General features: G+C 41.5%; 23 protein-coding genes and 2 non-coding genes across 59 annotated transcripts; 11 read left to right on the top strand and 14 right to left on the bottom strand.

Moving 5' to 3' along the window:
* Window positions 1-4,341: 4,341 nt before the first annotated feature.
* On the top strand, window positions 4,342-31,907 carry inpp5jb (inositol polyphosphate-5-phosphatase Jb). Its single transcript, XM_049579085.1, has 13 exons — window positions 4,342-4,964; window positions 12,397-12,929; window positions 15,330-15,437; window positions 15,713-15,821; window positions 20,985-21,101; window positions 22,585-22,760; window positions 22,913-23,024; window positions 23,773-23,882; window positions 24,084-24,291; window positions 26,863-27,000; window positions 27,118-27,201; window positions 27,283-27,387; window positions 27,591-31,907. The coding sequence occupies exons 2-13, from the start codon at window positions 12,409-12,411 to the stop codon at window positions 27,930-27,932; spliced, it is 2,130 nt and encodes a 709-aa protein (XP_049435042.1). The 5' UTR covers window positions 4,342-4,964; window positions 12,397-12,408; the 3' UTR covers window positions 27,933-31,907.
* A 1,971-nt stretch (window positions 31,908-33,878) lies between these two features.
* mat2ab (methionine adenosyltransferase II, alpha b) lies at window positions 33,879-38,931 on the top strand. Of its 2 annotated transcripts, XM_049578915.1 has the most exons (9): window positions 33,880-34,157; window positions 34,888-34,965; window positions 35,065-35,187; window positions 35,284-35,396; window positions 35,504-35,647; window positions 35,742-35,960; window positions 36,043-36,225; window positions 36,345-36,478; window positions 37,140-38,931. In XM_049578915.1, the coding sequence occupies exons 1-9, from the start codon at window positions 34,067-34,069 to the stop codon at window positions 37,240-37,242; spliced, it is 1,188 nt and encodes a 395-aa protein (XP_049434872.1). In that variant the 5' UTR covers window positions 33,880-34,066; the 3' UTR covers window positions 37,243-38,931. The 2 variants fall into 2 exon arrangements, with proteins under 2 accessions (XP_049434873.1, XP_049434872.1); XM_049578916.1 differs by having other exon boundaries at window positions 33,879-34,157; window positions 36,345-38,931.
* Window positions 38,932-51,882: 12,951 nt separating this feature from the next.
* On the bottom strand, window positions 51,883-54,370 carry lg6h2orf68 (linkage group 6 C2orf68 homolog). Its single transcript, XM_049579469.1, has 4 exons — window positions 54,006-54,370; window positions 53,167-53,282; window positions 52,932-53,077; window positions 51,883-52,812 (listed from the first exon to the last, which is right to left on the bottom strand). Exons 1-4 carry the CDS (start codon window positions 54,113-54,115, stop codon window positions 52,690-52,692), a joined length of 495 nt encoding a protein of 164 aa, XP_049435426.1. The 5' UTR covers window positions 54,116-54,370; the 3' UTR covers window positions 51,883-52,689.
* Window positions 54,371-54,461: 91 nt separating this feature from the next.
* usp39 (ubiquitin specific peptidase 39) lies at window positions 54,462-61,411 on the top strand. The gene is made up of 13 exons (XM_049579467.1): window positions 54,462-54,646; window positions 54,960-55,038; window positions 55,149-55,243; window positions 55,327-55,463; window positions 57,415-57,567; window positions 57,659-57,884; window positions 58,011-58,085; window positions 58,438-58,505; window positions 58,969-59,157; window positions 59,860-60,002; window positions 60,188-60,323; window positions 60,462-60,548; window positions 61,124-61,411. The coding sequence occupies exons 1-13, from the start codon at window positions 54,586-54,588 to the stop codon at window positions 61,175-61,177; spliced, it is 1,503 nt and encodes a 500-aa protein (XP_049435424.1). The 5' UTR covers window positions 54,462-54,585; the 3' UTR covers window positions 61,178-61,411.
* Window positions 61,412-61,530: 119 nt separating this feature from the next.
* sftpbb (surfactant protein Bb) lies at window positions 61,531-66,285 on the bottom strand. The gene is made up of 11 exons (XM_049579564.1): window positions 66,137-66,285; window positions 65,818-65,870; window positions 64,768-64,842; window positions 64,086-64,208; window positions 63,857-63,988; window positions 63,677-63,757; window positions 63,406-63,589; window positions 63,164-63,306; window positions 62,906-62,986; window positions 62,333-62,443; window positions 61,531-61,958 (listed from the first exon to the last, which is right to left on the bottom strand). Exons 1-11 carry the CDS (start codon window positions 66,243-66,245, stop codon window positions 61,920-61,922), a joined length of 1,131 nt encoding a protein of 376 aa, XP_049435521.1. The 5' UTR covers window positions 66,246-66,285; the 3' UTR covers window positions 61,531-61,919.
* Window positions 66,286-80,340: 14,055 nt separating this feature from the next.
* LOC125890330 (eosinophil peroxidase-like) lies at window positions 80,341-85,225 on the top strand. The gene is made up of 13 exons (XM_049578907.1): window positions 80,341-80,470; window positions 80,611-80,679; window positions 80,975-81,062; window positions 81,159-81,334; window positions 81,424-81,556; window positions 81,722-81,851; window positions 82,051-82,257; window positions 82,366-82,726; window positions 82,850-83,010; window positions 83,091-83,349; window positions 83,912-84,082; window positions 84,222-84,459; window positions 84,554-85,225. The coding sequence occupies exons 2-13, from the start codon at window positions 80,613-80,615 to the stop codon at window positions 84,759-84,761; spliced, it is 2,199 nt and encodes a 732-aa protein (XP_049434864.1). The 5' UTR covers window positions 80,341-80,470; window positions 80,611-80,612; the 3' UTR covers window positions 84,762-85,225.
* Window positions 85,226-89,778: 4,553 nt separating this feature from the next.
* On the top strand, window positions 89,779-95,654 carry LOC125890329 (eosinophil peroxidase-like). Its single transcript, XM_049578906.1, has 15 exons — window positions 89,779-89,866; window positions 90,090-90,158; window positions 90,741-90,828; window positions 90,942-91,117; window positions 91,200-91,332; window positions 91,593-91,722; window positions 91,812-92,018; window positions 92,155-92,515; window positions 92,603-92,763; window positions 92,859-93,117; window positions 93,636-93,806; window positions 93,927-94,164; window positions 94,255-94,454; window positions 94,561-94,611; window positions 94,740-95,654. Exons 1-15 carry the CDS (start codon window positions 89,803-89,805, stop codon window positions 95,159-95,161), a joined length of 2,730 nt encoding a protein of 909 aa, XP_049434863.1. The 5' UTR covers window positions 89,779-89,802; the 3' UTR covers window positions 95,162-95,654.
* A 4,626-nt stretch (window positions 95,655-100,280) lies between these two features.
* ebf2 (EBF transcription factor 2) lies at window positions 100,281-138,463 on the top strand. Of its 3 annotated transcripts, none has more exons than XM_049578378.1 (16): window positions 100,281-100,868; window positions 102,677-102,833; window positions 104,581-104,638; window positions 106,089-106,144; window positions 108,199-108,272; window positions 109,614-109,682; window positions 130,253-130,334; window positions 131,829-131,970; window positions 133,571-133,701; window positions 133,925-134,051; window positions 134,202-134,290; window positions 134,402-134,467; window positions 135,502-135,676; window positions 135,766-135,948; window positions 136,621-136,791; window positions 136,972-138,463. In XM_049578378.1, exons 1-16 carry the CDS (start codon window positions 100,735-100,737, stop codon window positions 137,001-137,003), a joined length of 1,746 nt encoding a protein of 581 aa, XP_049434335.1. In that variant the 5' UTR covers window positions 100,281-100,734; the 3' UTR covers window positions 137,004-138,463. The 3 variants fall into 3 exon arrangements, with proteins under 3 accessions (XP_049434335.1, XP_049434334.1, XP_049434333.1); XM_049578377.1 differs by having other exon boundaries at window positions 104,575-104,638; XM_049578376.1 differs by having other exon boundaries at window positions 104,575-104,638; window positions 136,621-138,463.
* Window positions 138,464-160,529: 22,066 nt separating this feature from the next.
* ank1a (ankyrin 1, erythrocytic a) lies at window positions 160,530-281,451 on the top strand. Of its 15 annotated transcripts, none has more exons than XM_049579823.1 (45): window positions 160,530-161,112; window positions 211,034-211,126; window positions 235,394-235,495; window positions 237,833-237,931; window positions 239,673-239,771; window positions 240,052-240,150; window positions 240,346-240,531; window positions 240,661-240,759; window positions 240,853-240,951; window positions 241,058-241,156; window positions 241,431-241,628; window positions 241,714-241,812; window positions 241,920-242,018; window positions 242,142-242,240; window positions 242,562-242,759; window positions 242,856-242,954; window positions 243,047-243,145; window positions 243,593-243,790; window positions 243,918-244,016; window positions 245,228-245,326; window positions 246,846-246,944; window positions 247,035-247,127; window positions 247,263-247,335; window positions 247,512-247,532; window positions 250,429-250,549; window positions 250,731-250,809; window positions 251,379-251,494; window positions 251,595-251,819; window positions 252,859-253,013; window positions 253,107-253,318; window positions 255,606-255,810; window positions 256,062-256,158; window positions 256,295-256,523; window positions 256,620-256,748; window positions 257,318-257,437; window positions 258,224-258,308; window positions 258,462-258,536; window positions 258,854-258,985; window positions 260,453-260,608; window positions 267,657-268,305; window positions 268,552-268,900; window positions 273,717-273,800; window positions 274,103-274,255; window positions 275,510-275,608; window positions 277,622-281,451. In XM_049579823.1, exons 1-44 carry the CDS (start codon window positions 160,987-160,989, stop codon window positions 275,579-275,581), a joined length of 6,117 nt encoding a protein of 2,038 aa, XP_049435780.1. In that variant the 5' UTR covers window positions 160,530-160,986; the 3' UTR covers window positions 275,582-275,608; window positions 277,622-281,451. The 15 variants fall into 15 exon arrangements, with proteins under 15 accessions (XP_049435780.1, XP_049435796.1, XP_049435787.1 ...); XM_049579830.1 differs by having other exon boundaries at window positions 160,615-161,112; window positions 250,429-250,459; XM_049579828.1 differs by having other exon boundaries at window positions 160,615-161,112; window positions 250,429-250,525.
* A 1,768-nt stretch (window positions 281,452-283,219) lies between these two features.
* Window positions 283,220-287,957, top strand: LOC125890656 (eukaryotic translation initiation factor 4E-binding protein 1-like). Its single transcript, XM_049579392.1, has 4 exons — window positions 283,220-283,407; window positions 283,516-283,685; window positions 285,746-285,928; window positions 287,280-287,957. Exons 2-4 carry the CDS (start codon window positions 283,550-283,552, stop codon window positions 287,309-287,311), a joined length of 351 nt encoding a protein of 116 aa, XP_049435349.1. The 5' UTR covers window positions 283,220-283,407; window positions 283,516-283,549; the 3' UTR covers window positions 287,312-287,957.
* Window positions 287,958-291,227: 3,270 nt separating this feature from the next.
* spaw (southpaw) lies at window positions 291,228-293,087 on the bottom strand. The gene is made up of 3 exons (XM_049578985.1): window positions 292,814-293,087; window positions 291,628-292,433; window positions 291,228-291,531 (listed from the first exon to the last, which is right to left on the bottom strand). Exons 1-3 carry the CDS (start codon window positions 293,085-293,087, stop codon window positions 291,379-291,381), a joined length of 1,233 nt encoding a protein of 410 aa, XP_049434942.1. The 3' UTR covers window positions 291,228-291,378.
* Window positions 293,088-293,540: 453 nt separating this feature from the next.
* Window positions 293,541-297,182, bottom strand: dguok (deoxyguanosine kinase). 3 transcript variants are annotated; one of them, XM_049578388.1, is made up of 8 exons: window positions 296,939-297,182; window positions 296,556-296,623; window positions 296,340-296,449; window positions 296,049-296,248; window positions 295,616-295,763; window positions 295,293-295,408; window positions 294,789-294,888; window positions 293,541-294,052 (listed from the first exon to the last, which is right to left on the bottom strand). In XM_049578388.1, the coding sequence occupies exons 1-8, from the start codon at window positions 296,953-296,955 to the stop codon at window positions 294,026-294,028; spliced, it is 786 nt and encodes a 261-aa protein (XP_049434345.1). In that variant the 5' UTR covers window positions 296,956-297,182; the 3' UTR covers window positions 293,541-294,025. The 3 variants fall into 3 exon arrangements, with proteins under 3 accessions (XP_049434345.1, XP_049434344.1, XP_049434343.1); XM_049578387.1 differs by having other exon boundaries at window positions 296,556-296,733; window positions 296,939-297,179; XM_049578386.1 differs by having other exon boundaries at window positions 296,556-297,180.
* Window positions 297,183-298,710: 1,528 nt separating this feature from the next.
* On the bottom strand, window positions 298,711-302,649 carry tcn2 (transcobalamin II). Its single transcript, XM_049578385.1, has 10 exons — window positions 302,542-302,649; window positions 302,155-302,265; window positions 301,501-301,690; window positions 301,244-301,413; window positions 300,721-300,873; window positions 300,122-300,294; window positions 299,845-300,019; window positions 299,586-299,766; window positions 299,374-299,492; window positions 298,711-299,088 (listed from the first exon to the last, which is right to left on the bottom strand). Exons 2-10 carry the CDS (start codon window positions 302,210-302,212, stop codon window positions 299,027-299,029), a joined length of 1,281 nt encoding a protein of 426 aa, XP_049434342.1. The 5' UTR covers window positions 302,213-302,265; window positions 302,542-302,649; the 3' UTR covers window positions 298,711-299,026.
* A 146-nt stretch (window positions 302,650-302,795) lies between these two features.
* ccdc117 (coiled-coil domain containing 117) lies at window positions 302,796-306,670 on the top strand. 3 transcript variants are annotated; one of them, XM_049578391.1, is made up of 6 exons: window positions 302,796-303,295; window positions 303,554-303,751; window positions 303,889-303,936; window positions 304,030-304,302; window positions 305,429-305,575; window positions 305,703-306,670. In XM_049578391.1, exons 2-6 carry the CDS (start codon window positions 303,609-303,611, stop codon window positions 305,935-305,937), a joined length of 846 nt encoding a protein of 281 aa, XP_049434348.1. In that variant the 5' UTR covers window positions 302,796-303,295; window positions 303,554-303,608; the 3' UTR covers window positions 305,938-306,670. The 3 variants fall into 3 exon arrangements, with proteins under 3 accessions (XP_049434348.1, XP_049434349.1, XP_049434347.1); XM_049578392.1 differs by having other exon boundaries at window positions 303,632-303,751; window positions 303,886-303,936; window positions 305,703-306,668; XM_049578390.1 differs by having other exon boundaries at window positions 303,886-303,936; window positions 305,703-306,667.
* Window positions 306,671-306,862: 192 nt separating this feature from the next.
* On the bottom strand, window positions 306,863-326,252 carry si:ch211-102c2.8 (trichohyalin). Of its 5 annotated transcripts, none has more exons than XM_049578379.1 (30): window positions 326,152-326,252; window positions 325,517-325,592; window positions 325,319-325,425; window positions 325,185-325,239; window positions 324,978-325,100; window positions 318,773-319,309; window positions 318,225-318,308; window positions 318,026-318,139; window positions 317,709-317,816; window positions 317,526-317,610; window positions 317,274-317,418; window positions 317,090-317,182; window positions 316,923-317,002; window positions 316,679-316,805; window positions 316,446-316,565; window positions 315,542-315,655; window positions 315,183-315,413; window positions 315,024-315,086; window positions 314,829-314,924; window positions 314,511-314,612; window positions 314,248-314,430; window positions 314,018-314,149; window positions 313,694-313,926; window positions 313,485-313,611; window positions 313,321-313,404; window positions 313,015-313,223; window positions 312,853-312,879; window positions 312,588-312,663; window positions 312,268-312,474; window positions 306,863-308,519 (listed from the first exon to the last, which is right to left on the bottom strand). In XM_049578379.1, the coding sequence occupies exons 2-30, from the start codon at window positions 325,581-325,583 to the stop codon at window positions 308,454-308,456; spliced, it is 3,795 nt and encodes a 1,264-aa protein (XP_049434336.1). In that variant the 5' UTR covers window positions 325,584-325,592; window positions 326,152-326,252; the 3' UTR covers window positions 306,863-308,453. The 5 variants fall into 5 exon arrangements, with proteins under 5 accessions (XP_049434336.1, XP_049434339.1, XP_049434338.1 ...); XM_049578382.1 differs by having other exon boundaries at window positions 318,026-318,121; XM_049578381.1 differs by having other exon boundaries at window positions 325,517-325,589; window positions 326,152-326,199.
* On the bottom strand, window positions 321,432-321,550 carry LOC125891030 (5S ribosomal RNA). Its single transcript, XR_007449601.1, has one exon. It is a non-coding gene; the product is annotated as a 5S ribosomal RNA (ribosomal RNA).
* On the bottom strand, window positions 323,408-323,526 carry LOC125891027 (5S ribosomal RNA). The gene has a single exon (XR_007449598.1). It is a non-coding gene; the product is annotated as a 5S ribosomal RNA (ribosomal RNA).
* A 3,059-nt stretch (window positions 326,253-329,311) lies between the features above and the next one.
* osbp2b (oxysterol binding protein 2b) lies at window positions 329,312-386,304 on the bottom strand. 3 transcript variants are annotated; one of them, XM_049578187.1, is made up of 15 exons: window positions 385,863-386,031; window positions 383,475-383,580; window positions 378,349-378,557; window positions 351,265-351,515; window positions 345,747-345,945; window positions 343,818-343,941; window positions 343,087-343,153; window positions 342,390-342,542; window positions 342,058-342,303; window positions 341,828-341,948; window positions 341,025-341,128; window positions 338,657-338,752; window positions 338,136-338,320; window positions 337,786-338,006; window positions 329,312-336,239 (listed from the first exon to the last, which is right to left on the bottom strand). In XM_049578187.1, the coding sequence occupies exons 1-15, from the start codon at window positions 385,882-385,884 to the stop codon at window positions 336,097-336,099; spliced, it is 2,247 nt and encodes a 748-aa protein (XP_049434144.1). In that variant the 5' UTR covers window positions 385,885-386,031; the 3' UTR covers window positions 329,312-336,096. The 3 variants fall into 3 exon arrangements, with proteins under 3 accessions (XP_049434144.1, XP_049434143.1, XP_049434145.1); XM_049578186.1 differs by lacking the exon at window positions 383,475-383,580 and having other exon boundaries at window positions 385,863-386,304; XM_049578188.1 differs by lacking the exons at window positions 378,349-378,557; window positions 383,475-383,580; window positions 385,863-386,031 and adding an exon at window positions 354,389-354,513.
* A 1,774-nt stretch (window positions 386,305-388,078) lies between these two features.
* On the bottom strand, window positions 388,079-407,381 carry rasl10a (RAS-like, family 10, member A). The gene is made up of 3 exons (XM_049578899.1): window positions 406,282-407,381; window positions 393,253-393,377; window positions 388,079-390,099 (listed from the first exon to the last, which is right to left on the bottom strand). The coding sequence occupies exons 1-3, from the start codon at window positions 406,495-406,497 to the stop codon at window positions 389,829-389,831; spliced, it is 612 nt and encodes a 203-aa protein (XP_049434856.1). The 5' UTR covers window positions 406,498-407,381; the 3' UTR covers window positions 388,079-389,828.
* A 4,247-nt stretch (window positions 407,382-411,628) lies between these two features.
* Window positions 411,629-448,401, bottom strand: ap1b1 (adaptor related protein complex 1 subunit beta 1). Of its 3 annotated transcripts, XM_049578661.1 has the most exons (24): window positions 448,266-448,346; window positions 446,549-446,609; window positions 444,824-444,929; window positions 444,591-444,726; window positions 443,657-443,902; window positions 443,211-443,401; window positions 442,887-443,108; window positions 442,576-442,696; window positions 442,027-442,122; window positions 440,306-440,421; window positions 439,056-439,221; window positions 435,863-435,961; window positions 433,182-433,441; window positions 431,716-431,920; window positions 431,493-431,513; window positions 431,172-431,267; window positions 430,529-430,558; window positions 430,300-430,437; window positions 430,068-430,213; window positions 429,848-429,977; window positions 425,773-425,857; window positions 422,602-422,688; window positions 421,878-422,032; window positions 411,629-413,133 (listed from the first exon to the last, which is right to left on the bottom strand). In XM_049578661.1, the coding sequence occupies exons 2-24, from the start codon at window positions 446,583-446,585 to the stop codon at window positions 413,059-413,061; spliced, it is 2,964 nt and encodes a 987-aa protein (XP_049434618.1). In that variant the 5' UTR covers window positions 446,586-446,609; window positions 448,266-448,346; the 3' UTR covers window positions 411,629-413,058. The 3 variants fall into 3 exon arrangements, with proteins under 3 accessions (XP_049434618.1, XP_049434616.1, XP_049434617.1); XM_049578659.1 differs by lacking the exons at window positions 431,172-431,267; window positions 431,493-431,513; window positions 448,266-448,346 and adding an exon at window positions 448,351-448,401; XM_049578660.1 differs by lacking the exons at window positions 431,172-431,267; window positions 431,493-431,513 and having other exon boundaries at window positions 448,266-448,349.
* A 1,503-nt stretch (window positions 448,402-449,904) lies between these two features.
* Window positions 449,905-479,946, bottom strand: gas2l1 (growth arrest-specific 2 like 1). The gene is made up of 5 exons (XM_049578891.1): window positions 478,712-479,946; window positions 467,280-467,387; window positions 460,568-460,664; window positions 456,533-456,842; window positions 449,905-454,688 (listed from the first exon to the last, which is right to left on the bottom strand). The coding sequence occupies exons 1-5, from the start codon at window positions 479,411-479,413 to the stop codon at window positions 452,609-452,611; spliced, it is 3,297 nt and encodes a 1,098-aa protein (XP_049434848.1). The 5' UTR covers window positions 479,414-479,946; the 3' UTR covers window positions 449,905-452,608.
* A 3,494-nt stretch (window positions 479,947-483,440) lies between these two features.
* Window positions 483,441-492,282, bottom strand: ewsr1b (EWS RNA-binding protein 1b). Of its 5 annotated transcripts, none has more exons than XM_049577693.1 (15): window positions 492,192-492,282; window positions 491,663-491,702; window positions 491,357-491,411; window positions 490,928-491,069; window positions 490,216-490,411; window positions 489,860-490,119; window positions 489,590-489,749; window positions 486,188-486,225; window positions 485,584-485,613; window positions 485,357-485,472; window positions 485,139-485,268; window positions 484,916-485,026; window positions 484,475-484,601; window positions 484,027-484,383; window positions 483,441-483,825 (listed from the first exon to the last, which is right to left on the bottom strand). In XM_049577693.1, the coding sequence occupies exons 1-15, from the start codon at window positions 492,205-492,207 to the stop codon at window positions 483,789-483,791; spliced, it is 1,815 nt and encodes a 604-aa protein (XP_049433650.1). In that variant the 5' UTR covers window positions 492,208-492,282; the 3' UTR covers window positions 483,441-483,788. The 5 variants fall into 5 exon arrangements, with proteins under 5 accessions (XP_049433650.1, XP_049433652.1, XP_049433651.1 ...); XM_049577695.1 differs by having other exon boundaries at window positions 486,188-486,222; XM_049577694.1 differs by having other exon boundaries at window positions 490,928-491,066.
* Window positions 492,283-493,879: 1,597 nt separating this feature from the next.
* On the top strand, window positions 493,880-498,371 carry rhbdd3 (rhomboid domain containing 3). Its single transcript, XM_049577700.1, has 5 exons — window positions 493,880-494,404; window positions 494,518-494,901; window positions 496,608-496,734; window positions 496,838-497,092; window positions 497,543-498,371. Exons 1-5 carry the CDS (start codon window positions 494,242-494,244, stop codon window positions 497,709-497,711), a joined length of 1,098 nt encoding a protein of 365 aa, XP_049433657.1. The 5' UTR covers window positions 493,880-494,241; the 3' UTR covers window positions 497,712-498,371.
* On the bottom strand, window positions 497,776-570,682 carry emid1 (EMI domain containing 1). 2 transcript variants are annotated; one of them, XM_049577698.1, is made up of 16 exons: window positions 569,988-570,682; window positions 561,130-561,243; window positions 558,778-558,881; window positions 519,072-519,161; window positions 518,926-518,987; window positions 518,683-518,815; window positions 516,864-516,908; window positions 516,652-516,759; window positions 514,207-514,314; window positions 506,126-506,215; window positions 504,921-504,973; window positions 504,747-504,809; window positions 504,617-504,661; window positions 504,323-504,367; window positions 500,900-500,990; window positions 497,776-499,347 (listed from the first exon to the last, which is right to left on the bottom strand). In XM_049577698.1, exons 1-16 carry the CDS (start codon window positions 570,161-570,163, stop codon window positions 499,214-499,216), a joined length of 1,461 nt encoding a protein of 486 aa, XP_049433655.1. In that variant the 5' UTR covers window positions 570,164-570,682; the 3' UTR covers window positions 497,776-499,213. The 2 variants fall into 2 exon arrangements, with proteins under 2 accessions (XP_049433655.1, XP_049433656.1); XM_049577699.1 differs by lacking the exon at window positions 500,900-500,990 and adding an exon at window positions 501,189-501,273 and having other exon boundaries at window positions 497,781-499,347; window positions 569,988-570,680.
* On the top strand, window positions 508,160-509,250 carry LOC125889655 (39 kDa FK506-binding nuclear protein-like). The gene is made up of 2 exons (XM_049577701.1): window positions 508,160-508,941; window positions 509,091-509,250. Exons 1-2 carry the CDS (start codon window positions 508,806-508,808, stop codon window positions 509,225-509,227), a joined length of 273 nt encoding a protein of 90 aa, XP_049433658.1. The 5' UTR covers window positions 508,160-508,805; the 3' UTR covers window positions 509,228-509,250.
* Window positions 570,683-571,795: the final 1,113 nt, after the last annotated feature.

The raw sequence follows: 571,795 nt of genomic DNA, 5'->3' as shown, positions 1-571,795 counted from the left end.
ACTGTTTATTGCAGGACTTCTGGATTGTATTATATTGTAAGATGAGCACAAGTATTTTAATTATTTTTCAAATTTTCCAAATGTTACTCCATGAGACAGGATTGTAGCTCTCTTGGAAGTGCACAATTTCAAAAGCAGTTCAGGAAACATCAGATGTGAATTTGATCTGATGAGTTGCAAAGGAACATCCTGTAAAGGAACCCTGATGGGATATAATGAGAAAAGCAGCAAAGACTAACAGTAGCCACAGGTTATGACACGTGCACACTGATTTATCCTGCACAAAGACCTGTGTTGCTGTCAGTATGATTCATCACAGAGGAGCAAGACAAACAACCCTGCTGATCCACACTAGAATAGGCCTGTTGAAAGGATGGAAATATGAAGACATAAGTAGGTTATTTAACTTATTTCTACTCTGTAATACCTGGGCCAAAAGGCTGCAGAAGTTTTTGATACTGTGCTATATCAATACTTCCCATGAATTCCCAGCAACCTCAGGAAGGCACATGATAATATAGTGTTGGAAATGCCTCACTGTATCATATATTATAAGAACAAACAAAAACCATAAACTTCAGTATGTCACTGTCAATGTTACATCACTGTTGAGTATTATAGATATGCTGTAAATTATTTTGCATAATAGAAGGATACAGTGTATGAGTGTATTGTACTTGCAGTATTTCATTTACCTCTGCATACCTGCAGTAGCTTCAGGCGGCATGTTCACCACATTTACTGTACTGCTCTGCTTTTCCCAACAAACTTTGGCCTCAAAGGGCACACACACACACACACACACACGCGCGCGCGCGCTAACACACAGTTTTTGACTCATTTTATAAAGGCCGCAGGCATTTAAGAGGTCATAGAGACAGATGAGGTGCCCTCAGGTGTTGCCATAGCAACACCTTTTCCCATGCTTTGGCTCAGAGGTGTTTGAGCCTCTGAGAAGTAAATACATACATTTTAATGGTTGTATGGCTACAGGAGCACCATTTAAGTCTTTATTTAGATGTCTTTACGTGCAATCAATCTGATAAGATTTTGGGTAATTATCAGCCATGATGGAAGGTGAAACAAACTAAGTTGCCGTTTTACTACATTTATATCATCCTGAAGAACTTCCAGTCTGAGTTTCAAATCTAAGTCTGAGTGAAACTAAATTCAGTGAAACAGATTCTTTGGTTATGTGCACAATCCTGATTTTGTGCTTTGAAATCTCCTCTCGTTGCCGAAACAGCGACACATAACTTTGAAGATCTGTGAGAGAAAACAAAGGCCCACCGCTCAGCTCACTCAAATCTGGTGACACAGTTCCTCTCAGCCTTAAAGCATCTATTACATTCATGTTTCTAGATCCTGTTCAGTCTTAAATTAAGGAGTCGTTATCACCAGAAGGAATTCTAGAGTCTGAAGGGCAGAAATCTCATGGGACTCATTCAACTGTCATTGTGAAGCAAGTAGTGATTGATACTGATATTAGAAGCACTTTAGGTGATGGACAAGCTCTAAGACATTAAAGCAATAAAACAATGGAATAATATAAGGAAGATAAACTCATTTGAAATTATTTTTGTACCAAAGATGTTCAGTTTACACACTAAAATAATAATATAGGATAGAAATACATACACAGTTTACAAAATAAAGGCCCAACATACATATGTCAATTACAATGTTCCACATTATAAGTGATTAATAAACTTTAGAGAGTGGTTCATCTGTGTAACTACATTTGTGATTAGAACTAAAAATAATGTGTTATTTTGGAAACAATATAAGCTGTTGGGGCACAAATTGTGTTCCAAATGTTCAAATTACAAGGATGGAAATACATAGTGTGACTTGAAAAATGAAAAAAAATGTTCTGCACGTGAATTGGCTTTGCCAATTTGATTCATTTAAATTTTTGTAAGGGAATGTGCACCAGTAAAAGACATTATTACATTAATGTTGTGGCCATGCCTGGTAGAGGGACACGGTGTCAACATGTAGTAAGGGCTGCTCTTAAGAGGGGAAAATGGAAAGCTTTCTTGGGCCCAGGTGTTCGAGGAGTCCATGGGGGCCAGCAATAATCATGTTCATTCCAAGCGACAACCTCCAGGGTTGATAAATGAAGCCAACATGGAAGTGCTACAAACTGCAGTTCTTTGAACGGCTGCTTGAGGTTGGCTCTAGGAGCCTGTCAATCCCTATAGACCCCAAAATTCCCAGCTTCACAGCAGAAGGCATGTTCACAGCTTGGTACATAAAACAGTTTTGATCTCTATAGCAAGTTTCCTTCACCTCCATGACAACTGTACGAAGGGTACAGGGCTGCATTAAGTGACAGGCTGTCTGCTGATAGTGTCCTCGGCTTCTCAGTCAGATCCACCCTTCGCTCCTCCATATCACCAGCCTCTTGCCCAAATATGGTCACGTCTGGCACCAAAAAAGCAAGATGGCGATGGCCAAAAAGCCAGACTTGAGGTTTCAAAACGGGAGTCCAAAAAACAATCAGTGATGTCAGGGGAGCCACATCCATTATTTTTACAGTCTATAGTTCATCCTAAGTACTGTATGAGAATTGGTAATCAGTTTACTTTGAACTAGGGCTGGGCAATATGAAGGTACTATATTGTTATCGAGATATGAGACTTTATGTCGTTGTATCGTAATGGCACAAATGGTGTTTTTTCCACTCGCTTTAAAGGCTGAATAACAGAAAAAGTGATGTAAATTTATCAATTTACCAGACTTTTTATTTGTTTTAATGCTTGCCTTGCTGTGCTGTGAAAGCGTAAACGCGATCACATCACACCAATCTCGGCATCGCTCCACTGGCTTCCAGTGCATTTTAGAATTGATTTTAAGATTTTATTGATTGTTTTTAAAGCCCTAAATGGGCTGGCACCCCCTTATTTAACTGAACTCCTGCACTTTCATGCTCCCTTCAGAGCCCTGAGATCAGCCACTCAGCTATTACTGGCTACTCCGAGGACTAGGCTGAAGACCAGAGGTGACAGAGCCTTTGGGGCGGCTGCCACTAGGCTCTGGAATAGCCTGCCCCTGAACATTAGGTCTACCCAGACCCTAGAGGTTTTTAAGTCCTTTCTTAAAACCCACTTCTTCTCTCAGGCTTTTAACTTGAGCTGGACACCCAAACATTTTATCTTATTTTTATCTTATTTTATAACCCTTGTATTTTATTTTATTGTATTGTATTGTATTTTATGTATCTTATGGTTGTTATTGTGGTGTACTATTGGGTGCCTCATTGTATTTGCTTGTTTATTTCTGTTGACCTGTTCAGCACTTTGGTCAACCTTGGTTGTTTTAAATGTGCTTTATAAATAAAGTTTGAGTTGAGTTGAGCTGAGTTGAGTTGAGTTGCCTTAACCCTCTTAGTTGTTATATCCACATTATTATTATTATTATTATTATTATTGACGAACAAAAATCATTGTGTTAATATTTTCTGGGGAAAAAAATCATTTCTACAACTTTTTTTGCATCAAAGAGGGTATTTGGTCCGACATATTATATATGTTTATGTTCGATTTTGGATCCCAGTACTAGCATTAATAAAGTGCTTTTGAGGAGATATAAAGATATCAAGGTATATATAGCGTATTGAGATATAGCCTAAAACTATCGTCATATTATTTTCATGGCATATAGCCCAGCCCTACTTTGAACCAAAATGAGAACAGAGAGAGCAGGTGCATGTGTTGATATGAGTGTAGTGGATTTGGGAGGGGCCCATTCACTGGATCTTTTCAATGGCCCAGCCATTAACACACCTGATGCAGGCAGTAGAAAGATGAGATCTGGAGCAAGTTTATAGTAAGAGCTTTTAAAAAAGGAGGTTTTAATAAAGATTTAGCTATGAGGGTAGGGTTCTGTGGGCATTTACTGGAGACACAAGAGCATTTTTTGGCCCTGGCTTGAGCCCTGTTACTTTATAATAGTGTAAAGTTCAGCTAAGACATAGGCTATTAACCAAGTCTAACTTTGACCTTTGAGCCAATGGCGTTCGTGATCTTCAGTCTGATCAGATCTGAAGGGGGCTGCATCAAGACTTGCATCTGCTGACCTAATGATCTCAGTTGCGTATTTTCTGACTAAAGTGTTTCTACAAAGGATAATTAAAAGATGAAAGCTACATGGCCACCCTCACTGCTGTGCTGTAATGTCACGCACTTCCCCATACTGACCACTAGGCGGCGGTGAGGCTTCATCATAGACATAGACGACATAGAGCGGCCATTCAAATCCACACTGTTGAATGGTAAATTGGCTCGCGCCCTCACACAGGCTTATGGTCAGTTGATGTTGTTATGGAAACTGGTGTCGAGCCGGTGCGCGAGCGTGTAACAGAAATAGAAATATCCGCTTAGGTCGCAAACGGAGGGCATGTTTGTGTGTAATTGCCCTGATATTTCCGGTTTACCTGCTGTGGTTCTGTGTGCACCGGGGTCTGTAATCATCTACTGAAGACGGTTGGCAGGCAGCAGCTGCTCGTTTACGGAAGCGCCCTGTCTGTCTCGTGCCGTCCCGACCGTCCTCTTTAATTTTGAAGGGCACGAGGAAGGCACAGGAGGACACAGGCGTGCGCGTGCGGCTGCCACTGCTGCAGCCTGTGTCTTTAAACGCAGGAGGAGACATTTGTGTTTCTGAGATGTAGCCCGCCTGGCGAATCTGTCGCCAGCTCCGCTCCAAGCCCACCTGCTCCTCCTCCTCCCTGTCGTCGCCCTGCTGAGGAAGGCGCTGGGATGCCGATGGTTTCAACTGGGAGGCGACTGGAAAGGAAAGTTCAGTGTGTTTACGGTTAACGTTTTACTTCCTCTTCTTGTAATTCCTGTAAATTCACATCCTCCACCGAGGCTGCCGAGATACACCGACCGCTACATCTGCAGAAACGGTTTACTCCTGATCCATCAGCTGTTAAAACCCTCAGCACAGGGGAGCCAACACAGGTAAAGGTGCAAGCATGCGTTATGTTTAGCCTTGAAACCTATCAGGGGCATGTATAGTAATGCAATAGGACAAGCTTCTATCAATCACCAGCCATGGTGACAGCACAAACACCAATCATCAACACAGGAAATATTGTTGTTTACCTGACATCCTGACAGTTGATCCTCATGTTGTGGATGTGTCTACATGAGCAGGGATATTGATACTGTGCTCAGTGGTACATGTCACTCTATCTGTTTGTAACGTGAAGCCATTATATCTATTAAAATTCACACTTTTCTCACCTTTTTTTCACTGCCAGAGATCATGCTGATGAATCATAATCAGGTATTCACACATTAGTGTACACACACACAGACTCATAGTTTACTCCCTCATCTCTGACACACACAAATTAATGCACACACAAGCACCCATGTGTGTGAGATCATGTCTGATGGCAAAACACTGAATTAAAATGACCTTCATCCTCTTTTTTCAGACAGGAAAAAAAATGTCCTTGAAGCAGGAGTGTAATTAGGCCAGATACTGTATCTGCTGCTGTCCTCTTTCCACTGAGATATCACTCATCTCTGTCTCTGTATGTAAATATACCATGGGCCAGATACCAGTATCTGCTGCCCTGAAAGTCAGCAATGTGGAACTTGTGTTTCTGGTGTTTGATAACAGCGTATACCACATATCAAATGGCACATCCTGTCAGAAAGCCGTCTGAATGTTGTCAGGAATATTTGCATATTTATGTGTGGTCAGGAGCTGTGTCAGACTCATGTCTTTACACTCTGCTAAAATGGCATGATACATTCAGGGGCGTGCATTTCAGTGATTGGTAGTATTCAGATTACTGTAATATAATCTAATGTGATAGATGCACTGAGGAAGGATTTAGCCCAGAGCCTAATAATCTGCAGCTACGCTGGATTCCAGAATGCTGCATTTAATTTTAGTCTGAATGCTCTGATTATAATCGCTCGCCTAACAGGTTCTCTCAGTGGAGCAGCGACTGTACTGTGAGGCTGCTGTTGCAACTTTTTGTCCATATTTCTTCATTCTCATTCAAAAACCAGTGACTGAGCAGGAAGGAACATGTGGGCAATGAACCGACTTCTCTCTGAGATGGTGTTTTGGCTTCATGCACATGCAGACGTTGGCACACATCCGTTGTGCCTGTTTTATGTGCCAGTTCAGCCACAGAGGATTAACCTTTATTGTCCCTAATTAAGTTTTGTCTTTGCTTTTAGAGCTACACTATATACTCACAGATATTGTCACGGTTTAATCGTAATGGTAATTCTTGCATTTTATTTTCACTCAAAATTTTAAACAAAAAAATGATGACCTGAATTTTTGTAGTGACTGTACCAAGCAAGCATGTTCCCTTACATTATGATTAGTAGGCCAGGGTATCTCTGCAGGGCCACAGTGCTTCATTTATAATGGTATTTTGTGACACGTTTTACCTTTTTATTAAAACATTACAGTTTCTGTGATTGTAGACTTAAGGAGGCGCGCTAAATGGAGTGACAGCCTAGCAACAGAGCTCCGGTATCAGCCTTAAATTTCCCCCAATTCAAGGATTTATATTCATTCAAATCAGCAGCACGCATCAATTTAATAATGAGTGGGGACAAGGCTAAGAGAGGTGGATATGGGTTAAGAAATAACGCTGACAGAGAAATGGAGAGAGAAGTTGCAGCCAGTGAAATTTCAATAGGACAAGATGGCAGCCACAGAGAAACACTTTCTGTGATTTGGATTTTGCACCTGGCCGTATTGTGATTTCAGTAACATTTTGATTAACCGAGCTGCCTTGTATTTCATTGCATATCCAGATTCCTTCACAGACACATTATGTTGGACTGACTGAAAATCTTTATCCCAATTAGCTGGCATTGTGCACTGTACGCATGCATGTCAATTATTTGGTGAACCAGATGCTGCCCTGCATCTGATAACAACACGTTTTCCTCCACAGAGACCCATTTAAGCAGAATAAAGCCTAAATAAATGTTTCCGTTCGGCTGCTTTCCGTAATTGTTAATTGACAGAATCTGAAATAGCAGCTTACAGTATAATTTTGCAGTGCAGACATTATACACTGTTTTGTCAGCACGTGTCTTCAGTGTTAGACTGTAAGCAGAATCATCTTGACATCTTGCAGCCTTGGCTGTGACCTGAACAGAAAGATGAGGCCCCCTGGATACAGGGGAGTGATACTCAGTGGCACTAGGACCTGGAGGAGCCATTTACAGCTGTGGCAGCAGCTGGCCGTGTCATTTCTGTCCGGGTCATCATTAGTATCCCTGTCACAGGGGCATATGGCCCTGGAGGCCCTGAACACCAACACTCTGCTTGGCTGTAATTTCTACATTAAACACAGAGGAGGTGGGAAAAATGTGATCAACGTTACGGTGAGAAACACTTTGTAAATATAATGCAGCCATCCAGAGCTGAGGAGGCAGGATAAAAGATGATTAGATGTAAGGATATAGACGACTTCCTTTATATTAACCCCTAAAGAAGACTTGAAATATGGCTTCTGACAAAACTATCAGTGTTGTCAAATAATCCCACCAGAGGAGCCAAGAAGGCTGGCTCGAGCCTGCTGTTTGGGTTACACTACATCCTTCCTGGCTCTCTCAGCTCTCACCCCCTCAGGAGGGCGCATGTAAACACCATGACACATTTGTTATTATCAAATCATTCCACTCTCTCCTCGGTGAACGTGAGGGGAATAAGAAGTGGTAGTCTGTCGTCACTGTTCCCGGAAAGGCAAATATTTGGCCCTTGCTCTGTCATGCATTAAGAAAATGAAAAAAAAAAAGTGTTAGAAAGATTCACAGCACTGTATGTAGATTTTGGCGTGCAGAAAAAGTCTCACTGCATCATCATGATCACCTCATGTACCTCTCCATTCCCAGTTTTTCTTCCTCACACGTTGTTTAATCATGTTCTCATTCTCAAGTTTTCCCCCATGATCCCGAGCACATTACAGTTGATTATGATCAATGTCCGGCTGCTGTGGCGGTGGCCGCTGGGACTGTGGCATGTCGACGTCACTGATAGTGACTGTGAGGTGGTTGGCCGAAGGAAACAATACAGAGCACGTTGCTGGAGGAGGACAAGTGTCACTTCAAAGCGCGGGGGGAACGAGAGAGGACAGGAATGAAAGGATGTTAAGTTGTGAGTAATGTAGGCACTCAGCACGATGTGAAAGGAAAAATATAGGATGGGGAAACATTAAATTGGTGGGCTGAGCAATTCAGTGGTCGTGCAGTGAAGGTGGGTGAGATGGAACAACAGAGTCTGGGAGAAGATGTGGAGAGAGAAAGGATTAGAGAAATGGGACGATAAGAGAGAGGGAGAGAGAAGGAGAAGGGGGGGATTAAAGCTTGGAAAAATAGACAGTGCCAGAGGGAACTGTGAGAGGATCAATTTAGAGACATTCTGCAAAGAGACACAGTGTTGTCACTGAATGGGCTGTCTCGCTCGGCTCCCCCTCTCACTTCCCTCGGCTCGTTTTGCACCCACCCACTCCCACGTGTGCCCTGCCACCCTCCCTCACACTCCCCCCACTAAATGCCATACATGGACCATAGGAATACATTATGCCCAGCCAGGCACCAGGTTATTGGTGGACTGAGAGACTGGCATGTTTCTGGGCACATGTGGATCACAGAGGCAGCCCTCCTCTCCACATGAAAGTCATGGCCTCCGTCTCCTCAAGGTCATGTGAATAATTATGAGGGGGCTCTGTTTTTTCTGCTGTCCCCGAGCAGATAACCCATTCTCCCTGCTGACCAAAAATATATCCCTAATGCACGGGACATCATTTCAACCGTGAAGGGAGTATAATGGGTTAATGCCTGCCATGATTTGGCTCTACACCTGATAACACAGAATTAGGTGTCCTCTCACCCTCATAAAAAATTGAGACATTTTTTGTTTTCTATGTCACGTGTTTCACTGCCACCACTGCTGACTGATGGATCTGGGTCGGGCTGCCACGGTTTTGTGCCCAAATCAGCTCTTTTAAGGATCAGACATGTCCACGAGCACAAGACCGTGTCCCCATCTACTGTATGTTGCACATTAAACATGAACGTTAACAAAAAAAAAACTGTAAATAATAACAACATACTACGGAGGCCAAAAGCCTTAAGGGGTTAGTTTGGATTTTTTGAAGTGGGGTTGTATGAGGTATTTATCCATAGTCAGTGTATGACATACAGGAAATGTCAGTCAACATGCCCTCAGTTTGGAGAAGCAGGCTGGAGTGTGACACAGAAGCAAAGCGATGTACTACTGTGGATGGAGTCAGCAGAAAAACCTATTTTAGCCACGTGCAAAAATCAATATCCATTTAAGTCGGTGCTTCATTGAGAGTATTGTTACATTTCTAACTTGCTGTCAGACAGCCCGTTCTGACAAGAGAAGCATCAATGGCTCAGTTTCCCATCCGCGCTCTTGTCAAACCTACCAGACTCCATTGGCAAAAACAGTCATTTTAGCCCACTGAACATTGGAGCTGCTGGTCTACCGCTGCTTCAGTCAGTTAGTTAGTTTGTAGTATTGTGTGACTTTGGTAAATCCGAACTTACCCTTTTTAACACCAAAGTTACACAATAACACAAACTAACTAACTGATTGAGGCAGCAGTAGACCAGCAGCCCCTGTGTTCAACAATGTTAAATCGCTGTTTTTCTCAATGGAGTCTGGCTTTGAAGAGAGCAGTATAATGGCTTCATTTTCCCACTGGACTCACATTGGATTACATTTTATTGTGGACCCCTCCACAGCAGTAGATTGCGTAGCCTCCATGTTGAATTCAAGCCTGCTTCTCCAAACTGGGGGCATGCTGACTGACATCTACTGTATGTAATGTACCATCTAAGGGTAAGTACCCTATACAACCCCACTTTTAAAAATGGAACTATCCCTAAAGGCTTACTACAGGTTTCCCTTAATTCTTACTATAAGAATTAAGTTAGAAATATTAAAGTGAATATAATTTTGAATAAGTTGTAAAGTCATTTATAGACAAGAAAAGTAATTTGAACCTAAATAATTATCAATAGAACAAAATAAGTAGCCTAACTAAGGCTGGACATAACCTAAATGCCAGATCTAGGATTATAAAAAAATAATTTTTTAGATTTTTTTTTTTTTCTTTAAATACTGATGGGGACTGACCTGGGAACCGATTAACATTGTTTAATATTACAGGTCCGAAATATTTTACAGAAAAATAACTTTTTCTGGTTTTAATAAGGAGAGTGTGAAGATGACTAAGCTGGTTTGATAAGAGTGAAGATCTGAGTTTAACTTAAAATATTTCCAGAAAAAAATAGGTAAGCTTTCAATCTTATAGATGGTTTTGTAAACAAATTCACAAAGTCGCAATCTGTTAATGTTGTAAATGGATAACATCTTCAGTTTATGAAACGGTAAAGCAGAAAGCTGCCTGAAAGTAGAAAATTTAGGAACTCTAACACACTGATTCTGGAGAGGAAAGAGTGGCTTGATGGGGGTGACAAAAGTTTTGGCCCATACGATATTACAACAGGAAAGATAGGGATATATTAAGCTATATTAAAGGAAACTTTTGTGGTTTATCATGGTACCCACTTTAGATGTAGTCAATATGCTGCTTCCAATGAAGTTTTTCACCAACAACAACACCAAAATAACTGGTGCTAGAGATGATGGATAGTGATGGGTATACCATCTCTGTTTATTTTTGTCTCTAAAGTAATTCTTGTTTTTAGCTGAAGAAAAATTATAAAATAAGATTTGATACACTTCAAAATAGTTTGCCACCCTGTACATCTCCATCTTAATTCATTTTATCAGAAATTCAGTTTTTTTGTGAAATAGAAACACATTTTAGGGATTTAACATCTGTTTCTTTTGATTTTCCATTCATTGTATGGCCATCTTTTTTCACGGCGGTTCTTCAGCAGTGCAGGATATCGCCATAATTACACACTTATTTCACACATTCATTGCTTTTTTAATAAATGCATTGAAGCATTTCCTCTGATGTGAAATGCTTCATGTGTTATTCAAATCAGACATTTTTTAATCTTTAATAAACTGGGTGTGCGGAAGCTAAAATTGCTGTCGTGTCCTATCAATCAGCAACAGAGAAAAGCAAAGCAGTCATTTATTTATGCAATAATGGAGTGGATTGTTACTTGAATCAATGGGTCTATATTCCTCCTTTATTCCTGTCCTCCTCCTCTGCTCTCTGTGTCTGACTGATCTCTCTGCAGCTCCCTCTCTCTGTGTTGTTGTGTATTCCGTGCTGTTGACTTTTGCTGTTCTGGATTGTGCAGTGGTTCCTCACGTTAGTGTGTGGCAGGTGCTCAGAGCTGATATGAACTGACTGAGCATCTCCCTGGTTACTGGAGGACTGGCAGGCGGCTTAGGCACAAGTAGAGAGGATGATAAACTGTGTCCAGGCTTTTTTCCCCCTACAAATCTCCCATTCAGAAGCTGTAAGAGGTTAGACCAGGAGAAGAATACATCTCCCCCTCTCTCTTTTTGTTCTCTTGCTGTTGTTTTTATGTATTCTGGTCTTTTCAAATGTCTTCTTCTGTCAAGACGTGCAGCTGTATTCATCTGTTCCCTTGGCCATGAGAAGGCAGGTGATTGAACAGTCACGATGGTGGGAGTCTGAATGACTCACTCAGTTGTCCTGCTGGGTCAATAGGGTCTCATGACAGCCCTGCACTCATTAGCTCAACTGACTTGTCATTTGTTAAAGAGGCTGCATGTCGCGCCGTGCAGTGTTTCAGTCGTAGAAATCCAGATCCAAATCTCTGTACCTTTATAGCCCCTTCTGAAATTCATTTTATGTATCACATTATATCATTATTGTTTGGCCACAGAGATTTTGGTCCTAATCCCTACAATAATCCCTTCTGCAGATTGTAAAATCATGCACGCAGCTACCGTGACATCACCAATTGGTTTGTGGACCCCTGATTTGAAGCCTTGAGTTTGGCATTTTTGCTGTAACCAGCTTGGTTTCTGGAGCCAGAAGTGACGAAATTTGGACAAGAGGTTGGAGCTGTGCATGAGTGAGGGGTGGATGTGACTCATAGACTGTAGTGATGCTACGCAGGCAGCCTGTCACTCAAAGAGGCCATGCCATTAAATATGTGTAACTTGAATCAATAAAAAGTGCAAACGGTTGAATTCTATAAAAATTCACACCCTGTACATTTGTCATGAATGTAAAAATTAGCTATAGAGACCAAAACCATTTTTCAGCCTCAGAGGCAGCTGCTTTATCCCTCTGTGTAATTCTGATGCAACACAATAATGTTATCTTCAGGGGAAGTTGTGTAAGATGTTCTGGATGAGTATGAGTTCAATTCCTGAAATACACGTGTGGAAACATTGGTATTGTTTTCTCTTTCACAGAAATCTTAAGAAATGGACCAAGATAATCCAAACCAAAGCCAAACGGAAGAAGACAACCCAAAGGGAGCAGCAGAAGCTTTAACAACGACTCCAGCTTCAGCATCAGACACAGCAGCTCCAGCCACAGATCCCACTGCCGCTCAGTCTGCAGGTCCTGCCAGGCCTCGACGGCCCCAGAGAAGCGCCAGAGTAGAGGGCTCTGTAGACATCTCTGAACCCAAAGCTGAGCCCAAAGCTGAGCTCAAAGCTGGCCCCACTCCAGTGGCTAACCAAGGCGAGAGCACTCCTGATGGCTCTGCGGCAAGTCGTCCCAAGCCCTCTCGCCCTGGAGCAGTCAAACCCACAGGAGAGCGCATCGGGCCCGGCGATAAGGTCGGTCCTAGAGGACCCGGCCACCACCCGGTTAGGGCTGCCTCAGTGCCCCACCAACCTGCCAGCAGGCCTGTGGCTCCTCACTTGAACCCTCATGCACAGAGAGCACTCTCTGTCGCAGGTACAGCTGACACTCAGGCCCAGACTGTGGAAGATTTCAGGCAAGTTCACTCATCTGTGTGTCCCAACATGCATGTCTCAGCATGCCCTAACGTCACCTTTCTTTCCCAGAGAGCTGAGAAAAATAAGCCTGACACATGTAGCATTTATTTGTATGCACTGACAGTCACACAAGCTACATGTCTATAGTGAACATGTGATGGTGATTTTTGCTGAATACTGTGATCATACTTATTTAAGGGTATTGTTTCTGTGTCAGGAAACCTTTACATCCCCTATTTTATTTTATTTTTATTTTTACAAATTCAACAACCAAATAATTTAAGTGAAGAATCTGTCTTCATGATATCAGTATCCAAAAATATTTCAGGATTCATGGGATACAGTAAATTTCAAAATTACATAATGTGATCAATTTTAGGTATGGAAACATTTTGATGTTAAACCCTAGAAGGATGACCTCATTTTGACACAAATGGGCTGTTTAAGGTTTATTTTTCTTTCCCACATGATGTTCCTTCTTTCATAAGGGTGTGTCTCTAATCACTCACAGGTTGAGTAGGTAGTGAATCACTGCACAGTAAACTGGATTTCTGGAACAGATAATGTTGCTAAATTAATGAGAATCTTTCCCACAGAAGTGTCATAACGCAGATTTAAAAACTGCAGCTGATACCATATCTTGAAGTCAGATTTAAAGGCATGTTATGTTAATGAACAAGACAACTTGCAACCCTAGATAGCAGTTGTATCAGCGACAGCATGCTGTGGCTGCATGGGAGTGGAGGTTTAATGATAACACTGCAGGCACAGGGAGCTTTTAATAGAACATTTTTGTAACTCTGTTGGGAGCTGAACCTCAAGTGCTCTGAGACAACTGTGACTCGATGGCCCCTAAATGTCCTACATCCTGTTACACTGCCTCAATTTGGTCAGTAAGCAGAGAAGAGCTATATGTTTAATTTGGGAAAATATTAAATAGTTTTCCTGACACTGCAAATACTGCATTAAATATAGGTCCTTAAACATAACATATACTGTAGGAGGGTTGGGATGTACAGAATTTAATTCCATCCATTCTCTAAACAGCTAGTCCTGTTCATGATAACAGGTGGCTGGGTGGGTCAACAGACTATCAGAGAGCCAACATAGCAAAAACACACCCTCACATTCACATTTATATGAGTAATTTAGATTTATTTTCTACTTATAATATTGTGTATACTTGTGTCCAATCCAGTCGAATCAGCATCCTCTAAAGCTTCCAAATCCACTTAAAATTAATTAAAATCAGCCCCCGGGAGATGGAATATGGCTACATCTGGTTTAAACAGATTATTGGAGTGTCAGAAATGGATTCAGGACTTTAAAGGGACAGTTAACCCCAAAATTAAAGATACATATTTTTCCTCTTACCTGTAGTGCTACTTATCAACCTAGATTGTTTTGGTGTGAGTTGCAGAATGTTGGAGATATTGGCCGTAGAGATGTCTGCCTTCTCTCTATTATAAAGAAACTAAATGGCACTCTGCGCACATAATTCCAAAAAATACACTGAAAAAAATAAAGTAATGCTTCTTTTCAGAAATCATGACCCAGTTGCTCAGATTATCCACAGATCTTGTTGTGAGCAGCTTCATGTAGGGACTATTTTCTTTCTACTGAGGTACACCCACTAACCGTATCACCGCTTAGAAGGAGGAATGCATCTACTACTCGCTCACCTAGCACCACTGAGCTAGCTAACATGACAGCTTAGCCGAGGAGGACGCCATTAATGTTTACATCTCGTGCTGTCACGAGCACGAGCCCCTGGTCTATGAATAGATGCATGCTTCCCTGTGCTTTGTGATTTGGTTGGTGGGTGTAGTTTGGTAGAAGAAAAATAGGTCCTACATGAAACTACTCACAACAAGGTCTGTGGATTATCTTAAGTAACCGGGTCATGATTTCTGGAAAGAGACATTGCTGTTGAGTTTTATATTTATTGGGCGCTTTGAGCATCAAAAGCTGAGTGCCACCTAGTTCCATTATATTACAGAGAAGGCAGACATCTTTACGGCTGAAATCTCCAACACTCGACAGCTCACACCAAAACAATGTAGACTGATAAATAGCACTACAGGTGAGAGGAAATAAAACAAAAATATTTGGCTGAACTGTCCCTTTGAGGTATTAATTAAGCTAATGGAAACAGTAGCTGCTGTAAATCAGCATCATCAGTTTACACTCAGTTTTGTAACCTCTGATGTTTTTACAAAATGTTAATATTTCCTCGCTAATGTTATGCAGTTTTATTTGCATATGAATCAGAATGACTGAATTAATGACATTATAATTACTTGTATTCACACAAGCATTCTGCTGTCTCACTCAGAGTCTGTAGGTTATAACAGTGAGGTATGTTGTAAGAGACATTACATAACTCCCTTTTCTAACAGGCTGCACATCATCACTTGGAACGTGGGTTCGGCCACACCACCTGATGACGTGACTTCCTTGTTGGGGCTGAATGTGGGTGATGGAAACACAGACATGTACATTATCGGGTGAGTGTTTTGTGGTGCATTCAGTTTCCTCCACATAAAAGCTGAAGTATCCACTTATGTGTGCTTGTCCCACATCGACACTTCAAACAGTGCCCCTAATGAGCAGTCAGGCTCAGTTCAGAACCACGGTGATGTCTCTCTCCTTACGGCTGTACAATTATCTTCCCTTTTATTAATCCGTCATTACATTATCAAAGCTCCCACTCATCTGCTGCTCCTACACCTCTGTCGGCTGTTGACCCCTGTATGTTGTTGTGTGTTGTTCTTTCTTCAAGGCTGCAGGAAGTGAACTCAATGATTAACAAAAGGCTGAAAGATGTCCTCTTCACAGACCAGTGGAGCGAGGTCTGCATGGAGAGACTCAGCCCCTTTGGTTATGTGCTGGTCAGTAATGGCATTTTATTATCAACACATATGCACACTCTCATAGTAAAATGCTTAACAGCTTAGACTCGCGCGCATTGCGTGATCGCTGATGAGATTTCTGCTCCTCCGCTGCTGTTTCGGCTCATTTTGTTCCCCGAGCAACGGAGGGGTGATAATTCATAACAGGCGAGTAATGTCAGCGTATCTTCTATCTTCCGCTGTCTGCCAACCTCATGATGCAAAGTCATGTCTTTACTGTCTAATGGTTTCTCTACTGTGTGCCTTTATGGCTGCACACCTGCACCTTTTTCTCTATCTTTCTATGTCACAATGCTGATAATACCTACTGTGGGGAGGTAGTAAACTAAGAAGTGCAAAGGGTTTCATGTAATGCACATTTTGAATCTGATGAAGCAAATACATCCTAACACACTGTATATCAGATAAGACAGTATAAGCAAGGGCATATTTATGCTAAAGATCCACAGGGATGTTGCCACATTCATATAGACCTCATCAAAAAGGTTTCTCTTTTCAAGAAGTGTTTGGTGTGCTGGTATTTGTGTTATGTTGTTAAGGGCACATACCGCAGCTGTGGTTGGTGTTCGTCTGGCCGCATCTGAAACGATGCTCGGCACTGTTGGCATGGTGAGCCAGCGAGCGTGAATCAGCTGTCGAGCTGTACGAGCTAGACAAATGTCTCCCAGGATGCTGTTTTATTTTTGGACTGCGTTGTTGTCAGCGTTGATGGGCCTCCGACAGTGAGACTGATGCAGCCCCCGGCTATACCATGGCGTGCTACGTTAGTGTAAACCTTGTTAAAATCATTTCTGTGTGACCTTTGTGTGTACTTCATGTGGATATTAATGCTGTAAATTGGATGGGTTGCAGTTTGTCTTGCGTAGAGGGAGATGCAGGTGGTGTCAGAAGCAATCTGTCTAGTCATGACGTGGTGGACAGACACGCAGTAATGAGACACCCCAGCAGTTCTTACTGCTCTGAGATGGTGCTCACCAAGACTCATTGTCAGGCTCAAACTGTAACTGCTGCAAGTACAAGAATTACTCAAATCAGCCCTTCGCTGCAGAAACACAGGCTGTTCACGACACAGTTGCTGATTATCAACGTAATTTTTGTTTGAGTAAGCCACAATTTAAATGCACAAATTAGCAAAGACAGTTTTTTTCTGTCCCTAATCTCTGCCATAAGGCACTCTCTGTTGAATATGTTGCAGCACAGCTTTTTGTATGCTGTGGGATTTATTGGACTGACCTTTTCTCAAAATGTGGTGACTCAGCATTTGATTCATATACACTGTAAAGCACTTAAACACGCATTTTAAAGGTCCAGTGCGTAAGATTTAGGAAGATATATTGACTAAAATGGAATATAATATAATAAGAATGTTTTCTTTCGTGTATAATCACATTAAAAATAAGAATTATAGTGTTTTCATGATCTTAGAATGAGCTGTTTATATCTACACAGGAGTGGGTCCTTGTCTATGAAGATTGCAGTGTTCCACTGCCATATTTTTTATTTATTTTTTTTTTTTTAATTATTTAACCTTTATTTAACCAGAAAAAACCTCTTGAGATTAAAAATCTCTTTTACAAGATTGTCCTGGCCAAGACAGGCAGCAGCACAAGTTACAGACAGACAACAAGGAACAAAAATACATAATAAAAATGTAAAGCTCTAAAACAAGCAATATAAAACACAAAATAAGGACACTATGAGGAAAAGCCAAAAAGTATGCCAGTATATACTAGAAATTACCCATAAGAATGCAAAACGACAACTACACATGATTACAAAGACCAGTCTAAGACACACCGTGACGTTGACATATAGAAGATTGTGTACAAAAATCCTGCAACTGTGCTTTGAAACAGCCGAGAGGAACCAATGAGAGCAACTTTAAGTCCTTCTGTAGAAGATTCCACATATAAGGAGCTGCATACACAAATGCTCACTTGCTAAACTCTGTACGTACCCTCGGTACAGAAGATAGAAACAAGTTTTGTGAACAGAGAGCAGAGACATTTTCAGTTTTTTGCTTAATGTACACACATGTACGCTCGAGGTAGGCCAAGAATAGCTTTGTAAACAAGAGAATGCCAATAAAAGACTGCAAAATTGTAAGGAGAGCCAGCCAGTCCGAGCACACAGGATACAGTGATGTAGCCCAAGATAGACAAACCCAACACTCGTTCCAAATAGGGCCATTTGTGTTTTCACGTCCGCCATCATGGTAAGCAGCCCCTCGTAACAAGAGCATTGAAAGAAATTGAATTTTGTGACATGAAACAGCTTTATTCAGTCTTATTACCAGTTTAAATCAGTGGTTCCATTTGTTTTGAAGAGGAAGAGACCTCTGCTGATAATTCTGCTCCTGCTAAAAACCGCCTGAAGGTCTGGATCTTAAGTTGTCAGACAAAACGGTGAGCACGCATTAGCAGATGCTAGTCCAGTGACCCGTCTCCGACGAGCCAAATTGTGCTGGGAAGACACTATTTTGTAATGTGAAACTGCTTTATTTAGTGTTTTTGCCAGTTTCAGTCACCTGGTCCGTGTTTTGGAGAGGAAGAGACCTCTGCGAATAATTTGGCTCCCGGTATAAACCTCCTGAACAATGAACACTAAAGAAATCCTAAGCGTGATTTTATGCTCGGCACATGGAAGAAGTTTTGTTTGGTTGCAATCCTCGCCGCTAGATGCTACTAAATCCTACACACTGCTGCTTTAAAGGGCGGGTCCTTCTACATTCTTTTCCATGTTTTTGAAACGGAAACTCTCACTCAGCCGTTAGCAAAAAGCAATGACGTAGGTCACAGCACTGTCATCCTCCCCTCCCTCAACTTGACACGTGCTTATTGCTGACATGTAGCATGCCAAGTGAGGAAAGTGTTGTCTTAAGAAATTGGAGCTTGGAGATGGAAGATGGAGCTGTTTTATTATTAATAAACCTAAAAAAAAGGTCCAACTAAAAACAGTTAATATCTGTTCAAGAGTACACTATATTTAGATTATTTTTATTATTTACAGAAACAGTAATTTTAACTCAAAGCACACGGGAGTTGCTGATCTACCAACGACTTGATCGTTTAGTTTGTGTGTATATTTTGTGACTTTCAGAGCCGAATTAACATGGTATCCACAGCAGTAATGGGTCTATAGGTAGCAACATCATCATGCAGAAACCTACAGGGCACAAACAGATTTTAGAAGGGATTGTGAAAATATCACTTTGATGCTAAAACATACATACTATGACCAAAACTTTTGGTTTGAGTGCATATGAGGAGCAGTACTCAAAAGCTTCAGAATGATCCAAAAATACTCACAAAATTGAGCCACCCTTGAAATATTTTAAAAATATATGATTAATGTTTTAGGTGAGATCATGTTTTGTAGATTTTTTTGTTACTGGAATAACAAGGACCCACCTGAAGATAAGGAATAATCATGTGATTTAAAATACTCACTTGTTAAGCACATATTTTAATAAATCAATCTAACTTTTCAGCTTCTTTAAAAAATGAAAAAAAAAAAAAGAAGTTCGCTAGTGTACATATTGTGTAACGAACAACAGAGGAAGGTGTTGATGTTTCTGTGGTCGTCATTATCAGAGACTGGAATAAATAAGCCGTTGTTTTCCACTGAACTGTTTTGCAAATTCCCAGGCTTCACACATGTTACTCACAGCTCACTTCTTTAGTCATGTGTGTGCTGAACAAGGTCAAATAGACACCACTGCACACATGCATTCTTCCTCTCCCTCTCACTGACTTACACACACACACACACACACACACACACACACACACACACACAGACACTTGTCTTTGGGCTTAAATGTCTTTTCTGTTCTAAGCCTAAATGTAGCGTGGCAGCCTTCAGGAGCTCCTCCAGTGTTCACTGATGTTGATAAAAATGCTTTTCAACCACAGTACATGCAGGCCAAGGTGTATTCTCTCAGACTTTATCGTTCAAAAATTACCACTGCGCTTTGACCCTCCTGGTGCGTAAGTCCAAATAAATATCCAGCAAGAACAAAAACAGTTTGAGAATCGCACACAGATATGTCTGTCAGCAGGTAAAAAGATTTTAATGAGGCCTTTCAAGCATTTTTAAAGCGCTTTGTCCTTTAAAAATGCTTGAAAGGCCTCATTAAAATCGTTTTACCTGCTGACGGACATATCTGCGTGCGTTCCTCAAACTGTTTTTGTTCTCTCAGACTTTACACACAAACACAGATACACACACTCATTGTCTCTGTCCTTGCAAACAAATAAAGTGGGTCCACTTTACGGTTCAGTAGAATCTATTACGCAACAACGTTACGTTCAAATAGACGGTTAGTATACAAGCGAGCGGGTCTTATGTCACGTGCAAAGATGTGTGCCTCCATTACTGCCCACAGGGCATTTCAGGCGGGTGTGATCATGCTTCTTTTGCCTGTAGTTGGGGGTTGGGATGTGTGGACCACTGGAGAAGGGGAGAGGGAGCTGGATGAACATAAATATCTGGTGAGGTGAGGGGATTGAGATAGCATGCAAATACCACAATGCACGTGTCGTATTCATGCCCCTGTTGTACGGTACAAATATATGTGCATTTCTTTTTTTATACCAGTGGTGCACAAATGTCAAAAATCTGCATATGATTATATAGCAGAATAAGAGGCAAGTGCTTTTGAGATAATGGTGGAGGGCTTCAAGAGAGGAAACCTTTGACCACCAAGTGCCCACAGCGTTTACATCATATTTTCTCTACAAAGTGGTTTGTTGCCACAGCGAGGGTAGACCACAAGCTATGGCCTCCTTAATGTGCAGCGCTTCATGTAATGTAGTGGGAGAGCTGGGCCGCTGGCTCCTACAGGGTAAAATGGAAATGCAAAGAAGTAGAAAGAGGTCGGGGGGAGAAAGTGAAGCAGAGCAGCAGAAATGAACACACAGCGACACTGGACTCAGAGAATTTGTTTATTCAAATTTTAGTGCCAGAGATAAAGATATTTTTGCAGTTACCCAGAACTTTATCACCGCTCTCTTTTCAGAATTATGCAAAGTGTCTTTTCATAACGCTCACTGTGCACCTGTTCATATTATCTTATTTTGTTCTTTATGTCTGTCTGTCCTTGTCCTCCTGTCTGTCTCTCCTCACATGTCTGTCCCTCAGGTGACCTCCCAGCGGATGCAGGGATTGTTACTGCTGGTCTTTGCCAAGTACTTCCATCTGCCCTTCCTCCGCGGAGTCCAGACTGAGACCACCCGCACTGGCCTGGGGGGTTACTGGGTGAGATGGCGACTGATAACATTCTGTGATCAGCACTGTGTTATGGAAATGTTTTACACTTGGAAGCTCTGACTAGGTTTTTAAGGGACAGTTTCCATCTGTGTGGTGATACGATTTGCAGGTGTAGTTCGGTAGACAGAAAATACAGTAGTTCCTACATGAAACTGCTCACAACAAGATCTGTGGATTATCTTGATTAACCAGGTTAGGATTTCTGGAAAGAGACATTGCTGTTGAGTTTTCAAATGTATATTTGTTATCACTTTGAGCACCACAAGCTGAGTGCAATCTGGTTCCTTTATATTCAAAAGAAGACAGACATCTTTACAGCTAATATCTCTAACACTCGCAATGCACAAAGATTTGAGAGACACTAATTTTCCTCCACAGTTTCTACACTCCTCCTCACCTTGCTTTCTAAACAGTGCGTGTTGTTTGCTTTAGAACTGGTTAAGATGTTTTCTGTGTTACATGTGCTGAGCATATAGTACATATGACCTAACATATACTGTACATGGAACGCTGAAGCAACTACACACCAACCAAATGCTCTTTCATCCAGTTTTATGAAAACAAAGACCAGTTCAATGTTAACAGGTAAATAAATATGTGTGTTTGCTACAATTAAACACAATGGCATGGCACTGGTTCCAAACCTGGGGGTCCTGACCTCCACTAAGGGTCACCAAAGCTTCTTGATTTTAAGGGGTGTAAGAAAACTTTTTTTTTTTTAGAATATACCGTAGGCATATATCTCGAGATTTTATTCATTTCTGTGAAGAAAACGAAATAAAATTGTTATTTTTAAAGTTCAGATTATTATTCAAGATGTTCACTGTTTATCAGTTGTTCTGTAAAGTTATTTATACACTGAATATAATATTAAATATCCATAAACTATGTCACTTAATCAGGGGTCGTCAGTTTACTCAATAATAGAAAAGAAGTCCCTTAAGGAAAAATGTTGGGAACTGCTGCTCTAAGACAGAACTTAGATCCTGTTCACTGCTTTTATAGATTTCTGAAAAGTTCTGTGAAATTCAGTTTTAAGTGAAGTCATCCTTGTATGAACTCAGACAGGCATCAGCACATTCTGCAGATTTTATACTTAAACATATTTTGTGTTTTTGTGGGTCGGAGCAGTTGGGAGAACAGCGGGAAGAAATCCACAGACTCATCTTGTTCCTCCCTCCCACAGTGCACTTTACTGTTAGCATTAAATATTGATGATGTTCCTTACTGGTCATTAATGAGTAAACATCCTGCTTGTCTGTGGCAAAGATACAACTACCAATCAATACAGTAGAAATGCTGACATACCAGTAACTCTTAGTCACTTTTCCATCACTGACTATTGTGGTTTAATCCATTTAATTTTGCTTCTTGAGAAATGATGAGAAGATTAATACAAAAGCTTTATTTCTCTTTCAGCCTTCCTCTCTTGAATATTATTTAACATCCCCTCTGCTTGATTGTGTTTCAGGGGAATAAAGGTGGTGTGAGTGCCCGCATGTCAGTGTTTGGCCACACCATCTGCTTCCTCAACTGCCACCTGCCGGCTCATATGGAAAACTCCGAGCAGCGCATGGAAGACTTTGAGAGCATCCTGCAGCAGCAGCAGTTTGAGGGCCAGGCTGCCACCGGGGTGCTTGACCATGAGTAAGTCAGCACAAGCTTTGCACTTCTGTTACAAACAATCTCGGAAATATTTGTTCTCCATATGTTTTATGAGAAAAATAGTGTCACAATCAGCATTGGAAAAATGCTAACGTACTTGTGTATGCTCCAGAAAATAACTTGTTTTTTCACAGTGTGGTGTTCTGGTTTGGGGATCTGAATTTCCGCATCAATGACCTGGATATGCAAGTGGTAAAATCAGCCATCGACAACAACAAGTTCACAATGTTGCTGGAAAAGGATCAGGTAAAAGATAAAGGTTTCCCAATGTTCTGTACAAAGACTGAAGTCTGTGAAATGTAACACTCTGCATGTGGTCTTTCTGATACGCAACGTGCCCCCTCAGTGTTCAGAACATCAGGTTAACTTTTGACAGTTTTTAAAGGTATACTATGTTGGCATCGTTGGTTACAGTTAGTAAATGAGTTTTATATTGAGTTTTATCTGCTTGGCTTTTGCCTCGCTATATTTGCATTTTTTCCCTCCTGGATGTGTGCTGCTTACGGTCTTGCACCTGGGCATAATCTTTTTATAAGGTCCCGACCTCACCTATGCAACGTGCCCAGGAATGTCCCAAACATAGCATAATAAGAAAAAAATACAGGCAGAGGGCAGTGTCTCTGCAGATAAACATACTGCCACACAATTATAGTGGGTTATAAGTGATGATTGAGAAGTATTGCTTTTGAATGAGTTCATTGTTTTTTAGGAAAAGCCGGCATAGTATACCTTTAGTGTTGTTGACTTGTTTTTCCAAAAACTGTTCACCCTAACATTTTAACTTCAGATCAGATTGCTTGTAAAGACATTTTTCTCAAGCTAAAATTACAAGAAGTACAAGATAAATTGTCTTTCTTGTCTGGTGGACTATGCATTGTGTAGGTGATGCCACTAGATGGCAGTAGAGAAACACACTTTCTTGTTACAGGAGCGTTCAGTAAGTGCCAGACAGAAATCCTCAGTGAGTTATGTCTATTTATCCTCATGTTCACAGCTCAATATGGCCAAAGACAGTGAGACAGTGTTGGAGGGTTTCCAAGAAGGGCCGCTGAAATTCCCTCCCACCTACAAGTTTGATGTTGGAACAGATACATACGACACAAGGTTGGTGGTGCCAGGGGTGCTGTTATGATTTCTAGGCCACTGACCAGATATCACAGAGCCAAGCTCAGTAATACTTATACTCCCCTCTCTGAAAGGTCCCCAGTAGCCCGGGGCGAGCATGAAAGTGCCTCGTTTTTTTTCACCATGTACTGATTTGACTTTTCCTCTTGCTCCATCTCTCTCTTTCTGTCCTCCACCCAGTGGGAAGAAGCGTAAACCAGCTTGGACTGACCGGATCCTGTGGCGCCTGAGAGCCACTGCTACTGCCGGTGCTGCTCTCAGCGCAGGGAAGCGTAGCTCCATGTCGGGGCTGACCAGCAGGACCAAAGTGACACAGCACTACTACAGAAGTCACATGGAGTACACCATCAGTGACCACAAGCCAGTCTCTTCCATCTTTACCCTGCAGGTGAGACACATCAGGGTACTTTATTAAGATGAATTAAAGCAACAGTAGGTAACTTTAATATAAGATAACTTAGTGTCACGTTTGCTGAAAGAGATCATCTGAAAAAAATCCTGTTCCTCTGGCCCCTTCAAGTGATTCTCATGGCATTTACAAGAATTTACAATGCCTGCACAAAAACAACTAATCAGAGCCAGGAGGAGTCTCTAAGGCTGAATCCAAAGAAAGGCTCTACGTGGGATTCATATCTTGTTATCTACAGGGACAGATGAGTAGGCACTGTTCATCAGCTTATATGTAATATATATGAATATGACAGCAGCGATAGTTGAATGTTTCCATGGCAACGAGTAAAACAGTCTTGAGGGCTGTCTATCAGCCGCTTGCAATCTCTGCCCTTGCAGACTTTAAGAGATGCCTGTAAATATACAACTTAAGTCTGTGAGGGCTCAGTCCACAAGTGCACACTGCTCTGCCAGCAACAGCATACGTGTTAGAGACAAGTAAACACAAGAAGCCCAGCAATGAAAAGCTTGCTTTCACTTTCACATACGAAGGCCCACATCATCTTCTGTTTACTTGTCTTCACTGTGTACGCTGTTGACAAAGGAGGGATGGGCAGTGTTTTCATTGCTGGTGGATGTTTCTCAGCTGTTGTGTCTGCAAAGCCTCTTCTGAAGCAACGTATTGAAGACACTGAGACACTGAAGAGCTTGATGGAGTGAGAGCGTACTCCTCCTGGCTCTGATCAGTTGTTTTAGTTTAGGCTCAGTGGATTATTGCAAATGCCATTAGGAGCACTACGAGAACAGAGGGCAACCTGACACACACACACACACACACACACACACACATATATATATATATATATATATAGTTAAAACTGAATAAGGTGCAATTACATAAATATAAAACAATAAAAAAAAAAATAGAATAACAAGCTGACCATTATCCCCATAATCACAGGCCTACCCGCCATGCCCACACCACCTCTCCAGTCCTCCCACCTCCCTCCACCCACAGAGACCCATCACTCTACAGTCATCTCAGTTGCTGTACAGTGTGTGTGCTGTAGTTTGAACTGTTGTGCTAGATTTGTGGTTGCAAGATATGACATGAGGGGTTTCCAGGTTTTATTGAATTGGAGCCTGTCTTTAAGGGCACATTTTATCCTTTCCATATGTGTGTTGGTTAAATCTTAGAGGTAGAGACAGTGCATGCACTTTTGGAATCTCTTGACACTGATGCTAATACAACAATAAAATACTTACTTTCACTACCAGTCGTATTTTCACCACCTTAGTGATGAAAATAATGTTTAATGTTGTTTGAGCTCAACATGCTTTGCGGGAACTTTGCCTGAGTAAAATACAGCTTGAACTTGACAAAGCTATGATTTAAATCAGAGATTTAATTATTATAATAATTGCTCTAATGTTACCTAAACAGCACTATTAATATGTGCGTGTTTTTGATTCCAACACGTTTCAGTCAGTACTGAGGTTCAATACTCAGTCCACAGTTAATCTTAGAAACCTACAGTATTTTTGCACAGTATGAGTCAGCAGTGTCTAACTCATTTAAGTTCATGGGCCACATACAGCCCAATTTGATCTCAAGTGGGCCGCACCAGTAAGACCATTGCATAATAACCTATATACATAACAACACTTCCATATTTCTTCTTTCTCTTCTTCTTTCTTTTAGTGTAAAGAAGCACATTCTGAAAACTTTCATCCATTAAAAAAAAACAGATAATAAACAGACTGAGATGTCTAAAGAAAAATAAGTGCAACTTCAACAGCATGGCTCAGTTTTTCAACATTTAGTCAGTCCACTACTCACTGTCAATACATGTGCATTTTTCATTTCATACATTTCCACTCCTGTGTAGTAATGTCGGCATCACCACACCAAACTAAAGTGAAAGCGGCTGAGGAAGGAGGTTCAGTTATCCCCTGCCTTACAAACCATTTACATAATAAGTTATGGCAGTGCCTTAGCAGCAGGGTTCCACCAATAATGTTTAAAGGTAGAAGTCTGAAACAGATATTTTGTGCTGAAGCTGCTGATTGACAATATTTAAATATGACCACAATAAGTATTCATTATTTTTTTTTTGAGAACTGTGTTCTGTCAGGGTGAAAAGCCTCTGAAGCAGCAGTTTACATGAAGTGGGTACTCATTATTTAACTTGCTCCTGAAACCTCCTCGCCTTCACAAGTGCGTCAATATTGTGTGTGTGTGTGCAAAGTCAGGCCGGATTAAAAATAACTTTACTTATATAGCACCTTTCAAAACAAAGTTACAAAGTGCGATAATAAAGCTAAAATAAAGCAGATCACAGATATAGGCAGGAGCCTGCCCATTCAAAGCTTTAAAAACATGCAGTAAAAATCAAATCAAAAACTCAAAAGGAACCAGTGAATGACAGCAAGGATCTCTGTGATGTGGTTGCTTCTCGTAATACGAGTTGAGTCTGGCAGCAGCGTTTTATATGAGTTGGACTTTTTGGATTGGACCCTTTGTTCGACACCTCTGGCATAAACGCTTATGCTAAATGTTTTTTTGTAGTTCCCATACAAGGTGGATGTTCCCCTGGTCACACTCATGGTGGAGGATGAGTGGAATAGTATTGCTGATGCCACAACAAAATTCAAACTTGCGCCCAACTACCCTCGCAGCTCCTGGGACTGGATTGGACTGTACAAGGTAAATGGTCTTACCCCTACTGGCTTAGTAAGTAGCATATAAAGAAGAGTAGCATAACAGATACGTCTGTGCATTACCACTTTTAATCAAGCAGTGATTCTGCTGCTACCCCCTTAGGTGGGTTTCAAGCACCATAAGGACTATGTGGGATACGTGTGGGCGAAGCAAGAGGAGGCAGATTTTCAGCGACAGGAACATCAGGTAATCTGGTTGCGTGCTGAATTCTCTTCAGAGGTTATTCTCTCTTCACATTTAATAGACGTCTGACTAACTGTTTTCCAGGTAACCTTTACTGAGGAGGAATTGCCCAAAGGCTCAGGGGACTTCATCTTGGGTTACTATAGCAACAACATGAGCACCATTGTGGGTGTAACAGAGCCATTTCAGGTAATCACAGCACTCTGGCATTTCTTTCTTGAGGTTGAAGCAATCGAATACATTACCTCCAAGAGGGCAACATTACATCTGTTGTATGCTGTTACTGGTGCTGTTCCCATCTGCATCTCAACATTCTTGTTATTACATCATTGTGCTGCTCTTTCTCCATGTTCTGTCTCTGACATCCCACTCTTGTCCTCATCTGTCCTCAGATCCAGCTTCCCACTTTGGGTCTTGACGCCAGTTCTTCTGACAGCTCTGACTTCAGCTCAGAGGACGACAGCACTGTCGTCCTCATGAAGACAAGGTCCCGCAGTCCCAGTCCACGCAAGTCCAAGCACCGCAGCCATCACAGCGCCAGCCACAGTCGCAGCCGCAGCCGTTCTGGAAGCCCCCCACAGAGCAAAATGAAGGTGCTCAATGTCACTGATGGTGCTCCGTCCAGCGCCACAACAGCTGATAGTGAGTCCACAGGACGTCCAGCAGAGGGCAGCAGCAGCCAGGCATCTGCTCCTGGGGAGAAGGAGAAAGACACAGAGGGTTCAGGGGTGTGAAGCACAACCTAGTCCTGCTGTTGTCACAGGTCACATAACCAACTGTTGTGTCTTTTATTAACTACATCCACTACACTGTATGTTTTCTGTGAAGAAAATATACAGTTTCTGATGCCATCCTTTTCAGGAACAGCCATTTGGTTCGTCCAGAAGGCTTACTTTGCCTTGAGTTGTTCTATTAAGCTGTGCACATTGTATATTTTTTATTTGTAAACCTTTCACTCTGTCCTGTGTTTCTTCTACCTTTGTCCGTTCTCAGGTGTGGACAGTACAGGGAGCTGACACCTTGCATTGGGAAATACTCAAGGATGTTATAGTCATGTAGAGTACAAGAGTGGTTATTTGATGCTTTTTAGAAACCATCTTCCCAATATCGCAACAATGATTTGAAACCCTGCACTGACGTTACTAGCAGTCATATCAGCAGACTGCATATCAACGACAGCTTTTGAGACAAGGAGTATGACAAACTTGACACAGATATTGCTCACAAATCACCCAGTTTGCTTTAGTTGTGGAACATGTATTTGTTATGTAAAAAAATCTGCTCAGACTGAGAGACGTAGTGGAAAAAAGCATTTCATTCCAAAACATTCTGCGGAAGCATCACCAGCTCTGTCAACAATCACATGTGTTATCAGCTTCTGCAAATTTACAAATGGAGATAGCCATGCAGTTTGACTTGGCAGTATTGGTCCACTCATGTGGATAGGCCCTGCTTTGGAAATTCAGTATGCATTACACAGCAACGTGCTACACATACATAACACACAGGGAGCATTTCAAATGATCCACCAATGGGATTAGAGTCCCTCCAAGGTGCGTGAAAAAAAAACAGAGCAGAACCAAAGTGGGTGGAGACTGAGGTTCAGGGGGCTCGGCCGGCAGCCATGGCAGCAGCACAGCACATGTCAGCGCAGAGAGAGAATGTGAGCGTAAAAGCCTTTAAATAGACCGCCAAATCAGTGCAGTGGGATGTGATGGGTGTGGGAGGCTAGCTGTCAGCTAACAGCAAAGCTGTCCTGCCAGAATTAGTTGATAAATCGTTGGCCACCAACTCCGCTTGGCCAACTTCAGTGGTAACCACTACAGCAATATCTGACCCAGGAACATTTACAGTATATTGCTTTGACACACATACCTTTGTGTGAGTTAATGAGCCTTATTTAACACTTGCTTTACAGCAGCAAAGCTCCTTTTGAAATGATTTACCCAGAAAACAAAAAAAAAAACCCACATCGTATTTGCTTTATTCCATTTCTGATATGTGTTAAATTAACTTTTTTTTTGTTTGCATAATGCATAAAGATAGTCAATCTGGATATCTCTGACACATATGAGCAGAAACTCTACTATGTAGAGCAACTACAGGGCTTTGTATTATACTGTAAGTATGATACAAAGCTGACATGTTCCACTATTGTGAAATATCACAGTGCTAATGTGATATTTCAAATAAATGAAATGATTCTATGTAATGCCTTACGTTTGGTATGATTTTCACTTTTGCGTTCTTGTTTTGGTTTCTTGGTTTTTCAGTTCACTGTATTTGATTCTTTCTTCTTTCTCCAATCCTCCCTAACCGATCCTGGTGGTTAGCTGACAGTGACAATAGTCACAGTAGTCGTGTTGCATTGTTACCGTGTGACCTCTGACGCACCATCTTAGACACTTTGTTTTTTGGGGCTGTTAGCGTAGGACAGTGTACACTGTTGTAGCTGTAACCTCAGTGTGTATGTCTGTTATCGTTTTTTGTGTGTGTGTGTGTTTTTATGGGCGTGTGTGTGTTTTGGATGGTGGAGGGTGTGTGTGTGTGTGTTTGTGTGTGTATGCAGCTAGCTGTGGGAGTGAAAGGGGTGTGACCGCGTTTGCATGGTTTGCTGCTGAACATACTCTACATTCCGGTACTGTGATTTTTGTGCCGTAAAGTGCTGTTTTTGACTCCTCTTTGTTAAAATCGTGGCTGTGAAAAATTGTTAGAAAAACTTGGTAAGGACAGTATAATAGTTTAACTTCAGTGTAAGTGTTAGGTGAAGACATTGCAGGACAGTGATGCTTGCATAAATCTGAAATTGTTCAAATCATTTCATAGTGCATTCATGTATTTTCTTGTTTTGGAAATGAAAAGTCTAATGGACCTTTGTTAGAGTAACATGTTTAAGAAGATTAAGATTGTATGACTTTGTCCTACTTTAGGTAATTTAGATTAGTATGGTCAGTTCTGCTGTCATGACTATCTATCGTGAAATGTTAATGAAAAAAAAAAGTTCTGTCTACAGAATGTTATTGTTTTGTAATTATGTGGCTAAAATAGAAGAAATATGTATGTAAAGGACAAATATTAAGTATGGTAGAAAACACAAAATAGAAGACAATCTATGCCACAAAGATTATTTTAATTAAATTATGTATTTATTTTCTTATTTACCTGTAAAATGAGCCTGAATTCTGCTGGCCAGTGAGGGAGCATTATTTAAATGGATATTAGCCTAGAGATTATTGATAATTATTTTCTTGTTCTACTAGGAACTATGAAGAGAGTCTGATTTCTCTGGTTTCCATTTTAGTAAATCAAAATCAAATGTTGCTTTTATTGTCTGAAGTTTAGATTGTTTAGTCCACGGGTCTTTGTATAATTGTGATGAAATTGATAAAAGAAAAAATATAGCAAGCCTGTGAGACACTAATTGTTGGCATATGAGAATTGTTTATCTCTGTGAAATCATCTGATCAGTGAGGCCAGACGGATTTTTTTAAAGGGGTTGCTTGCTTTGTTCTCCAACCCAAAAACTAGTGCAACACTGTCCAAAGAAATAATATACTCCCCTTCAAATTGTGCTTTGTCTGTGTTTCCTGAGTCTCTTCATATTTATTGCTTGAAAATGGGTATTGCTTCTTGTGATAGTTTTACACATCAGAATAGGTGACACACATGATAGACTGAAGAGTTAAACATATTTTTTCTGGTGAAGGGTGTGTGAGAAAAGAAAGTAAAAGAGGCATAAAGAAACAAACAGTGAGTGAGTTTATAATGTGGATTTACAAGGTAACTAAGGGCGATGGCCTTAAAAAAAACATCCCTGAGAGAAGTCAGCTGCTAAACCTTTGTGCAAGTAAGTGCAATATAAAGGTCATTAATACAACAACAACACTGTACATGCATTATCTTAAATAATGTAGAAGATGAACTTCATTCAACATTATTAGAGTGGACCTCCAATCATTTATCTTTGGACAACCATTTAACTCTTAATGATTTGTTTTGTTTATAGTGGAAGTCAGTTGCTATTTTAGACATCCTGAATAAACGTGGGCAACGAACACAGCAACACATCCTGCAGAAGGCAACAGCAGGTGCGTCTTGCATCATGCTTTTGCCCTCTGAAAGGAAAGTGTCCACCCTGCGAATTCATGGTGACAAATGACTGTACCACTGATGCAACACTGGTCAGGGATTGAGTTGCTTGGTTAAGTGACAATAAACACCATAATAATGTAATTAAATTAACTCATTTAAAGGTTACAAGCTACAAGAATAGCTTAGAATACTAATGACCCTGTAATGTCATGAGTGTGAAGAGCTTTTTTTAAATAGTTTTTGCCGGCAAAATTGCATCTCATTTTGTCTCATGATATAATAGCAGTATCTTCGTATGTCGTAAGCCTTTGATTTTTGAACTTTTATGGCCTCTGATATAAACCGGTGTGTGTGTGGAATAATCTTCATTGGTACATACTGATGCATATCAATGCTACCTTTATCCTTAATCTCACGTGATGATAATAAACTTACCTAACAGCCACTGATAGAGTTATCTAACCTCGACAATTACCTTCTTCATTTTGAGCACAATGAACATGTGGCACCTGTCAGCTGGGTAGAACATCAGGGCTGTCTGCTCTATGTTGTAAAACTGGGATGTGATTGCATGACTCTGTTCGTGTGCTCCACATCTTAATAAATGCCGTGTCACTGTGACTAGCCATGGTCTCAGATTGGATGATTAGTAGATGCAGGGTGTCAGTTATTCACAAGCATAAGGATGTACGTTATCTGTCTTGGGAAAGGAGTTGACTGAGTCGCAGATTTTGAAACCGACATTTCCCAGTTAGTTTCCATATGAACCTTTTCTGGGTAAAACACAGTTAGTAAAACTGAAACTACTCTTCTTTTCAAAGGAACAAACCTCCTACTTTCCACCTAAAACCATGGTAAACTGGTCATATAGTAACAGTAATTAAACCCATCTGTTGTCTGCAAAGGTACAGCATGTTCACTATCAGAGCTTTTGATTATATTACACAACAGTGCCTGAAGGGTAAGAGGGAGATGAGAGCTTTCTGAGTGAAGTACAATTATGTTATGTTGAGATATAATAACCTCAGCCCCTGCTCTTCTCTCTACTTTTTTCAGTTTTCACTTTGTTGCAAATGTATTTCCAGGTTAATCTGGTTGTTTCGCCAGGGAAGGGCATGTTCTGATGATCTTATGATAGCCAAAATGAATGCAATCTATCAGATTAATTATACCAGTGTTGGTTTATACCAAACTCTAATTATGGTTTCTGGGAAATATTTATTTGTTGTGTGGTACACTTCTGGAAACACGTCATGGAAAATAGAAATCGTATCTCTAGGGTGTCAATTTACAAAACAAATAACGTATAACAGCAAAACTTTTATTAGACCTTCACAATTTCTCCCGGGGATCAATAAAGTATAACATCTTATCTTTTAAGTCTCTATATTGTCTAACTTATTAATTAAATATATAAGCTTTTAAAACTGATTATAACGTTGTAAAAACACAACTGTCACTGTGACAAGCACTGCGCTGCTGAACAAGTGAATATTCCTGTTTGCACAATGACAGCCAGCTCTACTTTCACCTAACATACAACAGGACATGAAGCGGGAAGGGTGGTCAGCCTGAGGAGCATCATGGGTCAAGCATTCGGGCCACTTCCTCATATCTGTGCAGGAATCAGTCACAGTCTTTTGTTTTTGGTTAAGGTATGGCATGTTGCACTGATCTGTGGATGAATTACTGAATGGGCCTAGAGGGCACAGGCCAAGGAGCTCAAAGTGTAAGGGGCCCCCTTGGCCTTCAATTGCAAAATGGCACACATTGGCAACACATAATCATAAGGAGGGGACTCAGTATGATCACAGTCATGAAACAGCAAAATAAAAGGCACAAAATGGTGATAAACACCAAAGAACCACAGGGATACACAAAATGACCACACACAAAATTACCACAAAAAGTGGCAAAACCACTATGAAACCTGTATGTCTTGCTCCTATGTAGAAGAGGTGGTGGGGCCGTAAGCATATCTGTGCACAGGGGCCCATTGTCTCTATTCCGTCTATGCATAAACCCTCTGCACATGGGGCGAGGATGACTAGGGGAAAAACTACGGAGTAAAACAAAGCTGAATGATGATGATTTACAGGAAAATAAAGTACACAGAGTACACTGAGGCTATTTCACTAAAATTTAACATGGATCTTTTTTATTAGTTGTTGTTAATCAATAAAAAAAACTGTGACATGGGGGGCATGATTTTTTTCAGCTTCTGAGGGGGGAGCATGACAAAGAAAAGTTTAAGAACCACTGATGAATGGTGACAGTTTATAATTCAGATCCAGCTGTTTTAGAGTCAGATCTAACAACTGTATTATTCAAGACTGGCCTGCACATCCCATGTAAAATGGCAACACAACCTGCAACTAGCTCTATTTCTAAATCCCCTCTCCCATCACACACTTCAGTCTGACACACGACGCAAAGGTAAAGCGAAAAGGTGCTGATCGAGCAAGGCCCTCGTGTCACTGAAACATTTTGGCAAACACACATGCAATGCATTCCCGGTTACAGTATGCCACAACCATCGATAGGCTCAATGGTATGGCCCGCCTCCTCGTGACGTCAGAGCGTCTGACTTCATGGGATAAATAGTGGAGCTCTGCGCATGAGGCTCAGGCTCGAGGATCAATACATCGAGATACCGGGGCAGTCACTTGGGAGAGGAGCGAAAACGCCAAGGCACCGCTGTTAGAAGAAACACCAGAATAGCTTGATATTAACCTCGTAACATTTTATTAAATAGCAGCAGCAGACGCAAGCGACAATGAACGGACAGATGAATGGCTTCCATAACTCCCTCATTGACGAGGACTGCTTCTTGTTCACCTCAGAGTCGGTCGGGGAAGGACACCCCGGTAAGACACTACACGCCGTTCTTTTGAGAATTAACCCTTTTTTTAAACTCTGTTTTTCACGACGTTGTTTTCCCTAAAGTGCTGTACATGTTCACGTTTCATTTTAATAAGAAAAACTAGGAAATTTATAAATGAAATTTGAACGTTACGGCCTTTTCCGCTACGTCAATGTAGCTGGGCCGGTGTCAAGAGCACGCGCTACTAGCTAATATTAGCTAGCTCGTCTTTGCTGAATAGGTGATGCTGTCGCGAGCGGTCGGACCCACCGACAGCAGACACACCAGCTCGTATCAGACATTTGCCGTAGACATTACTTGAATGCTCTTTTCATTATAGTGTCATTATTTGTTAATTGGTTAGCATTTTCCTGAATGTGCCAAATCATCCGGGGCTGTTACCGAGACACAATGACTTGTACCGTTATCCGTCGGCCTGATCCGCGTACGACCGTGGGTGTTTTTACTAACATATGTCGGCAAATGAGATTAGTTAAATGTTTAGAAGTTTATCACGCTTGCCTTCCGGTTCCCGGGTAGTTGCGCGCCCTCCCTTCCCCACCACATGTGCACACACTGAAATGGCGACTGTTAGGAGGTTTGGGGCCACTCCCACAGAGCACGAGACTGATCATTGGCGCTAACGTGCTTCAGTTTACATTCAGAGCCGGTTTTGCTGCAGTCTGTTATTGTTGCCGGTGTTGCTTAGCTGCGTTGTTGCTTCTGTTTTCCAGACAAAATCTGTGATCAGATCAGTGATGCAGTTCTGGATGCCCATCTCAAGCAGGATCCCGATGCCAAAGTTGCATGTGGTGAGATTTTTTTTTTTCTTTATGTTGGCTCAAATCTATTGTTTGTATTGACGGTGAAATATTGACTGTTGTTCTTCCTGAATTTTTCGCCTGCTGCAGAGACTGTTGCCAAGACTGGGATGATCCTGTTGGCTGGTGAGGTGACATCACATGCCACAGTGGACTACCAGAAAGTCGTCCGCGACACCATCCGCCAAATTGGATATGACGACTCCTCCAAAGGTGTGCCATGTTGTTGTATTGGTCTGTGCTTGTCAGTAAGCTGTCTTTTTTGAGAATGGTGTCTTAATCTGCTGCTGCTGTCTGTCTTCTGTACAGGCTTTGACTATAAGACCTGCAATGTTCTTGTGGCCCTGGAGCAGCAGTCTCCTGACATCGCTCAGGGTGTTCACATTGACCGCAATGAGGAGGATATTGGAGCAGGGGACCAGGTCAGTAGTAACTCTCAACATTTTGAATCTGTTCTGAAGTTGGGTTACTTGTCTTTTAGTGAGTCATGTGCATTTTAAACACATACTAAATGTCTCTTGCTCTGCAGGGCTTGATGTTTGGGTATGCCACTGATGAGACCGAGGAGTGCATGCCTCTCACAATTGTCCTTGCCCACAAACTGAATGCCAAGATGGCTGAGTTGCGTCGCAATGGCACCCTTCCATGGCTCCGGCCAGACTCCAAGACACAAGTAAAGCTGTTATACTTGCTGTTATTAACTACTGTTAATTATTCTGGTGTTGATGAGATTCAGCTCCTTTTTAAATTGCCATTTTTTTCCTCAGGTCACTGTCCAGTACCGCCAGGACCGTGGCGCCATGCTTCCAGTGCGTGTGCATACAATTGTCATCTCTGTTCAGCATGATGAGGATATTTGCCTGGAGGAGATGAGAGACACCCTGAAAGAGAAAGTCATCAAGACGGTTGTTCCCTGCATCTATTTGGATGATGACACCATCTACCATCTGCAGCCCAGCGGGAGATTTGTTATCGGAGGCCCACAGGTAAATATCCTAGGGTGTGGCTTTTCAGAAAATATTGAGCCTGTGAGTTGCATCCCTGTGAAACCTCTTTTCTTCATCTCAGGGTGATGCTGGCCTGACAGGGCGTAAAATCATTGTCGACACCTACGGAGGCTGGGGAGCCCATGGCGGTGGTGCCTTCTCTGGGAAGGATTACACAAAGGTGGATCGCTCTGCTGCTTATGCTGCACGCTGGGTGGCCAAGTCTCTGGTGAAGGCTGAGCTCTGCAAGAGAGTGTTGGTCCAGGTAAGTGGCTGAACACCCCTGCTCTTCATTTAAAAGAGACGGGCTACAAGAGTTTCCTCCCTGAAGTTTTATGTTTGTTTATACGGGATATAAATACGTGTGCATGTGTGTTGTATTAGGTTTCCTACGCCATTGGAGTTGCCCATCCCCTTTCCATTTCTATCTTCCACTACGGGACCTCCCACAAGAGTGAGAGGGAGCTTCTTGACATTGTGAAGAGGAACTTTGATCTCCGTCCTGGAGTCATTGTCAGGTAATGTATAATCTCCGAAGCCACCTGCTCAGTGAAGCAGATTATTCCTGTTTGCTGTGCCATAGTTTTGTCTATTTATATGGCTTCCCTGCCCAGCATTTGGAGCTAATGTAATTTTTTAATGTATTTTGAAACTCAAACTCTGCGAAGCAGATACCATTTTTCTTTTGCTTCAGCTTGAATTTTGTTTGGCTTCTGTGATCAAAGGCTTTGATTTTGCTTTATCTCTTTCTATAAAATTATATGGTATAGTGTCAAAATTTACACGTGGGCAGTAGTGTGAGCAAAAGTCTCATTTATAGGGGTAGATAGATAAATCATTTGCAATGGAGCTGAAGTGCTGTAGCTCATAGTTAGATAGATAAGCTTTGTTTTTTTTTTTTTTGTTTTTTTTTTTTTTGTAAACTGGAGTGTGGGTTCCAGCTGCAGTCAGCACACTGCGCAGAGATGAGTTTGCTTGTCAGGGTAAGTGTCGAAGCCTCGCGTGTCTCCCTCTTCACCAGCCTGTCTAACAACTTTAAAATAAAAAAAAAAAAAACTTTCGGTGCTCTCAACACTTCCCACTGGCTAATGTGAACATTATGCCTGTGTGAGTATGATTGTGTGCCTTTTGAGGTCACAGGGTGTGACTGCTGCTAAATATTTCGATTATGTATTCCAGGGAGCTGGATCTGAAGAAGCCCATGTATCAGAGGACCGCAGCCTATGGCCACTTTGGCCGAGACTCCTTCCCTTGGGAGGTGCCCAAAAAGCTCAAATACTAAACATGTTAAGCTTTTCCCCCCAGGCCTGTTGGTGTATACTACAGAGAAGCCTCCAAGGTTCCGGGGGTGAAATGCCCTTTTCTCTCTCATAGTAATGGTAACTTTTAACACTCCCTTCCTCACTCCAACTCCCTCCTTTTGTCTTCTTGCTGTTTTCTGCTGGTTGCAGTATCATACTGGGTCACAGGAGGCATGCCTCAGAAACTCGATGTTTAAAGAATTGGATGGGTTCCATGAACTCATTCACCATAGTACTTCATGATCTCCCACGTGTTGAGGTTCCCCTGCTTCTTGTTGTGATAAACCCCGAAATTGCTGTTTAGTTGTTCTCCTCTTGGCATTCCATCCTCGTCAGTGTAATCAGTCTTTTATTCAGTGTCATGGCGGTAGCATATTAGGTTATATGCGATACCCCTCTTAATTCACTGGTGCTATGGAGTCTGCGTGACATCTAAATTTATCAAGTCCACCTAGAAGCGGAATTTGATAGTCGGAGGGTCCTTTTTTGATCTGGCGCCTTCCCAAATGAGCTCAGTGTCTTTCTAAACATTCCTCCCTCGTCAGTCTGGTACAATTACACCCTGACCCAGTGTTCTTTATCCTTTTTGTTAGCTTTATTCCCGCATCTTTGTGGAGGATGCTAGAATGGCACAATTAGAATTCAAGGGTTGTTGCTGTTGTCACAGAAAATGCTATGCATTGCAGGCTAATGGGCGAGCCAAATCCGAATTATTCAAGCTCTCAAATGAGCTTAAAGCCTCAGATGCCCCTACAGGCCGTTGCTGTTTTCTGACGTAATACAGAAAAGTCAGAAGCTGCTATGTCACTGCTCTGGTCTGCAGAGGTATGTGTTATACTTGATGGCATTGAAATTGGATTATTTATGCATTAAAATTCAGTTTTAAATGAGTCCTTTTTAAATGTAGTTTAACTTGCATTCTTATGGTTTGAAGTGACTAAAGGTCCTTATACTCCTTAAGGATATTGACGGCAGGTGTAGCTACAGAGAAACCTGATGCCCGTCTTTGTCCTAAAGAGTGTTTCTTTGCCAGAGTCTTATTGGCTTGGAGTCAAACCTTAACACTATTTATTTGTTCTCTGAAACTCAGCGTGGATACAGAGAAGCTGAGGTTTCAGAAGGCAGCTTTAAACACACTTGGCTATTGAATCTTGAATTCCTTTTGACTTGACCATTTTTCAGTGTTTAGCTTGAGGCTCCAGAGTGTCCTACAGAAAAGCTTTGGTCCACCTCAACAACAAAGTGTCACTGGCTACTGTTAATGACTATTTTGCAACCTTTTTTATTTTTGGACTGTAGATCATATTTTTAAGTGGGTTGGTTTTGAACTCCCGTTAAAATGTCTGGTGCAATTCTTTAGCTCTTACCTATCCTCAATGGCATGGCAACATTTGGTTGGTGTAGTACAGAGAAACCAGCCTTGTTTACACGGCCATCCCATGTGGGGGATAGGTTCAAGTTTTGGTTTTGTTCCCTTTACCACTTGGAGGTCATCTCGTTGGTTACAGTAAGCGTAAGAGTGCCTTTTCTATTTCCTCTACTCCCCCTTTGCTTTTCTCCCTCTCCTACCAACATGCGCTCAACTTCCAGAGGAACAAGTAGCTCATACTGTATTATGCTTCATGTCTAGACTGGGTAGTTATGCTCTGTAATAAACTACTCCTTTCAAATGTCTGTGTCACTGTGATTTTAATGTTCATTGATATTGTACAAAGAGTAGAATCTTATCAATTCTGGATTAAAATGTCATAAAAACTATTAATGATTTTCACATCAAGAGTGATCCTGTGCCCATTCCGTTATGAAACACGTTTCCAGCCATTATAGGAAATGCCTTTTCCTGCTCAAACAGAAATTAACCCTGATACTGTGTCCTAAGGGTCTAGAGTTCACTAAAGTAACTGATAATTACATGGAGAGAAGAAATGATTGTGTTGGTGATGCTCTCTTAAGTGTTTCAGCCACACATCTCAGTTTTTAATGCACATATCCCCAATTTAACATTGTCGAAATTTAAAAAAGGTTTCCACACATGAATTAAGTGGGGTTTTCCCCCATTGACTTTGAAGTGTAATTGATGTTATCCTAGCACCACGATACTGTTGAAACACTGGGTCATCCCCATTCACAGGTCACCACTTCTCCATGATGGCTGTTATAAAAATGATCAATGTCCATGGTGACACATAGTGACGTTGTCTTGAGGAAGTGATAAGCTTTTATTGATGGTGTGTCAAAAGGATTTCTGTATGCACTATAATCCGTGGAACTTGACAGTCTTCAAAAAGTGTTTGAGACGCTCGTTTGCATTCATCAGGTTCGCTGTCGGGGACTTAGTGGGAAATGGTTTATTTCAGGGTTGTGGTTTGGGAAGGCCTCTTGCATTATGCTCTTGGTCTTTACACAACCCACCTTATATTGACCTCTGGCATCTGCCTGGGCCTAATAAAAAGGTCACTTTATTTAAAGTGTGACAGGAGAATAGCTTGCAGAGACTTGCAGGTTGTGGAGCAGGTAAGTCAACTGGTGGCTTTATCCGTTAAAAGCTTTTTCATTTTATGATGGTCCCCAGGTGTTATAACTTGTCCAACCTCAACTGAATGCCACTTTATCTAAATTTTTCTTTGACACCAAGCATCACTGTGTGTTTTGTTGCTCCGATATGAACACCCCATACTGCAATACTACTGACATCGTTTTGTGTAGGTGTCCTAAGCAGATTTGCTTATTGCTTTTTAAAGAAATGCTTCACCTAATAAATCATTTGTTACCAGCTGACATTTGTATGGGGGCCCATTTGGGACGTAAATGGAGGGGAAAATAGGCCCTATATGGGATTGTCCACAGATTTCACCACTGCCCTTATGACAATTGCCTACATGAGTAGGTTTACCCAAGCGGGCCCCAGATAAGATGCTCATTTTGGGCCCATACCCAATTTGTACTTAGGAAGCCCTAGCATAATCTATGTGGGGCCCATCTGATGAAACCAAACCATGTGGGTAACTGGCATGGGGGCATAATCGAACCCCTGGGCAATCCCACATAGGGACTGTATCAAAATATCTGTTTACAACTCCTGCAGTGTAATCCAATTCTATTCAGTTTATTCAGTTGTACACCAGGTACTTCCCAAACATGCATTTTTGCTTCCTATTTAAAACACTTTACATACAGGTAGCGTGCCTGTGCAAGCTTATGCATTTTAACTGTGCTCATGCTTTCCACTGTGCAGAGTTCAAACACACATGCTTGCCCAGGCATTTTAAATCCTAAGGTTTCATGATGTTTGAAGATGTTTTGATGTAGTTTTTGCTGACACCTTTTCTCCATTAAGAATATTCACTGTTTATGGATTCTTACTTAATCATGAAGGCGTGGAAGAAATTCGTTTTCCACAGAAATTTATCATAACACAGGTGACTAACTGATATTCAAATGATAATGTTGTGGTTGAAGTATTCCTTTATTTCAACATCCGTATGAGACAATGCCCAGACCGTTAATAATAAATGAGTCAGCATTAATGCAAACTGCATTGCATAAAGGAAGAGGTTTGTTTGAGCTGTGTGTCACATCAAATGACCGCCTTTCAAAACACACATTGATTACATGACTAAGCATGTTTTTATCTTCCCTTCCCTTTTGCCCCATTACTTATTGTATACGTGAATTGCAATTGTAAATAGCAACATAAACCATAATTCTTTTAAACCGTTGTTAATAGCAGGGTGTATTCATAATTTACTGTATTTAGATTCTTCTGCAACATACAGCGGGTAAAATAAATATTGAACACGTCACCATTTTTCTCACTAAATATATTTCTAAAGGTGCTATCGTCATGAAATTTTCCCCAGATGTCGGTAACAACCCATGCAATCCACACATGCAAAGAAATCAAACCATAGATGTCCATAAATTAAGTTATGTGTAATAATGTGAAATGACACAGGGAAAAAGTATTGAACACATGACGAAAGGGAGGTGCAAAAAGGCATGGAAAGCCAAGACACCAGCTGAAATCTATCAGTAATTAGAAAGCAATCCTGCCACTTGTCAGTGCAAATTAATATCAGCTGGTTCAGTCCTAAATGATGGCCTATAAAAAGGTGTCTCATTACCAAGGTGTCACACAAGAAGCATCTTGTGACGGGTAAAACCAAAGAGCTGTCTCAAGACCTTTGCAACCTTATTGTTGCAAAGCATACTGATGGTATTGGTTACAGAAGGATTTCTAAACTTCTGAATGTTCCAGTGAGCACTGTTGGGGCCATAATCCGGAAGTGGAAAGAACATCATTTCACCATAAACCGGCCACGACCAGGTGCTCGCAAGATTTCTGACAGAGGAATGAAAAGAATTATCAGAAGAGTTGTCCAAGAGCCAAGGACCACTTGTGGAGAGCTTCAGAAAGACCTAGAATTAGCAGGTACAATTGTTTCAAAGAAAACAATAAGTAATGCACTCAACCGCCATGGCCTGTATGCACGCTCACCACGCAAGACTCCATTGCTGAAGAAAAAGCATGTTGAAGCACGTTTAAAGTTTGCTGCACAACATTTAGACAAGCCTGTGAAATACTGGGAGAATATAGTCTGGTCAGATGAGACCAAAATTGAACTCTTTGGATGCCATAATACACACCATGTTTGGAGGTCAAATGGCACTGCACATCACCCCAAAAACACCATACCAACAGTGAAGTTTGGAGGTGGGAACATCATGGTGTGGGGCTGTTTTTCAGCATACAGCACTGGCAAACCTCATATAATTGAAGGAAGGATGAATGGAAAAATGTACCGAGACATTCTTGATAAAAATCTGCTGCCATCTACCAGGATGATGAAGATGAAACGAGGGTGGACATTTCAGCAAGACAATGATCCCAAACACACAGCCAAGGAAACACTCAATTGGTTTCAGAGAAAGAAAATAAAGCTGCTAGAATGGCCCAGCCAATCACCTGACTTGAATCCAATAGAAAATCTGTGGAAAGAACTAAAGATCAGAGTTCACAGAAGAGGCCCACTCACACCTGAGCAATGTATGCGACTAGTTTCCCCATACAGGAGGCGTCTTGAAGCTGTCATTACCAACAAAGGCTTTTGTATGAAGTATTAAATAAATTTCAGTAAGCGTGTTCAATACTTTTTCCCTGTGTCATTCCATTTCATTACACATAACTTTAATTTCTGAAATTATTTATTTTGGTTTCTTTGCATGCATGGATTGCATGGGTTGTTACCGACATCTGGTGAAAAATTTCATGACAATAGCACCTTTAGAAATATATTTAGTGAGAAAAATGGTGACGTGTTCAATATTTATTTTACCCGCTGTAAATGTTTGATCTGATCACAATATGTGGGGACTTAAACGATGAGCTTTAACTCATTAAAAAAAGAACCCTAGAATCCCAAACGCATATAAATTCTGTCGGCTAGCTACATACCAAGCGAACCTTGAGATGCAACATGAGATGCCAGCAGACAATGGCTGTGTTAATTTTGTTGTTTAGCCTTTGTTAGGTTCCTGTTCAAGACATTCACTTTTCTCTTAACTTAAAAGTGGACACAGTTATCTACTGACTATAGTTAACTCAAGGCTTTTCAAATCCTAATGAGGAATAGGAACAACAAGATGGGATTCTTGAGTGATCTTTATCTTCTGTAGATTATCAGAGGAATTCACATGTGTCACAGAAAACCTTGAGCTGATAATGGAGATTAGACCATATAGCTACTGTAGACACAATAGGACAGAAATGCGCACTTTGTGATTCTGTGGCCATTTGCACTTCACATTTTGGCCCTTTGACACTTTGATATTGTAACCTAAGCACACAGGGCTCCTGGAGGCCTTGGCCTTGGTCTAAGCAAGCATTCATGTAACAAAACAATACAGCTGTAAATGTGAGTGCAGGAAAATGAGGCCAAAGGCAAAGTGTGATAAAGCAGTTTCTCAAGGTGGGCATAAAATAAAGAGAGTGTAAAGCAAAGAAGCCTCACAGAAAAGGACTTTAGACATCCAGTGATTTGTTGTAGTCTCCTTAAACAGGTAATGGTAAAGAATGTTCAGAAACAGCAAGACATATCTCTGCTGGATTTCCAAAATCTTGCTTAAAGATGACACCAGAAACATGCACTTAAATACCTGCCATCAGAAATACAGAAAAATAAATTCATAAAATGTACTATCAGCGCATTCTTGAAAAAAAATTATATAATAATTGAGTGAACGTGATAAATTCAAAGATAAAATACATTGATGGACGCACTGCATGGTGTTCTGGTCCACCTAATCAAACCCTTGAAGCCCAGAGTCTAATTCCAGATACTGCAACTTGAGCTTTAACAAAGAACATGTTGCAACCCTGCTAAACACACATACATTTCTCACATGTTTGCATGACCTCTAATCTTGGGTTAATCTTATTAAAGCAGTTTGGAACTGGTTTGGTTTGTTCCAACAGGATTTGAAGCCACAGTTTGTTTGCTTTAGCAGAGTTCAAACAATGATCCATGGCATTTGAAAATTAAGCTAGTAGCAAAGCACATGAGTAAAATTCTAACTTAGAGGTTATGAAAACAGATTTATCCAGCTGGTAACACATTTACAGACAACTCTCAGCAATGCTAGGTTTGTGCCGTGCAAATAATACTGTGCAAAAATCAACACATGATAAGGGTAGTTTGGATCTCATGAAGAGGGGTTACATGAGGTACTTATCCATAGTCTATGTATTACAAACAGAAGATGTCAGCTGGCACGCCCCCAGTTTGGAGAAGCAGTCGAAGTACGGACAGTGAAGCGAGGCAATGTACTGTTGTGGGCGGGGGCAGCAACAAGAAGCATTTTAGCCACCTAAAAAAAAAGTCCCATTAAAAAAATCAATACCAGTTTTAGTGTAAAGTTTATTTAGAATATTATCGCTGCTTTACCTTGACCCAGACAGCCCTTTCTTCAGTTCCCCATATGCTCTCGTAACCAAACTCGGTGAATCAAATGAACCCTTTTGCATGCCAAAGTCACACAATGTTGGTGACACATGGTGCAGTGGTTAGCATTGTTGCTTCACAGCGAGTGGGTTCCTGGTTTGTACCCAGGGTGGGTGGTGCAAACCCAGGGTGAAGGAGGCCTTCCGTGTGGAGTTTGCATGTTCTCCCCGTGTCAGCATGGGCTTTGCCTCACTTCTGTGGTAGTCTTCCTGTCTGCTTCCACAAACTGACATCCACTGTTTCTAATACATTGACTATGGATAAGAACCCCGTGCACCCCCACTTCATGAAATCCAAACTATCCCTTTAAGACAACCTTGGACCTCCATGATTATCCTGAATTTATTTGTACTGATGGTTTTCTGTTGTGTATGTTTTTCTGTCTGTATCTATATACTATTAATGTTTTTTGATTTATTGCATGCTGTGATGCCAAACAGCTTTCTCCGTTAGTGTGCACAACTTTCAGATATAATAATCTGATCACAAATAAATATATGATATGAGCAGACTCAAATTAAACGAAAGCAACAGAGTAATGTTTGTTTACTCCGAGTTACTCAGACCTGAAGGCAGATGTTGAAGATATCCAGTAAGGCTGGTTTTGGCAGTCAGCGACTTGAGGGTGTAGCAAAGGTAATCGCTACCTATGAAGTGTGTTGCGTAAAACATCAATCTATTAACAGATAAAAGGAAAATGTGAAAATAAGCTAAACATTTTCACGTTGTACCCTTGGGGAGTCTATGATCTGTTATCTTCCTGGTGCCAACACATTTATTATATTCAAACAAGTCTTCACTTACTGCAGTGCTCCCATGTGTTAACTTTACATCGTGACTGAGACTCATTCAGTCAGAGAGATTTTAGCATAAAATCCTGTTCTCGCAAAGAACCTCCAGAGCCTTTTCAGTGCTGAACTGCTAATCCAATGAGCTTCTTCACTGTAATTAGCTTTGTTAGTGTGCCACATAAATCCTACCAGCTTTGTAAATTAATGAGTGGATTTTGTGGTCTGCACATGTGGTCGCTGCACCATGAGCATGAGTTTCAGTGTTATGGAGACCTGCATACATTACTTTTGCCTGCCATGGCAACATCAAAGACTTGGACAAGATGAAACACATTTTGATTTTTTTTACTCATAAAAGGAAGTTAATGGAAGGCAGCGATCTAGACTGTAATTTCATATATATGCATACATGTAAAGGTGTATAAAAGGGTTAAATTACAAACTCTTTAAACATCTGTGCAAGCTGGCATTATGAATAATGTCTGGAAATACTCCTTGTCCCTTAGAGCTGTCCCAGCTCATTTTACAAAGTACATCACTACAGTTACAGTATATCAAGCTATGAGTAGTGTTCACGCTCAAGTGACACCATCAAGTTCAGGCCTCAAGTTCTCTCTGCAGTTTGACGACAGCAGCTGCGCATTTCCACTTCCACACTGGCTCAGTTGAACGTCTATATTTAACCCTGAATGGTGGGGGGGTTACACTCCCACAACCTTGAATGGGCAAGATCCCTCATGACTGCACCAGTATCACAGCACTGACAGAGGCTGTTGCAGCTGAAATGCCCCGGGCTGTTTTTTAAAAAAAATTGTGGAAAATTGTTCTTGGAGAGCAATGTTCCACACGCACATGACACTCACTCTGTGAGATAACGTGCACGTTTTTTACATGCACAAACACCGTACCATTTACCATGTAGTGCTTTTTATTAATCTAAACTGTTTTGGTGTGAGTTGCTTAGTGTTGGCCATACAGATGTCTGCCCTCTTTTAAATATAATGAAACCAGATGGTGCTCGACTTGTAGTGCTCAAAGGGGTGAAAGGTTCCTTTGGCAAAAAGCAAAAAACAAACGAAACTACAGACAATTCTTCCCATAACAAAAAGCACAGAGGACACCACATGTGCTCTGCTCACATTTGAGACCAAACAAGCACTGCGGACACCTAAACAGAGCATGACTGTGAGAACAAACTAAAGGATAATGTCTTAATTTTCTCACTGCCAGCACACACAAATGAGCCGTGTAGAGGGTAGTCACAGTAGAAGCAGGTTAGTTGAGTTCAGTGGAGGTTCTTGTGGGGATTGGGTGACAGCTGATGCAATATCAGTGTGCACTTGCTGTTGCTCTACTGTACTGTACTGTAAGAAAACTGGAAAGTGAAATTAAAACCACGTCTTGCTCTTTTGGTGTTTTGCACATAATGAACTACTCCATTTCACCTCAAGCTAGTAACATCAGTTAATTTAAAACTGATGTTGGTTCAGCAGGCAGATTTCTGTCGTGCTTTTCCTGACTGAGCACCAAATAGTCGGAAAAAACAATGGTGTCTTAGCTGTATTTTCACAGATTGTCTTGCAATTTGTGGTAGTTTTACACTGGGTAACAAAGGGGATATACGTCTGCATTTGGCTATGTTTGACTATTTTTGTAATGCAAATTTGTTAAGTACAATCCTGTTTAGGCTGTTGCCGCAGCGGCCCGGGTTCGAATCCAGCCTGTGGCCCTTTGCTGCATGTCACTCCCTCTCTCTCTCCCCCTTTCACACTTGTCTGTCCTATCAATTAAAGGCTTAAAAATGCCCAAAAAATATCTTTTTAAAAAAAAAAAGTACAATCCTATTAGATGCAAAATGGAATAAATTCATTCCAACTTGTCCTAATTATGGCAACTACCATTTCTGATACATCCAACCCCACTGAAAATGTTAAATATGCACTAAAACATTGCCAACATTCTACAAGTTTCTAGAGAGTTTGAGTTTCTTTTTTAAAGATATTTTTTGGGCATTTTTAGCCTTTATTTGACAGGACAGACAAGTGTGAAGGGGGGGAGAGAGAGAGAGAGGGAGTGACATGCAGCAAGGGGCCACAGCCTGGGGTCGAACCCGGGCCGCTGTGGCAACGGCCTTGTACATGTGGCGCCTGCTCTACCACTAAGCCACCGACGCCCCAGAGTTTGAGTTTCTAAACGCTGCAAATGTCGTGTGATTCAGGTGTGTTGACTAATAACACCTTATCACACGTCAGTCTTCTGTAACTCCTCCACAGTTATGCAATTATGTTTGCATGTTGTCCTGGAGACCTTCCAAAATTAGCATTAGACTGTTATTACAGCAGTATTAGACAGAATCTGTGGTTGAACCCAGCCCAGACTAAATTCTACAGAATATTATGTAACGTTCGTCTTTGAGATTACTTCACTCAGCTTGGAAAAGTTTAAAAGCCACAGGCAAAAACTCTCCAAAATACAACGTGAGACATGTTGAAACCGATACAAGCTCCAAACTGTGTGTTTTGTTAAACTAGATTATCATGAGCATATTTAAGTAGTTTATTTCAATTTAATTGCATAAAAAAGAAAAGAAAAGTCAAGACACAATGCAAGATGCTGCCTGGAGGGTTGCCATTTTAGTGAGCATAGACAAATACAAGAGAGAAAAACAATATAAATCCACACATTCAGGTACAAAGTAAACATAACTCCACTAACCAAGATGGGCCAACAGAGAGAGGGGCAACAGATAACGTGTACTTTTGTGTTAAACAATGGAGCTTTATTTGCAATATTTCCATGACTTTTCAAAAGGTCAGCACCTCAATAAATAAACCCTCACTAACACTGTGATGCAGGCGACGATAAGACGCTGATGTGTCCACTGTTGAAAGAGAATTTGAGAACAAAATTGCTTGCAGTGCTCACAGGGTTTGGTGAGGGCTTTGGGTTGATGTGTGTTTGTACAGGAAACAATAGTTTTAATGCAAACCTTCAGCTTGTTTTAGAAAAGGAGCAGATGCTTCAAGATGGCTACATAGCCGTCTTTCTCCTTCTCTGGATAATGGTGCATTGGGTCAGAAATGAGTACTCAGCCATGCCATATAAGTACAATGAGGTCTAATTAGACATTAAAGGAAATATGTTATATTTACATGTTACGTAACCAGTTAGACTCAGATATTATCAAAGCCATGACTTCCAGCCTACCAGTCACAACAGGTACCTCAGTAATTCGCTCATTTTCATGCATTCAAACGTTCATCAAATGTCCCCTGGGGTTAAATAGGTGATGGACAGGTAGTGTGTTACACAACATTGTTAAAGAGAAGCTGCACTAAGGGGGAAGGTGTGAAGGTTTGAGTTGTGATTGGGTAATTTTCAGCCAATTGAGAAATGGTGAAACTGGAGATAATCTAGCGAGCAGGAGGGGGTGACATGGGAATGTGTCTCCCCTCTCAAAACCTCAGTCACATGCTAAGTGGAAGTGAGCTGGAGAAGGGCGTTGACAGTCTAAAGGGGAGTGCCTCTGTTCCACCAATAGCACAGCAGAGACTGCTCCTCCTTGACAAGGCCTTGCATAACACCATGGAGACTTGGCCTGCCATGTGGTCAGAGAGGATGAAGTTTGCATACTTTCATGTATAATGAAAACAATGAATTAATCTCCTACTATGGCGTGGATCAACTGCACGTCCCTCCAAATGTCAACTTGACTTTGTCTTTTTTCCACAGCCGACGATAGAAGTGGAAGTGCATGTGTTTCCACTTTTAAGCATGGGGATGAATTTGTCTGTATTGTGGGACAGCGATACCTTTAACCCATGCTCTACTGCTGGTATCTAAGTTTAAAGGGGAATGTTACCCTTTTTTAAGAACTGTTTGTTTCTTATCTCTGTGTCCCTGAGCCAATCTGTCAGTGTTCGTGATTCACAGCTCTCCTTTACATCAATCTGGTCCCGGCCTCCACAGATGGTGTGCAGTGTACAAGCATGCACAGAGGGGCTTATGCTCAAAGCATCGCCTGGGGAGCATGCAAACAAAAAAATTCTGTGAAGAAGCAAGAACTCAATGAGTGTTACCTGCAAAAGGCCACAGTTCAAACACAACACTTCAGTGCTGTGGAGGAATTGTGATTAACTGTGAACTCATATGAAATACTCGTGGGCGTACTTTATCACCTTTATACAATCCCTGTGAGGAAAGGAGTCAGATGTTTGGAACAACCAATGTAGTATAATGCAACAGTTAAGTTTTTTGCTATTGTCCTTATTTATGGCATACATATCTGAAAAGTTTCAATCCCAGGAGGGAGCCCTTCTCTGCATAGTTTGCATTTTCTCCACATGTCAGCGTGGGTTTTCTCCAGGTACTCCTGCTTCCTCCCACAGTCCAAAGACATGCAGGTTGGGCATAAGTTAATTGGTGTCTCTAAATTGGCCAAAGGTGTGAATGGTTGTCTGTCTCTATGTATCAGCCCTGTGAAAGTCTGGTGACCTGTCCAGGGTGTACCCTGCCTCTCGCCCAATGTCAGCTGAGATAGGCTCCAGCCCGCCCGTGACCCTCAAGAGGATAATTTTAATTTTATATACTTTATTAATCCCCCTGAGGGGAAATTCAATTTTTTTTCACTCCGTTGTCATTAACACACAGGTCCAAAAGACACACACATGCACAAACAGGACGTATACATGCACAAAGTGGAGAGATGTCAGAGTGAGGGGGCTGCCTTGGTCAGGCGCCCTGAGCGGTTGGGGGGTTCGGTGCCTTGTTCAAGGGCACCTTGGCAGTGCCCAGGAGGTGAATTGGCACCTCTCCAGCCACCAGTCCACGCTCCACATTTGGTCTGGACGGGGACTCGAGCAGGCAACCCTCCGGTTCCCAACCCAAGTCCCTATGGACTGAGCTACTGCCGCCCCAAGTGGTTACGAAAATGGATGGATGGATATCGGAAAAGCCCCGCATGCACAGCAGACGCCCATAGCTACAAAAATTCAGTTGCACAACCATATGCTACAACGTGTTGCAGACCCTCATCCCGGGGTCAGTAAAGCGAGCATGAACCTAGCTTCAGGCTTGTGTGTTTCGAGGATTCTTGAGAATTTGAGTGAAGAGCACCTTTTGTACACCTCTGGCTGGTTCTAACTTGCTCGGCTTGCCCCAGCAGGAAGAGCAGGTCGACAACATAAAAAAACTAGACCTCTAGGTTGGAAGGTGGTAAATAAAAATGACACCAAACAGGCCTCTTTGTCAGACAAGCAGACATGGATGGATTACTGAGCGGGCCTACTGGACAGAGGCCCAGTTGCCCTAAGTGTTGAGGCCCCCTTCTGGCCTTCACCTGTAAAAAGTCACTGAAATTAACACATACTGACCAACAGACTCAAAATGACCACAGGGAGACACAAAAAGAGACATAAAGGAACTGCAAAGAGACACAGACTAACCGAAAAAGACACGAAATCACCTCAAAGACACACAAACTACTACAAAGAGATGTAAAACTACCACAAGGACACTCAAAATTACTACAAAGACATAAATTCACAAGAGAGATGCATAATGAAAACAACAAAAAAACAGAGGCAAAACCAGCACAAAGTCTTTGTGTCTTGCTTCTATGCTGTGGAAGTGGTGGGGTCTTAAACATATCTATGCCCAGGGACTCGCTGTCTCATAATCAGCTCATGCAAGAACCCCCTAATATACAGAAATCCAAGGTTTATGAGTCCAGTTTCTTTCTACCTTTTTAATAAATGTGGTGCAAGCTCAACAAGTAGTGCGTGAACTGTCGCACACAGAGGAATCTATGTGGCAACCTAGAAAGAGTGACAATAACTGTTAATGTTGGGTGTATAGGAAACAGACAGCTTGGCCATCTGTCTGAAAAATTAGAACACTGTTACTGAGCACTGCTCATGGTTGAACACCCAATTTCACTTACTATTAAAACAAAAGTTGAGACGCACAGAAGTGAGGCCTGCAGTTAAAATGCTGATTCATACTGCCATCTGCTGAGGACATGATGTGCAACACTTCTATCTGTTGCTATATCCCCATAATATACTATATATAATATAGTATAATACCTTAATATATAATACATATATTCCCACCAATCTGTATCGCTGGATACAAGTGATCAAAGTCTGTTATTCTACCTCACAGATTTGAGTGTTTTTACAACATATCAAGACACTAAAACAACAATAACACATCGAGATTACTTTACACCCGTCCGTCCTCTTAAAATGAGTTTACTAGAAAATAATCTATGCTTTAAATGTTAAAGGCAGAAAGGCAGTTCAACTTTTCCTCTTGAGGAACAGGTCTTGTTTACCCAAGATCTCAAAACCAGCATTTGCTCTAGCCTTGACAGGCTTTATCTCAGCTGCTAGGGTCATCTTTGAAACTGGAAAAGTCGAGTTAAGCCTGATATAGGGAGTGGGTTTAGTTAATGACAGTGAATGCATCATTTGAGTTAATTATAGCCAATTTGCATGACCGAAGAGAATCATATTTGCTTGTCTAGAACCAGTTTTTGTTTTTTATAAAAGGACTTAACATGTCATAGGAGCTAGACACTGCACTGAAATTAACTACAACTGTAACATACAGATAGAGGGAGCGGGGCTGATGTGTAGAATAGGTCACCTGATGATATAAGTATTAATGCTGTGCTGATGGATTTTTGAATCCTTAATGTTACGAACACCGCAGAGATGTGTTTTTGTTTAGTCTGTGCTGTTTGTGTTTATGCATTTGTGTTTTTTGTGTTGATGTACTTAAAATAGAAAAACCTCAATAAAAACGTAAGTGACAAAAAAAACATTTTATGGCTCAATTTCATAATACACATCCAGACACAGTTGGACGGTAATAAATGGCTTTTATATATATATATAGGTCATTTTATGTGTAAAGAGTTGTGTCCTCAAAAAATATTACAGTATCAAAAATAAAAGTATTTCAACAATCCAAAATAAATTAGAATACTGAAAACAATGAAATACAGTTGCAACACAAACACATTATCATGGCTACATCCATGAAACTCTCCAACTGTAAAAAAACAAAAGGAAATTCTCACATTTCTAAACACAAGATCGCTGATAGACTGATTTACCGTTCACAGCATTTTACCAAAAAATAATAAATCTTGTTTATAAAAACTAGATCTTTGTAAACACATGAAACACAGGACATGTTTGACGGAGGAGCGTTACAGTGCTCTCTGTCAAAGAGTACCTACTCCTTTCTGAATTTATCTCTTAGAAAGCAACAACATGATTTTATAGGTCCAGTCAACTTGAAGGTGTCCCTACAGTTATGTATGAGGGTATGAGGTAACAGTCCAAGGTGAGTAGAATGTAGTAAACATGAACCTGACAGTCAACTCCCAACCACACTGTCTATAAGTGCTGTTCCCTCTCCTTCAAAAACAGAAGACGGCTTGATTGTGGGTCATCGAGTTGGATCTCTGCTGAGAGTCACTCTACATGATCTCAGAGTTCTCATTATGCCTCCAACACTGTCGACAGCATTAATGCCATGTAGGAGTTTAGAACTGCAAATGAAGTATTGCTCCTCTTTATCTGTAGCTCCTCTGTCATCATAATCTACTGTCTGAGATCATCAGTCAGCGTTTGTCTCGTCTTTTGTCCATTTCCTTTCGAATTCGAGCCTCTAGAACTGCCCTCATGGCTGAATCCAGGATGTTCTTCTCTGCGACACGCTCCACCACCTTCTCAGGCTTATCCTCCTTTAGAAACAAAGAGAACACAAGGGAATTAAGACCAAAGCAAAGTATAAAAAATTTAAAAAAAAAAACCAACCAAACAAAAAAAAACAGAAATATCAGACAAAGGGATCTGCATTAACCTTGTGCACAAGGATGGAGGTAATGGTACCGGAGTCCGCCTGATAGTCGAGCCAGAACAGCTCAGTACCATGGGTCTCCGTCTCTGTGCTTGACCCACTTTCATTCCACTCTTCGGCCTCAGCACCAGCCCCTGGCTCTGATCCATCTGGGGAATAAACACACACGTCCATGTTCTTTGCTGTACTCAATGGATTTGCTGTTGGCAAAAACAATGAAAAAGCTAATCATACTTACGTCTGCGCCGAGGATGGTACACTTGGATATCAGGTCGTCGTGGTCTTCTAGGTGTTGTCGTGTGCCTCCGCCGCTGAAGCTCTTTGGCTTGCTTCACCTCTTTATCATAGTCATCTCTTGAAGAGACAAGAAATCGACATTTTGTTATGGCTTGGAGATGTACAATATGCCATATTTGTTACAAAACCATGCAGCGCAACATATCTCTGATCTTCTAACCTATTTGTTTAAACAGGTAATGTTATTGTTTTACTAATAGCTTGCAGTCCTGCTTCCCTCACACAGCTACAACATAACTTTTTTTATACATTTGCTGTAGTGAAATGCACTAGAGAGACAGCAGAATTTTGGCAATCTCAAAGCCATTTTTATCTGCATATGCTATGTCAATAGTCCACAACAAAGGCATATGTTATATTGTATTGTTATACATTACATACCCCTAAAAATCTGACACAAACACCTTCGCCTGTTCTTTGATATTGAACGCCACATCTGATTACAGTGTGCTACATGGATTGACACCGTGACAATATTAAAAAAAACCCAAAAAAAAAAACCCTGTAACTCTTTTTTTGTAATAAGCAGTTGTATGTTGTTTTGCCTCCAGTGTCCTAAACCAAGGATAACTTTGGCAATTGGGCCTCTGCGACCTTTCTTTGTGTTTCTACTTTAAGCGTAGAAGAATATGTGTAAGTCATATTCTGCCTTGCTACTAAACCTTTTCTCATCATCACATCAACTTCTATAAAACATGTCTGATTGCAGCTCTGCAAATTATGGCTGGATGTTGTGAACCAGCTAGAATGCTAGCTACTAGCATTAGCTGAGGAAATCACCTAGCAATCTGGTTCCTCCGGATATGGTGCAGGAAGCCGTGGCTCATATCCAAGCGGCCCCCGGGTTTGTATTTCAGCTCATGCACTTCATCGTCTCTTAAAATATCCATTTCAAAAAACAGTTCCAATGCGGTGATAGTATTTGTGAGCTAATGATGCTAATGATTGCAACAAGTCTCGGCCAGATCCATGGACACTGACAAAAAGCTACATGCTAGCTAATGGTAACTTGTTGTCCAAATATAACTTTCTCGGAGTTTACAATTATTAACAAAAACAAAATACACTTTATTCTTCCGGAGAATAATTCTTAAACACACCAAAAACAGAAAATTGAGATACATTAAATATAAAAACACAGGGATATGCTTTCACAAATTCAGCAAATTATCGCAGTAGTGGTATTAAGCGGTTAATGAGCTAGCTTTAAACTCCGGGTTAGTTTTTAGACTGCTACATGGCAGTTGCGACGTACAACCACCGCGAGTTTCGACGAACCCGGTGCTTGACCCATTCATCTCTTCAAAACAAAGTTGTGCCTTGTCTGTTGTTTGGACATTAAGCTCACAAGATAACTGCTATGAAGGTTTCTCTGAAGCGAGAAAGAGAGGCTGAAGTGGACGACGATGACGATGACAGAGGTACGTTTATTTACTTCTAACGTTTATACAACGTCTTGTTAGCAGGAAGCTAACCAATGCTGCTAGAAGCTAGATGAAATTGCGCTCGGTTTCATTGACGGGTCAGTCCAGTCACACAGTCAAGTACCACTACTGTGTAGTTTTTAAGTGGCTACACAAATGCACCGCCCTTCTAATTAACACAGTGTATAAAATCCATCAACTCCCACCAACCTAACCGCTAGGTCAGTTAGCATGTTTAGCTAGCTTACACTCAACTGCTTGAACCCCATCTGGTTTGACTCTGTTCATTTTGACTCACTTAATGTTGCAGTGGCAGCCAAAATAGGCCGAGGACGTGTTATAGAAGACCGGAGAAGCCGCCACTGCCCTTACCTGGACACCATAAACAGGCAAGAGACAGTTGAATGTGCACAGCTAATGTTGGTGCTAAAAGCTAGTTAGCCTTAGCCTTCTCTATAACTCTGCAGCTGATTCTAGGTTGTGTTTGTTTATCCTCCAGGAGTGTGCTGGACTTTGACTTTGAGAAACTCTGCTCCATCTCTCTCTCCCACATCAATGTGTATGCCTGCCTTATATGTGGGAAATACTTTCAAGGTAGGTGAATGATCTGACTTTTAACCAGAGATCAAACACCTTGTTGTGCATGGACTGATTTACTCATGTATGTCTCCTTGCAGGGAGAGGCTTGAAGTCCCATGCTTACACTCACAGTGTGCAGTTTACACACCATGTGTTCCTGAATCTGCACACACTCAAGTTTTACTGTCTGCCAGACAACTATGAGATCATCGACTCTTCACTAGAAGATATCACGGTAAGCAAAGGCATAGTGTTACAGGCTCATAGTATGTCATTATTACAGTTTCGACAGCAAATGTTTATTCATGTTCATGTTCAGCACCTTCTTTAAAATAAAAAAAAACAAGTTAAATCCCACACTGAATGTTGTTATGGGTAGAGCTGAGAGGTAAACAATCAATATGATATTGGTACTGTTGTACAACTACACATTTAGGAGTCGCTGAGATTGTTGTGTCAGGATATATCCTACATATCATTTGATCCTGGTTTTAATGGTCACACAGTATTAAGATTTTTTTCAGTCTTACACAGAAATACACATTAAGAGCATAAGTCAGATATTATTTTTAAGGGTGTTATTTCAGTGATAGGGATTTCAGATAGGGATGCACGGTATTGGATTTTTTGCCGCTATGTAACAACTCATTTGACCAATAACCAATATCAATATATCCACTTTTTTCCCACCTTTATTTTAGTGATCAGCAAGTCTCTTCTGTAGTAGAATAAACGTATTATGCATGCATGCTGTTAACATGATGGTCCACCAGCAGATGGAGACATGAAATAGAATGCTTTTCAGTGTATGTTATATTTATTCATTGTACAAAAGAAAAGCATGTTGGCCGATAATAGTTCAATTTAAAGCCAATATTGGCAGATACTGATGGCATACCAATGTTATCGTGCATCCCTGTTGTAAGAGTGTCACATCGTAATTTTTGAAGTGCTGGGGAGGGCTGGGCCATATGACTATGTACAATGTATCAATTATATTTTCAAGCAAGATATAAATTTAGACAACACTGTTTATATCAATATAGGGTCAAGTTGTGTTGCATAATGTGTGTCAGTGTGCATCTCTCCTCTCTCACACTCTCCGCTCAGCTCCGTCCCACGCACTCACTCAAAAGTTCTTCATCAACAGTCAGAGACACAGAGCTGCTCCTCTGTTTAAACTGTCTGTTAATCAGTCTATAGTGCGACATTGGTCTGTATTTGCATGTGCTACGCAAAATCAGTCTGAGATGAATGAAATTACCGTAGTGTAAGGTGGATCATAGCGTGAGGTGGATCATAGCGTGTCGCCATTCTTCTTGGTATTTGTAGTCTCTTTTGTGACATGATGACAGCGCCTGGATACAGCCGACAGATCTGTTTAAAAATGCAGTGACAACACAGAGATTATATAAACAAGATGTATATAATTCAGGCAAAGTGTCTCTCGCTCCTTCCCTCCTTCAGCCTCTCTGTTGATGCTTTGTGCAGAATTAAGATTAATAGCCTAAATGAATAAAGTGATTTCAGTCTTTATCCAGCGCTAGGTTCATTTGAAAGGCCATGGAGAATGACTTTTAAATGGTTTTTAATTGTGTCAAACTACAATGGATTTAGGCCACCTTGATGCTTTTATGCTCATGTTACAGCTTTGTGTCCTGTGCTGCAAACCTTTAAACCTCTGTAGCTCCAGTGCTATGTGCAAGAATACTAATAAACAGCCCTGCTATTTATTTTATACCATTTTTCATTTACATGTTGTACAGCTGCATACTTTCAAACAGGGAACAAAATCCCAGTCTTTGCATTTTATTTTGATCACAATCTGTGTTTATAAGTGCTCGTGACATTTCAAATATGGCTTTGACTTGCAACTAAAAACTTGTAGCCCATATCATAGAAAACACTGAGATATATATCGTGTATCAAACTTGTAAACACAGAGATGAATTTTTGTCTATATTGTCCAGCCCTATGATGAATTACTGATGTTATTAGCAAATTAGCTGATTCCAATATATCATTTAAAAACCAATATTGGAAGATACCGATGACATGCCAATATTATCGTGCATCCCTATAGTCAGTGTATCACATTGTAATTATTGAAGTGCTGAGTCAAAAATACTATACTGTACAAACTGTGCATTTGTGTTAGTGATGTGACCTTCTCACTTTCTTTACAGTATGTGCTGAAACCAACTTTCACCAAGCAGCACATTGCAGGGCTGGACAAGCAGGGTAAACTGTACAGAGCCTACGATGGTACAACCTACCTGCCTGGCATTGTAGGACTCAACAACATCAAAGCCAATGACTACGCCAATGTGGTGTTACAGGTATGATTAACTACCACAGTAACCTTATCTGGACTTGGTCATAAACCTTTTAAATAATCCCAGTAATTTTGTGTTTGCCTCATCTTCCTAGGCCTTCTCCAACGTTCCACCACTGCGAAACTACTTCCTGGAGGAGGAAAACTACAGGGGTATCCGCAGGCCACCGGGGGACATCATGTTCCTCTTGGTGCAGAGGTTTGGTGAGCTGATGCGCAAACTTTGGAATCCAAGAAACTTCAAGGCCCATGTGTCTCCACATGAGATGCTGCAGGCTGTGGTTCTGTGCAGCAAGAAGAACTTCCAAATCACCAAACAAGGTAATGTTTCAGCTGCCAGAGACTGTAGTACTGGACTATGCTGTGTACTGCAGATCTGAAGTAGGCTTTTAACATGTGCTGCCCTGTAGAGGTTACAGTGCTCATTGATTGTTTTCTGTTCTGCAGGAGATGCTGTGGACTTCATGACATGGTTCTTGAATGCTCTGCATGGCGCTCTTGGAGGCACAAAGAAAAAAACATGTAAGTAGGAGGAGAATCAGAGGGGGTTAATACTCAATTCTTCTGTCATATATATGCAAATTAAGTGTTTCATGTGATTTGTGTTTGGCACAGTGATGTCAAATTATAAATTGATTGTCCAGTCATTACAAAACTTGCAGGGTATTTTAGATAATAATGAACCATGTGTGTTGAAATCTGTCAGTAGGGCGCACCAGCAGTTCCAAAGAATTGCTTTTGCTTTTGTTTTTCTCTACGGTTTAATTTAGTTTTAGTTTGAGCATGTAAAATCTTGTGTGTGCATGTTTCATATAATTGATTGTTAGAGCATGTGAATTAACCTCATTCCCCATTTGTCTTTCTGCCCTCATAGCAATCATCACAAAAGCATTTCAGGGCTCCATGCGGATCTTCTCCAAGAAACTTCCACACCCAGATTTAGTGAGTTTCTTGCTTGTGTAATGAAATCCTTAATTTACATGTGCAATATAATGTTTTACTAATAGAATAGCGCAGGGTTATTCATAACTTTGTTTTAAGTTGTTTGTGTAAAGAGTTTTGTAGCTAGTGATATGTTGAAAAATGTGTTTTTTTTTTCTGTATTTATTGATTTTCGTGTCACTTAAAGTTAAGTCAGAGCTACATTTTTGGTAGATTATTTAACATACATTACTTTGGCTTGCTTTAAACTTGATTTTGAGGTGTCCAGCATTTAGTTCTCTTACACAATGTTAAAATAGTTGGAACTAGGAATAAAAAAATAACAACAGTAACTGACTAAGGAGGTGATGATTTGCAGATACGAGGCAAAGGGCAAAAAGAATATTCTCTTTATGCCCTCAAATCTATCTCTGCTATGATTTTAGGTTTTTTAACAGAAACCATGTGGTGTTTTTATTTCCAGACACCAGAGGAGAAAGAGGCAATGCTTGTGACAGAGGAGTACCAGGAGCAGATGTCCGAGTCCACCTTCCTGTTTCTGACCCTTGACCTCCCAACAGCTCCACTGTACAAGGATGAGAAGGAGCAGCTTATTATCCCACAGGTCCCTCTCTTCAACATCTTGGGCAAGTTTAACGGCAGCACAGAGAAGGTACCACTTTATTCACATCTTCTTGTCTCAGATATGAAATGCAACATAAAATAAAAGTGGGGAAAATGACTTAAAGCAGTGCTACAATGCAGTAATCTTACAGAAAAGCTTTGGTGCTGATGAAGATTTTGTTTGGGCTTAAAACATAATTATTACATTTTGACACAGTCACAGCAAATGGTGTTTCTAGGTGGAAAAATGGTGGCACTTTGAGCAGATACAAAACCAGAAAATGACACAATTTAACATAATACTCTGTGGAACATTTCCCACACAGTTTAACACAGATGTTAATCCAACTGAGCACATACCTGTTCTCTTCAGCTTGCTATCATACAGCTCAGTTCCCCGTTTGTATGCTCTGTGTTGGGGTTGCTGTGTTTGTGCTGTCAAGTAAGCCCAATTTTACCATGCTGTCCTGCTGCGTTCATGGTTGGTAATACTCTCAGGAAGATGCTTGAGATCCTGAAAACTTGTTTGTGTTACAACCTTTTTTACAAGAAATAATAACTTTTGCCAACTACAGACAACAGGACCAAGCAAATTTAAACCATTTAAGCCATTTAAACTGCAGCAGGCAGCAGGCAATTAGCCCCACTTGGTATCAAAGCTGCTCCACCCACTTTTATTTATTTATTTTTGTAAGCACTCTAAATGTGCGTGCGTGATTTTCCCATCTCATTTACACTCATTTACATCCAGGAGTACAAAACCTACAAAGAGAATTTTCTCAAAAGGTTCCAGCTGACCAAACTGCCTCCGTACCTCATCTTTTGCATCAAAAGATTCACCAAGAACAACTTCTTTGTGGAAAAGAACCCCACGATTGTCAATTTCCCCATCACGTAAGTGCTGTCCATATGCTGTAACACGAATAATGATGCATCGAATCACAAAGTGTATGCTAATAACAGTTTTGAATGGTTGTTGTGTGTAACTATTGTGAGAAGCGATAAGACGGACGAGTGTATTTTTTCCTCAGTATGAATGTGCACTTGTTCATGTTGTCACTTTGTATTTGCTTCAACAGGAATGTTGACCTTCGTGAGTACTTAACAGAAGAAGCTCAACTAACAGAGAAAAACACAACGTATGACCTCGTTGCCAACGTTGTCCATGATGGGAAACCCACTGAGGGAGCGTACAGAATTCATGTTCTGCATCATGTAGGTTGCAGCCAGATACTTCTCTGAAATAATCTCTGTTTTCATGACCACAAACAACCTAACAAATGGATCAAATTTTGTTTTGACAAAGCCAGTGTCGTGTTAATATACGTTCAAATAATATCTGTGTTTAATCAGGGAACTGGGAAGTGGTATGAGATGCAGGACCTGCAGGTGACCGACATTCTCCCCCAGATGATTACACTGTCAGAGGCCTACATCCAGGCAAGTCTTCCCACTCATTCTGTGCATGGTGGAAAATGTAAATGTTACAGAGGCTTGGCTCCATGTTTTTCTGTGCAACATAAACCTACCTCATAAATTCATTACCTTTCATCTGATGGTGCTCAAAGCACACTATGTCTGTAAATGTTAAAGGTCAATTGCAATAGAGTTGCAGCTTCTGATGTCACTTGACTATCTCAGGTGTTTTGAATGTCTAATGCTTGGGAGTTATAGTAGTAATATGAAAAAAAATAGACCAGTATTACTCTTTTCAACATGCAGGTTCCTTTTGTTCTTTACGTACAAGTTTCACTGTTGTGCAGTGATGAATTCAATTAAATTTGCTGTTTCAGGGGTTATTTAGCTAATAAATTTCGTGAAGGACTGAATCTTTGTATTTTCTGGGTTAAAAAAAGTCAGTTAATAAAACACATTCTTAGGACAGAATATTAAGTATTCAATATTAAGATTTCAAAACCTGTATCAGATGATTTTTTTATACCAGATTGCAGTTTAAAATTAAGTAAAAAATAGTCTTTGCACGTAATAATGAGTTGTTGCCTTTTCTCTTCCAGATCTGGAAGAGACAAGAGAGTGACGATGACACAAACAACCACACGGGGGTGTAAGTGAGGCACTGAGGATTTTCTTCAGTGTGAATGACCAGATGTGTCGTCACCATTTTGGAAATGAACTGGGCATTTCTCAGTGATTGAAAATAAAAGAATATAGAATGAGAGTGGCAAAAATACATCTGGACGTTTTCTTAATAGCCACAAAAAACCAAATGTAAATGTCTGCAGCGTTTTGTTTTCTCACAGTTTTATCTTTTTACCACGTGGATGTTTCCAAATAAACAAACTCCAGGACGTGTGGTCTGTATGTTTGTGAATTTCATAAGCAACCATTTGACCTTTTACAGTTTTAGGAGCTTGTCATGTGCATGTAGTTGTTTGCACGGGGAATCAGAACAGCAACAAGATAATAGAAGCAGCAGCTGTGCAGCTTTATTGAGTATTCAGTGGTCCACATGGTCATAAATACATACTGAGAGCTCATCTAAGGTAATGAATGTTTTTGCAATCTTCACAATCATATTGACACACACAAAGCAATCTGCAGCATTACACTTCACAAAACTTTACCACTGTAGAAACTGATGGTTCAGACTGAATCCCAGCCTCAGTCTTGTGACACGTCATGCAAACAGTAACATTTCATGATTAATATTTATGGCTTGTTGGCTGGAATAGCACATGTGATGAATAGTTTCCCCAAAAAGTAAAAAACAAAAAAACAAAAGATCAGTGCAATACATTTATAAAAAAACAGTGTAATAGACTTGTAAAAAGAAAGTTGTGCGAGTTTGGTTCACTCCTTCCACACGTACTTCTCACAGAAGGCCTGGTTCTGCAGATAAAAACAGAAATCGGATGTGAAACAGAAATCGAATTATTCACAAATCACATGAGTGCTTATAAGTGTTTCAAGTAGTGAGCAGATCAGGGCAGGGAGGAAGAGACCAATGTGTGCTTCAATGATGTTGCTCTAAGAAATGAATAGATTGTTCATGCACCTTTAATCAGGTTCAGATTTTTCAACATCCTTAAAGACAAAATTATCTAAATTTCGACTGAGTCACAGCTTTGATTGGCAGAACTGTCAAACTTCATGCCTGTCCTGCTCTCTGTAGAGAGGACGTCTTGACTCTTCATGCAAACCCTGATGGTATCATCATACTAAAGTATGATGAGGGCAAAATATGGTTGGTATGTAGAACTTACTCCACATTTCTGAGCAGTTTGAACATCTTTGCACCAGTAGCTTGGTCCCCAAGTACAACGGTTCTTTCCCAGAGGCTCCACCTTCTTCGGGGCAACACACAGATCAGCTCTCTGTGGGATAGACGAGACAAAAGATCCCGTGAAAATGAACCAGACCAAGAAATATGTAGTAGTATTCAAGTGGCTACACTGTATTTGTGATAGATGTTGCGTGGACTAGGGCTCATTGTACTGTTGTAAATGATCTCTGTAAACCAACTGTTTTTATTTGCTGTTAGTCGCCAAAATAAGTGTGCTGCTTTGAGCAACGGTAACTTTTGTGTCAGTAATTTCAACCCCTCTGAAGGTGTGTAGACCTGCTGCGTGGATCTGTAATACCTTGTGTCCATTTGTGACCACTTGTGTAATGACTTGTATCCACACGTCCACACAGTTATTACAGATCCACAACAGTAAACGGTGGAGCACTCCTACTGTCAGTGGGTCTATACACCTCAAAGTTTCTTTTTTGCTCCCTCCAGTGAGACAGGTATATGCACATGTGAGTGTTTTTGGAAAAGAGCTCATTCTTACTTCACAAGCATGTGGAGCGTCCATCTGGTTTCCCAAAACCTTTTGCAGTCGGGAGCCATAGATTCTGGTGAAAGCCTCACACTGAAAAGAACACCAGAGTTACTTTCATGCAAAGTGACAAAGACTTTCTTTTCTTCATCTTACCTGATGAAAAAACTGCTCAAATCACTTTACGGAAAACTCTAAGCAATAAACATGGAGAGGCCATACATTAGTTTTTGAGGGATGTTTAGTGTTAGTGGGAGCTGAGGGTCAGACCTTTGGGATGGCATTAGGGTGATGGACACACACAGACTGGAGGAAAGAGGAAGTCTGAGGGTCTGTGGAGTTGAGACCCAGGTGAAGTCGGCTCAGCACAGCCAGCGTGCGGCATGAGTCACAGTCAGAGGGGAGGAACAACTCTGGGGAATCAGTCGAGCGTTAAACTTGGTGGAAGTGTGAAGTTCAGATCAAACCGAAAAGTAGATGAAGGCCAAATATATTCATTACAACTGACTGACCTGGATCAGGCTGCTCCTTGATCAAACATAGGTGCAACAGAGTGCACACTGTGTGAGGTGCCGCAGATGACAGGAGGAATTCGACTATCTGCGTGCCGTATTTGTCGACAAAATCATCACATTGGTCCTTGTAGCTGTGTGGTATGAGATCACAGACCTCTCCCATGAGCTTCATCAAAGCGTCCTGCAGGGCAACAAAGACCAGATGTTAACATAATGTAATGTACAGTGAGGGATAATATGTTTCCAATGCAGAATGAAATAAAGTCACCTCAGTCATATTTTGGGGCAACAGGGTCTCCAGTTTCTTAATGATAAATAAACACAGGGTGCAAACAGGGTTGATCTGCCCCTAGAGAGAGGATAAACCGAGAGATGTATTTAAAGTGTGAAAGCAAAAGTTTCATTTCCACTTCCATTTCAAAATCCACTTCTGCTTTCTTATACTAACACTGGAGGCAGAGGCTGTGCCAAGGGCAGGGCTGGATGCATCTTTATCAGTGACATGGTGGGAAAGTTTCAGCAGTTCCTCCTCGTTTCGGGCAGCACAAAGTCGAAAGATCATACAAATGTCTTCTGGTTTCTACACAAACAGGTTATGTTGCATTACAGGGGGATCATTGAAAGCGTTTATTCTTTTTCCTGAGTGTCTATAAAGCTTTAACAGAGACTAAACTCACCAGGTGGTCGGGTGTCTGCTGCAGGACTTTGGGCAAATTCATCTTCACCTGTGACTCACACTCTGATGCCTGTTCTCCTGGGAGGCGCTGGCACAGAGCACGCAAGGTCTCATACACAGTCTCCTGCAATAACAAAGTAGTTAGTGCATCGTCCATGTTGTAGCAAGAATACCTAATGTGTGAGAGGACAAAGTGCGAAGCGAGGTGTGGCAAGACATCAAATTTTCATGACATGAATACTGTGACCAAAAGAGTTCACAATAATGAGACCCTGTGTCCTCATATGTGGACATCACAATTTGGGTTTACTTGACCTTATACTTCATTCTACTTAACTCAGACCTGTTGTCCTCATTTCTAGACACTTCTTTGTCCTATTTAGTGGCAGTAAGAGCAAAATACTCTAATATATGTAAAAACAAGATGGCAGCCATCTCTGCCAAGTCAGTCTGCAGCCAATCCCGATGCAAAAGTGGGTCCATTGGATCTGTGCTTACAGCAGGCCTCATTTTAAACATCCATTTCAAGGTTTAACTCTGAAGCATTACAACATTACAGGGACCCCAGTTGCTGGGTGTGTGCCACTTTCCTCATTAACCAGCTCCACAAACCTATCACAAGTGGTCAGTGAAGTGAAGTAAAGAGAAAGTAAATGCAGTGAATGAGTCATCAACATCCTCACCTTAGTATCTCTGCTGGAAATCATGTTGGCGGACAGCTGGATGATGTGGCTGCACTCAGAACACATATCCATTGTCTGAATAAAGAGAAGCCACAGGGAGTTAATTATTTAGGCCTGCAGACATTCCCTGAAATATATCAGCATTTTCCCCTCCTGTTCTATGTTATAGCTCTTTATGGGCACTTTTTTAAGAGTGTGGAATGAATGGAAATGATTGCTGCAGAGGCCCAATGACTGTCGGTGGTAACAACACAAATTGTAATTAACAAGTGCAACTATTTTAAACCAGAACAAAATATCGGTACAACCACTGAGTATTTAACACACATGTAATCCACCCCCACCCCTAAAGTATGGATTTAAAAATAAATAAATAAAATAAAATAATAAATATAAAATATATAAATAAAGAGAATATAAATAAAAATAAGAGGGGAAAGAAAATCATAAATTACAAGTTGAGGATTGTGTTAGCGCAGTACAATACTTCAGTTTAAGTACATATTATATTAATGTACACATTTTGACATCAATTAATAAGAAAAAAAAAAACATTGACAGATTTGGACATTGCAGAGGTTCGCTTATAACATATCCCCGGGTACTTCCAACATGCAGGTTAAGCCTGTCCTCTCTAGATAACACATGAAGGGACCCCAAATGTTGCCAAAGAGTGATTGATTATCCCTGATTGCATATGTAATTTTTATTCCAGGGGCAGAGTTGTCGATAGTTTATAAATCCATTTACCCATACCCTAACCCTAACATAAAAAGCTTTGGGTCTAGAGGTATCTGTATGGATAATATATCATGGATATTCTCTATCTATATGTCTCTGGAATTTGTCAATTGTGGGATCAATAAAGGTGTATCTTATCTTATCTTATCTTATCACTTCTTCCCAGAACCTTTGTAAGTGAAGGAGTGTCTCTTATTTGTGTGTTGTGTATTTTACATGAATTGTGTTTGTCCTGTTATGTTGGCCTTTGAAACATCTGACCAAACGGTGATAATAGGACAGGATAACAGGAAACAAACTGAGACTTACCAGAGAATTCTGTCTGGTGAATGACACAGGGTCTATGATGAACCTGGACTCACCTTAGAAACAGAAAGCAAAATTATATATCACTGCTGGGGAGGGAAATAGAGACAGAGCGACCATTTTGAAAGGGACAAGCATAGAAATGTTTCAGCGCTAGTCAGGATATAACTACATCCTTTTTTTTGCACATAAGTGTGTGAGTGTCAGCTGTCATAAATCCCACGATAACAGCCTGATCTTTGACAACAACAGGATTAATGGCGAGCAGTCAGGTGACAGTGATGCAGACACTGAGGTCGTCAGCAGTAGATGTTGATCTTACCTGGCCACAGAGACACAGCGAGCACCAGAAGGGTAAATCCAGAGGCTGACATGGTGTGAAGGAGCTGAAGACGATATGAAGCACAGTTGATTTTTGTCTTTATCAACATCAGGGGTGTGTTTCTTCTTCTTTGTGGCTTTTAGCGGTGACTGGCCAAACCCTGTTATGAGCATTACTGCCACCTTCTGCTTCGGAGTTTAGACCAGATATTAAAGGGATAGTTCGGATCTTTTAAAGTGGGGCTGTATTAGGTGCTTATTCATTGTCGACAGTAAATGTCGCTTGGCACGCCCCCATTTTGGAGAAGCAGACAGAAGTACAAACAGGGACCCTAAGCAATGCACTGCTGTGGATGGGGCATGGGCGGACCCCCTGGGCACAGATATGCAGTGGGCCCCACAACCTTTAGGATCAAGATGCTTATGCCCCTTTTCCACTGCATAAAAATACTGATAAGTCCCACTAACATCTGGCTTTTTAATGCAATTGGAAAGGTTACAATCAATCGGCATTCACATCTAGGTCAAATGACTTTACAGTTGTCACGAGGGGTGGGCGATATGGGTGATTAAATATAATCACCATCTTTCATGGTATTTTTGCGAATTAGTAAAAAAACCCTCTCATTTCTTCAGTTTGTAAACAACAACAGTTACTAAAGTGAGATTCAGATTCTATACAATATTATTAATACAACAAAGTAAAATCTACCACAAATTACAGTTATATGGTTCCCAAATACAAAAAAATGTACCCTGGGATCTATTAAAAAAAAAAAAAAAAAGAAAAAGGTGATGCCCCTCTCTTGTAGCAAAATCCTAAATTGAGTTGTATTTTTTTTCCACCTGGACCTTTATGCTCTGCCATTTCTCCTCTAATCATCACGCTGTAACCTGTGACAGACTGTTATGATACCATAACTATCGCACATTAACATATGTGCTACTGCCAGAGGAGCCCTTGAATAAGTTCCCTCTGAGCGGTAACTCAATAAGAGTCTGAGAAGTTCGGGGCTGTTTAAAGAACATTCAAGACGCCACAGTTAGTTTATACCATAATACTGAAGCTGCTCCTCTTTTGGAACCACCACAGAGTCTGTAATAAATTTGCTTTCAGCCATGCTTGTTGTTGCCGTGGGTAACAGTATGACTCCACTATATCAACAAGTCGAAATATCATGAGTATCACGATATTAATGTTTCATATGATATCAAAAATTAGACCAGTATTATCGTGAACGAAATGATATGGCACAACCCTAGTAGTCACCTATATTTATTGGCTTCAGCCTCGATCGGCATTGGTGGAAATTCAAACTGTGGGTGAATGCGCTAATTTTAGCCCCTTAATGAGTGAGGTGCAATGACACGCCATCACAAAATACCCTGTCTCCACCCAAGCAGCGCTCCAACATTGATCCAGTTAGTCTGCACCGAGTTTGAAAGAGAGAATGAATGAGTAAGAGATATATAAAAAGAAAGTTTACTAACCTGTTTTCCAGCCTGTCCGTGATGTCACACACACTCAGAAAAGCGTACTATACACACCTTTGTGTCCTTTTTGTGGTTATTTTGTGTCTCTTTGAAATAATATTGTTTCTTTTTATGTCAAATTGTCTCATTTTGCAGTCATTTCGAGCCTCTTCCTGATCGGTATGTGTTAAATTGACATTTTGCAAGTGAAGGCCAGGTGGCCCCTTGATCCTTTGGGCTCCTAGGCCTGTGCCTGGTAGGCCCGTTCAGTAATCAATCTATGGACGGGGGCAGCAGCAAACGTAATGTTGAAAATTTTGAATGATTTATTTAAGCTGCAAGGCTGATGTGTTCATTCATAAGATCAACATTTTTTGTTTTTTTTAGGTTTTAGGTTTTTCCCATGTTTTTCTTGTTCCCTTGTACTTTTGTTTGTTGAATACATGACGTATGGTGCATAGGCTGTTGTCAAGTATTGAGAAACACACCCACAGCGAATTAATTCCCTCACACCTGTGCATACCTGTGAACCTGTTAAGCTCAGTGTTGGAAATAATGGTGTTGAACACTCTTGACGAAGGTCCATAAGGACCAAAACATAAGTGTTTACTAATAAATTGTGAAGCTGAGCAAGAGCAGTGTGCAGGATAGACACAACTACTTTACATGTGGGCTATGTACACATCAAATATTTACTTGGGTGTTTGACTCCTTGCACCCATCTGTACCTGTGTAATGCCAATTCTGAATGTCCAAACCATAACCCAGTCTGTTGTAGTTTATTGTCTAAACATAGACCAATATGCGATTTTTCTTTTATTGAAATACAGTCCATAACTCCTGTTGAAAATAACAGCTCATGAAAGCTCCTGTATGGACCAGAAGATGGCAGCAGAGCAGAGGAGATATACAGTGCTTGCGCTGGATCTCACCCTGCAGGATGTTCAGCTTTATGACACAGGCTTTTAAATTCATGTACACAGGAGGTTTTATTTGACACACTGGCAAGCAGCATAAACAGAGCATTTTCCAGAGCAGTTTGCAATGCCCCCTGTTATGATGCTGTCTACTACAGGGAGTAGAAGGTCACCAAGATGCCCGTGTCAGATTGTCAGTGTGGTGGCCTGCAGGTACTTGAAGGTGCTCATCCTCTGTATGTACCCCCCTCATTGTCAGGGGTATATAGTTTGTCAGTTGCTTCCTCCATAAATCCACAGCTTGCTCCTTAGTTTTGCAGGGAGGAGGGGGGAGGTTATTGCCCTGCAGTGATGGGTCCCCTTACCTCTTCCTGGTAGTCCACTCGTTGTTGCTTTTGATCTGCCCCGTCGCAACTTTTCATCAATAGGCTTGATGATGGAGTCGGAGCTGTCCCTGTGCAGGGAGTGCAGCAGGAAGCACAGGACCATAAAGTCTACTGACAAATGATCTATTATGTCTCTGATTATTACATCTTTACCTTCCTATATTGACTTTATTTGTGGAGCATCATATGCATTTTGGACCTATGATGGCAAAATGTATTTTCCAAGTGTGGCATATGAAAACTCACAGGCGTGCTCTGTTTGATGTCATGATAATCCTTGAGTTTCTTTTTGCCCTGATGAAGGCCAGGTGACTGACAGCTTGGCCTCTTTATTAGATACTTGCCCTGGATGTTTGTGTGCTCAATGTTCCTGTCTCCATTTTGGATGTGGGCCTGTACTATTAAAATAATAATCCATTCATGCATCAATTTTTGTGATGGCAGCTCGCTAAGCTCCTCTTGAGCAGTGGCTCTACTCTGAGCTCCCTTTTGGGTGATTGAGCACCTTTGTCTCTAAGGGTGAGTGCGACCACCCAACCCTCATTCTCTCTAATTTTTTTGGTCACTAGGCTACCTACCTGTATCTAGGCACAGATACAGAGCACATTAAATGGATAAAAGCTAACCAGACCTGTAACCATTACTAGCTAACTGTATTGTAAATTGCTTCTGTGTATCGGTGATGTGTATTTATGTGCTTTATGATACTGAAAGCTGTATATCTCAATCACACTGTACATGTAAAAGCCCAAATAAGGAAAAGAGTTGAAAATGAGCAATATCTAAACTCTGTATTTTGTCGGTGTATAAACTTTGACCTTTATTAAATGCTCAGTGATGTCACACTGAGTGCTATTGTTGTTGCACTGCATTATATACCTGGGTGTCTCTGTTATCAATTGATCATTAGGAGTGCTCAAACCTGCTGCACTTGTCTTGCCCTCTTTCAACTTCTGTACTTGACTTCACACTCGCATTCGTGGTGACCATAGTAACACATACAACAACACATCTACATGTTTACATGTGAGGGTGTGCAGCCAATTATTTAATTGGACCTGTGTAATTACTGGTTGTTTACTGTTCTGGTTGGCGTACTTCACTGTCCACATAAAAATCCCAGTGTGCAGCTATAGCTTAAAGCAAAATCATGAAAATAAGTAGCAAATGCATTTGAAGGAGAACTACACCCATTTTCAAATTCATACACTTTATTCCTATGATCAAAGAAAGTCCGAAAAATATTAGTTAACATGATCAAATCCCTTCCAAATCCAAAAACAGCTTGTCAGACCATCACAAGGGGGGGGGGCTAATGAAAGGTCAATTGTTTGTGCTTAATTGATCATCTATTAACACAGAATTATTTCATCCATTAACTTATACGCCATACCGCCACATTAGCTGGACTTCAGTGACATAGTAAAGTACATTTCAGATCCATGCTCTCAGATCGGCCGCTCTGAAAGTAGAACAGGATCTATTTTCATAGAAATAAGAATGACATGAAAAAATATTTGACTGATCGGTTTCAATCATCACCATCATCATCAACCTGCCTGTTTGTGTTAGCCAACACCCAACCCCACTGGGCGTATACTGCAACATATCTCTGCCTCTCTTTGAGGGATTATTAATAAGCTGCAGTGAAATGTTTTTACTGGAATGATGTCATGACTTCCACAGTAATGACTCAGTGTAGGAACTGTTTTCTTGTTAGTCATGCTTTCTCTTTGCTGCAAGTTTTTATGGAGTGTGTTCACACTGACCTGAATAACCCCTTTATGGTAGTCCTGTTTATGTGTTTGAGTATATAAAAATCAAAACCTGAATAGGATTGTAATCAGGATAAGCCTTGTGAACGTGTTATTCATGTAAACACAAAAACTGATTTCCAAGATTAACTCAGAGGTGGAAGGGCAGGGACTTGTTTCTTCAGTTCATACTTTTGAACTTTTGATACATGTGCAGCATATCTTTTTACTTGTATGTATCTTTTTCGTAATGAATTAATATAATGTGTATTCTCAGGCAAGACATGTTTTATATTTAGGAATGCCGTAACACCCTAAAGGTTCCTAAGACATGAACAAATCATGATGGTCTTTGTCGTTGTATTTGTTATTATGGCACTCTAACTATGGAGAAACAAAAAAAACTACATCAGTTAACAGGATGACGCATAATTTCATCCAATGCACACAACAGGCAGAACTAGGTTTACAGTAGTTATAGGTGAGAGCTTTCCCTGTCTGCACTGTGCACCGACTGCTCTCACTCCACTTCTTTTGCTTTGGCCTACAGTCCGTTTATGTCTTTCCGCATCCTCCTTGTGGCAGTTCTTCATGAATCACTAATGGTTGCATCAGTCACCTGTGAGCTGTAGGTCAGTGGGTTAATGCCTGCAGACTACAGACAATTAATGTGACATCATTTCAACTTATTATCTGAATCATCCTGCCAAAACTATAACATACAGTATTTGCTTCTTGTAACATGAATAATTGTAGAGAGAATCAACCTGCAGCAGGAACACAGATCCAAATGTGCAAACCAAATGAAAGTGAAATTACACCAACGTTAATGTCCAGTTTATGTATTTTGCAGTTTAACATCATTTGCAAATCATAAATCTAATCAAAAGTTTATCAGAGACTCAGATTCCAGATAAAAGACCAGACATGACATATGTATCATGGGCCTAGTTTTACAGGCTTTCTAATTCTTGGGTTGTGATCATTTATAATAATTATGAGCCTACATAAACGTGGTTTGGGATATGGATCATTTTGCATGTTATTTTGCATATATATATTTAAAAAGAAATCAAACAAATAGCTTTGTCTCTGCTGGCAAACACAGAGTTTGCAGGCCATTCTTTGATTTTGTTAAGCAAACAAGCAGTTTGTCAGTTATGTAGAAGTTCTTCTGTCTGGAAACAGTATGTTCTTTGACAGGTGAAGGCAGATAGGATCAAATATGAGGAAACAACAGCAGTCTAGCAGATTACATGAGTTGAAGGATTTCTTGTAATCTGTGTCACTTGGCAGAGAATCAACCTGCACTGGAGAGGCTTCATAGCATTGATCCAGAGAGCCTGCACCATGCCATGTCACACCATGAAACTGAAATGAACAAATTGCACGAATGTTATCAATTTGACGTATTTTTCTGTAAAATATCATATGCAAATTATTATTAGGCACACAAACGAAAATGTCAGCTTTGTCCCCGCCTGCAAACACAGAGTTAGCAGGTCATTCTTGCATTTTGTGAGACCAAACAGGCGGTTTGTCTTAACTGCAGATGATACAAATAAGGCCAAATATGAGGAAACACTAAAAACTAGGAGGACCTTTCATTCCTTCTGCAGTGTTCCAGAAAGAAGCATGCACAAACAACAAAAGGGGCAAGACAATGAAGGAGGCGTGACAAACCTGCAGGCTGACAGAGTCCATGGACAAACACACGCAAGCACTATAATTAAAATTCCCATCAACAGCTCATACCTGTCACATTCAGAGCCTTAATGGCTAAAATATGACAACACATAAATACCAAAACCCTTTTCAAATCTCATAAAATACTTATTATCTATATGCATTTACCCAATAAACGCAGGAATCTTCCCTTTAATTTATTTATATATTTTTTGATGATGATACAGACATGCAAGCACAAAACTATAAAGGTTTAAGTATAGGCTAGAAGTTAGGCAGGGTTAATTATATACACTTAACCTAAAACATGGCTCACAAGTTGACAATGATACAGTAATTTAGTTAAAAGGCAGCATTTGCTAAGTAAGCTTTATACGGGTACGAGTGAATATCTGATATCTGATCTTCTCCAAGTTCAAAGACATTGATAGGTCTCTAACCCAGTGTCTAAATGGTAGCGTGACAGGGAATTTCCAGTTTACCAGAATAGCCGTTCTTGCAGTGTAGCTCGAGGTACTGCCCCACGCTGGGATCCAGACAGTGATGAGCTCACTGGTAAGACTCCAAATACATGGAGAGGGTTAGATTTTTGTGTTATGTATATCAGAGAGACATTTGAATATCTTATCCCACAGTTAAACCACTGAGGGGCAGGTCTAAAATTAGTATAAGGAGGTAGGTTCAATCCTGCATCTAATGCAGGTGGGGTCAAAATTGATGCAATCACACTGATCTTTGCTCTGGACCAATGAAAATCACCCAATCCCCTCCCATATCTGCAATCCAGGCGCCCCTCACTCCCAACATCGAAGGGGTCTGATGTTCAATAAGATTACTATAAATCTTTAAAATCACACCTCTCGATTTGAAGAATTAAATCAATTACAATGGCCAAATAAGGCAAAAACATTACTGATCTATAATGACTGTAGTTGTTCTTTTATCTCAAACATGTTAGGATTTTACATAACTTGACATGTTTCGGCAGAGTCCTCCGCCTTCCTCAGAAGTGTCACTTGGTGGTGGTTGTGGCGCGTCTTTATCAGCTGATCTGTCAGTCAGCCGATATTATCAGAAACTAAAGACATAATGAACACCATTGAACTATTATTTATCTATGTATGTGAAAATGAACCAAGGCCTAGAGCATGACTAACAGCAAATTAAACCTTCTAACTTCTTGTCCAAAAGACAACAAACAGGCTTTTAATCACATAGCCACAATAACTTAACATAAGACTTTTTTAACTTTTATGTTTATATACTGAATTATTGTGCGTTGATTTTTTTAAAAAAAATTGTGTTGCATCACTATCAGTCAAGTAGCCCTTCTTCTTCTTCTTTTTTTGGCATATTTACCTCCTAAGCTCTTAATAGCTTTGTGACAGTTTGGTATGCAGGCCCCCATGGAAACCCTAATCTCCATCTAAATGTATTCAACTGCAAGCAAGCATTTCCTGGTTTGCACTGAAACTGGAAACAGCATTGTTTATATCATCTGTAATCATGCATCATTTCTCTGCTTCTCAAATACACAATACATTGTGATGTTCCAGGAAAGATGTTGTATTCTAAATTGTTCACCACATTCCGTCATATGATCCCCTCTCTGCACTTTGATTGTTGAATTTACCTGCTCCAAAAAGTCCAGACTCATGCCAGACAGTCCTGGTCAACTACTAAGTGGCTTTTCCAGTTTGGCATTTGTGATTTCCATAGCATACCATGCTTCATTCCATTCGTATCAATCAAATAAGCTATTTACCAGAAAAGACTAAGTGGAGACCCACTGTATTCTCACTCGTTACTGCACTTCCTTGACTTCATTATAGGTTACACACTTCCAAAGAAAGTATAATGCAGACTAGTTTAAGTCAAGACAAGACAAGACAAGACAAGACAAGACAAGACAAGCTTAACTGTTCCCTGAAGGGAAAATTGTCTTGATCACATAGTGCATATAGTTGCATCTGTATATAGACAATGAATGACAACACATTAGTAGACAGCAATAGACAACACATCACATAGTGGGTACCAGCATACTGAGGCGAAATAAGCACAGCAGCAGTGTAATAACATAAATAGATAAAGTTTGATAAAAGATAAACTGTATCTGCCCTTGGGATACAACAATTGCCTTGTTAACTTATTAGTGTTGGCTGTAGCTCAGGAAGTAGAGTGGGTCAGCCATAGATTCAGAGGTTGCCGATTTGATCCACTGCCCACCCACTCCGTATGTTGAATTATCCTTGGGAAGATACTGAAATGATGGCTGTGTGTGTGAGCGTGAGTGCGTGTGAATGGTTATCTGATGATAAGGCATTTTCCATCGTAAAGGACTTCATTCAAACTCAGCAGAAAAAATAAGACTCACCAAAACAGTCTTGGTTAGTCTTTTCATTGTTCCAACAATCAACAACTCTGGTTTTGTTGAAATAAAACCTTTAATTCACTGAGCTAGATGTAAAAATATGGCAACTCTTCCTGCTGTTTTATCCTACTGTCTCTCTCGGTTTTTGCTAGCCAGCTTTTTATGAGTCCTGCAACGTTATCCCCAGAGATGGGACCAAGTCACACATGTGCAAGTCTCAAGTAAGTCTCAAGTCTTAACCTTCAAGTCTCAAGTAAGTTCCAAGTCATTTTTTCTTGGGCAAGTCAAGTCAAGTCAAGTCAAGTCACAGGTTATGTCAAGTCAAGTCAAGTCAAGTCCTGTAATAGGTCAAGTCAAGTCCAAGTCAAGTCACCTTATTATTGTAATTTTACCCGCAGAATCTGATCTTAATAAAGTGAAAAGACAAGACATAAGTAACTGTCAGTAAACATTGACTTCATCGCTGCAATGTTTACTTTGCAGGGACAACCCCCATGCGTGCGCGCGCGCGCGCGCACGCACACACACACACACACACACACACACTAACCAAGGCAGCGGCCAAAATCACCCATTTAGCTCATTTAACCCTGTGTTGCTCGTTCATAAAACGTACAGCCGGTCTTGTGATGAACCGGTTGGAATGTTCGCTCACGTTTTCTGGGGTTAATGTTAGCAAATAAATTAAAAAACAAGTTCCACCAATCCGACCCACCCCCCCCACCCCATCCCCGTATCTTATCAAGCTAACGTTAGTTAACTACCAACTAACCAGATAATATTAGCTAATTGACAAGCACTTACTGGGCAGAATGGCTCTTCAAATGACGAACAAAGTTTAAAGTTTAAAGATGTTTATGCCGCATGTCTTGCACTGTGCTGTTCATCTTTTGCCGTAATAATAGTAATTCCGAAAACGATGACTCTCGGTACCCCTCCCGCTGACATGTTGATGCCTATCTGATATAAGAGGGCCTGTTTCTCCAATAAACACGTAAGGTATGTAGAGAGGGCATGACTGATTGACAGGGTAGTGATCCAATCATGACAACGCCATTCTCAGCCTGCGCTCCTACCGGGTAATCAACATTATTTTTTAAATTAATTTATTAATTTTATATTCTAACCGAAAACATGATGTGAATAATACTCAAGTCATTCAAGTCATCGTGTCTCAAGTCAAGTCAAGTCCCGAGTCTTTAACTTCCAAGTCCGAGTCAAGTCTCAAGTGTTTTATTTTTTGTCAAGTCAAGTCACAAGTCATCAAAACAGCGACTCGAGTCGACTCAAGTCCAAGTCACAATGACTCGAGTTCCCATCTCTGCTGAATATGTACTAACCTACTGGCTCAGTCTTCTTCTTCATCTGGGATGACTCATGCGAACCACTTAGAAACACAAAGTGTAATGAAGAGACGTAAAGAAGAGATCCTGTGGTTTATTTTAATGATAGATGCAATATTTCTCACACATAATCATTATCAACCCAGGTCTAATTGTGTTGTATAACTTTAACTTTGTTTCTATATTTCTATATTTTCCTATTAGTTCAATCTGCCTATCAACACTAAGCATTACAATATCAGAGATCTTCAGTGGTTATTACCACGTGTACAGCGCAGTAAAAGCTGTGTCTATGACTGTCACTGTTTCTCGTAGTTGTCCTGTACAAAGAAACGCATGTCAAGACACAGACTGCGTCATCTGAATATTTCTTAGAGCCCAGAAGAGGTCAGTTCTCTCAGAACTCACAAAAATCTGAGAAAAGGTAAAATTAATAGAAGATAAAATGCTTTTGGAATTGTGTTGTGATCACACAAAATTGTTATTTTTTAAGAAGCCTGTTGTTGAAAAATCTAGGAAAGTAATATGCCATATGACCAACAGCCTTTGAGGAATTTTTATGAACTCATTCACACGTTCATCCTTGTGAAAAAGTCCCACCGCTGCTGCTGCCAGTCAGCCTGTGCCCAAACTGCATTTTTCAGCCTGCAGAGATGCCATCCACATTGTCAACAGTAATCGTTTAGGAGTAAATGAATACAAGCATACAAACACATGCCACACCCATCTTTCCCGTAAATGAGTAAGATACAGATACCAAACCAGTGCAAGAACACACACACACACACACACACACACACACACCACACACACACACACACACACACACACACACACACTCACTTTACCAAAAGACTGGCACATGACAGTACCAAGTTATCAACCCGGATGACTGTCTGCTGTCAGAACCAATACCACAACATGGCTCAAGTTACGGTTAGTTTACTTTATAATGGCTCCAGACAGGTTGAATAACCAGACTGAATTCTGAGAATCTACTGATGAACTCAGCCTGAAAGCTGAAACCACTTCCCTCAGTGAAAACGAAGCTTTTATTTACTTTAATTTCACAGATAAGAAACAATACATTGTGAAGACGATAAAGCCTCGACAAAATAGCATTTTAAGTCTTCTGTGTAATTTATCCTTCAGGGATTTATAACTGGCTTCATATGAGCCACGCTGTGCCTACGCTAATTTATACAATGTTAAATGCCATAGGCTTGTGCTAATAACATTAGCATGTTGTAATTGTGGGGAAAAAGTCATTACTGTGTGTTTAATGTGTGTTTTGGCACAGGGTCTGCCGCACAACTATAAATCCCGCTTAAGACTTAATGCTGTGCGATAACATTTGTCTTAATTGTTACTTGCTGGGGTGATGCAATTTGAAATATGAGATAATATGTAAAGAACAGCTGGTTTTCGTTGAAACGGCTAGCTTCAGAAGTACTGTCAGGCCTGCTAAAAAAACAACAATAAACGTCAGTATCTGAGTACGGATGACAAATTGAGCACATCATTGCTCATCAGTAAGCACAAGGAAGTGTCTAGACTTCTATACAGCGCTTAGACTTCAACAGGTTCTGTGACAAACAAGGAGCTTTTCCGTGTTAGCAATGAAGGGTGCTAGACAGCTGAGGGAAATCCACCCCCATGTAACATGCAGTATATCAGAGGCCTATAACTTCAGTTTTAGAAGTTTCTTAAATGTTTATTTCATGGCTAATATTTTATCATTTTAAGATTAGTTTATTACTCTGTGTAGCTCATGAGACAGCAGGTGAAAGCACACAGTTTGTGACTGATGAAGCCGTTTTGTTAATAACAAACTGTATATTAATTATGTAAAGTTGTTTTCTTTTTCTTAGATTACAAGAAAACAGCATTTTAACTCAAGTCTACACAACGATGTGACTTTTTTAGGTCTTTTTTTTTTTTTTTTAAATGACACTGATCATTTTATTAGCCTGTCGTGCCGTCAATTAACAAAACCAGAGAAGTCACATACCAGGACAAATGCCATGTCAGTTTCGCCTATTGTTCCTGGCTTAAATGTTTTTGGTTTTTAGCTTTGAGTAAACCTGTTAATATGTCCTGAGGAGTCCTCACAGAGCAGGTGACTCACCTGTGACTTCACTTCAATAGCTAATATGGTTTCTTTTGTGAAGTCCAAACATGACAAATACATGGAAGTTGTGAGTGCTGTCTTTTAGCATACATTTTTATTTACTTGAATCATAAATGAGCTTTTTGACTGTGAAAAGTGGCCTTGAACTTTTATTCTAGATTTGTTTAAAGCATAACAAGTTGAGGTTATTTGTAAAGGATCTTTCAACAACAAAGGACTTCAAGGTGCTTCACATGAAAAGGCAATGGGACAAGTCATAAATAAAACTCAGGGCAAAATTATAAGACACATATGAATAGGATTTTTATAAAGTAAATGAAATGGAAGTGTAAGTTGAAGCTTGAATGTAAATGAAAAGATAAAAGTGCAGAATAAAGTTTACAATGCTGTGCAAGATGTGAACTAAATTTTATTTTATTTAAGGTAGTGGCAAAAATAAATAAAACTTCTTCTAAAAATGTCTTCTTTTCCCCCTAAAATAACTGTCACATAAAAGAAAAGAAAAGAAATTTTTTTTTTTAAAAAAAAAAGGTTTGCATAAAAATATGAATATTAAATGATAACAACTTCAGCTTCATTTGAGTAAGATATTCAAACAGGTTATTTCAGGTCACAGGTGTTTGGCAATCTGACACGGAAGCAGACACAGTAAAACAATGGGAGAATAATGCATGTGATGTTTGAAGTAAAGTTATTAATTAAATAAATCAAAAACATACATAAAAAAAATCACAAAGATATAATATCAAAATTTAAACAAATTGATAAAATAAAATTAACAGAATTTGGTTGGGAAAAAAAAGAAAACATTAATAGATGGAGCCTGTTAAGGTTTATTTAAGAGATCAACATTTTCTGCCACTTTAACATCCTCGAGGTAAAACAGCTTGGAGCTAAAGGAGTTAAAACCTGCGTCATTTAGGGTTTTAATCCTGCCCTGCAGAACAGCTCCAGAGCTCACTGTAGACAACTTGAGTGTCTGTCTGTCTGTCTGTCATACATTAAAGCATTTTGGGTTTTTAACACTGTGCAAGACATGCAGTGCTTTAAGAACAGTAAAGTCATCTTTAAAAAATCATGTTATGTCATCACCTGTTATGCAGCTCTAATGTTAAGTGTTTCTGCATGCAGGCAGCAGAGTTCTGAATCAACAGATTGATGATATTAGTGGGTGGACCACGAAGGGGAGCATTATTTATATTATTATTATTTATATTGCTTCATATATCATTCATAAATCATAGGAGGCTTTTGTGTTTTGAGCTTAAGCTTATTAACTTGTTTTTGTCTCCATGACTAAATGGAAAGTCACGCGATTCAAAAGAAGCATCTGAATGCCACCAAACCAGGAAGTTTTCAGTTGTAACGTCTGTAACTAAACAATGATCAACCTTGTGTTTACCCACATAGTTCTTGAAAGGCAAATATTTGAGACAACATCATTCATACACTGCTTCCCAAGCATCAAACTTGAGACACAGACACAGTTGAGACTGAAACATCATCAAATAATGATAGATCTTTTTTGTGTGTCTCATAAGATAAAGTCTGCTGATAAAAGAGTGATGTCTGGATACTTGAAAATACTGTCAATTCTGTCCTTGTGAGATAGATGTAACTCAGTCTTATTCTAGTAGCAAAATGAAAGACTCATTATTATTTTGGATTATGGTGCAGTAAAAACTTTAAACTTTAGTGAAGTACAGTTCTTGGGATGTATTGCATGTGGATATTAGCATTATGGGATAAATTATAGGGCACAGGGCAGGATCTTCACGTTGACAAGATGAAGATGATGGGAAGAGAGGCATTTATGTTTACTCACTCAGCAGTCAGTCTGATATGTTCAACTGTCTGTCTGTAAAATAATTACACTTGGTTTGATAAATGCTCCAGGGTCGTTCACTAAATATGAAATAACAGTTGTATGTGTGTTTGCATTACCAGGAAGAAAAAGGTTTTACCTTAAAGGGGGGACAATGGAAGGAATGATTCACAGTTGCGCATCATGGAACCACTTTGACTGACAACTTGTCACTGTGTTGCAGTGTTTTATTGAAATGCTGGACAGTGCAGGTTTTTCAGATTCCTGTTAAACCACATGGCCATTTATTTCAGAACCTGCTCAAACAAAGATGCCCCAGGTGTTGCACAGGGGTGTCTCCTTGCACAGAAAACACTATATATATAGAGAGACCATAAATTGTTGTAAAAGCCAGTGACTCCTCGCTGCAGTTGGAGGATCACAGAGGGACCTCTAAGACATCACAGGTACTGTGGTCACGCTTTTTCTCTTAAACTTTCTCACAGTGTTTCTTTACTGTAAATAGAACATGCAATTTACATTCAGGCAACCATGCCCTCTTGTTTATTCGGTATTTGTACATAACAGGACTGTTTGTCTTTTACAGAGATGAAGTGGTTTTTGTGCCTGATAGCTGCAGGCCTTTACCTGTGTTTGCAAACCTGTGTGCTTGCTGGTGAGTGTGATTTCTATCAAAATAATTCAGTTAAATACAGTTATTATAGATGTGTGCAAAGCAGTCTACAACGCTTATTTTGTCATTTAGATAAAAACAGAACATCACAAATGGACATATGAGTTTATACAATAGTATTTCGCAATAACTGCTGAATTGATATTATGCATTAAAGCATTACAGCTCAGTAATCTATTAACAACATCAATATTAAAAGAGAATGAGAAACCAGAGTGAGAGGTTGTGTGTAAGACAGAAGAGAGCACACTGACTGAAAGGCGTTTTTTGCTTTCAGAGCCACGTCTGAGCAGAAGTGTGATTGAAAAAGCTGTGATTGAAGCCAAAGCCACAGTGGACTCAGCCTATGAGTACTCCAGGAGAGTGTGAGTGATCAAACCAGCTGAATGGTTTTGCAGTGATAGAAAAATAAATGACACAAAGTGAATGCTTTTAACATCGAACGTCTTGACACAACACAGGAGCATTGATCGCGTGAGGAGGAATGTAGTGAGTCCTGCAGACATCCTGCGCACCTTGAAGCAGCCTGTTGGGCCAACCCGTTCTGCTGTACGTGCTGCTGACTACATGGATAATGCTGTCAAACTGATCAAGAGGTCTTTAGAAAGACGTCAGAAACGCTCCATCAATGCCACAGGTCGGTATCCAAAGCAGGTTCTTTGAATTTTTCACACAGGTGGCTTCAAGTCACAGCTAAGATGTCTATTCTTTGTCTCTGTTAATTAGATCTGATCTCTGAGGAGGATCTGCAGGTCATTGCAGATCTGACAGGCTGCTCCTCCCGACATCGTGTCCCCTCCTGCAAAACGACTCCAAATTTAGACTATTTTCGCACTGCAGCCAGTGTCTGCAACAACAGGTAACCCCATTTCTCTGTCTATTTGTTTTATTTTATCACTTGATGCAGAACATTCCTTTTGAGAAATGTTGCCAGAATTGTTATGACTGGAACATGCTGTGCATGTCACACCCAGTGAGTGAGACAAAGACAAAAGAAAAGAAAGGATTTGTTTTTTTTGCCTAGGAAAAACACCCGCTGGGGATCTGCCAACACACCCTTCACCCGCTGGCTCCCTGCTGAGTACCAAGATAAAATCTCACTGCCTAAAGGCTGGGACCCTAATCGGAAAATCGGGAAGCATCTCCTTCCTTTGGTACTATATCTTCAGATATATAAATAAATAAATAAATACAGTGGAAAGGGTTAAGTCAATCATGTACAGAAAAGATAAGAGTTCTGAGCAGTATATGGAACAGAAAAATCTAATCACATCCGCAGTAATGCTTGAGGTGTTTTCTTACCTTTACCACTTTTCACCAACAAGACGCTCACTGTCTGCGCCCTGTCCTCAGGTGAGGGAGGTGTCCAACCAAATTCTGCGCACAGCAAATTCTGATGTGGAGAGCGACCCACTCTACACTCACCTGGTGACGATCTTCGGTCAGTGGACTGATCACGACCTGACCTTCACTCCTCACTCTCCTGTCATCCGCTCATTCAGTAACGGTATTGACTGTGAAAGGAGCTGTGAACGCACAGAGCCCTGCTTCCCCATCGAGGTCAGTGTTGTTGCATTGCACAAGAAAAGATATGAATACAAAAAGAACACACACACACACACACACACACACACACTGGATGCTAACTGCTTCTTGCCATCCAAACAGATTCCCAAGCAAGATCCTCGCCTTGACAGAGACTTAGAGGGGTGCATTCCCTTCTTTCGTTCCGCAGCAGCCTGTGGTTCTGGCAACACAGGCCATTTCTTTGGTGCAAGCAACGTCCGTCAGCAGATGAACTCTCTCACAGCTTTCATTGACGTGGGACAGGTGTACGGTGCAGAGGATATCAAGGCTCGCTTCTTACGCAACCTCACCACAGATATGGGCCTGTTGAGGGTCAACACAGAGTACACTGACAATGGCCGTGAGCTCCTGCCCTTCACTGACATGTATAGCAACATGTGTGCTACCCGAGCTCGTATTACAAATGACTTTAATGTTGAGGAGGTGCCCTGCTTCGTGGCTGGTGAGTGCCAGCAAGAACACTGATGTATTTTATGACACATTGTGGTTGTCATAGTTAATACAGCTTGAGAAAACAACTTTCAACTGTTGGCATTAAGAAGCACCGGTCTGCTTTGTTCACCAGGTGACGAGCGTAGCAATGAGAACATCGCCCTGACCTCTTTACACACACTCTTCATGCGTGAGCACAACCGACTGGCAGGTGCCCTGGCCAAACTCAATCCTCACTGGAATGGAGAGAGACTCTACCAGGAGGCACGCAAAATCATGGGAGGATACTTCCAGGTTAGAGAAATTTAAATTGCAGTATTGTTGGTATGTCTTGGCATGGTTCATTCACCTCAATTTTGTTTTTTGTCTCTTAGGTTATCACTTTCAGAGATTACCTACTCCACATTGTTGGTCCAGACGTCATTGCCAACCAGCTGTCCACCTACCCCGGTTATGATGAAAACGTGGACCCCAGCATCTCCAATGTGTTTGCCACAGCTGCCTACCGATTCGCTCACCTGATGGTTCAGCCTTTCATCTTTCGTCTTGATGAGCATTACCGGGAGCACCAGGAATTCCCAAGCCCACTGCTGCATGAAGCTTTCTTTGCACCGTGGAGAATCATCTTCGAAGGTATGTCCAAGATCTTCAACTTGTTAGTATTCAACTTAATGACATCAATCAATCAATCAATCACTTATGTCTTCTTACACTGATGGCTGCTGCTTTATAATTGTTGTGGTTTGTGGCTATCTGGAAACATCCATGACATGTCACAAAAAAAAATCTCCATGAGATCCAGGGTGCCCTTCCTTATATTCCAAATATTATTAAGTGCCCTCTGGGGTGGCCCAAAAATTGAGAAAACATGCTGCAGTACCATATAGGCTGGCCTACATGATAGTAAACCTTGTGCAGGCTGATGCCCCTGCCCCTCACACAGCCACAGTCTGTCACTGTTTAGGAGTAATGTCTGGTACAGTGTGATGCAGCGTCTTGGGTGCTAAATGCAGCCTATTTAGTTGTTTTGGGTTCCATTTACGCTAACTTAAAATGACCTATTGGTACTGAGCAGGATGGTCAATCAGCAATAGCTAGAAATTGCAATGAGCTGCAGAGTGGGGTCATGATTTCATCAATGGGATCAGCAGAAGTAACTTGAACTTGAAATGTTCCTTTTTCTTGTGTTCTTCAGGTGGTTTGGATCCAATCATCAGGGGCTTGGTGGGTCGTAGGGCCAAGCTGAACACGCAGGATCACATGATGCCTGATGAGATAAGGGAAAGGCTGTTTGAATTCTCCTCTGCCTTGGCCCTGGATCTGGCCTCTCTCAACATGCAGAGAGGCAGAGACCATGGACTACCAGGTATGACTCTCATTTAGTCTTTTTATTTATTTCTGTCATGTATCTCTGGAAATGTTGTCTCCGTCTGAGCCTCTGCAGGCATTACCAATCATGAACCAACTCTTACACATGGCTACATTTTCACCGTGTGTCTTTTTAGGCTACAACAAATGGCGCAAGTTCTGCGGGCTGTCACAGCCACGAAATCGGAAACAGCTGTCAAAAGTGCTGAAAAATGATAAGCTGGCCAGGAGCCTGCTGAAGCTTTATGACAAACCTTACAACATTGATGTGTGGCTGGGAGGAGTCGCTGAGCCGTTTGTCCGTGGAGGAAGAGTCGGACCCCTGTTTGCCTGCCTGATTGCCACTCAATTCCAGAAAATCCGCCAGGGAGACCGGTAAGCACTGCAATTGCATTACTGACTGATATGTACTAAATATGTGGAGGTAGCGGTGTTAGCTGAACTTTTAAACATTAATTGTCAATTTCAGACTTTGGTGGGAGAACAGGGGAGTCTTCACCGAGGCCCAGAGGGAGTCTCTGAGGGAGACTTCACTCGCCCGCATCATCTGTGACAACACTGGCATCACTGAGGTACCAGAGCAGCCCTTCCAGTACCAGCACAGGGGGACTGGTTACACTAAATGTAGGGACATCCCTGCCTTTGACCTCAGTCCATGGAGGGAGAATTCTCCCTAGCAATCCTCACTGCAGTGGTCTTACTGAAGACAGCTACTTCTCAGGGCATCTGATTTTACTGTGTTATATGAGATCTTTTTTCATATTGCTGCTGACTCCTCAAAACATTACCCACACAACACTGCAGCTTTTAAAACCTGTGTCATTGTTTAAACATAGCATCTGCCTGCTTTGCTGTGTGGAATTTTCCTTTACTTACATTAAATATATAAATGAAAGGACAATTCTTTCGACATGGGTATTTTATTAACTGCTGGAAGTTTATGTGACTCCTTTAGGTGCTATATCAGTTGAAATGTGATATTTTTTTAGTTCCTTTTATGACTCCAAATGAATGTGAACTACTTGATCATTTCTAAATAAGGTACATTACAAGGTGTGTATTTTTCAAGAAGACATGTGGAATATAATTTTGTTTGTTGTAAGAGTTGACAATTTACATAATCTTAATGGTAATAAATGAGTGTTATGCGAATAAGTGTGACGCAGCATTTATATTTATTACAACAGGCTTATGTTCAATTTTTTCTCTGGTGTTTTACTGTGCTGCACTGGACCAGGACAAAACACGTGTCCTACACAGCCAAGAGTTGATCCATTGTTCAACTTACATCTGATTTCTTTTTCCCAGTCTGAAACAGGTATGGCTGCCTAAATGCTACAGGGATGACATTAGCGTGTAGCTTGTGTTTGCTCCTTGTTTTCGTCCAATTCCACCGACTGACATGGTGATGTCCGCCTATGTATGCATGTACCAGATGTGACATACCCTTGTTTTTTTTTTTTATCCACCACTGTCTCGTCATCGTCCTCTAAATTCACAGCAGGTACAAAGTGGCCCCGAACACCAGACCTGTAGGTTATTGGAGGATCTTCTATTTCTTGTCTGGTAATGACATTACTAACCATATTGCAATGACCTTGCTTAGTGCAGCGTGCCTCCCAGTGTGCCTCACTGGAGTCAAATGTTTTGGTTTGGGGGTGGGAGGGTCGGACAGTCTTGTGGGCTGCCTTGATGAGCACAGTGGCACTGAAAACATTATATGTCACACAAGTTAAGCTGTATATTCATTTTTCAAAATGTAATAGGATAGTTCTACAAATAGTTTAGTTTGTATTGTATACCAAACTGAAAGCCTCATGTCGAACAGATCAGTACAAATACATGTATTGTTACACCCCTAGCACCTCATTTTTCTCCAACTGTCTTCATCATTCTGTAACCATAACACATTAAATGTTGAGGATAACAAATCGTTACTCCTGACACCTAAAAAGACGCAAAAATTGTCTGATGTTATCAATAGGTGATTTGTATATTTCTGACAGGGGGACAAATATCTCACGGATTTGATTGTCAGAGACGTTATGCATGCAACTGGTCTGTGAGTTTCCTGGTCAGCTTAACTAGCTACAAATGCTTCGGGGTATGGCGTCCCTTCTTGCCCCCCATCAGCTTCTGGGCAGTCTGTGGCAGTACTTGGCGCCATCAGATGCACCTTTACATAACGTCCCATAGGTGCCCATAGGATTTAGATCAGGGGAACGAAAGGGCCAGTTAATGGCACCCATGCCTTCGTCATCCAGGAACTGCCTACACACTCTGGCCACATGAGGCCGGGCATTGTCCTGCACCAGAAGGAACCCAGGGCCCACTGCAGCAGGAGGAACACAGGGCCCACTGCACCAGCGTAAGGTCTGACAATCGCTCTGAGGATTTCACCTTAGTACCTAACAGCAGTCAGGGTATTGTTGGCTGTGACATGGAGGTCTGTGTGACTGTGTGACCCTCCAAGGATACGCCTCCCCAGACCATCACTGACCCACCGCCAAACCGATCATGCTGGATGATGTTACAGGCAGCATAACATTCACCACGGCGTCTTCAGACTCCTTCCCATCACATGTGGTCAGTGTGAAGCTGCATCTGTGAAGAGAATGGGGCAGCATTAGCGGACCTGCCAATTCTGGTGTTCTCTGGTGAATGCCAATCAAGCTGTATGGTGCTGGACTGTGAGCACAGGTTGCACTTGAGGACGCTGGGCCCTCATGCCACCCTCATGGAGTCTGTTTCTGACAGTTTGGTCAGAAACATGCACACCAGTAGCTGCTGGAGGTCATTTTGTAGGGCTCTGGCAGTGCTCCTCCTGTTGCTCCTTGCACAAAGGAGCAGATATTGGTCCTGCTGCTGGGTTGATGCCCTTCTCCGGCCCTGTCAAGCTCTCCTCATGTAACAGCCAGTCTCCTGGTATCTCCTCTATGCTTTTGAGACTGTGCTGGGAGACAGCAAACCTTCTTGCGACTGCACATATGCATGTGCCATCCTGGAGGAGCTGGACTACCTGTGCAACCTGATTGAGCTGCAGGTACTGCCTCGTGTTACCAATAATGACAAGGACACTAGCAGAACACAAAACTAGAGAAGAATCAGTCAGGGAGGATAAGGAGAGAGCAACTGTCTGTGGCCACCACATGTAAAACCATTCCCTTTTTTGGGAGTTGTCTTGCTTTTGCCTCTCCATCGCACCTTTTGTCACTTCCATTTGCACCAAAGCAGTTGAAACTCATTCACAATCACTTGTGCTTCCTAAATGGACAGACTGATATCCCTGAAGTTAAACTGATGCAGTGTTACTGTGATGATTAAGTGTTCCCTACATTTTTAAGCAGTGTATTTACCTAGCAGTACACCCATCTCATCAACTACCTCTACACCAATGCATTTGCTCAATTATATTAGATTTCTTAGAGAAGGGCATAGTAGGATAAATAAAATGGGCATCTTGCTATCTGAATGAAACAAAGTTAAAGGTATTTTAAAAACCTAAAAGAACTGGGGCTTTGAGAAATATTCCAGTTCTGCATGCAGCATGGAATTTTGAGTCTTCAAATGTTGAATATTGCTGTAAATAACCAAATACTATATAAAACAAAGGCACCTTAATATCTACACAAGAGATGTAACATAATACATCATGGCATTATTTTTGAGCACACAGGCTACACTAAAACACTGAACCATATAAAAGGACAGAGGACTACATCACGTTTAGAGTTAGTGGGAACTAATCCTCGGTGCTATGTGTCACTAATAATAAATTAGTCATGTTTAAATATATTGTCTCCTTGAGAGTAACAAAACAATATGTTCCCAGATGGCTCTCTGTCAACCACACCCTCATCAAAGTACACGGGTTATGTTTAGGCCAGTTAATAAATCACACAAATTGTCAGTCTGCGGTGTGACATGGGCTCTGTTACCTTCAGGTGACCCAGTATTAAACACATTTTACTTTATTGTGTGTGTGAGAGAGAGAGAGAGTGAGGGAGAGAGACAGAGAGAGGGAGACACTGAAAGGTCAAAAAGGCGCAGCCCGACAAACCAAACTCGTGTGATACGTTAGGCTACAGTTCATTAATGAAACGGCATTTTCCCCCTTTTGGCACAGAAAATAACAGAATTTGTCTGGAAATATTGCAAAATGAAATCTGATTATAGGCTAGAGAACGTGCCTTTATGTTTCAGGGTATTTGATGTAAGGTAGGATTTATATTCTTTATTTGTTTAGTATCCAATAAAGAAGCACTTCATTCAGTAAAAAACTGGACTCCTTTAAACTTTTATCAGAATATCCAAAACCCGCAGCAATTTTAAATAATCCGATTACAAAGTGAGTTCATTCACCAAATCCTCAGGTGTTTAAAGGTAGACACACCGTCTATGTCACGTGTGATTAAAATATGACAGCCCTTTCTGAAGCACGGGTGAAGGAGGCTGCTTTCTTGTAGCCGGTCACGCAATGAGGAGTTTCGTCCATTGTGTTTGTCAGTGATTCCCGTAAATGTTTCCACTACAGGAAGTTGTGGGCACGCAACATATCTTGTCGAGCTTCTAATTGTTTATTTGACATCCCGAAAACGCTACCGTAAAGTCCGCATCGATCAACTTGGATTATAATGAGTTACGTGATGAAGTGGAATGAAATGTAGAGATACACAATATGTATTCACACAGGTTAATAACACAAAAAAATGTGAAAAACAATTTAAAAAATACAAAAAAAAAAATAAAATAAAAAAATCATCAGTTACTCAGAAACTATTAAAACACACTAAAAGCTACAATAAAAAATAGAGTTAATGAAGTTACATAATGAGGAAAAAATGGGGAGTGCTGCGCTGTGTAGTTAGTTGTAAAAAAAAAAAAGAATAAAATAAAATAAAAAATAATCAGGTGCTCTTGAAGGATGGGGCAAAGAGTCACTTGAAGAAAGGACTGTCCAGCTCACCCAGTGTAAAAGTCCATAATACAAGCGGTACAAGCAGACAGTCCAAAAATGCATCTGTAGTTAAAAAAAACCCTTTAGGCCTATTAATACACGAATAACCAACGCGTTTTGACTAGAGAGTCTTCATCACACCCTGATGAAGATCATCAGTCGTTGTTTATTAATCTTTAAATGAAATAACAGATAATTGGATGTAACGTCAAGTTATGCAAAAGCTGTATTTATAAATCTTATGTGTGAGAGCAGGGTCAGAAGAATCTCTTAAGGTGCAGCGATGGAGCGCTGGTCCAGCATTATTACATTTGATATAGTACAGAAATGTAGAATTCATTTACAAATAAAACAAAATAAGAAATAGAAAATAAATAAATAAAAACTGACAAGCAAACAATGAAATAAATGCATGACAAATACAATAAAATAAAATAAAATCCCAACGCAAAATGTGTCACTATGTTTAATATTCCTCGCAGCTTGCTCTTCTGTCTGATATTAACTTCTCCTCACTAATACAGAAAAATCGCCATGTAATTTAAAAACTTTAACATTATATATCAGTGACATTAATCTTCAGTGAGAGGATGCACCTATTTTTTTTTCTTACTGCTTTGTTCCGTGATTGGCACTTGAACTGGCTCAACAGGAATGCCGCCGCTGTGTAGGAGGAACTATGAGGAAAAGATAATAAGTTATTGGCAAAGTTTCTGGCAAGCTGCAGCACCAACAGGACTATAAATAGGCTCGGCATTATTATGAGCAGTAGTTACAGGTTAGTAGAGCTACTGCATGCTACGGGACGTTGGAGCACACGCTTAGGTTAGTGTTCTGTTAGATTATTTTTATTTTTCTGTATTATTGTCCTTTTTTTTTAACTCAAATGATAGGCCTACGGTTAATATGCTTTAGTCAACATAATAATGTATTAGATTGGATTATTTTACACGATTAAGTAGGCTATTTGTTAAAAAAATATCGGAAATATTATTTTAGTTAAAATCATTTGACCAGTGCGTTACTGACTGGAGTTTTTTTTCCCCAGAGATGAACTGGTTTCTGTGCCTGACTGCTGCAGGTCTTTACCTGTGCTTACAATGCCAGGTGAATACTGGTGAGTACAAATAAAGTCACTGATTATTTGATTGATTTAAAATAATGTCACACTACTTAATTATCCTTTTGTTTTTTTGCATGAAACTTGTCAGATCTCATTCAAAATCTTTAAATTTGTGAAGAAAAAAATAGCACTGGGTGAAGGTGTTGGTGATGGCAAGACAAATGCGCTAGGGCAAGCAGTCGAATAAGAATAAGTTCATGCTTTAAGGTGGCAGTCTGAAAAGCAGCCGGGCATTCTTATTGTAAGTAAATATAATTTATTAGGCCCAATGCATGGATGACCAATGTTTAAACGCGCTGGTCATCTGTTTAATCTATGAATAATTAAGGATTGCCTTGGATGCTTTTGATATGACTTCTACACTGAGTGAGCTGAGCAGTCAGTGTTTTTTATTCTTATATTTAAGTTCATGTTTGGTGCAACGATAGATATTTTGTACAATATATAGCCTAATATTTTGCAATTAAGTATGAAACTTAAAAATGTCCACATCAAAAACACTGGAATTGAAAATTAACAAAAAAAAAAAAAAAAAAAATCAAATTAAAATGTTTGCTCTTCTTCTTTTTCCTCCAGCATCCCATGTGAGCAGGACTAACATTGAAAGAGCTGTGGTCGCTGCCAAGGCTGCGGTGGACTCAGCGTATGAATACTCCAGGAGCGTGTGAGTAGATACAAACCTGTTGAACTGCTGAATTAATTCTTCAGTGACTAAAAAAAATGCTGTAGAAGACATTGTGAATGAATCCATTCATGTGACCTCTCCACGCAACACAGGAGCATTGAACGCATCAGGAGGAATGTAGTGAGTCCTGCAGACATCCTGCGCACCTTGAAGCAGCCTGTTGGGGCAACCCGTACCGCTGTGCGTGCTGCTGACTACATGGACTATACTGTTACACTGATCACGAGCTCTTTGGAAAGACGTCGGAGACGCTCCATCAATGCCACAGGTGCGTTCAATAACTCTCTGAACTTTCTCCACAAACAAATGTGTTGCAGCTGCGTTGCTCATCGGTTGCTTCTCTTAACTAGATGTGCTCGATGAAGAGGATCTGGCCTTCATCGCTGAGCTGACAGGCTGCTCCCGCCAACATCGTGTCCCTTCCTGCAGGACGACTGCCAATTTGGACAAGTTTCGCACTGCAAGCAGCGTCTGCAACAACGAGTGAGGCCACTTTTAAATCTTTAATCTCCTTTCACAAATAAAGAAACTGGAATAGGTGTGGACAACTGCGCAGCTATCTTTCATTTAGTATTAACTGTGATGTCACTGATTTGGAGATTGGGTTTGTACATTTGCTGCATGTCGTTCCCTTATCCTTTTCACTAGACTTCCTTTTGGTTAGTGCAAAAAGTCGTGGCAGTAACCTTAAACACAGAGAGGATAAAGACAATATAGTGATGGATGTATCTTTCCTTGCCTAGAGAAAACACCCGCTGGGGATCCTCCAACACAGCTTTCACCCGCTGGCTCCCTAGTGAGTACCAGGATGAAATCTCACTGCCTAAAGGATGGGACCGTACTCGCAACGTCCACGGACACATACTTCCCTTGGTAACATCATCTTTACTGTAGCTTTAGCCTACTTGTAGCTTTACAAATCATTCTCTCCAAATTGCTCACTGTCTGCGCCCTGTCCTCAGGTGAGGGAGGTGTCCAACCATATTATGCGCACAGCAAATTCTGATGTGGAGAGCGACCCACTCTACACTCACCTGGTGACGATCTTCGGTCAGTGGACTGACCACGACCTGACCTTCACGCCTCACTCTCCTGTCATCCGCTCATTCAGTAACGGTATTGACTGTGAAAGGAGCTGTGAACGCACAGAGCCCTGCTTCCCCATCGAGGTCAGTGTTGTTGCATTGCACAAGAAAAGATATGAATACAAAAAGAATACACACACACACACACACACACACACACACACACACACACACACACACACACACACCGGGTGCTAACTACTTCTTGCCATCCAAACAGATTCCTGAGCAAGACCCCCGCTTTGGCAATAACTCAGACCACTGCATTCCCTTCTTCCGCTCATCAGCAGCCTGTGGTTCTGGCAACACAGGCCATTTCTTTGGTGCAAGCAACGTCCGTCAGCAGATGAACTCCCTCACAGCTTTCATTGATGTGGGTCAGGTGTACGGTGCAGACAATGTCAAAGCTCGCTTCTTACGCGACCTCACCACAGATATGGGTCTGATGAGGGTCAACACAGCCTACACTGACAACGGACGTGAGCTCCTGCCCTTCGCCGGCTTAGAGAGCAACATGTGTGCCACCCGAGCTCGTATCACCAATGACGCTAATGCAGAGGAGGTGCCCTGCTTCGTGGCTGGTGAGGCACCAAGAACACTGATGTATTTCTAATGACACATTGTGGAGATTGCAGGAATTAAAAGCACTGGTCTGCTTTGTCCTCCAGGTGACGAGCGTAGCAATGAGAACATCGCTCTGACCTCTTTACACACACTGTTCATGCGTGAACACAACCGACTGGCACGTGCTCTGGCCGAACTCAATCCTCACTGGGATGGAGAGAGACTCTACCAGGAGGCGCGCAAAATCATGGGAGGATACTCGCAGGTTAGAGGGATAACAGAAATAAAAATTGCAGAATTGTTAATTTGTCTTGGCATGGTTCAATTATCTCAATTTTCTTTTTTTTTTTTGTCTCTCAGGTTATCACTTACAGAGATTACCTACTCCACATTGTTGGTCCAGACACCATGGCGATGAAGCTGTCCACCTACCCCGGGTATGATGAAAACGTGGACCCCAGCATCTCCAATGTGTTTGCCACAGCTGCCTACCGATTCGCTCACCTGATGATTCAGCCTTTCATCTTTCGTCTTGATGAGAATTACCAGGAACACCGTGATTACCCAAGCCCACTGCTGCACAAATCTTTCTTTGCACCGTGGAGAATCACCTTTGAAGGTATGTCCAAGATCTTCAATTTATCATTTGTCTTAATGGCATTGGTTGTATTGACCACTTTACCACCATATTGGACAGAAAGACTCCAGATCAGATACAACTGCTCCAAACTATGATATAGTAGCACTGTCCAGCACTCACCCATTTCAGGAATTCTATGCTCATTTAGAATAGGGGAAATGTTGAATCAATAAAGGAAAGATGAACATCAGTCAGGAGAGAATTCATGACTTATACCACTGGGGTGTGCATAATTTCCCCCTTACGTCATGTAAATTCCACTTGAAATTGCTGCTCATTGATATCAACACTGATGTAACCCAGTGTCCTGGGTGCTGTAGACAACCAGCCCATGAAGTTCAAGTTCTTACCATATAAGCACATAAGCTGATACCAAACAGGATGGACAATCAAACCTAAGCAACAGCAGCTAAAAACTACATTGAGCTGAGGAGAGGTTTCATGACTCAGCGGCATTAGCCTGAACTTAACATGTTCCTGTTCCTTGTGTTCTTCAGGTGGTTTGGATCCAATCATCAGGGGCTTGGTGGGTCATAAGGCCAAGCTGAACACACAGGAGCACATGATGCCTGATGAGCTGAGGGATAAGCTGTTCAAATTCTCTTCTGACTTGGCACTGGATCTAGCTTCTCTCAACATGCAGAGAGGCAGAGACCATGGATTACCAGGTATTTATACCTATGTGTTGTTTATGTGTAGAATGAATTTTGCCTACCTATCTTTGCAGGCTTTACAATCTGCACACTTAAAACATGGCAACATTTTCACCCTGTACATCCCCTTTTTAGGCTACAATGCATGGCGCAGGTTCTGCGGGCTGACGCAGCCACAGAATCTAGCAGAACTGACTCAAGTGATGAACAGCTCTTATATGGCCAAAAAACTTTTGGATCAGTACGGCACACCTGAGAACATCGATGTGTGGCTGGGAGGAGTGGCTGAGCCATTTGTCCGTGGAGGAAGAGTTGGACCCCTGTTTGCCTGCCTGATTGCCACTCAGTTTGAGAAGATCCGCCAGGGAGACAGGTATGTTACATAACATTGCTAAAAATACGGAGGCATATGTGCTACCTTCACGTTTACATTCAGAGTCCTTACCGAACTGTCCAATTGCAGACTCTGGTGGGAGAATGACGGAGTCTTCACTGAGGCCCAGAGGCAGTCCCTGAGGGACACATCACTTGCTCGGATCATCTGTGACAACACTGGTATCACTGAGGTACCAGACCAGCCCTTCCTGTACCGACCTCGAGGATCCGGTTACACCAGGTGTGAGGACATCAGAACCTTTGACCTCAGTCCATGGAGGGAGAATAGTGAGTTGACATCCTGAAATCCTCCCTGACACAATTGCCCAAAGACAATCAGTGCCAAAATTGGAATATTTTGAAAATACTGACTTCTGCCTTGAATTTTCTCCAGCACAAGAACCAAATGGAAACCAAGGACCACCAGGACCACCAGGACCCCCAGGTAAATCTACCACTTTTCCACAAATGCTTGAATTGCACTAAATATACACACTAAATGCATAACTTTAAAATGCTGCAATGGGAAGGTCATGTTGTTATAATTGTACTCATGTGTTTTTTTGCTCACAGGACCCATGGGACCACGTGGCCCCCCTGGCCCTCCTAGCAGCGTTGCAAATGTTGCCTTCACTGTGAGACTGGGCAGCAACTACCCCAGTTCAGGTGGGCCCATTGTCTTCCATGAACCAATCTACAATGAACAACACAGCTATAACATCTGGACAGGGTATTTTACGTGTGAGCATCCAGGTGTGTATGAATTCAGCTTCCACTGCACCATCTACAATCGCGATGCCGTTGTGGATCTGAAGCGTAATGCAGAACTCATTCTGCACTCATTCACCACCCGTCAGAACGGTTACGTCACAGCCAGTGGTAGCACGTACATTAAGCTCAAGATGGGAGACAGGGTCTTTTTGGAGACCAGCCAAGGTAGCAACGGTCTGACACGTGACAGCTACTTCTCAGGGCATTTACTGTACAATGACTAGGGGCCTGAAGTGCTGCAGGAGGGGTGAGATCCTTTCCAGTTTGCACAGTGCAGTTCCTTGCATTGCACTCAAGGTTGCACAGGTTAATGAAGGCATACTTATAATGCACTGATACATGCACTAGTAATTTAATAGAAAGGGCATTGTTTATTCTACATATTATTTAGTGAAATAATTGAAAAACTGTGAAAACTATTTGACTTAATGTGTGCTTTTTTTCTAATTATCTTTTAAATAAGTCATGTATTGTTTAATATTGTCTTTTCCTCTTTTCTGAAAAGTGTACAGTATGGTTGATTTTTACAGCCCATGAAATAAATAAATGCAAATGAATGTAAACTATCATGTAATCCCCAAATAAGATACAGCTGCAAGAACTGTCTTTTAAAAACCTTTCTATTTTTTTATTTTTTGGAGTACACTTTTGGTTTCCAGAATTTGAGTCTAAGTCATGTTAAGTTTGATATTAATAAAGGATTGTTGTACAGATTAACTACTGCCTCTGAATGACATTTATGATGATGACAACAAATGTAAAAGGTTTGTTTGCAGACCCAGAAAACCACAGTTGATGATGTTCCTAAGTGGACCAGTAGATGGCAGTGACATACAATGTTTTAAGGACAGGAAGGCAGGCATAACCTGTTGTCATGGATGAATAAGTGGTCTGTATACTGGACTTAATGGTTCTCAAGATGAACTGTTGATTTGTAGATGTAGCTCATTCTGGCATCATGTAAAAAACAACAACATATGTATAGCCTCCTTTAATCAGTGCTTTAAATGCAGTCTCAAGTAGTTTTAGTTAAAGCAAGAACAGTAATCAAAATAAGTTTATTACATGGAGGTAAATTAGGAAAAATATCGTCCAGAAAAGATAGCCTATTTGTTTATATTATATCTGCAATGTCTAAATTCACCACCTTTGTTCAGTACAGTGAGTTCTTTCACTAAGCTGGAGTGCGAGGCAATTCCTTTCTGCAAAGCACAGTTTTTGTTACAGTTATAACAAATCATGCTCTCATTCAGTGAACAAATGATTTACAGAATACCGTAAAGATATCCGCCTCAAAACAGGTAAAAAGTTCAGCTAACAGATACAATGATGCAACAAGTTTAGGTGGGTTTTACCTGCAGTGCATCTGTGTTGCAACAAGCCCGGATTCAGTGTGAGTTATGATGTGGGAGTGAATCTGTGCTCAGCTCTTCATCACGAGGAGGTGAGACGTCCTCTTATATCTGGAGAACCAACAACACATTTCTATCATAGAACAGTAAATATTGTGTTTACCAGTCTTAGTTCAGTGCAAACTATTGACTTATTGTAACGTCTGAGGGATTTCAGCACTTGTTCTGATGCTCACTGGCAGCACTGTGTACCATATAAGTGATATTTTTTTAGGAAGTTGTCACACTCTCACTTAGATTTCAGCATTTTGGTATTGTGCATGCTGGCAGGGACGTATCACCAAATTCTGGCCCCCATGCACCAGCAGTCTCTGTGCCCCCTTTTCTGTCTTTCTTTACATTTTTGGAACCTGATTTCCCTTTCTTTGGAAAAGATATAACAATTTATGTCACTCACTTCACCATTTCGTACCTTTTGTAAGGGGTGAGAGAAGCCTCAGAGATCCTCCACTATTTTTAATACCAATTTATTCAGCCAGTTGAAGTAATGGCATTAATTACTTTACAATAAAAAATTGCTAACAAAACCAAACTTTTCACTTGCCCAAAGGGGTAAGTGGTTCAGGGGGCTCGTGAGCCAGTGCCTCTGCTTAAAGTTGATTCATGTCAGCAATAGAGCCCAAAAAAGTCCTAAAAAAGGAAAACTGAAGGAGGAGTGTAAACACTGACTTTGAAGATGCCACAAGAGAGAAGCCATCATGAAACATTTTGAGTGTTTATCCCCTCAGTTTATCTTTGAGGATGGGGGTGGGGTTATTTTATTATCTTATAATCTGTCTATGGAGAGAAGACAAAGTTCTTTGTTTGTAATATGTTTTACATTTAAGAAGCTCCTGTCTAACAAACAGTATATTTAGTGTCTATTCAGTCTCTCTGCTGACACAATAAATAGCCTAACATTTGACAATTACAGTAAATGAAAGGGAGTCGAAATACAGTGAAGAAAGGTTGACTGTAATTTTAAAGGTACATTATTGTGATATTATTCACCCAATTTACCAGTAATCCAAAAATGTCAAATTTCATGAGCCTAAGGGAAAAGCCCTGCAGACTGTTACAGTAAAATGGGGGCTTGGAGTGATATAGTGATATTCATAACTAACTTTTGAACTTTCTGTATGTCATTTTTGACCTTATATTCCAGGCCTCTTTAGTAGCTGCTTTAGTTGTTTCTCTTCTTGAAGGAAATGATTTAACTCCAAATCACAGCAGGCCTTGTACAGAGATGAAACCAGCTGTCTGGAGCAAATGATGCTTTTTGATATTAAGAAATGAGGCTAAAGGTGGTCACTCCGCTGTAATTGCGGATGCCGACACTCCCCAGGGGGATCTGCATCTATGCCTAAATCCTAAATAAGTAAACAAAAAAACCGAGCGCAATATATGGAGATCGATGGGAGACGTGGTGGGTCGCATTAGCGCTGTTGTTTTCTACACAGTGGAGAGGAGGGACGGGAACCAGCTGCTGCGTCTCCACACACACACACACACACACACACACACACACCAGCGCACCACGCCCCTCCTGACCTCTGTGGACACAGTGCCATCCACAAAGAGTGGCTCTGGGTGTCCCATGGGAGCAGGGGAATGCTGGAGAGGACGAGCGGCACACGATACCCCATTGTTTGGCTTAGCAGTCACTGATTCCCCCTCCCTTCACCTCCTCCCCTAAAAAACACACAGGCTGACCGTCTCAGTGGGTTAAATTGATTAGAAAGACGTTTGTGGTTTGACTAATCCCCCATTTTCGCCCCGGCTCTCCGCTTCACCAAATTAGAAAAGCCACACATCTAGACAGCAAAGTCCTGCGGGTTGTGATGATAATCACGGCCGGGCCTGTCGCACCTGTGGGGCTGCAGAGAGGAGAAGAGTTGGTGTGCAGCATGAAGTCAACTGCAAAACACACAAGATGCATGATGGGAGGAATTTATATTGACTTTGTCTGCTTAAAATATACAACTCTGAGCCTACTTGAGTTTCAAAATACTAAGATAGATAGATAGATAGATAGATAGATAGATAGATAGATAGATAGATAGATAGATTCTCCATTAAAGGTTTAATAATTGTGATTAGTGTCTTTTTGGCAAGAGATTAAACTTTCTTCTGAAATGAATAAACCCAATCAATCAATCATCCTCCACATTGTGTAACAAAACAAAGGTTGTCAGAAACCTGTTTGATCACAATATAAAAATGTAGCCTACGTGATGACTCCAATGACTTATGCCACTGCCCAACATTACAGTCAGCTCAATATGCTCAGGTATTTACCGCCCCATTCCTGATTAATTGAAGTGCACTTCAAGTCCAAAGTGAATAAATATTTTTGCAGAGGAACCGAAGCTATGATCCCTGTAAATGTAGCTACACTTGAGTTTTTGGAGCAAGTCACTGACCCCAGTTTTGTGTCTGCACTGGCTGTAAACTTTCATGCGGCGCTTCTCTTAAATGAGAGCCAATAAATCCACACAGAGCGCATCTCTGTGCATTTCACTGGAGGAATTTTATAAAAGTGTGTCATCATATACAGATTTTTCATGGTTAAGTAGAGCTGTCAGTCATTTCAGGGGAAGTGTGTGAGGGACACGGCGACAGGGCGGAGACTCGGCAGCAGGATTCCCCAGGACTGCTCTCATAATTGGGGGAACATCTGACTTTGTCCCGCGCTGGCAGATGGTGGGTTGAGGCGGGATCCAAAGGGGGGAGATTTACATCCATTGTCCGGGCGTGCAAACTCCACACAGAGACAATAGTATCGGTAAGAGGCAAAGAAGCAGGGTTGGAGAAAAAAAAACTTTCCTTTTCAAAGCCAGACGAACAGGAGCGGAAATTAATTTTTGGTCTCCAAGACAAAATAGCTCCAAACCATGATAAATTTTCGTTTTATTGGGCCTAAACACAAAACACAAATCCATTTGAATTTAGGAATTATTTAAACAATTATTTTATTAATATAAAATGCATAGCTTATGAATTTACATCGACAAAACCTGCAGAAATTGCGCACTTATTGTGGTTTTGAAATAATCCAAATCAACCCTTGAAGAAACTTTGACCATATCCAAAAATCTATTTCCCTACATATAGACTAACTTGCAAAAATAACGCCTTTATGTCAACTCTTTTAATCAGTGTTATTTCTAACTTGTCTCATTGGGTTTCATAAGACAGTCTGTTGTATTGATTAAGAACTCATTTTGGGCACCGTCAGGCAGCGGTCCAAACGCCAATCAGAGCGCAGCCCTGTCCGCTGCTGGCGGAGATTGATGGACCAACCAGACGGCCATTGTTGCGACTGACACTGATGCGATGCCTCCTCAGCGGAATCACTGCGTTCAAAGGAGCAGACGGTCGAGCTGCTGAATGCGCGCCTGTCGAGAGCGCACTTGTGTTAGATTTGACTTGAATGAATAGACCAAACAGGATTTGTTGTAGTCAGGGCAGCACGTACAGGAGAGTTTAAACACATATTCAACAAGTAATTTTCCAGATGGACACATATAGCCTACTGTAAATATATAAAAATGAAAGCTTTTGTTATTTGTCCACAGTTTTGAGGTTGAATAATGTAAATAATAGCCAGTTTATTGTAACACGCGTTTTCACAAAGAGGGCCTTTCATTTCAGCCACACCATAAATAAGACATCCCTCACTTATTAGCCCAGCTGATGAGCTTCTGCGTAAAAATGTGCAACATTATGTGTTTTCCCTTCATCATCACCCAGGTCCAACTTAGTGTGTGAAAAGTTTGCTGTAAGAGTCATTGGTTGGATGCTGAATCTGGCAGAAGTCCAAACAACGGATGCACTTTACACCAATGAGAGCATCCATTTCAACAATCGGTCCCCCATATGGCACTAAGGCCCCTCCTCCACGCTCTATCCCGGCAGAGGGTCTCATTCATGCTTCAAGACAGCGGTTCACTGCGAGCTCCCTGGCCCTCGGATCAACTGTTTTGATCCGATCTGGCCCTCTGACAAAGGAAGACTTTCTGCACACTCATATTTGACAGAATATTCCCACACGGACTCGCTGTGAAGTGTGTGAGGAGTTGAGCCCACCGAGCAGGTGATCTTTTACGCTCAGAGGACGTTGGAGATCTGCGCTTGGACAATGCTCGCAATTAGTGGGGGAATATATCTCTTATCATCGTTTCAGCCTTAAAAGAAAGTGTGCGTGGATTTGCTTTTAACTGAAGCGCTTTCTGAAACATCATCATAAAAGCGTCGGTCATTTATTTTTCATAGCTGTGGAGGAGCGCAGTGCCTTGGGGTGGACCTTCTGTTGTTTGTCAAAGTGCTTCAGCTCTCCAGCGCAGTTTTTTTTTTAATTCCTTAAGTTCAAAAAAGTGCACCGAAACGCGCAGGACAGGGCTTAAATGTTCGGGATCCAGGAGCATCTGATACGAGAAGTGAGCGGATTAAAAGAGAGAAGTCTTGGAGAGGAGATGGATCCGGTCCGGTCGTGGGTGCGTAATGTCGGGGTTGTGGATGCGAACGTAGCGGCGCAAAGGTACAGTACAAACCCAGCTGATCTGCTGACTTTTACCTTCTCACTAGTTCCTCTCATCAGTTGTGCTCAGGCAACTTGACTGCATTTATTTTCATAATCAGCATCATGAGCACAATAATGTGTGAATATTAAACATACAAACAGGCGTCCTTTAAAAAAAGAGCTGCAAACTACTTGTTGCAAAAGATGACACGAGTCTCCTTTAATAAAACTATTTGCCTCATAACTCATGAAACATCTATATGACAAAAGAACACTACGTATTAAATATATATATATATTTTTTTTAGGCGATATAAAAATATGTGCACAAACGCAAAGAAGGCCCATATTACCAACACGTATAAACTAAAAATCAAAACTCCTACACTTAAAAACAGAGTCACATGCAAGGAGCATTTCATCAGATAATTTACTCTTGTACAAACTTTTAGTTTACACAATTAAATCTGATATTATTTCTCAAAATATGTATGTGACTAAAGCTATATATAATTTTTCCCAGACCAGCTGTTTTAGTTGCAGCAGCTGGAAAAAAAAATAAACTCAGCGGCCACACACTTTACATTTATGATTTCTCGTCAGCTGGAGTAAAAGTTTTTTCTATTGTTGAATCATTTTGTTTCAACATTCCCCAAAATTTTCAATCATCATCTTCACATTTTTAATTTCTTTACCAGCACACACTCACACACATCAGTGTTCTCATCGACTCGTTGTGACCAAAGTTTTAAAACAGTAACAGAAAAGTCAGTAAAAGCCAAAACACAAGTTTTAATAGACATAGAATATAAATAGCAATTATTAAGTGATTTAACAGTGGCGCAATGCCTAAAGTATTTTGTTATCTAGTATCATGGATTGATTTATTAAACGTTAAATATAATTTCGAATATCATGTTGCTAATATTTCACTCAGAAGAAAGAAAGAAATCGTCATAGGCAAATTCTCCCTCGGGCGTTTTTTGTTCTTAAAAGAAACGTTTAAGAGTGCCACGAAATAAATCCATAAACCACTAAACACCACCGTCAAAGATATATAATGGTCCGTTTTAGACCGAAGTTAAATTAGCAGGAAAAACTGTGCAGAGCTGCAAACACAATATGCCTCAATCTTCATTTAAATTTTACAGTCACAGCCTATTACACTAAGTAACATGTTTAACTAAGATGCTCCACCACAGATCCTAAAGTCAAAACTGCTGATTCTGTTTGTTTGTTGATGCTGTTTTAGTTTTCAAGCTGAAACATACATTTGCAACAAGTTTTGCTTTTCCTGTTTTTCATTTTTGCCTTAATTTTTGTGCACATTTCAAGGCCACAGTACTTTCTTCCAGACAAGTAAAAAGAACTTATTTTAAAACAAAATATTTATTAATTATGTGTTTGTTAGTTATTTTTTTATTTTTATTTTTCATTCTTGCAAATTATTTATAATTATTATATAGATAAACTGAAGGCCTTAACAATTAAACAAAAAAACTTTGTAACTGCTAGGAAATTACATGATTTTATAAACAAATTAAAAATATGAATAACTACCTTTATAGTGCAATTAATTAAAACATTTTTTAGATGCATATTAATTGAGTTTTCATGATTCACTGCAGGATGAGCAAAGTCTTCAGTTTTGTTTTATTCAGGTTTCTTTAAGACATATTTTCAACAATGGATCATAAACATTATTAGATGATAATTTAATGAGATAAATTCTTTATATTTATCAGTGTAAATCACTTCAATGCTGTGTATTATAACACAATGTGAATATCTGTGCAGCTGACTGTGTCTTCCTGTTGTGTCCTCAGTGGAGTTGCCTTGTCAAGAGCTCATTTTGAGAAGCAACCGCCCTCAAATCTCCGCAAGTCCAACTTCTTCCACTTTGTCCTGGCGCTGTATGACAGACACGGCCAACCTGTGGAGGTGGAGAGGACTGCCTTTGTGGACTTTGTTGAGCATGACAAGGTGTGTTTCTCAACGCCTGTCTGCCTTCATGATTGTTTGAGGATATCATCAATTCACTGTATCATCTTTACACTTCTTTCTGGGAAATTTTTAAACACTCAAAACTATAAATCTGAAGCAGTGTTGTCTGAAAAACTGTGAATAACAACATCAGAGTGTATTAGTAATGTGCCGTATTTCAGCTGTAACCAGGTGCTCAACTTGATCTTCCCCATCCCCAGTAAAGCCAAGCATATCGAACAGCTGACGGCTACATGTTTACACAAGCTCTACCCTCAATGAGCTGATGATGTGGGATTGAAAAAGAATATCTAATGACTAATTAGCAGCTTGCCTCATTAGGAGGACATCACTACTTTTTAAAATGCAAATTATGCTTGCTCCTGTTAAGTTATACAGTGAACTAATCATCAAAGTCTCTTTTCCTTCATGCCCCCCTCCCTTACTCTAAATACTGCTGTGGGGGGGAGCTGGATTCCTCAGGTTGGACAAGACCAAAATAAGGAAGGGTGCAGCGTGGAGACAGAGTTAGAAAGAGACTGCCTGGAGTGGGAGCCTTATGCCCAGTGTTGATGGATGTTTCTGCCTTGTGGTGAGGGGAGCGAGAGCCTCCTAAACTGGCAACAGATCTCCCCTGTGAGAAAGACAAGAGGACACCGTGCTGTCAGCTGAAGTTCAAACATAGTTTTACTATGAATTTCACGGGCAGCGAGGGAGAGGCAGGGCGGCAGTGCAAACGCCAGGGCTGAAAGCTGTCAGTGTGCTCCCCTTTGTGCCACACAGGCCAGTGTAGAGTAATATGACGGCAGTGGAGGAGTTCATTTTCTGCATGGTTACCCTGGCATCTGTTTTTGCTTTGTAATTATGCAGAGGTAGAGCGATGGCACCGCAAAATAAATGTTCCTCTGTGTATATTCACAAAACTTATGAAGCCAGGCATCCATCTATCTCCTGATGTTAAGTCTCAATCTCACTTTTGATATTAACTTTGGAGCTCAGTTACTTTCCAGCTTATCTTCATGCATCTTAATTTCCCCCACTTCTTCTTCTTCTTCTTCTTCTTCTTCTTCTTCTTCTTCTTCGCAACTGTCTCCTCTTCCCAGTTTCTCTTCTTCCCCAACCTCCTCGTTCTCTCTCCTCCTCTCTTGCACTCGTCTCTGTGATGCCAGCCTCCTGGGTTATTGGACCAGAGAGCATTCCTTTGAGACCACTTAGAAAGACCAGTAGAGGTAGAAGAAGAGAAAGAAAGAGGGGGAACAAGAGACAGAGAGGGGGGAGAAGAGGAAGAAGTGAGAGGCTAGTGGAGAGCCTGGGGGAGGGAGGGATAGCGGAAAGGAAGTTTTTCTGTCAAGGTCGACTGCTGCTCAGTCTCACATACAGTACTTTCCCCACTTTCCACACACACACACACATGCACATGCACATATAACGATGCCTGTGCTACCTTGTTGCAAGAAGGACCGCTGCATTTGATCTTAGGGTTTTAGGAGTTTGCATCAGACATGATAGTTCAACCTCTACAAAGAACGTCCAACTCAAGGTTAAGCGCGTAAAGGTCCCACATGAGCTCTGAGCCTACAACCCTCTGATCTCAATTCTGCTCCCATGGAAGGGCAAGCTGTAGGATTAAGAGAGACTCGCTGTGCTTAGCACTGCGTGGGGATGCTCAGCTTATCCGTGTCTCAAATGTGCTTAACTGCATGCTCTGCGTTTGTCTGTGTGTCTGTCCTCTCTTTCCAAGGAGCAGACGGGAGAAAAGACCAACAACGGCACTCACTACAAGCTGCAGCTCCTCTACAGCAACGGTGAGTAGAGTCAAACACGAGTCCTCAGATTATGGGTTGATTCTTTGCCCTTTAAGGTGTCTAATTTGATCATTTGGACAATGGCGTTGTAGAGGGAGTTGAAAAAGGTCAGCAGTGACACCAGTGTGCCAACATGACACACACTGTGAGTAATCTACCTCCACATCCTCACCTCACCTCTCCTCTCTAAGCTCATAAATTACCTTCCGCTCTTCGTCTAATCACTGGGTTTGTACAATTCAACGTTCAGCTGTGCGAAGAGCCACTTCTGGGCCCCGTGTATGGGAAAATGAGGTACATGTTGCCACCCCAACCCCATCTCTTCCCCCCACAACTCCTCCAACCCCCCATGGTGCTTCCACATCAGATCGGGGGATACACAGAGAAATTTGGTTCCCATGAGCCACTGCTGCCCCTACTCTGCCATCGCAGTGGCACCCATGGGAGAGAAGATAAAAGACATGTTCCAGAGCAACCCCCTTATACACCCACCATACACACACACATGTACATACAAGCACACCAAAAGCACTTCCTCTACATCCCCTCCTCTCATCCCCTTCCCCCAAGCGATATCAAAGGCATCTCAATCGAGACTTTGATGAGAGGAACACATTTTGAAAGCAATACTCTCCAAAGTCTCTATAAAAAAAAAATCCTCGGGTAATACGCTCTTCTCTCAAGAAGCAATTCATTACTTGTCGTTTCCCTATTGTGTGTGATTTACAGCGGAGGTTTTGAAGCTTCCAGAGGTTCAGGTGTTTCTGGAAATCTCACTCAGAGTCACCTGATTACACAGACGCAAAAGACAATGTTAAAAAAAAGAAGCACTCGCTTGTCAGTTAAACCCCCTTAACAAACTATTCACGTGCTGTTTTACCTGTTGGTGTGTAACTCTAATCTCCAGTCAGTCATGTAAACTCTTTAGTTAACTGAGGAGCAACCAAAAAAAGAACAGTTTGACAAATCGTGAGAATGTGGTCATAAATTCAGGCCTGTGAGGCGAACATGACTGATAATCATCAAACATCAAATAACTCTCAATCCCCTCAGAAACCATCAGAAGGAAAATACGGACTGCATGCCAATCTTATTCCTCCATGTTGGCTGGACAGAGTTCAATGCTTTCTCTGTGAGCTTGTCCAGAGTACGAGATATAAAAAGATTGATGTCATAAATCTTTCCATTTTATTTTGAGAATCCTCGGCATCATGTACTTTTTTATTGACTGGTTAGAGGGGGTTTAGGAGTTTAAGTGCACTTTCAGTTGCTTCATTTATGGATATGTACGTAGTATTTTGCAATTAGAGTTGAGTTTCCAGCTTGACCCCCCCCCACCCCCCCCCCACCTTAGGCACTGAGCATAAGAGATCTTATATTTATTTATCTCATGTCTAAAATAACTTGTTCAAGTTTTTGTTAACAACCGATGTCTGTTTTCTTTTTGCAGGGGTTCGTACAGAGCAGGATCTTTACGCAAGACTTATTGACTCTGTCACTAAACAGGTTGGTAAACTCTCCTCATAGCCCCTCTCCAACAAAAATCACATTTTAACCATGATCATATGGTGTTTTTTATATACTGCAAAACATATTATGGGCAAAATAAACACTCAACACCTTTGAATTGCAGTGTACCAATGACCTTGTTCACGCTTCGTTTTAAAATTCATCTTGGTCAGTTGGATCACAGGTAGCAGACTGTTCTCATGCACTGTTCTTACGTATACCTACAAAAAGATATACACCAGAATCTGTATATAAACCACATAATCATGAGCTAGTAATTTATGTATAACCCTCGTAATTGGGAAGGCTCATGTGTCCAATGCGCTGACAGTGGTGATGAAGAAAGCAATATAAAAAGTTCAAAAGTCCACATATAGAGACAGATTGGGGCAGTGGATGGGTCAAACAAACACAGGACTTTTCCATAGGAGACTGATATTCATGTCCCATGTGACACCAAGCGAACTTTAAGTTATTTTAAGGTACATCATCACCATGTTTCTTTTCCCAACCTAAGTAACTTTACTTTCCTAAACCAAAACCATGTCACTCTAATTGCCTAAACCTAATGTAACTTAACATTATGTATGTTGCTTCATGGTAAGTAGGTAATTGTACGTTAAACGTTGAGGCTGGCTCCAGAAGCCAGTCAATCCCTATAGACCCTCATGTTATAAACATGTTTGCAGCCCTATATGAAGAACAGTTTTGGTTTCTATAGCTAATTTCCCCATTAATGACAGCTATTTTTTTTTGAGTCTTTTCCACCTTTAATGGACAGGACAGAGTTGAGAGTGTGAGGTGTGGAGAGAGAGAGTGGGGGTACGACATGCAGCAAAGGGCTGCAAGGCAGAGTTGAACTCGCAACCGCTGCAGCGAGGCATCACCTCTATACATGAGGTGCCGGCACTATCCACTAAGCTACCGACGCCCCAAGGGTGGGCCACTTTGAGTGACAGGCTGTCTGCTGATAGTGTCATTGACTTCTCAGTCAAAAACACCCCTCACTTCTCTACAGCGCCAACCTCCCACCCAAATATGATAGTCTGGGCTCCATAAAACCAAGATGGTGACAGCCAAAATGCCAAACCATTATTATTATATTATCACAAACATTATTTTTATAGTCTATGGTTGCAAATTGGCAGTGCTAAATACAAGTGTAAATGACAACCAAGATGCATTCTGATACAATAACTCAACCCACTTGCTAAGTTGGTCTGGGTGTCGCATGACTGTCAATCATTCTGCTTAATGGACGGAGACATGTTGGATTCTTTTGTCGGCTGTATCTCCAGCTGTACTGACACATCCGCTAACATGACAGGCGAGAGTGTGTATGTAATAACTGTGCACGAGGCCCTTTGACCTCCTGGCATAAGTAACCGCAGCCATAACAAAATCTGAGCACAAGTGGTCAGCTGGAGGTGCATGATAGACAAAGATGTGGATGGCAATATGTCTCAGCTGTCCACTAGTGCTCTGATCTACGAAACGCATTTATTTTTTAAAAACCTAGTGTGGTGAATGGTCAATGACATTCTCACAACATGGATTCGGATAACCAGGGTTTTATACGTCACCCATCCAAGGACCCAATCCTGCAGGGAGACGCCTGGTGTAGCTACATAACGCTACTTTGCAGGCAAGTTTCGCTTTCACTTTAACTAGTCTTACCAAACACCAGCTACATATTATTAGCTGTCAACTTTTCTCTTGTAGAGAGCAATGAGCCGAGTCAAGATGAGCAGGTACACTTGAGCTGTAGGTGAACGCCTGAAGGGTAGGTGGGGATATAGGCAGGGATAATTTACATATTGATAGATCTGCAAATACTAAATGAGGCAAAGGTGCAGAGTTACATCTTGGACATTTTAAGACATGAAGGGATTCTTTTCAGGGGAAAGAAAACTTCTGAATATGTGCTTTTGATAAATATAGATGAGTTTTTAGGAATTTAATCAATGTCTGGAGACAAACTCGGCTACGGAATTTATGGGTTTGCCTGATTCTTCATGAAACTGAATCTGTCCCTTTTTTCCTCCTCTCAGCCCATATCGTATGAGGGACAAAACAAGAATCCAGAAATGTGCAGAGTTCTGCTCACACATGAGGTTATGTGCAGGTACGTTTAATACACACTCACTCTCACTCAAACCTTCACCCACAGGGATGAAATCCAAATATCCATTACTCTCCTTCACTCTGCTTTGTCTCAGTCAGCTTGAAATGTGGTTTTGAGACGACGCTCGGGGCTCTACTTTTTTGAAAACAAGACTGTGGCTGAACTATAAGTCTAGGCTGTCTGTCATCATCCTTGTTACAGTGGTAACCCCCTGCTGCTTCCTGCTGTAACGCAGCATGTCCCTGGCCGGCTCCTGTTTCTTCCTGGAGCTCTTCACTCTCCTGTCTGGAGTTTTGCAGCCAGACCACAGTTAACAGCAGATTGGGGGAACAATCTGCCTTTCCTTCATCAAAATGTAACTCTAGCACTCCTGTTTAGCCAAGACATCATGTCTGAACATTGTCAACATCAGTTGACAAGGGTAGGGGTTTTATTTCCAGTAGTCACAGCCAGTTCTATGAAGAGTTGTTTTAACAGTAGGTTTAAAGAGTTTAGTCGTGGCTTAGGGATTAGATGTTTTGGCAAATGAAGGAAATTGGTGAGCGTGGGGTTATGGATGGAGAAGAAGCTGAAGAGAGTGGTCTGGAAGTGGGGCAGTGACCCAGGATTTGAGGGCAGCAGAGGGAAGATAGGGGGCTGGGACACGGGAGAGGGGCTAAGACGGAGTGGGGTTTGCCATTGTGTAGCCAGCAGATGCCCGAATGTGACTCACAGCTGGCTAATAACAGAGCCGAAGAGGCAGAGGGCAAGCGTCACAGCTGGGGAGTGAGGCCGTCTGACAGGGGGGCGGAGGGGGGCAGGGCAGGGCCAAGCTGGGACACGAGAGGGGTGAGGCGAGGTGTAGGGGTGGCAGATGGTTAGGGGTGGGGGCACTTTTGTTATGCAGTGAAGGGGACTTTAAGGAGGGGGGGGGGCTGGGTGGCCAGCAGGCTCCTCGGACAGGACTGCTGACGAATGGTAGGATGTTGTGGGACGGTGTGTGTGTGTGTGTGTGTGTGTGTGTGTGTGCAATGAGGCTGTGTGGGGGTTGAGTTTGATTTCGAAATCAACGTGACAGATTGCCTGGCTGGCTTTTCACTTCTGAATGGTCTCTCACTGTTTGTAGGGTGTGTTGTTGTACCTTTTCTTCCTCTTTTATTCTTTTGTCTATTCTTCCCCTCCCCTCTCATGCCTCCTTTGTGTGCGCCTGGATCTTGGCCGACTGCGGGACAGAGTAGTCTGGGCCTGTGGATGTGGAAGGGCCAGACAAATGACGGCTCCTCCTGTTTAATTTGTTTTTTTTTTTCTTCCCTCTCACTGACTTTTTTTCCTCCTTTCTGTCTCTTTTAACTGCCCACTCAGCCGCTGCTGTGAGAAGAAAAGTTGCGGCAACCGAAACGAGACGCCCTCTGACCCAGTCATCATTGACAGGTAATGAGATCAAACCACGTCCCACACAGTGTCCGCCACCTCAAACAAGTACCTCTTCATACTTAATGTTGAGGTCGCCCTTTCTTTGTACACATGCACCAACACAGTCACAAAGAAAGATGGAGAGCACAGGTTGATGTGAAAATTGTTGTAGTGACATATCACCTATCAGCTGTTGCATTTACACGAACCAAGTAGAGGCCCAGTTACAACACATACATGTAAGTATGTGTGGGCTGGATGTATGTATACAGAAATGTTAATGTCTGTGTGTGTAGTTCACATATAAATGTTTATATTTACAACATAAATGTTTCTGCCATGTCAGTTTACACTGCATCACTGCACAGCCTAGTCACCAGACAGACATACACACATCAAAAGTGATATGAGTTGACTTTGTCATTGGGACGTGGAGTGAATGGTGGATGGCGTGTCACCAAGGTGAGACACCTGCAAAGCTGCAGACCACTGTTCGAGACCAACAGACAACAAAACAGGTTGTGATTTAGCAAGACATTGCTGTGTTTCCAGCATCACTTTAGGCGACAAAAGTGGATGTTTTTTGGCAACTCGCTGCTGTTTTTCCAGCAGAGATAATTGCAAGAAAGGTTTTTGGTTTTTTTGATCAAGACAGACTGCGTTTCCTGCTGGAATAGTGGCATGAAAAGTTATTTTTGCTGAGACATTGCGACATTTCCTGGCGGGATAGTTGCTCAAAAAGTGATCATTTCTTACAGAGACATTGCTATGTTTCCTGCTGAGGTAGTGGCATGAAAAGCAGCTGTTTTTTACTGAGAAATTGCTGCTCTTCCATTCAGGATTGTGCCCCCCAAACCGGGTATTCGAAGGCAGAGCATGATGGGTTTTGTGCCTCAATCTAACCCCACATTAACCACTGTGTTATTGAAACATAAAGTTTCAACGTATCTGCTACTTTATAACGTGCAACTTTAACATGTTTGACAACATGTACAAGGCTAACATTTTTTTGGCAATTGGGTTTAAAGGAGGCTGTAATTTACAGTATAAAGAATCTGCGTCCATGTCTGTCGTCCATGTGTTTCTCTGTCTTCAGCTTTCTGTTTATCTGTTGCTCAGCCTGCTGGGATCTGGTTCAGTTTGGTCACTCATTACATTTAACAGCTGACATTGCACCTGAAACCTGCCAAAAGCATATTCACTTTTTATCAGAAGCATGTGGATCTGCCATACCACCAGACGCACATGCAGTAAATGTTCACCCTGACAGCCAGTTATCAGGCTTAAAGGCGGATGACCCCCACAGTAATCAGCGTGTGTGAGGGCCTTCACGTCCGAGGGATTTTGGAGGTCTCGCGCTGTCTGCCTGGCATTAACCAGTGTGATGAATGCTCATAAGCAGACCGCATGTGGAATACTTTCTCTGTGATGTCATAGATAGACGCAACCTTCATCTCTTCTCCTCTCCACTCCCTCCTCTTCTCTTTCCTTCCTTCTTTCCTTCCCTACAACCGCCTGTCTAGAAAACACTCACTTCATATACGTCAAGGACCCTTTTCTCTCCCCTCCTCAGTTCAAGCTGGCTGGCTGTTGACAGTGTGTCTCAAAGGATCTCCGCTGAAGATAGTTTTCATATAACGGAAAAAATCGGGCTGTTGTCTTTTTGAATTTTCCCAGAATACCTTAGAGCAGCTGCTTTTCTCATTTACTGTAGCACATTACTCTCCCAATAACCTCCTCTGCACCCCTGTTATACTTCCTCCTAACATGGGTAAACCTCTTTCAAATTTGTTTGCAAGTAGCTCGGCATGCTGGTGAGGAAAGAGTGATCTGTATCTCTTTGTGACTCCGTGTGTGTGTGTGTGTGTGTGTGTGTGTGTGTGCAGGCTGGTGTGTGGCTGTGAGGATTGATTTAAATGGAATCATTGACCTACTGTACTCTCTAATCACACTGGGCATATCCCGTCCTGATGGGGGCTTCTCTCTCTTGACTGGCCTGCGAAATCCTCTCCTCAGGGTGCAGCCTATTAGCAGCCAGTTAATTTCTGATAAGCCAATGGAATTTTTGCATGGCCCTGTGCCCTTTTATCCCACCTTATGTGCACTCTCCTATTCGACTGTGTGCATGTACACCACACACTGAAAAAGTCCAAAGATTGGCAGATGTGTGTGTGTGTTCAGAGCATGTATATGCTGTTTGGATGTATATTTTCATGTGTGTATGGGATCCTTGCACGTTTATTTATGTATGTATATGGATGTATGTGCGATTGTCTATGTGTCTTTGTGACCCCTACGATGACCTTTTTCCCTAGTCACTGCTTGGGTCTTAAATTATTCATGTGTATGTGTGTGTGTGTGTGTGTGTGTGTGTGTGCAGCCTATGTGCATTTGTGCATGTGTGTGTGTGTGTGTGTGTGTTGAGGAGACGGTCTGTTTCTGTGGCTCCAGTAATCAGCCTCCTGCTCCCAGCCCCAACACCTGTTCTCCAATTAACATGCAGCGTGCTGGGGCCCACTCGCTGCTATCGCCCAGCCACTGCTTTCTATCCCTTTCTCTCTCTCTTTTCTCTCACTTTCAGCTCCACACTCCCTTCCTCCCCGCCTCGCCTTGTATCTGTACTCCTGCACACCCCTCTCCCTCTTTCTGTCCGCTCTCACATGCTCCTACCGCGCGCTTACTTTTTCACTTCCTATTGCTTAATTCCCTCGCTCCTCTCCTTTTCCCCTCATGTTACCATCTCCTCCACCACCAACACCACCAACCCCCCTCTTTCCCTTTAGCCTGTCTAATTTTGCCATAATTAGGCGGTGTCATTAGGACACCTACCCAAGCACAAGGGAGTTTGCAATTCCCCAAACGGCCCAAACCCCCTCTTTTCTAATCTCCTTTCCATATTGTTTCAGTTTTCTCTCCCCCTTCTCCTGCTGCTGCTGCACCCCCGCCCCTCCACCTCCTCTTCTCCCTAATCCTGATTTGAGTGAAAGGAGAGAGAGGAGATCACAGCTGATCCATAGGGAGGGGTGAAGGGATAGAGGGTGGAGGGACCGAGGGATGAAGAGGGCAAGGGCAGTCGTTGACAAAGAGATGACTCTTCAGTTGCCTATGGGAGAGAATTATCTAATGCCCTGCTGCCTGCTGTGTCTAATAGTTTTACAATTGTCTAATCTTAACACTGGTGAACTGCCACACTCACAGGCCTGATGTGACTCCTCTGATGAGAGAGTGTCTTATCGTTGATTGATGGACTGGCGTGTTCACTGATTGGTTCAATGATCGATCAGTGGTCAGATAGATAGATTGATTCCTCTGGGCTCATCACCATAAATCTTCACTAACTCTTCAAACTCAGGCTGTCATTGTTTTTAATACATTTATATTTTGGAGTTACATTTTTATTGTAGGTCGTGATATTTTTGTATTGTGGCAACACATTCTCACGCCCAACTCATCAATTACAGACTTGATCAGTGGCCCTATAGGTCAAACTGTAACACTAGGTACCCCTCCAGCATCAGTTTTGGATTCTCTCATTTAAAAGTACTGTGTCTCTTCAAAATAAACCAAGAATTTAGGTTAAAAAAAAACAACCTTTGTTTTTAGGTTTACTTCCTAAGTGGTGTAGAAAAAACCCCATCATGGTTTGGCTTTAAATAAATATGTTGGTTACTGATGTAATGTGACATCCCGCCACTTGTGTCACATATGTCACTACGTTGTTATTTAAACAATACAACTAACTTTGGGTTTTACACAGGAAATGAACGGCCATCTCCTGGGTGAAAGTCCAGGGTTTGTTTGACCCATCCACCTCCTTTCCCACCTGCCCTATGCAGACTTTCTTGCTCTTAATACTATGGAAGTTGCTCGGGGCGACCAAAAAAGCCACTGCTTTTTGTGTCTCACACCGGCGCTAGAGTGTGTCTTGGTGCAGTATCTGACACCAAGGGCCATTGAACAAGCATTCGGATTTGACAAGTTGGGAGTGTGGCAAGTTTTTGGTTTTTTTTTTATAATTAGTACAGAAACAAATACAAATAAATGGATGAGTTGTTTAGCTGTTTGTCAGCGAATTTATTGACAACAATTTTGATAACCGATTTATTGTACGGGTCATTTAAGCAACAAAGCAAAAATGTTTGCTGGTTCTAGCTCCTCAGAAGTGATAATTTGTCCCTTTTCTCTGTTTTACACTTTTGAATTAAATCCAATTACCCTATCAGTAATCACCATATCAATTAAATGAAAAATATAATCTGCTCTATGTACAATCCTGGTATTTTTCACCAGTATTGTACATATTGAACATTGTATTTCTTTGTTGTTCTCCCTGTAAAGCTCAACTTCTCCAAGAAGTATTAACCCAGGCAGATCTGTTAATGGTGGCATTATTGCCATGCTGACCTCTGACCTCCAAGAAACTATATTGGTTCTGGGCCAAAGCTGGCCTCTGTATTTATGAGTGAACCATGGTTTTACAATGGAGACAAGCAGATGTCAGTATTAGTATTAGACTGTGTGGTTTGAATGGGAGGGGTCAGCGCTCCATGTGAGTGTGTGCTTTTATATTTGGCTAAGAAGCTGAGATCAATAGTTGGTCATAAGGAGTGTGTGGAGGGATCCATCGTACGGCAAGAGCCTTGTGAGGTGGGGGGGAGGGGGGGGTGGGGGGTGGAGAGGGGGTGATCAATGGCAAGCACTATCTCACTAATTGATCGTGTTTCCAAGAGGGGTCTTTTTTAACAAGCCGGCACTCAGAGAAAAGAGGAATAATCAATAGGAATTTTCCAATGTTGTCAATATGGCGCTTCCCTCCCCTAGAGTCGAAATGCGCTCACAAAGACTTGTACATTCTTGTGCATATCAGCCTTTGATTTTTGAATATTGAGCTAAAATCAAAACCTCCATCTAGATTGAAAGTACCATCGTTTTGTGTTTTCTGTTCTTTTCTTTTTTTCATTCTGCTTTCTGAGCTGATCATTTTACTATATGATTAGTCCTGGGCTTGACTTCAGATGCTCGGCTCTAACAGGAATCCATTACTCTTAATCTCAGGTTGTGGGCTGTATTGATCTGTTTGTAGTCTTGGTTCTAGTTATGTGCATGTACCACAGCTTTGTTTTTTTAACTAGTCAGTGCAAGGTTTTGTTTTGTTTTTCAGTCCTAATCGATGGGTAGATAGCTTTAATTTCAACTCAATTACAAAATTCCCTGGCTCAGATATTATTTGTTGAGTCCTTATGCTGATGTTAACTCTCAAACCCATTTTTCCTGCAAACAGACATCTTCCAGTTTGGTAACGTACAGACACATGTGCACACAAGGTCTCAGTTCTGCAGTGCATTAAAACTGTAGGTCTTTTTTTTTAAATCTTTTTTTTACGGATTAACACTGTCTGGACAGTCTGACAATAAACTATTCAGATATCATTTGTTGGTGGTATGTAAATGTCTGTGGTGTCTCAGTCCGACCATCTGTTTCCATGTTAGTCCATCCACCTGCTTGCATCTGCCTGTCTTAAACTAATTAAAAAATAACAGTATATGATGACACGGGCCACTGAATGATCTCTTTCACTAACAGCAGGACAGATACTTTCTCCTTGTACTGCTACTGGAGGGGAACACTGGCCTCCTCATTCTTTAGCTTCAACCAAAAAGAAAATAGAAGCTTCAAGTCTTTGGGAAAGGAACATTAAACTATCAGCCAAAGAATAAATGCAGTAACATTTGTTGGACTGTGTCAGGGGTCGAATTCCTCCCCTTTCCCAGATGCATACTCATGCACTGCCGCCAAGTCGCCCTGTTAGGTCATCATATATGCACTTGAGAGTTTTATGTGTGAGACAACAATGTCATTTTAGGAGATTGTTTCTCATACTCCCAGTAAAAGATTCTCCTTTAGCTGTAAAGAGGAACTCGTACTGTAGCCTTCTCTGTTGATCCTGGCATGATGAACCTATACTCCCCTTACCTTTATTACCACACGTTCTTAAAGATGACTTGTCGAGAAGTCTTTTAAGAGGTGAAAATCCTGACGGGCTGTTCGATCTCGTAGCCAAGAAGTAACAAAAATCCAGTGAAATAGATTTGAGTTCATTACTTCCCTTCTCTTTGTTTTTATTATTTTACTCTGAAACAGGATGTTGAGGCGGGGCAGATCATCAGTAAGGCGGACTTCATGTGAGAATTAGCTGAGAAAAAGGCTATAACATGGTCTCTGACAATAACTGTTGAGGATCATTCTCCTCCTCCGTCATCCAACTTACAGAGGATGTGGAGGAGGTGCTTTTTTAATCCTCCATTTGAGTCTCTGGCCGCACAACGAGCTGCAGATGATGTTGGCAAAGTTGTTGCAAACTGACACTCACAGACCCACCTTCATGAAAACGCATTTTTTTATTGAACTGGATATATAAGCATTTATGGAGAAACACTGTATTCTCATTAATGGAAGTATCAAAAAAAAATTGGCACTTGCTTGATGAGTATATAATAATACATTACAACCTATCTGGAGACAAACTGAAGGATGTGGTGTGTTTATTTAAGCAGGCTGAGCGTGCATTCATTTTTGTCATTTGTGAGCACTTACTTCACTTCATAGTGTGTGACTGTAGCATGAAGGGTGTTGCTATGGTAACCTGGAGTTTAATATACCTTACACATTATGTTGCAGTGCACAGTATACTTCAAAGAATAGCAAACTCAATCACCAGAATAAATGTTGACATGGTACATTTCTGCAAACTACAGATTGTACATTATTATGTAGCAGATATGTTGAAAGGTTTCAACAAGGCTGTGATTAATGTGGTTATGATCAGGCACAAAAAACACTTTGTTACGGTTTGAGAAAGATCACGTTTTGGCTTTAAATACCCAGTTTTGGTTTCCAGTGTCTTGGTTTAAAAAAAAACAAAAGAAAAAGGCTTTTTGTGCCACTGTCCCCTGAGAAAAAGAAAATAACAACGGGTGGCTACAAAACACCGACATTAAAAAGCTGCTGAAGATGCACCAATGACTCGTTTAAACAGAAGTTGTTGTAAAGGCCCAGACATACCACACCGACATCAGAGAACAATTGGAGATGAAGGCCAACTGTTGTGTCACCTCACGTCATCTCTGTCTCCAGCCAAAAATTGCACCTGAACTCATCGCAGAGACTACAGCCAATGGCCAACTACCACATATGTTTTACACCTGCATGTGAGGAAATAACTCTCCAGGCAGCAGTAGTCAGTACTCGTCATTTAAAAAGGGAAACTGGAAGACCAACAAGACAGATTCAAGATGCTAGTTAGCCAGTTAGCACATTAACTATACTACCTGATGCTAAAAGACTGAATGATATGTCCGTTAGTGAACAATTACACAAACAACTATGAACCGTTTCTGCTAAAGAGCTTAATGGCTAAAAAAAGAAACCTTACCTAATGTAACAAGTTTGTTTTGCTCTCACGTCCCCTTGACATTGGCCATTTGTTTTCTATCCTTACTTCATTTTTCTTCTCATGCACTGAGCTGAGCTGCCAATCTGAGTGATTTCATCACCTATTGGTTTGTAGACTGTCATTTCGAAGCCTCAATTTTGGCATTTTGTCTGTTGCCATCTTGGTTTTTTGGAGCCAGAAGTGACCATATTTGGATGAAAGGCTAGCAGTGTGGAGAAGCAAGGGGTGGATGTGACTCAGAGAGTAGCGAGGCCTGTCACTCGAAGCAGTCCTGCCCTTAAATATGCGTAACTTTGGGCCTTAATAAAATGTAAACAGGTGACTTGTAAAAATATACCCACAGACTCCCATTTTAACATGGGGGTCTATGGGTATTTACTCTGCTTTGGAGCCTGCCTCAAGTGGCTGTCAGATGAACTGCAGTTTTTGGCACTTCCGCATGGGCTTCATTTTACACCCTCTGAGGTTGCCGCTTGGTCAGGGCCCTTATTTGTGAATATCCTCCAGCCAATCACAAACAGATATTTTATACTGTACTATGTTACACTGGATATTATACTGACCATAGTAAAAGCAAACTCCACAGACTGATCTGGTTGTAATATTGCTGGATTGCTCTCACAACCTGAAACATCCCTCTGATATTATTATGTATGCATAAATTACCTGTGTGCCACTCATACATTCATGCACGGACACAAAGTCAGACACACTAGTCCCTTCAGTCCACTGTCACAGGTCTATCCCTGGTGGGGTAGTACTGTCCAGTCCCTCCAGACCCCCTGTCAGCGAGCCTCTCAGGCAGGGGGCCAGGCAGCGTGGCGACAGGGCCCTGAGGCTCCAGTGCACACCGCCTCACACAGCGGAGCGGCACACAGGCTGGACCACTGAGCAGCTGGCACAGGACCACGGGGATGGCTCCTCCCTTGGGGCAATGCAAGGGGGAGAATGACACAAAGACAGACAGGGAGAGACGATGCAATGTCTAGAATATCAAATCTACTGACAGGTACTGCCTCAAACAGTAAGAGCCTCACTCAGAGTTAGACTGGTGAAAATGAGTTCAGGGACCTTTTGTGGGGCCCGAGCTTTCTGCGTCGTGCTCTCACGTGAACTGGGAAGATCCCGGACTCTAGTGTGCACAGGAAGTGTATAATGAGTGGTAGGTTATGAGCCGAGTTTGTGTTTGGTCACCTCTGCTCTGCTCCGGCCAGTGTTAGCTGTTGTGGCTTGAACTCTGACACGAGGAGTAGGCCTGGTTTGTTTTCTCAGAGAGAGCCTACAGAGGGGGCAATCGGAAACAGAGAGCAGTGGGGAAATGTTTTGAGAGGAAATGGGAATGGACTACCAATGGGCTAATGTGGAGGAACAGCAGGGGGACATTTAGAGTGGGTGGGATGCAGAGGGAGTGAAGGGGGGGCAAATTAGAAGTTTTGAGTTGCAGCTCATTGGCACTCTGAAAGGCCTCACACTCTCAGAGTAGCTGGGGCAAACCCTCTCATTTGTCTGGCCTCTAATAGGGTTCACCTTTGGTTGAGCGGTGTAGAGATTAAGTAGGGGCACTCAGAGGATCAGAAGGGGGCAGATTAGTGTGATTTAGAGGTACTTCACATCGCAGGCAAGTGAGCGGTATGTGGTTATGTGTGTGTGTGTGTGTGTGTGTGTGTGTGTGTGTGTGTGTGTGATTTGTATTTGTGGGTTTATTTTTCATGTGAAATTCCTGCATTTGCCATTTATTTTGTAAGGGGATCTTGTATCAGCATAATCAGGATCTCATGTGTGTGTGTGTGGGTGTGGAGTCAGAGGCCAGTTAGCAGTGGTATTTAGGAACAAGGGCTGTTTTCTTTGGCTGGATGCTGCCGCTGTGGGTGGAGCTGTTAGGGTGTGTGTGTGTGTGTGTGTGTGTGTGTGTGTGTGTGTGTATGTGTGTGTGTGATGGGGATAGGGCTGTTACGGTCTTAAATTTCACTAATGACTTAACAATGCCCCCTGGTGCTGAGCCGGCCCGCTGGCCACCTTGTTTGTTTGTTTGTCTATTTATCTGGAATCTGGACAGACTATATGTCTCCCAGGAGTTAGATTTCTCTACAAATTCTCCAGCCTTTCACTTTTTGAGAACATTCCTCAACACTTACATTTACACATGTGCAGTATCTCTTAAATTAAATGTGATTAAGTGTCCTTATTGGCTTATGCTTGAGGCAATAGTTGTCCCTCCTGAGGGACATGGAAAAAGGCAAGGGTTTCATTTAGATACTGTTTTCATACAATAGATCTGCATTTTTAAAACTTATATTTGCACTTTAAAGCAGCAGTTGGTAACTTTTATAATTGCACTATGTTCACACAGCACTAAATGAGACAAATAATCTGTGGAAAAATCCTATTCCTCTCCCTACTCTATTGCGTTGTAGCACTTCTGATGGTCGTACTGCACGAGAATGAAAACGAGGACTCTCTAATGCAGCTGTCAATCCTGTCAATCGCACTTCCGATACCTTGGTCAAACTGTCAAACTAGGCTGCGCTGATCAAATATGAATCAAGATTCTGTTACTGCATTGCCCATTTCTTGCCTCAAATATTTACAGAAACATATTTTAGTGTATTGTTTAGCTGTAAAATGAGAAAGCTTATCCTGCCGCTGGGTGCTGCTTGCTACCTCGTTTGACTGTTTCCAATATGGCAGCTGGGTCACAAACTTTCTCATTTTACAGCTAAACAGAACACTAAAATATGTTTCTGAAAACATTTATATATATGTCATCATCTAAATGTCAGTGTCAGGCTGTATTTTAGCTGGTCTTTTGAACTGTTTGTAGTTGCACTGCTTTCTTTTTTATGGTTCTCTTTTGGCATTTTTTAATAATGATTTTAGCTGTTCTTTTATCTCAGACATGTTAGGATGTTACATACTTTGACATGTTTCGGCGGAAACTTCCGCCTTCCTCAGAAGTGTGGTGGTGGTTGTGACTCGTCTTTATCAGCTGATCTGTCAATCAGCCAATATTTTCACGCTGACAACCACCACCAAGTGACACTTCTGAGGAAGGCGGAAGTTTCTGGCGAAACATGTCAAGGTATGTAACATCCTAACATGTCTGAGATAAAAGAACAGCTAAAGTCATTATCAGAAACTAAAGACATAATGAACACCACTGAACTAGCATTTTTTCAATGTACTTTTTAGTTTTCTTTGTTTTAATTTCATTTGATATTTTTTGTTTCATATTATTTGTTTTTGAGTTGAATATTTTGTAATTTGGTCCATATGTTGTCTGACTGTAGCTTATGTTGCTGCCTGTTTTGGCAACGACACTCGAAAAAGATTTTTTTTAACTCACAAGGTATTTCTGGTTAAACAAAAGTTAAATTAACAAAAATAAATGTGAGGCAAGAAACAGGCAATGCAGAATCTTGATTCACATTTGATCAGCACTGCCTCATTTGACAGTTTGACCGCACTTTAAGGAGAAATTGACATGATTGACAGCTGTGTTGGAGACTCCGTGGCTCTGACTGGTTGTTTTTGGTGCACTAGGGTCAGTTCTAGCAAATGCCATTAGAGAAAACAGGAGGAGGATGAGGGACACAGATCAGTTTAGTGTACTTCCTCCAGAATATAATGACACTTTTAGCAAATACGACACAAAGCTATTCTTATAAATGTTACCAACTGCAGCTCTAATGGCACCATGCTAACAGAAGAGTAAGGCACAGAGTGTGTGATAGATTTGTGCACTGAATTGAAGTATATGAAGTCGAAGCAAACCAGAAATTATCGCTGCCTCTTTTGTGTTTTGCTGGCTGAATCATTAATGCAACAGATGCTGTGTTTTCCTCATCATGGAGGGAAAGTTAAAGGAAAACAGAAACAGCAAATGCACTGTCACTATCATCTTTTGGATGCATGTATAAAGTGTGTGTGTGTGTGTGTGTGTGTGTGTGTGTGTGTGTGTGTGTGTGTGTGTGTAATGGTCCTGATGAATCTGTCAGGGCTGAGGGCAGGGGGTGATGTGACTGCTGACAGGCTCCCAGCAGGCATGCTGAGAGCCCCAACAGTCAGCGTGCCCTCCCTTCAGCCTCCCCACCGCCTGGCTCCCCTTCTCCTCTCCCAGTCCTCAGCTCCACACATTTGCTGTGTATTAGGCACGGACAGTAAATTACAGCACCCTGGACCTCGGAGTGATTCCATTCCCATCTCTTCACACGTTCTTCCTCGTCTCCTCCTGCAGCACCATTATCCAGTTCACCTTCTCCTGCGTCTGTCTATCTTCCCTCCTTTTTCTCTCGTTTTGATCTGTTTCCCTCCCTCTGTCTGTCATATTCGTCCTGGCTCTTCGACTCCCTCAACCCTGTCAGATTTCTCTACCCTTTCTGTCTTTCTCTCACTTCTGCTATACTTCCCATCCTCCGTTCTTCTATTGTGTCACGCTACACAGCGTTCCCTCCCGTACACATCCCCTCCGCTCCCCCTTTACTTTCTTACAAGCAGGTCCCTGTTGTCTAGGCTTCACAGGTTTCTCTGCTGCTTCTCTCGCTTTCTTTCGTCCTCCTTCCTATCCCTCTCTCCCGCCCTCTCCTTCTCTCCCCCCTCGTTGCCCCCCCTCCCTTCTCTCTTTCTGGAAACAGATGTTGTTTGTCAGATCTTATCATTACTGGCTAATTAAGAAGACATCTCTTCTCCTTCTGTTGTTGCTTCTCTTTCCTCTCCTCTCCCTCTCGGTGGCATCCATCCCAGATTCATTGTTCTTCCCTGAGAGAGGTTCAGGTCGAGCTTTGATATACACGTGTTATTGGTAAATCTGATTAGCGTCTGATTGATTGAAAGGGTATTGAGACTTCAGGATTAGTGTTGGTGTATTGCAGATGACCTTCTGGTATGTTTGAAATCTATTCAGCTGTAGAGGGTGCTCCGTGTCTCCATTTGACAGTTGAGAGTATATTTTGAATCCTTGTCCCTCAGGACACACCAAGCATGCTGGGAGAGGTGAGGCCACTGATGGGACTTCTATTCCCCGTCCTGGTTGTGAATTCATGTTCTCCAGACTCTGAATATCTATCCATATCCATCTATTTGGCAGGCTGACCGCGGTCCCATGTGGCTCAGCTTTGTATGCAATCTATGCTTTTGGCTTAGCTCGGGAGACTGAAAACATTAATTCATTTTAAATTGTCGAGATGCACATTTAGCAGCTAGCGAGCGGGTATGCAGTAAAACACTTAGCACCCAGGAGAAACCTCATTGAAACACTCGAGTGCCTCTTGTGTACCCTTCCCATCATTCCGCTTTCCTCCCCTCAGCCCTCTTTTCCTCGCAGTGCCGCCACCGTGCCTCAGTCAGTTTTGCGGTGGCAAGCCTGAAGGTTTTACAGCGCTACCAAGCTCTATAAATCAGCACTAGTGGTTTAAATGTTTGGCTTTGTCACAGTTCTCAAGTTTAGAGGCGGGGTGGGCTGGAGCTGAGGTTGCAGGGGTGAAGCCAGCCTGGGAGGCAACGGAGGAGAGGCCAAGAGGGGCACAGCCAGTCCACCAGGCAAATTTATACAGAGCTGAGTCCCCCCCCTGTGCTCGCTGTCTGCCTGAGACTATACCTGGAATCCATTTACCTGCTGATTCTCTTACTACTGGTCAAAGAAGACTGGGTTTTCTAAGTTTGAAATATTGCACCTTTTTTTTTTAGCTGAGTTCACTGATATCAAAACAGTACTTTTTCAGATTCCTTACTTATGGGCATGTAATATTTTTTTATTTAGCAAACTCCTAAACCTCTCAAATATGACCGTGACTGCCTCCAGCAAATGCAAGACACTTTTCATCCCAATTGCTCTTCAGTAAACATCACTGTCATCAAATCTACTGTTGAACTGTTCAAATACATGAGAATGTACATAATAAGCAAGGTGTTGTGTTTTTCCCTGGGGGAGTGACAGTTGAACTCTCTGGCTGCACACACGGAGAGGGAGTGAGTCCACAAACATAAATCTTCAAATGTAATATCACTTTTTAAACACTTAAACCTTCAAGCGGAGTGTAAAACTTTTGCCGCTTCATGTGTCTTCTTGACGGAAATTGCCAAACTAAATGTGTCCCTGATTCCATGGTTCCTGTATCATGTTAATACAAAACAAATCAATATTCATGGAAATAAATCACATAAATAATATGTGTAGATATCAAATAGCAACATAAATCATAATTATGGCAGTTAAAGTTATATTTTGTCCACACACAAGCAGCCAGACAAGAACTTTGCAAGATTATTGTTCAGTTTAATATAGGCAAATTATTATGTAGGCCTGAATCAGTAATTATCTGAATATTGCAAACAACTTAAAAACAACTTTTGGTTGTTTACTGTTTTTGATACTAGGTGCAGCAGTCAATACCAAAAGAGGTATTACTCAGCCCCTCAGATGAATGAACTGGTATTTTGCCAGCAGTGGAAGTAACTAAGTACATTTACTCAGCTACTGTGCTTATTTGCAATTTTGAGGTACTTGTACTTTGAGTATTTAGATTTTTTTCTATTATATACTTCTGCTACATTTTGTAGTCATTTTACATTTTACTCAAAGACATAGCCACCATGACATCACCCATTTGTTTGTGGAGTCGATATATTTGACCATATTTGGACGAGAAGGTGGAGCTGGATCTGACCTTAGACCACTACCTCACAGATAGCCTGTTGCACAAAGTGGCCACGCCCTTACATATGCATAAGTTAAAGCATTAATGACATTTAAATTAGCTCTATAAAAACTGAAAATTCACCCCCTGTACAGTTGTCATGAATGGGGGAAATTAGCTGATTCTACTCCACTATCTTTATTTGAAATCTGTAGTTACGTTAAAGATGAAGATTTGTACAGCCATAACACAAAATGATTCAGCCATTCACCTGCGTAATTAGTACTTTCACGTAAATGAAAGATCTGAATACTTTCCACCACTGTACTGTACTTGGCTGGTTTAAGGTGCATGTCAGCATGTGGGCACAGATGGTGCTTAAAGTCATACAGGATAAGTGCTGATGTCACTGAGAGGCTATTAGACATCAGGGTAATGTGGTGACCAGTCGTTTGTTAAATGGTAGATGGAAGTTTCAACTGGGACAATCTTGTAAAAAGTGTAGAAAAGCTGTTCAGCTGTTCTATTGATGACTGGATGTGCGTTATACAAGCTGTTACAAAATGGTAGAAATGGAGTCAGTGTGGCTGCGAGATGTTTGCTGTTGAAAGGCAAGCGAAGCTGATGCCACAGATATCCCTGTATGTTTTAGGACAAGAGGGGGGGAGGTTGACTGGGAGGTTGGTGTGAAAGGTCCTGTGGTGGTATGCGACAGAGGGGGTATCAGTTCGTGGAGGGTTTTCTGTGCCCCATTAGCAGTGTCAAAGGTCATGTGCCCCGGGTGTTAACCCTGGTGACCAGTCTAGCTTCCAGTCTGCCAGGGGACCCGGGTCCAGGGGTATTTATTACTACCCCCCCACCTCCTCGCTTCATCCCCCAAACACAGCTCTCCCCATGGAGGAAAACAAAACACCTCCATCCCTCCCCCCCAGCCGTTCCTCGGCCTGGGTACATGTACTAATTGGATGCATATCCATACACTGATGCGTGATGACCCATCTGTAGATTTGTGCCTTGCTGTGTAACATTCTTAGGTCAACACTGGTTTATCCAAATCCAAGCACATAGCTGTGAGCTGAAGTGTGTTTTTATCCCATTACTTACATGTTTTATTAAAAATCAGCTTGCACGTACAAACATATAACTTTTAGACGTTTGTTTTTGAGGCATCATTTTTGCTAATGTGTAAAATTTTTGCATGATTGATTGTGCACACATGGTTGCCTGCAAGACGGTATTTGTCTTTGTTTATTTTCCTCTGAAATCACGCGTAAATGTGTGTGTGGTTTGTATGGCCAGCATGTGACACATGCATGCATACGTGCACATATCGGGGCCTGCTGTATGAGTTAGTGCTCTCAGTGTGTGAGTGTGGCAGAGGAAGGCCCTCAGCATGTCAGTATGTTTTAATGCTTCACATCTGGTTTCCTAATTTTCCTCCCACCCTTGCAGCCCTCCCCTCAGCTCCCCTCCACCGCGATGTCAGGACACTGTTTTGTTTTTTCAAGCGAGCGGGGGGGTGATGAAGGGGATGTCTGATGAGTGATGGCCCTGAATACAGGACATCAACATTCTCCCTCTCTTCCTCTGTCTTTGCCTCCCCTCTTTTCCATCTATCTGTTTCTCTATTGCGCTGTCTCTCGTATTTCTTACAATCAATGGCTATTGAGCATTATGGAGGGGATTAGAACTACATGGATGAGGAGGAGCAGCTCCCTCTTCTTCGCTGAGCAGCAGGGCATCCACGTCCGCTGAACAAAAAATATGACCTCCTCCTCATTCTTTTCCTTAAATTTTTCCCTCCCATATTTTTGTATTAACACATAAATTTGTCATCTTTGGTGCAGTAACCCCAAAAAGTGGAAGGCCAAAGCCAAATCCCAGAAAAGGAGATGAATGGAGAAAGTTTTCTAGCTGTGTTGCTTCTTGAACTCTGCGTTAAAGCCTTTTTGCATCACATGCTTCAAGAGCTGCTGCGACCAGTAAACCTTCATTTACAATGAGCACAGAGGGCGATGTGTTTTATGTCTATGTGAAAAGGCAGTTTATGTCAACAGTGATTAGTGCTGATGAATGGCTATGAAAATTTTTGTTAGGGGTCCTGTGCTTCTTAGGTGCTCGTTGCATGATTAAGGCCATATGTAACACTCAGTGTGTAACACTTATGTGTAACAGATGCTCCAACGGACTGAGAAATGTGAAACTAAGGGTCTGTGTCGAGGGGTGAAATATTTACAAAAACTGAATTTCTGCTATTGTCTCCAGTGTCGTGACTTGCTGGTTGGTCATTGAACTAGTTTAAGTTAAGCATGTTGTCACCATTGGGATGGCCGCCTCACGCTGCGAGGCCTGTGTTTAGTCTTGGGAACTGAAGCAGATGCAGACAAAGGGGATTGAAGGCCTTGACAGAGATGCAGAAGTGAAGACAGAAAAAAAAACAGACTCCCTGTGGTGCCGCAGTGGAAAATGATCCCAAGGTTTAAGACTTGGGTCTATGTTTTGTTTGTGTTTCCTGTCTTAAGTGTGTCTGTGGAGGGTAGATGTTGTGGAAGATACTGCTGACTACAGATAAGACTTTCAAATGCTTTTTAAATTTGTCATTGAACAAAAATCACAAGGAGTTTGCGCTTATCAAGTTTCAGTGTGATATCAGTTAGTAATCTAATGTCACAGGAGGATATTCTTCTGAAATAAGAGAACAATGTTTTGGCTTGTGCAACAAATTATTTATCATTATATCTGACAGGGTAAAAGTTGAAAGGGGTTTCCCAATAGCTTTATTTACACTATGTTCCTCACTTAGCAGCATATTAAACAAACAGAATCACCATTTTACACCTGCTCTATGAAACAGAATATTCTGTGAATGTAAAGAACAAGGCACACATTAAATATAAACACACTTAAGCTAGTGGAGTTCTTTGAAAATAGTCTTTCTCTACAGTTTCCATGTGACATGAAGATCACCTCCAATTCTTTACATGTTCTCCTCATCTCTTCCCTCTGGATGGGGAGGTGTGTGGGTGTATTACATTACCAAAACAAAAACAAACAACAGCAATATTAAACTTTTGCAACCACAATAGAGGAGGGGATAAAAAACAGAGGGTCCTCGACTTCTTATTAATTATGCAAGATTAGTCTAATTATAATTCAGCAAATGAATGTGTGGCAGAAGGTGCGAGGCGACGGGGCTGGGAGATTTGCATGTTAAGTGGGCAGGGGGAAGCGGCTAATGCATGCTAATATATGCGTCAATGTCTCGCTTTAATTTCAGCATTTGCAGCTGTGTGCGTCCGAACTGAGGGGGGTGAAAAGTTGACTCAATGGGTTTTTGGGAGGGGGGGCAAAGGTGGGGGTGTCGGTGTATTAGAGTGTGCATGCATGCATGTGAATGTGTGTTTCTGTGTGTGTGTGTGTGTGTGTGTGTGTGTGTGAGGCATCTGGTGTCATACAAACAGCGAATGATGAGAAGAAGTCAACAAACAAGGTCAAGAACCCTCAGAAAGTGCACAAAGCCTGAGATGGATGTAGACAACCCCTCAATTAGGGTTGTGATATTGCTATCTGAGGCATCACTGTAGTCAGTCAGTCAAATGAAAGATGACCGCTGGTTAGATGAAAATTAAAGAAGTTAGTATTTCACTGCTGGAAAGATGCTCGGTTCATGAAACTGGGCTGTCCACGCAGTAGAAAGATGCAAATACATTTGAAATTGGTGCTAAATGACAAGAGAAAGCAGACAAAAAGGGCTGTAGCATTTGCTTTTGCTCAAAAGGGAGAAAACCTACAACTACCAGAATGCATTGCACCCAGATGGACCAATAAACACTTCCACTAGTGGGTGATGTAATGCGAGCTTGGCAGTTTTTTCCACAGGACACAATATGGTGGCTGGCTGGTAACAAACGATCTGAAATTACAGTAAAACAGTGAACTAAAATGTGTTTCTGAAAACATTTCAGTGAAACAGGCAGAATCTTGGCTCATATCTTATCAGCACTGCTTAGTTTTAATGTTTGATCTCAGATTTTTTTTTAGCCTTCGTTTTCACAATACAGGAAACAGTATGGCGCCCGCTTCTTGCTCACAAATTCTTGCATTACAGCCAAACAGTGCACTGAAACATGTTTCTGAAGACATTTTAGGTGTGAAATAGGCAATACGGTATCAGAATCCATGGTTATCCAGAGTGCCACACTCTTCGAGCAGCAGAGCATGCCCTGGGCACTCGTTAATTCATTTAGAAATAGAATGCTCCATTTCTTTGAACAACAGCACTCTCATTTTAGTGTCAGATTGGAATTTACAAATGCACCTTTTGTCAGTACTGCCTAGTTTTACCATTTGGTTTGTGCTTGGGAGAGCGGGTTTACTCTCTTCATCTGCTTCTATACTCTTTAACCCGTAGTGGTGGGCATAGGAAAATGCCCCAGTTTAGCAGAGAGGAGCAGGGAGATGGCCGCTGGTGAGATGGAGTGAATTTTAAATCCATGCATGCTACCCACTATGTTACGATACAAAGCTGGTTGAAAATCACTAAAGTATATTTTTAAGTGGCCAACAAGCATGTGGCTAGGGAACTATTGTGGCTAAACCACAGCCAGACCATGGACATAGGTACTGAAACCAAAAACGCGTTCCCTGTGCTGACTTCCCTCCTTATAAATCACAATGAGAGCCTTTAAAAATGAACCATAATGTAAGAATCATTGCCAGGATAAAACATACATACAGCATAACCCCCAAAGGAGGCAGTAAAATGAAACAGAACACTTTTGAATATGGCCCTTTTTCAGAGGCAGGAAACAAACTGTATAACTTTCCTCATGCAGCGTACTGTATATATAGTGCTTTTAAATCATGTTAAACTGATACTGTCATGGTGTCCAACAGACACATGTAAGGAAAAGTCAGACTGATGAGGGAAAAAAAGAAAAAAGGAAATGGGAGAGGCACAAATGTGTACTTGTACATGTTTCCACCCAAAAGTGAGGTCTAGTGCAGCTTTAAGGTTGGAGGTCCGAGCTCTCACTGATAAATTATAATCGCCCTTTGCCAACAACAATATTGATTGTCCTCCGACGAAATAGCTCAAATCAAGAAATATTGGACATACTGTTGGAACTGAGAGCTAGTTTGAAGCCAGGTCCTGTTCGCATGGGAGGAAGCTGGAGCGAGTGATGGAAGAATAGCGAGTAAAAGCTGTCAGAATGAGGGAGAGATTAGTATTCGATGGGAGGGTTCAGGGCTGTGGGGCCAATATGAAGTTCCTCTCCAAACAAGCGCTCTCCATTAAGATGACTTATATTTGCAGAGAGCACGGTGTGGGTGGGATTGGAGCTAACCATGTAGCCCAAAAACTGCTGCCTCCCTCTGCAGCATTTTTCTCCAGCACTGTTGTTGTTTGTTTAATTGGAACATTAATGGATGTGTTTTTCATTGGCAAGACAGAGCTGTGTTCCCTGCAGAGTGAAGTGGACATCTGGTTTGAGGGCTGTATATTTGCCAGTTGCCATAATTCTACCACAACGCCGCATCACTTCCAGGCTCATTTTTCTTTTCTTTTGATTTAACACACGTCCTCTGCCTAATTTCTCTTCAGTGTGAGATTTGTGTGGATCCTCTCAGCCTCATCTGCACCTGCCCTCTTTATATACTTTCCTGCATCTCACCTTGCCAAGTCTCCCTCCTCGCTGTATTTCAGTGATGGAATGTGTTCTTGTTGTTGCCTTCCCTCTTTCCCATTGCTGTCTTTGCCTCTCAGCATGGGGACTTTGGGATTGCGGCAGAGCTGCGTTGCCATGGCAGCGGGCTGTGTTGCCGAACTGTGTACACCTGGGATTTGGAGTCTCTCTCCGTAGTCTCCCTCTCTCCTATTTATTCCACCTTTCTCTCAGGTTTTCTTTGGTGTAGCAGAGGCTATCAGCACCCCGCTCTCTCTCTGCTTCTCTCAGTCTCCACAGCCTATCACCCTCAAAAGTACACTCACATACGTAATGAGACACATATACTTGAAAACAAAATTCATGTCCATACCAGTGCCTGTGCCTCTATCACTGCCTTCCTCTTTCCACCTCCTCATTTCACTTTCTCTGTAGTTGTCTCTACTTCGTTCCCTCTCCATTCCCATGTGGGGGTTCAAATACGGCATTGCGGGATACCACGGTCCCCTGAGTCCCCTGCATACATCACTGTCTCTAGTTTACTTTGAAACACAGCAGCGCTTTTCACTGGACTGTGCTTCAAATTCTCATCACTTGATTTAAAGTGTAATAACATTGACTTTAATACTAAGCTAAACAGCTGGGATTGATGTCAGCGCTCTAATCATATAGATAAGCACACACACGGACACACACACCATCTATAAGACGTGTCTCTGAAAAATAATGACTGTCTCTTTTGACTGCCAGCGTAGCAAATAATCATATACACGATTCTTTCATGTGATTTCTTCGTCGCTGATGTACAAACATGTGTCCTCTTGTTTACCTTTGCAGGTTTTTCTTGAAGTTTTTCCTGAAATGTAACCAGAATTGTCTGAAGACAGCAGGAAACCCGAGGGATATGAGGAGATTCCAGGTATGTGCATGTACGTGTGTGCTTGTGTGTGAGTGGGACATGTGGAACTGAATTTAGGAAAAAAATATTTTACAGTCATGCAAAATATACCCCCTTCATGCCCCTCCATGTTAATAGAATGCTTTAATAATTAATTTCTTGTCTGTTCCTAGTAGAGTTTATGTCACAAACTCTCACATAGTAAAGCTCTCAAAAAGATTTTCCAGTGGAAGAGATGGAGGAGGGAGTTAGAGGTGAAAGTTAAAAATCAATAAGGAGTCGGAGAGATGGAAAGACTTGAATGAAAAGGAGGTAGATATGTGGGAGACTTGGTCGTTGGGGTGCTGGGGTGCAGGAAATAGGTTGAGGTGTTTCAGGAAGTTGTCAAGAATTGAGTGATTGGCTCCAGATGGAGGAGGTCATGCTCCGTGACCCAGGAAGTGGTCACAGGGGACACTCCCGCCCCACTTCCTCTGCCGTCTTTCAGCACCAGCGGCCCCTGTCTGGCATTCTCCTTCTCCCAGCAAAACCCTCCGTCCTTTCCCCTTCTTACGTGCTCCCTCTGTCTTCCACCATGTTTTCTTTAACTCCTGCGATGTGACACATGCTGAGAAGTTATGAGCACACGGGGCGCTCCAAGACTCTCATCTCTGGGTTAAAAGGTGATCAGAGCTGGACAGGAGTCTGCTGCTTGATCGATAATTTACAGTTATTTTCCTTTAGGTTCGCCTCCCTTTCCACCGCCTATAGCACATATGCTTTTTCTCCTTTTCTTTCTTATGTTCCCTCACCTGCAAAATTACTGCCATGTGTTTATTTCCAAGGGAGAGCCAGGTTTTATCTTTGCTGTCTGATTGTCTAAAAATGCATATTATAAATAGTTATTGTTTACTATGTAACTGGAGATGACTTTTCCTCACTGACTCATTCCCTCTAACTCTCAAAAACATGCTCTTAAACACAAACTCATTATCACATTCAGAAATAGTATCACATCTACACTCATAAATATCCACAGAGAAAAACCTACAAGTATCCTCTCATTAATTATATGTGTGTCGTCCATGCAAGGCAGATGTGGGAAGGGACACACACATGCTGCGGCCAGAAAATCAAATTAGGGCCACCATATATCATCCACTGCTTTAACGGCCGGTAAAAATGGGAGATCTGGTCCATATGTTTGGTGTCATTGAAGGATCAGGAGGAGACAGCAATGAGTCTGCTGCATGCTGTATGAATCAAAAAGTTAGGCAAGAGGCAGTGGAGAGGCCATATGGAGACCTGATGGAGGAGTGGAGGGGTGTATGAGCAGTGTCATCACCAGAATGCAGACATATTATAAAGAGCCCGGCGATGTCACAGTACCTATTGAGAAATATTACCATCACCTGTACGCTGAAACAAATTGTTGCTCAGGGATTTTTTGCTGTTGTAACCGGAGATTGTGACTCGCAGCGTGCTGTCTAAGTCATGCACACACACTCATGTATCTTCCTCCTCTTATACTTTCAGGTGGTCTTGTCCAGCACTGTGAGTGTAGATGGCCATGTCCTGGCGGTGTCCGACAACATGTTCGTCCACAACAACTCAAAGCACGGTCGGAGGGCCCGCAGGCTGGAGCCAGGCGAGTCTGTGGAGAATACGATGGAATATGGTGAGATGCTGACACTACAACACTGCAATGTCACACCCCATTCATCTTTTATCTTGTTTTATTACATGTCTACTTCATCATTCACACTCAGAGACATATATTGTTACAGCAGGTACTTGAGTTGCTAAATGTCCATTCATAATCACCGTGATATATCAAACATAACCAGTGGTGCTACTGAGGTCATTAACTGAGCTAATTAATACATTAATTAAATACTTGTCTTCACATAAAGCAAAGATGATAATAAAATCTTAACTTAAATCAATTTCTTTAAGCATGACACACACACATTTATCCCTGAACCAAGAAATACACAATAAATTGTGCTGGAAAGTTCTGTAACTTCGTGATTTTACTCAAATACTGTACTCTACTCAGGTACCTAATACTTCAGTACAATTTTCTGATCGCACTTCAGTAGTTTTACTTAAGATCTGAATGCAGGACTGAGTATTTATACACTGTTGGTAGTTTAACTTAAAGTGACAGTTCACCTCAAAATAAAAAAAAACATATTTTTCCTTTTACCTGTTGTGTTATTTATCAACCTAGACTGTTTTGGTGTGAGTTGCCGAGTGTTGGAAATATCCACCGTAGATGGCACTCAGCTTGTGGTGCTCAAAGGGCCAAAAAATACATTTGAAAAACTTAAAAGCAATGTCTCTTTCCAGAAATTATGACCCAGTTACCCAAGATAATCCACAGACCTTGTTGTGAGCAGTTTCATTTAGAAACTATTTTTCGAACTACACCTGCCAACCGTAAATGTGCATAAGAAAAGCTGCTTCTACTGCCAGCTCACCCAGAACCACTGAGCTAGCTACTTTTACAGCTCAGCCTCATACCTCTGGGAACGCTTTAAATTTTCCCCAGTGGCCACTTGTGGTATTACAGTGAAAAAAATCCTCTTCAATCCATAGACGACCATTATAAAGGAGACGTCTATAAAAGTGTTCACAAGACACCGCGAGTTTTCAATCCATGATGGTTTCATATTTGTAAAACTTAGAAAATAGTTCCCACATGAAACTGCTCACAATAAGGTCTCTGCATTATCAAACATATGTTTTTCAAACATACTTTATTGTTGCTTTAAGTTAAGTGCCATCTAGTTACATTATATTGGAGACAAGGCAGACATCTCTACAGCTGATACCTCCAACACTCCACAGCTCACACCAAAATAATCTAGACAAAAAAATAGCACTCCAGGAAAAATGTGTGATTTGATTTTTGGGGTGAACTGCCCCTTTAAATAAAGGATCTGAATACTTTTTCTACCTTTGTGCCCTTGTGCTCTGCACAGCATATTCTACTGCAGCTTTTTCCCACTGTATATGATTACAGGTCATGTGATGTTTGACCTACATTTGATATGGATGAGACTCTGTTCTTCATGCAGTTTGTGTTGTTATTCATGGATAAAAGCCACATAAATAAAATAAAGTATCCATGAAATAGTATTAGCATTTTAGTTTTGGCCTGAACAATGTCTAAAGTAAACAGATTTGAAGCACTTTCTATCCACTCATCTTTTAATTGGTGTAACCCTGTGTTGGAGCCCTCAGAGTTACTCTTGCTCTGCTCTCTTGTCCAGCCACCCCATGTATCAAAGCCATCAGCCCCAGTGAGGGCTGGACCACCGGCGGGGCCATGGTCATCGTCATTGGGGAGAACTTCTTTGACGGGCTGCAGGTGGTGTTTGGCAGCATGCTCGTGTGGAGTGAGGTAGGAATTGTCTCCAAAACATCTCACTAATGATGGTACACTCTGAAGCGTATTTTGAAATGATATATATAGCATATGGCTTGTCTCATTATTTAGATGATTTATGGGCAGTCTACACAAATTAATCTTTCCACAGTATTGTGTTAGCCTAAATATTTACAAGGTGTGGTGGGGGGGATAATTTGTTGCTGTTTAGTGACACAATTTCTGTCTTGTTCCTCAGCTGATCACGCCGCACGCTATCCGTGTCCAGACACCTCCTCGACACATCCCCGGGGTCGTGGAGGTCACACTGTCTTATAAATCCAAACAGTTCTGCAAGGGAGCACCTGGACGCTTCATCTACACAGGTATTTAGACAACACATTGTACACTTTGCTTAGATTTCACAATGGCACCTGGGTTTTCAATGATTTTTAGGGTCTTTAAGCATAAGAATTTAATGAACTCCATTCAAGAATTTATTTGTAATATATGTTTCTTTTCTTCTTCTAATCCAGCCCTAAATGAGCCAACTATAGACTATGGTTTCCAGCGTCTTCAAAAGGTCATTCCCCGACATCCTGGTGACCCAGAGAAACTAGCCAAGGTTAGTGACTCCTATAGAAAAGACTTAAACATGGTCATGATGATTTTTCAAGACACCCTGCACACCACACTCATATCAAGATGTTAATGTAATAAAATCTGTTCTTTGCAGGAGATCCTCCTGAAGAGAGCGGCAGATCTTGTGGAGGCCCTGTACGGAAATCCACACAGTAATCAGGTGAACAGCAACAGCTTTGGAACACTATCCCAAATACCTTAAAATTACATATTTGTGTATATAAAACATGCAGATATGTAAAAGACTACTCCAGTCATTTTGCATGTTTTAGCCCATTAAATATTAATAGTGTATGCGTTACATTACTGCTGACCATTTTCCAAAGCATACCATTAATGTATAAACTGGCTTCCTACTTCCGAAGCAGCCACTGGTTTTCCATTCATTTCAGTAATTTAATTGCAGAGTGAAACCAGCATGATAATACAGTTCAAAGCAGATAATAAGTTACTCAGTGTTATCCCTGTTTTCTACTGCATGATTCAGCTTGACTCGACTCACTTTGGGTATCAGGACTTCTCTCTATTTCATTTTCCACGGAGGATAGAACCCCCTTGGTGTAGGCAGGATTCTCAGCTGATTGCCATAGCAACGCTGCGTGAAACTGCCATGACAACAGCCTCAACGCAACACTCGCTGAATTCTTTAATCTGCAACCGAACAGTCTACACTTCGTCAATTGTAGTGTATGTAGTGTAGAGTCTTAAAATCTGGATCGACTTTAAAAATAAAAAAAATAGCTGTCATTATGGAAGGTAACTTGGCTATTTTAAAATGTTAGATATGTGCACAATGTCTCGTGTTGTGTGACAATTCGGTTGGTCGATTGGTTTGGCTCACTTAGAACCTCGACCAGTGTGGTACCAAAAAAATGCTAGGTACTGTCCACAACTTTTGCTGATGTAAAACCAAAAAAGAGCGAGTTAAAGTAGAGCCATGCTGTACAATGCAGTGGAAATGTGGCATTAGTTTGTCCGAAAGCTTCAACATCTGAGATTTGACTCAGCTGCCAAAATGTGAAGTGGACTAATTGGACATACTGTAGCTCAGACATACTCGACTTTGGAGATTTTTTAAAGCTCACCTGCTCCCTGTGATATCTTGACAGCCTAAAAAATGCATCACCTGGCCTCTCTCTATATTTGTGACACTGCCAGTCATCGCTAATTTCCATGACAATGTATCTCCTGTAGGACATGCTGCTGAAACGTGCGGCAGACATCGCAGAGGCACTCTACAGTGTTCCCCGTCCTCACAGTCAGCTGCAGGCGCTGCCCAGCTCACCGGCCCACGGCAGTGTTATGGGCCTGGGCTCCTATCCTTCTCAGTTAGGCGTCAGCATCGGGGAGCATGGACAGAGCAGCCAAGGTGAGCAAAATGACACCAATTACTACTTACCTTTTTTCCTCCACTAATGAAACTCAGAGCTGACCCAACCTTTTTATATTTCACTTCAGGTTACATTCGAAATTCCAGCAGTTTGTCTCCAAGGGGTTACCCATCAGCCTCCACTCCTCAGCAGTCGAGCTACGGGGGCAGCGGAGGGATGACCGGAGGCTATGGGACAGTTCCCATGACCAGTCTAGGAGTACCTGGCTCTCCTGGTTTCAGCAGTGCCTCCCCCACAGGCTCTCCCTACAGTAAGACTGTATAATGATCTAATACATAGAGTGCTGCAGGGATGATGTTTTTTTGTGGGTCAGCCTGGACGTTAGCATCACCCTGGTTCCCTTGACAAAAAGCCAATGGGATTTTTAAATTGGATTTTGGATTACTGCATAAAATCAGTTCTGTGGCAAACAAAAGTTTATGCTACTTACACATTTTGTTCAGCAACATATTTTTTTCAAATTAAAAGCAATTTTATGATTTTTTTAAAAACCTAAATACAATAAATGTTAATGTTAGGCTATAAACAAACTGAACCGTGGTCATTTAATGTCGCCACACAACAAGGCTGTGAAGCTGTGTTCAGTATGATGACATTCTATAGTCTCATTTAGCAAGTGCCTTTTTTAAGACATGTAAAAGCCTAAAAATTCACAAGTGGAGTATTTACTGACATGTTGTAGAGCACAATGTTAGAGTCTCTTAAACTTGTCTTAACCACAGACCTTACTTTAAGCATCTAACCAAAAATCAATTTAAAAAACCCACTGACTTCAAGACAAGAGAACCGCAAGTGCAAAAACGAATTTCTGGGTTTTAGGACTCATTCCTGCAGCACCCTATTTGTGTACTAATAAACCTCACATATCTGAGTCCGCTGTGATGTTCAGACTTTAGACTGACTGTTGCTCTCTCCTCCACAGTAATGCCCTCCAGCCCCACTATACCTGGGAGCTCCAGTTCCTCATCGTCTCTCTTGCCTTTTTCCTCCTTCCCGTCTGCTGCTAAACAGAAGAGTGCTTTTGCTCCCGTCCTCAGGCCCCAGGGCTCTCCCTCCCCTGCCTGCCCTGCCTCAGGGGGGAACAGCTTCAGAGGTAGCCATCCAACTCACTATCTGACCCCCCTGTCTGAACTCACGAATGCAGTCTAACCTCTTGTACTAACCGCTCGAAAGCTTTGACTGAACAAGACAGGGAAAAAAAGTTGCTGGATGTACAATAATGCAAGACCTGATTGATTAGAATCATAGATTTTGTATATTTTTTTCTCTCCAGCGATGACGGGCCTGGTTGTTCCCCCGATGTAGCAAAGCACCCGCCCCAATCTACCCCAGACCACTGCTTCACTTAGCCCCTCTTTTGGCATTAAGAGGGAAGGGAGAATGGAAAATTGATCACTAGCGACCATGTATAAGTTTCCCTCCTGAGCCCCAACGCCATTTCTTAGTCCCTTTTTCATCCAGGTGGATGAAACAGGACGGGGTACGAAAATGTCCAAAGACCAGCCATCTACTCCAGAGGCAGAGCACATTACTTCACCCACAGCTACAGACAGACAAAGCTCCTTAGCTAACAGCACCAGACTGGACCATATATCGCTGCGTGTGTCATAAGGTGTCTGCATTTTTGAAAGGAAACAAACTCAAGCTTCGAAAGCATCTGTATTTACCTCTGGCCCACAACCACATGCAGTATCTATTCTTCAACAGCCCACCCGAACCTCGGCCAGAGACATACGGGACGCGTTTGCGAGAGCACTGACGGACAACTCTGGTATAATGTTGCAGCTCTAAGAAGCAGGGTGCTATTTGTCTGAGTATGGACACCTTAAATGGCATGTGTGTACACTGTCTGTGAGTTAGCGAGAGGTTTTTTTGTAGTAGACTTTTTTGAAGACAATTTACATTCCAGAAAAATAGACCCTTTATTTTTTGTTCTGATCTCTACGGTTTTACAAGGGAGAACTCTTTGTCTCAGTGGTTATTATGAAAGGAATTCATATATTGATTTATTTAAGAACAAGCAATTTAACTTATTATAGGTAGTTTAGGGAATAATATAAACGTGTTTTTATAAAGTGGTCCTTTTCCAACTTTTACTGAAATGAAGTTATCTCAACAATTGCTAATTAATTTGCTAAATGATCATAGAGAATTGCCTTTTTTTGGGTGGAGAAGATAAGCTCTAACACACTCTTTTGGAATAAAACGTCCCCAGTTTTCAGGTTCTTGCATAACAGAAATCTGAATGTTATGCCGGCATCTACAGGAGGATATTGTCCTTGTGTAAAGGGGAAATGTTAGTTAGCCTTATCCTTTTTAATTTCACTTATAATGCATGCTTTGTCACATCGATGCCCTGATATTATTTCATTCCACGTTGCAAAGTTGAATTTACATGACTATAACCTATAGATTTTACAGCTTCATTTTAAATGTCTCAACCCAGTACAGGTGTCTAGTCACTATGCAGTACAGGAAACGAAAGCACAAACTGCTCAATTGAAAAGAACAGGGCGTATTAGGTGTTCATTAACCCACATCATGCTGTTCTTACTCACTGATTTCTATCATCACAACACAAACTTCATTCTCAGGACGTGAAAAACAAAGAACACAAAGAGTAGATGACATTTTTGCAAATTTTGTTTTTAGAGTTTGGTTAATTTTATTTATTTAAAAAAAATTATTAGCAATTTAATATTATGTTTTTTGAAGCCATCTTCTTTGAAACGGTACAAAAAATGGTGCAAATGTGATTTGTATATCTCAAGGTGTAATTATATTTTGTGCTCCAAATAAAACAAATAAGAAAAAAGTCACAAATGTTGTTTTAAGTTATTGTAGAGTAAGTACGTCTTTCCTCACACACACACACACACACACACACACACACACACACACGCACACACAATTTCCTGGACATAAAGATTTTCCTCCACATCTGAGGGTTGTGCTGGATCTATTTCTGAATGTGCCCATCACCTGTGTGCTCGTGCAGCTTGCTACAATGTTTTGTATACATAGCTGATGAGCCGCAGCATCTTAATTGTGATGCGAGCGTTAAAGACTGAGTAGAGCATGTCAAGATAAACAACAACACCCCCCCCCATCTCTCTCCTCTTCAATAAGCCTGCTTTTCTCTGAGGACTGAGCCTCTGGGGGCCCGAGTGAGAACCACATGAGTCTCCCTCCAACGTGGCCTCCTCCTCTCTGTCTCTTTCTCTCTCTTAAAACACACACACACACGCCTAGACATGTGCCTCACTACTGCCTTGTTTTCCGGTCTTTGTTTGGTACTGCTTCATCCCGTCTTTCTTTCTCTCCTCTCTTTTGCTCCCCTGAAATGGCCCTTCTCTGCTAATGTAATTAGCACTGGTAAAGAAGGGCAGTTAATTACCCACTCTATTTTGATCGGGTAATTAATGTTATGCCAGGAAACAGCAACTGTTTCATTAACATAGCGCTCAAAGCAGTGAGGGGGCAGGGTAGCACCCAGTGGATGCACGTCTGTGTGTGTGTGTGTGTTTGTATGATACATGTATGGACAAACAGTGTATCAACAACTCAGCTCGGAGACAGTGAGAGACATGTGGACTTCAAACAGCTGCTGACACTGTCTGAGATCTGACCCCAGCAGTGAGTCACTGTTTCTCTCTGAGCTGTCTTTGTCACCATCAAGTGGCACATGTCAAAAAAAAGCTCAGACTGCTGCCTCTTCCTTCTTCTCCTCCTCATCTCTATCTCTCTCTCTCTCTTTTGATATGCTGTTAATTTGACAAGTTAAAGTCAGCTTTGTTCCCAGCACCTCAGCATTCATCTTGCTGAGTGCTCCTTCTGCCCAGTGGTGCAAGAGCCATATGCTTCTCTTCCACATGACTGTTTTGTTGTTGCTGTTGTCGAGGCTGCGGCGCGGCGCCATTTACCGTCTTCTGATCACAGTTTGGATAAAGACAGGATGAGATGCCACCTGCCACCAAGTCGTTCCACATCACACTGCGTGCTCAGCTTCAAAAAGCGCATCAAGCTGCTGGGCATATGAGAGCAAACACCATGTCATCTTTCATTATCGACACTGCTTAAGTACTGATGTGCTTCCATGTTTAAGTTACAGTATTGTCTGCCTAACAATACAGGGAGCATATAGCACCAAATACACCCTTCCCCTCCTGCCTCTCAAGGGATGTGTTTGTGTTTATATACCCAATTAGCCCTCCGGCCACAGCATGGCCATGCATTAGGCTGACATTAGCCCCGGGTGTATGCATCGCCTGTGTGTGTGTGTATGTGCGTGTGTGTGTGTGTGTGTGTGTGTAAAATACAGTGCGCCCCTTTTTCATTTGAGGCACAATTTCAGGGGTGTGCGTGCCTTATTAGGCAGACGGAGGCAGAGCTTGACAGGGGTGGCCCACTGTTTTGTCAAATAGATTGGTAGATTGGCTTCCACACACCCAGCCGGTGTCCTTTGCCTTTGGCCCGTCAGTAAAACCTGCATTGTTGCCCATTAGACCACTGGACCCCTGATTCCCTTTTTCAAAATGAATCCCCCACCCTTTCTGCCATTCCCTTGGGTGTCAGTAGAGTGGGGTGGCAGATGGGACAGACACAGAGCTGCCCCATGAGACCCCCCCACCGCCCACCCCAACCCCACCCCCCCAACAAAATACACACACATAGATACACACATGTAAACACACACAGCCACATTCACATATAGGGGCACACACACAGGTTCAGACATGCATGCATGCACATATGCATAAGTGCACACATACACACACAGAGACACACACACACAACAGCAGCAGCAGCAACACATAGCTCCCCTGCCCCCCCACAAACACAAACCTCATCTGTCAGCCTGCTGCTTTTGTCCAGACCGCAGGAGTATGTTCTGTGAACACAGAGTGACGTCTCTGTCCCTGCCTCTCAATCTGTGCTCCGTGTACCTGTGTGTGTGTGTGTGTGTGTGTGTGTGTGTGTGTGTGTGTGTGTGTGTGTGTGTGTGTGTGTGTGAGGGAGAGACAGAGGTGCACAGTGACAGCTGCACAGGGTGAGACGCGTAACTAGAGTGATGCTTCCGAGATAAATTACATTTTAAAAGTCACTGAGTGTGTTCCTCCTGTTTCTGATCCTGTGTGGAAACTTTTATCAAACCTAATGACTTTTATCATTTTAAATATGTGAATTCTTTATCATCCAGGTAGATGTAAAGGCTCATCACTTATTTTTATAATATTGACTTTATGCACATTAATAAAGACAGTGAAAGACACAGATATTGTGCATGTTGCATGTTTCTGATCATAAGTTAACATACAGACTCCTGCATGCATGTATACTGTCAACAGCATTAGTTAGGGGAGAGCGGAGTCATTTTGCAAGTGTTTCCATTTCCTAAAAGAAATGTGTGAACAGGTGCTCAAATTTAGACTGCACTTTTTAAAAAAAAATCAATTTAAAGTATATTTTTTAGCCCAGAATAATGTGTCCCAACAGACCCAACCCACTGTCCCAGGGATGCTGAATTTTGGATACAAACACTCCTTGTACATTTTACAAAATTGTGCCTTTCATGTTTGGGTTAGGCTGTAAAACACTTAATAAACTGTTCAATAAATCTGTGTTTAAATTAATTCTTAAGGTGTTTTTTTAAGAATGTGCTTCCTTTGTTTGAGTATCATTTGTTGTATTTAAGCCATGCCCTGTGACAATGTTCTGTTATTATTGTATGTAATGTTTATGGTCTGTACCAGGTGGTATGGTCATGAGTCAAATAAATGAAATGAATTTACATTGTTGGCAAACAGCTGTATCTATTAAGAGATAAGATTATTTTCATAACTGTTAAAGTGGTCTGCGAGTAATAGGTTATTTCATGCACAAAATGTCCCAACTGACCCCGCTCTCCCCTCATTAAGTGGTGTCTGTTGTGCAGATATATACTATACAATATTACAGGCCTACTATACTATACTATGCTATATACCTAACTGTCTCTTCTGGTTTCACTATGTCTTAGGTGTGCCTTGTTAGTACATTTTACAAACATCCTCCTCTTTATAAAATATGCAGTGTGCATGCTGTATTGCAGGATAGATGTTTTGCCAGTAGAGAAGACTTTTTATGTCACGATCTCTCTCCTCCTCTGGGTATAATATTGACAATTAGCCAGATTAGAGGACTGGGGATGTAATTTGGGCCAAACGCACGTATTGGCTGTTTGTGCGCGCGCCGGTGTGAGGTGAGAAGGCCCCACACTGGTGATTAATTACAGCCAGGCCGCGTGACAAAGGTGGGAGCTCTCCCGGTGGTGTCTGCTGCCGACACGGAGGGAAACCCAGCCTGGCTAATTGACCCGGCTTCTGTAAGGCCATCCATCAACCGTGGCCCGAGTGGCCCCGTAAGAAACACATTATTCAGAGGTAAGTTAGTTAACCAACTAGCGCTCCACCATTCATTAATGGTATTAGCTGCTCTCCTGTCTGTCTCTGCGAGCCTGCGCGTCCTCAAAGCTGCGCTTCAGTAAATGAAATTAGCAGGCAGCAAATCCAAAAGCAGGCTTGTGGAAAGTTTTATTTTGTGTTTCGTGCTCGTTTTGATTGATGTTTTCATAACTTGTGACCCTTTTGGCGTGAAGCGCAGCTAAGGCAGCTGCAGGCCCAGAGTGAACAGCAAACGCCATTTTGAGTCTCATGGTAGGCTATTTTGAAACATCAACTAGTATATGTGGGATTAAAATGATCTTTCTCCACACCATTTATTAAACAAGTGCCAGGAGCAGTATTATTGTTTTTAAATAGAAGTCCTGGATGCAGTAACTTAAGTCTAAAATTAACTTTATGACAGATTTCCATCTGCTTAGACAAAAACAAGATTGTATGACTCAGCAATTATTTAATTAGATTTTTATAGAATGGTCTAGACAGCAGGGGAGTCCTTATTTCCTGAAAGTGGAGACATTTGATGTCTCGAAATGGACATCCACTCCAGATAGAAACCAAAATACATGACCCTCGTCATAGGTGATGATGTGCTGTTGATCTGTTACTCAAAGCCCCATCAAAAACATCCTTGTAATCATAGGCGTATATTTCATGGGGGACAAAGGGGACACATCCCTTCTTAAATATTCAGAACATTTGCATTTGTGCTCCACAGTAAAAACATGAAAGTAGCTGAATACTTTTGACAAAAATAGACATTTACACCATGAATTGATGCAGAAAACGCACAAACTGGTACATTAAAATTCATCGGAATGCAAGAAATTAAGTGTTTGATGCACAAAATTTCCAAACAGAGGAGCCCCAAACCTCCTGTTTCATATGTGTTCCCTCAAACAAATCCTTCACCCTCTCTTGCAGTGAAAGCCCTCCATCTTACCTAAGTGGCAAATAACCAGTCTTTCCGATGGACTGCTATTAATGCTGTTGAAGTAGGCTAACCCTAAAAATCTCCGAAACCATTACCACACATCAACCGGTGCTGTAGCTGTCAGTCTTGTCTGTTATTGGATTTCTCTTCCCTCTCCTTTGCAAACCTATAGACTGAACAGGAGAGACAGGTACAGCAGTGTCCAGATCAGCTGTCAGAGCACTGTGTGGGTGGTGCGGTTATGGCTAAGTGAAAGGTGGAGGAGGCCTGAGGTCTCTGATCTACACACTTGGTCAAGGCCCACATGTGCTTTCACTTGACTTCCTCACCAAATATCCCTCCAGATACCTCACAGGAGAAGAGGAGAAGACGTATGGAGACACACATTAGAGGACGTTTTGGTGCAAGCGGGGAGAAATGATTTCTCATCCCCAGAAGGTGACTTATCATACTGGAGTCTCTCCACAAATATCCGTCCTCCTCCCTCCCTGCGAGTGCTGCGGAGGCAGAGAGTAATTGCAGCTGGGTCACATCTAGTTGTCACAGTTGACCCTTTGCCAATGAAGTTATAGCTCTGCGTGCATGCGTGTGTGTGTGTGTGTCTCTGCAGATGCGTTGCAGCTTTTTATCGCTGCTCTAAACAGATGTGAGTTGTCTTCAAACCAAAATTTATCTTCAGACTTTTAATGGCAACTTTTTTGTAATTTTCAAATTTCAGTGGGTGCATCAGTGCTGCTCATGATCGTTCATGCAAACTGTGGCTCCTGTGTGTCTGAGGCAGCCCCATAGCGCCACCTACTTGTAAAAGAGCAAATCTTTCCTCTCCCCTGAGCTCCAGTGTTCTTCACTAGAATAATTTTGACTATAAGAGACAGCGAACATACAGCATCTATTTTAGTTACAATATTTTTCTCAGCATGATTTGTTGCAGGCAGCATCAATTGGGTTTGTATGTCAAATTCTGTCACATGCCAGCGGTGGCAACACTGTGACAACAACCACAAACAACCGTTTTATATGTCTCACCGTCCTCTGTATACCAGCATCCATAAATATGCAGGAGGATATCTAATCAAATAAATCCATTCATTAGGAGAGCTGCTGGTATTTCTGCTTTTGCATTAATTACATAGTCATTACCATATCAATTAGAAAAATCAGAGATCATGTAATTAAGGTTTAACCAAAAGCACCTGCTGCCTCTGAGCTCTGTTGTGGTCTGTGTCTATGTGTGTGTTTGTGTGTGTGCGTGCGTGCATGCTTGCGTGCGTCAGTCCTAATCTAATCTCTGGCCTTTGACAGGACTCCCCTTCATCAATCCTGAGCTGTCGGAATTTAGCTTCTTTTTTTTGTGTGTTTTATTTTGTTTTTGTTTATAAGGGTGGGTAGCGGCAGTGGTGGAGGGGGTGTCATGCAAAGTGTTGTCATGGCGATCAAATTGATTGGCAGCGACGCCTGATTAGAAAGGAAGAATAGGAGACAGGTGGAAGGAGGCGGGCTGTACATCTAAGGGAACAGATTGGGACAAAGTGAGGAGTCGCTGGGTGTCAGGAGGGGAGTCACTGTCTGTTTTGACTCTGGTTATACCTTGTAATTACTCTAACGGTCCACAGAGGGTATTCCAGTATTCTGAGGTTTCAGAGGTTGAAACAGTAAAGCCAGATATTCTCGTATGTTGCTTTGATGTAATTAAACTGAATCAAATATTTCAGAAATTTGCTCCAGTGACAGATTAACAAGTTTCCGAGGCTCTGATCGCAGAGGGACGATGTGCGAATGGAGGTGTTTTGCAATGTTGGTTTGCCACCTGTGAGGAAAAGATGAGTGGAGCTGAGAGGTGGATGGAATAATTCTTTTAATGAAGGGGTCAGAGGAAGCCATGTGTAAGGAATCATGGGAAGAAAAATACACAGAGGAAAAGGGACGGAGCAGGAGAGGAGATGAGGAATGAGAGGAGGGAGGAGCGAGGGGAAGGGAATGGGACTCAGGGGGACTGACACCAGCCTCCGGCCTCCTCCTCCCCTGCACTTCCTGTTCCATTTCCTTTCTTCTCTTAATTCTCCCTCTTTGCCTTTTTAACTCTTACCTGTTTTCAACATTGAGGTCAGCTCCACACCAACATGCACACAGGCCTGGTCAGATAAGTTCAAAAGGCTAAGAGGAAAAAACAACAGATCAGGAAATCTAATAAATATACTTATGAAACAATATATCTGTCACTAAATTTGCGGCAAACCCAATTTTTTGTCACATTAAGATGGCACTGTATTTGTATTGAACTGCGTCTTTGTGATAAATTGCACGTACAATTTAGAGATATAATTATGGTGGGAATTATGCATGACTAATATTTTTTAAATGATCATAAAAAAACTCCAACTTACGTAGCTCCTGCAGTACCCCTAGGGGTAAGCGTATCCCAATTTGAGGAACACTTACAGTACCTGAACTTCGGGACAAATGTGCAAGTTGATTTTGACAAGCAGCCAGTCTAAAACTTGGTGTGCTTCATTTAAATTAATGTAATTACATTTTTAGTGAACGGATTAAAGCATCCACCATATGGTTCATTCATGAGAACAAAACCTGTCCTATTGTTTGGGTTTTAAAAAGCATTGAATGTGTTAGATTGACGGTGATTGAACACCAGCCCTCAGCACACATAAAACTGTCCATCTGATGTCTGCAGTGATCCTGTGCCCTGATCAGACAACCTTCGTGTCCACATCGTCTCTCACTGTGTGTGTCAGCTCAGGATTAAGGTAATAAATCTTTTCCCCCCTCTTGTCCCCTTTTAACCTGTCTCATAACATTCCTTTATCCTCACATCCCATACCCTAATTGTAGTTTAGTGCTGTGAAAACAGACCAGTCACCAGGATAAAATGGTGGCATTGTATGTTTCTGCAAATGCTACATTTGTAGGTTTCATACATATTATGCAGATCAGAGTACATGTATGTGAGCTGAGCTTCTCATCAGGGTGAGGAGGGGCTGGTGGATGCTATGACACTTAGGTGAGATGGCTGCAAAGTAGAAGATGGCGACAGACAACTGTTAAAGACCATTAAAAGTGTATGTTTTTAAATGATAGTTCAGGCAGGACATTTGTTGTGACCAACCTGGGTATTTTAGGCCATTTTTCTGACTTTAACCACAGCCTTGTCACAACATAAAGATGAAAATTAAAACAACTAAATGTAAAGTTTTAACATATGTACCAGGTTTGCAGAAAAATGCAATGCCAACATTTTTTTCTGGCGACTGGGTTGGTGAGAAACACTGGTTCTCTAGATTATTGACTCTAAATGATAACATCTCAGATTTTTTGGTATTAATGAGCTGAAAGAAAGAGATTCATAAATATCATATCACCAAAAATAGTACCTTTCTTACCATAAAAACATGAAACCAAAACATTATACACTTTTTTTTTTTTTTAACCTTTTTGTTAATCAGCCCTATTTTAACACCAGGGCTCCTGAGGCAAAGTCTGAGAGCAGTCAAGGGTTTTTCTGACGGCATACAGTAGGTAAACAACTGCTAATAAGAAATGACAAAAGATGATATGTAGAGACAGTTGTGCAGTAATAAATAATTCAATTTATTAATCCCCTTTGTTGAATTTCTGCCCATCAGTCAGCACCCAAGAGTTATCACTAGCTTTGCTGTATGTAGAAGTGACATACACTATGTCACCACTAGATGGCAGAAGTAAACTGGATATAAAGTCTGTCCCTCAGCTGTTGCAGCTCCATGTTTTGAGTAGCACGATCAGCTTCCTCTTCATCTTTATCCCCTGAATGTTCATTCATTGGTCAGGCACTACAGTATGTGGAAAAATGCTCCGCTTAATATTTTGGGCATCACACTCTGAGTCACTCAGAGCTATTTTTTCCTCTTTGTGTTGTTCTCCAGAGATCTTTCAACACTGACAGTAGTTTGTTGATTGATGAAATAGTGCCAGTGTTCCTCCATCGATACAAATAGTGTTTTCAGTAACACTTTGCCTGCACGACTGAACCTGCAGCTGCTGTACTTCACACTTCACAGATGGCAGCTTCTGTTATTTGTGGTCAGAGACTCACCTTAATGATTTACAAAGATGAGGCATTTCAATTGAGGAGCTATTTTTGTGACTCTATGAAGAAATGCAGCAGACTCATCACATCTCTTCCTCACAGTGAAAGAGGCAGTTATGTAATTGTTACAATCATTAGGCGAGCCTCCTTTAAACAGCCAGTTGAGAACAAAGTGTTGCTTTGCCTACACACGGCTGTGTTGTGCTTTGACAGATCCGCTGTACACAACAGCAGCGATTGTCAATCTGCCTAAGGCCATTGCCATTCCCAGCTGGTGTGACGGTGAAATTCACTGCTGACTCTGCGGCTTTGAGACTACTCTGAACTGCTGTTCACACCAGCAAGCTGGTGATGGTGCAGCGTCAGTAACACTCGTGGCATATTTACACTGAGCTCTGGTCTACATACTTTACACATACACATACATACATACATATACATACCCTAGAATACAGAGCCAAATCAGATGAGCCCTTTAGATGAGGTGGCAGGCTGCCTGAGCCACGGCACAGTGTGGACATGAAGCCTGCCCTTGGTTTGTTACCTGCCATATGGCTTTCCCAATCAGTGCTCTCTCTGCTGGTGCGGCGCCAACAGAGGGGAAGAGCGACGCAGAGAGACAGGGAGAGAAATCTTTCTGAAGGAGCATTTCAGGTCTCTGAGTTAACCTGCTCTATCCTCCCTTCACGCTCTACTAGCCAAGTGTTAGTAGGGGAAAGATGACCACAAAAAATCCACCAGACATTACACTTACTGAGGGTGTACAAAATACCAAGAGCTACCCTAAATACAGTATAATTAATGCAGCAAATATTAGTTTAGTGAACTTTATTACATTGAAAATAAGCTAGTCTCTGTCGGAGAGGTGTTGATTTTAACTTTTTGTTCATTTATGAGTATGTAGTTTGTGGTGTTGTATTAGATGACATCATGCTCTTAATAGATATTAGTTAAAATTCTCACCTCCTGTAAAGATGTGGACCTGTTTAGCAAGCTAAGTCTGTCTTGATCCAGGTTGGACCCCTTTTGCCTTCAGAACTGCGTTAATTCTTTGTGGCATACATTCAACAAGGCGCTGGAAACATTCCTCAGAGATTTTGGTCCATATTGACATGATTGCATCACGCAGTTGCTGCAGACTTGTGGGCTGCACATCCATGATGTGAATCTCCCATTCCACCACATACCAAAGGTGCTCTATTGGATTGAGATCTGGTGACTGTGGAGGCCATTGGAGTACAGTGAACTCATTGTCATGTTCAAGAAACCAGTTTGAGATGATTTGAGCTTTGTGACATGGTGCGTTATCTTGCTGGAAGTAGCCATCAGAAGATGGGCACACTGTGGTCATAAAGGGATGGACACGGTCAGCAACAATACTCAGGTAGGCTGTGGTGTTTAAACCATGCTCAGTTGGTACTAAGGGGCCCAACGTGAGCCAAGAAAATATCCCCCACACCATTACACCACCACCACCAGCCTGAACTCTTGATACAAGGCAGGATGGATCCATGCTTTCATGTTGTTTACACACCTACCATCTGAATGTGGCAGCAGAAATCCAGACTCATCAAACCAGGCAACGTTTTTCCAATCTTCAATTGTCCAATTTTGGTGAGCCTGTGTGAATTGTAGCCTCAGTTTCCTGTTGTTAGCTGCCTGTTGTTTTTTTGCAGAGATGGTCCTCTGCATACCTTGGTTGTAATGAGTGGTTATTTGAGTTACAGTCGCCTTTCTATCATCTTGACCCAGTCTGGCCATTCTCCTCTGACGTCTGGCATCAACAAGGCATTATTGTCCAGAGAACTGCTGCTCACTGGATATTTTCTCTTTTCCAGACCATTGTGTGTGAAAATCCCAGTAGATCAGCAGTTTGTGAAATACTCAGACCAGCCCATCTGGCACCAACAACCATGCCACATTCAAAGTCACTAAAATCACCTGTCTTCATTTCAGCAGGTCGTCTTGAACATGTCTGCATGCCTAAGTACGTGCCTTTTTTTGGTCATGTTGTGTGCCTTTGTGACCATTTTGTGTCTCTTTGTGGTTGTTTTAAATCTCTGTGGTCTTTTTGTGTCTCTTTGTGGTAATTTTGAGTCTTGTCGGTATGTGTTTATTTAAGTGGCCCTGAAACATTAGGCCCCTGGGCCTGTGCTTGGGAGGCCCATTTAGTAATCCATCCATGGTCCCATGGGTTTAAACATAGCTACCTAGCCTGACCAAGGGAGTACACTGCATATTCTCTTCTACAAATTCATCCCTGAGTTAGTTGTTGATGAATCGTTTAGTCAATAAAATGTCAGAAAAAAAGCTGTACATCTGACAAAATGGAATTAGCAAATGTTTGTCATTGTTGCTTGATAAATAGCTTCCATAATTGCGTATCAAAACTGTAGTTTTTGTCCATTGACTGTCCATTCTGTACATAGTGTCGGCAATAATTAAATACAAATTTTAGTGTTCATGTTCACATGGGATTAGTTTCCTCCTGTCTATTTAGACACGTGATTATATCTGAAGGGTGCGCTCTCTTATCAGAGCAGCACTGAGCTGTGCAGTCCTGTGGTGTTGCTCTGAGTTGGCTATGTGCTGCAGTGCAGTGTTGAGCTCTGCTGTGCATGTACACTCACTCACAGTACTGCAAGATGAGCCTACGGGGGGCACTGTGATCCACGGTGTAATCATTATTATGGATTAGTCCTCATGCTACCACACTTGTTGTGTTTGTCCCGTTAGTCCTGTAAATTTTGCCCTGTAAGATATCACCGATGTTGGTTGTTGTAACTGGTGAATTTCTCTATTACGTTGGTTGATTCAAGGCTCCTAAATGAACACATTTCAACAGCAGGTTGCTACCAGGACCCTTCATGTTTGACTGTAAAGTCGTGCAATGAATGTTCCTGTCCCTCCGTTGCAGTACTCCCTATTGATCAATAGAGAGTGCTGTCTGACCTCTGTTTTTCCCCTACTCCATGTTTATTGCCTTTCCAATTGATCTTCTGTGACGACCAACCATAATCTGTTTCACGTGGTTAAAAGGGCAGTATTATGATCCTTTGATCCACTTAAAAATCACAAAACGGTCCTCAGTGTTCATCCATACTGTAGAAGCACAAATACAGCAAGGGTTTTTGTTCATCCCATCATCTCATTTTGGCTGATAGTGACTAAAACTGCTGCTAAAATAACTCTATAAGCCACAGTTGATGGTGCAGAGGATGGCCTGCAGAATACTGTATCTCACTGTAAGCTGTGGACCTCTGCCAGCAAACACACCAGAGACTCTCTAAAATACTGAGGTGGATTCAACATGAGCAGCATAGTAAAAACCAGCAGCATCTGCTGTATCTGTTCACAAGCTACTGTTGCAGCTGATGTGTTAATATGACTGATGCAAAGCAATAAGATGCATTATTAGCTTTCCTGTCATTATGACTAACTGATTTAATGAAATGTTTGGGAAGTATTCTCCAGACCTGTGTCCATGTGACCTGTCCCCGATGATGAAGATGACTAAATTAGAGCAGGAAATGAGAATACTGTCCCAGGAGTTTCACCTGTGGTGTGGGTGTAAATTAGTGTAAAGCTGACATTTACTTTCAAGAATGACTGGCCAGAAAGTCCAGTCCAAGGACAGTGTACTTCTCACTTGTTAACACACACACACTTAACCTGCCGAATGTGGTATTACTAGAGATGGAAACTTATTATCTACTTCCAGCAAAGCGTTACTGTTTCAGTTTCAAGCTCGAGCATGTCAGTAAATGTCACAGCAAAATTTCCAGTGTTGCATGGTGTTAGTTTGGGCATCTTTGAGTTGGTTGATGTCAAAGAGGGGTGGGTGAGGTTTCTACACTGAAGCAGTTGATTGGACTCTACACTTGTTAAGGGTTAATTGAACTTCCGGTCCTTTCAGTTGACTCCGGATTGTTGTAGATACAACAGGCCCTTTTCACAGCAGAGTTGGAAAAGCACAGACGTAACATTAAAGATGGGTCCGTTTGATACCGGCTCTGACTTTGTAAGGTAGTCCTTTATTTACTTTTTAAAATTTTCATTATTGCCCATGTGATAATATTGAATGGTGAATAAAATGCCCCAGGGATGATGTTTTTCTGTAGGCTGACATGAAAGTTAGCACTGGTAAAAAGCTCTGTGGCAAACACTCATTTTTGATACTTAAATGTTTTGTTCAACAAGATAATTTCCATAAATAAACACTGCTTTCATGATCATAGAAGGCTATAAACAAACTACACTGCGGTTGCATGACCTAACGTTGCTGCCATAACAAGGCACCTACAGTAATATTGAAGCACTTATGAAGGCTAGGCGGCATCAGGTTTCAGAAACAAGATAAACAATGAGGAGCAACTTCATGTAAAATGCTGCTTCAGAGGCTTTTATACCCTGACCAGAATACAGTTCTCTGTAAAAAAAAAAAAAAATAATAAAAATAAATAAAAATCAATGTATACTTCCATCCATCCATCCATCCATTTTTTATCCACTTTGCCGCGTCTGGGTCGCGGGGGCAACAGGCTGAGCAAAGTACCCCAGATGTCCCTTACCCCAGCGTTACTTTGCAGCTCCTCCTGGGGGATCCCAAGGCATTCCTCGGCCAGATGACATATACGATCGGTCCAGCATATTCTGGGTCTACCCCGAGTCCTCCTACTAGCTGGAGATGCCTAGAACACCCCTAATGGCAGGCGACCAGGAGGCATCCTGATCAGATGCCTGAACCACCTCAGCTGACCCCTTTTGACATGAAGGAGCTGCGGCTCTACTCCGAGCCCCCTCTGGATGTCTGAGCTCCTCACCCTATCTCTAAGGCTGAGCCAGCCACCCTCTGGAGGAAACTTAATTTGGCTGCTTGTATCCACAATCTCATTCTTTCCGTCATCACCCAGAGCTCATGAGAGTTGGGACATAGACGGACCAGTAAATCGAAACCTTTGCCTTCTGGCTCAGCTCCCTCTTCACCACGACAATCAAACACAGTGCCCACATCACTGCAGATGCCATGCTAAACTGCCTATTCATCTCAGGCTCCATTTTACCCTTACACATGAATAAGACCCTGAGATACCTGAACTCCTTTGCTTGGGGCTGTAGCGCTGTTCTAGCCCAGAGGGGGCAATCCATTGTTTTCAAGCAGGGAAACATGGCCTCAGATTTGGAGGTGCTGACTCTCATCTCGCACATCGCTGCAAACTTCCCCAGTGCATGCTGGAGGTCACCATGTGCTGAAGCCAACAGAACTGAGGTCCCCAAACCAGACCCCTTCCTCCCCTCGGCTCTGCCTTGAGATTCTGGCCATAAATGTCACAAACAGAATCTGTGACAAGGGACAACCCTGGCGGAAGCCAACACCCACTGAGAACGTGTTTGACTTCATGTCGAGTATGTGGACACAACTCTCGCTTTGGTCATACCTTATTGGATGGCTTGTATCAACAACCTCTTACCCTGTTATCCCGCAATACCCCCCAGAAGACCCCCTGAAGAATGCAGTTATACGCTTTCTCTAAGTCCACAAAAAACATGTAGACTGGATGGGCAAACCCCAATGACCCCATCAGCAGCCCTGTAAGGGTGAAGAGCTGGTCCTTCTGAATCTGGAGTTTGACAGTCATTTGGGGCTTCCTTTCCAGCACCCTGGAGTAAACTTTCCCAGAGAGGCTGAACAGTGTGATACCCCGATCATTGCAGCACACCCTCTGGTCACCTTTTTTTGAAAATGAAAACCACTACCCTGGTATGCCAATCCGCAGGCACTGTACCCAACCTCCACATGACACTGAAAAGGCGTGTTAGCCAAGACAGCTTAACAATGTCCATAGCCTTCAGCATCTCAGGGTGAATCTCATCCACACCTGGCGCCTTGCTGCCAGGGAGCTTTTTCACTACCTCAGCAACTTCTGCCAGCAATATGGACGAGAGTTCAGACTGAGTGGGACTGAGAGACCTGCCCTCCCCACGGAGGACGTAATGGCTGGGTTCAGGAGTTCAACAAAGTCCTACTTTCACCGCTCAATGATACCCCCGGTCCTTCTCCATATCCTCCCTGAACTTTTTGCTTCACTGACCACCACAACTGCAGCCTTTCTGGCTGACCAGTACCTGACTGCTCCTTCAGGAGACCCCTGGGCCTAATTCAGCTTGATGGCCTCTTTCACCACTAGGGTCCACCAGCGGGTTGTTAGGTTGTTGCCACGACAGACACCGACAGCCTTCTGACCACAACTCTCAGCCACTACCTCCAGAATTTAGGCTTTGAACATGGACCACTCGCATTCCATGTTCCCAACCTCCCCTGGGAAGCACAGAAAAATCTTCTGGAGGTGGAAGTAGAAGACACCACTTATTACATTGTTGTGGAAAAACTTCTTTTCCCCTGCCAGGGACCCAGCTTCTTAGCTGCATGTGATGAACTGTTTAAATCCTACCTAATGTTCAGTCTGTCCTATGAAGACTCCCTTGCCCATAGATGTACACCTTTGTGCAGACAGTAACAGAACAGTGACCTTTGAACAACGGCTGAGACCCATGGTGTCATGAGCTGCAGGCAGAACGTCTCAACCAGACGTAAGGGATGTATATTAAGGAAGTTTTGGTATTTCATTAATCAGACCTTGCATAAAAACAGCCAGTAGGTGATATCTAAATTAAGAACTTGTTGTTTCTATCTCAGCTCGAGGTTTAAGCTTATTTAGGCACACACTTGTCAGTTTTTAGTTTTCTCTGGTTTCAGTTTTTCTCCTGCCAGACTTTATATATGAGCAGCAGTTTTGAGCAGGAGCGAAACAGGCTGAAAGTGCTTGTTTTTCCACTGAGATGCTCATTTTATTATTCTAAGCATCTAATAACATGGAAAGGATCATTACGGAGAGAGACAGTATGTTAAAAAATAAGATCTGTTTTGTTTTAGCAGAAACAGCCTCGAAATCTCTTTCACCAAACTCACCATACTTCATTTACATGAACAATAATTTTATCATTGTATGACATACTTCACTTAATAAAACTCACAAACAAGTTGGTTTGGCTTACCACTGTTTCAACAATCACAAACTCTGGTTAGGTTAAAATAAACCCTCAATTCAGCCAGTTAGATGTGAAGGTATGCTGGCTTTATGCATGATCAAATTACTGTTTATTTAAATGTATCCTGATGGAGTTGGCAATTATGATTTCAGGGCTGTTTCTGGTTAAAGAAAAAGGATCTTACTCTTTAACAAAAAAATCTTTCTCTGTTGGGCTGTAGGCAAGCCACATTTTTTGCGCCCTCACATTAATTGTTTTCAATGTAGACACTCAGCAGGTGCACTCATAACCTGAGCTCAATTTTGGAATGCAGCAGGGTGAACTGCATGTCATGTGATGAGGAACAACCAATCACAGCCAGCAGATATTTTCCTTCTTCTGTAAATATCAGTCCATGGTAAATCTGGAGGAGAGGTTAATTATTTTAGTACAGCGCTATTCAAAGCTTTACATCTGTTCCACAGACAATATTTTTGGCCTAATACAAACTTACAGTATAAGACCTCGAAGAACATTAGCTCTGCACTCAGGATTTCTGGTAAGTAGGCTATGATACGGTACTGGTTAGGGTTGCATAGCAACCACGGATGCAACCTGCCTCCATGCCCTTGAAAGTTGGCACACAGAAGAGCCCAGTGCCCAACCTCGTGTTTTCCAGGCAGATAAAGATGTGGCATGTGTACGTCCCCTTTGTGTCCTGTCTATAATGTTGTAAGACACCTATTATAATAATCTGAGCCTGACAGTGGCAAAAACAAACACTTTTAATGCCTCTGCCGGCTGCATCGGTCTCCTCAATAGTGGACCACTTTCAGTTGTTACCATTAGTTACTTAGACATTCTCATTAAAATACTTAACATGGACCAATAAAATCATTTAGTCTGAGTTAAGTGGATAGTAGTGAGAGGTTGGCAATATTGCTAAAGTCAGCATCCATAAAGACATTTATTCAGCTAACTGGGTAAAGCTGGATGAGATTGAGGGAATTCAAGGAAGGTGATATACCAGTGTCCTCTGACATATCTGAGATACCTAAGGTAGACACTGTTGTCATCTTTGTTGTCGATAAGCTTTTGATTGACATGCCTATAGGCTATGGTTAAGTATTACAGAGAGCGATCAAAGCCAACACTGCAGATTTACGAACCTTTTGATTTACAAAATTCATATGATTCAGATGGTGGCCAGTCTAAAATGTTTTAAAATCATGTCTACATCCTTAATTGTGATTTTCTTTGATTTTATAAATGTATCTCCAGGACAGACTTGAAAAATTGAATCTTTTCAGTCCTTAATATGAAAATACCAGCCTTACACCAAATGACTTTTTGAGGGATCTGACCCACCAACCAGCACTTATTTTTGTGAGAAAATGAAACGGTCTGCTCCTTCTAAATAGCACAGCTAACAAATGGAGGCTGGTAGCGAGTTCAGCTGGCAAAATCTAAAGCTGATAAAAAGTAGATGCCAGATTGAAAAGAATAATGTCGACATATGATGCAATTTACATTGTGATTCTAGAGTTGTGTGTTTTTGTGGACATGTAAGGAGTTGTCAATGTTTCATGTTTCTTAATGCTTGTTTGGCATATTATTTTCTTCCATCTAGCTGTAGTCTAGCAAATTGTGACCGTGCAAGAGTCTTAGTCTCTGCAAAATCTTATAGTCGGTGACTAAAACTCACATTGTCTTTAGATGTGAGAGGATGACACACCGGTCCTCTAGTGTATGAAAGGCACAAGTTGTTTTGTTAAATATTTGGTCGTCAGAATTAGTTCTTTAAGTCAGCTTCAATAGGTTTGCAGGAGAAAATCAGGCATGTGAAGTAATTTATAGAATGTAGTTTAACTTCTTGATGGTAAATAGTAAAAAGTAAAGTATTCAGTACATGTTACCATTTAGGTTGTAACTGGGGAATCAAGGGGTTAACACCTTAAGTGCTGTTGACCGTCACTACACTTAAAACTTGCAGTGACGCTGAATGCTGAAAACTTAATTTAACAGTTCATAAACACTGGGCCAGTGTGAGCTTTAACTCCATTGGAATTGAAAGTATTTTTCTGAATACACTTAAGCAGTCACATGACTGACTGTGTCTCTATTCAGAGGGTCTGGATTTGGTAGTGAGGTTACATACAGTATGCTCCCATGTGTTGAATAGGCTGCCTCTTCCTTCTCCTTTCACTGTGGTGAGTTTGCATGTGGGTCTGCGACGGTGTGTATGTGTGGCTCTGTCGTGTCCCGTTCACTGTTTTTTGAGGAGCACTGGAGCGGCTAATATGCTGGCGGGTGCTGGCCGTCACACTGAAGAGAAACTCGGGCAGTAGCTGTGTGTTTCTGTCTCCCCCCAGGTCCACACAACCTGTCCCTTTGTGTCCCAGGCAGGACCACCCCAGGGACAGTCAATATACAATGGGTGCACTCTGAAACACAAAACTAGGCTTATGTGTTTTTTGAGTACATTCCAGTGGTTTAGTATGTTTAGGGAAAAATTTGTATGAAGATTATTTTATACATTGGTGCATGTTAAAGGGACAGTTTACCCCCAAATTGAAAATACATAGTTTTCCTCTGTGTGCTTTTTATTTATCTAGATTTCTTTGATGTGAGTTGCTGAGTGGTCGCGATATTGGCCATTGAGTTGCCATTGTCTGCCTTCTCCACATTATAATGGAACAAGATGGTACTCAGCTTGTGGTGCTCAAAGCACCATAAAAATACATTTTAAAAACTCAACAGCAATATCTCTTTCCAGAAATCATGACCTGGTTACTCAAGATAATGCAATTTCCATTTTTCCTGAACATGTGAAGAAAGTTCATTGTTGATCTTGGCAGCAGCAGTTTTTATGCCAACACTGATAAGAAGTCTTTGAAGTACTCAGAATTAATAGAAATTTAACATGTAAATATCATGTTGGACAAACTTCATCTGCCAACAAAGATGATGTGATTTCATTAAAAGATCCTGAAGCCTATTTTACCAAAGCCACTTCTGAGCACTGTTGATATTCTGATCTCTAATGGAAGCAGTGTCACGCTTTTCAAATGATAGGTACCCACAAATTGCTAGTAAAAGTCCCACAGGGTTCTAGCATGTGGTTGCATGTATGGCATTTGTTTTGATTAGTGAAACCTGTCAAAAATGAACAGGAGAGGAAGTGGTTTCATGTGTATGGCTGTGAGGGTATGGATGTTTTCTTACCCTGGTTGTGATGTTTATTACATCTTCAGTAGTATCTGCTGCCTTACCTTTGACACAGAGTTAAGAGTCCATTTCCTGGCTTGAGTAGCTCGGTCTTCGTCTTTGCTTTCTGTGGTGCGGCAGCTTTCAGTGTTGATATGCTATTACTTATGACGTACAACCAATCAAAGTATTGTGAGCAGGACATTGAGCAAGGCAAAAGAGGGGCTGCATCAGAGCCAAAGAAGGGCATTTTTCAGTGAATTATCGGGCGCAATTTGGGCCCAGTGGTAATGACGGTAGTTTCACAGAAGTGCAGTATTGCGATGATGCAGTTGTCGTCACAGCCCTATTCAGTGGGTGAAACTGACCCCGGAACAGCCACTAAATCATCTTTTCAAATGCTATTTCCAAGGTCAAATTATATCAAATTGAATAAACTGGGATGTTGGTTGAATGGTGGGTTGAACTCCTAGTTAAATGTAATTGGTTGTAGCTGTTGTCATGTTATAGACATTTGTTGAAAGTTCCAAGATGTGTAAATTTATTATTGAAGTATACTTTATATTACTACTGTCACTCTCCCAAAGCCAAACTTAAGTTTTTAGATTAATTTACTAGTCAGTGGTTTCCATAAAATTTCAGTATGGCACATTAATTTCAAGTTAAAGCATTAATACATCACAGTAACGCAGCTGCAGCCATTGAGTACTTGAAAAACATGTGTTACCTCTCCCAGTGACAGCGTACCGGCTCCGAACTGTGGTTGGGAACACACTGTCTTATTAACATTAATTTTAGCTTGGCTCCTTATTAGCTGGTAACTAGCTTCTAGCGCTCCGAACCACCCTGCAGAAGGAAGGATGGCGAGGTTTTAGGATGCCGTAAGTAATACCGTTCACAACAATGGCTTTATTGCAGTCTTCACCACAATACAATAAACATGGCCTTCTCATGTGGTTAAGATGTAGCCCTGAGCTTATCTAGACGCTTAATTCTACTGCTATCATCACTCTTTGCCGCCTGCCATCTTCACTGTGACACCCCGAGAGAGCTGCTTCCCTCCATATACACGATGAGGTGCACATCACACCCTCACAGGTTACCCACAAATCCACCGCCCTTTAAGGGTTAAAAGGGTGAGCCGGTAACACATTTCTTTGTTTCTGCATCCATGAAAAGGTTTGAAGGTAGGCAGCCAAAAAGCACAGAGTCAAACAGGGATTGAATTTGGTGGTTTGAATTTATTAAACCATCACTTCTAACTATTAGGCTATCATGTTTCTTGTTAGTATGTGATGTGTGGAACGCTCTCTTCTCTCAGTTGATCCAGCTACTATAAGAGGTCCTACAGGCTGTGTTAAGATCCACCGTAAAACTGCCCCTCCATTAGCAGAGCAAGAGCATATAGCATAACAAGACCTATTTAGTTGGCTAAGCAAAAACTTCCTTATTACCCGTGCAGTCAGTCCCGCTGGTGATTCATTTAGGCACATTCCCCAGGAGTTCAATATGGTGATGGATCTCTTGCCACAGAACTGTCAGCCCGTCAGTATTTGTGTTTGTTTGTGTCATTGCTAGGCCACATGAGCGAGTGATTTGTGTAGTAGCACTGCAGACAGAAGGCAATATCACCAGTCCTATTCATTAGTATGCTGCAGTATAGAGAGAGAGTTGCTATCAGATCAGGGGAAGCCTTGGCAGGAGAGCAGAGGGAAAACAGAGAGAGGGAGAGAAAGACATAAGTACACAGATATGGACAGGAAGCAGCAGCAGATAATGAGTGAAATGTACCAGGAATGGCTCAGAAAAGATGGCTAACAGTCTTTGCTTTGTTAACATAATTTTGGCTTTTAATAATACAAACAACCATGACTAACCCTAATTTCATTTTCTGAAGAGCACTATTCTTTCAAATCGGGCTCAAAATCATGAGTCATTCAACTGATGACTGTCAGAAAAGACCTGATAGTTACTGCAATAATAGGACAAGGATTGGCAGATTGGGACTATAGGACGGAGAGTGATAACATCCTGCTTGTTTTTGAATAACTCACGGAGGAGAGGAAAAAATAAGCCATAAATTAAGATGTGGCTGCAGAGCACTCTATTAACAGCCATTCACCAACTGCCCCCCCTTTTACTGTGTGAGTGTGTGTATATATGTACTGAAACACGTGTGGTGGCATGCGTGCTGATTGTGTGTGTGTTTGTGTGTCTACTGTATCAATGTGAACTGTACGTGTGATGTATAGTGAGCTGGGAAAAGAGAGATGTTAAAGGATATTTTTTGCCTGCGTCAGCAGCATTGCAGGGAGGAGGGGAGAGGGGGGGAAGGAGGGAGGAAGGGAGGGAAGGGAGGTAGGGGGAATGAGAGAGGCAGAGCAATACCAGTAAACAGGTGCTGGCTCCATCAGCACCTCTCTCCCTATGCACCTCTTTCTCACTGCGCACATATCCACACATACATTGTACATGAGCACAAGACACAGAATCCACTCACACTGTAATATATTTATTCACACCACCCTTTCTTGTATTGAATGAAACACTATAACAAGGGATCAGGGGAAGAGGAGAAAAGGAATGCAGAAAAAGAAGTCAATGAAGCAAAGCTTTTGATGTTACTGAATCACACTTTACAATAGATGGCCAGGGAGAGATATGGAATAGCCTTTTATTGCTCACAGCCTCACTCTAATAAACACAAGCACACTGCACCAACATCCTTGCACGGGTACCAATCCTGTCTGCTGCAGCGCCTGAACAGTAGAGAGGGAGAAGGGAGCAGAAAGAGAGGGGGAGAGTAAACGAGAAAGAGGCAGCTTTTTTTTTCTCATGCATGTTTTAGATTTTTTTTTTTTTTTTTTTTATTTCCACTGGTAACCGTGTGTGTGAGTGATTGCGTGATTGGCTGTGGTGATGCCGGGCTCCCTGTGCAGCCTAGCGAGCCTCCACAGATGGACACACAGCAGGACTATGAGATACTGAGAAATTAAATACAGGAAAAGGAAACAAAATCAATGCAATGCGAGGAAGGAGAGCTGACTTTGACTCAAAGCTGCTCGGGCTATTCCTCAACTGACTGTCAGTTCATCCTTCTTTAATCTTTGTTGGGGGTGGGGGGGTCGAAGCAGAAGGGAAGAGAGATATAGAGAAGGAAAACAAGTCAAAAAGAAGGAAAACCTGTTTGTTCACTATTAATCTTTTTTTTTCCCTCCCGCACAGAGAACGAGGGAGAGGAGAGAGGAAGGCAACAGAAAAATTGAAGGAGGGAAGTGTACATAAGCGATTGAGAGAGGGAGAGTGCGAGCACTGGAGAGTGAGAGAGGGAGAGAGAGCAGCGCTGCAGTAGCATCCCACAGCAGACGGCTGAGGACTGCCGATGTGTGTGTGACTGCACTGCTGAAGAGGAGGAGGAGGAGGAGGCAGAGGGTGAGCACGCTCGCAGACTCTGCAGGGCCATAGAGGAGCACAGAGCAGCAGCGGCAGCGCTAGTGTTGGCCGGCGCCAGGTAGAAGTCCCAGCACTGTCGCCCCGCAGACCACCGCCGTAGGATCTGGACACGCCAACGCCACCGAGACCCCCAACACCAACACCATGGCACAAGCTGCCAAACATCTCCGCAAGAACAAGGATTTAGAAGCCCAGCTAGAGGCGGAACGCAAAGAGAAGGAGGAGGAGAGGGTCAAAAAGAGGAGTCGTTCACGGGATAAAAAGCGCAAGGTACTGGGACTATTCACAGGTGGGGTAGTCAGGGGTAGAGTGATGGGGGTAGGGTGGGGAGGGAGGGGTGGCTGGAGAGGGGGGCAGGAAGGTTGAGACGCCCCCCCCCACCTTCTTTCTCTGTCATGCCAAGCTCTGGTCAGGGGTGCCGGGGCACACATGGAAACTCAGTCATAAGTGTGTTTCTACTGTGTGTACACACAGTCTCCCTGGCACACATGTATGTCCTGTGCATACAGACATGGGGAAACGGTACAACACACTGCATGCTCTCCTACTCCTCTCGACTGCTTTATATCTGCTTTATTGACTGTCCTGTCTAAGCCGTCTGATAAGGCAGTGTAGTACTCTACCTCTCACTGTGTCTGTCCCTCTTCACATCTCTGTCTCCTCTCTTTCTTTGTTGTCACACTGCGGTATGGTGTTAGTGAGCAAAATTACACCACAGCACTAATTATCCACGAAAACTGTGAGCTTGCCAATTTCCACAAACAGTCCGTTATCTTCTCCTCTCAGCTTTTCCTCTATGTGGCATTTTAATGACCGCAGAGCAATACCTGCAGACTTGCATCTGACTGAGAAGTCCCAAGCAGAGCTGGAGCGACTGGCAGAGCTCATTGTAAACAATAAATCTCCTCTCCGCCAGTCGCCGACTGCAGGGACGTATCACCAAGCTGCCGAGTCTACTTTATTCCTCTGGCCTCTCGTCGGATTTCACTCATTAATGAAAATGAGTCATCCACAGATTGTGCTGTTGTGTATTGGTGGCAAATTGGTCCTCAGCAAAGCGAGTATGAGTCCAGCCGCCCTGTGAGCCTGCACTGTGCCAGGCTGGCTGTAAACCAATCTGATGCTGATGCAGTAGAGACAGTGTTATGGACAGAAACACAGTACAGCTTCCACTTTCACAGAGAGGGGAGGTAGGGCTGAGAGGCTGGTGTAGGGGATTAGATTTTTCTTTTTGTTGTGCATGACAGAAGAGAGGAAAAGGTGGTATGACTCAGATACACCTGGGGTAGATGTCTCTCAGTAGGGGTTTGCTCCTCAGCTCTTTTCGTAGAAGAGTCAGACACAATCATTTCATCACAGACACACACATGTCACCACTCTGTCGGCGATGACTGACATGAGCCAGTGATTTACTGTAATGTTCTCCATATCTTCACCTCTAACCTCTTTAAGAGACACATCTTATCAAGCTTTTGCTAAATGGACCAGGAGTGTGAAAGTCGGTGCAGAGATGCTTGTGTGCGTGTGTTTCATGCATGTGTTGTATGTGCATGCTGGACAAGATGAGATTTAAGAAGGGGAAGCCTGCAGCTCTGACAGTATGGATGACGCAGGGATAAGATATCTGGCGAGGGTACTAATGCATCCCAACTTTGACTGAAAGTGTATGGTTTCAGAGGATCCCATATCACTTACGTAACCATGCAGCTTAAGTCTTTCAAATAAGCTTCCTGACTCCCCTCCAGCTCCCCCTCCCAACCTCTCTTCCTTTTTTAACACCGGCTTACAGCCATTCCTGGTTTCTGGAGCAGATGTTAATACTGGGGGAATTCTCTCTCTTTCTCTGTCTTTCTCTCCAGTGCCTTCTTTGTTTCCTCTTTGATGCCCGCAGCAACGTAGTCAATTTCTACAGTCTGTAATTCAGAAGTTTCCTTATATTGCGTGGTGGTTAACAAAACCGCTGTCGCACTTAGTTTTTTTTCTCTGCCACTGGAAGCCTGTTTTTTTTTTTTTCTTTTTTTTTTTTTTTCAGTAGTTGTGCCATCAGCTGTGAATCGACCTGCACCTCGGGAGTGTCCCTATCCTCGCGGTGCAGGCAAGGTCAACACTTCTCTCTGTGACAGAGCCACATTGTTTTTTATTTAACCACACAATACATTTTGCTCACCATTTTTTTTCTGTATCATTTTGTTAGCAGCAAATCAGGATCTTTGTTATGTAAGCCTCAGTTTCCTTCTTCACTGAAGGCCTTTCAATCGTTTATCCTGCACTATAGATGTGTTTTAAGTTATTAGCTTCCTTTATTGATCTTTACATGTCTTGTACATTGAATTGTTTCAATTTATTGTGATTGATGTATTATTGCTCCGGTATTTTTAGTCGCAATAGCAGAGCGCCGGGCTGGGAATAGATCACAGTCAGCAGGTTACTGTAGACCAGTGATACTCAATTTGTGGCCAGTGGGCCAAATCTGGTCCGTGATAGGGTGCTGGGTGGGCTTCCATGCTTTACTTTGAATGTAAATAAGGTGCCAGAGTCCATTTAAAAAAAAAAAAAACAATAAAAAGAGCTTTTTTCTATAAAGAAAAACATGCTAGGTGAGGATTCCCTTGGACCGCCTGACAGAGGTCCTGACTACGCCCCGCATGTCCTCAAATCCTAGTAACGCTCCTGCTTATACCTGACCTGTGCAGGGCTGCTGCGACTGGATTTGCTTCTTGTCAAAGATGAGTGTGGACAGCAAATGTCAAAAGGTTGAAAAGAGGAAATTCATTTACTATATATACTGATAAATTTAATTGTTTGCATATTAACTGACCCTTGGGCCTCTGTCATTTTGCAAAAGCGTCCCCTTCGGCAAAGCAAGCTGAGTATCCCTGCTTTAGACTGTCACTGTGCTCTGGCTTTTATGGTCCAGTTGGTCTTATGGCCTCTAGGAGCTGCTACCTCATCCTTTAGGGTGAAAAGCCTTATTTATTTTCTAGTATTTTATTAATTTTATCTTTTAAAGACATTGTTTGATTTGCTTGTCCTCTTTATTGTTTTAATCCCTTTATTGCTGCCCTTGTTGCTAATGTATGCTTGGTGTTTTACATGATTATTTCCATCCCTGTGGGGGCATGTCCAGAGTCATAAAGCCAACAATTCGTCATCAAAGGGTGAAAGTGCTGTTTTAATTGGCTTTATGGTGTAGTGATATTATACAGCACAGGTCAGTTGCTGAGCAGTGGCTAATGCTGTCCTCAAATTACTTTTATTGATGAGTTTGCTCTGCTTGAAAAATGAGCATTGTCAGGATGTGAACAAAGCCCTATTGTCCTAGTCAGCACCTATTTTCACCTCATTCTGTATGTGGGTTTGTGTCTACATCTACAGCTGCTTCAGTGTGCAGTGGTTTACCTGGCCATGAAGGAAGGAGTAGTGCTTTGCTGTGTGTGTATTGTTTGTTTCATATCAGCATGACGGATAAAAAATGTATCTGATGCAATTTTCATTTGAGGCTGTTTACTTATTTAAAGATTCAGGATTATTCCAAGGTCATGGGAAATGTGCACCTGGCATTTCTTTCTAAACAGGCTGTTTGAAGATTGAAAATATATCAATACTCCAGGGCCGCATAATTTTGTTCACTCTGTTTGAGTGTTATTTTGGCTTTTGTGTTATTTAAATATTGGCTGCTTAATTTTAGGAGTTTATGGTTTATCGCTGTTTTTAATACAAATGTGGAGAGACAAGAAGAACCATGAACACAAACAAAACAAGAATCAAGGTCTTTCTCTTCATGGTATTTATGCAAGTTACAAAATAGTGCGAGTTCAAATTGAACATCTAATTGCAATTTCTTAAGAAAACAATAAACTAAATTTGTCTTGCGAGCTGGTAGTAAAAGCCAGACAATTATTTCTGTTGGGCTCTTAATGACCATTTAGAGATCTGCTTCCTCCTGTTTCCAATTGTTTTAGTGCTACAGTACGTGATCAGTGCTCGGTGTGCCCCCAGGGTGGTAAACAAATCCAATAGTGTCATGGAGGATATATCAGAGCAGTATTTCTGTGAGCAGCAATATGGATTTATCTCTGAGGTCATTCACCTTTTGCTTATTTGAGTGGATCATGAATGAGTTTTACGTTTCAGTGAGTTTTAATGTGGCAACAATGTCATGAATGCACATATAAATCTCATGCACCTATTGTAATTGTAATGGTTATTTTTGTGATAGGGCTGCAACATAAATGTAGATACAGGATCCGATGATGGCACCTGTTCATTCAAATGGAGTTGCTCGCCTGGCACATAGGCCAAAAACATGTTTCTTGCTTCTGGTTTTACTTATGTGGTTTGCAGTCCACTGAATATGCGCAGTAGTTTTTCTCCTGCTGGCCCCGCCCATGAGTTCCCGCTTGGCTCATAGACTTTACATTGTAATGACATCACAAATCATAATAGAAAGAGTCATAATTAACTTTGTTTGCAGTCTGACTTGTCCTGTCAACAGTTTTACAGATGTCTTTTTAGAATGGTAGCCTAGGGGGAAAGTGCTTTTTGGAAGGCGGGGTTATTTTGTCTGCTGCAATACCGTGAGTGGCCACTGGGAAAAACTGGCTGCATGGCTGAGCAGCGTTACCAAGCAGCCTGGGCTGCAACCAGCCATTTTATTTTAGTTTATTTAGAAGAACAAATATTTACATTTGAGAAGCTGAGAACCAGTGACTTATTGGCAAAAAAGAAAGGCTTCCATAAATAATCAATTTATCAAAACTGGTGCACATTAATTATTTGTTACTGTTTCAACTCTAGGTAATTTTAAACAAACTATGTAAATATCTCTAAAGGCAGTGGGGATGGGCATTTTAAGTAACTTCCATATTTGAGTGCACATATTAAATAGTATAGAGTACTCGAGTACTTGGAAATTGGAAATTGTCCAACAAAAAACAAGTGCAATTTTTATCCATTTGTTGAACAGCCAGGCTTCAATTAGCCTATTAAACCATAAATTCAAAGTTATCATAAAGAAATTGATCAAAGTTTCTGATGCTGCTGTTGCATAGGTTAAAGGCAGAACTTAAGAACAGTCTTAGGAGTCTGGAGCCACTCTCTAAGCCTAACCCTAATGTCAGTTTATCGTTTGCCCAGTTAGTACAAGGTAAAACAGTAGCACCGGCTAACATCCAACACTGGGCTGTTAAATATTCCAAAAATCTCACAACAGCACCAAACAGCCTAACTCTGTCCCATTAATAACTGTTAGGAAACATTAGCTGTGTGATGCTAACAGTTAGCCCTGTCACTCTGTGAGTGTGTGTGTGTGTGTGTGTGTGTGTGTGTGTGTGTGTGTGAACGGACCCTGACCAACTGTTTCCCGGTGCAGAGCTCATACTCCAGCAATAGTTCCGTGATAATTGGAGTATATTGCTTTTGAGTGAAGAAATACACTGCACCCGCTAAAAACAAATTTAAAAGTCATGTTCACATGTGGGAGGTTGGGCAGCGATTGAGTAACATCTTGAGAGTATACTGACAAGTACACGAACACTCATGCCCATCCCTTAAAGCTTTTTCTGCCAGCAAATGTAACACTGTGGCATGCTGGGACAAAAGCTGCTTCTTCCAAAACAAAACTGAAAATTATTTCTTATAATCTATTTTCTTTTTTTTTTTAAATGATTATTCCATTAATCTATAAAAAAACAGTAAAAATGGCCCGTTAGAATTTCATAGAGGCAAGGTGATGTTACATTTTGCTTTGTCCAAAACCCAAAGATATTCAGTTTACTTCAGTTCACTGTAATGTAAGACAAGTCCAAGCAGCACATTCTCACGTTTAAGAAGCTGGAGCCATCAAATGTGAAAAACAGTTAATGAGAACATCTGCTGACTTGACTAATTGGTATAGGACTATAAAACTGTACTGTATGTCAGTGTTGCAACATCATATGTGAAGCCTGTATCTGATGTAGCTAAAAGGTTACCGTGTGTTCACATCCAGTTTCTGTGTAGTCGAGCTTGTCTGTTACTTGCAAGGCAGTGAAGTGCAGAGAAAGAGTCGTAGCAGCTAAGGACTGACCACTTAGTGGTGCTGGTACTCAGACTCATCAATATAATAAGTCTGGTCAGGATGCACTGTGGCTCCTTTTGTTGCTGTATATTGTCTGGCACTCAGAGGTGTTGGCTGTAGCTGCATATCGCAGCCCATCAGGCATCCATAAGGTATGGTTTTCTAAACAGCAGCTGTGGTGCAGGATTGTGCAGCTAACATGGCTGCCGGGGAACATTGCAACGCTGAAAGTACTATCTAAGTGCCATCTCCATCTTCATATAAAGCAGAGGTGGCAGCAGAGGATCAGCATTCCAGCCTCGTCTCTGTCTGCCCTCCAAAATCTCTCACCCTCCCTGTCTGAACAGGAAGCTGAGCCTTCACTGAGGTTAATGTGTCGATGTCTGAGACAGATTGCTACCTTACTGCTGTAGATGTTGATGCCATGTTAAAGTGTATGTATGGCTTTGTGTTTTTTGAGTGTGTCCACGTTTGGTGCAGTGGAATAGGGGTGCTGCAGCAGTGACTAAGCCCATCACAGGCAAATCTAGCACCTGTCTGCCGATCAGCCCTGCCTGCCTGCTTACCTGTTCGCTCTTTGGCTACTGTGATCAAAGTGATGAATTTTAAATGGCCCATTCCTCAGGTCAAACCATTGGGAGATAGTAATCAATTTAATCATTGGCTGCTACAACGTGTAAATAGTTTATATGTGGATCATTGTCTTTCATCTGAAACTTGGCTTCAGTCGATATCCATTTCAGGCTCAAGACAAATAAACACTGGCCTCCTATTTTACCTCAAAGAGATATTGGCTGGTCTAATAAGGACTGCAACTAACGATTATTTTATTATCAGTCAAACAGATTATTTTTCTGATATACTGAACATGCCATGAAAACCTTACAGGAATTTGTAATTTTGGAGAATAAAACTATTCCTTTTCTTGCCAACTGATGAGAAGATCAATGCTACTCAAGCTGCTGGACTATTTCATGGCCTGGGCAATAACTTCCTGGAGTCTCCGGTGGTTGCCATGGTGAGTACCAGACTTCAGGAAGTCACTGCTCCTGGCAAAACTGTAACTTGTTATTTTAACACTTTGTTTTCTGTACAGATTAAAGGTGTACTATGAAGGATTTACCAAAAACACAATGTAAAGACAGAAGTTTGTGTGGTGTATTTATCTGCAGAGACTCTGCCCTCTGCCTGTATTTTCTCATTTTCTTCTTATGTTGCAATACTCAGGACGTTCCCAAACACAGCACACAGGTGAGGTCATGACTTATAGGTGCCAGACTGTAAGCAGGACGCATAGCTAAGGATAACATTGACACAAATATAGTGAACAAGAGTGAGTCTGGGGTTGGCTCTAACTTTCACTATCCTTTTTAATGTTACAAACCATAACCAACAATTTACATAGTAGGGATGTGCCATATCATTTTGTTCATGATAATACCGGTATAATTTTTAATATCGTGAAAAATGAAGTCTACTTGTTGACATATTGACATCATACTGTTGCCCACGTCAACAACAATTATGGATGAAACCAAAATTATTACCGACTCCGCGGTGGTTCCAAAAAGGGGCAGCGTCAGTAGTGTGGAATAAACTGTGGTGTCCTGAATGTTTTATGAACAGCGCCGGACTTCTCAGACTCTTACCGCCTAGAGGGAACTCATTCAGCAGCTCCGCTGTGATGTAGTCATAAACATTTTGTATGATAAACCTATGTAACGCTTGTGGCTCGACAAAAAACTACATATTTGTGAATGTGCAATAGTTATCATAGCGTAACAGCCTGTCACAGGTTACAGTGTGATGATTAGAGGAGAAATAGCAGAGCATAAAGGTCCAGGTGAGAAAAAAACCCCCAACTCTATCATTTAGGATTTTGCTAAAAGAAGGAAATTGCCTGTTGATTTATTTATATATAGATCCCAGGGTACATTTTTTTGTATTTGGGAGCTGTTTAAATGTGTGATTTGTGGTAGATATTATTTTAACTATTAATATTGTATACAGAATCTAAATCTTACTCTGAGTTACTGTTGTTGTTCACAAACTAAAGAAATAAGAGATTATTTTGTTTAGTTTTTACTGAATATTTGAAGGTAAACTGTTAGGTTGACATGTAAAACTGTATTACTTATTATATCATCAGAGAATATGGTTATTGCAAAAATACCCTGAAATATCGTGATATTATTTTAGGGTGATATCACCCACCCCTTCCACATAGTATACCTTTAAACACACAAGATATAACGGTTTAATCAGTAAACTTCTGAGGTGCTGGTAGGCATATTTTGTTACCTTTGAAATATGCCGGGCTAGTTGTTTCACCCTGTTTCCTGTCTTGTGAAAATGGACCTTTAAGTGATGTACTGTAGGAGACCTCTTGTGTCCAACGCAATTGCACATTCATAGATTGTGTGTTTTTGAATTGGGGGAACAGTACGGAAGACACATACCACAGAAATTGTGGATCGTTTTTTTTAATATTATACCCACGTATCGCCTACTGGTCCACGAGACCACTCTATGCCAGCTTGCTGGTCCCCAAAACCAAAATGGTGGCTAACACCTGCTTTAAACTTTGTGATAATTGTATTTAATTGGATATTTTCCCGTTCGATTCGTCGTTGGGGTTTTCTAGAGGAATATGCTGTGGCTCTAAAACTGCATTTCCTTCCAGATAGATCTTGGGTTTTAGATTTCTTTTAGTGGTAAGATTATGTTTAGTCTTTCTAAGGACACTAATGTGATGGTGTGTGGCTGCAGCCCAGGTGACCCTGTGGAACCCCTCAGACAGATGACTCAGCAGGCCTGGCCAAGGCACTCACTCATGTTGATGGAGCCTGGGAATGAGTTTCAGTGAGTCCAGCTCCTGGCTCTACAGTAAGTGCTGCTGGGGCAGGTTGGCCGGGAGCTGCAGCCTACTCTCCTTTAATTAAAGCAGGACTGGAAGGCGCATGTGAGGCATTTCACCAACCCCCACCTCTCTCCTCCCTTGTCCTCCCTTTACCAGGGCGATGGCGGGTCTTTATTTATTAGCTAGCAAAGACTGAGTGATTCCAAAGCAGATAGCCCACCACATCGAATCAGGTTTATTTGATTAGAGAGACGAGACGACTCCCCTGCTCAAAAGTTACTCTCAGATCATTGTTAAAATAGAAAAAAAAGAAAAGAGAGAGCAAAATGACATCAAGCATCCAGCAGGCACTCCCTCTCTGCAGGGGTTTGGCTTCCCCAAAACTCCAAAGCCTGGGGGTATTTTTAAATTGTTGATCAGTGATAAAGATTTCTCATCATGTTTTCGGTTTCATCCTCACTGCAGTGATTCATCCTTTCGATATAGACTGAAGCCACAAGCATCAGCATCCACTAATTTTGTGTTATCTCCGTAATCAAAGAAAGCCTGCGAGACACAAGCATTTATTGGTGTTTCTCGGCTGATGATTGTAAATGAAGCTGAACTGACACGTAGGACTGCAGTGCTTTCAGTAAAGCGTATAGTCTTCTCACAACAGGCTTGTGTAAACCTCCAAAAAATATTAACAGTAGCAGAATTCGTCTGTGTTCACCCTCCCACTGCACAGTTTAATCTATTCATTTGTGAGACAGCACGTGAAATGATGTGTCATATTTTGAGGGGCTTCCTTAGATTTCCCTCCTGTTGCCTCCCTCCCTGCTTCATCTTCCTCCTATCTCTCTCCTTGGCCGATTGCGCTAATCTCTCCTCCCAATTGTTATTCTAATAGTGCAGCTGTTACGTAACTCCCTGAAACAAGAATTGAGAGATCAGGGTTATTGAAATGGATCCTCATCATGCCCAAATAAAAGAGAAGAGAGAGAGAGAGAGAAAGAATGAAGCGAGGTCTTCTTAAACGAATTTTATAGGTCATTGCTGGACAGCTTGTTGTGAAAAAAGGAAAGCTTTTGGTGTCTGTTACCCAACCTGAGCTCTTTCCCTTTAAGCTCCTTCTGGCCGATGAGAGAGAAAAGGACAGGAGGTGGTATGGGAGCTTAGTGCAGTTTGATGTCCAGGTACTCTGAGTCCTGCCTTGATATCCTCAGACTCTGCAGCATCTCATGGACTGATGTGTGATAGCTAGGAGCCTCTGCAATGTGCAGCCTACCACTTATTGTATTGATCTACTCTGTTTTGCTCTGGAGAGAAAGATTTTATTTGTCCTGTGTGTTCGGCTTTAAACAACAGGGCGTATAACTTACAACAGCAGGTGTTCGCTGCAATTCGATGCATTTTCTATCCCCATCCACCTTTTACTGACCTTATGATTCTGTCATTGTCTTTCCTTTTCACGTATGCCTTACCTCATGAAAAGAGAATGAATGAGCAAGGTTATTATGAATGATCATTATTGGTTTGCAGAGACCTTTCCCTTGTAGCATGGTGCTAGGGATGGCAGTGTCACTCCGCCAATTTGGACCAGACCAAAGAATACAAACTTTCTGACAGATTGCTATGGAAATTTGTCCAGACGTTCATGGTCCCCACAGGATGTATCTTACTGACATCAATCATCCCCCGGTCTCAGAGCTGATCAGCTATTGGTCTGAGGGGTGAGGGCCAATATTTTGGGAGATCCGGTGTAGTTAGCAGATATCCGAGCCAGGACTTCCTCTTCCATGCATCAGAGGTTTCAGCTAATCTCTATACGCAGATATCTGCATATGAATGCAGATGGATTTTTTTAAACAGCTAATATAAAGCTAGCTTTTTATTGAAGCATAGCTGATGGGTTAATTTCGGCGAATGTGTTCTGCCTCCCTACAAGGACTCTTTACCTGCTGTTCCAACATGATTGGTCAACACTACCCGGACTGGAAACCAGAACACTTACAGATACAAAAATCTTTTCCCGACACAAAGATTCTGCATACATATAGAGAATCTGCAGAAATGAATGTTCCTCTGACTTCTCATCTAACAGTAACTACTAGTACCAATACCAGCAGTTACAATGTTACAGTGAGTGTTCAGTGTGAGCTACAGTTTGTCAGAACCTCCAGACCAGCGAGGCTGTTTCAGCGGTTCGTAGAGAAATGTTTAAGCGAGTTCTGCGTCACCTGATCGGCATTGCGACTCTTTAGAGCAAACAGTGTTGGGCTTGTTACTCTGAAAATGTAATATCACTTCGTTGCTTGTTACTCTTTTCAAAGGTAATAAAATGACTTTACTTATTACTCCCTGCCAACAGTAATTCGTTACACTACTTTTCTGTTACTCCCCATTAAATTGATAATTGCGTATCTGCCCAAAATTCAGATGTGTGCCTTTGAGTGAGTGTCAGGGTAATCACCGGTAAGTGTAGCTAAGGCTAGATAGCTTCTTTTTTACCTGGGGGTTTTCTGTTGTCTCTGACGGGTATTTCCCCAAGGCTCTACCCGAAAGATGGAGAGTCGCACACGAACAACATTTCATCCACCACATATCCATCCACATGCTTCATCACTTCTTTGTAGCTGCAGCTGTGCACGAATAAAATTCAGTTTTGGGTGTTTAACCAGTGCAGGATTACAGCCAACCTTTGCAGCCGCAGAGGGCTCACCTTTGGTGGGGTGTATTTCCTGGAGCTTTATGTCTGTTGTAGTAGTCGATGTGTTTCAGACAGAAGGTTTTTGCTGTGGAAAGAGTTTTAGTCCGACTACATGCAGTGAAAGTGTTTTTGTCATCTTCCCTCTTGACAAAATCAAAGTGATGGGAATACTTCCATGCTAAGTTAAGCGTTTTCAACTAGCTAGCTGCTTTGTGACGATAACTAAAATGAGTCCGCTGATGTGATGTTGCATTTCAAGTCAGTGGTGATGTGAAAACAAAAGTAACGCTGTAACAAGTTCTTTGGTTTTGGAGTAACCATAATATTATTACTGAAATTTCATTAGTAATTAGTTACACTACTCGTTACTTGGAAAAGTAATGTTATTACTGTAACATGTTACTGCCCAACACTGTGAACAAATATCGTCTGATAACGGTCGGTGGCCGATCAATTGGAGCACCCTTATCTTGGGATGTTGTAATTTATAATCCTCACCTGTCCCTGACTCTGGCTGGTCAAAGCAGAGCTAGTGAGTTGATTTCGTATGGGGAGATTTTGGGAGCGTATCTATGTTTCCAGGGTTCTATGTTTTCCGGGCTCTATGTTCCCCACTTAACCCTGCAAAAAAGGTTCTATGTTCCCCACTTGCACAAAAAAGGTTCTATGTTTCCAGGGTTCTATGTTGCCCGCTCAACCAAGCGGGAAACATAGAACCCTTTTTGTGTAAGCGGGGAACATAGAACCTTTTTTGCAGGGTTAAGTGGGGAACATAGAACCCAGGAAATACAGAACCCTGGAAACATAGGGATGACCCCGAGATTTTCACTGACGCTTTTGTTTTTCCCAGGATATATTGTGATAATTTCAGTGATCCCTGACTTGTCATCTTGTGCCGACTTCTGGTCGAAATTTCTACATGTCCATCACATTGGTTTATACCTGCGAAAGTAATCACATTCTCATCCACCTCCCCTGCACTTAACGTTCAGTAATTAGCAAACGTTAGCATGTTTAGACACTGAACTAAGATGGTAAACATGTTAAAGATTACACCTGGTTAGCATCGGCATGATAGTGTTGTCACTGAGAGCATGCTGATGTGTCATTCAGCTCAAAGGACTGTTGTGAGTCACTGAGCTGCTAGCACAGCTGTAGACTCAGTCTTGGCGTCTCAGATGGTAAAATATGGAGGTCTACATTTTTATGTATTGTTGCAAGTTTTGCATGTATTTCTGTGTTCAAGGCGAACATGCCAGTGAGGGATTACATTTGTATGTGTGTGGGAGGCACCTTATGTGTTAGTGATTGTGTGCGAGTGTTCGGTGTGAAGACGAACGCTCAGACTGAAGGAATATAACCCAGGGGTAGAGCCATAGAAGAGGAGAGTGAAAGCAAAAAGGATCGAAATATCAGAGGAGTATGGGTGACCCCAGGGTGACTCTGCGCCCTTTTCCTCTGTATTGAATGACGGGTGTCTTATTTACCTGATTGATATGATGATTCCTTCTTTTCTGTCTACCGGAGGGAAGGGGAATAATTAGATTCAAAACCCAGCAGTACAGTAGGTCATTACAGCAGCGCAGCTTCCCGGCTGTAATTCTCAGTTCCAGTTGTCTGAGTGCGGACAATAGAGAATGTCTGATTCATTTAATGCGATGGGAAGGAGAAGATTGAGTTCATGATTGGAGTCTGAATTTCCTGACTGAATTAAACCTGCATAGTCCAAAGTGGTATCTTGAAATACAGTATATATATGTTACAGCAGCTTAGTAGGGCTTCTCAAGGAAGGGATCCAGGTTTAGTTTTTATGACTATAGCAGTCCTTTTGGGTAACAGATGATGACATTTCAAGACCAGGACTTTGGCCTTGGTGCCTTGGAGTATCACTCTGTGCTCCCTGATGACAAATCTTACTTAGTGGAGTGCAGATTTCTTGAGTCATCTAATCCTTGTGTCAAGTGTCATCATAGTGTAGTAGCGTCATGGACCTGTTATTAAAAGCTTAGCCATTTGTCAACCCCTTCATCTGAATCCCCCCAAGGCAGAGGTGGTGTCACTTTGATTTGATCCTCTTCCTCATCCCACCCAGCAAACACAGTGGTGCTCTGCTCTCCAGGAGGATGGCCAATAACATGTAGAGACACAGAACATAACAGAACCTCCATTCATTCATCTGTGCCTGTGCTGAAGGTGCTACATGTGTAGTAGCACTAGTTCATTAATTAGCTTGGCTGAAATATTGTGTTGCTTCTTTGCCAAGTCTGTAACTAAAAATTCTTTAAAAGTTTCACACTGCAGAATTCAGTGTGGAGGCACAGTGAATATTTTTTGCAAGGCTGACATTTGTTTTCACTAATTACACTCAGTTCTCAAACGGTGGGAATGTGGGAGCACCTTTTTTAAAATTACTCTCAAAGGACACCCTGCATCTCTCACACACGGGTTCTGATATCAGGCTCCATTTCGTAGAATTACCACAGTTACTAAGCTCAGAGTTTGACAAATCTCCTTCTCTGCATAGGGATTTGAGGATGAGGAGGTGGATGGGTCAAACAAATACAGGACTTTTATCCAGGAGACCGATGTTTGTGTCAAGTGTGAAACAAATGTAACAGTCACATGAGATATATCATGTTATGTTACGTTGGCAACAAACATGCTTAATTTAAGCCAAAACATGATCTTTTTTGTAAACCTAACCACATAGTTTTGGTACAACTACAACGGTTTCACAACGTTTAGGATTTTTGAAGTGGAGCTGTATGAGGTACATATCTATAGTCAGTTAGGGTTCAGTAGATGATGGTTGGTGTGCTCCCTGTTTGCAGAAACAGACAGGACTCGCACCCCAGAAGCTCAGAAATACATTGCTGTGAATGGGGGGAGTGACACCAAAATGTATTTTAGCCACCCAAAACAAAAGGCACACCAAAAAAATTCACTATGACTTTAAGTGGATGCTACATTGAGGATATTTTCATCGCTTTTACTCACTGCCAGACAGCACTTTTCTTTTTTGGCACTACATTTTCTCAACCATAAAATAATGTCTTCTGTGTTGCCGCTGCTGTGCACTGTTTGACTCCATAGATCAGCTGTTTTTGGGTCGGAAAATGCTGTTGCAAAATCAGATTTAAAAAAACCTTTACTTTTGTAAATACCAGTATTTCAAAGATAGTGTGTGCTTGTGTTTTTCCAGGCTGTCTAAACAAAGAAAAGTCCTGGTCATCACATACATTTCACCCTATTACCTTGATTGACATTACATAAATACGCTACCTGCAGCTTGAGACAATTTTGTATGAACGTTTCTCCTCAGAGGATTATGTAAAACCACAGCCAAATAAGTGAGAGAGATGCTTGCTGAATGTACTGTAATTTCCCATCACACAAGTCGTACATACAGTTATATATCTGAATATAAAATATGAAATACTAGGTTAGGCTACGGTTATCACAGTACACCAGTGGCTATAGAGTTTGTGATTCCAGCTTAGTTTCCCTCTACACATAGCTAACACAAATTCATTGATAAGATAAACATAGCCAGTGGCACTTTGGTTGGTTTGGTCTTTACACAATAGTATTGAGAGCCAAAAATTTACACTGAAGACAAATAATCATTAGGCTCTTCTGGTCTGGAAAGTTTTTTCCAATTTATCTTGAGATAACTGAAGAAGGTGTGCAAGACACTGCCGTTCAGTAAGGCAGGGAACTCTGGATGGTTGGTAACGCTGACTTTGTAGACTGTATGTAAAGCGCTGGAATCCCTTCATTCAGAAAGATCCTGTAGTTGTGTTGCAAACAAGTCCGACTCATGGCAGCAGTAGCTCTCTAGGTCCGTGAGCATGCATTTACAGTTCACAGTTAGCTTCTGGTCTTGTCCCTACAGTCAATGGCGCTTTAATGTTACTGTCATAATCACTTAGTTTTACTTTTTAGTATTTGTTGTGTCTTCCATAACCCGCTGACAGTCTGACCCAAACAATAGACCTGCAAAGCAATACAGCATGCAGCAGTGGCGGCAGTTTTACGGTTGAGAAAATATAGAGACCAGAAAAAGGGCTGTCTGTCAACAAGGAAAATTGGTGAAAATATCCTCAATGTGGCATTCCACTTAAACTGATATTGATTTTTTTTTTTAAGTGAGTTGCATTTTAGGAGGCTAAAATACGTTTTTGTGTCAACCTCCATTCACAGCATTGAATGGGGGTTCAATTCAATATATTGCTGAGCTTCTGAGGTGTTAGTCCCATCTGTTTCTGCAAACAGGGAATAGATAAGTACCTCATACAGCCTCACTTCAAAAATCCTGAACTGTTCCTTTAAGGCTGCCACTGTTAGCAGATACTAGTTATTCTGTTGTCCACCAGTAGTGGTGCTAAGTAAATGACCCTGTGTGTCGTATTAGAGGGTAGGAACATATGACCTATGTGGCCATATGGGTTGGAAGACTTGTTGGTCTTGTCAGCTGGGACATGAGCCCTCTCTAATCTTGATGTATGTCAGTCATTCCAGGGCTGATTGAATGACATAAATTAATGCTCAATCTCTCAGACACATCTGCCATTAAAGCGCGTAAACACTTAACTCTCTGGTGTTTAACTACCGCCAATTTCACTGAGTGCTTAACATTTTTTCTGTGTGTGTGTGTCATCTTGCTTTTTTGTGTGTCTCTGTACAACCTCACACGTTCATTGAGCAGTGGCACGTGGGTTGTCTTGTGGCGCAGGATTTACTAGCTAGCAGGGAGGATAGTGGTGTCACCCAGCCTCTAATTGGCTGACCCTAGAGATTTTTCTCGAGCAGATGCAGAGCCATGTGCCCACCCCCTTCCCTTTCTCCCTCCCTCCCTCCCACAATACATTCCTCCATCCCTCCCATAATCAATTCTCCTGCTTCAATATAGACTACAACTCCCTCCCTCTGTCCCTGTTTCTGCCGCAGTTACTGGCGGCACATTGCAACACTGCAAGACCATGCTTTCGATTCTTAACACCTCCCTCTCTCCTCTCACAGCCTCTGAGTTTGCACTAAGCTATGGATCTCACATTTAGAGAGAGAAACAAGAGAGATTAAGTGAGCAACAGAGAGAGGCAAGAGGGGGGGATGGAGCATCAGTCATTTTTACTGTTACGGCAGCCTAATGTTTTCAGTAGGCAGGGAAAAGAAAAGAAAATGGGATTGCTGTGTAGGCAGATATGGAATAATCAACTTCCACCACACACATTTGTAAAAGCTTTGATTTAGCAAACAGACATTTGTTCAGATAATGTTTGAGCTGCATTTTTCCCCGCCATATTAAATCAGTTTGGATCGAAGAGGAGGGGGGTCGGTCCTCGGGGACTGTTGCGGTATCAGCTCAGGATGAAGGAGAATCTGCGTGTATGCAGCAGCTTTACAGTACAAGGTCAACCGCACCTCACACACGATCACATGTAAGCACACATGTATGTAGACCTGGCACACGCACATCCACTATCAGCCAGCCCTTAGTCAGCACAGTGTCGGGTGCTCTGTGAGAAAGCTGGATGTCGCCACCTAGTGCTTACACAGAGGACTTTCCAATCACTATATGAACACTGACATCATCTGATTTATTCTCTCATTTTCTCCTCCTGTCAAATACTCCTACACAATCCCTCTCTGTGCCACTACTACTACACACATCCTCCTCAGAAATGCTGTCCTTTAACTGTAGCCTACACACCAACAGTATTACACGCATCCATATTTCATTTCCTGTTCAATGACCGAAAATCCATCATAACCATATGGATCGGGTCACAACAGTTGAGCACTGCTTCCTCGTTTGTTTTCTCTTTTCCAACCCAGTTTGTTCAGAGGTACGTGCAGAGACTGACAGCTTCAAAAAGATAATCTGACATGTTTTTATTGATGGCTGGAGACTACTTTGCATTCAGCTACATTCACCACGTCCTCGTCTCCTTTCTGCTCCTCCAGTCCAATCATACAGTAGCACTCCCTCCACCCCTTTCCCTCGCTCCTGTGGTCACTCTCCTTTTCACCCATTTCCCCCCGCTGCCTCCATGCAGAGTCTAAGTGAGAGAAAATATATAATGGAGCTCAAGGCGGTGCAGGACAGTTAGTCTGCTGGTAATGGAGAAAATGTTTGTCAGAGCATAGAGCACGGTGACTTTGGCCTCAGCACCCCCTTAGGCACAGCTTTAATTGCCTACACACTGCTGAAACGCTTCTGCATGTGACGCAAGTGTGTGTGCGTGTATGTGTGTGGCCATTGTGGTTTCCTCTTTGTATGACCGTATTTGTCTAGGTTGTTCTTTGTGACTAAAATAACTGCTGGATCAATATTTAGCCTGTGTCCTTTTCCTCCTTATTCAAAGAAAATGAGTGACAGATTTACAGTAGATAACTTAAATGCACTAGATATAGGACAATATGAAAATTTCATGTCATGATTATTCAAAATGATTGCGATTCATGATATTATCCTGATGCTCAAAACTCTTAAAATAATGCCAGAACATAGTGAAATCGCTTTATCCTATACCTTGTTAGAAACCAGATATTTTTATTGCCTCACAGAGAGGATACACATCTTTTATTTTTACTGAACATCATCATTTTTACTCAGCATTTTAGTGAAGAACAATCTTAATAAGCTAGGCCTTTCAGCAATTTGAAATGACATATCTTCTAATAAGAAATACGCCAATGATTGATTAAGATCTTGTTGTGTTTTTTCAGGTTGATGCATACGTATGCAGCCTGCTTTTTGCAGAGTCTCTTTATGTTGGTTGCCCAGCACTCTCTTTGGGTACTACTGGACTTATTGTGAGTGCTTTTAACGCAGTCAAAAATTCTTATCCCCCTATTCTGTACTTCTAAATGTTTACAAGATTTTGGACTTTAAGGTTGTTGTAGTCATATAAGTAATGATTTAAGTCCAGATCAATAGAACATATCTTAGTACACTTTGGTTTTAAGGACTTAGGAAGCAAACAGTCTGGTATTTCAGCTGTGAGATCTTCACTGTTTGTGCTCACACATAATTTGTCAGCATGCATTAAGAAAAGAACAGCAGACACAAGAGCAGTTTTGTTTAGAGCTGAAATGATTCATCCATTTGCCAGTCGACAGATAATCAACAGTTTTGATAATAGATGGGTTTTTTTAAAGGAAAAATGGCAGTAATTCCCAGTGTCTCAAATGTGAGTATTGGGTGATTTTCATTCTGCTACAATAGTAAACTGAACATCTGTTTGTGAAGACAATACTTTGTCTCTGGTAACTTGCTATTAATATTTGCAACAATGAAGAAAATAATGTGGATATTAATTGATAATTTAAAAAAAAATTTGTTGGAGTCTTAGACCTTTTAATGTAAAATGCTCAGTCTCAATCCTCTTTCTGCATCCCAGAGAATAAATGACACCACTTACATTTTGTGTTTTGGCCTCAGCTCAACCATATTTTTCCCCAGTGCAATAACTCACACAATTTAAAATGACACCACCATCCACATCCCCCTCTTGTTTATTCCATCTCTTGTTGTTGTGCGTCCTTGGTCGGAGGCTGAAGGTCATCGTAAAGCAACTTCCTTGAACAACTTGCTGTTTTTCCATCATTCATCAGCTCTCTTAACCCCACATCCCCCACTGTCACTCCATTCTAGTCACTTTGGCATTCTTGCCTCCTGCTGAGTCAATGAAACTGAATCCACTTCAACACTTACTCACTCTTTTCTTTTTATATAATTCCACCCCCTTCTGTCATCCCTCATGCTGGCTTTGTCCATATTCAAGTCTGTGAATAATCTTCATCTTAATAACCTGGTCATAATTAAAATGTGAGATATTGTGTGTTTAATATAATAGTGTTAAAGGCTTCTCTACACTGAGTCCACTACACCAATTTTATGTTTACTTTGCAGTGTCCTGTGTAAACTTTATATGTATATTTACATCTAATTTTGGTATGTCTGAAATGCTTTGTAAATGTTGTTTAATTGTAGATTTTATTGTTATTGGGTTTATTTTTTATATTTCACATGCCTGTTTTTACACACTTGTAGTATCCTTGAACTTCAGCCCCTGTTGTTATGTAATGTGCTCAGAATATCTTGCTACTGAGCGGAGGAGTGTGCTTGAGTGTGAAAATCTGGCTCATGTTTCCAGCTCGCCATTCTGTTGAAAATCCTCTCTATTTGGCTTCAGCAGTTTTCATTTTAAAATAAGGCTGGGCATGGTTGTGTTTGTCATTTTGAGTGTCCTGCTGACGCATCAAGGAGCCTGTTCTCGTAATTATAATCTTTCTATTTATAGCCATTACTTCTCTAAAGTTTTGCAAACACAATGATGTAAGGCAGTGGGTCCCAACTGGTGGGTCACGGTCCAAAAGTGAGTCACAGGTCCAGTCTTAATGGGCCGCAAGTGATTCACCAACACGTCAGGTTTGTAAAAAACACACTTTAGTTTGAAGTACAATTACTTTCCAGCACAGAGCTTTTATTTTGAGGTACCGACTCATGCTTTTGAGCAAGTGACTAACAGACAGCCACTTCACTGAGACAACAAACTAGCTCAATGATGTGGCCAAATGCAAGTATGGCGCTGAAAATATTAAACTGTGTGAATCTTGAATTAATGACCAAGGAGAAATGTGGACCCCATGGCTGTATGAGTCAGGAACCACTGATATGAGTCCAGAGAAGGAATCCCTGTTTACTGTTAAATTTGTCAAATACTGTACATCAACCAGCATCACATTTTTAACGGTTGAGTTGTTCTCTTCTCCGAGAAGTTGAAGATTTTATTTTTTTTGAAAGCACATACTGTGTCTCTTGTACTTGACATTTGATTTATGTGGCATCACTGCCCTCTTCACCTAAAAATGCAAACTGGAGCTGATGTGGACACAAATTAAATTAGGTGTGAAACAGATATTTTAGGTTAGGTGTTTTCTGTGTGGCTGTGAGAGTAAGCATGCATATTGTGTTTTCACCCAGAGTATGGCTCAGCACTGTCATCCAGACATCTGTTTCCCTCAATAGGAAGATTAATGAGAAATGGAAAAAAACAAACAAACAAAAGCTGCATAGCCAGAAATTGCAGCAGGGATGAATGTGAGAACAGTGGTCGGAAAGGATAGGTATGGAGATGAATGTGGTGTTAACAACAGATATGTCCCCTGAGGGACAAGACGTTTGCTCTGGATTGCCTGAAATTGTGTCGGAAAGATGTCATGTACAGTATCAGGTTTAATGCATTTTGTTTTTTAAAGATGGATTGATAGCAGAGGACAGATGAAGGATGAGCTGGTCTTAGCTCCCTCTGCTGGTTGGAAAACGTTCAGATCTCATTTACAATCAGCTTCACTCTGACTTGGTCAGCATTGGAGCAGGTTGACAACACAGCTTGGTGCAGTCAGTAAGCTGACAGTAGGTCCAAAAATCATCCATAAGACACGGCCATGTCCTGAAGAGTGTCAGAGGAGGGAGGAACGGAGGTGTGAAGGACCTGGCACTGCATTGCCTTCACATGGAACCGGTCAGGTTGTGTTTACTCGACACACACGCAGACTCCGTCTTTATCCGACACATACAGAGTCACACATTGCCCCAGATACCAGTCAAGCATGCACACATACAAGCTGTGTTCACACCCACCTCTCCTTCTGATCCAGTGCAGCAATTCAACACTGTTCTGCAATACTGTTACGCAGAGTCATCAATTATTCATTAAGGATTTCCGCACTTGTTCAGTCATGGGCTTGATAGACAGAGAGATGAAATTCAAGGGTGAATAGGTTAAAGGTTCGTATCATTTTCCAAAAATGAAATGAAACAACAGTACAGTCAATAGCATTATTTTTATATATATATATATATATATATATATATATATATATATATAATGCATCTTATCGTTAGGTAACTGTTATCCTTAATCCTAAATCAGTGTGGGTGGAGAGATAATGGTGCAACAAATGATCCAGGCTGTCTGATTTATTTGTCATGTGGGAAACATCTGTTTCACTGCCAATAAAGCATCACCGTCTCTCTGCTCCTTCCTCATAAACCCAACACATGGCTCCATCTTCTCTGCATAGGTAACATTGGTGGCCTCTATAAATGGCAGCGTAAGCACAATATATTATGTGGAACTCAGCAACAAGGGTCTCACTCAGTACATTTACATTTATTCATTATGCAGATGCTCTTGTCCAAAGTGACGTATAAATGAGGTACAGTCCAAACCACGTTAGATCAAGGAGAAGTCTTTGAAAATAAGTGCCTCAAGCTCAGTTCCGTGTATCTCCTGAAACAAGCACCACAAGGCTTACAGGGGCATGAAGTAACATAAGAGCCTAGCATACTGTTTTGTTCTATTCATTTTTTTTTTTAGAAAGAGCTAGAGAGGGAACATATAAGTAAGCGCACAGATACTGTAGGTCTTTAAGTATTAAACTCTGCTGACTGCATCTAGTTCACTTATTCCTCCATTGAGATACCAAACAGGAGAAGAATTTCGAATGACATGTGCTGCTTAACACTCACAGTAGGACTTGTTGTCATTCATTTGATACCAATATGAGCTGCAACAGGAAGCCAGTGGAAAGTAATGAAAAGGTTGTCTTTGGCTGAATAATCAGCCATGCCGCAGTATGGCAGTAGGATCTGATCTTTTTGATGTTATATACTGCAAAGCGACACCGACAAGTAAAGGATGCAACATGCTCAGTGAGCATTAATTTGTCATCATTCATGATGCTCATATGTTGGCAGACTTTGTTGGTAAAAGTGAGGTGGGGCTAAGCTAGATACTAAAGTGTTAAACAGAAGGACTGGCTGGGATCTCCAAGAGGCTAGTCAAACATATTTTGAAATATCACTGAGGCAGGCTGAGATCTGTAGTGAGGCAATCAGGTTGTCTGATGGGAGGTAACGATAGACCTAGGTATGATCAGTGTGAGAAAGAAAAATTGTAAGTGCATAATCAGACCAAGGGAGGTGGTGCATACTGGGAATAGTAGGGGACCAAGTAAAGATCTTTGCGGTATCCCAGTGGGAAGAGAATAATGCTTGGGCTCCTCTCCATTGCTGCTTTGAATGATCGCTCTGTAAGGTAGGACTTAAACCTGAGTTGTAATTTACCAGTGATGCATACTTCTGATCATGTTGATAGGAGTTTTTGGGTGGTTCACTGTGTGAAAGGCTGCTGACAAGATGAGAACTGAAGACTGGGCAGACTGAAGACACCTCTCACTGACTGCAGGGTTTCTATCACTGACAGCAGTGCACTTTCATTGTAAGGACAGCTCTTGAAACCAGACTGGTTTGGATCTAGTAGATTACTTTGAAGAGATGATGTCTGAGACATGCATGAAAGCTGCATGCTCTAGAACCTTGAATAGGAAGGTTAGTAGAGATTTAGGGTTGGCTTATTTAACAACTGAGATGGGATGTACCCAAAGCCTGCTTTTAAATGACCCGGAGGACAAGTGTTGGGAGAAATTGTGAGAAATTTGGAGAAATCTCCCTTATTGAGAGGGTAGAGGTATAGAAACCAGTGCACCCTTTAAGGAAAACTTACAGTGAAAGTCCCCTTAAAAAATCAATAAAGTCATAAAGCAGATAGTCTATAGAGAGGTTCAGAGGTTCAATTGCTCTTCATAAGTGCAGAAACACTTTGGTCATGAGAGGACAACCTGACAGGAGAGGGAGGACGATGTCTTAGGGAACCCCCTCGTCCAAAGATTGGTGTCCAGTGAGATCCTCTGCAGAGCTCATGAATATGGACACGAGGCTGATCAATGGTGTGGGGAGTACTGTGCAGAGAAAGAGACCATCAGAGTGAGGAAGAGATTTAGACATGTTTTATAGATTGATACAGCCACTGAGGGTAGCCGAGGATACAGGTGTATTGAGCAGGAGCAAGGGGACACAAATAAATACCGACTGTCTGAGTATCTGTGAGTGTGTGTGCCTGCTTGAATGAGCATTTGTAATTGCTGTCTGTGGAGGCTGATTTTAGTGCAGGGCTTAAAAGTGTAGTGGTGTGTGTGCTTACTGTCAGAGTGGAGACACAGATTGGCGGAGGCAGGTCTGGCACTGTGTGGTCCACAGCACTGCAGGGTCATGAATGATTTAATGGCAGGAGAGGTGAGCTCTGTCCTCCAGCTCTTAAGATGCACACAGGCATTTATGACCTGCAGAAGTGATTTACTTTCGTGACCAAACCAACTGTTGTATCGATACTCTGCATAAATTTCTTAAGGTGAGATTTATGATGATGCGTGTGTATGTGTAGCTCCATATGCATTTTGCTGCAGTTTATCAAAAGAGAGGGAGTTCACTCCTACAGTCCCATGTTGATGTTGCACATTTTCAGTGTAGACTTACGTAAGTTTCAAATACAGAAGAGGAGGTGGAAGATTTGCAGGCCTTCTTTCTTAAGTAGTATGTTACAGAAATACACTCTGTATATTGATATTTTCCTCACAGTGCAAAACCACACATATTGTATCATCCTTGTATGATGTGAAAACAGTGTCATATTTCACAGTGTGTGTTGCAATACTGCTCCAACATACCGCATTATGGCCAGGCTGTTGGACTGCAACCAGTGAGAATGGTCATATACCCTCACGAAGACTGCTTTATTCATGTGAAAGGTCACATCTCTCTAAATGGTTCAGCTGTTCACTGATACAGGTTTGATAGATCACAGCAACAGTTTAATAGGCTACCAAATGGAAATGTTACCGCATCATGAGAAAATCACGAAGACTGAAACATGTAGATGGAGTCTGAATGACCACACTACCTGCTCACAAGTTGTTTCTCTGGACACTGTTCAGTTCATCACACCTCCACATGGAGAAAAACTAAGGCTAAGTGAAACGGAGGCAGCTGCCTGTAGGAAAAGAGGCTTTGCCCGGTTAGCGTTGCCAGCTCTGGGCATAGGTAGTATAGGGGATTGGTAAGGGCGCTGTCATACATTGGGGGCATCTCAAATGAGGGAATTACTAACACTATTACCATTATTATTAAGTAAAGGCTATCTATCTATCTATCTATCTATCTATCTATCTATCTATTATTTTGAAATATTACATAAGGCCACAACAACATCACTACATAGCAAAGTCTACTAAATGATAGAGAGGCCTCATTTTCTGGGTTCCTGCCCCCCCTCTCCCCCAGCTCGTTAACCTGGGGGAGAGATTCTTGGAGGAGTCCTCGTCATGTGAACTGCGAAACGAGCTGTATCGTTATCATGTAAAAACAACAAAAGCTTTCTGGTTTCCACTGAACTACCACTACACTACTGAGAAGAATGTACACTGAACAAAAATATAAACGCAACATTTTTGCTTTTGCTCTCATTTTTCATGAGCTGAACTCAAAGATCTTAAACATTTTCTATACACACAAAAGACCATTTCCTCACAAATATTGTTCACAAATCTGTCTAAATCTATGTTAGTGAGCACTTCTCCTTTGCCGAGATAATCCATCCTACCTCACAGGTGTGGCATATCAAGATGCTGATTAGACAGCATGAATATTGCACAGGTGTGCCTTAGGCTGGCTACAATAAAAGGCCACTCTGAAATGTGCAGTTTTATCACACAGCACAATGCCACAGATGTCGCAAGTTTTGAGGGAGCGTGCAATTGGCATGCTGACTGCAGGAATGTCCACCAGAGCTGTTGTCCGTGAATTGAATGTTCATTTCTCTACCATTAGCCGTCTCCAAAGGCATTTCAGACAATTTGGCAGTACATCCAACCGGCCTCACAACCGCAGACCACGTGTAACCACACCAGCCCAGGACCTCCACATCCAGCATGTTCACCTCCAAGATCGTCTGAGACCAGCCACCCGGACAGCTGCTGCAACAATCGGTTTGCATAACCAAAGAATTTCTGCACAAACCGACTTGAGTGGGCAAATGCTCACATTCGATGGCGCCTGGCACGTTGGAGAGGTGTTCTCTTCACGGCTGAATCCCGGTTTTCACTGTTTTCACGGTTTCACTGTTCAGGGCAGATGGCAGACAGCGTGTGTGGCGTCGTGTGGGTGAGCAGTTTGCTGATGTCAACGTTGTGGATCGAGTGGCCCATGGTGGCGGTGGGGTTATGGTATGGGCAGGCGTATGTTATGGACAATGAACACAGGTGAATTTTATTGATGGCATTTTGAATGCACAGAGATACCGTGACGAGATCCTGAGGCCCATTGTTGTGCCATTCATCCACGACCATCACCTCATGTTGCAGCATGATAATGCACGGCCCCATGTTGCAAGGATCTGTACGCAATTCCTGGAAACTGAAAACATCCCAGTTCTTGCATGGCCAGCATACTCACCGGACATGTCACCCATTGAGCATGTTTGGGATGCTCTGGATTGGTGTATACAACAGCGTGTTCCAGTTTCTGCCAATATCCAGCAACTTCGCACAGCCATTGAAGAGGAGTGGACCAACATTCCACAGGCCACAATCAACAACCTGATCAACTGTATGTGAAGGAGATGTGTTGCACTGCGTGAGGCAAATGGTGGTCACACCAGATACTGACTGGTTTTCTGACCCCCCCACAGACCCCTCCAATAAAGCAAAACTGCACATTTCAGAGTGGCCTTTTATTGTGGACAATAAGGCACACCTGTGCAATATTCATGCTGTCTAATCAGCATCTTGATATGCCACACCTGTGAGGTGGGATGGATTATCTCGGCAAAGGAGAAGTGCTCACTAACACAGATTTAGACAGATTTGTGAACAATATTTGTGAGGAAATGGTCTTTTGTGTGTATAGAAAATGTTTTAGATCTTTGAGTTCAGCTCATGAAAAATGGGAGCAAAAACAGAAGTGTTGCATTTATATTTTTGGTCAGTGTATGTGGAGAGAAAGAACATGGGAAAAAAAATCTGTGTTGATATCAGCAGGAGGAGAGCTAGTTATCGCTACCTTTAAGCAGCCAGTGACCACAACGAACAGCTCATGGCGGTTGCATTGATTTAAATTGTGAAGCGTTCAAACTCTGTCCAGTAAAAATGAGTATTGGGCGACGGTAGATTATAACATTCTCATGATGTCTTCCATATAAAAGGTAGCTTCTGGTGAGAAACTTAAATAAATCCAGCTGTTTGAAGTAGAAATTTGTTAATGTTTTCACAGCACTATGAAATAGATATTAGAGAGGGAATTATGATGTATCATATACAGTAAAAATGTTTTTTTCTTATTTCTTCAAAGATGTTTTTCATGTGAAAGAAGGTTATGTTAAATGTTGTTTCATAAATGTGTATTATTGAAATCGTGCTCATTCAAAGGTAGTGTAATGAAGAACTGAATGACATTAAAACTGTTTAGCTATTTTTTATAGTGTAGATTTCTGTGTTTCCCTGGGACAAAAGAAGAATAAATGCCTTTGAGATAATGTTAGAAGTGGTGAATTTACAGCTCACAGCAGCTGAATACAATATAGTCTCTGGCTTTTGTTTCATATCTAGTGTCCGCAAAATATGTTGCAAATGTCAATCCATCATTAGCATAGTTAGCATACATTAGCTCAGAGGGCAAATTTGGCTTGTTTACTATATTACATGAACGCCACTGTCAAAAATAATGATTAAAGATATTAAAATGAATGATAATAATTTCTTAAAACAGCTGGGCATTGTTGATTCCAGTTTTTAGTAAACATCACTCAAACAGGAATAAATAGTGTATTGGTTGGAGACTATCTTCAGCTTGGATTAGTACACATTGGTGCTCTAGTGGCTGGAGGTTTATGTTTGTTATAGCAAAGGAACGTGCCACCCTGTGCAGCGGTGTGTCTTACTGATGTGTTTTCAAGTTTTTGGACAACAGTGTCGGCACAGAAGGATATCAGGCTTTGGCTGCACTGGCAATACTCAGGATCAGTTCATTGTTGTTTTGGTCCTTTCATGGGATTTGTTGACAAATACAGAATATCAGCTGACTTATCCTTCACGCCCTTTACATATTTTGTATATGCTCTTTAAAGGTTGTGGGTAACATTTGCAGAGCCTTTTTGTGAACATGCTCTCTACATCACATAGACCACATGGCTTTTGAAACACAAAGGACACCTGTGTCAAAGCTGAACAGAATCAGTGCGAGAACACATGTCCGGCATCACTGGGAGAAGGACAAGTTTGACAGAGATTAATAAGACCAAGCATGACGGAGAATGCATTTGAATATGAGAAAGACAGAAGCACAGAGGGAAGGGGGAAAGGTATGTGTGTTGGGAGCAGATTGAGGAGGGCGTAAGGTGGTGGGTATCCAGCTTGGCACTTCCTTGGCTGTTCATCCCTTTTTTATGCTCCATTTATTCAAAATGGCAGCCAATGTGCTGTCTAAGGTTGGAACTATTTTGAGGCATTGCTTCTGGTTATAGACTTTATTTTTTACATGCTGATAGGGCCATTTTTGAGGCCATTGTATACATTCAGCACTCCTGAAGCAGAGCGTGTGCCCTCGGCCTTTCAGGTAAAAATAGTGTAGTAAACATTTTTACTCAATATGATGTCCTTGATTGAACCACGCTATTGCAGAATTTAACTTTCATATCATTTCATGTGTCATTTGTTGTGAATACAACTTCTGGAGTAATGTGACTGTATTCTGTGTCTTCCTTTCATGGGACACCCTCGCTTTGATTATTGCACATAAGTGATGTTTTTGTTCTCTCTCTCAGATGTGTCTGTGCTTTTTCTCAGTGTGCCCTGCCCTCCTTCGCTTCAAATTACTGAACAAATTGTTGATTTGTCGGCTCTTCTTACTTTGATCCAAAATATTTGTTCTCAGTAGCCCACCTCTCACTGATGATAATGTATTCTCAATTTTTCCAAAGTCTTTTCCCACACATTGTGCCTCCCAGTACAAACATGTTCCCTCAGTAGGGCCAACAGTGTATCACCTTTTCACTTTACGCTTTTTTCTCTCCCTCTTGACCCCTCTCATCGTGTACAGCTTCAGTTACAATGTAAGCTCTCATCACATCCAAACCTTTCCGCTCCCTCCTCTCCTCTTTCTTTTGTACTTCTTTTCTCTATTTCTATCCAGCTCTCCAGTTTTCAAGATGCTCACATTTCTGTACCTCTCGTCTGCTTTTCTCTCTTTTTAGTCCTTGAACTGACCCCCCAGCCTCCCCATGTGTGCTTCTTTATATGTTCTCAGCTTTGACAACCCCCTTGAGCCACTCTCACCCATCAAATCCAGACTCGAGTGCTCTCTTCCTGTTTCGGAGGGCTTTGCTTAGGGTCAGGGACTTCTCTGTGGTTGGTATGTGTCTCTTTTGGGGGGGGGGGGGGGGTCAATACATGCTTTGTGAGAATAGAAGTGTGTTTTTCTCAGGCCACAGGTGTGCAGCGGTGGGGAGTTCCTATTGTATGTGCCTCTTCGTGCACGAATAATGGGCTAGGAAAGTTAATTTAGATGTTGAGTGGCGGTGGGGGCTGAGAGTTTGTGAGGTTTTACCCCAACTCACAGCCTGTAATGTACCACAAAGGGCAGCAACTATGATCTTCATACAGGTGATTGGTCTGAACTAGGGCTGTATGTGACTCAAATCAGATTTGGTTGTTCAATATGAGTATTCCTTTACTTCCATATCAAGTTTTAAAGTTTTAACAGGGTTCAGCGGGATGTTCAGTTTGACAGTGGCATTCACGTACTACAGTAAACAAGTCAACTGCACTAAGGATGGATCGGAAATTTGCAACAACATTTTTTGCCAACACTAGATATCAAACAAAAGCCAGAGACTGTGTTGCATAAAGTTGCTGTGAGCTATGAATTCACCCCTTCTCAGCAGAAGAGAGAGTATAATGTTATCTTCGAGCCTTATGGTGCAGAGTTTCTCCTCCTCTGTGCCGCTGCTTGCGTGTGTGCAGCACCCTGTACAAAAGAGCACCATGAAAGTCAAGAGTGCTCGCTCTGCAGCAATATCTTGGGACCAAAACACTCCCAGAAATACACTGCACAGCACACTGACAAGCAAACTTAAAAAAATCCCTGCTCAACTTGAAGCAATCTCAGTCAACTGAAGGATCTCCAACTGATGATTCCCCCAACAATAGGGATCTTGAGGGTTTATTGAAGGCATTAAACCTTTATTTTAAAGTCCACCTGCTGTTTTTCCTTAAGGACGTGCTATTCGTGCAGGTGTATAGGCAAGATCTCAAGAAGCACACATGGACAATACAGAGATGAAAGAATCAAGATGTCAGAACAAGACCGTGTTCACAAACTGTGTGACACACAGTTTGCCAGAACATTTCATCCAGCCAGACTTACCCTCAGACCCTCCAGACTGTTGCTCTGACAGCACAAAATGGATGCTCTTCATTTATGTGGAAGTAAACTTCTTCAAAAGAGCACTGTCAGCCAATTAGGTTTTTGTCAGATCATTTTTCAACATTAGATTTATTAACCTACTTTTAGAGCCCATTCACATCCAGAGCCGGCACCATGAATCATGTCTTAACATTACTGGGTGTATGTCTATGTGTATCCCAACAAGCCATACATTAGTCAAAGGACTATTTAGTCCTACATTACATGAGAGTATAGGACAGTTTTCACAATCCACAAACAAGCAAAATGTCAGTAATGGAAATTACTGTTAGTTGCAGCCTTCCTCAGGCTGCTGTTAATAGGATTTAGAGATCTCATACTGGAGTGATGCAGACATTACCTGATTAGGCAGCTTTCTCCAATAGGAGCCCCTTTTCTTTGCACATAAAATGAAAACTAGCTGTGTTTTATATCTACTGCAGAGGTTTCAACTCCAGTGTGTAAAAGTTGAGCACTGTGGAGATTCTCCTCCATTTCACCTTTACCGTATTCACTTCTTTTGTTCTTCTCTGTGTTATTTCATCATCTCATCTCTCCACTTTTTTTCATTTCCTCTTTCTGACTTGTTTCATGTGTTGTTAGTTTTGGTTGATGTCATTATATCTTCATCAATGGGCCTATTCTGCTAAGATAAAGGTCCTCCTCTGGGATGTGCTTTCCTGTCCTCCTTCATCTCTTCCTCTCCACATTGTGGTGGGTGTCACTCATAAGTACTTCCCACTAAGCAGGCATAGAGAGAGGAAGAAGAGGAGGAAGAAGAGAGGGGAAAAGACCAAGGGATGGAATATGGAAATATCAGAGGACAGACAGAGGACAAGAACTGAAAAGAGGGTATGAGGAGGGTATGGTGATGCTGGTGTCGATGGGGAGGAGAGGAAAGCTCCATGAAAGCGGCTTGACTGTCCACCAACTGAATGATCCCCACACTGCTGATAGGGACGATGAAAGGAATAATGATGACAGTGGGGGTGCCAATAGGGGGCTATTTTTAGATGCATTCGGCTCGCCTTCTGTGTAGGACTGAGTACTGTATGAGCGAGTGAACATCTCTTTACATGGACCTCTTTGTGCATGTGCAGGTCATTTGTGCAGGCATGTGCAAAGCTGCATTAATGCAAGGGTGTGCGTAAAGGTGTGTCCAAGGGTGTGCGAATGTGTGTGTGTGTGTGTGTGTGTGTGTATATCTTTGCTCCTGTCCTAGCGTGCACATGGGTGTAGGTTTAAGCCACGTGCTATTAGTGCTGACTACAGAATCAGGGAAGAGCTGCAGTGAGCAACTCAACGTGCCCTCTTCATGAACGCACTGAAAAAGGCTTTTCAACAGCTGTGCGCGTGTGTGTACATTACTGATTAAGGTGTCTCAGTGCTGTGTGTGTCAATACTGCGGACAGATGGAAGTGTAAAAGGACCGCAGGGCTGTGTGTGTGTGTGTGTGTGTGTGTGTGTGTGTGTGTGTGTGTGTGTGTGTGTAAAAGAAAGCAATACAGATGAATACATGTGTAAACGTTCTATGTTTTGGGACAGATAGAAGAGAGCTATAAGTAGGACCACCATTTTCCTCTTAAAATTATACATTTATATAAATTATGCATATAAATACCTTTTGGGCTTTAAGTTGTATGTCAAACAAAAAAAGCTGTTCAAATGTGTCATCTTGGGATCTGGAAATTATGGTTTAGATGGACATTTATTAGACTAAGTAATTAGTAACATAGCCTATGTCCTCCACACCACATCTCACCTGGACAAGACAGAGACTTATGGGTGACTTCTGTTCATGGACTGCAGTTCAGTGTTGAACACCTTAGTTCCCTCCAGGCTGGTCACATAACTCAAGGAGCTGTGTGACACCTCTCTGTGCATATGGATCCTTGACTTCTTGATAGGCAAAATCCAGATGTTGAGGGTGGGCAGATACACTTCTTTCACCATTATCCTTAACACCGGAGTACCCCAAGGCTGCGTTTTGAGCCCCCCCGTTGTACTCTCGATACACACAACTGTGTACACACTTTCGACTCCAACACCATCATCAAAATGACTGACAACACAACTGTGGTGGACCTGATCACAAATAACAATGAAAAGGTCTACCTGAAGGAATTAGAGGACCTGACCCGCTGGTGTCAGGACAATTACGTACTCCTGAATGTCTATAAGACCAAGGAGCTGAAAGTAGACTTTGGGAAGAAGAAGGGAAGGAATTATGCTCCCCTTAATATTAACAGGTCCAGGTGAGAAAAGTAAAGCAGAGAGTGTTTCACCTGCTGGTACCCCCCTCAGATACTAAGGAATTTCTGCTCCTGCACCATTGAGAGTGTCCCTACAGGGTACATCACATCCTGTTATGGATACAGCACCAAACAGGACCACATGGCTTGGCAATGAGGGGTTTGTTCAGCTGAACATACTAGAGGTGCTGCTCTACCCTGCCTAAAGGCCCTGCAAGAATAAGGCTAGGAGAATCATTAAGGATGCAAACCACCCAGATAATGGCCTTTTCTCCCTTGTTGAGGTTTGGAAGAAGGTACTGTATACATGAGGCCAGCACTGAGAGACTTTGTAGGAGCTTTTACCCTCAGGCCACAAGGATCTTAAAGGATGACCCTGCCTAAGACTGCCCCATCATCATACACATGTATTTCTTATTATTCCTATTTAGACACTCTTTAATGCACAGATGGAATGAACTGGTGGGATTACATTTCACTGGAATTGTACCTTATATGACTACATGTGACAAACAAGAGTTGGGTCAATTTCTGATTTTGCTGGTCCAGTCAGGTGTAGGAGCTTAAAGCTATGTAACACAATGCAGCGCAATAGTAAGTTGCTCTTTTGCCGTTTGGACACAGTGTCATTGTGTCCAATTGTGGAGTAGCTGCTGAGTCAAGTGCAACAATGATAAAATTCAGTTTTTGAGTCAGGTGTTTGGCTTAATATCAAACCAGTTTGAAATGTTTTTTAAAAAAAAAACTGAATTAGATGCAATAGTAATAATGGATTTATATTTTCTTTTCTTTTTTTTTGCTTGAGAGCGAGGCTTTTGGCCTTTGACACTCTAACTTGTTTCAAAGGCTGACACAGTTGTCCCGTCTAATTAAACAGTCAAAATGAGTGGTGGACTGGCCTGAGAAATGGCTGAGATCTACATATTGACATCCTCCTCCTCTCACACTTTACTTGATTCCAGATTGATAAAGCAGCCTTTAAAAATATGTGCGTATGCTTTAGAAAGCAATCCTGTAGCGCTACAGTGCATTTGTATGCACATGTCGTACGCAGGCATGCATATACACACACACACAACCACAAACCTTTACCATCAGCAGTAGGACTCTAGCCCCACTGAAACCAAGCCAGGACTGGCCTTGAGGAGGAGTCTCCCTAAGGGCTAAGTCAGCAACCACAGTAGGGAAAAAGAGAGAGAGAGAAATGTGGATGAGGGAAGAATTTTATCTCAGGCTCTTAATGTCAACTTAACCAGCTTTTCCTCAGCAAAATAATGCACATCAGTTGGTCATAATACCCCCCTTCTTGTCCCTGTCTGTCTCCCTTTTTATGACATGACATCTGTGGTACATGGCAGATTGCTGCTGTCTTTTGTCCTTCTCCGTTACAATACATGCTGCTAACATTAATATGCAGATAACTGTAGTCTCTTTAGAACAGCCATCAGCTTTCTTTGTATCCTATTTTGTGAGTAAAAATATTCTGTTGATGAGCTGATGCTGTCAGCAGGTGTATTTGTGAGAGTTCACCTGAGAAATATGTGATTCATTATCTCATGAATGAAGCAAAAAGTAGACAGCTACAATGTTAATGGTGCAAACCTTCACACCGAGCTTGTGGGTGTTACATTAAAGCTCTTAATGTAATTTCCTCCCCTCATCAGTTTCTTGATGTAAGAGCCCACTCTTTAGGCTTTTTGGGGGGCTTTCTCTTTTTAAAGGTTGGAAAGACAAATCCATTTTTCCGTGGGATTTGACAGGCTTAATGCTTTGTCTCTCACCCTCACAGCTCGCTGGCTGCTGTTTTTGTCCCGTTCCCTCCTGAGAATATTACCCTTCAGATTCAATTTCCCAACTGTGAATCTAATCAAGGACACTTGCAATAAAGTTTTCTTTTAAGAGCTATGCAGCAGCCATCTATTGGATTTTATTGCCTATCCACATTATGGCACTGCAGTGTAAAAAGTCTTGAGACTGCTCCTTGGAAATTCCAGCGGCTTTGGGTGACGGTTCAAGTCAGGTTTATTTAGAGTGAATGTAATGCTTGAAATATGAAATTTTTTAAACTATGACTCCAAAGCTTATTTTAGAAAAACTGTCTTTTTATGATGTACTGTATGTGTGTGTGTTCACACGTGCAGGTGTATATGTGTTGTGCACACAGATGTGAGTTGGAGAAACACTGACTTACCACAGCAAAGTGGTAACTTTAAGTCTTAATAAAATGTAAATGGCTGTTATATAGAAAATCAAAAAGTTAGCTATAAAGATCAAAACCATTTTTGCAGCAGGCTGTAAACATGTTTATTTATGCTGTAGGGTTGGACATTCAAACCTGGGGGGTCTGTAATGATTAACTCGCCTCTGGAGCCAGCCTCAAGTGGCCATTCGAAGAACTGCAGTTTTTGGCGCTTCTGCGTTGACTTCATTTTTCAGCCCCAGAGGTTGCTGCTTCTGTATTTTGCATATTAAACCTGCATTGACTGATTTTTTTTTACCACTTAGTGGCAGTGAAAACATGCTGTAAATGCAACATATTACCAATTCATAAAGTATTTTAAAATTGTTAACATAATATCCTGCAAATACAGAGCAACATTAGTGCTGACTTTTGTTTTGTCTTTTTCCCTGTTTTTGGACTCCAGCAACAGCTACGTGCTGCAGGTGCAAACAAAGTTGATGAGTGAGACAGAACAAAAAATTATAAGCTGCAGGCCAAAAAACCAAAACAGTGAGTTAGCAGGAGCTACAAGGTGTCATTCCAGGTGACACCTTTCACAGGGCAGCTTTAAGATATAAATATTGTGTGTGATGAATTATCTTTCCCTTAAACAGTTACCATATTTCGATGGTACACATAGCTTGTATTTCAGTCACAAAGCCCATCGGCTATAGGCCTGAAAATTATAAGCCTTTGGGTGTAGCTAGTGGATATCCAGCCCAAGACCTCATCTTCCATGCACTGGTCATTGTGAACAGTTCGATCAGCAACTTGAGAAAGGTCCAGACAACATTTCGGCCAACACTATAAACTGATTTCTGCATACGAATGCAATTTATAAATCGTCTTTGGAAGATAGCGCTTGAGTCCTGAGATTGCATTTTGGCATTTGCGTTGTGACCCTTGTGCTCTTCGCACAGACTGTTTACCTGCAGGCAACCAAAGTCCACTTATTTGTGATTGGTCAGTACTTCTTGGACTACAAATGGAGCACAAATGGAAACCAGAATGCTTTTGATACTAAAATCTTGTCCCGTTGCGTGCAGATTATACATATGCAGATATCTGTGTATAGTGATTACTTGTATTGTATTTCAAAAGTACCAAACACAAATGAAGTTGAGACTATGTGTTCAAGTAATGGAATAATTAGCAATAACAGTAAATATGAATATTTTTTCCTTAAATGATTATGTTCTTCTTACCTATAAAATTATTTAACTATTGCATTTTTGGTGGCAGATACATTTATTCAAAATTTATCAGGTATGTTTTATGCAGTACATCATAATGCATTTATTCAAACATGTATTGTAGAATGTTGTATCACAGGCCAAACGTTACGCAAAGAGACAGAGGCATGTTGTGTTTCTGTGACCTCAGGTTTCTCAGTGACAAAAAAATTACTTCCATCACATCTGAACGTCTAATCATATTGGCGTTCAGTTTGAGGCGTGATGCGTGCTGTGGCTAGACTACACACTGCATGCTGATTATCAGTGGACAGTAATACATTCTGTCCAGTATTATGATAGCCGTGCCCTGGTTTAAAGACCTAGATGTATTGTCCACACTGATGTCTGTGGTACAGCAGCTGTTCCTGTTGGTTTAGTCTTGGCATGGCTCTTTGGCTACACTTATTAAAGCATGTTACGTTCATGCTACACTTGGCAGGGGTGTTCACTGGAGTGGTTGGTGGTTCTGTCGAGGTGTTGACGCGAGTCTGGGTAATCCACCGGCTGCCTGGCTATGCTTGTGCACGGCTCTGGGCTGGCCCCATACAAAAGAGCAGACCTGAAAAGCACCATAATGAGGCACAGGCTGAAAGAAAAGGCATGTCTCTTTCCATTTCTCTGAGCGAAAAGAAAAGAGCAACATAAAAGAATAGAAGACAAGAAAGAAAGATGAAAATAAGCCTCCCAAATCCAGGTTTTTGGCTGCGCTGTCTCTTTGAGTTTATCTTTTTTTCATGCGTGTGTTTTATTATGGTAATGAAATGTTGGATAAAAATAGTCTGGGATTGAAGAGCAACGGTTTTCAGTGGAAATAGGCGAAAATAGGAAGGAGGGGCAGGGGGTGCAGCTAAATGTCATTGATAAAACACATAAAGAAATTTAAATTGGCTTCTCTCTCCCTCATGCCCCCCATTTCTGTGTCTTCTCTTTTATTGCATCTCTTCTTTCTTTTACAAAGCATCAGTGCAAACGTCACAAGTCCCATGGGTTCACACAAAACATGAAAACATTGTTCACTCTCTGTCATGTCATAGTTCAACTTCAGAGTGTTCCAACTACAGTAAACACTGTATATCATTGAGATTTCATTGTAGCTGCCTGGAATCAAATAATCCTTTGTTGGTTCGTCAGAGTTTTTCTTCTTTTATCTGCTCTTTTTATCTTCCACGACCAAAGAAACATAAAAGATCACTTCAGATTACTAACATTAACAGATTTTGCTGCAGTCCACAAATGTTTACATTCAATACACTAGTGTCAGTAAGCACTCATGCCCACGCGCTCGAAAGGTCCTTTTGTTAAAACAGACTCCTCCACTTGCCGCCTCGACAATCCTCTGTTAAGTATTCTCTGAGGAAGACGAAAAAAGGTACAAACAGAGCTGAGGATCAGAAGAGGTTGTACTTTCTCTTTACTGCAGAGAACATCAAAGAGCTCTGTCCTCTGTGTGCTGTGATGTTAATCATTCTGCTTTAATGACCTCTGACCTTCACGGGCTCAGAGCAGAAGGTGGGACTAGGAGGAATCAGACAGGCTGGACAAAATAACAGGAACACCTTATTACACTGCATGATGAAATCCAGTGCAGTCACCCTGACATAACCTATTTTAAAGTTAAAGTTGTTGTAATTCGGTGCTGCAGAGGGTCTACTACTCCTACTATTGTGACAACTATTCCTCTTTACTAATGCAATTGTTTGTGATGGTCATGATTTTTGCATTTGAGATGTTATTCTGACTAATTTGTATAGCTGCCTTTGTAGTTGAAGCTCTACAAATCACAATTACAAGAGAAAATTTTAAAACAGACCCTTGTGTCAGCTTTAACAACAGCCAGATATTGACTATTTTTGACAGTGTTCAGAGGTTATAAGAGGCCAGATTACACGTCCAGCAGATTCATTTCGGGTCATGTTTGTGTCCATGTGGTAAATGAGGATCAAATATTCACTCTTGTTTTTAGCTCTGTTTTTGGCCTCAACGACCTCGAGAAGGAAATATCTGCAGCTAAATGAATTGTGTTCACCAGGTTATGTAACTAACTGTGTCTGTCTGCTGTTCAGCGTTGAGCAGATCATGTTCAGTAGGTTTTTCGGGCATTTCTAGCTGAAAACGGCTGCCCGCTGCATCTAGAAAAAATGCTATGGGAACCAAAAAAATTACGTGAAGTGTGCTAGAAAGCTGCAACAATAACTGCAGAGTCAGGTGATAATTCTCTGTGGGTTGATCACTTGTAATGTGACGAAGGCTGGGTATCGTTCAAAAATTTTTTGGTACATTGACTTTGATAGTGGTTCCTGAACAAAACCAATTTCATAGAATTAATTTTAACATAAAGAAAACTACATTTCACATTACGGTACAAATCTCTACTTTTTTTCAGCTCCCTGGAATTTTTACACATCCAACACACTTTCATAACATAAAAAAATATAAACCTAATCACCACAGTGTGGTTTAACGTAAGCTGTCAGTTTTAACTCCTTAGTTTTATGTTAAAGCACTCAGGCATTTTTAACCAAATATTTTTGTTTGCGAAATGTTACCTGCAAATTCCCAGTCATCAGTGCCATCTCTAGTTATCTCGGATGAGGAGAAGTCCAGCCATTGCTTTTGAAGGAGGCTCTGTAACTGTAGGTGGACGTGGAAGCTGAGAGGAAGATGGCTTCGGTCCGGTCTTGCAGTCAAAGAAGGAGCAACTCGCTACTCTTAAATGTATTCCACGCTTTTTCAGGTGTTTTGTCAAATTTGTCGTCATTCTTGACAACAGTGTCCTTTCTACGAATTTGCATTGAGCCTGATAAAATGGAGCCACACTTTTGATCCCTTCTTCAACATGTTTTACACCTGTAGTCAAGCATCATAAAATACAATGCACGTGATCCCTGTTTCAGGGTGTAATGTGTTTTTCCTGCATGCTTCTTTAACATGCAACATTAGCCAATCAACAGCATTCATTCGCATCATGCTCATTGTGACGCTGATGAAATTTAAGGGGGATTTATGCTTGTGCAGCAGACCCTACACCATAGCCTAGGCACGTGGCCTCTATCGTTGTGAGCATTTATTCTTGTGCAGTGGTGTCTGTGTAGCTCTGCAGTTACACCTTCAAAACACTACCCACTGAGCAAGCAACGTCTGTGGACGTCCAAGACTAGTTGATATCACGTGATATCAACTAGTCTTGGACGTCCACAGACGTTGCTTACTCAGTGGGTAGCTGGCAGCGGAGGTTTCTGTGAAGTGCTGTAAAGTTTAGTTGATTCAAAACACACATTAAACATGGCTTAATAGAGAAAATTTCAAACACAAGTACACAAATCAGCTTCACTTTAACTTCACAGACAGAACACTTGCCTTTATCTGGACACATTTTCCAAACAAATACAACATGCTAACATTTTTAGCACAAGCCTATAGCATTTTATTAGCCTAGCAGTTAGCGGACTTCTCTCTACTTAGGTAAGGTAAGGTAAGGTAGGTTTTATTTGTCACATGCACAATTATACATAGTACAATGCCCAGTGAAATGTGTTTTTATACCTGCTGCCAGTAGAGGAGAAAACATGAATTTCACACAGCACACAAGATAAGAAAATATAAGTATAAGTGTAAGTATAAGTGTATAGCTGAGAAACTTATAACTTACTTATATGAAGCCAGGGACAACAGCGACATTTAACAAAGATAACGTTACAAAATTCAGCTCCATTACAGCTCACATGGTTCACCGACAAAATAACTGTTATACTAAACACGTTTTCTAAACAAACATAAGATGCTAATGTTGTTAGCACAAGCCTAGAGCATTTTACATTGTACAAATTAGCCTAGCGAGATTTCCTCTGCTCATATGAAGCCAGGATAAATCCCACAATATAAATTATGAAGGATAAATTACACACAAGACTTAAAATGCTATTTTGTGGAGGCTTTATTGTCTTCACAATTTATTGTTTCTTATTTATGAAATAAAAGTAAATAAAAGCTTCATTTCCGCTGAGGGAAATGGTTTCAGCTTACAAAAATAGTCAGGAAATCTGCGTGGCGAAGTTGCATTTCTGGGTAAGTGCAAGTCAGGCTACAGTGTAGGGTACACCATAGGCTCTGCGTCGACACAAAGCCTAGGGCATAGTTACGGGTCGATTCGACGCAGAAGTATAAATTCCGCCTTACTCCTTAGGTATCGAAATTTGGTACCAAATGACAAGGCATTTTTTGACATTCAATAATATCAAAGCAATCCAGTCACTGTCTTAAAAATATCAAGTTCAGTATCCAGTCCTAGATGTGAACCTTTTCACACACCCCGAGTCATTTGATCCATTGTTGATATACATGTACTAATTATAGCTGCTTTAACAACACTACAAAAAGCCTAAAATATCCAGATGAATCAACACCTGTATGTCCCTCCTAGGCATTCTTACTGCTAGTGTACTGCAGGGCCTCCCACTGTACACAGATGGAGCCAGAGTGGACAGTAAAGGATGAAGAGTGTGACTCTGCACAACAGGTAGAGAGTGAACGTGAGCCCAGATGGAGAGTTAGACAGACAGAGTGTAGAGGTGATAGCTGGAGGTGACTGCAGCATCCTTTTCTTTCATCCCACCTGGCGGGTCCCACCTGTGTCCCTCCAGAAACCACCTCTCCTCTGCTGATGGAGCTCAGACCGGTTGCTGCCAGCTCTCTGCCATGCATTATTTATCAGATCTGCAGAACTCTCCTGCTCAGTCTCTCTCGGTTGTTTCTGAACTCTCTCTCTTGTTGGAAGTCTCCGCTTCTGTATCTGCACTTATTTACGCCTGCTTACAAGTAAAAGCTCTCACCCAAATGTTTTAAGAAGGGAGGTTTTAGTTATTCATTTATTTGTTTTGGGAAGTCTTTTTTATATAATGCATTGTTTAAAATTTAAGTTGTTCCATAACAAAATCATAACATATATCAGGATGTAGCAGACACTGGGAGTCTGTTGGTTTTGGATTTTTTGGCTCTAATTCCATTTGACACACTGGCAGTCAAATCATTAAATCATAGGTGAGCTATATTATGCACTTAGAGCCCTGGTGGGTTTGAAATATAATTGCAATTGCTGTATCACATCTGATTATGCAATCTTTACGAGAAGTCTAATTACTGTCTTGATACTTTGAGAGAGCTGCCAACATTTTTCTACTTCCTGTGCAGTATTGCTAAAATCAGTGTCATAATATTGATAGTAATATTTTTCCAATATGAACATAGTGTATGTAATAATAATCTTGAAACAGCAAATTATTGCTGAATTCATTAACCCACAGCTACACATTACATCAGACAAAGCCTTTCAGTCAAGCAAAACAAATCTGAAATAACCTATTTTATTAGTTTTTAATTTCACTTTAAATAATTTGCTGAATTTTGTTTCGATTGTGTAATCACCGTTTTAATCCACGAAAAGGTAATAAATAGCATCACCCAGGCTTAGGTTTGCATGGAAGCCCATTTCTGTTGAATGTGATGGAAAAAAAGATCCTGTAAGTCGTTACAATAGGGAACGTTCTTAAAATAATGACTTAATTATGTCAAAACAATGACTTATTATCTGGAAATAATTTGAAACTCACAAAACAATGACTTAGTGAAAAATAATGAAAAAAATACGTTTTAGTATAACTATAATGAAATAGTATCTCAAAATATTGAGAAACTTTCTCGAAATAATGGTTAAGTATTGTTTCTTATCATTTTAAGATAGTTTCTCTTTTTTTTGATACTAACTCATCGTGTCGTGATACTATGTAGGGGTATATCAATTCATTGATCGATAATCGACAATCAACAATATCTCTGCCTCCACTCCAACTCCTGACCTCTTAGATCCTCGAAATAATGTCTTCTAAATAAACTTGATTTGATTTGAATACTATTGATGCAAAGTGAAAACATCGATACATATCATCATCTATAAGGTCCGCCTTTATTTTGAAATTCTCAGGGCATGTCTGTGTCACCTCCTTCTTAAACATTCAACAATGCTAGCTGCCTAGTGTCAGGCAGATAATGATAAGCAGTCAGGGAATGACATTGAAGATATCTAGATATTGTCTTATATCGAATCTCTCCCTTGAATCAAATTGAAATAGTATCATGGTAGACTTTGATTTCAACAAATATCAAATCATTGTCCAAAGACTTGATTAAATATTGTATCATGATGAAACCTGAGATTTACACCCTTAATACTAGTCATTTTTTAGACACCTAGTCAATATTTTTGAGGAAGTTTGTCATCCTGTTGCAATACTAAGTCTCATTTTAGATACCAAGACATTACTTTGAAAAAGTTTCTCATTTTTTTGAGATGCTACTTTATTATTTCAAAAGGTTTCTTATAATGACTAACTGGGTGTTTTTTTTTGTCACAGTGGTAGAAATGGGCTTCCACATGTTTAAGAATTTTATTAAATCAAGTACTGTAAAGTGCCATACTGCAGTGTTAGGTCAAGTGTTGCCCAAATTAGGGCTAAATATCAGACCTCAGTACCTGCAGTATTGACCAAAGGTGACCAAAAGGCTGTCAAGTATAAAATAGTAGACATCTGGACACATTTGTCTGCTCAGATCAGACAGTTCCTGACTTAAGTCTACTAAGTTTGAAGTTAATATGTCAGGAGTTTAGCTGGAAAAAAAGCTTTTGTAGAAAACATGTCCATGTTTCTCAAAGTAAGGCATCTTGAGAATCTGTATCTGTTTGGTATGGGTACCAAAACTATCTGTGGTAGGACTGAAAATTGTCAAACTAAACCCAGCCCTAGTGCAGTGTACTCTATACCTGCTTAATCTCTCCTAGTTTGTATTTTATGGACTTTTCAAAGCCTCTGTTTAGCTAACAGATAACACATCCATCCTTTGTGTGCTTCCTTCAGTCACCCCTGTAGTTTATCACATTAGGGCCTCTATTATCCTCCGAGATGTGTTCAGTTAAGTTGTGTTGAAATAAGAACTGAAGACGAGATAAATCAGGTGCCTTATGGGATTCTGAGAAGAGCTCTTTACTGTCCAGCACCTCAGTAATGTTGCTGTCTTGTTATAACTCCACTTGATGTTTTTTTCTTAGGAGTTGAATAATTTATTAGGGGTCCATTTAGTTTAGATACTGTGTCAGCCTTTCACCAGGCATTGGCCTAGTTTGACTCATGGCATTAGAGCTTTGATTACTTGATGTTTCTCCTGCACATGAGGATAATGGACGGAAAGGTGGACGATCAAGAGAGAAGCTGATGCACTGCGGGGCTAAAACAAACTGGACTGATGAATAGATGTTTTGAGGAAGGTGCTTGGTTCTTAATGCTACAGTCATTTGTATATCGCAGCTCCTTTGTACCTTATTGTTCTCTCTGTTCTCACTGAGGGAGTGTGAGTTATTGAGGCAGTGCAGGTCCATTGAGCAGCAGAGAGCTGTTCTGTCCCAGTGGAGGCCTTATTCAAATGAAAGCTCGGTGCATGCTGCTCGGCAGTTTTTTTGAAACCTCATAGCTCCACCAGTCATATGTGTATAATAATCAACCCTGCCATGACTTTTTATATATTTATGCTGATTTTGTTAATGCTGTTTTTCTACATTTCTGGCCTTGTATTGATTTCAGTTATGAAAAGACTTTTATTCAATCACAAACAAGTGTGCCAATAGTACGGACAAGCTACAACAATTATTATCAACAATAAAATTTTGATTTAAAAAATATAGGAGCTGTATGTAACATTCAGAACCTGTCAATGATTTTGAGTTTGGGGCTGGAATTTGGGGTTGGATACCGTTCACATTTGAACGTATGCCGGTACCAGTTCTGGTCACAGGAATTCAGTACTGATACCACTTTTTCAGTTCTTTACTTTTTCTGTAATAACCCAAATGTAATGTTTGAACAAGCAGCACGGTGAGTAGAAGTAGTAGACTAAAATGCAGTTCTGCTCCTCTGCTCTTTTTAAACAACATATAGAGCTAATTTTCTGGCCCTGTCTGTTTGTCTCTCTGTCTGTCGGTCAGCTTGTGTATGTAATTGTGTGTCTGCTTGTCTTGCAATGATACTAGGCTATTACTAAAATGATAAACAAAAGAAAATCGGACCCGACGAACCAACTATTGCAGCACAGAGCTCTGTTTCCAGCTTCCTGGCTTCCAGGTGCCTTCACCTCCTGTCTGAAGTTGAACCCAGCAGCTCTGTGGCGGGCTTCTAAGCTTTGGGGCGCTCCTCACTGCTTGTGTAAACCCAGTGTTCTCACCCAGATGTGCTCTAAGGTACCAAAATTTTGGCACCAATGTAAATCCATACCAGGTAGGAACGACATAATGCGATCAGTACCCTAAAAAGAACAGAGTTCAGTACCCAGCCCTAGCGGAATTTTTTGCATGTGATTCTCAACATGGAGGTGGCAGAACTGGCGGCTAGCAGCTAACACAGCTAACTCAATAAAGAGCACTAATAACCGTTGAAGTGTAGACAGGACTAACACTATTAACCTGAGGGGGAACCAGAGGGTGAGAGCTACACTTCTATAACAACACTTTCCCAATATCAGTGGCAACAGCCGGATGAGTGCAGTGCAGAGCAGTGGTGATTAACAAGCCAGTGGGATACACTCACAGGGAGTAACATGTACATGCTGCTGCAGCATCTACCATAACAAAGAACAGAGAACTTTGGATTAGAGCACACAGAGAGAGAGAGTGTGACTTTACTCCACTGTTTCGTTACAAAGCAAATACTGTAGTTGTTATATACATTATTGTATATGTTATGTATATTATTGTTCTGAATGTCACATACAGCTCTTCTAAGTCTTAATTTAGGCCATTTAACTTTGTAATTTTTTTTCTAGCTCATGTCCATACACTGCAAATGTTGTACAGCAAAAAGAAAGGATTAAACTTTGAATACCTCCACACAAAAATAACAAATCATGAATTTCTTTTTGTTTCACCTCTGCTAAGCACAGTAAGGATCCATGCTATATGTTGCCAAATGTCAACACTTCTTCATCTTATGCAGAATTTTAAGTCTTTTTCCCTTTAGATTTTACTTAAAGTTCATTACATTAGTCATGAGATGATTTAAAACATTTCAGAGTGTCATATTGTAGTATTGGTCTGTGGCCCTCACAAAATGTGGGGTTCACATAAAGATCACTTAAGTCATCATCGGACAGCATAAAATGTGCAAAAATTTTAATTAATTTTTGTAGTTTTCAGTATCTCTGTCTGGCAGATGGTTTCACTACAACATGCAGATTTACATAATGTAAAGTAACATTATACATGTCTCTGTATGGTACGTGCAGGAAGGCTAATTAAACAGGACATGCGTGATGTGTTTTTATGTGATATTGTTGTGGGCTGCTATTGTATTTCCCTGTTGTATCCGACCTTATTCATTGTGTGTGAATTTAAATCAGATGGACTGATCTGAGGTGGACTGTAACCATCTCTGGTGAGCTTGTTGTAGATTTGTCACAGCATGTTGTGTTGACTGTCAGTTTAACAATATGTGTAGTGAATGTGAGATCAGCTATAGTCTACAACTTCATGTGAATGCAACAGTGCAAGAAAAAGAAAATAGGTTATATATCATCAGTGTTGGGCAGTAACCTGTAACTAGTATTTCTTACAGTAATATTATTTGTTCTGTAACGAGTGGTGTGGCAATCACTCATAAAATTTCAGTGGTGATATTACAGTTACCCCAAAACCAAATAACTTGCTGTAACATTACTTTTGTTATCACCCCACTACTGACTTGAAATACAATTAATCCCATCAGTGGATTAATTTTTAGAATCATCACACTGCACATAACGTCACAAAGCAGCAAGCTAGTTTGGAAGATTGTAATGCTCACATTCATCGGCTGGTAATATTCAGACTACTTTGATTTTGTTGGGAGGCAAGATGACAAGAGCATCGTTGTCCCAGGTAGTGGTACTAAAACTCTGTCCACTGTGAAAAACGCGACTTCAGACCTCTGGTCTGAAACACCTACTATGACCAACAGCACAACAATGTGAAGCAGGAAATACACCACACCAAAGGTGAGCCCTCTTTGGCCGTGAAGGTTGACTGTAGCCTGACTGCTGTAGTCCAAACCTGGAATTTAAAGGTGGACAGCTGCTGACTACAGACTATTGAAGCTTGTGGCTGGATAGTGGATATGTGGTGGATGAAATATTGCTCCTTGATTGACTCTCCATCTTTCAGACAGATCCTTGGGAAAATACCGTTCACAGGCAACAGAAGACCCCCAGGTAACAACAATTATTTACAAGCTATCTCTCAGACTCTCTTGTGCCCCTCTGTGTGAATGTCAGGGTGAACTCTGTAAGTGCAGCTAAGGCTGAGGTAATGGCGGCACATGTACAAGCAGCAGCTCAGTGCTCTGTAGAGCGGTTTTCTTTAATATTAACTTATTTTATGTTTATGTTGGCGCTGCTTGTGTGTGATAATATTACTGATGAAAAGAGTAATTTGTCGTATTATATTTTTGAGTAACAAGCCAAACACTGATTATACAGTATGTCAGCAGCTGCAGTAACAAACATGCAAAATTGGAATTTAATACGAAAACTTCTGATAAAAAATGTGGGTGACCTAGCTTGGGAAAAAAAATTCAAATATGTATTTTATATTCATATTTTTGCACCATTACATTTTCATCCAGCAGAAGCACATTTTCTTTTCTGCTCAAGTACTTTACTAGTGTTTGTGCACTCCGCCTGAGGTCATCTGTGTCAACACACAACAAATGATGCTTGTGACAAATGAAACACCAAGGAAGCTTTATGTTATGTCTTGTTTCATCAGTGCTCCTCTCTCAGTGGATTACTCTCTAATCATTCTTCCACTCCTCTCTCTCACACACTCTTTTTTCAGTATGAGCACTGGTCTCTCTTTTGACTCCTGTCCTCAGTTTCATCCTCAGCTTTGTCTCTGCAGCTGACACTGTAAAGGATAAGCTGTGAATGTGGAGAGGTAACATCTTGGAGAGTGGCCCTTCTCCAGGGGCCATCAGGAAGGTTTGAAAGCAGACGGACACAGAATGATGAGTTCTTTTTTTTTTCTGCTGTACAGTACATGACTCATACTGGTTGTCTTATGCTTGTCTTGAAATTTGATGTAAAGTATACCCAAATGCCAAGAGGCTGCTAGTTAGCTGTCCAGAGACGACGAGTGTTATCCCTTTATCCCTCTAATCTATAGCATAACGGTTTGAGTTCCCTCTGTGTGTCTGCTGGCTGCCCTCAGGCTCCCAGAGACTCAGCAGCAAATGGCCTGTTACTCTTATCAGCCCCCCCCCCCCCCCCGCCTCACTCTGTCTCCCCACCTCCTCCTCCTCTTCTTCCTCCTCCACCACCCCTTCACCCCTCTCTCCCTGTCATCAGTAGCCGTCTGCTACTTAATCCAATTATTCTTTTAAGCTGACACGCTCTGTAACTCGCCACAAACTCTACAGAGGAAGCCGCCGTGCATCACGTACACACATCCACACATAAACACGTACACACACACTCCCCTCCACGTACACAGTCAGACAGCGTTACTGAGTATTTGTTACTGCAAATATTTCTCACAGATGAAGGTCATGCAAAGTGCACATTCATGCTTAGAAAGGTAAAAAAATATATCAAAGCACATGTACTAGAGTGCTGTCTGGGTGTACGTTGTAGTTGCCCCCTTCTGCTTGTTTTGTCTATTTTCGGGTGTCCTTACACAGGACTTTGGCCTCTGCTGTCACCCTCTGATTCACAGTACCCTTGAGGTGACTCCGTCTGTTTTTGCATTGTCCTCCGCTTCTCTGCTCTGTGTTTACCAGCTAATGCGGACACAACACCTGACACACAAGGTCCTGCTCCCTCTTTTGTGTGTGTGTGTGTGTGTGTGTGTGTGTGTGTGTAACTGTCCTTATGGGGATCAAATGTCCCCACAAACATAGGAAGATGAGGAAAATCCTCAGGGAAGAGGACATTTTGTCTGTTCCCACCTTAAAAGGAGTTTTTCAGCATAGGACTTGGTTTTACAGACACGATTAGACTCAGGATTTATTTTACAGTATGTGATGCAATTGATGTTAGTTGGGGTTAGAAAGCAGCCAGTATACAGTACTCCTTCATTACTGCTCGTCAAATGTTGGAAAACCTTTGGAAACCACCTCCCCCGACCATTTCTGTAATGTCTGTGACGTAGCACAAATAACTGAGATGTGCTGTCCCCACATGAAGGGTTAAGAAAGTACTGTGTCTTACAAGTACAACAATACATCATACATATCAGTTTGTGTCTCCTCTCTGAATTCATTTTTGCGGGTCCATGAATGCAGCATGTGGAGTTTTGTGGAGGGATTCGGGGGGTTGATAATTGATCATTAGATCCAGTTAGAGCTGAAGCAAACTTTTAGACCAGGCACAATTACCAGGTAAGTTTCACTTTCACTGTGCCTGACATTCTGCTTCTCCGTCTGTGCCCAGAGCAGCTCTGCACTGCCAATAAATAACCAAGCGGTATATTTATTCCAACAGCGCTTCTAATGAACAGTCCAGCCCCAAATATAGGAAATTAAAATGTGCCGGAAAAGGTTTTGATCATTGCAGGCCGCCACAAATAAATGAATATGTGGGAAACCCTGGTTGGAGCGATTGGAGACATGTTGTCCATCTTTATATACAGTCTATGGTCTGTACACTGCAAGCTTCTGCACTGTTGTTGGATCGGAAAAGCTGATACTGTAGCAAGCTTACTAAGCTAACCGCCAGCACCTACCTGTCCTGCTGTTTATGGTCTGGTTCCTGGTTGCTACCTTTTTATGATATCTCAATCTCACCTGCGTGCTGTCACTGGCTGTGGGCTCCATGCCACTGCCCAAATGTCCAGCTCAACAATGTCCCACTCACAGCAAAACAAGAAGAAAATACAGGCAGAGGGCAGGGTCTCTGTAGATGAATACCCTACCACACACTTTTAATGGGTCATAAGTGATGGTTTAGAGGGATTCATTTTGTGTGTATGTGAGTTTGTACATTGTTTTTGTTTATTTGTGTGTTTATTTTAAATCCATAGCATACCCCGTAAAGAGGCCAAGCTACAGTTTTCTCCTTCAGTCAACAGTTTGTGTGCTAAACGGTCCTTCAGTCTAAAATAAATGTTATTTTGCAGTGTCATGGTATGACAGCCTGCATCACTGCATCTTAAAAACACAACACAAGTACCGTAAAATTGCTGGCATAAAGCAAATAGTAAATGTGCAGTAGCAGCCATGACAGGGTAATTAATCCCCTGCATTCTGCGATTTCACCCCAGTGTAAATCTTGACAAGTATTTCTGCCGCAAAGGGGCGGTGAGCGTCACGAAAGGAGCTGCGTTGGGTTGTTTTTGGTGCTGACGCGACAACAGTCAAGAGTAACAGATGGGGTTTGTTGTGTGTGTGTGTGTGTGTGTGTGCGTGTGTATGTATGTGTGTGTGTCAGGACTGGAGCTGGCTACAGAATATGTGTTTGAACTCAACAGAGGGAGTGTGAGCAGGGCCGAACTGCAACCTTTCCTCTGTCTCGTACTGTTGGTCTGTCTGGAGGAGGAATTGTCGGTCTGATTGGCTGAGAGGAGCAGACAGTCTTGGGAGGAAAAAACAAGTGTTATCTGGTCACTGTCTGGAGCTCACCGCCTTTTGTTGACATTTTTTAATGAATTACTGTTTGAACCATTCTTGCTGTTTCTCACACTGTCTGGCGGACTGCATACATATTTTGCAGACACTTTCTTTGCTGTAAGACAATGCTGAAATAGTATGTGCACTTCTTCTCTATGCATCTCAGTCAGAGGCCAGACTTGGCCTCACTGTGTGTTTTTCTCTGTGTTGTTGTGTTATAGATATTGTATGTGGTGTCTCGTGCCACACAAATGTGGTTGCACATTTCTATATGTGAATTCTGGGTAAGTACACTACATTTTGTGTCCAGTTGCCACTTGCACAAGCGTGATTTGTAAAGGACTCACTCCAGTGTGTACTGTAGGTTGCAGCTGACCCATCTTTTAGCCACAAACCATCAGCACCAGATCCTCCTCCATCGCCATCAGTGTGGCGTCGCCTGGCGCTCATCACTGTATGTGTGATACCCTCTTGTTGTGCCATATCGTGCTTTCACACTCATACCACTCATCCTAACCTGACCTGTTTCCCACAGGGAGAGTTTCTTGGGGGAGAGAGGGGTTGGACAAGCAAGGTGGGATGGGACAGGGTGGGGTGGGGTGGTTCCTCTTCCTGCTCTCTTCCTCCTCCCCCTCTCCCTCCACCTTGTTTTCTATCTGTGTCTCAATATAATGTTCACCTGTTCCTCTTTGAATCTCTCTCATTTTCCTTGCCATTGTTTCCTGTTCTCCTCTCCTCTCTCCTTACCTCTCCCTTTCCTCTTCTGTCTCTCCGTCCCTCTGTTTCTCCCTGTTGCGATTAACTGGGCTCTGTCTTTATGTCGTATGTCCTTTTAGGCCCACGCCGTGCATCGCTGGCTAATCGATCAGGACAGTAGTGTGAGCTCTGAGATGCCGGATGGCCAAGGAGTATGGCACTATGATGATGAAGTAAATATCTGCAACACGTATATCTGGCTTTTCCTATTTCTATATATCTATATGTATATATATATATATATATATTCTGTATTTATGACCATCTTGTACCTGTCACTTAAAGTTTGTGTCACTGTTGCTCTGCTGTTGTTGTTGTTTTTATCTTTATCTCTCTTGTTTTTGTTGTGTGTTGCTTATGGTATTGTAGTTCTGGTTCCTTTGACTTTCTAGTGTTGCTGTTGTGCTGTGAGCTAATTCAGTCAGGTGTCGTGGGATCAGGCTGGAGCTTTTTCTTTGTTCCCGTCCTTGCTTGACGTATTGTACTAACTTGCTGATTTTTATTTTTTCATTTGGTTGTTTGCGTATTTTTCTTTCTTTTAGTCTCACATATTGATATACAACATGAGTGTGTATCTGTATCTATATTCACATCTATATCAGTGTCTGTGATTTCTCTGAAATTAATGTTCTCAAGCAGCATATTACATGGCAAGAGTCCACGGGCAAAATATAGATTTTTGATATATATTTCCTATCGACTGGATACAAGTATTTAGCACGTCTGCGTATGCTTCTACACAAAGTACTTCACACAACACAGGTTCACAGTAGTGATAATAGATAGACAACAGTCCAAGTATTTTTCCTGTGGGTTCTTCTGGTTTATAAAATATGCTTGTGTCATTTGTACCACTGTGTTCGTGTTTAGGATTAAATCAAAACACATGCAGCGTGTGTGTGTGAGTGAGTGAGTGTGTGAGAGAGAGGGAAACAGAGAAAGTGTGTGTGTGTTTTGGGAGGGTTGACCTCTTTATTCTTATCAGTGTGTTTGTGTGCATGCTTAACTTCCGTCTGTGCATGGCTTCAGACTGTGTATTACTATGAGATTTGATATGAATGTCCGTCTGTGTTGTGTCTGTGCTTCAGTCTGTCCCTGTGTGTTTTCCATCGTGGTGTTCCTGCTGTAGTTGTGGTGGTGCCTGTCTTTGCCCGTGCCTTTGATGTGTTGCTGTCGTGTTTGTGTATTGTGGCTGTTGTGTATTTCCTGTGTCACTGTTTGTCATGTACTGTGCCTGTGTATTGTCAGGTTTTATCTGTTTTAATCAGTCAGGGACACGTTTGCCAAAGGTTTTATTGCACCTATCTAATAGATGATCTTGAGTCCATTTCCACTGTGTGGAGGAGAGATCATCTAAGTGCAATAAAGCTGCTGGGAAACTTGTTCCAGACGACCCTTGCCCATGATGATTTCCCCTCAAATCCTACCTCCCCCTTGCTCTCATGTCAAATTCCCAAACCTACTCTCCCGATCTCCATATTGCTCCCAAAATATCTGGAGCATCATTGGGTTAATCTTTAATGAACCTCAAGACATTTTCAGCTGACTAAGTAAAGCTTCTTAAAATGCAGAAACACAAGAACAAAAAACGTTAGGTGAACACATTTAACACAGACTGAAGGTAACACACAGTTTCCCTGGCCATTGGCCCAACACACAACAATATGGAGTATTGTCTTTCCCTCGGTGATGCTCATGAATGCGTGTGCATTGGCCAGTTGTATTTTTCATTTTTCCTTTTGAATGTTCTTTTTACCTTTTGTGTGAAGGAGTGAAAGAAGGTATTTTTGTTTGTCTTTATGTGTCTGTCAGTAGGGCCGGGGATCACCAGAGGTCCCTTAAATTGCAGTTTTTAACTTTATGCTATATGCTGAGTATTGCAATAATATATATTGCGATTTATTATGTTTTTTCAACTGCAAAATTTATCCCCAAAGAAAAATTTTGTCAATGTCTGTTCAAACTAATGACGTGAAGTTTTCAGTCCATTCATCTCACTTCAATATTTATAACAGCAAAATGTATATAGTGAACTGAGAAAGCAATTAATTTAATTATTCTAACAGGCTACCGAAAGTTTAATTTGTATTTGCAATATATTAATTCCTATGATTAAAAAAATCGACACTTGGAGTCTGTGCATTGACGAAGTATTGCAGCACAAAATATCACAATACTATGCTGAATCAGTTTTTTCCTACCATCCTCCTAAAAGTAAAGACTCAGTGCAGCTGGGACTTTAGACCCAGTCTGCTGTTCTTCAGATTTCCAAACAAACCCGACCTAGTAACTCCCTGATAGTTTGCAAATGACAAAATGACCAAGTGAGGAAAGGGAATGTAGAAAGCAATGGATACAGGTGGAGAATGGTGATTGCTGGGTTGGGGCAGAGGTATGTAAACACCTTGTCTGTCCCCGAGTACGGAGACAGAGAGAGAAAGAGTGGTGCAGTGATAGATCGTCCTGGAGAGCCCAGTCCCCGTCACTGGCCTTTAGCCAACACAGCAGTGGAAAACAACAGCAGCATAAACCAAATCCCTGCAACAGGATGTCTGCTTCCTCAACTAGTGTTAGCTAGAGAGTGACACAGTGTCCCCTCCTGCCAGCAGTTCTCAACCTTTACTGCCCCAGTCCTGCATCTTAAAGGGGTTTTACAACTTTAACATTTTTATCATTGCAGCTCCAGCCGTTGGTTCAATCTATCAGAGAATACGGTGGACACCAGATAAATTAGCTCAAACCAATTGCCCCTTGTGGGATTAATAAAGTTGTCTGAGTCTGAGTCTGAGTCTGAGTAAATTAATGAGATCTGTAAATTGGGCAGAATTGGTAATAACATGGCACCAACACGAACGGTCAGTCAATCATGTAAACAGTTCAGTCGGATTATCTGAAGTAAAGTCAACAATAATCCCTCATTGCACAGGAAAACTGTGTGTGCACAATTTACGACAGTTGGTCAGCTAGTGGCCAAACAAGGCATTGCAACAAAAATACCCCCGACAGTCCAGAAAGCATTTTTAGCATTGACCACCATTATAAAAAAAAGACTTCTGTAAAACTGTTGACATGGGGAATACAAGTTTCCTCCAAGGTCAGTCTTAATCCTTGGAAGTTTTTTATTTGTAAAACTTAACAGAGCCTACAAAAATGAGTTTTTTAAATGTATGTATTGGCATCCCAATGTAGTCTATGGGCCAAAGCTATTAAATGAGAGTTAGAATACATTCTCTGACCCCATGGGAGCTATGACCAACACGTGCCCATTGTGATTGGAGCTGCAGTGTTGAACGGTTACAGCAGACAGTGTTAGAAACAAGCCGGTATACAAAAGAATGTTTTCATACTGAAAATATTTGTTTATGGTCTTTTATTAAGGACCTTTTCAATAATTGCAGAATTAGAATTCTTACTAATATCTTTATTTTTTGTATAAAATATATTTTGACCAAAGGCAGACTACAAACGCTTTAGTAAAACAAATCAACCATCCCCATGTTCTGTAATAGTACACCAGCTAGTGAGCCTTTCGGAAAGTATGGCTCAGATTTCACTGCGCATCTGTTGTACCCCAATGGTATGACACGATAGATGCTGTGACCTCTCTTCTTTTTACACTCCTAAGGGTGAACCGGGAAGAGAGAAAACTTTTTTGACTTATAGCAAGCAATTTTCAGTCAAATGAATGGTCTCCAACTTTGTATGGTAACTGTGATGGATGTTTACAATGGACAGTTTGGGTAATGATTAGTCTTTGTTTTCACTTTCAAATAAATTTGACTTACCTGGGGAATGTTTACATGATGACTGTCTGACCGCTCGTGCTTGTTACCCTGTTTAAGCAAAGTTGCAGCTTTTTGAGATCTCAGCAATTAGTATTGTGAAATCAGTCTTATAACTGTAAGATTGATGGTGCAAGCAAAGAACATAAAAGTAGTAGACCATAGTTTTCTTTTAAAGTGTCTCCAGCTTGATTTTATTATTCTCAGTCTTCAGAATAATTCAGATCAGTCAGTCGGCAGCTTTGTGATATAAAACTCACAGCAACCCCTTCAGCTGGTCTCACAAACCGTGACTCTTTCCCTGAGGGCTGATTTAATTTACACCAAAATCTAACGCTTCATCAAACGCCCCGTCCCACTCCACCCCCTCCTGTACGACAGAATTGTGAGATGTCAGAGGTCTGTGTAAAGGCCCCGTCCCCTTTGCCACCATTAATAGTTAGTGGGCCCAGAGAATATCCCTTATCATCCCACAGCTCTAATTACCCCTCAGTGAGTCCTTGGAGACAGATGCTCAGGGAGCCAAGCCCCATTCGTCACAGTACGGCTGCATGGCAGACTCAATATGAAAAAAAAGCAAACTGTCACACTCTGCACTGTCACATAAATTCTCCCCCGTCTCAGTTTCTCTTTTCCAGCTGCTCCCCAGCCCACTGTAGATGCAGACTACATTAGGAAGCCCATTCATGTCCAGCCACCAGCAGTTGGCTGTAATTTGTTTCGGCTAGGGGGGCAGAGTTTAATTTACATGTGAAAGGCCATGGCTTATTCAAATATTGTAACTCTCATTTTTATCCCAGGGTTATTGATACCAGCTCCACATAATTCAGATTAAAGGTAGAGGGGGCTTTGCTCCTATTGTGCAAAACTGCAGAAGTCGTGTAATAATGTCTCAGTTGGCCAGATACCAACTTCAGGAAGAAGACAGGAGTGCGGGATTCTCCTCGTCTTGCTGACCCATTAAGAACTGATCTTCTCTGGCTTTTTGCAAAAGTGAGACGCCTCATGGGAACAATCTGGCCTACAAAGAATGCTTTCAATGGAGCCATCCAAAGTTACTATAACCCAAATGGCTTTATAATGCAAACCACACCTACAGGACAGGTTCAGTGTACTGGGTTTATTCTACACTGGGTTGAACATTTCTCAAAGTCCCTTTTAAAAGTGGACATTTCGAACTCTCAGTAAGAACTCATGTAGCATTGCAGGTGGCAACGGTTTCTTCATAAACACCAGCACATTTCATAGATTATAACAAGACATTTTACACTTGTACAACTGTAAATGGGGCCAATAACAGGATTAACATAATACTGAAGTGAAAAATGTGTCATACACATGTCACTGTGTCATGAAATATGGATATCACCAGTTCAAACTGAACAGAAGTATTTAATTTTGTATTACTTTGTCTCAAAGAAATGTGGAGACACACTGAACTTTCTGCTTAATATTTAGCTTGTTTCACACAGGGATGCAAGGAAGCCATTTTGAGACTTTTCCAACTTTTCAAAATCTGATTAAAGCTTTGAGTCCACCTACAGATAGTTTGTAGAGTATTTGTAACATTTCAGCAACTTATTAGTTGAGATTAAACAATTCAGCTGTTTGCCATTATTCAGTAGATGTTTATCTATAGTATGTATGTGACAATGCACCATAAATTCTCACAGTAATTTAGTTCAGTCAACTTTTGCAGCACAGGTTTAGTGAATAGTCCAAGAAAGTATGTTCATTAATTGTCACATATTCTCTATAGATAATCTGTTAAACATCTACAGAATAAATCAACAGTTGCATTGTTGAATCTAAACAAATACGCTGTTGAAATGTTGTAAACTATCTGTAGGTGGACTGTCCAAATAAAGTCTTATGAACTTTTTAGTGTTTTCATCCTCCTAAACTTTTACACTTCTGTTTTATTTATATCAATTCAACTAATTTGCCTTCAAATCGTCAAAATTCTTCACTTTACCCACTTTTAAAACAGTTTTTAATTTGTTCACCTTTTTTTAGGCACTTTACTTACAATCAGTTTTTGTGTGACAAAAAAGGAGAAACTGAGCGACAATGTGCATGCATGCGAGCATGTGCATGTGTTTAGGTGAATGCGCAGAGTGCATGGTAAAGGTTGACGTATACTCCAAAAGAAGTGCTGGTCGAAAAGTCAGAAAGCTGTAGAACACTCCTTTGCAATGGACAATCTTTCTGCCGATACTGGAAAAGTGCATACAGAGTCAGTGTAAGACGTTGCACATCCTGCATCCTGTCGACATCAGCAGTGATAAAGACCGGGTCGACTGTCTGAGAATGGAAGGTACAACCAAAATCAAGAGGAAATTAAACAATATCTAAGACAGATCTGCTCAGTGTTCCACAGACAGCTTCTCCTTCTGCTCGACGTTTCCAAGCTGAACATGCACAGCTCGTTTTCCACACAGACCAAAACCTGAAAGATCAAATGTCTGTGCTCCCTGAAGTTGAAATGTTTATGTTTTAATTTAACCATTGACAACACTTAAACGAGACTGGTAAATTACTTGGTCAATTAAACTGTGCTTTTACTTTGTAATTTCAAAGGCTATATCCAGGTTTCCTCCATAGCATTTATTTCAATATAGCATAGTAACATATTTGTTAATGCAACCCACCACCATTTAACCTCAAACAAAAGGTAATGCTTTACGTTAGCAGTTTGTGATTCATACTGTGGAGTAGGTGGAAGTGAAGTCAAACTCTAACATCCCACTAGAGGAAATATAGTAATCCCATACTGGAGTAGAGCGCAGCCAACGACAGCCAGGAGTTAAGAAAAAGTAAAACATGATGGATTAAATGATCAGTATGCATTCTTATCAGTGTATGACTGTAATTTTATATTTTACAGTAATATATGAATGTTAGGCCCACCACGACCTGAACCCTCTCATAATCATATGAAAGTGGGACCAGCCCAAATCCATCCTCAAGTTCCGTCAGGCTCCAACTGAGTTGCAGACCATCCAACCTCTGACTCATAATGTAACCATCTCGCTATGACGACCAGCTTCTAGCACCACCTGTTAAAAAAAAAAGCAGAGAAAGAAACAAGTTGGCCTCCTCACATGGTTGGACAACGAGTTGCACGACCCTTTTCAGTTTGAGTATACCGCTGCTTGAAGTGTTCGCCTGCATTTGGAAGGTTGCTATGAGCTGCATACTGTATGTGTGTCGAATGTGAGTGAGCGTGCGTGTTATGCACCTGCATGTACCGCACTGTAGGTGAATGTGTGTGTTGACACGCACGTGAGTGTGTATGATGAGTCGTCTGTATTTGTGAGTGTGCGTTTGAATCCGTATGTGTGTGAGGCAGCATTAAAGCAGGCAGACAGAGGCAGTGGAGTAATAGATCAGTCAGTTTTATAATCTCTCTTTTGACTGGCCCTGCTCTGATTTGATGAGAGCATCTCCCTTAATTGCTTACTTAATATTTATTAACACGTCAGTCTCAGACACACATGGCAGCTCAGCATCTGGGCCCTGAGGCAGCAGAAACGGTTTCTTCAAGTGGAAAGCAGCATCAAATATGTATTTATTTGTAAATTAAGAGCTGACCATACATTGAAGTCTGCACAGTTTCCTCTTTGCTGCAGGAAGCCACAGTGTAGATAACATGGTGATGGAAGGTGTGCGTGAGAGAGGAGGAAGAGAAATCAGGGTCTGACTCAGCAGAGCTGTGTAGATGAAGATGCCATCACACTGTCAACAAGACTGTGGAAGAAAATAGAGTACAAACTGAGGCGAACAGGTTCAATGCAGCTCCCCGGGCACATATTTATTTATCAGCACAGTTACCACTGTGCCCGAAACGTCCTCCCTTCTGTCAGCTGTGTTGAGTACTTCTCGCTCCTTACATTCGTCTCTTCTTTCATCTTTTCTTTCCTGGCTTGTTTCCTATGCTTCCGCTATTTATGGTGAGAAATGACGCTGGTGCTGCACTGAGGCAATCCCAAACAAATGTCTGGAAATGCCATACTCCCCACAGAAACTGTGAACTGATAATCCAGTGCATTTAGAACAATATAATGCAGAAAGGTAAAGGACTCATAAGGTCACCCTCAAGGATTGTTAAAATAACAACTTGCCATGTAATAGAATATGACTTTGATATATCTGTATTAGAGCCCGACGGATACATCAGCCAGAGCAACACTATTTGCATATTTTAGCTTTTCACTGATTTATCTCTCGAGCATATATGTAGATAGTGTTGTTATGATACTGGAATTTCTAACTTTGATACAAAAAAAATTATTTGATACCATTTTTGATAACACAGGGAAAATATTAACATTGATACTGAGGGCATAACAGTTACATCTAAAACATTAATATAACAAGGCTATAACATGACAGTGAGGACTTACCTCTCTTTTGGTTAGTAGAGGAATGACTGCAGTAAATATTAACAATAAGAGAGCGAGAAAGTGCAACTGGTAACACAGCTGGTACCTGTGTATTGATACTACACAGAATGAGCATTGAAACCATTTAGAACAAAAAGTGCAGTACAGAAATGCCTTTTGATTGAAGTTCTATCTGTTGATTTAAAAAACTCTTAGTTTGCTAGCATATTTACAGAAACGAGGAGTAAAATTAGTAATATCACTAAGATTTTTTTAACTGTTCATTTAATGGTCAAAATACAGGCTCAACTGCATAATAATTTGCTTTAATGCTTGTTATAGTTTAGTATGGTTGGTACAGTACTGACTGTTTGTTAACCTTTTTAAATAAAGTTTTATAGTCTAGAATTCTATAAAGTTTGTTGCTTATAGTTTTAAATGATACAAATTCAGTTTTACAGACATTAGCTGGTAGCATTATAATGTCTGACATGTTTATTTTTCAGCTGTAACGTCCCACTTAATATCTCTGTTCCAATTATTAAAGAACTTAATATAATGGATCCTTAAACAACCTTTTTAGCTTTCAAACATCAATATCTGCCTCAAATATCAACATCCTGTATCATTCAGGCTCAAGTCTGACTCGTCAGATATGCCATTGGTTGGTGATGTCTGTTGGCATTTCTCCTCCCTTTCTGCTCTCTGCATGCTATCGTGTTGCACAGGCACCATTGCTACATTTTATGTTGAGTAATGCCCAAGATGATTTTGATTGGTTGAGAGAAATACAAACAACCCAGGGTGTTTTCCCCCTAAACCAGAACGATACTGGATGCTTCCAGACGTTTCTCTAGCACTGACACAGTGCTGTGGAGATAGGTCTGGCTATATGAGACTAGTTTAGCTCCAATCTGCAGTGCAACTGTAAACGAGATTAATAGCAAAATATTTTTTTCTAAATCAGCCACTAAGATGCTTTTTTGTTTGTCCTTAAGATTCAAGGGGAAGGGGTTTCTTTCTAGTCTCCCCATTTTGGCACAGATTTCACAATCTATTCAAGGATCTGAGTGTAACAGAGCCAGATACAGATTCCTCTGTCGATGAGGGATTTGCTCAATAATTGAGTATTAAGTAAATGTTTAATTTCAGTCAGGAGTTCCACCTTTACTGTTTCTGTGCTGGAAAAATGTTTCCAATATTACTACTGTTGTCAACATTACCATGTTGACATACTTAATCCAACAGGTATGTTGTCTGAGAAGTGTCAGTGAATCTATAAAGTGCAAGAAATGGTGGAAATTAGTGGAAATAAAAAGCTGGCTGAGGATGAAACAAAACATTCTCTCCCACTGTAGCACGAGGCATCACAGACAGGTGATTTGGAAGAGTTAAATAAGGTGACATTTTTCTTTTTGACTGCACCTCTCCCTCAGAGGATAGAGTATGGTTGTGTTCTCGTGGGACTTTTAAAAGAATTGCATTATGTCCCATTTTAACTGAGTCATGAGTTCAGTGGCAGGTGAACTCCGAGTCCTCGTGGAGTTCTCATAGTTTCAGGACAGTATATTAAGTCTGAATAGAGTCTGAAAACTTGGGCCGCTTCAGCCCTGCGTCTATTAACCAGACTGATTGAATTATGGTCTGGCTGCTCGGATCCTGTCTGTTGCTGACTCAAGCCCGGTTGTGACGGATGGTTCAAGCCTTTGTTTTAAATTATGGAGTCTGTGTTCTCTGCGAGTGCTCAGATGCTGCGTACATGCAAGAGAGGGAGACAAGGAGACTTGTGAGGACAGTGTCTGTCCACGGTGATGCTCTTTCTCTCTCTTCCTGCACATCTTCACTCCGTATTTCCACTTTCGACTGTACCTCTCCACTTATGAAGATGAATGGGAGCCTGGCCCTGTGCTGACATATTGCTGCTGTCATTCTTCTCTCTTGCCCTCATCTTTTCTGCTTCCCTCCCTCGTTCGAGTATTTCTAACTCCCTGTTTTTGTCTTCCACAGGTCAGTCTGGCTTTGTCACGTTGAGGCACATGTTGAGGCATCTTTACGTACTGTACTATTTATGATAATATGTATATACGGGAGTGAGCAGCAGCGTGTGCTTTGACATGTGATATGTAATCTGTCTGCAGAGGGAAGGCAGTTTTAACACCCGCTGCTGTTAATGCTGACTTAAACCGCTCCTCTGTCAGTTCAGAGGCCGTGCAAGCTTAATGTAGCTTGTGAGGAGGAGCTGAAGCACAGGATAAGGAGTTGAAAGTGTGTGTGTGTGTGTGTGTGTGTGTGTGTGTGTGTGAGAGTTATGTGCCAGGCTGCAGTAATCAGTCTGACCCAGCCCATACCCTCTTTGATGCTGCTGCAGGCCAATACTGCAGAGCATAACGCTGCCACTAGAGGGCTGTTAGGCCAAATTGAAATCTGACACGCAAGTAAAGAGTAAATTTCACTTCTACCACGGCTCTCTTTGGAAACTAGAATAGCTATAAATATTAATTCACAATCGTATTGTACAGGGAGTGTCTTTCTTCCTGCAAACTAATCTCACCACAGTCCCTGATGCTGCTTTGCCAATACCCCCTTCTGTTGGCCTTGAGAGTGTGTAGACCTCCATGTGCCTTCTTCTATATTTCATATGTCTCCAACCACTTCTTTTGGAGGAACTTGTCCATCACGGTGAAATACACAAGAAGTTTCACATCCCCACCTCCTTATCTTTACCTTCACTGAGCAGCCGAACTGACCTATCTCAGTAGTGCAACAACATGGACGTGATCCCTTGCTGTCTACGGCTGCACAATATGCAAAGAAAAAAAAATCATAATGCTTTTACTTTAAAAATATTTACGATGATGATGATATGATCTTTGCTGGGGTCTGAACCAAACAAGCATGTTCCCTTACATCTGGAGTATAACTTGTAGGCTGGGGCATCTCTGTAGAACCACAGTGCTTCATTTATAATGGTGTGTTGTGATTTCAATTAATAGTGCAGGCCTGCAGGGAAGTCTGAGATGGAGGTACTGGATGAGTTTATTCTTAAATGATGGCTGGGCAATTAATCAAATTTCATTTTCAATTACGATCAGGGCTTTCAATGATTATGAAAACAGCATAATTTAGATAAAAACAATTATCGTGTCACATTCCGTTTGGCAATGATGCTCTCGTTTTGTCTTGTATTATCAACTCAGTGCACCCCTTTCCTTTAGAGCGGTGTACTCAGCATTGCCAGCTCTGTGACTTCCTAGCTAGATTTAGCTGCTTTTCACTTTTGGTGACTTTTTGTCTAAGGCCAAAAAGTCAATTTTAGGGGGGACATATATGAAAGGGGGTTTAGGGGTACTCCGCCAGAAAACTGTAGCATCAAACATTTAATTTCCTGCATTCTTGTGAATTTCTTTGCAGTAATTTGTTGTTTGGTGGGGATAAATGCACGTTCTAAATATTTAGGGGGAATGTGGCCCCTGCATCCTCCCTGAAATCAACACCAATTTGTATTTCTAAAAAGTGTCAAATAACAGATTTCAGCAACTTATCCAGACTATCTGGGAAAAACAATAAATAGATACAAATATACAGTACTGTAGTTTATGCCCATGCATGCTGTTCAGAGTAATCACAGTCTACAGCTCTTCAGCCAACAGCGCGAGGTCTGTCCCTCTCCTCTTGCGCCATGTTTATATTTATATATGATATATTTTATTCATCCGTCCCATTTGTCGTATTTTGTATTATGTTTAAAGTTTAAGAAAATGCACTGTTTAAAAGGCCAAAAAAAATATGTTCAATAAATTCACTGACTTTTTATGTTAAATAGTCATGATTACAGTATTGTCCAAAATATTAGTGAATATAAATTTTGCCTAATTGTGTGTAATCATGCCGCCATAACGAAAACTATGAATTTATGCCTGGTTTATCTGTGTGGTTTTAGGCAGTGTGTGTGTGTGTGTGTGTGTGTGTGTGTGTGTGTGTGTGTGTGTGTGTGTATGTGTGTGAAACGTCAGACAACTGCAAAGTGTGTGACAAGTTGAAGAAAGACAGCTGACTCACTATCAGTGTTTATGTTGATTCCTCCCCCAACTTTTCCCCCACCAGTCTTTTAGTTTCTGTTCTCTGAGACATCACGACATGGGCAATAAACCACCACAAGCAGCACACGTGGACAGCTGTAGCTCTTTATCCTGCCAACAAGAGGGGGTTGACATGGGGTGCAGAGGGCACGTCTGTCCCAAACCTAAATCAACCCTGTTACAAGACCGGAGTGTGGCCTATGCTTTATAATGACTGGTAACCTCCCCGAGCCACATACTCTCAGTCAGTCAGTGAGACTCCTGCCTCTGTAAGAGTTTGCCAGTGCATCTTTGTCCACTGGCCCAATGACTTGAGACTCACTTGAGTTTTGCTTCAGATGCCAGTTATGTTTTTGTAGGTTTTCCAAACTCAAAGATCCCCTCCAGACATAAAGAAATATCTGCTTTGAATAATAATTTGTGTCTGACTAGGTCTTTCCATGAAAGAAGTTCAGTTACCTTGTTAAAAATCTTAAAATTATATCTACTCCTCCTGCCTCATGAAAACGTATAACAAAACTTAAATTACTGGACACAAGATGTCTCCTACTTCACTGAAAAGTCCATTCGCAGTGTATGTTCAATGGGGGCTACAAGTTTCACTTTTCATATCACCTACCAAACTAGTTGCCAAGTCACAAGATCATGCTTATACATAGATTAGTTAAACTCAGATATGAGGTTATACTTCATTCTGCTTAACTTAGACCTGTTGTCCTTATCCGTGGACACTTTTTTGTGCCATCAAGTGGTAGTGAGACCACAACACACTAATCCATGTAAAAACAAGATGGCAGCCATCTCTGCCAAGTCGGTCTTCAGCTGATCCCAACACAAACGTGGACAAGGTCTAAAACCTGATCACATTTTGTGGTTGAAACTTGTTTATTTATAATTAATAAGGTTTGTAGTTTGAAACGGCAACAAATTTGACCAATTTTAGCAACAGTCACAAGCTAAGACACTGTTAATTAGGAAGTACTTGTTTGAAGATATTGGGACTTCATTAAGGTCTTGTTTGAGGACATTGGGACTTCATTATTGTTGACAGTGTTTAGTTTTTTTATACTTATCAGGTCCTATTAATCCCAAATAGCTAGGAGAAATTAAAAATGCGTACAGTACAAAACAAAAGTTCGGGTCTCAGGAGGATATTAAAGAGAAGGCAGACATCTCTACGTCCGATATCTCCAACACTCGGCAACTCACACCAAACAGGTTAGACTGACAAATAGCACTACAGGGAAGAAGAAATTGAATTTGATTTTTGGGTGAACTGTCCCTTTAAGCTTTCAAGACAAACAGAAAGTAAAACACATTTTTGAGTGTAGGGGGGCTTGAACTTAATTGGCCTCTGGGGAAAAACTCCTCCAAACCTACATCACTCTGCACCTTAAGGAGGTCTTATCAATCAGGACCTGATAAGTTGTCTTTCGTCTCCTCAGATGAGTCGAGTTACCCTCTGCAGGCTGAGCCAAAGGAGGTTTATGTCAGAGGGAAAGAGTTGCAGTCCCCTTTTCGTGGAAGACCACAGGATAATTTGTCATGTCTTCATGGACATTAGTGTCCGGAGTCCCCTACCCCACATTCTTTGGCAGTGGAGCTCTCATCACTGTCCAAACTCAATGTTGTGGACAGGAGAGACATCCCACGTGATGTTTTTGCCCAGGTCACGGTCCAGTGGCACTGAGAAGTGCGTAGCCTTCTTTCTACATTGCCCCCTCCTTCCCCTCTCCTACAAGCATTTATCTCTCTGCATGGTTTTGGCAGCGATGTGCTTTTCCCAGCATTTAGCCAGGAGAGGGAGAGAGGAGGGGAGAGGTAGAGAAAAGGAGGCCTTTTCAAGCAGGGAATGGCGGACGCTTTATTAAAAGAGGCAGGGCCTTTTGAGAGGCTGGCCCCTCCGTGCTCCCCCCAGCCCCATGTGTCTGGCCCATTGTCACGGGGCGGTGGCAGCAACCCCCCCGCCAGGCGCTTTGTCACTGTAAGTCACCTCACAGACTGAAACAGACCAGCTCTGAAAAAAACACACCCATTCTCCACAGTAACTCTACGCTATTCTGGTATCGCCTGGTCTGTGAAAAAAAAAAGATTGTCTGGCTGTCACAAAACATACAGGAGACACAGAGATGGGCGTGACGTGTGGGGAAGAAGGGACAGGAGAAAGGAGGGATAAAGTTGGGGTGACGCAGAGTGTTTGGGGTGCAACAAAACCTCAAAGGTGGAGAGGATAGATGAGGTGGAGAGCAGAACATAGAGTGTGATGGAGGAAGACGGAGGGTTAGAAAAAGATGGAGAGGAAGGAGCAAAAAATATAACAGGACTCTGAGGCAAAAAGCACAAGAGAAAAGTTAAAGAAAATGGGTAGCCAAAAAGTGAGCCAGGATGTAGGCAGGAAGTGCATAGTGAGAGTGTGGGGTACCCATTTGTTTTTGGCTGTGTGTGAAATGTGTGTCTTTAGATACAGGCAGCATTCCTCCAGAGATAAACCCCTGGGCCCCCCATCCCCTCATCCCCCACCCTCCCCAGTCTCTCCACCCACCATGCTTACTCAAGTGTGTGTGTCAGGGTGTGTGTGTGTGTGTATCCGTGTTTACGTTGGACGAGGGACTGCGTGCCCTGTATCGCAGCATTCGCAGGGGGCAACAGAAAAGACAGCTGGTGGGTTTGAGAGAAACAGAAAACATAAGAAAGAGAGAGTGGAGGGCCAACAGGCATGCCAGTCAAGACCGTCACTTTTGGAGTGAGTACCACCATCTCTGCTGTTCTCTGTCTCCTCTTCACCTTCCTCCCTCTACTTCTTCTAACTTCATCTCTTTTCCTGTCACTCTCTCTCTGTCCCTTCACATTATATCTCTCCACCTATACACGTCTCTACCACTGTTATTTCACGCTGCCTCTTTTTGCAATGTTTTCTTCTGTTATAAAATCCTCGGTTGCATTTTCTCAGATGTAATGCACCTGCCAGTGCTCCCTGTGTTTCACATCAGACAGTAATGGGCCAGTACTCCGTCACTGGCTTTGTTCCCAGTTTTACAATCCATTTCTTTCATATTTACTTTGTCTTGTACACATGAATATTAATATATCTGTGTTTTCTCTTTGTCCATTGAGTTCAGGCTCTTTTTTATTTATTCAGCACATGTCTCTCTGTGTTTGCTCTCTGTTTGCTAAGTACCATTCTGTCCTCATGAACTTGTTCTAGAGACTTCCTCCAGGCTCCGCTTTCAAGGCTTATCTGTGTTTTTTGGTCTTGAATATACCCTTGTCATTAGTAATAACAAAGGACAATGATCAACAGAGGGATCATGGAGATTTAGACATTGATCCTGCATAGTAAGGAAATGATGCGTCATTTGTTGAAATTTGTCTTAATCAAAGCTCAAATCGAAGCCTCAAACATAACCTGTCCTGATCAAACTCATCAGGCTTAGCCTCCCTTTGCAACATGGGAGGGAGCTTGTGATGCATGTGCATCCAAGATTAGTGTAAGTGCGTATATGTGTGGGTGTGTATCGTGTTCTGTTTTTCCTCCTTAATCTTGTTTTTGACTCCATGTGTTCCTCTGTTTGATGTTCAGATTGTATGATGTCAACCAGGATTAGCTGTGGTAAGTAAACTAGAGGTCAGTAAACTGATTAGCAGGTCAATTAATGAGGTTCTTTCAGTGTGGCTTCACTCACAACTATAGACTGTTTAATCTACTGAGCCTGCGGAGGTACGCTCACAAGGCCCCGCTGCCTGGATGTGTGTGAGCGGTAATTTTGTGTCAGTGACAGCTTACCTGGGGAGATAGGAGAGGAGATGATGCAACTTGCAGAAATGTGCCTGTTGTGTTTATACTTTATCTGTGTGAGGATGAACTACAGTTATTTTACAATGTTGTCAGTAGCTGTTGCTTTTTCACGTCTTGACGTATTTCATCATTGTTTATTTCCCCCAAAGATAGAGACATTTGCGTGTAAACAAAAGTGGTCAATGATTAATTTTAACAGCCAAACCTCCCCTGTGTAACTGTAGCCGTAAAACAGGAGGTATATGCATCCTTTACTTAAGTAACGGTAGCAGTACAGCAGTGTAAAAATACTATACTTAAAATATTATATTTAAAATTGTTTGTAAAGTACAGAAGTATCATACTTAAAGTATCATGCAGTATGACCCATTTCAGAGTGTTATATACAGTATATGTGCATTGTAATTTGAGTCATATAAATGGTACTCAGGGTTTTAATACTGTAGTTGGTGAAAATTGAGCTATTTTTACTACTCTTATATATACTGTTGGATTGATTTAAAACATTTTAGGAACTGATCTTGTTTTGTTGGTAAAATCTTGAGTTAATACAGCTGTCAAATTAATGTAGTGGAGTAAAAAGTACAATATTCTACTCAAAAATGTAGTAGTGTAGAAGTCATAGACTGTAAAAGGTAGAAGTTTAAAGTATCATAAAATAGAAACACCCAAACAAAGTATAAGTACTTCAAACGTTTACAGAAGAAGGTAATCCAGGTACTCCAGAATGTATAAGTGAGGAAGGAAATAGTAAAGAGACTTTATTGTAGTGGCTAAATCATTAAAAGAGTCAACATGTTTCAACCACTGTAGGTTATTATTTGGGTTCCCTGTTTTCCATGAGCACCCAACCTTTTACAGAGCTACTAGTCACCTCTTTTTTCCACTTCAAACTCTCACTTGAGTGCAGTATTTGAATAAATGTTACTTTCCACCACTGCAAAAGCAACCCCTCTGAGCAGATAAGTTGCAGAGTTTAGAGAAGTTTTAATGTTTACTCTTACAGTGTTAGACTTCAAAATATAGATTTCAGATCAGCCCAGTATCTGAATATATTATACTTTCTCTCTGTCCCTCCAGACGGTTATATTCTCTATAATTACCATTGTGTTACTGTGCTTAAAAACACAGGATGTTTACCATATCTTGATCCTATCCTCCATAGGTTCCAAACCCTATCTTCTCCCTATGGCTTTCACCCTCTTTGTCACCCCAACAAAAGATCACAATAACCATGACAATCTCATCTACAGGCGCAGAGGCTGCAGCAGCCTGTAGATATAAAGAGACAATCAATGAGTACGGCAGGGACAAACAGTGGGATACAGAGAGGGGGAGGCTGGGAGTGTGAGAAAGTAAATAGTAAAAATGGGACAGGACGCTTTGCCACATACAGGCAATAGAAGCAGACAGACAGGCAGATTTACATACAGACAGACAGCGTTGAGTGGGGGAGTGTAACAGCTTCATCCCAGTGCCTCGCTCACTTGCTTCCTGTAAATGTGTCCATAGCTGAACGGTCCCACGGGTCTCAGTTTGACTGACTCTACACTTACTACAGCTCTGTAGCCGGAAACAGCCCACTGCCTGCTCAACCTCTTCAAGCAGCCTCAGAGATGCAGGCAGAGATGGAGGCCCGAGAAAAAAGAAAAAGGCCAGAGAGGGAAAAAAAAAAAATCAATTTCTAGAACAAATGCAAGTCAGCAGAAAAAGGGGTGATGAAATGGCTGTTTAAGCACTCTGCAGTAATTTCCATATCCACTGCTCAGTGTTGCCCTAACATGTACAGAAACCGTCCAATCACGCTGTGGTTTAAATACATCGAGATGTTGAGTTTAATGGGGAGCTGACGTTCTCCAGATTTTGGTGTGCTTGCACAATTCATGTTTAAAGTTCAGGATATTGTTGCAAGTGAAGCAGGACTTGTGACATGCTGAACATACGTATGCACCTTATTCTCACCTTTCTGCCGGCTGTACAAACAGCTGTGGTGGCACTTGAAATATTTATGATTTGCACCTGGTGCTGTGTCTGCAGATTCATGCAGTTGTTGGTGTGTGTGTTTGTGTGGTGTGTGTGTGTGTGTGTGTGTGTGTGTGTGTGTGTATGTGTATGAGGGCGAGACAGAGAGAGAGAGAGAGAGAGAGAGAGAGAGAGAGGGCCTCTGTCTGTGTATTGTGACTTTTATGGTAATTTTAATAGAAATGCTGAGATTCTCTTGAGCAGATAATAGTTTCATATCCAAGTAAAATCTTTGGCAGAGAGATTCTCCCTTTGACATTCAGTGGAAGAGCTCCAGGATTTGTCTCTGGATTGCATTAGCAAAACGGTCTTGGCTCCCTCTTCTGTAGCAATGAGACCTGATCAGACGTAGACTAGCTTGTCTAGACTGTTTAGAAGGACATGACATACTGACTGGTCGAAAGATTATTATAGGGATTAGACAGAAAAACAGTACAAATTCTGCTTATTTTTTCTTTGGTCAAAGTTCTTATACTGTAACTCACATCCATATTAAGGCCCTCATTTGTGATGGGGAGTTATAAGTTGAAATTGCTTCATTTTAAGGGTCACAAGTTATTAAAAAGGGTTTTGAACCCCTGATAGGCCTGTTTATGCTTGATCTATAATCAGGAATATAGTTATAATCAAATATGTCTGACTAGAGATGGGACGATATACGATTTTATCACTGATTGCGATAAAAGACTCAATAATACTCAACAATAAGTTGAGTATCATGTCCAGCAGCACCCAAAGAGACTGCTGGGCAACCAACAATAAAGGAGACCTTGCAAATACAGGCTGTAAACGCACCAACCTCAAAAAAGAAACAAGATCTTAATCAAGCATTGTCATATTTCATGTGGAAAGAGATGATTCTATGTCAAATATTTGAAAAGCCAAGGGTTTTAAAAGAGGTTTTATTACACTAAAAAAGATGTGTCCTATCTGTGAAGCAATAAAAATGTGTTTCTTTACAAAAATGTATGCTAAAGTTTTAAGCTTATTTCAGTGATTATTAGAATGATACTCTGAGTCACAGTCATTTTGGCCAGGGCAATTGTGACGTGAAATTTCCATATCGTCCCATGCCTAGTCTAGATTTCATGGTACAGTTACCGTCTCAGAAAATATCACGGTTTCACGGTATTAGACTGTGATTGTTATCATTTGAAATGACCCTTAAATAAATGAAAACACAATGTTTTTCTAGTTGAACAAACACTTTATTTTAAAGTATGTAAAGTATGGCTGGTAAAAAATGTCTGACAGGCAATCAAGAAGACACAAGATGTGCTGTCCGGTTGTATTATTTTTTAAATACCATAGCTGACCGTCAACTTTCATACCCCCGGATATGCTTTCACGGTGTACTGCTGGAACCATAATGTAAAGTGACAGTTCATTGAGCTGGGAATATCGTGTCATTGCCTTTAAAGTCACCACAGACAGCATCCTTTGCTAAAATCATAAACTAGCATAATGATACAAATGGTTAAATGAACGCTCTGTCGCTGAGATTATTGTGATTCCAGTACAGCTTTACAGTATCTGTAGGTAATCCTGCAAATGTGTGCATGCAGCCACTGCTAAGAGAGAGGAGATGGGGAACAGTTGACACAAAGATTTGATTCAGATGGAGAGACAGCATCCTAAAGTTACAACAGACATTTTCAATCCTGCTGCAGACACATAACAGCAAGTTCTCCAATCCTGGTCTTTACAGTTAGATCACAAACACAGTTTTAAGACCGTGAGAGTCTTTTACTCTCCTATTCATGCCTCACACATTGTGTTAAATCTTATCCTCACACACACACACACTCTCACACACACACACACACACACACACACACACACACACACACACACACACACACACACATTCAGTCTGAATCCATTCAGAATCGTCACAAACACACACACACACACACACACACACACACACACACACAATCGATCTCTTGTTTAAATGATGATTCTTCAGGTCTAGTCGTCCGTTGCAGAGGATCTCCGTGGCCGGGATGTTGATCTCAGGCATGCCTCCTCGTGCATACATACACGCACATACGTATATATTGACTTTACGAACACTGCAGTCCGCCAGCGAGGGAGTGATGTCATTCTGTCTGCTGCAGCACCAGCAGAGGAGGCAAGCGAGGAGGGGGAGAGAGAGGGGGAAATGTAAGAGGCTAAGGGGAAGAGGAGAAAGGGAAGGCAACAAGCTGAGATAAAGACGAGGAGAGGGGAGTTCAGGGCAGAGGATTTTCTGTGATGAGATAGGGGAATAATTTGACTTGGTAATTTTGAGCTTCATTATGAGGAGCCTTGCGCTGTCTTAGCCTGAGGACAGTTGCACGACAGTGTGTTGATATTGCTAATGTTAACCGTGGCGCTGCTGAACAGGTTATTGTCTGTTTCTTTTGCTCCAAAACAGTATGATTAATGTGCTTGCTCATCTTTTGCTCAGCCCCAGTGCCCAAGGCTTGTCCACTCTCTATGGGAATAATGGGAGAGGGACACATTCATCTAAATCGTCCGGCAAGACGCAGCAGAGAAATTACCACAGAGTGTTTCTTGGCTGCTTCTTGCATGTGTGTGTTCCTCTGGTACATGCATGTGCGCTGTACCTGTTTATGTCTGAGTGAGCTGATGGGTGTGGTTCCCCTGCATCCTTATCTTACCACACCACACACTCACTTCTTGACGTAAGCAGATACACACAGAAACATGCAAGACGCACACATTAAAATGCAGGACTGGCCACTAGGAGAGTAAATTTGCTGTAACCAGCTCGAGCCTTTCTGGGGGGATTCCAGTGTGAGTCTCTGTAGTCTTGTAAACTTCAGGCTGTCTCTGGGGGGCAGTGAGTTGAGTCTGGGGGCTGGGAATCCAGCAGAGGGGCCTCAGCCAGGGTCTCTATGGTTTCACCATGCAAGCATTTGCTGTGGGACCATGTATATTGTGTTAGGTTGTGTGTGTCTTGCATCAGCTGTATTTACTCCCACTTTGATGGAAGGATTTTTCTTGTGTCACCATGGCAGGGTCTGCAAACAATCCACCACAGTGTGTGTAGCTGCTGTATGGGCAGTATATTACTTGTATAATATGATTCACATTGGTGAAGTCTGTCTTTTGATAATTAAAAAGTATTTGCAAGAGCAGGGATTTTGAAGCTTTTCTGTTTCAAGGCCCATCTGTTCATGCATGTAACAGCCAAGGCCCGTCTCACTGCACTTATCCACAGCAGCTGGCAGCACCAGTTCCTTCATTTTTGCCAAGGTTTCTAGTTTTTGGTGCACCTCTAGATTGTGTAACCAAAGAAAGGACAGCCCTTTTTTTGTATTTGTAATCAATGTATTTTCTTCAACTGGCTTTCCAGCAAGAGTTGGGCATCAAGATGCCACTTCAGCTTGGAAGGCTTTAGCACATCATTTGAGAGCGTCAAGCCACACGCCACACATTGGGATTTGGGCTCTGTGTTGTCGCCTCCATTGACAAAACCATATTTAATGTAATCCAGATTGTATCTACGTACAATTAGCACAAGTAGGCTAGTTGTTGTCTTTTGGCTCTAGGAACTTTTCCATTATTTGCCACACTACAGCCTACACCTGTAAGCTTATCTGTAAACAAACTGAATGTAAAAAGTGAGTGGTCTACTAGCTCTAACTTGAAAACATTTTGCAGCCCACTAGAGGGCACTAATGGCCGACACAGACACAGTGCTTCAGAAAGTCTGACATAGAGTACAATAGCTTGAACTTTAACTCTAAGAAAACGGTTGTTTTCAATTATCAAACCTACAATGCATTCATTAATCAGATTCATAAAATATTTTTGTGAAAATCTCGCTTCTAGAACTATTGCCCGTCCTGGATTCACACACACATATGAGTTGGAATCACCAGAGGGCCCACGATACGATACTTTAATCATTCTTAAGTCGCGATACAATATTATGCCGATTTCAAGTGTCTTCTAATATGCTAAGTATTGCAATAACATATATTGCGATTTTTTTTTACTTTTGTTCAACTGCAAATTACGTCCCCAAAGTAAAAATTTGTTAGCAACTGTTTTATCTAATGAAGTCAAGTTTTCTCTCGGTTCATCTCACTGCAGTCATTTTTATTGCAACAAAATGTGTCTAGTTGGCTGAAAAAGCAGTTGATTTTAATATCCTATTAGGATACCAAAATGTCATTTGCATTTGCAACATTTATAAAATTAAAAAATCAATAGTTCGGTGTATCAATACTACTATCAGACTATGTACGTATCGTATCGTATTGTATCGTATCGTATCATATCGCATGGTATCGTATCGATACAGTATTGCCGCGCAACATATTGTGTTACCAGCTATATCGATTTTTCCCCCACTCCTAGTACAAGTACAAGTAGTGTTAAACCAAACACATTCACAAAGATTCATTTGTAGAAAGAGTGCTGTTTTGGGATCGTGTGTCTCAGTATGGTGATCGTAACTCCAGTAACAGGTGTGTGTTTGTGTGTGTGTGTGTGTGTTACTGGGGTCAGTTTGCTGCTCTGCTGCATTCTGGAAAGAGGAGGAGGTTTGTGGGTTTCCTTCAAAGTAAAAGTGAAAAAGAGAGTCTGATGGGAGTCAGAGAGTAGGAAGAGGAAGAACATGGCTCACCAAGACAGCTTGGCAACTGTGAGTAAATCGTTAACTGAGACACTCAACAGACCAAACTAGAGACAATTGTCTAGAGACTTGTACTTTTCATTTTGTTATATCTTTTTATTAATGTAGTTATCTAAATATCATATAGTAGATTTATAAATGCATTTCAGTAGCTGTACAGTACATCCAGTGTGTCTCTTGTGTGTGTGGGACTGTCTGATCAGTGTTTTGCCTGTCAGCATGTGTGCGAGTGTGACTCAGAGGCTTTGTACTGCAGAGTGTGCCTCCAAATTGTCTGTGAGCAAAAGCTCAAAACAAAAACATCTTTTGGAGAAAATGACAGTGACTCAGAGACAAGTGGCATCGCATGAGTCAGTGTACTCACACAAAAGCCCAGGATTTATTACTGCACACACCGGATGCTTCAAACTGTCGGAAGTTCATCTGATAAGTAGAAACTTTGCCATTACAAACATTTCATCTCTATACCAGATATAAGAGTCATTGTCACTTAGTGTTTTGCTGCTTCAATCAGCTGGAAGCAACTTTTCCTTTAAAAGTTTCCTGTTCCCCTGCCATCGCCCCTGTCTTCTTTTAAAGTGACCTCTCTCTTTGCACAGCCGCTGCGCCATTGGTGTCATGCTGAGGGTGTGTTGTGTCATTTGTTGCAATGCCTCAACTTCAGGCATGTGGATCCTTTCTCTTTTTTTTACTCAGGCTCACTCCATCTTTGTCAAAAGAGGACCAACAACCCTGTCACAACAATAGACGACACAGCTTAAACTGATGTGTTATGAAGAAAAACACTTTCTTTGGTGTGTGTGTGGGTGTGAGTGTGGTATGGCAGCATTTGTTGATTTCCTTTGGACCAGAAAATTATACATGAATTCGTTCCCTGCATTTGTGTGAAAACAAACACTGAATGATTGGATGATGATTTTCCTGACCAGCACGTTGAGATAGCTGGTTAGATGATGTAGGGAGGGGATGGGCGAGGGGAGAGAGGAGATTATGTAAATGAAAAGGGAAAAAGTGCAGGGTTTGCCGCAGTCGAGCTTCTCCCTGTGGTTCTCCCTCTGTCGCTGCCACTTCTCCTCCTCTCATCTCCCTCGCTCTCCCCCTGTGCCGCATGAGTGATCCTGTTTCAGCAGCACCCCTGCCTGCCTGGGAGAGGCATGAAGCCCTCAGACACAAACAAAACACAGACAAAAACACTAGACGTGCCATGTGCCGGCCCGTGAGCCGGGGCTCGCCAAGCCCTCCCTTTCTCTCTCTCCGTATTCACCTTGTGTATCTCTTTCTCTCTCTTTCATTCACACACACACAAACTCAGAGTCCAGACAAAGAGCCAACAGTCGGCTGGGCACAACAGACACTCCGGTGGCTGTCGGTGTTATCACAGTTGCCTTATCACCTGAGTACAGAGGACAGAGTTGTGGACAAATTTTTAGAGTGTACTCCATCACATCACCTGCGTGCCCATCGCACCCTCAACACACATTTAAAGGTGCAGATGTTCAAACTGCACCGTCCAAAATCTCAAGGGAGGAGTGACATGAGAGGAAAACTGATGGATTACGAGTGAACACTTCAGTCCTTCAAAAAATGCCCCTAAATAAATATTAACCAAACTCTGTCTCCCTTTCCATTTTCCCTCTCTACTTCCTCCACTTTGTGTGTCTCTCACTTTCTCTTACACCCCTTATCCCCCTCCTCTCTTTCCCTCTCTCCCTGTTACGCTTGCAGGCAGATGCTGGCAACAGTTTCCTCCGAGCGGCCCGTTCTGGCAACCTGGACAAGGCCCTGGACCATATCAAAAATGGCATCGATATAAACACAGCCAATCAGGTGAGAGAGCTGCACATTCATTCTCCAGATTGAATTGGTTTAGCTTCCGACTGGCGAGCTCATGAAACTGTAAGCCAATGATTTTTTATTTATACTGCACTTGCCATCTTTGGCTTTCTATTCACTGTGTGAGAGTGACAAGAAAAGGAACAGAAATATTTGAGTATTTATGAGTCGTCTTGTGCCATCGATGGCTCTGAGGTACATCCTGCCAGGTTTTAGTCTTCCCTGTCTGCTTTCTAAGCAATTAAATTAAAATTCAGGAGGTGGGTGGACTGCCCATCTCTCATTCAGAAAACAAACAGGAATGTGTGAATGGAAACAGGCACAGTTTTGCTAATGTTATTTCTGAGCAGTAAAATCGACAGTTTTCATTGAACAGCAGTATTTATTGGTTTATACAGAAAATTAGAAGTTATACAACAAATATATGGTTTCATTTATGAAATGATGGTTCTGCATTTTGTTCTGCTCAACCAGTGTCCCTGTAAACCACCATGTGTTGTATTATCATTTCTATTCAACTGTGTTTTGAGTGTCCGGTGTGCATGATGTGTCTGACTTGATCACTGTGCTGTTATGTGCCTGTGCACTCAGTCATATTGTATGTGCATGCTCAGGTAGATGTTAATCAGTATATGAAGGTGACAGGTGGAGTTTACAGGGTCTCCAGGGAAGGTGATAAATGGGGCAGGGGGTTTCTCCTTCACCCTGTCTCTTCCATCCTGCCTCCTTTACTGTGACGGTTGTTCCCAGAGTGACCAGGAAGAGGCAGCGTTAGTGGGGCTAAGACCGCTGCCCTCAGGCTACTGAAACTTGGCCAGAATCGTGTGTGTGTCTGTGTGTGTGTGTGTGTGTGTGTGTGTGTGTGTGAAAGATTCCTCTGCCTCATTAATCTAACTTAGTCATGGTTTCCCTTCCATTCACGTATGCTGTCCTCAACATTTTGTAATTATTGCTGGTAATGCTTCTGGCAGGGTTTCAATGAGGCCCCACAGACCCCACTCAACAACAGTGACACTGTACCATACAGTGCCCTTTACAGGCAAACTGCTCCACTATGATAAAGGGAGACACCCCATGGATTCAAAATATAATAACACGCAGAAATACAATCTGATACCAGAAAGTTGTTTTGACCTGCAAGATGAATTTCTCTTGAATGACACAATTTCATTTCATTATTCTTGATATTCATCATATGAAATTGTGTTATATTTTCACTGTTTGGTGTTTACTGTGTTTGGGTTAAAGTGATAATCTACAACACACACAGCCTGTCCTGAATGGCTCCTGCACTAGAAACGGAAGACATTTCTACCATTGCGTAGTATATGCCGTCATATCGCCCAACCCTAAGCCCACTGCATGTGCTACTTTAAGTCAAGCTATGCTGTCTGTTAGGAGTTATCAAGTTTTACACATATTAGCTTTAGTGTTGCCCTTACTCAAAGCTGTAGTGATTAACACTGGTCTGGTAGCGCTGTTAATTTACCTTCAAAATTTGTACAATGATACCAAATGTTGCTGATTGTCACTTTAACCCTGGTGATGAAAGCATTGTTGGTGTGACTGTCAGTCATGATGCTGTCTGAACAGTCTGATAGTGGAGGCTTGACTGTGGCAGCTGTGTTTCCTTGTCTGAGTGGATACCTGTCACCAGCACACTGCCTCACTCCTGCCCTCCCCTTCCCTCCTCTTTTCTCCCTCTCGACCTAACAACTTCTCCTCTTCCCTCTCTCCTCCTTCTGTTTGTGGACTGTTTTCTAACTCACCTCCCTTTTTTTCTTGCTTTGTGCCTCCCTCCCTCTCTCCTCTGTCCGCAGTAGAGTGATGGTGTGCTGTGGTCTCCCCACTCAGAGGAATAATATCAGTGGTGTGGGAAAGGTCCAACCTCACATGTCCTGTGCGGCTGAAGGAAGGCTGTGTGAGGTCAGACCTATCCCACACGGCTCGTATTCTTCCCAGCCACGAGACCAGCGGCCTGCCATCCCCCTCCCGTCCTCCTCTTCCTCCACCTTCTCCTCCTCCTCTCACCATCATTAATCAAATGAAAATGTTCACATCCTGATTTTCATCCCTGTAGACATTGTTTTCGCTAATGACTACTTTGATTCTGAGAGTACTGCATGCGTGGTGTCCAGTGTAAGTATTTGCCTGCTTTGGTTTGTGAGTGCTTCAGTCACTGTGGAATAAACACAACAGTTGTTTCAGTTGGCATGGCCCACGTGTGTGTGTGTGTGTGTTTTTTTTTTTTTTTTGTAGAATAGGAAATATCTGTGTTCATAGTATGTTTAGGACCCTTCAGTATGAGGTTTACTCTGCTCTCTCACTCAGAATGGGCTCAACGGGCTGCATCTGGCCTCAAAAGAAGGCCACGTCAAAATGGTGCTGGAGCTACTTCACAATGGAATCGTACTGGAGACCACCACAAAGGTAAAAATTCTCAGAGAAAATGTCCCACATTCTTACCTCCTTATAAAGTCACCTGTGCTTTGAATTTACAAAGCGTTCACCTTCCAGCAGAGAGTGAGGTGAGGAGAGCTCACTTCCTGTCTCTAGCCCAGCTAAGAAATATGCTGCATTCATATGCTCCTCCAGTGGTCCCATTTCCAGAGTTGGGAAGTTGTTCTTTTGACTTTGGTGTGTTTATGAGCTTTGGGAACAACGTGGACGCTACGGAAAATGCATTGTGATTTTGTCCCAGACTTGTTGCTGCACATGCACATCCCCTAAAAACTACCAAAATATTACTTTGTCGGACTAATTAGATTAACTGTGAACAAAAAATGGACATGCAATAGGAGAATTATGTAAAAGTTTATTAGCACTGACCATATATGGCGTTAATTCGGCAACTTCAGTACCACCAAAATTTTCACCAACATATCTGGTTGTTCCAATTTCAGGGGGCATTCACGTGATTTTCCCAGAAAGAAACACTTTTTTTTTCAATTATTCTGACATCACATTAATGCAAGGATAGTCCTGCACATGAGCTCCATAAAACAGCAAGTGTACACATATAATAAATGATGTATTGAGTAGTCAGTTGTAGAGGTGCTGGCAGGTAGGTTTTTTACCTTTAGATTGAGCAAGGCTATCTGTTGCCCCCTGTTTCCAGTCTTTATGCTAAGCTAAGCTAACTGGCTGCTGGCTGTATCTTTATCTTTAGCATACAGACGTGAGTATGAGGTATTCATCTTCTTATCTAACCCTCAACAGGAGAGCAAATAAGTGTATATCTCAAAAATGTTTAACACTTTCTGTATTAAAGTGGCAATTGCAAGGATTTCAGTGGGCTACAGTTTGACTTGGTAACAACTGCAGCTTAATACAACAGGTCACAGAGCTCTGGAGGCAGCAAAACAATTGCCATTTTCATTAAAAAAAAAAAAAGTCAGCCAGTAATTTGCCTTTATAAACCACTCTGTGAGCAACCGTGATCTGATTTACGCTGCACACAACAGGAGCCTCCAGACAACAGGGCTCAGTGAGAAGAGTTTGTTACATCGCTAAGTGTGCAGCCTGTCACCTGCAGCTCTTCATCTAACAGCTCACTGTGGTTGTGATTCTTGTTCCATCGCTCCCTACAATATTTCACACTGATCTCAATCAAAAAAATGTAGATAATGACTGTTGTCTTGTATTGCAGATGCACTTTTGATGAATTATAGCGGTAGGTGCTAATCTCACTCACAGAAGCTTCGGCTGTGGGAAATGTTCAGTGTGCATCTGCAGTAACTTAATACAGCATTTTCCCATGAATGTCACCCTCAATACCTATTTTACAATATTGCATATATATAAATATTGCAGATACTTTCATCAGTGGGTCATAGGCTCAATCCCCTCTTTGAGATTATTACTTAAAACACTTGTTGAATTGTGTCTTTTCATGAAAACTTAAAGGTTTTATTGTGGCTGGGTATCAAACCTCAATACAATACATCCTCAAATATGTACTTTTTTTTTTACTTATTCTTAGACAGTTCCCGATTGCCACCCAAATTAAACCGAAATACAACATGAAACATCAGTCTGCATATGAACATATGAACAACTGCATATGAAAACCACCTGCACTTTGAATACACACGTAGGATTTCACCTATAATCTTTGTTAGTGCTGGTTATGACTGTGTACTCTTGTGCTCATGTATCTGTGTTTAAACAGAAAGGGAACACGGCCCTGCACATTGCAGCCCTGGCGGGGCAGGAGCAGGTGGTCACAGAGCTGGTTAACTACGGGGCCAATGTCAACGCTCAGTCCCAGGTGAGACTCAGCGCTGCTCTCATTGCGGCGATCACAGGACTCGCTGAGGCTACTCCTCAATACTTAAACATGAACTTTACAGTGAAACCATAGTAGTAACTACTGCAATCCCATCTGTTAACACGTGTCTTTGTTCCTATATATCTGTATGTTGCTGTTTCCTCTCTCTGTACATCCTTGTGCATCTGTGACCGTCTTCCTGTCTTTTGCTGTGCTTGTGTCTCCTCTGCTGCTGTGTCTGTGTGCGTGTGTGTATGTGTTGTGCATCTTTCTGAGACAGAAGGGTTTCACTCCACTCTACATGGCTGCACAAGAAAACCATCTAGAGGTTGTGAAGTTTCTTCTGGAGAACGGAGCCAATCAGAGCATTCCAACTGAGGTACTAAAGACCAAGGAAGTGATAGATGTTTTCAAAGAGTAGTAATCACCCAAATTCCTCAATCCCATCCTTGCTGATCCAGACTGCTGCCGTGTTTCCATTCTGTTTTCGTTCTCATGAGCCTCTTTCCTTACACCTCTCTCAATTTTTCTCCACGAGTCAACTGGTCTGCTAACTCTCTTGTGTGCGCTGCAGGATGGATTCACTCCTCTCGCCGTCGCTCTTCAGCAGGGACATGAGAATGTCGTAGCCCTGCTCATCAACTACGGCACCAAGGGAAAGGTCCGCCTCCCTGCACTGCACATTGCAGCACGCAACGACGATACACGCACAGCCGCAGTGCTTCTGCAGAATGACCCCAATCCTGATGTACTCAGCAAGGTAAACATTTGTGTGTGTGTGTGTGTGTGTTGTGTATAAGAGGTATCTGTGTTTGGTGTCCTCCGTTGTGTTTCTAAAATGCCAGTGGTAATGACAGTGACATGAACTCACCCTGTTGTGTCCCTGCAGACTGGATTCACACCCCTCCACATTGCTGCACACTATGAAAACTTGAACGTAGCTCAACTGCTGCTCAATAGAGGAGCCAATGTCAACTTCACCCCAAAGGTAGAAAATAACTGATGGTGTCGAAAGGTTAATCTGTATCCCTGCTGCCTGTTGTCCTTGAATGTGTGCCCATCTGAGTGTTTCTCTCTGCAGAACGGCATCACTCCTCTGCATATCGCAGCCAGACGGGGGAATGTGATCATGGTGCGACTGCTGCTGGACAGAGGAGCTCAGATTGATGCCAAGACCAAGGTGCAGCAGACATCCATCCTGCCGTTTTACAGAATCTTTGATTCCCTTACTGTTTCTAATTTGATGCATCATTAACTAAATCATTAACAATCCTCTCTCTCTCCAGGATGAGCTGACTCCTCTGCACTGTGCAGCCAGAAATGGTCATGTCAGGATTATAGAAATCCTGCTGGACCATGGAGCCCCCATCCAGGCAAAGACCAAGGTAATCCAACTACATACGAGTAAATTCTTCACTTCTCTTAGAAATTAACTGACACGATCTGGTTTGATAATAAGTGCAAATCACTGACTTGCTTTGCTTTGCTTGTACTCTAAAATTAAGTAAATGAAAGTGAAAGTGTGTGATCCATCAGCCAAACAGCCATAGATCCCTCTTGCCACCGCTTCTTGCTGCGATTGTTTGTTTCCATGACAAGACAAGTTGCTTCCTGTTTTGTGAGGGATGACAGAGTCAACACTTTTTCCTTTTTTTGCAGAATGGCCTGTCTCCAATCCACATGGCAGCACAAGGGGACCACATGGACTGCGTCAAGCAGCTCCTGCAGTACAACGCAGAGATTGATGACATCACACTGGACCACCTTACCCCTCTGCACGTGGCGGCACACTGCGGCCACCACCGCATGGCCAAAGTGCTGCTGGACAAAGGGGCCAAACCCAACTCTCGTGCATTGGTCCGTGACAAGCACACAGTAACATGAACAAACAGTCAATTTGTAAGTTCCAAATTAAATAAAAGTTTCCTTTGTTTTTTTACAGAATGGCTTCACTCCTTTGCATATTGCTTGTAAAAAGAACCACATGCGTGTGATGGATCTCCTGCTAAAACAAGCTGCATCATTAGAGGCTGTGACTGAGGTGAGAGAACAGAAAAGAGGGGTTAACAATAACAGCTCACACATTATTATATTGAATATGATTGGCCTGCAGAATCATTTGTAATATTCTTCTCCTCTTCTGAACAGTCTGGCCTGACCCCCTTACACGTGGCATCATTTATGGGTCATCTTAACATTGTGAAGATCCTGGTGCAGAAAGGAGCTTCCCCCAGTGCCTCCAATGTGGTGAGTTTCCCTCTGAGATCTCCAAAAGAGCAGCACAGATAACCAACTCAGTGCTAGTGTTGTTGTTGTTGTTGTGATAGTGATAAATCTGAGTGGGTGGTTTGTCTGTCTGTGCCTGCACAGAAAGTGGAGACTCCTCTCCATATGGCATCTCGGGCAGGACACTTCGAGGTGGCAGAGTTTTTACTCGAGAACGCAGCACCAGTTGACGCCAAGGCCAAGGTAGAGATTTCACACTCTATGGCACATATCGTTTACTCATGCATAAACATGCCTCATGTTGGACATGGATTAAATACTCATTATGTTTAAGCGTTAATTTAGAAAGTTGGTTGAGCAGCTATTTCTTTGCAGAGCTTCCACATGCTGATTCCCCTCCTACACACCACAGCCTCATTTTACACTTAATGTAACAAGTTGAGATCATAGTGGAGAAGCTGAGAACTGAAAACAGGATGATTAAATCACTAGAGAAGTCATTTTATCGCTGGAGTTTCATTCAGTACCTCACACTTCATAATTCGTCTCCCCTCATTGTTCCAGGATGACCAAACACCTCTGCATTGTGCTGCTCGGATGGGCCACAAGGAGCTGGTGAAGCTTCTGCTGGAGCACAAAGCCAACCCCAACTCCACCACCACAGCAGGCCACACACCCCTACACATCGCTGCCCGGGAAGGTCACGTACAAACCGTGCGCATCCTACTGGATATGGAGGCTCAGCAGACCAAGATGACAAAGGTAAAACATGCCTGCTTTCTTTTCTCTGCATCTTTCCCAAATAGCTGTATTCCCAGACCTAACATTGTGTCCACTTCCTCACTGGTGCCTCTGTAGAAAGGCTTCACTCCACTCCATGTGGCCTCCAAGTACGGCAAGGTGGATGTAGCAGAGCTGTTGTTGGAGAGAGGAGCGAACCCTAATGCTGCTGGAAAGGTAAGACAAACCTTAAAGGCTTGGCTGTATGAAAGACAGAAGCTTTGTTTGCTCTACGTCAGTCTGATGCATTTTTGATTCTGTTTCTGCAGAATGGTCTGACTCCGCTGCATGTTGCTGTACATCACAACAACCTGGATGTTGTCAACTTGCTTGTCAGCAAAGGAGGTTCACCACATAGTGCAGCCAGGGTAAATCAAAAAAGAGATACACACAAGTACAAACATAATTCATGTTGAAAGGCCAGGTATAGGACTGGGCAATATGGAGGAAATCAAAGTCGACAATATTTTTGACCAAACACCTTGATATCTGTGCTGTAGGGTTGACTATTGGTGCTTCACAAAATATTTACTTAGTGAGACTTTTGATAAATAACCACCAGTAATGATGATATCATGACTACATGTGTAAAGACAAATAATAGAACAGCTAGAACAGTCTGGGAAGTTCAGAAAATGACATCACTTTATTATAATACAGCCTTTAAAACCAGGAAAAGGCAACACTCATAATCTTAAAATATTCAAAATCTAATTACAATATTGATATTTAAACAATGATATATTGCCCAGCCCTAGCCCAGTATCATGCACATACACATCTTTTTCTAACCATAACTCATGTCTGCATTCCAGAATGGCTACACCGCCCTCCACATAGCATCCAAGCAGAACCAGGTGGAAGTGGCTAACAGCCTGCTGCAGTATGGAGCTTCAGCCAATGCTGAGTCACTGCAGGGAGTGACACCTCTCCACCTGGCCTCGCAGGAAGGAAGGCCAGACATGGTCTCCCTCCTCATCTCCAAACAGGCCAACGTCAACCTTGGAAACAAGGCAAGAAACACACATGATTATAGGATGACCGTCACTGGACAGGAAGTTTATTTTAAGAAATAAAACATAACTGTGGCTTGACTTGTTCTGTGTTTGACCTTTGTCTCTTGAATGTGTTTGTCCCCAGAGCGGATTAACCCCACTCCATCTGGTGGCACAGGAAGGACATGTTGGCATTGCAGATATCTTGGTGAAACAAGGCGCTTCAGTTTACGCGGCCACACGGGTAAGACCTTTTCACTCTCATGGCAAACTGTTGCATGGTTTTATCAGAGCCTTTTCAGTTTAGAAACTACTGGCCATCCACTTTGAGCCTCAGCAGATAGTGTCTAAGTGTTGCAGCAGAAATAGCCTGATGTTCTCATAGCAGAGGGTTGTGTTACCATCAATACATGGCCGACCCTTGAGGGGGACTCTGGTGCTTGGAGCAGCTCTGCAGCAGTGTTTTCACATGGAGTTGAGTCAGATTTATGCTGAAAAATGGTCGGTGGGGTTTCATGTATGAATAGAATTATATGATGTGTTCTGTACAACAGCATCACAAACGAAATCTTAACATCTCTTTGACCTGATCTCGACGATATAAGAGCTTTTTGTGCTTTACAAAGGTACTCAGATCTTTTACTTAAAGGGACAGTTCACCCCAAAATCAAGAAAACATATTTTCCCTCTTAACTGTAGCGCTGTTTTTCAAACAATATCTCTATTGTTTTGGTGTGAATTGCTGAGTGTTGGCAATATCTGTTTTAGAGATGTCTGCCTCCTCCATGTTGTGAGCAGATTTATGTAGGAACTGTTTCACTCCACCGAACTACACCCACCAACCATTTCAGCATGCATTTCCTGCATTCCAACATTACAGCTCAGTTGAGGAGGACGGCGTTAATGTTTCATTATAATTTATTTGGTGATTATATTTCATATTCTCTGAATATGCAAATTAACTAGTAAGTAAGAAGTGCAATATTTGCCTATGAACTGTAATGGAGTAGAATTATAAATTAGGAGATGGAGTTACTCAAGTAAAGTTCCTTAAAATTGTACATTCAGTAAGTACGGGTACTTTAGTAAAGCAACTTTATAGCACTGGTTGTGGGGCTCCTGTACTGGACATTATCATGATGTCAGGGTGTTACTATTATTGATGTTATTGTTACTGTTCCTGTCTCATATACAACAAATAACTGCATCCCCTCTCTTTAATTTCTGAATTGCTGCCTGAATGCAGTTTTTATCACTGCTCTGCTCTCAAAATCATTTTACTTTGTGGATTTGAACCATTAGTTAATGCAATATTCATGAGCCATTCAGCCCTTTATATGATCACATCTACATAATGTATTCAAATTAAAAGGTCATTAAGACACTAAAGTTATGCTTCTGCTGTGATTTTGTGTTTAAGACTTTTTACCTTTTTTTTCCCCCTCTCACTGTCAGATGGGCTACACCCCTCTCCATGTAGCATGTCACTATGGCAACATCAAGATGGTGAAGTTCCTCCTGCAGCAACAGGCCAACGTCAACAGTAAAACAAGAGTGAGTGCCTCCCTCTGGTCTGACATAAAACTACAACAGAATGTAGTCAGGGCGTGAGTCACGCGTTCACAGTGTGCATACTGTCTCTGATTTATTCATCAGGAAATATTACAGTACATTACACTGTTGGGGCTGTTGCAGGGTCCTGCTCAGGGAAAGCTGTTAAAACTGGCTGTTTTATATAATGATTTATTGGAAAGTGTAATGTAAGTTTTAAAGTGTAATGTATTGTAAAAGCACTGAAGAGACTGGAGGTATTCAATTCCATGCCATTTAGTATTCATATCATGATCTATGACAAATGTGTTGTAATCATTAATAAAGATATAAGTTCTAGAATCTAAGCAAGGTCAGATGTAGGGCGACATTCGGCAGATTGTTTTTATTAATTACTTGATTTGACTTTTTGTCTGTGAATATGTCAGAGATAGTAAAACATTTATCCCACAAGTTCCCAGAGCCCGAGCTGACATATTCAGATTGCTTGCTTTGTCTGACAAATGCCAGGTGCCCACTATTATGGGCTTGTTTCCCCCCTCCTAACAATCATCAGCAAAGCCCTGATTTTTTGATGGTTCTAAAGATCATTTTGCCAAACTTTACTGGCTGATGCGTGTTAGGGTGTTTTTTATATCCCCTGACAGCTCGGACATCTATCGTGGCCGCACCAATTTCAAATCGCAAATATTAATCATGTTCAGTATTTTCACTCCGATATCCTGTTGTGAGGAGAAACCCAGAGGATCGCAGGTGGTCCTGCAGGTCTCTGAGGGTTTTTACTGCAATATCAAATAGGATTCAAGTCAGAATTTACTCGCTTCCAGCTCGTGTTCATGCTGTCCCCATGAATTCAACCATGTTTTTTTACTTTGTGAATTTTCTGTAAAAAGTAGCCCAAAAACTAAAAGCCAGTTCTCCTTTTTTGTTTGCTCTAAAGTCATGTTTGATCACAAGAGACTTTTGATATTTCCTGATTTGAGAGTGGGGACTCTGGTTGTTCATGAATAGTAGAAGTGTTAATGTGTTGTGTATTGTTTTGGCCAAGTCCTTGCTCTCTACACACTGTATGAGCAGAACTGTTAAAGTAAATATTACATGTCATTATGCGTTGGATCTCTTGCATTTTCAACATGTGTGAAGATTTCAAAAATCTTTTAGTGTGCGCCAGCGTACCAAAACCCAAAAATATCCAATATCATAGAAGATTGAAAACACCAGTAAATAGACATCTGAAAAGTTGAAACCAGTGGATTTTTGCTGTAAAAAATATTTAAGCATTTAACCTATTGTTTAAATTGTTGCTTATTAGTTTTCTGTTGATCTACTTATCATTTCAGCTCTAGTCATTTGATAATTATCCATTGTACTGACAGTTTTCTTGTAATGCAGTTAGCTTGTTGTTTGTAAAAACTTAATTAGGAGGGCCAGTGGTACTGAATAATTCAGGGATAACTCAGAAAAAAACATGTTATTTAGACATACATTAAATGAGTAAGAATACATTTAATCTCTCTTCCAGCTTGGTTACACTCCTTTGCACCAGGCGGCCCAGCAGGGACACACAGACATTGTGACACTGTTGCTGAAGCACGGAGCTCAGCCCAACGAGACAACAACAGTGAGCATGAACGCTTCTCATCTTTTTCAAAATGACTCATAAAGTTTGTTTTTCAGAGATGTGATCAATCTGCTCCTCTCTGTCTGCTAGAATGGTACTTCAGCTCTGGCCATTGCTAAGAGGTTGGGCTACATCTCTGTGATTGACGTCCTGAAGCTCGTCACTGAGGAGACGGTTTCCATGGTGAGAAGTTTAAAAATGCTACCATGCCATCGGGATACAGCACCAGCATTATGTGGCCATGATAATCACATGGAAATAAGAATTTAACACTCACTGTTGTATCTGTAATTGGTTCTTCCTCTTCCTTCTGTGCAGACGACCACAGAGAAACACCGCATGAGCTTCCCAGAGACAGTGGATGAGATACTGGACGTGTCTGAGGATGAAGGTAAAGAAATACAATTATTATTATTATTACTCACATAAAACAGTCGGAAACAATGTTTAATAGCCAACATTATTGAAACATTACGTCCTGTTTATGAGGCTGACTTTATGATGTTTCAACTGGTCGCACAAATATTCATTTTTTTCCAATTCCTTTTGCTTTATGCCCTTTTTTAGGAATTGCACAGCTAACATTAGGTATGAATGTCTCTTTCCTTCTTCGTGCGGCATTCATAGGTCGTTGTTTTAAAGTGTGTGGCTCCATTTCAAGCTCACTCTCTCAATCTTTACTGTACCTCTCCACCTCTCTTCCTCTCTCTCGATCCCTCTGTAGTGGTGCTCACTGTGATGGTGGCTCTGGTTTCTCATTGGCATGCACCCATAGCACCCTTGTCTGTAACCTCTGTATGTCCCTTCAATAACACCCTCATCCTCTAACTCCCCAGGTGTCTTTTTTCTCCATGTTTTGACGTCAGTCCTTGTTTTTACAGTTAGAGTCACAGCCAAAACATACAGATCACCTCTATAAGTATCGGATCCATTATTACTAATATCAGATAAAATCTAACAAACCTTTGTTAAAAAAAAACATTCAAAATCTGTTTTCAGAGTTTTAGCAGTCCATTGTGCAGTGTTATCATTGCTTTGAAATGTGTGTCTTTAATTGTGTCTGCATTTAAATCCATTGTGGTGTCGATCATGTACCACGTCGTTGTTGTGTTCCTGCAATGTGAACTATATCTGATCTTGTGACGACTTCTATACAAAAGGAGTCACTCGAAGTAATGAACCCGCAGAAACTTATCATCCGACTTTAAAGTGGCTTGTAGTGGCCTCTTGGTAATTATTTGGTTTACTTTTGTTGTGTCGAAGACCTTATTCCTAACCCTAACAAGAGGGAAACACTATTCTTTGGAGGAACAAATTTCGATACAACACTGGCCCCGACTAGGCTTAGGTGGGATCTATTTTTATATACCTTTATACCTTCCTGACATTGCACCAGTGTTTACAGTAAATGATGGGATCTGAGCAACAAGTTTGCAACATCCCACAAGCTCCCTTAGCTTTTTTAGTCTAATAAACTCATAAAATACCAAGAAGGGAAATTTTTACACCTCTTGTGCTTATTAAACAGAAAAATGTTACTGTACAACTTCTGAATTCAAGTGGATTCAACCAAGACTAGCTAAGTTGTTGTAAAACATACTCGTTCAAACTTAAACGGAAACAATGGAAAGTAATATTCACCAAAACCATTGTGGTCTGTCTTTCCACTGTTCCAACAATTACCAACTCTGGTTTGGTTGAAATAAAGCATCACTTTACAACGTTAGATATGGAAGTATGCCGACTCTACTGCTGTTTTTTTTTTCTTGCTGTCTCTTTCTGTCATTGCTGGTCGGCTTTTTGTTAGTCTTGCAACATTATCCCCACCACCTCTGCTTGTTCCACTGGTACAGACTGACCTCTGGTGGTGTGTGCTGTGCACTGCATCACCTTAATACAGCATTGCCTTATCAGTTTAACAGAAAGAGCAGTGTTTGTGTTTTTGACAGTGTTGAAATAACGTCAGAATTTCTAAATACCACTCAAGCCTGCCTACAACATTACTTTTTGGTCAATGCTCACTGCTCTCATGTTGTTCCAGCAGCAACAGACAGCTGATTTCAGATACGTCCCTAGGGAGTTGGTGGAGAACAAAATCTGAGCTAAAAGGAGAGTATATTGGATGTACATTCATCAGGTGGATAGAAACATGAAAATGACAATACTGCCCTGTAGCTTCTGTTTGTGTAAATGAGTAAGTGTTTGCTAATAAGTTCACCATATCAACTTAAAGGTGTTACTGTATGTCAGGTCAGAGCTTGTTTCTGCTGCCCTCCAAAGATACCACTTATTACAGGTTTAACTTTTAATACCCGATGTTTACAACACCACTGACAATGATGTCAGAGGACATTATGTCTCGATATATTTAGTCCCCTGATAATTTAACTGACAGATCGTCACCTTTGTTCTAAATATAGAAAGTAGCCAAGACGCCGTCTTAAAGACACCTCTCATATCCTCAATGGTGAGATGATACCGGCAGATGCACGCGCTCGTATGTGGTAACACTTCGCCTACACGGCATGGCACACAAGACAGAGACTATCCAGGACACAAGCTGACTCATGTGAACCTGTGGGAAGTGCACTCACAGAGTCAAACATAGTGTAATGACACCTACGACATCACTTTGGCTCTCAACCACTGACAGACGCCCACTCACACATTCACACAGGCTGCGCTGATACAACCACATGTTACTACACACAGGGAAGACTTCTGGTGAATTCTTGAAAATTATTGCATGTTTTGGGGGGTAAGTAACCCACCTCTGCTCACATGAAGATATACTGATCTTTTATCGGAGAACAGTCTGTACTTTGGTCATCATGTGTGTTGCAGTGGGCTGATGTTGTTCTGTTTGTCTCTGTATTTGCATTCTGGAGCAAATCTCCTTTCACATCGCTCTCTGAGGCAGCTGATGTCTAAATCTTTCAGTTCATTAACTGTTTATTCACTAGACAACACATTTTTGGAATGAGATTATGCTGATGCATGCTCTCCCCCAGAGATTGTGCACTGTGCACAGCTATAATGCTGTTGTCTCTAACTGAGATTTTATGCGTTTTTTTGAAAACTCCAGACTTCATTTGTAAGCTGCCCTCTTTTATTTTGATGTAATAATGTTGGAGTTGTGAATGAAAAGTGTTGGACTCAGCAGCCTGAGACTACAGCTGATTACAGTGACCTGCTGTATTGATTCTGTCCTCATACCTGATTGTTTAAAATGTTTCTGATGTTAGGTAGAAGTGGCTTCATTTCAGTTTTTTGCCATTAGCTGGCAGTAATAAGGTCAGCGTACAGAGCATCGTTAGTAATGTCTCATCTCACCAGTCTAACCCCTAAATCACAGAGCCATCTCCTAACGTCTAACCCCTCTAACCCCTGGTTAACCATCTTGTTCTTTTCTTTCTCTCTCTCTTGCTGTTTCACCAACCTGACCACGGTCTGTTCGCTCTCTTTGGCATGTTGTTCTCTGAAGGAGAGGAGCTCCTGGGGACAGAAGGGGCCAGGTACATGAAGATGGATGACATGAAAGACCATGATGACGATTTCCTCTCCCCAAAGAAATCACTGGAGTACGAGAGAGGGCTGGGCACAGCGTAAGGGGGGCTGGGCGGGGAAACAGGCGAGCGAGCCAAGCTGGTAGCCACATGCTAATAGGTGGATGGATAGAGGGGGATGCACCATAGACACTCACTAAACACCAGGGAGGAGCACTTGGGAGGAGATGTAGAGAATCTTTTTCAATCTGATTTGTATTTTTCTCTTTTCATACAACAGGAATTACTCGCCAGCCATTCCCAGGATTCCCAGAGTCTCTCCAGAGACCGTTATATTGAAAGAACACGAGATAGATCAGGTATTGTACTAGAACATGTTTACAAGTTTTTTCCTCTTAATTTCTGTGCTGGAACACCTTTATTCCTTTTATCCCGTCTGAAATGTCGTAGCGCCAGTCTCTTTAAGCTCTCTCACAAAAAAACCCAGTCTCCTCTGATTGGTCAGCGTTTATGGGTCTTCCACATCTCTGTATCATCATTGCAGCAAGGACTGTGTATAGCTGCACTTTCTACTGCGAAAAATCAGCAATAAAAGCTTCTAACCAGCACTGTATGTGTTCCAGCAGAAATTTGATCCACAATTGGAGAAAAATTAACAGCCAAGATTACGCATTTCCCTGACGTTAGCATATAGCTACAACATGATATCGTAAATAAGACTTCATCTTCAACAGCCTTTCAAAGGTTAATGATGTACCCTCTCCATATCCACTGTAAAAGTAACACATAAAAATGACAACATAGGCATACTCTCTTATCACAGCCCTCTCCATGTCATCTCTAGTAAACAGACAGGTTTATATAGAACATTATGCCAAACAGTGTTCTTCTGTGGATGCCATGAACCATTTATGTTTCTCTGTTGTAGCAACACACTCCACTTCCACTGCCCAAAGAATATGATGAGGACTCACTGATCCCCAGCAGCCCGGCGACTGAAACGTCAGACAATGTCAGCCCAGTCGCCAGTCCCATACACACAGGGTCAGCACAACAGTGATAAAAAGAAAACTTTATATTTCACTTAGCCTCTATTTAATATCTGATCTGGCAGCTAATTGTCACAATCTTTGTCCAATAACAGGTTCCTGGTCAGTTTTATGGTAGATGCTCGGGGCGGCTCAATGCGAGGCAGCAGGCATAACGGTCTGCGTGTCATCATACCTCCGCGGACCTGTGCGGCGCCCACCCGCATCACCTGCCGCCTGGTAAAGCCGCAGAAGCTGACCAGCCCCCCTCCACTGGTGGAGGGAGAGGGGCTGGCCAGCAGGATCATCTCCCTGGGGCCAGCCGGGATGCAGTTCCTGGGGTGAGGAAACGACTTTGTTCAACCAGAAAGAGTCAGGATTTTCTTGCTTCCTCTATATGTACAAAAGATACTATTTTTTTATATATATTTCAAGTCTAAGAGACCAAGAAAGTGGATCACATCACTCCAGTGAGGTCTTTAAACTGGCCTACTTTCTGTCAAAGAATCAATTTCAAACACTGCTGTTGGTTTATTAAGCACTGAATGGTTTAGGGTCAGAATAAATTTCCAACCATCCAGACCTCTCAGGTCATCTGAGACAGGTCTGCTCTTTGCCCCCAGAGTCAAAACTAAACATGGAGAAGCAATGCTACGTTGATACAAACCACAAATATGTTACATTTGCATATTTCATATTGCCATTTCTAAAGTGACACAGTATATGAGCTGACTTTGTCATCTGGAGGTGGAGGGGATGGTGGATGGCATGTCACTAGGGCAAGACACTTGCTGAGCTGCAGACTACTGCAAACCACAACAAAACTGGTTGAGTCATTGCTCTGTTTTCAGCAGCTTTTTAGGCACCAAAGATGGGTGTTTTGTAGTGACCGATTGCTGTTTCTCCAGTAGGAATCGTGCCTACAAGACTGAGTATTTCAAGCCAAAACAAGCTCTTACTAAGTATAGCCAAGTGGTTTTTGTGCCTAAAGCTGACCTGTTCACCACAGCATTGTTGAAACATAAAATGTCAACTTACACAACAATGTGCAAATGTAACATCTCCGAGGATTGCAGACACATACAATGGCAAAAAAAAAAATTCTGACCACTGTCCACTGGAATGCTCTGATTTTTTTTTCAAATCAAGGCTGCTTGCTGCTGCCTTTTACTAAATTTAAGTCCTGATTAATTTCTTAGACTGCACTGTAACTTAAATTCTTGTATTTTATACCTGTTTTCTTCTCTGTAATGACTGTTTTTAATTGTATTTAAACATCCTTTTGTAACGTGTTTCTTTTCCACTTCGTAGAGTTTCATGTATTTTGAATTGACTTTTGTTTATGTATAATTCTGTGTGTTGTTCTGTGTTGTGTGGCAGACCGGTGATAGTGGAGATCCCCCACTTTGCCGCTCTCGGTCGAGGTGACCGGGAGCTTGTGGTGCTGAGGAGTGAGAACGGCTCAGTCTGGAAAGAACATCGCAATCGCTATGGTGATGAGGTGCTAGAAACAATCCTCAACGGGATGGATGAGGGTAAGAGTTTAAAAACTGGATCTCAGAATGACATCAAACATGTCACTGGGTGTTGTAACTTCCTGAGACTTAAACGCTCTCTTATCTCCTCAGAATTAGAAAGTCAAGAAGAGCTCGGGAAGAAGAGAATCCGTCGCATCATCTCCACTGACTTCCCCCTTTACTTTGCTGTCGTATCACGAGTCCAGCAAGAGAGCGACCTGATTGGACCAGAGGGAGGTTCGCTGACAAGTAAACTGGTGCCACTGGTCCAGGCCACATTTCCTGAGACAGCAGTCACCAAACGCGTCCGCCTGGGGCTGCAGGTGAGATAGGACGATGAGGAGGAGGAAGGAGAAGAAAGACAGAATCGTTAATGCCTGTGTTGCCTGAAAGAATAAAGCATGTTGGATGTACTTTGAATGATGTTGGAATGACCCGATCATATCAGCACTTGATGATTCTCGATTTAGTTTTCTGTTTTGTTTTGTTGTTTGTTTTTTTAAGTTTTGCTTTTCGCATTTTTAGAGGACCTTCTTATTTCACACAGTGCATGCACTTAGCACCTTTATTCAAGTTTGGATTGCTCATTTAGTGCTGATATGTTATTATTTGTTTAATCTTTATTCATTTCTTTCTCACTAATGTATTTATGTCACTGGTCAAGCCCAGGATTTTCTATTATTAACACATTTATTTGAGATACCTAAGTACAGTTTGTCAAACATAATGAGAAATCTGCTTTAAACTTACTGTCCAGTGGTTTTGTCATCATAAATGTCTGGAGAATGTGCTAAAAGGTTTTATTTTTTTAGAAGGAGTGAAGTGTCATCCCCTACAAAAAGGGGTGACTACTGAGCACCTGATCTTTAAACCTTTTAATATTAGATATTTTGCTGTTTGAAGCTTTTAGCTGCCTTCTGTGTGTACAGCTACACTTTTCAGGTCTTGACATTTCTCAAACACACACACCAAAGACAGTGCCGCAGTACTCAGTACAAACTAAGGCATCCATTTGTATCCACAATGTAGGCATAGCTCATCAGAAGTTGGGCTACATAACACTCCAAATTTAGGCAGTTTTGGTAAGGGAACAACTGGCATGGCATTTTCAAAGGGGTTCCTTGAACCGTCACCTGAAGATATCTGAATGAAAACGGGTTTTGTGGGTATCCACCAGTCTCCCCTAAACTTGAGCAGGTTTGTTCCCAGTAAATGTTTTTTTTCCTTACAATGAATGTACTCCTTCAAATTAAAGCTGTATATTTGTCTTTTTAAGGAAAAGGACAACCAGCCATAATGAATCAGCTAAAATGTACACACAGATATATGACACATAAACACAGGATTGTTGTGGAACTCAAAATGTTAACTGTACCAGTATTAGTCTATGCACATCAGATAATTGGTAATATTAACTGTAAAATAAGAAACCAAAGTATATCAGTATGCGAATCCCCTGCCCTAGCTTCCTCTTTCAAAATAAAACATCACATCAAAACATAAATGAAACTATTTCACTGGACTGTCGGCTGCAAAATCAAAATCAGAACATTTGGGAATGGGATTTATTTATTTTTCCTGTAATTTCAAACCTGTATTTAACAAAAGGTACATTAAATATCATCTTTCTTTCCCTCATAATTCTTTTCAGTTGATATATTTGATATATAAATGTGCACCATTCTCTCAGATTTGCTGACTTGGAATTTCAAGGCTCCATTTGTACAGAATTTCATTTTGCCAGGATAAATATATTCATGCAATCTGTTTACCAGTTTTATTCCAGCTCAAGACTGTAACTGCTAAATCTCTATTTTTGATAAAATAAAAATTCTATTAAAAAACGTATTTAAAATAATGTATGAATATGTAGTCAGAAACTTATGAATTTCAATTATCAAATGAAAACTTGTAATTCCAATGTCAGAATCTGTTTCAATAAACCAAAATGATAGGTAGATACAGTATGAATGCACCTTCTGCTGTCCTTTAGACATATAAATTCATTTATGTGAAGCTGAATATGTCTTGTAAACTAACACGCTACCACACATGCCGTAACCTCTGAGCTGAAAGTAGTGAATGTAACTGAATGTAAGTGAGATAGACGTGATTTAATTTTCTATTAACTACTTCATGATCTTTAAGAGCATATCTATTTAACTATATCATTGCTGTCATGTCACGAATGGCCTTGTGAAAAACCACAGTGCCTTTTTCTTTGATATTGATTTTGTATTAATGACTGTAAAAGTTTCATGTTAACACACGTTGTTGCATTTTAAAATAAAAAGAGTTATTAAGTCCTACAACCAATTTGCTTATTTGTTTATTCACTGTGGACTTCTCTTTCTCTTTTTCTCTTCACCTTTAATTTTTCCCTATTTGGTTGTCTTTTCTTTTTGTTACCCTGTTTTTTCAATTCGTTGTCCCATCATCCATCAACCATTGTCTCATGCTACCTGTTATCCAACATATTTTTGTTTAACCTTCATTGTCCGTTCATATATTTCTCTCCTTGGATCATTTTCCATTTTTTCTACATTATCATCAAACCTGTGCCCGTGTTACCATGCACCCCCTCTCCCCACCATTTACTCTCAACCTCAGGCTCAGCCAGTTCCAGATGAGCTGGTTGCAAAGCTGCTGGGTAACCAGGCAAACTTTAGCCCTGTGGTCACTGTGGAGCCTCGGCGGCGCAAGTTCCACCGGCCCATCGGCCTGCGTATACCCCTGCCCCCGTCCTGGAGGGAAAGTCCCCGAGACTCTGGGGAGGGCGACACCACTAGTCTGCGTCTGCTTTGCTCTGTCATAGGTACTGCATGCCACCACTGAGAGTTATGTGGGTGAGCGAGTCAGTGTGTGTGTTTGTGTGTGTGTCGACTGGAGCAGTTTCCTTCCAAGTCAAGGAAAGATTAATAGGGCAAAACTGCTGGTTTGAATTGGTGAAAGATGTCAGTGCCATAGTTGGATTAAAAAAGGTTATTACCATGAGATTTCTTCTTTATGACCTTTGCTGAAAGCGGGTTAACCAGTTTGCTATGTCTCATACTGTGTGATTTTCAGGTGGCACAGCCCCAGCCCAATGGGAAGACATTACTGGCACCACCAAGCTTTTGTATGCTAAAGACTGCGCCAGTTTCACAACCAATGTTTCAGCACGGTTAGTTGAGTTGGCAACATACACATTAAAGCCATCATGCCATGAAGTTTAATGTAAGCCAAATTATATCATTCCAGCAAGCAGCTGGACTGATTTATGCACAGCGCCATGATTACATGTCATTGTTTCCTCCCAGATTCTGGCTTGCAGACTGTCCTCGGACAGCTGAGGCCGTCTCCTTTGCCAACCTGCTCTATAGAGAACTGTCAGCAGTTCCCTACATGGCCAAGTTTGTGGTGTTTGCAAAGATGAATGAGCTGCGCGAGGGCCGCCTGCGCTGCTACTGCATGACCGACGATAAGATGGATAAAACCCTGGAACAACATGAGAACTTCACAGAGGTGGCTCGCAGCAGAGACATAGAGGTCAGTTTCAAGATCGAGACAGGGGCATTGCATCATACTGATGTGGTGGAATAGTTGTGTAGGGATGTACGCTCATGTCTGTGTCCCATCTCGTAGGTAATGGAGGGAATGCCGCTTCACCTGGAGTGTTCAGGAAATCTGGTGCCTGTGAGGAAGGCCACCCAGCAGCCTCGCTGCTTCAGCTTCCAGGCCTTCAGAGATAACCGACTTCCTGTGTCTGTCAAGGTATTACCATTTGTCTTTCTCTTACACTTTTTTCCCTTTTATCTCTGTCTCTCTCTCATTATTCATCCAGCTCTGTCTCCACTCTACATACATGAAGCTTTGCGTTAGTTCATGCAGGATGCGGATGTCATATGCCCCAGCTGTAAGCTTGCTGATTGGACCATTGCTTTTTAATCAGTCACACACCAGTTACAGCTCATTTTCACAACAAGGCAGTCCATTTAAATATGGCCTCCTACACACTGATCCCTTCCACACACTGCTGCTGCTGCTGCTGCTGGCAAAGCTTTGCCTCCTCCAGCCTCCACCTTCCTAATTCACAGTCCTAACATTAAAGGTTAAAAAAAGGGTATTTTATGTCTTGCTTTGGGCCCACTCTTGTACACCCTGGAGGATTTTCTGCATTGCGCTCCCTGTATTGGTTTAGCATGCTGCTTGTCTGATCCAGGGAGCATGTTAAGAGTGGATCCATCAGCGCCACGTATAACTGTATTGCCATTTGTTGCAATAAATAGTTAAATCTATGGAGAGTGCACCTTTATTGCTTTCCTTGTGTTTGTGTGTCTAAGGTGAGAGACAGCAGTAAAGAGCACACTGGATTTCTGTCTTTCCTGCGCAAGTCAACCAAGTATGAGGACAGTCAACATGTGCTCTGCAACCTCAACATAACCATGCCTCCATGTATCAAGGTAAAGCTCTCAACTTAACAAGACACATACAGTATTTTTAGCTGGGATGGGAGTTGTTTCGATACCAATACTGATACCAGTGTCAGAAATGCCTCCCATCTTGCCTAAAAGCTGGATTGGGTATTGGCAAGTACACAAGTCTATGCATTGATCCAATACCACCTTATCCAGTTTCTTTAAAATAGTTTCACACCTGGATCAAATGGCAGTTTTCCCAGAAATCAGATCTTCTCAGCAACTCTAAGACAGTAGCCTGCACAGCAAGTTGCACTGTGCAGTCACTGGAGACTACTGTTTTACAGTGGCGAAGAAGAGTGGATTTCCAGGAAACAGTGAAACGCCAGCCATTATATAATAAAGGACAGTGTTGTGGTGTTCATTCTCTGCATGTATTTGTTCAGGTTTTACAAAGGGTTCAATCTGAGCAATGCCATGGGTTAGTAGCATACAGCTGTTTTTTTGTTTTGTTTGTTTAGCCTATTTAACATAGAACATAAATTAGCTTAGTTTGCCACAGCAGCACACTATCGCAAGACAACTATTTTAAGTGCCAGTTTGTTGAAATCTATATACCAACAGCTTGTGCAGACATTCACATGATTGGTATCGAATGAAGTAGAACAAAAAGGTACGCAGTTTAGGTACTCTGTGCTATCACTTTCACTTTAAGGGCACTGGTATTGGTAGTGGTGTCATTATTTTTTAACAATACCCAGTCTTTGTATTTAGTTCTAGTATTTTTCACTCAGATAACAGGCTTCATTGTTGTTTGCTTGTGACTGACAGATTGTTGGGAGTGAAGACCGGAGGCGAACCCTGACCCCCCTGGCTTTAAGAGAAAGATACAGTGCCCTAAATGAACCAGCTATGGGTATGAGGCTCTCACTCTCCCACTTATAAATGAAATAAATCTGCAGCTGTCTTCCTTATACAGAATCAATGAGTGTTGCATTGCAAGTAAAATCTCCACCTTAGCTCTAACAGAGTCTGATATTAAATAGTAAGTTTAATCTGGTTTGTGCAGCATCAATGAGCGCCATGGAGAGGACAGAGCTAAAGATGGCTGTGATTGCAGAGCAGTTGGGACTGAGCTGGGCTGGTGAGTGAACAAGAGTATATCGAATCTGTTTTTATGTGTTGTTAACCATCCATGTTTGCCTTATGTCTGACAAGCTTGCCTAGCTTGCTGCTGATTAAGTTCTAACATGGCAACCAGCCAATGAAACTAATTATTTCCTGTTTTCCTGCCAAGAGCCGTAGCTGTTTGACAGACTATTCTGCCTCTTCTGGGTAGAGCCACTGTGAAGCAGAGAGCCATTTCAAGACTGTGTACACTATAACAGCATGACTCACAGGTGAAATGATGTAAATATTTCCCCCACTTAATTAAACTTCTCCGTCTCATTGTCTATACAGAGTTGGCACGTGAGCTTCAGCTCAGCGTAGATGACATCAATAAGATCCGTGTGGAGAATCCGAACTCGCTGCTGGAGCAGAGCTCTGCCCTGCTCAACCTGTGGGCCACCCGCGAGGGCAAGAGGGCCAAGAGTGAGTATATGATATCTGAAGCCCTCTCTACACATATACATATATTTTTTTAAATGAATATTTTTCTCCTCCATTTTTATGCCTCTGCGCCATCAACAGCCATGGCCAAAGGCATTGTGTTTTCACGTGTTTTCACCATTCCATTTTCATTTTCAACGTGATATCTCAAGAAAACTCAGGGAATTTCTTTAAATTTGACACAAAGGTCCTCTTGGACTTAAGGATGAACTGATTAAAATTTGTATAGAACTTGTGTTCTGCAGTGATGCATCATCGTGGTGAAGAGAGAACTGAGCCGAAATGCGAAGCTCTCGATTTACTGGTCAATCTATGTCCCAACCCTCACCCATTGTCAAGAGCTATTGGTAATGACCGAAAGAATGAGGTTGCAGATACAAGTGGCCGAAATGAGGTTCTTAAGAAGGGTGGCTGGGCTCATCCTTAGAGAAAGGGTAAGGAGCTCAGACATCTGGAGCGAGCTCAGAGTAGAGCCACCGCTCCTTTACAGATGGTACAGGCATCTGATCCGGATGCCTCCTGGTAGAAGGCCCTGGGTCAGACCCAGAACACGCTGGAGGGATTACATATCTTGTCTGGCCTGGGAATGCCTCGGGGTCCCCCAGGAGGAGCTGAAAAGTGTTGCTGGGGAGAGGGACATCTGAGTGTTTGTTCACCCTGCTGCCCCACAATCCGGCTTCGAATAAGTGGTTGAAAATGGATGGATGATAGAATTTGTTGGTCGAAGGTCACTGTGACCTCCCAAAACAAATTTTAGAGATTTGGTCAGACACTGAATTTGTGACTTATCTCGGATGCCCACTTTGAGACTATGCTGACTGTATCAATCTTCCATGCTACCAGGGGTAGGTAGGTGTATGTGAAGCATCTAAATTTTCAGAGACATGGATGCTTTACGCACATGTTATACATTGTTACTTGCAACAACTGGGTGCACATTCATTTAAGTTTCATAATGTCTGCTAGAAGTGGCCATGGTCTTGGGATAGACCCACATAGAGCTGCTCAGTACGAGTCAATAATATTTGCAGGTACACAGGGCTGAAACACATTCCCAAACCTTATCCCAGTTAATTCCAGAATTGTGTGTAGTGTTGCTGATAATATCAACTATTCGCTCCATACCGAGAAGGTTAAATTGTTCAAGTAGCCATGTTTTAAAATTTCTCAGTTTTAGTGACCTAAAACTCAGACTACATGTGGACGAGAGGCCAAAAGATAGAGGAAAATATCAGTTTACAAAAATATCTGTATATGTGTAGACACGGCCTGAGATTGCTGAAAATGTCCCTCATCCCCTCATGTCTTTATCTTCACTATTTTCTGCCTCTTCAGTCAAAGTCTGAATGATGTTGTAATGGTTTTGCTGTTTGTCCTGGGAATCCCCTTCCCCTCCTTCTCTTTTTTCCTTGTCTGTTTGTGTCTCTCCTTCACGCGTCTTAACTGCAGTGGAGAGCTTGTACACAGCTCTGAAGAGTATCGACCGTATGGACATAGTCAACATGTTGGAGGGCCAGCCGCCTCAGCCCGCGAGACAAGGCTCCCGTGATCTCAGCAGACGCCGACACAACGACAGAGACAACCTCTCCCCTGGTATGACCAATGGTAAGCTCCCTCCCCACTACCCCCAATGCAGCCCTTTCCCCATGTTCCTTCTGCCTTGACCCCGAGCCATCTTTCCAATAAACAAACCTCCTCGCTCCCTTTAAATCCCCTGAAAGAAAAGTGAAGTGTGTTTCCCTCTAATTTCTGTCTGATGTCCCCGTGTCTTTCTTATTTAATCCCCCCTGTGATGCTGTTGTGTATGAAAGCTGCCACAAACGTCAAACTTTTGCAGGACTTTACCCCAGCAACATGCAGAGGGACTCAGGACACTCCTACTGTGCTACAGCCTCTGTAGTGCCTTTGGTTATACACTTCTCCTTGATTTTATTCAATATGATGGGAAGTAGAGTGAAAAAAAAGTATGATATGCTGAATCTCCAGAGTTTGCAAGCATCCCATTCCTGAACAGCCTCTGAGCAAAACACTCCACATAGAGATAAGCTAAGTATCATTCATAGTTATAATTTTATTAGCGTTATTAATGATGTTGTTTCTATTTTGTGCTTGCATGTTAAAGAATTAGACCAGCCAGTATTTAGAGTATTTAGAGTATAGACGGAATACATTTTAGAGTGATATTTTGTCTATAAAACAACACACTGTCATACATGATCGGCCCACGTAGATCATACTGTAAGTATAGCCTAGCTTAACTGACCTCCTTACCAATTGTCAGTCCTCAGTCTTTTACTCCTTTTCCTCATGGTTTCCTTCACACATGCATACCCTACATCTTATTGACTCCATTTTCACCTCTGGACTGGTGTGAGCTCCCCTTCCTACTGGACTGGCTTCTCCTCTCTGTATCCAGTGCAGATGATGAGTCAGTCTGACAGGCGACAGGTCCGATTCTGTGAAAACTGGAGCAATACTCAGAGATGTAACAATGCATAGAGTTACTGCCATGAGGGTCAAAGGGTGAAAAGGGAGATGTTCAGATCACAGCTGCAGTGAATCTGATAACCGTGTATCTGTCTTGTCTGTCTATCTGTCTCGCTACCTGCCTCCCAAAGGCCGTTCCTGCTTTGACGTTCTGCGTAAAAACCGTGGTGGCGCTTTAAATACCTGGATGTTGTGTCGTCTGCTAATATCTCAGGGATCGCAGTGACGGGTTTTAAGAGGTTTATGATTTATTGTACGGATTAAGTAAAGGCACACACCCAAGTGGAGGACCAAAACTGACTATTTAGGCAAAAAATACATTAAGTAAATGAACAAAATGGGAAAAAAAATCAGATCATCAGGCCACGACCTTGACATAAATATTGTGGTGGGCAGTGAAGGACAAAATAAAAAAAAAAAATGTCATAGTTTGTTTATGTCACAGAGTAATTCCTTCGTTTCATGGTAAACAAATAGTTTGACATTTTGGGGAATATGCTAATTCACTTTCTTGCTGAAGAAGATCGATACCACTGTCATGTCTGTGGGGTAAATATGAAGCTACTGCTTCTACAAGCAGCTGGTACGTTTAGCTTAGCATAAAGACTGGAAACTGTGGGAAAATATATTTGTCTGGGAGCAGTAACTTCCTGGAGTCTCAGCTGGTTTCTTAACCAGGCTAGCCAGGCTAGCTGCCTTCCACAGTTTCCAGTCTTTAAGCTAAGCTAACTGGCTGCTAGCGGTAGCTTTGTCCTCTAAAAGTAGGAGCTTCGAATTATCATTCAGAGTCCCCTCAGTTGACTGAGATTCCTTCAAGTTAAGCAGTCTTTTTTTGTTGTTGTTGTTGTCAGTTAGTGTGCAGCTACATCTAGGGACATTTCGGTTCTCAAGATGTAGCTGCAGAGTGAGCGCTCCGTGCTTTTAAGTTGCTCTCAGGTACAGACAACTGCGGACACAGACCCAGGGTGAGTCTGAGTGAGATGGAGGCAGCTGCCCAGAGGAGGAGAGGCTTTGAACTGTAAGGCTCTGAGACATTATCTTCTGCCTTTTGCTTAGAGATGGTGAATTTACAGCTTATAGCTCACAGCAACTTAATATGAAACAGTCTCTGGTTTTGTTTGATATCTACTGTTGGCAAAATGTTTTCGACCCATCGCTCATTGTGCATAGTTGTTTATTAAGTGAATGTCACCGTCACACTGAACATTCAGCTGAACCCAGTTCAGACTGGAAAACTCTACATGATTAAAGGAAATGAACAGTACAAAATTCGTATTGAACAGCCAAATCTGAGTCGGGTACAGCCCTACTTCATATTTACTGCACAAATATAAGAGTGGCATCGATCTTCTCATGTCACCCATCTGCAACAAAAGCAAATAAGCGTATATCCCAAAATGTAGAACTGCTCCTTAAAGTCAGGTTCAGTCCTCCATATAAAAAAAAAAGCCTGTGTAGAGTTTTTTTTTTTTTGAACTTAAGATGTTTTACGGAAGAAGCTGACATAATATTTGCTAGAGTAGAAGAATCAGTTATGCTGCAGCCTTAATTCTATCTTTCTCTGTCTTCACCTGTCTTCCCCTCTTTTTGTCAAAACAATGTCTGTAGGATTTTACTTATCAGTTTTCCTTCATAGTTCCAGTGCACCTCTATTGTAGGTAAGCACATTTCGAAGGTTTATTCACGATCATTTCCAGGTTAGGAAACAAAAAATAAAATATAGTCAATCATGATAGACCTCTTCTTTTAGGCTTTTGCAAGAGGACATTTAAATTTTCTCTGCCTGTGGCTGCATGGGGAGTAGTTTGAGTCTCTAGGGCTAATGTTGAATGTCCTTTTGGGAGCCCTGTTTTCATTTCCTGTGAATCTGTCCCTCTCTCTGTGTTTCTCTGGACATGTCATCTGCAGCCTAGCCGCCCTACTCTTCCTCCTTCTCACTCCTCTCCGAACTCTGACCTCATGCCGACCTCATGTTGACCTCTGACCCACATCTTTATCTTTATCTTTTTTTTTGCGACTAGTTGTGCATTTTCTTTATTTTTGTGCTCTTGAAAACCCCACCTTTTTAAGTGTCCGCTCTGTGACCGATACCCCTCACACAGACTGTGTACTCAGCACCCACTGGGAGGGGGGAGGTGACCCTCGCTCTCTCTCGCTGTTTCTGTCTGTGACCATCACCCTATTTTATATTCCTCTTCCTCTCTCGCTACCCCTCTTTTCTATCTTTCCCACTCTGTCCTTTCCCTCTTTTCCCATCCCTTTTCCCCCTGCCCTCCTGCCTGTCTGCATGTGCATGAGGCTGACTTTCATCGCTCATCTCCCCCTGTGTTTGCATGGAGACACTGGGACGAGGGGCAGGAGTAACACTGGCTTGTTGGAGATGACGTCTCAAACTCTGCATTGGCACTTAATGCTGCTTGACCAACAGACACGTGTTCGTGCATGGCATGCATACTGAGAATGACCATACAGTCTGTCTCGTCCTCCTCAGTGATCTGTCCCAAGGGGGGTAAAAAAGGCCACAGACCTTTTTTTGTGAACTGTGACTTGCGTCTGCTCTGTTCATGTATGAATGTTGTGGTTGTTTTGTATGTCACTGATTTTCTGTAAACGGTCCATCTGATGGGTTATTTTGTGTGAAATATGTTTTTAATGTCTTTGTGAGTGTTGTACGTGGGTCAATTTGTTATTGTTCCTCTGATTATTGTAAATGTGCTTATTGTTTAATGTAAACTAATTAATTTGTCTGTGTGAGTGAATCTGTGTGAGCGTCTTTATGTGTGTATACTCTGAGTGTTTTGTGTCCTCCATATATACATGTATCAGTGTTTAAGTGTCTGGACAAACTGTATTTCCTTTATATGTATTTTCACGTGAGCTTCACTGCTTTGTTTTTCTGTGTTTGTGTCTTTTATTTAGGGGGTCAGGCAGTCATTTTTCATATTTCACACTTGCCCATTTTCAGAATTTCTTTTTTTTTCCACATCTATTCCTTTCACCATCATTGCCTTGTCATCTAACATGGAGAGAGAGAGAACTGACAAACTCTTTCATTATCTAAATCATGGCAAGAAACAATTCTCATGTCGTAGTTTCTTTGTTGTCACCAGAAACTGATTCATAACACAGCTAGCAGGAAACTTGGAAAGTAAATGCCTTTGTCAAGGCCAAACAGCCCTATTTTGCATTTTTAATGAAAGCGAAAAATAATTCATTTATCTACACCATGATTTGGATTCACTCCAAAATTAAATGAATTCTTCCTTACATCCTTTCACCAAGTTTCATAAACGCTGGGCTGGTAGTTTTTCCTTAATCCTGCTGACAAACAAACGAACTGAACCAAAAGCACAACCTCCGTGGAGGAAATAAACTGCTTCAAGTCTTAAAATAGAAAATTTCATAAACACACCACACCTGAACTCGCACATCATTTACTTGCAAGTGAAATATGTGCAGGTAGTACAAAACTACAGTTGTTTTTTCCTCTAAAACAGACTTTGTCTTGTTCATCAGATACCGAACAGAGGTTTAATGACTCACATCTTCATCTGCAAGTCATTCCTAATATGGTAAAAAAATTGTTTTCAGTTAAATTTTGACATCATTGTGATTAGATTTTAATGATATTGTTAAAACTATAACTGTATTTACTGCAGCTTATATTACTGAGAGATTTAAGCAGCATTTGAAGTGAAGCCAAGGACAATCAAGTGTTTGTGATTAGCTCTCCTAAGCTTTAAAGGTGCAGTTTGTAATGCCTGGCCACATGCTCCAAACTGGGGGCATCTGGGAGCATTTCACTTTCAAGCCAACAAGTGCAAGCTCTTCTAGCTCTTTTAGTTTAGTAAACAAAATAAACTCATAAAATGTCAAGAGAGGAAATATTCTTAAACCTATTTTCCTTATTAAACTGAAAAATACAACTGTACACTTTCTCAAGTTTATTTATTTTAGCAAACTAAGACTGATGTTAGCTTAAATGCCTTGTTAACTCATCCAAAAACACTGAATTAAAAAAAAAAAAAAATTGGTTCATTTTTGCCCTGTCTTCGTCTACACGCTGAGTAGGGGCTCTCCCTCGCTCTTTGGAGGCAGACCATTAAATCAGCAAAATTAAATGACAAGAGTCACCCAAAAAAAACAACCTATGATGCACTCAGCCAGTCACCAATACCTGATATATTGGTCCGATCACTACAAGTCCTCTGGGCTGCTCAACTTCTTTGTCCTCTCGTGTTGGACTGTGGGCAGACTACACGCCGCATGCTTCGACATTACCTCAAAACTGTTACCTCTTCACATTATGCTGATTTTGTATGTTTATTTTTTAAAAATGTCTTAAACTGAAATTCTGACCAAATCTTCTACATTGCACCTTTAAAGGAACCCGACTCTGAATCTTCTGTTGTGGCCCAAATGAACAAGGAATTATTATTCTGAACGTATAATTAAATCCTTTCTCAGTTTCCTCATCATCTTCTCTGCTCTGGCAGTACAATAACATATAAAGACTCTAGAGTCAAGGTCACTGCTGCTTTTACAGCTTTAAACCTCACATGGCAAAGCACTTTACTAAATATATATATATATATATTTCTTATCACTAGTTTCTATAGACAAGCGACAGCAGTTGAAGCTGAGAGACTGAGAAAAACAGCAGAAAGTAGGACGAGAGGTCCTTCTGGCCGCTTGGTGTCACAAATATCTCCTGCACTCTCAGCAGTACTCAACAGCAACACTGCCAACAATGAATCAAGTTACACCCTGCAGTTCTGCACAGCTTCCTCATCACTATACACTATACACATACAGTCAGCCTCTCTCATGCAGGAGGTGAACTGTGTCCTCGTCTTGCTCTTATCCACATTCTGTATGCCCTGCAATACATCTCCTGTTTCATCCTGCGTTTAATGTGCTTCCTGTGGTGTTACAGTCATAGTGCCACTCACACTTTGCTTTACCTACATTGCCATTCATCAGAATTTTTACATAAACTATTCATCTAATTTCCATGATAGTTAGTCATTTTCAGAGAAATTCATTTAGTATGAATCAAGACAGATACAAGGCAGTTTTTATGATTCTTCATAGTCTTTAACTGGATTTCTCTTCTTTTATGTGCAATATAAAGTTATTACCTCAAAAATAAAATCCTGCTGCTGTGACATCATGCTCTATCATGCCAGGTCTACCTTTACACAAAAAATATATTGTTACAAAGGGTGTTGAGGACAGTTGAAGGAGTGACCTGAGTCCACAGCCCATTAGCAATGTGCGAAATTACAAATTGATTTTATTGCACTTGAAATACTTATTCAAATCTATGTTTGAGGCAGCAACCATGTGACTCTCACAACAGAAGGAAAATAAGTCTACTGTATGTGTTTGCATAAATGTCAGCAGTACTGTAGGATATATGTTTGTATGGTCTTGTTATATTGAATGCATTATAATAAATATGTGTTAATGAGAGAGTGTGTGAAGTGAGGTGATGTGTGTGTGTGTGTGTACTGATGTGTGTGTGTGAGGAGAGAGTGAGATTGCCTGCGTGCATGCTATCCAGCTTGACAACGATATTAACCTGCCTGTTCTTTGAGTGGGTTTGAATGCATGCATATCTGAGTATGAGTGAATGCGTGTGACAGTATGAGAGAGTGAGCGAGCGTGTTAATGGCATGTGTATGTGTGATAAAGTGTGTGTCCCTGCTGGACAGGTGTGTGTCCTAGCCCCGGATTGGGGCAGAGGCATTAATTCCTGTCCGTTTCCCTGCAGGTGGCAGCCAGCAGAGCAGCATCAGTCACTGCTGGGTCAACCAAAGTGTCAGTCTCTCAGTCCGTCCGGCTGTGTCTGCTGCTGCTGCCGCTGCTGCTTTCGCCGTCAGCGCTGGCTGAACGAGCTTGACAAACCCTCTTCTAAAAGCTGCCCTTGCTCTCTTGTCCTGAGCTCCTTGCACCTTTTTTCTACCACCTATTGTCTTGGCCCTCCCCTCTCCCCTTCCCCATTCCTCCCATTTGTCCCTTCAGCCTCCTCTACTTCCCCCCTTGATGCCCACCTCCTGGGCAGGGGCACTTACCCCCTCCCGGGGTCGGGGTGCTGTGGGGGTGAGGTGGGGAGGGAGGCGGGGGGCCTGGTGTCAGTGTGCCTCTCTCTGTCTCGCTCCAGGTTATGGGCTCGCACAGGACGAGCTTCTCTCACCGGCCTCCATGCAGTACAGCCTGCCCTCCCCGCTGGGCGCTGAGCCTTACTGGCAGGAAGTCTCAAGTCTGGACTGTGCACCCATTGCCACCACAGAAGAAGACACCCTCATGGAGATGTCTGATGTGCAGGTGTGGCCCTCAGGCAACAGCCCGTCCCTGGTGCCCGTGGAGGACTCTTCGTTGGAGTGCAGCAATGCTGACGATTCAGAAGGTCTGCTGGGGTTGCCGTACGGAAGTCTGGGTCGGCCGGCTAGTCAGGCCAGCGCAGCCAGCGGAGGGGGTGGGGTGCTGAGTGGCTCCATTGAGCTTCCAGAAGACGATTCAGAGATGGGCGTTGACTCGCTCAGCACTGCCACGCCAGCTTCGCTTGGGGGCACCATTGCTGGGATGAATCTTAACGGGCTGAACAATGGTCAGGGGTCAGAGGCAAGTTCGGAGGTATCAGCACTCACCAGTACGACTGGTGGAGATGGAGCTGGAGGAGGAGGAGGAGGAGGAGGAGGAGGGACGGGCTCAGAGGAAGGGCTTTGTCTTGTTGCAGGACAGCAAAGGGTGTATGCTCGGCTGAGTGAGTCACCTGGTCTGAGCTGTGTTGCAGACCGGAATGGAGACAGGTGAGTCAGACCTCTGTCTGCCTCTCAGGTGACAAAGTTACAGTCTTACCAATAAAACAATAGATCTGTGCTAACATCTCATTAATCTTTACTGCATGTCAGTAAATGTCAGTGAAGAACTGTTTTTATTTTCTTTTTGCGGAGGAAATGACCACTAAGGATTTATGATAAGTTGTTTTACTTTCCTTGGAGTAAGCATGTACAGTGTGTGTACTATCTCCACATTGATCTGTTCTCTCCCTCCAGGTCAGGTAACAGTGGAAACGGAGGCAGTGGAGGCTCTTTCCTTTCCTACCTGCAGGAACAGACAGGCCCGGGGTGGATCCCTGTCACTGACCCAACACAGGCCTGGGTGGGCAGTCAGCCCAAACCCAGGCAGGCCATGGACACCATGATATCATCAGTATGTAACGCTATGGATGGAGACCAGTCCCATGTGTCCCAGGAAGCCTTGCTCCAGCCTGTGAGGGACATGGGGCACTCAGAGATCTTACGGGGCCACTTCAGAGGTACCCAGCCATTTGAGAAGGGTTTGGGCTTCCCGCACAGGGTACCAGAGCTGAGGGCCTGGGACGACGTGCGCCTGAAGGGCCAGGTGAGTGTGTTTCTACACCCTTGAAAAATAAGAGGGATGTTTGTCCTGTATGATGGGTTATCACAGATATTGCACTTTGTAGAAAATGATACATGTTGCACAGGATTTCACTGTAAAAAGTGATAATGCAAATGATGCAAAGTCACCAATCCTCTAAACCTTTAAAGGTCCAGTGTGTAAGATTTAGTGGCATCTAGCTGTGGGATTGCAGAGCTGAAGCTTCTCCTGTGTGCCAAGTGTTTGGAAGAATTATGGTGGTCATCGCGAATGGTTTTATCTAGACCAAGTGTTTGATTAGTCCTTTCTGGACTACTGTAGAACATAATGGACTCTGTAGGTGAAGACCCACCATGTACTGAGATATAAAGAGTCCATTCTAAGGTAACAAAGCACAACAATATTTAGTTTCAGGTGATTATAAACTAATGAAAACATAGTTTGAATATTGAATATTATATACCATTTCTGCCAATAGATGCCCCCTTAATCCTACCCACTGGACCTTCAATCAGCATTACATTATTCACGATAGAGCCACAAAACATACAACAAACTACACTACGAAGTCCCTTCATTACACTGCCTTAGCGTAGTGTAAGTTAAAGCTATAGTGCACCCAAAAATGAAAATTCAGCCATTATCTACTCACCCATATGCCGACGGAGGCCCTGGTAAAGTTTTAGAGTCCTCACATCCCTTGCGGAGATCGGCAAGTGGAGCAGCCAGCACACTTAATGGCAGACGGTGCCCCAGACTAACGTCCAAGAACACAAAATTGAATCCACAAAGTATCTCCATACTGCTCACCCGTAGTGATCCAAGTGTGCTGCAGCCGTGACATAAAAAGTTGTTTCAAAAAACATCATATGAACTCTGTTTTTAGCCTCACTGTAGCCTGTAGCTCTGACTGCTCCTCTGTGCTCCGTGCTCAGGTGTGCGCGCCAGTGCGAGACCAGCAAAAGCATGAGGTTTGCGCATGAGGTTTACATCACATGATACGTGCACCGCAGGGAGAGACAACAGCTAAAAGATAATTTTGCACTATGGCCTTTTAGCAAAGGACAGCCCAACATGTCTGAAGACTTTGAAACTGAGGAGGAACAGCATTTCTTTGTTGAGCCGTATTTGTTTGAGCCCGAGTATACGGACGGAACTCAGGCTACTGGATGAAGCAGCCGAGCAGCTCATGAGCCTCAGCCAGCTGCAGACTACCGGAGTCGAGCACTGGAAACCTGGTGGTGTAGTTGTTTCAAATGCAAAGCAATGCAAAGTCTTTGCTGCTCAGACTGAGAATTGGCGATGCCTGCACTTGAGAATCTGGACATCGGTACTGACGAGACTGTTGCTCTTCAGAGACCGTGCATCACCAATCACCCTGAGTGCACACATGTGAGCGCGGAGCACAGAGAAGCAGTCAGAACTACAGGCTACAGTGAGGCTAAAAACAGAGTTCATATGACGTTTTTCGAAACAACTTTTTATGTCGGGGCTGCAGCACACTTGGATCACTACGGGTGAGCAGTATGGAGACACTTTGTGGATTCAATTTTGTGTTCTTGGACGTTAGTCTGGGGCGCCGTCTGCCATTAGATGTGCTAGCTGCTCCACCCGCCGATCTCCGCAAGGGATGTGAGGACTCTAAAACTTCACCAGGGCCTCCGTCGGCATATGGGTGAGTAGATAATGGCTGAATTTTCATTTTTGGGTGCACTATCCCTTTAAGCAAGAGATGACCATAGGAGACGACAAAGATATTTTAAAAGTGGTGGAACAGAACAAATTTGTAATATTGTGAAAAGAATTCTTTGTCCACATGTTGCAATGTATTTTAATGGCCTCACAGACTACTGGTATCTACATCTCTGCCTCAGTTTAAAGGTACATTATTACAACTTCTTCCACTGTCACCTTATTTGTTGTTGTCTGAAACTTTGGACTCTGCCCTCTGGTGCCATCTGTTGGTTGTAATAATGATATCATAAAGGACACATGGACGTATCCATTTTTATACCTCAAGAGAGTATAAATGAGTCTTAACACAACAGCGGGGGCAGCACTCTTTAAACAATAACAATAGCATTGTGTGGCAATAAGTCATTTCCTGTCTCTGTTGTATGGTGACTGATCTCGTCCTCTGCTCGGAGGCTATGGAGCTCCCAGACATTAACATGCCCTAATTTGCGGATATATCTGGACACTTCTCTTCTTTGACTTAACTGCTGACAGTGAGTCACACAAATAATACATTGTCAAAATGTCACACCCGACCTGTCCATGGTCCTGTCCCACCAGCCGTCCCTTTTACACAGACGTCTATTTGGCTCTGTTGCTACCTTTGCTGCCAGCTCAAAGGTGAGACAATTCTGTCTCCTCATTCCTCGATTGTGCCTTTTATAAAAACTGGCAAGGCTCAATTACAGCAAAACAGTTTTACCTTGAAAGGGCAATATAAAAAGGGCAACTGACTTACATTCATTACCTGGAAACTTCCCCAAACCTAACCTTAACCAAAGTCATCACCCTAATTTTTTTCATCCCTAAAAGGAAGGATAGTCCCCACTTTTATGTCACCAAAACATGAGTAATGCATGTGGACACACACACACACACACACACACACACACAGTCTGAGGTCCCAGTATGGGCACAAACAGTCCAGCCAAATTTAGCAAGCATTCTCACTGTCCCACTCACGTAACATGATCCCCTCCACCCCTGTCATTTGCACGGGTTAACTTTCTGGCACAACACCACCACATCACACTGTAAAGGACAATCTCAGCTGTGACACTGTAAGACAGCAGAAATAGACAGTTGCTTTTAAGCCCTTTGTGGGTTTGCTTTTGTATGTGGCTCAAACTGGTGAGAAAAGACCACTTCAGCTTTTGGTTCAAGTAGTGTGATGCAGTGCTGCATAATTGTGTCTGCATAGTGATGCTTTTTGAGGAAATTTGTCTACGAGGCTGTGTGGATGAGAGAAAAGTTTGTAGTTGAAGTCCCTGAGGGGCATCAGTGGACAAGTTTCTCAGTGCTCGTACCACAGCGTACAGAGCCACATTGGAGAAGCCAGAGGTATTTAAAGCCCACAGATCACATGGTCAGAAAGAGAGAGAGGTGGGAACAGAAGCCTCCCAAGGTTGCTTTTGCTTGGCTTTTATGTCATTGAGTGGGTACTCCTGACCTGACTGGAGAGGAGAAGGAATAGAGACCCAAGGAAAAGGGCCCACTGCCCCAGCTAATGGAGGACGGACATGAACTGAAAGACAAACAACTAAACTGCGACTGAACTAGTGACAGAAGGCCGCAGGCTGCAGCTGTTGCCTTTTCCGTCAGCTGAAAGAGGCGCCGCATTGGAAACAGGAGTCACTGAGGGCTTGAGGGAGTGTTTTGCTGTGTGTTTGGTGCTGTGTTGATTTGCTGGGGATCAAAGCGGGGCAATGTGGGCCCTGGTGACAGAGCTCCTCTTCAGCTTCGTGCTGCTGGCTTTCCTGGTCATTAGCTGTCAGAATGTCCTCCACATAGCCAGCGGCTCCGTGCGGTCCGTGCTCATCTACATACACGCCCAACTGGACCGCGAGCTCGGTGAGGTCGAGGGAGTGGCCGACGAAGAGGAGAACGTCACCACCAGAGTGGTCCGCCGCAGAGTCATCCTCAAGGTATAGAGAGAGGGGCAGAGGACAGTCAAACAGGAATTTGAAGAAAGGATTTACAGACAGGAAAAGAACAGGAGACAGATGGAGAAAAGTTTGGTGAAAGGCTGAAGGATGCAGTGTATTTGGGGTGATACAGGATAGGTTTGTGGTAATAAAGGTAAATGATTTGGCAGGGTTTACTGCACTTAAGTGGAGCAGGTGCAACAAAACTGACAGTGATGATTTACCAAGGACATTTTGTACATGAAGAAGTGACAGAAACTGAAATGAATCAATGCAATAAAGATAATAATTCATCCTCCAATAATTAGATTTTGCTAAGTCACTGTCAAATTGCTGCTCACATGTGGCTAAATTTATCTTCTGCTGTTACAGATGTATATAGATGGTCTTGAGCTCAACGAGTTTGGACTCCAGCTCTATTAAAAAGCTCTCCTACTGTATCTCAGACTGCGTCAACGCTATTACAAGTGTTGACATGTTTTTTTCAGGTCTACACGAGCTGGACTGGCCCTTGTCCTTGCTTCTGCTGCTGCAGGAATGTCTTTGAGCTTATAAATAGTGTTGGAGACATGCTGTAAAGTACTGGGGGCTATAACAGCATTGTCATAACCCTCATGAACTGTAATTATAAGTATCGCTAAGAAACGCCAAGGATCTGTTGGATTTACATGCTTCTGCAAACATCCCTCACCCATCTGTCGTTCATCTGCTCCTCTGTGTTTCCAATTAGTAGAGAGGTTTATGGCATGCAAATAATTACACTGCAGTGACAGCTACGTCAACATGCATTAGGGCCTTAATTTACTCCTGAGTTTACTTAACTTTAGCGGTTGCACTTAAATGTGCTTTCAAGAAGAAGAAAGTGGAGTTTATTTGTACACACGACATCTATTGCAAGTCTGTCCATCCTTAGTTGCTCTTCTTGAGGTTTCTGCCATTTTTCCTCCCTGTTAAAGGGTTTTTTTGGGGGATGTGTTTTTCCTTCTGACAGAGGGATGTCATATGCTGTAAAGCCCTGTGAGGCAAATTGTGATGTATGATATTGGGGTTTATAAATAAAATTGATTGATTGATTGATTGATTGATTGATTGATGTGCTGTAAAGCCATCTGTGAGAAAAAAAACATTAATTAAGGGTACAAATGCTTGTCTGTCCACAGGGCGATGAGGTTGAAGATCTTCCTGGGGAGCATGTAAGCGAGGAACAGTTCACGGATGAACATGGAAACATTGTCACAAAAAAGGTCAGCCATCGCAACATGTTTTTACACTGTATTCTTTTTCTTTTTAAACTGGGGTCCAGTAATTGTTTCACTTATGTCTGTGTCACAGTACTCACTCAGCGTCTCTCCACATAATGATTATTAAACTGATAATCATTGTGAAGTTTATCATCAGATCATTACAAAAATGGCTATTTTTTAAAAGGACCTATTTCCTCCATAAGCATTTCTTTTATGTCACCAACTCTGTCTCTTCACTACCTTATTCCCACTCTCTGCCTCCATCCATCACTCTCTCCCACCCTCCTGTGTGTATGTGATAGATCGTGCGTAAGGTTGTGCGCAGAGGGAAGGGTTCAGGTGAGGAGGGGGTTCAGGAGGTGAGCCTGGAGGGTTCTCTGCAGGACGCCAACGAGCTGGAGGTTGATGCTGAGCAGTTCATGAGCTACGCCATCCTGGGCCGGGACAGCAGCAAGGTGGGATTCTGATCTGCAGACAGCTGACCATCTGATGAGGGCCTGTTTGATATAGGTCCATGCAGTAGGTAGTTTCTAGTGAACAGGGGACTCTGTGCTGCAGTGAGCTTGAAAGTCTCGTCTCATCGTGGTTTCCCGGGCAAACCCTGACAGTCCTGGAGTATCTTAACCTGCATGAGCTTCAGTACGACAGGCTTAGAACACAGTTTGTGTGTGTCCTCATTATCTTAAAAAAATAGCCCTGTTTTATTATGTGCTGGTCCTAAATCACAAGCGAGGTTTAGGGCAAAGTTTGGTTGGTTAATTGTTTGATTGCTGACCTTCTGTTACATTAATATCCATCTAAATATTATTACCTCATGTTCATCTTCTGCATGCAGGAGGAACACTTTGCTCTGGTGCTGTTATTGCTCACAGTTCACCGACCCATTCACAGTCTCATTACTTTAGTCATCACTAAGCCGCACTCACACTTATCATTGTTTGTTTCTTGCACATCAGTGACTGAATGGATTGACTGTGGCTCCTTGCAGTGGCTATATTTTCCATTCTGTCCCCATCAGTTATCTCAATAACTGACTCTTGTCTTTTCTGCCTTCATTAAAGTTTATAGTCCTTCACCTGTGACTGTGTGCTGTATCACTCGAACCTGCAAGACTCTCTGGATCAGAGCTGCGTCAAATATTATTTGCAGTCTTTTAACTTGTTGTACTTGGGAATTGGGGTTTAACACATCGAGACAATTCAGAATATTTGGATGTGTACTGTCTCATGTGGTCAAACCCCGTCCATCTTAATATCAATCATTTAAAAAATATATTTGCAGATATTATTTGACACAGGTCTACTCTGAATCCCAAAGATTGTAGATGTTTCTGATGCCCTCTTTTATCTTCAACTGTCTTTCCAAACTGCCACCCATCACTTCTGTCCTTGCTTGACTGTTTATACATAAATTCTTTCTTTTTTCCCCCCTCTTCTCCCTCCCCCCACGTACTTGTTCCTCACATTTCTATTACATCTCCTCTTGTTGTTTTTCCTGTTTTTCTGTCTTCTCTTTCCTTGTGGCATTATTTCCTTCCTCTGTTATCCCATTTCTGTTTCCCTTCCTCATCTTTCTCTTCCTGTTCCATCTCCTTTATTTCACTCTCCCTTACTAATGTTCCCTCAACCTCTTGTTTGGCTCCTGTCATCCCACCTTTTCTCAATCCTCGCACCTCTCCTGCTGCCAACCCCTCCTCCCCCCCGATGTAGCCCGATACTGTGGATGTGAAGAAAGGTGCTCAGATAGTGAAATGTGCCACTCTGCGGAGAGTTAAGCAGTGAGGCAGACTGAGTGCTGCGTCCCCGCAGGTACGGGACTGACCCACAGTGCCTCGTCTGACCTGTGGGCTAGACCATTTAATCCAGTCTCTCTGGATTAAATGCATCTGAATGTACCTTTAATTCAATACTAATGATATGTAATGTGATGCTGGCACAGCAAAATAAATCTGAAGTTAAACAAATGGTTAAAAATAAATGGCACACAAGAAAATAAGAAAAAAATGCTGTCATTCTTAAGTATTTTTGCCCACAAAGTACAAAAGTACAATAAAAGTCTAAAACAGGGACACTCCATGACAAGTATTTTTTAAGTCTAACATAAAATTAGTTTTTATATTCAGAGTTTCAGTCAGCATTAATGCAGATGTGATACTTAAAGCTACAGTTGGTAACCTTACAAAAAAAACCCATCATATTTGCTGAAATTCCAACAGCACTAAATGAGACAGATAATCGGTGAAAAAAATTATATTCATTTGCCTTCTCTGTTGCCTTGTAGCACTTCTAATGGCCTCTCTGCATGTGAATGAAAACAACTAATCAGAGCCAAGGAGTCTCTAACGCAGCTGTCAGTCATGTCAATCACAGCTCATGTACTGCGGTCAAACTGTCAAATTAGGCAGCGCTACAAATATGAATCAAGATTCTGTTGCTGCAATGCCTATTTCTCGCCTCAAATATTTTCAGGAATATATTTTAGTGTACTGTTTAGCTGTAAAATGAGAACGTTTGCTCCAGTCATTGGGCGGTGCTTGGTACTTTAGTCGACTTTTTCCAACATGGCGGCTGGGTCATAAACTTTCTCATTTTCACAGCTAAACAGTACACTGAAATATGATTGTGAAAACATTTGAAGAGAGAAATAGGCAATACAGTTACAGAATTTTGATTAATATTTGATCAGCGCTACCTAGTTTGACAGTGTGACTGCAGGTCACGAGCAGTGACTGATATAATTGACAGCTGTGTTAGAGACTCCTCGGCTTTGATTGGTTGTTCTTGGTGCACCGGGGTAGATTCTGGCAAATGCCATTAGATGCAGTAGGCAGAGAAGAAGACTGTTTTTTACTATCTGTCTCATGTACTGTAGAGTATAGTGACAGTTTCAGCAAATGTGACACAAAGTTATGTTCATAAAAGTTACCAACTGTTGCTTTAAAGCCCCCAGTTTTTTCCCCACACATCTGTTTCTTCTAGTTTTTACAACCTGAATAATAGAAATTCAGGCTGCTTGCCCTCTGGCAAATGCTTTGTCATGTTTAGGTCAGATGTATGGAGTAATATTGGTAAAAATAGCAAACACACAACCAAATGTATTGGGTACATAATTGATTTTTGTTTGCAAAATTATATTTGTGATGTTTCTCTACAAACTGTAATTTATCTACATGCAAAAAATATCTTTCTGTGCACTCAGTATAATACCATACAGACAGACAGCACAAGATTAATGCAAATACATTATTACTGTGATATAAATCATATCAGGCCAATTTATTTCCTCGTGCATGTTGTGACAAGCTGGAAAAAAGGGTTGGCACAGTGTGCACTCAGCAAAACAACAAGTGACAGCTCTCAAGGTCAAAGCTGCAAGGCCAGTTGTCCTGTGAATTGCTGTGTGGAGCCACTGCAGTGTGTGTGTGTGTGTGTGTGTGTGTGTGTGTGTGTGTGTGTGTGTGTGTGTGTGTGTATGTGTGCATGTGTGCATGTGTGTGAGACTTGCCCTTTCTAATGTAAAGGCCATGACATTCCTGAGTTTACTGATATTTCAAGCGACTCACGACTGAATGTTAAACCACTTTTGCCAACCATTTTTGCTTGAATGCTTCTGCAGAACTAATACGCTGTTTCATGGAGTGTTGTCAGAATAAGAGGGGGATTTAGGTGATAATAAGAGCGTCAATTATAGGGAATTTCAACATGGACAGTTTAGCCGAGGCTATTTGAAGGACTGCATATACTCACATTGCATGCTTGTCACCTGCTCTGCAGACTCCTCATGAGTCAACGCTAAGACAGCGTGTTTCTTTCTCTCCACAGAGTTCTCCACAGGATTCAACCCCTTCACCAAAACCATCCTACATGGACACATGACCAGCAGCAGCTGACAGGAGGAAGAACACACATTAAAAAGGCAGACAGACAGAAATGAACAGCAACGCCATGACAACCACAGCGGCTATGCCGACTATCAGCACGCACCAGAAGAGAGAAGGATACGGATTTACTTGTAGTTTTTATTACCTTTTTTTTTCTTTTTTTTTTTAAAGAAACCGTGGAAAAAAAACATCTACTACTAGGCTAGAAGCATGATTTCGTATAAAACAAAAACCAAACACAAACAAAAAAAAGGAACAAAAAAACAAAAACTAGCAACCAAAACGTGCTTCCTGTTATCTGTATCAGCATGAGTGACTGCTGCCGCATGGCCTGTCTTTAACTACAAATACTGAGGGAATATAAGGGTGGGGAGGGATGGGGAGGACACACTGCTGTATGGGACAGGCATGCAATGTAGGGAATGGTCAATCACTGGCCTGTTTTCTAAACCAACAGGGAAAAGTTTATCACTAAGAAAAGGGGAGACTAAAATACTGAGAATTACATAATCTCTAGGCAACAGGTTACTCCCCCTCCTCCCTGCCACACTCGTCCAGCTAAGAGCATCACAAACTAGTTTTAAAATCTGTCCCAGTGCTCTCAAAGTCCAGTAAAGCTACAATTATCACCCAAGGATATCAGTGTTGTACATAATATCGTATGCACTAAAATGCTCTATACGTGACTGTGTGTTACGTGTGTTGTTTATGTTATAAGATCCCTATGCGATGCCACTGATGCTGCTGTTTCAGGTACATACGAAAATCCCTCCCCGTTTTTTCTCGTTTGGTTCGTTCGGTCTGAATCTATATATTATTCTATATATCTTGAGATCTTTGTGGGTACAAGAACATGCAAATGTTGTGTCGCTCTGCCTGTTTTTAAACGTCAGATTTTTGTGCGTCAGGTCGTTTGTTTCTTTGTGCTTTTCATGTGCTTTCACACTTTGCTTTTGACATGTCAAACTGTAGAGGGAAGACATGCTGTAAGTCGTTTACTGTGCTGTGGGTTTCGGGGCTTTGGGAGGCAGGTTTCTGCAGCGAGCCTGCCTCCCTCACCTTCCCTCAGAGTGGTTTGCCTTGTGGAGAGGGTGACAATGAGATATGTGATGAGTGACAGATTATCGTGAGAGATTAACCTACTCTGCCATCCCACTCCTCTGCCTTTTCTTGTCCCTGGTGTGCCGTATATAATTGTGAGGTTTGTGTTAATCAGATGTTTGTCTGAGCCAAAATCCCCTCAACCTCTACTTTGCCCTTATGGCCCTACCTCTCACCCCTCTCACCCCTCCAGTCGGCCTCTCAGAGTAGATGTAGCAGTCCTGTCCAACAGCCCCAGCAGGCGGCAGGATCTCACCTTCAGCTCGTAGCAGTGTGTGTTTGACCTCATCGTGCAGTATATGACACCACCACACATAAGGTGCACTTACAGATCATCTCACCACCACCAGAAGATGTCACCTGATGCGAGTACAGTAGCTGAAATGCTGGTAATAAATGTAGCACTGGTTTGACTGGGTAGAAGACGAAGAGTCAGCTGGAGTAAGGAAAGTGTCGCGTCGAGGGTCGAGGACGTGTTGAGCTTTGATGTTTGTCTCCTTGGCAACTGATCGGAGAGTAGCAAAGACAGTCAGTCACCAATCACTGTGATGAGAAACTGTAATACTGACCCGCAACTGTGAGCCTGACCCTTCCCGAAGCGTGTCTCTCGTTTCACTCTCTTTTTTGTCATGATTTACTGTCTTAACTGTACTTCAGAAGAAGCAATAACTGCTTATAAAAGGAAAGGATTGTTTGTGTGAGTGTGTGTGTGTGTGTGTGTGTGTGTGTGTGTGTGTGTGTGTGTGTGTGTGTGTGTATAAGAGAGAGGATTTTAGGATCATAGTTCATGTTCTTCCTAAGCTTGGGCTCTCCATCTGTTAATCACAGCTTTAAGCTACTCCTCACTCCACTCAGAAATGATGTCAGTACATAAGTATCCAACATTTCATCACTTTGCCTCTCTAGAAAAGAAAACGATTAAGTTTTACATTAAGACTGGTATGACATCATACCAGCCATCCCATCTGCAAAGTGCCCAGTGTCTGGTTTTGTTACTCATCAGGGAATGTAGGTGTGTTTAATCATAGCTTTTAAACCTTAACGACATTCATATGCACCTTGAAAGAAATCCTATTGAATGTGCGAGTGTGTGTGAGTCTGTGTGTGTGTGTGATTTTAACATATTCAGTCCTGGATATTGGGACATGTCAAAGTTGTGATAATATCACAGGAAGTAATATTGCTAATGGACAAAGAGCAGATGCTCTCAGATTATAACTAATTCACATATTTTTTAAAAGTTGATTTACCTCAATAAGCGTGCCATCTCACATGATATCAATTATCTACATGCATTTGTTTTTTCAAACGTTATGTTAGACAGTGAATGCTTTATTATGGAAAAATATTGTCAGTCACACAAACGTTGCAATAATCACCCATCAATAAGTGTTTGTTTTAGTACGGCTTCACAGCCAGAGATGATGAATGTAAAGTCTTGGTATTCTGTAAGTCTTGTTATGAAGTAGTCATCTGTGTTGGCTCTGTACTTTGGTAGATGATAGGGTATTCACACTGTTGTTTCAGCTCTATATCTGCTGTTGATCATCAACATTCATCATGAACATACATAGAAATCATGGAAGAGGAGAGATTTAAAGGGAAAAGCCTCAAATGGGTTTTGGACATTTTAACAAATATCCCTTCATCAGATATGATTTCTATTTTATTATCTTTTTTAATAACCACAAAAAGCTAGATGTCAATAACAATTACACAGCAGTGTAATAGCATACTTATAATTATGGTGTGCTTGGACTGGTTTCTGAAGCAGGGGGTCGTTTATAAATCCACTGCTGATGTCAGGGTTGGAGCAAAGGGAGGGGGTCTGATGAAGAGACAACAAGAAGGAGCACTTTGAAGTCAGATGGAAGCATTGTGGGGGAGGCGTAGTGGCTCCGACGGCTAGTCTTTCAAGATGACAAGCATTTTTCCTCAACACAACCCACCCCTAATCTATTTCTGCCCCCTTTACCAAATATAAGACTGAGCCGATTCTAAGGCTCCCACATGGTGACACTTTGAACGCGGTTTGAAAGGAGTAGTCCGACTAAGTGCAAGCAGAGGAAGGAGTGGTTACAGAAAAACGAACAATGGGAAGCCTGCACTGAGGGACCACTGAGACGATGCCATGCACCAAGTTCATGCAAAAATATTAACTGTTGCAAAAACTAGAGAACACATGTATATTCCTTTAGAATGGATTGAAGACATTATTAACGCAATAGCATATTACTCAATACTAAGGAATGCAACTGCGCACATGCACAGAAAATGTTTTTAACATAAAAGGCTATATATATATATATGAAATATATGAAAATATATATAAATATATATATAAATATATATTTACTTAGAATGCTATGCACCCTTACTTGTCAACTGGGATTCTAGTTATGTTATGGATGTACTTTTAGCATCATACAGCTGTAGCTACCAAGAGACTGTTGAGTTCTGGGTAATGCCTGCAACCTGGGGATAAAATAGGGGTCTTCTGGGTATTTTAACCTGTTTTGTTTGCTTTTTTTATTGTTATGGAGAGTCAAACATGAATTTAAAATATACATGTAAAAGCCTTTTAATCCAATCAAATCCGAGAACATCTGTTGACAATTTACTCTGTACACCAGCTCAACATTTACAAAATTAATAAAGAAATGAAATGTCTTTGTGTATAGTGTGTATGCTTTTGTGTGAGACACCAGACCCACATGCACCCGACAGCTATAGACATGCTGAACTGCCCCAGGCCTCCCCACACTGTTGAGCAATTTAATGAACATAATTACATCTTTTTTTCTCCACAAAATTTTTATTTATCCCTAAAATACAGCCCTTTACATTCAAGCAATATATACCATAATATTGCTGCACTGATACAGAACACAGTGAGAAAAAAAACCTCAAAACAAGAATAGTCCTCTTGTATCAATAATCTATACAAAATTGGGTATACAAATTGCAATAAATGCAAAATGTGGCATGTATTAAAAGAAAAATAAACCTGCATTGTCCACGGACGTTGCTGTACACCATGAGGTTTTATTTACAATCTTTCAACAACAAAAGTAATATACTTTTAAACACATAATATGTATTCCATAACATGTCCTATCCTAGAATGGTGTCAAGCAACATAAAACATCACTCCATCCAAAGCAACATATATGTGTTCCCAAACCTCATTACAGTGCTTTATTTTGTTGTAACCCTCAGACAATGTCTTTTCTTTAGACAAATAATATCTCATCAAATCTTTCCAGATCTGTAAAGTAGGAGCTTCTGCTTTTTTCCAGTGTTTTAAAATGAGCTTCTTATAGACAAGGGAGAACATAATCTGCCATCCCAAAGGATATCTTCTTTTTCCAGCATATTGAAAAATACAAAGTTGCGCTTTTGTTTTACATGTAATAGATATAAATGTTGAGCTTTTAATATGTAAGTTATCTGCTCTAACTAAAGGCTTGATAACATCTGTCTTATCCACTGAGTACTGCTTGGTCTGTGAATGTTTTCCATAAAAGTGCAATACATCTTTTGGTGTAAAGCAAGATGAGGTCTATAGATGCTTGTTCATTTTTACTATAGTCATGTTTCTTTACTCTTTATTTAGGATCCCCATCAGGTCCACACAAAATGCAAAAACAGGACAAAATATGACATTGTAGACAATTTAACAAATTTAAATAACACCCAAACAAGAGACAGCAGTAGTTATCTCACATTTACAGTGTCATCACATCAGTAGATCATAAAGCAAACCAACAGAGCCCATAACCTAGGCTCATGAAATTATGTGTAACTGCATGAACTACACAAAACATGGTTGCACACCAAGGCATCACCCAAGTGAAGCCCACAAATACACATAACCTTCACAGACATTACATCATCTGCTGGTAAAACAGATTTCTGTTTCGATAGTTGCTGTTTCTCTGGATATAAGCCCGACAAAAAAAGCTTAAGGTCCAGTGAAATTTGTTTTAAATTAATATGATGACAGCTGATTAGATTTTCACCAAAGCACCAAATGTTAACATAATAGTCTCAAGAAGAGTTACTTTTTGAAACTGCAGAAGCAAACCAATGAATGCGCCAGCCAAAATATAGTTAGATGAGTAATGTTTTCATTTTCATCATTCATTTTGAACCCATTGAATAAATGCAGCTCTGCAAAACCAGCAGCTATTGTGTTTGCCACAGGTTAAGGCTGTAATTAAAGTGGTGGTAGTTCTTCTAGGGAGATCATAAGAAGTTAAATTGTGCCTTTAAGATAATTTATGACCTTCCAGATAATAGTTTATGAGATGACATGGATCCACAGGACCACAATGTAAGAGTCAAACTTTGCACAGGCATTGCACCTGCATTATGTTCCAGTAGAGGGCGCAATAACTTCATGTTGTCCACCAGTATTTTCGCCTGCAGCCTGTCTGCTCTCCGTCTGTCTGTCTGTCTGTCTGTCTGTTGTTTTGTGTGCATGTAGAGGGTGAGTGAAAGCACAGGAACGTGTGCTCAGGTCCTTTTTAACAAAAGAACCTGGACACCTTGTGTGTGAGACTGCGTGTTGTAATGTGACGACTTTAGATACTACCTTTCATCATTTGCACTTATGACAAAGAGGTATTTATTTTTGATTGATCAGAAAGTAGCCATTCTGTTGAGCCAAACAGGCGCGGCGTGGCTTTGTTTTGTAACACCAAGACTTTCTGCCTGTTTCATGTCATTTAGTTAGCTAGTGTTAGTTTATTACATTTGAGACAAGATGTCAACTGAGTGCCAGAAGACCACTGCCAAGGCCATCCCGTCGACCAGGAAGGTGACCATCAACGACGCAGCGCACATGCCCCAGGACTACTCCACTACTCCCGGAGGAACCCTGTTCAGCACCACCCCGGGCGGTACGGACTGGTTTTATCCATCTTGTTAACTTGTATGTGCCGAGCAGACATGCTGTGAGCCACCACATGATTTACACCTTTAGCACCACATAGCTGTACTGTCAGTGTGTGCAGGAAGCGCTCAGGCTAGCTCCATGAGGTCGGCTGCTGTCATATGCTACCGTGCACAACCAGGTGCTAGCTCAAGCTAACTGCTAACGCTAGCTAGCTGTGTATGGTTGCACACAAAGGAGGACACAGAGGGAGGATGAGGCAGTAAAGTCATTATGATCTCAGGCATGTGGGTGCTATAAACTCATATCACTGCCGTCCATTACATGAGACGTGTTTTCTGTGTTGTTTGTGGGTTTAATCAGCTGATCTGTGAACACTAGCGACACCTAACTGTGTTCTGCTGCTAATGACGCTGTGGTGGCCATACCTCAAGCATACCTCATCTACAGTTGTGATTTGTGCTCTCATTGTGAGCTGTGTTGAGGACGTTTTAAAGGGTCGGTACACCCCCAAATAAAAAATACATATTTTTCCTGTTACCTGTAGTGCTGTTTGTCAGTGTAGATTGTTTTGGTGTGAGTTGCTTAGTGTTGGAGATATCTGCTGTAGAGATGTCTGCCTTCTCTCTAGTATAAGGGGCCGTACACATGCTGCGTTTTTTGGGCACTCAAATTCATTTTTTCCAATGAGGATGCATGGCAGGCGCCCTCAAACGTCAGAGCAACGCCAGCGCGGCGCATGTCAAGTGATGAGGAACAACCAATCACAACCGGCAGATATCTTTCCCTTCTCCCGTTGATCATTTTGGTGCAGGGCTGCCAGAGCTTTACATCTGTCCCACGGGCAACAGGCCTACACACAAACAGTGCCTGGAAGAACATCAGCTCTGCACTCAGGATTTCAGGTAAATAGGCTACGATACAGTACTTGTTAAGGTTCCTTAGCAACCTCAGACACAACCAACCGCCACACTCTTGAAAGCTGGCTCAGAAAAACCACAAAAGAAGCACCCAGTGCCCAACCTCGTGTTTTCCAGGCAGTTAAAGACGTGGCATGTGCACGGCCCTTGAGGCCCCAAACACAAAGAAAGGGTTTTAGTGAGTGGTGGCTTTTTGTAATTGTTTTTAATGAGGCTGAAGTGTTAGCTCTTGTATTTGCGTTGTGACACACCTAGCATTTCTGCACTTGAGGCAGAAGTGCCCGAGTGCTCTGAACTCCTCCAGTTGAAGACACTTCAACTCAGAGCAGAAAAGTGCCCCACGTCATCTCTTTCTATGTCATCTTTTTCCCCCATTGCCCAATGACATGATTTGAGAGGCGGGCCTTTTGTGGTGGTCCCAACAAGTTTACAGTTGGTAAACAATGGAGGAGAAACTGGTGGTAGTGATTGCTAGTTACCCAGAGCTATACGGCCCAATGATAGACAGCAGGTTGTCGCACTCAGTGTTTCCCCTACTATTATACTAGCTAAAAAGTCATTTAAGGTTACCTTTCCTATTGAACAGGTTTATACTTTGTCCTTTTATTAAACAAAATAAATAGCCTTATGTTTATCATATTTCTGTGTCAACATGGTTGCGCGTTTACAATTCTCCATTGCTCTCTGTTTCGCGCATGGATGGAGGAGTTTGGCCTCGATGTGCATGCACACACACACACACACACACACACACACACAAATAACAAATTCCAGCACTTGAATTGGCCATAGTACAACACGGCAACATGTCAAGTGGGCCGAACCTGAGCAAAATTTTTGATTTGTTAAATATAAATAAGAAAATAAGCTCTGGGGCAAACGATTATGATACTGAATTGTTTTGCTCAGCAAGATAATGTTTAAAAATGAACACCACCAGTAATTGTCTTTGTAAGACGCATAAAAGCTTCAGAATTCACAAGTGGGGTATTTATTGATGTATCTTATGTCATAGAACAAACCCTTATGAATATGATGGATGACTGAGCCACTAATGAATGTGGGACCTCATAGCTCTGTCTGAACTGACACAGTGCTCTATTTCTGATGCTCATCCTTCCCCTTTCCTGCTTCTTTATGCAAAAAGGTACCAGGATCATCTACGACCGAAAGTTCCTGCTGGGGTGTCGTAGCTCTCCTGTGGCCAAGACTCCTCCGCGAGGTCTGCCCAACATTCCAGGGGTGACCAGTCCTCCACACACCGACGAGAAGGCCCAAAATGGAGAACTACTGAACAACAACATCACTACACCGGATAGCAGCAACACTGGTATGTTCACACCTCAGACAAACATTACAGGGTAATGTCAGACCTGGATTCAGATGTAAATTCATGTAGCCACTGAAAACAACAGCACTGATGTTCACCTCAGTTATGTCACTATCAGATCATAAATCTGTTCTCACATAGCTGTCATTCTCTGTCTTACATGGATGACAGACGCCAGTTTGAGGTTTGAACACCTCATAAAGATATCATTTGTGCCATTTTTATTTCACTGTATTGTAGAGATTGTGTAGTGTATGGGTCCAACAAACATCGGACTTTGACCCAGGTGGACAGTGTATGAGACGCACGTATTAACAGTATCCTTAACACGCTGCTTCCTTTCTGGCCTTGTTTGTGGAACTCAAAGCCAGGTGTTTTTCGGCAACATCCATGATCTTCTCTTAACCATAACCAAGTAGCTGCCGATTCCTCACACGAGTTCAGGATACATTGAAAAAGGCTGCCTGTGGTGTCATTTCAGTAATGCACAGGGCTTATACCCAAGTGGTAAAATATGAAGAGTAGGGAGGAGATCATGTTGAATTTTGCCCTAACCAATCAGTAGCCATCAATGTATCCGTCCTGTCAACACAATTTTCAGTTGATACAGAAGCTGCTGTATTATTTGTACGGAGCAGATAACATTTTTGATGCAGATTACAGAAATATTACAAAGAGCTTTCACAGAGATATTTTAGAGTTGCAATTTTTCTTTTGCCATTTTTCCTGCTAATGGCACAAGAAGATGACTTTGCATTTTTAATCCCAAAAGCTCTAACTGGATCATTTTTTTCCCTCCAAGTGGGGAAACAGCCATCAATGAGCACATCACCAGACCTGATTTAATTGCTGAAGAAAATGTAAGACATGAGCAGCATCTCAGAGGTCTGGAACCCAGCTAAAACCTGATATGTTTCCTGATGTGATGTCTTATATATTTGTGGCTATTTTAACCTTGAATGGATTGACTGAGAGTACTTGCACAAGAAGTTGCAGTCAGGCAGAATAAAATATTCATTTTAAGTGTGTTAGGTGTGTGTTCATGTGTATTTGAGTAGTTTATTATCAGACAGGGACCAGACAAACATATTTGAAGGCATTTCAAGTTAGAACACTGTGATTCTCTGAGGAACTTGTCCAATAAAATTATTAATGTACAGTGCTTCTCTGGATATCAGTCACACTGTGGTGAATTTATCAGCTAGTGATGTAAATCCTCCAGTCTTCCTGAAATATTACTTACATGTAAATAAATATGATATTCAACTCTTGAAGATTTATCAGACTGTAAAATCTATCAAATCATTTGGTGGTGTTTAGTTTCTTAAATATATGCTCCTTTTTTGTCAAGGTGAAGAATCACAATTTGAAATGGACATCTAGGTGGTCCTGGAATGAGCATTATGATGTCAGACTTAGCAACACGATGCTGTGAAGAGAGGCTCAGGAGCACCTTCTTGTTTCCCATCATCCATTCCACGAAGACCGAAGTTCGCCTTCAGTATCTCCAGTAACTTAGTGTTTTTAAGTCTGTCTTTCTTAATCTCATTTGCTTGTTTTGCCCAGAACAGTTCTGTAATGAAACTTTTTCAGCCTCAAGGCTTAAACCTGATTAGTGTGTGACAAAGTGTGCCTTCCTGTTGTGGCTACAAGTTTAAACTCGTCACTGAGAATTACTTAACACCAACAACGCCTCATCCCTAAGAACTGAGATACATTAATGAAAATGAAGATCAATAGGGACAAAGAGTAATTGAAATTTGCTGTATTTATAACCATTCCAACAGGGTTTCTCACTTGATGTGCTTTTGTTTCCACAAATTTCCTGACACCTCTCTTCAGATACTGCCTTGAAATGGTCAAGATGCTGTATGATTTTCAGTTATGCTCTTAAAAATGAGTTCTTCACCTGAAGTGTCATACGGAGAATGTAAAACAATTTTGTTGATGAAATTTTTGAAACAGATTTTCACACAATTTGTAGGGTGACAAAGCATTAAATGAACACCATTAAAGTAAATACGCATTTTGTTGTGTTGATTGATTGTGTGCATTGAATTTGTGTCTCAGTGAGTCTTGTTCTGGCAGAATTGTATTTTTATAATAACCAGGGTAATATGCTCATCGGTTCACTTGTCTGAATATACATTTCTTTTGGACTGTGCCATCTGAAAGAGGAGAACGCCATAAAACTTAATTATGTCTGCGATATAATGAAAAGTAAAGACTTAATGATCTCAACTAAATTATTAGCGGTTTCCTTAATTAAAGAAAGTGAAATCTAACGTACATTTTGAAATGATACATCTCGACTGACATGTTGTTTGACTGCCTTCAGCACTTCTGTGCTCCCCTGATTCAACACAAGTCCTATCAGAAGAATTCCTCAAGGAGCTCACTGGCGACTGATAACCTCAGCCAGTGGACTGTATAAAGAGAGGTCAATATACAACTGTACATAGCTGGGAGAAACTCCCTCCTTCTGAAGAGCTAGATGGGATCATGTCATGCAGCATTTCCACTCTACCTCTGTTGCTGGCACCTTGTTGCTTTGCAGTGCCCACATTTTGCTAGGTTCATTCTGAGGTGGCTTTCCAGGCTTTTCTTTTGATCAGTGTATGATGTAAATGTTTCTGTACAATGGATTTTCGAGGACAACGCTGGCATTATTGCACAAGACCATTCAGTATTGCTGGGCTGCTGTACAGGGTTATTGTGATGTCAAAGTTCCTCTGTTTGATCTTCAAGTTTGTGCAAAAGATGTGCGAGTCAGGTGGAATTAGACAATTAAAGGGACAGTAAACACAGAATTAAAAATATATACTTTTCCTCTTAACTGTAGTGCTATTTATCAGTCTAGACTGTTTTGGTGTGAGTTGCCGATTGTTGGAGATATCAGCGCTAGAGATGTCTGCCTTCTCTAGAATATAATGGAACTAGATGGCACTCAGCTTGTGGTGCTCAAAGTGCCAAAAACACATTTGAAAAACTCAACAATAGTATTTCTTTACAGAAATCATGAACCAGTTACTCAAGATAATCCAGAGACCTTGTGAGAAGTTTCATGTCAAAACTACTTTCGTTCCACTCAATTACACCTGCAACCGAATCAACCTTGTGTAGCAGACATAACATGAACACAACTGCTGACAAGTACTACAGTTTTGAGGAATATAGGTTTTTGGCAGGATCAATTACATTAATGTGAAAGTTAAGTAAGATTGCAATTGCCTAACCATACTGTGTTGGACAGGAAGGTGTGTTCAGGATGTGTGAGAACTGACATATGATTTAGACGTGATGACATCAAGCTCCTGCTACCGTGAGTTGTGTTTTTGGACAAACATGTCAAGGTTCTACATCAGCTTCATTATTGCAAACTGACTGACTATGGTCATTGTAAAAGTCATAAGCATGAGAAATAGTTGGGATATTTTACCACTGTGAGCTTTTTGTGATAGAGTAAGCCTTTGTTTAGCTCTCTGGCATCATTAACAGCGAGATTCTTGTGAGACAAAACAGGTGCATAAAACTGAAAGTTGAGAGAGAACTGGTCTTGTCTGGTCGTGTCCTGGTTGGAAGTGTGGATTGAAAGGTTTCAGCTCATCAGTTCCAGTCCACCCTGTCCTCCCTCCACAGTAGCCTTAGCATCCAGACGTTGACTCTCTCCATTCCCTCACATCACTCTGTGTTTGTTTGGGGTCTAAATCTCCCCTTGTCACCTCTTCTTCCTGGCACCCCCACCCCCTCCCCAAAATAAACAAGTGCTACTGCTTTTCTCTTCCCCACTGACCCATCCTTCAGTACACTTCTTGCATAGTTCCGCTCAGCCTGCCTGTTTGATCACAATCAACAAAAGAAACCTGGCCAGAGAGGAAACTAATGACCTCTGATGATGTGTGGTGCTGTAATGGGCCCAGAGATGTGAATTGGAGGTGAGGAAGGCAAATACACTAAGATGTTAGCTGGTCACAAGTCAGAGAGGACAAATGGGATTAAGATGTAGATGAGTATCTACGAGCAGGTTGAGCCTTTGAGAAGTGTTTTTGTTCGTGGATTTTGTTCTGTATAACATGATACAGCTACTGCTGAGAGATTCAGTGGAAACAAATACAAAGGAAAACCAAAGCTGTGGACTCGAGTCAGACTCAAGTCACAAATTTGATGACTTTAGACTCAGCATGGACTAAAATACCATTGACTCGTGCGCTCAATTGAACTTCAGCCTTTTGACTTGAAAATACTTGAGACCTTCCCCCACGCCCAATATTAAAGTCATTTTAAAAAACTCCCTTCATTCCCTGATTCAATATTAACTCTGTTAATTTCCAAGGTGACACTTTATTCCCCAGATCCACTTTGTTTGAACCAATCTGACAGCCATGCTTTTAAAAAGCATTCATGTTTTTTTTTAAATTATTGTTTAATACACTATTAGTCTGTTGTTAAAATGGCATTTCATCTAGCAAAGAGCCCATTATGACTTGTTTAGGGCTTGAAACTCAAAGTTTAGGTTTTGGGACCTTACTTGAGACTCCAGTACAAAGACTTAAGACTTAGTGGTGACTTGCAAAACAGTGACTTGGTCCCAGCTCTTAAAACCATAAAGGTATGCGTGGATGAAAATAATGGACATAGACTTAAATCTTCTAATCAACTGAAAACCTTATTGTGAAATTTAAGTACTACTAAATCTGTAGCACTAAAGTCTTTTATTTTGAAAACCATCTGAATTTATGAGTCCCCTTCTTTAAAATATTCTGTTGCCAATTTCAAACTGCAATTTAAAAAAACGTTTTTCCCAGTTTACTTATTTTTAGAGTTCACAACTTTCATAATTTAAAAAAGAGCAGCTAAATTCTAATTTAATAGTGGAGCTTAAAAAAACATAAAACATCATGTGAAATTTAAACACTACTAAATCTATAGCTCTAAAGATTTTATTTTGAAAACAATCTGAAATTATGAGTCCCCGTCTTTAAAGTATTCTGTGGTCAATTTCAAACGGTGCAATTTAAAAAAAAAAATCTATCCAGTTTATATATTTTTAGAGTTCATAACTTTAATTAGAAAATTCAAGCACCCAATATTAAGAAAAAGTAAATGTATTGAGCAACAAAAAAAACATAAAACATCAGAGTCGTGTCAAAATAAAATGCTTTAATATATGTTTTTATATTTTATGTACAAAATATACATTATAACGTATAAATAGATACTAAAGATATATACGATTATGTAACACCCAGTGTGGATGAAATATTTTGTCCTTCAAACTCAACAGTCCTATCCCGTCATTTGTTGTAAGAGGCCATGATTAGGAACTTAAATTTAATATTTGAACATTATTTTTGACACAACAGTAAAGAAGCAGCTGAAATAAAGCTCAAGATTATGCTCCATCAGTTGTTGCTCTTGTGACTGCAGTGAAACCAGGGACATGTTGGCATTCAGTGACATCCACACTCTTCAACGATCATGTCCTCGTGATGCCGCAGGGCCAAGTCGTCCTGCTCGAAGTACAGCATGGAGAGTGGGCTGAGGCGCGTTGGCACACAGGACGGGCATGACACTCTCTCTGGATGGTGATGTTGCAAGAGGCTCTGAAAGATACATGAATAATTTACGTGAATAAACCAGCAACGAAACAAGAACTGTTCAAGTCTAAAGAGTTGAACCGGGTTGAAAATCAGTCTCACCTGCATGTATGCATGGTTGGTGGGGTTGAAGGACTCATCCAGCGGTGAAGGACATTCCCCCTCACAGCGAAATGCATTGTAGCGTTTAGGGTGCACGATCCACTCGTCCCAGCCGATGTGGTCAAAGTCCACCCACATGTCTACTCTCCGACACAGCGGCCTCTGGGTTGGCTCTGTTGTTGGTGCAGCAGTGGGTGAAGCTTCTGCAGCCACCCTCATCCTCTCCATCCTGTTCCTTTTGTGGCGTCGACTTTGACGGTCACTGCTGACTCTGTCCATCTTCACATATTTGGAGTTCTCCACCGTGTGAATGAGGCTGTGTGCTGTGTGGCCTTCCTGGGGCACATTGTGTTTGGAGAAGATGACCATCATGACCCGGTTTGTGGTTGGATGGTGTATTTTTCTTTGTGTCAATCCCAGATTCTTGAGGAGGGACTTCCCCCCGTCATCTCCAGCACCGCTCCCATTGTCCGCCTCGGGTTCTCCTGAGGCCTCTTGGCTCAACACTCCATCTCCCTGGTACAGCCAGTATTTTAGCAGCGCAGTCACATTAAAAACCTTCCAGGAGGACTTTGCGCTGCTGGCTGATGTGTCAAAGCTCCCCAGGAAAAGCTGCTCATCCTGGCATGACGTGCTGCCCAGGTCACAGTTCTGCTTTCCAGAGTGATATAAATCCACAGTGGCACGCCTGGAGGCGGAGAAAGCAGGAAGTCTGATCCGAAATTCTGCCAACTGGATAAACTCCCAAGTAGAGATGGACGACATGTCAAATGTGACTGTCCATCTTTCACCAACTTGATAGCAACCTAAAAATGAGACCGAACATGTAAATGAAAAGTCAGATTCACACACACAGAGCTGAGTGGAGGATTCTGGACAAACCAGATCCCCGGACAAATGTCACAGCACTGAGTGGGAGGGTGAACAGGACAGGATGTGTATTGAACCCCCCTGTGCAAGGATGTCTGAGGGCTAATACACACACCCACTCACATAAAACAGAGAAAGCCTTTAAAGTTGAATAAGCATTTTGGCACTTGCTGGGTTGTAAAGAGGGAGGGTCTGATAACACAGATAATGTACCAACCAAAGAGCTGCTGGAGGATAGAAACTAACACATACTGTATATAACATGCTGTATAACCATTAATGCATTTTAGCATTGGACAAATAACAGTTTACTCACCTCTGGCTGTCAGACTTATGACGGAATCAGAGCTGCGTACTGACGGGGTGTCACCTTGTGTTTTAAGGACAGCTACTGACGTCGAGGAATCAAAAGTCCGGAAGGAACGGTACAGCTGCATCATGTACATCGGGTATCTGCTGTGATGATTAAACGAGAGATTTCTGAATGCGAAACTAGTCTCGAGGCCTGAGAGATATCTGTGCCACTGAGTGGAGGAAACAGCTCCAAAAGAGCAGAGGAAGAATGTGCAGAAAACTGTCAGGACGTCCATTTTCTACTGAAACTCAAAATTGACTCTTAACCGCAATGAGAGAGGCAAAGATCTTCCTTCCTTCCTCCAGCTGCTCTCAGGCTGAAATGATGCTATGTACAGACGGAGCTCCAGACAGGCCCCTTTATAGTGGACAGCTGCCCTTTGATGACCCCTGAGCACTCCAGGCATCTCAACGGCCCCTCTGATCATCAGAGCACACCGGAGGGGGAGACAAAGAAAACATTTAGCCAAGGTCATTGTCCTGTCAAACTGCCTGGCCTTTTATACTCACTTTAGGAGCCTAATCCTTTTGACATGTAAAAATCCATTAACATCACTTAAAATGCTGTACAGCCATTAGCACCTTTCTGTTTAGTGACAGTGAAATTTCACACATACTGAAACTAATAAAACAAATACAAAATTTAAGAAAATCTTTGATTAAAAAAAGGACAGTATATCTCACACCAATTAAAAAGGAATACGTTTTTATTCATAAACAAACAACAAATATTATAGTTGTCCTATTAGCTTGCTCTTGTCTGTCAGTAATGTGTAAAGCAGTAACATACACAAAAACTCTGATGCTCAGTAAATGTGTTTCCAGATGGTCCCAGCAGTGATAGCACTGACTTAGTTTTGATGGAAGTGAATAAACATGACAATATAAGAAGTAACTTTAGCTAGCAACTGAATTTAAAAAACATAAACATGCAAACAAAATGTTGAAGAAAAAAAGTGACAATCTAAAAGTCTTTTCAGAGGTAACACATTGATGTACAGATGTAGTATGGTCCTGCAGCTTATTAAAAAGAGAGCATTTTATATTGTGTTTTATTTTCTTCAGTGTATGAGAGGCTCATCTGTAGTTACAGGTCAGTTAACACAGTTGACTGACTGAGGTCTGTCTGGACTCATCTGTTCCCCACTGCTGACGGTAGCTGATGACAATCTTCTCACAAAGCATTGAAGAAGTTCTTCATCTGTGCGTGAAAAGATACTTTAGGATCACAGTGGATCAGAAACATGAAACACATCAAAAGTCAGATCAGAAAACAATAATGTGTCACTACAACGACGCTCCTTAGATCAAAGACTGTTAATCCCTGTACCACCAATATGGAAAATGAGTTCTGCTCTGATTCCTGCGCCTAAGTTTGAACCATTCAGAGCATCTAGACCAAAAATAAACTAGTTCAAAACCAGACAAACTAGTTCCCAGCCAAAAAAAGCTTTTTTCCTCTTAACCTGAAGTGCAAACTGTGACGACATGCATGGGCTTGTCATATTCTACAGTTTGGAAAGAGAGGATGAAAACTACAACAACAGAGATGTCACGTGAGAAATTGTTGATAAGGAAAGTGTGCAGTGGTCCATGCTTGTTTTTTGGTTGAAAGCAAATATCTGTAATAACAGAACAAATGTTCACAGGTAATTGATGCAATCTGACATTTTGCTACTACTATAACCCTCTCTGTTGATGACAAATTCTCGATTACAATGGTTTTGCTCAAAACTGATGGAAATGCAGGCTGCTTCGTTAGATAGCACCAAGGTTCCACGAAACCTGAATGGAACCAGTTCAAGAGAGCTACTGTGGTGGAAGATGTGTGGGATGTGTGAAGATGAGAAATAAGGGCTCAAACATTAGTATGGGGCCCTCATGTGGTTCCCCCTGGTGTAGCAGCTATTATGTCAAAGTGCAATAAATAAAAATACCTTTGTTATAAATTCCTCCTGCACCTCCGGGTCACTCTGAAACTCCACACTGGCATCGAGTTGTAACACTGGTATCCGTTTCAGCTTCTCAAAATGTATTCTGAAAAGAGAGAGTCGAGCTGTATTACACCGACCACCTCAGACCACACACTGCTGACCGTCATCTGTTCACAGCAGAGCAACAAACAGCTGCAGGGAGAGGCATTTAAATGGTGTCTGTCAAATAGGAATCTGAGTGAGGTATCCTATAATACAATGGCTGTACCACCACTGTTGTTTGACTTTTACTTTTTGAATTTTAATCCACTTTCATACTAGATTTTGATGAGATCGTTATGGCTATAAATACCAATTTTAAGTGTAATTTTCTTATAAATTTTTTACACGGTGCTTGTCGCCACCTAATTACAAAATGCCTCAAAAATGGTCCATCATCTTGATAACAGCTAAAAGGGAGTGTCTGAAGAGAACAAGCAGCACAGACATGCTGTCATTAGCACTCACTCAGTGGTCTTCTCAACGAGCCACTTCTCATGCTGAACGTGCAGCTTATCCAGATAGTCCAGTTTCACTCCTTTCTCTTCTGCCCTTCCCCGACGCTCCAGACGCTCCATACATTTCTGAGTGATAACAAAAGTATGTCTTTGTGTCTTTTTCAACATAAAATAGAGTACAGGTCAATTTACAGTAAAATTATGCAAATACAAACAGCTACAAGCTGATATGTTGTGCTGTAAACATCTTTTTTCTCTCATGAGATATTGTTAGATTTATTGTATCGCTTGAATGTAACATGAAGTGTAACATGAAATCTCTTGTGTTCATACCTCTGGAGGGGCTCTGAGGTAGATGATGCCCTCCAGCTCCACCTGGTGTCCAAACTGGTCTGCCAGGAGGGAGTGCCAGTCCTGGTACACTGCCCACTCTGTAGAGTTGATGCAACCCAGCTCAAACATGTTCAGGGCGAAAATGTATCTGACAGGACAGAGAGCCAAATTTAATTATAAGCACACAAAATAAAAGAGAATGCATTTGCTCAATAAGTTAAATACTAAATACAGTACATATCTGTTTTATACTGATTCCATCTTGGGCACACCTTTGATGACCAGTAGTGGAAAAGTCTACAGCTCACTCTGGATGAAACAGCTTTGGTCAAGAAGACATCTTCTCGACCATATGGGACTATTATGAGTCTTCTCACAACTTAAGTTCCCCTGACATGATTTCATTTTCACTTTCCTGTCCTGACCCACTCACCTGTCGCTGTAGATGGAGCGCTCATACACCTGGACAGGTGTTCCCTCTGAGCTGAGGAGGCGAGCTGGAGGAGGCTGCAGCTGCGTCCTCAGCCGGCTCATGCAGGAATATGTCTGAAATGTGTACGACCAGCGCTGAGGGTCCTGGTACATCATCTGCAGCAGGTTGCTGACTGTCTTCTGAGGGGACGTGTCTGTCCCCTGTCAAAGACACAAATGGAAATGTGGTCAAGCTTGGCTCCCTTGGATGTTTGTTAGGAAAAGATGTAGAGGTCAGGAAATGTTTACGCACCTTCGAGGTCCCACTTTCAATATTCTGCCACTTGCTGACAGGTTCTGCCACCACCTCCCAGTCTGGACAAGCTGACTGTAAGAGTCTTGCAAAGGTCGACTTTCCAACAGCTGTTGTGTCAGAGCACATAACACAGATCACATGTTACTAACAGTCAATCAGTCAATTTGGCACATAAACTCTTATTGTGAAACACTGTAAATACACTGGTCTCACCAATGTTGCCCTCGATAGAAACTCTCTTCACTCGAGCTGCTCCATTCTCAGTTGAAGTCGACAGACACCTTGAACAAGAAAAACTGAGCCTCCGTGACTTGTTAGCCATAGTACGTAGGTTAGTTATTTGTGTTATGGCTGTGTTTCCAACTCTAAGGAGACTGTCAGGTGTCGTCCACTGTGGAGGAGGCGCATTCATGTTATATCCAAATCTCTTGACCTGTGTCACCCCTGTTTTCAGCTTGGAAACACGGTTGAACAGAATGCATCGATACAGGGCAGACATTGTGACAGGCATAAATACAACTACAAAGATATAATCACATTAATCTACATATCACTTGGTGTTAGCTCATATTGGTGTTAGTAAGACTTCTCATTACCGCTGAGCTAATCTCATGGTCGCTAGCTCCTCCTCTCCATGAGGTAACGTTATGCTAACGTGAACTTTCGGTATGACTGATCGACTTGTAGCTAAAAGTGCTACCTATGCTACATTTATAAACATCGATATATCGGCTAAAATGTTCCCGTGGCGTCCGGACTTTAGTTTCGCATATTAATTAATTAACAATTAAATTGTGTCTAAGGTCTAAATGCTACAAACAGTAGCAATATAAATATAAATCACAATATAAATCACTTCCGGTGTCGTGTAGCGTACTTTCACAATAAAAGTCTTTTGACAAATCACATGTTTGAGGAGAAAATTGGTGGCAAGTGACAAAATTCACGTTTGCTTCGATTTAATATGTTTACCGAACAGACATAAGGACTGCTGTGTGTTTATACAGCATGGTTTGAAATGGTGACGACCCCAGTTTGGTCATAATCAGCAAGTACTTCAGTTCTGCCCTCAGGTTAACCTGCAGATGGATGAGGAGGTGAGTTGCTTTATTTCTGCTTATGCAAAACGTCATTAAATATTTATTTAGTCAGTAAAAATGAAGACGTTTTTCAGCAGAAAGAACTACATTTGTTACATTAATGTGTTTAAGTCACTCAACAACTTATTTTAAGAATTTGGTCAAAATCAAAAACATTTTTGATATTTTTGAGTAGGATGGAATCAAAGTAAATAAGTTAGAATATCTTAAATGAATTTGACCACATGACCACTAAATATCACCACAACTTTTGGATAAATATTAAGTTGATTCAAGTTCAAGTTTTTTTGAGGTTAAAGCAAGTCATGTTGGTTGTATTAAACTAATGGAGTTGGTCAGATTATCAAAGACTCATAGGACTGACTCAATAATGCCAAAGTTGGAACTGTTTTTTAAGTTGAACCAGTGGGTTATTTTTTTAGTGTATAACCCATAAAATGTCGTTTTTCCAAATTGTTTTTACAAAAATATATATATGTGAAATTTTAAGCAGTACAGTTTTAGCTGTTTATCGAGCATGTATCTGTGGACAATGTATGTTTAATCTTGTCACTGATTCGTCTCTTTATTTATCATCGTATTCATAAGTCCTAACATTTTCTTGTTATCTAATGACATTTAAAGTACTTAATAATAGCACACACATTGTGGTGTCTGTATCAGTTTGATCTAAACTTACCTGTTGCAGAGTTCACTTTTCACTGATTTTCACGAACAAACAAAAATACACTTTAATGTGGCATCAGAGTGACATTTAAACTTGTTTGCTGGGGAATAATAAGTATTTCTGTTGACACCATCAACATCAGCAAGACATTTTATCAAAAATGTTAATACCCTACTGTGTTTGAACAAAAGTGTTAAAGTGGGACAGTTACTTGTGTCAAAAAAGGGTGATTTTTAAGACATCCAGTGTTATATTTCATTCACTCATGCCACTTAAAGAACTTTTAAAACTGTAAGAAGCTCCATGAAAATTTCAGCTGAAAGAAATAACTTATTTTAACACCAAACAAGTGATTAAGTACTTCATGTGTTTGGATCTCAGTAGATTTTTCTGACATTACTGCATGTGTGACAACAATTAACTTTCATAATCCATTATAAACGTGCTTAACATGTGCAATAAAAATAGTTACACCAAAATAACAATTTTTTCATTAGCTGTGTTAGTTTGTAAAGAAATCTCATGTGATTTAAGAATTTAATTGATTGTCATTAGCCTATTATTCATATTTTTTTGGAATAAAAACACAAACCCACAGAAATTCTTCATTTAAAAAGCCATCCAAACTTTTATTTGTTTAAAAAAACACAATCATGCTTTCTAAGACATTTTAATAAACATTTCACAATCATTTAACAAACCATCATAAAAAATCTTTATCATTTACATTCTGAAGACAGAATATTCACAAAGTCTGTTCATTTAGTTCTAAATTACACTTTTATTCAAGCTTCAAGCCTACTTGATGGCATCAGATGATTTAAGTATGATCAGTGCTAAAACAGCAAAGGATAGAGAAATGTCGAGACCCGACTGCTTTTGATCGTCATCAATCACTGTTGCATCTGCAGTGACCCTCAGTAGCTTGAGTTTTTGATGATGATCTTCTGAGCCACCTCAATCTTGTAATCATTGATACCTGAAAGAAAAAGCAAAACTTTGTTTATTAGGGTCTGGGCAGCTAAGCTGCCAGGACACTACTGTAATTTATTTTATATTTGTTTTTTTTTTTTAAGTTGATTTATTTGTGCAGGGACAATACACATTAATCAACAACAACATTTACACATTGCTGTAAATGCACCAGCATTAGCATTAGCAATTTTAACCAAAGTGAAATTGTAGCAGCAGAAAAGAAGAAGAGAATGCTCTATTATACTATACTACTATATACTATAATATGTATGTGTATGTGAGTCCTCACCCTCAGTGAGTGCAGTGCCATCAGAGGAGAGGTGCCAGTATCTGCGGTCGCTCTGTCTGGCCTGCTCTCCGTTCACCATACTTAAGAAAGGCCCCCACAGACTGGACTCTTTCTCAAACCTGCAAACCAAATATTACTTAATATTGACAATCACACAAGATTTCAAAGGAGCTATGAAAAGAAATACACACAGACACATTATATGAACTCACGTGAAGCCAACATCTTTTCCACTGAGCAGTTCAAGGGCCTGCAGCAGAGAGCTGCCCTTTGGCACATTCACAGAGTACAGAGCAGCTGCTCCACTGGCCGTCACCACCTCCACCATCACAGCCACTTCGGTCTTGCTTGGTAAAACCACCACAGGATCTACGGGCTCCAGCACCAGAGAGTCTGTAAGAACACACACACTGTGAAAACACAACCAGAAACCACAGTGACCACAGGGGGCAGACATAACGCTGCACGTACCATCCTCATTGCGACACTCCTTGCTTTTAACCAACAGGTAGGATTTCTTCTGCAGAGCTGGCAGGATCTGAGATACAGCCATGGGGTTGTGGTACGTGTTGCCTCTGGCACCTGTCCTCATGGCCTCCATTGAGGCAGCACAGTCTGCAATATGGGTGCCCATTGCCAATAAGGCCTGGAACACAACAAATGAGAACATTTAAACTGAGAAAATTTTGTTTCATGCAGTGAAAGAGACAAAGGGAGCTGGACAAAAAATAAGGAAAAGGATCCTTACTTGCACTGCGAGGCCTGTGCTGAACTCATTGCCAATATGACCGTCGTTCCGTCGAGCGGCCAAGAGCTTCTCCTTGATCTTGCTGAGAGCTGTGTCGAGCTCAGCAGCATTCTGCACATGAGAACCAGAGTCCTTTACACACTGGAGCGCCATTCCAGCCATGGCGTAGGTGTCTAAAGAGAGAATGAAGATGAAATGTGTCATTGTGGTTACTGGATTCCTTTCAAAGTCCAAGTCGAGTTGCAAGTCTTTTGATTTTGTCAAGGCGTGGCTTAAGTAATTTATTTTGTGACTCGGGGTCAAGTCATTTGACTCGAGTCCACACCTCTGGAGATGACCCACTAGTAAAATTTATCTCAGGTAACTAATGTGTTTAAAATATGTCTCTAAATGGAATGCAACATCACACAGCACAGGTTTTATCTTTCACACTGTCGCACTCCACCATAGACAGTTTGCAGTCCTATATCTTAGTCCACAGTATGAGTGTTGTGTAAACTATCATAGGGCAATTCATTGATCATTTTTACCATTAGGTTTGCCTGCACATCTTCTATTTAATCATAGAATAAGAAAACATTTAGGCATGTTAAACTCACCAGTACTCTCGGAGTCTCCATGTTTGAAGTGCTCATTTTCTACCGCCTTGATGAGCTTGTTGCTGACATGGTTGTTGACCCTGATGCCACTCACGCAAAGAGCAAGCACACCCAGAGAGTACTGGTAATAGTTGGTCAAAGGGCGGTGGCTGACTGTGCAAAGGAGAGGAGAAATAAAAGAAACCAAATTATGGTCAAACACGACTTGACAGTGACATTCAAGAGATTGAAATGTATTTTAAGTTCTTCATATTTCAGTTTCAATGGAATTAGTTAATAGTTGCTCTTATGACTAATTTCAAAACTGAAATAAAATGTTTAAGTCATAAAGAAAATAACATGCATTGGAATTAGCTGTTTGTTGTAATTTTACACTTTCAAATACATTTTCTTGGATTTCCTTTCCAAAGAAATATCCTCACTAGACAAGCTTTGAACTCATTTTGTAACAGGATGTAAAACAGGACGGTGAACACTTTTTATGACAACCATTGGCCTCCAAAAAGGTCAAAGGAAAACTTACAGGCAATGTGCTCTTTTTCTTGCTCCATCTGATTCTTCAGGTGTGTCAGCAGCTTCTCGCTCTTCTCACTGACGGTGAAGGTGACTGTGTTGAGGTCGTGGCAGGAGGACTTCAAAGCCAGAGTGTACAGCGCCAAGAGGCCGACCACAGACTGGCTGTTAGAGAGAGAGCTAAGGAACACCAGGGGAGAAGATCAGATTAATGGACATAATGATCTGAAATAGCGAGACATCTTTTTGTGTCAGACAGTGAAATACCTCTGAAGGTCATTGTGCAAATCATTTTTCAGTTTATTCAGGTGTTCATTCTCCTTGGCGAGGTTGTGGTTATCAGAAAGCCGTAAAGCCAAGTGGACACTGGGATTGGGGAGTCCTTCCTGTGTCTCCAGAGAGCGGAGGAGATTCTTATTGAGTGTTAGGTGCAGCTCTCTGTTGGATCCTTCAGTATCTGGATTCAAATATTAAAAGAAAAAAAATGTTTTTCAGAAATTTTGATCACAGATGTAAAAATATTTCAGTAACATTCTCTTGCTGACATCAACTTGAACTTTCAGAGCATTGCGACATCAGAACTGCAGCATCAGCAGTCATAACAAGAGGAAACAAAGACTGAGGGGACGTCTGTCTTTGCTAAAAGAAGAGTCATTGCTGTTCAAGATCCAAATATCTCAATGTCTGTCCTGAATCAAAAAGGTGTCAACATTTTCTGTGATTTACACAACTTTTGTCAATAAGCAAGATGAAGGCCATTCAGATTCATGAAGTGGGTAATTGCAAAATAAGTGAATGTCCAGACCAGTGACTCAGTGTTTTTGTAAACTGGGTTATTCCTAGAGTTCAAATTAACTAAGAGCAGTCCGAGTTTTTTAATGATTGGTGATAAATGGATTAAAAAAAGAAAAAAAAACTTACCACATGGTTTACCAGAGACAAAAGCCAGGAGGCCTGTGACTATGACCAAAGACAGCATTCTGGGCAGCTTGTTAGATAACACAATCAGTCGAAATAAATCAATATATTCGCCTGAAACGAAAGAAGGCCTACTGTAAAATTGTCAGATAAAAAACTATTAGTGTAAAAGTATTTGCGTATTTGAGGAAGGCAGGTACACAGATATCTAAGAATAAAATAATATGATTGCAGTATACCTTTGGATTAACGTAAGATGCATAACAGACAACACAGCGCTGTTAGGTTAGTAAATAATATAATGTCGTGTTTATAATAAGCTATTATGGCAGCTGTTTGGTTAATAGCTTGTAAGCCTGTAACATTTTTGCAGTAAGCGCATTGTCTTACCTCCTCAAAGAGAGGGTGACTCCAGTGTGAAGATTAACAGCTGAGTGAGGACACAGGCAGAGACAACAGCTTCTAGTATTTCACTGTCACATGACTCGTTATTTGAGATGACACGACCATAAGAAAAGCAAGACGGCCCCTTTAAACCACACGAGCCAGGGCCGGTGACTGTAAACAAGGGGTGGGAGGGAACCATCTTGTCAACGTATGTACTCTTTGGCAAAAACGAACGTACAAAGACGACTCGGGTGTCCATCTTGCTTTACACAAACTGACGTTGGACTGAAGGTCGGAAACTGACATTTTAATTTAAGCTAGTTAACGTGGTGTCGGTGCTTCAATAAAAACGCCCCTTCGTTAACTTTGTTCCTGTTTCTCGCCAAGTGTTCAACGCAAACGTGAGTCGGTTTACAACTACTACAATTGCGGTTTACAAAACTACAACTCCCATAATTCCCCCAACGTAACATACGCACTTTCTAGAATCCTGACGACTCTTCTGGCGCGACTCACTTTTTCAGAGTAACTAAGATAAGCCAGCCCACCATTCAAGCAGTTCACGCCACAGAGCCCTTTAACGTGGGAGCTGTGTGTGTCCACAGGTTGTATCGACATTAAGTTAGCATGACTTGAGCGTGTAAAGCCTGTTGCTTCGTGCTAACGGGATTATTTCAACGGAAAACGATGTGACCTGACGGAGACGAGCTAACGTCAAACAACAACAAAAACACGAAGGGGCAGGGCAGTTGCACAGGTCTGTCCCTAACGCTGTTAACGTTATGTGTCTGGGTTACTTATTCAAAGTTGTTCATCAGAGTTATAACGTTAATATGTCATAATAATAGGTAGTTTTATCAGCCATGTCATATTAAGGTTTAGTGTAACAGTGGCGTTGTAGCTAGCTTAGACAGTCAGCCAGCTGTCCTTGTGTAAACTTGTGCGTCATGTTGGTTTATAGAGAATCATTTTATCAGCTCGTCTGATTGATATCAATGCTGATCTCCCACGTCAGATCTCTCAGTAGTTACCTTCTTGTCCCTTCAAATCATCTCACCGACTGGACCACCATGCACCACCCCGCTCCCACTAGCAGTGAACTGGGGTTTCTGCCAGACATGTACTCATTTTCAGGCCCCACAAGCCTTCCTGAGTTTAACCTCGGCTCTCCAAGTACGTCTGGAGATCTGCAGAGAGCAACTCTCTCCAGCAGGTATGTAGCTGGTTATTTAGGGGGTGTAAATCCCCTCCACACATTTGTCATAAATGCACTTGAGATGGCTTTTCAATCCTAACCTGACATTGTCTTATATTGTGGTTTGACACATCTGTCTCTCTGTCCCACAGCAGCTGGGAGACGAGATGCCTCAGGAAGCACAGGAGGAGAGTTGATGATGAGTAAGTGAAAGAGACACACTCAAAGTTTCACTTAACATTTGGCAGTGCTGGGAATAGTCACATGTTAGTGTTGAGACAATTCTGTTTCCCCAGGGGATGCAGTGCTAAAAGGAGGAGGTTAATGTTAGAGGCAGAGGAGGACATTTTAGAGACCTCAAACACAAGCACTCATCGTGACTGGCCGACAGCGAACAGCTGCCTGCCCCTGTCTGCCCAGCAAGCCAGCCCTGCACTTCCACAGCCCTGCACGGCGCCTCAGCCTTTGATTTTGCTGCAGCCCTCCACTGCTGCGTCCCGACCCGAGACAGAGAGCTCCTGCATGGAGATAGAGGCAGCTCAGAGGAAACTGCAGGAGATCGAAGACAGGTATGCAACTTGCAGGGTGTGGGAAAAAAGTTACAAAAACTGCTGACCACTGTCATGTTAGAATTAGACTTCAAACTCACAACTTATAACCAAAAATATCTATCTATCTATCCTTGGACATCTTGTGCTGACAGAGGGTACACTGCTTATATGGTTAAATGCTGTTGTGCTGTTGAATGCACTAATTAATTCAGGTGTACGTTGTCACAGTCTATTGTAAGTGAAAGAGAAGTAGTACATTCTTTTTATTCTGTTCAGGGTCACGAGGGGCTTGAGTTTATTCCAACATGCATGTAGTGAGAGGAGGGGTACACTCTGGAAAGGTCACAATCTATTACACATCAGAGTATACCCCAAAGTGACTTTGATTAAACAGACTAATCCTGTTTAAAATAGAACCAGGTGAACAGGCTCTTATTTGCTGTAAAGGTTTGTTTAGTTTGAGTTGTATACATGTGCCATAATTCAATAGTATCATTTTTTGTCTGGCCTGTTCTGTATCAAGATATCATGGGTCAGGCTCTAATGTCTCACTGAATGAGTTGAGTTTAAAAAGTACAAAATCTGTTGCAAACTGATCTTTAATATTTGAGAAAATATTTTAGTATTAGGATTTTGTTGTAAAGAAGTACTTGATTCATGATTTTGAATACTTAAAAGATATACTGTGCAGGATTGTCCTAAAAAACAATATGTAGACTCATGCAGGAGTATTCTCTCCACCAGATGTGTGGCGGTGTATTTTTCTGCAGAGACTCTGTATGTATTTTCTTATTTTCTGCGTTCGTAACGTTTATGGGTTAGGTCGGGGCTTTATTAAAAAAAGGTAGCAACCAGGTGCCCAACTAACATATACAGTATATGTCAGGCAGCTTTGTTTCTGCCAGTTTTCAAATACAGTCCACAGACTGTCCAGTATTTTCAGTTGCATCCACCTTTACATAGCTGAGATATTTGCTGGTTTCCCTTCTGGTACTGCAGCTCTCAACATTTAGCCACAACGGGTTTGTTTTGCCGTTCAGTGGTGGTGACGGCTTTAGGGGTTGTATCACATGACAAGGTGGTAACAACATATACTCTACCTTCTATTGCCTCAAGTAAGTACTGCAACTTTTATGTGTCAAAGAATAACGCTGGAGGATGACGATGAGGATGAAGATCTGGATGTAGAGCCTGCACAGAGACGGCCAGTGTTGGTGATCTCAGACAGTTTGAAGGAGGGTCTGCAGCGCGGCATCAGCGACATCCTACCACACACAGTAGCCCAGTCTGTGTATGTTCTCCTGATTCTGTTATTTGAACATTTAGTGTTTTATGAATCTTCCTCTTTGAGAAGCTGTCAACAATTTCTTTCCTCTGTGTTTATTTTGGTCTCACTTACTTCTTCTTCACCCCTTTAGGAGCCATTCCTGCATGGAGTTGGTGTTGTGGCGGCCACCAGATGATCCCTTCTGTCGGAAGCGAAAGGGCTCATTACAGAAACAGCGTAAACAACAGACAGTACCACGGCAACCCCCGACTCCGTGTCCATCTCCCACCCCCCACAGCCCCTCCAGTCCACCCTCAGACACACACTCTTCTCCGTACAGCTTTCCTGTGGCCCCCAGCTCTGGAGAGGAGGACATGGAAATGTAAAGGTGCTTAATGACCTTAAAAAAAAGACATGCCAAAGTAAGACTTGAAATGTAGTCGCACAAAAGACTATAAAAGGACTCCAAACCACTTAAAGTTGGTCAGTTTGGCAAGGCATGTTAGTGTTACATGAATATTGTGCCGTTTTGGACAGTTTGTGAAACATATCTTTTACTTTACAGTTATTTAGTTAAAGGTTTTTTAACTATAATCACGAGCAACCATATGTAAAACGTAACAGTGCTGACTGAATTAATCAGTTTCATTTATTTAAATCTCCAGTATTACTGTCACAATCTGAAGACTTTGAAAAGGTCTATAAACAGCCTTACATAACCAGTTTTGTATGACTTACAGAATTAATCTTTGCCATTAGAAACAAAATAATTTGTACATAATTTTGCCAAAGCCTGCCAACAAAACACTGATGTACTGTAAATACAATGTTCTTTGTTAAACATCAGTGTCTGAATTTTGTACAGTTTTTATGCCCATCTTCTGGGCATCAATAACAGGACACAAAATGCTGTTCCTGTGTGTTCACATTTACTCAGCATGCCTTTCTGCTTGCTGTTGTACTTGTTGTGGTAGAAGGGTTCTCTTCCTATAGTGCTTAGCAAGTACGCTATATTTTCGCTTTGAGAAATTCGTAAAGAAGTCATGGAAATGCACTTTTTATGATTTGATTGTATTTTCATGTATACAATACCAGAATTGCAACCAGCCATCGAGTGTTGTTAATTTTTATTTGTTTTTAAATAAACTTATACATTGTCCATAGAGATTCTGCTTTGCCTACTTGTTACATAGAGCCCGTTTTCACCGAACAGTACGGTATGGTACAGTTGAGTTTGGTACACTTTTTTTCCCATTTCCACTGTGAAAAGTTGTGCATGGTACCGATGGAACCGTTTAGTACCATCCCCATTTTTGGTCCCCTCTCTGTTGGGGTACCTAGCACACAGATCTGGTACTAAAAGGTGGAGCTATGAACACTATAGTCCGTTGATTGGTCAATAGCGGACAGTCACTCTGCTCAGGGCTGAGGTTTATGTAACTGCTGTTCACAACATGGAGAGTTACATATATTAAAATGAAAGGATGTTTTACTGTCTCTTGTAGCAGCTGTGGTCTGAGAAAAATAATTCACTGGGCCGACTGTCTCCAATTTTTAAGGTGGAATGTTTACTTGTCATGTTGCTCAATGTATGAGGTGACGATGTGAATCCATCAGCACCCCTTAAATTTCAATGTGATACCTTTGACCACTCCATTAGTTTGTATTGTCTCTCTTGGATGACCTACGCTTTTACTAATTTCGACCAGATTATGTGAACAGCATATATTCTAATTCTCACTCGGAGAATAAAAAAGCGTTGAGGAGCATCGTTCCTGTGAGCCACACTAAACTAAACTTGAGCTAAAGGACTAAATGCACAAACCCACTATTTTTAAATATCCCATGGTGAAAGACTCTCACTGCAGCCTGTTTATTTTGTTCTGAAAATGTCGGCGTGCAACCTTGTTCAGTGGACAATAAATGAGGTGTAGACTGATGGACTGAAGGACGAAATACAGTGAGTGATGGATGAAACAGTGAGTGACAACAACCCACCCACATTTAAGAGTACTGTTTGTGATGGAAACACTGGGGTCTAGGAACCCTGTCTTAAAGGTTACTTTTGGTTTCAGTGGTACCATATCGAAAGTGTTTGGTGGAAACAGGGCTTATATTAGGAAGAGAAGGGGTCCCAGGATTAAACCCTGAGGAACAATGCAAGTGACAATACATACATATACACTGATCAGCCAAAACATTAGCAGTCTTTATTTAGGATCTTTGAAGCTTGAGGGTAGAAGCTCCTTCCTGAATGTGTCAGTGCTGACCTCGTATATGAAGCAGATGTTAAATGAATCGGCACTGTTCCTATATTCCCCCTAAAACATTTTTGATACCACAGGAAAGACCAAACAGACTGCCTTCGTGACAGCACATGTGATTAAAGGGGAGCCGTCTTTCAAAAAATCTGGCATCAATCCTCAGTGAATTATTTTACATTAAAATCAGGACATTTCTCAGTTGATTAAGATATTACATTAAATGCTAATGAGATAATTCAGTTTGAACTCGCCAGAGATCTGCAGAATATCTTTATTGTGCAATTAAACATCTTGTAACATTTATGATTATACACGGGATTCCCACAAAGACCCGTCAGCTTTATGAGATTCTCTGACATAACTCACATGATGTTCTGTAAAATGTTGGTTCATCACTCATTCAGAGTTCACTGTAACCTGACGCCATAAAGTTTCACTGCCTTGACACAGAGGAATGTAAACTTAATGACCAAATCTTCTGTTGTGTCATTTGTCACTGTGACCTGCTTGTTAATCTGCAATCATAAGCACATGTAACAGTAAATGATTCATTCCTGTGGCCGCAAAAATAGCTTGAGGTGCATTACATCACTGCTGTATGTAACACACACACACACACACAGTAGGGCTTCATGTCATTAACTCGACACTGTCCTCAGTGATGAGTGACTCTGAATCCCAGCAATGTCTTGACCTTGAGTGATCTATAAAGGAGACACCAGTGTTACATATTACATGACAACAAGCACACATTAATAGTGATTGCCACATACACACGTGGACAAAATTGTTGGTACCCTTCTGTTAAAGAAAGAAAAACCCACCATGGTCACTGAAATAACTTGAAACTGACAAAAGTAATAATAAATAAAAATTTACTGAAAATTAACTAATGAAAATCAGACACTGCTTTAGGATTGTGGTTCAACAGAATAATTTTAAAAACAAACTAATGAAACTGACCTGGACAAAAATGATGGTACCCCTAGAGAAAATTGAAAATAATTTGACCATACGGACATGTTAAACTAAGGTGTGTCCTTTAATTAGCATCACAGGTGTCTTCAAACTTGTAATCAGTCAGTCTGCCTATTTAAAGGGTGAAAAGTAGTCACTGTGCTGTTCGGTATCATGGTGTGTACCACACTGAATATGGACTACAGAAAGCCAAGGAGAGAGTTGTCGCAGGAGATTAGAAAGAAAATTATAGACAAGGATGCTAAAGGTAAAGGCTATAAGACCATCTCCAAGCAGCTTGATGTTCCTGTGAGTACAGTTGCACATGTTATTCAGAGGTTTCAGGTCCACGGGACTGTAGCCAACCTCCCTGGACGTGGCTGCAAGAGAAAAATTGATGACAAATTGAAGAGACGGATAATACGAATGGTAACCAAAGAGCCCAGAACAACTTCCAAAGAGATTAGAGGTGAACTCCAAGGTCAAGGTACATCAGTGTCAGATCGCACCATCCGTCGCTGTTTGAGCCAAAGTGGACTGAATGGGAGACGTGGAGGACACCACTGTTGAAAGCAAATCATAAAAAAGCAAGACTGGAATTTGCCAAAATGCATATTGACAAGCCACAAAGCTTCTGGGAGAATGTCCTTTGGACAGAAGAGCCAAAACTGGAGCTTTTTGATAAGTCACATCAGTTCTTTGTTCAAAGATACAAAAATAAAGCATACAAAGAAAAGAACACTGTACCAACTGTGAAACATGGAGGAGGCTCAGTAATGTTCTGGGGCTACTTTGCTGCATCTGGCACAGGGTGTCTTGAATCTGTACAATGAAATCTCAAGACTATCAAGGCATTCTGGAGCGAAATGTGCTGCCCAGTGTCAGAAAGCTTGGTCTCAGTCGCAGGTCATAGGTCCTTCAACAGGATAATGACCCAAAACACACAGCTAAAAACACCCAAGAATGGCTGAGAACAAAACATTGGACTATTCTGAAGTGGCCTTCTATGAGCCCTGATCTAAATCCTATTGAATATCTGTGGAAAGAGCTGAAACATGCCGTCTTGAGAAGGCACCCTTCAAACCTGAGACAGCTGGAGCAGTTTGTTCATAAGGAGTGGGCCAAAATACCTGTCGACAGGTGCAGAAGTCTCATTGAGAGTTACAGAAATCGCCTGATGGCAGTGATTGCCTCACAAGGTTGTGCAACAAAATATTAAGTCCATCATTTTTGTCCAGACCAGGTTCATTAGTTTGTTTTTTCAAATTATTCTGTTGAACCACAATTCTAAAACAATGTCTGATTTTCATTAGGTGATTTTCAGTAAATTTTAATTTATTATTACTTTTGTTAGTTTCAAGTTATTTCAGTGACCATAGTGGGTTTTTCTATCTTTAATAGAAGGGTACCAACAATTTTGCCCACATGTGTATATAATATTTTTTCCATGTCTTTAACAGTTTCAGAAGTATTAGATTTATTTTAACTGAGAGAGGATTTCAAATCAGATCCAGAGGTGCTGTGCCTCATAAAGATGATAAGCAGGAACTTTGTGATGATGCTTCTTGTTTCCTGTGGTTCTTCTAGAGCAGCAGTTCCCAACCTTTTTCCTTTTAAGACCCTTTTTTTTTCATTGAGAAAATTGACCACCCCTGACAAAGTGACATATTTTATGGATATATTTTGTATTATTTTCAGTGCATAACAACAACAACAGTTAAACTGTATAATTAACTGGGGCGGCAGTAGCTCAGTCCATAGGGACTTGGGTTGGGAACCGGAGGGTCGCCTGTTCAAGTCCCGGACCAAAATATGGAGCGTGGACTGGTAGCTGGAGAGGTGCCAGTTCACCTCCTGGGCACCGCCGAGATGCCCCTGAGCAAGGCACCGAACCCCCCCAACCGTATGGAGCGCCTGCCATGGGCAGCCCACCCTGACATCTCTCCACTTAGTGCATGTATAGGTCCAGTTTGTGCATGTGTGTGTTCGGACCTGTGTGTAATTGACAAACAGAGTGAAAAATTGAATTTCCCCTTGGGGATTAATAAAGTATATAAAATTAAAAAAATTAAATTAAAATTAACTCAAATATTAAATGCAGTAACTGCAGGAAGTTCGTGTCAAAAAGCAATTATGATGAGTTTTGAGCTGATTATTTCCTGTGAATATTCCATCAGATGAGTTATCATGTAATTTCTTTTTACTTTTTGTAAGATTCTCTGTATTTATTTTTTTCAATTTGTAGTTATAGGTTTCTTTTTTGACAAATTAAGTATTCTCTTCTCCCTGACGCTCGGCCATTGTTCTATTTGCTCTTTGGTTGTTTTAACTGTGTACTTCTCTAATACAGGATGAGGCTGTATAGCAGAGAGTGAAGGCTGTGAATAGGAGGTATTGCTTGTGGTCAGGAGCTGTGTTCACAAACATTCTGAGAATACTGTCAGAGAGCTCCTAACTTAGCCTTAAAACTTTTAGTAAGGAGTCCTAGCTTAGGAGTGATTTAGGAAAGTTCTTGGAGCAACTGTGAGCAAGGAAGAGACAGAAACTTTTACTTTGGTGGGGAGGTGTGGTTGACTCTGTTGCTAGGTATGATGCTTGCTTTTAACAGATGTGATTGGTTGTCAGAGATACGCCCTTTTGTGAGCCTGCAAGGTGTGGACACCCAGTGGAAATGAAATGAACTGCTGACTGTGAAAGAGTTGTTTATGTGATCACTGCTGATGGAGGATTAAGAAAGTCTCAAGTAATTTTTCTGGTTTTCTAAATATCTTAGTTTTGTGATCATTTTATTTCTGGCGTTATGACCCCTTATTGCGAGGGGTGGGAAATGTGTGTGTATCCCTAATGAGATCAACCACACATATTATCCCTGCACAATCCAATCTGTAGCATTTCATTTACTCACTATCATTTAGTGTTTGGAGAATATTTCTCAGACCTCTTTGTGTTTCCACCATTTTCTCCTCTGAGTAAGAAACTCTTATGGCCTCTTAAAAGTCCTCCTCCCTGCTCCTAACAGTTTGTTTTCTTTTTACCTTAGGAGCTCTTTTAAGGTCAAAGATGCTCTGTGAATAACTTTTATTTTTACAAGGAAGCTCTGTGAATACGGCCCTAGGTCTTCACAGTGCCCTTATCCTGTGATATATATATATTTTTTTAAAGTTGATAACTTAAAAGTTAATCTAATCTTTATCAATAACAATTTCACTGAGTTATCTCAACTGAAATGAATGAATGAAATGCTGAGATGCACTGTATATTGTAAAAAGTTTTTTTTTTTGTTTTTTTTTTTAAACACCCCTTAAAATGGAGAAGGCCTCGCAACCCCTAGTGGGAGTCAGGACTTCCAGGTTGGGAACCAGTGTGCTAGAGGACAGAACTATTTGTCATTTATAAATGTAAAAAAAATGCAGCATGCATTAAGCACTTATATCTGCAATATACATTTTAGTCACCACTGAATGCAGCTAGTAGCTATTAAAACAATGTACTCACTGTTGTAAGATATGATCCTGACAGATCTACAGAGACTGTATTTGAAGGCGATGGGCTACACATGTATGCCTGGTTTTCAACACGGAGCTGCTTGACTCTGCTCTGAAGGTAACGTAGAAGCTTAAATGAAGCCACATCTGAGGGGCTGTGGGAGGCAGCAGAGTCCACAACATGGAGGGAGGGAGAGCAGACTAAAGTCTGAGCTTCCTGATGGGGAAAACATAGCAGTATTTGTCAGTAAACAAGTATTAAATATCTTTAGGTTACATACCTGTACGAGCTTGGTGTTCATGGCCACACAGAAACAGTAAAATAATTACCTTTACACTAAGCGTCATCTCTGCTTCAGGCCTCTCAGGCTTTTTATGCCTCTCCTCTCGAGACTTTGATGGTTTTCTAGAAAACAAACAAACCTGCATTTAAAAAGTTGTGAATAATTAACACAACTACATGAGGGAGTTATAGGTTTACATGTACGGTTAATGTCACATCTATTGTATTAAACAAATATTGCAGTGAGTTGAGGTGAGATCATGCTCTGGTAAGGACAGACAGCTGGTTAGTATGTCATCAGGAACCAGTTACCTGCCCCTCAATAACTTTGTCTTGCACCTGTGAGATAGCAAAAACCAGAGCTAAACTTAAACATAGAAAAGCAGAATTTTTTTTTCTTGATACATTTTCTGAGAGAGGAGTAAATGTTTTTCACGTTTCCAAACAATATGGGAAATCAGTGCTTCGCGTCACCTTTCCAGTTCAGCTGTCAACTCTTCTTCGAACTTGCATGCCAGACGAGCGGCGGTCTGTTCCTTCCACTGAGCCATGCTCCTCTGAACCTGCCTCAGCTCCAGGTCTTTGGCCTTCAGCTGTTTGCGAAGCGATGCTGCCACTCCTCCTTCAGCTCCTCCATCACACATATGAGGCCAGTTCAGACTGCTCAGCTCCTCAATGTGCTCCTGCAGAAATGCGATGTGGCATAAAAATGCTGTGAGCGATGAGTTTACTGTGTCTATGTGAACTGATATGACCTGTACAAAGTGTGTAAATTGATACCTGAATGAGACGTTCCTTCAGAGAGTCCAAGGCCTGGTCTCTGTCCATCCTCAGCTGTTGCCTCTGGATGCTCAGTTCTCGCTCCTGAAAAACATATGAACTTGTATTCATGTACACGTTTAATGAATTTGCAAACAACAAGTACTTTGCAGTCTGAACTGTACCTTGTCCTTTCTCAGCTGCTCAGAGGTTTGTTTCTGTGAGTCGAGCTCCTGCTGTAGATGGTTAGTCACGTGCTTCAGCTGCTCTTTTAGTGTTCTCAGGTTTGTTAGAGCCTCAGCTGCTGTAGGACTGCACAGTATAAAGCCATCAGAATTAAAAGCACACCATGTTGCCTCCAAAGTATTCACATCTTTCTAAACCTGTGCAATACCTGTGAAGAAGCTGCACAGAACTTTGTTTGGCTCCACTCTGCTCCACTAAGAGGTGTAGTTGCTGGCACTCTGCTCCCAGCTCCTGGGCCCAGTGCCGGAGCTTCTGTTCCAGCTCAGCTGTAATTTGGTTATGGCTGCTCTCTCTTTCGTCTAGCATCACCTGGAGTCTGTCAGCTTCCTTCTCTGCCAGCTGAACAGCCTGTTGGAGCCGCAGCACTGCTCTCTGACTCTCCTGTGACCACAGACCACACCATGTCAGCTTTCCTTAAAGCACTACATCTCTATGTGCCTGCAAATGATTGCTTCCTGTGGTTTTCTCGCACCTGTGCCATCTGTCTCCGCAACTTCTCCAGCTCAGCCTGGTGCTCCTCTTTTAGTGATTTGCAGATAACAGCCAGCAAAGACTCCTGCTCTCTCTGCTGCACACAGCTTTCACTCTCCAACTCCTGTACTCTCTGTAGATAAAAAGAAAATCATGCAAAGACAGAATAAACATTTATTCAGATTTATTTAACATGGTAATGTCACGTGTCATGGCTGTGAGCCACCTTACAGTTTTTAATTCCACCGCTTTATGTTGAAAAGCCAGTGCTTTACTCTTCTCTCGCTGCATCTCACTCCTCATGCTCTCCAGGCTCTTTCTATTCTGCTCCTCAAGTATTCCACAGTGTGCCTGCACTGCTTCCATCTTCTCTGCTTCCCACTTCCTCCTCTCCTCCTCTACTGCTTTGTGCACCTGAATGGTAGCATACTGTGCATAACATGGAATCATGTTGTAAAATATTGTATATTTTAAGTAGAGGATTATGATAATACCTGCTTTGTGGCTGCTAGATGCAGCTCCTCTTCACGGTTCTTTGCCTCCTCCTTCTGCTGCTCCAGAGAATCCTTCAGCTTCTTTGCCTCCTCTACTTTTAGCTGCCAGAATGGTGGAGTGTTTTTACTCACTACAGGTATAGTGTTAAGTGCAATAATCATGAAAATAAATCAAATGTTAGGTTTGTAAGCCAATAATAGCAGCCAAACTTAACCTACATTACGTGCATTCATAGCAGTGCAAAGTACTTAGGATAAAACAGTCAACACACTGAGATAGTGTAACACAGGATTTCATTTGTTAAGGGAAACACTGACCTGAATGGAACTTTTCAAGGACTCAATGTGCCGTGTGAGAGACAGAGTTTGTTCTCTCAAAGCGCGTGCTTTCTCCTCCTCAGTCTGCTTATGAACCTGAGGACACAACAGCCAGAAGGTATGTGACATCATGAATCAAACTGTGATAATGTCATTTGAAGAATCAATATTTAGTTTTGCTGAAACATCTGTAACCTTTTGGATTTGCTGCTCATGAGCCAAAGCCAACTCTTTCTTTTGCTGCTTCAATGCAACCTCCTAAAATAAAAAGAGGAACTCTGATTACTTGTTACTTAATGTAGCATTAGCAAAAACATGACTTGCAGACTTTATAAAGTTCGACTCGGCTCTTACCATCATTCTTCGGGCTTGCTCGTGGGCTTCTTTCTGTGCATTGCAGTGCTGGGTTTTCAGGTGTTGCAGCTCCCTCTTCAGTCCATCTCTCTCTGCTTGTAAGGCCTCACGCTGCTCATGTAAATCGAGCAGCTGCAGCTCCTTCTGTGCCAACATCTTCTCCTGAGTGTCCACTCTGATCTTGCATTCTCCCAGCTCATGCTGCAGCTCGTGCACTTGAAACTCTGCTGCCTGACAGAAAGAGATTCACCAAAAATAGTTAGAAGTTAGAAAATAGGTGGACATTGGCAGTGTGCTGTTTGCTTAACAGATATTATTTTTTATATCAGAAATAAGAGTATGATGTCATTAGGTGCCACCTCCATCTGATCCTTTTTCTGCCTCTGTTTCTCCTCCAGATGATCACACCTGCTCCTCAGTGAGCTCTCTGCCTCTGTGACCCTCTGGAGCTCCTCACGAGTTTCCTCCAACTTCTGCTCCGAGATCACACATGAACACACACACACACACACATGCGCACACGCGTGCACACACACACACACACACACACACACACACACACACACACACACACACACACACACACACACACATTTTCACACACAGGAAGTAAATCTGTCTCACACAAAACCTTTACACCTTGTTATTTTAGTATCACCTAATAAATAACTATAAAGGAAACAGCTCAACTACAATTATACACTCACAATATAGTTATACATGTCAACCTGTTAAACACATAATCTGTGATCCAAATATTAACAAAGGGGTTACTGCAAAAATATAAATCTACAAACAGGTGTAGTGCCTTCCATCACACTAGGAATGAGGCATGTTTTTAATACACAGACTAAATGACAGTTTATTAATGTTTTAATGCTTTGAAATGTTTGTTTACATTATTAACACAATACAATAGGTTATAGTTCTTGTTAAAACCTTTTGGGGAAAACTTTAAAAGCTTTTTTTTTCTCATTAAGTAAATCTTTGAATATATAAAATAATTTACCATTATTTTTTTTTTTATCGTAAATTAAAAAAAAATAATACTAATTTGACTGGCTGAAAATGTTAAAACTGTTATCCTCTTATCAACAAAAAAATGATGTTGTAATTATAATTTTGGATGATATTTTATATTATTTCAAATTTTATTTTATATTGTGAAAACCATTATAAATGGTTTACACTCTTAATCTTCATCTGGTTTATCATTGTCATTATAGTTATAATTATAAACATAAACAGGCATTGACACAGTACTTCCTGCATGGACTCTAGCTTCTCTCTTGCACGTCGCTGTTCAGCAAAGAGCTCTGTTTTGGCGTTATCCAGCTGCCTCTCCATCTCCTCCCTCTCCAGCACTGACATGATGACGCTGGGCTGTTTGTGGAACAGTGGAGCAACAAAAAAAGCGCAGTTAAAAAATAAAAAAAAACCCTGACATATTAAAACGTGACTTACTAATAACAAGGAATTGATTCAGGTTTCATTACCCTCTGCATGAAGGCTCCATCCTTTACAGTCACTTTACATTGACACGAGGTTGTGAGCTCCCCTTTCACGTCTCTTACCTCAAGAATACAGAACTCGCTCTGCTTCTGCAGCTCGGGCAGCTCGTCACTGCAATACATTCATTGTTGTATTAATATTTTACAGAACTTTCCTTTATACAGCACAGGATTATGTTGATGCAATGTAATATTGCCATACTGATGCATATGGACTTTGTTTTTGCACCTAATAATGTCCAGAGTCCTCCTCTCCTTCTCCATCTTTGCTGTTTCTACAGTCAGTTGCTCTAACTCCTGCAAGGCATGCTGGAACATATATCAAAAACTGTGAGTTTTAGTGAGACTTCTGTACACAGTGTTTTGTTAAACTGTATATAAGATGCTACACTTTACTTTTCTTCTCTGTTGAAGTTCAGAGAGGGACAGCTCTACATCTTTCAACTGAGTCTTCTTTTTCTGTAGTGTCTGCTCCTCCTTCTCACATTTCTAAACCAGATACACAAAGCACTTAAGTCAGACACATGTATGTACACATTATACAACATTATGTAAAATACACTGGGAGACTCATTCTCACTTGTCTGAGTGCAGAGAGACGCTCTTTCATCTTGGCCCAGTCAGACTGCATCTTCTCTGACGTCCTCTCAGGCCGGCATCTCCTGTTCGACGGATTCATTTCCTTATCTGAGTCCTTGTCATTGTTACCCGAAGAATGCACAAGTCTGTGATTCACAAACGTCAAAAGTCAAATGTAGGCAAAATAATCATTTTTAATTTGTACACAACAGTGAGGAAAAGACCAAAATGTTCAGTAAGTTGTTAAATGTACCGCCATTTGGTTTCTTTCTTATGACGCTGTGCTTTACGGACAGAGGGACTTCTGTTGTGCACATTTCCATAACAGGATATCTGGGCTTTGTAAACAAAGAGAGGCAAAATCTGTTTCATGTAAAGATTAAATTGTTTGTTACTGTGGACTCATAGAGGAATACACAGTCAGATGTTGCTCTACCTGTTGTAGACTGAGGTTCACTGTCTTCCTGTGTGGGTGTGTCATAGTCACTGTGGTTCGTACAGTCGTCATCCATGCCTGTGACAGACTGAATGAGAGAGCGCCATCCTGGGGGGATAACACAAATTACATTAACTGTAACTTCATGCATATTTTTTCTACTCTTGTTACTATTATTCTCTGTATGAAAAGAGTTTGTTTTCAAGGATTATCTTTAATTTTTTTCAGTTTGTTAGTCACTGTATTTCAAATGGTGATATTTTACATATGAAGATGTTTTTTGTCATCTTGAAAATTCGATTTTTGCCGTCTCTCACCTGGCCGCCTGTGAATATACTGCCTGACCTGCTCTGTGCAGACTGAGTCGAGGTCACTGTCAATGGACACGGTGTCAAAACTCCGCACAGGTACTCCTAGAAAAGAAAAGCCGCCTACAATCACTGTTTGTAGAGAATGAATATCTGAGAGTATTAGTCAGTCTGTGTTTGCAGATGCATTGTAATCTGTGTGTGTTACCTGCCAAGCACCTGGCCTTAGGAGAACAGCTGTTGTTCTGCTGCAGAGTTTCATGTTCTGTTACGACCTCTGTTCTGTGAGAGACTGAAAGAGAAGAGAGACAAAGTAAAGGTGTGATAAACCCATAAAAGGGAGATGAATAAAAGTATAGAGGGTGACTGGTGTGCTGTAGAGGCTGCAATGTAAACTACAACCCTCAAAGCAAAAGTGCTGGTACAAACACTTTACTCATCGTGCTGTTTTGGGGGAATACAGTTGTAAAGTTCTTCCTTTGGGTGGTACTTTGTGAAAGGCCATGGGGCAATTCAAATTAAAAGGGTTCATCCCCTGGCGGCATGGACGTGCTCTGCAAATTTCATTGTAATTAGCCTGTGTAAGTGTGTAAAGTTGGCATTTAGGGACAAGGGTACTGCTCCAGAATGAAAAGGTTTCTTCCTGTGGTGGTAATAAATGGGCTCGGTAAATTTCAAGGCAATAATGTCATAAGAGGAAAACCCTGTGAGTTAGATCTAATCCTCTGGGCATGATAAATATTCATGGTTACTCACTGCTGCTGTCGTCATCAGACTTCTGTGGTGTGCTGTATCTGTCTCCTGCTCTCTCGCTACATGATGTATTTACTCCGTAGCTGTCATAGAGACATTTCTCCAGTTCCTGTCTTTGACAATAGTGAGCATTCCCTGTGTCTTTATTGAATTTCCTAGTTGTTGCTGATCCCCCTCTGTCCACATTAGGAATACTGGGTCCATTTTGTGCACTCTGGCAAGTGTTGCAGTCAGATATCTCTGTCCTCTCAGTCACGTCCTCTTTGTGTAGTGGCTGCATATTATTCTCTGGCAATGCCAATTCCACCATCTCGTCTCTGAAGCATCTGACAAAGTCTTCAGTGCAGATGCTGTCTGAAGGAGGGTGAGTTTCTCCTGGCATCCTTCCCTCGTTACAGGTGTCTCCAAGCAGCCTCTCGAGTCTCCAGATAACCTGCTCCCGCTGAGAATCTATTTCCTCTTTGTCTCTTGGTCTTCTGTCTAATTTCTGGTTGGTGCCCTTGTGAGTGACAGGACCTCCCCGGCTGCCTGTGCTTCTCTCTGGTGAATAAGCAGAGGAGATATGAGGTGCTTTTGTGCAAAAAAAGCTTGGTTCTGTTGCCTTGTTGCACTAAAGAAAAAACTCTTTCATATGGTTTCTCAAGGTGTGGCCAATAGTGATCCTCAGAAACATTATGTGACGTGAAATGCATTTATTATATTTTACTCATCTGTGGCCGATTCAAATACTTTCATTTTCAGTAGCCCACCTTTAATACAGTACTTGGCTACGGTGTCAAACTGTGCCCATGTGACAAGACTCTATCAGGGTAAAAATGACAACTTGTAGAAAACTGGTTTGTAGCAACTAGTGGCACCTCATAGGTGTGGCAGTAATTACATTCTGTCATCGAGGCCAGTGCTGTAGGATTAAGTTAGCGATTTCAGTGAACAACTCTTGAGTTTAATGTGGAAGTGAGATAGAAAACATATTTTGTTTTTTGTATGCAGTTCTCTTGTGCTGTCTACACAGTTATATGTTGGCCCCTCAAGTTGGCACTCAGCCATAAAACTCTGACAACCCCTGATATACTGTACCATATTGCATTTAATGTTACATTAAAGGAGTTACATGCTCCATCTTCACCAGGAACACACATTGTACTTGTACAAGTATAGTGTGTCATTTTTTTTTTTTTTTACAAAAGAAAAAAGTCATAGTATAGTATAGTGTGTCATTTTTTTCCCAAAAAGTCATAGTATAGTATGTCATTTAAAAAAACAAAAAAAGCCATAGTATTGTATGTTATTTTAAAAAACCAAAGTCATAGTATAGTAGCCTATGTCATTTTTTTCCAAAAAAGTCAAAGTATAGTGTGTCATTTTTTTTTACAAAAGAAAAAAGTCATAGTATAGTATAGTGTGTCATTTTTTTTACAAAAGAAAAAAGTCATAGTATAGTATGTCATCCCCCCCCCCCCCCAAAAAAAAGTCATAGTATGTCATTTTCCCCCAAATAACCCATAGTGTAGTATGTAATTTTTTCCCCAAAAAAGTCATAGTAAAGTATGTCATTTTTTTTTTTTAAAAAAAGTCATAATATACCATGTCATTATTTTCCAAAGAAGTCACAGTATAGTATGTCATTTAAAAAACAAACAAAAAAAAGTCATAGTATAGTTTGTCATTTTTTTCCAATGAAGTCATAGTATTGTATGTCATTTTTTTTAAAAACAAAGTCATGGTATAGTATGTCTTTTTTTTTTCAACAAAAAAGTCATAGCGGCACGGTGGTGTGGTGGTTAGCACTCTCGCCTCACAGCAAGAGGGTTGCCGGTTCGATTGCCGGTTCGATCCCGGGCGTGGGAGCCCTTCTGTGTCACAGTCCAAAGACATGCAGATTGGGGACTAGGTTAACTGATAACTCTAAATTGTCCGTAGGTGTGAATGTGAGCGTGAATGGTTGTTTGTCTCTATGTGTCAGCCCTGCGATAGTCTGGCGACCTGTCCAGGATGTACCCTGCCTCTCGCCCAATGTAGCTGGGATAGGCTCCAGCCCCCCTGCGACCCTCAATAGGATGAAGCGGTTAGAAGATGAATGAATGAATGAAAAAAGTCATAGTATAGGATGTTTTTTTTTAAAATCATAATATAGTATGTCATTAAAAATAAGTCATAGCATAGTATGTCATTAAAAAAGTCATAGTATAGTATGTCATTTTTTTTCCAAAAAAAGTCATAGTATAGTATGCCGTTCTTTTTTTAAAAAAAAAAAAGTCACAATATAATATGTTATTTCTTTTTTTTTTTAAAAATCACAGTATAGTATATCCTAAAAATGTCATTAAAATTGAAAAATAAAGTATGTTAAAATAATATTTTTTTAAAAAGTCAAACTACAATATATCATATTTCTTTAAGGTCATAGCATAGCATGTCATAATTGTTTTTAAAAAATGTAATAATATAGTATTTCATCACAATGTTCTTTGAAAAAAACGCCATGGCATACAGAGACATTTTCCTGGCGCCTCATGAAAATGATTGCTGGAAATGACAAAAAAGTAAACAAACACATACATACATAAAACATGTAGATATTTTCCACAGGTGGTGGTTTTGAAAGTGGTGTCTCCACTTGGGAGGGAGCAGCACCCTCTGCTGATGAAAGATGAGAATAAAAAGCTTACAGCACTAGGTATTCCCATGCGGTCTCCCATCCAAGTACTGACCCGGCCCAACCTTGCTTCGTTTCCGAGATCGGACAAGATCAGGCATGTTCAGGGTGGTATGGCCGTAAGCTGTTCAAACACATGCACACAGCCTACTTAAACATGCTACAACACCTACAACACTTCTCACAACTATTCACCAAGGCTAACATTCATCTACAATTTTACACTTAAACCAATAGTCAACTCATTGATCCAACACCTATTTCCTCTGGATCCATACTTTTATAACGCATATTCCTTTGTGATATGAATCAGACCTCAAAAACTATTCAAACACATCACTCAGCCACAACATTAAAGGAGTCACATGCTCCATCTTCACCAGGAACACACATTGTACTTCATTTTGGCTTCATCTATACACATTACAGCACCACATATGTACAACAGAGCTGCTGGGCACAGCTAAAAACTCATAGTACAGTATGTCACAAAAATGTAACAAAAAAGCATTATTACGTGCCTGTGTGTTTTGGGCCCGCCCTTTGTTTTGTATTTTCCCCTTTCTTTTTCAGTGTGCAGCTGATCCTCATCATTCCTCATCAGCGAGGGTTTACATGAATGGAGGAGGAGTAGTGCCGGTGCCAGTGGGCGACAAGGCTGTGACAGTTGTGATCGTTTTCCATTGGTGGTCCTTTTTCCCGTTTTTGTTTTAAATAAACTTCCTTCAAACTGGTGATTAGTTTTGCTTGCCTTTTTCTTTTGTTTGAAAGTTCCTTCTATTTCCCTGTGTTACTCCCCCCAACCCCTATACCTCTGGCAGGGACCTAACAAGCACAGCATACACTGTCATAAAAATGTTTGAGAAAAGCCATAGTAAAGTAGGTCAAGTGAAAAAAAAAAAGAATCATAGTAAAGTATGACATTGAACAAAAGGCATAGTAAAGTATAACATTTTTTTAAAAAAAAAAGTCATACTATAGTATGTCATTTTAAAAACTCATAGTATAGTTTGTCATTTTCTTTTAAAGTCAAAGTATACTATGTCACAAAGAAAAAAAGTCATACTATAGTATGTCATTTAAAAAAGTCATAGTATAGTTTGTCATTTTCTTTTAAAGTCAAAGTATACTATGTCACAAAGAAAAAAAGTCATACTATAGTATGTCATTTTAAAAACTCATAGTATAGTTTGTCATAAAGTCAAAGTATACTATGTCACAAAGAAAAAAAGTCATACTATAGTATGTCATTTTAAAAACTCATAGTATAGTTTGTCATTTTCTTTTAAAGTCAAAGTATACTATGTCACAAAGAAAAAAAGTCATACTATAGTATGTCATTTAAAAAAGTCATAGTATAGTTTGTCATTTTCTTTTAAAGTCAAAGTATACTATGTCACAAAGAAAAAAAGTCATACTATAGTATGTCATTTAAAAAACGTCATAGTATAGTGTGTCTTTATTTTCAAAAAAGTCATAGTATAGTATGTCATTTTATTTTCTCAAAAAAAGTCATAGTATAGTATGCCATTCTTTTAAAAAAAAAAGTCACAATATAATATGTTATTTCTTTTTTAAATCACAGTATGGTATGTTCTAAAAATGTCATTAAAATCGAAAGATGAAGTATGTTAAAATAATATTTTTTTAAAAAGTCATACTATAATATATCATATTTCTTTAAGGTCATAGCATAGCATGTCATAATTGTTTTTAAAAAATGTAATAATATAGTATTTCATCACAATGTTCTTTGAAAAAAAACGCCATGGCATACAGAGACATTTTCCTGGCGCCTCATGAAAATGATTGCTGAAAATGACAAAAAAGTAAACAAATACGATAACAGCACATGAAAATACAAAGTTTAGACTGGCAGATACATAAAACATGTAGATATTTTCCACAGGTGGTGGTTTTGAAAGTGGTGTCTCCACTTGGGAGGGAACAGCACCCTCTGCTGATGAAAGATGAGAATAAAAAGCTTACAGCACCAGGTATTCCCAGGCGGTTTCCCATCCAAGTACTGACCCGGCCCGACCCTGCTTAGCTTCCGAGATCAGACGAGAGCGGGCGTGTTCAGAGTGGTATGGCTATAAGCCATCCATTCACATGCACACAACCTACTTATACATGCTATGACAGTATGTCATTTTGTTCAAAAAAGTCATAGTATAGAATGTCATTTAAAAAAACAAAAGTCATAGTATAGTATGTCATTTTTTTCTCTGAAAAAGTCATAGTATAGTATGTGATTTTTTTCAAAGAGTCATAGTATAGAATGTCTTTTTTTTTTTTTTTTTAAAAAGTCATAGTATAATATGTCATTTAAAAAAACAAAACCTCATCGCATTGTATGTCATTTTCCTCCCAAAAAGTCATAGTATAGTATGTTATTTAAAAAAAAAGTCATAGTATAGTATGTCTTTTTTTTAAAAAAAGGTCATAGTATAGTATGTCATTAAAAAAAGTCATAGTATAGTATGTCATTTTAAAAAAAAACAAAAGTCATAGTATAGTATCTTTTTTTTTTTTTAAAAAAAAGTCATAGTATAGTATGTCATTAAAAAAACTCATAGAATGGTATGTCTTTTTTTTTTTTAAAAAGACATAGTATGGTATGTCTTTTTTTTAAAGGTCATAGTATAGTATGTCATCTTTAAAAAAGTCATAGAATAGCATGTCATTTAAAAAAAAGTCATAGTATAGTATGCCATTTTTTTTTTAAAAGTCATAGCATGGTATGTCTTTTTTTTTTTTTTTAAAGGTCATAGTATAGTATGTCATCCCCCCCCCCCCAAAAAAAAGTATAGTATGTCATTTTTTTCTCCAAAAAAGTCATAGTATAATATGTCATTTTAAAAAAAAAAAAAAAAAGTCATAGTATAGTATGTCATTTTAAAAAAGTCATAGAATAGTATGTCATTTAAAAAAAAAGTCATAGTATGTCATTTTTAAAAAAAGTCATAGTATGTCATTTTTAAAAAAGAAAAGTAGTCATAGTATAGTATGTCATCTTTAAAAAAGTCATAGAATAGCATGTCATTAAAAAAAGTCATAGTATAGTATGTCATTTTTTTTTTTAAAAAGTCATAGCATGGTATGTCTTTTCTTTTTTCCCAAAAAAGTCATAGTATAGTATGTCATTTCCCCAAAAAACTCATAGTATAGTATGTCCTTTTAAAAAAAAGTCATAGTATAGTATGTCATTTTTAAAAAAAAAAAAAAAAAAGTCAGAGTATAGTATGTCATTTTTAAAAAAAGCCATAGTGTAGTATGTCATTTTTAAAAGTTATAGTAAAGTATGTCATTCTTTAAAAAAGTCATAGTATAGTATGTCATTTCCCCCCAAAAAACTCGTAGTATAGTATGTGATTTTTTCCCCCAAAAAAGTCATCGTATAGTATGTCATTAAAAAAAAAAAAAGTCATAGTATAGTATGTCTTTTTTTCCCAAAAGTCATAGTATAGTACAGTTTTTTGGAGGAATTTGGCTTAAAAACAGGTAGAAATCACAGTTTTTCTTGTAATGATTCTAATGATGACATAGTACCTGGTGTTTGCTCCATTGTCGCAGTGTGTATCAACTCAAGACAAGACATGGGAGTGTCGTTTGTTTGAGTTGTGCTCCCGAGCCCTGTGTCTTTGCTCAGAGATTGACTCCAGCTGAGAGTAGCTAGAAAGAAAAACAACACAGATTATCACCTGAAAAGAAAAATCTCCAAATTTGCTGTAAAATGTGTGTTAAGACATAAATGACCTGCATCACTGCAGTGGCGCTCTCTGGAAAACACCTTACGTTCCTGGGGCTGGACCTGCATTCATTAACCACTTAACATTTATGACACACACGCAAATACAACCAAGCAGACAGACAGAGTGAAAACCACAGACCTGCAGCTGACCAAGCTGAGCATCAATAGCATCTAATAGAAGGTCACAGTGATCCAGTTTGGGCGGAGGAGAGTCCAGTCCAGACACACTGCTGTTGTCATTGAGATCTGTGAAGGCAGACAAAAAGGTCAACAAGAGTGGGTGCAAACCTCCAAGTGGGTGAGATATGCACGATATAGATGTACTGCCAATAAAAACCTGTGTAAAGAAGCTCATCTGTGTCCTCTGCTTCTCTCTCTGCTCCAACATGGCCTCTGTCTGCCATGTCCTACTGCTGGAGACAAATGTGCAGACACTCACACCGACCATACAGACACAACATCTCCAGTGACTACCACTGGTTGAGGCTGACTGGGCAGCCATAAGGAGTGGGGGGTTTGCTGATGTTGCTCAGTTGTCCAGGAAACTAAGACAATTTAGCTTGTTAGCAAGCCAAAGTCACTTCTTTTCAGCAAGAGGACTATAAATTCCTGTGCCCTCCTGTCTCCGCCACTCCCCAAAATGAACATGAAGGCACAGGAGCTGTACAAGTCAGCCCACTTTAACTTTCATGCAGGTTTTACCTCAGAAATGTGAAGCTAAAGCGTCTGAAATGCCTACTATCAGTGGCGCTAACTGTTTTTAACGCAGGCTACTCGGAATAATCACATTATTAAGCCTTTAATATTAGTGGAATTTATTGCAAAAGGCTAATGTGACCGAAAACACACCCACACCTAATTTGTCTGAAACTCCCTAATAATTTCCTTTACATGTAGCTCGGTTACAAAACACACACATTATAAATTCCTAAATCGCCATAGTATTGACTCATACACCCATTTCTTACTTACCTCCAGAAGAAAGTTTAAATCGATGCTGAACTTCACTCTTGTAGCTGAAATACACAGCTGCTGCCCTCAGCCTTGATTGACAGGAGCTTCCGGAGGTTGCCCTGGAAACGGTCAAACAGCTCGCGACCACAGACCAGGAGGAGGCGAACTGTCGCGCGCACAGCGGCAATATTACCGCCAAAGGAAGCCTGGACAGAGCTGGCTGAGACTTAAAAGACAGTCTAAATATGTGAATTATTACATATATTTTTGCAAACAGTTGTACAGTTGTAATATCTGCTTTATTTTTCCTAACATAAAGGTCTAAAAGTTGTTTCAAAAGTCTTCTACACACTGTCAGGGATGAGGTTTTGGTGGGTAAATACTTAGGCTAATTTATTCTTTCTTTCTTTCTTTCTTTCTTTCTTTCTTTCTTTCTTTCTTTTGTGTTGGAATAAAGTTATTCAATTTAAATGTATAAGTTAAAAAACATTATTCATATCCATATTTTTTGTCAAAACTATAGGGGGCCATTGGAGAGGCGCGAAAGAGCCACATGTGGCTCTGGAGCTGCAGGTTGCAATAATTATATAGCATATTTAAATATTGAAAAGAAAAGGAAAAAAATAGCTATGCTACTACAGGCAACCACATATTGCCATCCAAAATAATCATTAGCAAATGCAATTATAATCATAACAGAATAACACATTTCCATTATTATTATTACTACTGATTGTAGTATTACAGTGTACTGCAGTTCTGCATGTGGTCCTAAGGTGACATTGCTGTACTCCAGCAGAAGCAGTGGGCTAAATCAATGTCAAATACTGCATTGTTTCTCTGTTTCATTACTTTTCAAAAGTATTAAAAAAGTGAAGAACTAGTATGTGATATGAGTGTTATATAGGCTGTTTCAATGTCAATCGATAATGTTTTTGTTAAGTGTTAGTATGTCATAAAAATGGCATAAAACTCATAGTATGTAATAAAAAAGTCATAGAATAGTATGTCATTAAAAAAGTAACTGGAAAAAGTCACAGTGTGTGCACTTTTGCTGCAGCCCTCAATCATATGCTGGCACCGTAAAACAGCACTTAGTCATCAAAACTTTGAGTAACCTTGATCTAAGATATTTCTTTCAAAATGCTCTCGCAGAAGGCGTCTATTGAAAATGGCCCCCCCTTCCAATGTTAAATAGGCAATCACAGCCCTGATCATGGACAGTACTTTGCAATACAGAGTCTTTAAAGAGGGTTCACCCTCATAGTTTCTGACAACATCATCAAACTGAATCATTTCAATTCAATTTGTCAGCCTTTGTGCAGAAATTAAGGCCTAATCATTTCATTTTTTAATCTTGCATTGACTAACTGAAAGACTAAATGGGTAAAACTGCAGGAGCTCCGCGAATGTTTATTAATTAGCAAGTGTTTGGGACAAACATGACAAAACTGTACACATAAGTACAACTGCAGTGCACTATATCACACAAGACCTCCACTGAGAGTTATCATACAGCCCCATATGGGTTGATGTGCAGACAAGGTGAAGTGAGATTGGACTGATTAATCAAGATGTCAGGATTTTGATAACTTGCAGTGCATCTGATACACAAGTGTCACAAGGGCCACCCTTTTATCCCATGTCTCAGTCCTTCTACCTCCTCAGTGATCACCCCCATTAAAACTGACCTGGACCTGCTTCTGCACTCTAAAAATGCTGCTAAGTATACTCAGGAATGAAGCTCAGGTTGATGTAACATACATATTTCTATTTTTACCTGTAGTACCACTTATTAATCTAGATTGTTTTGGTGTGAGTTGCCGAGTGTTGGAGATATTGGCCGCAGAGATGTCTGCCTTCTCTCAAATGTAATGGACCTTGATGAGACTCAGCCCATGATGCTAAAGTGTCAAACACATACATCTCAAAAATTCAACAGCAATGTCTCTTTCCAGAAATCATGACCTGGTTACTCAAGATAATCCACAGACCTTGTTGTGAGCAGTTTCATTTAGGAACTGCTTTTTTTCTACCGAACTACACTCACCAATTGTATCACTGTGCAGAAGGAAGTGTGCATCTACTCATAGATGAGAAGCTCGTGTTCGTGACAGCATGAGATGTAAACACTAATGGCGTCCTCCTTGTCTAAAGGCCATTGCACACTGAGTCAATTTTTTCGTCCTAAATTGTCACACATCTAAAAATAAATATGACTTTATGTTGTGTCAATTGCATTTGCACACTGACTCCAAAACTTTCGTCTGTCATTTAACTTTTCGAAACGGGATCGATTTTCTGCTTTTTTTTTGACGGGATGCGAACACCGCTCTCTCAGGTCACGCGCCTACCAGCCACCCCGCTCAGACTTTCACCACCTTAACTTTCATTCTTGTCCTGCTGCGTTTCCCCTGACACCACTGGGTGCCTTTAAACTATAATGGCAACCAACCGCATATCGTGCCAACCGTTTTTTGTTGGTTTCTGATGCTGCAAGTCAATGCCCAAGCGCCAGATTTTGACCACTTCAGAGAGAGACCGGGCTCGCCAGATAGGCAACCCCAGTGGAGAGAGGCAAGGGAGGAAATGTATCTATTCTTTTTGTCACATATTGAAAATTTTCACAGCGAATAAAACAATAAAACACATTGTACTAAGTGTGCAAGGTTTCTGTGCGTAACAATTTCTTTTGTATGACGGATTAAAAAACGCATAAAAAAAAGGGACTCAGTGTGCAAAGGCCTTAAGCAGTAATGTTAGAGAGCTCAGTGGTGCTAGGTGAGCGAGCTGTAGATGCACACTTCCTTCTGTGGCAGTATGGTTAGCAGGTGTAGTTTAATCAAAAAAAAAAAAAAAAAGTAGTTCCGTTGATTATCTTGAGTAACCAGGTCATGGTTTCTGGGAAGAGACATTGCTGTTGAATTTTTCAAATGTATTTTATTTATTTATTTATTTATTTGGCACTTTGAGCACCATATACTTCCATTATATTCAAGAGAAGGCTGACATCTCTACAGCCGGCATACTCGGCAACTCACACCAAAACAATCAAGATTAAAAAACAGCACTACAGGTAAGAGGAGAAATATGTATTTTTGATTCTGAGCAAACTGTCCCTTTAAAACCCATCCCATCTTTTAAGTGTTGCAGAAAGAGAAAATAAAGCAGACAGATATCCAAGTGTCAACAATAACAACTTTATTATCTTCTTTTTTTCATTATTGTGTCTTTGTCATTTAAAGACAATGTTATACAAGTATAAATAAAGGGAGAAAATACACAATTTAAAAAAAAAAAAAAGAAAAAAAAAAAAGAAGCACATCCTCAGTTGAATCCGCAATCACACCTGAATACACCTGCGTGTATTTGGGGAGTAAGAGTAATAGTCAAGGCAGGTCAGTCACCTTTGACCTCCTCTACCAGGCCGCTGTTGTGATGTGTCTCTCAACCTTCATCATCGCACAGATTGTTAACGTCATCACCGTCTCACAACAAAGCCGTGAGTCACAGTCCGAGGAGAAGCAGGGTTCAGTTTAGACAAGGCAAGAAAACTCTCCCCAATATCATTAGTTAATGTCTGCCTCAAACTGAGCAGCATCGAATGAGGAGGAGGTGTGTGCTGCGTGCACACACACCAAGCTCATTATGCATACAAACAGTATGAAAACACCAATGTAAGAATAATGGCACCCATGAGAAGGTAGAAGTCAGAACAGAAAAGCTTAAAAATCAAAGCTAAAAAAGAAAAATCACACCATAGTGAGTTAAGATGAAATGAGAGAACTAATGAGAGGGGGTTTACATGAGACCCTCTGAGATAGGGAAGGCAGATGAAGAGGTTGTTTGAGTCTACAGTACGCTCTCCACACACACTTTGGTTGGTTATTCCCTTTCTGCATGAGGCTGACAGCCACCAGCTAAAACAGCCACACCTCACTGCAATATTGCTACAGCTGTCCAGTACCGTACATGCCCTCGCTGGGTCACCTTCAGTAGGCAAGTCACCATCAAGTACTGAGGTCACGTTATTTGGAAATGCACTGATTAAAACGTATGATGAGCTCTCCGTTATCATTCAAAATATAACACGTATTCTCAAATATAAAATCATCTAAACACAATATATTAATCTCTAGTAAAGTCTTCAAATCGATCGCTGAGAAAGGAAATCACAGACTAAATTTCCGTTTGTACAATTTCTTCACCGCCGTTCAGCAGTGATGTCACGACTGTGCATGATGATATAGAGTTTACTGTACAGTTTGCTAGATAACATAAAAGAAATATGTTGCTGCAGCAGTGTCTGTCGTGACATGTGACACACGTGATATGAGTTTAAGTGAACACATCAACAGCTCGTATCTTTGTTCGCACTCAAAGATGTCTGAGTGAGGAAGTGTAATTAGCAGAGGTGGGACCAAGTCAGTGTTTGGCAAGTCACAAGTAAGTTTCAAGTCTTCGCACTCAAGTCAAGAGTCAAGTCCTAAGTCAAGGCCCGAATCAAGACAGGCAAGTCCCATGTTGAGTCTCAAGTCAAGATGGGCAAGTCCCAAGACATGTCTCAAGTCAAGATGGGCAAGTCCCAAGACAAGTCTCAAGTCAAGACAGGCAAGTCTCAAGTCAAGACAGGCAAGTCCTGGGTCAAGGCCCGAGTCAAGACAAGTAAGTCCCAAGCCGAGTCTCAAGTCAAGACAATCAAGTCCAGAGTCAAAGCGCAAGTCAAGACAGACAAGTTCCAAATCAAGGCCCGAATCAAGACAAGCAAGTCAAAAGTCAAGGCCCAAGTCAAGACAGGCAAGTCCCAAGTCGAGTCTCAAGTCAAGACAAGCAAGTCCAGAATAAAGGCCCAAGTCAAGATAGGCAAGTCCCAAGTCAAGGCCTGAGTCAAGATGGGCAAGTCCAAAGTCAAGATGGGCAAGTCCAAAGTCAAGTCTGAACTCAAGACAAGCAAGTCCAGAGTCAAGGCCCAAGTCAAGACAGGCAAGTCCCAAGTCAAGGCAGGCATGTTTCGAGTCAAGACAGGCAAGTCCTGAGTCGAGTCTCAAATCAGGACAGGCAAATCCCAAATCAAGTCAGGCAAGTCTCAATTCCTAAACAAATCATAATGCTCTTTATACCAAATGTAATGTAATTTTAACAACAAAGTGATAATATGTTATAAGTATCGTGAATGCTTTTCAAAATTTGTAATTTGTTGAAAGTTGTTGCATCTCTCTCTGTAATTTTCAACCCGCACATTTTGCATATTGAAATTCATTTTTTTTTTGTTATCCACCGCATAGTTTTTGTACATGAACATTATCTTTGGTATCATTTTTTCCTTTTACGAACTGATGCTCAGTCACATAATGCTAGTTCCTCATAATTCTCATTCCTCCGCAACTTGATTGGATGCTGTTGGATTGGTTTCTGTAAAGTGGATCTTGTGAATTAGGTGTCGTCTTACTGGGAATGAACAGAGTTAATGTTAGTTGATTCAGAAAATGAAGGGAAATGAATTGATTCATGGTGCACTTTAACAAGTGTTAAGCAGTTTCAAGTCAAAAGGCTCAAGTCCAAGTGAAGTCACAAGTCATTTGCAAGCCTTGTTTGATTTTGTCAGGTGGGGTCTAAAGCCATCAAATTTGTGGCTCAAGTCCTTCTCGAATTGAAGTCATGTGACTCGAGTCCTTCTCAAATCCAAGTCAGGTGACTCGAGTCCACACCTCTGGTAATCAGAGAAATTAGAGGAATAGTAAGACATTTTGGGAAATACGCTTATTCGCTTTTTTGCCAAAAGTTACATGTGAAGACTGAGAGAAGTATCAGTCCTCTCATCTAACTTTTGGCACAAAAAACGCAAAATAAAACAAAACAAATGTCAATAAGTGTATTTCCAGAAGTGTTGAATTATTCTTTCAGCATGTCATTCTGGATCAAACTGTGCTCAAGACCACCAAAATCAAATCAAAAAAACATTAAAACCTTTGATGTAAATGGATAAAAGAAGCATACTTTGTGCAAAAAAAAGCATCAATCATCATTCATTTCATTAACAAATCATTAATTCACGAATAAAGCGTCTCACATTTTATATTTTACCAGATCATCATCTATTCTATGTGAATTCATGTATTTTCCAGTGCATTTTATACATCTTTATGGCCCGCACATCAGAGGAACTCCTAGATGTGTTGATCTATGAAATCATCACTGAACCACGGTTACTAATGTGCTAGTATTAAGGACTCTATAAAAAATATTTTCAGTGTGTTAGAACAGTTTTTTGGGAATATAAAACAAGAAATCTGCAGCCAAATTGAGGGTGCCTCAGAGCTAACATCCATCTTTGCAGAATCAATCTGGATTAAAAGATAAAATTACAGCAAATCCTTCAGGCTCATTCAGTCAATTTGTTTTCAGATTTGAACTGTACTGTACAGATAACTTAATACTCAGGTTAGTATAATTATTCTTCATTTTACAATATCATTCTTTTATCACAAAATATTCACACAAAGAGACCAGATGGTAGATACAATACCTTCAGTCTTAAATTCTACATTCCTAACAATAATTACAAAAAAATACTAACTTCAAAACTCTTGTCTCCGTAGACGTGTAGTGCACAGGTCGGGGGACTCTTTCCCTTGTTCAGTCAATTAAAGGCAAAAGACTGAGGGATACCTTCATGAGCTGATCCCAGATCAGCATGTCCACAAACACTGAGTGAAAGGACTACATGTGAGTTGCGATGAGGCTGGAGCGGCAGCTGGGGGGGTCGTCCGTGGCTGACTGCTCGGAGGTATGCTACAGGAACCAGCCCTGTCTGCTTCTATAACCTTTGACCTCCTGTCAGTTGAGGCCACTCCGGACTCCTCAGAGAAACCGCTCCAGTCACACACACTGTAGTCCTCCTCCTGGAAACATCTGAGCTACAAACCAGTGACTGATGGCGGCTGTGGAACTAGTGAAAAACAATATGTTCCTGTATGTTCTGGGTGGTGATCGCTGCATGTCTCAGTGCTTTGGGGCAGACTTAATACTCTGTATGATCACTGAGAATGATGTCGCTGAAAATGGTCACCAAGGATATGGTATGTGTTGCTATGGGAGAGCACCAGAGGACAAGGTCAAGTACGTGTACAGAGTGAAACTTTCTCAACATCAACACAGAGATATGTACTAACCTATGATCTACCACAGTGAAAAGTGCTTATTCAGTCGATGGAGATTAGAGTGATATGGATGTTCGGTGTGTTACTGCTGAAACTGCACTGTTACAACTAAAGGACTCGCTATGGCAGAATCTTACTAATCAGAATCACAAATGGGAGATGTCTGAAGCATGTTTAGATGACTAAAATGAATCGAAGCATAGAGGCAATTCATGTTGAAAATATGAAATGATTAAGCAGTCATATTATCTCTACATGGACTCTAGTCTAATTGATCACTTAACAGACTGCATCATCTGGAGAGATACTCCAAACATTCACACCAAATAAAACATATTTCCGCACAGCTGCATATATCATCAGTTCTGACAAACTAGCCTCGGCTGTATAAGAGAGGGATTATTTGCCCAATCAAATATTAACAGTTTGTTATGGAGACCACAAGTGTGAATAAATAATTAAGACATTATGCAGTTAATAATCATGTAAGTATAAACAGACAAAATGGATAATATAACCATAAAATTGTGAAATAATCCAATACATGACACTGTGTAACATTATTTTCAAACTATGTGTTCCTTGTTTGTTTGTTGCTTACTTTGTTTTGTTTTGACAAGTAACAGTTCAGTTTTTGAATTAATTTTAAATAGGGAAGGACTTGCGAAAAAAGCCATTCAGGCTTCCCTTCTTCCCGACACTGAAATTACTTCTATTGTGTGTATTATTTGTGCAAATAAATAAACTAAAATACATTTTTAAAACACAGCTCGAGATTATGAATTGTTATTTCCTGCTGCTTATTGTCATGATGAGAGAATTAACTGAGGGCCAGTTATATTTCTTTCCTGCAGTTTTTGTTTCACAATGTAATTTTTCACCAGCTGTTTGACTTCATCATGCCTCTTTGCCTGTTAGCTCAATCAGAGAGAATACTTTCCTTTTTCACATACCTGACTCTACCTGACTCTGACTCTGTGTAGGCAAAATAAAATAAAATAATAATGTATATTAATAGTAATAAAAAACTGCAGACTTAAATAAAAGTGAATTGATATAAACAAAAAATAAGCAGCATGAAATAACATTTCATTCGTTATAAGGTGCTTAATATATAAAATGTATTGGATTGTTCAACACAGTCTTGGTTATGTTGCCTGTTTTGTCTGTTGTTGTTTATAGAAATGTTTTTCCTTCAGAATGTCTCATTTATTGAATTAATCTCAACCACTTTGGGTCTGCATAATTGATAAAAAAATCTAATAGAAAAAATAATGAGCACTTGAAATAATTCCCGTGAAGAAAAAGGGGGGAACTGATTTAAGATTCATAATGTAGGTCTAGCATAATCTCAATTGTGCTGAATAAAACGGAGGATGAGGACACTTTTCTTGTAACCCCTGAAAATACTGACATGTCTATCCACAACCCAGTTGCCAGAATAAAATGTTGGCACTGTTTGTTTCTGCAAACCACAGATATGTTCCATTTGTTTTTATATGTATCATCTCAGTGTTTCTGATTACATGTGTATAAGCTGACTTTGTCATTGCGAGGTGGAGGGGACAGTGACACTTAGGCGAGAGGCTGCCAAGCTGCAGACCACTGTTCGAGACCAGTAAACAACAAAAGGGAATGTTTTTAACTAGATATCTTGGCATTTCCAGTAGCTACACATGATCGTACCCTAACCATATCCAAGTGGTTTTTGTGGCTAAACAAAACAACCATAAACTGTATAATAAAGACAGATGGCATGACAGCTCCCAAAAAATGAAGCCAAAACATCTCAATTGCCCCCTGGTGGCTGGCTGCAGTACAGGTCATAAACCCTGCCCCTTCCATGTAAGCAGGTGGGACATGAGCCAAACTTGTGATGATGTTTTCCAGTGATGTTTTCTATCATTTAAGGGAGTTCTCATCACACTGATGTATGTTCAGGTGTTTTTTTTCCTGATTAAGTTTGGTTTTAATTTGTTATTTGATGCTATAAAAAAGGGATTTGACGTCATGATTGACAGCTATGTGAGCCAATTGGAGTGCTTGCGATCAATGGCATGGCTCACGACTGGTTGGACAGGTACAGACTCTGGCTCCAAATGATGTCACCAGCACAACACAGCAGTGGCTGTACATGGAATATTTTGGCTCTATTTTTGTACAGTGGGAGTAAATGGTAAGTCCTTGTTCATCTTTATATACAGTCTATGATAATCACATGTTAACCACAGCATTGTTGGAACATAAAGTTTCAACATGTCCACGACATAATGGTGTACAAATGTAACGTATTTGTGGTTTGCAGAAATGTACAATCCCAATATTGTTATTCAACACGGGTGTGTTTCTATTTGCCTGTGTATGATTTTCTTGCTGTTAGTTGTCGGATAATCGTGAGCTGCATTGATGTGGGTTTCGGTCCAATCAGTAAAAACTCTTAAATGGGGTGAACGCAGAAAAGTGCATTGTGAGTAAGATTTATGGAGCACCTGATTTCAGGAGTGTGCAGGTGCCTTTATTGTGGCGGTATTCGCACTAACCAACACCACCTCACATCCACACATTATCTCACTGCTGTTTCAGTATAGTGTCAAAGACTCTCGCTTCTTTTCCCCCATAGTAAAAACAGATTGAGAGTGTACATTTGGAGGTAATCTGAGAGTGTGTGAAACATACACATTCTCATGCTCACTAGAGGTCCACATGGTGCTCATAAGCCAGCTATGCCGCATTGCTGAAGGACCGGAGGCAGAGCAGATCCCTGTCCGATGAGGTTAGGAGTGATCCAGGCTGAGCTCCGGGGTTAGAAGATGTCAGGACACATGCTCCAGTCCTGCCTCTCCTTTGACTCCCAGTAACCTCCCTTGTACACAAAGTTTGTCTCTCCAGTGACTGAGTCCCTCCTCTGGTGAAACCACAACGGCTGGTAGCCTTCGTATTCTTTGCCTGTGGGAGGAAGTGCAGGTGTTACTCAGTTGGCATCAGTTAAATTGCGCTCTAGTGGAGAAGCCACACTTGCAAGCAATTCACTGAGTGATCAATTTGCCTTCATACATATGCAAGTACTGTGGAAGGAATCAATCGCTGTGCACTAAATTTGGAATAGCTCCAAATGTGAGCCGTGCTCGTGTAACGGTGAACTCAAAAGCATCAACAGAATACAAATGAGCTCAATGTGTGCGATGCAAAAACCTTGATCGTTCACAGTGAAGGGGAAAATTATAATCACACTTTTGGAAGTACCTGAACTGTATAATCAATCTGTGTACTCAATACAGAAACACACTCAAAAGAGAAAGGAATTGCAGCACAGCAATCAGCTCATGTTACTGTTCTCTTTGTAAAAATATAATGTCAATTTAACTCAGATGAACAAAGCATAAAGTTTACTGTTGTACCAGAAAAGTGCCCACAAGCATTAGAGGATGACGATGCAGTGCAAATTAATGACTTGCAAATGTGGCTTCACCGTATATTCAGAATACTTTAGAGCTGTATCTGTTATTTCATGTAACATATTATCTCTAAATGAAAATGTCACATGTATTGCAGGAAAAAATCGTCATTTTTCCTGGGTCGTTTTCTGGAGGAGTTGACATGAAAGGGGGGTATCATGCAGTTCCCACACAGAGGCAGACCACACAGAGGACACACGGAGGATGAGGGGTGTGTGAGCGTGTGTGTGTGGGAGTGATGCACAACAGAGGGGCACAGGGCAACCCCCACTCACCAGAGTCATAATCACACTCTGACCACCAATAGAGGGAGGAAAAGAAAGACAAGTCATGGGTACATCGAATACAAACCTAGCCTACGCACAACACACACACACAGGAATGCCACCAGGATGAACCGTCTCTGCTGAGTTCTCTGTAAGGTTCAGGCCGGCTACTATTACACGTGATCTTTTGTGTTAAGTGCTGCTGACCTGCAGAAACTGTTGTACGTACTGGGATGAGTACTACTACTTAAATGCTAGCCATTAAGATTAGGAGATCTTAAGAAATTACCCGAAATAATGTAAGAAATCCTTTTTATAACTTAACAGCTACTACGTACTTATCATTTTGTGTAATGCTTTTGTTTGAGGGTGGTCTTGGCTGTTTGTCACAGTAATTGTAATTTAATTATGTAGCGTTGTTACATGCAACCATTAACTTCCCAACACTGCCTGCTCTAAAGCATAATCCTTACCTGACAGAATTTCAGCTCTGTGATTTGGTGATTTTTTTAACCGAAATGTTCCTTAGGTTAACTTCTATCCTTGTGTTTATGAACATCGCCTTTATGTTTAGCTTTTTTAATAAGCATTTTCTAAATCTGCTGCTTATTTTTTGTACTACTTTGTGCTCCAATTGTTACCTAACATTGTCAAAGCAGAAAATAGCTGGCAGTTTTACTACATGCAGGCTTTCTTTATGATCCCTGCTTGTCTCTGTCATTTACTCAGCACCTCTTTCACACAACACACTTCATGTTCTCCTTTTCGTACCTTCATCCAGAGCATCTGAGGCCTCCGCTTCCCTCCTCCTTCTCACAGCTCTTTGTTTCTCCTCTAGCCTCTGTTTCTCTGAGTTTGCCTCGTCCCATCGCCCCTCCTCCATCAGCCTCTGGTCGGGTCTCAAACGACTGTCGGTCAGTCCCACTCCATCCTCTTGCTCGTTCAGGGTCAGTGCCAGTGCTGAGAAGTAGTACATGTTCTCAGCATTCTCCCTGAGAGAGCGAGAGGACATTGACAGGAGTCACACAGTGTAATGCTGTATAATCAATGATACTGGCTCAGCATTGCAGCAACTACTCATATATTGCAATGTTCTGCCTCATGAGGTTGATGAGACATACGGGAGAGGGTATTTCTTCCACAGCAGTTTGGGCGACAACGTCTGATAGACCGTCTTCTGCTTGCCCTCTGATCCACTGCCCCCTCGGCTGCTCTGAACGATCTTGGCACTCTCAATTTTATCATCCCATGTACCAGAGAGGATGTAGTGAGCCTGGCCTCCACTGTCTGCCACCACACCAGTCACCTGGAAATAACAATAGAGAAAAATAAGAATAAGGAAAACAAAGCTCCATGTCCTTTCCTCCTAATGTTAAGCACTTAGATGCTCAGTCCCAAATCAGTCACTACCAATGCCGGCAGCATCGTGCCCCATTTTTAGATAACTGGTATGACTCCAAAGGAGGTTACCTCACTGCAATGTGACCTCATACCGTGAGCTTCTTCTATATCACACTACTGTACAGTATGTACTAATATATATGTGGGTACTGTCCAGCAGGAGGCAGCATTGCACATATTAACCCCTCATCATATGACGTCATGCCAAGGTCAGGCACATAAGCATGAAGGAGGCATTTACCTTCCGAGGAACGTCCCTGGAGAAATAACTGTAGGGAGAAAACTTGAGTTGGCAGGTCTCCTTGGTCCTGTGATTCACAATCTCAATGTCCCCCGACTGCACGAACACAGACATAGTGAGAGAGACAAACACAGAGAGAATGATAGTATATCAGCGCTGTTTACAGCAGAGACAGACACGTATCCTGACCATATACTAATCTCAACCCAATCTGATGTTGAAGAGAAATACTTTTTTAAACCAAGTTTCAGGTGCTTCAAAGGAACAATGTCGAGTTTTTGACAACTAGTGGTGCTATAGAGCAATATTTTAATGAGCAGGTGTTCATATTGTTTGAGTGGATACCTGCATTGGGGGTGGCGTGATAAACATTTCTGGCCACTCCTGAGGGCCATACCTTTTAATTTTCATACTTGAAACTGGAGTGCAGAACGTTTGTCTCCCTCCTCTGACAGTAAGAGTAATAATATAAACACTGTTGATGCATGATTACAACATATGCAGGTGAGCTTGCGTCATCTCCCCTGCCCCATGGACCGCTCTTTTTTTTTTTTTTTTTTTTTACTTCAGTCCTTCCTCTTTTTTTTATCCGGTGCATACACTCAAGAACTTTTCCTGCATGTTTCTTAGGATTTTACGCCACAGCTTACACCATACTACTTGCCTCTGTCTCCACCCTTCCTTTTTTTTAACATTTATTTCAAAGTATCAACATACACAGTATCAGAAGAAAAAACAGAATCGCACACATACAAATAAAGCATTGAGGAAAGAAAATTAAAAGCAGAGAAAGACAAAGAAAACAAAACAAATCTAATGTAAAATCAATACATGAACCCCCCCCCCTTTAGCTGGGTGACATTAAATGCATCACTTCTTGTGCACCCTCGTGGGAAAGTCGCCACAAACTACCAACACTAAAACTCTAGCGTACTGTAAAATAAACAAAGCTTTCCCTGGTGGCAATCGGCTGAGTCAGCATTGTGTGAACTCGCTTGACAATGGCTTGAATGTAGCAGACGTCCATTTGCATGTCACATGTTCTTTTCTTTTGTGTATCCAACAGCCATAACATTAAAATCTCATGCTGTCACATGCTGTAATCCTAGTTCAGTGATAATATGCCCAGGCTGTACAGATCAACCTTTCTGGCCTCACTTGCTGTGCTCCTGACAGCACTGTCTGCTGTTGCACTAGCTGGCAGTAGAGAAGGAAGCAGCTGAATAGTTTCTCTAGCTTGCTGTGGAGTTGTTTGGCTGACCCCGTTCTGCACCACAGGGCAGCAGAGTGGCACAGTGATGCATGGGGGCGGTAGGAGAAGGCAAATGTATTGTATGGAGAAAGCAAAGAAATAAAAAGTGTGAATATTAGTGAAACTTTTTTCTTGGTGCATGAGCTGAAGAGAGGAATTTGTATCAGCGCAGAGGTGGTTTTGTTTTTGCAAGAGTAGTGTCTTAAACTAAATATGCCGACAGCCAAAACAACAGCTTATTTCTTTGTGTATTTTGACACTATTGAGGCTACAGTACAATGTATCCCAAGCAGGATCCCAAAAGAAGACCACAATCCAAGGTAATCACATTATGTAAACAACGAGGATTTCATTATAAAAAATGCTTTGCAAGTTTTTCATAAGGTAGGAATTACAATCTTACATTTGTAGTGTTTTGGTGCCAAATGCTGAATGTACACAAAACTCCACACCTTTGATTACATACATCAGCATAAACACTGCCAAAGAAATGCCATGAACATCCAGGAAATGCTGGATATTTGCAAACTATTCAATATTATTTACTTATTATGCTTTTGTTAAATAAGTCAGAGCTGATATTCCTGTAGTAGTGTGTGGCCAAGATGTCTAATTATTCCACACACCAATGTGCCTCTGTTGTTCTGTTCTTTAGGCCTTCTTCCAAGGTTACACACACACACACACACACACACACACACACAAATTGAGACGACACACAGCACGACTGGAAAAAAGAAAAAAAAAGTGGGGAAAAAACAAGAATTATTCTTCTCAACAAGGCAACACCATTCTGTACAGACAGACAGACAGACAGACATGCAGATGTGAAGCCCACCCCTCCCCCTCACATAACTGGGCCATCTCACAGAAAGAAGAATCTGTTATTTTAGGGTCTTATTAGAGATCAAAGCTGAAGATAAATCCCTAGAGATTGTGAAGCTCCTCATTCATGCACTGTAAGGCTTTGATTCCCTTCTTCACAGTGCTCTGCTCTGCTGGTCTGTACCACACACTACTACACGGCAGAGGAAAACAGGCTACTCTGGAGGGTCAGAGGCACTAGGGCAGGGCTGTGGGTTTGAAGCTGTCGAGGAGAGGTGTTCACAAACAGACCTGGTCAATCCACAGCTTGCCCACGATGATGTTGTGCACCGTGGAGGTGACCTTTCTCCACACGTAGTGGTTCCCGCTGGCGTGAAAGTGCAGGTGAATGGCACCTGGGGAGGGACAGGGAGGAAAGAGGAAAGAAACATCACAGCTGCTCTGTAAGTAATCTGCAATCCCAGACCTGAAAGTGATGTGTTAGATTGTGTTGTGTGTAAGTGTTTGATTGTAGGTTTCCCTTTCAAGATTGTCATCATGGTCAGTCGTACCTGCAGCAGCTGAAAAACATATCATCTAGCACATGTAATCCCCTGTACGCAGGCAATACATTTCCACCTATTTCTAGCATGACCTAACCCTGGAAGATTGATAACATGAATTTGAACATAAAAAGCTTTCCACTTAAGATTTTTTTTCTCAACATGGCACCTCACAGCAGGCGTATCATGGGAAGGGAGAGAAGTCAGATAAATACCACTGCAACTCTTGGCTGGACCTACATCTATCAAATCTTTCATTTATCTGAGCCAACAGACCCCTGCTCTCTGCTGTCCCGGTGCAATAAAGAGCTCCCTTTATACCTATACTTTATGTATGTGTCAAAAGGGTCATAAACCTCTCCTAATTCATTCTCACATCCTTTCTTTTGGCTTTAGGTTGTGCGGAGACAGCGCAGTCGTCTGCTATTCTCCAGTGGGGTGTGGAGTCCTTCTTGAGTAAACTCTGCTGGTGTGGTTGTTAAATTTGCATGATTGAACCTTTTTTTACTCATATAGTTTGTTTGCTTCCCCACTGAATATGAAATATCTTACCCAGAGGCATTATAGAGAGGTATTTGCCACGGAACTTGCTGGCGATGGTGATTTCCTGCCACAGGGTCCAGCCTCGTTGGGAAATCACATGATGTGCAGCTGCAGGGGGGTGATGGCTCACCTTAGGAGAAAGATAAAGGTTAAGTATATTCATATAAGCACGGGCTGACCCTGTGTACCTTATGCACATCAGTGAGTGTGTAAGCAAAAACTCCCTGTGTCCATGTTACCTGCTCACAAAGCGAACGATAGCCAAACTCCTCCCGCCGGTCGAGCTCATAAGTCTCGCCTAAGAGGGGGTTGAAGGGCTTGGCTGTCCGGTGCACCGTGGTGGAGTAGGATGAGACAGAGAAGGCAGCGACCAGGCACATCTGCTCCAGGGAGGAGTCACAGCGCGCCGCCTTGTCCAGAAGCTCATGATACTCCAGGTCCTCGGTGAGACGCTGCAGCATTGACAGGGGCTCGTTGAAGTTTACCTGAATGGGCGGATCAAGACGTCATGACACGCACACATTTATGTCAACCAGTCAGCTAGAAGGAAAGCCATGACCCATACACTCACAGGCATGGGAATTTTGGAGAGCTCCTTGCCGATGCAGTTCTTCATGATGCTCCACAAATTGAGAGAGTAGTTGGGCTTGTCTGGGACACGAGTCCGCCTCTGTCTGCGGGGCTGCAGCTCCTTCCCTGACACATCATTACAGCTGGGAGACATCTGGGATTAGGTGGAAAGGGAAAGGTTGGAGGATGAGATGGTTGTCTTTTAACTTTGTGTGGAGAGAATATTCAATTTTGAGAAATAGTTTCAGCTTCACGGACAGCTTGGCAGCACATCACCCTGTGCAGACAGAATGACAGAGCGAGTGAGAGACAGGAGGAGAGGGAACAGAGGAGGCAGATGTGTGATAGAGAGACAAAGAAGCAAGGGAGAGTTGAGGGGAGAGAAGTGCAGATGTTTGACTGGTAATTAACATTTAGTGGAATGAAACAGCTGTGTATCTTTGGCACCACAGGGGTGACAGCGACACTGCATGACACACATTGATAAAGGCTGCGTGTGTGTGTGCGTGAGCATGGGATGACTGCAGGGTAGGATAGTGGGACTGTGAGCACAGCAAGTGAAGACGGTTATATAAATAAATCAATGAGCTGTGATCTTTCCAGCGGCACAAATTAATCTGTATTAAGATTACAAAATTCAGCAGTGTCCACAAATGTCAGTCCTATTAGTCAGACTAGTTAGGACGACAGTCACTTACATGGTCGTCCTGGTTCCAGTCACTGGGCTGACCTCCGCTCGCTCCACTCAAATTACTCTGGGATCGCCTGGAAGAAAATGAACAGCTTTTCTACAACGAGCAGTGGACATATAAACACACTCAATGTCCCTCTCTTTCTATTTTGCCACTTGCACACACACAACAAAACACAATACACACAAGGGAGCAAACAGATTGGTGAGTATTACAGATGAATGCTGTGTAACCGTTACCATCATTCTTAATGGGGCTACTGGAGTTGAGGGATATGTTGCAAGAGATGAGCCATAACAATGATGAGAAAAAGAACACTAAAGGTACTCGAGACATTTTTTAAAAAGTAAAGAAAGAAAGCACAAGCTCTGCAGAAAGAAGTACAGTTGCCTGCAAGAGACTGACGCGATGCAGCAAACAAATACGCTATAAAAATGTACTGAGTGAGCAAAAGCAGAAACAGAAATTGGTTTATTTTGCTGCAGGAGAGCAGACAGGGATGAGAGTCTTGTGTCATTTTTTTCTGTATCACTCAGGGTGAGCTCATCTAACAAAATCCAAGAGTGAACGGCACACTGCTCTGTAATTTGTGTGTGTAGGTTAAGTTGTCACATCATGAGACATCATCAGACACTTGTTCAGCTGTCAGCCAGAGTCAAATTCACTATTATGACAAATTAGAGTATCCACAGAGTGATTGTACATGTGCAGACTAAATATCCCTGTGTGTGACTGACCTGTGCTGTGTGTTCTCAGTGGCAGTCACTGTGATAAATGCAGGGGAATCCTCCATGGCATCAAAGTACTCAGTATCTTCATCTTCATCACTCGCTTCTTCTTTGTGCAGCCTCTCACTCCCTCCTGTCAGGACATATACACTTATGAGTAAATGCAAACAGCATCCAAAAACAGCGGAGCAATCACATGGTGGTGAGTTTGTATTCTACAGAGTTCAGGAAAGAGCAGCGTATAATCACATACCCATGGCGATTAATCAAGGAATAATCAGCTTAGTAAAATTGGCAATGTTCCTGCCGGTTAACTACTCTGAATGATGTGAGCTCCTCAGGGCGTGCTTCTAATATTCAGTATCTAACATTCAATAATCACAGTACTTCTAATGAAAAGTGATTCTACTAAAAATAATGGTAAACTATGACCTTCAGTCATTAAACAACCGCCAGTATGAACAAAAAGTACTGTTTTTTTGTTTTTGTTACATAACAGGTTTTCATCATATTCTCTATTTAATACTACTTTGCTGTGTTCAGGGCATATATGGGCATGTAGCCCAACGGCACTCAGGTCAGGTTGGGGGTTTGTAAAAAGGTAGCGACCAGGCGCCAGACCAGAAGCAGTAGGCAACTTAAACTTGTTTACTGTTAAGAAAAGATAACCTTCAAGTTTAAAGGAAACCAAAGTTGACTGTTGGTAGGAGAAGTAACTCAAACTCTATGGTTTTGTTTGGGGGTTAGGTTTTGCTTTTTTGGTATTTTGGGGGGCATTAAAGACAGACAGCAGAGAGAGATGACAGGAGACACAAACTGGGGATGTTAGGGTTTATGGACAGCATCTTGAAGGAAACCTATGCCCATTTTCAAAATTCACACATGTTGATCCTACGATCTCAGACAGTTCAAAAATAGTAGTAACACGAACAACACTCTCCAAAATTCAAACACTAGAGTGCTAAAGCTCAAATATCTGATGTCATCAAGTATAAAGTCCGGAACTGCTTCACAATGAATTGGGAAAGATGTCCTAGATGACATTGAGAGCACCCTGGGGAATGATCTGGGTATATGGGTACATTTTCTGTTTCACAGCTGAGAACACTTATAGAATAAAGGTCATTTGGGTATGAGAAAGGAAACAAATATTCTAAATAATAAAACAAAAGTCTCCCATTCATTGTCTGTGGAGCAGCCCCAGACTTCATACTTGATGACATCAAAAGTTTTAGACTTAATCCTCTGGTTTTTGGCTGTGAGCGAGGGCAGCTCATGTTCACAAATATTGATTAAACTTTTCTAAGTCAGAGAAATAACATATTGGAATTTTTAATTTAGGTAGTTCCTCTTTAAATCCTAAACCATGGGCACCCCATTCAACAGTTTTAAAAACAAATGCTTGTATGCCTATCCACCGACCATGTCTTTCTTCTGTAACTTAACTTCTGTAAGTTAAAATGACAGAGCTGTGCAGTGTTGCTGTGCTGTAAGAAAGTCACACCACTTCCTGTTTTGGTATTGATTAGTGCTGTCATTTTTCTGGGGAGGGCAGTCTGACACTGAAGGTTAAGCCATGAGGTCACTAGAATCAATAGGTTTCTTCCTCTTGGAGGCTGGATGTGCACAGCAAATGTTGTAACTGCTTGGTAATTTGTTTTAAAGATGTTGGTTATGGGCAAACGAACAAGAAAATAAACAAATAGAGGGACAAACTGACAGAAGAAACCACATGACCTTAAGTTTCTGGTGAAACTAATTACCATCTCTAAATCACTGATAATCCAAACCTTCTGACATAAGTTACAAAACCCTTCCTCCACATGAGAAGTGTCTGTAATACTGAGCCTGAGGTCAAAATGGCTTTTAGTTGGTACAGTCAGGTCCACACTTAAGCCCACAGGAGTAAGTAACACACAGACACATAGTCAGTCTCACCCTTGTTGGCGGTTGGGGCACTGGGTGTGGTGGAAACAAGCGTGGGTGCTTCTCTCCACGCTCGCTCCAGGCTGTTATGCTGCTTGGCTAGCTGCTCAATGGTCTCCTCTAGGTGGGTACGCTGCTCTCGCTCATACTGCAGCGCCCGCTGCCATCTCCTGCTGTGAGTCTCTGCCAGGTCCAAGAAGTCTCGACATGCCTGGGGGACACACACGCAAACAAGAACATAAACAAACAGACAGCACTTAGAGTTTAATTTCCACAATAAACAGTCTGAAAATGGATTTACATCTGCTACAAAAATCTGCTGTTCATCATTCTCAACGAGGTACAACTTACTTTCCACCTGCTACAGTATGACTAAACGCTCAGCTTTTTGGATTTAATGGGGATTTTCAAAATAGAGTGGCTCCTTTGGTTCCTCTTCAAGTCTGAGTTACACCCTCTTAAAAACATTAAAATCATAAAACCTTCAAGAAAGCTTCTGCCCTTATTTGAGTCAACAGATAATTCTATACTAATAAAAACATTAGGATATATTTTTTCTTGAAAGCTTACAATAAAATTAGAGAGAACACTGGGATGGAAAAAGATATTAGTAACAATCATTGTAATCAAGGTTATTTATCACCATTGTTTCAAGCAGTCATCAATATGTTAATGAGCTGTCTGCAGGGCATTTACTGGGTCTGCCTGCTGCGTCAAATGTGCCTCGGAGTGCAGTGTAAACACAGGAAACCTCAGTGAGTGATGAGCTAGAGGTTAAAACTCTGATTACAAAGCAGACTATATTTGAGTCCAGCAGGGGGATCATTGTTGCTGCCTTGCTTTTACCGAGAGGTTACTTCAGATCAAACACATATTACATGTCAGCATTTGTCTGACAGCGCTGCCTCGTAGTGCGCTCAAAGGTCAGTGAATCCAAATAACACTGCACAGCTGACAACATGCATGATGAAATGTCACATGACAGAGTGGGCCTCAGAGGGGGGTTTCTGATAAATCACTTAGAAACTATTTGATCGCAGTCGAGCATTTTTGTAGCATTCTGTGGGGGCTCGTCTTTGTTCTTCGCACAACAGCGAAATAGCACATGATTTCATATGGTGCTCTCAGTATTTGCAGCAAAGGTCTCTCTGGTCCCAGCGTCAGAGGAGCTGTTGAGAGTTAACTTGGACCATTTAGTTGTGGCTGCAGGCAGCGAGCCGGAGGGATGAATGTGTCACTCCAATAATCTGTGTTCTCTGGCTGGTGGGAGTGCAATATCACTTTGAGGCAGCAGCGAGAGAAAAAAAGGATGCACTAACACCTGACTCCTTCCTTGATTTGCTTCCAGACAGCAGGATACCTATCTGTCTGATAAAAAAAGTCCTTTTCAGCCCCCGTCCAAAAGCAGCATATCAGTGTCTCTCTCACTCAGGCTATGTCTAAATATATTCAATAGGTGTATCAAGTTTAATCTTACTAAGCAACTAAATTAAAGCTTATTATTTTTTGTACCATTTTACCATAATCATTATTACTTATCCTTTAACTTTATCTAACTCTAACATCATATACATACAGTAGTCACCATATTAGTTAACTGGCTGTCTTGCAAAACATCCTAACTGACATTTCCACATACCTGGCCAACACAGAGAGTGGGGAAACCAGGAACAGAAAAAATACAAACTGCGAGCTGAAACTACAACTTAAGAAAAGCCATGCACAACTATTACAGTGCAATAACATCAATGTTTAATGCTGTACATGTAGCTACTATGACTGTTCACTGATCCTTGCATATTTGTTGCAGTTATTATAAATGTATTTAGCTTGACATGATCTCGAGTAACACTAATTTCTAACTTAATGTATGATATTATTCCAAAAGTCAAGATACCACACCATTATTGACAAGTGTAGAATGATCCTGTGTGTTAAAGCTAGCCAATTAAAAACAATTTCCACTTGTTAAGCCAGATAAAACAATAAATGGAGATGGTTTATGCCCATCTTGTTACTAATTTTTTTAAAAAGTACCGAGGTTTCAAACATCAACATATAACATTTCAAAATAATATGTATGATAATGGTGCAAGTTAATTATATGTCAATAGCATGGAAATATTATCCATTCTTACCATGTTTGTGGCTTTATGTGTTTTAAAATATGACTCCAATGTCTGGAAAACGCGAAATATCTGATAGTAAAAACCTCCAATCAAACTCCTACCTCCAGCGGTCTTGAATGAGTGGTGTCTGAACATCATTGTCTGAGCCTCATTTTAAACGTTAGAAGTACATGTGACGTGGTGGTCCACTTCCTCAGACACAACCATGATATGAAACTCAACACCCACTTAAAAAAATAACAGTTCCACTTTTTTATGCTGAGTCTCTGGTGCAAACGCAGACTGCATGTGACTTCCGTTTGGGGAGGAAGAAGGGTTGACAAAGGCTAAAGAAAAGTGAATGTGCGTGTTAAAGGGACATGTGAGTAAGAGGTGGCATCAAAAGACATCAGTGTTGTTGTTTTTTTAAAATCAAAAACGATGTAGAGAGTGCAATGAACTTGAGTTAAGTTTCATGTGATTAAATCATACAAACATAAACTGGTAGGTGTGTAAATGCACATACATACAAACAGGCAAGAGTCTGAGTTAACTGACTGATGTGACAAGTTACGTCAACACTAAATGAACTAATGCAACCCTCTCCTCGGGCCAGGGTCAGATCACAGAGAGCATGCAGTGGTGTCTTGCCGTTATGGCCAAAACCACATACTGTCCTCTTACCAGTAGTGTTATTTATCAGTCTAGAATGTATTGACATGAGTTGCCGAGTGTTGGAGATATCAGCTGTTGAGATGTCTGCCCTCTCTGGAACATAATAAATTACATGGCACTTGGCTAGTGGTGCTCCAAGCACCAAAAAAATATATTTGAAAAACTAAACAGCAATGTCTCTATCCAAACATAACCCAGTCACTCAAGATAATCACAGGCTGTGTTGTTAGCAGTTGTATGTTGTATGTATGAACTATATCCTACTGCTACCTAGCACCACTGAGTTAGCTAATGTTACACCTCAGCCAAGGAGGTCGCTGTTAATGTTCACATCTCATGCTGTCTCAAGCACGAGCCTCTTGTACATGAGAAGATGCATGTTTCCTGTCCTACATGAAACTGCTCACAGTAAGGTCTGTGGATTATCTTGCATAACCAGGTTATGATTTCCTGAGAGTCATTGCTGTTGAGTTTTTCAAATTTATTGGGCGCTTTGAGCACTACAAGTCAAGTGACATCAAGTTCCATTATATTCAAGAGAAGTGAGACATATCTATGGCTGATATATCCAACACTCAGCAACTCACACCAAAACAATCTGGACTTATAAATAGCACTACAGATAAGAGAAAAAATATGCATTTTTTTATTTTAGGGTGAACCATTCCTTTAACCCCTTTTTACATGCAGTAAAAGTAAATACTTGAACAGTGGCTGGTAACATGCCTGCAGAAATCCAAATCCTGCAGTGCTTTCTGCTTGAAAGGAGCCATTTACAAGACCAAAAATCACTACAGAGTTTGTGGCAGCACTTCCTTCTCATTAGGAGCACATTCTTGGCAAACCTAATGGCATTTTAATGAGTTCGGCAATCCAAGAAGGTCTATTTTATTGCTTGTCCAGTAACTTTCAATTTCCCATTACAATTAATAAAGAAAATGGATGACAGCAAGAAACAAAGGGCTCATCATTTTGAGCAACGGCTTTTCACATAATTTCAGTGCAATCTAGATTTAGCTTCTTTTTCTTTATCATAACATTGTAACTCAAGTCTCTTAACAAGCTGTATTAGCTCATACTTCAGCATTAGGATTTATAATTTTCTTCTGGCTGTTTTCAATTCAAAACTTAAAGTCAAAATACATGCAGTTTAACCATGACTGAATCTGACTAAATTATTTTACACCTAACAGCCAGACAGACAAGTGTGCATTACAGCAAAAATAACTCTACTAGCACAACAATATCCGACTCTATCAAAGTCACGAAGAGAGAGGAGCAGGCAGAAAGACCAACCTCGTATGATTGTCCTGTTTCCATTTGAGCAGGTCTGACTCTCTGTCTGTCTAACTGTAGTCCAGAGGTCTCTGACATTTCTCACCATGCAGGGGAGGGTGGAGGGTTTAAATGGGGGAAGCAGGGGCTATTCCTGTCCCCCACACCCACCCCCACCCCCACCCCCACTCACTATCATATCTAGTATCACTGCTTCAGGACCTCGACTCTCCCTGAACTCTTGTCCACTACTAACACACTGTACAACCAATGCTGTTTACCATTGAGGAGAATGGACAGGGGCCAGATACAGTAGAGCATATGCTGGTCATCGGACCCAACACACGGTGGTAGCTGAAAACTAAGCGGTGTTTGTTATTGTGTTGATTTAAGTGTACGTGATAAGTTCAAGTTGAACTGCAAGGTGTTATTTTGAGTGGGTTTTTTATGGCTCTTCCAGAAGTGTCCTTTTCTTTTTTACATTTTTTTGGCAGGAGGTATTTACTTTGCAATTACATTAAAATCTAAGGATGGAGTTTCACGTATCCTGTACGGAATATAAAGCCGAAATTGTCAATGTATGATTGAGGGTTTTATAAATACAACTGACTTTGCCTGACCTATTTTGACAGCGTAGATGTTGGTGTACTTAAAAATAAGCTGACATTTTCTTTAACTGTGGGTACAGGGAACCACCATCACCTCTACCAGCTTACCACCCTGACACACTAAACCAACATGAAAGAACTGGTGGTGACAAAGGCTGACTTTTGCGTCACCTTACATTGCCTGTTTCTCAGCAAAAACATATCACAAAGACTACAGCCAGTGGCCAACTAGCATGTATAGTCTGCGCCTGCATGAGAGGAAACAACTCTCCATACCCGCTGGTGGCAGTAGTCTGTTTTCATCGTATTTACCATGTGCTAGCGAACAACAAGACAAATGACTGTGAACTGAGCACAGTGGCTAGAAAAATATACCAAGTTTGTTTCAGCATCTCTTCGTCTTTACTTTAGCTGCTTGTTTTACATTCCTCTTACATTTCACCGACAGGCTCCACTTTCTCCAGTGCAGAATCAATGGTCAACTAGTGCTAACGGCGTGGGACACAACACACTGCACAAACTAGGGCGACAGACACTCACCTACAGCCCAATATCGACCAACAGCCAACAGTCAGCTTGGTGTGTCACGTGCCTTAGTTTCTGATTGTCATTTTTAAACCTTAACTTGAAAATGGTTTAATTGCAGTAGTTTTTACAGGATCTGTCAGAGTCTGAAACTGCTTCTTAAAGCCTGAAACTCACTGACCTGTTTAAAATGTCACAGTGTAAAGTGATCTCATCTCTCATCTCTCGTCACTCACCAACCAGGGTATTATAGCTGACTGGTGTTAGTGTCACATTAGTCATGCCCATGCACGTTCACTGCTACTGCGTCATGTAACGTGGTCTGTCCCAGCTACTTACATTGATCATAGCATTGGAAGTGATGCGGAAGAGGGTGGCACGCTCATTGACTGCTTTTATCTTCTCCCCTCCCTCGACGGGGATTTTCAGACCCTCGAGTTCACTCAGGGAACGCTGGAGGGCCGCCCCATGCTTTGCGATCAGGTCGTTACATGTGCTGAGGTCATCGAGCTTGCTTACAAGTATTTTCAGGGTGCCCTGAATCTCGCTGCGGTCCGACTGGGACGTAGGCTCCTCGTCCCCCGAGTCATCTGGAAGAGAGAGGTCAGAGGTCACATATATACCATCCTGAACAAGAGGGGATTTTTGGGACATGTGAGTACACCAATCACAAACCTTTAACATTAACAAAAACAATGTAGAAAAGTTTTCTTTTTCTTCTGACAATGATGTCACTAAAGAGAGGTTACTTGAGCTCAAACAGATCATACGAGAACAGTGTTGCAGCGTCAGCCCTCCTTTACACACATGTATGTGCACACTGCAAGCACAAGCGCACGCACAGAAGACAGAAATACACCAAGGGTAATACCAGGATCCATAAACAGCCCAGTGAAATCATAAAAAGAAGAAATCCAAAAGGAAAACAGACCTCCTAAATTTTCTGAACTAAAGAGGATGAGAAATATTTGCACACCTGTGAATCAAATCCTTATTCACACGGAAGAATATCTCCCAACATGAAAGCATCTGTGTTTGTGTGTTTCTGCTTTAATGAATACAGCTAAAAAAACAAGCCCATATGGCTGGAAAGAATTAAAAGAAGCAGCTTTAACGCCGGCATATTTACTCTGGACACATTCTGGCATGCTGAAAAGCAGTCACATCCTAACAATCCCACCAGAGCCGTGATGTATAAAACTTCGGCTACTGCTAAAACTATGAAAACAGATGACAGACAAGAGGAAGGAGCAGGAAGACATGGAGAAAAATAAGGAAAATGAAGGACAGTGTTTATCTCAACAAGGGAAATATATTTATGCAACAGTGAAAGGAAGTCTCTCAACCCTCTAATCCACCCTGCTGACCTTCTAATGTTTAGAAACTACTGTTCTGCTGTCTTCTACACTCCTCCATACAGAGCATGCTTTGTCACATTGAAAAGGTCTGTTATGTAGCTGATAGGAGAGACTGTCACAGTCTTGGTGAGAGGCAGCACTACAGCAACACTTTCTCCTGAGAACATGGCAGCTGGCTGTGACCTCACAGTGAAAGAGACTATCACCCTGTCAAGCCTATTTACACCATGCCAGTATAACATGGATCTCCGCCTGGGGGATGCTGGTAACCTGGCAGTCTCAGGACTACATCATGTAAGAGCAGTATACTGAGTTCACATTTGACACGGACCTTTGGAACGTCAAGCTTAACTGAGAAACAAGCAGCCCAGAGGTATCTCTCCACAAGACTCGTCATTAAAGGAGCTGTGTGCAACATTCAGAGCATATCGATGATTCAGAGTCTGGGCTGGGATTGCCTGCACATGGCTCTCAACATGGAGGTGGCTGAGCTAGCAGCTAGCAGCTAACGGTGCTAACAACAATGCTGATGGGCGCTATGCTTTCCTAACAAAACTGTTCTACCAACGGGGGATGAGACAACGTTATCAGCGGTAAATGCAGTATGAGCGCAGTGCAGAGTGGCAGCCAATAGTGAGCCCATTTGTCAGACACACAGAGACGGTCTACTGCAACAAAAGACAGAGAAGCTTGGATTACAACACAAAGAGTGAGCGTGACTTCATTCTCTGCTAAGGACGCAATTACTCTCCTATGTCTTGACATAGCAAACAGTGGTTTGCTGCTTTGTTAATGCTCTAAATTTTGCATATAGCACCTTAAAGAAGGGCTGGTGCTTGACATCCAGAAACAACGCTCCAATTATGATGTCCATCCATCCATTATCTGTAACTGCTTTTCCTGGTTTAGGGTCACAGGGGGCTGAAGCCTATTCCAGTTGACATTGGGCGAGAGGCGGGGTACACCCTGGACAGGTCGCCAGACCTCACAGGGCTGACACATAGAGACAGACAACCATTCATGCTCACATTCACACCTACGGGCAATTTAGAGTCACCAATTAACCTAACCTACCCTCAGACTGTGGAAGGAAGAAAGGACCTGGAGAAAATCCACACTGACACGAGGCAAACGTGCAAACTCCCCACCCTCTTGCTGTAAGGCAACAGTATCAACAACCAGCCACTTGGCCAAATCTATTTTTGTTGTATAATATTGTGGACAAGTTCATCTAAGAGATAAACATACACATACTGGTTGGATTTTTAAACTGCTATGAAATTCTGGACAGATATTCATGGTCCCCAGATTATTAATCCTTTATTGATCATTGCTGATCCTCTCTGACTTTTACATTTGTGACATTTGTGTTTTTAGTGAAATGTCAACAACTATAGGATGGACTGTCACAAAATGTGGTTCAGATCGTCATGCCCCCCCTTAGGACGAATTGTAATATTTTGGTTGTTCCTCTTATCTAACACCACCATCAGGTCAAAATTATGATTTGTCCAATAGTGTAGTAGCAGTGGTGCTTTATGACCAAATACCCAAAAAAACCACTGACATTGTCATTATCTTCAGCTGTACTTTGAGTTTAGGGCTAATTAGCGGATCTTAGCGTGCTGAAACATTAAACATCAGCATGTTAGCATTGTCACTGACAACATATTAGCATGCCAATGTTTAGCACTTACCTGAACATACCAATGTGAGTTGTTGGCGTGGCTGTGCCTTGATTCAAACGCCTCATAACACATCTTTAGCATTTCTGTGATTTATTGGTAAACATATCACTTCCTTTTACTTCACTTTGATGGCTACACGATCAGAGTCGCTGGAGTTTGTTTGCAGTACAGCCCGATAACACACTCAGCACATAGTGTCAGCAGCATTGCCTGTTTTTAAGATGATGCACATAAACTGCAACTGGACGATAATATTAGCCATGTCAGACATGAACACAAAAGGATGTGTTTAGTAAAAGTCTGTTGTACTCTAGTATCACATACATTGATAGATGATTGAAGTGGAGAGAGAGTAGAAAGACATTAGCTGAAGGTGAGCAAAGAGAGGGGAGAGGCAAAGACAAAAAAATCTCTCACCATGTTTGCATTCCTGGGCATCCATTTTCACCCACAGGTAACCAAAGTTCAGACAGGGAGAAGCAGCACAAACACCCAGCTCCAGCCTCAGAGATAACGTGTGAACATGTTGAAAAGGTTTTCAGAGAGACACATCTGTCTGTGCCATTAGAGGGGACAGACGAAAACAAAACAGTGCAGCCAAAGGTCAACCCAACAGCGCTACAGTGACAACAAACCCTAAAAAGAACACAGATCAGAAATCCATCCACCCATTACCGGGCAGCGGTAGAACAGGAATCAAATTACACTGGATTTCAATAAAGTCCCTGCAGAGACACGCAGGTGAAGAGAAGGAAAAAAGCTGACGATGGAAAGTCAGAAAATTGACTGGAGTGTGTGTTGAGAGACGGGCAGCTGCAGTGCAAAGGAAAGCATGAGACAGAGAAAGATGCGTGTAAGTTCAGAGGGAGTCGGAGAGGATAATGAAATAAGCTTTAAATTGATAAAGTGTGATGATGGCAGAGCAGCTTTAAACAGATACGTTAGTTGGCAAGTTGATGTGGTTTGAATTTTCTCCCACGAGGCAGCAATAACCTTGCTCCAAATCACATTTGAGTGGATAAATGTATGTATACGCCCCTTCAAAATGAGTCATCAAAAAGTTAACATTTTCGAAGAAGAGGAAAAAAATGTCAATACAAATGATATTTTGACCTATTTGTCATATGATAAGAGATAATCAGAAAATTGGCTCAAACAGATGATTTTTTACCCCAATGTTGGATGATGATGTACAGTTGGGATATACTAAAATACATGGCTAAGTGAAGACATTTGCAGCACTGCAGTAAAGCCTTGCTCTCATTATTTACCCTCATTCTGCCAATGAGTTCAGCAGCTCCAAGCAATGCCACTTAAAAATAAACTGTCACATGAACCAAGGCATATTTGTTTAGAGGAGACTCAGCTTACAGCACGTCGCCTGCAAATCTAATTCTCTTCCCTAAATCTCGCTGAAACAAGTTGTGAGCCACAGGAACACACATCCCAGCTGTTGGCGCTACTGTTCAGACACCCTTCGACAAGGAGGAGAAACCAGGACACGATGCTTTCTTCGATCTCAAATGAAGCCTCCACAAGTATGTCCGAATCGCCCTTTCTGCAATGTCTTTTTGGTTCACTGAGCCACATCCATATAGAGTCGATAAAATGTCAAGCACTACTGTACAAGTTTGATCACTGGAGATGAAAACCATTTAAGCTAAATATTTTCTATCAACCGTGGAATAAAAAGTGAAGACTGGGTTTTACAATAAACCTGTGTCAATAAATACCCTGTCTATATTGTCTGTGCATCAGTGTCACTGCCTGGCTCGCCCCCTCACATATCCAACCCTTTCCTTCCCAACAACAGATGTGGATGGATGGCTCTCCGTAGCGGAGTCGACACCATGAGGCAAGGCCAGGAGCCCATTACCACGCAAGTCATGTCTCAAGGGCGGTCTACCTCCCCCCTTCCCCCACAGTCCACCACCTCGGAGAACACCCTGCATCGACACAAATGAAAGCCTGTTCCCAGTTCCCACCGTCTCTCCACTGAACCCTCCCACTCAGAGGATGATGATATAATTTAAGCAAATATCTGTGTCTGAGGCAAGCAGGGATACAAGCTTACAGGTCACAGCTCATCAAATCTCAACATTCCAACACATACACACACATACATCTTCCATCCAACCTCGGTATGTGCACAGCTTCTTTAACCTTCACTCCATCCTTATTTTGCATCTCAGTGTTGAGCATAAAAGAGCGAGGGAGAGAGCAGGAGAGAGGAAGCAGGACAATAAGATGTGGGAGAGTGTAATTGGGAGAGCAGCAGTCTCGCTGCCTTCCCACTGTCAGGGCTCATCTCTTTGTTGGTCCCTGAGGACTGGCTGTCAGATCAGTGGAGCCAGGCCTCCGGCTGACAAGACATTACCCTGTGGCAGAAAGACGTGAACGTCGAGCAGCTGAGCACAAGGGTGAAACGTCCTGCCCCTCTGGATTAAAGAAGGTATTTGAGCATAATAAAAGGCTTAATCAGAGGGGAAACTAGTGTCAGAAAAATTAAGAAGTTTTTCAGCAAAGAACTTGCTTTTATTTCTAATGGTTATTATTCATTTCACTGTGTCGCTGTGCTGCTGTGGACTGTGGAGCTAATTAACACGCCAACAGCAACATCATTTCTATGATTTATGTCATTATACAGAATTCATATTATCCTTAGAGTTTTATGTCATTACAAAATCTCACGCACACAATAGATAGCTCATTTTAAGACTTAAGACAATGCATACTGAATACAGTTGCCAGTTTAGATACACCTAGCTAGAAATAATGCAGTCTAATACAACAGCCCTGCAATAAATCCTACACTATCTCCAAGGAATTACATAGTAGTACTTATATTAGAACTGTAATAATTAATTGATTAGTGGTCAACTAGTAATTTAATTGCCAACTAATCTAATAATCGATTAAAGGGTTTAAGTAATTTTTGGGGGGGAAAAAGTAAAAATTCTCTGATTTCGCTGGTTATCTGCTATGTGCTCCGCCGTCCATCAATACCCACCTGCTGCGTTTGCTGTGCAGAGCGGTGCAGCTCTGCCGGAAGACATCTCGGTGCACTGCCATGATTAATATCTCCTCGCCCATGGTTTTTTTAACTCCTTGACGACAATAAACTGAATATCTTTGGGTCGTGAACAAAAAAGACATTTGAGGACATCATTGTGAGCTTTGGGAAACACTAAACAGCATTTTTCATCAATTTCTGACCTTTTAAAGACCAAATAACCACAAATAATGGACAAATTAATCATCTGTTAGTTCTAGCCCTAACTTACTGTATATAACGTTATAATACTAATACAAGGCTAAGGTTTTTTTCTGGGGAAGTGCTGCATTTTAGTACCATACAAAAGTCATACAGCTGATGGGCATATGAAGCACACAACTGTGACACCAGCAGTGTTTTCCACAGAATTTGAATCTATATGTGGCAGTAGCTAACAGGGGTGTTCTTTTCTTTCCTGTGTGTCCTCTCTAAATTCCAAGGTTTTTGCGAGTCCAGGAATGCAGTGTAGGCAGAACTCTTTTTCCCGCAGCAGTTTGTGGAGTTTGTTTTCAGTAGCAGTGAACAGTTAAGTTTTACTTTCCCTGCACCTGACGTTCTGCTGCTCCGCCTGTGCCCAGAGTATGCTCTGCACTGTGAGTGTGATGCAATGAATAACTGACCGGGATATATATTCCGATGGCACATCTAATTAATGCTCCAGCTCCAAAAATTAAAAATCAAAATGTGGTGGAAGACGTTTTGATCGTGGTGGGCTGCCACAAGTAAATGAATGTGAGGGAAAATCTGCACAAGAGATCGTAATTCACATCCTGAGTCTCAGGATGTGACTTCATGCCACTTCAGCAGAAACTTTAGTTTAAATGTTATATAACATACACACCTTGTGTCACGACTTTCAAGTCACTGTGGACTTTTCTCTGTCAAACCAAATCCATAATCTTTCTCTTACTTTAATCAAGTGCTGTGAGTACCTAAACATAATCGTAAAATATGAGCAGGTACTGCATTGCGGGAACGAATACTGTCAGCAAATAAATAAAATACGTTGACATTTGTATCAACATTGTATGACTTGCCAGATATGTTAATTAACAAAGTTTCCTCAACTTAATTACGGCGACATTATGTTTCCTCCAAAACTTATTTGCTATTGCAATTTATTTCCAGGAGACAGAATTAAATCCTAGCTTCATAAATGTTATAGCTTTTGTCAAAACTGCTTTAGTGGGGTGTTTTCATTTAACTTTATTGTCATCTTTTGAGGCTGTGGTTTGTGGTGCTGTTGAATCATACTATGATGAACTTTTTCGAATATTTAGTTTACCCTCACATATATAAATAAAGTAGACAAAATATTGGAAATCAGTTTAAAAAAAACTGAACATTTAACCATCGTGAAGTTATAATTTATTGCTGCTGCTGTATTGAACTGCACGAGTTTAAGCTATGTGTGCCAAATAAGCATGTAACTTAAAGTATAACATACTGTTATATACAGTATAATACAGTGCTTTGTTATCCTTTTGACTTTAACCAGATATACACCTGTTAAGACCCAAGAAAAGGTGAGAGATGATTTGTTACACCACATCACTTTTTTATCACTCAAGGGTCCAGATTTTTGCTTTTGCATACATAATGCTAAGCAATTATGATTATCAGATATTGATTCCAACTATTCAGCCTTAATACACCCAGTCTGAAGACCACAGAGAGAGTCTGTACCTGTGGTTGGAAATTATTTATTTCAGCACTGATGTACCGTGTTTTGCAGCTGACTGTTTTGATGGAGTGTGCAGGAGAAAGAGAATATATAAGAAGTATATCAGAAACAGAAGAGGGGAACAAGGTAGATGGAGAGTGAAGATGTGTCTCAAAGGAGGTGGAGTGTAATCCTGGCCAGTAATTGCTAACTGGCTCCATACCTCCCCCGAGATACATCACAAGGAGACAAACAGAGGAGACAGCAGGTTAAACCCAGTAACACGACGCTCAGCTCTCCACAAGCAAATGAGAAACTGTGCAGTGCAACTCATCACTGTCCCCAAAGCTCTGCAGTACAGCTCTGGCACTGTATCCAATCGAACACTCTCAGAAAGCAGCACACAACAAAAGAAAAGATTAACAGCAAACTGCAGCAACTAAGCAATGAGTTTTAATCCTGTAACATTTAACAATATGCTAGGATAGACAAAAAGAAAAAACATCAGACTGCTGACTACTAAGCTGTAGATTTATATTCTGGTGTGCTGAGTAAATTTTATGAATTCCCAGCTGGTACATCAAACCTGTGAGAGGAAAATGGCTCTTGCTTACTACATAACTTCTACAGTCTGAAGGTTGAGGTCATTAATTATTCTACAGCTTCAGAATACTAACTTTGCTCATCTATACCAGTCCAGTCACTGTGACGGATTTCCAGGAAATTACTGCAGTAATAAAAAAAAGTTTGTTGCTCAACAGAGACAATGAATTACAGCTAGTGAACGTAAAGCCTGTGTTTACTGTCTCAAACAGACTGCAGTGATTCTCTTCATTGTCCAATGTACACTACATTTATGAGAGTTTTGATTACTGGGAGGCAACGATTAAAAGCATGTATGCAAGATCAGTGAGCATACATTAACTGAATTCATGCTCACACACATGAAGTATTAATTTACATGCATGCAAACAGCTGCTTAGGCTGTGAGGAGGGTCTGTTGACAGCTGCCCTGGTTCAGGTAAAACAGGGCTAGGATAAAAATAAATGAAAATGATTTTTTTTGTAATTAACATTTTATTGAATTTTAGTAAGACAATACTAGTATTTTAAAAGGGGGGCATGTCTTTATGACAGCAGGATATCAGCTTCAACTCCACAACATAGTGCACATCTTCAAGTCTTAAATGATTTGCTTGTGTTCACAATTTTAAAGTAGCTGCTCATGAACTAACACATGGACATAATACAGTAAAAATCCTTGAGAGGCAGTATTATTGCTCACCTAAAAGGTATAGGTTGCCTGATGGCGGATTTGAAAAGGGCGATAAAGTCATGGTAGTTTGGAGCAGGAAAAAGCCAACAGCCCACTCCCCTATCGTCTTGCGCAAAAAAATTACAGTGTTTTAAAAAAAAATTAGGAACTGGATAATTGTCCAACTAAAAATCTCAGTCAAAGATATGAATACCTAAATAAATAAATCTGGATCACTGATTATCAAACTCAAAGTAAGACCTGAATAAACATATTAACCTGGAACTAAACATCAAACTCACTGTGAGAAATCTACTAGGGGGAGTGATTTTTAGTTTTCTGAGCTATTATCTTTCAACCTGAGAATCTCTGGTACACAATGTCATTATCTTGACTATGTGTGTGGAGTGATCAGAGATGGGCAGTATTTTTGTTTGTTGTGTTCAAAACACACATTTCAATCTCTTTTGACTATTTTGTAATTTGATATTTGACAGGGCTGAGGATAATTCAAATGTAATTTGTAACGATATGCGTCTGAGTGGAGAAATTTTGTATCTTCAAAATACTCAAAATTCTTTCTTCATGATTTATGAAACATACAAAAACAAAACTGGGTCAAAACCTATGTCTGGAACTTGGCTTTTAATTCTAAACAGGACATGGACAGAGTTCACTGGACCTGCTGTTATGGTCCAGCAAAAAACTTTATGTAAATATATGTTAAAATGAAGAACCAAACTTGCTGTCATGGCAACCACTTGTGTCAGTAAATGAACCATGTCTGAAATCTTAAAGATATGGCCACTTAAATGACAGAATTTGATTTTCCGCTTTGTGTGACGTGCATAAAATTCATGCACTGACTCACTGATGCACAGGTGGTATAATTAAATATATTTATCTCATTACTAGGGTATTATTAACCATGAGATGACACAAGTTTGTCAACTATTAGAGATTTTACTATACTGTTTATCCTGTGGAAGCACTCCCATATCTCTGGCTGTTTTGTATCAGGTCATCATGGACAATGTTATGTTGAGAAATGTAATACCTTGACTGGTGAGATATTTAATTCACTGGCTAATACATCCAATACAGATATTCTCATATGCATATTTTATCCAAGAAGCATTCTCAATTAATTTCTGGTGGATTCTATCTCAAATTAACTTTATTATAATATTAGATTATGTTGCAATGACAATTCTGACTCAACAAAACTCAGCAAGCTAGTTTCAGCAGGTTGAAGTATTTTGATCTCACTGTTGAGTTACTGTCACCATCTCTCATTGAAAACTCTGATAATCGGGAAAGGTTTAGAAAAATTGTGATCCATGGGTCAGTAACCCTGAAGCACAGCAAGATAGTCATCCATCATGTTAATTGTCCCAGAGCCAGCGCTGCAAGATAATGAGCCATGAAGGTAGCCATCAAACCAGAAAGAGCCTTCACAGAGCAGTTGTAGAGGTGTCTCTAAAGTACTCTTAAGTTATGTGCATTAATATTTGAAAAATTAAAAATGATGAGCACAGGAGCTCCAGAGGCTGACCCTGCGTTCTGACCCCTCTTAAAAATGCATACAAGGTGTGCGGGGACTTTGTGTATTTGTAACTAGGGAGAGCTAAAAGTAAAATGTCAACTGTCTGTGCACACTGGCAAAGTTTTCATGTTCAGTCTCAGAGCAGAAACACAGACATACCTCACTGAGAAGTGATTATCAAAGTGATGTGGAATCTCACATGGCGGTGCAGCTCTAAAGGAGGTTTTACAGGCCTGCAAAACACTCAGAATAATAATAAGAACACATGGAGAGATTTCCACTGGGTGAGAGAACACTTCATTGCCTAGCTGTAGATGCTACCAACTATCAATGACTCAACCTTCAGCTTCATAAAAAATGCTTTCTATGCACAGGGACTAATGCTTCTTTTAAAATATAGATTCAAAGAACGCAGTGATATGTCAACAAAATATGGAACAAGTGCATACGTAGACACAAAAGTAGGTAGCCTAGACTTTCTCTGTGGATTTATTAGTAACTTTTACAAGGATATAGTAGATATATGCCCGTAGGACTTTCACAGCTACATGGTCATGTTTCAGAGGCTTGTCAGATTGCAATCAGATTTGCTCTGTCTCTCTGCTAGTTTTCTCACACTGCTCTCGCCTTTTCTATTTTTCACAAATCCCAGTTCCTGCTGAAAACTGGAGCACTGCCTTCATGACAGTGACAATGACATGGCTGTCAACCAGAGATGATTGTTTGGCATGTGTGTGCCTCCCAGAGTGCTCTATCATGCAGAGCTGCGACATTGTAAAGCATCTTATTATTCAGGCTGGTTTATTTGGTACTTTTTTCAGCAGCGGCCCAGTTGGAACAGTGAGCTCTCCAATTGCCTGAGCTGAAGAGGTTTCTGGCCCTGAGACAACACTTAACTATTCTTACAGAAGTAATTTACATTTAACTATGCTCTACTAAGAACTAGTCATTACTTTGGGTTAACGGGGGTTGATTTAGTTGTTTGGTGAGGACAGTGGGCTCTGAGTTACACTCATATAGCTAATCTCTGTTTACTTACTGTATCTTTATTAGTTAATCTTGTCAGTTGTGCTAACAACCCTATGACTATATTTAATATGATAAGAAAAAATGTCACAACATTTGCTCTAATTGATCTAAAGTCTTGAAATCTGGCACGGACATACTCTGAGCAAGTATCAAACAGCACAACAAATTTTTAGATCACATAAAAAATAATACTTTTATCAAAAGTCCTGATTTTTTTTTGGAAAATGAGGAAAACGCTAACACTGTGTCTATTAAATGCCTTCCATATGAAACATTTTTACACTGCACATGTGTGCATCTTTGATATTCAGCTTGTTATAAGTTCATACAAATTGAATACTTGACTGTAAACCATGTAGTTACATGTACAGCCATGGGACTACTGTTTTTCCAAAAATCAATAAAATATATTTAAAAAAAAAAGCAGCATGTGCTCAAAAACTAAATAGAGACATGAAAAACTCAAGCCAAGCGCCCACTTCGACCAATGGATATTCAAAATTTCACTTGTGGGCACAAATGGGTTAATGGGTTGTTTATGGTCATGGATACAACCAATAAGTTGCCTAATATCAGACCAAATTGTCACACTTGAACTTAGTGGAGTGAGCTGATTCAAAGGTCTGGACCCAGGCAAAGTGGATCTAGAAAAAGGCTAGTTTAACAGTAATAGTCTAAAGGTTTTTAAATGTACACTGTTTTAAAACTGGGGTCTCCCAACTTTTTTAATGTAGCAGCCAATCTGACAAAAAGAGAGTTGACAAGAGGTGCTTGTCCTATATTACTAGTTCATATCATCACGAAACACTCATCTCCAATTCAAATGACCTGATTGAGCTATTTGTTTGATGTCCCAAAGTCACATCTTGTATTAAAATATCTTAAAACCACATATGTAGCATGTCAGATGTATTTTCTGTATCCAAGTCCAACATGTCAAACTCATGTAATGCATCTCTTTGAAGGCAGCTCCAGTATAAACCCAAGTGTTTATACACAAGATCAAAGTACCTCCACATTTTAATATTAACGCTGATACATACAGGACGTTCTTATGAAGGCTTTTGATCAATCACACTGTGTTGTTGTGACACTAAAAACAGCTACTAACTACTACATTATAGTTCATCTGAGGATTTCAACTCATTGGATTGATGCTCAAAGTTTTGATGCATTGTTCTCAGCTCATTTTCTTTGTGTAACTTCATTGCATCCCAGCATTCAGCATGGAAAGTCTTAAAACAACATGGCCTGTACCACCTATGGCAAACTCATTTCAGTGAACAAACAGGCAAAGTGAGGAGACAGAAGGCCCAGGGCTTAAGAGCACAGCTGTTCAACTCAACATTGTCCAACTCTGCCATGGGCAAGAAAAGCGATAGATGAAGTGAGAGAGGCAGAAATAAGACAGGCAGAGAGAGTCAGGAGAAAACAAGAGAACAAACTCATTTCTTCGTTGTTCCTCCAGAGGTATATAGACACACCATGAAGTACACTGTATAGGATGCTCTTAACCTGCCATGAACCGACACAGCATATTGAGTAGATCTGTGCAAAATCCTTCATTATTTGGACAACATCTTATGCAGACTATTGCTTGTGAGAGGACTGTGTAAAAATCCTGTTAATCTGTAGTCCTTAGTTACTGCTCCCACCACTTAACTTGTCCTGCATTTGCACTTTAGGACCCTGGGAAACACAGCATGTCGCATTTTACACTTTTTGATGGTGCACTGAACTCTGCACACATAAGCTGCTAACCCAGATTCACGTTGCCAACACATCACGTAGGCCTGGCAGGCTTCGACTCATCCATATGCAAATGGGAAGGTGGAGCAGGCGCAAAGGAGAGAGGGGAAATGAGTCTGAGCGAGAGCAGCACAGGAGAACGAGGGGAAAGAGGGAAGGAGACTGCATGCGGTGAGGAGTGCAGGAGAGAGGACACACTGCTCTTTTTACAGCACGAGGCACTGCGTTGTTAGAGGGAGGCTGCAGTAATGTGAGCATCCATGGCGACAGATGACAGATGCCGGAGAGAGAGGAAGATGGATGGAGGGATGACAGCTACCTCTCAGACACACGATGAGGAGGAGATAGCAGGATGAGGAGGGTTCTGTGGTTGGACGGATGAGGAGGAGTGTGACAGCTCCGTGCTAATGTCTTCTAGCTTTAGCCATAGCTGTACTGACCCTGGTTGACTTTACTCAGGCAGCCCGAGTTGCAGAGGGAGCGGACCGTCCCCGACTCCCAGCAGCTCCGGCCCTTCATCCCACTCTCTGCAGGCCTGATCCCACGCCACGCTCCTTGAGACGCAACGCTGCCCTGGGCCACTACATAATCCTAGCAAGGGGGGGGCAGAGACAGCGACTTTCCCTGTTCAGCATTGCAGCGTGTACACATATACATGCATACTCACACACGTACATACAGTACACACAGACAGGGGAGCGATGCAGGCGCTCCCTCGTGTAACTCCTATGTCCTCTCGTGCATTGCTTCCCTGTCTTCCGGAAACACACACGCACTCGGGATACACACATTCACAAAGCTCGGCACATTTACAATTCTCCTCCACATGGTTCTCTCAGTGCAGTGCAGATTTCGAGAGGAAGGGAGGGAGGGAGGGAGGGAGAGAGTGAGTGAAGCAGAGAAGAGATAGGACTCGGCAGCCAGCAGTCATCAACACAACTAAGACCAGAATGCATTGCTCCCCCTCTGCTGCTTTCATAGCCTGACAGAAAAAGTCAACTATTTCAGGAAAGCGAAATCGCAGAGATGGTATTAAGTAAAGGCTGTGTTGCTCCAAAACTGACCACAAGGAGCTTATGTATGATAAGACGTGGGGGATGAAAAGATTTCAGATTACGTTTCGACATATTAACTCAGAGCGGTGCCATCAGACCAGGGGCGAAAGGTCAAATGAAACATCCTTCAATAAAATTTTCCCTCGAACTGATTGATGGGTCCATCTTCTATTATACTCCATCAGAATCTCTGTACAGTGTAGATCCCAAGCTGCTGATGGACTGCTTCAAATCTGACCTCATACAGACAGGTCAATGTCACTGTACTAAAACTGTAAAATTCATACTGTATTTAGCCCTAGGCTTCAATTACAGGCCTCATCCTCTCCGTTTTCAAAGCAGGTGAAGGTTATCGCTCCAGTATTACTGACAGTATACATATCACACTGTACTATAACTCAAGGTGACCTCAGCCACCTGAGCTAATTCTCCTCTCCTTAACTGTGGGCTGCTGTGAACACATATATTACATTACATTAATTAATGCCTTAATTGCCTTAAATGCATTAATTAAAGCTGGCCTATAATTAATCAATATATCATCTATTTACTTTCAGCTGTATCACATGATGATGTACAGTATGACCCAGTGTTGTAGTTCAGCCCACCTAAACAGAAGCCAAGTCACAACAAGAACATAATGTATCCTGACCGAGACAAGACCAAGACCTTTAGGGGTTGAAATCATAAGCAAGACGAGACCAGTGCGAGTCCCACGCTCCATGACACACTTAAGATGACAGATAAGAAAAAAAAGAAAAGAGATAAAATGTAGGCACTCCTCAAATTGATCTGAAAGATCCACATTCCCATAAAAACACCCACAGAAAACCATTGCCATACTGTAAATATATGTGTATGTTGTCCTGACAAAATAATCAAAAGGCATTGCAAAGGCATATCCATATCTGAAAATATCTTTAATATCATCGTGATAACATTTTCAAGCATATCAACAAAATCTAATGTTGGACGATAAACCAAATGTATAAGATTACTAGTACTGTGAACCTCCTGCTAATCTCAAAAGACAAATTTCAGGTTTCCATAAATAAATAATCCCATAAAGTAGAAGTGAGAATAGCAACAACCAATGTCATCTAAATGTACGTCCAACCAAACAATTAGCTGAAACCGTCCAAAAACTTTAACTGGTAACACTGTTATTAGTCCATAATGAAAAAGTAAACCAGTACAAGAAAATACACCTACAGTAACATTTATCATTATTGACATTAATTTGACAGTTTATTGTTTCTGATTTTGTTTTAAATTCTGTCTGACTTTAGATCATCACAGATAATATTGGTCAGCCCTACACGAACCTCCTTACAGTAGTAAAAGTGTGTTAGAATGTTATGAGCCAAGTTTCTGATCATGGCTGTTATCAAAGTGCCTATCTTTAGTTTTAATTGCATCTAGTAATAACATATTTAGCTCCAGGGGCCATCTTTTTTTATTCTAACTATACAGAATTTTTAAATTACATTAAGGCCATAGCTTAACATACTCTTCAGGGTGTTATTAGCAAAAATCGCTGTATTTTAATTTACCAGGACACTTTATACCTGAGATAAATGTGTGATAAGGCAGAAGGCAGCCACTCCCTAATCACAAATCTATCTTTACACAGCTCACATGTTTCAGTAATGCTACTAATATCTCTGGACTGTGGCTTTAAGAAAAGCATGAGTTATAACCGTTTCATGATGCAACATCAACTCCTTTCCTGTGCAATAGCATGGACAAAATGCACAAAATCAGCTGTGCAAATTAGGCCAAGAATATACTGAGTCCCTCCCTTGATCAACAAACTACTCCAGTATCACACAAAGCTTGTCTGCTGTATGATCTGTCTTGCAGTAAAATATCTGATAACAGCAGAAACAGGTAAGGGGGGGAGGGCTGCTGTGGACTGTAAGTGAGGTGAGCGAAGTGCTGACAAGAAAAAATTGTTGGACTGTAAATAAATAACATCCCCTAAATGTCCCGGGGCATGTTCATGGGGGTGCTGAGGCATGAAACATCAATTAATTTCATACTTGACCTTCATCATTTATTTTCCTCAATACTGTGAAGTTTAATCATGCAAGGAGAGCCAAACCTGACGGGTGAAAACAGCAGGCTTTGTGCGCTGCATCTGGGGAATATCTGAGGTGTATTTTTAGTTTAAACAGTGTTCTTGCTTTTGTCTCTCCCAGTCATTACTATTAATGTGAAGCACTCTGAGCTGCATTTTCCATATGAGAAGTGCTATATGAATAAAGTTTTTTAATATCGATATTATCAGTGGGTTACACTGATTTAAATTAAGTCACTTCTAAAGGTATTTGAATCCAAAGTCATGCTGAATTGTAAGTAATAAAACTGAAATACACTTATTTAAATACAGAACAATAGATAGTAAAATAAACAATAAACATCTAAATATACATCTTTGATATTTTCACCATTTCCTTTTAGAAGTTGTAACATTAGAACAAATACCGCACCCTAATTTCTAAATATAGGTGACACCAATCTATATTATATCATCTCCATGACAGGGATCAAGTTTTAAAAATGCTCTGGACTCTGCAGTGAAACCCAAGTTGCTCCAAATATCACATGATATGCCTCTGAAATCCCCACATTCCCCTGTTTCTTTCTCAAGGAGAGACAGTTGAAGGCCAAATCATCTGAAAGACAAACTTAAATAAAGAGGGCATTTAAAGAGCATGAGTTTCAGTCTCATGAAGACATTTACTGCATTAATTAAGATCCAGGAACCCAAACACTCCACACTGCCTGAATGCACAAGCACTGAGCTCATTAAAACCAGTTCAAACAGCTCAAGAAAACTGCTTCATTGTGGGAAGGAACTCGTGTTAACAGGGAAATGCCATTTCAGAAGTGACACTTAGTGACCTTTTTAAAACATTATGTTGTGTCAATTTCAGCAGCAGCAGCAGCCACATACTGTAAATGTTCCCTGATTTCTGTCAAAGGACCACGTAATGCTTGACACTGTGCTGTCTCACTGTCACTGAGGCAACACAAGACCACTTGCACGTAAGAACCAGAGAGACTAAAATCGACTTCAGTGAAATACAAGCTGAATCTGAGGGCTCCTAATGGACTGACGCTCCTCCTGTGGCGATAACAACCCGCTTATCCAAAGGAGGTGGAAGATCTTTAATTAACCACAAATGTAAGAGTTAAGAGTAATTGCTTCCTGCATCTGCCTGCACCGGCTCACAGAAGAGAAACCATGCATTAACTTGACGATTTAGTTATCACAAACAGACACATCACTTCATGTCAGTGCTCCACGCAGCAGAGTGATATTACAGCTGACTCTCAATATGCTGGGGCAATGAATCATCCAGCCCTGAGTGCACTTAGTCATCACTGACAAACAAACTTGAGTCCAGGTAGCATCTTTGCGCAGCAGCTGTTAGTGTTGGCACCGAAAGAACCTCTGTGAGTTGTGCTTTTAAAATTTAGATGTTTCAGGGGCCTACATAAATATCCCTGCATGTGTCTTGAAGCAGGGAGAAGTAATAGTAATTAAACTTTTTTATTATTCATATTCAAATACAGATGCTCCAAAATGTGGTCAGATGATCTACTCACTAGATGATGAACCTTATGTAAGAGGTTTTATCATAATTTTAAAAAATATGCCTTCTACACACAGACAGACACTTTTATGTCCTGAACAAATATGCTTCTTAAGTATTAACAGCCTTACTTTTCAAAAGTATGCAAATCCTGCATTGAAGACGTGATAAACCATCCTTATAAGCAATAACTTCGACCAATATTTCCATGGCTGCTGACCAGAGCTGCAGAAGTGAGCAATATTTTGAACGTCTGCTCATTAAAGAACAGTTTCAGCTCAGTGATATTTGTGGGATGTCTTGCATATACAGTTTAATAGGCTTGAGGTCAGGACTCTGACTTTCCAAAGACTGTAGGGAAGAAATATCCAGCAATTAAAACCTACTGTGGAAGACATATTTCTGAGAGTCATTATCACATTGTGAGACCTGACCCCACTTTAAGATTCAGATCTTAAACAGATACCTTTATATTTTAGTGTACGAGGTTAGATTGATGTCACATATCCAAACATGACAAAAACTACGAGTTAAAAGGATGAAGATTGAAACTAGTGAGATATACTCTATGCTAAGATTTGGATGTTATAAACTACAGCATGTCTGCAGTGTAATGTTTTCAATGTTACATATCTTTCCATATCTAAACGGGATAAATGGAATAATAACTTTTTACATTTTGCACCAGCTCTTCTCTCCAAAGCAAGGGTGTAAAGTCTAGAGGCTTCGTAACTACTAGTTAGTCTGTAAATAAATCAGGTACTAAAATTGGCTGCATCACAAATACCTGGGGAATAACCTTACTAGTTTGGACGTGATGCAAAAACCAAGGCAAGTGGCCAATAAATGATTAAAGATATAGAGTTCCACCATCATGGTTACCGTTTGTATCAGCTTCCTGGCTGACATGAGCCACTTGGCATTGTAGCACATCATATTAAGTAATGTTGTAACTTCTCTCTGAAGTGCAACCACTATTTTAGTTATTTATAAGTCACAATTTACTAATAATTTACATTATAACTTGGCTAAGTTTGAACCCACGCATAGCTGGTGCGACTGATTGCTGCTCCAGATCACTTCCCTTCACCCACTGGAGTGACCTCTTATTCATCACTCCTACAATCTAAATCATCAAGTCAAACATGTCTCCAGCTCCAGTGGCATTTTTAATAAATTACCCCATCGTGGACAATGTTACACGGGTGTTTATTGTTGTGAACGGGTTTCCTTTACCATCCCATGACCAATGACACAACAAACCCCGACTCTGCTCAACAGGAAAGACACACACACATTAAAGGAAACTATTAACGCTAACATATCCTTTTATCATGATTACTTACCAAATCAAGAGCCTGGCTACAAGAGATTCTTCATTAAAAATATATAATTTTTGTTTTCATCACTCACTGCCTGTACAACAAAGAGCCAGACGGAAAGTTTGACCTAATACTTCTCACAGAGAATGGAGCTTCCAGCAGTGGTTGCCTTTTGATAACAACTAAACAGTATCCAGCACACTGTGGCAGATTGTGGTGCTGCAGGAAAAACACTCTTGGCACTCTCAGTTGTCATTAAGAGCGACACCTGACCAGCGAAAAAAGAAGGTGTCACAACACAGAAATCCAATAATAGGGTGAAAAAGAAGGGAAATGGAAAACCTGAACACTGAACTTCGATTGTCCTAGCTGACCGCCTTGCACAACGTTTAACTTATTTATATTTTAATGACCTGCCTATATCCCCGTTCTCAATATCTCAACTTCTCCTCGCTGCTGATGAAGCAGAAAAGCCACAGAGCAAGCGACAGAGAGAAAATGTGGCTTTCGCTCGGGACACAATGTGAGCTTTATAATGAATTCAACTTCCCTGCAGCATACAGCAGGTCACTGGACACACTGGAGCCATACAGAGGAGACAAAAATCCCAGTACAACAAAGGACGGCACAACAATCCCAGTAATGCAGTGTGGATCCTGTAACAATGCAGTGCTTCAATAGAGCTATCCGCTGACTGTATAGAGTCATGATTAACATAATTTATAGATCCATTAAATACAGTAAACAATGTTCTGATGCCAAAACAGCCACGTAGCAGACAAAAGGAGAGACTAATACAAGCACAATATTCAAACCTAATTATCTAGCTTAGACTCCCACACATATAAATCACAGAGTATACGTATAACCAAGCAGAGAGAAAAATAGATCTATCACATTATTATATTCTCAAAAGTGGCTTTTCTCTAAAAGATAATTAGTTATTTACAACTATGTTCTCCCATAGTCCGATCAACTCAAATGAATAAACAACTATCACACACCATTTCAGTTAATTAGTGTCATACTGCTAAAAAGCACAGGTAGTGTGAGTGAACCATTACAACCTAGTGTAAACAGCTGACCAAAGCCTTATTCTGCTGATCTCACAATAGATAAGAACAACCCCTATCATCATAATAAGTGTCCACATCAAGGATGGTGCTTACTCACAGAAACTGGACTAATTTTTTGAATTTCTGTTGCCTAAAACTAGTGTAAAATTCTAAAACAATTACAAAAGATGAAAAAATAAATCCAAATCATGCGCCCAAAACAAGCGACAACTTCTGGGGTTGAAAAAATGAAGCCAAAGAGGACCTGCCAAAAACTGCAGGCCCTCTACTGGCCACTTAAGTCTCACTCCAAAACAGAGTCAAGCCTCATAGAGCTCCATGTTAAAATGGAGCAGCAGAAATAAACATGTTCACAGCCTGGTACAAAAAACAGTTTTGGTCTTTGTAGCTAATTTCGTCCTTCATGAAAACATGTACAGGGGGAGTGAATTTCTATATAACAACCATTTACATTTTTTAAGGCTTGAAGTTATGCATAATTCATAATGTCATCGCTATTTGGTCAGATCCACCCTTGGCTTCTCCCCAGCTCCACCCTCTCATCCTAGAATGGTCACCTCAGGTCACCTCTGGAATCCAGAAATCCAAGATGGCGACAGCCAAAATGCCAAACTCTAGGCTTCAAAACTTGATACCACAAACCAATGAGTGACATCAAGGTGGCTACGTCTATTATTTTTATACAGATGTGGCCCAAAAAAGTTAACTGTAAAATGCTTGCCATTCTCTCAGAGAATGCGGGCTGTGGTCACAACATCCATCACAACTTCTCAAACCATTTCTGCAGCATAACAGCAGGATGAGGGTGCTCTAACATGCAAAACCGAATCCCTGTGTCTGTTTGTGATTTAACCTCAGTAGAAGACTGAGTGCAGTGTAAAAGTAAACTGTCTTCAATCTCTTAAGATGATAAGATAAGATGGAAGTGCCATCTCTATTCCGTCCAGACAGCACTCACCTATCTGTGGGATGTTTTACAGTCCATTTAACATACATAGGCTAAAACAGGAATGTTCACCCTGTGTGGTTTTAAAACATAATGGCAGAACAAGTCAAGAATAAAGAGGTGAAAATGTAGTTGTAGAAGAACATATATGGGAATATACTATAAGAGAAACAACATCATAGGCACAACAGAGTGTCAAAGAGCAAGTCAGACTAGTGGGAGAAAAAGCGTGTGGCATGTAACTCCAAGATCGATGGTAGGTGTGAGGAACAGTTTATGGAGGCAGTGTGAGTTCAGAGAGGTCAAATCCATTATGATTTCACAGGGACACTTGGCTGTTAAAGTCACACCAGATTAAAGAGACAGAAAAGAAATGAATAAGTTAAATATGACTGAAAACAAACCCGAAAAAAAGGGGAAAACACCCAGAGGATGATCTTTGGCTGATGGACTAGTTGGACAGCCACAGTGTTTGTGATCTCTGTGAGGAGCTTGGCTTCATCTGGCAGTGATGTTTGTTATGTTACAAGAATGACTCTGATCTCTTTGTCTCCATCTCCCTCGTCATCGGGGACTGAGCTGATCTAGCAAATCGACCTCTGCCGCCACGCGCTTTTACATCCAAGACAAACAAGGACAAGCGATTCGATACACAGCCCCTGCAGAACTAATTGATTAGGGTGATAAGCATGCCATCTGTCATTTCATAACATCCTTTCAGGAGCTCAGAAAGTAGTGCCGCCAGAAAAATACAGTAGTTTAAAACACGGTTTTGGCTCCAATTAGATTGATACAGTGTGTGTGTGAATCATTTCTATAATAGTCATACTTAATCTTATTGATCTATCAATAGAATAAATTTGTTACTTTATTAGTAAATCATTATTTACTGCCATGTAGACTGGTGTAATAAAGCTAACGCAGCCTACACTCCTCCTACACTGCCCAGAGAGATGCATCCCTTTCACAATGGGAAAACAATGTTTTCATTTTACTGTTAATGGAAAAACATTTTTGCATAGTACTTACTTATTTTTTTCTGATAATTCTGCAATGTTTTCTTATTTCAAAGTGGAGTTTGTCACCTGGACGAGCTCCGGGACAGATGTCAACTGTATACACCCTTTGTCTAACAATGGAAACCACAGATATCCCTGAGTTATCCACTATAAATCAGCCACTATTACTCATATACTGCAATATAAGCTAAAACATTTATACAGAGCTGAATCTAATCATCATAACCAGATACACGTGTACACACAAACATGCACGAACATTCCTGAGCACAACATAAATGGAATGAAGCCAGGTACTTACAAGAGGAAAACTGCGCCCAATCCCGCCTCTATTTTTCCCTCCACACTTTGCAGGACAAAAGCAGTGTTTTAAGCAAAAGAGACGGGGGAAGAGTTTGAGAAAGCAGAAGGTCATTCCATTGAGAACTAAAAAACACCCGCCGGATGAGAGGCAGAGTAAACGGCTTACTGAGGGAGAGGAGGAGAGAGAGGAAGCAGGAGGGGGTGGGAAAACCAGACAGCGAGAGAGAGGGTGACTGGAAGGGAGAGGAAGAGCAAGCGCTGGAGCAAATGTAGGGGAGGAAAACAGGGAGACAGTCAGGAGGAGAGGAGAGGGAAAAAACGACAAATGAAGCTTGTTTAAGGAGGCTGTCATAATCTTGATATTTCAGGACCATGGACAGAGTTCTACCTTTTACTGTACAGGGAAAACTGGAGCTGGGATGTGGAATTAAAATAAAAAGAGAAAGATAAAGGGGAAACAAAAATACAAGTGAGATCATGAATGTAAATATATGTAGTAACCGAACCTCTTGAAGTAAATCATGTGACTACCAGTTTGCTCACACACATAACCAGAATTAAGTGAAATGTCACCCAAGGACTCTCAGATTGACTTGCTGATCAAATGCTGATGCAGATCAATGCACTTTGGTTCAAGAGCTCAAGATACACGTCAGCTTGTATCCTGAGCATATCAGGGTCAGATGCAGGAAGAGAGCCTGTACTATGGATCAGTAGCTGCCACTGTAACTCTGCCCACCACAGCTTTATTCTTCTTAACTCATCTACAGCCCGTGAAACCACTAACTGAAAGACTGCTTCCAGCATTTATGAATTTCTCAATTTTTACACCAACCTCCACCGAACCTTCCCAGTTTCCTCCTAAATTCACCATGTAAGCAAATTTTCTCTGGTGTTATATTTAAATAGGAGCACATGACACACTCGCAAATTCAAGCCACCACTGGAACCAGTGATTCAATGGGCTGAGCTCATTTTCCCAAGCAGCGGCAAAAACAAGGCAGGGGAGCCCAAGAGAGAGGTCATGTTGAAGTGAAGGGAAACACTGCCACCTGCTGAACGCTCGCCTCAGACTGCAGGCGGTAGTTTCAATAAGCTGTTAGAAATCCAATCTAAACCTAAATTAGAACAAGATGCACTCATAGAAGGACAGGCAATTTACAAGAGACGGCTTATAAATGGAAAGGCTGCAGATGTGACACTAGTACTGATGAGAAATTCGTGCAATTGATTCAGGGCTCAGGTCAGTTGTACATAGAAAATAATCTCATGGCTCTCATGGACAAAGAGAGGCTTGAGAATCAAGTTTTAAAAGCATATTATTGGATTTAAGATTTTGAAACCTACTTCTTAAAAGCTGCAGATGAAAAGATAAAAGCACAGTCAGAGATGGGAAGGAAACAAGTCTAGTTATAACTTTGGTCTCAGTCCCAGGGTTCCTACGGCTTTAAGCAGGTTAGTTTAAAGCCTTTTAATACCACTCAGAATTAAATTTAAGTCCAATTTTATAATGATCAAAATGAAAGAAAAAAAACAAGAACTGAATGAATCAATTACTCACATTAGGGACAATTTTGCCTAAATGTTTATGTAACATAAAAGATTATGCTTTGTCTCATGTAGAGGCGAACATAGAACAGAACTGGGAAAGTTTTTTATGTGTCTCATTCTACATGTGGTATTCCACTGCTTTGCTTTTACTCTTGTGCTGAATTTGAAAACCTTGGTGTTTCTCAAAGTCAAGGTAAGATTCCTGCTGAATTTCAAGGAGGCTACATCATCGAATCCTGCTGAAGAACTGCTCCAATGTCAAGGATCCTTTGAATTCTACCAAGGATGGAATCCTTCCTTCAGAGAAATTTCAAGGGTGCATGTGTGTGTATTCCCAGCTGGCATAAAGTACCCACAATTCTTTGCACACGATTTGCCGAAATTGAAGGGGGTGTTCACTGTTCAATAATGCACACTAGCCTGTTCAAATGTGTGTTCACCGTATGCTAAGGAGGAGTCTTACCTAGCCTCTGAAGGAGCCAACTTGGAAGGATCCATCCTACCAAGGAAGCATCCTTGACTTTGAGAAGCACCGAGTCATATCTTGCTAACAGACATTGGATGCTCTGCTTTGAGCATCCCAACCAGAAACAAAATATGAGTGTTGGTGGCCCCATTATCCTGATGTATGTGTCGTTAATGCGAGAAACATTAGGTAAATTATTCTTAAAAAATAGATGCTACCAATTATTTTGAGATTTTGCAATGTAACATCACAAAAAAAAGATTCATACAAACTTACTTCAGATGTCTTAAACTTTTAAGACTTTTGAAAGATCAGTTTGAGACATTGTAACACCAATTTTTAGATTCATGAATCGGTGCCTTCTAATGTTTTTAAAGGATTTGGGGTAACCCTGCTATATCTTCACACATGATGTGCCCAGAGTTTACACTGTGCTCCTCTGTGCTGAGGAGATCGGTAGGAGCTCCTCCACCAATGGAGAGGAGAGGGCAGGTTAATGACTGTCAAAGATCCGTGTGTGTGTGTGTGTGTGTGTGTGTGTGTAACACCGTGGGCAAAGAATAAGATGCTCTGAAAGAGCGTGATGGGTCATTCACTGCGGTATTAAAGCATTACTTTCAGTTGCATTAACAGACACTTAATTTTCTGGAAAAAGTGGCTCTATTCTCACATTCTCTTAAATCCTCCACCCACAGATAGATTAGCTGTGAAAGGAAATGTTAAAAAAACACAAAGACACACACACACACACACACACACACACACACACACACACACACACACACACACTCTTTCTTTAAGCTTTTGAGCAATTAATGAGTCAAAGCTTTAACAAAGTGCAAACAATTTACTGCTTAATAAAAACATAAGTCTAATGCATGACATTTTAGCACTAATGCAGTAGCTACTAAAGTTCTGTGAATTAAGTATTTAAGAGCTTCTGAATAACAATGTTAAAATCTACAACGTGCATTGAAGGTAACAGTGAGCCTGTTGTGACGAATGGCAGCAGACACACTCTACAGCAGGGATAAGCCACCAAACGTGCTTTGCCCAGAAGTCACTTATGCAAAAAGGGCCAGGGGAAAGTTTATGAACAAACATTACTAATATCTATCAGTGTCCCTAACACGTGAATTGCCTGTTTTCAAACTTTTGACGTTTGCCTGCATAGGTCAAGGGTTAAGAGGGTCACATTTGGGTCTTAGCCCAGACCTCTGCCCCCTGGCACTTTTCTTGATGAGCAAACTCTATTTTGATTCCTTTTCATGCACCATATTTACAATTAAAATACAAAAAATCTTAGAGTGAATCAGTTAATTTTCATTTTTAAATTTGAAAATGGTCAGAGAGCCCTCCAGCTAATGCCGGCCAGATTTGTCCCGCGAGCCATGAGTTGAGTTTCACTGCTCTACAGCATCTTGGATACATATTAGCAGGTGTTATTGTGTGTTGTTGTGCATTTAAAACAGTTTGCTAAGAATAGTGGGATGGAAAGCATCAACTTGCAGATGCTACTGTATCATATTTGGGCTGAGAACACATTGCCTGACATCAAAACTGTATCAGGAAGGGCTACTTTTCACCTCACTACATTTCAAACAGCTACAATATGGTATTACTTCAAAAAGGCATTTGTAACCACTGGCCCTGAAATGGGCCCAGGAGGAAATAGTGGTGTAATTAAAAATTGAAAGTGTTTATGTCTAATATGTCTGTATATTCTATGTCTGAAAATTGCTCTTTTTGTAAAGTGCAAGGTTTGCTCAAGGGGTAGGTAAACAAAGCAAGCAATCAATTAAGAGAGATGATATATGGAAAGAAATGTTATGGGTGAACAATAGCTGGACATCAGCATACTGTAGTTGAACTTGACAAGAGACCAAGCTGTAGAAAAAATGCATATATACACACAAACAATCAGACACATTGAATATGTGGGTAGTTCAATAGCCTAACCTTTTCAAAGTACAAATATACCATCATTCCTCTCATGCTTACTGGAAGTGGTGAGCTAAAAAGCACTCACATTCTCCCCACGTCTATATTTAGTGACTTTCAAATGGAGGCCAGAGGAATATATAGCCTGTCTCTGTCTCTGTAGACCCTGTCTGCAAAAGACTTGGGCAGAGAGGCTTTGGGATGCTGCCAGGGTGAAAAGTGAAAAAAAAAGATTCTCCCAGGCTTTTCCCACAGCCCTTGACCTGCAACACCTAATACAACCACAGAAGAATAAGTCTCCTTGGAGAGGAGAGTGCTCTGTTGTCATGCTGAATGGAAGCCCAGTTTTCACGGTACCATTAGCATATTCTAGTTTGCTTTCCAACTGGACTGAACAGACGGCGCTGCCCTCTCCTGGCTCAAACTGGAATCTGAATTACATTGAAGAAGGAGGGCGTGTGCTGAAACATGAGCTGTACTGATTATCAAGTGTCAGGGGACACTGGGAAATATATCCAAATATCTAGGCTGGCCTGAGGACCATGCTGAGCATGCTGAACATGCTGAACACACCTTTCACCTTGGATCTTGGAACTAACAAAGTAAATCACAAGATAAACACACTCCTGTATGTTTACCCAAGATGGTATCAGCCCAGCCCTTATTTATCAAGGTTAAATTCTGACCATTTATGTCTTGCATCATGGGTGTATTAGACTCTCATAGTTTGCACTATAAAAAGCTTTCAGTGCAGCTTAAATTTTCCATATAAGTAGCTGCTCACTCCAGCTGCTCTTACCAGACTGATCGTTCATCATGCGTATGGCTTTAGCCTTTGCCAGCTCCAATGCTGTGACCCATCTCTGCCGCTCCACTTCTGTGCTAGCCTTCAGGTGGTAAGTGCGGCCGCCACTGCTCAGGACAATATTGCAGGCATCCTCTGTGTCAATGTGCGCCGTGGCTAAGTTGATTGTTCCACGACACGTATGGGCCATCTCTGCCTGTGTCCTGCAACAAAATACCAGGTAGAGAAAGACAAGAAAAAGCTGAAGACACTAGTCAAGGACATTTTTTCACCAGTAATTCCCCTTTTTCCACCAAATTAGCTGAACCGGTTCCGTTCAGGATTCTTGAAACCTTGGTGCTATCTAATGAACCAGCCCACATTTTCAGCAGTTTTGCACAGAACCATTGTGATCAAGGATGTGTCATCAACGGAAAGTTAACAGTAGTAGAAAAGTTGCGGATTTTATTGATTACCCAAAAAACAAACATAAATCAACTAGACCACTGCAAACTCTTTTTTGGCTGACAATTTCTCACTTGACTTCTCCGTTGTTGCCTTCTCCATCCTCTCTTTCAAACCTGTAAAATATGTAACGCCCACTGATGTTGTCACGTTTCACAATTCAGGTCGAGAAAATCTGCTATTTTTTGGTTGCAGCTGAAAACCAACTGTTCAGGTTCTGAACCAATTTATTTTTGATCGAAATGCTCTGAGCAGTTCAAAATTAGGTGCTGGAGCCGGAACGGAACTGGTTTCACATTGATGGAAAAGGAGAATGAGAGTATTTAAGGTAGAAAAGTACAACTAACTTTCAAATGGCCAATAAGCACAAGCAGGGAGGCAAGGAGGGACAGAAAAAATGCCACAAATTATATGAGGATTCACTTTGAAGGCCAAGCAGCACTGAAAGTACTTAATTCTTTCACTAAACACACACCTTCCCTGTAGCACATTCATCCATTCACATAACCTAAACCTGTATTAGCTATTGTAAAACAAATTGGATAGTTTGAACTTCTAATTCACTCTGCGTGGCCTGCCTGCCCTGCTGTGTGTCTGCTGAATTGTGGGTATTCTATGTAGCTTCCACTAAGACCAACTGTTGCACAGTCAGTGGGCCACAGTAGTCTGGATAACAAGGCTATTGTCTGCCTCCAAGCCTCTGTAGCGAACAAAACCAAACAATGAATAACAGCGTGAACAAAGAGAGAACAGAGTGCGAGAGGTGGTAAAAAAAAGACAGAGATAGCGGGGAAGAGAGCCAAAACAGGAGAGCAAGAGATTAGAACAAAGAGCAAAGGCAAGAGAGTGTTCTACATACACACACTTTGCAAGCCAACTGTATGGACTGTATGTTTCCAAAAAGCATTTTCAAATAAAACAACTGCTGATACAACTGTACATCATCCAAAATTGAAAAATACTGTGGAATTTATTAAAGGAATACTTGACCCACAAGTTACTTTTCCTGTGTTGAATTTGTGAGGAAAACTTTATTTTTTTTAACATGCCTCCACAGTGAATGAAGAATCCAAAAAAGGGGTACATTCTTGATGAATTAAAGTCAAAGGGGTCCATGTTTAACAACAGCAAAACTATATCAAGACATCTGTTTACAGACTCTTACATAACTCATGCAGTATAATCCAAGTGTCATTTATTCAGTTGCATGCTCAGTTCCTCCCAAACACATGCATTTTTGCTAAAATCTTAGCATTTAAAACACTTTCGCATACAACTAGCAGACCTCTGCAGCCACATGCATTTGAACTTTGTTTGTGCATTCCACTGAGTAGAGCTCAAACACACATGCACGCCCATGGAGGCTCACTACTCATCCATGTGTGAGACTGTTTATCCGGTAGTGTTTTAAATAGTAAGGCTTTAGTCCAAATGCATGTATTTATAAAGTACTGACCACACCGCTGGATAAGTAAGACTTGGATTATACAGCACCAGCTGTGTGAGAGTTTGTAAACAGATGTTTACAGTTTTGCTGTTGTTAAACATTACTGCAATTCATCAGGAATTTTCTCAGTTTTTAGATTCTTCATTCACCAAGGAGGCATGTGAGAAGAACAAAGTTTTCTTCACAAATTCAATGTAACACAGGGTCAGTATTTGATATTCAAATTGTCATTTTGTGGATGATGTATTCCTTTAAGTAGCATAATTATGAGACAATTATTCTACATGTGTCAAGTTTTTAAATAGGCTCTTAGAACTGAGTTACTATACCTAATAAAAAGAAAATTCAAAAGAAATATTAACAATTGTGTGGCGTGAAGCCGGCTGCCTGTCGTTCTGTCACGCTGAGACAAGCTAAGCTGCAGAGCAGGGATGGAACATCATGTCCCCTCAGAGAGCTGAGTGTATACAGGTCTTCACCCCAGCCACAGACAGCTGATTTTGCTGATTAACACCATCAACCAGAGAACAGAAACTAATCAGCAAAATCACATGCTGTGGCGGTTGTCTCAAATTAAACAAACACATCCTTAACCTTCAGTGTCACATGATTGCCCATCCATACTCTTGCAAACTTTAAAGCATGCAACCATGCAATCATGTGGATGCATTTGTATTTGTCTGCGGGCGCTAAGATCCGTTTATCCAGTGAGCCCTCAGTGCCACAAGCAGCTGACTCTCAGCGGCACTAAACTCTACACCAGATCCAGTCTCGGTTGACACTGACAAGGTGGCTGCCGCCTTATTAAATCAGAGGTTTAAGTGTATTTATAAGTTCTGCCAGGCAGTGATTTCCCTCACACTGCTTCAACTGGCTGAAGTCAAGTCTTGTTATAATGCCAAACCAGAACAAGCCCTTCTGTGTACAGCTCTTCTGTCGGGGCTCGGTGCACATCAGTTGTGCAGATGAGACCGCACTGGGGCCATGCGAAGCCGTGCGGAGGGTGGACAGAGACCCTCAACAGCCCAGTTTCCAGCCTCGCCCAGTCCAAGCTCAGCTGCAGAGCCCTGGATGTAAGTGGGTCAACAAACTGAGCGTGTTGCTGATGAGTAAGATGAGATCCACACTGATCGCTACAACCCTGTGGGAAGGCAAGGCCATGCAAAGGCCATGAAATATACAGTCAAGGCAAGAGGGGAAAGAGAGACTACAGGGGCATTAAGGCACTACTAAGGGAGGGGACGAAGGTGAGTGGGGGCAGCTGAGGGCACGACAGAGGGTCCTGCATGTTGAGAGAATTGCAGTGCTTTACCTGTCAGTCCCCTGTGAACATATCCTCATAAAACACAAATCCACCGATCTGGAGCATGTAATGACAGAACAACAACCAGTGATCAACACAGAACAGACGGCCATAAGCATGAGGAGACATACACACTCAGGCAGAGGAAATAGGACACAGTACCCAGAGCATGAGAATGTAGATGGGTTTTGCTGTGGCTTGGGGCTGAAATATCACAAGACATGGAAGGAGAGAGCCAGAGAAACGCTGGGGAACAAGTCATGCTGAAGACAGAGAGGAAACATAAGACAAGAAAACCAAAGCAATGATACTGCAACATGGACAGCATGACATGACCTGTTGAAAGACTGAAACAATGAGATGGTGAGAATGTGGCCGGACTCCCTGCTCTCTTTAACGTCATGCTGCTGCTCTCACCTTCATGCAAAAACACAAGGACCACCCGGGCAGGCCGCACACAGAGACACTTTTATACGAACACATATACACACTGTAGCCGAGCGCTAAGACTAACCAAGAGCCCATTAACAAGATTAGATCACAGCATCCACATCTCTTGCTCCAGTCACTCTGCTGATGTGCCAGGCTAGTAAACAGGGTCCAAGCCAGGCTCTACCCTCCAGCTGGGCCTAAGGTTGGCGAGCTCACCACTCTCCCACCACGCATCCCTGCACCCAGGAGCCCAGTGTGCCAGCAGTAACACAATAACCTGACTATCCACAGCGACACGAATGGTGCCGAACCCCCACTGAGCACTTAAGTTGACACTATCTAGTTACTATCCTGCAGCTGAGGAGGAAACGTGGCAGGCCTACTCTACTATGAAAGTCGAGGCTGGATTCACTGATATGGCAGCTCCAATAGCACTCAAAGCTTTAATGCCCCGTAATCTTCCCTAAAGCACCAAGCCGGATTTGCTTTAAGAGGTGAGTAAGTAGTGCTGAGAGTATTAAAACTTGGAGGAAATGTCAATTAAGAAATTAAAAATGAAAGAAGTTCAGCAAGAGAGCGAGGACAAAGATCTTGTCATGTCCTGGTGAGAACGGCTCAAGGAGGCTCTTTTGGGATGATTTAAACCAAATAAGATGAGACACAAGGCTGATGTGGTATAAAAGACAGCCAGCCTTGCAGTGTCAGAGCCAAGAGTAATCAATAGCAAGTGCAATGTTGAATCTCTGTAAAACCCATTACACTTTAACAGATGCAAGTGCTGAGTATGTCGGTCCATTCACGGAGTTAAAGCATCGATTATGGTCCTCCATTGCCCTTTGGCTTCTCAGCTACAAGTTAGAGGACTAAGCCTTTGCTTTGACAACAACAGGCCTCGGGAATGAAAGTGAGCCCCCGGGTTATTGGCTAGACCTCTAATTGGCAGTCAGTCTCTATTGATTTAACAGAAATACAAACCAGTCTTTTAAAAAGGTCAAACAAATACCAAATGCTGCAAATCAAACAACTGATCAATTCATGTTGGCTAATCTGATGTGACGTAAGTCGGATGGGCTTTAAAGTGCATCCTCTTATGATGGAGTCTATTCCATTATGAAACTCCTATCCATCAAATCATATCATACATTTTTCCAAAGTGACATCATTAAATTCTTAAAAAAGGGAGCATGTTTCTTACAAAGAAAATATTAGAGAGACAAAAGGAACTGTAACATGTTATTAAAATAGTGAGTGGCAGTAGTATAGGGCTATTTAAAACTAGTATATTTCTCTATGTATTCATCTCATAATTTTAGGACAAGAATGGTTTTTTTGCAGAATTTAATGATCACTTGACATACAAAGACGACAGTTTAATTAACATGCTGTCGCATTTGTCTGACTGTTTCCCTTTCACATCTCTCACAATAGCAGTGCAGATAGTCAGCCAGAGGAGGCACATACAGAGGCACACAAAACCTGGAGTCAGATACACACAATGTGGTCCAGCAGGGAGACATCAGTGGAGTGGACAACTCGTGCGCTTCACTGCCTCCGTGCTCAGATGTCAACGGGCTACCTTTACTTCTGGGACAGCAGTCACCTTACAACATAATGGACTATTAATAGAGGGTAGAGGCAACAGGCGTCTTTCCTTTCACCACAAGCTCAGGCTGGAGAAGGGCTTTGGCTACCATACCTCTGTGTCAAATAGCACTGCTGACAACAAAAGACAATAGGGTGTTGTGGCAAGACTGTAGCATGGGATGAAATGGTCTCTGAATGTTCTGTTTTTGACTCCATATCTTATCTGAAAATTCACATTTATGGAGATGGCATTTACTGTATGACTGTTGAAGCTGCAGGGAAGCATCATGAGTCAAAATTTTGCCTTGCAGTCAGAGGACCCAGACTCAGCACTGCTCCCCTCCCTTTACTGACATGAATTCACTTTGCAGAAGAGCCTTTTAACAGGGTAGTGAATCCATCCCTGCTTTATAGCAAATGTTGCTCTCTAACCTCCCAGTGAAAGATGACATTTGAGAAGACAATTATCCTTGAGGAATCAGCTTAGTGTTGTATTAATTATTTATATTACAGCGAGCATTATAGTTTATTAACACATTAAGCCAGACGTTAGATTTCTTCTATCACATCTGATTTATGAAACAACAAATTATCCTAGAGAAATAGCTTAGATTCACATTAATTATCTTTATAACTGAAAGCAATTACAGTTTGCATTACAACATTGAGCTAGAAGTTTTTTAATCTTATCTGATTTGTGAGGGCTTTTAAACTTTTCTTCACAGCTTTGACAAATAGTACTATTAGCAGAGGAAGGTTACCTCCAGTGGGGGCACCTTCATTCTGCTGTGAACCATTTAATTAGGAAAAACTGGGTCAGACAGGGTGAACAACTGTTGCAACGAATACTCCGTCTCTCCTTTCATGTGGACCATACACATACACAGGTGGTTCAGGGCTTCCTGGTGTGGCATCATTAACTGCCTCATACTCATCTCATAGTGCAAAAGGTCCCGCTGGATCTCTTCATGAATTAATATTGTAGGCGATGAGACACTTTGGCACTCAACATAACAGGAATCAATATTGAGATTAAATTGATTAAAAACACCTTCTTAGAGCACCAAGGGCAGTGGGACTCAGAAGGTGATACAGTATCTGAATGTTGATGAAGTCGCGTGGAGGCAAGCAAGCTGGTTGAACATGCAGGAGCCCAGCAGTGAAAGCAATGACAAGTACCAAGTTCTTGTGTGAAAAAATAATCACAACCCAGCAGAGGCTGGCTCAGGTGGAGGCTCTGAAAATGCTGGAAAGCGGACCTTTAAATATTTTACACACAAGGGTTACTCCTCCCAAGGTCAAGACTGAACTCTCACAGACTAATCCATATGACAGTTAATTCACTTGCTTGTAAGGCTGTAATAACATTAGATTGTTAATGGAAACGTTTCTGTTGTTGATATCAATGAAAATGATTTAATCAGCAAGGCTTGAATACTCATGCTTATCTCATGACCTAGCACAGTCTAATCAGACCTTGACCCTTCACAATATACAGGACTCTTATGTGTTGAAGCAAACTGAATGTGTTCAGTGCTGTCAGAATAACTAAATATTTGTCATGCTATATGATGCCTGCCTCTACATCCGCACCTGTGGAAACATGAGTCCCTTGCAAGGAGCACCTGAGCCACAGGTGTTAAGCTATAGCTAACATTAGCTCACAGCTAGCAACTACGTGATCGAAGTGAAGACAGGATGGTAACGATAGCGACCATCCCTTGCATCTCGTTATCACTCTGAGTGACTTAGCTGAGTTAATGCAGACAATGAATGGATTCGGCAAAAAAAGACATGTCGTTCATAAGGAATAAAAATTTAGACAAGTGGCATTGATATAATAAGATTTCACTGAAGTGTAGACTTTACTACATACACGTTTAGAGTCGCGTTACTATCACTGAGGAGCGGACAGCTGGATCCTCAGCTGTCGCCTGGTGAGGCTAGCGGGCTAACGTTAGCTCAGTTTGCTAGCTAACGTCTGTATCAACTGTGGCAACATTTCTAACATTATAATGAGTTAAAAGCCTTGCTGCCATTGCTGCTGACTGTATGCCTGTATGTGTCGGTGCCTTTCGGCAACATACAGTCATTCAAAGTAAAATGTCAACGTGTTTGTCACTGACAGCTTGAAGTAAACAGACAGCTGACTCTGACCGTTGACAGCTAGCTTTAGCCTGATGCTAGCCAGCTGAGGCGGCCAGCTGTAATGATGCGCCGACACAGGAATATGAGTCGCTGAGCGCCAATTTGGCGTTTATTTTGAGAAATATTACACACCGTGTCTGCTGGATTTACCTGTAGTATGAAAGCAGGCCATTGCTGAGGACAAACCATCGCCGCTGGTACCCTTTCAAATAGTTGGTCCATTTAAAAAGCCAGCCTTTGTAAGTGTCCGACCCTGGTGCCGGGGCCGCGGCAGAGGCGGATGCCGAGCCCTTCCCTTGCTCGCTCATCCTCCGCTCCGCCGCACGCCGAAGGATGCAGGATGAACCGGGCACAGCGGGGACACGGGCGCTACCCCACCGGGACTACCGGGGCGAGGACGTCAGGGCTGACGAATGTGCTCGACGGAGGAGGGTCCGGTCGGGGGCGAGAGAAACCACCGTGAACCCCTTTCACATGACGCCGGAATGGACACCAAAGGAAGGACGAGAAGTGATGCCAAGACACTTTGCTGATGCAGACTGCAGAGAATTCAGAGCACAGAGCTGGGCTGGATAGATAGGAAACCCCCTACATGGCCTCTATATACTCTGATAAGGCTGTCACTAAATCAACAATGATTTCCATGACGACAGTGCCAAACAGTTTATTGCAGTAATCTAAGGAGGGAGCGGCTGCTGACCCAGCCCTTTATCAAGTGTGGATTTGAATGGGAATGGCCGCTCTATCAATTGAAGTCTATGATTCAGTCCTGCACCACGTGATGTTGTTATCTAAACATTCCTAAACATTTGACATGCGGTTTAGCTGCTGATTTCACACCAAACTTGTCAGGTGAGTAGACTGCTGTAGGATAGACGCTTAAATGCAACACATATAAATGTACTCATTGATAAAAATGCACATTAATAATAAGCCTCAGACACAATTTCACTTGTGAAGAAATTCATCTTAACATTAAATGTAAGTAGAATTTGGGGTCACATTGGGGGTCACTGGCCCTCGCTGCCTGTTGACTGATTTGTGGTAGTTACACCTGTATTATAATCAGAGGTGTGACCAAGTCATTGTTTTGCAAGTCACAAGGAAGTCTTTAGTCTTTGCATTCAAGACCAATAAGTCCTTAGTCAAGTCCCAAGTCCCTAAACTTTGAGTTTCAAGTCCCAGATAAGTCATTATTTGCTTTTCACCACATGTAATGTCATTTTAACAGCAAGGTAATAATATATGCATTTTACAAAACTCCTTAATGTCTTTCAAAACTTGTATTTACAAGTTTTCAAACAAGTGTAACTGAACTTATTCATGAAATAAGCAGTGCTGATGTAAAACACTGTTAACCAGTACTACAACAGAATGAATTTTGTTAAAATAGTAATTGTAAAATAGTACACAGAGTACTAATGTTGTATACCACATTGCTGACCTTGGGGAAAGTTATCAAGTATTCTTAAATCAAAAAGCTCAAGTCCAAGTAAAGTCTCGAGTTATTTGGTGTTAAAGTCCAATTGGAATTGCAAGACATTTTTGTTTTTGTCAAGTTTAAAGTCATTTCATTGCCTGACTGGAGTCCAAGTCATGTGACTCGAGTCCACACCTCTGTTTATTACTTGATCTTTACAGTCTGTCTTTTTGAGGTGGGCTTATGTTAAAATTTGCCAAAAACTTAAGATGTTTATATTGTGCTTGCATGGTGCATATTCCCAAAAAAATTGTGTTTGATCAAAATTAGTGCACACACTGACTGTCACTAGTGTACTTAATGGGTAATTTGGAGGCGACAGGATACATGCACAATGCACTGAGCTGTAGAAAGAGGGTAAGGGGATCAATAATGGCCCAACAACAAGTTCTTACTAGATTAATGTGGCCATGTTAGTTACCACGGGGGAAGCGGAGGAGACGAACTGAAAAACCATCATGTTTGAACCAACATCAGTCATCTCAATCAGGTTACGCTTGCAGTACAGTACCATGGACAGTGCTGAGATAATTACTCAATTAACTGGTTCATTTGCTTAGAGAGTATTGACTATTATCATCACCACACTGCCACACACATACACAAAGTGTATGAGTTATTACACTGGGGAAACCAATAGATGATCATCTGCTGTTGTTGAGTACAACCAAGACTACTTTTTAAACAAAAATCTAACAAGTGTATTTGGGTTCAGTGCGTGACACCTGACCATTGTCTGATTTGGCTCCTGATAACATCTCTTAACCACAAGGTGGCAATGTTGTCAAAATGATCTTAATGTGGTGTAACTGTTGCAGATTGAAAAGTGACCAGAGTAAAAGCTGCTGTTCTCAAATGCATTTAATATTTCATCATGTGTCCAAAAAAAACCTCACAGTACTATCACAGTAAAAATAAATACAAGTGACGTTTCTGATAAAAAACTGTAGCCCTTTTTATTTGGAAACGCGCACACAGACAAACCGATGAGAACTCATGCTACACACAGTTGCTGCTACATATTTCTTTTTTTAAACTAGGAAAAAAACACAGCCATCTGCCCTGATTGAAGGGTTCAACACTACATCTTGGAGAGAAACATGAGCTTGTGCTCTCATCATGCCAGTGAAAAACGACCACATTCACTCCACTCAGCTGCTCATTACAGTGTCAGAAAACCATGTATTAAAAAAATTAAACACAATATCAAATTTTCACATCAGTGCAATTAAACCCTGACCAGTTGGCTCTACCAACATAAGCATGCAAGTCAATTACTCTATGAATCACTCCTATATACAATAGGTCTGCTTACTTCCAGTGCAGCCATGGTCACAAACTACCTATCTAGGCCTAATCAAATGAAAAAGCAACTGTTAATCTCACAACATTACCAATTAGATACTATTCAGATACTCATATGAAAGCTTTAGTAAGGTTCCCTGTGTGTCTGTGATGCACTCATGGGGTGTTTTTGGAAGTCAATAAGCTCGGCTTCCTTATTTCTGCAGGGTATCTGAGCGCGAGTGGATTACGTCTACTGTAAGTGAGGCATTTTTAATATAATACTGTGGTACATAGAGTCAGATAGGACATCCCTGTGAGATTTTATTGCTCCCTAATCCAAAGCTTCTACGTCTGCTCTTATCTTGTTGTGTCTGTCCTTTGCTTGCCTGAATGTCAGCTGCCTCGCTCTGTCTCCCTCTCTCTCTCCCTCACACACACACACACACACACACACACACACTCACACATCCACATTGCATGTACAGGTTCTCGTTTCAGGCTCTGCAGCCTCCTGCAGGTCCCCGGTTCCCTGGATTTAATGTATTCATCAGAAACAGACACTGAGTGAGGGGAGGGAGCAGATTAAAGACCCACAGTACATCATGATAGCGACTGCAGCATTTTCTGCTGCAAGACAACCTCAAAACCCCCTACGTCTTAACAAATAGCTTTCACTGTAGGCCAAGTTTAAAACAGGGACAAGGGAAGAAAAAAACCTGCAGGCTACTTCTCAGAAAATTAAACACCATCTAATCAGAACTATACATTTTGGGATAATCAGCCCAGAAGTGAAGCATTAGCCATTTTTTGCTCTGTGTTGTTCTATCTTGTCGACCATTTACCCTCAAACCAATCCATATGTGTCTGATATGAGCTGTTGACTGTACTGAATGTGACAAATTCAAAAGGAAGACTCTATGATATTGCTGCCTCTCCATTTTGAGTCTCACCAAAACAGCTTCCCTCCCGTCAGGCCCATCTACAGCCACGAGACAACCCTCAGTAAGACCTGCTGCTGTGTAATTTTGGGAAGCACAGCCTCAAATGAGTAACTGTCTAGATGATGTGAGAAAAAAAACTGTGCTATGCTAGTCGTATTGGTTTTCACTCACTCTCTCTTCTACCTCCTTCCTTGCATTTACACATTTAGCAGAAGGAAGTGGTTGGATGACCATGTGTGAAAATTGAGTGTCTTTTACAGCGCAAGAGTCTAATAAACCTCATTATGAAAAAATCAGCTCAGTAATGCAGAGGCCACAGGGTATTTTTCCAGCCATTTAGATAAAAAGTCCTTTTTCTCCACTGCCGCTCCACTCCTGAGGTGAGAGGGGTGGAGGGAGCTCTCTGGGTCACATGATGGCGCAGCGATTCCTCTGTAGCGCCCCCTGCAGACGGATGGAGGTGTGGTTCTGGCGCATGCCCCGTGCCACGGCAATGCCCAGCAGCTCTTTGAAGAGCAGGACTACATGCCAGTTAAACTTGGCAGAGCACTCCACGTAACCGCACTTCCACGTCTTCTTCACCAGGACCGACACCGCTCTGCGAGGCATGAAGCGCTGCCGCTGCAGATCTCTCTTGTTGCCCACCACCAGGATTGGCACCTCACTGCTGCTGCCTTCCCTGCAGGAGCATGTAAGAAGTGGACAAAAAAAATCATTTCAAAAAGCACAGTTATAATTGTGGTGATGGTCACAGTGGATGGCTGGGCGTGTGCAAGATGTCTGTGTGCAGTTTTTCCCTTCCTTCTGAGGTGTGTGGGGGCGGACTGGAGGATTAGAGCTCATGGCTCATGGGGCCTCCCACCACATGCTGCAGCAACTGGTTTACAGCATTATGAAGTGTGAAAATGTATGGCAAGCCAGGGGTAGGAATAAATTAGTGACTTGAGACTTGTATGCTTAGTGTACAGTGTTAATGAAAAAAAAAATTCTCAAAAGGACGTCATCAAGTCCACCCATTTCCAGTAACACCTGATTGGTGGTGGTTCGGGAATCCAATCTGACGCTCTTCTTAAAGGCCCAGTGTGTTGGATTTAGAGGGATATACTGGCAGAAATGGAATATAATATAATAAGTATGCTATCTTTAGTGCAGTGGTTCCCAACTGGTCCAGCAACAAGGTCCAGATTTCTCCTTAGTCATTAGTTAAAGGTCCACACAGTTTAATATATTCAGCGTCATACTTACATTTGGCCATGTCGTCGAGCTAGTTTGCTGTCTCTGTTAAGTAGCTGTCTGTTAGTCACTCACTCTACAGCAGGAAATGGCACCTCACAATAAAAGCTCTGTGCTGGAAATTAACTGCACTTAAAAATAAGAGTGTGTTTTTCACAAATCCTGACACGTTTCCAAAACAATTGCAGTCCATTCAGAATGGATCCGAGACCCACTTTTGGACCAAGACCCACCAGTTGGGAACCGCTGCTTTAGTGTATTATCACCTAAAGATAAGAATTGTTCTTTCTGTTACCTTAAAATAAGGTCTTTACATCTACACAGGAACTGGGTCCTCGTCCATGGAGTCTTCTACAGTAGCCCAGAACGGCCAAACCAAACACTGACTCTAGATAGGGCTAATTGCGTTTTTTGCATTTTCTTGTCAGCCACCGTTCTTAGCAGCCCCTCTGGTGCAGGTGCTGGACTCAGGCCTTCTCCAACAAGTGGAACAGCGTTGGAAAAACACTGATTTTTAACATGAATCTGCTTTTTCAGCATTTTCACTAGTTTTGATTACCAGGTCAGTTTGTTTTGGAGAGGAAGAGACCTCTGCAGTCTATACGGCTTCTGGTAGAAACCTCCTGAACAATGAACACTGAAGGAATCTCGACCAAAAGTTCAGGGGAAGTTTCAGCTGGTTGCAATCTGCAGTCCTCACCGCTATATGCCACTAAACCTTACACACTACTCCTTTAAAAATGAGACGTTTACTGAGGCAATGTTGAAAAAAAGGAGTTACTAGAGGGAATCCTGGATTAGATTGTAGAGCAAACACCATGAAGGAAAGAAGGCTCATTATGCAAATCGGATTTCTTACAATGAGATTAATTTTTACTTTGAAGGCTTTCCGTTTGGTTGGGTGCCAAAGTCAGCCGAGCTTTAATTATTGTTTTTTTTTTTTGTGAAAAAATAATATTATGAAAACTATAATAGCTGGAGCTGAATTCATTATTAATTCAGCTACATTATGACACTTGAAGGAGCAGTGATGTGTGTAAGCACATCTGCTGACTTGCTGAGCTCAATGTCAGCAGCTAAGGTATAAATTGTTAAAGCTGCTCGACAGTGTATCTCTTCCTCTTATACCGAATAAAGGTCTCTTTTTGTTACATCGCACCTCATCTTCTGACAAGGACTTGCGTGCTTATGCATATTTGCACGTCTGCCTTCACAGATGGGCAGATAGCTCGACAGAGAGGAAAGACACAGAGAGAGAAGTGTACAGTACAATTTTCAAGCTCCTGAGGCGAAGTCCTAAAAGATGTAGGGTTGAAAAAACACATCGCAGTAATCATCACATTTTTCTCCTTTTCACAGGTTGTGCTCACGTAACAGTCTTAAAAATATCTCCTCGCATATCTGCTCCAGCTTGAGTGTTTTAGTAGAATGGGATGTACTGTGTGTGTGTGTGTGTGTGTGTGTGTGTGTGTGTGTGTGTGTGTGTGTGTCTGTGTGTGTGTGTCTGTGTGTCTGTGTGTCTGTGCATCTGTGTGTGGAATTTAGGGGAAACTATGCAGGAGCTATAGACCCAACACTGTCATAGCCCTCCCTAAGCTGAAAGTGTAGGTTTCATGCTGGAAGCCTAAAGAAATGGAGTCAAAAAAAAAAAAACAAGTTTATTCTGGTTTTGAGCTGATTTTGTCAGCAGAACTCTGGAGTATTTTAAGAATATATTTAAAAGTCAAATAAATAAATTCTTCATAGGTGACATATGCAGTACAGCCGCCCTGTGCTATAACAGCCTCCATTATTCATAATTTCAGTTTGTATACAGTTTCTGTCTTTCCTTTCTACTCCCTCTGCAGTCTGGCCTCAGAGCTTTGTCCCATGATTACACATTTCTCCAGTTTTCCATTCACCCCTTCTTTCCCCAGCTGCTGGTGATAATGGTTTTCTGTCATGGGCCATAAACATTCATGGTAACGCTTTTGCAGCTGCAAGAAGGTGGGGATGATCTGTGCAGTGGCAGTTTGGTCATGTACAACATAGCAGCACAAATGAGGCCACTCACTGTACTCTTTCAATATGTAAATATATGCAGTTACGCTCACAGTGAGGATGATGTGATGCCTTTTCATCGGTCTTTTTCCCCCACTAGTGTTGGGCCCTTTCTGGCTCTTTTATAGGTTCAAAGCCAGTCAGGAAACCTTTAATGTATCTCCCACTTGTTCTCAAGCTTTACCTTCTTTTGCTGCTGTGCTCTGTCCAGTAATAGCAGAAATATGCTTAAAAATAATCTTTAAATCACTATGACGTCTCAAGCGGCCTCATGCAGCAATCCCAGAATCAAATGTCATTACTAAACTGTCAGGATGCATGGAGGAATGTGCTGAATTAAAAAGATATCACCACAAGCAGACTATCTGTCACTGTCACACTGTCACAAATGTGTAATTGTACGGCTTTGTGGCAGAACTGTGAAATTGCACGCTGTCTCCAGACGGATGACGAGGTGATGTCATTAGAAATCACCACTGAGGACTAACAAGCTGTATGTCAGTCTGTTGTTGATGTTCAGTAACAGTCTGGCCAGCTGAGACCGTGCGGTGGACCTCACCTGTGCTCCACTATCTGCTGTCTGATCATCTTGACGTATTCAAAGCTCTCCACACAGCAGATGTCGTACACCAGGATGTAGGCGTTGGCATTGCGAACACCCCGGCAGCGCAAATCCAGCCACTCCTAAAGGACAGACACACAGAGAAAAACATAAATGTAAAAACAGTGTGACCAAGAGAATTTTAAACCATAGAGGCAAGTCAGTCAGATAGCTTAATATTTGGTGCAGATATCCCTGGTGCCCAGAGGATGAATCCTATGACACTGGTGTTCCCCTGATTTTTCCACAATGTCCTCCATGAAATTGACATTTGTGGTTTTGAGTGAAATGTCTTGACAAGTGTTGGATAGGTTTCTGTGATAATTGCTACATGCCATGTCGCTGTCGGGATGAATTCTAATAACTTGGATGACCTTCTGACTTTTCATCTAATGTCACCATCAGGTCAAAAATATAATTAATTAAAGGTCCAGTGTGCAGGATTTAGAGGGATATACTGGCAGTAAAGGGGTGTAAGTATGTTTTCTTTAGTGTATTATCACCTGAAAATAAGAATTGTCATGCTTTTATTCTTTAATCACATTTGTTTTGGAGAGGAAGAAACCTCTGTGGATGAGTCAGCTTCCAGTAAAAACTTCCTCAACATCTGGATCTTAAATTATCAGGGAAAAAAAAGGTGAGCACACATTAGCAGGTACTAGCGCCTGTTTCTAACATGTTAAACAGTGTCACACAAGCACTGATTTGTAACATGAAACAGCTTTATTCAGTGTTTTTACCGGTTTAAATCACCTGGTCTGTTTTGGAGAGAAAGAGACCTCAGCAGATAATCAGGCTCCTGGTAATAATCTCCTGAACAATAAACGTTAAAAGTGGCAACCTCCAGAGCTGAAAACTGAAGCCAGTTTGAATAGCCACTTGAGGTCAATCGCCATAGGCACAAAATGCCCAACATGTTTACAGCCATATTTTTTTACATGCTAGGTACAAAAATGGTTTTGTTGTCTGAAGCTTATTTCCCCTTCATGACAACTGTACAGGGGGTGAATTTTTATATAATTGACATTTCATCTGAAAGTTACGCATAATTTAGGTCATGGCCACTTTGAGTGACAGGCTGTCTGCAGATAGTCAGATCCATCCCACGCTCCTCCACAGCGCCAGCCTCTCACACAAATATGGTCTCGTCTTGGCTCCAGCTGAATGCCAAACTTGAGGCTTCAAGATGGGAGTCCATAAACCAGTGAGTGACGTCACGGTAACTATGCCCATTGTTTTTACAGCCTATAGTTGCAATCTGTAATCCTCACAGCTACCTAACACTAAACCCTCTTAAATCATACACACTCTTCCTTTAAAATAATACTTTGGTTTATGACCAAACACCTGCAAAGCTTATGATTCCCATTCCCAACTAATCATTATGAAGTAAATGTTATTGCACAATGTAATGCCTACAGAATAAAGACACCATTGCTGTTTAGATTGGTTCACTAGCAGCTCTGTCTGCCACTGGAGACAATCTCCTGGGAAAATGAAGACTTGACTTATGGCACAAAGGAAGTGCTTCAACCATTATGCAACCAAAACAGGAAGAGGAAAGCGCTTTTGTTTTCTCCAGTAGCAATAATTAGCTATCACCACTTATCCAAAAATATCAGTGTAAGTTAGTTGCAGTCACGATCCCCAGTAATGGAAATAGTGGATGGTGGAACAACCAAAGTAACTGTGAAAAACTGTGTGTCTTGTGTTGTTTGAGGATAACACAAAGTGGTCTGATTGTCTTTTCAACAGTGATGCCAAGAATAGCATCACATGGAAACACATAGACTTTGACCTCAACTGTACTTTTGTTTAGTGCTAATTAACAAATGTTAGCATGACAACAGGTTAAACTAAGATGGTGAACATTGTAAAGCCTGTTAAACATTAAATCTAGTTTAGTTTATTTGACACAGTAAGGAGCTAAATGTGAGCATGATAACATGCTGAAGTTACCATTCAGCTCAAGGCACCACTGCACTTACTTACAGCCTCACGGAACTGCTAACGTTGAATGCACAGACTTATAGAATTCAATAACTGCAGAGAGCAGCTAGCTGAACGGTGTGGCATGTGTTTCTGTAATTATTCCAAAGCACTCTGGCTCAAAGTCATAGTTTGCCTGCCTGCTGCTTAGCCTCTGTGAAAAAGTGCAGTGTCAATGAAGTCGTAGAGCTTTGGAAGTCCCACAGCCTAGAACAAAGTCATAAAACACGGTGACCGCCCAGCAGTAAGCACTGCACAGTGTCCTAGCTACGCATATTCAAGGACAATGACTGTACAGCTAATAGGAGATAAGCTAATACAGAGCCCTCTGTAACGACGAGGAGAAAAAGGAACACATACTGCTGTTCAACTTTTGTTGCTGCTTGTTCTCAGCCTTGTGATGCTGTGCACACGCAGCAACACTTGTTTGATGGTAATGAGTCTCAAACTGTAATTAAAGCACATGGCACAAGTGGGCACATTTGCACCTTACTGGGGAACAGTTGCTTCAATAGATACACAGTGACCCATTCTTCTATTCATGCTGTGTCTCCCAGAGCTCTCACCAACCCACCACCACCACCCTCACCGCCTCTAACAGCATGCAATGAATATATAAGCATTTGATCTGATAAAAGAGGGGGAGGCAAACAGAGGAACTTCAGGGGGTGGGAAGAGAAGATCTGCTGAGGGAATGAGAAAACAAATGCAGCCCTGAGAAAATGTTGAAAAGATGAAGAAAGCAGCAGCGGATCAAGGGATGAGCAGACAGGGTGTCAACATAACCTCCAGTGTGCACGCACACTGCTAATGAAGGGTCAGGAGACTGAGACTGCCAGCAACTGTGTGCAGTTTAGTGTGATTCAGTTTCATGTATCGGGCAACAGTGGATACTAAGACTGTATGACTGTATGTATACAGAAGTTAGAGGTTTTAATCATTTCACCATGGAGGAGTTTGACATTTTTGGAGAAATGTGCTTATTTTTGTTGCAGCGTTAGATAAGCGGATCAATACCACTCTCATTTCTTTACACGAAATGTGCTCTACTGCCATCAGCTTAGCATAAAGGCAAGAAACAGGGAAACAGCTAGCCTTGCTTTCTTTAAAGATAATAAATTCCATCTAACAGCATCTCTAAAGCTCCTTATGTAACGCATTATCTTGTTTGTTTAAAGGTGCAGTTGATAAGTTTTATAAAACTTCATTTTTTTTATATTTGCCAAAACAGTCACTAAGTTCACACAGAACTAAAAAAGACAGATAATAGTGTGAAAGAAATCATATTCCTCTGCCTACTCCTTTTTCTTACAGAGCTTCTATGGCGTTACCACATGTGAACGAAAACAACCAATCAGAGCCAAGGAGTCGGTTGTCAATCATGTCAATCATTATTTGTGAATTGCGGACAAACTGTCAAACTAGACAGTGCCTATTTCTCCCCTCAAATGTTTTCAGAAACATATGTTGTTGAACTGTTAAGCTGTAAAGTGAGAAAGTTGATCAGACCAGTGGGCGGTGCTTGTTGCGCCACTCGACTATACACTCAGGGCCTCCTACCAGTTGGACGTGCCCAAACACCTCTAATGGGAGGTGCCCAGGAGGCATCATGAGCAGATGCCTGAACCACCTCAAATGACCCCTTTTGACGCGAAGGAGCAGCGGCTCTACTCCAAGCTCCCTCTGGATGTCCAAGCTCCTTACCCTAACTCTAAGGCTGAGCCCAACCACCTCACGGACGAAACTCATTTTGGCTGCTTGTATCCATGATCTTCTGCAAACGTAAATTTCAAGTTTTGCCTTCTGGCTCAGCTCCCTCTTCACCATGACTGTCTGGCGCATCACCAAACCGCTGATCCCTCTCACGCTCCATTCTACCCTCACTTTCTATTCTACCCTGAGATATTTAACCTCCTTCGCTTGGGGCCTGGTGACAGTTTCAGCAAATATCACACAAAGTATTTTCTTAAAAGTTATGAACTGTATCTTTAATGTACACTAAATATTAGCCAGAGCACAAAGAAGTAGCACAACTGAAAGCACAAAGAAATAGCTAGCCTGGCTCTGTCTTGGTCGAGTGTATTTCTTGGCCAGGTGCAGTGACATGTCGTCACTGTGAAGTTGCCAGGCAACCAGTGGAGATTCCAGGAAGTCACTTGTCTAATTTTCAGCAAGAATACAGATAAGCGGATTCCCTAAAAATGACGATCTAATCTTTTTATCTCTGCAGTAGTTAAACTCTCAACATGCATCAGTTCTATGTAATTTTGTTTCACCTCACCTCACCTCACCTCACTTTGACATTGTATTTCAACCTGTTCTCATTTCCAGGGCGTCAAATAATGATTCTTTGTCACACTACGCTCGACGCCAAAGACAGCCTGATGTGTTTATGAGATACACTGGGCTTTAAGTCAACTCCAATATAAACCCAACCATGGCAAGAGTAAATGGTGAAAGCGACTGATGTAGTATGAAAAGTAAGAAAGTCTACATAGGGTGGATGTTGAGATGAAGTGGATGTGTCAAAAAAACAGACCGTCAGCTAGGAGAGTTGGTGTCCCATGTGAAACCAACCTAAACAACCTTGCGTTTGGCTATGTCATCGAGCTAGTTTGCTGTCTCTGTCAAGTAGCTGTCTGTTAGTCACTCACTCTACAGCAGGAAATGGCACTTCAAAAGTCGGAAATTCACTGTACTTAAAAGTTAAGTGGGTTTTTACAAACTTTACACGTTTGTGAATCCATTTAGAACAGACCCGCGACCCACTTCTGGACCACAAGCCACCAGTTGGGAACCACTGTTCTAAAGGGTGCCCTGTGCATCGCTATGAGACGCCAAAGGGTGTGACAAATCATCAGTTTTTGATGGCCTGGGAATCAGACAGGGTTCTATAGTGTCTGAAATCTGAGCATTTTGAGCACATATCAAAATATATTTCCATCACACAGAATTCAGACACAGATATAACTCCAGATATGTCCACTGCTGAAGCAGTTTGTTTTTCATATGTTGTCATGCTTTTCAAAGCTGTCCTGCTTGACATAGCAGATAATTTGGCTTTGTGTTCTTCTGACTGATGCACCTGTGCCTCAGGCACATGTGATTTGGCCTCTTCGGAGCTCTGTTTGTTGCATCGTGTTGCTTTGAAAACTTGATATCAAAGTGCTGATTATCAGACCTCTTTTAATTTTGATGCTTCTAATTAGCATCAAGCAAACATGACCCTCATTTGTAGCAGTGCTGGAAGTGGATGGAAGCGATTTTCCATGTGGTGTTTATTATTTCTTCTACCTCCTGCAACAGCTTGAGCAACTTGAAATGGGAACGCCAGAAATGTAATTACTTTGCTATCAAGGTTGGAGAAAATATGCTTTTCAAATCATCATACTGTACAGGCAGTCTGCACAAATAAGATAAACTGATAATTTGAGACAGGGGAGGCTGAGGGAGAAGACGATGATCGGCGTAACTTCTAATGATGATAACACAAACACATCTGTGTCAGCGAGGAATAATTTGCTTTCATTCAGTTTGGATGGGGGTGTTTGTGGGTTTGCGTCGAGGTGAGTGTGAGGAAGAAACAGCCTCACGCATCAGCAGGGAGATAATGAGGCCCATCATCAGGCATGGAGACAAACATTTGGCACGAAGATCACTGCCATCAAAAGTGAAAGAGAAGGGAGAGGAAGTAAGGAGAGCACAGTGTTGTGAAAACTGGTATAAATGTGATGTTTTCTCTGTCTCGCTTCAGGTTTAATCAGTTGTCAGAGAGAGGGGAAAACATGTCACAGAGGGTATGATTTCCACTGTAATTTTTTCTTGTCACTTCTATTGTGGAGTGACCAATGCAATTTTTAGTTGTGTCAAGCACCTCGGACAATATTCACCTATTTTTGCCAAACAAATAAGTCATAACAAAGCATATCATCACAGCTCATCCTTTTCTGATAATTGAGGCGATTGACGATGAGAGATGCACAGTGGCTTCAGTTGCAGCCTCACATCCCTGTGAGGCTAAAAATAGCAGCTTGTGTTCTCATCTCATCTCTCTTTGTCATCCAAGTCCTGTTTTTAAATGTGGAGGAGGGGCTCGGTACAGCAACACTACTTCTACAAACCCAAACAAGAGGCAAAATGAAGAAATGAAGAGCTTGGAAGAGAGGATGGAGCAGCATTACGCGGCCGATAAACTAAAGTAAAATGAGTTTGTGTGGGCATGTTTATTTTGTGTGTGCTTCAGGATGTGAGAGTGCGCTTGTGGGAGCGTGACTGTGAAGTGTGGTGCCACTGTCTGTATCCTCCAGTCGGTCTTCTCAACGCGGCGCACAGAAAGAGCATCTCATCCTTCGCTCCTCAAGAGCCAAACAGAACATGTTTCCCTGACAACCGCAGGCCGTGGTCAGTTTTTAGCAGGCTATGACAGAGCTGCCGCGTCTCCTGATATTAGGGGAAGCAGCTTAACGGTAATGAGTGGTTGTGATGGATCAATACTAAAGCACAGGAAGGAGGCCAGTGTAACCTACTGGGGGAAGGGTGCTGAGCAATTAGAGAAAAGTCACCCACAGGCCACCCTGGCAGATTTGCAATTAAAATTTATTACATCCCCTCAGGATATAACTCCCATTACTCACTGGTGACCTCTGCCAGGCTACCATTAAAATCTGTAGGTTTTATTGTTCTTTTGATTAATGTACTTTGTCGGAGATGATATGGAGAGGATGGGTTGTTGCTGGTCTCTTGTGCTCACACACAGAATTACAAAATTTTACTTATGAAAACAATAGAGTACAGTTAATCTTTAGAAGCATAGCCATGAATTTTTTACTTTAAAGGAGCAGTTCAACCTAAAATTAAAAATAGATGTTTCTTCTCTTACTGTACCTGTAGTGTTTTACCAGTCTAGATTGTGTTGGAGATATCAGATGTAGAGATGTCTGCCTTCCAGAAATCATGACCCAGTTACTCAAGATGTGAGAAGCTTCATGTAGAATCTTCTTTCTACTGAACTACACCCCCCAACTATATCACCGTGCAGAAGGAAATGTGCACAGCAAAGTGTACAACAAGGTCTGTGGATTATCTTCACTAACAAGGTCATGATTTCTGGAAAGAGACATTGTGAGTGTTTCAAATGTTTGTTGTTTTTTTTTTGTTTTTTTTTTTGGCGCTTTGAGCACCACAAGCCGAGTGCCATCTAGTTCCATTATATTCAAGAGAGGGCAGACATCTCTATGGCCAATATCTCCAACACTCTGCAACTCACACCAAAACAATCTACACTGATAAATAGCACTACAGGTAAGAGGGAAAATATGCATTTTTGATTTTGGGGTGAACTGTCCCTTTAAAACCAGAGCTAACAAGGACATTACACAAGTTGAGACAGTTTTAACGGAATAGGTTGACATTTTGCAAAAATATGCTTATTTGCTCACTAGCTGAGACTTAAAGCTAGCGGTTAACTTAGCCTTGCATAAAGACTGAAAACACTAGCCTGATTCCATTCCCTGCAGCCCAAAAAGCATTTTCCCAATAGGCCACCATTATAAAAGAGACAACTGTAAAACTGTTGACAGGACACCTTAAACTGCAAACAAGGTGAGCTATGATTCTCTCTGTTATCAATTTTTGATCCATGGAGGTTTTATATTTCTAAAACTTTGTTGGAACCGAGAAAAGTGGTTTGTGAGCCAAGTGGGAAATCATGGGCAGGACCAGTCTGAGTAACACTACTGGGGCACCCGGTGGCTCAGTGGGTAGCGCAGGTGCCCCATGTACAAAAAGTCTGTGTCTTTGCTGCAGCAGTTGCGGGTTCAATACCGTCCCCCCACCACACACACAGCATCTCATCAATAAAGTTCAGTTCCATCCTGCAGCCCTTTGCTGCACATTGCAGTGAATCTACTGCACACTGCACACACACACACACACACACACACACACACACACACACACACCATCCCATCAATAAAGGCAAAAAGCCTGAAAAAATAATCTTTTTCAGGAGACACAACTGTGCATATTCAGCAGATTGTATCATTCTGCAGAAGTAAACCTAGAAGCTAAAAAACTAACCCTTGGCATGTGCGTCAGGAGAGGAACTCCACTGGAATGAGTAGCTGCCATTTTGCCATCAGGTATCAACATATTAATAAAAATTCTGTACCACATCCCAAAACAAAAACATATGATTGGCTGATGCTTCACTGTGTGAAGTGGAGTGCTTTGATATGTAGTCCATCACGTCCATCCACAGCAAACAGTGTTGGGCATCAGTAGCTTCATGTCACTGGCTTCCACTGAAAATGACTTGTAACCTGTTGCTGTGTCGCTTGTAAGGGGAACACAGCATTAGAGGTACTGTTAGGTAAATTCTGTTACCTGTGGACAGAGCTAGGCTACCGCTTTCTTGTCTTAATTTTAAGCTAACCTAACCAGCTTCCAGCGCAAGCCAACGTAGAAGTGCCAAAACCTGCAGTTCCTCTAATGGCCACTTGGCTCCAAAAGCAAGTCTAGCCCAACTGACCCCCATGTTAAAATGCTCAGATTAACAGCAGAAAAAAAATGTCTATAGCCTAGTTTTGGTCTCTATAGCTTATTTTCCGCCTTCATGACAACTGTACAGGGGGTGAATTGTAATTAAAGTTACACATAACTGAGAGCGTGTCCGCGTTGAATGACAGGCTGTCTGCTGACAGCGTCCTCAGCCTATGAGTTAGCAGGTAGTTAGCTGAACTGTTTCTATTCTAGGAACACAGAACTGTCTCTTTACCTACAATTAGTTGTCTAATTATACCTGCCACGTGTAACAGAGGAGATCATACATTTGATTGTGTGTGTGCATGTGTGAATGTGTGTCTAATCTCACAAACTACTGGACCAATCAGCTTAATACTGTATATTGTGTGCACATGTTTAATGATCTCTTATGTTTCTAGTGGTTCACAACTGTTGAACTGATGTTTTATTGACTGTTTTATACCATCATTAACTGCTGACTTCTCACTCTTATTAACCAGACAATCGGGGTTGCAAGTTTTCTGGGAATCGGTTTGGCAAAAAAAAACAAAAAAACAAAAAAACCCACATTAATTCTATATATAGAATTAATGGGGGTTTTTTGCCTAATTTTAGGCACAATATGAGATAGATAACGCAAATGTTTTTGTTATCTTCATCGCCATTTTAACTTTACGGGATCCAGAGGGACAATTCCACTGGGTGCAACAACACATGCTCTGGCTGCCATAGCTGAAACACAGTTTTGTTCCACCTGCCACACAGCATCATACAACACCAGGAGAATTTCAGAAGGTAAGTGCTTGCCTGTCCATTTTTGTTGACTTGCTCCTTTTCTGTAACATTTGTGCTTCTACTATAAGTAAGTAATTAGCCTACATAGTTAATTGTTTCTTTGTCTGTTTTTATTGTTGTTATTTCCTACTTTGTGGTGCTGCAGCCCTACAGACAAAGTTAATACCATTAAAAGTCCAGTTATGAATGACATGGATCAAAACTCCATGACTGTGGTTTAGTTATCAGATGTATTCATCCTCATAATTACATAGAGGAGATTTACACTCTACTGAGTGTCTAATTTGTATTTAGTTTCATTTTAAAAGACCACCAAAACTATCAAGCAAACACTTTGACACACATAAGCCTAAAGGGTTTGTACGCCTCACGCAGGCTTCACAGATACAAACATCATATTTCTGCCATGCTTGCGAGAGTCAAAATTACACAATGTGTGACATAAAAAGCAATAATTTCCACCTCGTTGTCACAGTATCAGCAGAGATAACTGAGAAAAAAATGTCCAGAAAGAGCAGAAAAAGGAGAGGGAGCATTCTGTGTGGGAGGAAGTCGTGGAGATACATTATGGCTAGAAAAAAAAAAACAAAAGAAAAGAGAACAAGAAAAACCATTGCTGAATCCACTGTCAGGCTTAAATCCATCTGTCATCGCATCCTATTGACACAGTGTGACAGATGCTCTCTAAACGCAATGCTATCAGCAACAGACAGACACACGGCAAAGCAAACAAATCATTACACCATCACAGCCTCACAGTGAAATAATAGAAATCTTGCCCGTCTCCAGCATCGGAAAGGATAAAAATGGCTGTCTACAGTACGTGGTTAAAATGGGGTCACAAGTAGCCTGCCAGAACATCGCTGCTCTTCTTTCAAATATAATCTGAACTGATGAGAAATTGCCACGCTGCATAAGCATGGAGGCGTACTGACTCACTCTATTCTGCAGCTTATTCATCAGAAATTTCGGAGGACATTATAAAACCTCATTTGGTAACCCTTGCTTCGACAGCGTCCATTAAACTCTGTGCAACCTTTCTAATTGACTGCAGCGAATTCGTACTGTCTCCTCTGTTGGTCTTTTATTCCCGGCAGCTTCCCAGCGGGGAGCTGTGCTTTAATTCAATCTGCTGTGTACTGCAAGTAAATTTCAATCAGCTCTCTTTGTGCTGCCCACTGCCCCTGACCCGGGTCTCTGTACACTCGTGGTAAATACAGAGCAGGGTGGCGAGACAAAAAAAGCCCCATGCCTCATCGCTGCTCTCTCTGTGAATAGAGGACGTCACCAAACAAAACAAGAAAGCGGGGCTTGAGAACAAGCAGGACATGACAGGAGCGGAGAGGAAAAAGTGCAGCAGGCCTCGCAGGGTCGTTCCTCAGCAAATGAGTAACCATAAATCTGTCTGATAGAAATGTTGTGGCAGCACTCAGCTAATGGTTTTCTCTGCCTGTATACCTTCCACAAAGGGCCTGCCAAACAGACGCCTGCTCGCTGCACTGCACTCTGAAATGAGCATGAGATGTTCACACAACATGATATCAGCTGTGTGACTCAAACTTTGGGACTCACACTCCCACACGTCGACTCATGAGACTCATCCTGTCTCATTCCTGCTCGCTGCTCACCTACTAACGTGTTCCCTAATGGGGGGGTTAAGCACCATTTAGCAGAAGAAAGGAGAAACTTAATCAGAATGTCTTTACAGAGCGTCTCTGTGGGCATGAAACAATGAAACACCCTGCAGACCTCTTAACACTAACAAAACGTTAAATCTAGTAGAACGGTTACATGAAATTGTGCAGCAGCCTGTCAGGATGATCGCCCCGGCCTGTCAGCCCGCCTGTCAGACGTTTCTTTCCTGCGTTAACACTGTGCTTTCCGAGCGGCCAACAAACCAACACTTTGACGGGCCTCTTCTCCTTGGCCTGATCTCATTTTCTCAGTGGCAACTTGTCTAGTGCAGGTAACAGCAGCTGTTCTTGGGAGGGCTACGTGTGACACAGATGGGGAGAGAGGCAGTGGCAGCAGCAGAGTCAGGTGTGGTGACCTTGGAGATTTCCGTCTTAAGAGCATCACACACACACACCTCAGGTGTAGAGAGGCTGTGACAGACAGAGGACAGAGAGACGCACAACAAAGCCAAACTTTTTTTGTACTTTTTTGGATCCTACAGAGAAAGGAAGGACATATCTAACAGGATATGGTCCCTTTTTTCAAGTCTGTCTTAAAACATCACTCACATGCTCATTACATTAAAACAGGTTTTGGCTGCTGAACGTGTTCATCCTAAAGATTGAAGAGCATAATAAAGAATATGGCGACGGAACATGTGGCTGTTTCTATTTCTACTGTTTTGTTGTTTATCTCAATGTGACTTCCTGGTAAAACAGAGGTAAAACAAATAAATAAATGTACATACTAGCTGTGACGACATCCTCACCTACAGTAATGTCAGTGTAAGTGATGGGGTAGAAGTTCAGCTGGAGCTAATATGAGAGCTGAGCAGTCTGAGTTAATCAAATCAAGTGAATGTTTTACAGAGTTACAACCTTTCTGGTGGCAAATTCCCTCTTTATGTTTCAGTGTTTCAGAGCTGAGCTGCAGTGCGGGGATATTTCAGACTAAAAAGACTATAACTTTAGAAGATAGCCACTTAATAAGACTAATCACACCGCTGAGGCCTCACATTAGCTTTGGCTGAACTTTTAAATACATATTTGCACAGAACGACGACTGTGGAGTTTGTCTCCATCATTTACACAAGAAGCGCTTTCGGGGGGGATGTTTTCAAGGCCGGCATGGACAAGAGGAGCAGTTACAGTGTCTGGAAATGCTTTTACAGTAACATAAGAGAGATTATTGTTATTGACAGCTATCTGTACTGAATTGTTTCTCTTAATCCCCTGTGCAAATCAGAAAGATTGAATGATGCAACATTCAGTGGGAGTGAAGCAAGCACGCACACATGAGCATTTGGGTGTTGTTTTTAGACACTTAAACTTCCAGAGAGGAAAGCCTGAGAGAACTCCAATCTTTGGCACTGAAGAAGACTAGAAGTGACTACAAACCTTGGGCATGTGGAGCTACAGCATATTTATGCTATGATCCTGCAATCAAATGCGTATCCAACTAATGAGGTGTGGCATATGACCTGTGGCCACGAATAAAAGGGCAGTCTGTGCTATTTTTAAATTGGGAGTTTAACCAGGTGCTGTGGCGATGCCTGCAGCACGACCCTGCTATTAGTTTCTGTGCGTGTAAGCCAGATTCAAGCCAACCTCCACCACCACCAGCACCACCAGCAGCAGGATTATACTGCTGTCAACTCATCTGAATATATCTGACACTCAAGACATGTTATGATTAATAAACAATATGCAAGCTGGCATTCCTTCCTCAGGAGGGGGGTTGAGAGAGTTTACAACGTCAAAGTGAAGCTCTCCAAGGCTTTAAGTCAGTCGGGTCTCCATAGCAACTAGTAGACTATACGGACATCTGATAGTGATAGAGGAATAAATAAAATTGGTGTCTTTGTCTTAGAGAGACGCCACTGGCTGGGAACAGACGGGAAATTAAAGTAGAGATTGAACACATGAGATTGAGGCTGGATCACATAAACCTGCCCTAAATCCTCCTGTAATAAAGTTCAATCTGAGTCCTCACACAGAGACATAATACCTGACTGGAGCTGGATGGGAAGGAGGAGATTGGCGGGACGTCCAAAATCTTGAGCTCATACATGTTCCCGTTCAGGATGACGGAGGGTCTGTACACATATCTGGTCCTGGTCGGCGTGTACACCTCCGAGAAATCGTTATAGATGAACTGGCGGATTATAGAAGTTTTCCCCACTCCGGGAGCACCGATGACTGCGATACTCAGCGTCTCCACCATTCCTAGAGCACGAGTTCAGCACCATGGACAGCGACAACAACAACGACAGATGTGACACAGCTGGCCGCCGCTGTTTTGACGCTGCTCTGATGGAATTCAAGCCACCGCTGCAACCTCTGTGTGTAACCAGCAGCCTCTAGATCACCTTAACCGGGTTCAGCTGGGTGCAATTACACGAATCTGTAGCCGAATAAATCACCCAGCCTGTCGAGCAGAGCGAAGAAACTTTATCTCCGGGCTGAGGGCGAAAAGAAAGAAGCCATGCAGCTTGAAGGTTGTCAAAAATAAAGCTCAACCATGATCATGCGGATGGAGGGGTTTTCGCTGCCTCTGCAATCCAACACAGAGAGAGAAACTCTTGGTTTTTCAGGGGACATCCCCAGGCGACCTCTTCCCCCGAGAGGAAGCGTAAAAGTCCGTCCTTGTTGTCCCCGCATGGACATAATCTCACCCAGGCTAGACTCTGACCTTGCCCAAACGCACAGGAGCCCTCGGTGTCTTCATTGATTATCTCCTCTGCACCTCTCACTCATTTCCACCGATGCACCACCGCCGCGCTCCTCCATCACAGGAAGGACGGGCGCACAGCCTCCAGCCTCGCAAATAAGCTTCCCACGTGTTGGCAAATCGCACACAACCCCATAATCTTGTTTTTGGTCGATGACAGAGAAGATAGATTCACATCCGCGTGATTCAGGAGAGAGGAGGCAATCCACACAGCCTGCAGACGTGCGTTTTCTGTAAAGGCATCTGGAGCCTATTAACGAGCGCTGTGTGTGTGTGTGTGTCTGCTGTTGGAGAGACATGAGCTGGTGAAGACGGCTCTCTCTCTCTCTTTCTCTCTCTCTCATCACTTGCTATACCCCCCTGCCCCGCTCATCCAATAGGATTATGCCGTGCGCAAGGCGTGTGAAAGCTGCGAGCTCCCATACGCTGCGAATAAACGGCAATAGAATAGGCCGCACACTATAAATCATCTCAGTGTTGGGGGTCATGGAGGAGAGGCGCAAGACTGAACATCATCTCTCTGAGGGATACGACTTATTATTGGAGAGGATCTCCGGGCAGGGCACGGGCGATGTGTCCCATCAATCACTGCGGGGTGCACATCATGGCCACAAACCCACTCGGTGACAAGTCTGTGGAATAAACATGAGCTTGTAACCTTGGACGATGCTTTTCCAATGCGACACTTTCTAATAAGGCGCAGCTTATGAAGGGTTGACAACCTGTGGGAGTGCAGGGTGGTGTTTATCAAAGCTGCATCACCAACCGGGCAAAGTGGGCTACTGCCCTGCAGGGGCCCTTAACTACTGACCCCAAGGCCCACAGATGCAGTGAGTGGGAATTGCTTTGTCAGTTGCAGGTACTTCACAACTGTACTGATGCACAATAAGGGCCTAAAGATGATGAGTCCCTGCCCTCTTGAGGAGCTTGTGTTGTATACTTTTATGTATGCCATTGGTATTAAATGTGCATGGTACATATTTTCAAAGATATGCAGGATGTATAGACACATGCATGCAATTTTCTGTTAAGATTCTGCCCTCTGCCTGTATTTTCTTATATTTTTATTGTCTTTGTTTATAGGTGTGTACCCCCACAGCGTTCAAGTGAGATCAGGGCTTCATAAAAAAGTTGGGACCAGGTGCCAGACCATAAGCAACAGGCATCCAACACACACAGGCTGAAAAACCTCACAAATATAAAGAGGAGAAATGCCAAACAAGAGTGAATCTGAGGTTTAATTCTACTTTCGCTGTGGAGCCTGTTTACAAACAGTAACCAAAAATGATGCATAGTATACCTTTAAATTAATTTGTATTTACTGTAAACTTCAACTAATAGCCCAGGCTATTTTTATTCAAACAGGCGTCTATATGAGACAGGCCTTTAATTCCTTTTACGCAAAACTGTTGCTCAGCAAAGATCAGGAAATACTGTCAAATTGTTTATTTAAGCCAGTGTGAATATAACTTGTTTAAAAAGTTAAAAAGTAGATTAATTCTGTGAAAAACCCTTTTGATTTTTTTTTTATCCGAGGACCCTTACAGACTAAAGGAATATGAATAACTTACAGGGTAATTGAGGAATGGACACATCATTTGAGGTCATCACCAACCCAGTTTTACACATCCAAAAAGTTTAATGGTGCTGGTGTTATCACAAATCAAACGTAAGGAAAGGCAGTATTCAACTGTATGAACAGTATTTGATTTTAGAGTCTACAGTCAGTGGATTGTGGGGACCAGAAGAAGGCTGGTGGCAAAAAGGGGCCCAGAACTTATTTTTTGCCCCGTGCTCCAACATAGAATTAATCCAGACCTGGATGTTATTCCTTGTGATTTTTAATAATAATGCTAATGTTGCTAATCCATTAATAACTTTGCTACAATGTATCAAGTTTGCAAATGTTTAATAAGTTATGAACAGATTTTGGACCAGATTCTCCACAGCTCTTCAAGAAATCAAACTGTGCACTGGACCCTCCCCATCCTGATGAATTAAAGGACTAAAACACAAAGTTTCCTGCAGGATCATAAACAGTAGCTAAAGAAATGTTTCACAACCTATAGCAGACCATAAGTTGTTCTTATTGATGGCTTAGAAGCAATTTGTAAAGCATCTGTAAACGACACATTAATTATTAATGGAACAGTTGGTTTAACTTGTAAGCCCTTTGTAAAGGGTGACTCATTGAAACTTAAGTAGGCCTGGATAAACACGTAGTCTACACAAATCAGCTTTAAGTAGGCCTGTTTGCATCAGTGTGGCATGAAAAGCCACATCATCCTAAATGTGTCACAGCTAGAAAATGTAATTGATTTCTTCTATTTTCACACCATGCTTAAGTATGACATGAATTAATGAGTTTACTCTCAGATATGTGCATGTGATGAATTTAAAGTTCAATAAAATCACTCAGTTCCTATGTTTGTTCCGTCACACATTAGTTATGTAGATTATATGTAGCTGAAAAAAATATTCAACCCTCAGAAGTAAAAAAAAAAAAAAGTATCACACTCAGGGTCATGGATAACAATAAGAACACTGAGGTCATGTCCTCGGGAACACAGGAACAGTTTGAGGTTTAACAGCCTGGAGGGAGCTGAAATATTAACACATGGCGGATATCTGAAGGCTGGTTCCAGTTTTTTTTGTTTTGTTTTTAGACTCAGTAAGTTTAATCTTTTAACAAAATGATTCACTGGTTCAACTTTAAAAAAAAAAACTTAAATTAAGTAAATTAAGTTAAAAATTAAGGTAACAGTTTGCATTTGTAAGTACTTCCAACTCTGACACTGAGTCAATCCTATGAGTCTTTTATAATCTGACAAACTCTATCAGTTTATTACAACCAGCATGATTTGCTTTGACCTAAAAAAAGCTTAATTAGGTTAAACCAACTTAATTTTCACCCAAAAGTTGTGGCGACATTTAGTGGTCAAATTATCTTATTTAGGATATTCTAGCTTATTTATCTTAATTCCATCTAACTCAAAAAATGTCAAAAATGTTTCGATTTTGACCAACTTCTTAAAAATAAGTTGTCAATGACTACAACATGTTAATGTAGCAAACATAATTTTGTTATGCTAAAAAAACTGATTTATTTTATGAGCTATCCACTAAGCCCATGAATCATTTTTAAAGTGTAGATTAAGTTTAGTATAATACCATAAAAGCACCAATATGCACTATATTAACACTTAATAAATGGTTTATAACTCACTAGTTGTAAGCGGATATTAGGACTTTTTAAAGTGTTTACTTATGTGTTTCAATTATATTTTCTATGAAGACAGGTTTTATGTTTTATATCATGACAACTGTGCTTTCCTAATCACTGTTGGTCACTAAATTTATGTGACAGCTATGTTTATGGGTTATTTTGAAAATTAAAATACAAAATGTATGCTCAGTTCATAAAGTACAGGGCATTGTAGATTATTTGTTATAGATTACTGTCCAGCAGTTTAAAATGTATTTCATATTTACTTAATTTTGATCAGCTACAATGTAAAATGCTGCACACAATAATGCACACTTAGTAATGATACTGCAAAAATATAACACTGACAGATCATTTTGCTGCCTAATGAGTACTTTACATAGATTTTGCAACAAATACTTCCAAGTAATTTTGAATGTGAGACTTACTCATAGTGGAGTAATTTCACCCTGAGGTGCTGCTATTTCTACGCAAGCAGAATATCTGAATACTTCTTCCACAACTGGTTATAAACGATTACATATTTAAATACTGCAATAATCATAATGATAAATAAGGGCCGCAAAGTGTTAGTGCAAAATTGATTCATTTTAGGACAAATAAATGAATACAATCAGTATTTGGCCCCCAGTGTTGAGAAATAACCTCTACATGACTGAATAAAACACAATGATGACTTTCTTGATGTTAAGTTTCAGTAGTTTGCAAATCAATAATCGTTTCTTTTTAGGGACTCAGCCTTTACCAATGTAATACCAATCCAGTGCAGTGGCGCCCCCTGATGGAGTGCATTCATCACATTGATATTGATATTATTGATCATTCATCAAGAGAAGAGACTCTTGTCACAGCTTTGGACTGCTGACTTGTCTCTGGTCAGCAAGTGTGCGTCTTTGAACAGCGCCGACCTTCAACATCCACAGAGGAGCAGATCTGAGATGAGAGGCGTTTGCAGTGGAAATCCTGGTTAAGCTTTCCAGAACAGCTCGGACTTAAAAAACCCTGTCACCGCTTCGAAGGAGCTGCTCCGCGCTGTGCTGTGGATAAACCTCAGATTTCACACACGGCTCAAGGTTGAACAACACGGGGAGACTTTGTATGCAAAGCTGCGAGGGCTGCCAAGTCTGTAGCGCAGGAGCAGAGGCTGAGCAGCCCATGAGAGGAGACGTAAACGCCTCAAAGGTCACCAATGATTATAAAGTGTGGTGTGTGAAAACAATGCACGCCTGCTTCCAGGGACTTTGGGAATGTGGACTTTACCAAGCAAATAAAACTGAGATAACGTTTTGCATCCTGTGACACTGGGACTTTGGCATTGGCATACTGCGCAGCAACATTAAATGTCCTTGTTGTGCATTTTAATCTCTCATTACAGCTGAACACTGAAGAAAAGACCGATTATGTGAATTTACCAAGAGTTTTAATTGTTCTTTTGATGTACACACAATGAACAAAATCATGTTGATCAAAAACATCTGATTAAACATTTGATTTTTTTTTTTGTTTTAAAGCATTTCATATGAATCAGCCATCACCACACACAAAGACACGCTCTGGAATACACAGCCACCTCTGCTGTAATCTGTACAAGGTGTTAGCGTGGGCGCATACATCCTACAGAGCCGATAAAAAGGGCTTCAGTGTAATGACTCGGAAATAAGAATCCAATTAATCTGGTCGAGTTTGCAGGTAAAACAGGGACACTGGATGTAGACAATGTGCTACCTACATGTACACTTATTACTCACAAGTGTTATGAGTCACGGCATCACACATTTAGAGTTATCTCACCTGAGCCTTCATCTCAGGTGGCCGTGGTTGCCCGAGAGGCTGCGCTGAGGATACAGACAGAGCAAAGTGGCAGAGAGAGCCTGAGTGGCTGTTGCCAGCGCAAGGGGGGGAAGAAGCAGCAAATACAAAATCCTCCACACCTGAGGCTCTCTCCCAGTTTGTCACATGAACACTAACAAGACTACAAACACAAATCAAACCATGGAATGACTAAGTAAGAGAGCAGGCAGTGGACGACTGCTGCCAGCCTATAAAATGTCCAGATATTGATGGGAAAAAAAACTAAAGAAATGCACATCAACAAACAGCATCCATGCACACAGCACACATTCTGCTTTCAGGAACAGCGGAGGATCCAACCCCACTGCTAACCACAGACGCTAAAGAAAACTACAAAATGACAAAGACAACAATAATGTAGTTTGTAAGTATCTTATGTGTCTCATCTAAGGCCCAGGCAGCCACTTCACACAGGGGCAGGGGTAAGGACAGTTACAAGCCTTTTTTAGCCTTATGTTAATTGAATGTACCCTAAATAAATATGCAGACAGTGTTGATTCACCTGCTGATTGCAGACGCTAAAAATAGACTCCAATTTGCAGAGAAGTGGGGCTAGATAATGATTAAAGAGCCTCATGCAGAGAAAATCGTCATGGGAATACAGCCGTCTGTCCCCAAAAGAATACAGGTCATCACTGAGTGGAGGACCAGCTCAATGTGAAAGTGTTCATTCAGAACATGTATCATGAGATAACGTCCTGAAACTGGTATATAGCGAATACACATAGGAGGGGACACGATGAGGCTAGCCAAGACAGTCAACCAGAATTTTCTGCAGTCTTAAAGTAAGAAACACAATGGGTCAAAAAAAATCATTAACCATCCTAATTTAACAGCTGGGTTGACATACAGAGTGCCAACACAACAGGAAGTGGCTCCCACACCGCGTGAGCTTGTAATATGGTCCATGGGTCAGGTGAGGAAGAGCAGTAGGAGGTGCCGGGAGTCTGCGAGGGCAGCGGGGTGGTTTTCAGTTTTCAGTTCTTCAGCACCATCTCGTAGTTCTGGAAAACACACTGGGAAACCTCCGGAGCTCTGCACTTCAGAGAGATCTGAGGAAGAGAAGAGCAGGATGGAACGTGATTGGACTGTAAAAACGTAAGGTGGGATATACAGTATGATTTAACATCTGCAAGAAGTCATATATACCTTTAACAACAGGAGAAGCAACTCTATCGACCTGTGCATTCACGTACATATTACAAAATGAAGGAGGCTGTCACATCTAAGCAACTGTGGCTCAGAGGTAGAGCAGGTCATCCACTAATTAGGAGATCAGTGATTTGATCCCTAACCTTCAGTCCGAATGACGAAGTAGCCTTGGGCAAGATAATGAACCCCTAACTGCTCCCGATGTCTGTTCGATCAGTGTGTGAGTGCATATGAATGGTTACTGGGTTGCCTTGGCCACCGTTGTGTGACTGCGTGTGAATGACATAACCTGTATAAAAGCACTTTGAGAGAAAAGCACTATGTATGTGCAGTCCACTTACCATTTACATCAGGGACCCAGATCCGTGCACACTTAACCACAAAGTGAGTTTGTCCGATTAGTGTGAACACTGTGTACTGTACTTAAGCACAGTTCGTACATCAATGCCCTCGGGTCCACTTGCATACATGGTACCCAGTACAGTTTATTTGAACTTGGGTATGGTTTGAATCAGGTGTGAAAACCAACTGTTTCACAACACAGAGGTGCACTGTCACCTAACGCCAGTGGAAGCTGGTCAGTGTGGTGGCAAAGGCATTTCTTAGCGCCGCTAGTCACCTTCGAAATCTGCCAATCTCATCCTCTTAACTGCATGACCATGGGCAATACAGTAGGAAGGCAGGCAAGAGGGTTGTATATCACCAAAACATAAACAATAGTTGACATGATGCAAAGGTTGACTCTATTATATGGCCTGGGGATACTGCGACAGGTGCTTTTTTTCTACAGTGTAGTGACAAATGTATCTGATGATGCAAGTCTAATCCTGTACGGAACAATATTACTAATGTGAAAGGCAGGCAGCAGGGGAGTGGAACAGGGGGATGGGGTTAATCGGACTCGAGCACAGTATGAATCAATTGTATGTAATATGAGAACACCCTAAGAGAAATGCGACTCCATTTTTGAAATGGCACCACTTCAAACAGAGGAGACAAAACAGACGTAGTTAGCAGGCTCCCACAAAAAATGAATGATGGAATATTTCACCTTTTCATCAGGCAAACTTCCAACACAAGAGCTGATAATATTTCTTTATGTGCTTTTGGGTATAAGCTAGAGCAACAAGGTGAAATCTCTTGGTCTTTTTTCCAGGAGACAAAATTCATTATGTTCAGATGAGAAAAAAAAAATCTTTGGATTGAAACCTCTTAATTTAGTCTCATCAGACACAGACCAACATACAGACAGAAATATAGACACATAAACACACTAGAGGAAACAGAGGCAGCCTCTCCACTCTTTGATGTTCTTCTCAGCTGGGAGCAGGTTTAAGATTTGATACTGTCTCACAAAATGAGGTTTTTTTTTTCCCATCAGCAATCACACTGCAGATGTTATTTCCTCTGATTCAGAAACACAAGACAGCCGCAGCTTTGGAATAATTGTATCCGGCACTGTCATGACGTCAGTTATTAATAAATACAAAAGATGGCAATTTTGAATATTTCAAAAAGTTTCACTAATTAATCGCCGCACAATTAAAACCAGCTGTGCTTTCGCCTCTGACAAATGGAGCCCTTTGGAGCCCACATGTCTCTGTGACGTGGGATACGTCAAGACAACAAGGAGCATTTGTCTTGCCCTGACACACACACACGCACACACACGCACACAGCTCAGCCTCTTACAGCGCTGTTTCTTTCAGCTTTCATCACTGTCATTTTTTGGAATCACATTTGTTCCACTGGAAAATAGTTGCGGGGGGGTTACAGCGTAAGTCTGCTGAAGACAGAAAGTGCTGAACATCTACGACTGGTTTTGAGTGACTAATATAAACATTGCAGGAAGAGAAAACTAAACCCAAGAATACTAATGAGTTTTAAAAGTCTTTGTTTCATTTTGAGTGACTTATCTTCTATTTACTTGATTTTACTGAAGTGTTTTTGGGCACGACATGTCCCTTATTAGACAGCAGACAGTGGAGCTCTAACAGCAAGAGAGAGAGATGAAAAATGACATGCAACAAAGGTGTCCAGCTGGACTCAAACCAGAGATGTTGCAATGACATGATCAAAGCCTAAATGCCCCCTATTTCTCTGACTGTGTTAATTGTGTCTTTGGAGTTCATTTGGCACAATTTTTTTTTAACTTGTGATTTCTGCCAACTTATTATATTCAGTAATTCCTCCTCAGCACCTCATGACAATTTGAGGCAATGCGAAGAAAAAAGGTCTGTATGAAGGTCATTTTTTTTAAGCCTTCAAAGTTTCTTCCTGTAGCTCTGAAAATTGGATCTAATTTTTTAAAGCACAGTGTCTAAATCTGAAACTCCACCATCAATAACACTGATCAGTTTATTACCCAGATATTTGGTAAGCAACTGACAAGAACTTCACAGCAGACCCCTCCTCGACCTCAGTGGATACTAAGATGTACCAAAGGTGATTTTCTTGTGTGGTGGATACTACAGAGCTGCAGAGGAATAAAGCAGTACTACTGCACAGCTCCTTAAGTGTTGCCTCTGCACACTCTGGGCTCTTTACTAATGCATGCTGCTGCTGCTGCTGGCAACATTTAGGCAGCCGCTCTCCTGTCAGCATGGGGTAAGATGTGAGGAAATGCGGATGCTCTCGCCACTGTGTGGAACCTGCTATTAAGAGATCTAGAAACTACGGCATTCATGGGTTTATGCTTACGTCTTTCTGCTAAAATATTATTAGTATTATAATAGTGGTGCACAGGCGGTGTAATGGCAGACCAAAAAAGCAGGGAGACACAGAGGCCACATGTGTGCATGTGGTATGGATTGAGTGATGTAATTCTTATTTTCAATCCAGCTTTGTTTCATCATCTCAAGGCAGTGACCTTCAAGTATCAAGGTGTTTACATAACTCCATGTTTCTAATAATTTGACAGATATATTGTGGTATTGTTTTCAACCAGAATTCTCAAATGATAGACGGATACATGGCTGGCACGCCAGCAATGACCCAGCTTGAAAAAACTGCAGGCTGTCTTTGTAAAACCTGCATGAAAGATGACCTGGAGCTCTCTGATGCAGCAATGCAGCACTGCACAGAGCAAAGCAAAGAAAGGTGACCAGTCAATGCCTGATCATGGTTTGATAAAGTATCCTAATTCTCACATCTGATACACAACCTTGTTGACTGGGCAGCAGTTGTTTATCAAGCTAGAATTAAGTCAAATGGTTTAAACGTCGTCATGCATCATCGCATTGATCCTTTAGCATGTTAACTATATGTGTATGGGGGTGTGTAAAATCCTCTGCGTTGAGTATTTAATTTAATACTGACACACTGTATATTGTGATATATTACATTTTCACTCAAATCAATGAAGAAACTTTTTCTATGGATGAAATAACCAGACAGGTGTGTCTGTTTCCTGTTAATCCAGTTATTTAATACCTGATAAATAAACATACTTCATCATATTGTTGCAAAAATCATTTACAATCTAATAATAACACACAGCGGCCCCTTTTATTGATTTGTAACACTACGCACAGAGGTCTAATTCTGAGATATTAAAGGGAGAAATACCATGGTGTAATGGTGTTGCAGAATATCTGAAGGAAGGTAAACATGTTTCAGGTTTTAACCTATAAATAGTAGCACTACCTGCTTGTGTAGAGGGACAGCAGATATATTTGTGTGTGCGGCAGCACTTTGGTGTCCGTTTCTGTGTTGAAGCTCATTTTTACCAAAACCCTCAGAATTACCGGCTCAAGAGGTGGAAAGAGAAAATCAGCCAGCATCACTGGCCGCGTAGTTGCCATGGGGACAGAAGGTGGCAGATGAGGACACCATGCTTCATGTCAAAAAGATAAGCGCTGGCCCAATTCTCCACTATAAAAACTATAAAGTATACATGAGCTCTGATGGAAGGCAGTCAAGGGGAATTTGAGAGCTGCTGACAATTTAGAAACTGACAGCTGCTGTACTCGATATTTCTGTGACGCGGCAGGAAGTGACAATGTGAGGGGCGCCCGGTCGCTCACCTGGCAGAGTCCCCTCTCTTTCTCTTCCCATTTTTCCTATCTTGAGCGAAGGAACTTTTTCATAGTTTGAAGACCACAAATCTGAGAACTCCACTTTTATTGTGTCCGCACAGCAAGAACTAAGAGCTACCGTAGTTCTTTGAACACTCTTATTTCAGAGTATATACTCTCCCAGCACAAGAGTCCAGACTGACTGGTCCAATGTAGGTGGACATTGATTGGTCGAAGAGCCAATGCAGCACCAGTAACTGTCTTTTTTAAAAACCTGTCAGCCATGAAAAAACAACAGACAACAAAAAACACAAACAGCTCCTACCGGGAAAAAAACACGCCAACGCGGAAGTGTACTGCTGTAACAACTGCCAGTTGGCTTATGTCTCTTCAGCGTTCCTATTGGTGATGTGAATGCATGCAGAAAAAAGCCCCTGAAGGTATGTAGGGCTCGGGGGAACTCCCCGATGGGCAGTTCCTCTCAGGGGGTCCTAAGAACCATCTGGACCAAAACATCCAAAGTGACTATGAAAAATGTCACTTGCAGTGATGGTGAGTTTATGGTGTTTAAGGTGAGTTTCGGCTCACTGTTTAGCCATCCAGCCTATAACTTTACTGTTTTGGTTCACTCCAATTGCTCACATAAATGTGTTTTCACTTGCAGTAGGTAGCTTCTTGCTCAGCACCAAACAGCAGACAGACACAGTTAGCGACTAGCTGGTAAACAAAGTGGTGCATTGAGGAGCTAAATATTCAGAAATTTCCCTTTTGGGTTAGTAGAGACCAAAAACAGAGCCAAAAGAGGATGAATGTTTGGTCTTAAATTCATCACATGGAAAAAAACGCAGCCAGAATCAGTATGAGGCAATAATACTCTGATATAAGTAGTGTGGCATCATGGGAGAGCTGAAGCCAGTCAGCATGGGTAAGCAGCGGCAGAAATCAAACAAGCTATTGTACGTCTCCACTCGTGGCAATAAAATATAATTGTTCTTATGTCTCATCTTCAGAAGCACAACAAAATCCACAAAAAAAAAACCAACAAAAAAAAAACGCAGTGGCAGGGCTTTACTTCCTCAGGTCTAAAAATAGCTGCCGACAAAAGGCTTTAGCAGCTTGGCTTTAATGTGCGTGCCAAGAGAGCGCAGGGACCATGCAGCAGCCAGAGAGAAAGAGAAAGCTCAGAGAGAAGAGCTTCAGACTACACACTGTACATGCAGCACAGTTAACTTGAAAGTCTAGTCTTCTTTCTCTTCACTAAACAATTTATGATCCATCTCCAAAAAGTTGGCGAGCCTTTCCAGCCCCACTGAGGAACCATTTGAACTTAAAAATTAACATGAAATCAACAGACAGAAGGAGCGCAGGACAGAGAGCTGAAAGTGAAGGATAAAAAAAAGCTCCCTGAATTAATGAGGTTACGTCACAAATGGACGCACAGGGGAAATAAAAAAGCAACAAATCAAGAGCGAGAAAATGAAAAATGGTCACTGCCACCAGCAGAAAAAAAGAAATCATCTACAAATAGTCATTATGATAAAATAGTTTTCACTTTCGTCAATTAATCTCATACTTTATCTCATGGAAATACTCCTGAAGTAGTGTTTTTCTTAATTTCCTATCTGATGTCAGGTCACAAGATGAAGTGTTAAAATGAGAAGGTGAACTGATTTAAAATTCTGACGATTTAATGAGCGAGAGCTGGGTGACTGACAAATTGACTAGTCTAGACTGGAGCCCAAAAAGACAGTTAACGCCACCTCATAAATAAAAACATGAACAGAAAGCAGACTGAGTGATGAGCGGGGAGGAGAGTCACAGCAAGGTCATCGTTCTGGACTTAGTCATGCAGAATTTCTAAGCCAAACACAATCCATCACGGGTGGAGACCGTAGCACGCTGACAAAGCAGAGACATGCAACAACACAGTGTAAAACACAAATGCGCACACACACAGCGTTGAGTCATGAATACGAGCGCTGCACTCCAATCAGTGCACAACCACCCAGCCTCCTCGCTTCGGCACGCTCAGCACTCATTACTGCACATCAATCTCTGTCATGTCTCTGCCGTGTCATTTGTCTCTATCCATGACGTGCAGTGATGACAGCGTTTTGTTAACTTCATCACACTGACTTAATTCAACAAGTCAGGCTGTAATTTGTGCTGACGTGCAGAATGGAAGTTTCTTACACTGTATGTATGAATGTGTGTTAATGAGGCCAATCTGGATCGAAGTTATGGAAGCACAGCGATTTCATCCAGTAATCCCTTTGCAATTTATGTTTATTTTGGGATAGATCTCCAGTATCGAGGATATCATTACAGCCTCCACAGGGCTCAACAATATGGATTGCCCTGGGCAAGTAAAACAGCAGATTGGGCTAGTTGCACATGCAACATTACGAGCTGAAGTGCAAGCAAGTATTTCAGTTATCCTGGATACAGGAGTTTAGTTGGGTGACATTAGTTGTTAATTATTCTTAACCACTATTAAATGCAATAATCTGCATAGGAGCAAGTAAAACTGGACCTTGAGCAAATAGATTTCTGACCTACCTGCCTGACTGGACAAGTGAAAAAAACCCCAACCCATTAACATTGAATCCTGCTCCAAAAATAGCTTAGGCTCCGGATATGAAAATTTGGGTTAATGCAGTGGTAGAGACGGCATCAGTCTGTGCTCAGTGGATTAAAAGGTAGTTTGGAAAATGGATCCTTTTTTTTGGACCTGTATTAAAATCGATTCGATTTCAAGCATAGATAAAACCTCTTGTTATTTTAATTTATTTAACTGTTGTTTTTATTTCCTGCACCACGTGATACATCACAGTATTGTCTCCTCCTGTAACACTGAGCTGATGTAAAGATGTACTTGCGGCCGTGTATCAACCTCTTCTTAAAAATCAAAAACTTACAAAACTTACATGTCAAAAGAAGTCTGAGTCTTCAACATCTGGCAGGTATAATGTTGTCAGTAATAACATGCTAATATAGATGTCGTGATGACACCGGTGTTTGCTATTACACCAGACATCAAGGTCTTGACTTTAGACCTTTAGATCTTCCCCTTTACTTTGAACAAGACCGAAACAGTTGGTGCGGCTATGGCAGTGCCTGCTTTTCTTTTCTATAAACGTGCTCTATCAGGGGGTGCACTCTCTGCACGAGGGTGACCGCTTCCTTCTCTATCATCCATCTGGTCTCCTTAACATTTAAGTTGTTGTAACCATGGTAGCATGGGTCCATAAATGTTGCCTTGCGTATAAGGTCCCGGTGTTGTGTCAAAGTCTGTTCCCCTATTGAATCGTGCTTTGCTCCTGTTAAAATGCACAGTTAACACCAGCTTGATTCTGGCAGAGCTCTGTGCTGCAACTCTGCTGCTGCTGTACAGAACAGACACTTTCAATTTATAACTGTATTGATGGCATGCTCAATGCTCAATCTTAACTCCCCTTAATCCTGACATCTATTACAGTAGTTGGCACAACATACTGTAGTAGGGTTTGGTAGTGTTCACATTTGAACCAGTACCTTCCGGTTCCAGTATCAGTACTCAACAGTACCTTTTTCCAGTACTTTACTTTCTCTGTAGAAACAACTAAACTCACCACTTTGCAGTTGTTTGCCTCTGCAACCAATCAAGGTGCAGTTTAAGTTCACATCCATGTCTATGAAAACATGGATGCTTCGCACACATCTTCCCTCCGGCAGCACAGAAGATCTACACAATCAGCTCAAGGTGAGCACCCAAGATTAGTGTCACCAAGTCAGTATCTGACCAAAAGTCCCCCCTTCTGTTCCTGAGTTATGGTGATGAATAATGGTCAGAATAGTGTTTAGCCAGAACATTATGATGTCACAGTTAAGTTGACCTTTGGGGTATAAATTGCCACCACGTCAACATTTTATCCTGTTAGACACTTGTGTTAAATTTTGTCATAATTAGTGTATGAATTCTGAAGTTATGGCCAAAAGTGTGTTTTGTTGGGTCACAGTGACCTTGACCTTCAACCACTAAATTCAAATCACTTGAGTCCAAGTGGACGTTTGTGCCAAATTTGAGAAAATTCCCATCAAAGCATTAAGATGTTCCATTTATGAGAATGGGACAGACAGACAGACAACCCAAAGTAACTTAATGCCTCAAGCCAAATTTAATTTTTGAAAAAGCTAGAGAGGTGACGTCGTAGACTTAAAAAAAATATTGCTCCTCTGCTATTTTCTAATCACACATTGAGCTAATCTTCTCTCTCTGTCTGTCTGTCTGTCTGCTCATCTAGCAATAATATTAGGCTATTACAACAGTATTATACAAAAGAAAATAGACCAGACACTGCACCAGTTTTTCCTGGCTGAGAAGCTGACGGAGTAGCTGATGGAACAGGTGATGGAGTGACCGACAGACCGGCTGGCTTCCAGGCTCTGGGGTGCTTTTGTGGCACTTCTGCCTCTTGTCTAAAACCGGTGTTCTCACCAAGAAGCGTTCTCAGGTACTAACATTTGGCACCAATGGATTTAGCTGAATCATTATTTCTTTTGGTAGTAAATAGTTAAAACAGCAGCACCAGCACAACAGTGATGTGACTCACATTCATGAATTCAGCTAAAACTGGCACCGTGCTTACCGTGTAGTTTGGGTTTCCCGCCTGCACCCTCAGCTCAGCCAGCACCCAGATGCCATTGGTGAGTTTCATGGACTGATACAGCATGTCCTGCCCCTCCACTGTACGCTTGGCTATGGTGAAGATGTTGCTACCCTGCAGTTTGTTGGAGGCTGCATCTGTTGAGTGAACGTCATGAAAAATTAACTCGGTAACTTATATCGTTTTCACTATCTGAACAAGCTATTGCTCATTTTTAGTATTCAGATTCAGTCATCAAACAATCATTAAATGTACCAGATGATGCAGAATTTCTTTTCCCTTTATCATCCTCTCAAACATCACCCCAGGCTATCTGTGCAGCTAAGATACAGTGACTAATTTGGAATTAACTTTTCTCCTCAGCCTCTGTCTTGCTGCTGCTCCCCAGTAGGATGTGAAACCCTCTCTTTGTTCATAAGGAAGAAATTTAATCTGCGGGGGAAAATCTCCATTAAGCTGTCATTAGGAATTCTTCTCCAGTTCAGCTGCTCTCACGCTTGTGCAAAACTAAATTATCACACATAAATAGGGGACTGCAGCTGATGAGTTCCCATCAAATGAAATTTGCTTCATTAGTAAGGATCTGCATTCCGGATCGCCACTGCTCCGCCGAGCTATTTTCACATATAAAGAGACAGCAGAACATGGCTGCACTGTGTTATGTCTTTGGGCAGGGCACTCTTTGTTCCCTTTCCATCCTCCTCACCTGAGCTGAGATGGCAGTCTTTGATCTGAAACTGGGACTCGTTGTCATTAGGAATGTCTTTCCATGTGGCGAGGAACACCTGCCGCTCTGAGGACGAAGAGACACAATTACTGCGCGAGTCCAAAGACAGAGCACACAGTAAAATGGACACAGTATCACCGTTATACCTGGCTAAGAATGGACCTTTGGAGGGTAACTACCCATAACAGCATGATCTGTCTGTACTACCTTATAGAACAGAAATCTGTGCATTGTCCTGTTATTTCTGACCATTTGACAAGAAAAAGATCTATTATACTTGAGCAAATTAGACCCCAAAACTGTTTAAAGAAATAATTTTATTACAACACTGAAAGAGGGAGAGGGGAGTGAACGTGAGAGAAAGGGGTGTGGGGTTAAAAGAGCGAACGCAGTCAATGTCTATCAACGTCAATGTCCAGGGAATCAGGTCCAGTTGCTCTTTCAGACACGACAGTAGACAGTCGTGTTAGACATGTTCTCACCTACTGGAAATACTCAGTTTGGTTTAGGCGAGAGGTGCAAGATACAGGATGACACAAAAAATATACTGCAGTTGTAATCCAGCACTTTTAAGATTTCTACCACAAATAACTTTTATTTTATGATAAATCAAGATAGTCTTCTCTCCCATAAGTGCCAGCTTCACTGCGTAGCTTTGAGGTCCAGTCACAACAATACAGCTAATGCCTACCATACAGTATAACACTTTGAAGAGACTTTGAAAATACATCTGAAAGACTGAAGTCTGATAGACTGCAAGTAGGTTCCTTTTAAGATTATTTTCCATCCTGCTCCTGGTGAAAAATATTATGTCAAACTGTCATTAAGAAATGTGACACATTAACAATTCCTTATGTGTCTAAAAAGACCACATAACTAAAGAACCACAAGATAAAAAGTGTCATATGTCGACAGTAATCCTATCAATTTGGTTTCTGTATAATTCATAGAGATAAGCTGTATTTGCATTATTAGACTTTAACAGGACACCCTTTTGGATGGATGGCAAAATTGGATGGTGTATATTAAATCTGTTAATTCTTCTTTTGTTTAAGGTGACTTTATGTCCTTTTGAGTTATTTTATTTTATTTCCAACTGATTTTTTATCCTTGTTTGTAAAGCAATTAGAATCATGAAGACACACCCGAACATTCTGGTTCATATTGGGAGTTTCTTTTTTTTTTTTCTATTTTTATACTTGTATGTATGTACTTGGAAACACGTCTAACATGCTAACACATCTAAAGCGACACCACCCGAGTTTGAATGTTAACCGGCACGACTAGAAAAAACAATCTGGTGCAAACTACGATATCGTCGCCGTTTAAAAAGAAAGAGTGTTTCCCTGACCTTCGCGCTAAAGAAATAACCAACGCCATTGGAGTTGAGTAAAATTGTTTAAGCTGCACTTTAGATATAAGCATGTTTTGTTTACTGCACTTTAACAAAGTGGGAAAGCTAAGTAAGTTCCTAGTAAAACTGAATCTGAGCAGGCTTTAAAGCTGACCAGCTGCACTATACTTTTTATTTTAATTGAGTAAAACTGTTAAAGCAGAAATGTATATTTATATTTTTCATTCAAAAAATGTGTTAAAAAAAACAGCAGGATTTTATTTTTCACTTTTATATTTCTACTTTTAATTCAAACAATGTGAAAAAGCAGGATTATGTATATATATATATATATATATATATATATATATATATATATAGCTGACCAGCTGCGCCTATATATATATATATATATATATATATATTTGTTTCATTCAAAAATTGTGTAAAAAGAGTTAACTGCTGTGGTGGTATGTTTTAGTAAGGTTACCAATAAGTAAAAGATATTTAATAGTTGTCTATTTTTTTCATTACTGTACCCAAAAAAACAGAACTGTGACTTGTGTACCGAGGTACGTACCGAACCGTGATTTTTGTGTACCGTTACACCCCTATTTCTCACTAATATTAGTGTCGGTTGGCGGATCAGGTACACAGTGATTTAAACAGACTGTTGTTGGCGGATCAGGTACACAGTGATTTAAACAGACTGTTGTTGGCTCCACAACTCCACCAGTTTCTCCTCCTTTTCTACAGTACAAGAGAAGAGACTCTTGTTCACGCTCTTGTACCTCCACAGAGTCAACTCTGGTGCTGCAGAGGAGCACCTATTGGTCGCTGACAATGTTCATGTCAGTGAACTTCAGTATTTGCATGAACCAAGACTAAAAACTTACGATAATATTAAATATGTTTGATTTTATCAGAACATCAAGATGATGAAAAGACTATCTAAGACAGCTCGGGCTGAGTTTCATGACCATCTTACACCAAACAATCGAGATCACGGGAGTGCGCACCTGAGGGAAAACGCTTATCTTGTTATTCCGACATTTGAAATTTGTCTGCGATGGTGAAATTGCTTAAAAAGTGTAAGGCTGGCATAAGATGGCTTATCCAGCACCAGCCACATGTGAAAAATATAGTGGCTGTGGATGTGAGCAGAGTTGCTTGTTGGAAGTCAAAGACAAGTTTATGTTCTGCTTGTTCAACAGTTGTTTTCTAAATTGTTATTTAACACGTTCTGAGAGAATATGACTTGCTATCTTTATTCTCAATTAGGCGCTGCTGATTTTCTTTTGCTGCTGGCTGAAACACTTTTGGGAGTGCCAAAAATTCCTCTATGCAGGGAAAACATAAATACGACTGTTTGTGAAAAAAAACTACAAAAGGATTTGTGGTAAAAGTAATCGCACACACAAAAATGTCGAAGATGTGTGTGAGTAGTTTGATTCCACACATGACACGAAGTTTCCTGCTGCAGCTCAGGCTGCAGTGCATTAGCTCACAGCCTCTGACAGCAGGAGGCACCGTGGGTAGAAGTGCCAACACATTTTCACAGATTTTATCAAACAGCAACACACACAAAAAATAAAAAAGGTCTGAAAATTGCACTGATGTATGATCTAGGAGCAACAGTGCAGAACTGAGAGGTGAGCAAGTACAGTCAAACACACATCTACGTCACTCACTTCTTCACATGATTGGAACAGTGGCACTAATGTGAAATTGTTGACTGACTGACGTACGTATAGGTCGTTGACGTCAGTGGGGGTTTGAGGCTTTTGAGCGAAGAGGTTTAGTTTAGACACACTCACCCATCTTCCCGTCCTCCACAAACAGCATGCTGATGGGGTACTGGCAGCTGAAGTAGAATACGTCAATGTTGTTCTTAACAGCCACCTGCGAGAGTGATTACATCCAAGGAGGGGGTAGAGGAGGACGACAGGAGGAGAAACAAGAAGCAGTACATGGGTAATTACTTTTCAAGTGCCCTTCAAGGATGGGCATTGCTGGTGTGTGCTGGATGTGGGCTGTTTACTGAAAAAGAAGGCTAAAGCCCTCTCTCTCATAAACACACAAGCAATACTACGATGACATCAATTACTTTTACATGCACAGAATATTCCGTTTTTTGCCTTTCGTCTGAAACAGACGATATTCCTACTAAGCTGTATGCATAATGAAAAAGAATACTCCACTGATACAGTCAGCATGAGGTCTTATTTGCCAAAAATATCAGCAAACGTCACGTACAAGCTAGATATATCGAAAATAACTATTTCTAAAAACAGCCTTCAGAGAGTGATTTACATAAGGTTATAAATATGAGGAGATAAGAATAGCAGATGGTGGTTAAAAATAAAATACCAAAAATAAAGAGATAAAACACAAACACGACTGACAGGTGAGAGAAAACAAAAAAAGCACCTGAGAGCAGGTCTATATTTAAAAAAAAAAAGCATCAAAGTGTTAGCCTAAGCTCGGGGCCGTTTACAGACTTTGTACCCTGGTGGCAAAAGTACAAGATGCTGAAACACGACAACAAATGTGGGATAATCGAGGCACCTGAAGCGGCAGCCGGTGATATCGATCAGGCTGCTTAACAAAGTGCTGAGAAAAGGACAGTGAGTTTGGCCAGAGGAGAGCAGAAGAATGACTTGTGAATAATTCATTACGGCGCCTTGTTCCTGGGTGCAATGCAGGACTGCCAGTAAGACTGCCAGCCATATACAAACTATACAAAGCTTCACTCTGTCCATTTGTACAGTTGAAGAGCTCTATTAGTACAAGTCTAAGGTCTGATGAAGTCAGAAGCCAAACTATAAAGGCTAGTGCATGATATGATTTTTGACATATTTCTTCAGGTCTCATGTGCTGTACTGTGTCAATCTACCAGACTACAGGTTCCCAAACTCTGTCAAAGCCTTGCTTTGGCACAAAGATATTTTTGTGCTCTCCAATACAGCACTGTATTGTCCACAGTTTTATAGGCATTACATGTCGTCAATATCGACTGTAAAAAGACTAAAAAACTGACGTAGCTTCCGTCGCCATCTTGGTCTTTTGGAACCGGAGGTGGCGAAATTTAGGTGAGAGGCAGACATTGTGGAGGAGCAGGAGCGGAAGACACTATCAGCAGACAGCCTGTCACTCAGAGCAGCCCACCCTATAATAATGTGTAACTTTAAGCTTTAATAGAATGTAAATGGGTGAGTGTGATTGTCATGAATGGGGAAATTAGCTACAGAGACCAAAACTGTTTTTTTTTTTTTTGGTACCAGTTTGTTAACGTGTTTATTTCTACCGTAAAGTTGGGCATTTTAACATGGATGTCCATAGCAATCAACTCGCTTCCTGAGCCAGTCTCAAGTAGCTGTTCAAGGAACTGCAGTTTTTGTGATTTTCTGTTGTGTTTTTTAGCATTGAAGGTCGCTGTTTGTTCTAATATAGGCTAGTAGTTCCCATCTGCAATGATCTTTGAAACAAGTAAGTGATTAGTAGATGAATAATAAACTGATCAATAATTCTTGTGGTTTTAAAAGAAAAAACAATTGACAAAAAAAAGGAAGAATATTTATAACGAGCAAGCTTTCAGACCTTCTACAAGGCATATGAAGGTCTCTGACTGAAAGCTTGCTCATTATAAATATTTTTGCACAGATGTTTTTCTTCCCCATTCATTTTTTGGTAGCTGTACATCTCCAGCACCTCAGCTAAGTTTGATACCGGCAAAAAAGCTAAAAATTCTTGGGTTCCAGCTTCTCATTTTTTAATATGTGCCTGAATTCTTAGTCCTCCATGATAATAAATGGAATATATTTTGGTTTTGGACAGTTGGTCAGCTAAAACAAGCTGAAATCGTCAACTCAGGCTGGAGTAGATAGTTTTAGCTACTTCCTGACATTCTGAGACCAAATTGATCGAGAAAAAAATTGATGGATTAATTGTTAATAAAATTAATCTTAAATTGTGTCTGTCTTTTTTATGTATATTTATATAATATTGTTATTTAACATTAAGCCTAAGAAACAAAGAGTAGAGACGCTGTATCACAGCAAAAAGCCATACATTTAACGAGACAGCTATCAGTGATGTTATCTAGTAAATAAACTCGGCGCATGACAAGATCATCTGTCAGGTGACAGCGACTGATTTATTGATCGATCACATCATACGTTTACTTGACAGTCCTTTCACAAACTTCAATTCTTTGCTTTAGTCTTTTGCTAAAAGACTACTTTACTTTTGCTAAAAGACTACTTTTGCTTTCACTACTCTTGGGTGGCCATGAAACCTGCACCCAAGGTTACTAAATCATTTCCCTAAAATGTGCCGATTGGTGATCAAAGGGTTTCAATGACTGGTACCACACATCAGTAGTTAAAAGAGCACTCAAAATAATATTCTGGGAAATTATCATCCATCAAAACAAAAACAACGTAGAACCTCTCAAAGTAAAATATCTGAGAAAATGTTAAAACAGACAATAATACCCATCAAAGCTGGGCCCAGAGGCTGCAGAGTAGAAAGGTTAGCAGGGCTACTGAGGCCAGGAAAAACAAAGGAGCCATGTGTTGTGTGACCACTAATGACCGCCCCCGCCTCTATCATCCCCCTCGACACTCTTATCTTCTCTCTCCAGCTGCACATAGCAGCCGTCCTCAATTTTGCCCAGTTAAAAGAACCACCCTGATCAAAAACAAGCCACCCACTGCCACTCTTTTTATTTTCAACTTATCACGACCGTTCTGAAGGTTGTTTCATGTTTTAATTCGGTTTTATTCACAACAGGGGAATTCAACGGTATAGCTGAATGGCAGTGAGGACGCATTAATAATCGCTTAGGACAAATGGTTATATTTTCTAAAACAAAACTTAATGTCCATTAAGTTCATTTTCAGTTTTAGTTCTGTAAACTTATGATATATAATGATCAATCATGAAGAAGGTAAAATTCTGCCAACTTAAACTTGGAATTTGACAGGTTGTGCAAAGTTATGATTAAATTGAATAATCAAAAACCTTACATGCAGCCATGTCTGCTTAGTCTAGCCCTTTTAACACTGAGATTATGCAATACTGCTGCAACAAAGACTCTTTGTTACGCTCGCAAAACCAAACCAAGTGTTCTAAAAGCAAAAGAAAAGTGACAGTTGTGGTGTGTAAGACAACAGTATCACCATCTAAAAAGGGACATATACGTGTCAAGCAGCCTTTTCTAACAATTACAATGACAATAACAACCATTTACCGCCCCTATTATATGGCAGTCGATCTCGAGGGTAAGGAGCTAGTGGATCTTATTGGTTGCTGTTCTTCTTTGACTTAGCTGCTAACTGCTTTGTAAAATCCCCTGGTGGTAGGTCACACACATAACCCATCATCAAAACGTCACACCTGCCCCATCCTGCCAGGTCATGTTCTTACACTGATGTCAATTTGCCTCTGTTACTCATGTCAACCTATTCCGTGTTTGTACCTTTCATCTAAAATAGTGAGGAGGAATAACAGCATGACATCCCCACTTTGTAAAAGAGACATCTGTTTACATTTCTGACAGAGTGCTGTCATGATAGTTGAGGCCCTGGGCCCAGCAGGAAGCCATGTTAGGACAGCAAACTCCAGGCGTCAGTGTCCTGATAAGGCCAGTGTTGGAAAAAGGAAAAAGTTGCCATACACAACATTGTGCTTCAAGCCTGTTCTTGACAATTGACAGTCGTCAGGTTGACGTGTCACATTACTGTCACAAGCGTCATGCTCAAAAATTCAGTCCTGAGTCATTAATGGAAAATGGAAGCAGAGGCAGGGATGCAATACTATCATTCAACCAAACAAAAACTAGCACAGTCACATAAAAATCAGGGGGAATGACTATTGTGAAGGTGTTACCTGCAGGTTGTTGAGAGGCTCCATCTTCATAACAGGTCCCACGGTGCTGAGGGGAAGGACTGCTTCAATACTCTGGTTTGGGGGAAGAGGAGTGAGAATCTGGAGGGGACCAGCCGGAGCGAGACCAAAGCTATAGAGGAACACAGAGGGTGGGGAAAAAGTTTCACCAAGTGTATGAATATTCAGAAATTTCAACATTTTACTTAGCAGATGGTCTTACCTGTTTCTGTTAAACTGGATGGCAAAATCAGCCATGCCACTCATGGCTTTATTAGTGAGGGTCATCTCCATTTGGATGACCCCAGCACGGCGGGCAAAAGTGCCTGATATCTCCAGACCCTTGGCCTTCATGGCTGGAAGCCAAACCTGAACAGAAACCAGAACGGTTATTTTTTCCACCACTGGTGTTACAGCTTTCTATAGCATGTGTCATCTCAGCTTATGAGACTCACTGTTTTAGGGGGGCTGTAGGCTCCCATCGGCATACCAACTCCACCTCCGAGATCAAACAGGTCATCCAGACCGCCGCTAACTGGGGCATTGAAAGAGGCTGGCATTGCAGCTGGAGGAGCACTGAATCCAGCCCCCATCTGTGGGCCATAAAGCAACACGTTATCATGACATATTAAAGTCACCCTTTACCGAGCAATCGAAGCCCAACAAAAACTCGAGATGACTTACAGCAGGACTACCTCCAAGATCTCCGCCGAGCTGGGTAGGAGAGGAAGAAGCACAAAAAAAAATCCAAGTTATCTATTGGTGCAACATTAAATTATATTCTGGAAGGTTTGATGAGGATGGATGGAGGGGTGTGAGGGTCTAAGAAATGGTCTGTCCATGATTAATGACTGCTATGGGGTTTGCACTATTTACAAGAGACAGCAAGAAGAAGGAGACACCAGTAGAGCAGAAATTCTCCTTTTAAGCGACTGGCCTCTGGCTGCCCACACAAGTCAGGCTGAGTGGCTATTGAAATCCAACAGGTTTGGTTCAAATGCTATTCACTAAGTGTGTCTACAGTGGTGATGAAAAGGCTGGGGGTACAGTTAACGAGACTGGTGGTGCAAAAAACATAGTGATTCCACACAGTGACAACACTTACCTACTGTGCATGAAAGACAATATTTTGACAAAAACTGTAAGCGAGATCTACTAAAATTTCCCCTAAATGGAGTGGGAAACAAAGAATGCCACACAAGTGCAAACGAGCACAGATCACTGCTGGGGAAGACTACTCAGAGGACACAGTGGTACAAAAGGGGACAAGAGGGGGCTCTAGGTTGGTGCTGGCCTTTACTGGTCCAGCGTGGTCCCCAGGACCAACCTCAGTGGGGCTGTAATCTGGGGGCGATGGGGACGAGTGGGACTGATGTGAGAGCTGAGGTGACTGAGGAGTGTCCGTCCGCAGGGGAATGGGCGGCTGATTGAAACAAATCGCAGAGCCCAGAGATAAGAAAAGAGGTGGACTCAAGGATTTAAAAGCATGCTTACCAGAGAAAACACAATAATAAACAATGACAAATGATGAATGAAAATGTCAAACTGATGTATGAGAGCGACAGTAAAACAGCAGTGATTAAATCAATCCTCTAAAATGGCCTGACATGGTTTATAAATGTTGTGCCCTCTCCCTCCATGTAGTTACCGGCTCAGACTCATCCCCCATCTGCAGGTGCAGCATTGAACACAGAAAGGAAAACACACAAGGGTCAAAAGAAAGAAAGAGAAAGCACCAAGAGGTAGAAAAAAAGACAAAATGCAAAGATAAATTACCGTCACTAGGTCCCATTAACATAAAGCCCATTACTGAAATCAATTACGATGTGTTATTACAGCTTCATCCAAACAGTATTGTGTAGAAGACCTACCAGGCTGTCTAGTCCTCCTCCAAGAAGGTCCATAGCACCCATCTGCATGCCAGAGGAGGGGGGTGGTGGGCCGGTGGTGGTAGGAGGTGTCAGGTCCAGATTAAGCAGATCTCCAAGGAGGTCTCCCTGGGATGGGATGACAGCAGGAGGCGCCTCAGAAACTCCAGCAGCAGAACCTGTATCCGGGCTCTCAACACTCTCCCCACTAGCAGACATAAAACACAAAGGAAAAAGAATGCAACATTAATTTAGGTTTTGCATTTATTCTGCACAGTTTGATCAGGTTGATCAGACAAAGCAACACACACGAGACAATTTCTCTACATGCCGGTAAAACGTTGATAATATATTACAGACTAGTCGGCATATACAAGTGTGTACGTGTGAGAGGGAGAGGAGTTGGTTACACGCAAGCGGAAGCTGACATGAAACTGTAGCGGGATAAGTCATGATTCAGCTTCAAATAATGTGAAAAAAGCTTGACTAAAATGACAAACATTTATGGTTTCGGCTCGACTAGATGGACCAAAATGTTTAATATATTGCTTATAAAAAGACTAAAATGTCAACAGTTTTCATTGACTAAAACTAAACTAAAAATAGTAACCGTTTCTTTGAATAATAATACTAAAATGCTCAGACTTTAAGCCAACTAAAACTTGAGTAAAAAGATCAGGATGAAGTTGACTAAATATGATAAAGACAAGGATGTTTATCAAGACTAAATAAAAAAATACCTCACAAAATGAACACTGGTTGCCTCAGTATCTTTGTATTATTTCAGCGTGGTGTGTTGCGCACATTTAGCTCTTATTCTAGTTTTATTTTATAAAATCACAATCATTTTATTCCACAGGAAAGCTACATTTGTTAAGCTCAAAGCTGCTTCCAATAACCAAGTGTAGGCTACTATGGTTTAAAGTAGTGTCCTCTAGAGAGAGAGAGTGGAATATGTTGCACATGTTGCCTGCCAATAAATAAAACAGTTATAAATTTAATCCAATTTCTCATCTCTCAATTTTAAAGCTTAATAGCAGTGTTGTTAAAAATAACTGAATGAATAAATAATGCTACGTGATAAATGGAGGGCTTCAAATAGACAGAACTCCAGGATTGATGACGGCCTTGGCTGATACAGCCTCCAGCTATTGGCCCCACATGTCCTGATTGGTACACTCTTTGTGATTTTAAAAAGCGCTGTAAACCTAATTTGTTGTTAACCTGCTTGTATAACTTTATCTAGTCTTCCAAGGTAACTGGCAAATAGATGTGATGTGATGTGATGAGTTGTGTTTAAAACACAGGAAGGAACAAAAAAGAAGTTGCACAGCGTGACACTGCGGGAAATTGTGTTACTCATCAGATTTGAAGGAAAACATAATAGCAGCGTCAAGAAGCTAGATTCACTTAGGTAAACAAACCCCCTTTTGCCTGCAGTGTTTATAGAAAAAAGGCGCATGACTCACGATCCAGCACTGCCGGGGAGTCTCTTGTGCTGAACACCACGGCTGCCCTCGACAAAGGCACTGGGAGGCTTGTGGTAGACAGAGGCCAGAGTACCAATGTGGCAGATGAGCTCCTCCAGCAGTGTGGGCTCAATCAGATCTGTCTCTTCGGAGATCAGCGGCTTCTCAGCCAGAACCACCTCCTTGGCAGCCACAGGGTCTGTGGAGAGCAGACGCCAGTAGATGTAGCCACGGTCCCGGAGGTCTGGGTTATCAGAGTCCTGCAGAGAGAGACGGAGGAAAGGGGATGAAGAATTATTATTATTCATGGAGCATGTTTAATAAATATTTAATGTTAGACTCTTTTTTGTCTTGGCCCCAATATGAGAGGCTGAGTAGTGACTCAGAGTTATCAAATAGGTTCTCAGGGTTTCAGCTAAAGAAAAAAAGAGACCTAAATGTATGTATGCAGTCAAATTTTAAAACTGCAGATAATATATGAGGCTCTCAAATGATTTGAGTTCAATGAATAAAAATATATTTTGTCATGAGGTTATTTTGAGTTATGAGGCACAAATGTATTCTCCCCATTGCTGCTTTCTGCCTGCACATGTTCAGGGTTGCCAATTTATTGCTGCAGATAAATTCATAGTATAATACAGCGCACAAGGCCTGTCAAACTCTTTGTGAAGCTTATAATTTTTGTTTTTTGTTGATGCTGTGTCAGATGGACTTTCACTCAACTTTGACTCGAGCTGACCCTGAAACCATAGCTGCCAGTGGTGCTGTTTGTTTCTTGTAATCTGTCATCTTCATGTACATAAATGACAGAGGGCAAAAGACGAGCACACTCATAATGATATTTGTACTAAAATAGATTTTCAAAAGTTTTATTTCAAGGTGAAATGAAATTAAAATTGCCTTTTTAACCCCTTTAGATAACACTCCCAGTCATGTTGTGTACCTATTTAACGCCATAAAAATCCATTTCTTTATGTTCTTACATCAAATTCTTGTTTTCTTTTTGTTAAACAAAATATGACGTGCTTATGGAAGCTAGCATGGACACATTTAAGGCAATAATATCATGACTCCCACCCCTCAATCCATCTGCATCTTATAGCCACACAGAGCTGAGATTAAGTTAGCCAGCTAGCAATAACATACGTTACTATGTGTTTTTTTTCCCCAAGAAAAGCCACCGTTACTGGCCCAGAGGCTAGAAGAATTTATTAGCTTTGAGTAAAGTCATTTAGTCATTAGTTTATTCGAAAATACAACACGAAACTTAAGATAGATGTTCTCAAATGCCGCTTCATTTGGATTTGAAGCTTTCAAACATGTAGACACGGTACTATGTGCACCAATGCAACCTAGTTTTTGTACCTACATTAAGACAATGGTTTTTTTTTTTCCCCCTACTTGTCTGCATTGGTCTTCACAGCTTAGCGCCACAAAAGGGTGTAAGCTTCTTGTGAAGATTGATGCACTGTTAATCTTGCAGTCAAGTATTTTATACCCATAATGCGTGGTTGTGACCGTCACCCACCCTCCCTGGAGACTACTTCTCCAACTTCCTAATATGAGCCAGAGAGGGCCGTGATACACCAAAGTGTGTCAAGGGGAAAGTAAGGAAACAAGCAACAAAGCCCACCCACCCCGCACCACCAGGGGCGGAAACAGCCCCCCAGGGGAAACCGCCCGGCCCCGCGATCCCCCACAGAGCCAGGGAGCAGGCCCGGATTCAAAGGGAAGAAGGTGCACCTAACACATGCTTAAGACCTTGAGTTCTGATGAACCGCTGTGGTATATTGTGGTGAGAGAGCTAGAAGGATTAGGGGTTACACCATTAACAGAAACACGTTACATATTACACAACAGTCTTTCTTGAGTTGTAAAATTTATATGTACAGGTGGCATATGCTCACAGGCTGAGTGGCACTATACAGACACGTTTAGTGAGTGAATAAATGGTGACCATTTTTCTGTAAAGTATGTTAATTGGTTTCTGTGGCCAGCAGATATTTTCTCATGGCGAGCTACAAGAAGAGAATTGCAGTGGCTGTTTGGGAGGTCAATTGTCATCAGGTCACCAATTAAGCACAGGTTGGGAGATAATGGGATCCTGCAGTCCAAAATGGAGGAGAGTTTTTTGAGTGACTGTTGACCAAAAGCGCTGGATGGGTGAACATAACCAGAGTGCATGAAAGTAGGTGTCTGCAGTATTCTGAGTACACTGAGTGCATGTGTCAGATTGACTAAACATTAAGACAATGTTTAAAGTAGGTAGATCTTAATTTAAATGAACTGCGACATGATGTCAGATAAGGAAATTATTTTGGCTTGATAATACTTAATAGAATTATCTAAGAATGTTTGTTTTCATTTTTAAAATCAACTCTCTACCTAAAACTATTAAAAAGCAATTAGCCTAATAGCAGAGTACGCTCAATCCGCTGCAGTCATTACTGAGGGAAGAGCCAAATCCATATTGTCATTACAATACTTGATAGACCCTGGAATGATGACAGAAAAGAGAACTCCTCAGAAAAGATGCAAAAAGAAGCAAAGTCTAAAGCAGTGTCTGATGAGAACATGGACAGCGAGTTCAGAATATTAGACAGTAAGTGATGACTGTCGAGCATGTGTAGATGATGATGAGAGCAACATGAAATATGGGTGTGAGCTTTTTCTCTTCTCACCTGCGTGGCTAGGCTTAGCACCTGCTGCACTAGCTCCTGGGTCTCGGTAGGCTTTTTCAGGAACAACTTCACAATTGCCGTCAGCAGCTGCAACTGCACCTAGAGGACACAGTGCACGTACAGCGTGTTACAACTGCTCACATATTACTTTTAAACACAGCAAGTGCTCGTAAAATTTTGCCTAAAACTGTAAACAGTGGCAAAGTGCATCTTAACCAGTGTTGGTGTTACCGTAATTCCACTACCTGTGGCAGTAATTACACATGTAACTAATTACTCTTTCATACATATCACAATTACTGAAATTTCAACAGGCTCTTTAAACAAACGCAGCATGTTAAATAGATTGTTTCCCAGTTATGATCTAATGTCACCCGTAGTGATGCACAGCTTCGGTGAGCAGCGTTCAGTCCCTCCATCTTGTGTGTGTGTGTGTTTGACAGTGAAAGACAGAGACAGAGGTGACAGAGGAGGTGGACTATTGCACGCCATGTTTCTGTAAGTTATTAATAACCAATGTTACTTGGAGCAACACGGGACACGCCAGTCGACCAGTGCATCAGTAGTCAGACAACCTTTTAGAGGCGCAATAAATGACTGAATGACTGAATCAGTCAGCATTAGACTGTCACTAGCCAACAATGGCTGACAGTTCAGACAATGTGAGCTTGCTGTCCTAGAAATATGGACATTATCTTTCCCTCATTGAGTTCAAGGACAAAAACATGCCTATAATGGTGAGTTTTAGTGTGTGTGCAGGATTTGAATTACTGTTTAGGATACAAAAGACAGACCTCAGTGTGTTAATAACTTTTACTACTTTTATTCCAATGGCCTGTCGTGAAAAGAAATTACTGTCAAATGTCTAAGAAACACTTGTTATTTCATTTAAGTAATTAAATTGCTTTTGAGAGAAGTGGCTAGTAACTGTAACTAATTCAATTCATTAGCTTGCGCAGCACTGATCTTAATGATGATCTCTTAACAATGACCTGCACTGCACTGAACTACAGTAAACACATAATAAATAAACAAAGATTAAACTCCTTTTCCTTCTCAGGGTTTAGGTTTCCCATGGATGCCACTCCCTGCTACACATTATGCATTCAACCACTAGTTTAATCTGTTGTTATTAAACAGCACAAAAGGGATCTTCTTAATGCATAACTCATTTCTTTCTGTCCACAAAATCACATAATATAAATCAGAAAAGCCTCTCCAAGAGAATAATACGGGAATCGGTCTATTACTTAGGGGGAGCTGTCTAACCAAATAAAGCCTGTTGTAATCCCACAGCGAACTGTGGCAGAACCCTCTCCAGAGTGAAGGCTGGCTTCTCCACAGAATGTGTCTGAGCCTGATAAAAAAAAAGGGGTTCCCATTATTTCCAGTACTTCTTATCATGTACTGTTCGTCTGAGGAAAATTTAATATATTACCATCCAGGATTTTTTTCAGTTAGTTCAAATAAACACAAGAAATTTGTGCTCTAGAGGAAGAATCAGCACTCAGTGAATAACCTCCTAAGCCCTATGATAAGCTATTATGGCAAGGCTTAACTTAAGAAAATTTTGTATATATATATATATGATTTAAAGGCATCAATCTGGTGAATTCTGAGGACCAAGTTATGATGGCAAAATATGCCTAGATTTCAACATCTTTGTGCTTTTTATGTGTGAAAAATGTTTTATTTTTACTGATAAAAACACTAGTGGTATGTTATGGTGAAGGGTTACACTTCAAATATGGCTAAGGATTAGTGGTTAAACATTTCAGTAATCAAAAAAAAAAAAAAAAAAAAAAGACTAACGTACTTATCTGCCTCTGGAGGGCTATTTTATTATTCGAAATCATGTGCAGACAAAATATTCTTTAAAAACTCTCTCTCTCACACACACACTCAAACATAGTTACAGAGTCGCAAAATAATACAAAATACGCAATATGAAAATAAAACAAAAGGTAAGACTCAAATTAATCACACACAAACAGACACAAATCACTGCTTCCCTCCCTCCCTCACGATTTGCAAGTACGGCACCCTGAATCAGAGCATTTAATTTGCTGAAGTATCCCTTTTCCATACAATGCAACACTACTTAGACACAGAGGAGTGCCCAACAACTCCCTAATATAGAAGCTAACCAACCTTTCAATTCTCTCCACAACTGACAGTGGCTACATTAACCTAGGATATAGCCCAAACTGCAAACACCACAACTTCAACTTTCCTGGAAGTTCTGATTTATCTATTCTATCCAATCCTTCCACCAGATCTTTTCTAAATTTCACCACCTGTACCTCATCATTCAACTCCACATTGTACCATCTACCTAAGCTCTTTACTGACTTTTCCCTAATTGTTGGGATTTCCTCAACATCTATGACAAACTTCACTTAACTTCACTCTACGTATTGAGATGCTTCTAGACTTACTAGGCTTGATCCTCATGCTGGCCCACTTGAGCTGAGCCCTGATGATTACTTCCATTACTTCCTTCCAATGGAGAAATTGTACACCCTGCCATGATGCCTATTTCTAGCCTCTGCCAACCTGATGTGAAACCTGCCGTACTTAGACACAACCTAATATCCTGAAAAATATGCTTTCACCAAGTTAACAACTACATATGGCACTTTGTAGTCAAACGCACTCCAAACGAAGCTATGCGGTACTGAACCAAACACATTTGCAAGATCTAAAAATAATACATGCAGGTCCCTTTTCTTAATCTTCGCTGCCTGAATCTGGTGCCAGATCATGCTAGTATGCTCTAAACACCCTGCAAAACCTGGTATTCCTGCCTTCTGCACCACAGTATCTATTAAGCTATTCCTTTCTAAGTAAAGGGCTAATCTCTGTGCTACTACACTAAAGAAAATCTTCCCCTTTACATTCAAGAGAGAAATCATCCAGAATTGGCTAAGGTCCATGGATAAAAAAAAAAAAAAAAAAAAAAAAAAAATCGGACCTGTTCTCTGCGATAGTACTGCATTTGTGTGTGGCAGGTCACCTCCATTTTTTACCTCTCTGCAGCAGCTTACAAAGACTTTAATTATTTTGTACTACAGAATCCAACATGTGCTACTTACTGCCAGGACTGGTTGCAAATTACTGGTGCCATTACCATTACAAATGGACTACCCATTTTTGGATCAACAGCCTTCCCAAACTCTCCACACAAACACACCTGAGTGCTTTCATCATGGAAACCCTCCAAAAAGCTCTCCAGCAGCTCATCAGCGTTGTCGATGCGCTCGGCATACTCTCCAACAATCCAGATCATAGCAGCACGTGCCTCCGGCTCATCCAAGGAGTCCAGGTTTTCACACAGGGTGGCAATCACACTCTCGTACCTTGAAACAGCCACACAAATCAACATTATACTGTGCATGCACTCAAATATTGCAGATGTATTAGGAAACACAAAATGTGTAAACAAATTACTATTATTTACATAAGACTTCATTAATCTATTTACAAAAACAGAAGGACAGAAAACAACCCAGCAAAACAAACTGATGGATAAACATCCACAGCATGTCACCGGCTAATAAAACGTGTCAGCATACAACTGCAAATTTCACATCCAGCACACACAGAGCAACATTAGCATTACTTTGCTGTTGTGTGTTCTGGCAGCCTGACAAATGTAAATCCAATATTTACTGTCCTTTTAGCTCTGGTTTGATCCATGGGTCTCTCACTTGCTAAATGCTCAACCACACAATGTTTCCTGCTGTGGCTGATGAATTCATGTGGTTGAGGCATTTCTGATCTGCATAAAAGTCATGATAATAACAAATTCCATTTACATAATACTTTCATTACAAGATCTGCCAAGGCGAAAAGATTTTGTTGATGTCTAATTAATAGAAAAGGCAGAAGTTTGAGTGGTAGTGACTCATATAGCTGAAGGCTTGAGCCATGCTGTGCGGGAAACTTTCCAAAGCCGCTCCCTTGGAGACTCACGACTCCACGGTGACCGTCTACTGCTGTGTGGAAGAGGTTTCTGTCTGGCACATGAACTCACTCTGTTGGATCCACAGCAGAAGTCACGCTCTAGTCAAATCTGCCTGACCTTTGACCAGGTGCGATCAATGCAGGGTTTTAAAGTGCTGTCCACCACAAACACTCTCTGTGTTACCAAGGACATTTTTCCGTCTCTGAAAACTCTTGTGCATGCCTTTCAGGCTAAATGCCAAGCTGAAAACACCTTTTGTCTGTGTAATGAGCTTTTTCTCTGCACATTTTAAGACCAAGAGAAAATAATCTGAGGGTCAGTGAAGTGGAACAGTCTGGGTGTCTGCTTGTGTATAACAGTAAGTGAAATTAAATAGCTCTTAAATGTCAACATCAGACTGTTATGACTGAATGTGGATAATAACTGTTAACAAAGCATGTGCAAATGACCACACTGATGCCTACGAGGGAACTTACTTGTTAGGGTACTTGCGGAAGATGTCTTTGATGACCACAATGGCTTCCTGCACCACATAGTTGACCTTGGTTTGGATGAGGTCTAGCAGTGTGCTGACACAACGCTCCGCTGATTGCTAATGAAGGGAGAGAAGAAAATTCTGTCATGATAGGCCTGCAGATTAAAAACAGTACAGATAGATGAACAGTGTGCATATAACTATGCATAAATAATACATGCCACAGTATGACATTTCAACTAGTTACATATGGCATATATTACGCAACAAATCTGCTGAGTAACACACTTTCCAGCAGTGTCAAGCTGTGCAGCTGTTCTTTGTTCCTTCCTGTCTTTAAATGCAACCAACGGTAAGAGTAGGCTGGTACGATCTGGTACGGTCTGGTACTCTGTAGCTCTAAAAGATTCAGGGCAGGTACGCAGTACTGAGAGAGGGGACAGCAGCTGTCTGCCTAAACTAGTTTGCTAATGTTGGAAAGAGTTTCACAGATTGGAACTTCCCAGATCAATAACTCATAAGCGAAATGTTATTACAACACAAACAACGCCTCTTTCTAAGCGTTGCAAGGTCGACTACCAGCTTCAACCTAATTTTCACCAGGAGATATCCTCCGAGCTGGACAGATAACACTGATCTCGGTGTGCAGCCGGCTGTGAGACAAGTGCACAGGGACCATGTACAAAGAGCAACCCTAAAAAGATACACTACAAAAATAACTTGGCTCTTATAAAGTGTAGTGTCCCCGAAATCACTTTGCACATCAATGGTCTCCTGTTGGTTATAATACATAACTTAGTTTGGGGAAAATGTGCTTTCAATGGGGGCTGGGACAAAAAAGTCACTCTTATGCAGTGCAGTGTCCTCATATATTCAATAACTATTTAAAACAAAACAAACTGCTATGATTTTAAAAGTTTTGTCATTCACAAATTATTCTAGGACACTTACAATTTAAATAATTTACTATACATGATGTCAAGTGTTTCTGATTTCTCTGTGTGTTGAGGAGAACAATATGAAGCAATGAAGATTGGGGGAAGAGTACCAGCAAGATTTCACTCTACTTTCACCCCTAAATACAACTCATCACATCGACTTGCCATTGATGTCAGTGGATGAAACAGAGTTACATCAGCAGTTAAATAGAAAATTCGGCTTACAGTGCATTTGAAAATCATCAGGCACATCTTGTTTGCAACTAGTTATTCAACTGTGGGTCATCAGGGAAAAGAAAATCATGGAATCATCATTTTGAAATGAACGCTTATAGGCTTTGAAATATTACATATTACTTTTTGTTTTGTAATGTAAATAACAAGAAATAACAGAGTGGTATTATACATTTAACATGAGGCCTAAACACTCCTTTCAGTCTAGGCTAGAGCAGTAAATAGTCCTGTGTTCATTTTCAAGTACAATCTTTTGAAATTATGAGAGAAAATACCATGATATACTGTATACTCTTACATGGCCAAAATGGAAACCATAATAAACTGTATTATAATTTGTTTTATGAAAACACACAGTACTGTCATTATGACAGAGTTACTTTTTGTTCATTATAAAAACACAACCGTGGCTTTAATGATTTAAAGTGTTGTACCAGTGAATATGAACGATCATATAAACTGATGCTTCATCACTTAAATACATACAAAGCTGAAACAAGATTTTGACCAACAAAACATCTGGCAACAGTAAGGCATAATCTCCACCTACCTCTACTTTGATGGCACAGCGGCCAATGGCTCTGACTGCTTTACGGACAAAGTCCACATCCACCTCAGTGGCATACTCCTTCAGCTCAGCCAGGACCTGCAGCGAGACAAACGAGCATTAGTGTCACTCAGATGATCTTGTGAATAATATCTTTGCTTTTTTAAAAGCAACTTAAGATAATGATTTTCCAACTTATTAAGTTATTAAACATTAAATTAATCACTAACTAATTTAATGATCGATGAGTCATTTTAAGTTGTTTTTTTCCCCAAGAATAAAAAAGTCAAAATTCTTTGAATCCAGCTTCTTTTACGTGACTACTTCCTGGTTTCTTTACTCCTGTAAGACAGTAAACTGAACATCTTTTGGTTTTGGACAAAACAAGCCATTTGAAGACATCATCTTGGGTTGTGGGAAATACTGATTGATTTTTTTTTAACCATTTTCAGACATTTCATAGACCAAACAACTAATCAGTCAGTCGAGAAAATGACCAAAAGATTTATCAGTGATGAGATGCACCCTTAATTATAGCTTTGTGTGTGTTACCTGGGCGATGTTGGCTTGAGATGCGAGGCGAATCATGATGTCCAGCTTCTCCAGTTTGACATAGATTGGGTCATTGTACTTCACAAAGAAAACCTTCATCTCGTGTTTCAGGATCTCTGGGCTACAGGGACATCAATATTTCTTGTTATTTATGACAGTTGACAGACTGTTATACAACATACCATAAAGTAAAATGGAATCAAACTAAAATCTACCATGCTACAGTAAAAGCAACCTTTTTTTAGGTCTTGATATTTCCAAAGTATAAAAAATAGCAAAAAGATATCCCCAGGTCATCTCCCCACATTTACCGTCTCTGTACAATGAGGTTGATGTTTCTAAGAGCGACATATTGCAACTCGGGTTCAGCAGAGAGGAGAGTGACCAGTGGAGGGGCAAGCTTCTTCAGCAGGGTGCCATAGTAGTCCAAGTCTTTGGGCAGCATCTCCATGAACTTCATTAAAACTTTAACAGCTGACAACACCACTGCAGAGTTGGCGTGGGAAAGCCGTGGAGTCACACGCTCACAGATGCTAGCAGATGATAGTGGGAGAGAAAAATGCAATTAAACAGGGTTTAATGGGTGTATCTGCTAACTACCATGCAGTGCTAATGAAGACAGAGCCCCTTCCTACCTTTGGGACTCGCGGTCATCACGAGGTGTGTAATTTGCCAGGCAGTCAAGAATGAATATCTGTCCCCACTCTGTACACTCATTTAAAGCTGTCAGCAACTTGTTGATGGTCTGAGGGTTCAGGTCCAGTAGATTACTGTTGGGGTGAGACTCTGCTATCTCAGACAGCGCTGCTACTGCGTTTGCTACAACCTAAAAATGAAGACAAGAGCACAGATAAATGCTGACGGAAAAAACAGAAGCCCCTAGCTACATTAAGATATAAATGAGAGGTCGTTGTACAAACACAATTATGGCAACAGGCTGAACATTTGTTTGCCAGCAAAGAGCTTATCAGTGAAAGGCAGAGCTGCGGCTCGTAGCCAGCTGTGTCACCACCCTCCTCAGTAAGAAATCAAATGTGGCTGGCTCAATGGCCAGCGAGTAGGCTGCCTGAAGCAGTCGTACCATGGGGTTGGAGTCAGAGATGAGGTCTTTAAGGGTGTCCAGGAAGCCCTGGTCTTCCACCAACTGGGCATTGATATCATGAAGCTTTGCTACACAAACAGCGGCCGTCTTCCTCACATATGGGTCTTCGTCCTTCAGACATTTCCGCAGTGGCTCGCAGAGGTACTCAGTGATCTTGTCCACGCGGATGCAGCCCATTGTACGAACAGCAAGGGCCCGGATTAGAGGATTAGGGTCTTCACAGTCCTAGATGGGTGGGTCAGAGAGATCATAGTTTTGTCACAACTTGTGATTTAGTTTTATATCACACTACATCATCATTTTAAAAGCATCTAACATTTGTTATCATTATGTAAAGAATTAACTCATCATACATTGAGGTGCCACTGCTATTGTAGTATAATAAAAGACGGAAAATAAGACAATCAATCTCCAGGATACAGATGGCTATATTTGCCTTAAAACTACCTTGAGGTTTGGTAATTATCTCATTGAATTCAGAGAGATAATGACAAGTCACTTTACACAGGAGTGCAGACAAGTGTAGCCCAAAACAACATGCATGAGTAGGTTCAAATTAGTGAGAGAATATTCATCCTCCCAATCACACAGTATACCCCTGTTTATAACATGAGCACAATCTGAAACTTCCTGGTACCAAAAGTGTGTCCAAATGGTGAAATTTTAATAAAATACTAATATTTATGTTGACAATTTCCCAGTAAAACTAATATTTCCTTTTGCTGTTCTTTTCTTTTCTAAATTATTTTTTGGCACACAAGTTGTGCACAAATTAAAGGACTGCACAAATCTCTTTATAGCACTTCATCTACAAGCTCTAATCTCACCAATTACTGCTACTACTCTAATGAAATTATAGAAATGTAAATCATTCAATATAGTTCCTACATATTTTTGACAGATTGAGCTTTACCTTTACAAAGGTGTTAACAGCCATGATAGCCATGTCTGGCTGACTCTTGGCATAGTTCATCAGGTAGAGGTAGACCAGCTTTTTCAGTTCCAGGTTGTCCGTCTGCATGCAGTTCACAACATCTGGGAACAGAGCGCTGAAGGAGGGACAAAAGCGTGACATGAATATTGACTCAAAACGTAGGGTGTTTTGTTACGGTGCATTATTCCAGTGTGGATGTTTTCCTGGCTCACCTGACATCCTTGCCAACTGTCATGGATGCAATGACCTTCTTCACAGCCTCCTTCTTCTTCTCTTTCTTATCACTGTTTAGCTCCGCCTTGAGCTCAAAGATCTCACCTGTACATACAAGAGGAAAAAAGGCAGTCACACATCATGTAATCCATTTGTGATGTAGGGGTGGACAGGACGACTGCGCAGCATTGACCTCTTTTCCAGCAGTTTCTGATACTGATGGGTGTATGAGTGTTTTTTTTAATACAACAGCACAGTAAAAGTCAAGGCTATAGTTAAGCCCACATCACCTACATTCTTTGTGTAACCACCTCAGTTTTGCTGCTGCTTTTTCCACCATTTTCCCTTTCAATATCTAAAACAAAAACTAGACCATATGTTGATTACCTTACTTTACAGTGAGTTAGCACATTACTGACTTTGGCGACTAAGGAAAACTCTTCAACAGTAGCTGCACTTTATAAGCCTTCCAGTGCTCCTGTGATAGAAAGCTTTTATTACAAAGCTGCAGCAGGACGTGCTCATTAGTAGCAGAACAGCTGCAGACTTACACTTCCAATAACATGGCAAATGAGAGTGCACAAGCGATGATGATACCTGACTGTTGATGAGTAGCGCTAGGCGGGTATTCAACATGATCTTTTATCAACTTTAAAGCAAAACTTGGTATTGAGGTTCTTGTTTTGTGTGCATGTACTTGACAGGCAATGCATGACAGCTGGAACACAGCTCAATGCACTGCATATCAATTTGATTACATGAAATTCTGCATACCTTTGTATCATGAAATGGTCACATGCTGATCTCCATGACAGTCACTTTAGTTTTTTTGTTGCTTTATTCAAAACAGAAACAGACTCACATTTATTTAGTTTACATTTATGCACTGAGTCCATGACGTGCCTATCTGCATGTATTATACTATTTAAACACATGCTGTCAGTACACTCCCAATTTTGGGCTTAAATTTGAGTCTACCTACTTTGAGTTTTCCAGACCTTGTAAACTGCTAATCACTTCCAATCTCCTTTGAGATTTTGGTAACAGACTGCACCCAACAACAAAATCAGGCACAGAAAAGCACACACTGAAAGCAACATGCTTCTATGTGTCAAGTATTCCAAACAACCATAAGGAGTCTATAAACTATCACTCATAAGTGTCTGTTTGCATTTCCTAAGCCCTGTGTGTAGCAACACGCACAGATTGGGTCATGTAAGAAGACGAGCCACACAAATTACAACAGGAGGCACAGCAGGACATTTAAATCTCTGCCAGCTAATGCTCAATGTGTCTAATCTGATTTAACAATAACCAGAGCTGTTCAGTTCTTGGCAACAATGTCGATACAAAGCAGGGTCATAACATATCTGGTTCACATTTTTTTCAGTATTTAGCTAGGCCATTTCAGTATTAGTAATGGCTATATTTCAGAAGGTAGAATATGCATTTATGTCGCAAGGAAAATCCTTCAATTGAATAAGCATTTTTGTTTTCATAGACTGTGTGACAATAAACATGTAATACACCATGTTTCACTGAACCCACTGAAGAGCTTTAAGTTAATTGGACCATGTGAACAACCAAAAAAAAAAAAAAAAAAAAGGTTGCAATGCTAGCAATGACTGTGAACCTATATAATATGAAAACTGTCACGTGTCACTGACGTGTTTTACACATTAAATCATTTATCTCATGAAATAAAAATGAGTAAGTTATCAGACCTTTCTTGGTAGTGGTGAAGTACTTGGAGTCCGTCATCTTGGATCCAATGTGTCGATTCTCCTGCAAAAGATACAGAGGGTGAGAAGGATGTCTGTGAAATCTTTTCCAGAGTGGAAACTTGGAGCATCACAAGAGCAACAGGAAACACTAGAAGTGCAAGCGCAGGAAAATAAAAGGAATTCCTGTCTTCTCTTGAACAAGTGTCAGTGATCTATCAGACACAAGAAAACAATGGACTCTGCTAAGAAAACAGACACTAACATCATCTCTTCAATCCTGAATAATGTTGATCTGCAATGTCTCTTTCACTGAGTCAATTTCTGCAACATTTATCTGTTAGTATTTCCTGTTGGTGATTTCCACTCATAGTGCAGCACCTATCTGCAAAGGATCATTTCCTATTTAAGCAACAATGCTTCCTGCAATACATCCCAAGCAAGAGTACTCAAGTTAAAGAGAATTTTGCTCCACTTAACCCAAGAAAACACAAATTCACACAAAAGAGTTAAATATTATATATACTGACCATGACTTTTTTGTCTCATAAAGTGTTGTGTACTTTTAAGAATCATATGACTTGTGCACATGATCATTACACTTCATATCATGTTGCCTTTGATTTTTTTCAGTGTTGCCCTGAATATATAGTGAATATTTTTTGCTTACAGAAATAACACAGTAATATTGCTGACAGCTGTGATGCTTTATGACTGGGTGCCATATTGTCATGAATATAACATTATATCATGATTACTTTATAATCACAATACAAATATTGATGCAATCTCTGGCTGCTGTCTACACTGAATGACACAGATAGCATCTCAGTAAGAATTATCACGGCTGATAATGTTACTAGCCTTTCATTCATTGGACTGACTTCCTGTTAACGTTTAATAATAACGTTTAATTTAATGAAACTTGCAGGAAAACGATGCTAGCAGAGAGTAATGTTAACAGGTATTTGACATTACGTCTACATTAATGAAAGATGCCTGTGAAAATGAGCTGCGTTGACAAATTACAGCGCTTCATTAATTAAACGTGGCAGTTTCATTATTCATTAAGGTTCAGGTAGCTGTCAACATCAGATAGGCTGTTAGCCACAAGCTAACCAAATACACCTGCCGTCGTAGCTAGCGACCTAGCTAACAAGACCATATAGCTCATTTCGGTACGTTTGAACGAAAATTCACGCTGCTGCCTCACCATACTGACACTGAACTAATAGTGTGCCCTTAAATAGTTAGCAAGCTAACAATAGGAGTACTTCACACAAGCTGGCTTTAAGTTATTCTGCTAACTTAGCAAAAAAAGTAATTAGAGGAAAGGTACGATAGCTGGCTAGCACCAGGCTACCGTTACGTTAACGTTAGCATGGCAGGCTCGAGAGTGCTTCATTCAGTTGGAATGAAACTAAAATATGTGACGGTAAAGTTGGTTAAAATATTGCAGATAGCTCTGCAATCAACGATACTATCCGATCGATTACTCACGCATAATTGATTCGCCCATTCCTGCATGTTTACAGCAGTTAGATGAATGAAAGTGGTGCTAAAGGCTAACTGTCTGGTGCAGTGTGCCTGTCAGTGTCAGCTAGCGCCTGGCCACTTTTCTAGCTCGCACAGCTGAGACATGACCTTCTAAGCACAGGCTTAAGGAAGCCTTTGCCGGGATAGTTAAGCTCTTAATCTGTCCGCCTGGTTCAAACCTTACCGAAAGAATTAGTGTACCTTCTGGAGTTAAAATTAGACTCGCCACACAACGAATTTGGAGAGGAAAAGCTCCACAAACATCTTACCGTGACAGGCGTAGTAGGGGCTGTGATGGCCTTCGTCCCCTCCCACTTGATTTACTTCCGTCTTTCCACAAAATAACGTTTGCAAACAGACAGGCAGCGTCATCTTTCAGCCAGAGGAGGATGTATGGGAGCTGAAGTGGCTCAACAACTTTATCAACAATATCTTATTTCTGAAGATTGGCACTCTTAAGATGTAGCAGGCTACTTCACAAAGCCACTGATCTCTGTAAGTTGACAAAACATTAAATGTAATTTACTAAAAAATAAATACATAATTACCAAACAGTTACTGAAAGACAATAATTAGGATCTGTTTGTACAGTAGGAGGCCTAATATACTCAGTTTCCAGTTTATTTGGTACATACTAATGCAGTCAAAACCCTGCTCATGACTTATTTCATACTAAGGGTGTTTCTAATATTTTGTCCATGCCTTGTATATCAATTTTCATTGTTTTTTTTTTCAAGATAAAAGGCGTTTCTTGTGTTTTGTCCATCCATTTAAATCAGACTAAATATCAGAAACACCTCTAAATATGGCACAATAATCAAAAGCACCTCTAAAATGACCATAATGGTGAATCAACACCACTCAGCAACAGTTTAAACAAAAATCAATCACTCTAACCTTAAAAATGGTAGAATTTATCTTGGGACTGTTGTGTTAGAATACATTAGTTTTATCTACTCAACTTTATTTATATAGCACCTTTCATACAAACATGCAGCCCAAACTCATAAAAAAAATGATTAAAACTCAACAGAATAAAAAGAGAGTAAATAAATAAATAAATAAAATAGAATAAAAATGAACAGGAGAGATAAAAGACGGTCAAAACTACTGGTTGAGACTTAAAATCAAGACTGTAATGTTACTCCACATTAAAAACCAGATTAAAAAGATAGGTCACCCACCATTCTAATATCCAGAGGTAGCGAATTTCACAGTTTAGGAGCATAAAAACAGAAAGCACTCTCACCACTACTTCTTGTGGAACACATGAACATTTAAAAGTAAAAAATGATAGAAATCTCTGATGTATGGGGGGCAAGGTCATTTAAAACTTTCTAAACAAGTAAAATAACTTTAAAATCAACTCTAAAAGATACAGGTAGCCAGTGTAGGCTATTTTAAATATGGGTCAATTTGCTTAAAAAGGTGCATTAGTTTTCCAATGCATGAGCAGATGATCATTTTGAAGGGAAATGTTAGTATTTTTGTTCTGCACATACTCCAAGACAGGGTATAGGGCATACGGCCTTGTTGCATTTTTGAACTCCAGAGTGCACAAAGAGATCATCAGATAACAACAAGGATGCTCACACACTGTAACTTACATCTTTTACAACAAAGAAATGTTGTTTCAAGTACAAAATGTGAGTAAATCACATGTGCATTAAGAGTAATACTGTCATAATCCATGTTCACAGTTTGGTTCATTTCAAACACAAACTGCATGACTTCCTCCACATCCAGACCCAGTTTGCTCTCCACACTGCTGTGACGAAAGCTCTGCATTAAATATTGATCAGAGATCACTCAGAAACTTCAGAGGAAAATATTTATTACAAGAACAACTTGACAGCATTTTCAACTTAAAAAAAAAACCTGTGAAATGTTGCAGTATTGCTATTTCATACGTACAAATTCCACAATGTCAAGCAATCTGTACATTAAACTGGAGTGTTCGTGAAAACAACATTAGCAAACGAGAAATTGTCAAATCATGAACATTCAGATTTCGCTGATTAGGGATAGAGAGAAGGAGAGAGAGAGATTCATGAAATTTGAAAAGTTGTGCAGGACAAAGAACATATGATGAGGACATTCACTCTTTCGTGATTGAGAACCAAATGTTTGTATGAATTCACAGTTCACATTATTGGTACATTTAAACGCCAGTTGATCAAAATGTCTTCAAATAAGCCAAAACAAATTTAAAATGAAAACAATGAGAATACATGTGTAGCTCTAACAATACTGATACATCATAAATTATTTGTAGCATTGAAGGGTCTGCATTAAATCAAATTACTGTATCTCTAAATATTGCAAAACAATATGTTTAGTTTGTCTCTTTTGAATCAGTTTTTAAACTGGCATTATTTTTAACATATTATGTCTCTTTACAGTAAACTGTTGAAAATAAAAATCTTAAAATGCCTAATGTTTATTCAAGTTGGGCCGCACCTCATTTAGAATTTCCCTAACCACTTACAGCTCATTTAACAGTACTTGGGACGCAGATGTCACTTTAGCCCAGTGAGAATTAATTTCATAAATAAATAAATTAGACCTACATCACTCCCCTCTTCACTCCAACTCTGTACATATTCTCATACAGTATGTACACATATATATGCACACTCTTCTTTTTTCCCTCGGCCCATTCACTGTGTCACTGCCTCGCAAAAAAGATGTTATCCACATATGTTGCTTCTTTCATTTTCCCGACATTTTCTCTACAATCTCTCTGGGAGAGATTTATCAAAATCACCGTAAACACATGGCCACCACCTTCTCTTCATAACAAGTCAAACGTTTCCACTTTCAAATATATTTTACAAAGTCCTGTTAAATACCGAAAAACAGAAGTACTGTAGCTGGGGTCTGGCAACTATAACTACAACTGTGCAAGAGCTTCACGAGAGAACACTAATATCCAGTTACAGTATCTATTATTCATGCACTGCTGCTCACATTCAGACACTCAAGTCTCAAAGTCATTCTTCATCCATCAAACTTCCCCTAACATACCATTACTATTGGCTCTAATCAGCACCAGAACGTGTCATTCCAAAAACAGAGAACAGTTTCCCTTTTTGCTGTGAATAAAACATGTCTTTCTTTAGCCACTAGATGTCACCACAGATTGTGCTGTGTCTTTAAAATCCATCTAAGTAGGTTATCTGGCTTCTTGTGTTTCAAAACAACTTTTAGGATTCAGAGGCAATAAATTATATATGCTTATCATGAATTGTGCACCTACATCAAGTATAATGTATGATTAAAATTGGCAATGTTCCTCACGTTACCTCCACATTCACACTCAAACTCTCAAATTTCGATCATCATAAACATTTAACGATGGCAATGTAGTGTTACCGAACAGATCTTAGTGATGTCGAGCAAAAAAAACATTCAAAAACTAACCTGCGAATACATTTTAAGGCAAAGGGAATCGTCAAGGCATTTCCAACACCAATGTTGCATAGCTAAGGCAGCACAGAACTGATTACGGTGAATATGTACATTAAACTGTATATCCGATGCCTTCTTTATATACAAAATACCCACATCCATTGGTGAGCACATCAACATGTATTTACACATTCATTCTCCTAAGCCTTTGAGTTTTGTGTATATGTAGCGTTGTATTCCAGAGAACAGTTTGGTCAAAGGAGGAGCTCCCAACATTTCTGTTTCAGTGACAATGACACAAAAGTTACTCGATCCTCACTGCTCCTCGTATTTTTTTATACTTAATCCACTTAAAAATAGAAATAAATTTAAAATTTTTTACTGCATTAAACGTAACCTTAAAAACCTGTAACACATTAAGCATTTAAAAACCAATATCTATCTCGACGACATCAATTGTTGTGAGAAGGTGACATTGACAACAACAACTGTACAGAGATTTGTAGTGCATGTAGTGTTCATAAAGTCAGAGGAATGATGGGGTTACCTTTGTCTATGCTACCTATTAGTATATCGTAAAATGTGAGTATACGGAATCATATGTGGAGAGACTGAAAACATCAGAGTCATCACACCAGTATTTTGACTATCAAGGCAAGCAGAGTTGCTGTGGCAGACCACGAGAGGGAGCCAATCCACCTGACTGCAGGTTTAGTGTTTACACCGTTTTATAGAGTTGCAGCTATAAATCCCTGGCACTTCACCATGCCCCTCGGCGGGGCACATGGCAGCACATATGCTCTCTCTCTATCTCTCTGCATCAACCAAAAAGAAAGAAAGAAAAAAAAAACACATTATGATTGGCAAAAGCATCCCCATGCACACATTAAAATTACAGTAAAAGTAATATTAAAGACCATTCCTTTGGTAATAAATAATTTGGCTTGAGTGCAACATAAAAGCAATGTGAACCCCCTGCAGTTATTCAGGGGAGAAACTAAGTGAGAAAGAAGGAGTGTTAGACATGCAGTGAAAACAGTCTATAGCCCAGTCTTTTTTTTTTTTTTTTACACAGTAGTCAAAGTTCATGACAACAACCCCCTTGTCTCATTTGTGCTACATCCAAGCTTCAGTGTCCAGGCTCCCTGACTGTCCAGGGTAGGAGCAGTCTTTGTTGCCCATGGCTGGGGAACGTGGTTGAGGATGGATCATATCCGCAAAGGCCTGGTGCAGGCCCTTGCATGTGGCTGGACGACCAGTAGAGCGTGAGCTCTGCGGGGACAGCGGTGGGGTGTGGCTTGGGGAGAACGTGTCATGTGATTGCAGATCTCTGTAGCTGACCGGGGTGGGGATACGTGAGGGGCTGTTTTCTGGCCTGTTGTCAGTGCGAGGCCTCATCCTGCCTCTCAGTTTGTGCTTGGAGATAGGCGCTACCCTGTCTGCCTTCTTTTGCCCTTTCTTAGTCTGCAGCCCTTCTCCATCAGTGTCCCCGTTGGTCAGGGGTGAGGATGGTGGGGGGGATTCAGAGCGAGATTCACTCAGGCTGAAGCACATGGAAGAGTTTTCACTAGAGGAATCCTGGAAGGAGCAGTCCTCCGAGGGGGGGAGGGGCACAGGTGACGGACATGCCTCTGGGGGCGGGAGGTCATCACTGCCGTCACCATTTTCTAGGTCATATGGTAAGTTTGGCTGGTGATTCTCCAGAGGAACATCTCCCTCAGGACCTGTGCCCCAGCCAAGCTGACCCTGCTGACCTGTCAGCCCCCCTGTGGGAGGACAACCTCCAGGGTCTCCATTCATATTCCTACAGTGAAAAGCAGGTTGCGAGGGGACCTGATTCATCAATCTGTCTGTGTCTCCAAGACCAGGCAGGGAAGATGGAGGTTCCCTCTCCTCGATAGAACTAGAGATGGCTGGGAGCTTCTTGAGAGCCCCTCCACGCTCCCCCCAGTGCTCAGGCTCTCCTGGACCAAAGTTGTGTGGTCCTCCAAAATTGTGTCCATAAAGTAAATTCAAGGGGTCATCCAGCGGGAAGTGACGGGGATTAGTTCTCTTGGATTCCCTGAGGTCAGGCAGAGTTCCTATCTTTGCCCCCACGTTCAGGGAGGAGGTGGAGGAGTTAGAAGAGGAATAGGCAGAGTCAGTGACATTAGGATCCATGGGTGCTGGCACTGAATGTGTCCCAGCTCCCTGCATGGTAGCTCCTCCTGGGGCTCTACAAGACACTCCTTTAGCCTGCTGGGTATTGGCCAGAAACTCAGCCTCAAAGCTGCGATACAGGTCCTGCTCCCTCTGGGGGTCCAGCGTTGGCAGCATCTGGAAGCCAAGGCCCAGTCCTTCCTCCTCGGGCTCCTGGCGCTCCAGGCCAGACCAGTTCCTATGGTGGCCTCGCCCAGCAGAGCGAGGGCCCTGTGAGGTCCGAGGGGAGCGGGCAGCATGATGGTGAGAGTTGCGGGGAGATGAGTGAGGTGAGCGTCGACCTCCTGAGGAGACTGGTGGCAGGAGTCTGCCTTTTCCTACAGAGGGTGAGCGAGGAGCAGGAGGTCTGGGAGTCGTGATAATCTTCTTGCTGGGGCTGCTGTTGTTGTTCTGTACCCCTTTAACAGGTGAGTTAGAGCACGAGGACGACTGCCTCTTGCTAAACCCACCACCTATTCTAGGTGAGGATGGGGGCAATTGTTTGGCCCGGAGGTCCTCTCGTCTGTCCGCAGGTGGGGGCTGAGGGTCTCTGTAGCAGGAAGCAGGTCCCGGGCTGGCATCACTGGACCGAGTACGACTAGTTATCTTACTCTGGCTGTGGGAACGTGGAGCATGGATCCTCCTTGGGCCCTCGTTTCCGAGGGAGCGGCCCCTCTCTGTGCGGGATGTTCGTGATCCATCAGCGGATCCTTGTGGTGGGTTCGGCTTGAGTACTGGGGCGAGACCAGAACGTTCCCGAGATTGGCTGCGCGCACGGGGCAGTGAGGGACGCAGGGATGGGGTCTGATTTCCAGCTCCAGGCCTCTCAATCACATGCTTTCCCTCCTTGCGATTGACTAGCAGGACTACCTCATCACCAGAGCGACGTGAGGCACCTCCTAGAGAGTACCGTCCCCCACCTCCCCCTCCCCCTCCCCCTCCTCCCTTAGAGGAGGCTGTGGAGGAGTCACTGTCTCCAGACAAACGTCTTGCCACTGGCATCATTGTCTCCTTATTCCTACAATGCAGAGAAGAGACAAAGAGTCATTTATATTCATAATAATACCACAAACGTTGTGTAGATTTTCCAACTCAACACATTTTGTTTTACCCTAAAGTTTACAGATACTTCTGTTGTAACTGAAACTTTTAAAGTACCAGAAAACTATGTATTAAGTTGTTGTCATGCATTAAAACACCCTTCAGTAAATTTAGGAATGACATGCTCCAATCCTGTGTTTTGAATCTTGGTGGTCGAGATGCAGTTGTTTTCATTTAGATCACAGGTGTACTTTTAATCAGTGTTGAATAGTGTTTATTACAGCAGACCTCTAAAGTTATCCTCAGAAATTAGATTACGATCAGGCATGCTAACTCGCTTGCATGGAGCCCACCTGTTGACCTACTTCCCCAGTTAGCTGTGAACAGTTGTCAAGGGATAGTTGTCAGATTAGTCTTCATCTAGTCTGGCGCACTTTAAGGGCGATGCCCCACCCACACAGGGTTAATTCGAATGAGCTGCTGCCCTGACGTCTGGTTTGAGCCATCGCTCAATACAGAAATGAGCCACACAGTGGCTTGAGGCCAAAGTAAACCACCATTCAGCTCCAAATTGTGTTAAACAATGGCGCCTTCACACTCTGACATATAGAGAAGGTATGTGACCGACTAAACCTTTAACCAGCTTCATAAAGAACATAAGCAGGTTTTATTGTCTTTATATCCCACAGACAGAGCCACTCATAATGGTCTTAACATGCCACCACTCTGGCTCTGATGCCACCAGCATAGCCACTGCTCTATCACTGATGTGCGGCTTCACAAGCATATCTGAGAAAACTGATGTGTGCTTTCATTTGTTTTTTTTTCATATTAAGTCGGACCATCTGTTTGCCATGGCGAGAGAAGAAAGGCTTGAGCAACAGCTCGCACAGAATCACAGCCAGTCTAATTAAAAAGGGCCTATTGTGCTCATATTCAGGTTCACACTTGTATTTTGGGTTTCTAGGAGAACATGTTCACATGCTTTAATGGTAAAAAAGCACTTTATTTTCCTCATACTGTCTGTGGTGGAACACTTGTACCCACCCTGTGTCTGAAACGGTCCATTTTAGCGCCTGTGTCTTTAACACCCCCTCCCGGAAAAGTCTATTCTGCTCTGACTGGTCAGCATTTCCAGGTCTTCTGTATCTGTGTTACTGGCATCTCTGCACCAATAAATTCATGCTCTGCATTGTTATTGTAGCCCGGAGAATGACTGTAACATAGTATAGTGACATTTTCTATGATGATAAATCACTAGTTAACAATTCTAAACCAAAATCTTCACAAACGGACATTTTACAGCAGGAATATGATCCAAAATGAAGTCTGAAGCCTGAGGTCTTTGCTCACAAGGATTTCGATTACATATATTTCCCTCGTTATTTTACACTTTAGCCACTTTAAGATGAACATACAATATTGTATATATGACAGAAAATAAGGAAATCACAATAGGCCTCCTTTAACTGAATGAAAGTAGAGGAGAGTGGGGAAAAGGTGAGCTGAGTAAATATGTTTTGTGTCCTCCTTGTAGCCAACAGGAAATGCTGCAGGGTGGCTGTGTAAGATAGGTTTATCTGGTCAATGTCACCTGAGATTAGATAAATCTGCTCTGGTCTAATCTGTGGCTTCCTGGCATTTGTATTTGTTGTTTATTTTCCCAGTTCTTTGTGTGTGCCTCTCTGTCTGTTTGGTCATCTGTGGGCACGAAGGAGCAAGCAGCAAACACTGAGCGTGATCTGCCAGGCTACTTGCGAGAGATTAATCTCTTATCATTAACACACTTATCCGCACACTTGTGTAGATGCACACACTCACCTGAGAGGATTAAAGTGGCGGGGTTCTGAGCGGTCTCGTGGCGGCCGTGGGAGTAGAGTGCGTGCTGCACCGGAGTCCAGCTCGGTGGGGGCGGAAGGGTTCTGGGAGCGGCCAGACCTCGTGGAGGTGGAAGAGGCACATGGAGCAGAGGGGGGCTCCAGGGAGCGCCTGTCAGGAGGTTTATAAGGTGCAATGCCGTCATTTCGCCAGTGTGGACCTGGGCTGGTAGAGCGGGAGGAATGGGCGCTTGAGGACTTGCTGTGGCCGCCCTGGCCTTGGCCACTGGCTTTAGCCTGGTGGTATCGGTGGGCTGTGGGGACAGATTGATGACAAAAGTTAAAGACAGGCTTCAAACCAGCATTGTCAGACAGCCTTTAAAAACAGTAATCAAGGGTATTTCTTACATCTAAACTTCGTTTGCTCTGGTCTGCATCAGGGACCACTTTGTTACAATGCTACATATTGCCTTTAGTTTTATTTGTGTTCACATGGCAGCATGTACAAGCAGGCCGAAATCTGCAATGCATGAGGAAACTGTTCTCATTGGTCAGAATTTTCATGCAGGAAAACTCTGGAAAGTAAGTCGATAAAACTGCAGCTAGAGCAGCTACGTGACACACCCACTAGCTACATGACTCACCCACCATAGCTACACATCAGTCCACGATAAGCCCCCTTCACTCCTTGACCTGGAATCAGAAGCCCGATGAAAATGCTAAGGTAGTAATTAGCTAGCTATGAGATATTAGGTTAAAAGAGAGGTGAATAAGGTTAGGCTGAGGGTAATAGTAAGGGTTACATCTTGTTACTTATAAAGTTAATCACATCTTCATTTATAATGAAAAATAAACTGGTTAACTGCTACTTTGGCCTCATATTTACTCACTACATTGTCATGCTGTAGCAGGGGTCAGATAACCATCATGACGGTGGGTTTGTCTTGTATTAGTGGAGGGTACCATTTGTAGGCGTGTGTCGTGTACACTACAGATGAAAGGTGTTTGCAACTATATACGCCTCCCCAGGAACAGCACCAGGTTTTGAAGCCAATTTGACATAGTAGCCAAAGGTGGAATTACAACTTCCAGGGTCTGTCATTTGACATCATGGGGCCAAAAAATGATTTTTCCTATAGACTTACATTCAGAAAGAGGCATTTGTAAATCAGCAGATACATTTTTTGGGCATCACAAACCCTGAAAAATGACTTGTTTCAATATCAGAATTTAATTCATTTGGTCTTATAACATTTTGAAAGTCTATAAGGGGCTTTTAAACCATTGTATCCCCATTCAAATTAGCAGAGGCCTAAACTCAAAGGTAGCCGACTTGGCCGGTGGAAGTCCCTGGTACGTCTGCTCTATGGGCTCATGTAATTTTACACCCAGAGATCAGAATGAAGGAGTGAGAGAGGAGGGGTGACAATCCAGCAAAGGGCCATGGGTTGGAATTGAACTTACGGCCACTGCAGCAAGTACGTAGCCTTTGAACATGGGGCATCTGCTCTACCAGGTGAAGTAGTGGGTGCTTTTATGGGAACGAAGGGGGCCTCACCTCCAATGCTGTATTCAGTTCTCTTCATACACCTATGTGTAGACTCCAGAAATAGATTCATACACTACTTTACAGTTTCACAATGGAGGACCAGCTACGTGGGTTGATCTTGGTCCCTGTCATTGTTCATTACATTGTTTGCATTTAGTCAAACTATACAATTTGAGAATGAGGCGCAGATGTAAAATAATGTGTTGATGCAAAGAAGTCGCCAAAGGCACATATTAAGACTGTTAAGGAGGAGGGTTACAGTAATCCTCCTGAACTGTGACATGCTCATTAGCCAAAAATATTTTGGTAGATCTATCAGGTATGTCTGTGTTCTTCAAAACAGCCTACACCTGTTTAGCACTGATGTGCTCTAGCGTAGCTGAAGTACACACTCAAGCACTGTGCAGCCGGCTACGGGAGCTGGTTTAATCCAAAAAAAGAGTACAATGCTTCCTTCAGCTGGGTTGGATCAAGGTCGGATCATGTTCTTATTTCAAATGAACCGTACCAAACCATACCAGAGATTGTTTGTGACTGAGGATACGTCTTTGACAAAGTCACAGTCTGATTGTTTTGGTTCACACTCAAGTGCAAGTGTGATGGCTGTGTTCACAACCCCCTGAACAAACCACACCAAGGGAGTAAACGCTCCAGGGTTTGATTCAACCAAACTAAATAAGGCAGGTGTGAAAATGCCCTTAAAGATCCAGAAATATATCATAACTAACAACATCAATGTTATCACGCTCTTGGATAGCAGCAGTACATAACATACTGTATGCTTCCCTGAGCCAGGGATAGACAGAACCTTACTTGTTAAACAAGCCGACCACAGAGATGCTGATGATCACATCATTTAGGGAGACATTTATAGAACACAAAAGGCATATTTCTGTGATCACTTAATACTGTGTGATCTTCAACATGGCCCCTTGTGGTTAGAAATGTAGCACCAATTACGACTTCAGCTAGTGTCAGCTGTTGAGGCCAGACGCTTGGCCCTTGACATCACCACCTCAGCAACAGTGTGGACTCCACAGATAAGGAGGGATGGTCTCATCCAGCATAGTGTACAGGCATGTATCACTGCTGCTAATCAAAGTGAGAGTAAACATTTAATGGGTAGGGGTTATAAGGCCAATGTCTGTGTGTTGCATTGCTACACAGATGTGTTGTGGGATCAGGTAACTGTAGAGGAATTACGGAGTCACAGTGACTTCACATTTTCCATTACAAACGCACATCAATTTGCAGACCTACATTTCCTGGCTGGAAGTAATTTTGTTCTGGTTTCAATATGAAAGAGGCCGATTGTTGCTGGGCGATAGAACTGTGTCAAATCAGTCGAAAGCAAAAATCACAATGTTGAAACAACAGAATTAAGGACCATGGGTGGAATATGAGACATTGGGCCCCTGGGCACAGACATGCAAAAGGCCCCACCACCTCTCCTTCATAAGAGCAAGACAGGCAGACTTTGTGCTGGTTTTTCCTCTTTATTGTTGTTTTATGTCTCTTTGAAGTTTTCAGCATCTTTTTGTGGTTTTGTGTCCTTTTGGTTGTTTTTTGTTCCTTTATACTCGTTTGTGTCTCTTTGAGGAATATTTGTTTCTTTTTTGGTCCTTTTGTTTCTTTCTGTAGTTCCTTGCATCTCTTTGTTGTTGTTTTATGTCTCTTTAAAGGTCACTTTGTGTCTCTTTGAGGTACATTTGTGTCTTATTGGTTGTTTTGCATCTCTTTGTAGTTGTTCTATACTGCTTTGTGGTTCCTTTGTGTGTCTATGTTGTCATTTTGTGTCTTTAAAGGTCAATTTGTGTCTCTTTGAGGTATGTCTGTTTCTAATTTGGTTGTTTTATGTCTCTTAGTAGTTCATTTGCAACTCTTTCTGGTCATTTTGTGCCTCATTGTAGTTCCTTTGCATGTCTTTGTTGTTGTTTATGTCTCTTTAAAGGTCAATCTGTGCCTCTTTGAAGCATATTTGTGTCTAATTTGGTCGTTTTGTGTCTCTTTGTAGTCGTTTTGTGTCTCTTTGTAGTTTCTATGGATCTCTGGTGATGTTGTGCCTCATTGTAGTTCATTTGCATGTCTTTGTTGTTGTTTATGTCTCTTTATAGGTCAATTTTGTGTCTTTGAGATACATTTGTGTCTTTGTAGTTGTTCTGTGTCTCTTTGTAGTTCCTTTGCATGTCTTTGTTGTCATTTTGTGTCTCTTACTGGCTGATACCTGTTAATTTAAGTGACATTTTGCTGGTGAAGGTCAGGGGGACCCCTGAGACTTTGGCTCCTGGGCCTCAGTAATCCATCTATGACTAAGACTGTATGACAAACACAATTTCTTTGCTGACCTTCACAGTGTTGTAGTCTGTACATATTGCATCAGATGTGAATCATTTGTTTATGATCTTAAATGCATGATGAATTATGCAACAACGAGACACAACAATGAAGTTGTTTTGTAATGGGCTGACGGGGAACAGGAAGTGACCTCACCGAAAGCAGCACAGCGACACGGGTCATGCTTGTCCAAATAGTGCTCTAAAGTGTCCCAGCCCCCTCCAACACGCACCATCACATGAGTACGCAGGACCTGAGGGGAGAAAAGAGAAAACAAGTCTTCAATAGATAAACGGAGAGTAACACACACATTCGTGCACAAATAAAATGGCTACACCTTTTGATATACTGCTGCACTACCACACACACTGCACAAGTCAATAGATATGCAAATTCCACAAGTGGGACAGCTTGCTGAGGGCTGGCTGGTCCTCAGTGTTATGCAACATCTAGATGCACCCCTGCCTGTGCCCCTGCCTCTCCCTCCCCCACACCTCCTCTTTCTCCCACATCACCCCCAGCTGCTGCCATTATGAGGGCTGTTCATTGCCATGCCAACTCGCAATTAAACAGAGTACGGTGGCATAAGAAAGAGCCAAAGTGCTGTGAAAGACACTCTCTCTTTGGTCTCTCTCTCTCTCTCTCTCTCTCTCTCTCTCTCTCTCTCTCATGCCTCTCAGCTGGCTTCCCCATGTTTTCAGGGGGAAGCAGGGTGAATTAGCATGGTAATAACAACTCACCCTGATGTCCTCTCTGCTCCTCAGCTGAGACTTCACTTACTGTGGAGAGGACCAGAGAGGAGAGGGGGCCTGGGTTGCTAAAACAGAGGGGGGGTCGGTGGATATGTCACTTCCTACTCTCCTCTGCTCTTTGAAGCACACACATCCACAAGATGAGACCGAAGAGTCTCGCTGCCTCCAGGCAGAATCTGCCTTTACTGAGGCAATGCAATTTGCCTGATGTGAGAGCCCCGTGGATGCATCCCCCCGCCTTGGGTTGTGTAATAAGGTCTGCCAGCCACATGTTTTAAAGGTTGTACCCGTGTCTCTGAGGGCAGGCGAGGCAAAGCCATATTGGTACATCTGCGTGGGCTGGCACAGAGTTTATTGCCACCAAATCACACGTGGCCCAGCGCCTCATCTCTGGGTCCCTGACCGTGTGTCAGAGAGAGGCCACAGACATGTGCACCAAAGTCTGACCCCACCTTCTCTCTAATACAATCCCTGCCAATCCACTACAAGTCTTTTCATCGGCCTTGCTCTCCTACTACATGAAATCCGTCAAAACAGCTGATCTGCTTATCTCTATCAGACCTGATGGTATAAACTGCTTACTCTCCTCTGCCCTGGCCTTATGTCAGTAACAGGTTTACTGTTTGTGTGATGCTGCGTGACCATCATGTGCCAGCAGTGAAAAGCAAGGCTGTGTGAGTTCATGTCATATTTTTATCATCACTGATGAATAATCTACAATACATAAACATCATAAAGCTTGACAGAGATCCACACACTGCAGAGTACCACTGCAACTGATAATAATTTCATTGTCAATCAATGTGTAATTTATTTTCCTGAAGATGATATTCTTCTTTTGTCCACAACCCAAATATTGAGTTTACTGTCATAGAAGAGTAAAGAAACCATATTCAAATTCAAGAAGCTGGAATCAGAGAATTTAGACTTTTTTTCTTAAAAAAAATATTGAAACAGATTAATTGATTATAAAATTAGTTTGCAATTAATTTAAAAGTTATTAACTCATCAATATTATCACTGCAGCTCTACCACAGAGGTATAACAGTTGCAACAAGAACAGGAGGAATAGACCTGTTACAACACACAGCAGACAAACTTGTACTCTGTCTAAGCAGTTTGCAGAACAGATCTGCAGTCACCTCTGACTCTCTCTGCTATCACTGCTAGCAGAGTACACAGTGGCGACTCAAGGTGGGACCTCAATGGCCCCATGGTCTCCTAATACAACTACTGGTCCCGCCACTGTCTTTAAGAAGCTGTGGCATGCTCGTTTTAAGCAAGTGCAACGGTAGTGGTATATTGTGAAACTACACAACCTAAGGCAGTGGTTCCCAACTGGTCTAGTCACAGAGTCCAGATTGCCCCATAGTCATTAGTTAAAGGTCCACAAAGTGACGAGTTTGTAGTCTTTGTTAAGTAGCTGTATGTTATTCACTCACTCTACAGCAAGATATGGCACTTCAAAATAAAAGCTTGGGCCAGAAATTCACTATACTTTCAAAATTTAAGTGTGTGTTTTTTTGTTTTTTTTTTTTTAACAAACTTGACATGTCGTGAGTCAATTGCGGTCCATTCAGGATCCGCAACCCACTTTTGGACCACGACCCATCAGTTGGGAACCACTAATCTATGGCATCTATTAGTATTAACCATGTCAGCATAACTTGTCTTTCAGGGAGCTAAATGACTCTACAAAGTAAGGCTAAATTTTGGCCACTTTCAAAGAGGTCTCTCACACTCTCACTTCTAGATAACCCAGTGAACATTTCTATCTATGGGTAGCCACCAGTTTCCCCTAAACTTGAGAGGGCTTCTTACCAGTAAATGTTTTGTTCCTTCCAATCAATTAACTTCTTCAAATCAAAGCTGTATATTTGTCCTTTTACGGAAAATGACAACCAGTTTATTTGATGAACAATGAATCACCAAACATGCATCGATACGTGACACATTAAAACAGGATTGTTGTGGAACTCCAAACTCTTACTGTACCAGTATTAGTCTATGCACATCATCACAACTTTCAACTAGCCTATATACTTCAAGTGCATAATTGAATTCCTGAAATATAGTTTGGGCTTTTGGTTTTGGTGTGCCATCCCAAAATCTTCAGTGGCCCCATCTGGTCACCCCTAAGAGAAATTTCTGGGGGTGCCACTGAATGTAAAATGTACTACAACATAGGTGTTGTTGTGACATATATAGACATGGCTTCATATCTCAATTTCATGAATTTGTTACTGCTTTGGAGGAGGGGTAACTACCATGATGGTAACAGCTACTGGGAATCCAAACAAACAAATATCTTTGTGTAACTGGAGTGGGATAATTGCACGACTATAAAAAGAATCATCAGGGGTATTTAAAACGCTGTATGATTAAATCTTTGTGTTACTGTATTCTATATCACTTGTTTCCATATCCAACAAGCTATTATGCATTTCATATTTTATACATAACGCTGCAGCACTGCTAAGCAGGCTGTTTAGGCTAAATAGACGATTTGGGACCATGTTCCACTTTAGATCTGTGGCTTAGCTGCCTTATTTCCCAACCACTGAAGGGGTATCACAGTCTTCAGTGGAGAGAGACCCAATCCTTGTTTCTATGGCAACAGCGAACAGAGAGACTTCTTGTTATCATTGCGGGGGCGTGTTGAACCGATTTCTTCTTAAATCTTGCTGGTGAGCTCAAAAATTAAGCTCATGGTTCATTTCAGCTGTTGTGCCCTGCGACTGCAGGCATCTCGACCTCCCTGGGGACAAAGACTCCTTATTGACCCCCCCCCCACCAATGGCTCATTTGTCCATTCGCTTTCTCCGCTTCATCCCCTAGTTCAGCGCGAGATCCTTGTCAGAGCTTTGTCAGCTGAATAGGGGTTTGTTGGCTCTCAAAAGCGGCTGCCTGCTTCCACCCTTTAGAAGAATAAGAGAAGTGTGGTGGCTGCACTCGGGCATATGCGTGATCACTGTCATCCCCAGGGAGGAATCAGGAGAGGGCGGAGACAGTGTGAAGAGAGCTAATCTGACAAGTCAAAGGCTCCTGAACACACACACATACACAGACGCGCGCACACACACACACACACACACCACGAACAGGCCCGTTTAAATATGTCTGTCATTAAAATGGCTGTTCCGACAGGCCAGCATGAGCTTCCAATCATCTTAGGGACTGTAGGAAAATTATTAGGGGGGAGGAGAGGTTATGTATTTTTAATTTTACTGAAGGGAGGGAGATCTTTTATTTTTTCCCTCATCTCAAATTTATATTCCAGCCTTCCCTCACAGGATTAATTTAACAGACGCTAATGATGGCTTTAGTGCACCTAATCGCTCTTAATTGTGCATTTATGACATGAGATGAAAAAGAGAACAATCCTGTCTCTGCGTCACGACTTCATTTAACACAGATCAACCACTTTAGTCTGCATCATGACCGAGAGTAAAAGATGTTAAATGGGTCATATAAAGTTGGACAGTACAAGTTTGGCCTTTTACAAAATATTAATCATTTTGTGTGCCATAAATTTGGAAATTGCTAATGTGCACACTGATAGCTAATGAAAATGATGACGGTTACAGGGATGAACAGGTTATATGGATCAAAAAGCCTGAGACAGAATGATTCCTATACAAATGCTGCTTAAATAATATGTTTATGATAATAAAGTAGTCCACCTACATTGTTTATTTTGGGTCTTTACATACATGACAACATATTGAAAAAACATTTAAAACTATGGTAATTCTATTTGTTTTACTTAACTTCCATGATACTTTGCCTGGAGAGAAAGTCGTTTTATCTCAAAGAAAAACATTCAAAGCTTATGACAAACTGCCAAAAAAAAGCCAACAAGATGCAGCAGCAAAATTTTGTGTTCCTCCGGCTAACTTGTGTCATCTACTCTAACAACAAGAAACAGTCATGGCTGCTGATGGAGACAGAGAACGACTGCACACGTGGAAAGCCCCTGTGGTTGAAGCTGTCATCGTCAAGCGAAATGATAATGCTCGGTCACATAATGCCCCAATGTGATGTTCCCTATTACTTTATATTCATGTAATAAGCATACAAATGTCAATTAGATGGTAATCTGCATGAGGAATAAGCAAAAATAAAGTGTCAATTATAATCATCCGCTTCTGGTGATCAATTTGACCCTGACTGACATCGATCCCTATAAGAGGGCATGTTAGAAATTCTAGAGACTATGCTGTCTTTAAGTCTTTAATGTAGTTATTTGTGATGAAAAGATTCATCAGTACCATATTTTAAACTGTTATGCAGAGAGTGTTGCATTTATTAATTATGTTGGGGAGAGTCTTGCTTTGTTAAAAACTGAAACACAAGATTCAACCCTAACATTGTTTTACAGTTAATCCTACTGAATGCAGTACACATGACACCTTCGAGGAGTGTAGAAGAAGCTATTTCCCAGAAAAGGAGTGTGCCAACCATTGCTTCACACAGTGGTGCTGCAAAAAATGGAGAAATATTGACATGCAGAGAAGCTGTAATGCCATCCAATGAGTCCATTAATCTGGCTAGGGCACATTTTAGGTAAGTGAGACTAAATCGATCCCTGGTATACGCCAGCCTTCCTGCCTGGTCCTTTGAGGCCTGATGTGGGTTCAGTGGCAGCTCTTAGAGTGAAACTGAGACAAACAGTCCAGCAGAAACAGGCTACAGCCAAGATAAGGGCCAACTAAGGAAATGACGTACAGCTCTAATTGTGTCCCAGTGGGAAAAAAAAGTACAGTCCTGGGAGTGGGCCAGTTAGTAAACACTCACATGAGACAGAAAAATTACAATGCTGTTACATACGCTGTACAGTTCTCTGGGCTCTGAGGCCAACGAGCAGCTGAGGGGTTTATCTGTTGATACATAACCCTGTTCTCCTTGAAACAACATATGATGCCATATGCTAACACCGTATGGTTCCATGCATTACTGCAGGCTTCACAGTCTTCTGTGCTACGTGCCGACGTAGCTTTTATATGCAGGTGAACATGTGGTGTAAAGACCTGACCTTTAAGACAATTCAGGTTTATTACAACGTAGGTCAACTTTTCATTGTTTGGCTTTTATTTTTATCAGAGATCTAGCAACATTGCTACAACGTAGAGGTCAAGAAACACAAGCAGCCTAACTGTTTGGTCAGATAAAACACTTTGTCTGGAAGTGAAATTTAAACTGATAACACTGCACATTAATTTTTGACAAGTACAATAAAAATAATCTGGCGGGGAAAAAAAAGTAAAAATAAAAAGTACTCGCACATTGCCATCTAGCTCCAAATTATTTTTCTATTCAACATGAACTTGATGACCTTTTGATCACAAATGTTTTTTAACAAAATATTTAAAAACAGTTTGGTGTACAAATGTCACGTCAGAGCAAGTGCATGAATTTGAGCTCTGCTTTTGCCTTCCATTGAGTTCAAATGCATGTGCCTGCCCAGTGTCCATGCCTGGAACAGTGTATGCCAAAGTGTTTTAAATAGTAAAGTTTTAGCAGGGGGGGGGGGTTAAGTATTCCAATAAACCAGGAGGTCGATCTGCAAACTGTGATGGATGTATACCATAGACAGCTTGGGTAATAATTAAACCAATCATTTTAGTTTTTGCCTGTACAGCTGTACCTGTCAGCTTTCTTTGTTGTGACGTCTCCATGTTCCCAGAGTTCAATAACTAACATCATGAACGTTATAATAACTGATAGAAATGATGGCCAAAATTACTGAAATAAGGCCCAAGTTGTGATAAACCAGAACTTTACTTGAAGTGCAAGTGACCAGACAATGTGCAGGAAGCTTCATTTATTCATTTGGTATTATTTATACCTCAAATATAATCTTAAATAGCTTAATTCAAGAGCAGTTTTAGTCTGTGAGTTGTATCAGTAATAATTAAAGACATTAATCTGGATTAAAAACCCAGTTTTAAAGACTAAAATTTTGTTATATATAGCATCTTGAATCCAACATTTTTTACTGAAAATATAATGCACTATTATTTTCCTGTGAAATCTATAAACATAAAATATGAACACTAACACATGTCTCATGGCTCACAGTGACACATAATTTGCTCATGTTGGTGAGGGCTTACCCTTATGAAGATCAATGCACTGGAGTCTCCAACTTTGTACTTCCCCTCCGACACCTTGATCATAGGAAACTGAGCCGGACAGGAACAGCGGCCCAGAATCTCACGCACCTGAGGAGAACAAAACAAAAGCAGTTTAACATCCATGGCACACAAACATGACACACATCCGAGAGGAAACTGACAGTGATCCCTTCCTGTTCTTCGGGTCAGTGCCCCGACATGAGATCATGTTTAGTCACATATATCTGGATCCATTACCAAAGTGCCGCCAGTCCTGAGCGCTGTGTGTCAACAACACGAGGTCTCTGTTTTATGGTGTGAGAAATGAGCAGTCTTTGGCTGCCTCAGTGCACAAGGGTGTTGAGTGTGGAGATTGTTTGTGCGTCATCTTCCTGCCAACTTTTCTCTCTGAGCACCCACTGGGTGTTAGGGTGCCCCGCCCCGCTCTCTCACCACATTAAAAGTCCTGCTTCATCTCCTCTCTCCAGAACATTATGGTAATTCAGCTCACCGCAGAGTGTCACAAAAGCACAAAAATACATATGTGGACATGCTAATGAATACTCTGCCTCTCTGCCCTCTGGGCTGTTACATGACAATGTTTCTGGTTGTGACATCATAAACTGAGGAGGGAAGGAGCTCAGAAACCAGACTGGTGGTGATGATGTCAGCAGGCCGGTGCTGCCAGCTGGGTTTTGAATCAAGAGAGCCAGAGCTCGTGCCCTTGCTGTGGTTGGGGGTGCTTATTAGGCACAGACACAACTGTAGGGTGGAGCGAGGTCCGCCTGTGTTGCACAGGCCTGGGCTCTTGCAGGATTGGACAACTTTGATGTTTTTCTTGGCGTCTCTCTCAGACAAAGGCGTATGCGGAGTTGTCGACCAGGAGTGAAAGAAAGTAGAGCAGGAAAGCGGACAGAGGGAAGCACAGGAAGACAGGAGGGGAAACTGCTCCATAACTGGGTGTGCAGGAGCAGCCATTACCACTGGCAGGGGAGTATGTTGTTGGTATTTAAAGGAACAATTCACCCACAAAATAATCACTCAGCCAATGTTACACTGAATTCCTGCAGGAATCTTTAGCCCCTTTTACTCTGCCCTTTCAAGGTGGTAATGTCGTGGCATTTTTCCACCTTACTATTCTGTATTAGAGGTACAATCATTGAAAATGGGACAGATTTGTCTCGCTTTTAAGCAGAAAGTGAAGGTAGAAACAGCGCCAAATTGACATCTATGTAAAAAGGACAGCAGGCAAAACAGGACCATGGATGAGACTGGTGTGACATTTTAACGACGAATCAGGGTTGGGACCTACTGCTGAGAGATTTAAAAAGCAGCTGTTAGCAGTTAGCAGCTAACTCAAAGAAGAAGAAGAAGAACAGCAGCCAAAAACGTCCGCAAATTAGTTAGACAATGAGGTCTGGGAGCTCCTCGCCCTCCGATCAGAGGAAAAGATCAACCACAATATAAAGAGAATGGTAAATGAATATTATTGCTACGTTATGACATTGTTGTTGTTTAGAAAGCAACAGCGGCCTGTAACGTGGGTTACATGTCACAACCGTCACGCTTCTTTTGCTTCCACAACGCTGGCATGCTATCTAAAATCGCACACTGGCGCAGCATGACGCCTGCACTGTTTGGTTCTGCATAAAAAAAGCAAAGCTGGCGTAATGATGCGTCTTTGTTGCAGCCCTGTCGCAAGATCTCTGTGTGAAAAGGGCTTTCATTTTTTCTGCATGCCTCAAGGGAAAAATCCAAATATACTAATAATTCTTAATGCACTGAAGTAAAAGGGGGCTGTTTAACAAACTGCTAAACTATGTCCAAACATTGGCTTACTTACAAACTCTCACACAACTCATGCAAGATAATCCAAGTCTCATTTATCCAGTGCTATGATCAGTACTTCCCAAAAACATGCATTACCATTTAAAACATTTCCGCATTCTGCTCATGCATTAGTGCATGGATAAATGAGACATGTATTATTCTGTATGAGCTGTGTGAACGTTTGTTAACAGATGTTTTGATTTAGTTTTACTGCTGTAAAAAACAGGATCCCCATTTACTCCAATTTTCTCAGTTTTTGGATTCTTTGTTCGCCACAGAGGCACACAAGAAAATCCGTGTTTTCCTCACATAAGACGGGGTGAGTAATTGGACCATTTTGTGGGTGAAGTATTCCTTTAAGTGATCAAATGACGTGTTAGAGGAAAATGTCAGGTTGTGAGCTCCCACCCTTTGGTTGTTTACAGTAGCTTTCATGCTGTGTACTGGGCTGAAGGGATATGGCTCGCATGTGGCATGTGTGTGTGTGTGGGCAGGCTGGCCTGTAACACCTACATTATCGTGTATGTGGAAGATTATGGAGGCACCTGGTTATTTTCTTGAAACAGCACCCCTCATTCCTCCCCATGCTGATTAAAGAGGGAGGTAAGCCTCAGCACCTCACCTGCCTCTCTGTTCTCCCTCTCACCTGCTTCTGTCTTTTTTCTCTCATCTGCTTTGTTGTCTGTCAGCCTTTACTCTGAGCCTGTGCACTCGCTGACCAGCACTAAATTTGTCTTTGCTTTCTTTGTTTTGCTTACATTTCTAACATCTGCTTGCTCCCTCTCTTCCTCTCCGCTCTGTCACTCTGTCTTTCATTCTGTCAGTAGGTGGACGAGCCCTGTTTGGAAAAACCCCGGCCAGTGACTTAATGGAAAGATTGCTATGGCAACAGACACACACAGCCTTACCCTTCCCGTTTTAACTGTACTCTTTTTTTTTTCTTCATTCTCGCTATAGTAAAGCCTTTCTCTCGCTCCCAAAAAACCTCCCCCAGAGCTGTTCAGCTGAGGTCATACGTTTTCCTCCAGAGGGAAGGTGAAGGACTCGGAACACTGTGTCTCATACTCAGCAGGATACACAGTCCAACCGTGAAGGGTTTTAATAATAACCTAATCAATAGCAGCCCTGGCATTCGAAATATTTACTCTGCTGAGCCTTTGACACCAAATGTGTGCGCTTCCCATGTCTTCACTGTGTCAACAATGGGTACAGTCAGACACACTAAAAACAACACACACACACACACACACACACACACACACATCAGACTGAGATAGAAGGGGAGGAGGGAGACAAGGTCACGCAGGAAACATGCGGAAGTGAAGCTAGAAGCCTGCAAAAAAAAAAACAAAAAAACTGAAGGATGAATTATGGATGCATGCTGGTCACATGAGAGACGGTTTCAGCAAGAGCTGCAGATGTTTGAAAAGCAAAAGAAAGGAAAAGCGACTGAACAATCCACAGCACGCCCCTATTCTGAGAATCTGCTGTATCTATCTTAAGATAGGAATGCAAGAGATGTTTTGAGCACAGAGTGGGAAACACTTTCATTATTAAGAAACAGTCCCTTCGGATTGAGGTTTGTCTCTAAGCAGTTTAATGTATAAAACACATATGAAGTACACATCGCTTTAACGATCCCGCTGCTCAGATAACGTCATATCTGCTCAGTGTGAGTCAACAATCTCTTCATTCCTTTCCTTCCTGACCAGCAAACATCTGAAGGGCCATTCATGGAAGAGACTGAGCAAACCCTGGGGATGAAGAGAGGAAATGGGAGGGGGAGATTAAGATGTTTTGGTTTTAATCCTCATTTTCTTGACTAATTTGAAATGTGAGCTAACATGCTACACTAAGACTATAAACAGTAGCTTAACATAACTGTATCATAACAAAAGAAAGAGCAAGGTTGCCAATATTGTTCTACTCTAATAACAACTACTTTAATACATAAAATATAGAGTTCTGGTTTTAGGTTTTTGTGGTTCATGTTTTCAGATGATCCACATTTCCTAAATGTACTCTGAGAAGCCGCACATCCATTTCAACATCAGGTTGTTCTCCCCATGAGTCAACAAACAACCACACAGTTACACCAGCACACTCATCAAACATAGGTGTGCTGGCCTGCTCTAACTGGCTGCTTTTATGATTGCTGTGCGAAGGATAATTATTGCCAAACTCCTCCAACAATAAAAAGTGAACATTACAACTCACTCTGCAGGAATTCACACGAGGGTGTTTCCAGGATTTGACTTCTGTGCCGCCTGGGAGACAACTGTAGATTGGAGGGTTTCTGACAGAACATACAGTCTTTCAAAAGGTAAAGGAAATGGGGAGGATTAAAAGATGGCACAGAGTGAGCAGTGCTTTCAAGGTGAATTCGAAAAATGACAACAACACTCTTCTCTTAGCTTATCTTGTTACCCCGAGGATCTCCTGTCATGACTGGAAACTTCCCCAGATAAAACAATCTCACCATCAGATAAGCAATGAGAGACAAGAAAACACTGCGGGCGCCTGCTTGGCAGAAGGGAGAGTTTTGGAACTTGAGGGGGTTATTGCTCCACCACCCACAGTAAGAATTCCTGAAGCCTGTGAACACACTCTGAAAACAGCTACATATCAGACTATCCTCCTATTAAACAACTGTTCTGACAGCCCACATAAACGACTCCTCTGTGGACAACCATGCAACATCACATAAAGATGAAACAACCTCCTCTGCACAAATGATCTCCTTAAACAACCTGGGGGCTGCAGGGAGGCGACAAATGAATTTATGCTGATTATGTTAGACCTGTAGCCTGAGGGGACAATCTGGACAGATCATGGAAATGCATGTATTTACAGACTATTAGCGTGCTGGTCCAACAGGCCACACCAGCAGACATGAGACAGGAAAACGTTGGCTAATGCCCCAGGATCAGGTGTGTCAGTTACCTCCCATAGGCAGAATAATATAGCAAACAAAGGCTGCATTACGGCAGGGATACTTAGCTTGCTTTGTCCAGGGGCCACTTTTTCAAAATGACAAGAGGCCAGTGGCCAAACATTAATAATATCTATCAGATAAAATTAATAAACTAGGCAAATCCAGTTGCAGCAGTCCCACATGTCAAGTGTAAACAGGGGCATTTCTCGGATTTGATGACATTTCTGCTTTAGTCTAGACCCCAGATCCTCCCCTGGCACTAGGACTGACCCAAATGCTTGAAAGCTTTGAAGCTGCAATCGTTACAGTGGTAATCAATGTCCAAATCAGTGTTTAAATGCACCATTTTTTAAAACTACTTGCCCAAAAATCCCAAATTGCCCATAAATCAAACAGCAACCCAACAAAATTCATTATGCATCGACATTCTCAGACAAGGACAATTAAGTTGCAAAATTTGTGAAGAATGCCCCCAAAAACTCAAAAGGCAGGTATGCAAAAAGAAACTGGTATATCACAAATCTACAACGCACTTGGCAAATCACCTGAAAACAGCCAGGAAATGGCTTAGCTGTCTTCTGCAGTATTCTTTTTCCTAGGTCATGTTTCAAAAAATGTCCTCTCACCTCTCATTCTCCCCCCGTTATGGCTGATGTTTTTTTACCGAAGCTTCGATGCCACCAAACTGGTATTAGAAAATGGTCAACAGGCCACCCTGCACCTCGTGGCTGTAAGCTGAGTGCCACTGCATTACAGCAATATTCAACATTTTCAGAAATACACTTAACTTTCTTCCTGGATGAGAGTTAGATGAGAAGATCGATACCACTTTTACATCTGTCCATTAAATATAAGGATACAGTCAGCAGCTGCTTAGCTTAGCTTAGCTTAGCATAAAGTCTGGAAACAGAGAAGACAGTTAGTCTGGCTCTGTCCAAAGGTAAATAAAAGAATCTGCTTGATAGCAAATTTACCATGCAGACACAAAAAGAAAGCAAATGAGCATATCATACAAAATGTCAAACTACCTTTATCTGTTATAACTATAATAATATACCTTTGTATATTTTATAACCTGTGTTGTGTTTGATCAGGGTAAAAAATGTAATCATAGCTCCAGGGCAGGCCTCATCCACCACATCAAGGAAACCATTCCCTGAAAATCGATGCCTGACTTCTGGCCACATGACGAACTGCTCACTGGGGTGCTGGGATTATATATGAATCTAATGGACGTCAAGTGCTGCAAGGTGAATAACTCCATTATTCATCTGCTTCAGTCAGACAGCAGTGTAATCACCCGACGCAGGATGTTAAATATCAGGCCAGCGTCTTAGTCATTTGTTGGTTTGTCGCGATGAGGCTCAAAAACACTCAGCTCTTCTCCCTGCCCAGCACTCTTCTCACCCTGGCAGCTTCCACCTGAGCATCAGCATGAAGAGGCTGCAGGCAGGTGCCTAAAATAACCAGACTACCCACACAGACCGAAGCCTGTTCAGATAAACACCCAATTAAATGATGCAAACGATGAGGAGATAGCATCAAACGCAATGCAATAACGACATAAAGCGGGCAATGTGCAAAGTGCAGAGTCAGCTGTTTCCACATGCCGCATGGAAAATAGCGAGGAGAAGGAGGAGAGATGGTGTGTGCTGTTACTGAGCAAAGTCTAGAGGGTATAAAAAAAATCCTTTCAAATATTAAACTCCTAAAAACATGAGTGCATGTGGCACAGGAGAGAGAAACACTGAAGGATGCCACGCTCTCTCAGCAACGCGTACGAGTGTGACCCAATGCAAAGCATGATGACCTACTTTTCTCTTTCACTCTCGCTCCCCTCTCTACTGTAGCTCTCCCTCTCAGAGTAACATCCATTCCAGTCAGGTTTAACAGAGTGTACAGTGAAGTCACTCTAGGCACACTATCTGTTGTCTACTACCCCCCTTTTTTTAATTCCCTGAAAGCATGAATTAGACCATAAGGTTAATGGAGCAGACTGTCCACACAGGCATAATACACACATTTTCTCTCTTTATTACCCCGTCCCCCTTTTGGTGTGTCCATACAGCATCTTTGATTGAGACGTCAGCCTCTGATTACCTCGCTGTCAACAGGCTATTCACATCTCCCCTTCAATGCCATCAACAAGACATACTGTGGTGCTCTTTGCTTTATCATCTCCACAGACACAAGTGGGGGATGGGAGTGAGGGCTCGCACATATATGAACTAAACAAGGGCTGAATGTTGAAGCCCGGGGTCAGAGGAGACATGAACCAGTTTATATGACTGAGCAAGAAGAAGCATCAAAGATGCGGATGAAGGAAGGCTGTGAAGCTCCAATGTTCTGTCACTTATAACCTCAAATACTGTCCTGTATAGACACCTACGCATGCAGTAAACATGTGAACAATTAGACGTTGCATTAAGGGGTCAGTAAGTGTGATTTTAATTATTACATGTGTGTCAGTTTGCATATGTGCCCAGGGCCTCAGCAGAAGACCTAGAAAATATACAAAAGGTCATTTTTGTAGGTTGATGACCGTGTTTCTTTACATTAGGCCGCTTGAAGTGTAAAGGAAAATGGATCTGATTGATGTTGCGTTCATAATCCCTATCTATATGACAGAAAATCCCCTAATGCAAAGGATAAACTTAATATGGACACACACAGCAATGTGAGCCAGCTGCTGTCTGTAACCCTATTGAGGAAAAGGAGTGGGAAAAAGGAACATTTATCACTGAGTCAATGTATGATGAAAGACATGAGACTACTGTCACTTCCCCAACTTAAGAGTGGAAAACCGTCCCGCGGTGATATGAGTAATAACATTTGTAGAGGCAGGTCGGCAAGAAACACAGGGGTGGTGAGTGTTTACATGAGGGCGTGTTGTAACCAGGATAGACGACAGTTTCCTGAACATTAAATACCTATTGTATCCACAAGGTACTGGATGTGACAAATCCACTGTTTGCATTGAGAGTCACAAGTTTACTGAGTCACTTTGCTGTTGATTCAGCAGAGCAGAGGTGGAAGAAGTATTTAGATACTTTACTTAAGTAAAAGTACTAATAATACACTGTGAAAATACTCCACGACAAGTTAAAGTCCAGCATTCAGAAACCTGAAAGTATGAAAAGTAGAAGCACTCACTGTGCAGTAAAAAGTCTCTTGTCAGTGTCTTGATGTTGCATCTGATGTTTTTGGATGACTATAACTGCTGCTTTAATTTCTATGTTGTATTTTTCTGCTGTAGCTGAGGTTATTTAAACTTGTTTATATACTGTTAAGCAGTTTAATCTACAGCAGTGCCTCGTACTCCATAGGATCATCACACGTTTACAGGTTATTGCTGTCCTGTTAGAACCATATATGTTTAAAAAGTCAACTTTATATGGTGTCTAAAAAAAAAAAACAGCCCTATATTCAGCTGTGTGACGATGCATCTTCCGGCTGATCCAAGAGGGTTTTTAAAGAGTTTCTTTAGCTTAAGAAAGACCTAAAGCGAGAAAACACTTCATGCTTCAGTTTATCACAAACACTAAATATCAACACACCTGGAGATACATAGCTTTCACTGGACAGGAGGGATATGAAGAACGAATCCAAAGTGTAACTAAAGGTGTCAGACAAATAATAAGTACGTATTTGTCACTCAGAAGTAGTAGAGTAGAAGTATGAAGTTGCATAAAAGGGAAATGCTTTTAATCTGTACTTCAGTACAATACTTGAGTAAATGCACTTAATTACATTCCACCACTGATGCAGAGTGTACTGAAGACAAATTATAACTTACAATATATATGTTGACATACTTTAACTGTGATTGTGAACAGTCAGATGTCCTTAAAGGGACTTGTACTTAAAATAATCCCGCTGTCTGTATGCAGACTGTTACTATACACTCATTAGAATAAAGACCTGTAATCCTATTATCACCACACTTGTATTGTCTTGTTGAACTCGACAAGACGATTAGTTTGATCATCCAGCTACTACACAAAGAGTATACCGCTGCCAAATGTACAGATCTCATTGAGACGCTGTGAGCTGCACGAGACACAAAAGCCAAACTTTTTAAAGATAGTACAGCAGAATTTAAATATGATCCCCATGTTCGTGCATACATTGCACAGCTCACATTTTCTGCTTGAGATTTAATTGATTAGGGCACTGTGGCAGCACACACATGAAATGACAGCATCCTGGATTCATGTACAAACAGTGATCATAAAGGTACATGTTTGCCCCACATTCAGGTTTTGGTGAAGAAAACAAGAAAACTAAATGACGGCAGAACATTTGTAGCATTGCACTGCAAGCATCCAAGGCTGCTGTGCATATCTCTGTGGAAGTTAATGGCCTGGTAATTAATTGATGGCATTTCATCAATAATGCTATTGATTATAATAGGGGAGAGTTCAGAAAAAGGTTGATAAATTATGTATCTTTTAAAAAGTGGAGTCAAAATTAAATCACGACTAGCAGCTCAATACATTTTGCAGAGGAAAAATTAAAATAAAGGAGCAAAGGAAGAGCCAAAACATCCATCATGGATGACACAGGAAAGCTGCGGACACACAGTCTGATGTCACAGACAAACTTAAGCTCTCTAACTTTTTTCCTCTCCCTCTGTGTCAGATCCTAGCAATGAGGATTCCAGTAATAAGGAGACACTAATCTCTTCTAAGACAGAAACACAAAGAAACGTATTCTGCGGGATAAACTTGTGACTGATGTTATGGAGGACAGAGGTCTAACACCTTGCAGCGAGAACTGAGCGTGTAGCTCACTGTTCAGATATTGATCAAACTATTTAAAGACAAAAATGTGGATTTCATTTTGATTGTTCCCTGGTAATTAAGAGGTATTAAGTGGAAACATGCCTCACACACGACAAATGGACAACAAACAGCTGAAGCCATTAGACAGTATGTGTTGCTACAGCTACCCTTGATAATACCATACTATTTTAATATTGCACCCTCTCATCTGAGTACCACTGTGGTCTCTTGTTTGATGCGCCTCATGTTGCTGATGTGGGCTGTCTGTGCAGCTTGCATGCCAGCAGTTTTCTAAGGTTGACAGAGACGGTGAGAGATTTTATTTGCCAGACACATGACGACCGGGAATGCCACATCCCAAATCAACCAAGTCAAACGTGTGTGTCTGTCACTGTCGGACTGCTGAGGGATGTGTCAGTCCAGATGACAAAAAAAACAGAAAGACAGGCATACGCTATCCAGCTATCCTGTGATCTTTTTGTCCCAAAAATGCAGTCGGCTCGTTTAATCCTCAGTCATATGAGTGAGAGTGTGCGGACTCAGACAGTCTGGATGTGAACAGCACACATCCTCCTCCACATGCTCTCCTATTTCTGTCTGTGGAGGTCACACTGGAGCCGCTCTGCTCTGCTGCCTGACCAGCATGAGTGTGACTGTCTCCCCTCCTCCTCCCTCTCTCCCTCTCCCTGCTGTCCCATCTCACATCTTTGGTGCCAAAGACAGACATTGTTCTCTTCATCAATATGAAAATATCAACTTCTCCCCCGCACCCAACCCAAATGCTGCTGTGTGTGTCTGCTCATTAGCTTCGCCCCAACAAGACCTTTGCCTCTCTAATGTGCTCGTGTCAGGCAGGCCGCGGCAAAGGTCGGCCAGTTCAACCAGACAAATGACAAGAGTTGATGGTTTGAACTCCGGGAAGTGTATCAGAATCAAACTGCCAACAGGGACATTTTCTTAGTAGTGTTGCTAAAGGAGCTGCAGAAGCAGGACATGATTAAGAGTCTCCCTCGCCTGCAGGATATTGTATTGATTACTCTTGATGGACAAGCTAAATAAAAGAAGATAAATGTCAGAGGCAGAGCTGACTTTTCTTCAAGAATGCAGGAGTAATATCAGAGCTGACCTGTGACCTCTCAGAGTGTGAGCAAGAATTTGGGTGTCAAACACACACTGACCCAACAGGTGAGCTGGAATTTAACAACAGCCTAAAACCAAGCTAAGATGAACGCATGGGTTTAGATTTCATCTCAATGTTGGAGTAGACGTGAAATTTGGGGGCCCTCCGCCAGAAAATGTTGAGCACTTTTTTTTTTTTTTCATGCACCAGTTTGTGGTGTAAATGTATTGAAGTTTGTCAAAATAAAATCCCCCTTGCTAAATTCACATTTTAATTGGGTTGACAAATGCACATATTCTAAAAAATTCTAAATATTAGGGGGGACATGTCCCTTGCGTCCCCCCAAAATCCACCCCTATGGATGAATGCACACACCCACTCCACAGGGAATCCATACAGCGCCTGCCTTCTTCATAGCACTGCTATGATATTTTCAGAGAGGGAGCTTCACTTTTGACACTTTTCTGTTTTACTGTGGGAGATATTGGTCTTCTATCAGCTGCTTCATACCGTTTAGCACCACACTAAACACACTGGGTGATATTTACTTTAGGCAAGAGGGTGAGAAGCCTGTGGGAGAGTGTATTTCACACTTGTGTTATGAGTAGTGATGATTAAATTCTGTGAAATCTGAGCTGTGAGATCACTGTCTATGATGACTTAACTTATATGAATCATAATGCAGTTGTGGCACGTTATGAAGTCAAGTAGGGTTATGGAGGGTAATTAAATCAGGGTTTGTGTTTCCATCTTTTCAACTCACCAACTCATCCAAATTTCGCATGTCACACAAAACTCTCTTCTGCGGCCAAACGAAGGGCTCTGGATCAGGCTCATCTTCATCCTCCACACTGTGACTGCTCTCCTTCCGACTGAAGCACCTGCTGGGCGGGCTCTGCTCAGCTGGCTCCAATGCATCGATCCGCAGGCTCTCCTGGTCCCGGATCTCCTCCTCGATCTCTTCCTCCAGCTGGATCAACATGGGGGCCAACATGCCAAACTTGGCCCCGCGCCGCGCCACCTCCAGGAGGCACAGGACAAAATTCTTCTCGTTGCATCTCTCCACCAGGTCGTTGGTCTCAAACATGAGGACGTCCTTGATCCAGAGCTCCTGCCTGCACCAGCTGATGAAATTGGACACGTTATCCCGCGCTAAGAAAGAGCCTGGGATAACGTTGCGTGACTGAAAGACAACATCTTTAGATGGCACCTTCATGGACTGTGCAGCCTCCGGGTACTCCAGTTGGAAGTCCTGCGCGGCGCGGTTGACGTTGTTGGCGTGCCGACAGAGGGCACAGCCCGTCTCCAGCCCATCCATAAAGGTGTCCGCAGTGATATCCAGATCATACAGGGTGTTGAGCCATTCAGCCAGATCCTCCTTCATGGCGTACAGGTACTCCTCGCTGGATTTAAAAGGCCGGATACTCTTAGAGGCGGCGGACTGGATGTTGCTCTGATCAGCCATATTGTCGAATTATGTAGCCTATCAATAAAAGTCTACTTGATAATTCCCGTTTCTCTCATTGCACTACTGCGCTCCAAAGCCCCATGCGCAAAATACAACCAGATAACCGTGTTGACGCACCCATGCCGATATGCATGTGTGCTTTCTTATGGCAGCTCCTTGAAACCAGGCTTTGTGTTGTCAGAGGCATATCGGGATGCGGACTGGCCGTGGCGCATGGATGCGTTTTCCGGATGTCTCTGCGAAACCCGTTTCCTTTAAAGAGCGCATCGCCGGGTCCCGGAGTCAGATTAAGAAAAGGAGCAGTCCGGGACGCCGACACACACCCATGCGACGATCCGTTAATCCAACCGGTGGCCGGTGAGTCCCCTCACCCACAAAAATCCACGTGTCACCATGTCTGTGTGTGTGTGAGGCGGTCAGTCAGCTCCTCATCGATGAAATCACGACCACTGAGCAGCGCTGAGTCCACGGCTCATCTTCCCTGCACATAGGCCCGCCTCTTGCACTGAATATGTTGACCTGCTGTAGCTTAGACCAGCAGAGCGACTCGGTGGCACATCCCATTATGAGGGATCAACGCTCGGCAGAGGAGAAAACTTAACCCCATGTTCACCAACACAATTTGTTAAAACTGTGACACAAGTAGGCTACTTCATACACTAATGGATTAATCTATAATAGAGCTAAATCAATTAATTGCAAACATTTTTGATGATCAATTAATCGACCAAAGTCTCCCAGCTTTTTAAATGTGAATATGTTCTTGCTTCTTTGCTCCTCTATGACAGTAAACTAATAATGTTTGGGTTGTGGACATTTCTCACTACTTTCTGGCATTTTAGAGGCTGACCAAAGGACTATTACGATTACGATTAATCGAGTCATAGACAGAATAATCGACGGTGACAATAATCGTTAGTTGCAGCCCTAATATTTTACCTGTTGATCACATCTGAATCTGCAAAGTAACTATTAATTACTGCTGTCATACAAATGTAAGTACTCAAGTGCCAAATAATACAAATACCTCAAACTGTATTAGTAGGGGTGTTTGATTATTGAAATCTATGGTAACTTTTGATCACAAGTTCATGTTGGAGCTGAATTGGCTCTGTAAGAAAGTGAGAAGCATATTTTTTTTTTTTAGGATTTTTCAACACTTAAAGAACTTTCATATTCTTTAAATAATGAAACCTCTGTGTCATCTCTTCACCAAATAGCCTCAAGTGATAAAGGCTAATAACGCCTCAGCATCATGAGACACTCACTCTTCTTAGTGCAAGAAAATTCCTCTGCAACTGTCCAATCTAATGAGTGATAAAATCATATGATATGTTAGTTAGGCATTAACAGTCTTGTAGGTTTTGTAATGAATGTGTGATTAGAGGTTTGAAAGAGGCACTTGCACAAGTCAAAGATGTCACACCTGGAGGAGGCCCGAGCCGGTAAACCCCTGAAACAGCAGGAGATTGGGGGATTATGGAGGGAGATAGTGAGGGAGATACAGTAGAGCCTTATCCAGTCTGGTCAAGTATGTGGTAAACAGAGCAAAGCTCAAGTTGTCAATACAAGAGCACATGACAGGTAATGTGTTCATCACATACTGCACACGATAACAAAGCTGCAACTAGTGACTGTATTTACTGATTAATCTGCCACCTATTTTCACAATTAATTAATTTAGTCTATAAAATGTGAAAAATGCTCATTGCACATTGTCAGAGTTCAACCTCAAGCCTCTTTTGTCCCACCAACAGTCCAAAACTCAAAGACTATAACACATTTACATTATCTGTCAGAAATAACAAAGAGAAGACGCAATTATCACTTCTAAGGAGCTAGGACCAGCAAACGTCTGACATTTATGCTTAAAAAATGAAACAATGGCGTTTCATTTTCTTTCCATCTGTTAATCGACTAACTGTTGCAGCTCTACAAGTTAACGTGGCTGTCATTCGTGCTGCTTTACATTAACACAGGAAAACATCTTAGATTCCTCTTTGTTCTATATGATCTAAAAACACCGAAGGCCAGAATGCAATCACAAGACCAGACATGCTGATAGTGAGGAGGACTAATAGGTTTGCAGCTCAACATGAGGGTTGAAACCTGGGCCAAACTTTGCTGCAAGAGACCTGATTTTCAGGTTCTAATGGTGTGTTAGTTTTTAAAAACAGAAGGGAAACTTGCTCAGGGCTTTAAAGATACTGTCTGTGATAAGCGCAAACAAAGGGGTGGCCTTGCAGGAACAACTTGAAGCATGATTATAAGCTGCTATGAATACAAACTCAAAGTCAATTTTATATCTATGCAGTCTTATTTTGAAAGCTGTTAGGACACATGGAAACCCTCAGTTTCCATCTACATATTGAACTCTTCAGCTGGTTGTAAATATACCTTGACTGTACTTGCTTAAAAACGCCCGACTGGGCCTTTAAAAGTCTTTTCCACCATCTCACTTCCCCTCATACAACCCATCAGAGTGGCTCGTGTTCTCTCCTAATGTGTGATTGTTTGAATCTAAGCGAAGCCCACCGCCGAGGAGGAGGGCTTGTTTTCATTTAAAAAAGAGGGATGTGTCTGTTTAAGAAGGAGAGGGAGAGAAAGAGAGGAAGGGAGAGGGCGGAAGAGAGATAGAGAGAAGAGAGAAAGAGGGAGGGAGAAGGTGGGGGTTGATGAGATCATATTCTGGGCCGGGATGAATCAGCTTTTCTGTCAGTAGAGACAGAGAGAGGGAGAGAATTCAGCACTCTATTAATCCACATGAACAACCGGCCGCGGCAAATGAGAGGCACTTTAAGATGTCAGCTGTGACGCGGCTTCCCAGAGGGATGACTCAGTACAATAACACACAGACATGAGCCTTCATTACTGAATCTCGTCAATAACAACATTGTGAGCTGTTTCATAAGAGAATGACCTATGGCTATCAGCTATTTATAATAAAGAACAAAGTTTATCCTTGTTTTTTCCAAGTATAAGTGCTAAATAGAAAATACTGCAAATGATGCAACATACTGTCTTGCTAGATTGTTCTGCGGACTCCTACAGGCAGAATTATCCAGTGGTAACCCAATAGATGTATAAAAGGAAACATCAAAGAGCTGTAGGATGGTTTCAGTAGCCACATGTTTGCCAGATGTCAGAAATAAAGAGCCAAAGATTGACATCTGTGGTCAATAACGGCACTTTATTCAACCTGAGTGCCTTATGGGGAATACCGAACACAATTAAACAATATTGAGTGATTAGATCAAAGCCTGACTGCAGTTAAAATGGGAAACTTTGAGTAACAGAAAAGACAGAAAAGTTCACAGTAGTTTTCTACACATCACATTTAATGCTAGTGTCAAGTTCAGCTAATTCTGTATCATGTCTTCAATACAACAGTTCACAATATTTGCTCTGTATGGCAGCTGTAAGCCATGCAAGGCAGAAAATAAGTTACTTCCTATTTGTTCAGACTGTTACTTAAATCTGAAGGCTAAAATTGAATTACATCATTCATAAGTAAATACTTGAAGTCCTGTGCGACTGCTGCTTTGTGAGAAATCTGTGCCATTGATGCAAAACACCAGAAATCAGGCCAAGCCATCTGAGTCAGAACTGCAGCACCGAAGTTTCTGTTCAAACTGCACCACCTACAGGCGAGAGAAGTAACTGCTGCCACCATTTAGACCTGCAGATGTGCTCCATCAAAACAAGTAGAGCATTACTTCAGGTCTAAAAATGCTGAATAGCTGATGCACTCCAAAAATGTTTGTACCCTGAAGTGCTCTTCAGAAAAAAGGTAATTATGCATACAGAAAAAAATAACAGGTTACTCAACCAGGATCACAGATGAGAGAAATATATAAACTATAAAATCATATCTCTGCAGTGGAACATGTTTTGACCAAGTCATGTAAATGTGACAGACTTCCCCTACAGCAACTATCATTTCAAAGACACTGCATTAATAAATCTGCATTAGATTTTCCTGTATGACTTCAGTTTGTAAAGTAAAGCCCCCAACTCAAAAACATCAAATCAGTAAAATTTTATTTCCCAAATTTGTCATCATATAATTGCCAGTTATGGGAAAGGGGAAGCAATTATGTTAACCAATGAAAAAAATGCATTTTACAACACAATGTCGAAACTAATGAGCATATTTAAAAAAAGCAACACCAAAAAAACATGCACAATACAAGATGCAGCATATACACGGGTAAACTAAAATAAAAAAAGAAAGAAATGGAAACAGGTGTTGAGTGAAACTGCACAGGATGTTTGAAAGCAGTTTTATAACCATCGAAATATGGAATCATAAATTAAAAATTCTCGTCTTAAAAAACAAATTCCACAAGAGGAACATTCAAGAAGTTGTCCTTCAGTAGGGTCGCTCTCTACGCTCCTGACGATGGTCCCTAGAAAGAAGCACAACAGAAGTAAGCAACAATATTTGCTGTGTCAGGTTTTCACATAAATATTCAGTTCACAGGTTTGCTTTCGTTTGCTTTTTCAATGGCCTCAAGAGTTATAACATTTTTTTTATGCTCAGCAGTCCTGGAATTACTAATGGCATAGCAAAACAACATCTACTTGGTTAACATGAGTTGTAATTCTACCTCATGTCCATCTTGCCACCTGGTGGGCCCATTCCTCTTCCACCTCTGCCACCCATTCGGTCCATGGGTGGTCCTCCACGCCCGGCCCCACGGAAACCTCCCCTATCCATTCCACCGCGTCCTCTGAATCCGCCACGGTCGCCTCCCCAACCTCCACGGAAACCTCCGGGGCCACCTGGACCCCCAGCTCCTGCTGGGCCACCACGGTCCATACCTCTGCCTCCACGCATTCCCATTCCACCTCTGCCTCTGTCACCGCCGGGGGGGAATGGAGGGCCACCGCCTAACCCTTCTGGTTTGGGGGCTTTGCACTGGTTACACTCCATCCTCCAGGCAAAGTTCTGGTTGCTGCAACCCCTGGGAACACAGAGCATTAAATAAATTACAAACTAATAAAAACAACAAAAAAGGCACTTGAGAAGACACTTAATTGTGAAGTAATACATACGGGTTAGGACACTCCCAGTCTCCAGCTCTCTGCTGCATGTTGCCTCCTGTGGGTCCACCTCTGCCCATACCACGAGGACCTCCACGTGGGACAAACCCGCCACGGTCTCCTCCACGGCCCATCATACCTAGTAAGAAAATGACAGCATTTATAATCATAAGGCTGTATTCCAATTTTTTCCAGCTACTCAAAAGGCATTTGACTGGCAATTTTTCACTAAAGGAAAAAAATAATAATAATAAAAATAAATAAATAAATACATTTTTCACTAAAAGGACAGCTTCCATGTAATACAGGGTTCAAACTGTTCTGCAACTTGTAAAGCCAACAGGCAGGCATTTCATAGAGACCAATGTCAAATCACATAAACACCTGACGGTGAACAATCGTGCAAATATGCTCTATAACAGTCTCAGACTAACAAATAGTGATGACATTTACCTCCACGACCCATCATGCCATCTCGCATGGGCATGCCACCCCTCATTCCACCCATCATGGGCTTACGGCGTGCCATGGAGACCTTCAGCCTTCGGCCTTGGAACTCCTTTCCTACAATTTAAGATAATTATATTAGTTAATGGAATAATAACAGTTGCTTTTAGATACATGTATGTTTGTGTGATTCTCTTCAAATGTGATGTGCACGATCAATAATATGTACCATCAAAATGCTCCACAGCTGCTTTGGCAAAGACTGGCTCTTCATAGGACAGGGTGGCATCTCCCTTGGGCTTTCCTGAGTCCTTGTCCGTGTATATGTTAATGGCAGGCTGGCCAAGTCTACGGTTAATCTGGACACAAAGAAAATTAATTTTATTTAGTTTAGTTTGCACATTAGTTTCACTTTCACCAACATTCACAGTGATGAGCTATTCTCACCCTGAGGGGGCCAACATGTTTAAAGAATTCAGCCATCTCTTCCAGGTTAGCCTTCTCAGTCAATCCTGTGATGTAGATCGTGCAGTTCTCAGAGTCATCCTGCTCCTCAGGGCGTCCTATAAAAATGGGAAAGAATTTAAATATACAGAAAAAACCTTCCCATATACCATTTCAGGAAAATTACTCTGTATATAGGGTTGTAAAATGGGTCTAGTGGGACTGCTTACCCATTTCACGGTCATCGCTGTTCATAGGTCCTGTAGTCCATCAGTCGTGGGGGAGAGAAACAGATTGAGAGAAGTCAGTGTGTGCAACTGAAGCTTATTGTACAACACCTGAGGGGTACTACAAAAGATAACACAGACACTTCCTTTAAGACGCTGTCAGTATCGGGAGGTTGAAAATGGCACCTTATGGTATACCACAATTTCCACAAGTGATATATTGAATTGAAAATAGAACACCTCAGACCCTTTGGCAAATAACTGTGTGTCATTCAAAAAGCCTCTAAGACCAGTAAGAAATCCTCAAAAAACCCAGAATTCGGCTTGTGAGATTTGATAAAAGCAGTAACACACATTTGAGTGGAAAATTTGTCATTAACCTGTCAAAAACTCTGTCGAACCATAAGCAGTGACTGAATTATACCAAGTACCGTACCCCAGAGAAAATGGTCTCAGGCATTGAAAAAAAATCCCCAATATTTTCAAATGTGTTCATGTAAATAAATTTTGCATACCACAATGTAAGACACATCAATACTCAAAGCATATTTGCTCAAAAAGTTTAAGGCTTTGAAAGGACTAACCAGTGTAATACTCGTTAACTTACCACCAGGCTTACTGAAGCCACCTCTGTCTCCAGCGCTGCTATGGGGGAATAAATGGAGATATGAAGGCGACTTCCCTTTTACAGCCACTTCCATGGCTCGAGCAAAGTGGCTTGATTGAGGGAGTAAAACATTCTAACTAACCCTACAGCAAGTTAAAACTCCCCAAAATTATAAACACACAATCCAGTTGAGGAGGTAACAATTAACTATGTGCCATTCCTTAGCTAGCTGAGTACAACTTCAGTGACAGTTTTCAGTAGTGGATACATTTGTGCAAAAATATGAATGACTAACATATTTTCACTGCCTCTGAAAATGTGACAAAACCCAAACATTTGTACACAGGGAGAAATATTTCAGATGCATTGATGGCAAACATAGTTGTACCCAGAAACAAGCCATCGCCCCAATAACATTAGTCCTAACAATGATACACCTGAATCAGATATGTACAAGTTTAAAAAAAAAATATAGACACAATGCATCTGAAATTTCACAAGATGAGGTGATCACATTCACCAGATAATAAAACAAAAAAAAATTACAATTATACAATTGTTCAAGACAAATCAACACCAAACATAAAATTCTACAGTGTTTACCAGGGTTATCTTAAATCAAAAACAAAGACTTTCAGGTGAATTAATATACCCATCATGCTTAAATAAACCACCATCCTCAGTTCTTGAAAAAAGGCAGACCCCGAATCTTTGTTTTAGCTCCCTCCTGTTGCTTAAGCTGGTGGATCTGTACTGAGTACAGATACTTTTTAGAGAATAGATGGTTTTAAATGGCTCTCACTGTTACCTGTACGGTATAAATGTGACAAAGCATGTTAAAAAAGTGCTCAAAAGAATGTGATCAAACATTTGTATTCCAAACCACAAAAACAATTTCAAACATTTCAAAATGACATAATGTGCCCACTGCCCCCCGTACACAAAATTATACCTGTGCAAAGCTAAGATTACTCTAAAAGGAAAACTGAACTACAAAAACATCTATGCTTACTCTTAATATATAAATATATTTATGGTTATATTCCTATTTATATAATTTGTTTATGCATTATTGTCTTACCTCTACTTCGATAACACGGCAGAGTTGCTTGATTAGAGTCCTGTATCATAACATCCATTGAAAAGCCTACAAACTGTGTTTGTGTGTATGTGTATTAGTTGCAATAAAACCAGAAAAAAAAAAGAGGTCATGCAGAACTATTACTTTAGAGAGGTTTAGACTGGTGTACCAGAAAAGTACTATAAAATGAACACCTGGAATAACAGCTGAGAATTCACTTGCCATTTAAACCCAAAACTAATGGTTCATGATTTAAAGGATCAAAGGCTCTTTCCCAAAATGAAATCCTAAAAATAAATACAGGTGAGATATATATATATATATATATATATATATATATATATATATATATATATATATATATATATATATATAGCAGGTGCCTCTGTAGTATTTTGGAAACCAAATGTTCTCATTCAAAAATATTACGTTTTTCATCTTTTCAGAATTTAGTTTTACAGTGGCGGCAACCTAAACCAAAACAAATGTACAGTACAACCACTGTTCACTTGAACATCCTTGGCCTCTCTTAGTAACTCTTATAATTCCTTTCCAGGAGAGCTGAATGTCAGTTATCTGATTTGGGGTTGGGTTTTCAGCTACAGAGAACAGCTAACAGGGAACAAACCGTTCAAATGCCCAATCTGCATCAAGAGCAAATTTGATCTGAATGAGGGAACCAGAGTAAATGTGTCAAGGACCAACTCAATTAAGTTCTAACTTCACCATCATGAAGAACACACACCTACATACAATACAAAAAAATAACACACAAATGCCAGTTCTTGTAGCCAGGGTGAGATTAGAGTGCATCACACTACACCAAAATCCGATGACTGATTTTATGTGCAATCCCTGGAGCAGTCCTAAGATATTGTTACAGTGAACAAATCAAATATGTCTGTGTACACAGCCTTAACAGTTTTTTTTCCCCTTCAACCTTGTTAAGGAGGGGTGACACCACAACACAATGCAAGTACACGTCTTGCAAATAAAAAAGTGGGTTTGTTAAAAAATTATGGGTGTTTTGTATCAAATTTGCTCTCAATGAGTTTTTAAAACCTTAATTCAAGTTTACAGTTTTCACAGATAACTTGGATCTGTATTGAGATACTGACCACAAAAACCCCATTTGAAAGATTCAAGAACCTCTTTTACTACTATACATGGCATCCAGTGATAAATTCTGATCATCTTTCAGGACCAATGATGGAGCTACAAGCAGAAAACTGACTCAGAAATTCAAGAGAAAGATGTCATTTCCTTCGTCGCACTGTTGTTGATGCAAGTTATTACTGAGGTCAAAAGTACCATCTGCATATTTGACTCTGCTTTGTCCGGTGTAATTTTTTGGCATTACTTTCTCAGGGCAGTTAAATGAGGACACATACTTGTCCCTGGGAACAGCCTTGCAAAACCCAACCATAAAGTGAAAACACAAGCGAATGTATTCCTGAGTAATAAGGGTAAAAACCTTTTCCAAATGAAATGTACTGACCCAAATATAGCACTCAAAACTGCATTTGAAATGCAACAGAATGTACTGAATAAAGCCTGTGTCTATTTGTAAATTCCTTAAAATGTAAGTGTTATGTTGTAAGGTCTTGAAGGACACAGTTAATTTTTGTTTAAGGACTCCAGCATCTCAATAAATGGGGCTGATCTGCAGGATTTGAGCAACTGCTAATTGCATTCTTCTTGTAGCATTTATTTAAGTGCGACACTTTAGAGGAAATCATGCACCTTTGTGGAAAACTGGTTTAATCTACATCTACACCAAGACGGTGTTTCAACCTTCCTTAAGGAAACCCATTAGAATTTTGGTAATGTGTGGATGCAATACGATTCTATCAAATACCCTGACCAATCCTGAAATATTTAACTTCAAGTATCCTAAAACTTTGATACTGGCTCATAATCAATTGATGTTCTAGGATATAAACTGTTCAACCTAAATGTTTATGCACAGGTCTCTGATCAAAATCAACTTTGATTAAAAAAGGGACAAACCTTTTTCTTACCTTGGGCAAAATTAGGGGCAGGGCTGAGAGAAACTGAATAAAAATTGCTACTATTGCTACCAATGTTGACATGTACTTCAGCTTCCATCGTGGACATCAGGCATTGCAGGAGAACCCAAAGATTTATCAGCACTGATTGCTGATAGATCTTGGCTATCCCATATTACAAGAGAGTAAAGTTGCATAAATTGCTGGTATCCCTACTGTTTCTGATGGTCTTCTTCTCAGCCCTGCCCCAAGTGGCCACAGCACCTGTAGAATCAAAATACATGAGGTTAGGCGCTAAGGAAAGACACTTACCCCATGCCACGGCCCATGCCTCCACGCCCACGATGCATCATTCCACCTCGATCAAAGCCGTCCCTGCCAGGGCCCCTGCTGTCCCCTGACCCAGGGTACCTTGAGGGCTCAGAGCCAGAATAACCAGAACCTCCACCCTGGCCATCCTGTCTGTAATTATCTACAAAACAGGAGCACAAACGCATCAAAGTATGTTTACAGTGACTTTAAACTGACATGTATCAATGAATATTAGAAAACAGTAGTTAGACATGGGTGAGCAAAACTTACTGTAATGGTTGGACTGGTTGTAACTGGGAGGTCCACCTTGCTGGCTGTACTGGTTGGTTGGAGGCTGACCATAGGAACCAGAAGCTTGAGGAGGGTAAGCAGGAGGAGCCTGTTGCTGCTGCTGGCCCTGCTGCTGGTATCCCTGCTGCTGGCCGTAACTTGCCGCCTGGGCCTGGTAGCCAGACTGTTGCTGGCCGTATGCTGCTGGCTGGGAGTAGCTACTTTGGTTGTAACTTGCTGGCTGGCTATTAGCATTGTAACTGATAGAGACAAACAAAGAGAGAGCAAAGAGTAAGACAATGAGTATGTTTTTGTGGAATTCACTTGTTATTTATTTCTAGCTGAGGGAAACATACCTCTGCGGTGCAGTAGGAGCAGCCTGCTGGCCATAACCAGGGTAGGCAGACTGGGCAGTATACCCTGGCTGAGAGCCATAAGACTGGGAAGCAGCCGGGGCAGCAGCAGCAGGAGTACTGTCATAACCAGCAGTTCCGTAACCCTGGGTTGACTGGGAGTAGCTGTGAGTGGTAGACTGGGCAGCAGGATAGCCAGCTGTGGGAAAACACAATAGTCTCTGAAACAAGAATCTCCAGGCAGCAGACCAACCTGATAAGTAATTTTCAAACATTAGGATTCTATGTACAGATTTATTCACCACTGAACAGATTTGAATGTTCAGGTATATTACCTACATCCGCCGTACAATTAACTGATATGTTTAAGTACATGACTGTTCAAAATCTGATTTGGGCAGTCAGACTGAAAGACATCTATGGACTGCAGTCTAAATTAAAGTAACTCAATCGAAAATCAAATAGACTGTAAATCTAGATGTGGACGCCCTCTCTATATTGGGTTACTTCTATGTCTGATAGGATAAACATGATTCTGTTCCAATTCAGAGCTAGGAAAGTGTGTCAACAGGCAATTATGTTTGTTTAAAACAAATACCACTTTACACCCGGTTTGATTGACACTCAATTTTGCTCTGTCCAACCCCGCCCTTTGCATGCAGTTCTGAGCAGAACCAAATCAAAACTGGTCGAATGCACTGTTTTAAAAACCAACCTGATGCTGGCTGGCCATATGTAGATCCATACTGTTGTTGCTGCTGAGGGTAGCTTCCAGCGGCAGGTGTTGTCTGGGTGTAGCTGCCGTCAGCAGCAGCAGGTTGGGCATATGATCCATAATTCTGTTGACCATAGCTCTGCTGAAAAGAAAAAAAGAGCATGCTTTAGCTGCTAGGTAGATAACATCAACTGTACACTGAGTCTTGAGTAATTAATGTTTAAAAAGACGAATTCATATTGGTCACTCTAGCCATATATTTCCAAGTTTACCCTCCTAAAGTGTTGCAAACAGACTGTGTGCTGTGATTAAAATTTGTAAATCTAAATCACCCATTTCAGTCTTTTAAATACTTTCAGAATTAAAATGACAACTTTAACAATAAATCACAAGCCACACACAACACTCAAACACGTATGTTAATCTCACCTGTGCTGCAGACTGTCCATAGTTTTGAGAGGGTTGGGCAGCGTAGGAGGCATACCTGCAAAAACACAAATCGACATTTTAGCATAATAAAATACGTCAGAGTTTTCCTAAACTTCAGGTCCACTTCAAAACATTTCCTTAATGTACCCTTAGGTATTTGCGATGACCATTTTCACCAACCATCTAACACTTAAGAGTCACAAGGGTGGCCATTAACTCATTCGACCCTGATACAAACTTAATGTTACATAAAAGAATTATATTCAGTTGATTTTTTCACGAGTTAAGTTAAGTGAAGACTCTTACCCCTGCTGCGCACTGGTCTGGTTGTAGGAGCTGTAATCTGCTGTGGAAAAGTTACATGTTGGTTAGACCACGGCTGAGACACGGCTGAACAAAACCTTTGCGCGCCAGCAGCGATGCTAACGCTAGCAACACGCGACACCGGGCCGTCGCTAGGTCGCCATTCAACTACACCCATGTAGGTTAAGCCATTCATTAAACGAGACGATACTCAAAACACTGACTGAAGTAGGCAGGAATTATCAGAACATGCATTAAAAACTATTTTGCCACATTTCATAAACTAGCGTCCATAATTAACCTCAATATCAGCCGAAAAACATGCGGTAACGTTAGAAAATAGCGCAACGGCTCGATTAGCGAATGTTAGGCCTTGTGCCGGGCGCTAACTAACCGTAAGGACATTTTAATGTGCTATCGACCGACAAACTGCAGCAATGTCTTTTTTAAACAAACACAATCACTTAATTGCTTGAGATTAATAACACCATTTTGTCAAAATCAGTACAAAATATCACAATTTTCCACTTACCCGGAGCCGACGCCATTTTAGTGTGCCTACGTAGAACGACTGGACAAGGCTGGCTGCTCGAGCACCGTACTTCTCTTTGCGGGAGACAGGAAGTCTCGCGAGATGTGCGGACCCTTGCGTGAACAGCTAGACAAGTGGCAGTAAAATAAAATGAAGTGCAAAATAGGTGACATAAATCCGTCGGAATCAGTGGACTAACTGAGCAGTCCAAACCAATTTCTTTTTTCATGTCTTTGTAGAAATACATTGTTGGGATAAAACCGACGAATCATCTTAAAAGTCACTTTCTTAATCTTATTTATAATATTAAGGTAGTCATTAGATTTTCTTCCAGTCCGGGTCTGAATTGAGGTTATTCCAGAAGAAAACAATATGTAAGGCAGAGACTATTTCTTTGTTAAATAAAGCAGAAATAGCGAGTTATTATTGTTCTTTTTATTGGAGAAACAGATCAGCCAACAGTAACAACAGGTTCCACAGATAGTAAAGTCAATTCAGGTATATGAATGTATATTAATTGAAAGATGAATTGTTGTGGTTTATTCTTGTCTGCCTTGTAAGTCTTATTTTCTTCTTTTTTACTGCTAAGGGACCTCTTGTGGGTCTAAATTAAAGTTAGAATTACTTTGTGTGCATGAGGTATCATTTTACCTACATTTAATTAAAACATTCCCACAATTTGGTCACTTCATGCACGCAAGATAAGTGTATAGTCTAGTGACTTTGGTGATCTCTGACTTTTTGGTCTTTATTGAAATATCTTGACAGTCTGTTGTGAATTTTTTTCAAACATTCATGATACCCAAAATTTGAATTATATAAACTTTGCTCTCCTGACTTTTCATCTAGTCCTGTACATTGGTTTATGGCCAAATACCTTCAGAAAAAAAGGACACCGCAAATAGCCTCAGCTGTGCTTTGTGTCTAGTGCTAATAAGCAAATTTTAACATGCTAACACACTTAAACCAATTATTTAATTTAAAAAAGGCAATTACAAAGATTGGCAAGGTATTTAAAATACATAAAAAGAGCAGAAAACAAAACATTTTAGTGAGATTTAATGAAACAGGTGGGGTAGTAATTTATGAAAAAAAGAATATTAATTGATATTTTTATCTATTAATTAGGTCAGCTGTGTTAAGGCAGATATTCAGTGGCCTTGGCTGTCTGCATCTGGTGGAAGGTGATTTTACAGGTCAAACATAAAACAAACAATGGCTGCTTTGGTCGCAATGAGGTTATTGACAGCACTGCATTGGAACTGGACATCTTCAAATGCTTGTTTAGTGTGACCAACATTCCTACACCCGGAGAATCTCAATTTACTATCTCATGAAACAGAGATAACCAGCAAATCCTCTCTTTTCAGAAACTGGATCCAGAGAATTTGTGGCATTTTTTTGATAACTGACTTAAACAATAATTTATTGTTCAACAATTCATTATCAGAATTGATGACAAAGTAATTTCTGTCAATGTCATTATCCATTGACATGTCCATCAATTAACCCATGAATCCTGTCAGGACTGGCTGTCATATGATTCACTTTACACAAGACAATCTCAAATATTTAAGTGTAGTGATTTTGACTTTTATGCAAAGTACTGACACTGTGTCCTGTAGGTGGCGGCATAGAACCTTTACTCTAGTTTGCCAACTGCCAACAAACACAAAGAAGAAGAAGAAGACGTGACGTAGGACGGAAGTGTGCATTTGTTAGCCTTTAAATCAATATTTTCCAGGATTTTTCTATTTTAAAGAAAATTATTATTCACGTATTGAAGTAAAATAAAATATCAGGTACACTCGTTGGCTCGATGTGCGAGTACAGTCGGTGGCAGAGAGGATTTTTCAGCCCTAGCTGCAGTTGGGGATTAATATACTCCAGCATCCACTCTCAATATTGTGAGAAACAAACAGGGTTTATATCTGTATCCCTTTATTTTTGAAGGACGCTGTGCTTCTAATGAGCACAAACAGATGCATGTTTATCTGAATTATGCAACAAAAGGACAAGTGAGTGAAGAAGCTACAGCTAACCCTAAATAATGCTTCATCGTATGTTGTCAGTATGGTTCTGGTTTGGCTCGGATCGCCCTGGTTTCTGTCTGGGAACATGTTTATTGATAACACTCATGCTGCTGATGTATGCTGGGGGCATCCAGGCAAGTCTCAGCTTAGGTCCCGATGCAGACTTCCCAGGGGTCACAGGTAACTGTGTGTCTATCATGACCCATCTCACGAGTTTACATGCAAATCTCATAGTTAAATGTTCAGATCAAAGCACATAACGCATCTTATCTTCTTCTCTCCCTCCCCGTCAGATGTGTTTCTGTATGCTCTCAGTCATGATGAGTTGCCCTCTCTGTTGGTCAGTGTTGTTTTCCTGCTGATGGTTGGGCCCTGTGAGGAGCGTCGCTGGGGAACAGTCGCCTTCCTCGCCCTCTCTATCCTCACAATGATCATATTACCTCTTCTTTACGCGCTGGTCCTTTTTGTCGGTGGAGGTGAGGCGAGTCGGATCTGTGGTTACTCTGCCATCCAGCTGGCTCTGTTTGCAGCGCAGTGTCGTCAGGTGGCCCAGAGGAGGCTGCTCAGGTGTGTACCAGTCTGGTTTCTGCCCTGGCTTTTTCTGCTGGTTGGTCTACTTCTGCTGCCAGGGACACCTGCCCTGCTGCACTTCTGCACAATATTCATCGGACATAACTGTATCCTTTCATCATACGGTAATATGATGCTTGTGCTAAAATACATCTTCCCAGCAAATACAGTATAAATTTTGTTTTTAAAAGGTTGATTAGACCTCTCCTGAAGATTGTGTGGGTATAAACAGACTGCAGTCTTCTTTTCCTGTTAGTTTTGTTGAACATGTAGGCTTGAGACAACTTGCACCTTTTTCATTTTTTATTATTTCATAGAATTTGACAAAAATAATTCCCAGCCCAACTTCAATCTAAGCAGAGGTCTAATCAGCTGTAGTAATTGCAAACTACTGAACCACTAAATATTTAAACACAACTCTATCGATCTAAAGATCTAAGACCTTTTTCATGCACTCAATAGATATGTTTCTCTCAAACGTTGTTTTAGTGTGCACTTCTCCTTTTCCAAGACAGGCCATCCACATGAGAGGTGTGGCATACCAAGACACTGAAAACAGCATCATTTCTGCACAGGTGTGCCTTGGGATGGTCACAATACAATGCCACAGATGTCCCAAGTTTTGAGGGAGCGTTCCAGCGTACCTGTTGCCTGTGAACTTAATGTTCATATCACTACCATAAGCCGCCTCTGATGTTGTTTCCCTGAATTTGGCAGTACATCCAACCAGCCTCACACCTGTACAAGTTGGTTATGATGGCAAACTGCTGTCAGGTCAGCACCCTGGTGAGGAAGATAAGCATGCAGATGAGCTTCTCTTGGATGGTTTCTGACAGTTTGTGCAGTAATTTTTTGGATGTGCAAACCAGTTGTTGTATCAGCTGTTTTGGTAGCTGCTTTTAAACAGTCTTGCAGGTAAAGATTATGGATGTGGAGATCCTGAGCTGGTGTGGCCAAACTGCACATTTTAGATTGGCCTTTTAATGTGATCAGCACAAGACATACCTGTGTAGTAATGATGCTGTTTAATTAGCATCTTGATATGTCACACCAATCAGTTAGGTGGATTGTCTTGGAAAACTGACGTGCTCAATAACATGGATTTAACAAGTTTGAGACCAAAATTTTATCGAAATAACTACTGAGTGCATAAAAAGTCTTAAATCTTTAACTTAAAGATTGGTTCCAATTTCCAAAAAATTGGAACCAAAACCAAAGTGTTGCGTTTAAATTTTCATTCAGTACAGCTGCAGCTCTTTTAAAGATTTATATTGTATTGTTGTATCACCAATTATCTTTATTCCTGGATGCCCTTTTGTGTTTGTTTTGTTTCAGGCATTATGATTAAAATACAGTTACCTAGGTCAGTGGTTCCCAACTGGTGGGTCATGGGTCCATTCTAAATGGACCACAAGTGACTTGCAAATGTGTCAAGTTTGTTAAAAAAAAAAAAAAAAATACACTTTATATTTAAGTGCAGTACATTTCTGGTGCAGAGCTTTAATTTTGAAGTGCCCTTTTCTCCTGTAGAGTGAGTGAATAACAGACAGCTACTTGACAGAGACAGCAAACTAGCTAGACAACATGGCCAAACGCAAGTATGACACTGAATATTTTAAACTGTGTGGTCCTTGAGCTAATGACTACAGAGAAATCTGGACCCCGTGGCTGGACCAGTTGGGAGCCACTGATCTAGAAGACCCATAGTATAAGCGTAAGATTTGTTGCTAAGGTTTTGAGCTGAAGTGTGCCCTCCCCCACCAAATCTGTGATCTGTCAAGTCTTTCTTTGTAATACTTAATGTACCTCTCAGATCATCAGTCCTTCATTGGGACGTTACAGGAGCTGGAGGAGTCCAGAATCTTGGACCTCATTCCTGATTGGGCATATATCCGCATCTCAGCCAGGTTCAGGTTACCCACCTACACTACTGCACAGAGGTGTGGTTCATCTCGTTTTCATCTAAAGTCTCAATGAATACTCACACTCACCACCTGCATGCAGTGGCACATTTCATCATTTTAACTTCATCTGTTGACAAAGATCCAGATCAGCTTCTCAGATGATGCCTGTAGATCAGGCAGCTTCACCCCCCATGAGGGATCCATCTGTTTTGAACCACCACCCGTGGGTGGATCCAGTGCCCGCCTGGATAATGAAAGAGTCTGCTGCACTGACTGAGGCTGAGGTTTTGGAGGAACAGATGCTGAGGGCAGGAATACTGGCGTCATTACAGGATGCTCCTGACAACCCTGATGCAAAAGTAGAGGTGCCCAAATCCTCCGTCTCCTCTCTGCGGTCAGTATGTAACATCATATTAGGGTCAAAGAAAATATCGATCCACTTGAGTTTTATATGTTTTGTGATACTGTATTGATTCTCAAAAACACTATAGATATTTAATTAATAATGTACAGGCACTGGTTCATTTTGTGTTGTGTTTAAACCCCTGAGTCCTAGGAAGCAGTTTCAGTCTTCCACTCCACCTATGAAACAGGCAGAGTTATACAGGACTCACTGCTATCTCCTAAAGACAGATTTTAAAGAAACGCAATGCCTTGCTTACAGTTTCTTAGTATATTGAACTGTAACCCCTGTATCATGCTTTGTACTGTATTGCCAGATTCCTGCCAAAACAAAATGTAAATCATATTGGATTTTTGTGAATGACTAGATATGTTTTGTTAAACTCCTCACTTATTCCCACATAGTTTTATTTTTTACTAAAAGACCAATGTTTCCTCTCAGACTCCAGCAGCTGGAGAAGATGGGCTTCCCCACAGAGAAAGCTGTGGTAGCATTAGCAGCCTCAAAACAGCTAGATGGCGCCATTTCTCTGCTCATTGATGACAGCGTCGGAGAACAGGCTGTGGTGGTATCAAAAGGGAAGAGCCCTGTGCAGCCGCAGAGCACCTAGACGACCTCACACTCCTGGACAGAAACAGGAGTTGCTCCTGTGCAGTAAACCAGACTTACATTATGCTTGGATTTTGCTGAGCTTCAAGATTAGTTTTTCCCTGTGGGCTACTTTTAGAACTAATTTAATGATCAAAATTTATGGGGGGTGGAAAGACTGTGCTGTTCTTTTTCCACGACTGTGAATCTAATCAAGTGTGGATGCAAACCTGATGGCTTTGGAGACAGTTTCTGTATCTGCACGTGTACATTAGAAAGAGGGGATGTCATTTATTTATGCTGTAATCATGTTTAATGAACACTGGTGTAACACAAATAAAGACAGAGGTGGCATGTTTAAAAAAAAAACAATGAACATTATTTTATTACACCAATCATCTAGACAGGATTATCTTAACACAATAACACATTTGCAAGAAATGAATGAAATATGAAATGGTTACACAACAGCATACAAAATAAGATACATTTGATCATTTTAAATAGTTTCACAATAAGTTTGATATAAGATGAAAAAACAGTTATCAAGTCTTTTCATCAAGACAGTTTCAACAGTGGTAAAAATATGTTCAAGTTCCATTAACAGGTTTGCTTTTTCCTCTGTGTGTGTGTTTAAGATCTTGAAATAGACGACCAGTTTGCAGAGTCGTTTCCTTTTTTTAAACATGGTTTGTTTCCAGAATACAACATAATTCATGACTGTTTCCATTGATATGCTACCAAACCCAAATGTTTGTGCTTTTCTGCACAGATTAAATGTAAATATACTATTGTACATTAAATCACTTTTCAGTGTGTACTTTAAAGGGGGGGAAACACTCACACCAGAAAACTACAAATCACTGTTAGCAACACATATCTCAGTTAGAGTAGAGATGACTTCATCTTTTTAGTGCACTACATAACATTGAGTTAAACAATATGATAGAAGTATAACAAAATTAATACTAGAAGAAGAGGTTTGTTTGTGTAATTGTGTCCTGCAAACTGTACATGCTCAATATACTTAAATAGTGGAATCTCTTCAGATTGCAGTTACATTGTGAAAGCAATACAAACGCAAATCCAGTCTGTTTTCTCACAGCTGATTCCCCCTTTAACTGATTACTCTAAATGACCCTTATTGTCCAGAGTTAACTGTAACTCGAGGAGCACCACAGAAGATTCAGATTTTACTTTTTTCAAACATTACACATCTTTATTCTGAGGCTTCACTGCTGCAGCCAGAGAAATAAGACACAGGAGGGGCTGCTGGGTGTGTTATGTACAGACAAGTGTTTGGTTATGGCAATGGGTGGGGGTCAAACTAGTTCTCAGGTTCCCGATGGAGGAGGGCATTGTGGAGTAACAGTGGAGTTTCCCTGAGGTGTCCCCCATCCTAAATCTGACGCAAAGCCCAGAGCGGGTGTCAGATAAGGTCTAAATCTGTTGAGTGCCGATGAGACCTATAGGTGGGGGAGTCAACCCAGCCTGTGATCCTCAGGGTGAGCAGGGGAAGGGGGGCTACTTCCCTCGAACCTTGGTGTTGGAGGACAGAGGAGAAGCAAGTCGATATGGAAGCGCACCTGCTCGCTTATCTCTGTAGAAACTAGGGGAGGCTGTGCCAAACGGTCCATCCCCAGACCCTAGATCAGGCTCTGTTGAAGAAAGACAGCAGTTGGAACGGGGCCTCCCTGTCCATCAGTGTGTGTGGACATGTAGTACTAATCCAAGTCTACTCTGATGTAGCTGTTAACCTGGAGGGTGGGGTGGGTGGGCTCTTATTTTGATTGGACACCAGCTGCCCAGATTTAAATCAAAATTATTAACTTAGTCAGAACGTTCAAAGGATTTATCAAACCTTTGCTTGATTCTGTTGTAATGTGCCTGGCTAGCAGGGCTGCAACGATTATTTTCCTCATCAATAGATTTGTATATTTTTTTCCCTGTAGATTAACTGTGCGTTCCAATACCCATACTACCATACTATATAGTATGCCAGAAAAATATTTAGTATGTCCAAATACATAGTATGTCAAATGCAGTATGCCAAAAATACCAGGATGTACTTTTCCTGCTATTTTGACCCACAATCCTCTGCACAGCGGATGATATATCACATTGACTGAGCTGCAAATAGATGACAGCTTAACAGCTCATTGACAGCGTATTACGAGCTGTTAGAAATTGCAGTGTTGGATGACAGCATATTCAAGTGACTGAAGGCCAATGGAAGAGTAATAATAGGAATATTAATTGCTCAACTGAGTAAAATAATTAGAAATATAACCTACAACAAAAGGGCATAAGTATGAAATAACAGTGACAGAGAAATGTATAGCCTCTGTTTGCTGTTGTGAATATAATATGTCAGAATCTACAATATATGCAGTTATTATTTATTGTAAAATAACAGCTGCAGAGCTTTCCAGGTTGCTTGGTTGAACAGCATTTTGTTTAATCTCCATGGTAACAGATATGAAAGCAAGAGGGTCACAGTTCAGGGTGTAATGCTATGAGAAAGTAGTACATCCCAATTGTGTGCATACTGCGTGCAACAGTACATACTTGTTAAAGGCAACTGCAGGACATACTAAAAGTAAAGAAAAAGTATATGATTTGGAACGCACCCTAATTGTCTGGTTTATAAAATGTTGACAACAATTTCAAGGATACAAAGCAGCAAAACCTTGAATTTGAGAAGCCCAAAATAGCAATTTTTTTTTTCTCAATTTGGACTTAAATGACTTAGACAATTCGTAAATTATCAAAATTGTGGCTGATATATTTTTATTTTCTGTTGTTTTATTGACAAAATCATTGCAACACCACTGGCTAGACTAACATACTTTACATCCATCGGTATAAAAAGCACGATTACACTAAAGATTAAAGCCCCTGAAAACTTCAAATCTATATCCTAACTGGTGCTTGGAGGTTTGTGACATCAACCAGAGAGAAGAGAACAGAAAAATGCACCAGTATGAGTGTCATGTCATGTGATTGAGTTAACAGGTTTTTAGGGCCTTTTAAGTAGTATCTGTGCTACAAACCAAAACAATTCATACATAACAATACATTTGATTTTCAGAGACTAGATAAAGCAGTTCAGTAACAAGTGGTTATTTTATGCCTCTAACGCTTTCTAGATCTTGTCAAAAAGGTCAGTGAGGGCCAGCAGATCTGTGGGAGAGAATGTCTCAGTGTTACCTGGCCAGATGATAGCCTCCAGCAGCGTCACCCTGCGAGCCAGAAGCTCAAGGTCTGCCTGCAAGTCGTGGAACATCTGCAAGCTAATGTCCTATCAGAGAGCAGTGACAAGGGGGACTGTGTGAGGGGGTGGAAACACCAGCCTGAGTCCTGGGGCTGCTTGCGACTGTTCCCACTCCCTGTCTCAGCAGTGAGTTGCGGTGGGAGTTTTGACGACCCCCACCCCCACCCCCACCCCCCACCTTTGACCCCTGCCTAAAGCTGACCCTGCCTCAGGCCTCCTACTCACCATGAATACCGATCATAGTCTCAAGGATTAAAACCCTCTCGGCTAAGATCTTCAGCGCCTCTCTGATCTGATGTATTCCGTCCCCCTGTGAAGATAGATACAGCCGTCAAGGTAAGGAGCACAAGCCAAAGAACAGCTCGCCAAGATGCAAGTCATTTTTTTTCTCTCAATACAATTCAGCAGTTAGAAGGTTAAAACAGTCCACATATCTGCCCAGCACTCTCAGACATATCTGCTCCCTGTATTTCTCTGTATCTCCCTCATTCTCTGGCCATGCTGCTACATGAAGTCAGTCTCTGCCATGCTGGGCTGGGCAACATCAGCATGCACATTACAGACCAGCCTCATGTTGGTGACATAACACAGCTGGATTACACTCTACCAGGATTTAGATTTGATCATGCCATCTGCATTCCTTCTTGTCGGGTAGCAGTTTAAGCCAGGCAATCACAGCTTTCATTCTTAACGCTGTGCTCACCTGACAGAATGAAGCCAGTATAGATTTACACTGAAATCTAATTCATTTGTCTTTTGTGAAAGGATAAGGCGATGGCTTCATAAGTCATACCTTCAAAAATAACAGAAGGAGTTGAACAAGAGAAGTAAAGCAGACAGACAGCTGAAAGCATCACCGTCACAAAGAAGGCATGCAGACAATAGCTGAAGCTTTTGGTGAGTGACTGATTAGTAAAACAAACCAAGGACACACTTGATGTTTAAAGAAAAAAGGCAAAGTCTCACTGAGTCATACAAATAGATTATATTTTATTTTTAGCCATGATAGCAGCTATAGATGGTAATGTCAGTTTGTTGGTTGGTCCACAGACAATGTCGATACAATTTTTCTCCGCTATCTATTTACTCATTGTATGCATCAATTACTTATGCTGCTGTTTCCTACATACAGTTTCCATGGTTGTACATTGGCACATCTGCACTTTTTGTTTTGATCTTACTAACTGTATACTTTTAATGACCATCTTATTGTTGATGCAATGGAACTATACACTTCCCTTCAGTAACTCTGCCTGGTGTTACCTATTGTGTGGGTGATGCATTGTGTGTTTTGTGTCTAAGTCTTTGTTGATGTATTGTGTATGTCTTTGTCTACAGAGGCAAACCAGTTTTCCCCTTTAGGGATTAATGAAGCTCATCCTATCCTATCCCATCCCATCCTTCCCGTCCCGTCCCATCACATCCCATCCTTCCTATTCGGATATCCTATCCTATCCTATCCTATCCCATCCCATCCTATCCTATCCTATCCCATCCCATCCCATCCCATCCTACCCCACCCCATCCTTTCTATCCTACCCTATCCTATCTGATCGTATCCTATCCTATTCCACCCCATCCTTCCTATCCTACCCTATCCTATCTGATCGTATCCTATCCTATCCTATCCTATCCTATCCAATCCAATCCGATCCTATCCTATTCCACCCCATCCTTCCTATCCTATCCTATCCTATCCTATCCCACCCTATTCTTCCTGTCCAATCCTATCCATTCATGATGCCCAGAGGATGAATCCTAAGGACTTTGGTGATCCCCTCACTTTTCCTGTAGCACCACCAAAAGGTTGACATTTGTGACTTTTAGGGAAATATCTCACTACTGTTGAATCAACTGCAGTGAAACTTCTGTGCAGTGATATAGTTGGTGGGTGTAGTTCGGTAGAAAGGTAATAGTTCCTACACGAAACTGCTCACAACAAGAATGTGGATTATCTTGAGAAACTGGGTCATGATTTCTGGAAAGAGACATCACTGTTGTGTCTTTTAAATGTATTTTTTGGCACTTTGAGCACCACAAGCTGAGTGCTGTCTAGTTCTATTATATTGGAGAGAAGGCAGACATCTCTACGGCCGATATCTCCAACACTCTGCAACTCACACCAAAACAATCTAGACTGATAAATAGCACTTAAGACAAGAGGAAACATATGTATTTTCGTTTTGGGATGAATAGACCCATTAACATTGTCACTGTGAACATGTTAGCAAGCTGACATTACAGTACAGCCTCACAGAGCTGCTAGCATGGCTGTCGACTCGTTACCCGAAATAAAACTAGAGAATTTAAAGCTACTTTGCCTTATTTCTGTTTTAACAAAACTGTGTTATTTCACTCATTAGATGCATTTTGTAGTATCCAGAAAATAAAGTTTAGGTGGCACTGAAGGGAAATCATGCAAGGATGCATTATGGGATAAAAGAGGAGGATAGCTGTATCCACTCCACTCACATCAGAGCACAACACCTCTAAATCCAACAGGACCCACCACTGACACATATGGAGTGATTTGGCATATACACTTCACACATTTGAAGTCCGTAATATCAAACAAATCCAATTGAATTCAAATAAAATGAGTCTACATTTGCTTCTTGAAGGATTTTCCCATATTTTGTATCTTTTCACTCAGAGTTGGTGCACGGTGTTGTTACAAGATTGACAGTGTTTGTTGTCTTTATATTTACATGTATATGCCAAAGTCAGATGCTGAAAAAGTGACTGTGAAAGGTAGCCATGGGGACAGTAGCTTGCAGAGGGAGTCAGACAGCTTTAGGGTCAAGAGGACAGCGTCATGACAGGGGACAGCAGTCCAGAGCACACCCCAAGGACCAACAAAAACAAAAACACATTAACACCAAAAGACTTCACACTCAAAATCAGACGGATCGACAGCTAAAAATCACATAAACAGAAACAACAATATAAAACACTTGAATATCAACAGGGAGGAAAGTACAGTATGGACTGGAGAGAAAAGGAGATGAACACCAGTCTGTGGCCGATCACAGCCATAAACATGGTGATTGTAAAAAGATCATAACCATAGCCTGAGATGTGGGTCATGGTTAGACTTGATTCAGGTTACAGAATAGATTCATAGTGAAAAGTGAACACGTGATGACATAATTAAAATATATCTTACATTTAGATTGCTCTTGTAAAATGAGAAAGAGGTAAAAGAAAAATAAGGGTTAGACAGACACAGAGAAAATATTTAATGCTCAACAAAGGAATCTTAAAACTTTTGGTTGAATCTTCTAACTGAAGGCAAAACCCTCCTGTCCAAGCCCCGTGTCATCATGTGAACTGTAAATTACCACCAACTACATTCTTACCGGCAAGCCCTTCTCTCCTGGATCTCCCTTTGGACCTGGTGCTCCCTGCGAAGAAATATTAACAGAGAAAAATATGACCTCAAAACACTGACGAAAGCAGTGCAACAGTTTACTTGAACAGAAGGAGCTCATTCTGTCTGAGACTGTGTTGTTGCTGGTCAGTGTGGTTTGCAGTGCTGCTGGTTAGTGTAGTTTACAGTAATATAACCAGCCATGACACAGACTGATGTTTCCCCCCATATGCTCATTTGCTCAGGCCATAATTATCAAAGCAGCAGGGTGGAAGTAGCTTACCGGCTCGCCTCTGAAGCCCCTCTCTCCTGGGTAACCTAAAGGACCCTGAGAAACCAAAGGCATGTTGTTTAGGGATGTAGGTTAAATGAAGAAAACCTACTGAATATCATCAAGCTGTCAGTGTACTCACTCTCTCCCCACGCTCTCCCTTCGGCCCCACAGGGCCCTGCGTTCCAGGGGCTCCAGGTTTTCCCTGTATTTAAGTCAGGAAGGAAATTCAATATGACAATGATGAATTTGTATCGCTACAAATCTGACAGTGCTAAACTCAGTAACTGCACCATTATGCTGTGAGCAAGCTTACATTCTGTCCTGAAGGGCCGGGAGGTCCTACTGGGCCTTTGGGACCTGGTGGACCTGTGCAACAGATAGAAAGATTCATATTAGCACCAAGTGCCTTCACCCTGTGGGTGGAGGTTGTGCTGGTTTTTAGTGGCGTTTTGCCTGGAGGAAGCACTGAGCTCAACCTGACATATGTACAGCACATGTAGGTGTTTATGGCTTTATTAAGATTAAAGGGATGGTTTTGATCTTTTGAAGTGGGGTTGTATGAGCTACTTATCCCTAGTGTATTACATACGGTATATGGCAGTCGGCACGCCCCCAGTTTGGAGGAGCAGACAGGAATACCACCACAGAAGCTAAGCTATGTACTGCGGCAGACAGGGTCAGCAGCAAAACGTATATTGTCACTGTTTCACCTTGCCCTCAAATAAGCAATTTCAAACAGGAGCTGAAGCTGTTATATTAATGTCTTCAATGCTAGACTCCTTTGAGAAAAACAGTATCTAACATCACTGAACACAGGAGCTAATGGTCTACCACTGCCTCGATCAGTTAGTTAATTTGTGTCAGTGTGTGACTTTGGCGTTTAATAGTTAGTTCAGACAAGCTATATATGGGTGAGGCAGCGGTAGACCAGCAGCTCCTGTGTTCAGCAAGCCAGAATTACTGTTTTAGTCAATGGAGTCTGGTGTCTTTGATGAGATCATACAGTAGACGGGGAACTAAAGTTGTAAAGGCTTTCTTGTTGAAAAGGGCTGCCTGTGACAAGGTAAAGCAGTGAAAATATTCTCAAAATAGCTCAAACTTAAACTGATTTAGGGGGCTAAAATATGGTATGTTGCTAACCCCCGTCCACAGCAGTATATTGCTCAGCTTTCCTTGTGGTGCTGCAGCCTGCTTCTCCAAACAGGAACGTGCTGACTGCCAAGTACTGTATGTAATACACTGTCTAAGGATAAGTATACAACCCCACTTTAAAAGATCCAAAAGAATAACTTTCAGTTTGTGGATTCAACTTTAAGGGGTGTTTTTTCTTCGATCACCTGGTTAAGAATAAACATTATTGCATCCAAACTCACAAAAATGGAACCTACATGCTTCTGACGGAGGCAAAATAAGAGTGTATTTTATTTTATATAAAGCATTTGAGTTTCATACACACAACACAAACACACTCTGTGCAGCACAGAGATTAACATTATACAGATAGTGATAAACACTCACCAATTGGCCCAGGAGGACCCTGAGGTCCTGGAACAGGCACCCCTCGTGAGTCATGGAAAGTGTTGCTGAAGAAGGGATCTTTTCCACGACCTGGAGTTGACACAAAATGTGTTTAATGGGAGCTACTTTCTTTTTGTCATTACTGTAGGAGATGTGTATTACTGTATTATGCATGTATCATTTTATCAATTATTTTGTTGATTTTATTTTGCCTTTAATGGGACAGTTCAGCCTAAAATCAAAAAAACACAATCTGAAATTTTCCAAGTAAAATAATAACAATCCAAAACCAAGACAGGACTAAGACAAGACAAATACTACAAACCAAATCAGTACCCAGAAGAAGACAAAGAACAAAACAACATAGTAAAATATAACGATAAAAATAACACTAAATACTAAAACACAACTTAATGGTTATTGGTCGGACAACTGCCTGTCACATCACAATGTAATGTCTGTAAAATAGATGAATAGATCATTCAGGAATATCTGGAAAGTCCTGCTCTCGTACATACTTTAAAAAGGGATCCACATCATGCAAAATTTCCTCAGGGAGCCCTTTATTATGCACCTGATTCTTTCCAGTTCCACAAAATTAAGGACTTCCCTTATCCATAGAGTGTGTGAGGGAGGTGTTGGGGACTTCCCCTTCAGTAACACCAGACGTCTGGCTAGTGAGGTAACAGAGGCTATAAAAGTTTCCTCACAGGAAGAGAGTGGTACTGTGGATGGAGTTACAACAAACAATGCAATCATAGCTTAAGGTTCAACAGATTTTTCAGTAACCCTTAACAGCGATCTAAAGATTTCCCCCCAGTATGTCTGTAATGCAGGACAAGACCAGAGCATGTGTACATGGCTCGCTGGTGCCTGGCTACACCTGTCACAAGCCAAGTTCACATCCTAGAGAGCCTATCCTTGGTGAAATGAGCATGGTGTGCTATTTTGCACTGGATCAGTCCATGTTTTGCATAGATAGATGAACTGTGTACTTTATCAAGGACACCCTCCCAAAGCTCTTCAGGAATCTCCTCGCCCAGATCCACTTCCCAAAGTGTTTTAATAAAATTTAAAGAGACAAGCCGTAGGGAGTGAATCTGAGCATATAGATGACATCATTCCTTTTAGGGTGGATGCTGGCTTGAGGAATGTGTCCAAAGGTGAATTAACTGACAATTTAGGGAACTGAGGAAATCTACTACTAACAAAACTACAAATCTGAAGATATCTAAAGAAGTGTTGTTTGGGAGGGCAACTTTTTCAGATAGCTGTTGAAAAGAAGCAAAGGCGTTATTAGAGTATCAGTCTTTAATTGATTTGATGCCTGAGGTGGATCAAATTGTAAACGCACCATCTATCAAAGATGAAGGAAAGGTATGATGTGTGGTTATTGGGGCTGACGTAGAATATAATTGAAAACCAAAACATCTGAACTGACTCCAGATTCTTAAGGATGTTTTGACAATTATGTTGTTTGTGTAGTCAGAACAGAGTTGGCGAGTGTTGGAGATATTGGCCGTAGAGATGTCTGCCCTCTCTTGAATATAATGGAACTAGATGGCACTCGGCTTGTGGTGCTAAAAGCGCCAAAAAATACATTTGAAAAACACAACAGCAATGTCTCTTTCCAGAAATCATGACCTAGTTTTTCAAGATAATCCAAATACCTTGTTGTGAGCAGTTTCATGTAGGACCTATTTTTTGTCTACTGGACTACACCCGCCAACTGTATCAGCACGCAAAGGAAGCATGCATGTACTCATGGACGAGAGGCTCAGAACTAGATGTAAACATTAACGGTGTCTCCTTAGCTGAGCTGTAGTTTTAGCTAGCTCAGTGGTGCCAAGTGAGCTTGCAGGTGATGCATGCTTCCGTCTGCATAATATCTCAATCTGTGATATCTCCAATACGCAGGAACTCACACCCAAAAAAATCTAGATTGCTTATATTGATGAATAGCACTACAGGTAAGAGGAGACACGTTTTTTTTTTTTTATTTTATTTTGGGGCGGACGGTCCCTTTAAGGAATCACTGGGACTTAAACCTGGTCCTACTGTAGATATGGGTTTCATAAATTGTTCTCAGTGATTGTCAACAAATCCAAAGTTCACTGCCATAACACGAAAACGTGATGTCTTTGTCTTTGTAAATGCAGGTTTAACCCTCTACTGCATAGCATTGCCCTCAGGCAACAAACCACATTTTCAGACCTCACACTGGCCCTCTAAAAGAAAACAAAATGTTTTTTTCAAATAATGTTACCAGACACATCTCTGGCCAATGAAATGATGAGTTGAAGGTGGTGTGCCATTCATTTGGGGGCGGGAAACCTCCTTTCAGGAAGTAGCACCACATGGGACAGATCGCCACTAGTAGGTAAGATAAATATCACTATTTTACATGTTTACATTGAAATAATTGTATATAAAAAAATACTTGCATGTGCATGAACATGTAAATAAGTATATTTGATTGTTTGAGTACTTATTTTGTTTTTATTTATACAGTAAAACTGTTTATTTTCATTCGTCGCCTCAAGGCAACACTGTGCAGTTAGCCCAATTTTTTTCAGGCAATATAATGCATTAGCATATGTGTGTAGAGATGTGTTTGTATGCATTTAAATGATCATAGTCAATGCTTTTTTACTTTACAATCTACTGATACTTACAGGACATGGACATAAGAACATTTTACAGCAGAAAGCAGCAGGAATGTGCAGTTAGGGACATTCCCTCAGAGTGTGAGGACAGTGAGCTGTCTGACAGTGACAGTGAGGGAGTGGATCAGGAAGAATGGATCCCTGAGTCAGGTTTGAGGGACACTTAGGGGCTCAAGGGTCAGTTAGGGGTCAGTTGGTAAAGTAATTGTGTGTGTGTGTGTGTGTGTGTGTGCGTGTGTGCAAGTGTTCCCGTTGCATTTACTTCTTTCTAATATGTGCTTCCTTTTTCTTCTTTTCAGGAGAAAACCAGCCTCAAGACAGCGAGTCTGAGACAGAGGAAGAGCAAGGAGATGAAGATGAAGAGGAAGGTGAAGTGTCTCACCTCCCAAGATGGAGAAAAGTCCACAATGCCAGCATCAATGCCTACCCAGAATGACAGGGCCAGCTGCCAACAGCTGATGTTGACATGAAATGTATAAAATGTTGACACATGAAATTTATGAAATGTTTACATTGTTTATTTGTTGTTTGTTTATTTGTTTATGCTTGTTCCATTAATAAAACTTATTATAGAAAACCTTGGTGTTTTATTACCCTCGTCGTACTATGTTGCCTTGAAGCAACAAACCAATATTTGTTTGGGGGGGGGGGGTCAAATTTTGTGATTGATGTATTATCAGGGACCCCAAAGCTCCCCCAAAATAGGGTGAAATATTTTTTTCCCAAAAAATTAAAAAGTCATGCAGTAGAACACATGAATTATGCAGTAATTCATGTGATGCTGTAGCTACAATGGTTTCAACTGGTTATCTCGTGTAGTAGATGGTGATCTTAAGGTTTAGGTCCACGGTTTTAGTGAATGAGGAATGATCTATAAGTAGTCTGAAAGAAAGTGCTCACTGAGAAGTGAACCTGAAGAAGCCTGTGGCAAAATCCCACAGTTGCACTTGTGATTTAATAAATATGAACTTGTAAATAATTTTGATTCAAGCCTGTTAGTGTGTGATGTTTTAATTTTGTTTTTGGAATTGTACGAGTCCTGCTGATTGTGTAAATGCTATGCAGAACGTTATCCTGGGGCTCTTGTCATTTCTTTATTTTGTGCCTCCTCATCTCCTCTGTCCTCTTGCCTGTGACCAGGAAATTGTTCTCAGTGCGTCATCTTTAAGGATGCTTCACTTCCTAAAAATGCATCTCGGGAGAGAGGAGTGAGGCTTCCTGGAGGAGCTGTGAGTGAGAATGCACAGGCGTATCCTTTGCCAAAGTCTTTTTTCGGCACCCATGACATAAAAAAGTAATAAAGTAATACATTTTTGTCACATTATGCCAAGTTGTGAATTGAATTAAAAGTAAATATATAAGTTGTCATGAACACTGTTACGCTCGTTTGACAAAGATCATAAAACGGTGATCTTATAAATTATGTTCATTATTATTATTATTATTATTATTATTATCATTATTGTTATTATTACTATGATTGTTATTAACAGTAGTATTTCTAAGGAAGCAGGATAGATATATGGATTAGATAAGTTTCGACTTCTTCCCACTCCCTTTTGAACAAACCTTTCATTGTCTGTTGTTGTTGCTTTCTTTTCTTTTTTTTATGTCAAAATAAACCTTCAAATCAAATCAAATCAAACACAGAGATAGGCTAAAAAATTGGACACATGATGCAGCAGTGCAACACTTCATATTTAATTGATGTCTCCTTAAAATAATGGTTCCAAAGCATGGATGTCTTAGGTGGGAGGGACTAAGATGCAAGGACGGGAGGTGAGGGTAAGAATCAATTATGCACATATAAAGACAAATGAGAAGAGGGGCTACTGTGTGAATGATGCCTGAGAAGCTTGACTCAGGGCAGTGAAAGCCCTTTTATAACATTAATTAACCTCCAGAGGGCAGTGTTTTCCAACAAATACTCAAACTTCACCTAATGACTTCAACAGGTTAGTAAACTACACTAAAATGTGTTCAAAAGTGCTGTCAGCAGCAGATCGGTGTTTCACATTAATTAAAAAAACATGTAATGATGTATAGAAAACGTTCCACATCCACTGTGTAACAACACTGACTGGATGTCTACAACTAAATGAGTCTACAAGAGGAAGAGGGTGGTGGACGTGTGAGCGATAGAGGAAGTGTGCGGTCATTGGGTCATTTTATACTGACAGGAAACACAGATCCAATCACAGCATGAGACAGGAGACGCAGAGAGGAGGAGGAGGACTGACAGCCAGAAACATCCTCCAGCTGCCAGAACGCTGCACACTGCTAACAGATCACACAACCAGAGGTGACATCCAAAAACAGGGCCGCACTCTCTCTTTGTGTATTTCTACACACTCTCTTTATCATCTACAGAGAACGCACTGTGGCTTAACACAACATAAAAAGTTGTAGGAGCACTTACAAACACTGGAATCAATTTTTAACCAACAATGCTCCTCCTCACTCCTTAACGTTCTGGCTGCTGGTTTAGGAAACCTCTCCTGTTCAGCAGAAGGGAATTCCAACCTCCTGATGCAGACGTAAAAGCCAAATAAGCCAGTGTTTTCCAAAGGAAGCTCAGCACGTCCCCCTACTGTTACTTTGATGTGATAGAAATGGCTTGCAGTCTCGGAAATCATCATGCCAACCTCAACGTACCCACAGCTTTCTCCACGCAGGAACCCAGAGCTTACAAATCTGCGCGCTGCATACTTTGTTTTACCACTAAATCCACATATAAAATCCACCGATGTCTTGACCTTGAAAGAGCCGGCGCAGGCTCCCATCTGTCTCTCGCACTCGCCCCCCCTCAGCTGTCTGAGCAGCTTACATCTGGAAGTTGTTGAGTGACATCAGTGATGGACAGGTTCTCATCCCAGCATGTAAAGTCTGAGTCAATCTTCGACTGTCTCTGCCTCCATTTAATACTCTTTGATTCTGTTCTACTTGGCTGGTAGACAATAGGGAGAAAGTAGCGGTTAAAGGATTACCACCATCCTGTCTGTTTCTCATTCCCTTTGTGTCTTTTGTTTATCAGAAGTCCTCAAACGTATGAGAGCCGTTACGCAGCATGAGAGAACATGTCTGTGAGCTGCTACAGACACATGTGTATCAGCAGTTTGCAGCTAGAAGTCTTTAAATCACACACCCTGCATCAGCAGGCCTGAGAAGGCTTTGATTCAATTTGTGTACATGTACTCCTGCTGGGTTCATGGCAAACAGATTTTGTTGCATTAAAATGAAATATATAGCTATTAAGGGGATAGTCCACTGATTTTGCTGTGAAGCTCAGTGTAATTTCTTTACATGCTGTAGCCTATCTTTAGGCCCCGCTCAGACAGAGTGCATTTCAGCATCCTGGGGCAGCTTTTTTTTTTAATGGGTTTCAATGAGAGAGAAGCAAATACAAGTATGACGCTGAATATATTAAAGTTTATGGACCCTGAACTGATGACTAAGGAGAAATCTGGACCGCGCGGCTGGACCAGTTGGGAACCACTGGTATAGCCAACCATAATTAGGCCAGATGATTGACAGCAGATTCCCAGAACAGTCCCCAACTCATCCTAAAATAAACCTTGAACCAAGTATCATCCAGGTGAAACTCCTGGGAACAGTCTCTCACCCTCAGTCAGAGCATGTGCCCTCCATCTGTCCATTTTTATGCAGATTTTAAGGTACAAATTTGTGCAAAATAGTGGTTAAGCTAAGGACAGATGATTTGGTTGCCACCTAGTAACAACTTTTTAAAAGACACAGCAAGCCTTCTGCTTCATTCATCCACAACTGTCTTTCTATATCTTGTTCCCTCCACTTCTTCCTCATCAGCTGATTATAGTTGTTTGCCCTTCCAGTTAAACCAATCTAATTTTGCGACAGTCTTTTTCAGCCAATTATGCCCCTGCTGTCAAACTTTAAATCTGTCCTCCACTCTGCTGCTTTCAGCTGTCATTTCAGGCAAAATCGTCGCACCCTCAACCACTCCATTTACCTCCAGTCATCATGTCCAGCGCCAAGGTCAAGCTCATCAGAAATCAACTCCTCATTACATCCAGATTCTCAGCACCCTTCTCATCTTATCACCATCACCAGCGTCTAGACTCCATAGAAGGGATTTTCCTGCAGAGTAATGGCTCCCTATTCTACTACGGTTTCACCACCTCCCTTTAAATATATGCCATCACGGTAGGGCTGCCACTAACGATTATTTTCATTGTCGACTAATCTGTCGATTATTTCTTCGATTAGTCAACTAATCATTTCATCGAAAAATGTGTTAAAATGTTGAAAGATATCGGCCTATCTCGCCCAAACCCCAAAATTACGCCATCTAATGTCTTGTTTCCTACTCACGCCGAAGGGTTTTAGTTCACTGTCACAGGAGAGTGTGTAAAGCTGCCAATATTTCAACGTAAGAAGCTGCAATAAGAGTATTTTGGGGTACTTTTATAGTACTTTTCTATGAAAAATGACTCAAACCAATTAGTCGACTACTAAAATAGTCACCGATTATTTTAATAGTCGATTAGTCATCGATTAGTCGACTAATCGTGGCAGCCCTACATTACAGAGGGGTCTAATTGCTGAAGACTATTTACTTTTCCCATATTTTTGTGCAAATATAACTAAATATTCTTTCTCTCAGAATGAGTATCTCCTGGTTGAACTACACAAATGAAAAGAAGTTGTATAAAGCCTTTTGTGACTCCACAAGGTGCAGCGTCAGGTCTAATAAATTGCCTCAAGTTATGTCCCTTGACAGCGTTGGTTGGGGCTGCAGACTACTAGTCTGAAAATAAAAAAACATCTGGAGGTGTGGAGTTAGAAAGAAGTGGGGTTACCCAACCTCTGTAGCCCGCTGCTTATCACTGTTTGAAGCTTGCGTTTCAAGGCTACATTAGCTGCTACTTACACACACCCAACAGTCCGACAGAACAGTTGGTGGGTAATGTAGGCCCCAGGTTTTAAAAAGAATGTGTGGAATAAAAAAAAGACAATATATCTGGTTGTGCTGCATTGATTTATAACTTCTTTTTTTTTAAGATTTTTTTTGGGCATTTTTTGCCTTTAATGGACAGGACAGCTAAGTGTGAAAGGGGGAGAGAGAGAGAGAGAGAGAGAGAGAGAGAGAGAGAGGGGATGACATGCAGCAAAGGGCCTCAGGCTGGACTCGAAGCCAGGCCGCTGCGGCAACAGCCTTGTACATGGGGCGCCTGCTCTACCACTAAGCCACCGACGCCCCGGATGATCAGTCAGTCAGTCAGTTGAGAGTCCGGCAATGTGACAGGCAATGCTGAATTGTTAGTGTGCACGTTCAAGACTCGTATTCATAACAAATACAAAAAGACTTTTAACTGTCTGGTGTGGAATTAGTGTTATGGTGACTGTATGAAGTCTGTTAACTGTCCAGGGTCTTACTGTGGTCTGGTTCTGGGATGTGGGCACTGGCTGGAGCTGGAGGCCCTGGAGGACCAGGCGGGCCCGGTAGACCCCTCTCTCCTGGGAGTCCTGGTGGACCACGGGGGCCTGAGAGGTGGGACGAAAGAAACATCACTGTGGTGACAGACATACTGCACTTAGGAGGAATGACATAGCAAAATATAATCATAAAATCTCTTCTGGAGAGACACAGCACAACGGTAGAGTGGTAATGATAAATGACTGTGGATGATGTGATGATAGGAGGATAACCTATGACAAAGACCAGAGAGGAAAAAGATTAGATTGAAGTGCTGAATGATACATCATAATAGGGTCTGGCAGGAGTGTGTGTGTGTGTGTGTGTGTGTGTGTGTGTGTGTGTGTGTGTGTGTGTGTGTGTGTGTGCGCGCGTGCGCTTCTATACATATGTATGTATGTGCACATGTGGAGTAAAGTCAGCAGCTGAACAGAGGAGGAGAAGTGCATGAACCGGCGGACTTTGTTTCTCTGTAATTAACAGGAGAAGGGTCTTTAATGGTCTTGTGCTGGGAACTGACTCAGGGACATGGGAAAACTCAAATAAACACCATTTAACTCTGCAAAGTGTTTCTGGCACTGGTTCATAGTAAATTAAATGCTCCCTGCATACACACGGCTAGCTTTTGGACATGTGTGTGTACGAGTAACAGCCTGTAGCTGCTCCATATGGCTAAAGTGTCCTTCCTCGTCCCCCAGTCATTTTTTTATGAGGTGGAAAAAAACACCACAACTACATCTGACCTCACTGTTTGGACTTTGCTGAGGCAACGCTGCCCCCTAAACACCGCCTCCTGCCCTCCGACAGACCCAGACTCATCACCTCTGTGTTTACGTACTGATGCAACTGACAATGACAGTCCACTAATTACCGCTTTGCAAAGTAATGTTATTACAGCTCTGATTTGACACCTCCGTTGGCCTGAGCCTTGGTAAAACACTGCAGCATGACCGTCTGTGTTTTGGCTGCGCTGCAGAGACTGTACGCTACAAAGTGGTTCAAATGAACAATCAAAGTGGCCCTTCGGAGTCTCTGTGACATATTGGGGGAAACAATTTTCATTTTTCCTGTAGAATAATGGTTCCCTAGAGCAGCTGGGGGATGATGCGTCAAAATATGAGTCAGAGTTTGTAAAACAACTCTCCTGTAACTTCTAAGCATTAATCAAAATGTAGAATATCACTTCTCCTAACAACACAAGTTCACTTTTCTCCCATCTTTCCAATAACCTCTGGCTCAAAAACATATTTGTCTACATTTTCCATGACACTGGACACATTCCAGCCCTGTATTTATCTTTCTCTTTAAAATGAAAAAAAAAAAAAAAAAAAAAAAAAAAATCAGCACAATAAGGAAAACAGAGCTTCGGATGCAAGACATAGCTCTGGTTTTGGGTACTTATGAAGTAATGGAGATAGAAAAAACAATAACACCACAGCCATATGGAAATCATAAGGACCTGGGATTTGTGTATATATAGCTCATGTTCATTTCAGATTGAAGTCACATGGCGCAGCTTCTCGGAAAGTGGGTTTGTAGTTTAACTTTTGCTCTAAATCTCATCTTTACCCAGCAGCAGGCGCAGAGCAGGGGTCATATGCAGTTAGGCTGAGAGGAGAGGCACTCCCTTCATGATCCAGAGCAGAGAAAAAACAGCCTATAGCGAGAGCAGATGTTGTGACAAACCTATACTGCCATTTACTTGATCATCATTCAGGTCACAGCTGCCTGTGGATTTACTTTTCCCCCAACAGGTCATGCGTGTGTGTGTATGTATATATATATAGATATATATATATATATATATATCTATATATATATACATAACCAGTGAACTCTGAATACAATGGGCAGATTTATGATTTGACACTGGTTGGTGAACAGCAGCACATGTCGGGGAGATTACAAGTAGTCTGAAAACAAATGTTTTTGCTGCCCACTGAAACAGCACTTTTTAGAAACATATGATTTTACAAGCCAACAAAATGCCCAAATTCCAGAAAGTTACCAGCTGGCCACTGGAACGCTCCGCATTCACCGCTGCAGGGTCTGTGGGTTGACCGAGCGGTTTTAGAGAAAGACAAACACGCTGCAGCGGGACATCACTAGTCAGACTTTTGTTGGAGATCTCTCTGATTTTTCCACTTTTGTTTCTACAAGTCTTTGGGTCAACACTGAGCCATTCAAATGTCTCCTTCCACAGACAATAGGTTAAGTGGAGAGGCTAGTATACAACTGCCCTGCAACACCCTCCGTCTCTCTCACTGACACACAAACATCTTTACAACATGCTTATTGACAAACTGTGTCAACATCTGCAGAGACAAGGCTCATTTGTTTCTCTCAGCTCACAACTGTGTGCTAACATCAAGCTGTGTGTATTTCTACTTTCAGTCTTCTCTTACCTGCAGGTCCTGCAGATCCCTTGGATCCAGGAGTTCCAGATGGGCCCCTCAACCCAGACTCCCCCCGAGGCCCAGCAGGACCTGGCAGCCCTCGAGACCCTGGCTTTCCTAAGAGGAGGAAACAGTCATGAGTAATCACGGAGCCTTAACTGGTTTACATCTTAAATGGTTTTACATGGACTGACTGAGAGGCAACTGTGGTTACAATTTACCTTCTCTGCCAGGAAGCCCATCTCTCCCCTTTTCACCCTGAGGACCTGTAATGTAAACAGAGAGATGGCTTAATTGAGAGGTGTAGCTCTGTGAAAAAATCTAGGTTCACACCACCTGGAGAAGAGGTGGTAAAAAACCCACTGATGATGAGGTGAAACTCTAAATTCTGTCCGAGTACTGGAGCGGAAAGATTTGTCATTACTGTGCTTATGTTATCGTTAGGACTGAATTTCAGTTCCAAAATACTAAATATCTTGATTAACTAAATAAACTTTTTTTGTAGTTTTTAAAGGAGCCATTCATTAATTTTGACTGCGTGGATTTCTGAAAATGATGTCTGGTTGAATAGAAAAGTAGCATAAGTGAAAAAACAGCTGTATAAGGGCCAGGACACATGGCCACATCGTAAACAGCCTGGAAAAAGCGAGGTTGGGTGCTGGGTGCCACACTTGTGCCTACTCTGTGCCAACTTTCAAGAGCGTGGAGACAGACTGCGTCTGAAGGTGCTAAGCAACCATAACCAGCACCGTATCACAGCCTACTTACCAGATATCCCGAGTACAGAGGTGATGTTCTTCAGGTGTTGTTTTTAAGTGTCTATTAAGATGTTGTGCATGGGACAGATCATAAAGCTCTGGGCACTAAAATTTAACTTTACCTCATGAAATGATATTTCCGAAAGAAAGGAGAGATATCTGCCGGCTGTAATAGGTTGCTCCTTGTCACGTGACATGTGGAAAGTGTGTCACTGCATTCCAAAAGCTGAACTTTGTTTATCTCAGGACGCAGCCATCATGCCCTAAATAACAGACGCTTGGGAATGCTTGCGTGCCATGAAGGTGTTGCCATAGCTTTAAAGCGTGCCTTCTGTGTGTCTACATTTATGACAATGGATTTCAGGGCACAAAATAAGCACAGCATGTACATACACAGCATGTGTAAGGGCCCTTGAGACCTTTGTGTCTCCAGAGGTAGCTGTGTGAAGTCTGATAAAAATGCCTCAAGTGATTGCACTTGAGTCAGCGTTGGTTGGACAAGTTTGAAAAAAAAATCTTAAGGTGTTGAGTTTGAAAGAAGATATATAAACAGAGCTCTGCTGCCTGCTGTTCATCTCTGCCTGAGGCTATCAGCAAAACACACACATTTTTACAAATCTCTGACCGAACTGTCAGTGGTAGAGTTGCATTGTGGGTAATGTAGGCACCAGTTTGCGACAAACTCTTGAAGTACTGAGTGCCTATACGATAGAGAAAAGAATGAGTGAATGAGGGTGACATTTTACATCACCCTTTTTCACTGAGATTGTCTAATTTTTCTACAAATGAAAACTTCTGCCATCAGAGTCTTTGCAAGATTCTATTATCACATAAAATTCTTTGACATAGTGGTGATAACTGGGTACAACCTTTGGCTAAACACATGTTTATATAACTGATAAAAATTTTTTAAAGACCCTCTGACAGTGCAGCGGGGTTAGTGAACTCTCACAGTGCTAGGCTCGATTCCAGGAGAGGAGAGAGAGACTTTCTGAAGTGTTTCCACACAGCCACAGAGCACTGAAAGTGAGCAGCGCAGACAACTGGGCTCTAACTTTTGCTAAAGGAAATGAGTGTGTGTGCAGTGGAGGAAATTGGATATGAGCAGAGGTGAGCAGGTAGAGGGCAGAATAAGAGTTGCTGCTCACTGAGAAAAGCTACAGAGAGTGATTTCTGACTCAATTATCAAAACACAAAACCCCAGACTCCACTTAGGAGAAATATGTCGCATTTTTTAACTTAAGACTCACTCATGCATGACAGCGTGATATAGTGTACCTACCTGCAGGTCCCTGCTCACCAGGAGCTCCTTGAGCGGGCACAGCCCCCATCAGTAATGAGGCCTCTGGTGCAGTTCCTCCTTTACCCTGAAGGTGGCGATGTGATATGGAGGCTGGAGCATTGAGTAATTGGACCTGGTGCAGGAAGACATTAAACAAGCGTGAGCAATTAAACTATATGCTTGTTTAATGCATCGTATTCTTCAGTGATTCAGACACAGCGACTGAATGAGTGAAGTCCAAACCTTTGCCTCCAGTGAGCTCAGCCTGTCGGTCAGCGCTGTGATTCGACTGCAGTTGAGACAATCTAAAACACAAACACAAAAAAAGACACTTACACATGTAGTATTCCTTTGCTACTGTGTTGTACAGTCAAAGCAGAAAGTCTTACTAGAGGTTGGCTCTCCTGTGCGTGCAGGTGGCCGGCGTAGCGTGGATGGTTTCCTCACTGCCTCCTGAGCTACCAGCTGGTTCCCTGCATCTGGAACAGAAGATAAAGAGACAGACAAGTGTCACCTCCGTGTTAAAATGATTTCTTGACTTTGGAAGCATAATCTTTAGATTTGGAAATTTCTATTTCCATTCATAGGGGCGGCTTTGGCAAATGCAATTTTTCCAGGGTTTTGTCCATTAAGGGTCTAGTGTGTAGGATTAAGCAGCATCAAGCAGTAAGGTTGCAGAAGTGAAACTTCTTGCATGTGGCATGTGTGTAGAAGAACTAAGGTGAAATGTGAAAATGTGAAATTGTGAATGGCCCTTTCCAGAGCTAGTGTTTGATTTGTCTGTTCTAGGCTACTGTAGAAACAACATGGTGGACTCCTTAGAAGAGGACCTTCTCCATGACTAGATATAAATGGCTGATTCTAGGGCAACGAAAACACAACTATTCTTATTTTAAGAGATTAAAAACCAGTGAAAACACAAGTTATGAATATCATTTCTGTCAGTAGATGCCCCTAAATCCTAAACACTGGACCTTTAAGGTAGAAAAGCTTTAGAAGTGCAGTCTATTTAACACTGTATACAGAATGGCAATAAGAATCACAGTTCCAAATTCTCACCAAGATCTATTGTCTGTCCACCAAATTCAATAGTAATCAGTTTAAATGTTCTGTTTGTTTTTTTGCAACAGGCTGCTGACATTAGAGCTGAGAAGATCAGTCCATCAATCAAATCATTCTTACAGCAAAAACACCAAAGTTTCTCTGGGTTCAGCTACTCAAACATGAGGATTTGCTGCTTCTCTCGATTTCATATAGTTGAAAACTGAATATCTTTGGATATTGGACAGTTTGTTACACAAAACAAAATCTGAAGACAACGCCCGGGGTTCCTGTAAAATGTAATTATCACTATTTTCCTCGCTGACAGACAGACAAACATTGGTGAAACATGATGCAAATACAATATCCTAGGGATTACATTTGTACAGAAAGATTCTGCAAGATTCTGTCAAGTGCCAATGCAGAATGTAAGGTTTCACTTTATACAGAGATCTGGAAACAAGAGCATGGAAGGGATTGGGGTGTACAGCATTTGACTTTTATGAGGGACACCGAAGTTTGTGTCCCATAACAGACCTGCAATAAATGCTTGTTTTTATTTCTTGTACTGTTGCCTGATCTTAGCCAGACTGAACAAAAACTTTTGTTTTTGCTCCCATTTTTCACAGGTTCAAGTTGAAGACTTTTTCATGCATGCAATAGATATATTTCTCTCAAATTTGAGGAGCAAATTTATTAAAATGCATGTAAGTGAGCACCTCTCATTTTTCAAGATCATCCATACCTTGAAAGACATCGAGATGCTGATTAAACATCATCATTGCTACACAGATGTTCCTTGGGATGGTCACAATAAAAAGCCCCTCTAAAATGTGCAGTTTGTCACACAACACAATGCCACAAATGTTTTGAAGGAACGTGTCATTGGTACACTGACCGCAGGAATGTCCAGCAGAGCTGTTTCCCGTTAACTGAATGTTCATGTCACTACCATAACCCATCTACAATGTTGTTTTCGTTAATTTGGCAGTACATCCAACCAGCCTCACAACCACAGACCACATGTGGTCACACCAGCTCAGGACCTCAACATCCAGCGTCTTCACATGCAAGATCGTCTGAGACCAGTCACCTGAACAGCTGATGCAACAGCTGGTTTTCACAACCACGGAAAAACATCAGAAACAATATCAGGAAAGCTCGTCTGCATGCTCGTCATCCTCACCAGGATCTTGACCTGACAGCAGTTCATCATCATAAACAACTTGTGCGGTTGTGAGGCTGGTTGGATGTACTGCCAAGGTCAGAGACACGACATTGGAGACGTCTCATGGTAGTGATATGAACATTAAGTTCATGGGAAACAGCTCTGGTGGTCATTTCTGCAATCAGCATACCAATGACACACTCCCTCAAAACTCACAACATCTGTGGCATTGTATTGTGTGATCAAACCGCACATTTTAAAGTGGCCTTTATTGTGACCATACCAAGGAACACCTGTGTGCAATCTTTAACTTAAACCTGTGAGAAAATTTAACAAATATAACTATGTTTTCATTTGTTTCTAATCACCTGAAAATAGGAATCACTGTGTTTTTGTCACCTTAGAATGAGACATTTGTATTTACATACTGAGCAGGTCCTCTTCAAAGGAGTATGTCATGTTGTTCTACAGTAGCCCAAAATAGACAGCTCAAACACTGGCTCTATATAGGGCCATTTGTGTTTTTGCATTGGCCACCATAGCTCTCCTCCTGGCTTGACACAGAGGAGAAGTTTCACTTGGCTGCAATCTGCAACCTCAATGCTAGCTGCCACTAAATCCTACACACTAGACATTTAAAAGGTTGGTTGATGTTTTTTGGGGACACAGGTCCCAGCGACAGTTGCAACAGCTGTGGAGGGCAGACAAAGGTCCGGGTAGAAAGCAATAGAAAAACAGCCTAAAGAAAAGAGACAAGAAAAAGGTCCAACTGATCCATCTTCCAAACACTCCTTAATAGGCTGCAGGTGTCCATATATGTCATTTTGTGTTTAACGTAATGTCTTCATTCCAAAGATTTAGAAGTAACACTGTGCTGTTGGTTTTGTGAAGCTGTTTTGCTGTGGAAGAAACCAAAAATCAACTCCCTGCTGTCTGTGTCTGCGGGTTTCAAGCCTCCAGGTGAGCTTCTTTCTATTGGCCAGAAAGAGCTAACAGTAAATTACCAGGGTGTAGAGAAAACATAAATGGAAATCAGCAGAGACAGTTGCAGCTTTTGTCTCTGTTACATTTCCAAGAGACAAACAGTGTGCATGCTGCGTCTTTGCCAAGCTGCTTTCCTTTCGCCTTGTTTCTTTATGGAGTATAAAATCGCAAAGCCTTGGAGAGAGGGAGTATAAAGACAAACAATAGTTTCCTTGTGCAGAGAGAATGGGCAGCCTCGGCTCGCATTCTGTCTTGCCTTCATTTTATGAAGTGTGGGAGTTTGTGTCCCTGGGTTCTGGATGTTTTGAATGGGCAGACCTTTTGTGGAAATGTTAGACTGACTGCTTTGTCTGGCCTGGTCTGGCTCTGGTCAGCCCAGGTGCTCCTGATACAAACAAGAGGCTGGGTTCAGCACCTCATTAGCCACCAGGAAGCACGTCTTTGCCATTCAGTGGCCAGCGGCCGCGGTCAACGCCAAGTGCGATACTAAAAGAAGCCATGAAATAGCACCTGCAGCACCAAACCGGAGCAGGAGAACGGTATTCTTCTTAAACAGCCTCATTTCTTGTAATATCACACGTCATGATCCATCTCTGTCTGCTGCAGACCCAGGAAAGGAAAATGGAGATCTTATTGTCATGAAGAAAAATAAACGTTTGGGAACTTAAGACAGGAAAGCATAACGGGTTTAGTGATTACCCAAAAAGGGGGGAGTGAGAGGGCAAAGGAGGAGCATGAAAAGTACACAGAACACATGGTTTAGGGTAAATTGAGACCTCTTCAATAATTCCCCGTCCTCAACCTCTGTGCTCATGATTTCACTGTTTTGGGTTCTGGGTATTTCTCTGAGGATTACAAGTGTAGATGGATTTAAACCATGTAAGACCTTAGAATGAAATGTTATGGCATGTGCTCTAGATTGTAGAAAACTCTCCCGCATTTTTTGATAACAATGAACATGGAGAACACACACTGTGATCTGCTCTTCACTCGTCTGCGGCGCACTTCAATCCACATGGGGACGACTGAGGAGACAAAGAGAGATTTATATGTGTGTGTGTGTGTGTGTGTGTGTGTGTACGTGCACATGCCGGGGACGTTTTCTCTGGAGCTGGGCTTGTGTAGATGGCTGCATTCAATTACCAAAGGGGGCTCTGGATAGGAAGTCTAGCTCTCAAACCCTAACGCCACCTCTTTTCCCTCTGGAGTAAAGAATATTCAAGCGCCAAGATCCCCTCACCCACACTCCAGCTATTGTATGAAGCATTAACCCGGCTTTGGCGCAAGGACAACTGTCTCCCACACACACCTTTTACACTCTCTCTCTCTGTCTCGCAACGATAAATTTAAAATCCTGCAAGGCAAGACCCCTTTTTTCATCTGCGACTCCAGTGAGTGTCTGTTAACTAAACTGAGAGTGCACGCAGGCTGCGTTTTGAGCTTGGAGACAGGGGATGAATCGAGCGTGATCCATCGCTCTCTTGGCCAACAATAACAACATCACAGTTAATGAATGCCCCCTGATGGAGGCGGCTCATTGTATCCACTCTTTGTTCTCAGTCGGCTAATTGCCCCAGTGGGGGGGGTCAAAGAAATGTGTGAATGCATTTGACCTTTTGCCCCAGTGTTGCACTGGGCCCTGATCAGTGACTGAGTCAGAGCTCTTTACTAGAGAAATACCCCCACAGAGAGTTCAGCAGGCTGTCCTGACATCAGCTCTATCTCTCGTTACGCTTTTCTCTCTCTGACACACACACACACACACACACACACACACACACACACACACAATTTAGTCATTTGTTTACAAACACTCTTTAAATAATCTTGCCCCTGCTGACGCATTAATCTCATAGGAGAAGGAGGAAGACATGAGCAAAGGTTGGCGAGAAGGTTATCTTTTCCTTCTTCATAATGAGTGTGTGTATTCAGGTGGTTACGAAGGCCTGTTTATGCTCAAGTATTTGATTATGTCCATTGCATATTGTTTATAAATATATTTTGTAGCAGCAAGACTCTAAAAAGCAAATCAGATTTTGCAGAATAGACTGAATTTATCTAAATTAAAGTTTATCACGGAGCTCCGAGGCCATCCAAAAGTCATGCAGAGCTCTTACAGCACACAGTCTTTCTAAGTAGCCGGGGGCTAAGGTTAGACAGGCCGATGAAATTGTTTGCCGAAATCTGAGCAATAGGTCTGCCAAGCCACACATGTAGCTTTGTGGTCCTCAGATGAAACTCTCAGGGGGTTCTCTCCTTTGTTTCCTCTGCTTCACATCACTCATGGCTGGGATAAATGAAAAACACTGAAGGTGTGTAAACTGACCATCAATACTGCGCTGGCCTCTGTTCAGACTTCGTATCTTGTATCCAAACAGCGTCCAGATCCCGCTGAGACAGACTGCAGTTCACATGAGGTGTTATATGTGTCTCAAGTGTATATTGAGTTATCACTTATGATTACATTTCATTTCCCTGCTCACATTAGATTTGTTTATGGCGAAATTGCTGATAGAGGAAAAAATGTACACATTTGAAAATGAATGCGGCTTTTTGCATACTGGAGAAAACTTCAGATTAAAAAAAGGTTTGACAAAAAGTAAGACATTATAATGCAGGCAGAAAGAGAGAATGATAGCTTGCCTTGTGTTTGTGATTCAGCACTAAGGGTATCTGACACATAGAGACAGACAACCATTCATATCAACTTAGAGTCACCAATTAACCTGCATGTCTTTGGACTGTGGGAGGAACCTGGAGTGCCCGTAGAAAACCCACGCTGACACAGGGAGAACATACAAACTCTGCACAGATGGGCTTCCCCACCCAGAAGTTCAAACTCCCAATCCTGGATTCAAACCAGGAACCTTCTTACTATGAGGCAACAATGCTAACCACTGCACCACCACGCCGCCCACGATTACAATTCTAAATTGGAAATCGATTGTTATGAGGTTTCGATTTAAATTATCAAAATTAAAAGCAGCATTGGTGATCCATCCCCCTGCCCCCCTACTTGCGTGTGTCCAAAGCTTTAAAAACAACATGACATAGTTTACTAATAGCCTGCATCAAAAATGTAGTCAAATCATGGATTTGGAGAATTGTCACATCTCCCGTCGACACCAGATGCTAACTAACTATGCTAAGTGTAAGCGGGACTGTAGGAAGAAAAAGCAACATTTTCGATTTGGATTTCACAAAAGCATTAACAACCTGCTGTACTATTATATCATTATATTATCATTATGGGAGCTTTAGTCCAAAGCTATTATTATTGGCCCTTTAAAACACACTTGGAACACCAGAGTGAGAGCCAAGGGCACAGTGACCAGGACTGCAGCTGCACCTCTTGCTTTACTAACTGAGGTGTGTGTGCATGTCCTCCTGTGTACGATCACACACACACACACTGGCTGTATTATTAATGGGCCAAGGTCATTCCTTCAGTGATACTCTCTCGGTGAAAATAAACCAGAGCTCTCAAGCTAAGAGCCCAGTTAGCCCTGCCAACCAGAACCCTTAAACACACATCTCACACTCAGCTGCACTGACTGCCTGATCCTCAGAGCTCATCACCTACTGAGGTTTATTTGTTCTCTGCTTCTGCAGAAAGATTCAGCAGCTTGCACACAGACAGGCCTTTACGAACGAGTGAGAATTCTGTTGTCCTGTCATATGGTCTGTAGCTTATGAAGATTCGTCTGTACTGTTCCCTTCTGTCGAACTGGGCTATCTAAAAGTTTGAAGCTCCTGTAGGAAGATACAGTATAGGAGCCTGGCAGCAGCTGTGAGCGCAAACATAAACACACATACACATACACACTCACAGAGCGAGCAGACACAGCAGAGTGCAAGGTCCTGATCCATCTCTGTCTGGTCAATTAGCTGAGCTCAGCGCTGCAGCATCATTAGTGACCAGGTGCTGACAGCCAGCCGCGGGAGGTGTTTATCTCTGTCTCTGCAGCACCTCAGACAGACTGAAGACTGCTGCTGCTGCCGCCTTTAGATAAACACACGCACACACACACACGCACACGCACACACACACACACACACACACACACACACACAGTACTCTTCACAATAAAGCCAAGCTGAACAAGGTGGCCTCTCAGAACATATGTTTGCTGAGCCAGCAATTTCTTTTGTCTATTTTTTAATGCAAAAGAGACAAAGTGAGAAGCTGTGATCCTGGCAATTTTTTTGCTCTTCTTCCTCCCACATGTCACACTAAACCATTCATACACATTCATACACTGGTGACTGAGGCTAATGTACAAGGGGCCACTTGCAGCCCAGTCATGGGTCATTCAGTTACAGCAGGCTGCCGTCTACCAAAGCAATCACTGTACAATAGAAAAGTGGGGTATATAGATTTCAGATTTTCTGAAGACGGAGCAATAGTATTAGAGTTAATATTAGAGCTTATATCACATAATTGGTGTGGAAAAAGTTGGCCAAACCGGGGGCAACCTTGTTCGCCAGTAGTTGGCTCAAATCAGTCTCAGCTGGTTTTACAGCGTAAGCAGACCCATCAGCAGCCTGCACCTCCCTGACAGCTGACAGGTCTCAGTCTGGTCATCGGGGCTTGGTGCTCTGCACAGTGCAAACCTGCATCTGAACCTGTGTTTACTGTGCTTTCCCAGGGTCACAGCTTTCTTTTATTAGGTGATTGACTCAAAGGGTGGGACACACTTCATCATTTCCTTCCTTTGGAATTGCAGCTCTACCTCCCCACCTCTCAGGCTGAGACCAGAGCAGCCCACACACTGGACAGGTTCAACTGTAATTACTGGTGAGAAGGAAGCGCGGCCATGCCATAACAATTGGTGAGATAATTGATCCCAGAGTAAAAGGTAAGCTGAGCCAGGCTGAATCCTTACCTTCGTACTGTGTGTTTATGTTGAAAACAAGTGCACCGAGGCAGCCGGTCTACATCTGCTCCGGTTTACAAGTCTAGGTGAGGTGTTGCAAAGACCTGCTACAAATGAAACCGAGCTATAGCCTCTAGAACCCTGAGGTGAGAGTGTGCAGGGTCAGAGAGGCTCTCACCTCGTGCACACACATCTCACCTCATCAATCAGCACAGACACTTCAGCCAAAGCAGCATAGGGCAGCACACACTCACCACACCCTCCACAGAGCTGGACTTCCACCAGCCACTTCCCAGGGTAAAAATAATTAATCACATTTAGTCTGGTTGCTGCCCCAGAGGAAAGTAATCATGCAGTTTTTGGAATTGTGTTAGAGTCAGTACGTTAACTTTAATTTAATTTTTTTATTGAATGACTACATTTCAAAAGGAAATGCATCTTTTTATTGAGTATGAATATTGTCAGCTTTATGATTTTACTTTAGGCCTTTTATAGTTAATGAAACTACTTTAACTAAACAAAATGTATCTGCACTGTAAACTGTATCATATTTTTTAAAATTACCTGCACTGTCATAAATAACACACAGTAAATAACTTTGAATTAGTGATATATTTTTGAGATTCAAGAGGCAAGATTCAAAGCCTTGTCATTAGAGCTGCAACAATTAATCGATTCAAGTACTTTGATGATATGTTTGAGTCATTGTTCAAGAAAAAATACGTCATTTTGGGCTTTGGGAAACACTGATCAACATTTTTTCCAACCTCTGACATTTTATAGACCAAACAACAAATTGAATTGTCAAGAAAATAATCGACCAACTGACAAAGAAACTAATCGTTAGTTGCAGCCCTACTTGCCAAATGCACAGAGAATAAGTTACACTGCATTGCAAAATTCTTTGTTTGCAGTTTTTCTAAATGACTCATGCAGAAAAAAGTACCTAAAATCTTAAAATAATAGTCTGCTGTACTGAAGTGCAAAGTCAAAAAGTCAATTTGTACAGTTGCAATAGGTATGTGCAAAACCACTGTGCAAATCTCTACTACTCTGGCTTTGACTCAGAGTTAGGTTTGGGCCGGGCCAATTGTAATTTCTCAAAATTCCCCCGAGCTCGGGTCAGGTTTGTTCCAATTTCCCTGTGTTTTTTTTTTCTTTTTTTTTGTAAATGAAGACCGTAGTACTCTGTGTAATGTCATGACTAATGTATGGGCTGTGTTGCATCAACCCATCCTGAAATCCATCTCTCATTAATAAGGAGTAATGTTATTAATGCTCTCTGTTTATTATATATGGCATATTATAGTTTTTGGGCTGTGCTGAACATATGAGAAGGTGCATGTTGGAGCTGGTGTCACAAAAGAGATCATGAAAAAATGTTTGTTACTGCACTGAAAAGAATTTAGTAAACTTTAGCTTGTGATAAATGTAAATTTGATTTCTTTTACATTTGTAATGCCGATTTTTAATCGGGCCTGGGCCCAAAACTGCTGGAGTGGTTTGGGTTTGGGCCTGGCCTGTTTTTTGGGCCTAGTAATAGCTCTACAATAAGTAACTGCATTTCCACCCCAAAAAGGACAGTGTTGTAACTCAGAGCTTTCTGAAACTAACAGTAAGGTCTGTCATCAGATGCCTACTTCACTTCACTGTGGTCTTTAAAAAGCATATGTGTACAGATATTTCTACCATTTCCAGGTATGTTGCACAAACACACAGACACGAAGAGACATAAATGCTGCAGAGGCCGGTTCAGGGTGACAAGCAGGGCTGTTTCACTAATCTTCTTCAGTTTGGCTCTGCCGATTCTCACATCAGTCCTTTCAGCTCTTCCAGCCCATCCAGATGTGCTCGCACACACAGCCTCTAATCTTTCACAGGAAGGAGGAGGGTCTCGTGCCTCTCTTCCCGCCTCTCTGTCCCAGACAGGGCTGTCTTTACCTCACCTTCCCTCTCACTCACTCTCTCTGTCTCTCTCACTCTCTCTGTTTTTCCAGCACATGCCTGTAGTGATGCTGATGGGGGCTGCATCTCAGTCCGACCGCCCCTCCCACCCCCTCCACACACAGCAGGCGGTGGTGTGTAATTACAGCGCAGCGCCAGGCTGAATGGTCTGACTGGTGGGGTGACTGCTGTCTGCTGACACAGGTGTTTGTCCGGCCTAAAGTTATGTGCTCCCATTGGCATTTCGGGACAAGAGACTGGCCTCACTGGGCACAGACAGCTGCGGGGAAGACCTCTCTGCACAGGATGCAGCACTCACCTTCCACAACCCCCCTCCCTCCTGTCAGGCTTCCTGCTCATTGTATTTTCCAGAAGGTTTCATCATGACAGACCCACAACTATCTTCCCCACAGAAGTTTGGTCCAGACTGTCGGGAATACCTACAAGGCACTCGAACATACTAATTACAAGATAATTGAGCTTTGTTTCACAATCACTCACCACCTCTGCCTCTAATTACTAAGCACAGCAGACCTGCCTCCACTGTTTGTTAACCACTTGTTTTGGGGTGTCGGAGTGTGGTGGGGTCCGCACCAGCGGAAGAGGCAGTTTGTGTTCAAAGAGACAGAGAGTCACAAAACAAAATCTGCTGTTTACACAAACTTGAAAGAAAGAAAAACCCCAAGAATTTTAAGTGAATTTAAAAATGGAATAAATCTAATTTGCTGTTGTCCCAGTAAGTATCCAAAAACAAAAACTTTGAGCATATGGCAAAATGGAAACAATTTTTTTTCGGTGCCAGTGAAAGCAAACAATGCTGTGGTCTGTGTAAAGTGGCTAAAATCAGCGGTGGGCACATCTGTCGAAATGCAACTTGCTGATTTGAGATAGTATGTGGTCGGGGCAGGCTGCACTACGAATCCACCCAACACTCTTTATACATTTCCTCTACTTGAAAGCAGCAGATGTCTAATAAAAGCGTGCGGCGAGGGCTGACGATCCAGCTCACACCCTTCACTTTTATTAACAGAGACACAATAACACAGAAGCCCCGATGGAACCGGGCTCCTCCCTCGTGACCCTGGTTGACCCATATAAAAGCTGCTTTGTAAACTTTTCCTTGGCGACACACTCTCTTTCAGTGACCTCGGTTGGCATCTTACCCAGTGATGTGCAACCCTTTCCCCCCTGTCTCTCCTGTGGTCACCAAGGAAACCTGCGAAAACAGGACTAAGGGAGCTGCCGACCAGGACCGACTGAATGAAACCACACACTCCTCTGCTGTTGCTTTAGTGTGGCAGGGAGGGGTCCGTCTTGTCTGTGACCTCTCTATATAAAACACTCCCTACACGCCGCAGTAATTAAACCCCACTCCTCTCAGCCAAAACACTGCCGTAAGTGGCCGACAACAAAAGCTCTAAAAACAACCAGGACCAGAATTAGACCTCCTCACACCCACACACATGCATGTACTGTAACACGTTAACTCCAAGTTATTGCTTTTGACTTGCATGCTACACTAAGCTGTTGAACAGTGTGTACTTTATAAGCCTCTGGGACTAAAATAAGTAAACCTCATCAACATTATATAAAGCTGGCTTCCCTTTAAAGGATAATTCAAGTTTATTACGACTCTTTCAGTCCGATGGGGCAAAAAACACAAGCAGAGAAGTTGTAAAGATGCCAACAGTTAAGCCAGATTATCTAACCTACTTTATTTAAGGGTAAAAACCAAAGGAGTGCGCCAAGACGTCAGTATAAATCTGAGGAGTTCACAGCTGGTTAAGATTTTTTCCATTCGCCATAACTTTCCCCTTCCAAATAGGACTGGCTAACCTTTTTGTTTGCTTAAAAATATATGACTGCTCATTCTTCTCCTCTCATTAAGCTATTAACGTACCATTCCTATTACCAATAGGAGGGATGAACAAATCTATGTAAATCAAACATCTGTTTACAAACTCTCTCTACAACTCTTGCAGTATAATCCAAGTCTCATTTATCCAGTTGGATGCTCAGTGCTTCCCAAACAGACGGCCCTTTCCAACAGGGAACTTAACAGAAAGTAATGCTTAAACTATGCTCTCTTCAAACCAGACTCCATTAACAAAAATAGTAATTTCACCTCCCTGAACATGGGAGCTGCTGGTCTACCACTGCCTCAATCAGTTTGTGTTATTGTGTGACTTTAGCGTTTTTAAGGGTTAGTTACACCAAAGTCACACAATAACACAAACAAACTAACTGATCGTGGCAGTGGTGGAACAGCCGCTCTTGTGTTCAGCAAGGTAAAAATACTGTTTCCGGCAATGGAATCTGGCTTTGAAGAGAGCATCAATAAATTTCTCTTTAACTTCAGTTTTAAATGGTAAGATTTAGTGAAAATGCATGTGTTTGGAAAGTACTGAGCGTATGACTGGATTAATGTGTCTCCAAAACACATGCCTTTTCACAAAAACCTTGCCATTTAAAACTGAACTGAAAGTGATGCTCTCTTTGAGGCCAGACCTCACTGAAAAACACAGTAATTTTACCTCACTTAACACAGAAGCGGCTGGTCTACCGCTGCCTTGTTTGTTTGTGTTATTGTGTGACTTTAGTGAATCCAAACTAACCCTTTCAAAAAAAAGTCACACAATAACACAAACAAACTAACTGATTGAGGCAAGTTTCACTTTCAGTTTCCCGTAGGAAAAGGAAATCTGTTTGGGACGTACTGAGCATATGACTAGATGAAAAGGACTTATACTGCACGTTGTTGTAGTTTTGCTTTTGTTAAACGTAGTCCCCTTTACTTCATTCATTAAGAATTTTCTCCACTTTTTTTAATCTTGGCTCACGATGAAGGCATGCAAGAAAAACAAAGTTCTCTGCATGAATTAAACATAACACAATGTGAGTAACTGATAGAAATTGTCATTTAAGTGGGTGAGATATTCCTTTAAGACAGCAAACAAGCCAACCTCTAAAATCTAAAGTGTTGCAGCATTACTGGGGCTTAGTAACTGTAATGTATTTGTTGAATTTCAAATTGTAATTTCTTGGGTAATTTCTTCTTTATCGATACTAAAAGAGGATCAAAAATACTTAAAACAATAGGTAGCAGAGACTATGCAATAAAAATAAGTTGACTGAACCCACTGCAATAACAACAGCAGTGGATAAGGAGAGATTACACATTGCTGCTCTCTGCAAAAACACACTGCTGAATTCCTGGCCAGCAGACCCTTTACTGTGACCCTGTCCATTACCATACAGAGGTTGACAAGCGCTCTAGCACTCTGCCCACATCTGCAGCCAAGCAGAGCGCAGGCCAATCCACAAGCCTTCAGCTAAACATCCTGCCCCATGTCCTCTGCTATACACACTCAGCGCTGGGTGAGTAAATCTCAAGTGTTTGAAGGACACGTCCAGTCAAACACACAGTTTATTTGTCCAAGGTTGGTCTGAATGCTCACTTATTACGGCTTAGAGTCTTGTTGCCACACCAGCCAAGTGCAATTTCCCCGCTGTGGTATGATTTGTGTGTGAGCACACATGAGAACAAGTCTTGTTAAGAAGAAGGTTTCAATAACCTATATTTTTCCTTAACCACCCATGTAAACAATAAAAACAATCGAGTCCCCTCTGACAACCGTGCAGCAGGATCCATGACAACCAAACACAAAAAGCTCCAGTTGAACACAATGACTGTGTGATAGTGACTGCACTCGTCCATCCAGAGCCAAGACGTGATTGCCAGATTGTAGTCATTCCAACTCCCTTTAGGACGATATTCTGCTTCAATAGCAAACCATAAACGTGCCTCGCTCTGCAGGGATATAGACGAACTGAGAGCAGCAGACATGTGTGGTAAGAAGTAGGCCAAATCTTTCTTCACTATTGTTTCAATTTTCCTCATGATTCAGCTTCTCTCACAGAGCATTGTCCATTTCCTTCACCATAACAAATCATTTGATTTGTCAGTTTCCTTTGGGACATCTCATATAACACCCTAATCTCCATTTTGCCTTCATAAGTTTGGATCATTTTACTGTAGAGGTATTCGGCCCCGCTCAGAGGTTTGTCAGGGTGAAAAATGTTAGATGTAACATGCTGAAATAGCTTAAGACCACTGTTTCAACACATACTCCTAAAGTGGGACAGAGGCAGAGGAGTCGGTGAGAAGAAATTTTATTTGCAACATCGTCTCATCAGATATTCCCCTCGTCATTGTAAATACCCATGACTGCCAGTATAAACAGTCTGTAGGAACATTAACTGTTGAGTAAAAACCCCTCTATCTGAGTTTCAAGAATGACCCGTTTATTGTCACTTTAACTGGTGTTAAACTGAAGGGATTGTGACGTGTGAAACGATGGACTATAATGGGATTTGAAACGGTTCCAGACACTTGATGGGGAAATAAAATTCTCTCTGCTGAACCATAGAACCCTTTAATGCTAGAAAAACCATGAAACCCACCAGAATGTAAGGCCTCAGTCAGGTGGCAACCTCTGGGGCTGTAAAATGAAGCCAATGCCGAGTGCCAAAAACTGCAGTTCTTCAAATGGCCACTTGAGGCTGGCTCCCAAGCAAGTCAATCCCCATAGACCCCCATGTTAAAATGCCTGATTTAACAGAAGAAATAAATATGTTTACAGCCTGGTACACAAACAGTTTTGGTCTCTATAGCTAATTTGCCCCTTAATGACAACTGTACAGGGGGTGACTTTTTATATAACTCAGTGACAGGCTGTTTGCGAGGCACTGCTGCAGTCTATGAGTCAGATCTACCCCTCGCTCATCCACAGCTGCAACGAGTTCACAATTTGGAGTCCAAAAACCAACGGGTGACATCACAATGTCTATGCCCATTATTCTTGTACAGTCCATGGCCTCAGTATGCTTTAAACAAGGGGTTCAGTGCTTGTTGGATCACAGTGTCCTAAACCTTCACCTTCACACCTATGCTACAAGTATCAACACTTAAAGGACCCCTGTGCAGTTTCTGACCACCAGAAGTTCTATGGACAAAGTTTTTAAGGGTGGGCCCCTGTTTTGTTTGTATTTCATGAACACAGACAAGGACGCACATTCATGTTTGTTGTCATTGGGAGACATTATACATTATTCCTGCAAAAGTTTTCTCACTATTCCACAGATCGACACCAGTTAACACCAGTAATGCGCAATGAAACATAGTAATGTTTAGGAAAGAAGAAGACTGCTGGTTAGCAAAACTATGTAAACCATGCTGGTTTCAAAATGTTTAAAAAATCTGCCTTCAGATGTTTTAAATTATGAGGAGGGAAATACATTCAACAGGTTGTTAGACCATAAAGATAAATACAATATGTTTCACTGAGAAAAAGTGAATGCATATATTATTTTATCTACAAGAAAACTCGCAAACCTGTAAAGGAAAATCATACTATGCAGGATTTTCCTAAAAAAAACAATAGACTTGTACAAAAGTAATTCCTCTCAATTATCACTAGAGGTATGTATGTGCACTTATCTGCAGAGACTCTGCCTGTATTTTCTTATTGTCTTCTTATGTGCCATGTGTGCGCAGGTGAGTTCGGGACTTTATAAAAAGGGAGCAACCAGGTGCCAGAATGTAAGCAGCACGCATACAAGAGGGAGCTACGAAAAATCTTGGACACAGTGCTGCAAAAACTCAAGTATAGCAAACAAGAGAGACTTTAGGGTTTGCTTTCATTTTCACTTTTGCTGAAATACTGTTTACAAACAATAACCAACAATTCCTGCATGGCATACCTTTAATGCAGCATTGGTGATTAGTTTGTTTAAAGCACACTGAGCCCTTTATGGTTCACGGGTCGCTGAATGTATCAGGACACAGACACTGTTCCATATCTGCACATTGAGTATTCAGGGCTCATAATGGGTTCCCCTGACAGCTAGATACGTTCATGCATGAAAGGGAAGCAGACATGGAAGTCTGGCTGATAAAAGTACAGCCGGCCGTGTGTGTGTGTGTGTGTCCGACATGCTGCATGTTTGAAGAAGTCCTTTGTTGTGGACCCTGGCTGAGTCACATACAGTCTATTACTGTAGACACACGCCTGACTCAACAGCAGGGTCTCAAAGCCCCTGATTTAGACGGCTCATATTCTCTCCTCAAAAAAAAAAAAAAAATAAAATAAAACTTTACTGAGAGACCACTCAGAAAACCACAGGAAGGAGCAGCTACCGAGAACACTCAGGTAAGAGAGCTGAAGAAATCATAAATCAGGCAAACATCTCTTCCATTAGATCACATGAAAGCCACCCGCTGATGCTGCACTACATACAAACAGTCACATATGGGTAAGCTCTCAAAGCAGGGCAACAAGCCAGGATCAACATCACTCCCTCCGGACTCCTGGTTCAGCGTAAGATTGATGAGTCTGCTGCATACTGCTGCCTCATTGTCTTCACCATCAACTTAACGCCAAATCTGAGCATCACTCTTTACATCATTATACATTTATGTGCAACTGTGCACCTGTTAAAACACACACACACACACACACACACACACACACACACACACACACACACCGGACTGACCACAACATTGTGCATGTCACACACATGCACAGTGTTGCAGTCATCCACCTGATACTACTGCATCCACTCCCTTAGTGTGCTGACAGACGGGGGCCCCCACACTTCTCGTAGACACACATAATCCTGCTGCTGCAGAAAATGAAACTATAATTAAAGGCAGCAGGTTTCGCGTTTCCACTTCTCAGCTTTCTCCTTCGAGGATCAGGAAAATCTGTTCGGAGGAGTGTCGGTGTGATCAAGCCGGATGGTGATCGGCTGCTGTTGATTTCTGGGTTACAGATGTTTATAAAACTGCTTCAGGTTCCAGACTGACAAATGAACAGACAGTTATTTCATTACTGAGGAAACGAGGATTAACTTCAGACATAACGAGAACTAGCCAAGATCTCCGTAATGTCTTTGTTCCGCCTTATTAAGTGTTTGGCTTGTATTGTGAGCGTTTGAAACAGGGCTGGGTTATAATTCAATAACGCTCTCATTTAGCGGTTTTCAGTGGACTCGTCATTTTATAAAATTTGCTGCCTTAATCTATGATTCTCAGTTATACAATAACAAATGAGCAATTGAAGGTTTTGTTTCACCTGTTTTGTCTACCGTAATGAAACAGCAGAATCATCATAAACTTGATTATTTTATGTGGGTTTAAGCACGCATTTGCCCTAATGTGAGAGAATTGTGATATCGTGAAAAATTAGAGGAAAAAAGTATCATTGTTACTGTTTGTATATCGACATCGGAAAAACAGTCTTATTAAAGGAATACTTTGCCCCCCACATGAACATTTGTTTCTCAATCACTCACCCTGTGTTACACTGAATTCTGGCAAAAACATTGTTTTCCTAAAATGCCTCCACGATGAAGACATTCTTCATGGATTATAGTCATAGGGGTCCATGATTAACAACAGCAAAACTATATCAAAACATCAGCTTACAAACTGTCATGCAAGTTGTGCAGTATAATCCAAGTCTCATCCATCCAGTCGTATGCTCAGTGCTTCACAGACACATGCTTTCGCTTAAAATTGACTAATTTGAACACTTCCACAAACACAGTGCAGGGGTGCTACTCGTCACTCGTTCTGTTTTAACAAAAATGCACGTGTTTGGGAAGTGCTGAGCATATGACTGAATAAATGAGACTTGGATTATACCGCATGAGTTGTTTGAGAGTTCGTACATGGATGTTTTGATGTAGTTTTGCTGTTGTTGAATGCGGCCCACTTTTACTCCAGTTCAAGAATTTTTGAATTCTTCATTCATCATGGAAGCATGCGAGACAAAGTTTTCTTCACAGATTCAGTGTCACATGAGATGAGCAAATGGTCATTTGGGAGATGAAGTATCCCTTTAACATCACATGTATTAACTTTTTTTGTATTGTATTGGAAGCGACTTTCACTTGACATGCTTTTTTTTCTCTTTTGGACCAGTGCACCCTCAGCCTTGGCACAGATATTTTGGCCTCTTTGGAGCTCCTGCTGCTTTAAAAACTCACATAAGCCTAAAGTATCAGCGAGCTGATTGCCAAACCTCTTTAATATGCAGCTAATTAGCATAGCATTCAACCTAATATGACCTGGCTTTCTGGCAGTGTCGGCAAAGTCCTCTTGAGGTTTTTAGATGATTTTGTCTAACCCCTGTATGCATGCCTGCAGAATTTGCATACATGTATATATGCACGCACACACACCACAAACCCACATGTATATACTCACACAGAGTGAGTGGAGTAAATGACTGTGTGAAGCTGAGCTCCTCTCAGTCTAATCCCTGGGTGAATGGTGTGCTGTGTGCCAGGCATTCCTCTGTGTCTTTCTAAGGCTTTTTGGGGATTAGACCCCACTTACTTCCAGGGGCCGCAGGGTGGGATCAAAGCTGATTGGGCTTTTTGGGTTCAGGGTGATAGCGTGTGTGGAACAGTGAGCCTCTGCTCAGGTAGACTCACTGGGGAGGCACCAGAGAACATGACACCGCGGCCGAGACGTGAGACGGTGACACAGGTCGCACACACCTGGTGGGGGTCAAACCTGCGCTAATCCAGCACAGCGCTAACCGGCACTGTGCTGATTGATGGCTGGCCTGCAGGAGGTAAGGCTTTAACTCCGGCAATAATCCAGGTATGCCGGAGCTCGGCTCGTTGAGGTTACACAAACACAAATCACAAACGAGGGAGATTTTAATCACGACTCTCTTCTGTCATGCGTACAGTTTACACAGCATGAGAAGCCTTTTGCGATGAAGACAACATGCATGACAGACTATATAACAATCTGGACCTCATTCCCCTGATCATTCACACTGCACCGCAGGCTTAACACCGGCTAAACTTACATCCAGCTAAACAGAAGACAGACAAAACAAACATGATGACTGATATGTAGTGACCTCAGAGCACCTCAAAAGATCCATACAGCATCTGACCTTTACCCTGGCAGAAATAAAAACAGGTTTTATTTAATCCGCTAAGAACAACATAGAGGAAGTGAAGGAAGTCTTCATTATGACACCACAATGTGTAAAATATTTGAATTACCAAAACAGCCCATAGGAAGACAAATACACAGAGATGGCAAAGAGCCCTAGTCCTCTGTCGGAGATACAACAGCAGGATTAACAAGGCTAACATAACGAGAACATCTGCACACACTGAAAATAAAGTGAGTATATCCTAAAATATACTCAGATATTAACAGGAAGTCTGTGTGTGTGTGCATGTGCAATATTCAGGGAGAAAAGCCACACAAGAGCATCAAGAGCAGACACGCAGTGCGTGCGGTGGATGACACTAATTACTGGATGTAGGAATTTCAAAGGCTAATCCATGTAGAGTCAGAGCTATCTGTCACATCTCTATCCTGACGACAAACACTTACATAGTGCATGTTTTGGAAACTCCCTCGGAAATAAACAAAATGACCTTCAGAGGATTTCAGCACCCTGCAGATAAACATAATCATGACAGGCATGGTTTGGCAAACAGAAAACAAAGTTGATTGCGTTTGCACACAACTTAAGATGAAGTAAGACTTCTCTGCTCTTCGTTGCTTAGAGATGGGAGATTATTACTCATAGAGGCCTGTTGTGTTTCTCGTGTTCCCTCTGCACAAGGGTCTTTTTGCATCTACATGCTGTATCTCTGCTCTGTCTGGAGTAGCACCAAACCCCCGACACACACCCACCCAGCGATGACACCTCAGGTCTGGGCAGTGTTACTCCAACATGTGGTTCTGTCTCATATCTGCTTCCTCTGACAGATGGAAACCCTCAAGCATGTAGGGGTTTGTTTGTGTTTTGCACCATTGGAGATAAGTATGCATGCTCTCTGTGCTCTACAAAGAGATGATAAGTTAAAGAGGGGCAGCGCAGAGCTGAGAAGTGCAGAGGACAAAAATACAGACACGGGGGACAGCGGGTGTTTTTCTACAACAGAGACTACAGATCGGGGTCCTGGGGTGTTTGGCCATGTGAGCCAAAGAAAAGAAAAGACAAAAGAAGAAAAGAAGAAAGGAAAAGAAAAGACGGGGCCATTTGATGTCACACCTGCGTGCATGAATTTTGCTGAGTAGAAATTTCTAACACAACGTAACCTGCTTCTGAGGTGTATGCAAAAGCAAAATACTCTGAAGAGGTTTGAAAACCCTGTTTCCTTCATCAGGGTTTACATTTAAACAAGTATTTTACAGCTGGAAAGATAGCCTTTAACAAACCTGGGCTGTCAATGTAGTAGAAGGCAACAGATACTTTTGAAATTGGTGCTACACGACCAAGGAAGATAGAGGAGAAAGAGGCTTTGCTTAAGATATAGAAAGCCTACACCTATCAGAATCTGCTGTGCTGCACCTTACCAATAAACCCTCCAACTGGTGGGAGATATTATGCGAGTTGTTCCTCTGAGAAACAACAAAAACGTTGGTAACAAACACTCTTGTTTTACAGTTAAACAGTAAGTTAAAATATGTTTCTGAAAACATTCTGGGCCAGAAATAAGTAACGCAGTAACAGAGTCTTGGTTCATATTTAATCAGCATCAGCTTAGTTTTAACATTTGATTTATGTTCTTGTCACCCCTGTTTTTCACATTACAGGAAACAGTACGGTGCCCACTAACGTGTACTAAAACATGTTTCTGAAAATATTTCAGGTGAAAAGAGACAAAACAGAATTTTGGTTTATATTGTTAGCACTGCTTAATTTTATGGTTTGGTCTGAGTCTGAGAGAGAGAGGGAAGGTTCTTTCTCTCAATCCGCTTCTATACTATTTGTGTCTGTGGTGGTGATGGGCATTTAAAAATGTGGGGCGTCCGGTGGCTTAGTGGGTAGAGCAGGCATCCCATATACGCTAGTGAGATCAAGGTATGTTTACCACTGTTCATTTAGACATATTACCCACAAAGCAGGGTGAAATTTGGCAAACTAACCCTTTAAATGGAAGACTATGAAAGAAAGACTACAGAAAGTAAATATTCATTTCTAGATATTTAGTCCATAAACATGAGAAGTGCATAAATCAGGAGGTATCCAAGCTGATGTGGAGGAGGTATTGAGGTATTCTCCTCATACAATGAAAACACTGTAAAAAGTTTTTAATTTACTCACTGAAAGCTAAAAGTTTATATGCTTCAGATGTTGCTGGATTTTTTTTTTAATACAAGCACTGCTGCTGTTTTGTTGGTTTAAAAGTTCAATACGAATAAAATAGTTTAATTGTCATATACTGCGTATCAAGAAAAAACATTATACAGTCTGGGTTTCTTCAAACCACCATCTACAAGATCTCACACCAGCCATAATAAAAAGGGGCTGTTACCAAAATCCTACCATGAAATATGTACAGCGAGTACAGATGATGTAAAGATTAGTTTTAGGGGAAAGAAATGAGCAAAAAAATTAAAATCAACAGTGTTGTACTTTAGAGTATTTTATGCTTCAAAGACAGATTTATTAGCTGTAACTGTACACGTTGTAGAGCAGATGTAGGGATTTAGGTTTTTTCATTTTTTTGGCTCAGACACACCAACGGGGGCCTCTGGATGATTCAGTCTAGGAAAGCTCACAGTGATGTACTCTTCCTCCTTCAGTGCTATTTTATGTCCAACTCTTTCTCTCCATTGTCTCACTTTGCCAGGCGCAGAGATGCTGCTAGGTGATGGAGTGCTTTGGTGTTAATCTGACATCCATTCTGCGTCGCTCTCAGGCTAAAGACTGTGGTCTCCCACAGTTCGCAAGCGCACTGCGATTTACTGCCTCTGCTACAGATCACTCAGAGAGAGAAATGAGAGAAGTGCTGGGGTAAAATGAAAAAGGAGTGAAGATAAGAGAGGGGAAGAAAAAAGGAGATAAAGGGAGGGAGATGGGATGCATCTATTCACAGTGTTTTCACACAGCAGAATGAGGGTCTTATCTCTGAAAAGCACTTAAACACAACATGCCCACGGACAGAGCTGACTGTGTGAAGACATGCACATGAGGATGAAAGCTCACACATACAGAGGAGAGGCTCGATGCAGGGGAGTGAGAGCAGATTACAGGATCAGAGGAAGCACACATCAAAACGAGGCAGAATCATCGCTGCCTTTACAGTGGAGAGAAACAACAGGCCAAACGAGAGGAGCGAACAATGCCGAGCCATCCATCATGTCACTCCTGTCAGCTAATAAAACAGACTGTGTGATCACAGTTTCAGGTCAATAGAGATCGGCCGACACCGCGGGGCTCCAGCAGGGGCTGACGTGGTGGATGCTGCCCTTATCTCAGCACCGCATTACAAAGGAACACAAGCTCCCCTTTAAACTCCTCCCTGCTGGCATTCACAAAGTTTTTCAACAACACCCTTCCCTGCACTCCCTCGCACACACACTGTGAGAAACTGCTGATGGAGGAGGAGAAAAAAACTTCAAGACAAACTCCACAGTAGACACTTTAGTCACATCAATCTGTGCTGTAGCAGGGCTGCAAAATACAATTTCCATGACTGATTAATCACTATAGTTTTTTGAGCTATGAAAAGAAAATAGTTAAAACATATCCATCACAATTTTCCCGAGCACAAGTTGTAATCTGAACTCTAAATTGTTCATTCTGATTTTTCTGCTAATCGACTAAAGGTTTGAGCTCTTCATTAAACTAACAAATTGGAAATGACACCTTAAGAATCTTTCAATCTTATGTCCAAAACTCAAAGATATTCAATTTACAATGCTATAAAATTTAAAAAGCTGCAAATCCTCCATTTGAGAAGCAGCAACCAGAGAATGTTTGGAGTTTTTGCTTGATAAATGATCATTAATTATCGACTTATTTCAATTAATCGATTAACTGTGTCAGCACTACATGAAAAAGACACGGGTACATACTACAAAATGGCAGAAACTGCTCATTAGAGGTTTTTTTTAATAACTTGCATTACAAAAATGACACAGATGTAGATGTGAGATGTGACTTGTAGTTGTTTTGGGATTTGGAGGAGTGTGTGCACGTCATGTATCCAAAATTACAGCCTTATGCAAGAGCTCACGTGTTGTGGTACAATTAAAAAGTCTTGAGTGAGACTGAATGTATGTTTACATGTTGACAGGCTGGCTCCAGAGGTGAGTCAATCCCCATAGACCCCCAGGTTAAAGTGTCCAACTTTACCGCAGAAATAAACATGTTTACAGCCTGGTACAGGTTGTTTTTCATAGCTAATTTCCACATTCATAACAACTTAGATTTTTGTCAGGCTTTAAGTTAGGTGCAAATAAAGACGGGACCGCTTTTCGTGACAGGCTGTCTGTGAGGTGTTACCACAATCAATGAGTCAGATCCATACCCTTGCTCCTCCACTGCTCAACCTTCTCCTCCAAATATGGTCAATTCTAGCTCCAAATATCCTAATGACAAGATGCCAAAATGCCAAACTTGAGGCTTCAAGAATGGGAGTCAGCAACTATTTCTTCTCTACAACAGTATAAAAAGTAATTTAAGGATGTGTGGTTACATTTAGAAAGTCAGTGAGGAGAGGATCAAGTTTCATTATCGAGTTTCAGAGAGGAGAGAAGTCGCACTAAGTCTGTCAGAGACTTATGTTGTACTGTACGGGGTCCTCTATGGCTTTTCAGGTCTAAATCACGTACAGGCGGGACCCCCATGGTCAGCCTGGTGTACGCAGCCGTGGCGACATGCCGAGCTCCCAGCTCCAGGGATGAACACTTCTCTGTCAGAGGGAGCGAAGCACTCTGACACATACATACTGAGATAAAACATCTGGCCCGTCTCAACTAAATACATCTCCCGTGTGTGTTTGTCCGTCTGTCTAGAATGTATGCATGTGTGCGCAGTCCAAACATGATGTGTGTATCCTCTCTGTCCTCCCCTCTTCATCGCTGATATCTGCCGGTGTGAGTTGTGCTCTGGAGCAGACCTGGAAGTCTTGGCTGAGGCAGACCTGATGTCTCCAGGCATTAGCTGCTGCAGTAAAAATGAATGCATGTGTCCCACTGTCTGACTCCGAGCCCAAAAATGTCTTTCGTATATCACACCGTGGCACCCGAGGATAAGGAGAGTGTGTGTGCTTCTTCATCTCCTCTCACAGTAGTAAAACACAGACAGGTTAAAGTACAGACTGGCTGCTTATTAAGGTTTTCAAGATGCAGCGGTCAGCCAAAAACCATCACCGGCACCTCTCTTGAGCTCTTAATCCTCTTACTCACCCTCCATCCTCTGCCATTTATCGTGTTTTAATTGATTCATAAAAGTCACTATTGAGAGATTAAGTTTCAGCATCCACACACGAAATATGAAAGCTAACTGCTGACTTAGTGGGCTGTTTCTGTTTTATCTGCAGAGTGTGAAACTACTTATGAAAGCTGTTAAAATCACAAGCGACAATTAAGGGCAAACCAACCTTTAAAACTCATTATACACCCATCTTCATAAAACTGTACACCAGACCGCTATAAAAAACTGTTTAAGTTAAAGCTTCAGAAATACACATGACATCACTCGGTCTGAGAGGTGATCAGACGGAAATTTAAAGTATTTTTATACTGTTTTAGCACTTAGTCCTCCTCCCTATTTCTGTGAGGGTGAAAACTCAGAGAGTGCGAGAGTTATTATAATTCATAAATGAGATCATGAGATACACCCGTCAAGCCTCAGGGCTGATTTCACAGTGACAAGAGTTCAGTGATAATCCTTGTATCTGCGCACTGGTTGACTCATGCAGACGATTCCTCTGAGTCTCCATCCACTGACCTTATTCACACAGCGGTCATTTTGCACAGACAAGGTAAAATCTGAGATAGGCAAATAGGATTTAAGCAGGGTCCAAAAGTACTCCAAACAAAACAACTAAAGACACGGTTTGTCATCGCCTTTCAACACAAACAACTGGAGTGTTCACTGAGCTGTTACAGGACAACGTTGTTTATTTGTGCCTCGGAAAACCATTACAAATGACTGCAATAAAAAATGATTCACATAACTGTTAACATAAGGCACAAAGACTACAAAGCACCACAAACTAGATTCACTTCACATCCAATCTTAGAATAATAACTTGCCTGGGTCCAGACCTTTGAATCACCCCACACCACTGAGTACAAGTTGACTGGTTGGTTTGGCATCATGACATAAAACAGCAGTATCGGTAATGTCAAGCTGTTTGTGCGCCAGAACCAGTGAGGAGCAATAACAACAATGGAAAGCGCTATACACAAGATAGACGCTACTATCGAGGCTCTTCCAAATCTACGTTTCTTCTCAATATCGCCTGCTTTACTTTGCTTCTCTCCACTCTTAAAACCCCAGCTAAACAGGTATGTTTATCAGTGTGGACTTAAAAAAATGACGTTAGATTTAGGCAGATGTGTGGCTGTCATGTGGCTCTCTAGTGATTGGTTCGAAATGGCCACTGTGTGACTCATAACTGCAGAGAAATGAGTATCAAACAAGCATCAAACAGCTACATTATGGCAGCCACTTCCCTTCGTCTTATAAAAGTCCTAAACCTGTGTGTGGGATGCTGAAACATTCTGCAAAGAGATGACGCAGACAAATACAAACTTTGTGCTCCACAACTTCCTAAACATGTTGAGTGATGTTTACACTTAGTGACAGGGGGTGTCAAAGATGACTTCCTGGTGTTCATCCCAAGATACGGTTTAGTAACATCTTAAGGGACTCTGTCATCTTGCAGTATAGAGGATAAAATATTTAGCCTGCGGCCTGAAACTGGTCATACTATCAGCGGCCAACAAGCATGCCTTTTTTCCCTCTGCACAGTCAACTGTACCACATTATGACATTCCCTTTCAACATCTACACTTTTCATCAACAATTCTACCCCAACTATAATTCAAACATTAGCATCAGTCGAACTGCTGACGATAGCCACCCACACTCCACACGTCGTCTGCTGCACAGTCTCTCAGATCGATCCTTCAGGCGCCTCCAGAGAGGAGGGTGGCTGCTCTCTGCTGACAGAAGCTGCCTTGGTCGTGACCGAGAAACCTTCTGAAAAAACTCAGCTGCACTTCTGGAACAAAAAGTGAACTGGCGGTAGCTCAGGCTAAGGTTTCTGCACTGTCAGGTGCAGCTAGGGGAAAGGAATTCTAGCTTGGCGGAGAAGAGCTGCTCTGATGGATGAATGATCCCGAGCAGTGTTTGTAATTCATCTCCCAGCGTGCCCTCTCCTGTCCTTACGAAGATCATGGAGCGTGTGAGGCCTCCATCACAATTAGACATCACCAGAGAAAGTATTAGTCTGCCACTGAGACTTAACTGTCACTCTTAATGAGCTCTGGAGTCTCTTTATTTCTGGCAGGTATTTATGCTGGCTATAGTTTTTAGTCTTACAGTGTGGATGAGGAGAAAAGACAGTTATTAGACCACAACAACAGAATACAAAGTGCACTCAATTCTCCTCGGCTATCACTCATCTTCCTCGGCACTTGTGCAGCACTCTCTTGGGCTTTAATCATCCTTTGGATTCACTGATACTAGGGTGTTAAAAGGGACACATTGTACTCCCTTAGCATGACCAGCTCACAACATACAGCTCTGAAGTGTCTCAGAAATTTAAGACTGACACCGAATGAGTATGTCAAGAAATTGCCCGTGATAGTCTTGATACAGTGTCGCCACTTAAGGAACAATACTTGCTCTTATTCTGCGGGAAAGCACAAACCCCTGCACCCCTCAATTCTCTGCCCTTTCACCCCTTTGGCGTCCCTATGGCTACCCACCCACACCCAGGGGGTAGCGGTGCATGGACTGTGAGACAGAGCACACAAAGACGGGGGAGCCTCAAATCTAATTTTACTTCTAAAGTTCAGTTACATTATGAAAAGATAAATTACCTCAAAGGAACATTGTGGTTATGGCTCGTAGAGAAAGTACGAATGATGCTCATTATTACTTCAGCCTGTTCTTTGTCCTTTTAACGGTAACATGAACAGGCCTTTCCAGTAAAGAAAACCCCTCCATTTCCCCTTCTTTCCATGTCCCTTATAATGTTTTTCCTTCGTCTGGCCTAACACAACAGTACCATCCCATTTTTTTGCAAGTTGTCACAACAAGAGAGGAGGAAACACACATCCTCTTTGGTGCGCTTGCTCTCATTGCCCTTTCTACCTGGCAGCACTTGGAGAAACGTGTCTCACTGGAGCCATGCCACCCTTTCACTTGTGCAGCCATTCTCATTTTACACAGTCATCTCTTTCTGCATCTACGCAGAGAGAGAATAGATTACCCCCCCTCCGAGGGGGGCCAGAGGGAAGAGACAGAGCTGAGTTCAGACTCTCAGGACAAACTGTAATTCTCCACTTTGTCTCGGGGTTCGAGGACCCATCTGGCCACAGATTTAGTAACTCTGCTTCAATAGCGCTCTGTTTACTTGAGTAGCTAGGTTTACACAGGCAAAGTGAAGGGTTCATATAAAACGCATTAACTGAGAGTAATCCTTTGGGTCTTTTGTAAATAGGATGTAATGATGGGGGATGTCCAAAGAGGGTAACCACTTTGAAAAGGCTCAGAGAGGCCAATTTGTGTGCAGGCAGTGGTTCAGTACCAGATCCTCTGAACTGTATAACTGTGGTTTCTGATATATCAGTATCAACATTTACCTCATTTAGGAGTCAAGTATTCAGACAATATACACAAACTGCAGAAAAACTGCAAATATGTAACCACTGTCAGAATCCAAAGAATGTTCACAGTGAAACTAAACCTATACTTTTCCTCCATATTTCAGCCCCAATGAGACTTGAACCTCCAAAGCCAGATTTATTGTTCACTGTAAAGGGGTTACAGAGCAGCAACAGAGCCTATGTAGGCACACTGTAGCTAGCAGGCTTTACTCCCTAGAGGTCTGCAACTAGCAGTCCTTTCATTTGATTATTTTGCCAGTTATTTAGTCAATAAAATGTTGATTAGCTAGGCAGTGGGACACACTCCCAGGGACTTACATGCACTACAGTCGGACCATCTACCACAATAAAGAACAGAGATGCTTGGATTTCAGTACACACAGGAACATGACCACATTCTCTGCTCAGGAAACTATTACTCTGCTATACCTTTACATGGCAAAAAGCTGTTTGCTGCTGTATTACTAGTCTAAATGTCACCTACAGTGACTTTAAATCAGTGTAAGTCACAGAAATCATTGCCTTTTCAGTTTCAATTTCTACTGCAAACCTTCTGATGGCTATGATCTCGCTCCCTATCACACTGAATTAAAGTGTAAACACAGTCACAGTAGAGAACATAATTAAAGCATAACATGATCTGATAATGTACGATCCCTCTAGTGTTGCCAAACTGTTAATCAATTTCCGCGCCAGAGGCACCTACAGCAACACTGCCGCACAATAAATTTACATTAACACAGACAGTGTTACTGCTATTGAAGTACAGTGTAGCTAAAGAATTAACTGGAAAAAAAAAAAAGACCAGACATGGTGTCATGGGGCCCCACATGGCCCCTGTCAGGTGAGGTGCAGCCCTTTAGGAGGACAACATGGAGGGAAATCAATAGAAATAAAAGGGCCATGACATCATCCTCAGCCCCTCAACCCACAGTCAATGACAGCAGCAGACAGAGCAGATAGAGCTCTAACTCTAGCACAGTAGCAGTAATTTACTGCCCTGTCAGTCTGTCATAAGGCACACATGCAACTGATATTCAGCGTTTATGTGTGCAGGAACAGGAAGAGACAGTGAGCGTGTGCGTGTGTCCTGTATCAAGCTTATTGATTACAGCGAGTCAGCAAGTTCAGCTTACTGCTTTCTTTTTCATGTTTTTGTGAACCGAGTCATCTGTGGTGTAATAATTTACATTTAATTTTAGTCTGAGTCACGTGTCCGTCTGTACATACAAACTTGATATATGTGTCTGTGCTAGTGGCAGCAGGTGTTTGTGAATGTGTCTGCGTGTGTGCAAGTGTTTGTTTGCTGCCGGGCCCTGGCTGTGAGCGCAGCATGAATGAGTGAGAGAGCCATAAACACCTGAGGAAGCAGGAACACACAGACACCCTCTCTGGACTGTATTTATGGTCCTGATTAAGGCGGGGGAGGGGGGGAGTCGTCATGCACAGCTCGGCTCTGGCTGTGGCGAGGGTCCAACCAAAACACCGGGGCTGTTAAAGCCCCCCTGGATGAGTCCCAGGGGGCAGTGGAGCGGACGGAATGCAGGCCTGGGTTTAGAGGTTCAGGGGTACGTCCTGTTGTTAATGAGCTCACCCCGCTGGGCCTCTCTGGCTCTGAGCCCCTGACACTCCCTCGCCAGCCACACCAGCGCACTGCCACAACCTCTTCTTGGACTGGTCCTGGACCACTGAAGCATGCCACACTTCCTGAACAATGTGAACACTACTTTGTGACTCTAAGATGATCTCAGCAAGATGTGTGTCTCCAAGTGAAGAAGAAGATGGTAAAAGGAAGAGGTGTTTGTGCAGTGCTGTAGAATAAACATGCCTGAATGTGTGTGAAGGCACATGTGCTTGTGGATATTAAAAAAGCCCCTGAGACACGACCTCAGACGATGCAGCAAGGGAGATGCAAGCACTTTCCTAAATGATGCATGTCTTACATGCTCTATTAGTGCAGAGTAAACAGCACTTTCTGTGAAGCACTGCAGTGTTAAAGACAGCGAAGTGTAACATATGCAGCACAGCAAGTTTATTTTAAATAGCACATTTTTATATGCAAAAGCAATTCAAAATGCTTTGCAAAATGCAATTAAAAAACACTACATAATCAATACCACGTGACACACTAAACTGCACTAACCACATAACGGCATTTATAAGATGGAGCTCATGATATAAGTGAAAGATGGATAATGAATATTGAAGATTTAGTTGAACGTTTAAAACCAGATTTGACCTGCCAGAAGATAAAATAACATCAACACTAATTCCTACCTCAAAGTTAACGAGTGTACGATGATCGTTGTATTATGGTGCGATGATTTTTACCTTTGTATGAAGTACAGTCAATGCACAATAATTTCAATATTTTTGTTTTGTTGTGAAATGGTACAGAGTTTGGGACCTTTGTATAAAGACTAAGGCCCCTTTAAGACTGTCTGTTGAAGGTGGAAATGTTAAGCCGTTATGCCCCCTCGCTGTTCTGTATAAAAAGTACAATCACGGAATGGAGAGACAGAGTTGTCTCCCCTTTAAGCTGGCAGCGGAGGAAGTAACAGTGCAAAGATGACATCTGTGCAAAAGGGACAGCCAACAAGATGGACCATGGACGAGAGGGGTGTGACATTTTGATGACGTGTTACGTGTGCATTTCACTGCTGGGAGATTTACAAAGCAGCTAAAGGCAGTTAGCAGCTAACTCAAAGAAGAACAACAGAAAAGGTCCACAAACTGGGGAGACAACAAGGTCCGGGAGCTCCTTATCCTCCTAGCAGAGGACGAGATCATCCACCATATAACAGGAAGGGCCTGACACTTGTGTTATATGTCACACTAGAGGTCGATGCTATCGTCATGCATCATGCATGACATCATGCATGTCACACCTCATTTGCTTCTAGAACGCATATTTGTGTTTCGTAGGATAGCAATTGGCTGTTACTTGTTGCCTTCGTTGGATGTATTGGTTAGGTTTAGGCAAGACAAGTGGGATTGGTGAGGATAAGGGTAAGAGTGTCAGGGTGCGCCAACCAGAGGCAGAGTTAGGCAGAGTAAGGTGGGTGTAGCCTTTGCTGTGCAAGGAAACACAAATCTGCTTCCAGAACATCTGCATGCTATCTAAAATCACACAATGGGGTGGCATTATACTGCCATTGTTTGATCCTGTAATGAAAGCAGAGCTGACATAATGATAGGTCTTTGTTGCAGCCCTATCACAGGACCTCTGTGTAAAAAGGGCTTATGTCAATAGTCTATTAGAAAAAACTGACCCTGTGTCTGCTATAAATCACAGTCTCTAAATCACATTTCTGCCAATCTTATACTACCATTGCGGCCACCCATAACCTTCTAAAAACTCTTTGTGACTGACTGGGATGGTTTACTTGTAACCTTTTTGCTTACATGCTTGAGTTCTTAGTGTGTCTGCTTGCATAATAAACACCGGCCTGAAGTCTACTTGGGGTTAACCGTTGGATGCAGTATGAACCACATGGCACAGACAGTTGCTATTGATCCGGAGTCTTTGTGGGACTGTTTGGTTTTTGGCACCTGGCAACACTATCCTGCCTGACACTAAGCTAAAAACATACAAACACACTTCAACAATAGTCAGTTTCTCACAGCTATCTAGTCTGTGACTGTAAAAACCAGTAAGCTGCCAAGTCCGAATTTAGCAGCCATGTGTAGCTTCAGCTTTGTATCAGACATTTGATCTCTAAAGGCAAGTTCTATCATCCTCTACTCTTTCCTCTTCTAGCCAATCCAGTGAGGTCATTTCTCTTTGGTCAAGACAATTGGCTCCTCAAGGGGAATGCCTGCTCCTCTGTCAGGTTTGAGCTCTGAAAGCCAACCAGGAATGTCTCTAATTAGGCAGACTGCTGGTGCAGTTCATCCAAACCTCCTCTCCGATCTCGTCTTCCGTCCAGAACTAATCACAACCATCAGCACCACTCCCCTCATCCCCGTTGAGCACCGTATCAACCACATGAGCAAATGGAAATATATGCAAAGACCAGCTCAAAATAGAGCGCAAGAGTCAGACGGGGGCAACGACTTTTAAATTCTACACATTATTCAAGAGTGCAGCGTTTTAATGGCTGGGAAACTGAGACCGAACCAGAGGGGGGTGTTTGGGAGGTCTGTGATACGAGAGGCCATAAATGATGTCACCACGACACACCACGGCAACATCTCTGTGATGTGGTGGTCTGTTTGTGGTTTAGTATACATGGCAGTGGAGGAGGTTTGAAGGTCGGCTTCATAAAATCCCCACCCACTGAGCCACAACACTCTAGTCTCTCTCATGTGGTGTTGTATATGTTTATGAACTCATAACAGTGACAAATGAGCAGCTAGATCATCAAGACTACTGGGAGTGTACAAACCCCCAGACTGATACAGTGTTAGAGAACAATATTTAATATAAAAGCAACTGTTTTTATTGTATTCTTATATTTTTGCGGTCCACAATGAGGGTATAACTGGGGGTGGGGGTGAGACAGCGGTAAAAAAGAGACATAACTGGATTTTACACAAGTTCACATGATTGATAGCATGAGAATGAAAGAGTGAATTTGTGTGGGAGTACAGTTCAAAGGTTCAGTCATTTGAGAGAAAATCAATTGCCAACCACTGACAGTCGATTGATTGGCTTTTCTTACTGGCTTCAGCTTCTCAAATGAGAAGAGTTACTGTTTTTCTTTGTTTTATATGAAACTAAACAGAATATCTTCGAGTTTTGGATATTTGTTCACGCAAAAAATTCAAGCTACTTGAATTAGAGATGCACTAATCTATAGGCCACACATTGGTATCAGATGATATTCGTCTTGTTGACTGCCATCAGCCTTTCAGCAAATAAGATGACATTGACAATGGCAGTGGCCGATGTCTTTCTGTTGTGTCACATCCATTTTTTACAGGCTAAAAGCATAACTCAAAACTAATGGAGTCCCATTGTCCTAGGGACACTAGAGAACGTGTTTGGGATGTCGCTACAACACCGTCAGAACATAAGGACGGAGTAACTTACTATCAACATGTCTGGCAGCCGGTTGGCCACAACTTATCACTGACAGAGGTTTTATTAAGTTACACTATGATGTGGCTAAGCTCTGTTCAATAAAAATGAGTATTGCACAAAGGTAAATCATAACGTAACATGATGTGTTCAAATATAATCTTGTAAACTGTAGTTTTTGGCAAGAGGCTTGAATAAATACAGCTGTTTAAGGAGAGATTTTTTGGTGTTTTCACAGCAGGAATTATGATATATGTATAGTAAAAAGGCTTTTTGAAGCAGTTATTTTTTTTTTAAAAAAAAATTTTCTGTGAGAGAAGGTTATATTAATGTTTATTTCATGAATGTTTATGATTGAATTTGTGCTCATTCGACAGTAGTGTAATGAAATACAGAATGACTTTAAAACAGTTCCTATTTTTTTTTTAAATGAAGATTTCTTTGTTTTCCTCTACAAAAGGGGGAATAAATACCAACAAAAACAAAATAACAACAACACTGATACCTGCTATCGGCCAAATTGTTATTTTAAACATCAGTAGCAGCCCAGAGTTTTGGTGCATCCCTCATTTGAATACATCATCTTAAAGGGATAGTTCAGATTTTTTGAAGTAGGGATGTATGAGGTACTTATCCATAGTCACTGTATTACTGACAGTAGATGTCGGTCAGCACAGCCCCAGTTTGTAGCTTAGCGATGTACTGCTGTGGATGGGGGGCAGCGACAAAACATATTTTAGACACCTAAGTCCCATCTAAAAAAAAAAAATCAATAACAGTTTAAGTGTACGCTGTATTTACGCTGTATTTAGAATATTTTCATTGCTTTACCTTGCTGTCAGACAGCCCTTTTCGACAGGAAACTAAAGCTGTTACATCTGTTCTCTTCAAAACCATCAGACTCTTTTGACAGAAACAATAATTTCACCTTGCTGAACACCTTGCTGGTGGATTGCGGCCTTGATAGGTTAGTTTGTTTGTGTTATCGTGTGAGTTTATTGTCAAGGGTTAATTCAGGTTTAGGCTTATTCTATTTTGTTCAAACAAACAAATCCAATCAATCAATCTGTTAAGTAATTATAGTCATCAGCTTAAAACTAGTAAGAATGATCTGTAGTTGCAGCCCTGTGTTGAAGAAATTAAAAATAAAAAACAAACAACGTTTTACAAAGCTAAATAAAGAAGGAGGAAGACTGAGACAGAAAATGTGGAATCAAAATTCAGACAAACTAGGGGTGAGATGGTGTTTTGCAATAAGTCCGTGCTTGTGAAAGACATTACCAGTCCTCCCAGTGGGCTGCAGGCAGCAGTTGGGCCCGCTGAACTCATCACAGCTGTATGAAACCAACAGGACCCTGAATGTACCCACTCCATCAATGCTGCCATTGTCTCAGCACTGACGTCAAATATGCTTCATTACCTCCTCAGAGCTTACCTAAAGACAGTAGCGCTGTGTTATACAGTACCTACATCATGCCACTCTACACCTACAAGATGAGGAATGGTGATATGTTGAAAGGCAGGGAGCAGACGGGGTTAATGCAGCTTTAATGGCATCAGTCGCAGAGTGGATCAGAGATGAGAGAAAGGAGGCAGAGCCCACACCTCCGGTAATGAGGAGGATTTAAAAAGGGAAGGATTTTAAAGGGATTTTTCTTTATCTTTCCGTATGATAAAAGCTTTGTTATCAGTTCAGCTGGCCTTTTCTCAGCCAAGAAGAGAGCATCTTTTTCGTCTCTGCTTCTAATCGCGTGACCTCTCAGGCCGTAAAGAGTCTGTCTGTTTGTGGGTCACTCTGTCAGCACATCAGTCCACTTAAACTACTGGGCGAGGGGAAATGCTTCTGTTTTATTGGGGACAGAAGAATACTCCAGCTGCCATGGCGTGTGTGTGTGTGTGTGTGTGTGTGTGTGTGTGTTTGTGTGTCTATTTTCATCCCTAAAAGTTTTTTTGCACTGCTGACTCGGCCCACTTTATGTCTTTTTGACTGCAGGAAAAACAGATTTCAATGCACTCCCGGGGGAAGTCTTGGGAAATAATAAATAAATCAGTAAGCAGAAGAGGCATTTCCAGTCCAGGAGCCAGATACATAAAACTTAACTCAGAATCAAGGCTAAGTATGTATAAAATTTTAAAACAGTTTCAGCTAAAGAATTCTGCATCTGCATTTCTTGAAGTTCACTGCCATTTATGTTGGATTTAAAGTTTCAGTAGCAGGATTTACAGGGATATATTGGTAGAAATGGATTATAATATAATAATTGTGTTTTTTTAGTGTACAATCACCTGAATATAATTTTTGTTACCTCAGAATGACCAGTTCATATCTACATATGGAGTGGGTACTCGTCTATGGAGATTGCCATGTTGCACCACCATGTTTCTACAGTAGCCCAAAATGAACAAACAACACTGGCTCTAGATAAGGCCATTCATGTTTTCGCATTTTCATGTTCGTCACCGTAGTTTGCAGGCCGTCTGTGATGAGCAGGGTCAGAAAAACACTGAATTTTTTTTTTTTTTTTTTACATGAAATTGCTTCCTTCTGTGTTTGTAATAGTTTAAATCACTGTGTATGTTTGTTTTGGAAAGGAAGATACCTCTGCGGATAGTTCAGCTCCCGCTAAAAACCTCGTGAATGTCTGGATCTTAAGTTATCGGTTAGTTATCAAGGAAAAAGTGAGCACAGATTAGCTTCTCGGCGAGTAGTCCGTCTGCGATGAGGCAAACAGCGTCAGACAAACACTGATTTGTAATGAGGAGCTGCTTTATTCCGTTTTTTTTACCAGTTTAAATCAGTAGGTCCGTTTGTTTTGAAGGAGGAAGAGACCTCAGCGGATAATTTGGCTCCCGGTAAAAACCTCCAGGATGTTTGGATCAGAAAGAAGGTGAGCACACAAATCTTACACACTTTCAACACCAGGAGCAGATAGAATGAATGAATCTGGCTACGAAATTCTGCTCTACCATTACTGTCTCTTGCCCTTGGTCTCACAATATTACAGTCAAACATAAACCATAAAGGGATATTATAAATCTTGTGAGTCTGTCATTACTATTCCACAGACTGCTCTGTATGTGGTTTGCATGGAACATTTCAAAAGTAATGTCGTAATAATATTATCATAATTATTAGTATATATTCCAATTTAAATACCTGAACCCTCAATAAAGTATAATTTTGGGATTTTTCATAAACCTGATGCATATACCAGCACACGCTTACATAAGAAGGAAACTAAGAAAAGAACGGCGGACGAGAGGAGAGGAGGGAGAACTTCCCTCCGCTGTTTGGTTTAGTTTATTTTAGGCTGGCTGGTCGGTATCTTCAGTGGTGTTGTTTGTTAATTAATGACTATAATGACAATTCCCCTGAGCGGAGCAGCACGGGCTGAAAGGGTTGGACGCTCCCATGTCTAATCTCATCTGGGGCCCTCAGCCCAGTTTGCCTTAACTTCAGCTGCTTCCAATTTGGGCTCGGCACTTGTGCTGCGCTGGCCATTTACATAACCATGAATATCAGCTGCTGTGGCCTTTTCTGCGCACAGCCTGCCTCCCTGTACGTATGCGATTTATGTGCCTTCGTGGACCTCTTCTCTTGAGCACATAAATACTCTGCATGTGACTAAGTCTGACATCAAATCTGTTTTCTGTGAATGAACTGGAGCAAGAGAGTCTAACATATTTAACACCTGCTATTGCGAACACGAGGGGAATCCAGGAATGTGAGTGGCAGAAGGGCTGAATGAAAAGGTGACTCCATGTTTTGTCAGTGTTCGGACTTTGATAGTGGGGCTCTGTGTGGTCTAAGAGGAGTGGGAGTGGAGGTCACCTGCTCTTGTACAGCTCCCTCCCCTCTGACCTCAGACTGGGGTCGCTCCACTTGCAGCTACCAAGGCCTGCTGCCATTAAAGCAGCTAATCACACCGAACAGCTGCATCCCTCACTGTACAAATCCTCAACACCTCGCTCTCCCACCCACACATTCACTCTGGCAGTCAGACAGACACATATACAGGCGTCCACGCACTCCCACTCTTCCTTTGCTAATGGCAAGCTGCAGCCGACTGATGTTTAAAGCGCAGGGTTTAGCGTGCAGGCCTGTGATAAGCCGCGCTGAGCTGTGAAAACACAGATTACATTTCTGCGGCTTATTACAGACAGCGCGCCTCTGCCTCCCAGCCATACCGTAATTGCGACCCAAAAACCGCAGTCTCCGCTTGGCTGCGAGATACGGCTTGATGGGGACCCCCGCGGCAGAGCTTTGACAGCCGTGCTAATTCAAGTCTACGTTCCCCCATATGTTCTATGGCATGCCAGCCCCCTCCTGTGATAAGCTGCAGCCATATTTCTTTTAAGTGCTGTCCTTTCATAAATCAATTCAAGGCACAGATATCTGCTGCTGTCTCTTAGTGTCATCTTCACACTTTTAAGATTCCATCAAAATTAGCACACAAAGTGCAAAAGTCCAAACACTTACGAATTTAACTGATTTTCACGACTGCTGAGCTGCAATCATTCTTCATTGCTGTTCTGTATGTTGATGCTGATGCAACCTGTATGGTAGTCTTAGAACGCCAACTCTAATGTAATAATGTCGCTTTTATGAGCTACATTTGATATTCTCCTATCACAAAATTGCTTCTAAATGAGGTATAATTTTGATATTTGTGTTTGATGTAGCACAAGTTGGGATATCCCATCTGAAAACAAGCATTACTTACTTGGAATGCCAAAGCCAACCAGGCATACATTAAATCCCTGTTTCTGGCAGGCTATGAAAGTGCCTCCATCTGCAAATACTTAGCCTTTTTTTCTCAGGCTCAATCAGAGATAAAGACCATTGTGTTCCAGGTCCACAAGTAAGACAATATCTCCCAAACCTCATAGAAAACAATTAGGACACAGTAATTACACCACTGGCCTGGAATTCCAGCCAAGTCCTGAGGTTGGGGTGAGGAAATAAGAAAAGGAGAGTGAATGTGAAAGGTGCCTGCCTGATGCGGTGTTATCTTATTCTGCTTGGACTCTGATGGAGTGAGTTTGTTTATCAGCCTGGGTGTGATGTAATGTTTTGCTTTTGGAGCCCTCAGTTTGAGCATGATAGGCCAAAAAAGCCTCACGAGCCTGTGTATGACCGGATGACAGCATGGCGTAAACTCTTTCCATAATGGTCTCTCATTTATCTCTGCGCTCTGCTGCTTTGGAAACGCAAAATCCAAAACTTAAACAGAGACACGTTATCTTTACTTCAGACTGGACCCGTTGATTTACGCATGTTGACCAATCATCTGGCAGGCAGAGGGGTGAGAACGGAGGGACACAAGAGAAAACAACTCTCTCATCTCCATTTAAAATATGGCCATATCAATGACCGTGCTCTCGGCTCATAACGCACTTCCTTTCCTCTCTTGCACCTTTAAGCAGCCCCAGAGTCCTGCTGGTATGGACATTGTTGAGATCTGCTGTAATGCAGACTGGCCTTGGGAGTCAGACATGGCCAGGGGCTTTTGGGGTGGCCTGGTGAGAGACGGGTGGAGGTAAAAGCAGGGCAACGTGAGTAAATGAGTGGATCATACACATTTTCCACAGTCTGTGAAAAGCAGACGAGCAAAGGGAAAGGAATGATGGGAGAAAAGGTATATAATCAACACTGGAGCTCCAAAAGAGGTCTTTAAAGATATATGTATCCGGTGTTAGTTATTAACCAGATTTATGAGATCAAAAGCAATATGTTTTTAATGTCTGACCTAGACGGCAGATCTCGAAACAGATGATAGTTGTTTGTTCTTTAATATAACAGAGGTGCTTTTTGGCCTGAGCCTTTTTAATTCAGCCTAACTGAAGGTCAAACAAGTGCTCAAAGCCGTCTGCAAATCCACAAAGAAATGTGTAGAGATTTGCAGATGGAGCCACAAACAGGTATTAAGAGGCCGGATTTGAAACTTGCACCCACTGAACTACGAGTGCAGCTTTAACTTCACTTGGCAACACTATGGCAACAGATTTAAGCACAATCCGGTCTCCAGCTTTGCCCGTGCGGCAAGCTTTTATTTCTCCTTAAAGCGGCGAATGAGGCAGACAGCAGCGGGGTATCAGGTTCTGCGCTGGCAAGAGGTTCTGCTCACGCGGCAGGAGCAGAACAAAGCGCCGGTGGCCCTGGATAGCATCCATGGTGCCGGAGAGTAAAGGCCCTGTGAATGGGACCTGTCACTTCCACTCAGCGCCGCCTGTGATCTGAGCCACCCGGAACGACGCTCAGATAAGTGGCTAATCCCAGCATCCCTGCTGGCTCGACAGCCCCCTACTGCCATGACAACCAGAGGGGAATCTCCTCCAGCAACAACTTAATTGGATAATTTCCTCCCTGTTTGACTGTGTGTTCCTCTGCTTTTGTTAAGTAAAGTCTGGGTTGTCTGACTGTCAATGTGTTCTTTGACTTTGAAAGTGGGGAAGGTCTAAACAAGCATGACATTCAGGGAGTTTTGAAGTGGGTACATTTCTCCAGCTGAAGCCCCACTGCAGTGGCCTACAGGCCACTGGGAGGGCTGAGAACTACTAAGTTCACCTGGGAGTGGTAGCATAAAAGAGAAAAACAGCCTCTGCTTTCAGCGCCACAAAAAAGTGACCACTTTAACCACTGTAAACAGTTATTGTCCTTTGTGTTGCAAAGCCTGACGATTTATGTTACACCCAATCAAGTCCTGGGTCCCAGCATAAACAGACGCTCCACCCTTCTCCCCGGGCTGCAGAGACACGGGGACCAGTGCCAGGGGAAGTGTGTGTGTGTCTGTGTGTGTGTGTGTGTGTGTGTGTGTGTGAGTGTGTGTGTGTGTGTGGTGGGCAGCTACTGTAGTCGAAAAATGAAAACAGCAGTGCTAGCATGGCACTTTAAGAGGATGAAGACTTGGTTCCAGCTGGACCATAAAACTCAAAACCACACAAAAGAACTGTTGCGTAGCACAATGACTCTTAGATACTTCCACTTTATTAATCAGTTTTAATGTGTTCATTCTGACTCACCCCGTAGCAGCTGAAGGATCTTATTTCTTAACTTCATTTAGACGACAGAAGGTGGCTTATGTAAGCATAATGGAAATCACTCCTGTTTTAAAGTATTACTCGTACACGTGTATTTGAAAAGCACATACGCGGGTTATAAAGACAGCAGTGCACAAGAGGGATGCAGATGGTAATAAATGGGAAAGCTTGAACAAATAAAGAAAAATACAAAGAGGAAACAGCGACATACTAAACCATTTTCCTAGATTGTGATAATGGCCCCCCTTCCAGAGCCAACCCAACTGCTGTTCATTTTCATCAGCTGCTGTGTAACTAATGTGTGTATGTGAGTCCTTCTGTCTTGACTTACCTTCTTCACAGGCAGCACCGCTGAATCCTGGGCAGCACTTCCACTCCAGAGAGGTCACAGTGCGATACACTACTTTATAGGAAGGTCTGACCACGGTCCTGTAGCTGGAAAATGAATACAAAATGTAAAGCCATCACATACACACACGTAACAATAGCTGCCTGCATTTTCACTGTGACTATGATAACCCACTTTTCTACCTTGGGATGTGATCTGGGAGCTCTGTGAAGTTATTTTTTGATGTCTTGTATTTTTATTTGTTTTTCTTAGTGTATCTACTGTACCTTCCTCATTTACATCTTTTCATTTCCTTTATTTCCCAGAATTCCTTTTGTCTGCCCCCCAGGAACAGGCACTTGTTGTTGTATGAAATTTTCCAGGTGTTCCTTCCTAAGAACGCAACATGTGGTGCAGCTGTGTTGCATTTGATCTGTTGTTGAGAAATCAGAATATCTTACAGTAGATTTCCTCCTCAATGACAGATGATTCACTCAAAGACGGCAGAATGGGAAGAACAAGGAAACCTGCTCTTATTCCAACACAGTAGTGCTCTAGCATGGTTACCCCCATCCTATCATTAAAACAGCCTGAATTAGCTGTGTTACGTATTTGGACCGGTTCATTAACCTCTCTAACTCCGCCAGGATGTCAACGTCCTCGCTCCCTCCCTCCTCTGTTAAATGGTATCTCCTAGGCGCACTACATCATCAAACCATGTGATGTTTGGTATTGCCAGATTCAGGAAGCTCTTGGCTTTTCAAATATAACATCGTTTTTCTTTTATTTCTTATGGATTTCACACCAGAGCAGCCTAAACACACAATCAGACGCTACAGTCATTTTAATTTGGGTATGCCATTTTAGGCGTTTTTGCTATAAAATGGGGGTGGAGTGCAATAGGTTAACAAGTGAAACCACATACTAACAAACTGTATATCTACTTTTTAAATGGTAAATGAACTGCACTTCTAAAGTGCCTTCCGACCACTCAAAGTGCTTTACAACATACGCCAGCAGTCACCCATTCACACACATTCACACACTGTGGTGGCAGAGGCGACCATGCAAGGTGCCATCTGCTCATCATGAACAATAACCATTTACACCATGCAACCATGCACACTCACACACAGCAATTTGGGGTTCAGCATCATGTCCAAGGATACTGTGAAGTGTAGACTGCAGGGGCCAGGGATCGAAGGGGCCAACCATCTGATTAGTGGACGACCACTATACCTCCTGAGCCACTGCCACCCTTTTGAATGAACTGAGTCAATTGTATTAGTGCTCGTTTTTATTTTATTTAAGTGAAACTGCCAGGGATGGTGGCTCTGAAGCTGTTTTGCCAATGGTTTGTTGATTGATCTGTAAGTTTGAGGAAAAAAAGGGAGTGCTGCACTGGGTAAAGACTCTGTGTAGTTAGTTGTAAAAAAATGCAGGTGGTCTTCAAGGATTTGGGCAGAGTCACAAATTGCACACCTGTTCCCAATGCACGTTACACCCTGATGAAGACTCTCTGGTTGAAACGCGTTGGTTTATCCAGGTATTGATGAAGGATTTTTAACTACAGTCAGAGTGTCACAGATGCATTTTTGGACTGCCTGCCTGTACTATGGACTTATCTTTAAGATCTGTAGTTTTCTCTATTTTTATGCAAAGTGGGAGATGTTGCGGTCAGACTGTAGCGGTCAGAAAATCCTGATATCTCCAACTTGACATTACAAAATGAACATGGACTGCAGCGACAAATGGTGAAACTAAAAAAACGTGTCTGAGTCAAAGAAGAATGACGACAAGACATTGATTTTTTTTTTTAAAGGATAAGCGTTTTTTTGCAATGAAACCCCACCACAATTCAAGTATAGAAAAGGAACAAAGTACCAACTAATCTCACAGTGGGTGTTTTAATTATTTTAGGGTGGGTTCTTCTCTTTAACAGGCTCACATCTCAGTGGTACAGCAGTAGTCTCACATAGTCAGACCTAGCTCACGCTGTGCTGGAAAAAGGTCCGTCCGAGCCCATCATTATTTTGCACTGAGGGAAAAAACGGTCTGGGCAGCACTAAGCCCAGGATGTTGCACCAGAGCTCTTGCAAAACAGTGTCAGTGAAGATCGGTGTCAGTGTAGTGAAGGAAAATGGTTTGAATATGTGTAGAGACATTTTAGCTCGTAGTTTGCTAGCTCCAAGGTTGTTGTTGTTGTTTTATGCATAACGCTAAGATGAAGTATGGAGATAGATCTGACTGTGCAAGACTAGATTCACGTAGCAACAGCAGGATTATACCCACGGTCTACATTCTGTGGGCCAGACTACGAGAGCAGTAGTAGTAGTGGTAAGGTTTCCTTCTCACCTGCCTCCTGTGCATCCCTGTGGCCAGCGGCACGTCTGGTAGACCCGCTGCAGGATTGTCCCATTCTGCACCTGGCAAGTCACTGTCTTTGTGACCGTATGAGGACACCAGTTCCTGAAGGGAGAAACACAATAAAACAACAGCTGTTATTTTTACATGCAGAATAAAATCACATTTTCAAGGTAAATAATGTCAGAACGAATGGCGTACACTGTCAAAACACCTTGAAACAAGTTCACTCACACCATAGCACGCTCACAGGAAATTAGCCATGCAGTCACATTCAATACGCTGTTGTTTTCCCGTGGGTTTAGATTCTTCCCTCCCTTCCCCCACCCTTTTGTTTTGAAACTTCTTTATGGTGTTTACACGGTTTTAATCAGCCACGAGATTTGCAGGAGTGCATTGTGGGCTGTATTTACACTGTGGCCTCTCTTCTATCAATACACATCCGTTTGCATTTGGCCCTCAGAGGAGGTAAAGTCCCTCAGAGGGGAATAAAGAGGAGGACGAGGTCCCATACAGAGATTAGAGTTTTCAGCACGGGTTAAATCCGGGTCATGAGTCTACTCCTTCTCCAGAGAGGCTACAGGAGACGTTGTATCAGGACTTACTGAGGTTGATAAGAAACTGACAAGCTTGGAAAAAAAGGCTCATGTCAAAGTCAGAGGTTAAGCTCTGATAGTGAAGATATGATCACTTAGAGCGGGCTGAGTCACGTGTACTCGCTTAAATTCAAGTTATTTCTTTGGTGTCCAGAAGCACACACATATTATAACGGTGATTCATTTGAGAGCTAATCGGTTTGGTTTTATCCTCACGAAGAGCTCAATTACCTTCTAACAGGAGTAGATATCTGTTCCTGATAGTATTGTGCAATGAGCAATGTTTATGAGAAAAGTTTAGTTGAGAAGCCAGTTTTATCTCATCCCCCATTATCATATCAACAAAACGCTGAAGGGTGATTACTAGGCTTTAAAGTGGAAACAGACAGCTTTCCAACTTTCCCCCCCTAGCGCTTCCAAGTGGTATTATTGTCGGCGCCACTGTCACAAACAGAACCTTGCAACTACCACAGTTTCCACAGTTACTTGTGTTGTTCTACTGTTTGCCATTTCTGCTACTGGGGATAGTAACTGGAAAGAACTTCTTTGGTAACTGGGGACAGCTACTGATAACTACCGGGGATAACAAAAGCACTATCCTAATCCTGTTTTGGTTTTGCAGTGGTTGACACACTTCCTTTCTGCTGTAAACTGAGCCACCATTTTCCCAGGATATCGTACCTGGTGGCAGACAGGCTGGCATAGTGAAAGCAAGACCTACAGGGAACCCGTCTAAATGCAGGGTGTGTCATTATCCCACAGCCATTACACTGTGCAATCAACTTACTTCATCATGATAACTTGAAGTATCTATTTCCACTTTAATGTATGGAAAACACACTGAAGCTGTTTGAGCTGCCATATGTCACTGTTTTTTTTTATCAACAATGAAGTGTACAAATACCCAGATTACCTTCACATGGTTACAGCTGGGGGAGAAACAAGGACAACAATTACCATAGCCTGTGTTTACACAATCAATAGATGTATAGAAAGGGGGCTCTATGCAGAAACCACAAAGGAGACTGTGTGGCTCGTAGCACAAGACTGCACTTTGTGTGTTCTGCTGCCAGTGTGTTTGCAGGAGTGGGAGGGTGTTCCCACCAAAGTCTGTTTGTCAATATGTGAGACCATATGTTTGTGTGTGTGAGAGACGGTTTACGCTAAAGGAAACTGCCGAAGGCGGAGGATGCGAAGCAGCCCTGAACCAGCTCCCATTAACCATCCCCACATGTTGTGGTGGCCGCACACACAGACCTGAGCCAGCGAGAAATGTCTGTATACTACTGCAGGTAGGGTAGATATGACTGAGTCTAGATTATTGATTCATTTTGGGGGGTTTTCCCTTTTACGTAATAATGATGCAGCCTATAAAATAATGCCAGTCTGATAGAGGTTTGCCAGATTTAGTAACAAATGTAAAATTAGTGAGACAACATGTTCCAGGGTCTATTAAAGTTAAAAGGTGTGTAAAAGTAAGACACAGTTTGAATTAATCCTAAACGTCCTAAGTAGTAAAGTGAGTCAGGAATTCATCTGCCACGTTATTGAAATACAGGCCCACCCTTCATGTATCTTAGCATATCCATCAGCCTTGAGGCCACAATAATGAACACAGATCTTTATGATTACCCTATGATTGCTTTCCCTTGTCCAGAAAAATTACTCTAATCATAGGTGGAAAATGTCAAACAACGAAGGAGCTGCGGTCAGGTGGAGCTGGGAGTAGCACGACGGGAGGGGGTTCCAGCCCCGACTCCTCCCCACCACTTACCCTCCAGACCCAACAGATAAACATCTGAGTTTCCCAGGCTGAGAGGAGGTTTCACCTGGGAACAGCTAAGATTGTCACCAGGGGGTACAAGGAGGGAAGTGGGGGTGGGTTTTATGGTCTCCCCGTCTCTCTTTGCATTACACTCATACAATTACTAAAGAGGAAATGTCAACCGCTGCTGCTTCAGTGAATGAAACAACAAAAGAAGTTGGTGTAAGAGAGAGTTTACAACTTCCCAGATGGCCTGCAACTAATAGCTCCATTACCTACATAACTGATTTACACAACACATGTATAACAAGTACAAGGCAGCAAGAACAATACTTTGTCTACTGCAGAGAGGTTGGAGACCCCTTAGGGAAATGTTTTTGGGTGCAGGTGGCGCTGGGGAATATATCAACATTATATCAGTATTGTAGGGCTGCCCCCCGAAAACTGAAGCTTCGAATCATCAGTCAGAGACCCCTCAGTTTACTGAGATTCTTTTTTGTGTCAGTCAGTGTGTAGTGTACTTTTGTGGACGTTTTGGTCCCCAGATGTAACTGCAGAGTCAGCGCTCCTTGCTTTCACGCTGCTCTCTGGTACAGGCAGCTGCGGACCCAGACCTAGGGTGAGTATGAGTGAGAAGGAGGCAGCTGCCTGGAGGAGGAGAGGCTTTGCCTGGTTAGGCTCCAAGACAACGTGATCTTCTACCTTTTGCATAGAAGTGGTGAATTTACAACCCACATCAACTTAATACGCTACAGTCTTTGGCTCTAGATCTGGGCAAAAAATGTTGTTCCACATTTCTGATTCGTTGTCAGCATAGTTAGCATACATGTGCTTGGAGGGCTAACTTTGCCTCTTTACTATATTAAATGCATATGACCGTCACGCAGCATGAAGCCCACTCAAACTCTCAAAATCTGGATGGAAAAAAGGCTCAAATGGTTGAATATTCGAATTGAATAGGGCTGCCCCCTAACGGTCAACTACAGCAAGATTTCATTGGTCTCTTAGTTGCAAAAAAAACCCACAAAAAAACCCCAAAATAAAAAAACAAACGTGAAACTCTATGAGGAGCTGCACCTTGTCAATATAAACCAAAACCTATATGACTGGACCATGTGGGAATTAAATTTGAAAGGACACACTCAGGCAGTGGCCACACTCAGCAGTCAGACAGGAGCCACGTTGATTATCAGGGCCAGTATCTGCAGTTATCACACAGGCTAGTTAACAACATGTCGGGCAGGAAATCCAAAGTGTGGGACAATTTTGAGAAGGTGAAGGACGTACCCAAGGTGATATGTAAACTCATCTTCATCGGTCGACTACAAACATGACGTATCATCTGAAACATGTCAGTAGCTACATGCCCATTAGCCACTTAGCACAATCAATACTGCTTTGCCCAAAGCGTCATTAACAGGCAGCTCGCTCAGTGTGTGATGTGCACTTGTAGATAAAATATAGGCCTATATTAAAGGAGGTTCATTAGTACGGTTTTGTATTTCTCTGTAATGTAGCACAGTGTTAACAATGTTACTGATACTATTCTTTCTCACACCTTCAACTCAAACCACTGTGTTGCCCCGCCCAAAATATATAGTTTAATAATTAAATTAATATCGTAAACACTCGGGTGACTAGTCAACTAATGGCCCTAAATGACAACTATTGGTTGACTAGGAAAATTCTTAGTCGGGGGCAGCCCTGGTATTGAACGGCCAAATCTGATATGTTTTACATAATTTTGAGTCTAGTACAGCTTTTCACTTTTGTGATATTAGACTTGTGATATTAGACTTGATATCCTCTTGGATTTTGCATATTGTAATATCATCAGCGTCCTCTTTTCCTTTACCCACCTAAACATTTTATCCACTAGGGCTAGGCGACATAGAGAAAATCAAATATTAGAATATTTTTGACCAAATACATTGATATCAAATACTGATATTGGTGCTTTCACAAAACATTTACACAGAGAGATTATTGATAAAATAATTGTGATATTTGATTTTCTCTTATCACCCAGACCTAGGTGAAGGTAAATTACCTCCTCTGGGATGTAAAATATTAAAAATCTGTCTTACTTATGAGCCCTACATCAAATAACTTCCCTCATTTTGTTGCAGAGAACAACTACACAATGGTCCATTGAATTTTGCCTCACTTGATTCATACAGTAAAGGGACACAGGTGCTTGGTGTCATTCTCTCTAGAATGTTTCATAGTCAACACCTTCCTCTTACTGGAGGTGTCCTTGTGTTATGAAGTGTGAAACCCACCAGCACCATGCTGTTTCACTGGCAAAAGCACCGAGCGGGCCCTCTGTGAGTATCAGGTCTCTAAGCACACATGGCACACTCTGAACGCCGGGCCCAAGCTAAATAAATCATCAACCATCTCTCACACAGTCACACACAGCCACAGCCAACAGTTATGAAAGAAATCCACAATCTTTAAGGGACGGAAAAATCACAGCTTTGGCCCATCTGTTCTCCAACGCTGCAGACGCCAAGACAGTAAAACATTGGAGGGAAACAAAAACGTGCTGAAGCCTAAATGAATGCAAATGCTGATAGAGAACTCATGAAGCTAATACTAGTATGTGTATTCTAGTTGCCCTCATTTGGCCTTGTGAGCTATGCAGTCTGCATCTTTCATGATTACACTACTGAGTTGGTGCACTCTGCAGCAGACAGCGTGGGGAGGAAGAAGATGGGAGTTAAGCTGTACAAACTGCCAAGATTGTTGATGAGGGCAAAAACACTGGTGAAACTCTGGTAAAAAATGTCCCAGTAACTCCCTTTCCATCCACCCATCCATTCATGCACTGTGGGAGGAGGAGGGCCGAACACTCAAAGATATGTTTGAAATGCAGCACAGATAGAAATCTGAAGGAATTTCTCTAGATTTCTGTTTGTGGGAAAACTCAAGAAGAACAAGGGACAATAGACAGATGTGGCAAGTGGCCAAACAGAGGAAAGAAGAGGAGAGGAGACAAAGGTTATTTTATCATAAGGTCACACAAGGGTGCTTCCGATGGGAATCGGGAAATGGAAAGACAGACAATTATGAAGCACTGTTGGTCCCACGGGATACAGAGGAGGCATAAGATAAATGTGGTGCTACAACATGACAAAGAACGACATAGACAGCACAGTCACAGTGAAATAAATGAAGACAGAGGAACACGGCATTCCTGGAGTCATAATCTATGGCTTCTAGGATAAAGAGAATGAAGTGGAGTAGCCCAATAGAGAACAACGTAAAACAAACTGTAATAGTTTAAAGAAATTGAATTATTAGAAGTTTACAGAGAATATTGGGGCTTGTGGGGTGTCATATTGCAGGTTCAAAGCTACCGTGTGTTTTCCATGTGCAGGGAGACAGTGAAGATCATCAAAGCACCACAGCGAGGCCTTGAAGGTCAGGGCTAAGTGACTCCTTGCAGCAGCCTTGGAGAAACAGGGAAAATTCTCATTTGTCTTTGTCTGTTTTGAGCTTTCCGGCCTGGACACCTGTGAGCCTTAAGTGCATCTCTGTGTGTAACGGGTGTGTGCATCTTGAAGTGTTTCAGGCTGGAAGTACAAAGGATGCTTCGCATAACCGAAGAATTCACATATATCACACCCATGGCTCCATGCAGCCTGATTATAAGTCATCAATGTACCATCATGTAGAGCTGAGCTGAGACACTGACTCTGTGGACTGGTCACCTACAGGGCACAGCATGCACCTGGGGCACTGATATAGAGCTTATCAATTAATCTGTCAATTATTTTATTTTTATTAATTTTTTTTTTTTTATTTTTATATATTTCTCAATTAAATGTTTATAAAATGATGCTAAATGGCCATCACAATTTTTAAAGTCCAACCAACAGTCCAAAACAAAACAAAAAAAAAATCAGTTTACAATCTCAGAAGAAGTGGAAAACAAGCATATATTCACATTTGATAAGCTAGAATCAGATTACGTTGGCTTTTGTTTATCTTAAAAAGTGCATAGCTTTCACTGACAGCTATTTTCATTACCAATTAATCTGCCTCAATAATCTTAAAAATGCTCACCACATTTCCCCAAGAGTCCAAGGTCTCATTCTGTCCAGCCGCTGGTCCAAAAACCAAAGATATTTGGTTTCCATTAATATGAAACTGAGAAAAGCAGCAAATCCTCACACTGGAGAAGATGGACCGTCAAATTTTTGTAGTTTTTGCTTAAAAAGTGACAACTAATCGTTTAATTTCCTAACTGCTGCAGCTCTACACTGATGGTCACATTCCCTGAGTCTGAGGATTCACTGATCTGATACTGATTTCAAATAGCAGGTCGATACTGACTCAAATAGCTGGATCACGTCACTTGTCAGTAGTACGTAGGTAGACCAAACAGTTGAGGGAGCTAACAACAAACAAGTCAGCTGTTTGGAGGCATTTCATGCTTGCTAATTAGTTAGTTAGGAAAGCATTGTTTAAATCAAGCCAGGTGTGGCCTCACACATGAAACAATGATCCCAGTCACTTCCCAGTATGTTGTATTGGTACTCAATATCAGCTGATATCCACAGCCCAGGTAACCTTATGGAACTGAAACATTTAGATCAGTGCATCCCTATGAGAATCATCCTAATTAACCTATCAGCCACCAGAGATTTAACGTGTAGCTAATGACTGCTCTCTAATACTGATGAAACATTTTCTTGAGCACATACATTATTTGAAATCTAAAGCCGTTCTGCTTTAAGCCACCCAGGGCTCAGCCTGCTGGAATCTCTGTCATCTTCATTCCCATGCTTAAAGAAAACGTGGATATGGTTAAGATGGGTGAGGAATGAGGGCGGCCACGGGGTTCAGACTGCCTGTCAGACCATGACAAGTCCTCCAAGGGAGGATAAAGAAGTGGGCCAGACAAAAAATAAAGAGGCAGCTCCCTCCATAACCCCTCAGTGTACTGAGCTCATGTAGTCGCTAAGCAAGACAAGGGTGAACGAACACTTTATCAGCTCCTCCACAGAGCGACCGCACAAGTCAAGAAATTACTCAAGAGTTGTTAATCCCCCTTGATTTTGGTAATCACTGTGTGAAGACAGGGCTGGTAGGAGGAGAAATTCTTAGAGAAGGTCTTCCTGTTGAAGAATCTCAGTCTGCTAAAATTAAAATTTATTTCCTTTGAAGTGCATGAACACCAATGACAAGTTAAGTTTCTGTCATTCAATGTCAAGTTGCTAATGCCCATGAGAGAGCCTTCTGATCTCTGAAATCCCACTGCTACTGTTTGGCTTTGTTGACACACCATAAACTGCTGCTTCCACAGATCAGACAGCAGGTGGACTGAGCTTCTCTAATGTCACCTCAAACCCACTGACCCTCTCTGCTTTTGGGGACGATGGCTGACTCACACCAACAACATCTCTCCTCTCCGTCTATCCTGACATTCCTTCACTCACCACTTACAAACAGCAGCAAACCCACTGTAAACTCATCTCCCCTTCCCAGAGCAGGCCCAGGTGAGGCGGCGTCGCAGCTGCTTGTGTTTGGTAAACATGTCCATAAACCTCTGGCCATGAGTGACAGGGGAGCAGAGCGGAGAGGAGAGCCAGTGGAGCGAGGCTGGAAGCGCTGAGAGCCACCTGGACACACCCAGCAGAAAAGGGCTCATCAGGGAGAAGAGGTTTTAGCCTACGGCCACGTTCGGCCCACACAGTGTTATCTGCACACACTCAACCTGACAGCGTAAATATTTGTAAGATGGCGAACATCCTCTCATCATTAAGCGCTGGCTTGTCTCCGAGCTAAACATTGGTGCTCGGTCCAAGAGGGAAGCAGAGCTGGTTAGCGCTCTTGCCTGTGTGTTTAGTCTGGTAACTCTGCGTCATCAACAGCTCACACACAGAGGATCAATCATTGCATGAGACCAGCTCATCCACCTTTTTGTTAAATGATCTTAAGATATCAATCTTTTGCACTTTATCAGAGGCATAAACATCATCACTCCCTCATAACACTTACTCAAGATGCACCCTGTCTCACTGGGAGCAGGTTTTACAGACATGTGAGGACTAGAGGTGCTGAGAGGTGACAAGGAGCAGATGATGGAGTGTCTGCTGCTGCATCTCCTGGTGCAGGGGACAGAGAGAGCACACCTCAGAGATAGTGGGGGTGCTCTCAGGAGCCCCACGGACACAGGGTGGGTGGATGGCCACAACAATAAGGACAGGAGACAGCAGAGCAAAGTGTGCTGCCAGCACAGGAAAAAGGAAACCAACTGTCAGGAAGACAATAGGACCAGGTCGATGGATAGAGATGGGAGTAACTCTGCAGAGTCACACATCCAGGAGGACAAAAAAGTGAGGCTGTGAGGTTTAAAAATAGACTGGAGGCAAAAGGGTTATTGCGTAAATGTAACAAGACACAGTTGAGGATTAACATGCAGCACGCACAGTATGTGTGTGTAGGCTATTATAATATAAAGTGGATGGTTTCCTTACCTTTTCTGATAGACTGAGGTGTGAGAGGTTGCTGTCTGCGTCCCGGCTGAGTAGGTCTTGTAAAGTCCCGTCTTCCAGGTCCCGTCAACAAACGTGGTCAGCCAGAGTAGCAGCACAATCCACAGCAAACTTTTTCTAAAAAGCGCGGACACGCTCTCCGGTTGGCGCGGTCCCATTTCCGTGGCATCAAAAGTACGGCCAGAAAAGTTGAAATGAGCCCAACTTCCCCCAGTGAGAAAACACACGGGTTAGTGGATCCAGCTCGGTGGGGGGAATGTGTCAAACAGCACCGGGTCTGCTGAGGAAGACGCGCATCCTAAAAGTAGCAAACATGCACTTCTGTGGAGTATTAAAACGATGTCTGACACTCGTTTGAGAGTAAAATAGCCTGCTTTTAAAATCCTGAGTGAACTAAAGAAAATTGCCGCCCCATAAACTCCCGCTTCTCGTTTGTGTCTACCTATGTAAGAGCCGACATTAAAATATAAACGTGTGTGGGTGTCGTTAAATGTGTAGTCCTGCTCTATCTACTCTGACTACCTCCGTCCGTCTGACTGTGCGTGTGTGTGTGCGCGTATGGAGCCGAGCCCTCACTGCAGCGGGCATGAGACCACTTTTATAGTCTCCTCGGGTCTTTTAAATGGCACAGCCTGCTGGGTCTCTTTTACCCTGCCCCGTTTCAACCTCTCACAGAGGACAATGCATGCTCAAGGCGACGGCACATTACGCATTGTTTTTTTTTTTTAATCTAAATGAATTATGGGCTGCTGCTGCTTCTCCGAGGATCCTCTGAAATCACTGGAGCTGTGCCGGTGATGAGTAATTGTTTTTCGGTGAACGCAACTGAATATAAACACATTATGACTCAGTTTTGGCCCTATTAGACTCGAAAAGTTATATTTTTAAACCTATAAAGTTCATCACGGTATTGTTGCAGTCATGCCTCAACATTAACATCTATCTATCTATCTATCTATCTATCTGGACCATCAAACACTTAATTTTCTGTATTCTGTTATAAGTCGTTTTTTTATCAGTTCATGGTCAGTTTTGTCAAAATAAAAGGCATCTACCACTCTCCTATTTTTATAAGTGGGGATAAATACACATGCTCTTAATACTGAGGGGGACCTGACTCCTGCAGCCCACCTAAAATCTACAATTCTATGTATGCATCTATGCATCTATCCAGGGGCCTAGGATTGGTTTCAACATTGTGGGGTGGGGGCGCATATGAAACGTGGTGTTTGGAGGTCTTCTGCCAGAAAATCTGGACCATCAAACACTTCATTTTCTGTATTCTGCTGAGTTATCGGTTTATTTTTATCAGTGTCAGTGTATTTAATTTTGTCAAAATAAAAGTCATCTGCTACTTTCATGTTTTTATAAGCAGGGATAAATACACATGCTCTTAATAGTGAAGGGGGTGTGACCTCAGCATCCCCCCTAATTTTTATTATCTCTATCTATATATCTATCCATCCATCGATCCAAGGGTGTAGGTTTGGTTTCAACATTGGGGGTGGTGGGGCATATGAAACCTGGGGTTTGGAGGTCTTCTGCCAGAAAATCTGGACCATCAAACACATCATTTTATGTATTCTGGTGAGTTCTCTTGCACCGCATTGAGCATTTACTGCACATTTCCTGTGTCACTGTCTTTAATTTTGTCAAAATAAAAGTCATCTGCTACTTGCATGTTTTTATTAGTGGGGATAAATACACATGCTCTTAATATTGAGGAGGACGTGTCCCCTGCATCCACCCAACTATCTATCTATCTATCTATCTATCTATCTATCTATCTA

This window comes from Epinephelus fuscoguttatus, linkage group LG6 (genome assembly GCF_011397635.1).
Source record: "Epinephelus fuscoguttatus linkage group LG6, E.fuscoguttatus.final_Chr_v1".
NCBI lineage: Eukaryota > Metazoa > Chordata > Actinopteri > Perciformes > Serranidae > Epinephelus > Epinephelus fuscoguttatus.
Note: the sequence above shows the minus strand (reverse complement) of the source record. Positions and strands in the feature narration are given on the sequence as shown.

Excerpts from the sequence above, each read along its gene's own strand:
- inpp5jb (XM_049579085.1), top strand. The coding sequence starts at position 12,409 with ATGGACCAAGATAATCCAAACCAAAGCCAAACGGAAGAAGACAACCCA. Across the intron at positions 15,822-20,984 it reads GCCCCTTTGGTTATGTGCTG|GTGACCTCCCAGCGGATGCA; the intron begins GTCAGTAATGGC and ends TCTGTCCCTCAG. Across the intron at positions 22,761-22,912 it reads ACCGGGGTGCTTGACCATGA|TGTGGTGTTCTGGTTTGGGG; the intron begins GTAAGTCAGCAC and ends GTTTTTTCACAG.
- mat2ab (XM_049578915.1), top strand. The coding sequence starts at position 34,067 with ATGAACGGACAGATGAATGGCTTCCATAACTCCCTCATTGACGAGGAC. Across the intron at positions 35,397-35,503 it reads ATATTGGAGCAGGGGACCAG|GGCTTGATGTTTGGGTATGC; the intron begins GTCAGTAGTAAC and ends CTTGCTCTGCAG. Across the intron at positions 35,961-36,042 it reads TTGTTATCGGAGGCCCACAG|GGTGATGCTGGCCTGACAGG; the intron begins GTAAATATCCTA and ends TCTTCATCTCAG.
- lg6h2orf68 (XM_049579469.1), bottom strand. The coding sequence starts at position 54,115 with ATGGATATTTTAAGAGACGATGAAGTGCATGAGCTGAAATACAAACCC. Across the intron at positions 53,078-53,166 it reads GTACCATCCTCGGCGCAGAC|ATGGATCAGAGCCAGGGGCT; the intron begins GTAAGTATGATT and ends TTTATTCCCCAG. Across the intron at positions 52,813-52,931 it reads CCTCCATCCTTGTGCACAAG|GAGGATAAGCCTGAGAAGGT; the intron begins GTTAATGCAGAT and ends TTGTTTCTAAAG.
- usp39 (XM_049579467.1), top strand. The coding sequence starts at position 54,586 with ATGAAGGTTTCTCTGAAGCGAGAAAGAGAGGCTGAAGTGGACGACGAT. Across the intron at positions 58,086-58,437 it reads AGGCACAAAGAAAAAAACAT|CAATCATCACAAAAGCATTT; the intron begins GTAAGTAGGAGG and ends CTGCCCTCATAG. Across the intron at positions 60,003-60,187 it reads ATTGTCAATTTCCCCATCAC|GAATGTTGACCTTCGTGAGT; the intron begins GTAAGTGCTGTC and ends TTGCTTCAACAG.
- sftpbb (XM_049579564.1), bottom strand. The coding sequence starts at position 66,245 with ATGTTGATAAAGACAAAAATCAACTGTGCTTCATATCGTCTTCAGCTC. Across the intron at positions 63,307-63,405 it reads CAAGGAGCAGCCTGATCCAG|AGTTGTTCCTCCCCTCTGAC; the intron begins GTCAGTCAGTTG and ends CTGATTCCCCAG. Across the intron at positions 61,959-62,332 it reads AAACTGCTCAGAAATGTGGA|AACCAGGCCTTCTGTGAGAA; the intron begins GTAAGTTCTACA and ends TTTTATCTGCAG.
- LOC125890330 (XM_049578907.1), top strand. The coding sequence starts at position 80,613 with ATGAAGTGGTTTTTGTGCCTGATAGCTGCAGGCCTTTACCTGTGTTTG. Across the intron at positions 83,011-83,090 it reads TCATGGGAGGATACTTCCAG|GTTATCACTTTCAGAGATTA; the intron begins GTTAGAGAAATT and ends TTTGTCTCTTAG. Across the intron at positions 83,350-83,911 it reads GTGGAGAATCATCTTCGAAG|GTGGTTTGGATCCAATCATC; the intron begins GTATGTCCAAGA and ends TGTGTTCTTCAG.
- LOC125890329 (XM_049578906.1), top strand. The coding sequence starts at position 89,803 with ATGAGCAGTAGTTACAGGTTAGTAGAGCTACTGCATGCTACGGGACGT. Across the intron at positions 91,333-91,592 it reads AGCAGCGTCTGCAACAACGA|AGAAAACACCCGCTGGGGAT; the intron begins GTGAGGCCACTT and ends TTCCTTGCCTAG. Across the intron at positions 94,165-94,254 it reads AAGATCCGCCAGGGAGACAG|ACTCTGGTGGGAGAATGACG; the intron begins GTATGTTACATA and ends GTCCAATTGCAG.
- ebf2 (XM_049578376.1), top strand. The coding sequence starts at position 100,735 with ATGTTCGGGATCCAGGAGCATCTGATACGAGAAGTGAGCGGATTAAAA. Across the intron at positions 108,273-109,613 it reads ACACATGAGGTTATGTGCAG|CCGCTGCTGTGAGAAGAAAA; the intron begins GTACGTTTAATA and ends CTGCCCACTCAG. Across the intron at positions 133,702-133,924 it reads GCATGCTCGTGTGGAGTGAG|CTGATCACGCCGCACGCTAT; the intron begins GTAGGAATTGTC and ends CTTGTTCCTCAG.
- ank1a (XM_049579823.1), top strand. The coding sequence starts at position 160,987 with ATGGCACAAGCTGCCAAACATCTCCGCAAGAACAAGGATTTAGAAGCC. Across the intron at positions 242,019-242,141 it reads CCCCCAGTGCCTCCAATGTG|AAAGTGGAGACTCCTCTCCA; the intron begins GTGAGTTTCCCT and ends GTGCCTGCACAG. Across the intron at positions 255,811-256,061 it reads TCTGCTTTGCTCTGTCATAG|GTGGCACAGCCCCAGCCCAA; the intron begins GTACTGCATGCC and ends TGTGATTTTCAG.
- LOC125890656 (XM_049579392.1), top strand. The coding sequence starts at position 283,550 with ATGTCAACTGAGTGCCAGAAGACCACTGCCAAGGCCATCCCGTCGACC. Across the intron at positions 283,686-285,745 it reads GTTCAGCACCACCCCGGGCG|GTACCAGGATCATCTACGAC; the intron begins GTACGGACTGGT and ends TTATGCAAAAAG. Across the intron at positions 285,929-287,279 it reads ACCGGATAGCAGCAACACTG|GTGAAGAATCACAATTTGAA; the intron begins GTATGTTCACAC and ends TTTTTTGTCAAG.
- spaw (XM_049578985.1), bottom strand. The coding sequence starts at position 293,087 with ATGGACGTCCTGACAGTTTTCTGCACATTCTTCCTCTGCTCTTTTGGA. Across the intron at positions 292,434-292,813 it reads CATAAGTCTGACAGCCAGAG|GTTGCTATCAAGTTGGTGAA; the intron begins GTGAGTAAACTG and ends TCTCATTTTTAG. Across the intron at positions 291,532-291,627 it reads CCAACCATGCATACATGCAG|AGCCTCTTGCAACATCACCA; the intron begins GTGAGACTGATT and ends TGTATCTTTCAG.
- dguok (XM_049578386.1), bottom strand. The coding sequence starts at position 296,853 with ATGCCTGTCACAATGTCTGCCCTGTATCGATGCATTCTGTTCAACCGT. Across the intron at positions 295,764-296,048 it reads CGCTCCATCTACAGCGACAG|ATACATTTTCGCCCTGAACA; the intron begins GTGAGTGGGTCA and ends CTGTCCTGTCAG. Across the intron at positions 294,053-294,788 it reads AGGAGGAATTTATAACAAAG|ATGAAGAACTTCTTCAATGC; the intron begins GTATTTTTATTT and ends TTTCACGCACAG.
- tcn2 (XM_049578385.1), bottom strand. The coding sequence starts at position 302,212 with ATGCTGTCTTTGGTCATAGTCACAGGCCTCCTGGCTTTTGTCTCTGGT. Across the intron at positions 301,691-302,154 it reads TGTCTCTGGTAAACCATGTG|ATACTGAAGGATCCAACAGA; the intron begins GTAAGTTTTTTT and ends ATTTGAATCCAG. Across the intron at positions 300,020-300,121 it reads GCACAGGCCTCGCAGTGCAA|GCCTTATTGGCAATGGGCAC; the intron begins GTAAGGATCCTT and ends GTTGTGTTCCAG.
- ccdc117 (XM_049578390.1), top strand. The coding sequence starts at position 303,609 with ATGCACCACCCCGCTCCCACTAGCAGTGAACTGGGGTTTCTGCCAGAC. Across the intron at positions 303,752-303,885 it reads AGAGCAACTCTCTCCAGCAG|CAGCTGGGAGACGAGATGCC; the intron begins GTATGTAGCTGG and ends TCTGTCCCACAG. Across the intron at positions 305,576-305,702 it reads CACACAGTAGCCCAGTCTGT|GAGCCATTCCTGCATGGAGT; the intron begins GTATGTTCTCCT and ends TCACCCCTTTAG.
- si:ch211-102c2.8 (XM_049578379.1), bottom strand. The coding sequence starts at position 325,583 with ATGGCAGACAGAGGCCATGTTGGAGCAGAGAGAGAAGCAGAGGACACA. Across the intron at positions 317,183-317,273 it reads GTCTCTCTGCACTCAGACAA|AAATGTGAGAAGGAGGAGCA; the intron begins GTGAGAATGAGT and ends TATCTGGTTTAG. Across the intron at positions 315,656-316,445 it reads AGCTAGAGTCCATGCAGGAA|AAGTTGGAGGAAACTCGTGA; the intron begins GTACTGTGTCAA and ends ATCTCGGAGCAG.
- osbp2b (XM_049578186.1), bottom strand. The coding sequence starts at position 386,020 with ATGAGCGAGCAAGGGAAGGGCTCGGCATCCGCCTCTGCCGCGGCCCCG. Across the intron at positions 341,949-342,057 it reads ATCGTTCGCTTTGTGAGCAG|GTGAGCCATCACCCCCCTGC; the intron begins GTAACATGGACA and ends CTTTCTCCTAAG. Across the intron at positions 341,129-341,827 it reads CCTCTCTATAATGCCTCTGG|GTGCCATTCACCTGCACTTT; the intron begins GTAAGATATTTC and ends GTCCCTCCCCAG.
- rasl10a (XM_049578899.1), bottom strand. The coding sequence starts at position 406,497 with ATGGTGGAGACGCTGAGTATCGCAGTCATCGGTGCTCCCGGAGTGGGG. Across the intron at positions 393,378-406,281 it reads TCCCATCCAGCTCCAGTCAG|GAGTGGCTGGATTTGCGCTG; the intron begins GTATTATGTCTC and ends TCTGTCCTTTAG. Across the intron at positions 390,100-393,252 it reads CAGCAGATAGTGGAGCACAG|GGAAGGCAGCAGCAGTGAGG; the intron begins GTGAGGTCCACC and ends ATGCTCCTGCAG.
- ap1b1 (XM_049578661.1), bottom strand. The coding sequence starts at position 446,585 with ATGACGGACTCCAAGTACTTCACCACTACCAAGAAAG. Across the intron at positions 440,422-442,026 it reads GCTGTGCCATCAAAGTAGAG|CAATCAGCGGAGCGTTGTGT; the intron begins GTAGGTGGAGAT and ends TCCCTTCATTAG. Across the intron at positions 413,134-421,877 it reads CGGGAAACCCAAACTACACG|ATCTCTCTGAAGTGCAGAGC; the intron begins GTAAGCACGGTG and ends TCTCTTCCTCAG.
- gas2l1 (XM_049578891.1), bottom strand. The coding sequence starts at position 479,413 with ATGGCTGATCAGAGCAACATCCAGTCCGCCGCCTCTAAGAGTATCCGG. Across the intron at positions 460,665-467,279 it reads GTGCATTGATCTTCATAAGG|GTCCTGCGTACTCATGTGAT; the intron begins GTAAGCCCTCAC and ends TTCTCCCCTCAG. Across the intron at positions 456,843-460,567 it reads GTGTCGCTGTGCTGCTTTCG|CCCACCGATACCACCAGGCT; the intron begins GTGAGGTCACTT and ends CTGTCCCCACAG.
- ewsr1b (XM_049577693.1), bottom strand. Across the intron at positions 484,602-484,915 it reads TGGCATGATGGGTCGTGGAG|GTATGATGGGCCGTGGAGGA; the intron begins GTAAATGTCATC and ends TTTTCTTACTAG. Across the intron at positions 483,826-484,026 it reads GGTGGCAAGATGGACATGAG|GGACCATCGTCAGGAGCGTA; the intron begins GTAGAATTACAA and ends GCTTCTTTCTAG.
- rhbdd3 (XM_049577700.1), top strand. The coding sequence starts at position 494,242 with ATGCTTCATCGTATGTTGTCAGTATGGTTCTGGTTTGGCTCGGATCGC. Across the intron at positions 494,902-496,607 it reads AATATTCATCGGACATAACT|ATCATCAGTCCTTCATTGGG; the intron begins GTATCCTTTCAT and ends TGTACCTCTCAG. Across the intron at positions 497,093-497,542 it reads TCCTCCGTCTCCTCTCTGCG|ACTCCAGCAGCTGGAGAAGA; the intron begins GTCAGTATGTAA and ends GTTTCCTCTCAG.
- LOC125889655 (XM_049577701.1), top strand. The coding sequence starts at position 508,806 with ATGGACATAAGAACATTTTACAGCAGAAAGCAGCAGGAATGTGCAGTT. Across the intron at positions 508,942-509,090 it reads AGAATGGATCCCTGAGTCAG|GAGAAAACCAGCCTCAAGAC; the intron begins GTTTGAGGGACA and ends TCTTCTTTTCAG.
- emid1 (XM_049577698.1), bottom strand. The coding sequence starts at position 570,163 with ATGGGACCGCGCCAACCGGAGAGCGTGTCCGCGCTTTTTAGAAAAAGT. Across the intron at positions 504,662-504,746 it reads AGGGAGAGCGTGGGGAGAGA|GGTCCTTTAGGTTACCCAGG; the intron begins GTGAGTACACTG and ends TTGGTTTCTCAG. Across the intron at positions 499,348-500,899 it reads GGAGGCTATCATCTGGCCAG|AGCCTGATCTAGGGTCTGGG; the intron begins GTAACACTGAGA and ends TTTCTTCAACAG.